The 552,618-nt window shown below is 55.3% G+C and overlaps 24 protein-coding genes and 2 long non-coding RNA genes across 35 annotated transcripts; 16 read left to right on the top strand and 10 right to left on the bottom strand.

The window, feature by feature from the left end:
- Positions 1–42,856: 42,856 nt before the first annotated feature.
- GFRA2 (GDNF family receptor alpha 2) lies at positions 42,857–74,513 on the bottom strand. Its single transcript, XM_054294669.1, has 9 exons — positions 74,425–74,513; positions 65,952–66,245; positions 61,994–62,077; positions 56,870–57,218; positions 45,416–45,525; positions 45,201–45,341; positions 44,949–45,124; positions 44,024–44,077; positions 42,857–43,912 (listed from the first exon to the last, which is right to left on the bottom strand). Exons 1-9 carry the CDS (start codon positions 74,462–74,464, stop codon positions 43,784–43,786), a joined length of 1,377 nt encoding a protein of 458 aa, XP_054150644.1. The 5' UTR covers positions 74,465–74,513; the 3' UTR covers positions 42,857–43,783.
- On the top strand, positions 45,536–46,975 carry LOC128949806 (uncharacterized). The gene is made up of 2 exons (XR_008484286.1): positions 45,536–45,812; positions 45,995–46,975. It is a non-coding gene; the product is annotated as an uncharacterized LOC128949806 (long non-coding RNA).
- A 34,303-nt stretch (positions 74,514–108,816) lies between the features above and the next one.
- DOK2 (docking protein 2) lies at positions 108,817–116,153 on the bottom strand. Its single transcript, XM_054294670.1, has 5 exons — positions 116,091–116,153; positions 113,071–113,352; positions 111,891–111,981; positions 110,961–111,142; positions 108,817–109,626 (listed from the first exon to the last, which is right to left on the bottom strand). Exons 1-5 carry the CDS (start codon positions 116,151–116,153, stop codon positions 108,817–108,819), a joined length of 1,428 nt encoding a protein of 475 aa, XP_054150645.1.
- Positions 116,154–117,725: 1,572 nt separating this feature from the next.
- On the top strand, positions 117,726–180,432 carry XPO7 (exportin 7). Its single transcript, XM_054294653.1, is given in 29 exon segments — positions 117,726–117,806; positions 124,699–124,845; positions 129,013–129,025; positions 129,028–129,105; positions 131,070–131,236; positions 133,617–133,682; positions 138,482–138,586; positions 140,973–141,138; positions 141,813–141,886; positions 142,871–142,990; positions 144,331–144,477; positions 146,775–146,947; positions 148,128–148,321; positions 150,825–150,930; positions 153,384–153,519; positions 154,551–154,624; positions 157,622–157,702; positions 159,378–159,441; positions 162,058–162,166; positions 163,592–163,698; positions 164,613–164,701; positions 166,447–166,554; positions 167,331–167,413; positions 168,814–169,028; positions 170,557–170,695; positions 172,800–172,960; positions 174,285–174,383; positions 175,129–175,256; positions 180,116–180,432. Coding segments are annotated over 29 exon segments (3,261 nt in total). The 5' UTR covers positions 117,726–117,788; the 3' UTR covers positions 180,210–180,432.
- Positions 180,433–185,942: 5,510 nt separating this feature from the next.
- Positions 185,943–280,457, bottom strand: PBDC1 (polysaccharide biosynthesis domain containing 1). Its single transcript, XM_054294660.1, has 9 exons — positions 280,259–280,457; positions 280,031–280,214; positions 279,230–279,416; positions 190,818–190,880; positions 189,011–189,070; positions 187,965–188,105; positions 186,372–186,483; positions 186,138–186,299; positions 185,943–186,056 (listed from the first exon to the last, which is right to left on the bottom strand). The coding sequence occupies exons 1-8, from the start codon at positions 280,455–280,457 to the stop codon at positions 186,178–186,180; spliced, it is 1,068 nt and encodes a 355-aa protein (XP_054150635.1). The 3' UTR covers positions 185,943–186,056; positions 186,138–186,177.
- On the top strand, positions 192,736–197,938 carry NPM2 (nucleophosmin/nucleoplasmin 2). 2 transcript variants are annotated; one of them, XM_054294649.1, is made up of 10 exons: positions 192,736–192,749; positions 192,844–192,937; positions 193,035–193,120; positions 193,999–194,115; positions 195,724–195,817; positions 197,123–197,247; positions 197,399–197,427; positions 197,506–197,542; positions 197,701–197,777; positions 197,862–197,938. In XM_054294649.1, the coding sequence occupies exons 2-9, from the start codon at positions 192,880–192,882 to the stop codon at positions 197,743–197,745; spliced, it is 591 nt and encodes a 196-aa protein (XP_054150624.1). In that variant the 5' UTR covers positions 192,736–192,749; positions 192,844–192,879; the 3' UTR covers positions 197,746–197,777; positions 197,862–197,938. The 2 variants fall into 2 exon arrangements, with proteins under 2 accessions (XP_054150624.1, XP_054150623.1); XM_054294648.1 differs by having other exon boundaries at positions 197,503–197,542.
- DMTN (dematin actin binding protein) lies at positions 200,634–221,202 on the top strand. Of its 2 annotated transcripts, XM_054294646.1 has the most exons (17): positions 200,634–200,719; positions 205,548–205,600; positions 206,898–206,951; positions 210,467–210,541; positions 211,930–212,085; positions 213,193–213,237; positions 213,317–213,425; positions 214,805–214,861; positions 214,944–215,096; positions 215,184–215,293; positions 215,953–216,058; positions 216,999–217,060; positions 217,214–217,262; positions 218,676–218,683; positions 218,864–218,923; positions 219,877–219,957; positions 220,940–221,202. In XM_054294646.1, exons 3-17 carry the CDS (start codon positions 206,934–206,936, stop codon positions 221,051–221,053), a joined length of 1,203 nt encoding a protein of 400 aa, XP_054150621.1. In that variant the 5' UTR covers positions 200,634–200,719; positions 205,548–205,600; positions 206,898–206,933; the 3' UTR covers positions 221,054–221,202. The 2 variants fall into 2 exon arrangements, with proteins under 2 accessions (XP_054150621.1, XP_054150620.1); XM_054294645.1 differs by lacking the exons at positions 218,864–218,923; positions 219,877–219,957; positions 220,940–221,202 and having other exon boundaries at positions 210,470–210,541; positions 218,676–218,737.
- LOC128949779 (actin filament-associated protein 1-like 2) lies at positions 223,770–237,434 on the top strand. Its single transcript, XM_054294635.1, has 17 exons — positions 223,770–223,828; positions 226,308–226,433; positions 227,202–227,276; positions 227,370–227,425; positions 228,096–228,195; positions 228,266–228,486; positions 229,548–229,727; positions 230,833–230,916; positions 231,448–231,532; positions 232,349–232,566; positions 232,991–233,115; positions 233,190–233,307; positions 233,414–233,522; positions 234,175–234,324; positions 235,548–235,705; positions 235,806–235,916; positions 237,268–237,434. The coding sequence occupies exons 1-17, from the start codon at positions 223,813–223,815 to the stop codon at positions 237,292–237,294; spliced, it is 1,959 nt and encodes a 652-aa protein (XP_054150610.1). The 5' UTR covers positions 223,770–223,812; the 3' UTR covers positions 237,295–237,434.
- FHIP2B (FHF complex subunit HOOK interacting protein 2B) lies at positions 238,892–250,836 on the top strand. 2 transcript variants are annotated; one of them, XM_054294634.1, is made up of 17 exons: positions 238,892–238,937; positions 239,031–239,109; positions 241,638–241,807; positions 243,012–243,116; positions 243,196–243,318; positions 243,853–244,308; positions 244,394–244,590; positions 244,667–244,775; positions 245,009–245,085; positions 245,677–245,866; positions 246,211–246,371; positions 246,450–246,569; positions 247,759–247,849; positions 247,950–248,102; positions 249,332–249,472; positions 250,502–250,602; positions 250,678–250,836. In XM_054294634.1, exons 1-17 carry the CDS (start codon positions 238,893–238,895, stop codon positions 250,781–250,783), a joined length of 2,424 nt encoding a protein of 807 aa, XP_054150609.1. In that variant the 5' UTR covers position 238,892; the 3' UTR covers positions 250,784–250,836. The 2 variants fall into 2 exon arrangements, with proteins under 2 accessions (XP_054150609.1, XP_054150608.1); XM_054294633.1 differs by lacking the exons at positions 238,892–238,937; positions 239,031–239,109 and having other exon boundaries at positions 243,199–243,318.
- Positions 252,346–257,448, bottom strand: NUDT18 (nudix hydrolase 18). Its single transcript, XM_054294650.1, has 3 exons — positions 257,157–257,448; positions 255,224–255,437; positions 252,346–252,942 (listed from the first exon to the last, which is right to left on the bottom strand). Exons 1-3 carry the CDS (start codon positions 257,301–257,303, stop codon positions 252,356–252,358), a joined length of 948 nt encoding a protein of 315 aa, XP_054150625.1. The 5' UTR covers positions 257,304–257,448; the 3' UTR covers positions 252,346–252,355.
- Positions 261,813–278,934, bottom strand: HR (HR lysine demethylase and nuclear receptor corepressor). Its single transcript, XM_054294651.1, has 20 exons — positions 278,840–278,934; positions 277,680–278,001; positions 275,709–276,419; positions 274,564–275,311; positions 273,089–273,266; positions 271,632–271,867; positions 270,660–270,809; positions 270,490–270,576; positions 269,982–270,100; positions 269,817–269,907; positions 269,529–269,683; positions 268,697–268,912; positions 267,219–267,408; positions 267,046–267,115; positions 266,820–266,950; positions 265,659–265,757; positions 264,973–265,109; positions 262,240–262,440; positions 262,021–262,131; positions 261,813–261,942 (listed from the first exon to the last, which is right to left on the bottom strand). The coding sequence occupies exons 1-20, from the start codon at positions 278,932–278,934 to the stop codon at positions 261,880–261,882; spliced, it is 4,110 nt and encodes a 1,369-aa protein (XP_054150626.1). The 3' UTR covers positions 261,813–261,879.
- A 9,272-nt stretch (positions 280,458–289,729) lies between the features above and the next one.
- On the bottom strand, positions 289,730–294,560 carry REEP4 (receptor accessory protein 4). Its single transcript, XM_054294647.1, has 8 exons — positions 294,484–294,560; positions 292,686–292,758; positions 291,971–292,047; positions 291,751–291,871; positions 290,316–290,429; positions 290,096–290,240; positions 289,878–290,020; positions 289,730–289,792 (listed from the first exon to the last, which is right to left on the bottom strand). Exons 1-8 carry the CDS (start codon positions 294,513–294,515, stop codon positions 289,730–289,732), a joined length of 768 nt encoding a protein of 255 aa, XP_054150622.1. The 5' UTR covers positions 294,516–294,560.
- A 3,070-nt stretch (positions 294,561–297,630) lies between these two features.
- Positions 297,631–302,317, bottom strand: LGI3 (leucine rich repeat LGI family member 3). Its single transcript, XM_054294636.1, has 8 exons — positions 301,910–302,317; positions 300,715–300,786; positions 300,550–300,621; positions 300,384–300,455; positions 300,224–300,295; positions 299,351–299,520; positions 298,716–298,880; positions 297,631–298,626 (listed from the first exon to the last, which is right to left on the bottom strand). Exons 1-8 carry the CDS (start codon positions 302,125–302,127, stop codon positions 297,809–297,811), a joined length of 1,659 nt encoding a protein of 552 aa, XP_054150611.1. The 5' UTR covers positions 302,128–302,317; the 3' UTR covers positions 297,631–297,808.
- A 506-nt stretch (positions 302,318–302,823) lies between these two features.
- SFTPC (surfactant protein C) lies at positions 302,824–310,253 on the top strand. The gene is made up of 11 exons (XM_054294659.1): positions 302,824–303,076; positions 303,163–303,312; positions 303,412–303,552; positions 304,472–304,582; positions 305,153–305,251; positions 307,164–307,287; positions 307,539–307,639; positions 308,461–308,850; positions 309,741–309,842; positions 309,915–310,025; positions 310,158–310,253. The coding sequence occupies exons 1-11, from the start codon at positions 303,032–303,034 to the stop codon at positions 310,251–310,253; spliced, it is 1,470 nt and encodes a 489-aa protein (XP_054150634.1). The 5' UTR covers positions 302,824–303,031.
- Positions 310,254–317,650: 7,397 nt separating this feature from the next.
- Positions 317,651–347,450, top strand: BMP1 (bone morphogenetic protein 1). The gene is made up of 20 exons (XM_054294631.1): positions 317,651–317,789; positions 328,777–328,890; positions 328,963–329,109; positions 329,194–329,311; positions 330,524–330,702; positions 330,812–330,917; positions 331,271–331,395; positions 335,656–335,771; positions 335,963–336,065; positions 339,091–339,207; positions 339,282–339,427; positions 340,619–340,814; positions 340,888–341,013; positions 341,113–341,273; positions 341,811–341,991; positions 345,312–345,437; positions 345,514–345,641; positions 345,713–345,926; positions 346,009–346,259; positions 347,267–347,450. The coding sequence occupies exons 1-20, from the start codon at positions 317,651–317,653 to the stop codon at positions 347,399–347,401; spliced, it is 2,928 nt and encodes a 975-aa protein (XP_054150606.1). The 3' UTR covers positions 347,402–347,450.
- A 1,244-nt stretch (positions 347,451–348,694) lies between these two features.
- PHYHIP (phytanoyl-CoA 2-hydroxylase interacting protein) lies at positions 348,695–353,628 on the bottom strand. Its single transcript, XM_054294643.1, has 5 exons — positions 353,397–353,628; positions 352,315–352,498; positions 351,484–351,658; positions 350,081–350,198; positions 348,695–349,962 (listed from the first exon to the last, which is right to left on the bottom strand). The coding sequence occupies exons 2-5, from the start codon at positions 352,477–352,479 to the stop codon at positions 349,428–349,430; spliced, it is 993 nt and encodes a 330-aa protein (XP_054150618.1). The 5' UTR covers positions 352,480–352,498; positions 353,397–353,628; the 3' UTR covers positions 348,695–349,427.
- Positions 353,629–354,182: 554 nt separating this feature from the next.
- POLR3D (RNA polymerase III subunit D) lies at positions 354,183–363,590 on the top strand. The gene is given in 10 exon segments (XM_054294642.1): positions 354,183–354,480; positions 355,736–355,868; positions 355,870–355,944; positions 357,274–357,317; positions 359,644–359,789; positions 359,872–359,996; positions 360,717–360,888; positions 361,658–361,905; positions 362,842–362,994; positions 363,168–363,590. Coding segments are annotated over 10 exon segments (1,260 nt in total). The 5' UTR covers positions 354,183–354,439; the 3' UTR covers positions 363,291–363,590.
- A 1,009-nt stretch (positions 363,591–364,599) lies between these two features.
- On the top strand, positions 364,600–379,719 carry PIWIL2 (piwi like RNA-mediated gene silencing 2). Its single transcript, XM_054294632.1, is given in 23 exon segments — positions 364,600–364,819; positions 364,889–365,003; positions 365,386–365,520; positions 365,596–365,706; positions 365,924–366,041; positions 366,128–366,249; positions 366,352–366,432; positions 366,603–366,716; positions 366,821–367,009; positions 367,162–367,246; positions 367,850–367,936; positions 368,102–368,212; positions 368,214–368,243; positions 368,322–368,402; positions 368,404–368,436; positions 369,506–369,694; positions 372,047–372,148; positions 372,227–372,346; positions 373,814–373,902; positions 374,182–374,287; positions 375,750–376,003; positions 376,701–376,808; positions 379,180–379,719. Coding segments are annotated over 23 exon segments (2,757 nt in total). The 3' UTR covers positions 379,337–379,719.
- A 2,253-nt stretch (positions 379,720–381,972) lies between these two features.
- SLC39A14 (solute carrier family 39 member 14) lies at positions 381,973–391,972 on the top strand. 2 transcript variants are annotated; one of them, XM_054294639.1, is made up of 10 exons: positions 381,973–382,004; positions 384,705–384,766; positions 384,985–385,254; positions 385,345–385,531; positions 387,406–387,575; positions 388,014–388,136; positions 389,012–389,197; positions 389,781–389,988; positions 391,355–391,539; positions 391,772–391,972. In XM_054294639.1, exons 3-10 carry the CDS (start codon positions 385,000–385,002, stop codon positions 391,916–391,918), a joined length of 1,461 nt encoding a protein of 486 aa, XP_054150614.1. In that variant the 5' UTR covers positions 381,973–382,004; positions 384,705–384,766; positions 384,985–384,999; the 3' UTR covers positions 391,919–391,972. The 2 variants fall into 2 exon arrangements, with proteins under 2 accessions (XP_054150614.1, XP_054150616.1); XM_054294641.1 differs by lacking the exon at positions 381,973–382,004 and adding an exon at positions 383,029–383,175.
- Positions 391,973–397,517: 5,545 nt separating this feature from the next.
- Positions 397,518–453,114, top strand: PPP3CC (protein phosphatase 3 catalytic subunit gamma). Of its 2 annotated transcripts, XM_054294637.1 has the most exons (14): positions 397,518–397,639; positions 420,677–420,874; positions 422,657–422,781; positions 434,231–434,342; positions 437,288–437,433; positions 439,124–439,263; positions 440,120–440,197; positions 440,589–440,683; positions 442,377–442,502; positions 443,399–443,476; positions 445,124–445,205; positions 446,969–447,066; positions 450,084–450,113; positions 452,876–453,114. In XM_054294637.1, exons 1-14 carry the CDS (start codon positions 397,588–397,590, stop codon positions 453,049–453,051), a joined length of 1,536 nt encoding a protein of 511 aa, XP_054150612.1. In that variant the 5' UTR covers positions 397,518–397,587; the 3' UTR covers positions 453,052–453,114. The 2 variants fall into 2 exon arrangements, with proteins under 2 accessions (XP_054150612.1, XP_054150613.1); XM_054294638.1 differs by lacking the exon at positions 450,084–450,113.
- A 1,299-nt stretch (positions 453,115–454,413) lies between these two features.
- On the top strand, positions 454,414–456,733 carry LOC128949791 (uncharacterized). The gene is made up of 2 exons (XR_008484285.1): positions 454,414–454,461; positions 454,551–456,733. It is a non-coding gene; the product is annotated as an uncharacterized LOC128949791 (long non-coding RNA).
- Positions 456,734–458,751: 2,018 nt separating this feature from the next.
- SORBS3 (sorbin and SH3 domain containing 3) lies at positions 458,752–467,651 on the top strand. Its single transcript, XM_054294658.1, has 20 exons — positions 458,752–458,790; positions 460,293–460,393; positions 461,482–461,615; positions 461,699–461,804; positions 461,890–462,107; positions 462,178–462,241; positions 462,322–462,436; positions 462,515–462,599; positions 462,672–462,713; positions 462,816–462,902; positions 463,536–463,591; positions 464,695–464,810; positions 465,070–465,149; positions 465,230–465,276; positions 465,401–465,515; positions 465,590–465,715; positions 466,397–466,777; positions 466,886–466,968; positions 467,063–467,169; positions 467,256–467,651. The coding sequence occupies exons 3-20, from the start codon at positions 461,517–461,519 to the stop codon at positions 467,315–467,317; spliced, it is 1,989 nt and encodes a 662-aa protein (XP_054150633.1). The 5' UTR covers positions 458,752–458,790; positions 460,293–460,393; positions 461,482–461,516; the 3' UTR covers positions 467,318–467,651.
- A 213-nt stretch (positions 467,652–467,864) lies between these two features.
- Positions 467,865–475,122, top strand: PDLIM2 (PDZ and LIM domain 2). 3 transcript variants are annotated; one of them, XM_054294667.1, is made up of 10 exons: positions 467,865–467,902; positions 469,395–469,518; positions 470,092–470,243; positions 470,523–470,592; positions 470,674–470,750; positions 470,844–470,889; positions 472,796–472,947; positions 473,209–473,354; positions 473,433–473,535; positions 474,858–475,122. In XM_054294667.1, exons 2-10 carry the CDS (start codon positions 469,408–469,410, stop codon positions 475,051–475,053), a joined length of 1,053 nt encoding a protein of 350 aa, XP_054150642.1. In that variant the 5' UTR covers positions 467,865–467,902; positions 469,395–469,407; the 3' UTR covers positions 475,054–475,122. The 3 variants fall into 3 exon arrangements, with proteins under 3 accessions (XP_054150642.1, XP_054150640.1, XP_054150641.1); XM_054294665.1 differs by having other exon boundaries at positions 473,430–473,535; XM_054294666.1 differs by lacking the exon at positions 467,865–467,902 and having other exon boundaries at positions 469,024–469,518; positions 473,430–473,535.
- A 1,806-nt stretch (positions 475,123–476,928) lies between these two features.
- On the top strand, positions 476,929–481,018 carry CUNH8orf58 (chromosome unknown C8orf58 homolog). Its single transcript, XM_054294655.1, has 5 exons — positions 476,929–476,980; positions 478,760–479,319; positions 479,413–479,500; positions 480,253–480,356; positions 480,615–481,018. The coding sequence occupies exons 1-5, from the start codon at positions 476,929–476,931 to the stop codon at positions 480,696–480,698; spliced, it is 888 nt and encodes a 295-aa protein (XP_054150630.1). The 3' UTR covers positions 480,699–481,018.
- Positions 481,019–484,471: 3,453 nt separating this feature from the next.
- Positions 484,472–535,125, bottom strand: BIN3 (bridging integrator 3). The gene is made up of 9 exons (XM_054294675.1): positions 534,871–535,125; positions 521,973–522,021; positions 515,354–515,394; positions 514,693–514,754; positions 510,265–510,401; positions 508,703–508,743; positions 493,870–494,011; positions 489,935–490,069; positions 484,472–484,695 (listed from the first exon to the last, which is right to left on the bottom strand). The coding sequence occupies exons 1-9, from the start codon at positions 534,876–534,878 to the stop codon at positions 484,549–484,551; spliced, it is 762 nt and encodes a 253-aa protein (XP_054150650.1). The 5' UTR covers positions 534,879–535,125; the 3' UTR covers positions 484,472–484,548.
- A 5,931-nt stretch (positions 535,126–541,056) lies between these two features.
- On the bottom strand, positions 541,057–544,167 carry EGR3 (early growth response 3). Of its 3 annotated transcripts, none has more exons than XM_054294671.1 (2): positions 543,643–543,740; positions 541,057–542,806 (listed from the first exon to the last, which is right to left on the bottom strand). In XM_054294671.1, the coding sequence occupies exon 2, from the start codon at positions 542,796–542,798 to the stop codon at positions 541,767–541,769; it is 1,032 nt and encodes a 343-aa protein (XP_054150646.1). In that variant the 5' UTR covers positions 542,799–542,806; positions 543,643–543,740; the 3' UTR covers positions 541,057–541,766. The 3 variants fall into 3 exon arrangements, with proteins under 3 accessions (XP_054150646.1, XP_054150648.1, XP_054150647.1); XM_054294673.1 differs by lacking the exon at positions 543,643–543,740 and adding an exon at positions 543,093–543,246; XM_054294672.1 differs by lacking the exon at positions 543,643–543,740 and adding an exon at positions 543,879–544,167 and having other exon boundaries at positions 541,059–542,806.
- Positions 544,168–552,618: the final 8,451 nt, after the last annotated feature.

Raw genomic sequence — 552,618 nt, 5'->3', positions numbered from 1 at the left:
TGGGAATTCTGGAGAATTCAGGGATCAGGAAAAGGTGGGAGAAGGACATCTGGAATCTTGGAGATCTCAGGGGAAGGTGGGAGGACGCTGGGAATTCTGGAGAACTCTGGGATCAGGAAAAGGTGGAGACACTTGGAATTCTGGAGAACTCAGGGATCAGGGGAAGGTGGGAGAAGGACCCCTGGAATTCCGGAATATTCTAGGGCCAGGAAAAGTTGGGAGAATGATACCGGGAATCCTGGAGAACTTCAGGACCAGGAAAAAGTGGGAGAAGTACACGGGAATCGTGGAGCTCTCCAGGGGCAGGAGAAGGTGGAGACACTGGGAATTCTGGAGCACTCAGGGATCGGGGAAAGTGGAAGAAGGACATCTGGAATTCTGGAAAACTTCAGGGCCAGGAAAAGGTGGGAGAAGGACTCTGGGAATCCTGGAGAACTTCAGGTCCAGGAAAAGGTGAAAGAAGGACATCAGGAATCCCGGAGAACTCCAGAGGGAGGAGAAGGTGGAGACACTGGGAATTCTGGGATGGGATGGAATCCATGGGATGGGATCCATGGGATGGGGGAATTTGGAGTGGAGTGAGGGATAGGGTGTGGGAATTTGGGATGGAAAGGACCAGGGTGGAGTGAGGGATGGGATGGGATCCATGGGATCTGTGGGATGGATGAGATGGGATTGGATTCATTCGATGGGATGGAATCCATGGGGTTTGGGAATTTGTGGTGGAGTGAGAGATGGGGTTTGGGAATTTGGAATGGAAATCAGGGATCAGGGGAAGGTGGGAGAAGGACACTGGGAATCCTGGAGAATTCCAGGGGCAGGAGAAGGTGGAGACACCTGGAATTCGAGAGCACTCAGAGATCAAGGAAAGGTGGGAGAAGGACCTCTGGAATTCTGGAGAACTTCAGGGCCAGGAAAAAGTGAGAGAAGGACACCAGGATTCCTGGAGAACTCTGGGATCAGGAAAAGGTGGAGACACCTGGAATTCTGGAGCACTCAGGGATCAGAGGAAGGTAGGAGAAGGACATCTCAAATCCTGGAGAGCTCTGGGATCAGGGGAATTTGGGAGAAGAACCCCTAGAATCCTGGAGAACATTCCAGGGCCAGAAAAAGGTGGGAGAAGGACACCTGGAATTCTGGAGAACTTCAGGGCCAGCAAAAAGTGAGGGAGGGACACTGGGAATCCTGGAGAACCCTGGTATCAGGAAAATGTAGAGACATCTGGAATTCTGGAGAACTCCAGGGCCAGGAAAAAGTGGGAGAAGAACATTGGGAATCATGAAAAACTCCAGGGGCAGGAAAAGGGGGGAGGAAGATACCAGGAACTCTGAAGCTCTCCAGATGCAGGAGAAGGTGGAGACACTGGGAGTTCTGAAGCCCTCAGGGATCAGGGGAAGGTGGGAGAAGGACACTGAGAATTCCGGGGCACTCAGGGATCAGGGGAGGGTGGGAGAAGGATCCCTGGAATCCTGGAGCAGTCAGCAGGCAGCAGGACACCCGGAATTTCCCCAAAGGGTTCATCCCTGCATTCACCATCCCCTTTTCCCCACAATCCCCCCCATTTCCCCATCTGACATTCCCACTCGGAATTGGAGACGCTGCTTCCACAAACCCCAAGCAGGGAAATGTTTATTTATTTATGGGATAAACAGGGAAGAGGCGATTTTTGCAATTTTTGGGAAAACAAAGGAACAAACCAAGCAGCTCCGGGGCCTTATCAGTGCTGAGCTCTCCTTATCTGCTCCAGAATCTCCATAATTTCCTCCGCTTCCCCTCGGAATGTTTGTTGTTTGAAGGTTGTTTACAACAGTTATGGAAGGAGGGAGGAAAATTCCATAAATGGACAGAATTTCCAAAAACCAAAAATTGGGAGCGGTTTCCCGACTGCATTTTCCTTCTGGAAGCATCCAAAGAGGATTAACAATGGGATATCGGGGAAGAGGAGAAAATCCATAGGCAAAATGTGGAGCGAGAGGGATGGGATTTCTGAGGGTGCAGGATGGGTTTGGAGGATTTAGGATGGATTGAGGGGCGTGCAGGATGGTTTTGAGAATTTAGAATAATTTTTGGGGATGTAGGATGGTTTTGGAGGATTTAGGATGGTTTTGGAGGATTTAAGGACAGTTTTTGGGAATACAGGATGATTTTGGAGGGTTTAGGATGGATTGAGGGGGATGCAAGATGATTTTGAGAATTTTGGGATAATTTTTGGGGATGCAGGATGGCTTTGGAGGATTTAGGACAGTTTTTGGAGATGCAGTATGGTTTTTGGGGATGCAGGATGGGTTTGGAGGATTTAGGATGGATTGAGGGGTGTGCAGGATGGTTTTGAGAATTTAGGATAATTTTTGAGAATGCAGGATGGTTTTGGAGAATTTAGGATGGTTTTGGGTGATGTAGGATGGTTTTGGAGGATTAAGAATAGTTTTGGAGGATTTAGGAATGGTTTTGGGGATGCAGGATGGTTTTGAGAATTTAGAATAATTTTTGGGGATGCAGGATGGTTTTGGAGGATTTAGGATGGTTTTTGGAGAATTTAGGAGAGTTTGAGAAGGATTCTGTGCCTCCCCAGGATGAGTTTTGGGACTGGGAGGAACCCAGGGATTTTGGGAAGCTGCAGCCCCTGCCAGGCCCTCCTTGAAACCACCTTCAAAGAGAATTCCCGAGGAACCCACGGGGCAGCTCCAGGGGTGGATTCTCCTTCTCCCGTTCCCCTGAGCTGCAGCCGGGGAATTCAGGCACCGAAGACAAAAGAAGGGGATTTTTTCTCCCCCTTTTTTTAAATTTAAATGAAGTTTTCTGAGTCACTGCCGGCCCTTATCAGCTCTTCCCACTTCCCGAGGATCCCATTCCCTTCCCCGTCCTCTGCCAGCTCCAGCCCGGATCTGAGGAGCTCTTCATTATCAGCTCTGCCTCCTGATAAGCTCCTGTTTATCAATTCCCTTCCCCTCCCAGAGATCTCCATTTGCTCGGCGGAGTTTTCTTTTGTTCCTTCCGATTTTTAATTTATTTATTTCCCTTTAAACCTGCAGATAAGGGAATTTTCCTCCTTCCCTGGCTCCCTTCCAGCCCGGCCCCTCTCGACTCTGCTCCCTCCCATCCAAACACTCTCCCAGCCCCGCCATCACCTCGGGATGGGATTTTTGGGGTGGTTTTGAGGAATTTCCCCACTTGGAGAAGATCTGTGGGGTACTTGCCCACCCCGACCCCAAGATCTGGGTGGGAATTTCACTTTCCAAGGGGTGCAGAAGGATTCTGGAGGGTGCAGGAGGATTCTGGAGAGTGCAGGAGGATTCTGGGGGGTCCAGAGGGAATCAGGAGGATTCTGAGGGGTGCAGGGAAATCCAGGGAGATGCTGCAGGATGCAGGAGGATACAGGAGGATGCCGAAGGATCCAGAAGGATTCAGGGGGATGCAGGAGGAAGCTGAAGGATTCAGAGAGGTTCAGGAGGATGCAGGGGGATCCAGAAGGAAGCAAAAGGATCCAGAAGGATCCAGGGGGATGCAGAAAGATCCAGAAGGATCCAGAAGGATCCAAAGGGATAGAGGAGTGTCCAGAACATTCCAGAAGGATTCAGAAGAATGCAGGAGGAATCAGAAGGATTCAGAGAGGTTCAGGAGGATGCAGAGGGATGCAAGGGGATCCAGAAGGATCCAAAGGGATGCAGGAGTGTGCAAAAGGATCCAGAAGGATCCAGAGGGATGCAGGAGGATCCAGAAAGATCCAGAAGGATCCAAAGGGATGCAGGAGTGTGCAGAAGATTCCAGAAGGATCCAGGGGAATGCAGAAGGATCCAGGAGGATGCAGGGGAGAGCAGAAGGTTCCAGAAGGATCCAGGGGGATGGAGGAGGAAGCAGAAGCATCCAAAAATATCCAGGAGGAAGCAGAAGGATCCAGGGGCATGCAGGAGGTTCCAGAAGGATCCAGGAGGGTGAAGGAGGTTCCAGAAGGATCCAGGGGGATGCAGGAGGGAGCAGAAGGATCCAGAAGGATCCAGGGCGTGCAGGAGTCAGCAGCTGCAGGGAGCTGAGGCCCCTGCTGTGCCTCCTCCAGGATGTCCCCACCTGCCCAGCAGGAAACGCTCCCAAAACCCCATTCCCTCCCCATCCATCCATTCCCTAAGCCAGGCTTTGTTAAACCAACACCTCCCAAACCCCCGATCCCCTTCCCTAAGCCAGGTTTTGTTAAACCAGTCCTCCCGGAGGAGGAGGAGGTGACAGCTGTGTCCCCCAGGGAATATTTACAGGCTGCCAAGCCGTGCCGGTGATCAGCAGCGGGGGTGGCGGCAGGGGCCATCCGTCACCGTCACCGCTGTCACTTCAGGGCCTCGCTGCTGCCGGGAGCGCCAAATCCATCAGCCGCACCTGCCAAGATCCCCCCAGGGTCCCACCAAGGTCCCCCCAAAGGTCCCACCAAGACCCCTCCAAGGTCTCCCCAAGATCCCCCCAATGTCCCCACCAAGGTCTCCACCAATGTCCCCCCAAGGTTCCCCCAATGTTCCCCCAAGGTTCCCCCACTGTTCCCCCAAGGTCCCCCATGATCCCACCAAGGTCTCCATAATGTTCCCCCCAATGTCCCCACCAAGGTCCCCCCAAGGTCCCCACTAAGGTCCCCCCAATGTTCCACCATAGAGGGGTCAGGGGACACCCAGGGGGGGACAGGGGACACCCAAGGGGGATGCCCAAGGGAAACAGGGGGAGAACAGGGGACACTCAGGGGAACCTCAAAAGGAACAGGGCACAGCTGGAGTGAGCAGGAAACACCAAGGGGACATCCAGAGAGAGCAGGGGACACTGAGGGGACACCCAGGGGGGACAGGGGACAGCCAGGGGACAGTCAGAGGACACAGGGGACACCCAGGGGACACTCAGCGGGATCAAGGGACACCAAAGGGACAACCAGGGGAAACAGGGGACAGCCGGGGGACACCTAGTGGGGATCGAGGGACACCCAGGGGACAGCCAGCAGGCACAAGGCCCTGGGGCAGGGTGCCCCTGGCAGCAGCAGTGGGAAGGGGCCGGGAATGCCTCAAGGAGGATCCAGCTGGGATCGACCCCGGCCGGGAAAGGGGCTCAGCCCTGGCCGGGATGGGGCCGGGGCGGGGAATGGGAACAGGGCCGGGGCCAGGTTGGGGACGGGGCCGGGATGGGGCCATTCGGGAGCGGGGCCGGGACCGCAGCCCTGATTTTGGAAGGGAATCGTTGCCATGGAAACGCATCCCGTCCTTTTTGACCGCCGGCGCTGAGGTGGGAGATCCAACAGGAGGAGGGGGTGGCTCATAAACGGGGAAAATCGGGATAAACAAACCCTGGCACAGGGAGCTGCTCATCCCGGCTGCTCCCTGCATGTGCCAAGCTCCGGGAGCATCCTGGGGGCTCTCCCTGCATCCCACCAGGAAATTCCTCATTTTTCCAGCTGCTTGGCATTGAACTTCCCTCAGGGAGCCCCCTGATCCCAAATTCCTGCTGGGATCTGAGGGCAGAGTTAGATCAGCCTGGAAATGGTAAAAAAGCCCAATTTTCCAGCAAAGTCTTCCCCACTCTTCTCTTCTCTTCTCTTCTCTTCTCCCTTTTTTTTTTTTCCCCTTTCCCTGCTCACAGGTGTATTTTGAGGTCATGGAGCCGCCTGGCTCTGCCTCATCCAATTATTCCCACAATAAATTCCTTCCCTCTGTGGATCTCCCCCTGATAAGGAATCAAATACCAAGGCAGGGATGGGAGGATTCAGGCCGGGTTTTTTGGGAAGTTGAGCTCTCCTTGGGAATGCCAGAGATGAGAGAGGCCAGGAAGGGGTGAGAAATGAGAAATCCCACAAGAAACCTTGGAATAAACCCTTGGATAAGCCGTGCTTTGGAGTTTTTAAATTTATTTTTCTTGGGGTTTGAGCTGGAGCTGTGGGATGGGGTTTTCCAGGCTGGTGCTGGAATGTTTTGCAATTCCAACTGGGAATCCTGGTCCTGCCCATCCCGAGGAGCTGCCTGGCATTCCTGGCATGCAGAACAGGGAAAATCCCGGGGCACATACCCAGGGCAAGGCTCCCACTGAATCCTGGATGGGCAGGAAAATTATCCTTGGGCAGGAAAATTATCCCTGGATAGAGAAATTATCCCTGGACAGGAAAATTTTTCCTGGCTAGGGAAATGGTCCCTGGGCAGGAAAATTATCCCAGGACAGGGAAATTGTCCCTGGATAGGGAAATTATCCCTGGATAGGAAAATTATTCCTGGATTGAGAAATTATCCCTGGGCAGGAAAATTTTTCCTGGATAGAGAAATTATTCCTGGATAGGAAAATTATTCCTGGATAGGGAAATTATTCCTGGATACAGAAATGGTGCCTGGGCAGGAAAATGGTCCCTGGGCAGGAAAATTATCCTAGGCTCCATCAGGAGCACCCCTGAGCTGTCCCTCCTTCCCTCCCTGCCCTTTTCCTGGATTCCCATCTTGAGCATTCCCTGCATCCCCTTGGGAGCTCTGGGGGCCCAGAGGGGCTGGGATGGAATTCCCAGAGAATCCCTGGATCCCTGGAAGTGCCTGAGAGTATTTTGGAAGGGAAGGGAATCAAGGAAGAGATTTTTTTGCTCCAGGAGTTTTCCAGGCTGGAGTTGCTGCCATTCCCCCCAGGAACCGGCGCTCATGAATTTATGAGGAGCACGAGGCTGCTCCGCTTGCCAGGATGTGAATCCCGAGCAGAATGCAAATCACGGGACGGGAGGGAGGGAAAACAACCCTGGGTGTGTGGAATTGGATTTTCCGGAGTTTAGAAAAGTGCCCAAAGTCCCAAAGTTTCCATAAAACCCTAAAAGCAATGTGGGGATGGAGGAACATGGGGTCACAGATTCCAAGGATTGAGGGGAGCTTCAAAGATCCCTGGAGTGGCTGCTGGGAAAGGGAAATATGGGAAAAAACCTCTGGATGTTGGATTTTAATTGTGGTTCTCCAAGTGGGAATTGTGGCAGGGAGTTTGGTATTTAAAATGAGGATTTTGGGTGTCAGTTGTGGGGATTGTGTTTGGGAACTCTGGCAAGGAATTGTGGCATGAATTGTGACAGGGAATTGTGACTGGCAATTATGGGAGGAAATTTTGACTGGGAATTATGGCAGGAATTGTGGCAGCGAATTTTGGCAGGGAATTGTGACCAGAATTGTAGCAGGAAGTGTGGCAGGAATTGTGACTGGGAATTGTGGCAGAAATTGTGGTAGGGAATTGTGGCTGGAATTGTGGCAGGGAATTGTGAGAGGGAATTGTAGCAGGAACTGTGAGAGGGAATTGCGACAGGAATTTTGACAGGGAATTGTGAAAGGGAATTGTGGCAGGAAATTTTGACTGGGAGTTATGGCAGGAATTGTGACAGGAATTGTAACTGGCAGTTGTGGCAGGAATTGTGACAGGAAATTATGACAGGGAATTGTGAAAGGGAATTGTGACAGGAATTATGACAGGGATTGTGACAGGGATTGTGACTGAAAATTGTGGCAGGGAATTATGGAAGGAATTGTGGAAGGAATTGTGGCAGGGAATTGTGGCAGGAATTGTGGAAGGGATTGTGTCAGGGAATTGTGGCAGGCAGGGTTTGGGAGGCTCTGGGGAATGGAAAATGCGGGAGCTGCTGGGGCTGAACGGAGCCTCCTCGGTGCCGGAATTCTCATCCCAAATCTCCTCATTAACAGTCGGGATTAGCAGCTGCCGGGGTTGGGGCCGAGCAATCTTCTCACGGCAGCCGGGCCGTGCTCAGCATCCCGAGCAGCTTCCCAGAATCCTGGGGAAATGGATTCAGGAATCCAACAACAGCACCCCGAAAGGAAGCTTTGCATGGGGCCATTCCTTGCTCTTGGAGAGGATTTGTGGGCGCAGTTCCTGATTGTAAACCCCGGGATTTGGGCTCGGGATGTGGAAACCAGAGTTGGGATCGTGCTCCTGGTGCTGCAGGGGTGTTCCCCTCCCCAAGGGCATTCCCAATCCTTCTTCCAGAGGCTGTTGGTATGTCCAGGGAATGCCCAGATGTGGCACAAGGATTGGGCACAGCTGGGACCCCATGGAGGCTTTTCCAACCCCAAAATTCCATGATCCACCCAAACCAGCCCAGCTGGCCTTTCCCAACCCCTTCCCAATCCTCCAAACTTCCCATGGGAACGCAGCTAAAAATTCTGCCACGGGTTCCCAGGGATGTTCACCCAGCACGAGGATCCCAGGAGAGCCAAACATTCCTGAAAACACCGGGATTTTATTCCTGAAAAGCCACGGGCCACGGCGTTTTCCGCTCCATTGCTCCCATCGATGTCCTTGTCGGGAAATAAAGGCTCCGAATCCCGATCGATACCAGCACAGGTTTGATCCATCCCAGGAAAATCCCTGGAATTAGGGATGATGTTGGTGGTATGGATAATAAAGGAAATAATTTGGGATTTCAGGCCGAGCTGGTGAGGCAGAGCTTCTCCACATTCCCCAAAAAAAAAATTCAAAGCCACACCAGACAAATAAATATTGTTCCCTGTCGTTCCCAGAGTTTTCCAGCAGCTCCAGAGCCACTGCTCTTGTAGCTCCTAATGCTCCCCGACATTTAATTAACTCCAACAACTGCCTGGATCCTGCTGGAGGAAGGGAGGGCTCCCTGCTCTGAGCTGCAGAGAATCCCAGAATCCCTTTTCTGGCATTCCATTAATTCCCCCTTTTCCTGTGAGTCCCATTGTTTCCCCTTTTCCCAGTATCCCATTTATTCCCCCTTTTCCCGGGACTGCACCATGAGCAATATTCACTCCAGGCAGATTTCGTGGCTCCCTTGTCGCCCCCGTTCCCTTCCCATCTCCAAATATTTATCCCAGAGTTTCATTCTGCCGGCAAATAAATGCTCCCACCTCCTCTCTTCCCTCACCTTGTCTCCCAAATTAATCTCCGGAAATAATTGGGAAGCGGAGGAAGGAGCTGGAGCGGGGGAGGAGGGAGCAGCAAAACAAAGAGTTTTATTTAAATCCTTTCTTTTTGTGGAATTTCACCCAGAATTTCAACATTCACACCCTGCTCCTGGATGTCTTTCTTCTCCTGGATCCCACTTTTCTCCTGGATTCCATCCCACTGCTGGTCCCCATCCTGCTGCTGGATCCCACCCTGCCGCTGGATCCCATTTTGCCCCAAACAGGCCAAGTTTGGAGCATGGGAAGAGCAATCCAAGGATTTGGTGCCTTTATGGCTTTGCCATGAACCAGGAGCTGTGGGGTGGCTGAGGATGGACTTTCCATGAGGAGTCAAAAGAGCGGGAGAGGGAACAATGGGTGGATGGATGGTGGATGAAGGATGGATGGATGGATGGATGGATGGATGGATGGATGGATGATGGATGGATGATGGATGGATGGATGGATGGATGGATGGATGGATGATGGATGGATGATGGATGGATGGATGGATGGATGGATGGATGGATGGATGGTGGATGAATGATGGATGGATGGATGGATGGATGGATGGATGGGAATGGATGGATGGATGGATGGATGGATGGATGGATGGATGGATAGAAACCAGCAGAAGGGCATGGATGAATGGATCTGACCCAGCACCTCCTGAGCATCCCTAAGGAGCCTCTAAAGGGACAATGGTGGCACTTAGGTGGCTGCCAGGACACCAACAAGCTGGGATGGCCATTCCTGCATGATCCCGGTTTTTAAGGACCCTTCCAAACCTTTCCACGGTTTGAGCAGTGCTGTCCCCACCCCGCTGTCCCCAGGCCTTGGGGACACCCAGGCTGGTGCTGGGGGATCCCAGGGGATCGGGGGCTACCATCCATTAGCGATTCCAGCAGCCCTGCAATCCATCCCGGTCATTTCGGGATCGCCGGCCGTAACTCAGCCCGTTCCGCGCTCCGATCCCATTTTTCTTCTATCTTTTATTCATGGAGGGGGGTCAGCTCTTTATCGAAGGATCAATAAAGGCCTCCATCACGGCGCATTATTAATTAATAAGGAATCCATTATCTGCAGCCGGCCAGGCCACTCCCTCGGATTTTCTCCCTGGAGAAGCTTTCTGGGGGCAATTCCGAAAATTTACAGCCTGGTCGATCTCCCTCCCTACCTCCCTCCCCCTGCCCAGGGATAATGGGAACTTTATTTAGCACCGGCTGTCCTTTGTCCCCACTGATGTCCCCGCCGATGTCCCTGCCCTGCCTGGATCCTCCAAAACCCCTAAATCTGTGGAAAAGGCTTGGGAAAAACGCCCTGAATTCTGTGGGGTTGTGGCCTCTGTTTATTTTGGGTTATTTGGCTTCATTTCCTCTTTTTTTAAAATCTTTTCCACACCAGACTGGACAGGGATGGGTTTGGGGCCACCTCCAGGACCGGACAGTGATGGGGACATCACCTGTGGGAGGGAGAAAATGGAAGCAGTAAAATTAGGAAAACTCAGGATAAATCCATAGGAAATGCAAACCCCCAGCACCAGAACAACCCAGGCTCCTGCTCCAACCCCTCCAACCCCTCTGGAATTCCCAAAAAAATTATTCTCCAGCTTCTGTTTTGATTTGTTGGTGCCACTTTGACCATGGGAAGAGGTGGAAGGAGAAATCCTGCTGGTTTTTATGGATGGCTCCTTCCAGAGGGATGGGGAGAACCCACCCCAGGCATTTCCAGGATCCCAAAGAGTTGGGAATGGGCACAAGGGCATGAATTCACCAAAGAGTCCCTGGGAAGGGACAGAAAACCTCTCCCATGAACTGGGGACAACACCGGTGACCCCGTGTTGCACCCACTCATAAATCCAACCCTAATCAGTGCTAATTAGCTCTAATTAATGGAGAAGGGAGAATTATTAGAGGAAACCATAAAATCCTTTGCCTGGGGAAGTCTTGGGACAGGTCGAGATTTTGGGAGAACGGGAATTGCTGGACTCATCAGAAATGAGCCCAGCTCAAGCTCTGACCTCCCCTAGCTAATTAACAGCATGGTAATTAATCATTCAGCAGCTTTAATGATGGATTCCCCCCTCTGCTTGTGCTGGAAAACACCAGGATGGGAATGATTCGTGCTGGGGGATCATCTCAGCTGGAAAATCAATAAATTAGGGAATTCTTGCCTATTGGAAATGGATTTTCCTCCCTTTGGAATTCAGGAACTTTCAGGAGAGGAAAACTGGGAATCTTTGGAGCCAATTAATACCTTTGATTTCAAGTTTAGTTTAATTTCTATTTAGATTTTGATTCCAGTTTCAATTTTGATTTCAATTCTATTTCTATTCCAATTCCAATTTTGATTTCAATTCTATTATTTCTATTTCTCTTCCAAGTTCCATTGTGATTTTGATTTTGATTCCAATTCTAATTTCATTTTCCTCATTATTTTTGTTTTAATTTTTACTTTTTAGCCCTAAAAAACTTCAGTTTTTACTCCTTTTTTTCCCTTAAGTAACTGGAGCACTTCCCAACATCTCAGGTATCCAAAACTCAGACAGATTTTGGGAATGTTTGGGCCAGAGATAAATCCAGGATAAGGGTTTGGATGGATACTCCTGGAATAAACATCAGCTTTGTGTCAGCTCCTTCCGGCCCCAGAGTCTGAACAAACCCAACCACCAGGAATTGATTTTCTAAAAATGTCAAACACACAAAAAAAAATTTAAAAAGAATAAAAACCCCAAACCTGCTGCGGATAAAAAATGTTGGTTTGTGTGGAATAGTTGAGCTCCTTTCCTGCCTCCCCAAAAATCGATGGGAAGAGGACATGGAAAAACACAGCGGGCTCTAAAGTGTAAATAATGAGAGGATGTGATTTAAAAATGGCTCAGCACGAATGGGGCTGAGGCCAAATTTCCTCAGAATAAAGCTGGGATTGCAGCAGCTTCCATGTGAGGAGGCTGAAAATGCAGGAATGAAGGGGAAAAGGGGGAAAAATGGGGCTGGGAATGAGGTGGGAAGGGGATGAAGCAGAAGCAGAAGAGCAGCACTTGGCCAGGGTTGTTTTGGAGCAGAAATTGAGGGAAAGAATGAGGGGAAAACATGGAATTAAATCAAATTTTGATGCTGGAATGCATGGAAGAAGATCAGCTCTGGATTCGGGGTTTTCCAGGGGGTTTGGGAAGGGAGGGATGGAAGGGATGGGAAGGAGCAGGGATCATCCCATCCCATTACATCCCACATCCCACAGATGCAGCTCATCCCAGACAATCCCTCCAGGTCATCCAGCAGCAGGAGCAGCTGGGAATGCGCTCCCCTAAAAGCGCTCTCCAATCCCATTTCCATGCAAATGTCACCTCCATAAAGAACTGGGAAGTTCAGCGCAGGCTCCAGGCTGGAATTGCTACGGAATATGCGGGGTTTGGGAATAAATCCCATTTTTTTCCATAGTTTTGAGCTCCCTGCTGCTCCAGCTGCTCCTTTAACCCTCTCCAGGGCTTGCTGCTCCCATCAGCTCCGAATCCATGAGTGGGGGAGCTCGAGCTCATCCAGCAGTGGGAATTCCCAGCCCTCATCCCTTCTTTTTGCCCATTATCCCTGGAATGTCACCCTTGGAGCATCCCAATGTCCAGCGGGAGCTGTGGTGGCAGTGCCACCCTCCCTGCCTGTCTCCATCTTCCTGGAGCATCCCACAATGGCAATTCCCACATCCCATTCCCACTGGGATGAGTCCAGGAGAGAGGTGGGAATGGGGCATCCAGGACTGGGAGGGGAGCAGTGGAGCCAATTCCATTGGAATTCCAGTGGGAGGACCTTGCTGTCCCATCCTGGCATTCCTCCTCATCCCTCATCCATGATTTACCCTTCCTCGCTCATAAAATGGGAATTGTTCCAGCTCAGAGGAGCCCTATCCCATTCCCATTCCCCATTCCCATTCCCACTCCCATTCCCATTCCCATTCCCATTCCCACTCCCATCCCCATTCCTGTTTCTACTCCCATCCCCGTTCCCATTCCTGTTCCCATTCCCATTCCCATTCCCATTCCCATTCCCAATTCCATTCCCGTTCCCATCCCCACTCCCACTCCCACTCCCACTCCCACTCCCACTCCCATTCCCAACCCTGTCCCAAAACTTCTGGAAAATTCCAAAGTCAGCTGCAGAATGGGTGTGGGATCCCTGAATCCATGAGGGGATGCCACGGGAAATTCTCTGATCCCAAGGACAGGCTGATCCCACATGGATGCAGCAGCTTCCCCATGATACCACCCAAAACCCACACAGTGGGAGTGGAATAGCTGCTCCCATGGGAATTCTGCCACCCTAAACCCAGGAATTTTCACCGTCACCACCCCATTCCCTCCTTCCCAACATCTTCCCACCCTCCAAACCCCCATTCCTGCTGTGGGAACTGGAAGGATCCCAACAGAATAACCCCGGAACAAACAGCACCATGGGGATTTCCAGAGGGTTTTTTTAGGGCTTGTTTGGATTTTTTTTATTCCAAATCCCCCAAAGACTCGATCCCAATTCCCCTTTAATCGGGCAAACCATAACATTGGGAATTTGCCATGGATCCGAGATGGATTGAACTCCTCTGAGCTCCTTTTGCAGGGAATTTATTGGTGCCATAAATTCCCCCGGTTGGGATTGCTGTGAGTGCCATAACACATCCTCCAGCCAATCTTTTATCCATCAGGCTTTGTCTTGCTTTTTTTGGGGAATATTTATGGACTGGATATGTTCCGGGAAGAGGGATCGCTCCTGAGGGTGTCTCTGGCTCTCCCCGGCCGCAGATAATTTGCAGGAATGCTCAGCCCTGCTCCAGGCTCTGTTTTTGAGGACTTTTCAATTTATTTCAGGTTCAAAATTTGATTTTAGGGACGCCCAGACCTCCTGTTTTCCCAAAAAATAAACTCCATGAAAAGGGGGATCCTAAAGCTCCAACCAATAACAGCAGGAGACTTTAAACCCCATTTTCCTGCATTTTCCTTGGATGGGAAAAGCACCAAGGAAATGGACTTGGAATGGGTGAACAGGGAGAGGAATTTTCCCAGATCACAATTCCCATTCCTGTGGCTCTGCCCCGAGGTTCCTGGCTGGGAAAACGAACAGAATCCAACCCTTCCATGAAAAGGAAGGAGAAATCTGCCTGGAAAAGCACCCAAGGCTCCCAAAATTCCAATTCAAGCTGCTCCTTCCAGCCCTGCCAGCAGCCAGGGAGCTCCATCTGCTCCCGAATCCCGCCCAGAGTCAGCTGGCAAATCCCACCTTCCCCCTCCACGGGCAGGTGCCAGGGCTAAAAATATTCCCAGAAATGCCCCTTTCCTTGGCAGCCTCTGGAAAAGCTGGAACTGCAGCAGGACGAGGCTTGGGAAGGAGCTGAGTTGGAGTTTTTATGGGATTACTGCCCAAATTCAGGATTTTCTCTTCTCCTGGACACTTGAATTAATTCCAGTGAATCAGCAATTCCCATCAGGAAAGAACAACCCCAATCCCAACCCCATTGGTGTTTGCAATGATCCTGGAGTGTTTTGCATGCTCCCACCAGGAATTAAACCTGGGTGGTTGCTGAGGGGGAAAATCAAATTTAGGATTAATTGATTTGAAGTTTGGGGGAATGAGCTGTTCCCACATGGACTCCAGATGATCCCTGGAAAAATCTGGATTCCCCTTTCCAGCAGCACAACCCAGCCAGTCTGAAATAACTGGGAAACGCGGGATTTCCATGGTGAAATAAAATGTAAAATATAAAATAAAACGGAATCAAATTGAATAAAATGGAATAAAGTGGAATAAAATCAAATCCCCCGAGTCACTGTTGCCGGAACCATCAGCATTCCCAGGAGTGAGATCCCTATCCAAGGAAAGCGAGAGGCTTTGGCTGCACAAATTAGATTTCCCCAGGCAGCAGCTTAATTAAAACTATCGAGTGCTCCGAGCTTTTGGAAATTAACTTGGAAAGTGTTTGGATAAAAAAAGCCTGGACTGGTTTTTTGTTCCTTTTCTTCTCCCTGGAGTGGAGGGAAAAGGAAAAAAAACGGGATTTTTTTCCCTCCTGGATTCTTTGGAGGGCAGGAAGCAGCAAAGGGGGGGCTGATTTTTCTTGGGATAAACCTGGATTCATCAGGGTCTTGGGTCAAAGTTCCCCTAAATTTTTTATTTGGAACTGCTTGGATTTCTTGGGATGGTTCCTCTGGTTTTAATCCCAACCCGATGCTCGAAAACACCACGAAAATCCCTGAGGAAAAACAAAAAACCAGTGGGATAATGCAACCAACACCTGATCCAAACAAGAGGAGACGGGAATAAAAAAAAAAGAGGGAAAAAAACCACAGGAGCCATTAGGGAGCATCAGGAGGCATCAGATCCGCAGGGATGAAGAGGCTGCTCCGAGGAAACAGGAGCAGGATGATCCCGAGCCCCCTTCCTGCGGGAATTCCGCCAGGTTGGAGGTGAATTATTCCTTGGCTCCAATTTCATGGCCTGGTGGTGATGGAGCTGCTGATATTCCAAAGGGGGATGTTCCACAGGGGGATGTTCCCGCCTGGAGATTTGGTGGGAAGGAGGATGGGGTATATTCCATGGATGAACACGCCATGCAGGCAACCCAGTGGGGATTTATGGGATAAAACGCATCCAAGCAACTCTGGGAATCAGGAGCTGATCCCATGGAGGCATCCCAGTGGGATTTATGGGATAAAACATATCCAAGAAAATCTGGGAATGAGGAGCTGATCTCATAGAGGCATCCTGGTGGGATTTATGGGATCAAACACATCCAATGAAGCCTGGAAAGAGGAGCAGGGAATGGTGGGACCATGGAGGCATCCTGGTGGGATTGATGGGATAAAACACTTCCTAGGGAGTCTGGAACAGAGGAATAGGGAATGCTGATCCCATGGAGACATCCCAGTGGGGATTTACGGGATAAAACATTCAAGGATGTCTGGAAAGAGGAGCAGATCCCATGGAGGCATCCTGGTGGGATTTATGGGTTAAAACTTCCAAGGAAGCCTGGAAAGGAGGAGTAGGGAATGCTGATCCCATGGAGGCAGCCTGGTGGGGATTTATAGGATAAAACACATCCAAGGAAGTTTGGGAATGAGGAGAAGGGAATGGTGATTCTGTGGAGGCATCCAGTGGGATTTATGGGATAGAGAGGGCCTGGGACAGGGATATGTCAGAGGGAATGCTGATCCACATGGGAATGACCCACCAAGGTTTGGGACAGCACCAGAATCTTCTCAGTGCCAGCCTGGATGGGCTCCATGAACCTCGGTTTTCCCAAAATCTCACCCCATTCCTGCCTTTTGGGCTGTGCCTCCATCAGTATTCCCAAACCCCAGCAGGGATGCAGGGAAGGGGCTGGAATTCCCCCCCAGGGGAACCTTTGGGGATCCCACCCAACCCCTCCACCCCAGCCCCAAATCCCAGGAAAAATGAGGTCAATTTTCACCATTTCCCACAGGGAAAAACCCTCAAATCCCAGGAGATGAAACCCAAATCCCCTCCAGTGCCCACTTCCCATGGGAATCCAGCTGGAACCTGCCCCACAATTCCAGGGAAAAATAAAACCAGCACCAGGTTTGAAAAACCAACCAGAGGGAAGAGAAGCGGGAAAAAGAAATATGAATTTTAAAAATCCTTGAATAACCCAAAATCTCCTCCTGGGAGGAGGATTCCAAAGCCATTTTTAATGAACTCCGCGTTCCGCCGGCGCTCGGCATGGAATTATTGTCCATTAAATAAACACGGGTGATTATTGGGAACACATTCCCAGAGCTGCAGGTCACGGCTGCCAGCTGCTCCCGCCGCTTGTTCCTGGGAATTTCTGATTTGCTCTGCATTTATAGGGAAAAGGAGCTGGTTTAGGGGGGAAAAAAATCCCAGAAAACTTTGGGATCGCTCCCTGGGACAAGGCTGGGTGGAAAAGGAGAAGTTTTAGGGGAAAAATCATCTCTGATCCCAAAAAATCTCAGGATTTTCCTCTGGAACAGGGGTTGGGTGGAAAAGGTGCCAGTTTAGGGAGGGAAAATCAACCCTGATCCCAAAAACCCTTGGGATTTTCCCCTGGAACAGGGATTTGGGTGGAAAAGGAGCAGTTTTAGGGGAAAAACCACCCCTGATCCCACAAAACCTCAGGACTTTCCCCTAGAACAGGGGTTGTGTGCACAAGGAGCCAGTTTAGGTGGGGGGAAACCATTCCTGATCACAAAAAAAAACTTGAGATTTTCCCCTGGAACAGGGGGTTGGATGGAAAAGGAGCAGTTTTAAGCAGAAAACCATCCCCGATCCTGGGAAAACTCCTGAATTTTCCCCTGGAACAGGGTCTGGGTGGAAAAGGATCAGTTTTAGGGGAAAAACCATCCCTGATCCCAAAAAACCTCAGGATCTTTGCCTCCACAGCGTTTTTCCACGAGCCAGGGAAGAGAGGATTTTTTATTTTTTTCCTTCCATAAATTGTAATTGATTTCTTTTTTAATGGAATATTGTAATGGAATATTGTCCAACGTGCACAGACTCCTGGGATAAATTATTCAGCAGCACATTTTTAAATAATGCAGCCGCTTCCTGCTCAGATTTCCTGCTCCTTAAAACCTGGGATGGGAGGGAATCTCCACCTCTGGAGTCTCCATCGCTCCATGCTCCGAGTGAAGCAGTTGGGAATTAATTGCAAAGGTGAAAATTCATTAAAATAATTATGCAAGGCTTGAATTTACTCCTTGCTCCAAGAGCTGTGTGGGGGAGAGGAGCAATTCCCACTTTTCCAAGGGATGCTGGATCCAAATGTGGAGATGGCAAAGTGGTGGAAAATCCAGGTGGGATCCATGAGAGAGGAAAAAACCTCATGTAGGAATTCCTGAGTCCTGGAAAATCATGGATATTCCCAATTCCTGTCGGTTATTCCCAGTTCCTGTTGGTTATTCCCAATTTCTGTTGGTTATTCCCAGTTTCTGTTGGTTATTTCCAATTCCTGTTGGTTATTCCCAGTTCCTGCTGGCTATTCCCAATTCCTGTTGGTTATTCCCAATTTCTGTTGGTTATTCCCAGTTCCTGTGGGTTATTCCCAATTCCTGTTGGTTATTCCCAACTCCTGTTGGTTATTCCATGAGGAGCAGAGGGAAAATTCCAGGCAGGATCTCGGATATTCTGGAAATGCTTCACCCCCTATTTCCCAGCCTCAGAACTTCCCAGAATTTCCAAATCCAGCACCAAAATCCCTTCTACATCTGCCTGAGGGGTGAGGGCAGATTCCTGTCTCATTCCCACATTTTCCAGACCTGGATATTCCCATGGATATTTCCTCTTCCGTGATCAGGGCATTTCCAGTGATCCCTGGATCCAGGTGCCACCATTCCTGCATGGAAAAAAGCTCCAGGCTGCTCCAAAGCTTCTCCTGCATCCCAGGAGGATCCTTGTGGAAAAGGCAGCTGTGCATTCCCAGGGAATTTCCTCTGAGCTCCCCAAATCCATGGATTCAATCCCAAATTTTCCTGCTGGGACACTCGGAGCTCCAGCACATCCCAAGGGATGAGTTCTGCTCGTTCTGCAATCCTTCTCTTCCCAAATCCAATTAAATCCTTTTATTGGTTCCCTTTGGACACAACTCCTGGCACAATTAGGGAATCATTTCCAAGCACAAAATGATTGCCTAATTCCATCCTACCTCTCCAAATTCCACTTTGTTTTTATTGGGATTGAGAGGGAAGAGGAACTCACCCAAATCCCTAAAATTAAGGGGGGAAAGCCAGCTGGGAGCTCTGGAATGGGGTTGGAGCCTGAGGAAGGGAAGAGCTCCAGCAGGATGTGGAAATGGGGCTGAGATCCCGAACATCCAGGAGCTTCCAGAGGTCATCCCAGGTACAAATCCCTCATTTCCTCAGTTCCCAAGGACCTGCCTTGGCTTTGATTCCCTGATTTTAAGCAAATCCCATTTTAGGTGTTTGTCCATCCCTGATTTTGGCTTCTTTTGGATCCTCTGGATCCACCCAGGCCGCCCTGATGGATCAGGGATGGCCCAACCAGCTCCTGTGGGATCCCTGACCCTCATTCCCAGTTTTGTCCATCCGGGCACATTCCAGCTGCTTTTCCAGAGGGATTTTTCCTCATTACTACCCCACATCCCCCTGGATTCCAGGCTGGACACGGAATCAATGCCGCCTGTTCCTTCTGACGGATTCCTGAGGCTCCAGGGATTCAATCAAGAGAAGGGACATAAATCACATTAATTAAAGAATTCCCAAACCCCTTCCTGCAGCCCTCGGGATCCTTCCACGGAATGGGAATGTGCCCTCAGCACTGCAAGCACTGCCTGCTGCCTCCTTGGAATTATTGATTCCCTGGGCCTGGTTTTTATGGATCTCACAGCCCTGGGAGCATCGGAGCAGGGTCGGGGGGGTTTAATCTGCAGCTCTTTCCTGAAGCCTGTTTGGGAATTGTGGAATCATGGAATGGGAAGGGATCTTGGAGCCCACCCCTGGAATGGGACACCTTCCCCATGCCAGGATGTCCGACCCAGCCTGGGACATTTCCAGGAATGAGGGATCCCTGGAATCAGCAGCAGGAATCCGGACCCACTGTGTTTTCCCAGGATCTCCCCCAGCTGTGTCCTTGGTTATCCAGGATCCCTCATCTTGCTCCTTAAATCTTGGAAATTCTGGAATCCTGGTAATCCTGGTATCCTGGAGCATTTTTAGGGATCAGAATCACAAATCGATGGCTAGGTGGGAATTCTGCCTCCTGAGGTGTTTGGAGATGCTTTGGAATTTGGAATGTGGGATGTGGGGCTGGGATGTGGAATGTGGGGTTTGGAATGTGGGATGTGGGGTTTGGAATGCGCAATGTGGGGTTTGGAATGTGCAATGTGGGGTATGGTATGCCGGGTTTGGAATGTGGGGTTTGGAATGTGGGATATGGGGTTTAGAATGTGGGATGTGGGGTTTGGGATATGGAATGTGGGCCTGGAATGTGGGGTGTGGGATGTGGGGTTTGGAATGTGGGATGTGGGGTTTGAAGTTTGGAATGTGGGTTTTGGAATGTGGGATGTGAGGTCTGGAATGTGGGATATGGGATGTGGGGTTTCGAGTGTGGGATGTGGAGTTTGGGATGTGGGGTTTGGAGTATGGGATGTGGAGTTTGGAACATAGGGTTTGGAATGTGGGATGTGGGGTCTGGAGTATGGGATGTGAGATTTGGAACATAGGGTTTGGGATGTGGGGTTTGGAGTGCGGGATGTGGGGTTTGGGATGTGTGGCTTGGGATGTGGGGTTTGGGAACATCCCTCTGCCCGGAGCTCCCCCCGGCCACAGCTCCGTGGAGCTCCGGGCTGGATTTTGGGGATCGTGCTGGGATTATCCTGCTCTGCTCCTCCCTGGAACGCCGTCAGGCCTGGCCGTGTAATGAGCTTGCAAATCCGTGGGAAAAAAAGCTCGGACAAATCCAAGGCTGCTCCAGGATTTCACCAGCAGCCCTGAAGGGATGAATCCAAACTCAGAAAAACCTGAGGAAAACTTCAGGAGTCTTGGACACTTCCAGGGATGGGACAGCCACAGCTTGGGATCCTCCTCTCCAAATTTTTCCATTTTTTTCATGTTTTTCCCAAAATTTCTCCCCGCTCACACATGGGAAGCTCCTCAGAGCTGGGAAATCAGTGTTGCCTCTGGGATTCTGCACTTCCAACTGGCAGCAACCCCATCCAGGGATTAGCGAGGGATTAGGATGTGGAACAGGACTGATAATTAATTAATGAGCAGGAGGGATAATGAGAACCAGCAAACTGGGAGCATCAGATCCAGATTTTTAGGGAAAAAAATAAAAGATTGGAAAAGTCCTGCTGGCCCCTCATCTCTTTTGCCATCCCCCCTCCAGAGCCAGATCCTTCCACCATTCCCTGCTCGTTAAACAGGGAAAAATCCCACAATGACCATGGTGATTCCAATGGGATCCCTTGGGAAGTGGGGAGCAGAGATTGGAGACTGTGGGATGCAGCTCCAAGGGGATCCCAGGGATTTGTGGGAATCCTGAGGCCAAAATCTGGCACCCTCCAAATTTTGGGGCACACACACAGGTGATAGAGATGTCCCAGCCCCTGCTCCGAGGGTGGGAAGAGAAGAATCCCAATCCCAGTGGGAATCCCAATCCTATGGGGAGTCCGGGACAGTGAGGAAAAGCAGGAGGGGAGCAACACATGTGAGTTCCTGGGAACGGCTCCACAGGCTCCGGGAATTCTCCTGGAGATGCTGGGCTGCCTGATTTGGATGGATCTGCCACTGAATCCCAGTAAATTTGGATGGATCCCCAACTGAATCCCAGCAAATTTGGATGGATCCACCATGGAATCCCAGAGAATTTGGATGGATCTGCCACTGAATCCCAGAGAATGTGGATGGATCCACCATCGAAACCCCATAAATTTGGATGGATCTGCTGTGGAATCCCAGTAAATTTGGATGGGTCTTCTACCAAAGCCCCATAAATTTGGATGGATCTGCCACTGAATCCCAGCGAATTTGGATGGATCCACCACTGAAACCCCATAAAGTTGGATGGATCTGCTGTGGAATCCCCATAAATTTGGATGGATCTGCCGCAGAATTCCATCAAATGTGGATGGATCTTCCACCAAATCCTGGCACTGCTGGAAGAGGCAGGAGCTGGAAAATTTCCCACTGGAAAACTGCACCTTGCTCAGGAATTCCTGGGGCTTGGAACCACCCTGCTCCTGCAATTCCTCCTGGGAGCAGGAATTCCAGAGCCCAGCAGGAATTCATAACCCACCCATGACGGGGTGAGGAGGGTGAAGGGCAGATCCCGCCTGGAAAAGAGCACAGCTGAACATCCACCTTCTCCTGGTGGGTAAAATCCCAGTGAGTTTGGATGGATCCACCACTGAATCCTAGTAAATTTGGATGGATCTGTCACAGAATTACAGTGAGTTTGGATAGATCCGCCATGGAATCCCAGCGAATTTGGATGGATCTGCCACCAAATCCCAGCGAATTTGGATAGATCTGCCATGGAATCCCCATAAATTTGGATGGATCCACCACTAAATCCCTGTAAATTTGGATGGATCTGCTGTGGAATCCCCATAAATTTGGATGGATCTGCCACTGAATCCCCATAAATTTGGATGGATCTGCCACGGAATTCCATCAAATGTGGATGGATCTTCCACCAAATCCTGGTACTGCTGGAAGAGGCAGGAGCTCGAAAATTTCCCACTGGAAAACTGCACCTTGCTCAGGAATTCCTGGGACTCGGAGCCACCCTGCTCCTGCAATTCCTCCTGGGAGCAGGAATTCCAGAGCCCAGCAGGAATTCATAACCCACCCATGACGGGGTGAGGAGGGTGAAGGGCAGATCCCACCTGGAAAAGAGCGCAGCCGAGCATCCACCTTCTCCTGGTGGGTAAAACAATCCCCAGTGCATGGAAATAATCAGGGACAAACACAGAATTCCCACGTTCCAGCTGGATCTGGCTCCAGAAGGACAATCCCCATCCCCAACATCCAGCCCTGGCCATCTGGATCCGATTCTTTTCCTGGAATTTGTCCTCCAACACATCCCAGGATTTTCTTTTTTTTTTTCCTCCCTGGCCCCACAAGCTGCTGTTGCTCCCGCTTTCCCTCTGCCCTAACCTTGTTTTTCCAGCTGATTTATGGAATCATCACACCATTGATTTCCTGACAGCTGCTCTGACCTTTAGGATTTTATAAAATCCAGCTTTTTTCCATATTTTTTTTTTCCCTAGGCCTTGGCAGCCCGGTGAAGGTGACGCAGGGAATTATTGTGGATTTTTCCGGCTCCTGGGAAGTGACAGGATCCGTGTGGGAAGGGGCTGGCAGCAGGAACTGCATCCATCACCTTTTCCAAGTGAAGGGCGAGCGACAGGAGGTGGATGGAGCCCTGCTGGGATGCCGGTGACGCAAGAAATTCCCTGGAAAAAGCGGCTTGCACACGGAATTAACCACAGCATCCGAGTGGTTTGATCCCAAAAAAAAGCCTCATCCAGGCTCTGGGAATTTTGCTTTGCTCCCACTTTTCCTCTCCAGGGATTCACAGGGAATTTTGTCCCTGGAAAAGTGAAAGCGGTGTCAGATTGAAGGGAAAGCAGAGCCAAGGGAAAAGGGAATTAAATCAGCTCCATATGGAAAGAGGTTTTTTTTCCCCAGAATTAAGATTCCAGTGAAAACACATGGAAACAGCCACAATTCCCAGCCGTGCGGAAAACCACAGCGTAGGAGGAGGGGGAAAAATCCCCCAATGCCACTTTCCCCACTGGTGGCTCAGCAGGAAATCGGGAATGACGCCAATGCCGGGTGACGGACAGGGAAGAACTGGGAGTTTCCAGCCTCTGGAATCCTGGAATTTCCTGGGAAGGACTGGGAGTTTCCAGCCTCTGGAATCCTGGAATTTCCTGGGAAGGACTGGGAGTTTCCAGCCTCTGGAATCCCGGAATTTCCTGGGAAGGACTGGGAGTTTCCAGCCTCTGGAATCCTGGAATTTCCTGGGAAGGACTGGGGCTTTCCAGCCTCTGGAATCCCGGAATTTCCTGGGATTTATGGGAGCCTCCAGTGCAGTTCTCTGGGGATCCCGGGAGTGGAAATCCCTGGAATAAATCAGGATGGCACCTCCGAGCAGTGGAAATCGCACGGGGAAAATTAAAATTGCTGCTGAGCTCTCAGCTCTGGGAGCTGCTCCTGACACAATTCCAGCCAGGAAAAATCCCAGGAAAAGCTTGGGGGAGGTTGGGATTCCTGCCAGACCTCAGCTGTCCCCGTGGGGAGGGGCCCCGGAGATGTCCCAGTGCCACCAACCCTTCCAAGAGGAGGAGACCAGTGCCACCAACTTTGGGAGGGGACCAATGCCTGGAGATGTCCCCAGTGCCACCAACCCCTCTAGAGGAGAAAAGACCAGTTCCCAGAGGTTTCCCCAGAGCCACCGACCCCTCTATGGGGAGGGGACCAATGGCCTGAGATGTCCCCAGTGCCATCAACCCTTGGGGAAGGCCGTGGGCCCAGAGATGTCCTCAGAGCCACCGATCCCAACTTTGGGAGAGAACCAAGGCATGGAGATGTCCCCAGTGCCACCAACCCCTCCACAGGCAGGCAACCAGTGCCCAGAGATGTCCCCAGAGCCACCAACCCAAACTTTGGGAGGGAACCAACACCTGGAGATGTCCCCAGAGCCACCAACCTTTGGGGAAGGCCATGGGCCCAGAGGTGTCCTCAGAGCCACCAACACCCCAGGGAGAAGGGGACCAACGCCCAGAGGTGTCCCCAGAGCCATCAACCCCTACATGGGGAGGGGACCAATCCCTGGAGATGTCCCCAGAGCCACCAACCTTGCCTAGGAGAGAGGAGAACAGTTCCCAGAGATGTCCCCAGTGCCACCAACCCGTGGTGAAGGCTGCAGGCCCAGAGGTGTGTCCAGCGTCACCAACCCCTGCATGGGGAGGGGACCTATGCCCGGAGGTGTCCCCAGCGCCACCAACCCCCCTAAAGGAGAGGAGATCAATGGCCTGAGGTGTCCCCAGTGCCACCAACCCCTGGGGAAGGCCGTGGGCCCAGAGGTGTCCCCAGTGCAACCAACACCTGTGTAGGGAGGGAACCAATGCCCAGAGATGTCCCCAATGCCGCCAACCCCTCTGTGGGGAGGGGACCAATGGCCTGAGGTGTCCCCAGTGTCACCAACCCCTTGCAAAGGCCACAGACCCCGCTGCGCTCGCCCTTAGAGCCAACCCCAAAATTCCTTGGCTCACTTTCCCCTCTTCCCCGGCTTTACCCTTTGGATCTCTCCAGGATTTTTGCGGACGAGCCCTTCCCCCTGCCCTGATGAGCAGCGCTAATGACAGCGCTAATTACGGAGCTCCATTAACCCCAGGAGCAGCGCCAGGGCCGCCTCTGACCGCGCCGCTTTTTCCTCTCTCCAAAAATCCCTTTCTTTTTTTTTTTTTTTAGTTTTTTTTTATATCCCTGCTCAACAAAACATCCATGAGCAATCCGCAAAGCAACGCCCCGCGGAGAGCGAGAACCTTCCCGTAATTGCCCGTCCTCCTTCCCGGGGCTCTTAAAAGCTTTTCCGAGGAGGAGAACAGAGGCTCCTTGTCAGCCACGAGCCATTACCCGGCTGAGAGGAGCCGCCCGCCCTCGCCCGCCGCCCCTGGGCTGCGGAAATGCTGGAGAGATTTGGAAACGTTGGAGCGCTTTGGAAATGTTGGATTTTCTGCTCGTTCCAGAGGTTTCCCTGCCTGGAGAGGCAGCTCTGGGGAGAGGGGACCAGTGCCACCAACCCCTGTGTAGGGAGGGAACCAATGCCCAGATGTGTCCTCAGTGCCACCAACCCCTACATGGGGAGGGGACCAATGCCCAGAGATGTCCCCAGTGCCACCGTCGGGAGGGGATCGGTGCCCAGAGATGTTTCCAGTGTCACCAACCCCTCCATGGGGAGGGGAACAGTGCCTGGAGGTGTCTCCAGTGCCACCAGCCCCACTGTGGAAAGGGGGATCAGTGCCTAGAGATGTCTCCAGTGCCACTAGCCCTTCATGGGGAGGAGACCAATGCCCAGAGGTGTCCGCAGTGCCACCACCTCTGCTGTGGGAAGAGGGATTGGTGCCCAGAGATGTCCCCCCAGTGCCACCAAGCCGTTTATGGGGAGAGGAACAATGCCCAGAGATGTCCTCAGTGCCACCAACCCCTCCGCGGGGAGAGGACCAGTGCCCTGAGATGTCCCCAGTGCCACCAATCCCTCTGAGGGAAAGAAGGACCAATGCTCAGAGGTGTCCCCAGTGCCATTAAGCCCTTTATGTGAAGGGTACCTATGCCCAGAGATGTCCCCAGTGCCACCAACCTCTCCATGGAGTTCACATTCCAACCCCATGGGTGGCTCAGAGCAGCCCTGGGAGCCCCGTGGCACAGCTGGAGGTGGATTTTAAGGGGTAATTTCAGGAATATTTGATGTGGGATTCACACCCAGAAGCCCTCACAGCCACACCAGGCCTGGGCTGGACTTTCCCAGTGTGGATTCCAAAGGAGCTGGAGCAGCTCCAGGTGGGAATGGTGACATGGGATGACCTGGGGTCAACGACAGTGCCATCCCACGCATCCTAGAGAGCTGGGAATACCAACCAAAAGGTTTGGGATGCTTCCTTCCCCCAAAACTGAGGTTTTGGGGATTCTCCAGGAGCCTCATTTGCAATTGCAGCCCGTCCCCACCCTTGGGATGGCGGGGCTGGAACAGCTTCAATCCAAACCCTTTCCCAACAGCTTCAATCCAAACCTTTCCCAACAACATCAATCCAAACGTTTTCCAACAGATTCAATCCAAACCCTTTCCAACAGATTCAATCCAAACCCTTTCCCAACAACATCAATCCAAAACCTTTTCCAACAACATCAATCCAAAACCTTTTCCAACAACATTAATCCAAACCTTTCCCAACAACATCAATCCAAGCCCTCGTGCAGCAGCTCCTTCCTCGCGTGCCCGAGATCAAACCACTGCTGACTCACGACGCCTCATTAATGATTCGCCGGCAATTAATTCATCTCTTGATGCTGCAGGGTCGCTCCTGGGTGATTTGCATCCTTAGATCAGCGCCGATCACAGTCCTGCATCCCCAACCTTGCACTGATCAGCTAAAATTCTGTGTTTTTTCCTCGTTTTTTGCTCCAAGAGCTGAGCCTGGAGACCCCCAGGGTCGGGGATGGGATGATCCAGCCTGGCACGGCTGGAGTTGCTTGGATCAGGCACCATGAGGTGAAGGAAATTGGGATTTTCCCTCTGGAGCAGCTCCTGGGAGTGGATGGAGGTGCTGGATGGGAAAAGCATTGTGTTTTCCCTGGAAAATGGGAATTGGGCAATGAAGGCTCTGGAACTCCCTTGGAGTGGCCTCTCCAGGCAGGAAAATCTCTGGAATGAGCTCTGGGGTGGAAAAGCTGCACAGGGCAGCCCCAAAAAGCAGCAGGCCGAGGTGGGATTCAGAGAGACCCCAACCAAAGGCAGTGAAAGCCCCAAAGTTCCACCAGCTGGGCCCAAAAAATCAGAATTATCGGAGTAGGGGAACAAGAAAACAAAGGGGAAGCAGAGTTGGAGCAGTCAGCCCAAAAAATCGGAATTATGGGAGCAGGGGAACAAGAAAACAAAGGGGAAGCAGACTAGAGCAGTCAGCAGGGGGGAAACTGAGGCATGGAATAATTCTGTGTAGAAATACGCATTTTAAAAGCTCAAATCTGGTAAAAATTGATCCCACCAGAGCATCTCCAGTGCCTGTTCCACAATGGGATATTCGGCCTGCAGCAGATCCAGCTGGGGTCTGGAAAACTCTGACAAAAAAAACTCTGACATAATCCGGATTTGGGGCCTGGACAATGTCCCTTTGTCCCTGCCGCTGTCCCCGGAGGAACTGGCAGTGAATCCAGGTCCTCTCTGATTCTGGCAGAGGAATTTTCTCTTGGCCTGGAATTGTCTCCAGTTCCCGGCCTGATGCTTCCCAAAGGGGTTTGGAGGGAAGGGAATTCCAGGGTGGGCTGGAACAAGGAAGGGAAGGGAAGGGAAGGGAAGGGAAGGGAAGGGAAGGGAAGGGAAGGGAAGGGAAGGGAAGGGAAGGGAAGGGAAGGGAAGGGAAGGGAAGGGAAGGGAAGGGAAAAACACGGGAAATGTTCCCCAAGGGATGCTCCAAACCCGACATTCCCTGTCCCCATGGACATTCCAACCCCAACATTCCAAGCTCCAAGGCGTTCTCCAACCCTGACCTCCCCCTTTGGATGCTCCAACCCCAACATTCCCAGCTCCAAAAATGCTCCAACCCCAACATTCCCACCTCTAAGGGGTTCTCCAACTCCCCCTTTGGATGCTCCAGCCCCATTCCCCACCCCTCAATTCCCAGCAGGATCCTCTTTGCAGGGTCAAGAACCTTCCCTGCAGCCTTTTCCCTGTTTTTTGGGGGGGTTTGGGATGGGAATTTCACTCCTCAAGAGCCTCAAGCTCTCCCCTCCTTCTTTCCCCGCCATCCACCCCCAATTTTCCATATTTTCGTGCCCTTCCTTTGTTCCGCCTCCTCCTTTCACACTTCTCCCACTTTCCCCTCCAAATGTCACTGCAGGAGAAGAAAAAGTTGGGCCGAGAACCCAAAAGACTCAAAAGCAGCAGGAAAAAAAACCAAAACCAACCAGGATTATTTTTAACAGGAATGGGAACTATTCCCACCCTAATGATTAGCCTGGATTTATTTCCCTACCAGGAACAGCTCCTGGGATAAGGGAGGGGAGCAAAACCAGCAAGGAAAGGGCAGATTTTTCCCAGATTTTAATTGGATTTCTCTGCAAGGATCCAGCTGGATCCAGCAGCTCCTTGTGTTCTTCTGGAGTGGTGGCACTTCCCATTTTTCCTGGGAATTTTGCTTTGGGCTGGGAAAGCCCCAAGCAGAGGAAGATTTGGGGCTCCGTGGTGGAGGATGAGGGAATTGGGATCATTCCCAGATTTTCCCAGAGCCAGGCGATCTCAATCAGCTCCCACCCACCCCAGATCCATCTGGAAGGCCTCAATCATCCCTGGATGAAAAGGAGCAGGATGAGGACAGCAGGATCTTCTCTGTGTGCTGGGAAAATGGGATGGGATGGGATGGGATGGGATGGGATGGGATGGGATGGGATGGGATGAGCACAACTGGATGGGGATTCAGGATGGGAGAGGCTGGAGGGGCCTCAGGTCCCCAGAAAACCACACCATGCCTTTCCATGGAAATTCCAGGCTGGAAATACATTCCTGGTGCCCGGAGATCCTCAGGAATGTTAAACAGGAGCTGCTAAACCGGGATAACACATTCCCAGTGCCTGGAGATCATCGGGGACATTCCCAATACCTGGAGATGACCAAGAATGTTCCACCAAACTAGGATAACCCATTCCCAGTGCCTGGAGATTACCACAATGTTCCATAAACTGGGATAACATTCCCAATGCCTGGAGATGACCAGGGACATTCCACTAAACCAGCATCACACATTCCTGGTGCCTGGAGATCATCAGGAATGTTCCACCAAACTGGGATAACACATTCCCAATGCCTGGAGATCACCAGGAATGTTCCACCAAACTGGGATAACACATTCCCAATGCCTGGAGATCATCAGAGACATTCCACTAAACCAGGATAACACATTTCCAATGCCTGGAGATGACCAGGGATGTTCCATAAACTGGGATAACACATTCCCAGTGCATGGAATGTTAATCCCGAGACCCCAAACTGGGATAACCGAGGGTTCTACATCCAAGGATCCCAAATCCAGGCGCATCCTTCCTTTCCCATCCCTGCTCCCCCATCCTGACCTCCCTGCTCCAGCTTCTCCCGCGGCTCAGCACTTTTTCCATGTGAAATAAATGTTATTTTCTCCCCGGCCGGAGCCCAATTCATCTTCCTGTCAGGGGGAATCACGGCGAGAGGGCGAGAGCAGCAGCCAGCGAGTGCTTACACACGGAAAAATGGGATAACACAGCTCCCAGAAATCCTCCCTCCCCTGCTTAATCAGCCTCAAACGCGGCTTGGCAGAGAATTTAACCAGAAAAAAAAATAAAATGAAATGGGAAGTGGAAAAAGTGATCCGGGTCCCCTCCCCGGCCCCTTTTGTTCCGGAAAGCCCTGGGAGATTTTTATCTTTCCATAAAGTTTTATTGGAGCTGATGGTGGGAGGGAGATCCAATTAAACTCCCCCTAATCCCACTCTCAACTCCACGGCCCCGGTGGGAGATTGGGAACAGATCAAGGTGACAAATGAGGGCAGATAAATGGGAGCAGAGCAGGAGGAGGGAGGGCACGGAAAAAACAGGATTTAATGGGGAAAGTCGGAGCCCCTGGAACTGGGGATTCTGGTTTTCTGCAATGGGAGCTGGGAAAGCTGGAATTCAACATATCCAGGGGTTTTTCCTACTGCCAGGTGGGGCCTGGGATGATCCAGGTGAGATAAAATGATAGAATTAATAGATTCTTAATTATTATCTCAGATAGAATTAAAATTTCTGAGAGGGTTCACTCCCTGCCCAAGGAACAGTGTCTCTGCCAGAGCAAACAAATCCAAGGATGTGTTTATCCAGCCATGAGAATGGACCCATGGCATTCCCAAATCCAGCCCCTCCTCATCCTCTGTGGATAATGAGGATCAGAGAATCATGGAATGCTTTGGGTTGGGAAGGGACCTAAATCCCATCCAGTTCCAATCCCAACACTTCCCATTATCCCAGGTTATCCCAGCCTGACCTTGGACACTTCCAGGGATCTGGGGCCAGCCACAGCTGCTCTGGGAATTCCAGTCCAGCCCCTCATCACCCTCCCAGCCAGGAATTCCTTCCAAAATCCTATCCCCCTGTGCCCTCTGGCTGTGGGAAGCCATTCCCTGTGTCCTGGCACTCCAGGTTCTCCTTCCCAGCAGATCCCTGGTGTCCAGGGCTGTTCCTGCAGTACCCTCAGAGGGATGGGAGAACAAAACCCTGGAATGGTTTGGGTTGGAAGGACCTTAAATCCCATCTACTTCCAACCACCCACTGCAGCACCCACAGACGGACGGGGAAACAAAATCCTGGAATATTTGGGGTTGGAAGTACCTTAAATCCCATCCATTTCCAAGCACTACTGCAGGTGGCTCCAACCTGACCCTGGACAGTTCCAGGGATGGAGCAGCCACAGCTTCTCCAGGAATCCCACCCCACTTTGCCTCAGCCCCCAACCCTGAACCCCAACTTTTCCATCAAACCCTGGGAAGAGGCAAAACGAGGTGAATCCCCCCCAAAGCAGCTCGGGGCCGGTTTCCTGGGAACATCTTCCCTGCAATCCACGTGCTCCCCTCCCGTTCCTCGGAGCAGAACGGAGCCTGGCCTTGAGCAGGAGCTGCTGCTTTTAATTCCCTTCCCACTGAGTCACCCTCCCTTCCCTTCCCTTCCCTCCCCGATCCGAGCGCGGCACTCCAACGCACCACAGCTATTTTGACACACTGAGCAAATATCAATTAATTCGCCTCACAGAGAGAAGGGAAAAAAAAAACCCCACAAAACACAGAAAAAAAAAAAAAAAACAACCCCGAAAAGAAAAGCTTAATTGAAAAAATCCCGGGCCAGATTCGCAGCCTGGCGTTTGCCAACACAAGGCGAGGTTTGAAGCTCCGCTGTTCCTCAAGCACCGCGGATTTTGCGGCTCCCCCGAGGAAAAGCTTTCTGTGGAGGAGCTGTGTGAGTCACCCGAGTCAGAACGGGGGGGAAAAGGGGGAAAAGAGGCACTTCCAGAAGGGTCTCGCCTCCCACTGGCTGGTCTGGGATCAGGGAGGTCATGGGAGGACCCCAAAGCTGGGATCCATCCCGAGGCTGCAGAAAAAGGACAAGGACACGGATTTGGGGATCAAGGATGCTGCAGTTGTTGGGTTCCTCCCCAAACAACCCCAAAACCCCAAATCCGCCCCAAACCAAGCAGCTTTTGTGGGCCTCCCTTCACCTTCTCCTGCATCCCCTGGCGGGAGAATTAATGGGAATAAATTCCCTGGCAGGAATTTAACGGGAATAAACAACCCCTGAATCCTCAGCCCCCGCAGAAGGACAGGATCGAGTCAATCAATGGCTTTGACTCAGGGAATTATTTTGCCGTTAAAACGCAATTAACTGACGACTCCTGGCTTTGTTTGGGGGCTTTTCTTCCTCAAGGACGTCACCGGCACCAGGAGGGGACACAAAGGCTCCTGGCCCTCCTGCCAGTCGATTGTTGGAGCAGGAAATGGCACCAGGAATGAAATTCCAGAGTGGTTGGGATGGGAATGGAGTTAAATCCCATCCTGCCCCACTGGGCCACCTTCCATTATCCCAGGTGATTCCAGCCTGGCTTGGGACACTTCCAGGGATGTGGCAGCCACAGTTTTCTCTGGGAATCTCCCAAAATCCCCTGTGGCAGTGGGAAGCCATTCTCCTCTTTCCGAGTGTGATTTGCTGTCAACACCCCCCACCCCAAAAATAAAAAAAATCTGCGGTGGGAAAAGGGGAATAAAAAAAATACCCACACCCCAAAAAATCTGTTCATGCTCTGACACCCCTAATTAGGGCCACCCTTGGAGCAGCACAGGAGGGATTCTGGATTCCAAGGAAAAGGCAGAACGTGCCAGACTCGCCGTATTTTTAGCCACACTTCCCACCCCCCACTCGCCGCCCTCTGCTCTTCACAGCTGCCCCGAGCCGGGAGCGTCAGCGCTTCCCTAGTGAGAACGGGAGCAGGGAAAGGTTATCCAAGCTGTCAGGAAGGGTTTCTTCCCCTCTCCCGGAGACGGGAAAGCAGCGGGGTGTGTTCGGCATTGGCGCTAACGAGGAGTGGGTCCTGACGCTGAGCGCGGGTGACACCAGGGATGGCCCTTGGTGGCAGCGAATTCCCGCGGTGCCTGAATGGATTATCCCGGCTGTCTGGCACTGGGAAGCCCTGTTGCGTTGTGATTTCAGGGTTTACCCCAGAACCTTGTGTTCCTCCCCTGATAATTCCCTGCCAGGTGTGTCAGTCACCTCTCCTTTCCCCTCTCTGACCCTTCCCAGCCACTGTCTGTCAATCATGGAATTTCAGAAGGGCATTGAGAGATTGGCAGATCCAAAGGATGCCCTCTACCCCTGGGGGGGCATTGGGCAGCTCCTGGCACCTCCAGCCTGGGGCTGCTCCTCAGCACCCACCCAGGGCTGCTTTGTCACCCCTGAGTGTTGGGGTGTTGTGTTGTGATTTCAGGGTTTACCTCAAAACCTTGGGTTCCTCCCCTGATAATTCCCTCCCAGGTGTGTCAGTCACCTCTCCCTTCCCCTCCCAGCACTGTCTGTCAATCCTGGAATTCCTCTGTCAATCCTGGAATTCCAGAAGGTATCGAGTGATTGGCAGATCCAAAGGATGCCCTCTACCCCTGGGTTTTCCTTCCGATCCAGCAAAAAAACCTTCCAATTTTTCAATTTTACACTTTGTGCTCCAAACCTTCACTGGGGACAGGGAGAGGTCAGCGCGTGGCTGGATATGAGGGTTTGGGGCTGATTTATGGCTCCCTGTGACTCCTGAAAATGCAAACCCCGAGCTCAGCTCTGCCCAGGCTCGGGAATTGTTGTGTTGTGATTTCAGGGTTTACCTCAGAACCTCGAGTCCCTCCCCTGATAATTCCCTCCCAGAATTCCCTCCCTTGTCAGTCACCTCTCCTTTCCCCTCCCAGCACTGTCTGTCAGTCCTGGCATTCCAGAATTGGCAGATCCAAAGATGCCCTCTACCCCTGGGGGGCATTGGGCCATCCAGGTGTCCTTTGTCCCTTTGTCCCTCCCCTCCTGTCCCTGCTTGGTGGCTCCCTGCCCCTTCCCTGCCCCTCTCCCCGGGGTTCAAAGGAGCAGCAACCACAGGCTCAGGGAGTTCTGTTGGAGCTGCTGCTGCATTCAGAGGCCTGTGGGCCAGAATAAAGCTCTGCATCCAAACCCTCCATCAGAACCGACTCCTTTCCTTCAGCATCGCCTTTAAGCTTCTCTGCCAGAGGGAAACCTGAGGAGCAGCCCCTGTTATGGGGGGAAGCTCCATCCCAGCACCACCAGAGCTCCTGCAGGCCTGGACTTGTCCCCACAGGCCCAGCTGCAGCACCCAGCCAGCCAAAAGTGTCTGTGAGTGAAACACCACACACCCAGCCAGCCCAAAGTGTCTGTGGGTGAAACACCACACACCCACAGCCAAAAGTGTCTGTGGGGTGAAACACCACACACCCACAGCCCAAAGTGTCTGTGGGGTGAAACACCACAGTGCCGCTGTTTGGTTCAGCACAAAGGGCCAGACAAGCTCAGGCACATCCCATCCTGCTATATTGGTAATTATTCCAATAAAGCCCCACTTGGAGAATGTTCCAATGGTTTAAGTGTGGCCCCCAGCATGGTTTGGAGAAAGGAATTCCAAGGGGAAGGGGTGGATTTGGGGTTTCCTCACTGGGTGTTTATGGAACAACTGGGGAAATTTAAACTCCCATTAAATGTTCCTCAATTTCAGGAATTGTTTTCCCTTTAACCAAAATCCTCCAGAGCTTGGTCTCGGAGCAGGATTTCACAGTTCTGTGTCGCAATGGGGTGTTGGAATGGTTTGGGCTGGAAAGGACCTTAAATCCCAGCCAGTCCCATGGGCAGAGACACTTCCCACCATCCCAGGTGGCTCCAGGCCCAGATTGGACCTGGGAATTTGGACCTGGACAGGTTGGACAAGGAATTTGGCATGTTGGGGGATGAGAAGCTCCATTTGACCCAGAAATCCAACAGAGTCCTGGGATGAGCCAAGACTTGGAGCTGGTGGAAAAGCGAATCTCCAGAGAAAGCTCAGAGCCACTTCCAGGGCCTGAAGGGGCTCCAGGAGAGCTGGAGAGGGACTGGGGACCAGGGATGGAGGGACAGGACACAGGGAATGGCTTCCCACTGGAAAAAGGGAGATCTGATGGAATTTTGGGAAGGAATTCCTGACTTGGAGGGTGGGGAGGGGCTGGGATGGAATTCCCAGAGGAGCTGTGGCTGCCCCTGGATCCCTGGGAGTGTCCAAGGAAAGGTGGGAAAAGGGAAGCATCCAAGGAAATCTTGGAGCACCTTCCAGAGCCTGAAGGGACTCCAGGAGAGCTGGAGAAGATTTGGGACAAAGGATGGAGGGACAGGACACAGGGAATGGCTCCCTCTGCCAGAAGGCAGGGATGGATGGGGAGGAATTCCTGGCTGGGAGGGTGAGGAGAGGCTGTGCTGGAATTCCCAGAGGAGCTGGGGCTGCCCCTGGAAGTGCCCAGGGATTTATGGTTGGACATGTGTTGGATTTATGGTCCCCTCCCACCCAAACCACTCTGGAATTCCACGACTCCATGATTCTCCCTGAGCTGCTGACATCCAGGCTGCCACTCCTCCTCCCCAAATCCCGTTTTTCCAGGCACTGGGAACAACTCCTGGGCACGGTTCCTGCTCCCAGATTTCGTGGGCAGCCGCGATTTCCCGGCTTTTCCCACGCGGCAGCAGGTGGTGCCAGGGAGGATCAAGGATAAACAGGGATAAACACGGACACAGGAGCCTCGGGAATTCACTGGGATCCAGGAGCTCCGGCTCAGGAATGTGACCAAACCCAGCATTTAAATCTGGCCTATCCCATCCAAAATAAACCCAAATAACCACAACTAGCATTTAAACCTTTCCTATCCCATCCAGAATTAAACCCAGCACCAAACTCAGATTAAAATCTATCCCATCCAGAATTAAATCCAGCACAAGACACAGCATTTAAACCTGTCCTGACCCATCCAAAATAAACCTCAATAACCAAATCCAGCATTTAAGCCTTTCCTATCCCATCGAAAATTAAACCCAGCACCAAAACCAGCATTTAAATGTCTCCTATCCAATCCAAAATAAATCCCAATAATCAAATCCAACATTTAAATCTTTCCTGTCCCATTTAGAATTAAACCCAGCACCAAACTCAGAATGAAACCTTTCCTATCCCATCCAATATTAAATCCAGCACCAAACACAGCATTTAAACACAGCATTAAATCCATGCAAAATAAACCCCAATAACCAAACCCAGCATTTAAACCTTTCCTATTCCATCCAGAATTAAACCCAGCACCAAACTCAGATTAAAACCCTGCACCATTCTTGTCTTATCCATTCAAAATTAAACCCAGCATCAAACTCATCATTTAGACCTTTCCTATTCCATCCAGAATTAAACCCAGCACCAAAAGCAGTATTTAAACCTTTCCTAACCCTGCCCCATCCCTCCAAAATGCAGCCCAGGAGCCAAAGCTGATATTTAAATTTAGATTACCCCTACTCCCATCTCCAATTATTTTTAATTCCTTTTCCATTTGTGCTACCGGAGACTTTCTCCTTTTGTTGGGAATTAATTTGCTCTAATTTAGGGAAGCGTTTTTGATTGCTTTTGATTAAGTTTAACAAGCAGGGAGGAAAAAAAAAAAAGAAAAGCTGCAGCTTTAGACATCAAAGCAAACAAATCCTTGGGCTGGGCTTAATTAATAACGGCTGGCACTCCCCGAACAGGGAATTTATCCATTATGGAACAAGAAATTCCATGTTGGAATCATTAATCCACGTGAAAACACGGCCTGGGCAAATCCACGGATTTCTGGGAGGTGAAGGCGAGTGTTGGTTTAAAATCTGGGATTTGGGGTGAGACTTAAGAGCTCAAAAAATGGGAATTTTCCATTGGAGAGGAGAAAAGCCATGCGTGGTTCCCACTGGAAGGACAAAAATTCCTGGTTTTTCCTCTTTCCTGTGATGTCCATGGATCCTCTTAACTCCTAAAAATAGGGCATGACAGAATTCCAGGCTCAATCCATGCAAAAATCCCAAAAATCCCAATGCTTCAACACCTTTTGGGAAAACCTCCTATAATCCATTCTGGGATGGATCCTAAATCAAGAATTCGATCCTAAAACAGGAAATGGATCCTAAAATGGCAGTTGGGTCCTAAAATGGGAATTAAATCTTAAAATGGGAATTGGACTCTAACCTGGGAAATGGATCCTAAAATGGGACTTGGATCCTAAAATGGGAAATGGATCCTAAAATGGGAAATGGATCCTAAAATGGGACTTGGATCCTAACCTGGGAATTGGATCCTAAAATGGGAAATGGATCCTAAACCAGGAATTGGATCCTAAAATAGGAATTGGATCCTAACCCATCTTCTCCCAGGATAAAGCATGGACAGCTCTGGAAGCTGCTCCTCTTAATTACCCTAATTAGAGGAGAAGCTGCCCCAAATGTTGCTTTTCCATCATTCCCAAGGAAATCTGTGGATTGATCCCTTTGCCATTGGATTTTATGGATGGAGAGAGGGGGAAATGAAAGTCCCTTGGTTCTTTCCCTTAACTGCTCTCCCTCACCAGTTCAGCAGATGGAAAAATCCCTTTCCAAACATTCCAAGGAATCCCGAAAATCCCTTTCCAACACTCCAAGGAATCCTGAAAATTCCCTTCCAACATTCCAAGGAATCCCGGCACCACAGTCAGGCCTTCCAAAAGATTTATTCCCAGTTTTCCACCCAAGACAAGGTGTGGGAAAGGGAAACCATGGATCTCTTCGGGTTTTGGGAGCTGAGCATGATTTGGGAAGGCATTTGGGATAATTTGGGATAAATCCCAGGAAATCCGAGGCTGTGGGATGTGGATGGAATTTTTTATTCCATGCAGGGAATTTTTGGTGCTTTTTCATTCAGGGGATCAGAGGGGGAGAGAGAACAAGGGGGAAAAGTAGGGAGAGAGGGAATGGGAAGAATGGAATTGGGAGATGGGGAAGGAAAGGAGAGGGAAGGAAAAGGAGGGGGAAGGAAAAGGAGGGGGAAGGAAAAGGCGATGAACAAACAAACAAACAAAAAAAAAAAAATTCCCAAATCCACCCGAGCGAAGGCTCCAAAACAAATTAAGGTTGCCACGGCAACCGGGGGTGTGTGGGCAGCTCCGAATGCACGGAATTAAAACCGGCGTCATGTTCAGCGCTTAATTAAACCGCGGCCCGGAGCTGCCTCCCCGGGACACCGGGAATTCGGGATATCGGGACACCTCCGCTCTGCCGCGCCGGGAATGGGGCTGGGAATTCATCCCAAATCCCCGGGATGAGCGCTGGGGTTGATTCCCAAACGCTCCGAGCTGCGGTCGGTGCTCGACCCCCATCCCCATCAAGGCACGGGGAGGGGTTGGGAGCGGATCCAGCAGGGGGAAATTCCAAGTTTTCCCCCCCCTTCCCGCTTCCTATCCGCTTGATTTTCTCCAGGAGTGACCGCGCGGGGTCATCCAGAGGAGCCCGGGGCCGCGGGGCTGATGGAGACAGCGGAGCCCTTGTTCCTGCCCGGGCTCCTCGGGGATCATCCAGGGGCTGGAGCATCCTCTGGAAAATGCGGCCTTTATGCCTCGAGCTCTGGGAATGGGCCGGCAGAATTCCTGGAGGAATTCCTGGGGGATCCAACCCCATTGATCATTGACACTGTGACCAGTGCAACGCCAGCCTGGGGGGAAATGGGAGCACTGGGAAGGAATTTTCCATGCTGCCCCAGGGAAATTGGGATGATTTGGGGTTTGATTCCAGCGGGATCCATCAGGTTTTCCATGCACGGGTTTGAAATCCGTGCTGGAGCCACCTGTGACTTCCCAGCTCCTGCCTTAATCCTCCTTGACATCCCGGCTGCTGCTGCTGCTTCCATAATGAATATCCAGACAGGGAATTAGGGCCGGGATTCATTTCACCCACCGAGCCTAATTAACAGATGCAAAGATGCAGAGCTGGAGCAGGAGGCAGGGATAATTCCTGAATAATTCCGGAATCATTCAGGAGGGCACGGAAAAGGCTCCACACCGGCCTTGCCCCGGCCACGACAGCAAAACCTCCCCATGCAGAGGTTTGGGAGAGATTTTCCTGGTTTTCCAATCCTTTTAAAAGGCACCCAAATCCAAGGAATTGGAAGGCAGGGGCTTGGAGCGCCCTGGGATCGTGGGAGGTGTCCCTGCCCCTGGCAGGGGTGGGATGAGAGGAGCTTCAAGGTCTCTCCCAAGCCGGAGCATCCCATGATTCTGTGAATTCCTCTCCTGGAAAAGGCTGCTGGTTGTGCCCCCACTCCCACGGCAGGGTAACATCCCAGCTGGCAGGGAATTACTGCTGGCACATCCCAGGATTTGCTGTCTTTAACCCCATGTAAATCCCGGGAGCTTTTCCTCATTTTCATGGAATTCTTCCCGAGGCCAGAGGTTAAACAGGAGAGCTTCCATGGCTGTCATTTATCCTGGTTTGGATCTTATTTTTCCCCCCAAAGGAGCCTCCAGACAGGCATTTTACTGGGATTTACTGGGATTGAAACCTCCTCCACTGGGAGGTTTGGTCTGTCCTGCAAAATTTTTGGAAGAATCAGTCATGGAATCCTGGAATGCTTTGGGTTGGAAGGGACTTTAGGGATCAGCCAATTCCAGCTCCAACACCTCCCACTATCCCAGATTATCCCAGTAATTCCCTCCTGGCCTTGGGCACTTCCACTGGAAGGTTTGGTCTCTCCAGCAGAGTTTTTGGGAGAATTATGGAATCCTGGAATGCTTTGGGTTGGAAGGAACCCTAGGGATCAGCCAGTTCCAGCATCTCCCACTATCCCAGATTCCCAACCTGGCCTTGGGCACTTCCACTGGATGGTTCGGTCTCTCCAGCAAAGTTTTTGGGACAATCAATCATGGAATGCTTTGGGTTGGAAGGGACTTTAGGGATCAGCCAGTTCCAGCTCTGACACCTCCCACTATCCCAGATTATCCCAACCTGGCCTTGGGCACTTCCAGGGATCCAGGGGCAGCCACAGCTCCTCTGGGAATTCCATCCTCACCCTCCCAACCAGGAATTCCTTCCCAAAATCCCATCCATCCCTGCCCTGTGGGACTGGGAATCCATTCCCTGTGTCCTGTCCCTCCATCCCTTTTCCACCTCTCCTGAATCCCCTGGATGAAAACCCAGCCACGTTCCCCCTCCAATCCCAAACATCTGCAAATCCTCCCGTCCCTATCCCACATTTCCACCCCTTTTCCTTGGATTTTCAGTGGAGAAACCCCAAAACACCAAGACAGCCCCAATCCAGCAATGAATGAATCCAAATTTTCCAGAAAATTCTTTCCCCCTCAGGTTTGAGACTCCCTCCTGACGTCTTCCCAGATTTCTCCTCCGAAGATCCGCTATTTTTAAAACCCTCCCTAAAACCCTTTTCCGTCTATTTTTTTCCTCCCTGCTCCCACTGCTTGGCATTTCCTCCGAGGAACATGGGGACTTTTTAACTGCTCCAAAAACCTGGATGCAAAAAAAAAAAAAACAAACAAAAATCCCTCCTGGAATGTTTCCTTTGGAAGGACCCAGCTGGGATTTACAGCCCTGGGCACAGAGAGAAGGAAAAAAACACTGGAGAGGCAAAAATTCCTTAAGGATCCAAAATTCCCATCACAAAATCTGGACACAGCCAGGAGGAAAAAGCTTGGGATGTGGAATATTCCAGGAAATGCTTTGCTTTCCCAAGAGGTTAAAGGGCTTTTATTCCCATTGGAATGGCTGGGAATGGGAGATTCCAGCTGGGAAATTGGGGGAATTCCTCATGGAATTATCCATTGGGTTTTGAGGATTTGTAGGAGTTTTGGTGTGGGCACCACAAGGTGACCCCAGGGGCACAAAATATTCCTTAAAACTCCTCCGAAATTCCAAAGTATCCCGCAAAAACCTCATTTCCCAGCAATTCCTACTTGGACCAAACCCTCTGACATTTCCATCCCAGCTGATCCATCCTAAAAACCCCCAAAATGTTCTTTTTTCCCCCAAATCAAACTTCAAATTCCCCCAATTCCAAGGACAGGAGGATGATGCCAAGCTGGAATTCTGAAGCATTAACTGGGATTTATCCTCTGCTTCATCCCAGGAAGGAAAGGCTCTCCCGGGAAAAGCATGAGTGGATTTTTTTCCCATTATTATTTTATGCCACATCCTCCCAAAAAAAAAAAAAAATTGTGTTTTCAGCACTTTCTCCTATCGGGAAAGTAATTGAGTCCAAATGAAGAGGGAATTATCTCCAGAGTTAATTATCCATCCTGGCAGCCGGGGTTTTACATCCCAGCATTTTCCACTTCCATACAAAGCACGGGAATTCTCCTCTGCTGTAATTAAAGTGCTGGGAATGTGGTGGAGGAAGCTCCAGGGTTTGGTGTGGAGTTGGGGAGATTTTGGGAATCTGAGCAGAGAGGGGATGGGAATGACTCCAAACCCGGGCACAGAACGGTGCTGGAATTGCCATTCCTGGAGGGGATGTTGGAATCGCCATTCCTCGAGGGAATATTTGAGCAAAACCCTTTCCCAGTGCTGGAATCACCATTCATGGAAGGGACCCTGGATCAAGACCCCATTCCCAATGCTGGAACTGCCATTCGTAGAGGGAATCCTGGAATCACAAATCCTGGAGGGAATCCTGGATCAATTCTCCATTCCCAGTGCTGGAATCACCATTCCCAGAGGGAATCCTGGAATCACCATTCCTGGTGGGAATCCTGGAGCAAAACCCCATTCCCAGTATTGGAATCACCATTCCTAGAGGGAATCCTGGATCAATTCCCCATTCCCAGTGCTGGAATTGCCATTCCTAAATGGAATACTGGATCAAGACCCCATTCCCAGTGTTGGAACCGCCATTCCCAGAGGGAATTCTGGAATCACCATTCCCAGAGGGAATCCTGGATCAAGACCCCATTCCCAGTATTGGAATCACCATTCCCAGAGGGAATCCTGTATCAATTCCCTATTACCAGTGCTGGAACTGCCATTCCCAGAGGGAATCCTGGAATCACCATTCCCAGAGGGAATCCTGGAGCAAATCCTTTTCCTGGAGGGCATCCTGGAGCAAATTCCCATACCACTGCTGGAATTCCTGGAGGAATTATTGGGAAAGGTCTGCTCCCAGTGCTGGAATTGCCATTCCTGGAGGGAATCCTGGATCAAGACCCCATTCCCAGTGTTGGTGCCACCATTCCCAGAGGGAATCTTGGAATCACCATTCCCAGAGGGAATCCTGGATCAATTTCCCATTCCCAGTTCTGGAACTGCCATTCCCAGAGGGAATCCTGGAATCACCATTCCTGGAGCAAATCCCTGTACCAGTGCTGGAATTCCTGGAGGAATTACTGGGAGAAATCTGCTCCCAGTGCTGGAATCACAATTCCTGGAGGGAATCCTGGATCAATTCCCCATTCCCAGTGCTGGAACTGCCATTCCTAGATGGAATACTGGGATCACCATTCCTGGAGAGAATCCTGGAGCAAATCCCCATTCCCAGTACCTCCCAGTAACCCCAGGATCTCCATGGATCACAATTCCTGGGCAGGGAATACTGGGAATGCCCAGTGGTCCTTCTCTGACCTTTCCAAGCAGATCTTCCTCCTTCTGGAAAATCCCAGAGCACTCCCAGCTTTCCCAGGGAAAACCCTCCAGCACCAGGAAGAAATCCCTGCTGGATTTTCCAGCCTCTTTCCCAAGGAAACTCAGCAGCACTCAGGGCTCCCAAACTGAGAAACGCCCAGATTTGGGAATCACCCCCAGGAAGGATCCCAAATTTTGCTGTGGGGCTCCCAAATCCCCTTTTTTGGCTGCCCCACACCCGGCTCCAGCTCAGAGCCGCCCCATCCCGGAAAAAAGCAGCCTGGGATTGTGGCAGGAATTCCAGGAGGGACAGGATCTGTTTATGTTTCCTGTGCCAGCTCCCACATCCCCCCATCGGATTTTCCATGCTGGAAAAGGGAATGTTCATCCCTCCCTCCCTTCTCTGCCAGCTCCAGCTCCTGGCAAACAGCTCTGGGATCCTTCCATCCCATTTTCCACATCCCTGGAACGTCCAAGGCCTCACTGGAACAAGCTGGGATAATGGGAATTGTCCCAGTCCATGGCAGAGGCTGGAATGAGATGATTTTAAACCCCATCCCAGTCAGGAATTCTGTGATTCCACAATTTTACCATCCCCAGGCTCCCAAGATTCCCAAAATCCCTTTTTCCGTGGGCACAGCTGGATGGGAATTGAGATTTCCACTCCCCAAATAAAAATCCCAAATAAATAAAAATTTCCAGCCTCTCACTCTTCCTATGCCACAAATCCCAACATTTTCAGCACTGCCAGGTTGTCTTGGGAGAAAAAAATTCCAAATCCAATCAAAAGAGGGATTGGAATTTGAAACCCAAAATTCTTGCACATAAAAATTCCCAAAATACCACCAGAAAATGGGAATGTGGCAGCTCCTTGGGAATTTTTTCCTGTTTGTTGTCTCCTGCAGGAAAAAAAGGCTGGGAATTGTTGAATTCCAACCCAACTCTTGGAATTCCTGCTGCTGAAGGGTTCCTGGTTTTCCCCTGCCCCCAGATATGGGGATTTTTATGGAATCTTGGATTTTAAGGCTGTTTCATTCCTTGGTTTGTTCTCCTTGGTTTATTTTGGTTTTTCTTTTTTTCCATTATAGACATCGTTAAAAAAAATAAATTTTCCAAGAATACATTTGGAAGTTGTTGTGGGAATCGGAGGAATTAAAAAAAATTTTTTAAAAAAAGAGGGAAAATATAGGGAAAAATGGGAATTAAAAAGCCACAGCATGGGTAGGGTTATGTATATGGGAATATCTGTATGTTATATGTATATAGGAAATAAAGTGGAGAGGGAAAACAGGGAATTCCAACCCTGGATGGGTCAAATTCCACTCCCAACCCAAATTCCAAATTTAAAAAAAAAATTTAAAAAAAAAGAAAATGGAACCTCTTCCCCTGGAATGATTGAAAACATCAGCACAACCTCACACGTTTCACACCAGTTTCTTTTCTCTTCCATTCGGAAACTCTCTGAGGAAAAATCCCAACCAAAATCCCCCAAAATCCAACGGGAAGAGCTGTGGGAGTCCCCTCCAGGTGGCTCCTGATGGCGCCTTCATCCTCCAGGATGTTCCCATGCGGAATCCTCGTTGTTCCTGTGGCCACCCCAGTGCAAAGAATCCTGAAATTCGCCTTTCCCAAATCCTTTCTCCGACTTTTTCCCCCTCCCCGGCACCGCTGGCAGCTCCAGACCCCCATTCCAGGCCCGTTCCAGGGAGTTTTCCTTGTAAACCAACCCAGAAAAGACCAAAAAAATAAAAATCCCCCCCAAAAAACGGGAAAAACGAAAAGTAGGAAGAAAACCACCAAAGTTTCCCAGCGTGGTGGAGGCTCCTCCTGCCTCTCCAGAGCTCGACATTCCCGGGATTTGGGAGCATTCTAGTCTCCGGCATGAGCGCGGCAGTGGTGGGCACTGGTGGGCACTGGTGGGCACTGGTCCGAGCGTCCCCGTCCCACCGGCCGCTCCTTCCCACCCCTTTTATAGCCCCAGCGCCAGGGTCAGGATGGGAATGAGGAGCAGGATCCGGCTCTCCCGCTGCTGGCTGCTTCCCCCCTTGGGATCCATGAAAGTCTTCTGGTCCGGCATCACATCCGTGGTCAGCTGGGCCTGGGAAGGAAGGATGGGAGTGGGGTTTTAGGGAAAAGCATCCCAAAGTTGGGAGACACCACCGGGATGGCATTCCCAAGATGTTTGGTCTGGAAGAGAATTCCCAAGTACCTGGGAGTAGCACAAGCTCTGCTCCTTGGATTGGTTGGGCTTCAGGCCTTGTTCCTGGCAGGAGAAATTGGGAATGGTTAGGGGAGGAATGCGCCCCTGGAGCTGGTTTGGGATCCCGAATTTCCCTGCAGGAATCAGCTCAGAGCAGGTGATGGAGCACTGGGAGATTTGGGAATGGCTCATCCCATCTCCACAGGGAGCCCAGGGGCTTCCGTGGATCCTGCCTCACTGTGATCCTGACAGGAATCCTGCCTGGAATCCTGGGATACGCCACCAGTCCCCATCCTACTCCTCTGCATTCCTGGGACATCTCCAGCCATTCCCCAATCCCATTTCCCTGCATTCCTGGGACATTCCCCAATCCTATTTCCCTCCCATTCCTGGAACATCCCCAGCCAATCCCCAGTTCCATTTCCCTGCATTCCTAGGCCATTCCCCAATCCCATTTTTCTCCCATTCCTGGGCCATTCCCCAATCCCATTTCCCTACATTCCTGGGCCATTCCCCAATCCCCCAATCCCATTTCCCTGCATTCCTTGGATAGCCCCAGTCATTCCCCAGTCTCATTTCCCTCCCATTCCTGGAACATCCCCAGCCATTCCCCAATCCCATTTCCCTCCAACTCCTTTTCCACCCATGGAACAAAACATGGACGCCCAAGCCCAGCGCTTGGCAAGCCAACACAGATTTTCCAGATTTCCCAAAAAACCCTGGAATTCCATCTCCCAAACGAGCAGAATTCGGCCTCAGAGAGCAGGTGAGGGGTAAGACGGGCAGGGAATCCCATTTCCCTCCCCATACAGTGCCCGGATCCTTCCGGTCCCAGGATGAGTCCGAGCAGGACATTTCCCCAATCCCACGGGATGCAGCCGCTGTCCCACACCCCCACCAGTGCTCCCAGTTTGCAGCAGGGACTGGGCCCCACCTGGAGGGAGGTGCAGGTGCTGATGACGCTCGTGTCGTAGGCGGTGTTGCTGTCGTTGACATCGTCCGGCAGCACCGGGCTCTTCTCCACCTTCGGCAGCGCCGTCACAGCGGGATTGGGAATTTTGGGAGCCAGGTTCACATCGGTGCCGTTCCCAAAAGCCTGGATGGCGTTTCCTGGCAGCAGGAGAGATTTAGGAAGGATGGGAATGATAAAAAAAGGTAAAAGGGGCAGGGTGGGGAAGCGCCTTACGGAGACAGGGGTTTTCCGTGAAATCCCGCAGGAATTTCTCGCACTCCTCCTCCATATTCCCGCTGCCTTTGCAGGAGCACCAGGGTGAGATGGTGATGCTGGTGGTGCTGGCGTCCACGTAGTTGGGGGTGATGTCAAAGCCTGGCGAGGAGGAGGGAACGGGGATGAAATCCCAGTGGGAAAATCCATTCCCGATCCCGACTCCCGGCACTCACCGATGAGCCCTGCGTAGGAGCCCAGGCACGCCTGGAAGTTGTCACCAGGACAGTTGGTCAGGGACTGGAAGGTGGCCTGGCAGTTGGTGTGGAAATCTGCCAGCCGGGATCTGCAGAGGAGGAAAAGTGGGAAAACAAGGGGATTTCAGTGCCAGTTCCTTCCCAGAGTGACTCTGTGGCCAGCAGGAATTTTTGAATGGAATAAAAGTGCCCTATTCCCAACATCCCCACACGGGCTGTGAAATTCCAGGGCCATTCAGGCTCTCCATCTTGGTTATCTAAGTGCTCCCAAGAGGAGACAGGATCCTGGTAACGGCCGTGCTCATCCATGCCTCAGATCCCAAAGAACAGCAAAAACACAAGGGGAGTGTCCTTGGGAAGGGATGGAATTGGGGTGGTCTGATGGGGATGGGAGGATGGGGAAGGAGGAAGAGCTCAGGATGAAGCAGCAATTCCAGGGAAAACCAGGATTCTGCAGCTCTGACGTGATGAGTGAGGCAAGGAGGAAACTTTCTGCTTCTCCCTCTTCCTGGAAATAAAACTCCCCCATCGTCCTTGGGAAGGGATGGAACTGGGGAGGTTTGATGGGCTTCTCCATGATGGGGATGGGAGGATGGGGAAGGAGGAAGAGCTCAGGATGAAGCAGAAATTCCAAGGAAAACCAGGATTCTGCAGCTCTGCCGTGATGAGTGAGGCAAGGAGGAAACTTTCTCCCTCTCCTTCTTCCTGGAAATAAAACTCCCCCACCAGGATCATTGTTTTCATGTTTATTTTCCTTCCTTGTGACTCAGCCCATGGAAAACTCCCCACAGAGCGGAGCGGCTCCATTCCACTCCCATTCCTGGGGCAGATCCTCAACTCCTGGAAGGGAATTTTCCTCACACAAAACCCCAGAAAAGCTTTTCCAGCATTTTTATTTTTGGGGGGACTCTCCACCCTCCCTGCAGCCAAACCTCAGCTCCAGGGTGGGAGTGGCAGAAATCCAAAAACCTGCTCCTTCCCCCAGCTTCTCCGCGGGAGAGGAATAAAACTTTCCGACAGCATTTCCCTCTCTTCCCAAATCCGAGGCGAAGGGACGTCAATTCCCTGCAGGAAGCGCGGCGAGTTCAGCGCCGAGCGCCAGGAAAATTTGTCACCGCTGCTCCCCGGGGCTCCACTCCCGGCCTGGAGCATCCTCCCAGGCAAATGTTATTCCTTTCATAATCCATGAAGATGCAGCTGGGAAATCCTTCAGGAATATCCAAGCCAGATGTCACTCTTCCCGTTGGACACGGCGACTTTGGAAGCCGCTGGATGGGATTCGCTGCCAGGAATAAAAGCTCGGCCCCAGCCCGGCGGGTTTTGGCTTTCAGGAGCTCCGAGAGAATGAAAACAAGGGAAAAGAGAAGGAGCCAAGTCCATCTTAGCGAGAACAAGGAGGGATCGGTGCCAAATCGCTGCTGGCAGCTGGAGGAGGCAGGTGGGGATGGCTTGGAAAAGTTGGGAAGAGCTGGGCTGGCTCTGGGTGAGGGATGGAGGAGGATTTTCCTAAGAGTTGCCTCCTCCTCCAAAAAAAAAACCCCAAGGAGTGGAAGAAAAGGGACTTTAAAAATTAATTCTGGATGCACACTCAGATTTGCCATCCGAGGGCTTCCAAACTGCTCCTTTTGGATTCCTGCAGGAAAAGTGACAGGAAAGGATCCCAGGGGTGAACAGGCCCTGCTCCCAAATCCAGGCACTTCCCAAGGACCTGGATCCCTGGATCTCCTTAAACATCCTGGATTTAAGGAGCTTTTTAATTCCATATCTTTAATTCCCAGTGCATAAATCCCAAATCTCAGGAGTTCTGTGCACCTGTACATTTATCCCAAGTGCTTAAATACCAGATTTAAGGGACTCTGTGCATTCCTACACAAACACCTGGCACAGATATCCCAAATTTAGGGGACATTTTGTGCCTGTATTTTTATCCCAGGTGCATAAATCCCAAATTTAGGGGATTTTTATTTCTGTCCTCCCACCCCCAGTGCACATATCCCAAATTTACTGGACATTTTGTGCCTGTACTTTTATCCCAGGTGCATAAACCACAAATTTAGGGGATTTTTGTTCCTGTCCATTTAGGGGACTTCAATCATCCCTACAGAGCCCACCTGCCTCCAGCTCCTCTCCCATTCCCTGTTTTTCTGCGGGAATTCAGCACCACCAAAACCCCACCGGCTCTGACATTAAAATTTACCAAACACAGAAGTTTTGGGATGGGTTTGGGGGGGTTTTTTTGTGATTTTTTAAAGCGCTTAATTGAGTGTTAAATACTCCCATCCCCCTCCAGCCGCGGTGATAGCTCAGCACACATCAAACCCAACAGCATCCTGCTCCTGAATATTTCATGGAAAAGACACCGGGATTCCTCCTGAAGTGGATTTTTTTTTTTTTCACAGGCAATTTATGGGGACTGAGGGAATTAAAAATAAAAAAAAAAAAGCTGGGAAAAATCTGCTCTCCCTCTCCTGCCCAGCTGGGGATGTTCAGGAAGCTGCGACAACACGGAAAAAACTCGGCGAGACACGAAAATCCCGCTGGGCATCGCCCTCCCAACATTCCCATCCTGCTGGAGAGGGATTCTTTTGAAGCTGGAGAGATGCTGAGATTAAAAAAAAAAAAATTCCCCTCCAAACGCTCCCAGGTAAATTCAAAGAGTCCCAGGGAGGGGGAGCAGCTGGAGGAAAGAGGGAAGCTGGAATATAAAAGTCGGCTTTTGTGGATGACCCGCTGCCAAATCGAGCGAGGAGTTCACAGGGGAGGGAGGAAAGATCAATGGATGGATTTGTTTTATCCAGGAGAAGTTGTCTGGGGAGAGGAGTCACCTGTTCCGGGCTGAGCCGCGGGAGGCTGGAGGGAAATAGGGAATTTTTTGTTGTAGTTTCTGAGGCTCTCGGCCTCGATTCCAGAGGAATTTTCGCATGGAAAGGGGGGCAGGCTTGGGAAGGGGCTGCCCGTGGGGGGTTTGGAGTCTCCATGGGTGGAGGTGTCCAGGGAACCCCTGGAGGTATCCAGGGAATGCCTGGAGATACCCAAGGAACAACTGGAGTATCCAAGGATGACCTGGAGGTGCCCAAGGAACCCCTCAAGGTGCCCAAGGTACCCGTGGAGGTATCCAAGGAACCCCTGAAGACATCCAGGGAATGCCAGGAGGTGGCCAAGAAACCCCTGGAGATGCCCAAGGATGACCTGGAGATGCCCAAGGAAGCCCTTGAGGTGCCCAAGCAACCCCTGGAGGTATCCAAGGAATTCCTGGAGGCATCCAAGGAACCCCTGGAGGTGCCCAAGAAACCACTGGAGATGTCCAGGGAATGCCTGGAGATACCCAGGGAACCCTTGGAGATGCCCGAGGATGACCTGGAAGAGCCCAGGAAACCCTTGGAGATGCCCAGGGAACTCCTGGAGATGATCAGGGATGACCTGGAGGTGCCTAAGGAACCCCTGAAGACATCCAGGGAATGCCTGGAGATGCCCAAGGAACCCCTGGAGGTGTCCAAGGAACCTCTTGAGGTGCCCAAGGATTCCCTGGAGATGCCTAAGGATGACCAAGAGATGCCCAGGGAACCCTTGGAGATTCCCAGGAAATCCTTGGAGGTGGTGCCCAAGGGACCCCTGGAGGTGCCCAAGGAATTCCTGGAGGTATCCAAGGAACCTCTGGAGGTGTCCAGGGAGTGCCTGCAGGTGTCCAAGGAACCCCTTGAGATGCCCAAGGGACCACTGGAGATGCCCAGGGAACCCTTGGAGGTGCTCAAGGAACCCCTGAAGGTGTCCAGGGAACCCCTGAAGGTGCCCAAGGATGACCTGGAGATGCCCAAGGATGACCTGCACTCATCCAGGGATGGCCTAGAAGTGCTCAGGGAACCCCTGGAGGTGCCCAAGGAACCCCTGGAGGTGACGCTCAGAGCTCTGAGCTGGGGACGAGTGGGGACCAAAAGTTGGACTCTGCTCCTGGAGGATTTTCCAACCTCTGCAATCTCTTGCTCAGGGCCATGGACACGGCAGGAAAACCCCAAACCCACAAACAAACCGAGGGAGAAACTCCCGAAGCGGAGAAACCCCAGCAAGAGGCAAAACAATCAAGGCAGAACCTCAAAGACGGCAGCTCCTAATTAACGAATTAATTAATTAATTTCGTTCTCCACACGCGTTTCAGGCCACCAAATTTTGCTCCAGCGCTGCGATCGGTGACTCAAAGGCCTTTTTTGGGTGGATTTGTTTCATTCTCAAGCCGGGAAGGGGAGGACGGAGCGCAGGCACCGCTTGATTTTAATTGCGGGCCCGTTCTGTCCCATTGAGCCGCTAAGTGAGCCCAACAGGAGATTGTGTTTGCACAAGCAAAGCCCGGCTCAAGACAGACTCGCTGTCACATTAAGTCAATACTTGGGAAGCCTCTCGAGTTAATTATTCAGCGAGAATTGACTGATTCTCGTGGTGAGAGCCCGCAGGGAGCCGAGCCCTCCCCCAGCCTCTTCTTCCTCATGCGGGGGAACCCCCCCAGTGCTGCCCCTCCGCTTGGAAATCTACCAGATTTGGGGATTTTCACTGATTTTCACTGATTTCTCCAATTTCTCCCAGCTCCTGTTAAATCCAGGAGCAATTTTTCCCTGTTCCATCTTCTTTCCCTGCTCCTTCTTCTCTTCTTCTTCCCCAGCTGCCTCCTCATGTGAGGGTCCCCCCAGTGTTGCCCCTCCAAACCTGGTTTGGGAAATCTATGAAAATCCCCAAATCTGGTGGATTTCCACTTATTTTCCCAGATGTCTCCAAGCTCTCCCAGGTACGGTTAAATCCAGGAGAAATTTTTCCGTTCTACTCTTCTTCCCCAGCCTTCTCCTCATGTGAGGGGCTTCCCAGTGCTGCCCCTGTGCTTCAAAATCCACCAGATTTGGCAATTTTCACTGATTTCCCAATCCCAAACTGGGTTTGGAGGCTTCTCCACATCCTGTTCCTCTGAACCTGAGTTCTCTCAGTTCCCGTTAAATCCTGGAGCAATTTTTCCCTGCTCCTTCTTCCTCCCCTGCTCCTTCTCCTCTTCTTCCCCAGCCACCTCCACAAGTGAGGGAGCTCCCAGTGCTGCCCCTTCTCTTCAAAATCCACCATATTTGGGGATTTTCACAGATTTCCCAATCCCAAACCGGATTTGGAGGTTCCTCCACTCCCCTCCAAACCCGAGCTCTCACAGCTCCCATTAAATCCTGGAGCAATTTTTCCCTGCTCCTTCTTCTTTCCCTGCTCCTTCCTCCCCTGCTCCTTCTCCTCTTCTTCTCCAGCCACCTCCATACATGGGCGACCCTCCAGTGCTGCCCCTTCCACTCTGAAATCCACCAGATTTGGGGACTTTCACTGATTTTCACTGATTTCTCCAAGCTCTCCCAGCTCCCATTAAATCCAGGAGAAATCCTTGCCTGTTCATTCTCCTCTTCTTCTTCCCCAGCCACCTCCTCATGTGAGGGACCCCCTGGTCCTGCCCCTCCACTCTTAAATCCACCAGATTTGGGGATTTTCACAGATTTCCCAAACCAGGTTTGGAGGCTCTTCCACTCCCCTCCAAACCCGAGCTCTCCCAGCTCCCACTAAATCCTGGAGCAATTTTTCCCTGCTCCTTCTTCCTCCCCTGCTCCTTCTCCTCTTCTTCTCCAGCCACCTCCATACATGGGGGACCCTCCAGTGCTGACCCTCCACTTTGAAATCCACCAGATTTGGGGATTTTCACAGATTTCTCCGAGCTCTCCCAGCTCCTGTTAAATCCAGGATAATTTTTTCCCTTCTCCTCTTCTTTCCCAGCCTTGTCCTCACGTGAAGGACCCCCGGGTGCTGCCTCTCCACTCTTAAATCCACCAGATTTGGGGATTTTCACAGATTTCCCAAACCAGGTTTGGAGGCTCTTCCACTCCCCTCCAAACCCGAGCTCTCCCAGCTCCCACTAAATTCTGGAGCAATTTTTCCCTGCTCCTTCTTCTTCCCAGACAGGCTCTCATTACGGGGAGTAATGAGGAGTTGAGCTGCTGTTTATCAAGGGAACATCCATTACAAACAACGGCCGCGCCCGCAGCCGCCGCGTTCCCTTCCCGTGTTTGCTGCTCCATCAATCCCCAGCCAGCCTGGATCCCCTCCCTCCATCCTTCCCCAGCCCAAACCTGGCCAAAACGCTTGGTGCACAAATATCCCGAGAGGGGGAGCATCCCTGATTCCCCTGGATTTAAATACACCAAAAAATGGGATAAAAAAATCTGAGAAATGACCCAACGTCCCCACTTTGGATGTTCCAACCCCAGCCAAAATCCTTGGCAAAAATCCTGACCCCCCTTGAATTTAAACGCATGAAAGCAAGAGATAAAAATCTGGGAAATGACCCAACGTCTCCACTTTGGATACTCCAAACCCAGCCAAAATCCTCTTCACAAAAATATGCTGTAAGAGGGAGCATCCCTCACCCTCTTGGATTTAAACACAACAAAAACTGGGATAAAAATCTGGGAAATGACCCAACATTCCCAGTTGGGACACTGAGGAGCTCCAGTGCAACCTTGGCCAAAATCTCTAACACACAAATATCCCGGGAGGAGGAGCATCCCTGACCCCCCTGAATTTAAACACAACAAAAACCTAAAATTAAAATCAGAGAAATGACACAACATCTCCACCCTGGATGCTCCAACCCCACTCAAACCCTTGACAAATATCCCGTAAGAGCGAGCATTCCTCACCCCCCCGGATTTAAACGCAACAAAAACTGGGATAAAAATCCGGGAAATGACTCAATTTCCCCACTTTGGCCAAAATCCTTGACACACAAATATCCCGGGAGGGGGAGCATCCCTAACCCCCTTTGGATTTAAAGACACTGAAAACAGAGATAAAAATCTGGGAAACGACTCAACATCTCCACTCTGGATGCTCCAACCCCAATCAAAATCCTTGAAAAACCAACATCCTGTAAGAGGGAGCATCCCTGACCCCCTCAGCTTTAAACACACCAAAAAACTGGGATAAAAATCCTGGAGATGACCCAACATCCCCACTTTGGCCAAAATCCTCTTCACACAAATATCCTGTAAGAGGGAACATCCCTGAGCCCCCTGGATTTAAACACACCAAAAACTGGGATAAAAATCCTGGAAATGATCCAACATCCCCACTTTGGATGCTGAGGAGCCCCAGCCTAATATTGGCCAAAATCTCTACACACAAATATCCCGGGAGGAGGAGCATCCCTGACCCCCTTTGGATTTAAAGACACTGAAAACAGAGATGAAAATCTGGGAAATTACTCAACATCCCCACTTTGGATGCTCCAAACCCAGACAAAATCCTCTTCAAAAAAATATCTTGTAAGAGGGAGCATCCCTCACCCCCTTAGATTTAAACACACCAAAAACTGAGATAAAAATCCTGGAAATGACCCAACATCCCCACTTTGGATGCCGAGGAGCTCCAGCCAGTGGAGGCTGGGAATTTCTCCGGCACCGGCACCACTGGAGCGTGTAAGAGCAGATTATTTGTGCTCCCGACTTGCTGATGCAAGATGAAAAATCCAGCGAGCTGCAGCTGCTGAAATCAGCTCTTTTCTCCCCTTCCCTTCCCTTTCCCCTTCGCTGAGGTTTGTGCTTCGCCAAAGGTTTTTGTATTCCGGGAGCTAAAACCTGTCCCTTGCAATCAGCCGCAAAAACTCCGGGACTTTGTCAGCTCCTGCGAGCTGGGAAAGATGGGGAAAAATAGGGAAAAGATGGGGGAAAATGAGGGGAAAGATGGGGGAAATAGGGAAAAGATGGGGGAAAGATGAGGGGGAAAAGATCATGGGGGAAAAGCTTCTCGAGCTGGGAAAGATGGGGAAAAGATGGGGAAAAATGATGGGGTAAAAATGATGGGGAAAAGCTTCCAGAGCTGGGAAAAGCTGGGGAAAAACATGGGAAGAAAAAGGTGGGGGGAAAAATGGGGGAAAAGGTGATGGGGAAAAGGTGATGGGTGAAAAGCTTCCCGATCTGGGAAAAGCTAGAGGAAAAAGGTGGGGGGAAACGGTGGGAAGAAAAGGTGGGGGAAAAAAGATGATGGGGGAAAAAGATGATGGGTGAAAAAGATGATGGGGGAAGCTTCCCAAGCTGGGAAAAGCTGGGGAAAAATGTGGGGGGAAAGGGGGAGGGGAAAGGTGGGGGGAAAAAAAGGTGATGGGGGAAAAGGTGAGGGGAAAAAGATGGGGAAAGCTTCCTGAGCTGGGAAGAGCTGGGAAAAGCTTCCCAAGCTGCATAAATCACGGCTCAGTTGCTCCTGGAGTCCTGGAGCAGCTCCTGTGGGATTTGAGCCCGGGTCAAGGCCGTTGGAATGGATTTATGTGGAGCAAAAACCTGGGATTTCAGCCCAGGATAAACCAGATCCTGCTCTCCAAAGATCCTGTCCCCTCGCCCAGATCTGAGTCCTTGAGGCGACACAAGGAGGGACATCCCGGACCCTCTGTGCCTTCAGAAGGACGGCAGGGAAGGGTTAAACCCCTCCTGCATCCAGAACATTCCACATGCAGAGCCATTCCCGGCAGGATGGAGCAGCTGGTGGCTTCTTTGTGACCAAGGGGACAGGGCTGATGTCCAACCCCAGCAGCCCCACACAGCTGGAAAGCAGCACAGAGAGGCAGGAAAAGCTCTTGAAGGGCTGTTTTCCATGCTGGAATATTCATTTTCCCTCTCCTCCGATTATTCTGCTTTTTTTTGGGTGTGGAATTCTTGCCCTACAGGAGCAGCAGCCCCTGGATTGATCTCCGTGCGGGAAAAATCCCTCTGGAAAATCCTATCCCGCCAGAGAGGGTTTTCCCTTGTTAGGCTTTGAGCCAGGAGGGTTAATTAATTATCCTGGCAGGTTAATTACTCTGGCAGGAGAATTATCTCATCTCCTGTCACCTCTGGCTCTGGGAGCACTTGGGATCTGCTCTGGCTCCAGAGACTCGCCAGGCCCCTGTCGGATCGGGATGAGCATCGGGCTGGGATGTCGGATCGAGAAATTAACGGAAAATGGGAAATCCCATGGCCCTGCCTTGTCCTCTAGAATCAGGAGGAGTTTTGGGCAGATAAAATATCCATTCATGGATAATGGGAAATCCCATGGCACTGCCTTGCCCTTCAGGATCAGGATGAGTTTTAGCTGAATAAACTCATGGAAAATGGGAAATCCCATGGCCCTGCCTTGTCGTCCAGGATCAGGAGTTTTGGATGGATAAATTCCTGGGTAATTTACCTGGAAATCCCATGGCACAGCCCCAACCCTGCCTTGTCCTCCAGGATCAGGAGTTATGGGTGGGTAAACTCATGGAAAATGGGAAATCTCATGGCCCTGCCTTGTCCTGCAGGATGAGGGACATGGAGGAGTTTTGGATGGATAAATTCATGGAAAATGGGAAATCCTGTGGCACTGCCCAGCCCTGCCTTGTCTTCCAAGATAGGGAGGAGTTTTGGCTGGATAAACTCATGGAAAATGGGAAATTCCATGGCATTGCCTTGTCCTCTGGGATCAGGGAACACGGAGGAATTTTGGATGGATAAACTCATGGATAATGGGAAATGCCTTGGTGCTGCCTTGTCCTCCAGGATCAGGAGTTTTGGGTGGGTAAACTCATGGATAATGGGAAATCCCACGGCACAGCCCAGCTCTGCCTTGTCCTCCAGGATCAGGAGGAGTTTGGCTGGATAAATTCATGGATAATGGGAAATCCCATGGCCCTGCCTAGTTCCCCAGGATAAGGGGACACAGGGATTTCATGTCCCATCATTCCCAGCTGGAAATGTCAGAGGGGAGTGGACGGGATGAGATTTTCTCCTGAAAACTCAAATCCAAGGAATGCATCCCTGTGCCATCCCAAGGAAAAAACCCCTGAGTTCCAGCAAAACTCTACAGCAAAACCAAAACAAAAAAATCTCAGATTTGGGCATTTTCCAGAGCAAGAGCCCCCATCCCATCTCCCAAAAAATCACATTTCCACCTTGGAGCAAACAAACCCTCCCAGCAGCCTCTGCCCCTTCCCCCTTTCCCTCCTGGTGTGGGGATTTCATTCCACACAGGAATTAAAGCTCTGCAGCTGCCCCCGGCTCTCCCAGCCCCGTTATCCCTCTCGGAGCGCGGATCCGTCGGCAGCATCCGCCTCGGAGCGCACTGATGGAGAGGAGCTGCCATTCCCGGGTATCTTTTATTCATGGCCACCGGCTCCTCGGATTACTTTTTGATAAAAAGCCACATTCCCACATTTCAAACATCTCCGCTCGCAGCCTGAGGAAGACCCGGAGCTCGCATTTATTTCCCTGCTGAGCACTGGGAAGCTCCATCACCTTGACGGGAGAAGATCCCGCTCCTGGTGGGAGCCCTTGGGAAGCGGATCCGGCTCCCAATGGGGACAGGAGGGGTCGTGCCCGGTGACAAACGGGTGACAGAAGGAGCAGGAGCCTCCTCAGTGTCCAGCTCTGCGCTGCCAAGGGGGAAACAATGGGAATTCGGCAGCCGGGGAAGGTTTGGGGGATGCAGTTCCATCCCTGGGGTTTGTCCCCTGGATGTCCCCAGGGCAGTGTCCCAGTTGTCCCCTGGATGTCCCCAGGGCAGTGTCCCAGTGGCACTTCCAGAGCCAGATGTGAGGAAAACAGAGCCCTAGGGGTGACACTGATACTGGGGGTGACACTGATGCTGAGAGGGTGACACCAATGCCAGGGCAGTGACACTGATAGTGGGGAGTGGCACCAATGCCAGGAAGGTGACATTGATACTGAGAGGGTGACACTGATACTGAGGGTGACACTGATGACCAGGTGATGACACCAATGCCAGGAAGGTGACACTGATGACAAGGGCAATGACACCAATGCCAGGACTGTGACACTGATGGCCGGGGGCTGACACTGGTGATTGGGAAGGTGCCACCAGTGCTAGGGAGGTGACACTGATGCCAAGGGATGACACCGATGCCAGGAAGGTGGCACTGATGACCAGGGCAATGACACCAATGCCAGGAGGGTGACACTGATGGCTGGGGGCTGACTCTGATGACCGGGAAGGTGACACCAGTGCTAGGATGTGATACTGATGGCCAGGGGGTGACACCAGTGCTAGGGAGGTGACACTGATGGCCAGGGGCTGACACCAATGCCAGGAGGGTGACACCAATGCCAGGGAGGTGACACTGATGCCAAGGGGTGATACCGATGCCAGGAAGGCGACACTGATGACCAGGAGGGCGACACCAATGCCAGGGAGGTGACACTGATGGCAAGGGGTGACACCAACCCCAGGGAGGTGACACTGATGACCAGGGCAGTGACACCAACCCCAAGGAGATGACACTGATGGCTGGGAACTGACACCAGTGCCAGGGAGGTGACACTGATGTCTGGGCGGTGACACCAACCCCAGGGAGGTGACACACCACCTGCCCCACACCCCAAAACCCCCCATGGCACCCCCTTTTACCTGCACAGGTGATCCGCCCGGCAGGCGCCGCGCAGGTCCAGGCAGTTGGGCTTCTCCTTGTCCTCGTAGGAGCAGGAGGGGACGATGGTCTGGCGGCGGCGCTCGGCGCACGCCGGGTCCCTGCAGGAGCAGAAGAGCAGGCGGAAGGTGAACTCGCCGGGCACGCGGTCGAAGAACTGGCGCAGGGCCTTGTGGCACTTGCGGCGGCTGCAGGGCTCGGTGGCCGACAGCTCCCGGCTGCAGGTGGAGATGTAGCCCGAGCGCAGGCGCTTGCAGTTGTCGTTGAGGTTGCAGGCCTTGGCCGCATCCAGGCAGTGGTTGCTCTTGGAGGTGGTGGCCGGGTCCATTCCTGCGCGGGGAAGAGGATATTTGGGGTCAGGAAGGTGGGGAGGTGACACGTAAAATTGGGGAGGTGGAGTGGAGTGTGGGAAGATGGGATTGAGGTGGGGGGAATGGGTAATTGGTCTTGACCCCAGGAGATGCCCTCAAAGCTGGGGAGATGACTTCAAAAATAGCCTTAAAATGGGATTGGGAGATGCCCTCAAAGCTGGGGAGATGCCCTCAAAACCACCATTAAACTGGGATTGGGAAGTGCCCTCAAAAACAGCCTTAAACTGGGACTGGAAGATGCCCTCAAGGCTGGGGAGATGCCCTCAAAAACAGCCTCAAACTGGGACTGGGAGAAGCCCTCAAAAACACCTTTGAAATAGGATTGGGAGATGCCCTCAAGGCTGGGGAGATGCCCTCAAAAACAGCCTTAAATTGGGATTGGGAAATGCCTTCAAAGATGGGGAGATGCCTTCAAAAATGCCCTTAAACTGGGATTGGGAGATGCCCTCAAGGCTGGGGAGATGCCACCAAGCCTGGGATGGGAAGAAGCCCTGAAACATGTGAATAAGCCCTCAAACCTGGGATGGGAAACACCCTTGACCATGGGATGAGAAGAATTTCTCAAAACTTTTGAGGAGATGTCCTCAAATCTGGGATGAAGAAATGCTGTTGACCTGGGATGGGGAGGAACTTCCAAAGCTGGAGAGATGTCCTCAAAACTGGGGCAGTGAAAAGCCCTCAAACCCAGGCAGATGGCCTCAAAACCGGGGAGATGGCCTTAAACCCTGGGAGATGCCCTCAAAACCCAGAGAGATGCCCTCAAACCCAGGATGGGGAAGTGCTCTCGACCTGGGGAAGATGCGACAGGCACTGCGTCATCCCCGTGGCATCAGTGTCACCTCCCAGCATCTCCAGCCCAGCCCATCCCTGGGCTGACCCCATCCCATTCCAGGCACAATCCGTACGATCAACACCCCCCAACCCGGGGCCCTCTGGGCAGAATCCAGGCCATGAATTTGCAACATTCCTTTCCTTTTGTCAATTCTTCAAAGAATAGTTATTAATTATTAATTAATTTATAATTATTCAACTCCAAAAGTGGAATAATCAGCTCAACTCCACTGAGGCCCCCACAGCCCCTTGTGGGGCTCCCCAAAAGTGGGGCAGTTCCAGACAGGTATGAGAGGGGCAAAGAGGATCAATCCTGGATCCATCTGGGAATCCCATCCTGCATCCATCCTGGGAATACCATCCAGAATCCCATCCCGTGTTCATCCTGGGAATCCCATCCAGAATCCATCCTGGGAATCCCATCCTGCGTCCATCCCAAGAATCCCATCCTGTATCCATCCTGGGAATGCCACCCTGAATCCATCCTGGGAATCCCATCCCGGGAATCCCATCCCGGGAATCCCATCCCAGGAATCCCATCCAGAATCTATCCTGGGAATGCCACTCTGAATCCCATCCTGGGAATGCCATCCTGGGAATGCCACCCTGAATCCATCCTGGGAATTCCATCTATGCAATCCCATCCTGGGAATCCCATCCAGAATCCATCGTGGGAATGCCACCCTGAATCCATCCTGGGAATCCCATCTTGGGAATCCCATCCCATGTCCATTATGGGAATCCTATCCAGAATCCATCCTGGGAATGCCACCCTGAATCCCATCCTGGGAATCCCATCCTGCATCCATCCTAGGAATCCCATCCCAAATCCATTCTGAGAGTCCCATCCTGGGAATCCCATCCATATCCATCCCAGGAATCCCATCCCTCAGGAGAGGACAGACAAGGCCAAGCCCCAGCCTGGGAACAAACGCTGAATTTTCTTTTTTTTTTTTTTTTTTTTTTGCTGGGAATGATGGATCACCCTCCGCAGTCCAGGTGCTGCTTCTGAATTCTCCTCATCCCTCATTCCCTCCCCTCCACAACCCGGCCAAATCCATGGATTCTCCTCCGCCGCCTCCCAGCTTCTGCTGGCGCCAAGGAAGGCTCCTAATTGGCCTAATTGGAGGGTGCTGCTAATTAAGAGGACAGGGGATGGACACATCAAGGGGAAAAATGGGATTAGAGAGGTGGGGAAAAGGAGGATTAAGGTGGGGAAAAGGAGATTGGAGAGGTGGAGAAAAGGAAGATTTAGGTGGGGGAAAGGAGGGTTGAAAAGGTGGGGAAAAGGGGAATTTAGGTGGGAAAAAGTGGACTGGAGAGGTGGGGAAAATAGGGATTTAGGTGGGGAAAAGGTGATTGAAGAGGTGGGAAAAAGGAGGATTTGGGTGGGAAAAGGGAATTGAAGAGGTGGTAAAAAGGGGATTTCAGTGGGAAAAATGGGATTGGAGAGATGGGGAAAAGGAGAACTTAGGTGGGAAAAGGAGATTGGAGAGATGGGGAAAAGGGGATTTGAGATGTGGGGTAAAGGAGGATTTAGGTGGGAAAAGGAGGATTTAGGTGGGGAAAATGGAATTGGAGAGGTGGGAAAAAGGGGATTTAGGTGGGGAAAGAGGGATTGAAAAGGTGGGAAAAAGAGGATTTAGGTGGGAAAAGGGGGATTGGAGAGGTAGGAAAAAGGTGAATTTAGATGGGAAAAGGGGGATTCAAGAGGTGAGAAAAAGGAGGATTTAAGAGACGGGGGACACCAGGGTCTCTTTACTCCCCTGGTTTTGGGGATGCGTCGAGCCCTCCCTGCACCCCAGATCACCCCGAGCCCTGGAGGGGCTGAGCAGCAGATTCCCGGCGCCAAGCCGGGATTTTGGGATCCGCGGGAAGCGGCAGCCAATTGTCTCCTGCTCGGGAGCTTCGCTGCTGCCCTGCCCGAGACCTGCGGGGCCCCGGCTGCATCTTAATGGAGCCGCGGCTTTGGAAGCGCCGCGCTCCTGTGGGGAGCTCATTAATAAAGCACGAGCATGAAAATTGCATGAGCAGAGACGGAAACGGGGGCCGAGGAGCTGGGCACGGGGGTTGGGGCCATCAGCTGTCCCCTCTGCGTGTCCCCACTGGGGACAGGGGAGGATGATGAGGAGGAGGATGGGGTTTGGGGGATTTGGGTGTGGGGAATTCCCAGCTGGAGCCTCTCCCATCTTCCACGGGCTGTGATTTCCTCGGGATCCAGCAGGGATGAGCATCCCGTGGGGAGGGGGCAGCGCTGGCTCCGCGGGCGCTCCGCGCTCTTTACGCGCGGGTTACGCGCAGGTTACGCGCGGCTTGCACAGCCCTTGCCATTCCTCCGCTCCCAATTATCCCTCGGGGCAATTAACAGCTCCTGATCCAGGAACAGCTCCAAGAACGCGCTCGCTTCAGCGCTCGCCATCAGGTCGGGACGGATGGCCCCGAGGTCCCCGAGGAGGGGACAGGGGAGGGGTGGCAGCAGCAGCGAGGCCACCCTTGTGCTTACACCCCGTTCCCCACCTTTCCCCATCCCCAAAATCTCCCTCTCGGCTTTTCCTGCTCCTCCCGGATAATTCAGTGTCTAATCCCTGCTCCAGACTATTTCCAGCTGGAGAGGTTCCAGATTTTGCAGCTCCAAAGGTTTTTCTGACGCCAATGTAATCCCAAAAAAGGCGGGCCGGGGGTGGCAACGTCACCCCAAAATCCCAGGGAGAATCCACCTGGAAAAGGCTGGAAAATTCCCTCAGGGGTGCAGGGGACAGCGGTGACAGCGTTGGTGTCACAGCCCCACTCAGAGATGTCCCTGAGGAGGTGACAGGGAAGGGGTGGCGGCAGCAGCAGCGAGGACACCTCGATGTTCACAGCCCCTTCCCCACCTTTCCCCATCCCCAAAATCTCCCACCCGGCTTTTCCTGCACCTCCTGGATAATTCAGCGTCTAATCCCTGCTCCAGACTCTCTGCTTTCCAGATTTCCAGCTGGAGAGGTTCCGGATTTTGCAGCTCCAAGGGTTTTTCTGACGCCAATGTAATCCCAAAAAAGGCGGGCCGGGGGTGGCAGCGTCATCCCAAAAATCCGGGGAGAATCCACCTGGAAAAGGCTGGAAAATTCCCTTAGGGGTACGGGGGACAGTGGTGACAGCGTTGATGTCACAGCCCCGCTCAGAGATGTCCCTGAGGAGGGGACAGGGAAGGGGTGGCAGCAGCAGCGAGGCCACCCTTGTGCTTACACCCCGTTCCCCACCTTTCCCCATCCCCAAAATCTCCCTCTCGGCTTTTCCTGCTCCTCCCGGATAATTCAGTGTCTAATCCCTGCTCCAGACTATTTCCAGCTGGAGAGGTTCCAGATTTTGCAGCTCCAAGGGTTTTTCTGACGCCAATGTAATCCCAAAAAACGTGGGCCGGGGGTGGCAGCGTCACCCCAAAAACCCGTGGAAAATCCACCTGGAAAAGGCTGGAAAATTCCCCCCGGGCAGAATCCACCTGGAAAAGGCTGGAAAATCCCCCCAAGGGTGCAGGGGACAGCGTTGGTGTCACAGCCCCGCTCAGAGATGTCCCCGGGGAGGGGACAGGGAAGGGGTGGCAGCAGCAGCGAGGTCACTTCGGTGCTCACACCACCCCGGTGGCCAATCCCAAAGGATTCCAGGAGCTGAGGGAATTTGGGTTGGGATATTCCAGGGGGTGGGTACTGAGTTCAAGGCTGGGAGCTTTGGGGTCCCCAGCCTGGGACGATCACAAACAGAAAGGACCACCCCAAAAATGATGCTCAGGAGGCCAAATCTGGGGGGAAGAGAAGGGGAGGAGAGGCTGGAGGAGCAAAGGATGAGGGAGGTGAGGGATGGAGGATTCCCCTGGCTGGGAGCAGCTCTGCGCTCAAGGCAGGAGATAAAACACGGAGCTTTTATTACCTGAGAAAATTGAAGCGAGTCTGAATATATCAGAGAGACGAGAGGTGACCGGCTCGTACGGGGAGGCTTCATAAAACTCCTCTCCTTTGGCAGGGAAAAAAAAAAAAAAAAAGGGAGAAAAAAAGCAAATTAAAGCTTGTGGTGAATAATTTCAGTCAGTTCCAGGCACAGGAACCACCCTGGTTCAGGGAGGGAAAAGCAAAAAGGGTTCCAGGCACTAGGATTAAAGGGAAAAGGGATCTGGGAGAGATTCTGGGAGTTTTGGTTGTGGTGGTGGTGGTGGGCAAACCCAAAGGATTCCAGGAGCAGAGGGAATTGGGGTTGGGATATTCCAGGGGGTGGGTACTGAGTTCAAGGCTGGAAGTTTTGGGGTCCCCACTCAGCTCTGGGTTCTTTTGTTGTGACAAGTTCCCCTAAAAACACATAAAAACCAAAAAAAAAAAAAAAAAAACCAAAAAAAACCCTAAAAACCTGTTCCCAGCTCTGGGTTCTTTTATTGCTACAAATTCCCCTAAAAACACCTAAAAAACCTAAAAACCCCTAAAAGCCTGTTCTCAACTCTAGGTTCTTTTATTGCTACAAATTCCCCTAAAACCACCTACAACACCCTAAAAACCTTAAAAAAACCCTAAAAGCCTGTTCTCAGCTCTGTGTTCTTTTATTGTACAAATTCCCCTAAGAATGAAGTTCAGGAATCCCCTGTGTGGAAATCCAGGTGGGGAGCAAACCAGGAGGGTTTGCTCTGAGCCTGGCGACATTCCCAGGAAATTTGTGAGGGAAATCCCAAAATTTGGGAGGGAAAGACCTCACTGGGATGCCAGGCTGGGCTGTCCCCATCCCAAGTGTGATGGGACTTGAGGGCAACACCCCAAGGGCAGCTCTGGCCCCTCCTGATCCTCACCAGGAATGGGAACAGGATCCAAACCCCACTCCAGGCCATTCCTGGAAATCTGGGAGGGAACTGGGATGTCCCTGCTCCCTGCATCCCTTCCCAGCGATGTCACCCTGCTGTCAGGGTGATGGAATTTGGGGGCAACACCCCAAGGGCAGCTCCTGATCCTCACTGGGAATGGGAACAGGATCCAAATCCTGCTCCTCAGTGTCATTCCCAGGAAATTTGGGAGGGGAAAGACCCTGCTGGGATGTCCCTGCTCCCTATGGGTTCCCAGTGATGTCACCACTGCTCTCAGGGTGATGGGATTTGGGGACAATGCCTTGAGGGCTCCTCCTGATCCTCATCAGGAATGGGAGGATCCTGCTCCTCATCCACATTCCCGGGAAATTTGGGAGGGAACTGGGATGTCCTTGCTCCCTGCAGCTTCCCAGAAATGTCACCGCTGCCCTCAGGGTGATGGAATTTGGGGACAACGCCCCGAGGGCTCCCCCTGATCCTCCCCAGGAACGGGATCAGGATCCAAACCCGCTCCCGGCCATTCCCTCCCCGCCTCTCCCGCTCGAACCCAGCGCGTTCCGGCGGCCCCGCGAACTCCAGCGCTGCCATAAATAATTAAACACCCGCTTGACTCCTGCTGCTCGCCGGGGAAATTACCGAGCATTACCGGGGCCCCGGACCTGCCTGGAGCCGCAATTAACCCCCGGGAAGGAGGCTGGAGCCTCCCTAATAGCAGGGAGAGCTCGGAGGGGAGGAGGGGAACCCCAAGATCTCCGCTAAAAACCACAAATTTGCGTTTGAGCGCCGAAAAGGATCGCCACAAAGCTTCTGTCTCTTCAAACCTCGGTTTAATCGCTGCTCTTCCCTCCTCCTCCTCCTCCTCCAGGTGCAATTCCCATCCCAATTCCCTCATTCATTCCCAAAAAAAAATCCCCGGGAAGCTGCTCAACGAGGGCAGCTAATGAGAGGGAGAAAACAATTAAGGCGTAATTCCTGCTCTGGGCCGGGTTTGGGGCTCTGATTCCTGCGCTGACCCAGATTTGAAGGGAATTTCACCCAAGGGGGCCCTGGGCTCGGGTACGGCTCCCCCACATCCTCTGGAAGAGTTTCCCCATCCTCTGGAACAGATTTTCCACCCTCTTGAAGAGTTTTACCATCCTCTGGAACAGATTTTCCACCCTCTGGAAGGGTTTTTCCAGTTTTCCCATCCTCTGGAAGAGTCTTCCCAGTTTTCCCACCCTCTGGAACAGATTTTCCACCCTCTGGAACAGATTTTCCAGTTTTCCCACCCTCTGGAAGAGTTTTCCCACAGCCTCGGGTACAACTCCTCCATCCTCAGCTCCAGCTTTCCCACACCTTTCCCACAGAATTCCAGAATTCCCGGCCTGATCTGTGCTGGAAAAGGCCTTGAAAATCTCATCCCAACCCCTGCCCAACAGGCAGGGAGCTCTGCCACCAGCCCAGGGTGTGTTGGCACAAATGCAGGTGGGTTTGGGGGCTGAGGCTGAGGTGCCCATCTGGATTCCCTGGGTTTTTAATCTGAATTTCCCAAGATTTTCACCTAAAATTTCCTGGCATGCCCATTTCTCTTTTCTGGAGCACACTTCTGCCCAATCTGGGGTGCTCATCTGGGGGTTTTAATTTTAATTTCTTGGGATTTTCTCCTGAATTTCCTGGGGTGCCCACTTTTCCTCCCTGGGCTCCACATCTGTTCTATCTAGAGATAGCAACCCCAACCCCATCACCCCAGAGCACTCCATTGGGGTCTCCCCCGCCCCAAAACACTCCTTTAGGGTCTCCCCATCACCCCAGAGCACTCTTTTAGGGTCTCCCCATCCCCATCACCTCATGCTGATCCATTGGGATCTCCCCCACCCCAAGACACTCCTCTGGGCTCTCCCCACCACCCCAAAACTCTCCTTTGGGATTTCTCCCACCCCAGGGTGCTCCTTTAGGGTCTCCCCATCACTCCAGGACACTTCTTTGGGGGTCTCTTCATCATCCCACGCTGATCCATTGGGGTCTCCCCATTCCCATCACCCCAAGATGCTGCTTTAGGATCTCCTGCAGCCCAAAACGTTCCTTTAGGGTCTCCCCATCACCCCCAGGGCATTCCTGTGGGATCTCCCCATCCCCACAACCCTGGGGCACTCCTTTGAGGTCTCCCCACCCCAAAACCGCTCTGGGGTCTCGCCATCACCCCATGCTGATCCATTGGGATCTCTGCACCCCAAACCACTCCTTTGGGATCTCCCCCACCCCAAAATGCTCCTTTGGGGTCTCCCCATCCGCATCACCCTGGGGTGATCCCATGGAGTCTCCCTAACATCCTCAGGGTGATCCCTCAGGGTCTCCCCATCCCCATCACCCCAAAATGCTCCTTTGGGGTCTCCCCCACCCCAAGATGCTCCTTTAGGATCTCCCCATCACCCCACGCTGATCCATTGGAGTCTCCCCATTTCCCTCACCTCCCTCACCTCAAGACCCTCCTTTGGGGGTCTCTCCCATCCCAAAACTCTCCTTTGGGCTCTCCCCCACCCCAAACCACTCTTTTAGGATCTCCCCCACCCCAAAACTCTCCTTTAGGGTCTCCCCATCACCCCACGCTGATCCATTGGAGTCTCCCGATTCCCATCACCCCAGGTGATCCTTTAGGGTGTCCTCATGCCCGTGCCCAACCCCATCACCCCAGGGTGATCCATTGGGGTGCCCCCCACCCCAAAACGCTCCTTTGGGATCTCCCCCACCCCAAAACACTCCTTTAGGGTCTCCCCATCACCCCGGGGTCTCCTTTACTCTCCAGAACTCTCCTTTAGGGTCTCCCCATAATCCCACGCTGATACAGTGGAGTGTCCCCATCCCTATCACCCCAAGATGCTCCTTTGGGGTCTCCCCATCCCCATCACCCCCAGGGCACTCCTGCGGGATCTCCCCATCCCCACCGCCCTGGGGCGTTCCTTTGAGGTCTCCCCGCCCCAAAACTCTCCTTTGGGATCTCGCCATCACCCCATGCTGATCCATTGGGCTCTCCCCCCACCCCAAACCCCTCCTTTACCCCCTCCATACCTTCGGCCAGCCCCAGGTGGATGCTCCAGTAGATCTGCAGGCACTGCAGCTCCTTCTTCATGCCCCTCTTGCAGCGGCAGCGCTCCAGGGGGCTCTCCTGCAGCACCCCCAGGGCCAGCTGGCACTCGCGGTTGGCCAGCAGCGTGTTCCGGTCGCGCCCGGCCAGGCACTGCCGCAGGGTCCGGTACCGCGAGCTGCAGCCCGGGTCGGCCGCGCACAGCTCCGTGGCCCGAACGCAGTCCATGGGTACGGGGGGCGCGGGGGGCGGCCCGGCCAGCGAGCGCAGCATCTCATCTGGGACAGGGAGGGACAGGAGGGAGGTGAGCAACAAGCACTGACCCGAAGGAGCGCCGCAGACAGGGCAGATGGGGATGCCGGGAGGGAAAATGGGCAGGAAAGTCAGATTAAAATCCCAGGAAATTCAGATTAAAATCTCAGGAAATTCAGATTTAAACCCACGGGAAATTCGAATTGAAATCCCCGGGAAGTTCAGGTTAAAGCCCCCAGGTGAGCAGCCCAGCTCCGTGGCTCGAACGCAGTCCATGGGCACGGGGGGCATGGGGGGCACGGGGGGCGGCCCGGCCAGCGAGCGCAGCATCTCATCTGCGACAGGGAGGGAGAGGAGGGCACGGTTAGGGAGGAAGGCGAGCATTGAAATGAAGGAGAGCCCCAGATAGGCTAAATGGGGACACCAGGAGGGAAGATGGGTGAGAAATTCAGATTGAAAGCCCAGGGAATTCAGATTCAAACCCCAGGAAATTCAGATTAAAAACCCCAGAAAATTCAGGTGAAAATTCCAGGAAATTAAGATTAAAAACCCCAGGAAATTCAGGTTAAAACCCCAGATGAAAATTCCAGGAAGTTCAGGTTAAAACCCCCAGGAAATTCAGATTGAAATCCCCAGGAAGTTCAGGTTAAAACCCCCAGGAAGTTCCTATGGAACTCCCAGGTCAGCACCCCAGATAGGGCAGATGGGGACCCCGGCAGGGAAAATGGGCAGGAAATCCAGATTAAAACCCCAGATGAAAATTCCAGGAAGTTCAGTTTAAAACCACCAGGAATTTCAGATTAACACTTTAGGGACTTCAGATTAAAACCCCCAGGGAAATTCAGATTAAAACCCTCAGGTGAGCACCCCAGATAGGGCAGATGGGGAACCCGGGAGGGAAAACGGGCGGGAAATTCAGATTAAAACCCCAGATGAAAATCCCCAGGAGGTTCAGGTTAAAACCCCCAGGTGAGTAGCCCAGTCAGGGCAGATGGGGACCCTGGCAGGGAAAATGGGCAGGAAATTCAGACTGAAAGCCCAGGGAATTCACATTAAAACCCCCAGGTGAGCAGCCCAGCTCCGTGAGGGAGGGAGAGGAGGGAATGGTTAGGGAGGAAGGTCCCGAAGGAGTTCCCCAGATAGGGCAGATGAGGACCCCCGAGAAGGAAAATGAGCAGGTAATTCAGATTAAAAACTCAGGAAATTCAGATTAAAAACTCAGATGAAAATCCCAGGAATTTCAGGTTAAAACCTCCAGGAATTTCAGATTAAAACCCCAAGGAATTTCAGATTAAAACATCGGGAAAGGAAAGGGGGCAAAGGAAAGGGAGGAAAGGGATTCCTCTCTGGGAGGGTCTGGGATGGAATTCCCAGAGGAGCTGTGGCTGCCTCATCCCTGGAAGTGCCCGAGGCCACCTTGGCATGGTGGGAGGTGTCCTTGCCCATGGCAGGGGCTGGAATGGGATCCCACAATCCTGGAATGATTTGGGTGGAAAGAGACCTTAAAACCAACATGGGCATGGAGAGCTTCCCTACCCCAGGCTGCTCTGAGCCCCCTCCAGCCTGGCCTGGAGCAATTCCAGGGATGTCCCTGCTGCCCCCCGGCCGAGATTCCCAAAATATGGGAAATTGGGAAAAACTGGTGGCGGTGGGAAGGTGCGGGGTTAACCCCACACCTCAGCTGGGGGATCTGATGTTCCCTGTTCCATCCTAAGGGATCGGTGACCCCGATCCATTCCCGGATCGCATTCCCGGAGCTCACTGGAGCCCAGGAAGCAGCGGCTCCATCCCGAGCCCCTGCGCACGCCCTGCCTTTGGCTGCTTATCGGTCTCAGCCACATCACGGGATTTTTAGGGCATCTGACTCATGGATTTTGGAGCCTTGGCAGGGCCGCGGGGCCCCTCCAGCCTGTCCTGCAGCACTTCCAGGGAAGTGGGAGTGGAATCTCCTGCTCTCCCCGCAGCCGAGATTGCCCGGTGGGGATGGGAAGGTGCAGGGTTAACCCCACACCTCAGCTGGGGGATCTGATGTTCCTTGCTCGATCCGAAGGGATCGATGACCCCGATCCGTTCCCGGATCGCGTTCCCGGAGCTCTCCGGAGCCAGGGAAGCAGCGGCTCCATCCCGACTCCCGAGCCTGCCTTTGGCTGCTCATCCTTCCCATCCCCGTCACGGGATTTTTAGGGCATCTGACTCATGGATTTCGGAGCCTTGGCAGGGCCGCGGGGCCCCTCCAGCCTGTCCTGCAGCACTTCCAGGGAAGTGGGAGTGGAATCTCCTGCTCCCCCCAGCCGAGATTCCCGGGCAGGTGCAGGGTTAACTCCACACCTCGGCTGGGGGATCTGATGTTCCTTGCTCCATCCAAAGGAATTGATGACCCCGATCCATTCCCGGATCGCGTTACCGGGGAGCAGCGGCTCCATCCCAATTCCCGAGCCTGCCTTTGGCTGCTCATCGTTCCCATCCCCGTCACGGGATTTTTAGGGCATCTGACTCACGGATTTCGGAGCCTTGGCAGGGCCGCGGGGCAGCTGCGGCTCCCAACAGGCGCTTCCCCTCCCGGGGTGGCACCGGGCCAGCCCGGCCGGCTCCTGTCGCTGTCGCTGTCCCTGTCCCCGCTCGGACCCTGTCCCCGCATTCTCACAGCCACCCCCAGCATTTCCGCATCTGCTTTTTGGAAATATTGCTGCTAAATCTGGCCCAGGCACAGGCTGGCTCGTTCCCTCTCGGGGAATTTGGGGCCAGGCAGCGCTGGTGTCCCCCCGTCCCCAGGGTGATGGGGACAGGACCCGCTGCCATTCCCCGCCCTTCCTCCACCCTCCAGCTCCCAGGGAAAGCCCTGGAGCAGGGAAAAACGGGAATGGCAGGACCTGGAGGGGACCCTGGGCTGCTCCGGGGGGCGATGGGGAGGGGACCCCTCTCTGTGCCAGCCCGGCCGGCTCCTGTCCCTGTCCCTGCATTCTCACAGCTCCCCCGCCATCCCCAGCATTTCCGCATCTGCTTTTCCCCCCAGAAATAAAATATTGCTGCTAAATCCGACCCAGGCTCAGCCTGGATTGTCCCCTCTCGGGGGAGTTGGGGACAGGCAGCGCTGGTGTCCCCCCGTCCCCAGGGTGATGGGGACAGGACCCGCTGTCCCTTCCTCCACCCTCCAGCTCCCAGGGAAAGCCCTGGAGCAGGGAAAAACGGGAATGGCAGGATCTAGAGGGAAGCCTGGGGAAGGGGACCCCTCTCTGTGCCCGCCATGGTGCCCCCCGAGGGTGGCAGGTCGGGGTGACCCCCCGTCCCTGTCCCCTCCCGCCTGGCACCGCGGGCAGCCCCTTCCCAGCGCGGGTCTGGCAGGGGGACAGTGACACCTACAGGAACGCGACAGGGGCCACCCGTGTGTCCCCCCCGGCGGGCGGGGCGGGTCCCCTGCCACCCCCGGGGCTGGGCACGGGCCCTTCCCGCTGCGTCCCTCGGGAGCGGCTGGCACCGGAGCGGGTCCCTGGGCACCGGAGCGGGTCTTTGGTACCACAGAGGGTCCCCAAAACCAGAGCGAGTCCCCAAAACCAGAGCGGGTCCCTGGCACTGCAGCGGATCTCTGGGCACCAGAGTGGGTCCCCAAAACAGGAGCTGGTCCCTGGGCACCGAAGCGGGCACTGCAGTGAGTCCCCGGCGGGACTGGAGCGGGTTCCTGGCACTGGATCTGGTCCCTGGGCACTGGAGCAGGTCCCCAAAACCAGAGTGGGCACTGCAGTGGGTCCCTGGCACCGGGAGCAGATCCCTGGGCACCAAAGTGGGTCCCCGGCACTGCAGCGGGTCCCTGGGCACTGCAGTGGGTCCCTGGGTACCCTGGCACTATAGCAGGCACCAGAGCGCGTCTCTGGCTCTCGAGAGAGTCCCTGGGCACTGCAGCGTGTCCCTGGCACCGCAGCAGGTCCCTGGGCACCCGCGTGGATCCCCGGCACCGGAGCGGGTCCCCGGCACAGGAGTGGGCACTGCAGTGGGTCCCTAGTACCAGAGCGGGTCTCCAGGCAGCTCTGCCCACCTCGGGGGCCTCTGAGGAGGGACAGGAGCAGGGTGGGCAGTGCCCAGGTGGGGACAGCTCCGCTGGCTGTGGTGACTCCCAGGAACAGATCCCACAAATCCCACAGGTCCCGGTGTCCAGCCGATGTCCCCAGTCGGGCCCCGCTGGGTTCTGACAGGTCTGGAGCCCCCAGAGCCACCTTAGATCCAGGCTGGAGCAGCAGATTCCCCTCGGGAAGGCCAGGCCAGGGCAGGCCTGGCAGGATTGTATTCCACACAGGATCCATGGAGGGGCTGCAGGAGAAACGGGACCCCAAACGCTGATCCCAAGGCTGGGAATGTCAGAGCCTCACCATACCATGGATGGTGCCTTTGGGATGATGCCTTGGGACTCTGCGCCTTCCCACACCAGGAAATCCCATCCTGAGGCGTCCAAAAAATGGGAAACTGGGAAAAGCTGATCCTGCTGCAGCCATGGCCACAGGGAAACAGCTCCAGGGCATTGGAGACATTCCAGATATCCACCAGGCATGGAGAGCTGTCCCAGAATTCCATGGAGAGCCATTCCAGAGCTCCACTGGGTATGGAGAGATGTTCCAGAGCTCCATCAGGCATGGAGACTATTCCAGAATTCCATGGAGAGCCATTCCAGAGCTCCACGGGCTGTGGAAAGCCATCCCACAGCTCCACCAGGCCTGGAGATTCATCCCTCAGCTCCACCGGGTGTGTGGAGAGCCATTCCAGAATTCCATGGCCATGGAGAACCATCCCAGAGCTCCACCAGGTGTGGAGAGCTATTCCACAGATCCACCAGGCGTGAAGAGCCATTCCTGAGCTCTGCTGGGCTTGGAGAACCATCCCAGAGCTCCACTGGGTGTGAAAAACCATTCCAGAGCTCCAGTGGGTGTGAAAAGCCATTCCAGAATTCCAGTGGGTGTAGACAATCATTCCAGAGCTCCAGTGGGCGTGGAGAACCGTTCCAGAGCTCCACTGGGTGTGGAGAACCCTTCCAGAGCTCCACCAGACATGGAGAACCGTTCCAGAGAGATCTGTTGGGCTTGGAGAACCATTCTAGGGCTCCAGTGGATGTGGAGAACAGTTCCAGAGCTCTGCTGGGCATGGAGAACCGTTCCAGAGCTCCAGGGCATGTGGAAAACCCTTCCAGAGCTCCATTGGATGTTGAGAACCATTCCAGAGCTCCACTGGACGTGGAGAACCATTCCAGAGCTCCAGAGGGTGTGGAGAACCGTTCCAGAGCTCCACCACATTCCAACCTTTCCCAGCTCATCTCCAGCTCCAGCCCACACTTCTCCAGAAGCCTCTCCCCACAAATCCCCTCCTCCAGCCGCGTTCCTGTCCCCGTGGGCAGGGCAGGGCCACATCCTCACCCTGGCACCACCTGGAACACCCTCGGGTGCCCTCCCGGTGCCGGCTGGGATGGGTTGGTAACCCCACAAGAAATCCACGCTTGGGGATCAGCAGGGATGAGGGGTGTGGGCGAGCTGGCCCAAATCCTCCTGGTTTTTACCATTTTCCCAAATTTTTGCAGGGAACAGAGTCCTGCCAGCCCCTGGGTGGCATCACCGGAGCCGGGAGCGGGAAGGGCGGGCACAGCCCTTTGTGCTGCCCCTAAATCCCGCAGGATTGGGGCTCTTCCCAGCCTGGGCACTTCCCCTGGAGCCCCCCGCTCCTCATTCCCACCGAGGAGTTTGGGTGGAGGGAGAAACTGAGGAGGGGGATGATGATTTTCTATCCCCAAAAAACAAAACCCCTCCCGGCAGAGCCGAACTCCCGGCGCTGGAACATCTGCAGAGAATTCCCGGCTAATCCTCGGCAGGCTCGGGAGCACAGCGAGGCTTTGCACAAGGCTCTGGCCTCTTTTCCTGCCGCTCCTCCCGGCCCCAGCCGCCTCTTCCCGAGCTCTAATCCGTGTTCTCCTGCTCTGCTGCTGCCGGAGAGCTCCGGACACTCGGCAGCTTTAGAGGGAAATGTTTCTCCTGGCCAGGATCACCCCGGAACGCGCAGATTCCCAGCCAGGACCAGGCAGGGATTTTGTGGCTTCCCGGGAATGATCCCGGCTGGGAAGAGCTGGATCTCCAGGATCCTCAGAGCAAGGCCACCCCATCCCTTAATCTGGGGGTGCAGGGTCCCTGCTGGGGGTCCCCAGAGCCTTGGGGACACCCAGAAATGGGGGACAGGGTCCTGCTTTGATGCCAGCCCCACAGAATGATCCCGGCTGGGAAGAGCTGGATGTTCCTTGCTCCAGGACCCTCAGGATCACTGTGGCCACCCCATCCCCTGATCTGGGGGTGCTCAGGGTCCCCAGAACCTTGGGGACACCCAGGAATGTGTGGGGAGGACACCCAGAAATGGGGAGCAGGGTCCTGCTTCAATGCCAACCCCACAGAATCTGGGAAGAGCTGGATGTTCCCTGCTCCAGGATCCTCAGGATCACCGTGGTCACCCCATGCCTGGATCTGGGGGTGCAGGGTCCCTGCTGGGGGTCCCCAGAGCCTTGGGGACACCCAGAAATGGGGGACAGGGTCCTGCTTTGATGCCAACCCCACAGAATCTGGGAAGAGCTGGATGTTCCCTGCTCCAGGATACTCAGCATGAAGCCACGCTGTGGTCACCCATCCCTGAATCTGGTCCCTGCTCGGGGTCCCCAGAACCTTGGGGACACCCAGAGACATGGAGGGGACATCAGAAATGGGGGGCAGGGTCCTGCTTCGATGCCAACCCTGCAGAATGATCCTGGCTGGGAAGAGCTGGATGTTCCCTGCTCCAGGATCCTCAGCATGAAGCCACACCATGGTCACGGATCTGGGGGTGCAGGGTCCTTGCTCGGGGTCCCCAGAGCCTTGGGGACACCCGGGGATGGGAGAGGGACACCCAGAAATGGGGGGCAAGGTCTTGCTTCGATGCCAACCCCGCTGTGAGGGCGGGTAGGCCCTGGTTCAGATGCCTGAGGTGGGGCACTCCTCTCCCTCTGGAGGTACCTGCACCCCAAATTTCCCCCTGAGCCATCCAGCTGTGCCCAGACATGTCCACATGTGCTCAGACACATCTCCAGCTGTGCCCCCAGCCAGGCTGGGCCACTCTTCCCCTCCTCTGCACAGGGGTGTCCCCACTCGTGTCCCCACTCGTGTCCCCCCAGTGTCCCTTTCTCTGTGTCTGAGGGCTCCACCCGAGCCCGGCACCACTCCGGGCAGGGGGAACAGATGTTCCCCCTCCCCAAAGGTTTGGGGCACACCTTTCCATCGCTGGGGTGGCGCTGGGAGCCGGGCACAGCCCGTGCCCCCCGTTCTACCGGGACCCCGAGCCCCCCGGAACGAGGCTGTGCCAACCTTCAGGTGTCCCCCAGCGGCCTCCTGTCCCTGTCCCCTGTGCCTGTCCCCTGTGCCTGTCCCCGAGCCCAGGCTGGCTCCGCGAAGTTCTCCGGGCGCTGCAGCGAGCCGGGATCGCATCCCCGGCAGCCGCGGGGCTGCGGGAACCGGGGACGGCCCCGGGAGCGGCCCCGGGAGCGCGGCACGCCCGAACCCCCAACATCGCCCTTTTCCTTTCATTTTCACCCCAAACCCAGCGCGGTCTGCGGGTTCTCCCCTTCCCAGCGGCGGCTGCCGGGGATCGGGAGCGATCTCCGGGCACGAAGCTCCGAGCCGAGCCCAGCCCGCGGCTCCAGCGCGATCCGGGCGCGGGGACGGCGATTCCCGCATGCAGGAACCGGAGCCACGAGCCCAACTTTGCCCGCCGAGTGCCCACCCCGCGTTCCCAAGCTCTGGAATGATCGTGGGGAGGATGGAGCGCAGCGAGACGGGGGAGAAGCGGAGATTTCCCCTGAAACGCAAATCCTGGTTCGCCAAGGGGAGCGGGGATGGGAGACGGGCAGGGCTGGGCTGCGGGGTGATCCTGCCCGCTCCGGCCCCGAGGGGGCGGCTGGGCTGGTGTCCCCCTTGTCCCCCGTGTCCCCTGAGCCCCCTGAGTGTCCCCTGTATCCCCCTCCCCGTTCCAAGTTGCCGGGGAATAGGGGATGAAGTTGAGCCCCTCTCTCTGGTGCCGCAGCGCCGGTGCCAGCTCGGAGGGGCTCGCCCCCCGCCCCAGCCCCTCGCCCATGGGTTGGGGACGCGCCACCTCGGGCAGGCGACAGGCGCCGCCACCACCCCGCCCCCGGCACCCCCGCCGGGGCCACTCACTCACCTACGAGGAGGACGATGCAGAAGGCGTTTGCCAAGATCATGGTAGGAAATCCACGCGCTCCTCCACGTGTGCGAAAAAATTATGTTAAAAAAAAAATCAGGCACAAAAAATAAAAAATAAAAAAGGGGGGGGAGGGGGGGGGGTAAAAAAAAAATGAATAATTCCCAAGGCGGTCAGGTAGATCCCAAATCCGAAGCGGAGGGAAGGAAGGGGGGATGCTCCGCCCGGCCGGAGCCGGGTCCTCAGCCGCTCGCCGCCTCCCGCATCCCCGGCGGGCTCCGCTGCGCGCTCCGGGCTCCGCCGGGCTCCCGCCGGCTTCTGCCGAGCTCCGGCTGCCGGGGAGGGGGCGCGGCGAGGGGCGGCTGCGCTCCGCCGAGCCCCGGCGAAGGGGCAGAGCCGGCGGGGCCGCCGTCCCCTCCCCGCCCCTCCGCCGGGGCCGCCCTTCCGCCCGGGGCGGGGGTCGGGGGGGGCTCGGTGCGGGGCTGTGCTCGTTATCCTCCGTCCCCGGGTCCCCATCCATCCGTCCCTGTGTTCCCATCCCTCCATCCATTTCTCCATCCATCCATCCCGGGATGCACCTGCCCGGCCCCTCCGGGGACCCCCGCGGCTCCCGCGATGCCGCAGAGCCGAAGGCGAGACCCCCCCAGCCCTCCCCAAATTCCACCCCCGGGACCCCCTGAGCTGCTCCGGCCGAGGAGGGGAGAGGAGGGGACACCCGGGGGGCGGCAGGGACAAGGTGGCACAGCCATGGGTGGGTGACAGAGGGACACCGGGGGGCTGCAGGGACAAATTGCCACATTCTGGGATGGGTGACAGCCAAGGGGGTGGCAGAGAGACACTGGGACAAGGTGCCACATCCTGAGGTGGGTGACAGTCACAGGGGTGGCAGATGGACACCGGCGGGCTGCAGGGACAAGGTGCCACATCTCAGGGTGGGTGACAATCATGGGAACGGGAGAGGGACACTGGGACAAGGTGCCACATCCATGGATGGGTGACAGCCATGGGAATGAGAAAGGAGGGAAACTGTGGGGTGAGGAGGGGTCCCTGGGTGGGGAATGACCTTGGGAACGGGAAATGGGGACGCTCTGGTGGTGGCAGAGGGACATGGGGGGGCTGCAGGGACAAGGTGCCACATCTCAGGGTGAGTGACAACTGTGGGAATTGCAAAGGGGCACTGGGACAAGGTGCCACCCGGTGCCGGGGAGACCCCACCCAAAAGGGGCACCAGGCAGGTGCTGTGCCCTCCCCACTGTGGGGTTTTTGGGGTCACACCCACACAGGTTCCAGGGAGCCCCAAATTCCCGTGGGACACTCCTGGCATTGTTCATCCCAGTGTCCAACCCCTCTGCCCCACACCGGGAGTGGGAATGGGGTCACCACTCCCTGCAGGGCCAGGGTACAGCCTTCCTCCTCATCATCCTCATCCTCATCCCCCAGCCCCAACAGGGTGCTGGAACCCCTCACTCCTCTCTCTGCCTCTGATTTGGGGTCAGACCCTCCCAAGCCCCAGGGATGGGGAGCCCATCCTGGGAAGCAGGAATGAGGAGGAGGAGGAGGATGCTCCACTGGGCTCACCCCGATGAAGGCCCTGGGCAGCAGGAGGGGAGAGGGGTCCCAGTGCTGGGGGTGTCCCCGTTCCCCAGCAGTGACCAGGACATTTCTCACTTGGGTTACTCTGGGTGTTCCCCCTGCAGCTGGATTTTCCAAAATCCATTCCCGGCACACAGATCCCGCTGCTCTCCCTCCCCTTCCTGCTCCGATGGGATCCCAGCAGCAGGAGCTGCTTCAGGCCATGGCCAGGTCCCTCTGCCTCTCCCTCAGGAGGGCAAATTCCTGCTCATTCCCTGCCTGGAACCTTGGATAAATCCTGCCTGGAAAATTCCTTCCTGGATCCCTGTGTAGATCCCACCTGGATCCCTTGAAAATTCATGTCTGCATAATTCCTGCCTGGATCCCTGGATAAATCCCTGGTTAACTCCTGCCTGAGCCCCTGGAAAAATCCCACCTGGATAATTCCTGCCTGGATCCCTGGGTAATTCCTGCCTGGATAAATCCCACCTGGTTAATTAACATCTGGATAATTCCTGCCTGGATACCTGGAAAAATCCCACATGGATAATTCCTGGATAAATCCCACCTGGCTAATTCATGTCTGGATAAATCCTGCCTGGATAATTCCTTCCTGGATCCCTGTAAAAATCCCACATGGAAAATTCCTGCCTGGATCCCTGGATAAATCCTGCCTGGATAAATCCTGGATAAATCCCACCTGGTTAATTAACATCTGGATAATTCCTGCCTGGATACCTGGGTAAATTGGATAAATCCCACCTGGATCCCTGGATAATTCCTGTCTGGATTCCTGGGTAACACCCGCCTGGTTAATTCATGTCTGGATAATTCCTGCCTGGATCCCTGGAAAAATCCTACCTGGATGATTCCTGCCTGGATCTCTGTGTAAATCCCACCTGGATCCCTGGTTAATTCATGTCTGGATAATTCACGTCTGGATAACTCCTGCCTGGATCCCTGGAAAAATCCCACATGGATAATTCCTGCCTGGATCCCTGGGTCGTGCTCTCCTGGATCCCTGGATAAATCCTGCCTGGATAATTCCTGGATAAATCCCACCTGGCTAATTTATGTCTGGATAATAACGCCTGCCTGGATCCCTGAATAATTCCTGCCTGGGTCCCTGGATAATTCACATCTTTGCTCCCTCGGAGCCAAGGAAAGCATTCCCAGACCAGGGCTCTCCCTCTCCATCCCCTCCCAGGCTCGGGGCTGCGCCAGAGCTCGGCTCGGTCCCCCCGAGGTGACACCACAAAAGTTTTTATCCCCCACAGCTCCACCCGGGCTTTCCCGGGTTTAATTCCCTCAGCCCCAGCCCCAGAGCCTGCCGGGGGTGGGATCCAGTGGGGAAACTCCCCCTCTAATTAGCTGAGTGCGTTAATTAGCTCGGGGTGGGATTGGGGTCATGGATTCTGTAGGGTTAATCCCAGAGTGTTTAACCGGCAGCTCCCCGGCCTCTCATTTGAGGGAGCCAGCCCAAATTTATTCCATTAATTTAAAATTAAATGTATTTATTCCAGCCCAATTTACAGCCTGGCAGCTCCCTAAACCGGGGGCAGCACCCCAGAGTTCATTGTCCCTGTGCCCCACAGCTCATTGTCCCTGTGCCCCACATCTCATTGTCCCTGTGCCCCACATTTCGTTGTCCCTGTGCCCCACAGCTCATTGTCCCTCTGCCCCATAGTTCGTTGTCCTTCTGCCCCACATTTCATTGTCCCTGTGCCCCACAGTTCATTGTCCCTGTGCCCCACAGTTCATTGTCCCTCTGCCCCACATCTCATTGTCCCTGTGCCCCACATCTCATTGTCCCTGTGCCCCACATTTCATTGTCCCTCTCTCCCACATTTCATTGTCCCTCTGCCCCACATTTCATTGTCCCTCTGCCCCACATTTCATTGTCCCTCTCTCCTACAGTTCATGGTCCCTCTGCCCCACATTTAATTGTCCCTCTGCCCCACAGTTCGTTGTCCCTCCTCATGCCGGGTTTTGGGGAAGGGGAGCTCGGATTCTCCCATATCAGTGGCAGGAGGGGACACGCAGGGGACACGCAGGGGACAGTCCCTGCTCGGCCATCCCTGCACAAAGGGGGCTCTGTCTGGAGCTGCCCAGAAGGAAAGGGAGGCTCGGAGGGGTGAGGGTGGGATGCAGATCCGGCTTTTGGGACCAGAGCAGACCGGCAAGGCCTCACCGTGGTGAGGGAGAAGAACGAGCACAGATAAAAATATTCAGGCTTGGAAGGGGAGAAAAAATAAAACCTACCAAAAAAAAAAAAAAAAAAAAAAAAACCACTGCAAAAAACCTACAAAAACACAAGAAACTCCACAACTTTATTCCCAGCCTTTGTGGGGTGACGAGGTTAATCAGCAAAGCCGATTATAGGGAGGCAGCTCCAGTGCTCCCAGTGCTCCCAGTTCCTCCAGCAGCATCATGATGGTTTGCTGCTCTCTCCCATTTCCAGAGGATCCCGATGGCTCCAGAGGATCCCGATGGTTCCAGCGTCCCCTGGGGATGCAGAGCCCTCCCTGGCTTTGTTCCCGCTCCGGAGTTGATCGATGGGACCGGCGGATCCCTCCCCTCCCTCCCTCCCTTTAAGCCCCATTAACATGGGTGGGATTTGCTCACCCTCCCGGCTCCGGGCTTTAATTCCGCCGAGCGTTATCACATTAATGGGAGTCAAGGTTGTTACCGTGATGGATTAGGCATTAGCGGTGTAATCCCTGGGGACGGAGCCGCTCTCCCCGCCCGCTCCTCATCCTAAAGACGCCGGGAGGAGCCTCAGCAGCTCGGGTGTGTCCCCCGAGGGGACACCTGGGTGGCGAGAGGGGACATCCGCACCTGGATGCTGCTTCCCTCTCCGCCGAGCCCTGACTCTGCTCTGAAATGCCCCATTTTGGGCGTCTGCAGCATCCTGAGCCCCAAAATTGGGGTTTTTTGGGTGTCAGGGATGGCTGGAAGGCGGGACCTCACCTCTGCTCCCAGCCCCAGTGCTCCTGAATCCCAGCGATGGAGCAGGAGTGAGGCATCACCTCCCTGAGCCCAGTTTGAGGCTGGGAATGCCCAAATCGGGGCTTTTCCCTTCCCTGGATGGGCACCAAACTGATTAAATCCTCCAGCTCCCGAACTCTGGAATCCCGCCCATCACAGACCCCCAGTTTGCTTTGTTTGGAAGGGATCCTGAAGCCACCCAGTGCCACCCCTGCTATGGGCATCACCTCCCTGAGCCCAGTTTGAGGCTGGGAATTCCCAGATCGGGCCTTTTCCCCTCCTTGGATGTGCACCAAACCGAGCCCCTCTGATTAATTACTCTGATTAATTCCCCCAATAAATCCTCAGATTAATTCCCGTCCCCAAACTCTGGAATCCCACCCATCACAGACCCCCAGCTCGCTTTGCTTGCAAGTGACCCTAAAGCCACCAGTGCCACTTCCCACCATCCCAGCTCGCTCCGAGCCCGGCCTGGAATTCATTTCCTGCCCTTGCCGATGTGACTCTGATTTTTTTATCTATTTTTTATTATTTTTCACTCGGGGCAAGGTTTGCCCCCAGCCCCGGCAGCGCGGCGGGTTCAGTGTGGGCACAAGGACGCCCTCGGGGACATTCTGCGTCCTTCCCTCTTCCCAGAGCAGGGAAAGCCCTTCATCCTCATCCTCATCCTCATCCTCACCCTCATCCTCATCCTCACCCTCATCCTCATCCTCATCCTCATCCTCACTCTCATCCTCATCCTCGCTCTGCCCTGGGGCTGGCCAGGGCTCTCCGCTCCCAAACCCGCGGGGTTCAGCCCGGCCTCTCGCCCTTCCCGCAGGGAATTCCTGGGGAATGGCGTTCCCAGGGCTGCTGCTGACAGTGCCCACGGGCCACGGGAGTCCTTGGAACACCCCGACGCTGATGGGCCCCGACAGCTCCACGCAAAGCTCAGGCTATTTTTGCCCTCGCTGCTGTTGCCGAGCTGATTTTGCCTCTTTAACCTCTGCTGGGGAATCCGAGCCCTTCCCTGCTGCTTGCTGACGGATGGGGAGGCACGGGGAGAAATGCCAGCCCCTCCTGGCAGCGGGCTTTTGGGAGTTTCAGGTGACCTGAAAATGGCAGGTGGGCCTGGGAGGGGACAGAACCAGTGCCCCCATGGATGCTGCAGCCACCCCCTCCTGTCACCAAATTTTTGGGAGTTTGAGTCAGGGGTCCCATCCCAACTCCATTGGAGCCTTTCCAAGGCAGGGATCCCATCCCAGCTCCATCCTGAGTATTCCAAGGCAGGGATGCTCTCCCATCTCCCCCCCATCCGCATTTTCAGCAGAAGATGGAGGCCAAGAAGAAGAAAGGCTGGACATGCCCAGATCCCTCCATCTTGCCCCCTGAATCCCCATTCTAAAAACCAAAAAAAATCTATTTTTTCTATGGGTCATAATCAAAGTCACAGGGACCTTGGACTCTGTGCCAAGGTCTCTGAGCCCCCATTCTAAAAACCCCAAAAATCTATTTTTCGCCCCGTGATAACGTCACTAATATTCTACCTAAACTGTTGTGGCTTGCTGATCTTCATATAAGGTTGGCCATTTTTTCCATGGGTCATAATCAAAGTCACAGGGGTCTTGGACTCTCTGCCAGGGTCTCTGAGCGCCCTGGCAGGGGTCTTGGCCATCCAGGACAGCCAGAGGGATGTCCTGGGTCCTGACAGGTCCAGCCTGGCCTTGGACAGTTCAAGGCATGGGGCAGCCCTGGCTTTTCTGGGAATTCCATCCCACCGCCCTCACAGGGAAGGATTTCTAACAACGAATTCCCATTTTTCATGGCGTGGGGATCCTCTCCTGTCCCCCCAAGGAATGAGGAGTCATCCACCCCGGGTTCCTCTGCTGATGCACAGGATTGCAATGTTTTTCCAGACGTTTCCCAGTCCTGCTATTCCCCTGGAGCCGTGGAGGCTCGGGAAGCATCAGCCAAGGAGCCACGTCCAGGCCAGCGCTGCTGCAATTACTCATTTACCATCCCGGGAGTGCCTGGAAATCTCATTCCCGGGAATGGGGGGCGGGAGCGGCCGCCCGGCCCGGCCCCAGCTCTCGGCCAAACTCGATTTGCTGCATTCCCTGCCCGGGAGTGCGTGAGGAGGGAGCCGGCCCCGCTCCGGCTGCTCCCGCGGCGTTCCCGAGCCTCGGCAAGGGCGGCTTCTCCCTGGGCTGGGTGTGCGCCCTGTGCCCTCATCCCATGGGAACAATTCCCTGTGCCCTTCATCCCATGGGAACAATTCCCTTTGTCACCCTTTCCTTCATCCCATGGGAACAATTCCGTTTGTCACCATTCCTGTGCCCTTCATCCAACAGGAACAATTCCCTGTGCCTCTATCTGATGGGAACAATTCCCTGTGCCTTCCATCCCTGTATCCTCCATCCCTGTATCCTCCATCCCTGTGTCCTTCATCCAAGGAGAACAATCCCCTGTGCCCTTCAACCCATGGGAACAATTCCCTTTGTCACCATTCCTGTGCCCTTCATCCAACAGGAACAATTCCATGTGCCTCCATCTGATGGGAACAATTCCCTGTGCCATTCATCCCTGTGCCCTTCATGTGATGGGAACCATTCCCTGTGCCCTCCATCTCTATATCCTCCATCCCTGTGCCCTTCATCTGATAGGAACAATTCCTTGTGCCCTTCATCCATTGGGAACAATTCCCTGTGCCCTCATCCAATGGGAATGATTCCCTGTGCCCTTATCTGATGGGAACAATTCCCTTGGTCACCATCTCTGTGCCCTCACCCAATGGGAACAATTCCCTTTGTCACCATCCCTGTGCCTCCATCCAATGGGAACAATTCCCTGTGCCCTTCATCCCTGTATCCACCATCCCTGTGTCCTTCATCCAATGGGAACAATTCCTTGTGCCCTTCATGTGATGGGAACCATTCCCTGTGCCTCCATCGCATGGGAACAATTCCCTTTGTCACCATCCCCGTGTCCTTCATCCAACAGGAACAATTCCCTTTGTCACCATCCCTGTGTCCTTCATCCCACAGGAACAATTCCCTTCATCTCCATCCCAGTGCCCTTCATCCACTGAGAACAATTCCCTGTGCCCTCATCCAATGGGAATGATTCCCTGTGCCCTTATCTGATGGGAACAATTCCCTTGGTCACCATCCCTGTGCCCTTAATCCAACAGGAAATATTCCCTGTTCCCTCATCCAACGGGAGCAATTCCCTTTGCCTCCTTCCCTGTTCCCTCATCCAAAGGGAACAATTCCTTCTTCCTTGCCTCCACTCTCATTCATTCCACCCAATGGAACAATTCCCTTTGCCTCCATCCCTGCTCCTTCCATTCCATGGGAACAATTCCCTCTCCTTTTCCCCCATCCTTGTTTTCTCCATCCCATGGGAACAATTCCCTTTTTCATCAAACCTGTTCCCTCCATCCCATGGGAACAATTCCCTCTCTTTTCCCCCCTCCATCCCATGGGAACACTCTGGTCCCCCATGGAAGATCCCAGCCCATCCCAGCAGTGTCCCGATCCCAAATCCTGGCCGTCCCCGTGCTGCCCCTCCCGGTGATACCCACCCAGTGATCCCTGCTATTCCCGGTGATCCCTGCCCCTCCCAGTAATCTCAGCCCTTCCCAGTGATCCCTCCCGGTGATCCCTGCTTCTCCTGGTGATCCCTGCCCATCCCAGTGATCCTGGTCCCTCCTGGTGATCCCTGCTGTTCCTGGTGATCCCTCCTGGTGATCCCTGTCCCTCCTGGTGATCCCTCCTGGTGATGCCTCCCAGTGATCCCAGCCCCTCCTGGTGATCTGTGCCCCTCTCGGTGATCCCTGCTGTTCCCGGTGATTCCTGCCGTTCCTGGTGATCCCTGCTGCTCCCAGTGATCCCCGTCCCTCCCAGTGATTCATCCTGGTGATCCCAGCCCCTCCTGGTGATCCCCGTCCCTCCTGGTGATCACTCCCAGTGATCCCTCCACGTCCCGGTGGTCCCTCCCGGTGATCCCTGCTTCTCCTGGTGGTCCCTGCCCATCCCAGTGATCCCGGTCCCTCCCAGTGATCCCTGCCCTTCCCGATGATCCCTCCCGGTGATCCTGGCCCCTCCCGGTGATCCTGCCCCCCCCCCCCGGTGATCCCTGTCCTTCCCGATGATCCCTCCCAGTGATCCCGTCCCGGTGACCCCTCCCGGTGTTCCTGGCCCTTCCCAGTGATCCCTGCCCCTCTCGGTGATCCCTGCTGCTCCCGGTGATCCCTGCCTTCCTGACGATCCCCTCCCGGTGATCCCCGTCCCTTCCAGTGATCCCTGTCCCTCCCGGTGTTCCCTCTTAGTGATCCCTCCCGGTGTTCCCCTCCCGGTGATCCTTGCCATTCTCGATGATCCTTTCCTGGTGATCCCGGCCCCTCCCGGTGATCCCGGCCCCGCTCGCACACCAGGGCAGGGCGAGGATGGGCAGGGATCTGTTCCTTGGCACAGAAAATTCCCAAGCTTTTCCCTCCCAGCGCCGGCGTCTGGCTCAGGTGCCGAGGGCTGGCACGGAAATGTCAGCAGCGATTCGGGGCCGCCGAGGCTGACGGCCGAGAGAGCAGCGGAGGTGACAGCGGCTCCTCGGGGAGGGACCGCGACTGTCCCTGCAACCAGGGCCACCAGCCAGGTGGCACCGCCCTGTGCAGGGCAAGGAGAGCTCCAAAAATTCGATGGCGGGAGAGTAGTGGCTGCAGCATCTCTAGTGGCACTGGGATGCCACCAGCATTGTGGCTCTGCCATGTGCAGGTCACCATGAGCTCCCAAAAATTCTGTGACAGAAGAGAGGTGGCCACAGCATCCCTGGTGGCACAGAGTCTGTCCCCAACTGGGGCCACCTGCCATGTTCAGGTCACAGAGAGCTCCCAAAAATTCACTGAGAGCAGGAGGTGGCACTGGGATGCCACCGGTGTGGTGGCTCTGCCGTGTGCAGCTCATCTCAAACTCCCAAAAATTTGGGGACAGGAGGGAGTGGCTGCACCATTCATGGTGGCACTGGGCATGTCCCCTCACAGGGCCACCTGCCACATGCAGGTCACTGTGAGCTCCCAAAAATTCAGTGACAGGAGAGAGGTGGCTGCATCATTCATGGTGGCACTGAGTCTGTCCCCTCAAAGGGCCACCTTGCCTCGGGAAAGGCTCAAACAGGAGCTGGGATGGCATCCCTGCCTTGGGAAAGGCTCAGGAGGGAGGTGCCAGCCCGGGGTGAGACATCGGGGGCGTGCGGGGGGCAGAACATGGGAAAACATCGTGGGAGAAGCCACTCAGGAAATGCCACTCAGGAGGTGCCACCCAGGCGATGCCACTCGGGAGATGCCATTTAGGAAATGCCACTTGAGAAAGCCACTTGGGAGGTGCCACCCAGGAAATGCCACCCAGGAGATGCCACCCAGGAGGTGCCACAGCCACTCCCGGCTCCGCTGGCACCGCTCAGCCCCGGGGGCCTTGGCAAGGTCCCCAAATCCCTTTGGCTCTCTGCGCTGTCTCAGCCCTGCAGCCCAGCCTGCTGTGTCAGCAGCGATATTTATTTATTTATAGCTGCAGGAGCAGCTCTGCTGCCATCTGATCCTGACCTGGCACTCCGGGCTCCTCCACCCCGGCTGCTTTTCCTGCCCAGGCAGCTCCGGGTTCCCATTCCCGGGGCTGGAGCGGCTCTGGAGACGGGAATGCCTCGGGAATCCCTCAGGAATCCCTTGGGAATCCCTCGGGAACACGAGCGGGACCCCAGGGTCGGGGCTCTCCATCTGGGATGTGCTGCTTTCCTTTTCCAGCTTAATTAGGTGTTGGGGAAGATGGAACAGGAAAGCCTTACAAATATGATTGTCTGGCAAAAGATTTTGAGAATATGGAAACTATAAGCGAGATTGAAATGAAAGCAAGCTTTGAGATCCCTCAGTTACTGAACAACTGGAAAACAATGGTGTGGCTGGCTGAAGGTGATCCCCTTTTGATGGAACAACACCCTCTGCTTGCAGACAGCTCCAAGGGTCAGAGCAGACCCTGCCAGCTTGGCAGAAGGGCCCAAAGAGGAGTTTTTAGGGTTTAAAATGTAACACAGGATGGTAATGTAATGATTCTTATAGGCTGTATGGAAATGCTGTATCTTGCACTAAATTGGTTAGTGAGAATATTCAACACAGGAGAAGATTTATGGTGTTGTAACGGGAACTTCGCTCTCTTGCCACTCTTAGCTCTTGGGTCTTACCCCGTTTACTCTCTTACCCCTTTTACTCTCTCACCCTCTCATCCTCTCTCCCCCTCTCTTCTCTCAGGCCTGCTCCGAGCTGTGCCTGGCAGCTCTCAGCCCTGCACTTGGCCCTTTGCAATCAACCCCAAGTTCCATGACCAGAAGAAGATTTATTGTATTGTAACAGGAACCTTGTCCTCTTTTACTCTCTCTTTACCCTCTTTACTCTTCCTCACTCTTTCATCTCTACCACGCTCTTGCCTTCTCTCTCTTTACCCCTCTCTCCCTGTTTGGGGCCTGCCCTGAGCTGTGGCTGGCAGCTCCCAGCAGGGCCCTGCACCCAGGCCCTTTGCAATAAACCCCAGATTCCACACCCTGGCTTCAGAGATCTCTCATCTCCATCCATCCCCATCATGCTACCCCCCAACACTCCTACAATTTGGGATTTTTTTGGTGCTGGGAGTCAGGAGGGAGCTGAGGGGATTCAGCAGTTCTGCCAACCCCTCACGACCCTGTCCCCAATTAAAACAGGGCCAGCACAGATTGGGTTATGGGGAAAATGGGATTTAATGAAGCTGATTTAATTAAAACCCAGCATAGCTTGGGTTATGGGGAAAATGGGATTTAATGAGGCTGATCCCATCCCCAGTGCAGGCACAGGGTGGGGCTGCTCCATCCTCTTCCTCAGGGAGGAAATTCCCGTGGCTGGGGTGGTTTTCCTGCCCCTTAGGCCATTCCCAAGGGAAAAGAATCCATGGGGAAAATCACAAGCATGGGGATGCTCCAAGAGCCCGAGGAATCCATCCACACCTCCATCCTCATCCCAAATCCTTCCCCATTCCCGTCTCCATCTGAGGCACCGGGCAGGGAATCCCTGCTGGAGAAACCTTGGAAAATTCCTTCCTTTCCACGTCCTCATGGGTGGGAAAATTCACATTTTCCTGCCAAAGTCCTGAGGAATATTCCAGGAGGGCAGGATGAGAATATTCCAAATTATCCAAACCCTGTGGGAAAAGCAGATCCTTCAGCTCAAAGCCAGTCTCCCTTGGGAATGAAATTTCAAGCACCACCCAAAAACCAAACCTGTCTTTTCCAGGAAACCTTTTCCAAAGGAAAATTTGGGACTTGATTTATAATTTAAAAAAAAAAATACAGATAAGGATAGCAAATTTCCTGCTGCCTGTGGATCCCAGCATGGAAATTCCAAAACTTGGGGGTTGGTTTATAAGTAAAAAAAAACCCAAAATACGAATAAGGGTGACAAATTCCCTGCTGCCTGTGGATCCCAGGATAGAAATTCCATTGGAGCTGGAATCCAGGCATAGCCCTGCTGCCCTCACCAGCCCAGGGGGAGCAGGGTGGGGTTGATTAGAAAAGCCAGAGCAGCTTAATTGAGCTTCTCGAGGCTGCTGCCGGCACAAATTGGATGTGCCCGGCTCCGAATGCACCGATCCCGGCTCCTCCTGCGCATACAGAAGCTTCATTTAGGCAGCTGCCAATTAACTCAGGGCATCTCATTAGCGCCCCGGCGTTGATTGGCCCTCAGGGCTCCCCCTGGAGCCACGGGAATGAGCCTGGGATGGGTTTGGATCCTACAGCTCCGAGCCTGTCCAGGGGTTTGGGATGGGCAGGGCCGGAGTCTCCTCTCTCTGTTCTCACGGGGTCGGGGAATTCTTCAAGTTGGGAAAGGTCAGATCCAACCACTCATCCCTGATCCCTTGATCCATCCATCCATCCTTCCTTTCTGGAATCCTTCCTGGATTCCTTCCATCATCCATCCATCCATCCATCCATCCATCCATCCATCCATCCATCCATCCATCCATCCATCCATCCATCCCCTTTAATCCCTCTTTGGGATCAAAGCTGGAATTTCAATCCCAGTCCTGTTTTTCCTGGAATGGATAAATCGGAACCCTTGGAGCCACCTGGGGCTGGCACCTCCCTGGGACAGGCCCTGGGGTGTCCCCAGTGTCCCCAGTGTCCTCATTCCAAATGTGGATTAAAATATTCCCATTAAATTTGGGGTTTTCCTTGCCGGATATTCCCAGAGAGTTGAACATTAATTCCACCCCAAATTCCAAGCGTGGATCAAAATATTCCCGTGAAATCTGGGAGTTGTCTTGATGGCTATTCCAGCAAGTGTCCCCACTGTCCCCATTGTTCCCATTGTTCCCATTGTCCCCACTGTCCTCAATGTCCTCGTGGTCCCCAGCATCCCTGGTGTCCCCGGTGCCCCCACTGTCCCCAATGTCCCCACTGTCCCCACTGTCACTGGTGCCCCCAGTGTCCCCAGTCTCCCCGGCATCCCCAATGTCCCTGATGCCCCCGATGTCCCCAGTATCCCCATTGTCCCTATTGTCTCCATTGTCTCCATTGTTCCCATTGTCCTCAGTGTCCCCAATGTCCCTAGTGCCCATTGTCCCCACAGTCCCCATCGTCTCCATTGTCCCCAATGTCCCCCATGTCCCCAGTGTCCCCAGTCTCCCTGGTGTCCCCAATGTTCCCATTTTCCCCGGTGTCCCTGGTGCCCCCAGTGTCTCCGGTATCCCCATTGTTCCCAGTGTCCCCATTGTCCCCAGTGTCCTCATTGTCCCCAGTGTCCCCAGCATCCCCAGTGTCCCCAGTGTCCCTGGTGTCCCCAATGTCTCCGGTGTCCCTGGCATCCCCACTGTCCCCAGTGTCCCTGGTGCCCCCATTGTTCCCATTGTCCTCAGTGTCCCCACTGTCCCCATTGTCCCCAGTGTCCCCACTGTCCCCATTGTCCCCAGTATCCCCATTGTCTCCATTGTCCCCAGCATCCCCAGTGTCCCCAGTGTCCCCCGATGTCCCCGGTGTCCCCAGCATCCCCAATGTCCCCACTGTCCCCAGTGTCCCTGGTGCCCCCATTGTTCCCATTGTCCTCGGTGTCCCCAGTGTCCCCACTGTCCCCAGTGTCCCCAATGTCCCCAGTGTCCCCACTGTCCCCATTGTCCCCATTGTCTCCAATGTCCCCCATGTCCCCAGTGTCCCCACTGTCCCCATTGTCCCCATTGTCCCCAATGTCCCCCATGTCCCCAGTGTCCCCACTGTCCCTGGCATCCCCACTGTCCCCATTGTCCCCAGTGTCCCCAGTGTCCCTGGTGCCCCCATTGTTCCCATTGTTCCCGGTGTCCCCAGTGTCCCCACTGTCCCCACTGTCCCCAATGTCCCCAATGTCCCCAGTGTCCCCACTGTCCCCATTGTCCCCATTGTCCCCAATTTCCCCTATGTCCCCAGTGTCCCCAGTCTCCCTGGTGTTCCCATTGTCCCATTGTCCCCAGTGTCCCCGATGTCCTCAATGTCCCCAATGTCCCTGGTGTCCCCATCATCCCCAGTGTCCCCACTGTCCCCATTGTCCCCATTGTCCCCATTGTCCCCAATGTCCCCACTGTCCCCATTGTCCCCATTGTCCCCAATTTCCCCTATGTCCCCAGTGTCCCCAGTCTCCCTGGTGTTCCCATTGTCCCCAATGTCCCCATTGTCCCCATTGTCCCCAATGTCCCTGGTGTCCCCATCATCCCCAGTGTCCCCAGTGTCCCCATCATCCCCAGTGTCCCCACTGTCCCCATTGTCCCCATTGTCCCCACTGTCCCCAATGTCCCCATTGTCCCCGGTGTCCCCGGTGTCCCCAGCAGGAAGCGCTGGGGTGGCTGCAGCCGCCGGCTCCGGTGCCATCCCCGCTGATTTCCCTGCCGCGCGCGGACGCTGCCGTAATCGAATTAGGGAATGTTATGGGCAGGGAAATGGGCGGATAAGTGGCTTAAAGTGATCGAAATGACCTGGAGGTGCCCATGCCAATGGTCTGGAAAATATCCCAGAGCAGCCCCGGCCTGGCAGCTCCTGGAGCCGGAATTCCGGAATTCCAGGCACAGGGGGGTCACTGAGCCTCTGTCGCCGTGTCCTGGTCCCCTTGGGGCAGGGGGACAGCCCTGGCACCCCCTGCCCACCCCGGGCACAGGGAATTCCATCCAGTTTGGGATGAGGGATTTCACTGCTGGGATGGTTTTTCCCCACAATCCACGGATTCCCCTCCCCAGGGATGCAGGAATTGCTGGGTTTTTCAGGATGCTGGAATTGCAGTTTCGGGATGTTGGAATTCCTGATTTGGGATGCTGGAATTCCTGCTTTGGGATGCTGGAATTTTTGCGGTTTTGGGATGCTGGAATTGCTGTTTTGGGATGCTGGACTTGCTGCTTTGGGGTGCAGGAATTGTGGTTTTGGGATGCTGGAATATCTGCTACAAGGTACTGGAATTGCTGTCTTGGGATTTCACTGCTGGGATGGTTTTTCCCCCCAATCCATGGATTCCCCTCCCCAGGGATGCAGGATTTCCTGGTTTGGGGTGCAGGAATTTCTGTTTTGGGGTGCTGGGATTGTTGCTTTAGGATGCTGGAATTGCTATTTTGAGATGCTGCAATTCCTGCTTTGGGGTGCTGGAATTGTTGTTTTGGGATGCTGACAAAATCCTGGAATTCCCAATCCCGGCCCTTTGATCTTTGCTCACAAAATCCTGGAATTCCCAATCCTGGCACACCCAGGATGGGGCTGGAATCTCTTTAAATCCCCTTCCATGCAGGTAGGGAAGCCAGGAGGCGTTAAAAATTAAAATTAAAATTAAAAATTAAAGTTAAAATGAAAAATAAAAATTAAAAAATAAAAATAAAAATAAAAATTAGAAACAAAATTAAAAATAAAATAAAATAAAAAAAATTTAAAATAAAAATATTAAATTAAAATTAAAAACTAAAAATTGAAATAAAAATTTAAAATAAAAATAAAATAAAAATAATCTTTTTCCCAGCGTGGAGCAGCAAGAGGAGACAGAGCCATCAGCCCCTGCTGTCCCCAGGGAGGTGGCACTGCCACCCCATGGGCAGAGGGGCCTGGAGGAGCCTTTTCCCCTTTCCCCTCCCTGCTGTGCTGAATTCCAGAGGAAATGCTGGAACTGGGAATGGAGCAAAGCCAGGGCTGGCGGGAGACAATGTGTGTGTGTGTGTGACAGCGGCTGCTGTCACCAGCCAGGGTGACAATTGTCCTGACAGCAGGCCCTGCTCCGCGGGGATTGGTGCTGGAGCATCCAGAGCATGGCAGGTGGCTCAGGTGGGAGCCCGGGGCTCTGCTGGCCAAACAGCGATCCCAAAACAGCAATTCCTGCATCCCAAAACAGCAATTCCTGCATCCCAAAACAGCAATTCATGCGTCCCAAAACTGCAGTTCCTGCGTCCCGAAACTGCAGTTCCTGCATCCTGAAAAAACCTGAAATTCCTGCATCCCAAAACAGAAATTCCAGCACCCCAGAAGATCAATTCCTGCATCCTAAAAGTGCAATTCCTGCATCCCCCAAAAAAAGAGCAATTCCTGCACCCTAAAACAGGAATTTCAGCATCCTAAAACTGCAATTCCTGCATCCCAAAACAGCAAGTCCTGTATCCCAAAAGAGCAATTCCTACACCCCAAACCAGCAATTCCTACATCCCAAAACTGCAATTCCAGTATCCCAAAAAAAGAGCAATTCCTGCACCCTAAAACAGGAATTTCAGCATCCCAAAACTGCAATTCCTGCATCCCAAAACAGCAAGTCCTGCATCCCAGAAGAGGAATTCCTACACCCCAAAACTGCAATTCCAGCATCTCAAATCAGCAATTCCTGTACCTGAGCAGCAATTCCCACATCCCAAACCAGCAATTCCTGTATCCTAAAACAGCAATTCCTGCATCCTGGAAAAACCAGCAATTCCTGCATCCCAAAACAGCAATTCCTGCATCCTAAAACAGGAATTTCAGCATTCCAGGAGGGATGGGGAGGGAAGAGGGAGCAGGGAGAGGAGGCAGAGAGGAGCCGATAGCATCTCCCTCCCTGCCTGGCGTTATCCTGCAGGATTTCGGATTTCGGGAGGCAGATTTGGGGTTTCGGCAGCCGCTGACAGGAGCAGATTAAAGGGGTTGAGCCAGGGCCGGGCTGGCGGCTCGGTGGGTGCGGGGAAAAAAGGGGATTTGGGGTCTGGGAGGGAGCGGGAAGGGCGGGCACCGCCTCCATCCCTGTTCTCCCTCTCATTTACCCCGGGAGAGGAGCGGGAGCGGCCACTCCTCCTCCTCCTCCTGATGGTCCCGGTTTTATCCTCACTCTCCATTTCCCCATCCCGATTTCTCTCTCCCGGCTGCGATTATTGCCCGTAATTTCCATTTAATGATAAGGCTGGGGCTGGGAGATGTCACAGCGGTGGCGGAGCAGCGACAGGAGGGACAAAGGGGACACAGGAAAGGGGTGGGGCAGGAATGCAGGTGGCAGCGCCAGTGGGATCCCTATGAAGCACCCATGGGATCGTCACCAGTGGGATCCCTATGGAGCACCCGTGGGATTGTCACCAGTGGGATCCCTATGGAGCGTCCATGGGATTGTCACCAGTGGGATCCCTATGAAGCACCCATGGGATCGTCACCAGTGGGATCCCTATGGAGCACCCATGGGATTGTCACCAGTGGGATTCCTGCAGAGCACCCCTGGGATTGTCACCAGTGGGATCCCTATGGAGCACCCATGGGATTGTCACCCGTGGGATTCCTGCAGAGCACCCGTGGGATTGTCACCAGTGGGATCCCTATGGAGCGTCCATGGGATCGTCACCAGTGGGATCCCTATGGAACACCCATGGGATTGTCACCAATGGGATCCCTGCAGAGCACCCATGGGATTGTCACCCGCTGTGTCACACACCAGTGCCATGTCACAGACATCTTTTATGGAAAATCCTTTCCTTAATATTTTTCCTCCTGAGAAGCTGGGAGGCCTCAGGAACAAAATGCAAACAATGGTTATCTGCTGCTGTGGAATGCAACAGGTGCATCTGTGATTGGTCTCATGTGGTTGTTTCTAATTAGTGGCCAATCACAGCCAGCTGGCTCAGACTCTCTGTCCGAGACACAAACCTTTGTTATCATTCCTATTCTATTCTTAGCCAGCCTCCTGATGAAATCCTTTCTTCTATTCTTTCAGTATAGTTTTAACGTAATGCTGGAATTTTTGCCGTTTTGGGACGCACGAATTGCTGTTTCGGGATGCAGGAATTGCTGCTTTGAGGTGGTGGAATTGTGGTTTTGTGATGCTGGAATTCCTGCTTTGGGATGCTGGAATTTTTGCTGTTTTGTGATGCTGGAATTGCAGTTTCAGGACGCAGGGATGCTCATCCAGGCAGGGCCAGCACGGAGAAGCCTCGGCGGCCTCGGATCGCCCCGGAGCATCCTCGGCGAGCACCCGGTGGGGCAGCAGCAGCTCCTGCGGGTGACAGCTCCATGCAGGATGAGTTATATAAGCCGCGCCGAGCCCGAGTCAGCCGTAATGAGCCGCTTGTGAAATCTTGCACCGATCTGTGTCAGTGCCCTAATCGCGGGCGACAGCCGCGCTCTGCGGCTGCTCGGGGATGATAATATTAATGTCAGGAAGCATCAAGCGCCGGGATGCGCCTTTCAAAGGGGGGATTACGCCAAAAGGAAACAGCGCTGATCTTCCCTGCCGCATCCCGGGGCTGCCGGGGGCTGCGGGAGCGGCTCCGGAGGGAGAGCGGGGTGTGAGTGGGCAAGGGGCTGCCCGTCTGTGCTGTGAGCATGTCTATGCTGCTCCAGACCCCATCCCTGTGGTGGGAACACGTTTATCCTGCTCCAGTGGCACCCCATTCCTTGATCCCATACCTCATCCCCAAGATGTGAACATGTTTATGTGCTCCAGATGCCATTCTTGTGGTGTGAGCACCCTAATCCTGCTCCAAATCCCATCCTTGGCTGGCTTTTCCCCCATTCCTTGTTCCCACATCCCCTGTCTGCAGTGTGAGCACCCTAATCCTGCTTCCTACCCCATCCTTGTGGTGGTGAACACGTCTATCCTGCTCCAGACCCCACCCCCAGCTCCCGTGCCACCCCATTCCTTGATCCCACATCCCATCTCAGTGGTATGAGCACCCTAATCCTGCTCCAGACCCCATCCCTGTGGTGGGAACACGTTTATCCTGCTCCAGACCCCACCCCCAGCTCCCGTGCCATCCCATTCCTTGATCCCACATCCCATCCCCACAGGGTGAGCATGTTTATCCTGCTCCAGACCCCATCCCCATGGTATGAACACCCCAATCCTGCCCCAAACACCATTCCCGTGGTGGGAACACGTCTATCCTGCTCCAGACCCCATCCTTGTGGTGGGAACACCCTATTCCTGCTCCAGCCCCCATCCCCACCTCCCGTGCCACCCCATTCCTTGATCCCACATTCCTGTCCATTCTGTGAACAGGTTTATCCTGCTCCAAACCTCATCCTTGGCTTGTGTTCCCCCATTCCTCAATCGCACATCTCCTGTCTGCAGTGTGAGGACCCTAATCCTTCTCCAAACCCTATTCCTGCGGTGTGAATACCCTAATCCTGCTCCAAACCTCATTTCTGTGGTGTGAACACCCTAATCCTTTTCCAAACCCCATTTCCAGCTTGTTTTCCCCCATTCCTCGATCCCACAACCCCTGTCTGCAGTGTGAGCACCCTAATCCTGCTTCAAACCCCATCCCCGTGGTGTGGACACCCCAATCCTGCTCTAAACCCCATTCCCATCTCGTTCTCCCCCATTCCTCAATTCCGCATCCCCTGTCCGGGGTGTGAGCACACTAATCCTGCTCTAAACCCCATCCCTGGCTCGATTTCCCCCATTCCTGAATCCTGCAGCCCTCCCCACATCCCGCCCTGTGATTTTGCTCACAAAATCCTGGAATTCCCAATCCCTTCATGCTCCTGTTGGATGCAGGAGGAGAGGGAAGGCTGTGGGATTGTTGGGATGACAGCAGTGGGAAAAATGGAGCCCTAACAGAGCAGAGCCCCTGGAGGGGGATTTGGGATCCATAATCCCAAATTATCAAGGAGGAAGAGAGCCAGGAGCCCTGGAGAGGGGGGTCAGGGCAGGAGGAGGGGCTGGGCCTGGCCCTGATGGGGCTTTGGGGACAGGAAAGGGCTGAGGGCTGCAATAATGGGATGAAGGTTAAAGTGCAATGAGGGCGCACTGCACTCTCCAGGAAAAATGGGAATCAACCCTTGGGAACGGGGCTGGAAGGGAAAAAACAGCAGGGAGGGGAATGTTGGGGCAGCTCTGCTGGTTCCTGCAGGACCAGATCCCATTCCAGGCTCTCCTCAGCCCCACAGAGATCCGGGGGCTCCATCCATGGGGTACCCAAAACTTGGGCACGGCTGGGATGGAGAGAGGGTCCCTGCCCATGGGATTTCAGGTCCCTGCCCATGGGATTTCAGGTCCGTGCTGAGATTCTGGGATTCTATTCCCCCTTTTCCCTTGGGACTGTGTGCCCAGGGCAGGGGGTGAGGATGATGAACGCACAAATCACCTCGGCACGGGTGATGAGAGAGAGCCGGGCTAATTGGAAACAGGCGGGAGTCTGGGGTGTCCATGAGGCTGGGATGATGGAAAAGTGGAGCTGTGAGTCAGGGATGGAGTTTGTAACTCGATTACTGCGGGTGCTGATGCACTGGCTCATCCCCACAGCCCCCAGCAGCTCTGCCAGGATAAACCCAGGGCTACCCTTCCCTCCCGGCCAGGCTGCTCCATCCTGGTCCTAATTCCAATGGGATCAGCATTGCACGAGCTGCTCACTCTGCTCTCCTCCCTGTCCCTTCCTGCCCTGCCAGGCTGCTCCATCCTGCTCCCATTTCCAACAGGATCAGCATTTCACGAGCTGCTCACCCTTCTCTAGGCCCTCCTGCCCTGCCAGGCTGCTCCATCCCAGTCCTGGTTCCAGTGGGATCAGCATTCCAAGAGCTGCCCACCCCACTCCCCTCCCTGACCCTTCCTGTTCCATCCCATTTCCAGCGGGATCAGCATTCCCTGAGCTGAGCTGCTCACTCTGCTCTCGTCCCTCACCCTTCTTGCCCTGCCAGGCTCCTCCATCCCGGTTCCAATGGGATCAGCATTCCATGAGTGGCTCACCCTGATCCTGGCTCTTGTGGGATCAACATTCCCTGAGCTGCCCACCCCATTCCCCTCCCTGACCCTTCCTTCTCCGTCCCATCTCCAGCGGGATCAGCACTCCCTGATCTGCCCACCCCTCCCGGTCACTCCGCATCCCCAGCAAAGGGCACTCCGGATCTCAGCTCCCGTTTTCCCCGGGTTTCACCTCCGCGGAGCTGCGCCCTGCGGGAGGAGCTGGGGCAGAGCCCGGAAGGTCGGGAGCTGCGGCTGCACTCCATAAATCCCACCGAGACGATGCCTTTGCTTCATCTCCATTATTGCTTCCTTCTGCAGAAACGCTCGGCAGCGCCGGGGCCGTGAATCATCTCCCGGCTGGGTCAGCACCATCGGGAGCTGCTCCATGGATCGGCCTCTCCCTTCCCTCCCCCGGCGCTCAGGAAATGTGGGATGGGCGGGTTTGGAGCCCCACACCTCGGGAATTTGGTGCGATGAGTGGGGCAGAACATCGGATCCTTCAGGCTCCTCCCGGGATCCCCCTGGCAGGGCTGGGAGCCGAGGAGATCCAAGGAAAAGGCTCCGTCTCGAGGTTTCTGCTCCTTCAATGCCTGGTATTTCTGATATTCCTCCGGGGCTGTGCTCAGCTGCTCCTCTCCCCTTTATCCCTCCGGGATTTATTTCATGGGGCTGCAACCCCGGCGGGTCCAGGTTTGCCCGGCCTGAATCCGGGGTGAGGGGCAGGAGGGAGCTGGAGCTGCTCCATCCCACCCTGTGGATCTGCCCCATTGTGAATCTGCTCCTTCCCACTCCATAAATCTGTCCCATCCCACCCCACGGATCTGCCCCATCCCACCCCTGGATCTGCCCCATTATGGATCTGACCCATCCCACCTCATGGATTTGCCCTATCCCATCCCTGGATCTGCCCCATCCTGGATTTGCCCCACCCTACCCCTGAATCTGCCCCATCCCACACCCGGATCTGCCCCCTTGTGGATCTGCCCCTTCTCACCCTATGGATCTGCCCCATCCCACCCCATAAATCTGCCCCATCTCACCCCTTGGATCTGCCCCTTCTCATCTCATGGATCTGCTCCATCCCACCCCATGAATCTGCCCCTTCCCGCCCCTGTGGATCTTCCTCATCCTACCCCTGGATCTGGCCCTTCCCACCCCATGGATCTGCCCCATCCTGGATCTGCCCCACCATGGATCTGCCCCATCCCACCTCTGGATATTCCCCATCCCACCCTGTTGATCTGCCCCATCCTACCCCACAAATCTGCCCCCTCGTGGATCTGCCCCACCCCACCCCCTGGATCTGCCCCGTTGTGGATCTGCCCCATCCTGGATCTGCCCCACCGCACCCCTTGGATCTGCCCCAGCCGGACCCGCAAAAATTCCCATTTTCATTAAAAACCGGGAATTAAACCCAAACGCTGCCCGGGGACCCAACGGCTCCAGGGCTGCAATTCAGATCCCTGAATTTTCTTTCCCTGGCATGGAGCAGCTCCTTCCTCCTCATCCTCCTCCTCCTCCTGCCCTCCCATCCAGCCCTGGATTTTCCTTCCCAGGACCTTCCCAGGGCTCTGGATGCTCCACGCTGGGAATGTTCCATCCCAAGCGCTCATTAAGCGCCCTGTCTGTCCCCGCTGGAATAATTAATTATTCCTATTTTTAACGAGCGCTCGCCCCTGCCCTTGACGGAGCCCGGCTGCTCCCGCGGCCGCGCACTCCGAGTTATTTTTACCGCTCTTCCCTGGAGAGGTTTCGCTCCCGATTCCAGCCCTGGGATTTAAAGGGACGGTGACGATGCCGCCGCCGCATTCCCGGAGTTCCAGAGGGGGGAAAAGGCTCCGAGATTCCCGCAAAATTCGGGAGTTTGGGTGTGGCGGGAGGATGTGGGGTTGTTAATCCCGACATCCCGCGTTAATCCTGTGGATTCACCTCTGGAGCCCCCCCCCCCAAGGGATTAATTCCAAGCATTGCCGGCACTAAAAGGTGGAGAAAAGTGGGGTGCAGGGAAATCTGGGCAAAATTCCCAAGGAAAAGGGTCTTGCTGGAATGGGGGATGGAGAGGACCAAAGGAAAGTCCAGGCTGGGATTAGAGTGGGAATTTGGATCCTGAGGAGGGATCAGGGATTCTCTGGGCTGGGATCAGGGGTTCCCCAGGCTGGGATCAGACTGGGAATTGCTCCCAGAACGAGCAGGGGTGGTCAGGGATGCTCCAGGCTGGGATTAATCTGGGAATTCAGTCCCAGAACAAGCAGGAATCAGGGATTCTCCACGCCAGGATCAGGCTGGGATAAGAGTGGGAATTGCTCCCAGCATGAGCAGGGATCAGAGATTCTCCAGGCTGGATCAGAACAAGCAAGGATCAGGGATGCTCTGGGCTCGGATCAGGCTGGGATAAGACTGGGAATTTGGTCCCAGAATAAGCAGGGATCAGGGATTCTCCAGGCTGGGATCAGGCTGGGAATTGCTCCCAGTATGAGCACGGATCAGGAATTCTCTGGGCTGGGAATTTGGTCCCAGAACGAGCAGGGATCAGAGCTGCTCTGGGTTGGGATCAGGCTGGGATTAATCTGGGAATTGCTCCCAGCATGAGCAGGGATCAGGGATTCTCCAGGCTGGGATCAGGCTGGAATCAGGCGGGGATCAGGCTGGAAATTTGGCCTCAGAACGAGCAGGAATCAGGAATTCTCTGGGCTGGGACAAGGGATTCTCCAGGCTGGGATCAGGCTGGGAATTGCTCCCAGAACTAGCAGGGATCAGGGATTTTCCAGGCTGGGGTTAAACTGGGATCAGGCTGGGAATCCAGTCCCAGCATGAGCCAGGATCAGGAATTCTCTGGGCTGGGATCAGGCTGGGATCAGACTGGGAATTTGGTCCCAGAACGAGCAGGGATCAGGAATGCTCCAGGCTGGGGTTAATCCGGGAATTGCTCCCAAAATGAGCGGGAATCAGGGCTGCTCTGGGCTCGGATCAGGCTGGGATCAGGGATTCTCTGGGCTGGAATCAGAGTGGGAATTGCTCCCAGAACAAGGAGGGATTAGGGATGCTCTGGGCTGGGATCAGGCTGGGAATTTGGTCCCAGCATGAGCAGGGATCAGAGATTCTTCAGGCTGGGATCAGACTGGGATTAATCTGGGAATTCGGTCCCAGAATGAGCAGGGATCAGGAATTCTCTGGGCTGGGATCAAGGATTCTCCAGCCTGGGATCAGGCTGGGATCAGGGCTGCTGTGGGCTGGGATCAGACTGGGATCAGGCTGGGATCAATCTGGGAATTCTGTCGATGGCAGGAGCCGTTCCCAAGGCAGGCTGAGCCATCTGGCCGGGCCGGGCCCTTCTGCCACGGCTCGGGCATTGATAACACGCAGCATATGCTCGCCTGGAAATTAATAACAACCCTCAGCTCTCACCAGCTGCCGGTAATTGGCTCCCCCACCGCCGGGAGAGGGGGAAATTCAGAAATTCCGCCGCTTGCCGGCTCCGAGGAGATCCCGGGAAAGGCGACTCCAGGCACAGGGATGGGCACAGGCGGGCACGGGGATGGGCACAAGGTATGGAGGGAGCAGGGATGGGGATGGGCACAGAGGGAGCAGGGATGGGCACAGCCGGGCACAGAGATGAGCACGGGGCACAGGGATGGGCACGAGGCACAGAGGGAGTAGGAATGGGCACAGGGATGCCCTCGGGGCACAGCCGGGCACAGAGATGCCCTCGGGCATGGAGGGAGCAGGGATGGACACAGGGTTGCCCTGGGAGCACAGGGGGAGCCAGGATGGGCACAGCCGAGCACAGGAATGGGCACGGGCGGAGCAGGGATGGGCACAGGGATGCCCTCAGGGTAGGGATGGGCACAGCCGGGCACAGCGATGCCCTCGGGGCATGGAGGGAGCGGATCCATCCCGGAGCACACCCGGGTGGGAAGTGCAGCAACCCTGGAATGCTCTGGGGGGGAGGAGATGTTCAATCCCTGCTCATTCCGTGGTCCCAGATTATCCCGACCTGGGCATTTTGGGCATTGCCAGGCATGGAGCAGCCACAGCTCCTCTGGGAATTCTCTGGGAATTCTCCCAGGCAGGAATTCCTGCCCAAAATCCCATCTTAACCCTCTGGCAGTGGGAATCCATTCCCTGTGTCCAGCAAATCCTGGCGTCCAGGGCTGCTCCTGCAGCGCCCACAGAGAGATGGGAAAACCAAATCCTAGGATGGTTTGTGTTTGGGAGGGACTTTGGGGATCAGCCAAACTCTGACACATTTCACTATCCCAGATTATCTCAACCTGGCTGTGGACATCTGCAGGTACAGAGGGATGGGAAAACAAAATCCTGGGATGGTTTGGGTTGGGAGGATCAGCCACATCCACCTCTGACACCTCCCACTATCCCAGATTGTCCCAACCTGGCTGTTGACACTTCCAGGGACAGAGGGATGGGGAAACAAAACCCTGGAATAGTTTGGGATGGAAGGAGTTGAAATCCCACCAAGTGCCACCTCTGCCATGGCAGGGACACCTCCACTGCCCCAGGGGCTCCACCCTGGGCTGGGACAAAACCCTGGGTCGGTTTGGGTTGGGAGGGACTTTGGGGATCAGCCAAACTCTGACACCTCCCACCATCCCAGATTATCCCAGCCTGGCCTTGGGCTCTTCCAGGGACAGAGGGATGGGAAAACAATTCCTGGAATGGTTTGGGTTGGGAGGATCAGCCACATCCACCTCTGACACCTCCCACTATCCCAGATTGTCCCAACCTGGCTGTGGACACTTCCAGGGACAGAGGGATGGGGAAACAAAACCCTGGAATAGTTTGGGATGGAAGGAGCTGAAATCCCAACCAGTGCCACCCCTGCAATGGCAGGGTCACCTCCACTGCCCCAGGGGCTCCATCCTGCCCTGGACACCTCTCAGGGCCTCTCCACGCTGCAGAATTCCCGTTGGTGCCGAGGATGGGATTGCAAATTCCGTCTCTGCAGCCTCAGCCTGGCCAGGTGGGAGTTGGGATATTTTTATTTCCTGACAAAATCCGCCCGCGGAGCAGCTCCAGGAAGCGCATGGAGCATTATTTTGGTGCAAACACGGCGGATTGAGGCAAAGGAACACATGAAACATTCACTTCCATGGAGACCTGGGAGGGAGGAAGGCTTGGAAAAATCCCAGGATTCCAGGGAGGCTTTTAAACAGTGGGGGAGCAGGGAGGGGCAGGCAGGGCCGGGAATTCGGGATGTGGATCCATCCTCTCCTCATCGTTAGGGTCTGGGTGATCCCGTTAATGGGGTCTGGATGATCCCGTTAATGGGTTTCCCATTATTAATTAATTAATGAGGAATTGATTCCAAAGAGCTGCAGTGTTTTCCCAGCTCCAGGCAGGGAGTTGTAGCCTCCATCAAATTTTCCCTGCTGGAATTTGACACTGAGGGATTTGGGGGTCCCATGAACCCCCAGCCCAGCGAGGCTGCAGAAATCCACACAAAACACGGATCTGGCAGCAAAATCCCATAAAAACCAGCGATTCCCTGGACCAGAACCAGCTGGAAATTGCCTTTCCAGAAGCTTTCCCACACCCTTGGAATGAGATCTTTGTGTCCTCAGCAGTAATTTCGGTTTCTCCTTCGATCCAGGTTTTCCATTCTCCTCTCCCATCCCATGGGATCTCATCCATGCCCCCATAAACCCCTCAATCTCACAGATCCCAAATTCCCTGCATCCCCCAGCAGGGAGTTTGGTGCTGTGGGATTTGGGGTCTGCCCCTTGCAGCAGCAGCAGCTGTGGGGGGATTTATCCCCCAAAAAAGCCATAATTATAAATATTGCCAGGTGTTTATATGGGTGGGAAGGAGAGGGAAGACAGAGGCTGGGATGAATCTGGGAATTTGGTTCCAGAATGAGCAGAGGTCAGGGATGTTCTAGGAGGGGAACAGGGATTCTCCAGACTGAGATCAGGCTGGGATCAGGCTGGAATTTGCCCCCAGAACAAGCAAGGATAAAGGATTCTCCAGGCTGGGATTAATCTGGGAATTGCTCCAAGAATGAGCAAAGATCAGGGATTCTCCAAGCTGAGATCAGGCTGGGAATTTGGTCGCAGAATGAGCAGGGATCAGAGATGTTCCAGGCTGGGATCAGGCTGGGATTAATCTGGGAATTCCTCCCAGAAAAAGCAGAGATCAGGGATTCTCCAGGCTGGGATCAGACTGGGAATTGCTCCTAGAACAAGCAGGGATCAGGGATGCTCTGGGCTGGAATTAATCTGGGTATTGCTCCCAGAATGAGTGACAATGTTCCAGGCTGGGATCAGACTGGGAATTCAGTCCCAGAATGAGCAGAGATCAGGGATTCTCCAGGCCGGGGATCAGGCTGGAATCAGGTTGGGATTAATCTGGAAATTGGTCCCCGAATGAGCAGGGATCAAGGATGTTCCAGGATGGGAATTTGGTCCCAGAACAAGCAAGGATCAGGGACTCTCCAGGCTGGGATTAATGTGGGAACTGCTCCAAGAATGAGCAGGGATCATGGATTCTCTAAGCTGGGATTAATCTGGGAATTGCTTCCGGAACAAGCAAGGATCAGGGATGTTCCAGGCTGGAACGATCCGGGAAAATCCCTCGTGAAAAGACCAGGGGCAGAGCATGCTCCAGGCTGGAATGATCCTGAGAATTCACTCCTAGAACAAGCAGAGGGTGAGGATGATCCAGGCTGGAACCACTCAGGGAATTCCCTCCCAGCACGGGCAGGGTCAGGGGTGCCCTGGCATGGCTGAAGTGCCCAGGATCGATGCCCAGTGGTGCTCCAGCCCCTGTCCCCGGCCGGGATCGATGCCCAGGGGTGCTCCAGCCCCTGCCCCCGGCCGGGATCGATGCCCAGCCCGTCCCTCGGCCGCTCCGTGGGCAGCAGAGGCCGCGGGATCAATGCGGGGTGAAGGAATTACAGCTGTGGACACGCGGCTTTACGGCTTCCTTCCCAACAAACCCCGGCTTTGTGCACTCCCAATTGTGATTGCCAATTAATTCTGCAGCAGCCCGGGGCAGGGAAGGGCTCAGCTCCCTCAGGACAGCCTAAACCCGGTTTTTCCCGGCTCTGGAATGCTGGAATTCCCAGGAATGACCAATCTGGGAATCCTCGAGCTGCCAAGAGGGCAAGGACGAGCAGGATGGGTGGATTTGGGAGCTTTCCCTCCCTTCTGCCACCTCCACCTCCTCATCCCACTCATCCACATCCCGAGGAGCTCCAGAGCTCCGGGAAGGAGACAGGCAGAGACAATCCAGACCTTCCCAATTAAACAATTTCTGCTGAATGAAGGGCCCTGCCGCTGCTGCCGGCTCCGGGAACGGCCTTTCCATCAATCCCGGCCTGATGAGCTCCTTGTCACTTAGCACCTCTAATGCTGGCCCCTAATGGCATCAGGGGCTCCTTGGCACGGCCCTAATGCAGTTTCCAGCTCCTGCTGGCGCCTGGGATTCGGCCGGAGCAGGAGAGCGAGCGCATCCCTAATCCGAGCAGACACTAATGGGAAAACGAGCTGTGAGGAGCTGCAGGAAAAACGGGAGCGGCATCTCTGGGCCGTGGGCAGCGTCCCCATTCCGCTTTGCAGCAGGTTTGTTCCCTGTTTTCCTCATCCTGGAGATCCCCACAACCCTCTTTCCATTATCTGACCATCCCAGCCTTTTCCAGAGCAGTTTCCCCTGGGATCATCCTGGTTTTCTCCACCCTGGTCTGTTCCCAATCCAAATTTTCCATTCTCTCCATCCTGGAGATCCCCACACCCCTCTTGCCATTATCTGACCGTCCAAGCCTTTTCCAACCCAGCTTCCCTTGGGATCATCCCAGTTTTCTCCATTCCTGGTCTGTTCCCAATCCAAATTTTCCATTCTCTCCATCCTGAAGATCCCCACTTCCATATTTCCATTATCTGACCATCCGAGCCTTGCCAGCCCAGCTTTCCCTTGGGATCATCCTGGTTTTCTCCACTCCTGCTCTGTTCCCAATCCAAATTTTCCATCTTCTCCATCCGAAGATCCCCGCTTCCCTCTGTCCATTATCTGACAATCCAAACCTTGCCAGCCCAGCTTTCCCTTGGAATCATTCCAGTTTTCTCCATTCCTGGTCTGTTCCCAATCCAAATTTCCCATCCTCTCTGTCCTGGAGATCCCCACATCCCTATTTCCATGCCTTGACCATCCCAGCCTTTTCCAGAGCAGTTTCTTTTAGGATAATCACATTTTTCTCCATTCCTGCTCTGTTCCCAATCCAAATTTCCCATCTTCTCCATCCTGGAGATCCCCACACCCCTCTTTCCATTATCTGACCATCCAAGCCTTGCCAGCCCAGCTTTCCCTTGGGATCATCCTGGTTTTCTCCACTCCTGCTCTGTTCCCAATCCAAATTTTCTATTCTCTCCATCTTGGAGATCCCCACTTCCATAATTCCATTATCTGACCATCCAAGCATTTTCCAGAGCACTTTCCCTTGGGATCATCCTGTTTTTCTTCACCCCTGGTCTGTTCCCAATCCAAATTTCCCATTCTCTCCATCCCGGAGATCCCCACACCCCTCTTGCCATTATCTGACCATCCAAGCCTTTTCCAACCCAGCTTCCCTTGGGATCATCCCAGTTTTCTCCATTCCTGGTCTGTTCCCAATCCAAATTTTCCATTCTCTCCATCCTGAAGATCCCCACTTCCTTCTGTCCATTATCTGACAATCCAAACCTTGCCAGCCCAGCTTTCCCTTGGAATCATTCCAGTTTTTTCCATTCCTGCTCTGTTCCCAATCCAAATCTCCCATCCTCTCCATCCTGGAGATCCCCACACCCCTCTTTCCATTATCTGACCATCTGAGCCTTGCCAGCCCGGCTTTCCCTTTGGATCATCCTGTTTTTCTCCACTCCCAGTCTGTTCCAAATTGAATTTTTCCATTCTCTCCATCTTGGAGATCCCCACTTCCATAATTCCATTATCTGACCATCCAAACCTCTTCCAGAGCACTTTCCCTTGGGATCATCCTGGTTTTCTCCATTCCTGGTCTGTTCCCAATCCAAATTTCCCATTTTCTCCATCCTGGACATCCCCACACCCCTCTTTCCATGCCCTGACCATCTGAGCCTTTTCCAGAGCCGTTTCCCTTGGGATCATTCCAATTTTCTCACAAGGAATTTTTACTTTTCCAGGGGTTTCACCTTTCCAGGAGTTTTTACCTCTCCAGGAATTTTCACCTTTCCAGGAACTTTTACCTTCCCAGGAATTTTTACTTTTCAGTAGTTTTTACTTTCCCAGGAGTTTTTACCTTTCTGGGACTTTTTACCTTCTCAGGATTTTTTACTTTTCCAGGAATTTTTACCTTTCCAGAAAGTTTTTACCTTTCCAGGGGTTTTTACCTTCCCAGGGCTGCATTCCTGATCCCTTCCCCATCCCGGACATGTCCTTACCCACTTTCCTCACTCTGCTCCCACCATTTCCCATTTTCTGCCTCCCTGCTCTGCTCCCAGCCCCAGTTTTCCCATCCCAGGGATCCCCAGGCCCCTTTTTCCCCTCTCTGCCCTTCCATTCCCAGTTTTCCCTCGGGATGCAGCTCTGCCCCCGGGAAGAGGCTCGGGAGCCCCTCCGAGCTGGGAACAAATCCATGTTTTGATTATCCCTGCTCCTAAATGATCCATAATCAGCGTAATTCCATCAGGACAATAACTCCCAAATCAGATTAAATCTCTCCATTTGTCTGGAGCTTTGGGCTTTAAGCTCTTCCCTCCCCCTTTTTCCATTGATTTTTTTTCGCCCAGCCCAGCTCCTGGCTGAGCCTTTCCAAGGGTTTTTGCAGTTGGAATTCTCCAGGCCAGGAGAATTTTCCACTCTAAACCCAACACAGGGGATGGGGCAAGCAGGGGATGCAATTCCAGCACCAAAATTCCCAAAATTTCCCCCAATCCCTGTTAAAAGTTGATTGGTGCCATTCCAAACAATCCCTGCTGCAAATCCCACAGGATTGGGAATTTTGGGGATTGTTTCCTTGTTTTTACAGCTCCATTCCCAGAGATCCCTCATTCCCTGGCTTCCCAAAAGATCAGGAAGTTAACTCCAGGACTGGGAAGTTTGGGAAGTGTTTCCTCATTTTTACAGTCCCATTCCTAGTTATCCTGCATTCCCTGGCTTCCCAAAGGATTGGGAATTTTGGGGATTGTTTCCAGGTTTTTCCAGTAACATTCTCAGCAATTCCTCATTCCCTGGCTTTCCATGGGATTGGGAAGTTTGGGAAGTGTTTCCTAATTTTTACAGCCCCATTCCCAGTGATCTCTCATTCCCTGGCTTCCCCCAGGATTGGGAAGCAAAGTCTGGGCAGAGTTTCCATTCCTTTGCTTAAAGAAGGAAAGCTGGAAGGCACAGGGAGGGTTGTGTTAACACCGATTAATAATGAATAAGCCGCTAATGAGCGTTAATTAATTAATAATAACATGTGCTCCAGCGATCGATTCCCGATGAACAGCCCTGAGCTGCCAAGAGTCCCCAGCTCCAGACAGGGAATTCTCCTGGATCTCTGGAGATGGGAACCAGCTTGAAAAATGGGGATCATCCCATTTTTCCAGCTTGGGAATTCTGGATTTCCCTGATTCTGGAGCCCAGGCATGGACAGGGATGATCCCATTTTTCCAGCTTGGGATTTTCTGGATTTCCCTGGTTCTGGGGGTGGGAGCCAGCCCAGGCACGGACAGGGATGATCCCATTTTTCCAGCTTGGGAATTCTCCTGATCTCCCCAGCTCTGGAGATGGGAGCCAGCTTGAAAAGTGGGGATCATCCCATTTTTCCAGCCCAGGAATTCTGGATTTCCCTGGTTCTGGAGCCCAGGCATGGACAGGAATGATCCCCTTTTTTCAGCCTGGGAATTCTCCTGGATCTTCCCAGCTTTGGAGATGGGAACCAGCTGGGCATGGATGGGGATTATCCCATTTTCCCATCTTGGGAATTCTCCTCATCTCCCCAGCTCTGGATATGGGAACCAGCTGGGCATGGATGGGGATGATCCTATTTTTCCAGCTTGGGATTTTCTAGATTTCCCTGGCTCTGGGGATGGGAACCAGCTGGACATGGATGGGAATGATCCCATTTTTCTGGCTCATGAATTCTGGATCTCCCTGGCTCTGGAGATTGGAACCAGCTGGGCATGGATGGGGATCATCCCATTTTTCTGGCTCAGGAATTCTGGATTTCCCTGGCTCTGGAACCTGCGCATGGACAGGGATGATCCCATTTTTCCATCCTGGGAATTATCCTGATCTCCCCAGCTTTGGAGATGGGAACCAGCCAGGCATGGATGGGGATCATCCCATTTTTCCAGCTCAGGAATTCTGGATTTCCCTGGCTCTGGAGCCCCGGCATCTTGGGATATCTCCTGGATTTCCCCTACTCTGCAGATGGGAATCAGCCTGGGCATGGATGGGGATTATCCCATTTTTCCAGTTTGGGAATTCTCCTGGATTTCCCCAGCTCTGGAGATGGGAACCAGCTGGGCATGGATGGGGATCATCCCATTTTTCCAGCTTGGGATTTTCTGGATTTCCCTGGCTCTGGAGCCCGGGCATGGACAAGGATTATCCCATTTTTTCCAGTTTGGAATTCTCCTGGATCTCCCCAACTCTGGAGATGGGAACCAACTGGGCATGGAGGCATGGATGGGGATGATCCCATTTTTCCATAGGAATGGGGCTGGGAAAGGATGGGAAGCATCCCGCACCCCTCAGTGCATCCCAAACCCTCCCAGCTCTGCCTCACTCCATGATTTTCCTTAATCCCACGTGGAAAATCCTGCTGGAGACTTTTCCCTTTATTTTGGACCACTTGTAGGGGTTTTTCCCTGTGTGATCGCACCTGGAGCAGGATCCCACCTGGAGCAGGATCCCACCTGTGCATCCCATTCCCCCCAATGCATCCAACCTGGGATGCAGCGACAGAGCCGGAGCTTTAATCAGCATCTCTTATCAAAACCACTTAATTTGGCTCATTAATTGGAGTCTCAGGATCCAGGAAACGATCTGCAGCACCTGAGCCTCGCCTTTGATTGGGAGAGGTTATAAATAATTCATGTAATGGCCGAGCTTTCCATGGAAAACCTGAGGAACCGGGATCCCGAGGTGGGGATGGGGCCTGGGGGTCTCAGGGGGGTTCTGGGCACCGAGGGATCCAAGGAAATCCCATGGGAATTGAGGTGGGGCTGCTTGAAGGGTGGGATGTGCCCCAGGAAAGGCTGGAGGGGTTGGGAAGAGGAGGAAGAGGAGGAAGATGAGGAGGGAAAAGGGAAAAGAAGGGAAGGGAAGGGAAGGGAAGGGAAGGGAAGGGAAGGGAAAGGGGAAAGGAAAGGAAAAAGGAAAGAAAAAAGGAAAGGAAAGGAAAAAGGAAAGGAAAAAGGAAAGAAAAGGAAAAAGGAAAGGAAAAAGGAAAGGAAAGGAAAGGAAAAAGGAGAGGAAAGGAAAAATGAAAGGAAAGGAGAAAGGAAAGGAAAAAGGAGAGGAAAGGAAAAAGGAAAGGAAAGGAAAGGAAAGGAAAGGAAAGGAAAGGAAAGGAAAGGAAAGGAAAGGAAAGGAAAAGGGGAAAGGAAAAGGAAAACGACTCCATGGCTGTGTAGTGGTTTGCACTGGGAGGACTGCAGCCAGCCATGAAAATAAAGCCCAATTTTCCATCTGGAATTCAGAGGGGTTGGAAAGTGCATTTATAAAGAGAATTAAAAACAAAAGTGATGCTGAAACACACAGAATCTGTGGGTTTGCTGAGCAAGGGGGCGAGGAACCTCAGGGCGGGGAAGGATCCAGCGCTGCCGTGGCACTGGGACATACTGGGAGCACTGGGAGCTGTGTGGGGGCACGGGAGGGCTCTGGGGTGGGATCTGCACCCCTGGTAATGAGCACTGCCCATCCCATGGGGTGGGGTCTGCAGACCTGGGGGATTTGGGATGTCCATCCTGGGGGATTTGGGATGTCCATACTGAGGGATTTAGGAAGTCCATTCTGGGGGATTTGGGATGTCCATCCTGTGGGATTTGGGATGTCCATGCTGGGGATCTGGGGTGTCCATACTGAGGGATTTAGGATGTCCATCCCTGAAAGATTTGGGATGTCCTTCCCAGGGGATTTCAGGATGTCCATCCCTGGGGATTTGGGATCCCATCCTGAGGAATTCGGGATATCCACCCCTGGGGGTTTTGGAATGTCCAGCTCTGGAATATTTGGGATGTCCATCCCTGGAGGATTTGGGTGTCCATCCTTGTGTAAGCGCACCCAACTGAGCACCCAAGCCCATTCCCTCTCCAGCCGCCCCTGGAAGCGCATCCCGTGGGGATGAGTGGGGCATAGCCGCCTTTGGGGTCCCAGGGCTCCGGCCGCGAGGGTTCGGCTGCTCAAGCACCGCTGCTCCGGTGGGCTCGCACTGCCCTCCAGTGGGCACAGCCAGCGCTTCCAGCTGTCCCCTGGTACCTCCCTGGTGTCCCCTGGTACCTCCCTGGTGTCCCCTGCCACCCCTGGCTGTCCCCTACCACCCCTGGCTGTCCCCTGCCACCTCCCTGGCTGTCCCCTACCACCCCCAGCTGTGCCCCCTCCCCATCCCCGGCTGCTCTGAGCTTGGGGTGTCTCAGCTCTCCCTGGGATGGGGTAAAGTCCGACTGGGGGATTTGACGCCTCCTCTCCCCCGCTGCCGCCGCTCACTGCAGGTTCCTCTTCTTGGCCACCCTGAGGGCCACGTTGTCATAGTCACTGTCGCCGAGCCACTCCTTGCCCTGCAGCAGGAAGGGCCTCTTGGGGACGGCGTAGTCGTCGCGCTGGGCGTTGTAGGGAGAGCCGAGCCCGGGGGGCTCCTCGGGGGCCGCCTGCAGCCTCCAGGCCTCGCCCTTCACCTCCTCGGGCTCGTCGTAGAGCGAGAGCCCCGAGAGCCCCTCGGGCTCGTCGTAGATGTGCTCGGGTTTGGGGGCCGTGGGGCGGCCGGGGGGCTGCTGAGCGTCCCTGGGGACGCTGGGGGGCTCGGGGAGCCCCTCCTGGGCACAGCCCAGGGCGCCAAACTGGCGCGCCAGGAAGGCCTTGGCGATGGTGTCGAAGGGGACGGCGTACTCGGACTCCACCCTGGCGCTGTCCAGCCTGCGGCCCTTGTCGGGCGGGCGCAGCGAATCGTGGGGCTCAGCGTAGGGACAGTCCCCGCCCCGCGACACCTGCGACGGCCCCGAGCCCTCCCCAGCCCCGGGGGGCATCACCAACCTGCCCTTGGGCACCTTGCCCTCCCCTTTGGGCGCCTTGGCGTCCCCGGAGGGACCCTTGGGCTCCTCGTGGCCCTGTGCCCAGCTGGGTGTCCTGGCGTGGTCCGGCGGCCGCGGGGCTTCGTCCGAGGGGCCCCCCCGGCCCCGCTGGAGCTCGATGGCCGCCTCGATGGCCTGGAAGATCTCGTTGCCCTGCCTGGTGCCGAACTCGAAGTTGCCCTCCCCGGACGCGCAGCGCCGGCCGGCCTCGAAGGAGAAGGTGACCTGTGGAGGGCATGAGGCAAAGGGGAAGTTTTCCAGGGTAGAAATCTATTTTGATTTAGGTGAAATGTACATTTTTGAGTTGAGTCTGTGGTTAGAAAACATGGCTATTTAGCCTGACTGCAGTACCTAGGCTCGGAGAAACTGCTTTAGCGAAGGACAGAGATAAGGGGGAGGAGACAGAGGTGATAGAGAGAGACAGAGACTGCTGTGAGAGCAGCTCAACCTGACCTGGGAATTCTTTCTGATACAGAAGAACTAGCAGCAAATATCATGCGAAATTCATCAAAATGAATATGTATGAACCTATTGTGAAATTGTGTGCATATGTATTTGAGAGGGGGATAAAAAGGGACCTGAAGTTACCACATACCATTTTGAGGGAACAATTCCCACATGCGTCCAGCGCTGTAATAAACATCCCGGCTTTACAACTTCCACAAAGTTGTGGAGTTTTGATTATCTCCACAAAACACAGGTACCAGCACCGTGGTGCCCATCTTGTCCCTTTCACAACCTAGTGTGAAATTGTGTGCATATGTATCTGAGAGGGGAATAAAAAGGGACCTGAAGTTCCCAGAGGTACGCATGTCATTTTAGAGGAAGATTCCCACACGCGTCCAGCGCTATAATAAACATCCCGGCTTTACAACTGTCACAAAGTTGTGGAGTTTTGATTATTGTTGCAGTGTGATGTAATACCCTGTTTCAGCTATCCCAGTTCCTTTCCCAGGTGTGCCAATACTCTCTCCCTTCCCCTCCTCTTGCCTCCTCCTGAGTGCTGTCCGTCAATCTCGGTGTGCCAGCAAGGATGTTGTGTGATTGGCAAAGTTCAAAAGATGCCTCTCAGCCCTGGGGACATTGGGCCATCCAGGTGTCATTGTCCCCTGCGACTCCCCCCCTTACGTGGTTGGTGGGACCCCTACCCCTTCCCTCTCCCTCTCCCTGGGGTTAAAAGACACGGGACCACGTGGTTTGGGGTTTTGTTGGAGTCTGTGTGCTAAGAATAAAAGTCTGGATCGAAACCCTCCAGCAGGACCCATCTCCTTTTCCTTCACCTCGACTAAAGCCTTTCCACCAGAGGTAAACCTGAGTTCCTGCTTGCCTGGACTTGTCCCAAGTGCCCAGCTGCAACATCCAGCTTAGCCAAAGGTGTCTCTGAGGTGAAACCACCACAGCTGCCGCCCTTGGTCAAGCAGCAAGGCCAGACCAGCCCAGGCACGTTCCATCTGGTTATATTATGATTTATCCCCATAGATTATCTCCCCAAAACAGGCAGGGTCATTCCCCGCGGCGCCCAGGCCGTGCCCAGCGCAGCCCCGGTGGCACACACTGACCTTGTCGCGGCCGAAGCGGCGCAGGAAGCGGTAGGGCCAGCTGGAGAGCAGCTCCTGGCTCTGAGGGTGCCACAGCTCCAGCGCCTCCTCACCCGCCCGCAGGATGCAGCGGCCCCGGAGCCGGCAGCGCTGCGACGACGGCGTCACCCGCACGGTCACCTCAAATGCCTGCTCCAGGGCGGCTGGGGATGGACACGGCAATGGACACGGGTGCCACACCTCAGAGTGACCCCCAGGCCAGGACAGAGTGGTCCAGGCCAGCTGGGGTGGACAGGATGGACACTGGACATGTGTCCCACCCCACAGAGGGGCTGTGAGTGACCCTCAAGCCAGGAGAGGCTGCTCCAGGCCAGCTGAGAGGGAAATAGTGTTGGACACGTGTCCCACACCACAGAGGGGCTGGGAGTGACCCCCAGGCCAGAGCCTTGGACACAACTGGTGCTGGACACGTGTCCCACCCTGCAGAGTGACCCTCCAGCCAGGACAGCCTTCTCCAGGCTAGCTGGGATGGGCAGAGTGGACACTGGACACACGTCCCACCCTGGAGAAGGGTTGTGAGTGACCCCCAAACCAGGACAGAGGGGTCCAAGCCAGCTGGGGATGGACACGGGTCCCACACCACAGAGGGGCTGTGAGGGACCCCCAGACTGGAGTCCGGACACAGCTGGTGCTGGACACGTGTCCCACCCCACAGAGTGACCCCCAAACCAGACAGAGGGCTCCAGGCCAGCTGGGGATGGACAGAGTGGACACTGGACACGTGTCCCACCCTGCAGAAGGGCCGTGGGTGACCCCTCCAGCCAGGCCAGCAGTGTCCGGCTGATAAGGACTGGCCAGGCTGACCACAGCTGATAGCGCAGCCCAGCCGGCCCCACAGACCGGAAGAGGCTTTTGGGGGAGGAGATTTCCCCACCCCAGCCCCACTCCCACCTTTGCCCCGAGAGCTGTACAGGGAATTTTCCTCCATGGAGAACTCGCCCTCCGTGCCCTCCTTGGCTGCTCCTGGCTCCTCCCGGCTCCTCTGCCCCGGGGCAAGAGCGGCAGGTGAGGGATCCCATCCATCCCCATGGATCCCATCCATCCCCATGGATCCTATACATCCCCGTGGATCCCATCCATCCCCATGGATCCCATCCATTCCCATGGATTCTATACATCCCAATGCATCCCATCCATCCCAGTGGATCCCATCCATCCCCATGGATCCCATCCATCCCCATGGATCCTATCCATCCCAATGCATCCCATCCATCCCAGTGGATCCCATCCAACCCAGTGGATCCCATCCAATCCTGTGCATCCCATCCAGCTCAGCAGATCCCACCCATCCCACTGGATCCCATCCGTTGTGGTGGGTCCCATCCGTTCTAGCACACCTCATCCACCCTGGTGGATCCCATCCATCCCAGTGGATCCCACTCACCCCAATGGATCCCCTCCACCATGGTGGATCCCATCCATTCTATCAGATCCCCTCCACCCTGGTGGATCTCATCCATTCTATCAGATCCCCTCCACCCTGGCAGATCCCATCCATCTCAGTGGGTCCCCTTCACCACAGCAGATCCCACCCACCCCAATGGATTCCACCCACCCCTGTGGATCCCATCCACCCCAGTGGATCCCGTCTATCCTGGTGGATCCCATCTATCCTGGTGGATCCCATCCACCCCAGTGGATCCCACTCACCCCAGTGGATCCCCTCCACCCTGGCAGATCTCATCCATTCTATCAGATCCCATCCACCCAATGGATCTCCTCCATCCTGGCAGTGGATCCCACCCATCCCAGCGAATCCCATCCATCCTGGTAGATCCCACCCACCCTGGTATATCCCATTCATCCCAGCGGATCCCACCCAAACCCAGTGGAACCCACTCACCCCAATGGATCCCACCCATCCCAGTGGATCCCATCTATCCTGGTGGATCCCATCCATTCCATCAGATCCCCTCCACCCTGGCAGATCCCATCCATCTCGGTGGATCCCCTCCACCACAGCAGATCCCACCCATCCCAGCAGATCCCACCCATTCCAGTGGATCCCACCCACCCCAGTGGATCCTCCCCCTGGTGGATTCCCCGTTCCCCAGCCGCTATGGGGCCATACCGGGAACGCCAGCTCGCAGAGCCGCTGGATCCATTCGGCCGCCTCAGCGCCATCAGCAGCCAGCAGGAATCTCCGCTCTGTGGTCTCCAGCAGGAAGGGCACGGTGTCCTTGGGGCAGGAGGCGTCGCCGCCCGCCTCGGCCACGTGCACGCAGTCGCTGAGCCGCACCAGGCGCCGGCCGCCCTCGGCCTTGCGCGGCCGCTCGGGGCCCTCCTGCAGCTCCAGGCGCGCCGTGGAGCACGGGCTCTCCCGGTACAGCATGGCCCAGAACTTCTTCCACTTCTGCCGGGGGACAACCGCGGTGTCTGCCTTCCCAAAGGGGTTCGGCCTTCTGTGGGGTTCTACCTTTCATGGGGTTTTTACCTTCCCAGCAGGGTTTGACCTTCCCAAAAAGGTTCATCCTTCCCTGGGGTTCGACCTTCCATGGGGTTCAACCTTGCCTGGGGCTCTGCCTTCCCAAAAGGGTTTGACCTTCCCTGGGGTTTTTCCCTTCCATGGGCTTCTACCTTTCGTGGAGTTCTACCTTCCCAAAAAGGCTTGACCTTACATGGGGCTTTTACCTTCTCAAAAGGGTTCAGCCTTCTCTGGGGTTCGACCTTCCCTGGAGTTCTACCTTCCCAAAAGGGTTCAGCCTTCCCAGAGGTTTTTACCTTCCCAAAAAGGTTTGACCTTCCGTGGGATTCTACCTTCCCAGAAGGGTTCAACTTTCCCAAAAGGGTTCTACCTTCTATGGGGTTTTTACCTTCCCAAAAAGGTTTGTCCTTCCATGGGGTTCAACCTTCCCTGGGGTTCTGCCTTCCCAAAAGGGTTGGACCTTCACTGGAGTTCTACATTCCATGGGGTTTTTACCTTCCCAAAAGGGTTTTACCTCCCATGGGATTCTACTTTCCATGGGGTTCTAGCTTCCCAAAAGGGTTCAACCTTCCCAGAGGTTTTTACCTTCCCAAAAGGGTTCGTCCTTCCCTGGGGTTCTATCCTCCATGGGGTTCTACCTTCCATGGAGTTCTAGCTTCCATGGGGTTCTACCTTCCATGAGATTCTACCTTCCCTGGGGTTTTCACTTTCCCAAAAGTGTTCGACCTTCCCTGGGGTTCAACCTTCCATGGGGTTCTACCTTCCCAAAAGGATTTGACCTTCCCTGGGGTTTTTACCTTCCCAGGAGTTTTTACTTTTCCCAGCATTTTCACCTCTCCAGGAGTTTTCACCTCTCCAGGAGTTTTCATCCCTACAGGAATTCTTACATTCCCATGAGTTTTTACCTTCCCAGGAGTTTTTATCCCCTTGGGACAATGCTTAGCATCACCCAAGGCAGGACAAGGGTGCAAAACCCTGCAGGGTTTGACTGAAGATGGAGGCAACATAAATTGGGATTTAAATCCCTGGATAAACCCTTGACACTCAGCAAAGCCTTTCCAGCACCCCAGCCTCACCCACCCCACAAGGCATGAACAACGTCCAGCTCCATTTTCCCTAGAAAACCCCAAATTTTCATCTCTCAGGCTCTGCCCCAAAAGCAGCAGCAGCAGTTCCGGGTTTGGGGAGCACGGGAGGCCACAGGGCAGAGGGGAAGTGGGGGCAGAGGAAGCGGCCCCAAAACCTCCCCGGGAGCTCCATGTCCCACAGCTCCATTTTCCTGGGATGGGGTTTTGGGATCCCCACCCTTCCTGTGGGTGGATCCGCTCGAGATGGGCTCTGTGGGGAGGGAGAGAAGGGAGAGGGGCAGGAGAGGCCCCTGAGCTCCTTCCCTCAGCTCCTTCCCCTCGCAGCCATTGCCCAACCCCAGCCCTTTATCAGCAGCGGAAGCCGCGCGGCTTTGGGGCCTGCAGCCGTCACTGTTCCCTAAATGAGGTTTTGGGGCCTGCAGCCCTCATCCCCTGGTTGGAACTGTCCCCAAATGCAGCTTTGGGGCCTGCAGCTGTCACTGTTCCCAAATATGGCTTTGGGGCCTGCAGCCGTCACTGTTCCCTAAATGAGGTTTTGGGGCCTGCAGCCGTCACTGTTCCCAAATATGGCTTTGGGGCCTGCAGCCGTCACCTCCCAGCTGGAACTGTCCCCAAACGCAACTTTGGGGCCTACAGACATCATTGTCCCTAAATGAGGTTTTGGGGCCTGCAGCCGTCACTGTCCCCCAGCTGGAACTGTCCCCAAACATGGCTTTGGGGTCTACAGCCGTCACTGTCCCCAAATGTGGCTTTGGGGCCTGCAGCCGTCACTGTCCCCAAATGTGGCTTTGGGGCCTGCAGCCGTCACTGTTCCCAAATGTGGCTTTGGGGCCTGCAGCTGTCACCCCTGGCTGGAACTGTCCCCAAATGTGGCTTTGGGGGTCACACCCATCCCCCCCAGGTGACACCTCTCACCCCCTAACTCTGCAGAGCCTCTTTTGGGGAGTCTGTACGAAGTGTCCCCAGCACCTCCTGTCCCCTCATGGTGACTGAGGGACAACTGAGCATCAACAGGTGGAATCACCCCATTCCCATGGCATTCACCCCATTCCTGTAGGATTCAACCCATTGCTGTGGCCTTCACCCTATTCCCATGGGGTTCACCCCATTCCCATGGGACTGACCCCATCTCTGTAGGATTCTCCCCATTCCCATGGCATTCACTCCATCCCTGTAGGAGTCACCCCATTACTGTGGGATTCACCCCATTCCCGAGGGATTGACCCCATTCCCATGGGATTGACCCCATTCCCACAGGATTCACCCCATTACTGTGGGATTCACCCCATTCCCACAGGGTTCACCCCATTCCCACAGGATTCACCCCTTCCCTGTAGTATTGACCCCATTCCCAGAGAATTCACCCCATTCCCATGGGATTGATCCCATTCCCACAGGATTCACCCCATTCCCATGGCATTCACCCCATTCCCACAGAGTTCACCCCATTACTGTGGGATTCACCCCATTCCCACGGCATTCACCCCATTCCCACAGGATTCACTCCATTCCCACAGGATTCACCCCATTCCCACAGGGTTCACCCCATTCCCGTGGGTTCCCCCCAGTCCCGCTGACCTTGCCGAAGGTTTGCTGCAGCTGCAGGTACAGCCAGCCCTGCTTCACCACCGCCTCCTCCATCGCCGGTGGCCGTGTGTCCGGCCTGTCCGAGTGTCCTTAGATGTCCTCAAGTGTCCCAAGTGTCCGGCCTGTCCTCAAGTGTCTGGCGTGTCCCAAATGTCCTGAGTTTCCGCAAGTGTCCGGTGTGTCCTGAGTGTCCCCGAGTGTCCTGAGTGTCCAGAGTGTGCTGAGTGTCCAGAGTGTCAGCAGTGTCCAGAGTGTCCCCAAGTGTCCACAGTGTCCGCAGTGTCTGGTGTCCAGAGTGTCCCCAAGTGTCCAACGTGTCCTGAGAGTCTGGAGCGTCCAGAGTGTCCTGGGGGTCCCAAGTGTCCGCAGTGTCCTGGAGGCCCTGAGTGTCCCCAAGTGTCCCTGAGTGTCCTCAGTGTCCCAGGGGTTCTGGGATCTGTGTCCCCGCGGTGTCACCAAGGCGGGTTCCACCCCTGCCGCGCTCAGCCCGGGCTCTGCCGCTTCCTGCATGCAGCGACTTCCTGTGGGTCCCCACGGGGACACGGGGGTGGCGCTGGGGACACGGGGGAGTGGCACTGTGGGTGTGACACTGGGGACACGGGGGAGTGGCACAGCTCACATACGGGTGTGACATTGGGGACATGGGGGAGTGGCACTGTGGGTGCGACACTGGGGACACGGGGGTGCGACACAGCACACACATGGATGTGACATTGGGGACATTGGGGTGTGGCACAGCCAGACAGGTGGGCATGGCACTGTGGGTGTGGCACTGCCGAATACATGGGTGTGGCACTGGGGACACCTGGGTGTGGCACTGTGGGTGTGGCACTGCAGATAGGTGGGTGTGGCACAGCTGGACATTTGGGTGTGGCACTGTGGGTGTGGCACTTGGGACAGGTGGGTGTGGCACGGACGACACGCCCCTGTGCCACCCTGTGGTGTTGACGGGCACTGGGAGCACAGGTGGAGGACACTGGGGGGACTGGGAGCACTGGTGGCACTGGTTATACTGGTGTTAGGTCACACGGGTGGCACTGCTGGCGTGTTGGTGCCAGTGCTCACAGTGCCGTCCTCGTGCTGTCCTCGTGTTGTTCCCGCTGTCCCTGTGCTGTCCTCGCTCTGTCCCCGTGCTATCCTCGCTGTCCCTGTGCTGTCCCCGTGCTGTCCCGGCTCTGTCCCCGTGTTGTCCCCGCTGTCCCCGTGCTGTCCGGGCTCTGTCCCGGCTCTGTCCCCGTGTTGTCCCCGTGTTGTCCCCGTGCTGTCCCGGGGTGCGCGGCCCCTTTAAGGCCGTGTCAACAAACCCGCCTCGCGCCCCTCCCTCCTCCCCCCGCCCCGCGCCGCCGCCGTGACGTCAGACGCAGCGCGCCGCGCGCGCAGAGGGGGCGTGGCCAGACCGCTGTGGGCGTGTCCCGGAGCCTCGCGCAGGCCCGGCACCAATACGGGGGCGTGATCTCACCGGGATGGGCGTGGTTTCCGCGTTATGGGCGTGTCCTTCGGGCGCGCGCAGGCGCGGGATAGGCGGGGCGGGCGTGGAGGGGGCGTGTCCCTTCGGCGCGCGCAGGCGCGGGAGGGGCGTGGTCCCGGCGCGGCGCATGCGCGGTGCGGGCGGCGGCGCGGGGGGACGCGGTGGCGCCGGGCCCGGCGCAGGCGGGGGCGGAGGCGCGAGCGGAGCATGAATGGGGCAAGATGGCGGATCATGTGCAGGTGAGCTCCGGCCGCAGCGCGGGGCTCGCCCGGGCCCGCCCGCCGCCCTCCCGGCACCCCCGCGCCGCCCCCCCGGCCCGCGCGGCCGAGCCCCGCACGGCCAGGCCCGGCCAGGCCCGGCGCGGCCCAGGCGCGCAGGCCGCGCTCCCCCCGTGGCCCCCGGCGGCCTCTCCGAGGGTCCCCCCGGCTGCCCGCGGCTCCTCCCGGCCCCATCGCGTCCCTCCCGCTGTCCCCCCGTCCCTCCGCTCCGTGCCCGCTGCGGGGATCCCGGGACGGGCTCGCTCGGATCCCCGTTGTCCCCTCGGGAGCCCCGGGCGGGCCCCGCTGTCAGCCCCGAACGTGCCGCTGGCGCCGGCGGCGCTGGGATCCGCTCCTTGATCCGGGCTGGGCATCGCGGCTTGCGGGGTCTCGGCACTCCCGGCCCGCTCCGGGTCATTCCCGGCCGGGTTTGGGTGCTTTGCCCGGCCCGGGTCGGGTCCGTTCCCAGCCGGGTTTGGGGTCAATTCCCGGCTGTGTTTAGGGTCATTTCCTTGCCCGGTTCTGTTTCTTTCCCAGGCGTGTTTGGGGTCATTTCCCGGCCGGGTTTGGGATAATTTCCCAGCCGGGTTCTGTTCCTTTCCGAGTCCAGTTTGAGTTCCTTTCATTGCCTGGTTCTGTTTATTTCCCAGCCAGTTTTGCGATAATTTCTCTGCCCTGTTTGGGGTCATTTCCCAGACAGGTTTGGGATCCTTTTCCTGCCTGGTTCTGTTCCTTTCCCAGCCATGTTCGGGTTCCTTTCCCAGCCCTGTTTGGGGTCATTTCCAGGCCCTGTTTGGGTTCCTTTCCTTGCCTCGTTCTATTTCTTTCCAAGATGGGTTTGGGATCATTTCCCAGCCAGGTTCTGTTCCTTTCTGAGTCCAGTTTAGAGTCATTTCCCAGCCCTGTTTGGGTTCTTTTCCTTGCCTGATTCTGTTCCTTTCCCAGCCAAGTTTGGAATAATTTCCCAGCCAGGTTCTGTTCCTTTTCCACCCAGGTTTGGGATCCTTTCCCAGCCCTGGTTAGGTTCCTTTCCTTGCCCGGTTCTATTTCTTTCCCAGCTGGGTTTGGGGTCATTTCCCAGACAGGTTTGAGATCCTTTCCCTGCCTGGTTCTGTTCCTTTCCCAGCCATGTTTGGGTTCCTTTCCCAGCCCTGTTTGGGGTCATTTCCAGGTCCTGTTTGGGATCCTTTCCCTGCTCAGTTCTGTTCCTTTTCCCACCCAGGTTTGGGATCCTTTCCCAGCCCCATTTAGGTTCCTTTCCTTCCTCGGTTCTATTTCTTTCCCGGCTGGGTTTGGGGTCCTTTCCCAGCCCAGTTTGGAATCATTTCCCAGCCAGGTTCTGTTCCTTTCCCAGCCCTTTTTGGGTTGTTTTCCTTGCCTGGTTCTGTTTCTTTCCCAGCCGGGTTTGGGATCCTTTCCCAGCCCTGGTTAAGTTCCTTTCCTTCCTCGGTTCTGTTTCTTTTCCAGCTGGGTTTGGGGTCATTTCCCAGCCAGGTTTGGGGTCATTTCCCAGCCTGATTCTGTTCCTTTCTCAGCCAAGTTTGGAATCATTTCCCAGCCGGGTTCTGTTCCTTTCCGAGTCCAGTTTGGGATCCTTTCCCTGCCTGGTTCTGCTTCTTTCCCAGCCAGGTTTGGGGTCATTTCTCTGCCCTGTTTGGGTTCCTCTCCCAGCCGGGTTTGGGGTCATTTCCCGGCCGGGTTTGGGTTCCTTTCCTTGCCCCGTTCTATTTCTTTCCCACCCAGGTTTGGGATCATTTCCCAGCCAGGTTTGGTTCCTTTCCTTGCCTGGTTCTGTTCCTTTTCCAGCCCAGTTCTGTTCCTCTCCCAGCCGGTTTTGGGATCATTTCCCATCCTTGACTCTGTTCCTTTCCCAGCCCTGTTTGGGTCCCTTTCCCAGCGGGATTGGGGGTCATTTCCCAGCCCTCTTTGGGGTCATTTCCCAGCCAGGTTTGGGATCATTTCCCAGCCAGGTTTGGTTCCTTTCCTTGCCTGGTTCTGTTCCTTTCCCAGCCCTGTTTGGGGTCATTTCCAGGTCCTGTTTGGGATCCTTTTCCTGCCTGGTTCTGTTCCTTTTCCATCCAGGTTTGGGATTATTTCTTTGCCCTGTTTGGGATCATTTCCCAGCCAGGTTTGGGATAATTTTCCAGCCGGGTTCTGTTCCTTTCCCAGCCCTGTTTGGGCTCATTTCCCAGCTGGGTTTGGGATCCTTTCCCTGCTCAGTTCTGTTCCTTTTCCACCCAGGTTTGGGATCATTTCCCAGCCAGCTTTGGGATAATTTTCTAGCCGGACTCTGTTCCTTTCCCAGCCCTGTTTGGGTTCCTTTCCCATCCGGTTTTGGGATCATTTCCCAGCCCTGTTTAGGATCCTTTCCCTGCTGGGTTTGGATTCCTTTCCCAGCCCTGTTTGGGATCCTTTCCCTGCTCGGTTCTGTTCCTTTTCCATCCAGGTTTGGGATCATTTCTCTGCCCTCTTTGGGTTCCTTTCCCTGCCCTGTTTTATTTCTTTTCCTTGCCTGGTTCTGTTCCTTTCCCTGCCCTGTTTGGGTTCCTTTCCTTGCCTGGTTCCGTTCCTTTCCCAGCCGGTTTTGGGATCATTTCCCAGCCGGGTTCGGTTCCTTTCCCAGCCGTCTTTGGGGTCATTTCCCAGCTGGGTTTGGGGTCATTTCCCAGCTGGGTTTGGGGTCATTTCCCAGCTGGGTTTGGGATCCTTTCCCTGCTCGGTTCTATTCCTTTTCCATCCAGGTTTGGGATCATTTCTCTGCCCTCTTTGGGTTCCTTTCCCTGCCCTGTTTTATTTCTTTTCCTTGCCTGGTTCTGTTCCTTTCCCTGCCCTGTTTGGGTTCCTTTCCTTGCCTGGTTCTGCTCCTTTTCCAGCCCAGTTCTGTTCCTCTCCCAGCCAGGTTTGGGCTCATTTCCCAGCCCTGTTTGGGTTCCTTTCCTTGCCTGGTTCCGTTCCTTTCCCAGCCGGTTTTGGGATCATTTCCCAGCCGGGTTCGGTTCCTTTCCCAGCCCTCTTTGGGGTCATTTCCCAGCTGGGTTTGGGGTCATTTCCCAGACAGGTTCGGGATCCTTTCCCTGCTCCGTTCTGTTCCTTTTCCATCCAGGTTTGGGATCATTTCTCTGCCCTCTTTGGGATCATTTCCCTGCCCTGTTTTGTTTCTTTTCCTTGCCTGGTTCTGTTCCTTTCCCAGCAAGATTTGGGGTCATTTCCCAGCCCTATGGACACTCAGGGTTGGGGAGGTTTCCTTTGGATGTTTCAGAGGAATCCCAGACTGGAGATGTTGGTGGGGCAGGAGTGAGGAGGGAAATCAGGGCTGGGAAAGTTCCAGGTTGGAGTGGAGGAACAGAACCCCAGGAAAGGGCCCTAAATCCTCAGGAAAGGGACCTGAACCTTTGGGAAATGGCCCTAAATCCTCAGGAAAGGGACCTGAACCTTGGGAAAGGGCCCCAAACCCATCAGGAAGGGAACAAAACCCTCTGAGTGGGCTCAAACCCCCAGTGAAGGAACCCAAAACCTTTTGAAAGTCTCCGAGAGTGACCCCCAACCCTCTGAGAGTGACCCTAAACCTCTCAAATTGACCCCAAACCCTCAGAAAGAGGCCCCAGACCCTCTGAACTTGACCCCAAAACATTTTAAGAGTGACCCTAAACCCTCTGAGAGTGACCCTGAACCATCTGAACTTGACCCTAAACCCCCTGAGAGTGACCCTGAACCTCTGAATGGGACCCAGACCCTCTAAAATTGACCCCAAATCCCCTGAGGTTGACCCCAAACCCGCTGAAATTGGTCCCAGACCCTCTCAAAATGACTCCAAACACCCTAAAATTGACCCAAACATCCTAAAATTGACCAGCAGTCCCCCAAGGAATTGACCCCAAAAGCCCTAAAAACCCAACACCCTAAAAATGGCCCCAAACCCCCTAAAATTGACCCCAAACCCCCTAAAATTGGTCCCCCAAATACCCTAAAATTGGTCCCCAAATACCCTAAAATTGGTCCCAAACCCCCTGAGATTGACCCCAAATTCACTAAAATTGACCCCAAATCCCCTGAGATTGACCCCAGACCCTCTAAAATTGACCCCAAACCCCTTGAAATGGGTCCCAAATCCCCTAAAATTGGCCCCAAATCCCCTAAAATTGACCCCAAACTCCCTAAAATTGACCCCAAACCCCCTGAAATTGGTCCCAACCCCCTTAAAATTGGTCCCAAACCCCCTGAGATTGACCCCAAATCCCCTAAAATTGACCCCAAAACCCTAAAATTGACCCCAACACCTTGCAAATGACCCCAAACCCCCTGAAAATGACCCTAAACACCCTAAAATTGGTCCCCCAATACCCTAAAATTGACCCCAAACTCCCTAAAATTGACCCCAAAACCCTAAAATTGACCACAAATCCCCCAAGGAATTGACCCCAAACACCCTAAAATCAACCCAGCGCCCTAAAAATGGCCCCAAACCCCCTGAAATTGGTCCCAAACCCCCTGAAAATTACCCCAGACCCTCTAAAATTGACGCCAAATCCCCTGAGAATGACCCCAAACACCCTAAAATTGGTCCTAAAATGATGAATAAAAACTCCTGGAATTATGGAATTTTCCCAGGGCGGGAATTTCTGGGAATTATTTCTTTGGAAATGGGAAGGGAACTGATTCCAGGGAAAGCCTCATGCTGGGGTTTCTCCTGGATTCCTGCAGAATTCTTGGAAATTTCCTGTAAATTCCTCAACATTTCCTTGCAAAATTCCTGAAAATTCCTGCAGAATTCATGAAAATTCCGGCAAAATTCTTGTAAAATGTTTGGGAAATTCCTGCAGAATTCCTGTCAAGTTTCTTGCAAAAATTTCTGTAAATTTTCCTGTAAATTCCTGCGAGATTTGTGGAGATTGCTGCAAAATTCCTGTGAAATGGGAAAGGTGGAAATGAGAGGGATTGCTGGGGAGGGAATTTTGGAAATTCAATGGGAAAAGGGGGAAAGGAAAGGAAAAAAGGGGAAGGGAAGGGAAGAAAAAGGAAAATGGGAAAGGAAAGGAAAGGAAAATGGGAAGGGAAAGGAAAGGAAAATGGGAAAGAAAAATGGGAGAGGAAAATGGGAAGGGAAGGGAAAGGAAAATGGGAGAGGAAAATGGAAAATGGGAAAGGAAAAGAAAGGAAAGGAAAATGGGAAAGAAATTGGAAGGAAAGGGGGAAAAAGGGAAGGAAAAAGGGAAGGAGAAGTCGTGGTGAGTCCCACATGTGTGAGCACAAACTGCCGGTGCTGGGGAGTTCCTGCAGTGGCCCTGAACCCCCTTTTCCCCATTTTTCCCTGTTTTCCTCTGATTTTCCCCGTTTTTCCCCATTTCTCCCTGGTTTTCCCCTGGTTTTCTCCCTGTTTTTTCCATGTTTTCCCCCTGTTTTTTCCCCATTTTTCCCTGGTTTTTTTTCCTTGTTTCTCCCTGGTTTTCCATGTTTTTCCCTGGTTTCCCCTGTTTTCCCCCTGTTTTTTCCTCATTTTCCCCTGTTTTTTCCCTGTTTTTCCCTGTTTTCCCCCTGGTTTTTCCCCATTTTTCCCTGGTTTTTTTCCTTGTTTCTCCCTTTTTTCCCCCTGTTTTTCCCTGGTTTTTTCCCTGGTTTTCCCCTGGTTTTCCCCTGCTTTCCCCTTGGCTTTTCCCCTTTTTTCCCTGTTTTTTCCCTGTTTTTTTCTCTGTTTTTCCCTGGTTTTTCCCTGTTTTTTCCCCATTTTTCCCTGTTTTCCCCCTGGCTTTTCCCCATTTTTCCCTGTTTTTCCCCTGTTTTTCCCTGGTTTCCCCCGTTTTCCCCCTGTTTTCCCCCTGGTTTTTCCCCATTTTTTCCCCCATTTTTCCCTGTTTTTTCCCTGTTATTTCCCCATTTTTTCCCTGGTTTTTTCCTGGTTTTCCCTGTTTTTTCCCTGGTTTTCCCTGTTTTCCCCCTGGTTTTTCCTCATTTTTCCCTGGTTTTCCCCTGGTTTTCCCATGTTATTTCCCCATTTTCCCCTTTTTTTCCCTCATTTTTCCCTGTTTTTACCCTGGTTTTTCCCTGGTTTCCCCCTGGTTTTCCCCCTGTTTTCCCCCTGGCTTTTCCCCATTTTTCCCTGTTTTTCTCTGGTTTTTCCCTGTTTTCCCATGTTATTTCCCCATTTTTCCCTGGTTTTTTCCCTCATTTTTCCTCATTTTTCCCTGTTTTCTCTCTGTTTTTCCCTGGTTTCCCCCGTTTTTCCCCTGTTTTCCCCCTGGCTTTTCCTCATTTTTCCCCATTTTCCCCTGTTTTCCCATGTTATTTCCCCATTTTCCCCCTGTGTTTTTGTTTCCCTGTTTTTCACTGTTTTCCCCCTGGCTTTTCCCCATTTTTCCCTGTTTTTCCATGTTTTTCCCCTGGTTTTCCCCTGTTTTTCCATGTATTTCCCCATTTTTCCCATGTTTTTTCCCCTGATTTTCCCCATTTTTCCCCATTTTCCCCTGGTTTTCCCATGTTATTTCCCCATTTTCCCTGGTCTTTCCCTGTTTTTCCCTGGTTTTTCCCCTGTTTTCCCCCTGGTTTTCCCATGTTATTTCCCCATTTTCCCCTGGTTTTCCCCTGTTTTTCCCATCTATTTCCCCATTTTTCCCATGTTATTTCCCCATTTTCCCCTGATTTTCCCTATTTTCCCCTGGTTTTCCCCTGGTTTTCCCATGTTATTTCCCCATTTTCCCCTGGTTTTCCCCTGTTTTTCCCATGTATTTCCCCATTTTTCCCATGTTATTTCCCCATTTTCCCCTGATTTTCCCCATTTTCCCCTGGTTTTCCCCTGGTTTTCCCATGTTTTTTCCCCTGTTTCTCCCCATTTTCCCCCATTTCCCCGTTGCCCACGCTGTGCTGTGCCCGTTCCCCGCAGAGCCTGGCCCAGCTGGAGAACCTGTGCAAGCAGCTCTATGAGACCACGGACACGGGCACGCGCCTGCAGGCCGAGAAGGCGCTGGTGGAGTTCACCAACAGCCCCGACTGCCTGAGCAAGTGCCAGCTGCTGCTGGAGAGGGGCAGCGTGAGTACCCCCCAAATATCCCCAAAAATTCCCTAAAATCATGGGATTCCACATCCCAAACATTCCCCAAAATCCTGGAATTCCACATTCCCAACATTCCCCAAAATCCTGGAATTCACATTCCCAAACATTCCCAAAATCCTGGGATTCCATGCCCTTGTGGGGTTCAGCAATGGCCCCAAGTGCCTGCTGCTGCTGGAGAGGGGCAGCGTGAGTACATCCCAAACATCCCCAAAATATCCCAAAAATTCCCCAAAATCCTGGAATTCCACATCCCAAACATTCCCTAAAATCCTGGGATTCCACATCCCAAAAATTCCCAAAAGTTCCCCAAAAATTCCCAAAATCCTGGAATTCCACATCCCAAAAATTCCCCAAAATCCTGGGATTCCACATCCAAAAATTCCCCAAAACTGTGGAATTCCACATCCCCAAAATCCTGGAATTCCACATCCCAAACATTCCCCAAAATCCTGGGATTCCATGCCCTGGTGGGGTTCACCAACATCCCCCAAGTGCCGGCTGCTGCTGGAGAGAGGCAGCGTGAGTACATCCCAAACATCCCAAAATATCCCCAAAAATTCCCCAAAATCATGGGATTCCACATGTCAAAAATTCCCAGAATTCCCAAAAATTTCCCAAATTCATGGGATTCCGTGTCCAGGTGGGGTTCACCAACAGCCCCAAGTGCCAGCTGCTCCTGGAGAGAGGCAGCGTGAGTACACCCCAAATATTCCCAAATATTCCCTAAAATCATGGGATTCCACATCCCAAAAATTCCCAAAAATTCCCAAAATCCTGGAATTCCACATCCCAAACATTCCCCAAAATCCTGGGATTCCATGTCCAGGTGGGGTTCACCAACATTCCCCAAGTGCCGCTGCTCCTCGAGAGAGACAGCGTGAGTACACCCCAAACATTCCAAAATATCCCCAAAAATTCCCTAAAATCCTGGGATTCCACATCCCAAACATTCCCCAAAAGTTCCCCAAAATCCTGGGATTCCACATCCAAAAATTCCCCAAAAGTTCCCCAAAAATTCCCCAAAATCCTGAATTCCACATCCAAAAATTCCCCAAAATTGTGGAATTCCACATCCCAAAAATTCCCCAAAACTGTGGAATTCCACATCCCCAAAATCCTGGAATTCCACATCCCAAACATTCCCCAAAATCCTGGGATTCCATGTCCAGGTGGGGTTCACCAACATTCCCCAAGTGCCGGCTGCTGCTGGAGAGAGGCAGCGTGAGTACATCCCAAACATCCCCAAAATATCCCCAAAAATTCCCCAAAATCATGGGATTCCACATGTCAAAAATTCCCCAGAATTCCCAAAAAATTTCCCAAATTCATGGATTCCGTGTCCAGGTGGGGTTCACTAACAGCCCCAAGTGCCAGCTGCTCCTGGAGAGAGGCAGCGTGAGTACACCCCAAATATTCCCAAATATTCCTAAAATCATGGGATTCCACATCCCAAAAATTCCCCAAAAGTTCCCCAAAAATTCCCCAAAATCTGGAATTCCACATCCCAAACATTCCCCAAAATCCTGGGATTCCATGTCCAGGTGGGGTTCACCAACATTCCCCAAGTGCCGGCTGCTGCTCGAGAGAGGCAGCGTGAGTACACCCCAAATATTCCCAAAATATCCCCAAAAATTCCCTAAAATCCTGGGATTCCACATCCCAAACATTCCCTAAAGTCATGGAATTCCACATCCCAAATATTCCCCAGAATTCCCAAAAATTCCCCAAATTCATGGGATTCCATGCCCTGGTGGAGTTCACCAAGGGCCCCAAGTGCCAGCTGCTCCTCAAGAGAGGCAGCCTGACATTCCAAATATTCTCAAACATTCCCAAAAATCATGGGATTCCACATCCCAAAAATTCCCCAAAATCCTGAAATTCCACATCCCCAAACATTCCCCAAAATCCTGGGATTCCATGTCCTTGTGGGGTTCACCAACAGCCCCAAGTGCCAGCTGCTCCTCGAGAGAGGCAGCGTGAGTACACCCCAAATATTCCCCAGAATCATGGAATTCCACATCCAAACATTCCCAAAATTGTGGAATTCCATATCCCAAAAACTGCCCAAAATTGTGGAATTCCACGTCCCAAACATTCCCAAAATCCTGGGATTCCATGCCCAGGTGGGGTTCACCAGCAGCCCCAAGTGCCAGCAGCTCCTCGAGGGAGGCAGCGTGAGTAAATCATAAATATTCCCAAACGTTCCCCAGAATTCCAAAAAATTCCTTAAAATAATGGAATTCCATGTCCTGGTGGGGTTCACCAACATTCCACAAGTGCCAGCTGCTGCTTGAGAGAGGCAGCGTGAGTACACCCCAAATATTCCCAAAAATTCCCTAAAATCATGGGATTCCACATCCCAAAAATTGCCCCAAATGGTGGATTTACACATCCCCAAACATCTCACCAAATCCTGGAATTCCACATCCCAAACATTCCCCAAAATCCTGGAATTTTACACTCCAAATTGCCCAAAATTATGGAATTCCACATCCCAAAAATTGCCCCGAATTGTGGATTTCCATATCCCCAAACTTTCCCTAAAATCATGGAATTTCACATCCCGAACATTCCCTAAAATTGTGGAATTCCACGTCCCAAAAATTCCCCAAAGTCCCGGAATTCCACATCAAGAAATTCCCAAAAATTCCCCAAAATCCTGGAATTCCACATCCCAAACATTCCCCAGAATCATAGAACTCCAGATCCCCAAATTCCCCAAAATCATGGAATTCAACATCCCAGAAATTTGCCAAAAATAATGGGATTCCACATCCCAAAAATTGCCCAAAAATAATGGGATTCCACATCCCAAAAATTCCCAGAATTCCCCAAAAATTCCCCAAATCATGGATTTCCACATCCCAAAACCATGGAATTCTGGGCTTGGATAAAGAATTCCACCACATCTTTTTCCATCCTGGAATTCCCATGGATTGAGAAATAACAAGTGCTGGTTGCTCCTCAGGAAGGGAGCATGAGTAGATCCCAAATTCCCCAAAATCAGGGAATTCCACATCCCAGAAATTCCCCAAAAATAATGGATTCCATGTCCCAAAAATTCCCCAAATTCATGGGATTCCACATCCCAAAAATTGCCCCAAATTGCAGATTTCCACATCTCAGAAATTCCCAAAATCATGGAATTCTACACCCCCAAATTGCCCCAAATCCTGGAATTCCGCCTTCCCCCAAAAATTGCCCCAAAGTCACGGAATTCCACATCCAAGAAATTCCCCAAATTCCCCAAATTCATGAGATTCCATGCCCAGCCCCAAGTGCCGGCTGCTCCTCAAGAGAGGCAGTGTGAATAAATCGTAAATATTCCCAAACATTTCCAGAAATTCCCCAAAATCATGGAATTCCACATCCCAGACATTCCCCAACATCCTGAAATTCCATACTCGGATAAATAACGAGCGCATCCTAAAAATTCCAGTAAATGCTGGAATTCCACACTTGGATAAAGGAATTCCTAATGAGTACATCCAAAACTTCCCGAAAAAACCCTGGAATTCCGGGCTTGAATAAAGGAATTCCAGTTATTCCCTGTGTCACATCTTTTTCCATGCTGGAATTCCCATGGATTTCTAAATCCAAGATCCCACCTGGGAGATTTCCAGCTCCCAAAATTCCAAATCCTGGGCACAAATCCCTGGAATTGTTTCCTTGGAAGTGGGAAGGAACTGATTCTGGGGAAAGCCTCATTTTGGGGCTTGTCCCTGGAATTCCTGTCAATTCCTGCAAAATTCCTGGGAATTTCTACAGAATTTCTGTAAAATTACTGCAAAATTCCTGTGACTCCCTGCAAAATTCCTGCAGAATTCCTTTAAAATTCCTGCAGAATTCCTTTAAAATTCCTGCAGTTCCTCCAAAATTCCTGTCAATTGCTGCAAAATTCCTGTCAATTCCTGTAAAATTTGGGGATTTTATCCCAGTAAATTTGTGGAATTTGTGGATTGTGCTTCGTCCACATCCTTCCGAGGTGGGAGCTGCTTCCCTTCAACTCCCGGGCTGGAATTTGCTTCAAACCCATGAATTAAAATTCCATTAATTAAAATTTCGTTAATTTTGCTGCCCATGAATTAAAATTCCTTTGGTTTTTTGGTTTTTTTTGGGAATTTTTTTCCCTTTTTTTTCCAGTCCTCCTACTCGCAGTGCTGGCGGCCACCTGCCTTACCAAACTGGTGTCGCGCACAAACAACCCCCTGCCCCTGGAGCAGCGCATCGACATCCGTGAGTGCCGTGGCTTTCCCCAAAAATCCTTGGGATTGTCCCAAAAATCCAGGGGATTGTCCCAAAAAACCTTGGGATTGTCCCAGAAAACCCTTGGGATTGATTGTCCCAAAAATCCCTTGGGGTTGACCCAGAAATCCTTGGGATTGTTCCAAAAATCCTTGGGATTGGCCTAAAAGTCCTTGGGATTGTCCCCAGAAACCCCTTGGATTGTCCTAAAAATTCTTGGGATTGTCCCAAAAAACCTTGGGATTGGCCTAAAAATCCTTGGGATTGTCCCAAAAACCCCTTGGGATTGTCCCCAAAAGTCCTTGGATTGTCCTAAAAATCCTTGGGATTGTCCCCAAATAACCTTGGGATTGTCCTAAAAATCCATGGGATTGTCCCAAAAAATCCTTGGATTGTCCCAAACCCCTTGGGATTGGCCCAAAACCCTCAGGATTGTCCAAGACCCTTTCCCAGGTTTATCCCAGAGCTAAATCCAACCCTTTTCCAGGTTAATTCCAGGCCTAAATCCAACTCTTTCCCAGGGTTAAATCCAACCCTTTCCCAGTTTTATTCCAGGCCTAAATCCAACCCTTGCCCAGTTTTATTCCAGAGCTAAAGCCAACCTTTTCCAGGACTAAATCCAGTCCTTTCCCAGTTTTATTCTGGGACTAAGTCCAACCTTTTCCCAGGTCTAGTCCAGAGCTAAATCCAGTCCTTTCCAGGTTTATTGCAGGGTTAGGAATTAGGATTTAATAGGCTGGGATAAAATCCAACCCTTTCCCAGGTCTATTCCAAGGTTAAATCCAGCTCTTTCCCAGGGCTAAATCCAACCTTTCCCAGTTTTATTCTGGGACTAAGTCCAACCCTTTTCCAGGACTAAATCCAATCCTTGCCCAGTTTTATTCCAGGGCTAAATCCAGCCCTTTTCCAGGGTTAAATCCAACCCTTTCTAGGGCTGAATCCAACCCTTTTCAGGTTTATTCCAGAGCTAAATCCAATCCTTTCCCAGGCCTAAATCCAATCCTTGCCCAGTTTTATTCCAGGGTTAAATCCAACCTTTCCCCAGGTCTAGTCCAGAGCTAAATCCAGTCCTTTCCCAGGTTTATTGCAGGGCTAGGAATTAGGATTTAATAGGCTAGGATTAAATCCAACCCTTTCCCAGGTCTATTCCAGGGCTAAATCCAACCCTTTCCCAGATTAATTCAGGGCTAAGTCCAATCCTTTCCCAGTTTTATTCTAGGACTAAATCCAGTCCTTTCCCAGGTCTATTCCAGGGTTAAATCCAACCCTTTCCAGGGCTAAATCCAATCCTTGCCCAGTTTTATTCAGGGATAAATCCAACTCTTTCCCAGGTCTAGTCCAGAGCTAAATCCAATCCTTTCCCAGGTTAATTCCAGGGCTAAGTCCAGCCTTCTCCCCAGGTTTATTCCAGGGCTAAATCCAACCCTTCCCAGGGTTCAATCCAACCCTTTCCCATTTTTATTCTAGGGTTAAATCCAACCCTTCCCAGGTCAATTCCAGAGCTAAACACAACCCTTTTCAAGGACTAAATCCAGTCCTTTCCTAGGTTTATTCTAGGGCTAAATCCAACTCTTTCTCAGACCTAAATCAACCCTTTCCCAATTTTATTCCAGGCCTAAATCCAGTCCTTGCCCAGTTTTATTCCAGGGCTAAATCCACCCTTTTCCCAGGTCTAGTCCAGAGCTAAATCCAATCCTTGCCCACGTCTATTCCAAAGCTAAATCCATCTCTTTCCAGGGCTAAATCCAACCTTTTCTTAGTTTATTCCAGAGCTAAATCCAACCCCTTTCCAGCATCTTAAATTCCCAAATAAAACCCCAACACTTCTCTCTTATTCCCGACATCTCTCCCAACTTCCCCCACTCAAACCAACCTCCCCAAAGCTCCTTTTCCTTCAGGCCATTCCCCCAGAGCTGAATTTTGCCTTCAGCTCCATCTTTTCCCCCGTTTTGCAGGGAATTATGTGCTGAACTACCTGGCCACGAGGCCGAAGCTGGCGACGTTCGTGACGCAGGCGCTGATCCAGCTCTACGCCAGGATCACCAAGCTGGGCTGGTTCGACTGCCAGAAGGACGAGTACGTCTTCAGGAACGTCATCAACGACGTCACCCGCTTCCTGCAGGTCAGGTTCCCTCCTCAGAGCTGCCAGGATCCACCAAATACCCACCAGAAAAGAGTTTGGAGGTGGCCTGGAGGAGTTCGGGTTCTTCTGTGTTGGTGGTTTTCAGGAGGGGATTCTGAGGGGAAACAGCTCCTTACAAATCAGGGATTTGTTCCTGGGAGTAGGGAACTGTTCCTGGATGCTCACAGCTCTGCACCAGGTCCTTGCAGGTCAGATTCCCTCCTCAGAATTCCTGGGATTCACCAAAATTTGGGAGTTTGCAGGTGGCCTGAAGGAGTTCAGGTTCTTCCATGTCGGTGGTTTTCAGCAGGGGCTTCTGAGGGTGAAGAGTTCCTTAAAAATTTGGGGAGCAGGGAATCATTCCTCCTCCCAGCTCTGCACCAGGTCCTTGCAGGTCAGATTCCCTCCTCAGAGGTCCCAGGATTCACCAAAACCCACCAGAAAGGAGTTTGGAGATGGCCTGGAGGAGTTCAGGTTCTTCCATGTCTGTGGTTTTCAGGAGGAATTTCTGAGGGTGAAGGTTAAAAGTCAGGGAATTGTTCCAGGGAGCAGGGAATTGTTCCTGGATGCTCCCAGCTCTGCACCAGGTTCTTGGGGTTCAGATTCCCTCCTCAGAATTCCCAGGATCCACCAAAATCCACCAAAAAGGAGTTTGGAGATGGCCTGGAGGAGTTCGGGTTCTTCCATGTTGGTGGTTTTCAGGAGGGGCTTCTGAGGGGAAACAGCTCCTTAAAAGTCAGGGATTTGTTCCTGGGAGCAGGAAACTGTTCCTTGATCCTGCTAGATTTGCCCCAGGTCCTTGCAGGTCAGATTCCCTCCTCAGAGGTCCCAGGATTCACCAAAAACCCACCAGAAAGGAGTTTGGAGATGGCCTGGAGGAGTTCAGGTTCTTCCATGTCTGTGGTTTTCAGGAGGAATTTCTGAGGGTGAAGGTTAAAAGTCAGGGAATTGTTCCAGGGAGCAGGGAATTGTTCCTGGATGCTCCCAGCTCTGCACCAGGTTCTTGGGGTTCAGATTCCCTCCTCAGAATTCCCAGGATCCACCAAAATCCACCAAAAAGGAGTTGGAGATGGCCTGGAGGAGTTCGGGTTCTTCCATGTTGGTGGTTTTCAGGAGGGGATTCTGAGGGGAAACAGCTCCTTAAAAGTCAGGGATTTGTTCCTGGGAGTAGGGAACTGTTCCTGGATACTCCCAGCTCTGCTCCAGGTCCTTGCAGGTCAGATTCCCTCCTCAGAATTCCTGGGATTCACCAAAATTTGGGAGTTTGCAGGTGGCCTGGAGGAGTTCGGGTTCTTCCATGTTGGTGGTTTTCAGCAGGGGCTTCTGAGGGGTGAAGATCTCCTTAAAATTCAGGGATTTGTTTCTGGATGCTCCCAGCTTTGATCCAGGTCCTTGCAGGTCAGATTCCCTCCTCAGAGGTCCCAGGATCCACCAAAAACCCACCAGAAAGGAGTTTGGAGATGGCCTGGAGGAGTTCGGGTTCTTCCGTGTTGGTGGTTTTCAGGAGGAATTTCTGAGGGTGAAGGTTAAAAGTCAGGGAATTGTTCCAGGGAGCAGGGAATTGTTCCTGGATGCTCCCAGCTCTGCACCAGGTCCTTGCAGGTCAGATTCCCTCCTCAGAATTCCAGGATTCACCAAAATTTGGGAGTTTGCAGGTGGCCTGGAGGAGTTCGGGTTCTTCCATGTTGGTGTTTTTCAGCAGGGCCTTTTTAATTTCTTTAAAAATTCAGGGAGCAGAGAATCATTCCTGGATTCTCCCACCTTTAGGATCCATCTTTTCCACCCTCAAATCCACCCCATCGATGAGTAGAAAATGAAGAAATTCTTTGCTTTGTTATTCCCTTTCCATCCATGGAAATCTCATTATTCTTTAGCTCCTTAAAAATTCGGGGAGCAGGGAATTGTTTCAGGGAGCAGAGATTTGTTCCTGGGTGCTCCAAACTTTAGGATCCGTTTTTTCCACCTCATGGATGGGTGGAAAAATCGAGGAATATTTTCTTTGTTTTCTTTCCTGTCCATGGGAATCACATTTATTCTTTAGCTCCTTAAAAAGGAAAATTAAAAAAGCTAAATTAAAAAATTAAAAAGCTAAATTCAGGGAGCAGGGAATTGTTTCAGGGAGCAGGGATTTGTTTCTGGATGCTCCAACCTTTAGGATCCATCTTTTCCTCCTCATGAATATTCCTGATACTTCTTTCAACTTCCTGCATTCATTGACTCAGATCAACCTCCCAAAATCTCCCTTCTTTGTATATTTTTTTTTTTATTTTTATTTTATGACGGATTAAGCTTTTCTAGCCAAGAATTTTTCCAAGGAAAGAACAATAAAAAAAGGGAATTTTTTCCAAAAAAAAAAAAAGCTGTGCCTTTGCCTCCCCAGGACAGTGTAGAGCACTGCATCATAGGAGTGACAATCCTGTCCCAACTAACGAATGAAATTAATCAAGTAAGTGCTACAGCCTTCCTCAGTGAAGTAAGTGTCCAATTTTCTCATTCATATTGTTGTGTCCTGCCTTTTCTGGGGTTTTTTTTTTGGGAATTTCACTGTCTGGGAGGTGTTTCAGGGGGAATTTCTGTGTTTGTTGGGTGTTTGTTGTTGTTGGTGGTGTTGTTGTTTTTCACTCCCTCTTTGTGGTGAGATGCTGAGAGCTCCTGTCTGGAGGGATTGTTTTGTTTCATTGGCATCTTCCATCTTTTCCCATGTTTTGGTGTGGTTTTCTGGGATGAAAAGGGAAAAAAAAACCAAGAAAAAAGAATGATTTAGTGAGGATGAGTGTGAGAACTTTCTGTTGTGAGCCCTTCATATTTACCAGGGAGGAAAACCCAAAATTATCTAATTGTCCCCATTTTTAAACAAAGCCTTTCATCAGGATGAAACTCTGGATGAGTTTTTGGGATGAAATTCCCACAAATCCTGCTGAATTCTCACATTGTGGCCCTTTCCCAGTCCCTGAGGCCTGGCCCAACTTTTCCAGAGGATTTAAAATCCCTCCAGGGCTGTGCTCTGGAATTCCCTCTGGAATTTGTCTGGAATTCCTCTGGAAACTGGAATAAGCACCTTTACCTGCTGCTATCCCAATTTCTGTGGTTTTTCTGTCTTTTTTTCATGTTTTTTTTCCATGGTTTTCCCTCAGGCATGCAGATTTTGCTGCAGTCCTGAGGGTCACAATGATTGCAAAAGTCTCTGATTTCTGCCCTCCTCCTAGACCATCAAGAAAAAACCCAAATTATCTAATTGTCCCCATTTTAAACCATCTCTTTCATCCAGGGTGAAACTCTGAATGATTTTCTGGGTTTAAAATTCCCAGAAATCCTTCAGGATTCTCAGATTGTGTTCTTTTCCAAGCCCAATCCTGGCCCAGCTTTTCCAGAGGATTTAAATCTCCCCCAGGCTGTGCTCTGGAATTCCCTCTGGAATTGCTGCTGGAAACTGGAATAAGCACCTTTACCTGCTGCTATCCCAATTTCTGCATTTTTTCTGTCTCTTTTCCATGGTTTTTCCATGGTTTTCCCCTCAGGCATGCAGATTTTGCTGCAGTCCTGAGGGTCACAATGATTGCAAAAGTCTCTGATTTTCTGCCCCTCCTTCTAGACCATCAAGAAAAAACCCAAATTATCTAATTGTCCCCATTTTTAAACCATCTCTTTCATCCAGGGTGAAACTCTGAAGGAATTTCTGGGATAAAATTCCAGAAATCTTTCAGGATTCTCAGGTTGTGTCCTTTTCCTGGCCCCTAAGGCCTGACCAGGCCCAATCCTGGCCCAGCTTTTCCAGAGGATTTAAAATCCCTCCAGGGCTGTGCTCTGGAATTCCCTTTGGAATTGCGGCTGGAAACTGGAATAAGCACCTTTACCTGCTGCTATTCCAATTTCTGTGGCTTTTCCATGTTTTTTTTCATGGTTTTTTCCATGGTTTTCCCTCAGACATGCAGATTGTGCTGCAATCCTGAGGGTCACAATGAGTGCAAAAGTCTCTGATTTTCTGACCCTCCTTCTAGACCAGGGAGAAAAAAACTCAAATTTTCCCATTGTCCCCATTTTTAAACCATGTCTTTCATCCAGGATGAAACTCTGAATGATTTTCTGGGTTAAAATCCCCAGAAATCTTTCAGGATTCTCAGGTTGTGTCCTTTTCCTGCCCCTGAGGCCTGGCCAGGCCCAATCCTGGCCCAGCTTTTCCAGAGGATTTAAAATCTTTCCAGGGCTGTGCTCTGGAATTCCCTCTGGAATTGCTGCTGGAATAAGCGCCTTTACCTGCTGCTATCCCAATTTCTGTGGCTTTTCCATGTTTTTTTCATGGTTTTTTCCATGGTTTTCCCTCAGACATGCAGATTGTGCTGCAATCCTGAGGGTCACAATGAGTGCAAAAGTCTCTGATTTTCTGACCCTCCTTCTAGACCAGGGAGAAAAAACTCAAATTTTCCCATTGTCCCTATTTTTTAAACCATGTCTTTCATCCAGGATGAAACTCTGAATGATTTCTGGGATAAAATTCCCAGAAATCCTTCAGGATTCTCAGGTTGTGTCCTTTTCCTGGCCCCTAAGGCCTGACCAGGCCCAATCCTGGCCCAGCTTTTCCAGAGGATTTAAAATCCCTCCAGGGCTGTGCTCTGGAATTCCCTTTGGAATTGCGGCTGGAAACTGGAATAAGCACCTTTACCTGCTGCTATCCCAATTTCTGTGGCTTTTCCATGTTTTTTTCATGGTTTTTTCCATGGTTTTCCCTCAGACATGCAGATTGTGCTGCAATCCTGAGGGTCACAATGAGTGCAAAAGTCTCTGATTTTCTGACCCTCCTTCTAGACCAGGGAGAAAAAAACTCAAATTTTCCCATTGTCCCCATTTTTAAACCATGTCTTTCATCCAGGGTGAAACTCTGAATGATTTCTGGGTTAAAATCCCCAGAAATCTTTCAGGATTCTCAGGTTGTGTCCTTTTCCTGGCCCCTGAGGCCTGGCCAGGCCCAATCCTGGCCCAGCTTTTCCAGAGGATTTAAAATCTTTCCAGGGCTGTGCTCTGGAATTCCCTCTGGAATTGCTGCTGGAAACTGGAATAAGCACCTTTACCTGCTGCTATCCCAATTTCTGTGTTTTTTCTGTCTTTTTTCCATGGTTTTTCCATGGTTTTCCCTCAGGCATGCATAATTTGCTGTAGTTCTGAGGGTCACAATGTGTGGAAAAGTCTCAGATTTTCCTTAAAAAAACAGCTGGAAAAAACAAATTGATTTTTTTTGGTCTCATTAAGTAACTAACTTCAGATTTCCCTGGGATGCTGTTTAATCCAGAGAAATCCTGGAGGGATTTCAGAACCGGAAATGGAGAAGCCCAAATCATTGATTTAATCCAAATTTACTGATTTAAGCCAAGTTCACCAATTTAAGCACAGTTTAGTGATTTAAGCTGAATTCACTGTTTAAGCCCAATTCACTGTGGTGGTGAAGAAGAAAATCCCATTTTCCTAAGGACAGAAATAAAAGGGATTTTCCATCCCCACAAATTGCTTGAAATGGGAATTAAATAATGTTCATTTTCCTAAAATCCCTGAAATCCCAAAAGTCTGAGCTGAGGAATAATTTGGATATTAAAACACCTAAAAAATTTAGGATCTGTTGGAGCTTTTCTTTCTACAATATAAAGGATGGGAGTTTTGGGGTCCTTAATGGAATTGTTGGGAAAATTCAGGTCTAAAATCCAACGTTGGAACTGTCCTGGTTCCTCAAATACTGGAGGAGAGGTTTGGAAATTGAAATTTAATTTTATCATAAATTTCAATTTAATTATTTCAGTTTTTGATTGAAAATTCAACTATATTTATATAATTTTGATCTGTTGTTTATTTAATTTAGTTTAGTTTAAATAGTGAAATATGAACATTTCAAAGTGGATATTTATGCAGGAATTCTACCTTCCAGAGGGATAACACAGTGCCCATCCCAGGCAGGTGGAATTTGACTGGGAATGGTCACAAAAATTGGAATTTTTCCTCATTTTTCCCATTTTCATGAGGGAAAAAAATCTGAGTTTTGCTGTTCCCCAGCTCTGGGCTCCAGTGGCTGATCCAGGACTGGAATTTATCCCATAAAACAGCAAAGTCCAACCTGGATAACTCCTTCCAGTTCCCTTTTCCATGTGGAATTTTAATTCCTGCTGTTTATTCTTTCCAGGAGGGATTGAACCCTTTGGAGTTCCCATTCCTAAAATCCCAAATAAACCAAATTTTTGCTGCTGTTTTGGGCAAAGATTGAAGGAATTTGGACTAAACCCAGCCCAGCTTTGTGACAGAAATGTGGATTTTTTTCCATGGAAAAGCTGGGGAATTGCATCCCACTGGTTCTGGGGAGGGAAATCACCTCTTCCTTCTGGAATTCCTTATATTTGATATATTCCCATCATTTTTCCCCTTTTCATGAGGGAAAAAAATCTGAGTTTTGCTGTTCCCCAGTTCTGGGCTCCAGTGGCTGATCCAGGATTGGAATTTATCCCACAGAACAGCAAATTCCAGCCTGGATAACCTGGATAATTTTAATTGCTGTTCTTCATCCCCGTGTACCCAGCAGCTCCAGGAGGGATTGAACCCTTTGGAGCTCGGAATTCCCATTCCTAAAATCCCAAATAAACCCAAATTTTGCTGCTGTTTTGGGCAAAGATTGAAGGAATTGGGACTAAACCCAGCCCAGCTTTGTGACAGAAATGTGGATTTTTTTCCATGGAAAAGCTGGGGAATTGCATCCCACTGGTTCTGGGGAGGGAAATCACCTCTTCCTTCTGGAATTCCTTATATTTGATATTTTCCCATCATTTTTCCCCTTTTCATGAGGGAAAAAAATCTGAGTTTTGCTGTTCCCCAGCTCTGAGCTCTGGACTGGAATTTATCCCATAAAACAGCAACGTCCAACCTGGATAACTCCTTCCAGTTCCCTTTTCCAAGTGGAATTTTAATTCCTGCTGTTTATTCTTTCCCACCCAGCAGCTCCAGGAAATAAACCAAATTTTTGCTGCTGTTTTGGGCAAAGATTGAAGGAATTTGGACTAAACCCAGCCCAGCTTTGTGACAGAAATGTGGATTTTTTTCCATGGAAAAGCTGGGGAATTGCATCCCACTGGTTCTGGGGAGGGAAATCTGGATTTCCTGGGATTCCTGCTGGATTTCCTGGGATTCCTGCTGGATTTCCTGGGATTCCTGCTGCTTTTCCTGCTTTTCCTGGTGTCACCCCACAGCTCTGAGCCCGGTTTCTCTCCCCTGCAGGCGGACACCACCCACCCCCTGACCAAGCACAGGAAAATCGCCTCTTCCTTCCGAGATTCCTCTTTATTTGATATTTTCACCCTGTCCTGCAGTTTACTGAAACAGGTAAGGAAAGTTTGGGAAGGTTTCTTTTGGGAAGTGGAATGAGTGGATGAAATTCCTTCCTAAAAAATTCTGGGTTTGGGTTGTTCTTTCAAGGAAAAAATGGATTAAATAAGGAAGTTTTTATTTGTGAAGAAATTAATAATAATAAATAGGGTTTATTTAAATGATTAATATTTTATAGATCTTTATTAAATAAGAAATATTAAATAGATTTTAATTAAATAATAAGTAGAAAATAGAGAAATCAAACTCTTCTCTACAATTCCAGCTGCAAATAAATCCCTGGGTCCTGAGCCCTGGGTTAACTTCTCTATTGTTTCTCAAGGAAAAATTTGATTAATTAAGGAAGTTTTTCTTCCTAAATAAATTGCTATTAATAAATGTATTTTATTTAAATAATACATACTAAATAGATTTTATTTATACATATACATATTTACATGTTATATATGTATTTACATCATATATGTGCATATATATATTTATATATACATATACATATACATATGCATATATATATATTTTAAAAAGATATATTAAATCTATTATATATTTTTCTATAGGTATATATTTTATATATAAATATTTTTATTATTATTTAGGTAAATATATTTTTACGTAATACATAGAAAATAAACCCAGAAATCAAACTCTTCTCTACAATTCCAGCTGCAAATAAATCCCTGGATCCTGAGTTTGGGGTTAAACTTCCTCTGTTGTTTCTCAAGGAAAAATTTGATTAATTAAGGAAGTTTTTCTTCCTAAAGAAATCAATATCAATAAATAGATTTTATTTAAATAATACATATTAAATAGATTTTATTTATATATATAATATACATATTTACATGTTATATATATTTACGTAATATGTATGCATATAATATATACTTATATATACATAGGTATATAATACATATTAAGTATATTATATTTATATATAGGTATATATTTTATATATAAATATTTTCATTATTATTTAGGTAAATATATTTTTAGGTAATACATAGAAAATAAACCCAGAAATCAAACTCTTCTCTACAATTCCAGCTGCAAATAAATCCCTGGATCCTGAGCTTGGGGTTAAAGTTCCCTGTTGTTTCTCAAGGAAAAAATGGATTCATTAAGGAAATGTTCTTTCTTAAAGAACGTGATATTAATAAATGGATTTTGTTTAAGTAATACATATTAAATAGATTTTATTTATACATAAAATATACATATTTACATGTTATATGCATATAATACACATATTTATATATATGCATATCTATATATACATATGCATAAAATGCATATTAAAGAAATATATATTTTTATATAGGTATATATTTTATATATAAATATTTTTATTGTTATTTAGGTTTTAGGTAATACATAGAAAATAAACCCAGAAATCAAACTCTTCTCTACAATTCCAGCTGCAAATAAATCCCTGGATCCTGAGGTTAAAATTCCCTGGCTTAAAACATCACGAAAAAAGGAGAATTTGGGTTTCTATTTTCAATATCTTTGACAAATAAATCCTTGTCCCAGTTTTATTCCATTTTTCCTCATTCCCTTGGGAGGGGAGCACAGGATTCCTGTCAGACAGAAAAGAATTCCGTGATCTCCTGGATCCCTCAATGCCAATCCCTGTGTAGTTCAGGGAGGAACATGGGAATGCTGCCTGTTATCCCTGATATGGAAAAATTCTGGGATTTTATTTAGGCTGGAATATATTTCTTTTTATTTCTTGATTTTATTTATGCCTCACTACCTGCAAAACCACACCCATTGCTCGTTCCATAAATCCCTCCAATAAAATCCTGCCTAAATTCAGCTAATACCTGGATTTTTATTTTTTTTTTCCCATTTCCCTGCCTTAATTCCACGTTTTCCTCAGGCTTCTGGGAAGAACCTGAACCTGAACGATGATTGCCACTACCTGAACCTGAACGATGAGAGCCAGCACGGGCTGCTGATGCAGCTGCTCAAGCTGGAAAAAAGGAGAATTTGGGTTTCTATTTTCAATATCTTTGACAAATAAATCCTTGTCCCAGTTTTGTCCCATTTTTCCTCATTCCCTTGGGAGGGGAGCACAGGATTCCTGTCAGACAGAAAAGAATTCCGTGATCTCCTGGATCCCTCAATGCCAATCCCTGTGTAGTTCAGGGAGGAACATGGGAATGCTGCCTGTTATCCCTGATATGGAAAAATTCTGGGATTTTATTTAGGCTGGAATATATTCATTTTATTTCTTTTTATATATTTTATTATGCCTCATTACTTATAAAACCACACCTGCTGCTTGTTCCACAAATAGAATCCTGCCTAAATTCAGCTGCCACCCAAATTTTTATAATTTTTTTCCCATTTCCCTGCCTTAATTCCACGTTTTCCTCAGGCTTCTGGGAAGAACCTGAACCTGAACGATGAGAGCCAGCACGGGCTGCTGATGCAGCTCCTCAAGCTCACCCACAACTGCCTGAACTTCGACTTCATCGGCACCTCCACGGACGAGTCCTCGGATGATCTTTGCACTGTGCAGATCCCAACCAGTTGGAGATCAGGTGATCCACCTGGAAAATGCTCCCAGCCTTTGGGTTTTTATAAATAAGCTCGACTTTGCAAAGCCAGGGGTTAAACTCAGCTCTAAACCCACCTGATTCGTTTCTGGGGGATTTTATGTTGCTTTTGAAACCTCTTTTCTCTCCAGTCTTTCACCTCTTGTTCCAAAAACCAGGAAAAATCAGGTGATCCCACCTGGAAAATGCTCCCAGCCTTTGGGTTTTTATAAATAAGCTCGACTTTGCAAAGCCAGGGGTTAAACTCAGCTCTAAACCCACCTGATTAATTTCTAGGGGTTTTATGTTGCTTTTAAAACCTCTTTTCTCTTCCAGTCTTTCACCTCTTGTTCCAAAAACCAGGAAAAATGGATCTAAAAAAAAAAAATAGGGAATAACTTGAATAACTTGGCACCTTTTTGCCCCATCCTGCTGTTCCCAGCAGGCATTTGACAGGCACAGATTGTGTTCTTAAAATACCTTCCTGTCATTTTCTCCCAGTTCCAAGTGCCTGTGGGTGACTCAATTTCTAGGAAAAGCATTGAGCCTTAAAAATACAAAATCCTGGGAGAATTTTTCTCGGGGTTGTGGTGCTTTGGTGTGACAAATCCATGTGGTAAAATAAGGATTATTCCTGTGGGAAGCTGTAAATGGAGGTAAAATCCTCTTTTCTCTTGCAGCATTCTTGGATTCTTCGACCCTTCAGTTGTTTTTTGATCTTTATCATTCCATCCCTCCTTCATTTTCTCCTCTGGTAAGTCCAGGGTTTATTTTCCTTTTTTTTAGGATTCCTCTGGGTGGATTCCCTGGGGATTCAGCTACCCCAGGTTTGAAGTGTCCAGATGCTGCTGAGAGTTTTGAAGCATCTCTGAGGTTGGATTTTCCCTAAAACCACTTTTTTTGCTGGAATTCCAACCTCCTTTCTCCTCACACTTTTTGGAATCTCCTGTTTGCTCATCCCCTTGAGGGAGCAACTCTTGTTATTCCCAAACCAAGTCCTAAAACCACACCAGGAATAGGGGAGCAAACCTGGGATTCCAGGTTTGGAATTTCTCCTTCCACCCTTCCAAACGAGGCCATGTCCATTGGGATGAAAACACAACTGAGCTAAAAGTTGGATTATTTCTTCTGGAAAAAATAAAAAGTTGAATTATTTCTTCTGGAAAAAATAAAAAGTTGATTGTTTCTTCTGGAAAAAGAATTTTAAAAGGCCTTGCAGGCATTTATCTGATAAATATTTCCCGTACTTAAAGCTCAGTGAAAACAAGGCTGAGAGGGAAGGGCCTTCAGAAGGAATTTTTCCATGGAGACTCCACTTATTCTGGTGGAGAGTTAATGGCTAATTCTGAATTTCAAGCCTTAAATATTCAGGAGAGATTTGAGGTGTGAGAATCCTTTTTTTGAATGGAAATCTGAAATTATTCCATTGGGATCCCCATCCCTGGAGGTGTTGAGGGAAAACCTGGACTCAGAGCTCTGAGCTGGGTGCCAAGGTGGGGATTAAAGGTTGGATTCTGACCTTGGAGGGCTTTTCCACCCTCAGGAATTCCATAATTCTGTGATTTTTGGGATGGAGCTGTTGCTTTGTGTGCTGTGATTTCTGAGGAGACAGAATTGTTTGGTCCCTAAAGGAGCACCAAACCTCAAACCCTGCTTGTGTCATGAGGGGAAAATTTCTTCCTTTCCTTGTTTTCACCCCTGTTTTTGTGTTTATTCCCGTTTTTGTGTGTCCTGGCAGGTTTTATCCTGCTTGGTGCAGATCGCCTCCGTGCGCCGCTCCCTCTTCAACAACGCCGAGAGGGCGAAGTTCTTATCTCACCTGGTGGATGGAGTGAAACGGATACTGGAAAACCCCCAGGTGAGTATTGCAGGGGGGAAATCAGTCTGTGCATCCTCTCCACCACATTTCATCCCAAAATATCCTTTTTCATGGAAAAAATTTCATGGGAAAAATCCTTTTTCCAACTTGGCAAAGTGCAGCGTTGTCCTGCTCTTCCCTTTTCCTGCCATTCCACCACCAAGGAAGGTTCATGGTGGGTATTAGGAACAATTTCTCCATTGGAAGGGTATTTAAGGACAGGAAATGCAGAAAAACCAGGAAATGTTGCAATTGCTGACCTGGTTTAATGGGCAGAGTGGGTTTTGCTGGGAGCTTGGACTTGTTCTCCAATTTCATGATGATCTGAGTCTCTGGTAGGGGACAGCAGAGCTGCTCCTGTGGGAACAATTTCTCCATTGGAAGAGTATTTAAGGACTGGAAACATCCCTGGAAGTGCCCAAAAAACAGGAAAATTGGCAATTGCTGACTGGGCAGAGTGGGATTTGTTGGGAGCTTGGTTTTGTTGTAGGAGCTCTCTCTGATTCCGTGATGATCTGAGCCTCTGGCAGGAGACAGCAGAGCTGCTCCTGTAGGAACAGTTCTCCATTGGAAGAGTGTTTAAGGACTGGAACCCTCCCAAAAAATAGGAAATGTGGCAATTGCTGACTGGGCAGAGTGGGATTTGTTGGGAGCTTGGACTTGTTCTCTGATTTCATGATGCTCTGAGCCTCTGGCAGGGAACAGCAGAACTCATCCTGAAAGAACAGTTCTCCCTTGGAAGGGTATTTAAGGACTGGAAGCATCCCTGGAAGTGCCCAAAACCCAGGAAATGTGGCAATTACTGACCTGGTTTAATGGGCAGAGTGGGATTTGTTGGGAGCTTGGGCTTGTTCCAGTCGTGGAATTGGAGCTGTCTCCAATTCCATGATAATCTGAGTCTCTGGCAGGGGACAGCAGAACTCATCCTGTAAGAAAGATTCTCCATTGGAAGAGTATTTAAGGACTGGACGCATCCCTGGAAGTGCCCAAAAACCAGGAAATGTGGAAATTGCTGACTGGGCAGGGTGGGATTTGTTGGGAGCTTGGTTTTGTTGTAGGAGCTCTCTCTGATTCCATGATAATCTGAGTCTCTGGCAGGGGACAGCAGAGCTGCTCCTGTAGGAACAGTTCTCCATTGGAAGGGTGTTTAAGGACTGGAACATCCCTGGAAATGCCCAAAAACCAGGAAACGTGCCAATTGCTGACTGGGCAGGGTGGCATTTGTTGGGAACTTGTTTTTGTTGTTGCAGCTCTCTCTGATTCCATGAGGGTCCATCCCAGCCTCTCACAGGGGACAGCAGAACTGCTCCTGAGCCCCCCTCCTCTTTTTGTCCCCTCAGAGTTTATCAGACCCCAACAATTACCACGAGTTCTGCCGGCTGCTGGCCCGGTTGAAAAGCAATTACCAACTGGGAGAACTGGTGAAGGTGGAGAACTACCCCGAGGTGATCCGGCTCATCGCCAACTTCACCGTCACCAGCCTGCAGGTACAGCCCTCCCCTGCCCTTTGGATTCTCTGGAAAACAGGGAATTTTTACAGAAATCCTGCCTGGATCATCCTCTGAAATCCTGAATGGAATCCATGTGGGAAGGCAGAGTTGTTGCCATGCCTCCAGAGGCTTTTCCATATCATAGCAGGGAATTAAAAAAAAACGTGTTAAATAAGGTTTATTTTTAGGATTCTGTCTCACTTCACTGTTGCAATGCACTCAGGGGGATTGGGAGGAATTGGAATATCATGGATATTTCCACTGAGCTTTCCAGCTGTGTGTACAGCTCACAACCACAGCCCTGCACGGGGGAAGGTTTAAAAAACAAATCCCTTTGTTTGTGGAATTGGAATTCCTGGGAAGCAGCTCAGGCTGTGCAGTGTGTGGGAGCTGGGGGAGGGCTGGGATTCAGCTGCATGTCCTGGGGATTTGGGATTATCTCCCCGTGTTTCCTGAGTGCTGGGAACGACTGATCAATGTGTGCCCTCAAATTCCTGGTTCATGTGGCAACCAGGCAAGGTGCAACAAGCTGAGCTTTAAACCACTTCCAACCTAAATTCTGTGGGAAAAACCTGAGTCAAACAACACAAATCATAACTCCCTGCTTTGTTTTCCTTCCCTTTTTCCTCTGGAAACACTGGGAATTTACTACCAGCAGTGTGCTCTGAAATTCATTGTTAATTTAGCAACTAGGCCAGTGCAAGGTGCAGCAAGCTGAGCTTTAAACCCCTTCCAACCCAAATTCTGTGGGAAAAACTCAAGTCAAACAATACAAATCATAACTCCCTGCTTTGTTTTCCTTCCATTTTCCTTCTGGAAGCAATGGGAATTTACTCCCAACAGTGTGCCCTGAAATTCCTGGTTAATTTAGCAACCAGGGCATCAAAGGCCAGTGGAAGGGGCAATGAGCTGAACTTGAAACCCCTTGCGACCCAGATTCTGTGGGAAAAACTTAAACAGCACAAATCATATGTTCCTGGCTTGTCTTCCTTCCCTTTTCCTTCTGGAAACACTGGGAATTTACTCCCAACAATGTGCTCTGAAATTCTTGGTTAATTTGGCAACCAGGCAAGGTGCAGCAAGCTGAGCTTTAAACCCCTTCCAACCCAAATTCTGTGGAAAAAACTCAAGTCAAACAATACAAATCATAACTCCCTGCTTTGTTTTCCTTCCATTTTCCTTCAGGAAACACTGGGAATTTACTCCCAACAATGTGCTCTGAAATTCCTGGTTAATTTGGCAACCAAGGCATTAAAGGCCAGTTGAAGGTGCAACAAGCTGAACTTACAAGCCAAATTCTGTGGGAAAAACTTAAATCAAACAGCACAAATCATATGTTCCTGGTTTGTTTTCCTTCCCTTTTCCCTCTGGAACCACTGGGAATTTATTCCTAACAATGTGCTCTGAAATTCCTGGTTAAGTTAGCTACCAGGCCATTAAAGGCCAGTGGAAGGTGCAGCGAGCTGAGCATTAAACAACTTCCAGCTCAAATTCTGTGGGAAAAACTTAAGTCAAACAACAGAAATCATAACTCCCTGTTTTGTTGTCCTTCTTTTTTCCCCTCCAGAAGCACTGGGAATTTGCTCCCTACAGCATGCCCTGAAATTCCTGGCTAATTTGAGAACCGGTGGAAGGAACTGAGCTTTAAACACCTTCCAACCCAAATTCTGAGGGAAAAATTAAAGTCAAACAACACAAATCATAACTCCCTGGTTTATTTTCTTTCTCTTTTCCCCTGTGGAAGCACTGGGAATTAGTTCCCAGCAGTGTGATCTGAAGTTCCTAGTTAATTTGGTCAGCAGTTCAATGGAAAGTGCAGCAAACTGAGCGTTAAAAAGCTTCCAGGACAAATTCTGTGGGAAAAACCTGAGTCAAACAACACAAATTGAACTCCTTGCTTTGTTTTCCTTCTGTTTCCCCTGTGGAAGCACTGGGAATTTGCTCCCAGTGTTGTGCTCTGAAATTCCTGGTTAATTTGGCAACCAGCAGAAAGTGGAAGGAACTGAGCATTAAACACCTTCCATCCCAAATTCTGTGGGGAAAACTTAAAATAAAACAACACAACTCATAACTCCCTGGTTTTTTTTTCCTTCTCTTTTCCCCCTGGAAGCACTTGGAATTTTCTCCTAACAGTTTGCTCTGAAATTCCTGGCTAATTTGGCCGCCAGGCCAATGGAAAGTGCAGCGAGCTGAGCATTAAACAATTCCAGCTCAAATTCTGTGGGAAAAACTCAAGTCAAACAACACGAATCATAACTCCTTGCTTTGTTTTCCTCCCCTTTTCCCTGTGGAAGCACTGGGAGTTTGCCCCCAACAGTGTGCACTACCTGCTGAGCCTGTGGCAGCGCCTGGCCGCATCCGTGCCCTACGTGAAGGCCACGGAGCCGCACATGCTGGAGACCTACACGCCCGAGGTGACCAAAGCCTACATCACCTCCCGCCTGGAATCCGTGCACATCATCCTCAGGTGAGGCCACCGCACACCTGGAGGCTTCTGCTGATGCTCCTGGGGCTGGGAAGGCTGGGAAGAGTCCAGGTGTTCCCCTGGAGAGGACATGGCTGAGGTGGCCCTGCCCATGGCACGGGGCAGGATGGGCTGGGATTTTAGCTCTTTCCAACACAAATGACAACTCTGCTTTGCTTTCATTCTCTTTTCCCTCTGGAAGCACTGGGAATTTGCTCCCAATAGTGTCCTGAAATTCCTGGTTCATTTGGCAGCCAGGCCACTGGAAATTGCAGCTGGGCTTTAAACCCTTCCAGCCCGAATTCTGTGGGAGAAACTTAAACAACATAAATTCTAACTTCCTGCTTTGTTTTCCTTCTCTTTTCCCCGTGGAAGCACTGGGAATTTTGTCCCTACAGTATGCCCTGAAATTCCTGGGTAGTTTGGCAATTAGGCCATTAAAGATGTCCAGTGGAAGGTGTTTTAAACCCCTCGAAACCCAAATTCTGTGGGAAAAACTTACATCAAACGACACAAACTGTAACTCCCTGCTTTGTTTTCATTCTTTTTCTCCTTCTGGAAGCACTGGGAATTTACTCACAACAACGTGCTCTGCAATTCCTGGTTAATTTGGCCACCAGGCCATTAAAGATGTTGTCCAATGGAAGGTGCAGCAAGTTGAGCATTAAACAATTCCAGGCCAAATTCTGTGGGAAAAACTCAAGTGAGACAGCACAAGTCATAACTCCTTGCTTTGTTTTCCTCTTCTTTTCCCCTGTGGAAGCACTGGGAATTTGCTCCCAACAATGTGCACTGAAATTCCTGGTTAATTTAGCAACCAGGCCATTAAAGGTCAGTGGAAGGAACTGAGCTTTAAACCTTCCAGTCCAAATTCTGTGGCAAAAACTTAAATCCAACAACACAAATTGTAACTCCCTCCTTTGTTTTCATTCTTTTTTCCTTCTGGAAGCACTGGGAATTTACTCACAACAACGTGCTCTGAAATTCCTGGTTAATTTGGCAAGCAGGCCATTAAAGATGTTGTCCAATGGAAGGTGCTCGAAACCTTTTCCCACCCAAATCCTGTGGGGAAAACCAAACCATTCCACAGTTGTGTGAATTCCACCCACATCTCTTGTCAGTGAAACCAGGGACCTGCTGCTCCTGGGAGTTCCCTGCTCCATTTTCCGTGTGCTTTTTGCAGGGATGGCCTGGAGGACCCTCTGGAGGACACGGGGCTGGTGCAGCAGCAGCTGGACCAGCTGTCCACCATCGGGCGCTGCGAGTACGAGAAGACGTGCGCGCTGCTGGTGCAGCTCTTCGACCAGGCCGCCCAGTCCTACCAGGAGCTGCTGCAGAGCGCCAGCGCCAGCCCCATGGACCTGGCCGTGCAGGAAGGTCAGCCTGGACAGGGGATGGGGGCTCCTTCCCAAGGGAACTGGCCTGGGAAGTCCCTGCAGAGGGGAGGGATGGTGTGGTTGCTCCTTGGTGTGGTTGCTCCCTGTTCAATGCTGCCCATCCCATCCCATCCCATCAATGCCAGTCCTACCATAAATCCCATCCCATGATCCAAATCCCATCCCATGGATCCCAATCTCATCTCATGGATCCCAGTCCCATCCCAAATCCCATCCCAATCCCATCCCATGGACCCCATCCCATCAATGGCACCACCAGCCCCATGGACCTGGCCGTGCAGGAAGGTCAGCCTGGACAGGGGATGGGGGCTCCTTCCCAAGGGAACTGGCCTGGGAAGTCCCTGCAGAGGAGCGGCATCCCTCTGTGCATCCCTCCCTATGGTGTGGTTGCTCCTTGGGAGGGGTTCTCCATCCAGTGCTGCCCATCCCATCCCATCCCATGGATCCCAATCCCATCTCATCCCATCAGTCCCAGTCCTATCATAAATCCCATCCCATGGATCCAAATCTCATCCAATGGATCCCATCCCATGGATCCCAATCACATCCCATGGATCCCATCTCATCAGTGGCACCACCAGCCCCATGGACCTGGCCGTGCAGGAAGGTCAGCCTGGACAGGGATGGGGGCTCCTTCCCAAAGGAATTGGCCTGGAAAATCCCTGCAGAGTGGAAGGATGGTGTGGTTGCTCCTTGGGAGGGGTTCCCTATCCAGTGCTGCCCATCCCCATCTCATCCCATCCCACCCCATGGATCCAAATCCCATCCAGTGGATCCCATGGATCCCATTCCATGGATCCCAATCCCATCCCATGGATCCCAAATCCTGTCATAAATCCCATCCCATGGATCCAAATCCCATCCAGTGGATCCCATGGATCCCATTCCATGGATCCCAATCCCATCCCATGGATCCAAATCCCATCCAATGGATCCAGTCCAATGGATCCCATCCCATGGATCCCAATCCCATCGCAAATCCCATCCCATGGATCCCAAATCCTGTGGATCCCATCCCATCAGAGCTCCAGCGCCAGCCCCATGGACCTGGCTGTGCAGGAGGGTCAGCTTGGCCATGGGGTGGGAGCTCCTTCCCAAAGGAATTATTCTTCCAGAGGGTTTTGTTCCTGGAGAATCCCTTGCTGAGAGGAGGGATTCCAGGATTTGGGGAAATTTAGGATGTTCCCTTGCCTTCCTGTTGAAGTTAGGAAGGTGTTCCCCGTCCATCCCGTGGATCCCATCCTGTGGATCCCATCCCATGGATCCCATCCCATGGATCCAGTCCCATCCCATGGATCCCATCCATGGATCCAGTCCCATCCCATGGATCCCATAGATCCCATCCCATCCCATGGATCCCATCCCATCCCATCCCATCTCATCCCATGGATCCCATCAATCCCATCCCATGGATCCCATCCCATCCCATCAATCCCATCCCATGGATCCATCAATCCCATCCCATGGATCCCATCCCATCCCGTCAATCCCATCCCATGGATCCCATCCCATCCCATCAATCCCATCCCATGGATCCCATCAATCCCATCCCATGGATCCCATCCCATCCCATCAATCCCATCCCATGGATCCCATCAATCCCATCCCATGGATCCCATCCCATCCCATCAATCCCATCCCATGGATCCCATCAATCCCATCCCATGGATCCCATCCCATCCCGTCAATCCCATCCATGGATCCCATCAATCCCATCCCATGGATCCCATCAATCCCATCCCATCAATCCCATCCCATGGATCCATCAATCCCATCCCATGGATCCCATCAATCCATCCCATGGATCCCATCCCATCCCATCAATCCCATCCCATGGATCCCATCAATCCCATCCCATGGATCCCATCAATCCCATCCCATCCCATCAATCCCATCCCTCTTTTCCCTGCTCTGGGCTCTGGGTGTGGATTTGCCCCTCCTCACTGGCTGGAGATGGTGCTGTCCTGCAGCTCATTCCATTATCCAGGGGGAAAATGGATTTATTTTGGAAAAAATAATTTATTTGGGATTTCTTTTGCCACGTGGTGCCAGCTGTGCGTGCCCAGGGTGGGTGGCACCCCTGACAGTGTCCCCTGGTGTCCCCGGGGCAGAATGAGGTTCCTCACCCTGTGGCCACTAAAACTGAGACTTTTCCAAGGGAAAAAATTTATTTACTTTGGGAAAAACTGATTTATTCTGGGAGAAAAATGGATTTATTTTGGGCAAGATGGCCTCGAAAAGGGGAGGTGACAGCTCTGAAATGTCCCCAGTGTGTCCCAGGAGAGGACAAGGTTCCTCGCCCTATGACCACTGCAACCGTGACTTTTCTGAGGGAAAAAATGGATTTATTTTAGGAAAAATGGATTTATTTGGGGAAAAATGGATTTATTTGTGAATTCTTTTGCCATGGGGTGGTCGCTGTGTGTGCCCAGGGCGGGTGGCACCCCTGACAGTGTCCCCTGGTGTCCCCTGTGTGTCCCCAGGGCGGCTGACGTGGCTGGTGTACATCATCGGCGCCGTCATCGGCGGCCGCGTGTCCTTCGCCAGCACGGACGAGCAGGACGCCATGGACGGAGAGCTGGTCTGCAGGTAGGGAACTGCAGGGGAATCCACTGGGAATTCCAGGAAAATCCATCCAGGAATTCCAGGAAAATCCATCCAGGAATTCCAGCAAAATCCATCCAGGAATTCCAGGAAAATCCACTGAGATATTCCAGCAAAATCCAGCCGGGAATTCTAGCAAAATCTACCCAGGATGTTCCAGATATTCCAGGAAAATCCATCCAGGATATCCCAGAAAAATCCACCTGGGATATTCCAGGAAAATCCATCCAGGGATTCCAGCAAAATTCACAAAGACATCCCAGAAAAATCCACCCAGGAAATTCCAAGCAAAATCCACCTGGGAATTCCACCAAAATCCACTGGGAAATTCCATTAAATCCACCTGGGATATTCCACCAAAATCCACCCCGGATATTCCATTAAATCCACCCAGGATATTCCATTAAATCCACACAGGATATTCCATTAAATCCACCCAGGATATTCCATTAAATCCACCCAGGATATTCCATTAAATCCACCCAGGATATTCCATTAAATCCACACAGGATATTCCATTAAATCCACACGGGATATTCCAGAAAATCCGCCCGGGATATCCCAGAAAAATCCACCTGAGAATTCCAACAAAATCCACCTGGGATATTCCATTAAATCCACATGGATATTCCAGCAGAACCCACCTGGAATATTCCAGCCAAATCCACCCAGGATGTCCCAGAAAAATCCACCCAGGATATCCCATTAAACCCAGCCAGGGTATTCCATTAAATCCACCTGGGATATTCCAGATATTCCATTAAATCCACCCAGGATATCCCAGAAAAATCCACCTAGGGAATTCCAGTAAAATCCATCCAAGATATCCAAAGAAAACCCACCTGGGATATTCCATTAAATTCACCTGGGATATTCCAGCAAATCCCATTCCCAGAAAGCTGGGAGAGCGTTATTCCCATTTTTCCAGCTCTGATTCCAGTGGGAAATCCAACTGGAAAGGGATGGAGGGCGCTGGGTGCTGCTGCTGATTCCCAGTGGGAATTTGGGTAGAAAAAGGAATTGTTCATTAATTATTGATTAGGGAATATTTGGCATGGAAATACTGGGAGTTATTTGGAATGTTGGGCTTGGAAACACTGGGATTATTGGGACTATTCCCACTGGGAATAATTATTGGGGAATATTGGCTTGGAAAGTTCAGATTTTATCATGGCATTAACTGGATTTTTGGGACTGAAATCCAGTGGAAATTCAGGTTTTAACCAAGAAAAACCCCCTTTCTTCTCCCTTGTCCTCTTCTCCCTCTTGTCCCCTTTTTCACCTTTTCCTCCTTTTCTCTTCCTTTTTTTCCCCTTCAACCTTTTTCCCCTTTTCTCCCATTTCTTCCCCCATTTATTTTCTTCTCCCCATTCCCCCTCCTTTCTCCCCATTTTCTTCTTCTTTCCCCCCGTCTTTCCCCGGTTTTCTCCCCCATTTTTCCCACTTTTCTATCACTTCTCCTCTTCTTTCCCCCTTTTTCTGTTTTCCCTTCCCTTCCCTTCCCACCTTTTCCTCTTTACCTTCCCTCTCTTTTCCCCCTTTCCTTTCCCCCTTTCCCCCTTTCCTTTCCCATCTTTCCTTTCCCCCACTCTTCCCCCTTTCCTTTTCCCCCTTTCCCCCCTTTCCTTTCTCCCTTCTCCTTTCCCCCTTTCTTTCCCCCTTTTCCCCTTTCCTTTCCCACCTTTTCTCCCTTTCCTTCCCCCCTTTTCCTCTTTACCTTCCCCCTTTCCTTTCCCCTTTTCCTTCCCCCTTCCCCCCTCCTTTCCCCACTCTTCCCCCTTTCCTTTCCCCCTTTTCCCCTCTCCTTTCCCCCATTTCCCCCCTTTTTCTCCCCCATTTCCCCCTTTCCTTTCCCCCTTTTCCCCCCTTTCCTTTCCACCTTTTCTCCCACTTCTCCCTTTTCCTTTTCTCCCTCTCCTTCCCCCTTTTCCTCTTTACCTTCCCCCTCTTTTCCCTTTTCCTTTCCCCTTTCCTTTCCCCCTTTCCCCCGCTCTTCCCCCTTTCCTTTTCCCCTTCCCCCCTTTCCTTTTCCATCTTTCCTTTCCCCCTTTCCTTTCCTTTCCCCCTTTTCCCCTTTCCTTTCCCCCCCTTCCTTTCCCCCTTTCCTTTCCCACCTTTTCCCCCTTTCCTTTCCCCCCTTTTCCCCCTTTCCTTCCCCCCATTTCCCCCTTTTTCTCCCCCATTTCCCCCTTCCCTTTCCCCCTTTCTTTCCCCCATTTCCCCCTTTCCTTTCCCCCATTTCCCCCTTTTTCTCGCCCATTTCCCCCCTTTTCCTTCCCCCTTTCCCCTTTTTCTCACCCATTTCCCCCCTTTTCCTTCCCCCTTCCCCCCCCCTTTCCCCCACTCTTCCCCCTTCCCTTTCCCCCTTTTCCCCCTTTCCTTTTCCCCATTTCCCCCTTTTCTCCCCTTTCCCCCTTCCCTTCCCCCTTTCCCCCCAGGGTGCTGCAGCTGATGAACCTGACCGACTCCCGCCTGGCGCAGGCGGGCAATGAGAAGCTGGAGCTGGCCATGCTCAGCTTCTTCGAGCAGTTCCGCAAGATCTACATCGGGGACCAGGTGCAGAAATCCTCCAAGGTGGGCGCAATTCCCAAATTCCCAAAAATTCCCCCTTTCCCCCGGAAAACCAGCCCTCAGTCATTCCCTTCTCCTCATTTACCTGCAATTCACTCCCGTTTTCTGTCAGTTCTCGTCGTGTTTCCTCAAAATAAATCCCATTTTTGTGATTTCTTCCCATTTGATGTGGAGTTAAATCCCGTTTTCTGGATTCTTCCTGGAATTAAATCCCATTTCTGGGATTTTATCTAATTTTTCCTGGAATTAAATGTCATTTTCTGGATTTCTCCTGCAATTAAATCACGTTTCTATGATTTCTCCTCATTTGACCTGAAATTAAATCCCATTTTCTGTAATTTCTCCCAGAATTAAATTCCATTTTTGGGATTTCTCCTAAAATTAAATCCCATTTTCTGTGATTTCCCCTGGAATTAGATCCCATTTTCTGTGATTCTTCCTGGAATTAAATCCCATTTTCTGTGATTTCTTCTGAAATTAAATCCCATTTTCTGGGATTCTTCCTTGAATTAAATCCCATTTCTGGGATTTCTCCTCGTTTTACCTGGAATTAAATCCCATTTTCTGGGATTTCTCCCTGAATTAAATCCCATTTTCTGTGATTCTTCTTGGAATTAAATCCCATTTCTGGGATTTTTTCCTGGAATTAAATGTCATTTTCTGGGATTTCTCCGGAATTAAATCCCATTTCTGTGATTTCTCCGCATTTTAGCTGCAGTTGTATTTCTCCAGAATTAAATGCCATTTTCTGGGATTTCTCCTGGAATTAAATCCCATTTTCTGGGATTTCTCCCAGAATTAAATCAAATTTTCTGTGATTTCTCCCAGAATTAAATCTCATTTTCTGTGATTTCTTCCTGGAATTAAATCCCATTTTTTTGGGATTTCTCCTGGAATTAAATCAAATTTTCTGTAATTTCTCCCAGAATTAAATCCCATTTTCTATGATTTCTCCTGAAATCAGATTTTTTGGGGAGAATTCCCAGTTTTCCTGGCAGTTTGGAATTCTTTTTTCCGTGTTTTTTTTTTGGCAGCTGTACCGGAGGCTGTCGGAGGTGCTGGGGCTGAACGACGAGACCATGGTGCTGAGCGTGTTCATCGGGAAGATGTGAGTGGCCTGCAGCATTCCTGGAATTCCTGGAATTCCGGAATTCCTGGAATCCTGGAATTCCTCACCCCAAAAACCTGGGATCGCTGCTGCTGCTCCTGGGAGGGGTTTAGGGAGCTCAGGGAGTTTAGGATGGGATTTTCCAAATCCCAGGAATTCCACAAAAGTGCCACAAAAATGCCACAAAAATTCCAGGTGTAGCCAATCCCACAGAATTCCATGTGTAACCATTCCCAGAAATTCCAGCTGTAACCAATCCCACAAATTCCAGGTGCAGTCAATCCCAGAAATTTCAGGTGTGGCCAATCCTAGAAATTCCAGGTGTAACCAATCCCACAGAATTTCAGGGGCCTGGAATCCCCCAGAATTCCAGGTGTAACCAATCCCAGAAATTCCAGTGCAGCCAATCCCAGAATTCCAGGTGTAACCAATCCCAGAAATTCCAAGGGCAGCCAGTCCCACAGAAATTCCAGGTGTAACCAATCCCACAGAATCCCAGAGGCCTGGAATCCCAGAGAATTCCAGGTGTAACCAATCCCAGAAATTCCAGGTGTAGCCAATCCCACAAAATTTCAAGGGCCTGGAATCCCACAGAATTCTGGGTTTAACCAATCAATCCCAAAAATTCCAAGTGTAACCAATCCCAGAAATTCCAGCTGTAACCAATCCCACAGAATCCCAGAGGCCTGGAATCCCACAGAATCTCAACTGTAACCAATCCCAGAAATTCCAGGTATAACCAGTCCCACAGAATTCCAGGTGCTGCCAATCCTGGAAATTCGAGATGTAACCAATCCCACAGATTTCCAGGTGCACCCAATCCCACAGAATTTCAGGGTCCTGGAATCCCTCAGAATTCCAGGTGGAGCCAATCGCAGAAATTCCAGGTGCAGCCAATTCCATAGAATTCCAGGTGTAACCAATCCCACAGAATTCCAGGCGCTGCCAACCCCAGAAATTCCAGGTGGAAGCTGGGATCCCACAGAATTCCTGGTGTAGCCAGTCCCAGAAATTCCAGGTGCTGCCAATCCCACACAATTCCAGATGTAACCTGGGATCCCAAAGAATTCCAGGTATAACCAATCCCACAAAATTCCAAGTGTAACCTGGGATCCCAGAGAATTCCAGGTGTAACCAATCCCAGAAATTTCAGGTATAACCAATCCCACAGAATCCCAGGGGCCTGCAATCCCACAGAATTCCATGTGCAGCCAATCCCAGAAATTCCAAGTGTAGCAAATCCCACAGAATTCCAGATGTAACCAATTCCAGGTGCAGCCAATCCCGCAGAAATTCCAAGGGCAACCAATCCTGCAGAATCCCAGGGGCCTGGAATCCCACAGAATTCCAGGTGTAGCCAATCCCAGAATTTCCAGATGCAGCCAATCCCACAGAATTCCAGGTGTAACCGATCCCACAGAATTCCAGGTGTAACCGATCCCACAGAATTCCAAGTGTAACCGATCCCACAGAATCCCAGGTGTAACCAATCCCACAGAATTCCAGGTGTAACCGATCCCACAGAATTCCAAGGGCAGCCATTCCCAGAAATTCCAGATGTACCCTGGGATCCCAGAGAATTCCAGGTGTAACCAATCCCAGAAATTCCAGCTGAAACCAATCCCACAGAATCCCAGATGTAACCAATCCCACAGAATTCCAGGTGTACCCTAGGATCCCACAATTCCAGGTGCAGCCAATCCCAGAAATTCCAGGTGTAACCAATCCCAGAAATTCCAGTGCAGCCAATCCCACAGAATTCCAGGTGTAACCAATCCCACAGAATTCCAAGGGCAGCCAATCCCACACAATTCCAGGTGTAACCAATCCCAGAAATTCCAGTGCAGCCAATCCCACAGAATTCCAGGTGTACCCTAGGATCCCACAATTCCATGTGCAGCCAATCCCAGAAATTCCAAGTGTAGCAAATCCCACAGAATTCCAGATGTAACCAATTCCAGGTGCAGCCAATCCCGCAGAAATTCCAAGGGCAACCAATCCTGCAGAATCCCAGGGGCCTGGAATCCCACAGAATTCCAGGTGTAGCCAATCCCAGAATTTCCAGATGCAGCCAATCCCACAGAATTCCAGGTGTAACCGATCCCACAGAATTCCAGGTGTAACCGATCCCACAGAATTCCAAGTGTAACCGATCCCACAGAATCCCAGGTGTAACCAATCCCACAGAATTCCAGGTGTAACCGATCCCACAGAATTCCAAGGGCAGCCATTCCCAGAAATTCCAGATGTACCCTGGGATCCCAGAGAATTCCAGGTGTAACCAATCCCAGAAATTCCAGCTGAAACCAATCCCACAGAATCCCAGATGTAACCAATCCCACAGAATTCCAGGTGTACCCTAGGATCCCACAATTCCAGGTGCAGCCAATCCCAGAAATTCCAGGTGTAACCAATCCCAGAAATTCCAGTGCAGCCAATCCCACAGAATTCCAGGTGTAACCAATCCCACAGAATTCCAAGGGCAGCCAATCCCACACAATTCCAGGTGTAACCAATCCCAGAAATTCCAGTGCAGCCAATCCCACAGAATTCCAGGTGTACCCTAGGATCCCACAATTCCAGGTGCAGCCAATCCCAGAAATTCCAGGTGTAGTCAATCCCACAGAATTCCAAGGGCAGCCAATCCCACAAATTCCAGGTGTAACCAATCCCACAGAATTCCAAGGGCAGCCAATCCCACAAATTCCAGGTGTACCCTGGGATCCCACAGAATTCCAGGTGTAACTGATCCCACAGAATTCCAGTGCAGCCAATCCCACAGAATTCCAGGTGTAACCAATCCCACAGAATTCCAGGTCTATCCTGGGCTCCGGCATTTCCACAGGACAATTTTCCCTGCCAAACACGATCCCGATGGTTTCATTCCCAATTTTACGCTCCGTGCTATCGGGAGACGGGAAAATCAACCACGATTCCCAGAAAAATCCCGGAAAAATCCCATAAAATTCCCTCTGATCCATGTTTTTTCCTTCCCAGCATCACCAACCTGAAGTACTGGGGCCGCTGCGAGCCGATCACGTCCAAGACCCTGCAGCTGCTCAACGACCTCTCCATTGGATATCCTTTTGGGAAGGGCTCCCAAATCCTTGGGAAAAGCCATCCCGAAGTTCTGCTGGAATGGGAGCAGCCCCACATTCCTGCTTTTCCCCCGGATTTTTGGGAATGAGGGGAGAGGAGGGCGGGATGAGGCTGGCGGGGTGTTGTTGATTTTGGGCTGTTTGGGGTCAGAATTCCTTTGGAGTTGAGCTTCCACGGGGAGGTAGCGGTTTTGTCTTCTGGTTTTCCAGGAATTCCGCGAGTTTTAGGAATTCCAGAGGTTTCAGAAATTCCACAAGTTCCAGGAATTCCAGAGGTTTCAGAAATTCCACAAGTTCCTGGGGTTTTTTCCCCACACCGAGATTTGCACAATTTGGATTATCCTTGGAACAAACCAAAAATTCCCAACTTCCTGAGTAATCCAGCCCCAATCCCATTTTTCCAGCCCGGCTCTGGAAGTGTTTTCCAGGAATTCCACAAGTTCCAGGAGTTCCAGAGGTTTCAGAAATTCCACAAGCTCCTGGGTTTTTTTCCCCACACCGAGATTTGCACAATTTGGTTTATCCTTGGAACAAACAGAAGAGAATTCCCAATTTATTGAGAACCAGACAGAATTCCCAATTTGCTGAACAATCCAGGCCCAATCCCATTTTTCCAGCCTGGCTCTGGAAGTGTTTTCCAGGAATTCCAGAATTCCCAGGAATTCCACAACTTCCAGACCCCGAATTTTTCCCAGTGGTCACCAAGGCTCTCCCCAAGTGGAGATTTACAAAATTTGGATTATCCTTAGAAAAAAACATAAATTTCCCAACTTCCTGAGTAATCCAGACCCAATCCCATTTTTCCAGCCTTTCCCTGGAAGTGTTTTTTCCATGAATTCCAGGATTTCCAGGAATTCCACAACTTTCAGACCCGGAATTTTTCCCCAGGGGTCACCAAGGCTCTCCCCAAGCTGAGATTTGCACAGCTTGGATTATCCTTGGAACAAACATGAAATTCCCAATTTCCTGAATAATCCAGGCAATTCCCAATTTCCTGAGCCCAATCCTGTGCTTCCAACCTGTCCCTGGAAGTGTTTCCCAGGAATTCCTGAATTTCCAGGAATTCCACAACTTCCAGACCCTGAGTTTTTCCCCAGGACGTCTCCCCACGCCGAGATTTACAAAATTTGGATTATCCTTAGAAAAAAACATAAATTTCCCAATTTCCTGAGTAATCCAAGCCCAATCCCATTTTTCCAGCCTTTCCCTGGAAGTGTTTTCCATGAATTCCAGAATTTCCAGGAATTCCACAACTTCCAGACCCCGAGTTTTTCCCCAGAGATCACCAAGGCTCTCCCCAAGCCCAGATTTGCACAATTTGGGTTATCCTTGGAACAAACATGAAATTCCCAATTTCCTGAATAATCCAGACCCAATCCCATTTTTCCAGCCTGGCCCTGGAAGTGTTTTCCATGAATTCCAGAATTCCCAGGAATTCCACAACTTCCAGACCCCGAGTTTTTCCCCAGGACGTCTCCCCAAGCCGAGATTTACAAAATTTGGATTATCCTTAGAAAAAAACATAAATTTCCCAATTTCCTGAATGAACCTGCCCCAATCCAATTTTTCCAGCCTTTCCCTGGAAAAATCCCATGGATTTTTCTGGGAATTCCAGCAATTCCAGGATTTTGTGTCTCTTCCTTGACGCCCTGCACGTACAGCAGCGTGCGGAAGCTGGTGAAGCTCAGCGCCGTGCAGTTCATGCTCAACAATCACACGGTGAGCTCCCGCAAAATTCCCAGCAAAATTCCCAGCAAAATTCCATCCCAGATCCCCTCTGGAATTCCATCTCCCTCCTGGGTTTCTGTGGTGCTGGAGGAACCTCTGGAAAATTGGGGTTTTTTTGGTGGAATATTTTGGTTTTTAGGGGGTGGCGTTTGGTGACGCTTCCCCATTCCCAAAGATTTTTGCTCTCCGTGAATTCCAAGCTCATTCCTGGAAAATTCCCAGCCTGGGTTAGTGGGAATATGAGATTTGAGGTCCCTTCCAACCTAAAGCATTCCAGGGTTCCGTTCCATGCCGTTCCCAATCCCAGCAGCAATTCCAGAGGCTTTGCAATCCTGGAGTTCAGGGAGATTTTCCAGGAATTCCTGCAGTTCGTTGATGATTTCCAGGAGGTTTCCCAGGAATTCCTGCAGTTCCTTGATGATTTCCAGGAGGTTTCCCAGGAATTCCTGCAGTTCAGGGATGATTTCCAGGAGGTTTCCCAGGAATTCCTGCAGTTCATTGATGATTTCCAGGAGGTTTCCCAGGAATTCCTGCAGTTCAGGGATGATTTCCAGGAGGTTTCCCAGGAATTCCTGCAGTTCATTGATGATTTCCAGGAGGTTTTCCCGGAATTCCTGCAGTTCATTGATGATTTCCAGGAGGTTTCCCAGGAATTCCTGCAGTTCAGGGATGATTTCCAGGAGGTTTTCCAGGAATTCCTGCAGTTCAGGGATGATTTCCAGGAGGTTTCCCAGGAATTCCTGCAGTTCATTGATGATTTCCAGGAGGTTTTCCAGGAATTCCTGCAGTTCATTGATGATTTCCAGGAGGTTTCCCAGGAATTCCTGCAGTTCATTGATGATTTCCAGGCATTCCTGGAGTTCCCAGGATGATTTCCCTGCATTCTTGGAGTTCAGGAATTATTTCCAGGATGTTTTCCAGGCATTCCTGGAATTAAGGAAGGTTTTCCAGGCAATTCCAGGAATGTTTTCCAGGCAATTCCAGCAAAGTTTTCCAGGCATTCCTGGAGTTCAGGGATGATTCCCAGGCAATTCCAGGGATGTTTTCCCTGCATTCCTGGAGTTCAGGGATAATTTCCAGGATGTTTTCCAGGAATTCCTGGAATTAAGGGAGGTTTTCCAGGCAATTCCAACAATGTTTTCCAGGCATTCCTGGAGTTCAGGGATGATTTTGAGGAATTCCTGGAGTTCAGGGATAATTTCCAGGCATTTCCAAGAATTCCTGGAGTTCCCATAATGTTTTCCAGGAATTCCTGGAATTAAGGGAGATTTTCCAGGCAATTCCAGCAAAGTTTTCCAGACATTTCCTGGAATGTTTTCCAGGAATTCCTGGAGTTCAGGGATGATTCCCAGGCATTTCCAGGAGTTCCCAGGATGTTTTCCAGGAATTTCTGGAATTAAGGGAGGTTTTCCAGGCAATTCCTGGAATGTTTTCTTGGCATTCCTGGAGTTCAGGGATAATTTCCAGGATGTTTCCCAGGAATTCCTGGAGTTTCCAGGATGTTTTCCAAGCATTCCCAGGGATGTTCTCCAGGCATTCCAAGGGATTTCAGCCCCAATTCCCAGCCTGGAATTACATTTTTCCATGGAAAACAACCAGGAATCAACCTGAAGGATTCCCATCTCAGAGGCAGAGCCAGAATTCCTGCAATTCCCCTGCAATTCCCCTGTCCTTGGAAGTGTTTTCCCAAGAATTCCAGAAGTTCCTGAGTTTTTCACCGAGGCTCTCCCCAAGCTGAGATTTGCAAAATTTGGGTTGTCCTTGGAAAAAAACCATAAATTTCCCAACTCCCTGAGTAACCCAGGCCCTGGGAATTCCAGGGGGGAGAGAGAAAATTGGGATTGGGATTCCCAGAAAACTGGCTCTGGGAATGCTGCAGGCTCCAGAATTCCATCATTCCACCAAACCCAATGAATATTTGGGATTCTGGATGCTCGGGATCCGTCTCAAGCTTGGAAAAACAAGATTTCTGGAGATTTTTCCCGCTTTTTCTCTGGAAAAATCCCCTTTTCCATGTGGGAATTTTTTTCCCTCCTCACCCCATCCCAATTTTTCCTTTTCCAGAGTGAGCACTTTTCCTTCCTGGGCATCAACAACCAGTCCAACCCAAGCTTGGAAAAACCAAATTTCTCCATTTCCCACCAGATTTTTCCCGCTTTTTCTCTGGGAAAAAATCACCTTTTCCATGTGGGAATTTTTTCCTGGAGCTCTTCCCTCCTCGCCTCATCCCAATTTTTTCGTTTTCCAAAGTGAGCACTTTTCCTTGCTGGGCATCACCAGTCCAAGCCAAGCTTGGAAAAACCAGATTTCTCCATTTCCCATCAGATTTTCCCGCTTCTTCTCTGGAAAAATAGTAGGAAAAATCCCCTTTTCCGTGTGGGAATTTATTCCTGGGGCTCTTCCCTCCTCGTCTCATCCCAATTTTTCCTTTTTCCAGAGCGAGCACTTTTCCTTCCTGAGCATCAACAACCAGTCCAACCCAAGCTTGGAAAAAAGAGATTTCTTCATTTCCCACCAGATTTTCCCGCTTTTTCTCTGGAAAAATCCCCTTTTCCATGTGGGAATTTTTTTCCCTCCTCACCTCATCCCAATTTTTCCTTTTTCCAGAGCGAGCACTTTTCCTTCCTGGGCATCAACAACCAGTCCAACCTGACGGACATGCGCTGCCGCACCACGTTCTACACGGCCCTGGGGCGGCTCCTCATGGTGGATTTAGGTAATTTTTTCCTGGGAAATTCCCGCGGAATTCCGGCTTTTGGGAAGCGGATTGTGGGATTTAGGGAGGTGGAGATTCGCCAGGTTGAAGGGGGTTGGGGTGGGGGAATGGAAAATCGGGAGTTGGGGTTGGTGAGGGGAATTATCCCGTGAAAATGGGGGTGAAATTTTTCCATCCAACCAAAAGTTGGGAAAAAATTTTTCCCATCCCAAAACTGGGGATTGAAAAATCCCCAAAACTGGGGGTTGAAATCCCAATAAGATTTGGGGTCAATTTCCCATCCCAACAAGATTTGGGGATAAATTTTCCCTGGATTTCCCATGTTTTTGCAGGGGAGGACAAGGATCAGTATGAGCAGTTCATGGGGAATTTTTTCATGGATTTTTCCATGTTTTTTCCATGATTTCCCATGGATTTTTCCATGTTTTCCCATGGATTTTTCATATTTTCCCATGATTTTCACATGGATTTTTCCATGTTTTTCCCTGTGTTCCAGGGGAGGATGAGGATCAATACAAGCAGTTCATGGGGGATTTCCCATGTTTTTGCCATGGTTTTCCATGGATTTTTCCACAGGTTTTTCCATGTTTTCCCATGGATTTCCATGGATTTTTCCATGGATTTTTCCCTGTTTTCCAGGAGAAGATGAGGATCAGTACGAGCAGTTCATGGGAGATTTTTCCATGGATTTTCCATGTTTGTTTTCCAGGGGAGGATGAGGATCAGTATGAGCAGTTCATGAGTGATTTTTCCATGGATTTTTTTCCATGTTTTCCATGTTTTCCAGGGGAGGATGAGGATCAGTACGAGCAGTTCATGGGCAATTTTTTCCATAGATTTTCCCATGGATTTCCCATGGATTTTTCCTTGTTTTCCAGGGGAGGATGAGGATCAGTCTGAGCAGTTCATGAGGGATTTTCCCATGTTTTTCCCATGTTTTTTCCATGATTTTCCCTGTTTTCCAGGGGAGGATGAGGATCAGTCTGAGCAGTTCATGAGGGATTTTCCCATGTTTTTCCCATGTTTTTCCCATGTTTTTCCCATGTTTTTTCCATGTTTTCCAGGGGAGGACGAGGATCAGTACGAGCAGTTCATGAGTGATTTTCCCATGTTTTTTCCATGATTTTTCCCTGTTTTCCAGGGGAGGACGAGGATCAGTACGAGCAGTTCATGAGGGATTTTCCCATGTTTTTCCCATGTTTTTCCCATGTTTTTTCCATGTTTTTCCATGTTTTCCAGGGGAGGACGAGGATCAGTACGAGCAGTTCATGAGGGATTTTCCCATGTTTTTCCCATGTTTTTCCCATGTTTTTTCCATGTTTTTCCCTGTTTTCCAGGGGAGGATGAGGATCAGTCTGAGCAGTTCATGAGGGATTTTCCCATGTTTTTCCCATGTTTTTTCCATGATTTTTCCCTGTTTTCCAGGGGAGGACGAGGATCAGTACGAGCAGTTCATGCTGCCCCTCACCGCTGCCTTCGAGACCGTGGCTCAGATGTTCAGCACCAACTCCTTCAACGAGCAGGAGGCCAAGGTCAGCCAGGCCCAATTCCCATTTTCCTGCTTTTTCTGGGATCTTTTCCGTGGGATTTGGGGTTTTGGGGCAGGCAGGGGGAGCAGGGAGCTGTGCCCAGCTCTGGGAGCAAAGCTGGAATGGTGGGAGCTGGCCAGGAGGGAATTGGGATGCTGGAATCCCTTGGGATTGGTCCAGAGGGAATTTGGGTTCCTGAATCCCTTGGGATCAGTTTAATGGGAATTGGGCTCAGTTTGATGGGAATTGAGGTTCCTGAATCCTTTGGGATCAGTCCAGAGGGAATTGGGGTCAGTTTGATGGGAATTAGGGGTTCCTGAGTCCCTTGGGATCAGTTTAGTGGGAATTGGGGGTGCCTGAGTCCTTTAGGATCAGTTTGATGGGAATTGGGGATTCCTTAATCCCTTGGGATTGGTCCAGAGGGAATTGGGGGTTCCTGAATCTCTTGGGATCAGTTTAGTGGGAATTGGGGTCAGTTTAATGGGAATTGGGGTCCTGAATCCCTTGGGATTGGTCCAGAGGGAATTGGGCTCAGTTTAATGGGAATTGGGATCCTGAATCCCTTGGGATCAGTTTGATGGGAATTGGGATCAGTTTGATGGGAAATGGGGGTGCCTGAATCCATTGGGATCAGTCCAGAGGGAATTGGGATCACTTTAGTGGGAATTGGGGTTCCTGAGTCCTTTAGGATCAGTTTAATGGGAATTGGGATCAGTTTAATGGGAATTGGGGTTCCTGAATCCCTTGGGATCAGTTTAGTGGAAATTGGGGGTGCCTGAATTTTACTCTTTTTTATTGTTCTATTTTATTCCATTCTTTCTTATATTTTTATTATATTTATTATATTTTTTCTATTTTATTTTATTTTATTTTATTTTATTTTATTTTATTTTATTTTTTCATTCCGTCCCTCGCAGCGCACGCTGGTGGGGTTGGTGCGGGACCTGCGGGGCATCGCCTTCGCCTTCAACGCCAAGACCAGCTTCATGATGCTCTTCGAGTGGATGTATCCTCATCCCAAATCCTGATCCTGATCCCAAATCCTGATCGATATCCCAAATCCTGATTCCGATTCTGATCCCAAATCCTGATCCTGATCCTGAATCCTGATTCCAATCCTGATCCCCAAATCCTGGTCCTGATTCCAAATCCTGATCACAAACCCTGATCTAGATCCCAAATCCTGATCCCAGTCCTGATCCCATCCCAAATCCTGACCCTGATCCCAGTCCTGATCGAGATCCTGATCGAGATCCCAAATCCTGATCCCAATTCTGATTCCAAATCCTGATCCTAAATCCTGATCCCAAATTCTGATCCCAATCCTGATTCCAAATCCTGATCACAAACCCTGATCTAGATCCCAAATCCTGATCCCAGTCCTGATCCCATCCCAAATCGTGATTCTGATTGTGATCCCAAATCCTGATCCCAATCCTGATCTGAAACCCTGATCGCAAATCCCAAATCCTGATTCCTGTTCTGATCCTTGATCCTGATCCCCATCTTGAACCCATCCCAAATCCTGATCCCAAACCCTGATCCTGATCCCAATCCTGATCGCAAATCCCATCCCAAATCCTGATCCTGTCCCAAATCCTGATCCCAAATCCTGATCCCAGTCCTGATCCTGCTCCCATCCTGATCCCAAATCCCCATCCCACATCCTGATTCCAAATCCTGATCCTGATCCCAACCCTGATCCTGATTGTGATCCCAAATCCTGATCCTGATCCAAATCCTGATTCCAGTCCTGATCCTGATCCCATATCCTGATCAAGATCCCAATCCTGATCCCAGTCCTGATCCCATCCTAAATCCCAAATCCTGATCCCAATCCTGATCAAGATCCTGATCCCAAACCCTGATCGATATCCCAAATCCCAAATCCAAATCCCAAATCCTGATCGATATCCCAAATCCTGATTCTGATCCTAAATACTGATCCCATCCCAAATCCCGATCCCAATCCTGATTCCAATATTGTTCCCATTCCAAATCCCGAATCCTGATCCCAAATCCTGATCGAGATCCCAAATCCTGATTCCGATTCTGATCCCAATCCTGATCCCATCCCAAATCCCGAATCCTGGTCCCAAATCCTGATCCCAAATCCTGATCCCAATCCTGATCCCATCCCAAATCCTTATCTCAAATCCTGATCCTGATCCCAAATTCTGATCCTCATCCCAAATCCCAATCCTGATCCCATCCCCAATCCTGATCCTAAATCCTGATCCCAAATCCTGATCCTGATCCCATCCCAAATCCTGATCCCAGTTCTGATCCTGATCCCAAATCCTGATCTCAAATCCTGATCCTGATCCCAAATTCTGATCCCATCCCAAATCCCAATCCTGATCCCATCCCAAATCCTGATCCTGATCCCATCCCAAATCCTGATCCCAGTTCTGATCCTGATCCCATCCCAAATCTTGATTCCCATCCTGATCCCATTCCAAATCCCGAATCCTGATCCCAAATCCCGATCGAGATCCCAAATCCTGATTCCGATTCTTATCCCAAATCCTGATCCCAGAATCCCAGGAACTCTTTGTAAATCCCATTTCCTGCGATCCCACACCGATGATTTTTCCCAGTATAAAACCCCACCACCACCAACAACCCCAAAAACCCCAAATTTCACCCTCATGTCCCCCTGACCCTCTCCCTGCCCTGCTGCCCTCCTGCCATTCCCCGTTCCCGTGGGATTTCTGCCCTGGCAAAGCGGGAATTCCTTAATTCCCCCAGCTACCCCTCGTACATGCCCATCCTGCAGAGAGCCATCGAGCTCTGGTACCACGACCCCGCCTGCACCACGCCCGTGCTCAAACTCATGGCTGAGCTGGTCCACAACAGGTAGGAATTCCCAAAAATCCGGGATTCCCTGGAATTCTTAGGAGGGGTTGTTTCATCCCTCCCTGTGGGGTTGTTGCCCCCAAAACTCTCTTTTTTTCCCCTAAATCCCCATTTTTTCCCCAATCCCCATTTTATCCCCATTTCCCCCCACATTAAATCCCCATTTTTTCCCCCATTTTCCCTCCTAAATCCAGTTTGTAACAGGTAGGAATTTCCAAAAGTCTGGAATTTCATGGAATTCTGAGCCTTGGGAGGGGTTATGTCATCTTTTCCTCTGTGGTTGTTACCCCAAAAACCTCATGTTTTTCCCTAAATCCCCATTTTTTCCCCAAATCCTCAGTTTCTCCACATTTCCCCCCATCGAATCAACATATTTTCCCCTCTAAATCCAGTTTATAACAGGTCGGAGATTCCCAAAAATCCGAAATTTCATGGAATTCTGAGCCTTGGGAGGCGTTGTTTCATCCCTCCCTGTTGTCCCCCAAACCCTCATTTTTTTCCCCAAATCCCCATTTTCACCCCCAAATCCCATTTATAACAGGTAGGAGATTCCCCAAAACCTGAAATTTCGTGGAATTCTGAGCTTTGGAAGGGGTTCATTCATCCCTCCCTGTGTGGTTGTTGCCCCCAAAACCCTCTTTTTTTTCCCCTAAATCCCCATTTTTTCCCCCATTTTTTCCCCATTTTCCCCCCCATCAAATCCCCATTTCCCCCCCCCCATTTTCCCCCCAAATTCCCATTTATAACAGGTAGGAATTCCTGTTAATTTCCTGCAGGTCCCAGCGGCTGCAGTTCGATGTCTCCTCTCCCAACGGGATCCTGCTCTTCCGGGAGACCAGCAAGATGATCACGACCTACGGTGAGGGGTCCTGGAGCTGCCTGGGTGCACCCCTGGAAAAATCCCAGATAAATCCTGGATTTGTACTGGGTTCATCCTGGAAACATCCCGGAGAAATCCTGGATTCGTTCCTGGAAACATCCTGGATTCATCCATGGATAAATCCTGGGTTCGTCCTGGAAAAGTCCATGGATTCATCCTGGAAAAATTTTGGGTTCATCCCAGAAAAATCTTGGGTTCGTCCTGGAAAAATCCTAGGTTCTGGAAAAATCATGGATTCATCCATGGATTCATCCTGAAAGCATCCTGGAAAAATCATGGATTCATCCATGAATAAATCCTGGATTCATGCTGGGTTCATCCATGTATAAATCCTGGGTTCATACTGGAAGAAACCTGGATTCAACCGTGGATTCATCCATAGATTCATCCTGGAAAAATCCTGGGTTCATCCATGGATTCATCATGGGTTCATCCTGGAAAAATCCTGGATTTATCCATGGATAAATCTTGGATTCTACTGAGTCCATCCATGGATAAATCCGGGATTCATCCTGGAAACATCCTAGGTTCATCCTGGGTTCATCATGGAAAAATCCTGGATTCATCCATGGAAACATCCTGGATTCATCCTGAAAACATCCTGGATTGATCCATGAATAAATCCTGGACACATCCTGGATGATAGAATGGTTTGGGTTGGAAAAGAACCACATAAATAATTCCCAGATTTCAGGTTGGAGTGGATTTGGAATCCCATCCCAGTTCCCAGATTTTGGCTTGGAATGGATCTGAAATCTTGTCTAGTTTAGATAGAATTGGGTTGGAATGGCTTTGGAGCCCCGGGGGTGGGATGGGAGTGGTGATCCCGAGCCGGAATTCCCGCAGGGAATCGCATCCTGACGCTGGGCGAGGTGCCCAAGGACCAGGTGTAGGTGCTGAAGCTGAAGGGAATGGGATGGATTGGGTTGGAATGGATTTGGAATCCCATCCCAGTTCCCAGATTTTGGCTTGGAATGGATTTGGAATCCCATCCCAATTCCCCAGTTTCGGATTGGAGGGGATTCCAAATCCACTCCAACCTGAAACTGAGGAATTGGGATGGGATTTCAAATCCATTCCAAGGGATTTGAATTGTTTGGAATTTGTGGCATCATGGAACGATTTGGGTCGGGATGGCTTTGGAGCCCCGGGGCGGGATGGGAGTAGTGATCCCGAGCCGAAATTCCCGCAGGGAATCGCATCCTGACGCTGGGCGAGGTGCCCAAGGACCAGGTGTAGGTGCTGAAGCTGAAGGGAATGGGATGGATTGGGTTGGAATGGATTTGGAATCCCATCCAGTTTGGATGGAATGGGTTGGAATGGCTTTGGAGCCCCGGGGGCGGGATGGGAGTGGTGATCCCGAGCCGGAATTCCCGCAGGGAATCGCATCCTGACGCTGGGCGAGGTGCCCAAGGACCAGGTGTACGCGCTGAAGCTGAAGGGAATCTCCATCTGCTTCTCCATGCTGAAGGCGGCGCTCAGCGGCAGCTACGTCAACTTCGGCGTCTTCCGGCTCTACGGCGACGACGCGCTGGACAACGCGCTGCAGACCTTCATCAAGCTGCTGCTCTCCATCCCCCACAGCGACCTGCTGGTGAGGCTGCCCGCAATTCCATCCTGGGAATCCCAGTTCCGTCCTGGGAATCCCAGTTTCATCCCTGGGAATTCCAGTTCCGTCCCCAGAGTTCCATTTCCGTCCTGGGAATCCCAGTTCTGTCCTGGGAATTCCAGTTCCATCCTGGGAATCCCAGTTCCGTCCCCAGAATTCCAGTTCCATCCTGGGAATCCCAGTTCCATCCCTGGGAATCCCAACTCCATCCTGGGAATCCTGATTCCATCCCCAGAATTCCAGTTCCATCCCTGGGAATTCCAGTTCCATCCTGGGAATTGCAATTCCATCCCGGGAATTGCAATTCCATCCTGGGAGTTCCAGTTCCATCCTGGCAATCCCATTTCCATCCTGGGAATTCCAGTTCCATCCCCAGGAATTCGAATTCCATCCCAGGAGAAGCTGGAGGAGAGGAAGGAGGGATGAAGGGCTTGGGGCAGGGATGGGAATGGGCAGCAGGCTCTGGGTGAAGCACAGGAAGAATTCCCAGATTTTGGGTGGGAAGGGGTTTGAAATCCCATCCCAATTCCCAGATTTTGGGTGGGAAATCCCATCCCAATTCCCAGATTTTAGGTGGGAAATCCCATCCCAGTTCCCAAATTTTGAGTGGGAATGAGTTTGATATCCCATCACAATTCCCACATTTTAGGTGGAAAGGGGTTTGAAATCCCATCACAATTCCCAAATTCTGGGTGGGAATGGGTTTGAAATCCCATTCAGTTTGGAATTTAAAGGGTCATGGAATGGTTTGTGTGGGAATGGATTTGATATCCCATCCCAGTTCCCATATTTTGGGTGGGAAATCCCATCCCAATTCCCAAATTCTGAGAAGGAATGGGTTTGAAATCCCATCCCAATTCCCAGATTTTGGGTTGCAATAGATTTTAAATCTTATCCATTTCCAGTCCCTGTGGTTGTGGGTTGGAGTAGAAGCACAGGAATAATTCCCAAATTTTGGGTGGGAATGGGTTTGAAATCCCCATCCAGTTTGAATTCATGGGATCATGGAATGGTCTGGGTTGGAATGGATTTGAAATTCCATCCCAATTCCCAGATTTTCCCTTGGAAAATAAAAAGTGGGAAAAATTAGTGGATGGAGCAGCACTGGGAACATGGAATAGAATGGGAGAGAAGGAAAATGGGAAATGTTGGAATGGAAGAGAAGGAGAATGGGAAATGGTGGAATGGGAGAGGGAAGTAAAATTTTGGAATGGGAGAGAGAAGGAAAACGGGAAATGTTGGAATGGGAGAGGAGGAAAATGGGAAATGGTGAAATGGGAGAGAGAAGGAAAACGGGAAATGTTGGGAAGGAAGAGAAGGAAAATGGGAAATGGTGAAATGGAAGAGAAGGAAATGGGAAATCTCTTGGAATACAAAATTTCTGGGAGGGAGAATCCTTGCTCAGTTCTTCCCAGGAGATCACCAGCACATTCCAGCTGATTCACGACAGGCTGGATTTGGGAATTTGATGCTTCCAGCAAAACCAAGCAGATTTTTCCTGCTTTTCCTTCAGGATTATCCCAAGCTCAGCCAATCCTACTATTCCCTGCTGGAAGTGCTCACCCAGGACCACATGAACTTCATCGCCAGCCTGGAGCCCCACGTCATCATGTACATCCTGTCCTCCATCTCCGAGGGCCTCACCGCGCTGGGTAACTCCTGCTGCTCCCTCCTGCCTTTCCTGGGATTTGGGGTGGGATTTTTCTGGGATTTGTAAATAAATCAGGGTTAAAAACCCCATTTTCCATGTGGGGTTTGGAATTTTCCATGTGGCGATTTGAATTTTCCGTGTGGAGATTTGAATTTTCCATGTGGGGATTTGAATTTTCCATGTGGGGATTTGAATTTTCCACGTGGGGGTTTGAATTTTACGTGTGGGGATTTGAATTTTCCGCGTGGGGATTTGAATTTTCCGTGTGGAGATTTGAATTTTCCATGTGGGGATTTGAATTTTCCACGTGGGGGTTTGAATTTTACGTGTGGGGATTTGAATTTTCCATGTGGGGATTTGAATTTTCCGCGTGGAGATTTGAATTTTCTGTGTGGGGATTTGAATTTTCCGCGTGGGGATTTGAATTTTCCATGTGGGGATTTGAATTTTCCGCGTGGGGGTTTGAATTTTATGTGTGGGGATTTGAATTTTCCGTGTGGGGATTTGAATTTTCCATGTGGGGATTTGAATTTTCCGCGTAGGGGTTTGAATTTTCCGTGTGGGGATTTGAATTTTCCGTGTGGGGATTTGAATTTTCCGCGTAGGGGTTTGAATTTTCCGTGTGGGGATTTGAATTTTCCACGTGGGGGTTTGAATTTTACGTGTGGGGATTTGAATTTTCCGTGTGGGAATTTGAATTTTCCATGTGGGGATTTGAATTTTCCACATGGGGATTTGAATTTTCCGTGTGGAGATTTGAATTTTCCATGTGGGGATTTGAATTTTCCATGTGGGGGTTTGAATTTTCCGTGTGGAGATTTGAATTTTCCGCGTGGAGATTTGAATTTTCCGTGTGGGGATTTGAATTTTCCGCGTGGGGATTTGAATTTTCCGTGTGGGGATTTGAATTTTCCATGTGGGGATTTGAATTTTCCATGCGGGGATTTGAATTTTCCATGTGGGGATTTCCATGTGAGGGTTTGGAATTTGAAGCTGGGATTTGGGGAGTTTGGAGCAGTGGTTCCTTCACTGATCTCACCACAAATTAAGGGTTCTGGGAATTGTTGGTATTTTGGGATGGTTTGGGTTGGAAAAGATTTCAGTCCCAATCCCATGGACACCTCCCACAGTCCCAGATTATCCCAACCTGGCCTTGGATGCTTCCACTTTATTTTCCTCCAAAACCCCCTATTTCCACATTTTTCCATTTTCCCTCCCAAACTGCCATTTTTCCCCCATTTTCCCTTCCCAAACCTCCATTGTTTTTCCCTCCAAACCCTCATTTTTTCCATACAAATTCCCATTTTTCCCCCATTCTTCCCCCCATTTTCCCCTCATGTTTCCCCATTTTTCCCCCATTTTTCCCCATTTTCCCCCATTTTCCCTTCCCAAACCCCCATTTTTCCCCAAACTTGTGTTTTTTCCTCTCCAAACCCTCTTTTTTTTCCCATTCAAATCCCCATTTTTACCCCTTTCCTTCCCCATTTTTCCCCATTTTCCCTCATTTTCCCTTCCCAAACCCCTGGTTTTTCCCCCAAACCACCCTCATTTTTTCCCCTATTTTTCCCCCATTTCCCTCCTCTTTTTCCCCCATTTTCCTTTCCCAACCCCCCTTTCTTTTTTCCCCAAACTCCCTTTTTTCCTCTACCAAACTTGTCGGTTTTCCCCCTAAAACCCTAATTTTTCCCCCTAAACCCCCATTTTTTCCCTGTTTATCCCCATTTTTCCCCATTTTCCCCTCCATTTTTCCCCCATTGTTTCCCCCATTTTCCCTTCCCAAACCCCCATTTTTTCCCCATTTTTTCCCCAATTTTTCCCCCTATTCCCCCCAAATCCCCCATTTTTTTTCCCCAAACCCCCATTATTTTCCCCCAAACCCCCATTATTTTCCCCAAAACTTCTCATTTATTCCCCCTGTCCCCTCAGACACCATGGTGTGCACGGGCTGCTACTCCTGCTCCCCCATTTTCCCTTCCCAAACCCCCATTTTTTCCCCATTTTTTCCCCGATTTTTCCCCATATTCCCCCCAAAACCCCCATTTTTTTTCCCCCAAACCCCCATTTTTTCCCCTAAAAACTCTCATTTTTCCCCCCTGTCCCCTCAGACACCATGGTGTGCACGGGCTGCTGCTCCTGCCTGGACCACATTGTCACCTACCTGTTCAAGCAGCTCTCGCGCAGCACCAAGAAGAGATCGACGCCGCTGGCGCAGGAGAGCGATCGCTTCCTGCACATCATGCAGCAGCACCCCGAGATGATCCAGCAGGTCAGCCCCAGCACACCTGGGGGGGTAAAAAATACACCCGGGGGTTAAAAAATACACCTGGGGGGGGTAAAAAATACACCTGGGGGGTTAAAAAATACACCTGGGGGGCTTCAAAATGCACCTGGGGGCTTCAAAATATACCTCAGGCTCCAAAATGTACCTGGGGGGGCCAAAATACACCTGGGGGGGTAAAAAAATACACCTGGGGGGCTCCAAAATCCACCTGGGGGGGGGTAAAAAATATACCTGGGGGCTTCAAAATGCACCTGGGGAGGGTAAAAAATACACCTGGGGGGGCAAAAATTACACCTGGGGGGGGTAAAAAATACACCTGGGGGGGTAAAAAATACACCTGGGGGGGGTAAAAAATACACCTGGGGGGGTAAAAAATACACCTCCCAGAGCGAGGAGAGAGCTGGGTGGGATTTGGGGTGGGATTGGGATCCATGGGATGGGATGGAATGGGATCCATGGAATGGGATCCATGGCATTGGGATGGGATCCATGGGATCCATGGGAGTGGAATGGGATCCATGGGATGGGATCCATGAGATCCATGGGATGGGCTGGAATTTGGGATCCATGAGATCCATGGGATGGGATCCATGGCATTGGGATGGGGTGAGATCTATGGGATCCATGGGATTAGGATAGGATGGGATCCATGGCATTGGGATCCATGGGATGGGATGAGATCCATGAACTCCATGGGATCCACAGGATTGGGATGGGATCCATGGGATCTGCAGGATTGGGATGGGATTTGGGATCCATGAGATCCATGGGGTGGGATGGGATCCATGAGATCTGTGGGGTCCATGGTATTGCGATGGGATGGGACTCGGGATCCATGAGATCCATGATACTGGGATGGAATGGGATCCATGGCATTGGGATCCATGGGATGGGGTCCATGGGATCCATGGGATCCACAGGATTGGGATGGGATTTGGGATCCATGAGATCCATGGGATGGGATCCATGGCATTGGGATCCATGGGATGGGATCTCTGAGATCCATGGGAGTGGAATGGGATCCATGAGATACATGGGATCCATGGTATTGGGATGGGATCCATGGGATCCACAGGATTGGGATGGGATCCATGAGATTGATCCATGGGATCCATGGGGTGGGATGGGATTTGGGATCCATGAGATCCATGGGATGGGATCCACAGGATTGGGATGGGATTTGGGATCCATGAGATCCATGGGATCCACAGGATTGGGATGGGATGGGATCCATGGGATCCGTGGGATTGGGATAGGATCCATGGGTGGGATGCAGGAGCTGCCTTTAACCCTTGGCTCCCCGTGCCAGATGCTCTCGACGGTGCTGAACATCATCATCTTCGAGGACTGCCGGAACCAGTGGTCCATGTCCCGGCCCCTGCTCGGCCTCATCCTGCTCAACGAGAAGGTGAGGGATCCATCCCTGCTGGAGGGAGGAGAACGTTCCCAGAAAAGCCTTGGAATGATCCCATGGCCAGGATGATCCTTGGGATGATTCCATGGCCAGGAGGGTCCTTGGGATGATCCCGTGGCCAGGATGGTCCTTGGGATGATTCCATGGCCTGGATGATCCTTGGAATGATCCCATGGACAGGATGATCCTTGGAGTGATCCCATGGCCAGGATGGTCCTTGGAGTGATCCCGTGGTCAGGATGATCCCATGGCCAGGATGGTCCTTGGAATGATCCCATGGCCAGGAAAGCTCCTTGGGATCATCCCATGGCCAGGATGATCCTTAGATTGATTCCATGGCCAGGATGATCCTTGAGATGATTCCATGGCCAGGATGGTCCTTGGATTGATCCCATGGCCAGGAGAGCTCCTTGGGATCATCCCATGACCAGGAAGGCTCCCAGGAATGATCCCGTGGCCAGGAGAGCTCCTTGGGATCATCCCATGGCCAGGGTGGTCCTTGGAATGATCCCATGGCCAGGATGATCCTGTGGCCAGGTTGGTCTTTGGGATTATCCCATGGCCAGGATGATCCTTGGGATGGTCCCATGGCCAGGAAAGTTCCTTGGAGCTGATCATTCCACCTCCACCCCTCGTACTTTGGGATGCTCCCTCCTGATCCCCAGCACCCCGAGGGGCTGTTCCCAGTCCCAAATCCCGATCCCATGGGAGTTAACCCCTCGCTGTCCCGCCTCCCCAGTACTTCTCGGACCTGCGGAACAGCATCGTGAACAGCCAGCCCCCGGAGAAGCAGCAGGCCATGCACCTGTGCTTCGAGAACCTCATGGAGGGCATCGAGCGCAACCTGCTCACCAAGAACCGCGACAGGTGGGAACGGGAGCGGGAACGGGAACGGGAATGGGATTGGGAACAGGAATGGGAATGGGAATGGGAACGGGAACGGGAATGGGAATGGGAACGGGAATGGGAATGGGAACAGGAATGGGAATGGGAACGGGAATGGGAACAGGAACGGGAATGGGAATGGGAACGGAAATGGGAATGGGAACGGGAATGGGAATGGGAATGGGAACAGGAATGGGAATGGGAATGGGAACAGGAACGGGAATGGGAATGAGAATGGGAATGGGAACGGGAATGGAAACGGGAACGGGAATGGGAACAGCGTTCCATGGGATAGGACGGGGCAGGGCTTGGGCTGGGAGGGAGCCTGGATATCCACGGGTATTTCCCACTGGCCCAGGGGATCCAACCTGGCCTGGGACACCTCCAGGGATGGGGCAGCCACAGCTCCTCTGGGAATTCCATCCCCACCCTCCCAGCCAGGAATTCATTCCCCATTATATCCCCATTTCACTTTGAAACTTGCTATGGGAATTCCATCCCAGCCAGGAATTCCTTCCCAATATCCCCATTTCAGTTTAAAACTTTCCATGGAAAGATTCCTTCATGGTTTGAATGGTTTGGGTGGGAGGGGATCTTAAATGTCCACGGGTATTTCCCACACCTTCCATTGTCCCAGGTTGATCCAAACTGGCCTGAGACACTTCCAGGGATGGAGAAACCACAGATTTTCCTCTGGGAATTCCTTCCCAATATCCCATTCCAGTTCAAAACTTCCCATGGAAAGATTCCTTCATGGCTTCATGGTTGGAATCATGGAATAGTTCGTGGTTGGAGGGATCCTAAGTATCCACGGGTATTTGCTACTGTCCCAGGTTGATCCAACCTGGCCAGGGACACTTCGAGGGATAGAGCAGCCACAGCTCCTCTGGGAATTCCATCCCAGCCAGGAATTCCTTCCCAATATCTCCATTTCAGTTTGAAACTTCCTTTGGATTCCTTCATGGCTTCATGGTTGGAATAGTTTGGGTGGGAGGGGATCTTAAACGGGGTGGATATTTCCCACCACACCTTCTGGTGTCCCAGGTTGATCCAACCTGGCCAGGGACACTTCCAGGGATCCAGGAGCAGCCACAGATTTTCCTCTGGGAATTCCATCCCAGGCAGGAATTCCTTCCCAATATCCCATTCCAGTTTGAAGCTTCCCATGGGATTCCTTCATGGGTTTGTGGTTGGATCCTAAATATCCATGGATATTTCTTACCACACCTTCTACTGTCCCAGGGGGATTCCACCCTGGCCAGGGACACCTCCAGGGATGGAGAAACCACAGATTTTCCTCTGGGAATTCCTTCCCAATATCCCATTCCTGTTTGAAACTTCCCATGGAAAGATTCCTTCATGAGTTCACAGTTGGAATTGTGCAGTAGTTTGGGTTGGGAGGGAGCACAAATACCCACGGGTATTTCCCACCATCCCAGGATGCTCCAGCCTGGCCTGGGACACTTCCAGGGATGGAGCAGACACAGCTGCTCTGGGAATTCCTTCCCAGTATCCCCATTTCACTTTGAAACTTCCCATGGGATTTATATATATCCAAATATCCCCATTTCAGTTTGAGACTTCCCATGGGATTCCTTCATGGCTTCATGGTTGGAATGGTTTGGGTGGGAGGGGATCTTAAATGTCCACGGGTATTTCCCACCACACCTTCCATTGTCCCAGGGGGATCCAACCTGGCCAGGGACACCTCCAGGGATAGGACAGACACAGCTTTTCTGGGAATTCCATCCCAGGCAGGAATTCCTTCCCAATATCCCATTCCAGTTTGAAGCTTCCCATGGGATTCCTTCATGGGTTTGTGGTTGGATCCTAAATATCCATGGGTATTTCCCACGACACCTTCCACTGTCCCAGGGGGATTCCACCCTGGCCAGGGACACCTCCAGGGATGGAGAAACCACAGATTTTCCTCAGGGAATTCCTTCCCAATATCCCATTCCTGTTTGAAACTTCCCATGGAAAGATTCCTTCAAGGGTTCGTGGTTGGAATGGTTTGGGTTGGGAGGAACCTTAAATCCCATCCAGTGCCGTGGGCAGGGACACCTCCCATGGGACCAGGGGTGCTCCAGGCTGGCTTTGGGCACTTCCAGGGATGGAGAAACCACAGATTTTCCTCTGGGAATTCCATCCCAGGCAGGGATTCCTTCCCGATATCCCGGTTCCAGTGGGATAAAATCCCTTCATGGGAAGTGGTGGATCCCCATCCTTGGTGTGGAGACACCGCTGGGCTCGGAGTTGTGGGGGGAACTGGTCTGAGATGGACAGTTCATGGGATGGGGAATGGTGGAATTGTGGAATGATGGAATCATGGAGTGGTGGAATGATGGAATCATGGAATGGTGGAGTGGTAGAGTGATGGAATGGTGGAATCATGGAATGATGGAATCATGGAGTGATGGAATTATGGAATGATGGAGCCATGGAATCATGGAATGACAGAGTGGTAGAATGGTGGAATGGTGGAATCATGGAATAATGGAGTGGTGGAATCATGGAATGTCATGGAATGCTGGAATCATGGAATGCTAGAATGCTGGAATGCTGGAATGATGGAATGGTGGAGTGTGATGGAATGCTGGAATCATGGAATGGTGGAGCCATGAAGTCATGGAATGACAGAATGCTGGAATCATGGAGCCATGCAATGGTGGAATCGCGAAATGATGGAATGCTGGAATCATGGAATGATGGAATGTGATGGAATGCTGGAATCATGAAACACTGGAATGGTGGAATGTGATGGAATGATGGAGTGATGGAATCATGGAATCCTGGAATGACAGAATGGTGGAATGCTGGAATGGTGGAGTGGTGGAATGATGGAATCATGGAATGGTGGAGCCGTGAAATCATGGAATGACGGAATGCTGGAATCACGGAACCACGGAATGGTGGAATCGTGAAATGATGGAATGCTGGAATCATGGAATGATGGGAGTGATGGAATGGTGGAATGATGGAATTATGGAATGATAGAATGCTGGAATGTGATGGAATGCTGGAATCATGGAACGGTGGAATGGTGGAATGTGATGGAATGTGATGGAGCGATGGAATCATGGAATGATAGAACGATGGAGTGATGGAATGTGATGGAATCATGGAATCCTGGAATGACAGAATGGGGGAATGCTGGAATGGTGGAGTGATGGAATGTGGTGGAATCCTGGAATGGTGGAGTGGTGGAATCATGGAATGTGATGGAATGCTGGAATGACGGAATGGTGGAATGTGATGGAATGCTGGAATCCTGGAACGCTGGAATGGTGGAGTGATGGAATGTGATGGAATGCTGGAATGGTGGAATCGTGAAATGATGGAATGCTGGAATCATGGAATGATGGGAGTGATGGAATGGTGGAATGATGGAATTATGGAATGATAGAATGCTGGAATGATGGAATCATGGAATTACGGAACCACGGAATGGTGGAATCTTGAAATGATGGAATGTTGGAATCATGGAATGACAGAATGGTGGCATGATGGAATGGTGGAACACTGGAATCGTGGAATTACAGAATGCTGGAATGATGGAATGTGATGGAATCCTGGAATCATGAAATGTGATGGAATGTGATTGAATGATGGAGCCATGGAATCATGGAATGATGGAGTGTGGTGGAATCCTGGAATGGTGAAGTGGTGGAATCATGGAATGTGATGGAATGCTGGAATGGTGGAATGTGATGGAATGCTGGAATGATGGAAGCATGGAATGGTGGAATCGTGAAATGATGGAATGCTGGAATCATGGAATGATGGAGTGATTGAATGGTGGAATGATGGAATTATGGAATGATAGAATGCTGGAATCATGGAATCCTGGAATGACAGAATGGTGGCATGATGGAATGGTGGAACGCTGGAATCGTGGAATTACAGAGTGCTGGAATGATGGAATGTGGTAGAATCCTGGAATCATGAAATGGTGGAGTGATGGAATGCTGGAATGATGGAATGTGATGGAATGGTGGAATCATGGAACGCTGGAATGGGGGAATGTGGTGGATTGTGATGGAATGATGGAGCGATGGAATCATGGAATGATGGAGTGATGGAATGTGGTGGAATCCTGGAATGGTGGAGTGGTGGAATCATGGAATGTGATGGAATGCTGGAATCATGGAACGCTGGAATGGTGGAATCGTGAAATGATGGAATGCTGGAATCATGGAATGATGGGAGTGATGGAATGGTGGAATGATGGAATTATGGAATGATAGAATGCTGGAATGATGGAATCATGGAATGACAGAACGATGGAGTGATGGAATGTGATGGAATCATGGAATCCTGGAATGACAGAATGGTGGCATGATGGAATGGTGGAACACTGGAATCGTGGAATTACAGAGTGCTGGAATGATGGAATGTGATGGAATCCTGGAATCATGAAATGTGATGGAATGTGATGGAATGATGGAGCCATGGAATCATGGAATGATGGAGTGATGGAATGTGGTGGAATCCTGGAGTGGTGAAGTGGTGGGATCATGGAATGTGATGGAATGCTGGAATGACGGAATGGTGGAATGTGATGGAATCCTGGAATCATGAAATGGTGGAGCGATGGAATGCTGGAATGAGGGAACGGTGGAACGCTGGAATCGTGGAATTACAGAATGCTGGAATGATGGAATGTGGTGGAATCCTGGAATCATGAAATGGTGGAGCGACGGAATGGTGGAACGCTGGAATCACGGAGCAATGGAATGTGATGGAATGGTGGAATCCTGGAACGATGGAATGCTGGGATCATGGAATGTTGGAATCCTGGAATTCCGGCATGCTGGAACCTTCTCTCCCCTGTCCCCCAGGTTCACCCAGAACCTGTCGGCGTTCCGGAGGGAGGTCAACGACTCCATGAAGAACTCGAGCTACGGCGTCAACAGCAACGACATGATGAGCTGACAGCCGCAGAGCCCAGCCCGGCCCGGGGCCGCCCCGGGGCCTCCCCCAGCCCAGGGAGGAGGGAGCAGCAGGTGGAGCTCACCTGGGCAGGTGTTTTCCCATGGGAAGGGCAGAATCCAGGTGCAGGAATTCCAAGGTGTCTGTGTCTCTCTTTTTCCTTCCCTGGCCGGAATGTGGAACCGGCGGCGCTCCGCTGCGAAAAGCCTGCCTTGTATAAAAACAACAACAACAAAAAAAAAAAAAAAAAAAAAAAACAAAACAAAACGAAAAAAAAAAAAAAAAAAACAAAAAAAAACATGTACATTTTTTCATAACGTTTTGGAGCGAGGTTTATATTGAGTTTCAGAAAAACGAGATAATTAAAAAAAAAAAAAAAAACGCGACAAAAAAAAAGTGCAAAAAAAAAATCACAAAACAAAAAAAAAACACACAAAAAAAAAAAAAAAAACAAAACGATGATAAAAAAAAATGACAAAATGATAAAAAAAAATGACAAAATGATAAAAAAAAAAAAAAACACAAAAAACAAAGTGTGATTGAAATTTTTACAGTGCACCCAGTGCTGGTGTGAGGGTTGTGAATGCGAGTGAGGAAAGCGTGGCCTGAAGCTTTACTGGGCGAGGGGGTGGCTGTGTGAAAGTGCAGAGATCTATTTAGTGAGACGAGCTGTAGAGAGAGAAGCAAAAACTCAAACAACACAAAAAAATAATAAATAAAAAAAAAACCAACAAAAAAAAAAAAGATTAAAAATAATAATAATAATAATAATAATAATAAAAAAAAAACCACCACAAAAAAAAAAAAAAAGGCATTGTAAAATTCCAAATGTATATTTTTTCTTATTAAGCCCCCCTGAAAAAATCACAAATTTCCCGGTCCCGTCTCGCCCTCGTTCTTGGGAACTCGAAGCCATGACGTGACCCCTCCGTTCGTGCTTGCTCGTGGGTGTCCCTCCTGTCCCCTCTGTAGCAGTAGCCCCTCCCAGGGCCCTTTTTTCCCCTTTTTCCATCCCTTTTTTCCCGTTTTTCCGGGCTGGAGCGGGGCTGGCGGCGGCACGGGGGTTCCCAATGGGGGTAACCCCGAATCCCCCCCGGCAGCAGCGAGGCCCCTTCTCCTGCAGAGCCCCCCGAGGGTGTTTGGGATGGGGATGGATCCCAAACCCGCATCAGGGGAGGGAGCCCCTTTGCCGTGTCCCCCACTATTGTTGCTGCTAGTCGTGTGCATCCTCTTGCTCAGCTCTCCCAAAAACACTCGGGGCCTTTTGGGGCTTCAGTTTCTCTTCCCAGACACTCTATTATAATTTTTTTTTGTCCTCTTTTTTTGTTTGTTTGTTTTTTTTGTTTTGTTTTGGTTTTTTTTTTTTAAATTTTAATTTTATTTGGTTGGGTTTTCGTTGGTTCCCTGCCCCCCTGGTGTGTGTTGGGTCCTTTCCCGCGTGAGCAGATGCTGGTTGATGTCGGGGTGTTTGCTGCAAACAGTGTAAGCATTGTGACTGCAAATAAACTCAATGGTTTCTACTGAGCCGCGCGCGAGTGGCTGACACCCCAAAAGTGACCCCAAAAGTGACCCCTGAGGGACCCCACAATGACCCCCACAGGGACCCCGAGAGGGACTCCTGAGGGACCCTGAGTGACCCCACAGGGACCCCTGAGGGAGCCCACAGTGACCCCAAGAGTGGCTGAGACCCCCAGGGACCCCAAAAGTGACCCCACAGGGACCCCCAAAGTGACCCGAGGGACCCCACAGGGACCCCCAGAGTGGCCCCACAGGGACCCCTGAGGGACCCCACAGGGACCCAGCAATGACCCCCACAGGGACCCCATGGTGACCCCCCAGAGACCTCTGAGGGACCCCGAGAGTGACCCCTGAGGGACCCCAAAGTGACCCCTGAGTCACCCCACAGTGACCCCAGAGTGACCCCCCCAGTGCCCCTGAGGGACCCAGAGTGACCCAAAGAGTGACCACTGAGGGAGCCCACAGTGACCCCAAGAGTGGCCTGAGCCCCCTGAGGGACCCCACAGTGACCCCTGAGTGTTCTCCGAGAAACCCCACAGTGACCCTGAGAGGGACCCCAAAAGAGACCCCAAAGTGACCCCTGAGGGACCCCACAATGACCCCCACAGGGACCCCACAGTGAGTGGCTGAGACCCCCAGGGACCCCAAAAGTGACCTCACAGGGACCCCGGAGTGACCCCCAAGGAACCCCGAGGGACCCCTGAGGGACCCTGAGTGACACCACAGGGACCCCTGAGGGAGCCCATAGTGACCCCTAAGGAACCCCGAGAGGGACCCCAGAGTGACCCCGTGAGTGGCCTGAACCCCCTGAGGGACCCGGACGTACCCCAAGAGTGACCCCAAAGGGACCTCACAGTGTCCCCACACTGACCCCTGAGGGACCCCAAAGTGACGCCACAGGGACCCCCGAGGGACCCCAAAAGTGGCCTGAGCCCCTGAGGGACCCCATGGTGACCCCACAGTGATCCCAGAGTGACCCCCCCAGTGCCCCTGAGGGACCCACAGTGACCCAAAGAGTGACCACTGAGGGAGCCCACAGTGACCCCAAGAGTGGCCTGAGCCCCCTGAGGGACCCCACAGTGACCCCTGAGGGACCCCGTGGTGAGCCCATAGTGACACCAGAGTGACCCCACAGGGACCCCTGAGGGACCCCACAGTGACCCCAACACTGGCCTGAGCCCAGAGGGACCCCGGAGGTACCCAAGTGACCCCACAGGGACCCCACGGTGACCCCAAGAAGGACCTTGAGAGTGGCCTGAGCCCCCTGAGGGACCCCAAGTGAACCCTGAGGGACCCCAGGAGTGACCTGAGCCCCCTGAGTCACCCCTGAGTGATCCCCGGGGCACCCCAAGAGGGACCCCTGAGAGCGACCCCACAGTGAATGGCCTGAGCCCCCAAGGGACCCCGGAGTGACCCCTGAGGGACCCCATGGTGACCCCACAGTGAACCAGAGTGACCCCACAGGGACCCCAAGAGTGGCCTGAGCCCCCAAGGGAGCCTGAGTGACCCCTGAGGGAGCCTGAGTGACCCCACAGCGACACGAGAGTGACCCCACAGGGACCCCCAAGGGACCCCACAGTGACCCTGAGAGTGGCCTGAGCCCTTGAGGGACCCTACAGTGACCCCATGGTGACCCCACAGGGACCCCTGAGTGCCCCCACAGTGCCCCTGAGGGACCCCAGAGTGACCCCACAGGGACCCCAAGAAGGGCCTGAGACCCCAAGGGACCCTGGAGTGACCCCTGAGGGACCCTGAGAGGGACCCCAAGAGTGACCTGAGCCCCTGAGGGACCCCATAGTGACCCCGAGAGTGGCCTGAGCCCCGATAGTGACCCCAGAACCCAGAGATTCACCCCAGAACTCTCAGTTCCTTCTCAGAACCCCAAGATCCCCCCCAGAACCCCAAGATCCCCCCCAGTCCTTTCCCTCAGAGTGATTTCCCCAATCAAACCCCAAAAACTCCCCCTGAATTTGGGGGGAGATCCTTGAACCCCGAGCCAAGCCCCAAAACCCACCTGGATCGACCCCAAATCCTGGGAGTTTGAGCCCATTTTAGGGAACAACCTGTGAGGGGATGGGGGACCCCAAACTGGGACTGGGATTTTCAAACTGGGATTGGGATTCTGGGATTTTCAAATGGGGACCCCAACATGGGATTGGGATTCTGGGATTTTCAAATGGGGACCCCAAACTGGGATTGGGATTTTCAAACTGAGACCCCAAAGAGGGATTGGGATTTTAAACAGGGATTGGGATTTTTTAACAGGGACCCCAAACTGGGATTGGGATTTTGGTATTTTCAAACTGGGACCCCAAAAAGGGATTGGGATTTTGGGATTTTCAAATGGGGACCCCAAACTGGGATTGGGATTTTGGGATTTTCAAACTGGGACCCCAACATGGGAACTGGGATTTTCAAACTGGGATTGGGATTTTGGGATTTTCAAATGGGGACCCCAAACTGGGATTGGGATTTTGGGATTTTCAAACTGGGACCCCAACATGGGAACTGGGATTTTCAAACTGGGATTGGGATTTTGGGATTTTCAAATGGGGACCCCAAAAAGGGATTGGGATTTTGGGATTTTCAAATGGGGACCCCAAACTGGGATTGGGATTTTGGGATTTTCAAACTGGGACCCCAACATGGGAACTGGGATTTTCAAACTGGGATTGGGATTTTGGGATTTTCAAACGGGGACCCCAAACATGGATTGGGATTTTGGGATTTTCAAATGGGGACCCCAAAGAGGGATTGGGATTTTGGGATTTTCAACTGGGGACCCCAAACTGGGATTGGATTTGGCGGTTTTCAAACTGAGACCCCAAACTGGGATTGGGATTTTCCAATCTTTATTTGCAGCTGGAGGGGGCAGAGGCAGCTCTGACCTTCCAGAACCTTCCCAAGCCTGGGAATGGCCCCGTTTGTCTTGGTTTGGGGTCATTTGGGGAGAAAAATTCCTAAAGGGGTTCTTAAAAATGAAAATTCAGGCAGCCCCTGCTGAAGTGGTTTGGGGAAAAGATTTCCTTGGAGAGAAATAAAATAAAATTAAATCAAATTTAAATCAAATAAAATTAAATCAAATTTAATTTAAAAATAAAATAAAATAAAATAAAATTAAATTAAATTAAATTAAACAATAAAAACTTCTGCTGTTTTAAGAGATAAGAAATTCAAAGTCTCTTCTCAGGGGTTGCAGTTTGGTTTATTTCATTTTTTATAAAAAATATTGGAAATGTTGTGGTTGAGGTTTTGGGAGGTCACAGGTGGGAGATTTGGGGGTTTTGGGGTGTTTAGGTTTAAATAGGTTTTAAAATAGGGAAAAAATCTACAGCTTAGGGAACTTTTAGGATTTATTAAAATCATTTCAGGATTTAATAAAGCTCTTTTAGGATTGCTTAAAATAACTTCTGGGTTTATAGAAGTAATTTTAGGATTTATTCACATTCTTTTAGGATTTATTCAAGGTCTTTAAAGATTTATTAAAATAATTTTAGGATTTATTGAAGTTCAGGATTTATTCCAATTCTTTTACAATTTATTTAAGTTCTTTTAGGATTTATTCAAGTTCTTTTAGGACTGAAGTCCTTTTAGGATTTTTAAGAGTCATTTTAGGATTTATAAAAATAATTTAGGATTTATAAAAGTTCATTTGGGATTTATTCAAAGTCTTTTAGGATCTATTAAAGTTCTTTTAGGATTTTTGAAAGTCCTTTTAGGATTTAATGAAGTAATTTCAGGATTTATTAAAGTTCTTTTAGGATTTATTAAAATCATTTTAGGATTTATTAAAGTTCTTTCAGGATTTATAAAAGTAATTTCAGGATTTATTTAAGTTCTTTTAAAAGTCCTTTTAGAATTTATTACAGTTCTTTCAGGATTTATAAAAGTCCTCTCCGGATTTATTCAAGTCCTTTTAGGATTTAAATTCTTTTACCATTTACTGCAGTCCTTTTACGATTTACCAAAGTTCTTCCAGGATTATTGAATCCTTTCACAATTTATTGAATTCTTTCAGTATTTATTGCAGTTTTTTCAGGATTTATTGAAGTTTTTCAGGATTTACTGCTGTTTTTCAGGATTTATAGAAATTCTTTGAGAATTTATTGCAGTTTTTCAGGATTTATTGCAGTTTTTCAGGATTCATTGAATCCTTTCAGAATTTACAGAAGTCCTTTCAGGATTTATTGAACTCCTTCAGGATTTATAAAAGTCCTCTCAGGATTTACTGCAGTTTTTCAGGATTCAATGCAGTTTTTCAGGATTTATAAGAGTCCTTTCAGTATAATTGAAGTTTTCTCAGGATTCAATGCAGTTTTTCAGGATTTATAAGAGTCCTTTCAGTATAATTGAAGTTTTTTCAGGATTCAATGCAGTTTTTCAGGATTTATAAGAGTCCTTTCAGTATAATTGAAGTTTTTTCAGGATTCATGGCAGTTTTTCAGGATTTATTTCAGGATTCCACCCCGTGGCTCCTCTCCCCCATCCCTTCCCCTCTTCCCCTCCTGTGCACGTGTTCATTGCATCCCTCCCTGTTGCGGGCGATCTCGATGGCCAAGAACTGGATCCTGGTGGCTGCAGAGGGGGACAGGGGTCAGCGTGGGGGGGATTTGGGGTCCCCCCGGCGCCCCCAGACCCCAAACCCACCCAGGATGGAATTTTCCTCCGAGTATTCCCCGCGCGAGTCCAGGCGCAGCAGAGTCCCGAAGTTGAAATCCTCCACCACGCCCTCGAAGCTGAGGCAGAACGGGCGCCACTTCTGAGGGGGGAAAAACACCCTCAGCACCCCAAAATCCCAATAAAACCCCACTAAAATCCCAATAAAACCCCCTCACAAAACCTCATCTACAGCCTTGGGGGGAAATCCCAATAAAACCCCCCCAAGCCTTGGCCTGGTCTAGTTGGAATCCTCCATCAGGCCCTCAAAGCTGAGGCAGAACGGGCGCCACTTCTGAGGGAGGAAAAACACCCTCAGCACCCCAAAATCTTAATAAACCACACCAAAATCCCAATAAAACCCCCAAAATCCCAATAAAACCCCCCAACCCACACTAAAAACCCCCAAACCCAACCCAAGCCTTGCCCTGGCCTAGCTGAAATCCTCCACCATCACCTCAAATTAGAGGCGCCATTTCTGAGGGGTTAAAAACACCCTCAGCACCCCAAAACCCCACTAAACCCCCCCCAAACTTCACTAAAATCCCCTCACAAAACCCCATCCATGGCCTTGGGGGGAAATCCCACTAAAACCCCCAAGCTTTGGCCCCATAGCAGAAATCCTTCACCATCCCCTCAAAGCAGAGGCGCCATTTCTGAGGGGTCAAAAACACCCTCAGCACCCCAAAATCCTACAAAAATGGGGGGAAACCCCACTAAACACCTCCAAACCCCATTAAAACCCCCCAGACCCCACCCAAGCCTAGGCCTGGCCTAGTTGAAATCCTCCACCACGCCCTCGAAGCTGAGGCAGAACGGGCGCCACTTCTGAGGGGGAAAACACCCTCAGCACCCCAAAATCCCAATAAAACCCCACTAAAACCCCCCAAATCCCAATAAAACCTCCCCAAACTTCACTAAAACCCCCACACAAAACCCCATCCACAGCCCTGGGAGGAAATCCCACTAAAACCCCCCCAAATCTTGGCCCTGTAGCTGAAATCCTTCACCATCCCCTCAAAGGAGAGGCACAACTTTTAGGGGGTTAAGAACACCCTAAGCACCCCAAAATCCTACAAAAAAGGGGGGAAACCCCACTAAAACACCTCAAAACACCCCTGGGTTTTTGGCTTTTTGAGTGTTTTTTGGGGGTTTTGGGTTTCTGAGGTATTTTTTCAGTTTGGGGTTTTTTTGAGGTATTCTTTGGGCTTTGGGGTTTTGTGAGGTATTTTTTGGGTTTTTTGAGGTATTTTGGGGTGTGTTTTGGGGGATTTGAGGTATTTTTTGAGGGTTTTTTGGGGTTTGGGGTTTCTTTTTATTTTTTTGGGGGGGGTTGGGGGTTTTGTGAGGTATTGTTTGGAGTTAGGAGTTTTTTAAGGTATTTTGGGGGGTTTCTTGAGGTATCTTTGGGATTTTGGGATTTTTAGAGGTGTTTTGGGGGGTTTTGGGGGTTTGAGATATTTTGGGGGTTTTTTGTGGTATTTCTGGGGGTTTTGGGGTTTTTTTTAGAGGAAACCTCATTAAAAAGGAGGGAAATCCCACTAAAACCCCCCCAAACCCCACTAAAACCCAAACCTCCCCCACCTCCTTGGCTGCCTCAGATTTCAGCTCCTCGGGGTCCAGCACGTCCACGCGCAGGTTCCGGAAGGTTCTGCGGAATTCCTCATAGATCCGCTCGTCCACCTGGGTGAGCTTCAGGAACTTGGGCTCCACGGAGGAGATCAGCTGCAGGGGGACCATCAGCTGGGACACCCCAAAACCCCACCCCAAAGACCCAAAACCCCACCTCAAAACCCCAAAATGCCAAAACCCCACTCCAAAGCCCCAAAACTCAAAAATGCCAAAACCCCACCCCAAAAGCGCAGTCCAAAATGTCAAAGTTCCACCCCAAAACCCCATCCCAAAGCCCCAAAGCCCCAAAACCCCACCCCAAAACCCCAAAATCCTGCCCCAAAGTGCCCAAACCCCAAAATGCCAAAACCCCACCCCAAAGCCCCAAAACCCTAAAATGCCAAAGCCCCAAAACCGCAAAATCCCAAGAGGCCACCAGAAAACCCCAAAATGCCAAAATCCCACCCCAAAGCCCCAAAACTCAAAAATGCCAAAACCCCACCCCAAAAGCGCAGTCCAAAATGTCAAAGTTCCACCCCAAAACCCCATCCCAAAGCCCCAAAGCCCCAAAACCCCACCCCAAAACCCCAAAATCCTGCCCCAAAGTGCCCAAACCCCAAAATGCCAAAACCCCACCCCAAAGCCCCAAAACCCTAAAATGCCAAAGCCCCAAAACCGCAAAATCCCAAGAGGCCACCAGAAAACCCCAAAATGCCAAAATCCCACCCCAAAGCCCCAAAACCCCAAAATGCTAAAACCCCAAAACCCCAAACCCTTAAAACCCCAAAACCTCACCCCAAAGCCCCAAAACCCCAAACCCCTAAAACCCCAAAACCCCAAACCCCAAAAGCCCCAAAACCCCAAATCCCCAAAATCACAAAATGCCAAAACCCCAAAGCCCCAAAAGCCCACCCGAAAACCCGAAAACCCCACACCAAGACCCTAAAACCCCCACCCCAAAACCCCAAAAGCCCAAAACCCCCACCCCAAAACCCCCAAACCCCAAACCCCACACTCACGTTGAAGTAGACCTCGGCGTGCTGATGCGCCTTCATGGCCCAGGCCAGCTCCACGCGGGGCTGGGTGGCACCAGGGACACCTGGGTCACCTCCTGGGGACAAACGTCCCCTCGGGGGGGGGGTCCCCGTCCCATTTTGGGGACCCCCTCCCCGGTTTTGGGGCGTTCTCCCTGCTTTTGTAGGGTTTTCCCTGCCTTTGGGGTTCCTCTGTTCCCATTCTGGGGGGTTTCTTCTTTTTGGGGTTTTCCTCCTCCCAGGGGACAGGGGTGGGACCCCCGTGCTGGGACTGAGAGCCCCAAAACTGGGACACCCCAAAACTGGGACACCCCAAAACCAGGATCTCCCCCTGGACTGGGGGAACCCCCCCAAACTGAGATCCCCCAAAACTGGGACCCCTCTCCCAAGACTGGGACCCCAAAGTTGGAACCCCAAATCTGGGCCCCCCTCCCAGTAAGGGCCCCCAGTGGCCCCAGTCCTCCCCACTGCCCCCATTCCCAGTCCCACCAGTGTCCCCATTCTCAGTGTCCCCAGTCCCCCCAGTAGCCCGTGTCCCAAGTCCCAGTTCCCCGGCCCCACCACTGTCCCCTGTCCCCCCCAGTGTCCCCCCAGTACCCCCAGTGTCCCCGCAGTGTGCCCATTCCCAGTCCTGTAAGTCCCCCCAGTCCCCCCCCGTGTCCCTCCAGTGTCCCCAGTCCCCCCAGTGTCCCTCCAGTGACCCGACTTCCAGTCCCCCCAGTGTCCCCCCACTGTCCCCATTCCCAGTCTCCCAATACCCCCAGTGTCCCCCCAATCCCCCCAGTGTCACTCACTTTCCCAGTCCCAGTCCCCTCCAGTGTCTCCAGTCCCCTTCAGTGTCCCCATTCCCAGTCCCCACAGTCCCCCTGGTGTGTCCCCAGTGTCCCAGTCCCCCCACTGCCCCAATTCCCAGTCCTCCCAGTGTCCCCCCAGTGCCACCAATCCCAGTTCTCCCAATCCCCCAGTGTCCCCGGTCCCCATTCCCAGTCCCCACAGTGTCACTCACTTTCCCAGTGCCACCAGTGTCCCCAGTTCCCCAGTCCCCCACGGTGTCCCCCCACTCCCCGAAATCCCGGTCCCCCCATTCCCCCCAGTGTCACTCACTTTTCCTTTCCCATTCCCAGTCCCACCAGTGTCCCCAGTTCCCCAGTCCCCCGTGGTGTCCCCCCAGTGCCACCACTCCCAGTTCCTCCTATCTCCCAGCATCTCCAACGTCCCTATTCCCAGTCCCCCCAGTGTCCCCCCAGTGTCACTCACTTTCCCAATCCCCCCAGTCCCCCCAGTGTCCCCAGAGTCCCCCCAGTGTCACTCACCTTCCCAGTCCCACCAGTGTCCCCAGTTCCCCCAGTCCCCATTCTCAGTCCCCTCAGTGTGTCTCCCGTCCCCCCAGTGTCCCCCCAGTGCCACCACTCCCAGTTCTCCCAATCCCCCCAGTGTCCTAGTCGCCCCAGTGTCCCCCAGTGTCCCCGGTCCCCATTCCCAGTCCCCCCAGTGTCACTCACTTTCCCAATCCCCCCAGTCCCCCCAGTGTCCCCAGAGTCCCCCCAGTGTCACTCACTTTCCCAACCCCCCCCCAGTCTCGATTCCCAGTCCCCCCAGTCCCCCCAGTGTCCCCAGTGTCACTCACTTTCCCAGTTCCCCCCAATGTCCCCAGTGTCCCCAGTGTCCCCAGTGTCACTCACTTTCCCAGTCCCCCCAGTGTCCCCAGTGTCCCCAGTGTCACTCACTTTCCCAGTCCCCCCAGTCCCCCCAGTCCCCCCAGTGTCCCCAGTGTCCCCCCAGTCCCACTCACGTCGTTGCCGAAGCTCTCCGCGGGCAGCGACAGCGCCTGAGCGGCCGCCGCGGCCTCGCCGGGACCCTGCGGGGACACGGGAATGCGACACCGCGGGGACACGGGGACAGGGCCCCCAGAGCCACCCAGAGCCACCCGGTGCCCCCCAGTCCCCCCCGGTCTCACCAGCCCCGCCAGCCCCGCCGCCGCCATCGCTGCCGGAAGGGGAGGGGCACCGGGACGGGAGGGGACAGCGGGGACCGGGGAGGGACAGCGGGGACAGGGGAGGGATGGAGGGACAGAGCGGACGGGGGGGGACACAAGGGACCGGGGAGGGACAGGGGGGACAGGGGAGGGGACAGAGGGGGACACGAGGGGGACATGGGGGGATATGGGAGGGACGGGAGGGGACAGGGGGGAGAGAGGGGGACACGGGGGGATATAGGGGGGACAGAGAGGGATAGAGAGGGACAGGGGGACACGGGGAGGGAGAGGGGGGCAGAGGGGACACGGGGGGAAGAGAGGGGACACGGGGGGACAGGGGGAGATGGGGGGGACACGGGGGGACACTGGGGGGATATGGGAGGGACGGGAGGGGACCGAGGAGGGGACAGGGGGGGACAGAGGGAGATGGGGGGGACAGAGAGGGACAGAGTGGGGAGAGAGGGGGACATGGGGGGTCGGGGGAGGGACAAGGGGCACACAGAGGGGAGGGCGGCGGACAGAGGAGACACGGGGGGACACGGGAGGGACACGCAGCACCGAGGGACAAGGAGTGTCGCAGAGTGCCGAGATACGGGGGGACGCTGGGGGGACAGAGGGGACACGTGGAGCGGGGGAGGGACAAGGGGGGGACAGAGAGACCGGGGGGGGACATGGGGGGACAGAGGGGACAACGGGGGGACGCCTGGGGCAGGGGGGCACGGGGAGATCAGGGGAACACGGGAGGGACACGCAGGACCGAGGGACAGGGGGACACGGAGGGACACGGGGTGACACCGAGGGAACACAGGGGGACATCAAGGGACACAGAACAACACGTGGGGACATGGAGGGACACGGGGTGACATCGAGGGAACACAGAACAACACGTGGGGACATGGGAGAGACACAGGGGGACATTGAGGGACAGACAGGACAACACAGGACATGCGGGGACATGGGGTGACATGGTGGGGACACGAGGGGGTCACGCAGGACAGGGGGACACGGAGGGACATCGAAGGACCCAGGACAAGACGGGAGGACACGTTGGGTGGAGGACACACGGGGACATGGAGGGGACACGGGGGGACACAGGACAACCCGGGGGAACACGCGAGGCAAGGGGACACGGGTGGTGTGAGGGGACACAGGAGAACACGAGGGGACATCGGGGAACATGGAGGGGACACGAGTGACATCAAGGGACATGGAGGGCAACACGGGGGGGACATGAAGGGGACACGGGTGACATCGAGGGACACGGCACAACACGGGGGACATGGAGGGGACAGGTGGGGACACGAGGAGCATAGGGACACGAGGTGACATGGAGGGGACAACGCGGGGGACACGCGAGGCACGGGGACACGGGTGATGTGAGGGGACACAGGACAATATCGGGGGACACGGAGGACATCAAGAAACAGAGGGTGACATCGAGGGACACGGGGTGACATGGAGGGGACACGGGTGACATCGAGGGACACCCAGAGCACGGGAACACCCGGTGACACTCAGGATGGGGCCACCACCACCACAGCGATGTCCCCACACGGTGACCCCTGTCACACAGCGCGGGGGGTGCTGGGGCTCCCACGCTCATTAACCCCGCACCTGAGTAGTTCATTAACTAATTACAGCGCGGCTGCTCCTAATTACTCTTTGGGGTGGGCGGACCTGTGACCCCATAAATGCCGCTCTGGGGCGGCCCCGCTGTTTGTGGGGTCTCGAACCGCGGTGCTGCTTTGGGTGAGTATTTGGGGTGGGGGGCGCTGAATTTGGGGGATTTTCCCCAAAATTTGAATTTCCCCACAGCTCTGTGTGTGTGTGTGTCCCCACTCAGGCTGTGCCACCCCCGAGCCGTGTCCCCTCCCCAGCCATGTCCTTCACGGACAGCACCGACAGCGGCTCCGACAGACCCGTGTCCGTCCTTTGGGGTGAGTGTCACCCCCTCCCCACCCCAAACACCCCCAAAATGTCCCCCCCATACCCGGGGGGACCCGGGGGTGGCTCTGTCCCCTCCTGTCCCCACAGGGTGCGAGCTGAGCAGCGCCAGGAGCTCCTGCACCTTCCAAGTGACCGAGGATTGGCACTGCGAGCAGCAGCTGGTGCTGCGCACGGTGAGCGACCCCAAAAATACCCCCAAAAATACCCCTAAGACCCAAAAAAAATGCCCCCCAAAATCCTTGAAATCTCAAAAAAAAAAAATACCCCCCAAAAAACCTAAAACCCCAAAAAAATACCCCAAAACAAACCCTTAAAATCCCTCAAATGATACCCCCCAAAAAACCCCAAGACCCTAAAACCCAAAGAAATCCCACCCAAAAAAATACCCCCAAAAACCCCTTAAGACCCAAAGAAATACCCTCCCCAAAACCCCTCAAAATCTCAAATAATACCCCAAAATACCTCCCTAAGACCTAAAAAAGTACCCCCCAACAAAAACTTAACCGCCCTAAAACTCCTCAAAAAATACCCCAAAAAAACCCGAGACCCCAAAACCCAAACAAAAGCCCCCAAAAATACCTTAAGACCCAAAAAAATACCCCCCAAAAAACCCCAAAACCCCTCCCAAAAAAAAATCTCAAATTCTCAAAAAATATCCCAAAAATAACTCCCAAAATAACCCCCCCAAAAAATCCAAGACCAAAAAAATATCCCCCCCCCAAAAAAAAACCCCAAAAAATACCCTAAAAAAAAAAAAAAAAAAAAAAACAAAAAAAAAAAAAAAAACCGAGGGGGTTGAGGGGAATTTGTTCTTCCCACAGCCTGGAATTAATTGTGTGTTTAATTAATGAATTAATTGGGATGTGGGAGCGATTGTGGCAGCAGGGAGGGGGTGCTGGTGTCCCTCAGCCCCCCAAGTTCCCGGTGCTGTGATGGCTCCTGCAGGGATGTTGGCTGGGCAGGGGCTCCCCTCACCCCCAAACCCCAATTTCGGGGTTCAGGCCGCATTTTGGGGGTGTCCTCAGGGATTTCCCTCCTTTTCCCTGCCCAGGTGTGCCTGGGGGAGGCGGCCCGGGATGAGTTCCACGTGCTCGAGGTGGCGGCCGAGGGCGGCGACAGCCGCGCCCCGCTGCCGCTGGCCACGCTCAAACCCTCCGTGCTGCCCATGGTGAGGCCTGAGGGGCTCCGGGGAGGGACCGGGAGGGGTCTGGGGGGCTCCGGGACTTGGGGCTGTCCTGAGGAGGGGTCTGGGGGCTCCTCCTGTCCTGGGGAGGGTCCAGGGTCTGTCCTGTGGAGAGATTGGGGGACTGGGGGCTCCTTCGGGGGACTGCTCCTGTCCCGGAGAGGGTCCGGGGAGGCCTTGAGGGTCTGGGGATTGTCGCTGTCCCGGGAGGGCTCGGGGAGCTCCAGGGGCTGCCCCTGTCCTGGGGAGGGTCTGGGGGGGCTCCTGTTCCTGCCCTGGAAGGGCTCGGGGAGTGGGGCCTACTCTGGGAGCTGCCGCTGTCCCGGGGAGGGTCCGGGGTCTGTCCTGTGGAGGGCTTGGGGGAATGGGGGTTCCTTCGGGGAACTGCTCCTGTCCCAGAGAGGGTCTGGGGGCTGTCCCGAGGAGGGGTCTGGGGGCTGCCCCGAGGGGCTCCAGGAACTGACTCGGGAGGCTCCGGGGTTGGGGGCTTCTCCAGGGGACTACTCCTGTCTTGGGGAGGATCCGGGGGCTGTCTCAGGGGGCTCCGAGGGTGCTGTCCCGCGGAGGGTTGGGGGGCCTGGGGGCCGCTCCTGTCCCGAGGAGGGGTCCGGGAACTGTCCCGGGGGGGGTCCAGGGTCTGTCCTGTGGAGGGCTTGGGGGAATGGGGGCTCCTTCGGGGAACTGCTCCTGTCCTGGAGAGGGTCTGGGGACTGTCACTGGGAGGGCTTGGGGGGTCTGGGGGCTGCTCCTGTCCCGGGGGCGTCCAGAGTCTGTCCCGTGGGGGGCTTGGGGACTCCTTCAGGGGCTGCTGTTGTCTCGGGGAGGGCTCGGGGCTCTGGGGGTTATCCCCGGGAGGGCTCGGGGGGCTCCGAGGATCCGGGGGCTGTCCCATAGAGGGATTGGGGGCTTCTCCTGTCCTGTGGAGGGCTTGGGGGACTGGGGGCTGCTCCTGTCCTGGGGAGGGTCCAGGGTCTGTCCTGTGGGGGGCTTGAGGGACTGGGGGCTCCTTCGGGGAACTGCTCCTGTCCCTGGGAGGGTCCGCGGGCTGTCCCTGGGAGGGCTGGGGGGTCCGGGGGCTGTCCTGGGGAAGGTTCAGAGGGGCTGGGGGCTGCCCCTGTCCCGGGGGAGCTCCAGGGGCTGCCCCTGTCTCAGGGAGGGTCTGGGGGGGCTCCTGTTCCTGTCCCGGGAAGGGCTCGGGGAATGGGGCCTACTCAGGGAGCTGCCGCTGTCCCAAGGAGGGTTCGGGGGGCTGCCCCTGTCCTCCATCTCCTCTGTCCTCCTATCCTGCGTGTCCCCTCGTGTCCTGCGCTCCCCGTGTCCCCACGTGTTGTCCTTTGTCCCTCAGTCCTTCGTGTCTGTCCCACGCCGTCCCCTTGATCCTCCCGTGTCCCCCTGTCCCAGCCGTCCCCTCGTTGTTGTCCCGCCTTGTAACGGGAGGGCTCGGGTGGGGGAGCTGCTCCTGTCCCCGGGAGGGCTCTGGGGGCTGTTGCTGTCCCGGGGAGGGTTCTAGAGGTCTGGGGGCCGTTCCTGTCCCGGGGGTCGCTGTTGCAGTCCCGGGGGTTTGCCAGCATTTATTCCCACCCCCGTTTCCAGGCCTCGCTGGCCGGAATGGAGCTGAACCCCCCGGTGACCCTGCGCCTGCGAGCCGGCTCGGGGCCCCTCTTTGTCAGCGGCCAGCACGTGTCCCGTGAGTATCGGGGTACCCCCTGAACCCCCCTACATGTCCATCAAGTGTCGGGGTGTCCCTCACCCCCTGAACCCCTCCCACGTGTCCAGTGAATATCGGGGTCCCCTCCACGTGTACATTGAGTATTGGGATCCCTCCTACCCCCCAAACCCTCCCTGCATGTCCAGTGAGTGTTAGGGTCCCCCCCACCCCCTGACCCTCCCCACAACATGTACAGTGACTATGGGGGTCCCCCTGACCTCCCCCCCCCACGTGTCCAGTAACTATTGGGGTGTCCCACACCCCCTGATTTCCCCCATGGTGTCCAATGAGTATTTGAGTTCCCCCCGTGTGTCCAGTGAGTATCAGGGTGTCCCCTCACCCCCTGAACCCCCCGCAACGTGTCCAGTGAATATCGGGGTCCCCCCACCCCCTGAACACCCCCACAAAGTGTCCAATGACTCTCGAGGTGTCCCCCCCCAGCCCCTGATCCCCACGTGTTCAGTGATCATCGGGGTCCCCCCACCCTCTGAACCCCCCCACAACGTGCCCAATAATTATCGGGGTGCTCCCCTCCATGTGTCTAGTGAGCATCGGGTTCCCCATGCCCTGAACCCCCCCACAACATGTACAGTGACTATGGGGGGGTCCCCCACACCCCCTGAACCCCTCCACATGTCCAGTGAGTATCGGGGTCCCCTCCACGTGCCCAGTGAGTATTGGGGTGTGTCCCCCCCCACATCTGTGAGTATGGGGGTTCCCCCCGCCTGTCCAGTGACTATCGGGGTCCCCCCCACCCCCTGAACCCCCCCACAACGTGCCCAATAATTATCGGGGTGCTCCCCTCCATGTGTCTAGTGAGCATCGGGTTCCCCATGCCCTGAACCCCCCCAGAGCATGTACAGTGATTATGGGGGGGGTCCCCCACACCCCCTGAATCCCCCCATGGTGTCTAGTGAGTCTTGGGGTGTCCCCCACCCACTGAACCCCCCAAAACGTGTCCAGTGAGTATCAGGGGGTCCCCACACCCCCTGAACCCCTCCACATGTCCAGTGAGTATCAGGGTCCCCTCCATGTGTCCAGTGAGTATTGGGGTCCCCATCCCCTGAACCCCCCCAGAGCATGTACAGTGACTATGGGGGTCCCCCACACCCCCTGAATCCCCCCATGGTGTCCAGTGAGTATTGGGGTGTCCCCCCTCTATGTGTCCAGTGACTATTGGGGACCCCCACCCCCTGAACCCCCCTACCGCTGCCCAGTGATGAGTATTGGGGTCCCCCTGACCCCCCCAGCGGGGTTTGGGGGCTCAGCCAGCCTCTCCCGCAGTCTTGGACCTGAGCTCGGATGAGGATTCTGATGATGATGAGGAGGAGGAAGAAGAGGAAGCAGCAGTGCAAGCCCCCAAGAAGCCCCCAAAGGGCTCAGGTGCCCAGAAGGGCAGAACAACCAAGGTCAGCACCTGATGAGGAGGTTGGAGGGGTTTTGGGGTTCCTGTGGCATGGGGGGGAACCCCAAATTCCTCTCTGCTATGGAGATGAGCCATGACCTTCATCCCTGTGGGAGGAAGACTCCTCATCCTCCCTCTCTTTCTCTCTCCCGTAGAAAAGGAAGTGGGAGAAGGAGGAGGAGCCGTGAGTATGGAAACCTGGGGGTGAGGGGGGGTCCCCACGGCCGGGACCCCCAGTCTGACCCCCCCTTCTCTCCAGCAGGAACAGCCTCGTCCCTGCACGTGCCCCCCCAGCCAAGGTAGGAGCAGCTCGGGGTCCCCCCAAATCCCTCGGGATATGGGGGGAGGTTCGGGGATCAGGGTGTGACCAGCAGCACCGCTGGACCCCAAAATGGGGGGGAAGCCCAGATTTGGGGGCTCCCCCCACCCCATATTGAGCCCCCTCCTCGTTCTGCAGGGACGCGGGGCCGGCCGGGGCAGGAAAAGAGCAGCAAAAAAATGATGGAATTGGGGAATTCTGGGAATTCCATCCAGGTGAGCATTGGGGGGTGTCCCTGGAATGGCTCTGACCCCACAGTGGGGTCACCCCGCTAAAATCCTGTTCCTCTTCCCCTCCAGGTGTCTGGAAGCAGCAGCAGCTGCTGGTGGTGGTGGTGTCGTTCCCTATTAAATAAAGCACATTTTGCACTCCTGGATCCCCGTGCTGCTGGGGGGGTGGGGGGCTGTGGGAGCACCCCCAACCCTGGATTTGGGGGCTGTGACAAGAGGATAAAAGGGAATTAGAGGGACAGGATGGGGTCCCACAGACCTGGTTAGAATTTGGGGAGCACCTGGTTGTCCCAGAGGGGACCTGAGCCCCACTTGGGGTAGTGTGGGGGGTTAATCAGCTCTGCACCCGCGGGATGGGGTTGGGGACAGGGCCACAGCAGTGACAGCAGCGCTGTCCCCACCCTGCAGGGGCTGTTGGCACCTCCGGGAGGCTCTGGCAGCTCCGGGGCACATCCCGGGGGTGGTGATGGCTCCACACCCATCACTCGTCCCTCTCTGAATCCAGAACAGTGTCCTGCACTCCTTCCATCCCTGTGTGTGTGTCCAGGATTGTCCTGCACCTCCTCCATCCCTCTCTGAATCCACAGCACTCTCCTGCACTCCCTCCATCCCTCAGGGTGTCCACGGGACTGTTCTGCACATTCTCCATCCCTCAGTGAAGCCAAAGTTTGTTCCTACACCTCCTCCATCCCTGTGTGTGTCCAGGGGATTGTTCTGCACCTCCTCCATCCCTCTCTGAATCCACAGGATGCTCCTGCACCTCCTCCATGTCTCACTAAATCCACAGGATTGTCCCACACTCCTTCCATCCCTGTGAATCTCCACAGGATTGTCCTGCACTCCTTCCATCCCTCAGTGAGGCCGAAGGATGCTCCTGCACCTCTTCCATCCCTCTCTGAATCCACAGGATTGTCCCACACTCCTTCCACCTGAGTGTCCACAGGACTCTCCTTCCCTCCCTCATCCCCCAGCGAGGCTGAAGGATGCTCCTGCACCTCCTCCATCACCTGGCAAGGCTGGAGGGCTGTCCTGCGCTCCTTCCACGTCTCGCTAAATCCACAGGATTGTCCTGCACTCCTTCCATCCCTGTGTGTGTCCAGTGGATTGTCCTGCACCTCCTCCATGTCTCAGAGCAGCAAAAGGATGCCCCTGCCCTTCCTCCATCCCTGTGTGTGTCCACAGGATTGTCCTGCACTCCTTCCATCTTTGTGTGTCCAGGGGATTGTCCTGCACATTCTCTATCCCTCAGCGAGGCTGAAGGATGTTCCTGCCCTTCCTCTGTCCCTCACTAAATCCATGGGATTGTCTTGCACTCCTTCCATCTCTCTGAGTGTCCAGAGGACTGTCCTGCCCTCCCTCATCCCTCTGTGTCACCACAGGACTGTCCTGCACCTCCTCCATCCCTGTGTGTGTCCAGGGGATTGTCTTGCACTCCCTCCATCCCTCTGTGTGTTCCCAGGATTGTCCTGGACTCCCTCATCCCTCTCTCAATCCACAGGATCCCTCTGCACCTCCTCCAGCCCTCTCTCAATCCACAGGATTGTCCTGCACCTCCTCCATCTCTCACTGAGGCTGAAGGATGCTCCTGCACATCCCCCATCCCTCACAAAATCCAGAGGATTGTCCTGCGCATTCTCTATCCCTCAGCGAGGCTGAAGGATGTTCCTGCACCTCCTTCAACACCTGGCAAGGCCAGAGGGTTGTCCTGCACTTTTTCCATCCCTCTGTGTGTCCACAGCATTGTCCTGCACCTCTTCCATTCCTCAGTGAGGGTGAAGGATCTTCTTGTATCTCCTCCATCCCTGTGTGTGTCCAGGGGATTGTTCTGCACCTCCTCCATCCCTCTCTAAATCCACAGGACTGTCCTGCACTCCCTCTATCCTTCTGTGTGTCCCCAGGATTGTCCTGCACTCCGTCATCCCTCAGCGAGGCTGAAGGATGCTCCTGCACCTCCTCCATCACCTGGCAAGGCTGGAGGGCTGTCCTGCACCTCCTCCATGTCTCACTAAATCCACAGGATTGTCCCACACTCCTTCCATTTCTCTGAGTGTCCAGAGGACTGTCCTGCAAACTCTCCATCACTCGGTGAGGCCAAAGGATGCTCCTGCCCTTCCTCCATCCCTCTCTGAATCCACAGGACTCTCCTGCACTCCTTCCATATCTCTGTGTGTCCACAGGATTGTCCTGCACCTCCTCCATGTCTCAGTGAAGCCAAAGGATGCTCCTGCACCTCCTTCATCCCTGTGTGTGTCCAGGGGCTTATCCTGCGCATTCTCCATCCCTCAGCGAGGCTGAAGGATGCTCCTGCACCTCCTTCATCACCTGGCAAGGCTAGAGGGTTGTCCTGCTCTCCCTCCATCCTTTTTTGTCCCCCAGGATTCTCCTGCACCTCCTTCATCCCTCTCTGAATCCAGAGGATTGTCCTGTACTCCCTCATCCCTCAGTGAGGCTGAAGGATGCTCCTGCACCTGTTCCATCACCTGGCAAGGCCAGAGGATTGTCCTGCACTCCTTCCATCCCTCAGGGTGTTCCCAAGGGTGTCCTGCACCTCTTCCGTTCCTCAGTGAGGCTGAAGGATGTTCCTGCACCTCCTCCATCCCTGTGTGTGTCCAGGGGATGGTTCTGCACCTCCTCCATCCCTCTCTGAGTCCACAGGATGCTCCTGCACCTCCCTCACCCCTCTCTCAATGCCCAGGACTCTCTTGCACCTCCTCCATCCGTGGCCGAGCCCCGGGGCCTCTCCTGCCCCCGGTGCCGCTCCCGCCTCTCCCGGTTGCCGCTCCCGGTGCCGCTCCCGGTGCGGCGGCGGGCGGGGGGCGGTCGCTGTGGTAACGCGCGTGCGGCGCAGGGGCGGGAGGGCTGCTCGGCGCGGGGATGGCTCCCGGCGGACGGGCAGCGCTGCCTGCGGGCCATGGGCTCCCCTGAAGGTACGGCCTGACCCCCGCACCCCACCCCGCACCCCCCGCGCATCCTCCCGCCTGACCCAGCGCGGTCCGCACTCGCTTTGAGTGCGTGCATGAAACACCGCGCGTTGTGGGTCGGAGCGGGATCGGGGCGCCCCCAAACTCCCCCCCGGCGCGTCGGTGCCGCGGCCGGGTCAGGAGTCGGAGCAGCCCCCGGGCGCAGGTGGCAGCCGCCGAGCAGCCGCTGCGATCGTCTTCATGCTTGAGAAACTGGGTTAGTGGCGGCGGCGAGGCGGCCGCGGCCCCGATGATTCACGGGCACGGCCCCGGGGGGCGGCGGGGGCCGGGGGAGCCCCCCGGGCATGGGGGGACGGCGGAGCCAGCACCGGGGATGCTCCTGGCTCTGAAGGACGAGCGTGTGCATCCCCCTGGGGCTGTATCCCCGCCAGATGTTCACTGCTGGGCCTGCATCCCCCCAGATGTGCAGCCCTGGGTGTGCTTCCTCCCAGCTGCGCACCCCGGACACACCCCAGGCCCTGCGTGTCCATCTTGGGGGGGTCCAGCAGCGCTTTCCTTAGCGGGGTGCGGGGAAACTGAGGCAGCGAGGAGGAGCCCCCGAACGGGCGCTGCTGCCGCTGTCACCAGGCAGCGCTCCCACACAGAGCCGGGAATAGACTCCGGCTCCCGGCGCTGCGGCACCAACGCAGCCCCGCCGCCCCCGGCGCCTCCGGCCGCGGCTCCGCTCCCGAGCCCCATCCCGGGGTGCCGGGACCGCGATCCGAGCGGCCCCGGAGGGATGGAGGCGGCCGCAGACCCCGTGCCCTGCCCTGAGCAGTACCGCGACCCCCAGGGTTTGGGGGAAATTGGGGTTTTGGGGTTCAGCTCTCCCCTCCAGAGCCCGGCGCTCGCTTGTGGCAGATTCCCGGCACTTCCCAACCTGCGCCGGTGCCGCGGATGGAAATTCCCGCTGGATTTCCCCTCCTGGAACAGCCAGGGGTGGGCGCAGCGCCCCCAGACCCATCCTGGGGGTCTCATTGAGGGGGATGTTCCGTCCCCCCCCCCCCCCTCCCCACGCTGCCGCAGCCCCGTGCGGTGCTGGGGGTACCCAAATCCCCCCAAAATCCCAGCGGGGGGAGCGGGGGCGGCCGCGCCCCGTGCCCAGCGGGGGTCGGGGGGTGCCAGGGCTGGGTCATTCCCCTGCCAGGCCGGGTTATCGCTGTTTTCCTCCCTCTTTGTGCCGGGGAAAGCGGGAGGAGCGGCAGCCAATACTGCTTCGTCATGATGCCGGCTAATTCTCCTCTTGTTGGGAAAGGGACTGAGCCAGCAGCGAGCCGGGGAGAGGCGAGCGCGGCACCCACGCGGCCACCGCCACCCCCTCCCCGGGCGGCCGCGCACTCCCGCACCCTCCCACGCCCCACGCGGCCTCCCCCGCACGCCCCGCGCGGTTATCGGCGGCGGGGCCGGGCTGCCGGGGGGTGATAGGCTCGTCCCGCCGTTCTCCCGCCCGTTCTGCCGCTCTCACGGCTCTGGATGCGCCGCAGCCCCCGCGGGAGCCCACGCGTGATCGGGGGCTGGGTGCGAGCATCGGCCCGCAGGGATGCGGTGAGCGCGGCCTCGGGTGAGTGAGCGGCTCGGCGGGGACGGGGACACGCTGGGGACGCTGTGGGGACACGGAGGGTGCCGGGGGGGGCCGGGTGGTGGAGGCCGCTCTCCGTTTTTCCCGTCGCTTTTTTCCCCCCCACGTTTTGTCCCCACCTTGTCCCCATCGCTGGGGGAGGAACGCGGGGACCCCTCCCCGAGCCCCCCCGGGCCACCCCCGTGTCCCCTCCGCGGGGACATCGCCGAGGGACGAGGCCGAGACCGCCCAGCCCTGCCCAGCCCCACCTGAGCAGGGAATTTGGGGATTTGTGGGGTCTCAGCGTTGCTGCTGCTGCTGCTGGGGGGGAACCCCCCAAACCCAAATCCGTGAAGGGTTCGATGCTCCCTGGCCGTGGTGGACGCGGAATTTTGGGGTGCCCCAACCCCCCTGGCAGAGCCCGGAGGGGCCAAATTCCCATTTAGTGGAGCATTAGTGAGGGATTTAGGGGGCAGAATAAATTCCCATTTCCCCACTGCCATGTAGCACTGTGGGGGAATTCAGGGGCAGAATAAATTCCCATTTAGTGGAGCATCGGGGGTGGATTTAGGGGCAGAACAAATTCCCATTTCTGCACCACCATGGAGCATCGGGGGGTGATTGAGAGGCAAAATAAATTCTCATTTCCCCACTGCCACGGAGCATCGTGGGGGGATTTAGGGGCAGAATAAATTCCCATTTAGTGGAGCATGGGGGGTGGATTTAGAGGCAGAATAAATTCCTATTTCCCCACCCCACGCAGCATCGGGAGGGGATTTAGGGGCAGAATTTAGGGTGCAAATTTGGGGCGTCCCCCCTAATCTCTTGGCCGTGGATGGAGCCAAAGGGGGGTTCAGCTCCTGGCTGTGGGTGCCAGGCTGGGATCGTTCCAGGGCCACTTTGGGACCCCCGGGCACCTCCTGGGTGTCCTGTCAGGTGTGACCCCCCCCCCCCCGGGTGACCCCAGACCCCCAATCCCGGGGTACCCAACGCTGGGTGTGCCTCACCCAGGGCTGGCAGATCCTGGGGGGGTTTTTTGGGGTGCGGGGGCTCCCCCAAACCCTCAGGGGGAGGCGCGGAGGGCGCGGCCTCCTCACACATCCCCAGCGGGTCCCTCCGCGTGCGGGATGAGCAGGCTAATCCCACTCTAATCCCGGATTAGGAGCCACGTGAGGCGCGGCCCAGAGCGGGGCTGTGGGGTGGCCATCGGGACAGGGGGGCCGAGCAAAGAGCAAAATTCTCATCGCCGAGAATTTTGGGGTTCAGGCCGCGTCTCCCCCTCTCTAAACCTGCAGGGCAGGGCCGGGGGAAGCTGCGCTGGCCCAGATTCCGCGGATGGGAGGAAGCGAGGAGGTGGAAATTCCTCCTTCATCTCCATCCGCTCCGGGATGGGGTGGGCGGGCTGTTGATACCCCCCCCCCCTTTCCCCTCCCGTTCCCATCCATGCGGGGAAACTGAGGCAGGGATGGAAAAACGCCCGGGGGTGGCAGCTGGTGGCATTTGGTGGCTTTGGAGGCCACCGAGGTGGCGGGCAGTGACACGGCAGCGATGGCCGGGGACAGAAACAGGACAAGGGAGGAACCGGACACCGGCGGGGCGCGGGTCGCTGGGCCGCTGTCGCTGTCGCGCTCAGGTTGCCGCTGGGGCCCCGCGTGTGGTGGCCGTGCCTCAGTTTCCCCGGTGAGCGCGGAGGATGCTCCGGGCCTCGCTGCGCTGTTTGTTTGGAGCTTTGCTGGGAGGAGGAGGAGGAGGATGAGGAGGGCTGGGAAGCGCCGGACGCCGCTCCAGGGCTGGCGGGATCCGTCTGTTCAGGGAACTTGTGACCCCGAATGTCCCCCCCGTGTCGCTGCTGGCTGCGAGCCGTGACAGCCGCGCCGCGATTCGGGCGCTCGGTGATACTCGGGAGGGTGAGGAGGAGGAGGAGGGCGATGGAGGAAGGCCGGGGGTCCCCTGGGGGTTCTCAGGGCCTGGTTCCTGGCGCGGCGCCGGGCGCTGATGGCTTTGGCGGCTGCGAAAAGTCAAATCCGGATTTCCTCGGGGTGGGGAGGAGGGAACCGAGCTCTTCCCGCGGCAGCGCAGCCCCGGCTCCGCTCTCGGGGGGGGCACCGGCGCCCCTCCATCGCTGCGAGCCCCGCCCGCACGCGTCCTGTCCGTCTGTCCATCCATCCATCCATCCATCCTTCCTTCCTTCCTTCCTTCCTCCCTCTCTCCCTTCCCACGCTCCCTGCCCGGCTCCTTTCGGTCCCCTCAGCGCCTCCCTGACAGGGGGGGACACGCTGCTTGTCCCCCCCTCCTGTCCCCGCTCCCCGGAGCCCTCCTGGCCGGGAAAATCCCAAAACAACCGCGCTTATCTCGGGCCAGGCGCGGTTCCATCGGGGCTCGTTGCCATGGGGAGCGCGGGGCGGTGGCTCCTGCCCGCTCCTGATAAGCTGTCCCCGCGCTCTGGGGACACGGGGGGGGGGGGGGGGCACCGTGGTGGCCGAGGTGGCACTGCGGGCCTGGCACCTGTCGCCAGTTTTGTGGCGTCTCTCCGCTCGCCCGAATCGGGTTTGTTTTCCTTTTCGTTCTCCGCCATCGCCTCTATTCGCTCGCTGTCCCCGCGTCCCTCCGGTGTCGCCGCGTCCCTCCCGTGTCCCCGCAGCGCCACCGGGGGCGGGGGGCGAGCCTGGCTGGAAATTGTGAGCTCAGGGCTGTGCCCAAGCGGACAATGCCGCCCTTGTGCCGCTCTGGCACTGCCCATGCCACCGCTCCCGGGGCTGGGCATGGGGTCAGCGCCTCAAATCCCATTCCAGGGTCGGCTCTGGGGGGGTCTTTGTGGCGGGGGGTCCCCAGGGAGGGCTCCGGCAGCTCGGGGATGCTCCCGCTGCATCCCCGCGATCTGCGCTTGGGGACATCGGGCTTGGTGTCCCCAAAGGCGGTGCCACCCCCGTGCCCTGCCCGGGCTGCTGTCGCTGTCACTGTCGCACGAGCTGTTTCCAACTCCGTCCCTCCTGAAAGGAGAATTTGGCGGAGAATGGGGAATTTTCCCCTTTGTGAGCGCCTTTGTGGCCCCGCAGCGCGGCCGGGCCCGTCCCGTGCCCGGGGAGGCTTCTGGAGGCCGCGCAAGGGACAAAAGGGCGACACCGTCAGCACGGGCGGGCAGGGACACGCGGCGGGCACGGGGACAGCGTGGGGACAGCGTGGGGACAGGGGCAGGGCTGGCACCCGCTCAGCGGCACCGCTGCGCTCTCCCTGCAGGGGGAACGGCCGAGCCCCAGCGCCCAGGGGGATGCGGAGCCACGGAGGCAGCGGTGAGTGCGGGTCCCCTCCTGTCACTGTCCCCTCCTGTCACTGTGCCCTGTCTGTCACTGTCCCGTGCCTGTCACTGTGTCCTGCCTCTGCCCTGCCTGTCCCTGCTTGTCCCTGCCTGTCCCTGTCCCCTGCCTGTCCCTCTCCTGTCCCCTCCCTTCACTGTTCCCCTCCTGTCCCTCACCTGTCCCTTACCTGTGCCCTGCCTGTTCCTTGGTGTCCCCTGCCTGTCCCTGTCCCCCTCCCTGTCCCCTTCCTGTCCCCCTCCCTGTCCCCTCCTCTTCCCTCACCTGTCCCCTGCCTGGCACTGTCCCCTCCTGTCACTGTCCCCTGCTTGTCACTGTGCCCTGTCCCATCCCTGTCCCCTGCCTGGCACTGTGCTCTGCCTCTGCCCTGCCTCTCCCTGTCCCTCCCCTGTGCCCTGCTTGTCCCTTCCCTGTCCCCTGCCTGTCCCCCTGCCTGTCCCTGTCTGTCCCCTCCCTATCCCCTGTCTGTCCCCCTGCCTGTCCCTGCTTGTCCCCATCCTGTCCCTCACCTGCCTGTCTCTGTCCCCTTCCTGTCCCTGTCCCCTGTCCCCCTGCCTGTCCCTTACCTGTGTCCTGCTTGTCCCTTGGTGTCCCCTGCTTGTCCCTGTCCTCTCATCTGTTCCCCTTCATGTCCCCCTCACCGTCCCCTGTCTGTGCCCTGCGTGGAGGACAGTGGCACCTCCTGGCAGGCCTGTCCTGCTGCCAGCACTGGGGCAGTGCCACCCTCGTCTGGCACTGGGGCTGTGCCATCCCTGTGCCGTCGGCGTGCCACCCCCGTGCCCGCTGTGGGGATGTGCCACCCCCATTTGGCACTGGGGATATGCCACCCTCATTTGTCACCGGGGCCGTGCCACCCCCATGCCACCCTCGTTTGGCACTGGGGCTGTGTCACCCCTGTGCCCACTGTGGGGCTGTGCCATCCTCATTTGGCACGGGGGCCGTGCCACCCCCGTGTCTGCTGTGGGTCCTGCAGGGCTCAGTCCGTGCCAGGAGAGCGGTGGGATGTGCGACCCCACCCTGGCAGTGCCCAAACCCCCGTGCCCTCTGTGCCCACCCTGGCAGTGCCCAAAGCCCCGGGGGTCTCTGTGCCCACCCTGGCAGTGCCCAAAGTCCCGGGGGTCTCTGTGCCCACCCTGGCAGTGCCCCGTGCCCTCTGTGCCCACCCTGGCAGTGCCCAAACCCCCGTGCCCTCTGTGCCCACCCTGGCAGTGCCCAAAGCCCCGGGGGTCTCTGTGCCCACCCTGGCAGTGCCCCGTGCCCTCTGTGCCCACAGGAGCCTGTGACTGACACAGCCCCAGCCCGCGGCTGAATGGAAAGACTGCAGAAGGTACCGGGGGGGGACGGGGGGGACGGGTTTGGGGGTACAGGGAGGGTAAAGGGGGACTGGGAAGGTCTTGGGGGTCCAGAACAGAGTTCTGGGGGGGTCCCAGGAGGATGTTTGGGGTCCCAGGAGGGTCTTGGGGATCCAAGAAAGGTCTTGGGGTTCCAAGGAGGCTAAAGGGGGTCCTGAAGAGGGTTCTGGGGGTCCAGGGAGGGTCTTGGGGGACTGGGAAGATCTTGGGGGTCCAAGGAGGGTGTTTGGGGACCAGAACAGGGTTTTGGGGTCGATGGAGGGTCTTGGGGGTCCCAGGAGCATGTTTGGGGTCCCAGGAGGGTCTTGGAGGTCCAAGAAAGGTCTTGGGGTTCCTAAGAGAGTAAAGGGAGTCCTGAACGGGGTTCTGGGGGTCCAGGGAGGGTCTTGGGGGTCTGGGAAGGTCTTACTGGTCCAAGAAGGATGTTTGGGGTCCAGGGAGGGTGTTTGGGGTCCGAGGAGGGTCTTGGGGGTACAGAATAGGGTTCTGAGGGTCCGAGGAGAATCTTGGGGGACTGAGGAGGTCTTGGGGATTCCAGGAGGGTCTTGAGGCTCCAGAGAAGGCCTTGGGGGTCCAAGCAGGGTGTTGGGGGTCCAGAACAGTGTTCTGGGGGTCCGACAAGGGCTTTGGGGTAATGGGAAGGTATTGGGGGTCCAAGCAGGGTTCTGGGGGTTCAGAACAGGGTTCTGGGGGTCCAAGAAGGGTTTTGGGGTAACGGGAAGGTATTGGGGGTCCAAGGAGGGTTCTGGGGCTCAAGGAGGGTCTGGGGGTTCAGAACAGGGTTCTGGGGGTCCAGTGAAGGTTCTGGGCTTCAGGAAAGGTGCTGGGGGTCAGGGGAAGGTGCTGGGGTAGAGAACGGGGTGCTGGGGGTCCAGAGAAGGTTCTGGGGCTCCCGGAAAGGTTCTAGGGGTCCATGAAAGGATATTGGGGGTACAGAGAAAGTGTTGGGCATGTGGGGAAAGTTCTGGGGGTGCAGAACGGGGTGCTGGGGCTCCAGAGAAGGTTCTGGGGGTCCAGGCAGGGTGTTGGGGGTCTGGGAAAAGGGCTGGGTCTGGGAAGGTGCTGTGGGTCCTGGCAGGGTGTTGGGGGGTACAGAGAAGCTTTTGGGGGTTCGGGAAAATTGCTGGGGTCCGGGAGGGTGCTGGAGGTGCTGGGGGTCCCGAGAAGGTTCTGGAGGTTCAATAAAGGGCGTTGGGGGGTCCAGGAAAGGTGCTGGGGTAGAGAACGGGGTGCTGGGGGTGCTGGCAGGGCGCTGGGAGCCCAAGAAAGGATATTGGGGGTACAGAGAGTGCTGGGGGTACAGAACAGGGGCGCTAGGGGTTCAGAGAAGGTTCTGGGGGTCCAATAAAGGGTGTTGGGGGTCTGGGAGGGTGCTGGGGGTACAGAGAAAGTTCTGGAGATCCAATAAAGGGTGCGGGGGGTCCTGGCAGGGTGCTGGAGAAGGGGGAGCCCCGCACGCACACGGGGCTGGTGCCAAAGGCATGGGCAGTCCTGTGCTGCTGTGAGCAGGGCCCTGCCTTCCTCCTCCTCCTCCTCCTCCTCTCCAGCCCAGCCTGGCAGCCCCATCTAGCGGCAGCGCGTCCTGGCCCAGCGCTGTCACCTCCCAGCTCTGTCCCTCCCTGCCCGTGCCCACCAGAAATGCCATCCCCAGGAATCTGGGACCCGCGGGTGTGCCCGTGCCCATCTGAGGATGGGGGGAGAGACGAGGATCTGACTCCGTGTTTCAGAAGGCTTGATTTATTATTTTATGATATATATTACATTAAAACGATACTAAAAGAACAGAAGTAAAGGATTTCATCGGAAGGCTGGCTAAGAATAGAATAGGAAGGAATGATAACAAAGGTTTGTGGCTCGGACAGTCCGAGCCAGCTGACTGCGATTGGCCATTGATTAGAAACAACCAACATGAAACCAATCACAGATCCCCCTGTTGCATTCCAGAAGGCTTGATTTATCATTTTATGATATATATTGCATTAAAACGATACTAAAAGAATAGAAGAAAAGGTTTCATCAGAAGGCTGGCTAAGAATAGGATAGAAAAGAATGATAAGAAAGGTTTGTGGCTCGGCTCTCTGTCTAAGCTAGCTGGGCTGTGATTGGCCATTAATTAGAAACAACCACATGAGACCAATCACAGATGCACCTGTTGCATTCCACAGCAGCAGATAACCATTGTTTGCATTTTGTTCCTGAGGCCTCTCAGCTTCTCAGGAGGAAAAATCCTAAGGAAAGGATTTTCCATAAAAGATGTCTGTGGCACACGGGGGCACGGGGGGATCGGGATCTCTGCTTCCCACAGTGACCCCGAGATTTGTTAAAGTCTCTTTTCCCAGCCCAGCAGTCAAAAAAGGAGTCAGAACTGTTCTATCTTCATTCTCAATGTTGCTTAGTGTATTTTATCTATAAAAGTCTTTCTCCTGTCCAGCCAAGTTTCATTCAGCAGGACAGACAGAAGCACTCTGACACCCTCAGTTATCTTTTTATACTAAAAACTACGTGTACGGCATTTACAATAATTTTTCAACACCTATCACCTATGTTAGACAGTGAGCTTCTACTCTAAACCAATCCCAAAGTGCCACCATCACAGCAGGAGATGGAGAAGAAGAAGGAGAAAGGCTGGACACACCCAGATCCCTCCATCTTGCCCCCTGAACCCCCATTCTAAAAACCCAAAAAATCGATTTTTCACCCCATGATAAATTCACTATCATTCTACTTAAACTGTCATAGCTTGCAGGTCTTCATATAAAATTGGTAATTTTTTTCCATGGATTAAAATCAAAATCTCAGGTCTCTTGAGCTCTGTGCCAGGGTCTCTGAGCCCCCACTCTAAAAATCCCCAAAAATCAAATTTTTCACCCTATGACAAACTATTATTCCACTTAGAATTTTGTGGCTTGCAGGTCTTCATATAAAGTTGGTAAATTTTTTTCATGGATTAAAATCAAAATCTCAGGTCTCTTGAGCTCTGTGCCAGGGTCTCTGAGCCCCCATTTTAAAAACCCCCAAAAAATCTATTTTCCACCCCGTGACAAACTAACTATTATTCCACTTAAACTCTTTTGACCTGTAATTCTTTATCATTGTTTTTTTCTTTTGACTCTTTTGACTTGTAATTCTTGGTAATTGTTTTTTCCAAGGGCTAAATCAAAGGCACAGGGGTCTTGGGCTCTGTGCCAGGGTCTCTGAGCCCCCATTTTAAAAACCCCAAAAAATCAATTTTTTCACGCCATGATAAATTCATTATCATTCTACTTAAACTTTCGTGGCTTGCAGATCCTCATATAAGGTTGATAATTTTTTTCCATGGGTTAAAATCAAAACCACGGGGGTCTTGGGCTCTGTGCCAGGGTCTCTGAGCCCCCTGGCAGGGGTTTGAGCAAGGACAGACAGACAGATGTCCCGAATTCTGACACAGGGGTGTCCCCAATCCCCCCTGAGCCCCTTCCTGGGCTGAACCCCCTCCCCATTTTCCATCCAGCAGCCTCTGACCTCCCCTGGGAGCGTCTGCTCTTCCCGCGGATCCAGCGTTCCCGGCTCTCCCTCCAGCATCGTGGTAAGGAGCAGTTCCCACCTTCCCACCTCACCCCTAAATCCCCGCGGTCGGGATGGGACCCCCAAAACCATCCCCATTCCCCCCAGCACGGCCTTGGAGGGTGTGAATCCTAAATTTCCCAAAAAGTTCCCTTCTGAACCCCAAATGAAGGCGTTTTCCCTTCATTCCAGGCCAAAAGGGACAACGAGGCCTTGGAGTACAAGGACCTCATAAAGAACTCCCTAAATTTCCCAAAAATTCCCAAAATGGACAATGGGGTCCTGGGCTACAATCCCATGCTTCCAAATCCCATGGACTCCCATTCCCATTAACGCCCAACCCCATGAGCTCTCAAGGACCTTGTGAAAATTCCCTAAATTTAGGGAAATTTCCCTAAATTTCCCAAAAATTCACTTCTGCACCCCAAATCAAGGTGCTTTCCCTTCTTTCTAGGCCAAAATGGACAACGAGGTCCTGGGGTACAAGGACCTTATAAAAAACTCCCTAAATTTCCCAAAATCTCCTTTCTGCACCCCAAATGAAGGCATTTTCTTTTCATTCCAGGCCAAAATGGACAATGAGGTCCTGGGCTACAATCCCATTATTCACAATCCCATGAGCTCCCAATCCCATGAGCTCCAAGTACCTTACAAAAAATTCCCTAAATTCCCCAAAATCTCCTTTTTGCACCCCAAATTAAGGCATTTTCCCTTCGTTCCAGGCCAAAATGGATGACAAGGTCCTGGGGTACAAGGACCTTGTAAAAAAGTCCAAAAAATTCCCTTCTGCACCCCAAATGAAGGCATTTTCCCTTCATTCCAGGCCAAAATGGACAACGAGGTTCTGTGCTACAAGGACCTTATAAAAAACTCCCTAAATTTCCCAAAAATTCACTTCTGCACCCTGAATCAAGGTGTTTTCCCTTCTTTCCAGGCCAAAATGGACAACGAGGTTCTGGGCTACAATCCCATTATTCACAATCCCATGAGCTCCCAATCCCATGAGCTCCAAGTACCTTACGAAAAATTCCCTAAATTCCCCAAAATCTCCTTTCTGCACCCCAAATTAAGGCGTTTTCTTTTCATTCCAGGCCAAAATGGACAATGAGGTCCTGGGCTACAGTCCCATTATTCACAATCCCATGAGCTCCCAATCTCATGAACTCCAAGTACCTTACGAAAAATTCCCTAAATTCCCCAAAATCTCCTTTCTGCACCCCAAATCAAGGTGCTTTCCCTTCATTCCAGGCCAAAATGGACGACAAGGTTCTGGGCTACAATCCCATTATTCACAATCCCATGAGTATCCATTCCCAATCCCATGAGCTACAAGTACCTTACAAAAAATTCCCTAAATTCCCAAAGTCTCCTTTCTGCACCCCAAATTAAGGCGTTTTCCCTTCATTCCAGGCCAAAATGGACAACGAGGTGCTGGGCTACAAGGACCTGGCTGCCATCCCCAAGGACAAAGCCATCCTGGACATCGAACGCCCTGACCTGATGATCTACGAGCCCCACTTCACCTACTCACTGATGGAGCACGTGGAGCTGCCCCGCAGCCGGGAGGTGAGCGGGAATTCCCGGGGGTTTTTGGGAAAATCGCACCTGGAAAGAAGAATCAACATGATGGATTAGAATTCTAGAATAACAGGAAAAAATTCCAGCAGAAAAATAGCTGACATTGATTAAAATTCATTGTAATTCGTAACAGTTCATGAAGGTTGTTAAAGTTCTTAAGGTTCAGTTAAAACCGTGAAATTCATTAAAAGTAATTAAAAATAAATAAAAATTAAATGGAAATTAATTAAAATAAAATAAATAAAAATAAAATAAAATTTAAAAGAAATTAGAAATAAAGTAATAAGATTTTATAATAAATAAAATAATACTCTATAATTATAATATTTAATATATTTAATACTATATTAATTCATTATATAATTTATGTTGTATTGTATTATATTGTATTGCATTGCATTACATTATATTACATTACATCATATTTTATTACATTATATTGTATTATATTATATTAATTATATTATTCTTATATATTATAATTAAAAATAAATTAAAATAATTAATAAAATTAATTAAAACAATGTATTGTATTACATTATCTTTTATTATATATTATTTTATTATATTATATTACATTATATTACATTTATAATTTATAAAAATAAATTATAATATCATGTATTATATTACATTATATTACATTTAATTACATTGTATTTTATTATATTGATGATACAATATATAAAATGATATAATTAATAAAATTAATTAAAATGTAATGTATTATATTACATTACATTTTATTATATATATTATTATATTATATTATAATACATTATATTACATTATATAATTTATAAAAATAAAGTATAATATAATGTGTTATATTGCACAATAAATTATAATATAAATTATAATATAATGTATTATATTGCATTATATTATATTATATATTATTATATTATATTACATTATATTACATATATAGTTTATAAAAAGAAATGATAATATAATGTATTATATTACATTACATTTAATTATATTGTATTATATTATATTAGTTATATTATTTTTATATTTTATAATTATTTTTAAAGAAATTAAAATAAATTTTAAAATAAATTAATATTACTTCAATCCTTGCTTCTGCAGCGCTCCCTGTCTCCCAAATCCATGTCTCCTCCTCCGTCTCCAGAGGTGAGTGCTGGCCCTGCTGTGTGGGGAGGGGGTGGTGCTGACCTGGGGGGGTCTCTGACCCCGATCCCGTTTCCCGCAGGTGATCCGGGAGTGGCTGGAGAGCCGCCCCCCCAGCAGCACCCCGCTGCCCCCCTCGCGCCAGGGCCCCGCGCCCACCCGCAGCAGCGTCCAGCACTTCCACCGCCCCGGTAACGGAACCGCCCCGGCACCCCAAAGCGGGACCCCGGCACTGCCCGAGGCAGCCAGGCTGCCCTGGAGCCTCTTCCCAATCCCATGAGCTCCCATTCCCAACCCCATGTGTTCCCAGCCCCATAAACTCCCATTCCTAATCGCATGAGTTCCCATTCCCAACCCCACCAACTCCCACTTCCAACCCCATGAGTTCCCATTCCCAGCCTCATGAGTTCTCATTCCCAATCCCACGTGTTCCCAAACCAATAAATTCCCATTCTTAGTCCCATGAGCTCCCAACCCCATGAGTTCCCACTCCTCACCCCATGAGTTCCCACTCCCAATCCCATGAGCTCCCATTCCCCACCTCACAAATTCCTACCCCCAACCCCATGAGTTCCCATTCCCAGCCTCATGAGTTCTCATTCCCAATCCCATGTGTTCCTAAACCCATAAATTCCTGTTCCTAATCGCAGGAGCTCCCAACCCAGTGAGTTGCCACCCCCAATCCCATGAGCTCCCATTCCCCACCTCATAAATTCCTACTCCCAAGCCCATGAGTTCCCATTCCCAATGCCAAGAACTCCCACTCCCAACCCTATCAGCTCCCACTCCCAATTCCATGTGTTCCCAACCCCGTGAGCTCCCAATTCCCTGAGCTCCCATTCCCAACCCCATAAATTCCCATTCCCAATCCCATGAACTCCCATTCCCTACCCCATGAGCTCCCATTCTCAACCCCGTGAGCTCCCAATCTCATGAACTCCCATTCCCAACCCCTTAAATTCCCACTCCCATTCCCAACCCCGTAAATTCCCATTCCAAACTCCATGAGCTCCCAGCCCCAACCCCAGAGTTCCCAATCCCAACCCCATGAACTCCCATTCCCATGAGTTCCCAATCTCATGAACTCCCATTCCCAACCCCACGGGTTCCCAATCCCAACCCCAGAGTTCCCAATAACAATGCCATGAACTCCCATTCCCAACCCCATGAGCTCCCAATCCCAACCCAATAAATTCCCACTCCCAATCCCATGAGTTCCCAATCCCATAAAAGAATTCCCGCTCCCAATCCCATGAATTCCCAATCCCATAAATTCCCACTCCCAATCCCTTGAACTCCCACTCCCAACCCCACAAATTCCCGTTCCCAATCCCATAAATTCCCAACCCCATAAAAGAATTCCCGCTCCCAATCCCATGAATTCCCAATCCCATAAATTCCCACTCCCAATCCCTTGAACTCCCACTCCCAACCCCACAAATTCCAGTTCCCAATCCCATAAATTCCCAACCCCATGAGCTCCCAACCCCATGAGTTCCCATTCCCAACCCCAGAAATTCCCAACCCCACGAGTTCCCACTCCCGACCCCAAATCCCCCTTTCCTCCCAGAGACCGACACCACAGAGCTCAACATTTACAAGAAGCCCCCGATCTACCGGCAGAAAGGTGAGTGTGGGGAGGGCAGGGGGGTCCATCCCACGGGATGGGGCACCCCGGGGATGCCCCCTCACCCCCACTGTGCCCCCAGACCACCATTCCAGCGCCCACCACGGGAAGCATCTCATCGAGGACCTGATCATCGAATCCTCCAAATTCCCGGCGGCGCAGCCCCCAGACCCCAACCAGCCCGCCAAGATCGAGACCGACTACTGGCCCTGCCCGCCCTCGCTGGCCGTTGTGGGTAGGTGGCACCAGGGGGGTCTTCCCTCCCGGAGACCCCAGGTGGGCTGGGAATGGCTGGAATGTCCCTTTGTCCCTTTTCCCGCAGAGACGGAGTGGAGGAGGCGGATGGCGTCCAAGAGAGGCGAGGAGGAGGATGAGGATCTGACCGAGGAGATGAAGAACCTGCGGGAGCTCCAGAGGCAGGAGCTGAGCAAGGTCAGGGCTGGGCGGCACCTCTGAGGGGCTGGGGGTGATGGCACCGATCCCAACAGGGGTCCCTTGGTGGCACCGATCCCAACAGGGGTCCATTGGTGGCATCTTTGGGGGGCTTGGGATGATGGCACCAATCCCAATGGGTGTCCCTTGGTGGCATCTTTGGGAGGCTGAGGGCGCTGGCATTGGATGTCTCAATGGGGTTCCCTTGGTGGCACCTCTGAGGGTGTGATGGAACCAATCCCAACAGGGGTCCCTTGGTGGCACCTCTGGGAGTGATGGCACCAATCCCAATGGGGGTCCCTTGGTGGCACCTCTGAGGGTGTGATGGAACCAATCCCAACGGGGGTCCCTTGGTGGCACCTCTGAGGGTGTGATGGAACCAATCCCAACGGGGGTCCCTTGGTGGCACCTCTGAGGGTGTGATGGAACCAATCCCAACAGGGGTCCCTTGGTGGCACCTCTGAGGGTGTGATGGAACCAATCCCAACAGGGGTCCCTTGGTGGCACCTCTGGGAGTGATGGCACCAATCCCAATGGGGGCCCCTTGGTGGCACCTCTGAGGGTGTGATGGAACCAATCCCAACAGGGGTCCCTTGGTGGCAGCTTTGGGGGGCTGGGGGTGATGGCACCGATCCCAACGGGGGTTCCTCGGTTCCCAGGTCACCTCCAACCTCGGGAAGCTGATCCTGAAGGAGGAGATGGAGAAGTCGCTCCCGATCCGGAGGAAAACTCGCTCGCTGCCGGACCGGACGCCTTTCCACACGTGTGAGTGGGATGGTTCTGAACCCCGGCCCTTTCCCTCCTCATCTCTGGGTGCCTGCACCCCCCTTCTGCACCCCAAATCCTGCCTGCACACCTCAAATCCTGTCTGTTCGTCCCAAATCCTGCCTGTACATCCCAAACCCCACCTGCACCTCCCAAACCCCATCTGCACATCCCTAATCGCACCGTGTACCCCTGCTTATCCCTGCCCATCCCTGATGGTCCCTGCCTGTCCCTAAATGTCCCTAAAGGTTCCTAAAAGTCCCAGCCCTCCCCTGATGGTCTCTGTCCATCCGTGTCCATCCCTGCCTGGCCCCTCAATGTCCCTAAAGCTCCCTGCCTGTCCCTAAATGTCCCTGCCCATCCCTGATCGTCTCTGAAGGTCCCTGACTGTCTCTGTCCATCCCTAAAGGTCCCTAAAGATTCCTGCCTGTCCCTCCCTGTCCCTGCCCATCCCTAATAGTCCCTGCCTGTCCCTGTCTGTCCCTAAATGTCCCTGATGGTCCCTGCCCCTTCCTGCCTGTCCCTGAAGGTCCCTGCCTGTCCCCGAAGGTCCCTGTCTGTCCCTGCCTGTCCCTAAATATCCCTAAAGGTCCCTAATAATCCCTGCCTCTCCCTGTCTGTCCCTATATGTCCCTGATGGTCCCTGCCCCTTCCTGCCTGTCCCTAAATGTCCCTGATGATCCCTGCCCCTTCCTGCTTGTCCCTAAATGTCCCTGCCCATCCCTGGTGGTCCCTGTCTGTCCCTGCCTGTCCCTAAATATCCCTAAAGGTCCCTAATAATCCCTGCCTCTCCCTGTCTGTCCCTAAATGTCTCTGATGATCCCTGCCCCTTCCTGCCTGTCCCTATATGTCCCTGCCCGTCCCTGCCCATCCCTGGTGGTCCCTGCCGGTCCCTGGCTGTCCCCAAATGTCCCTGACTCTCTCTCTGCCTCTCTCCCAGCCCTCCACACGAGCTCCAAGAGCTCCTCCCTCCCCGCCTCCGGCCGGAGCACCCTCACCCGGGTGAGTGTCACCTGTGCCCCCCCCCAACACTGCTGGGGTCACCCGTGTGACCCTGTCCCTGTCCCCCCAACACTGCCGGGGTCACCCCAGGCTGCTCAGGGGTTGGGGTCACCCCTGTGACCCTGTCCCTGTGTCTGTCCCTGTCCCCCACAGCTGCAGTCAGCAGAGTTCGGCTCGGCGGGGAGCGAGAAGGGGAGCCCTGGTGAGGGGCAGGGACTGGGGGTGTCCTGGGGGTGTCCTGAGGATCTGGGGTGTCCTGGGGGTGTTCCTGAGCCTGTGGGGGTGATCCTGGGGACCTGGGAGTGTCCCTGGTGGTGTGGGGGTGATCCTGGGAGTGTGGGGGTGATCCTGGGGTGTCCCTGGAGATGTGGGGGTGTCCCTGGTAATGTGAGTGTGTTCCTGGGAGTGTGGGGGTGTCCTGGGGGTGTGGAGGTATTCGGGGGGTGTCCCTGGGAATGTGGGCATGTCCCTGGGGGTCCGAGGGTGTCCTTGGTGATGTGGGGGTGTCCTTGGTGATGTAGGGGTGTCCCTGGTGATGTGGGGGTGTTTTAGGAAATGTGGAGGTGTCCCTGCGGGTCTGGGGGTGTCCTTGGTGATGTGGGGGTGATCCTGGCACTGTGGGGGTGTCCAAGGTGATGTTCCCAGGAATATGGGGGTGCTCTGGAAGATGTGGGGGTGTCCTGGAGGGATGCTGGAACGTCCTGCAGAGATGTGGGAGTGTTTTGGGGATGTGGGGGTGTCCCTGGGAGTGTGGGGGTGTCCCTGAGGATGTGGGGGTGATCCCGGGTAGTGTGGGGGTGTCCTGGGGATGGGGGGGTGTCCCAGAGAATGTCCCCTGCAATGTGGGGGTGTCCTGGGGATGTCCCTGGTGATGTGGGGATGTTCTTGGGGATGTGGGGGTGTCCCTGGAGATGTGGGGGTGTCCTGGGAATGTCCCCAAGAATGTGGGTGTGCTCTGGGAGATGTGGGGGTGTCCTGAAGGTGTGGGCATGTCCTCGGGGTGTTCCTGGTGATGTGGGGGTGTTCTGGGAGATCTGGGGGTGATTCTGGGAGTCTGGGGATCTGGGAGTGTCCTGGGGTTGTCCCCGGGAATGTGGGGGTGTCCAGGGGATGCCACTGGGGATCTGGGGGTGTCCCTGAAGATGTGGGGGTGGTTTTGGGAGTGGGGAGGTGTCCTGGGAGTGTGGGGGTGTCCCGGGGAATGTCCCCAGGAATGTGGGGGTGTCTTGGAGATGTGGAAGTGTCCCAGAGGATGTTCCCGGAATTTGGGGGTGTCCCTGGGACTGCGGGGGTGTCCTGAGGGATGCTGGAATGTCGTGGAGGGATGTGGAGGCGTCCTGGAGATGTGGGGGTGTCCTGGGAATGTGGGGGTGTCCTGAGGGATGCTGGAATGTCCTGGAGATGTCGGAGCGTTTTGGGGATGTGGGGGCGTCCCTGAGAGTGTGGGGGTGTCCTGAGGGATGCTGGAATGTCCTGGGAGATGTGGGTGTGTCCCTGGAGATGTGGGGGTGTCCCAGGGACTGGCAGGGGTGCCACAAGCCCTGGCTCAGCAGGATGCGGGGGCACAGCAGAATGTTGGGGTCCCCGGGCTGAGCCCCCTCCTCTCTCTGTGCAGCCCTGCAGGTAAGAGCTCACCTGGACACGGACACGGAGACACAGGAACGGTGACAAGGGCGGGGAGGGGACACCGGGGCCACCTCGGGACGGTCCCTGCAGGGGGAGGGAGACCTGGAGCCCCCACCCGGGCTTCAGGAGGGGGGAATTGGGGTGGGGGCCGGGCTGACCCCAGGTTTGCCCCCCCAGAACGGCCAGCGCGGGCGGATGGACAGAGGGAACTCCCTGCCCAGCATGCTGGAGCAGAAGGTGAGCGGGGCTTAAATGGGATTGGGGGGGTGCTGGATGGGGCTGAGTGGGGGCTTGGGTTGGGGTCAGGGGGATTGGATGGGGCTGGGGATGTTTGATGGGGTCAGGGGGTCTTGGAGTGTCTTGGGTGGGGCTGGGGCGGCTTGGGAGGGGCTTGGATGGGGTCAGGGGAGGCTCTCACAGCCCCATGTCCCCCCTGTTAGGAAAATTAACCCACAAACACCAGAGGTTCGTGTCCAAAAAGGAGACAGAGGAGTCCTTTGGCTTTATTCCAATCAAGGCAGAGGCCATGGGGTCCCTCCAAGTTTTGGAGGATGCAGCCTCCCTTTTAATCCCCATTTCCAGCCACATTTCCCTTCTCTCTTTCCCCATTTCTGAGGTACTTGAGAGGTTCAGACCTCCCAATACACCTGATCCCAAAGATTCCCCTCTAATGTATAACCCTCCCTTTTAATTTTTAATTCTTATTGAATTTAGGGACTTTTCCCCATTTGTGAGATACTTGAGAGGTTCAGACTCTCTAGAACACCTGATATTGAAGATTCCCTTCTAATGTATAAAACCCTCCTTTTATATTTTAGTTCTTACTGAATTTAGGGGGTTTTCCCCATTTTTTCCCCACCTGAGAGGTTCAGACTCCCCAGAACACCTGATCCCAAAGATTCCCCTCTAATGTATAACCCTCCCATTTCATTTTTAATTCTTATGGAATTTAGAGGGTTTTCTTCCCCATTGTTTCTTTCATCTTTGAATATCCAATTTCATTTCTCAGCAAACCTAAAATCAGTTTACTTGTAAAAAATCAGTTTATTTATAAAAGCAAATATCTCTTTTTCCATTCATCAATCAGTGGAATCCTTCCCATTGTTTCTTTTCTCTCCCAGTGCTGGTTTTATCAGCCCCACACTTTGTTCATAAACCCAACTCCCCCATTTCTCTCCCCCTTTTTGCAGATCTACCCCTACGAGATGCTGATGGTGACGAACCGAGGCCGAGTGAAGCTCCCGCCCGGCGTGGACAGGACCAGGCTGGAGGTGGGGCTGTGTCATTGTCACCCTCAGGGGGTTCCGGGACTGTCACCGTCCCCTCTCAGTGTCACCACCCCCTGTCTGTGTCACCAACCTCTATTGGTGTCACCATCCCCTGTCTGTGTCACCATCCTCCAGCTGTGTCACCGTTGCCTATCCATGTTACCGTCTCCTGTCCATGTCACCGTCCCCTGTCCATGTCACTGTCCCCTATCTGTGTCACCATCCCCTGTCCGTGTCACTGTCCCCTGTCTGTGTCACCGTCCTCTGTCCGTGTCACCGTCCCCTATCTGTGTCACCAACCTCTGTCCATGTCACCGTCCCCTATCCATGTCACCATGCTCAATCCGTGTCACCCTCCTCTGTCCATGTCACAATCACCTGTCCGTGTCACCGTCCTCCGGGTGTGTCACCACCCTCTATCCGTGTCACTGTCCCCTGTCTGTGCCACCATCCCCTATCCCTGTCACCAACGTCTATCTGTGTCACCATCTCCCGTCCATGTCACTAATCTCTGTCCGTGTCACCATGCTCTATCTGTGTCACCATCCTCTGAGTGCGTCACCGTCCCCCGTCCGTGTCACCGTCCTCTGCCTGTGTCACCATCCTCTATCCGTGTCACCCTCCTCTGTCCGTGTAACCGTCCCCTGTCCATGTCACCAACATCTATCCGTGTCACCGTCCCCTGTTGGTGTCACCGTCCCCTGTCCACGTCACCATCCTCTATCTATGTGACCATCCCCTGTCCGTGTCACCATCTCCTGTCCCTGTCACCATCTCCTGTCCGTGTCACCATCGTCTGTCAGTGTCACCATGCTCTATCCGTATCACCCCCCCGTCCGTGTCACCGTCCCCTGTCCGTGTCACCCTCCTCTATCCGTATCAAGCCCCCCTCTGTATGCGTCACCCTCCTCTATCGGTGTCACCCTCCTCTATCCGTGTCACCATCCTTTATCCATGTCACCATCCCGTGTCCCCTCCCCTGCAGCGCCACCTGTCCCCCGAGGATTTCCTCAAGGTGTTCGAGATGTCGCCGGAGGAGTTCGGCAAGCTGGCGCTGTGGAAGCGCAACGAGCTGAAGAAGAAAGCCTTCCTCTTCTGAGCCCTCCTCCTCCTCCTCGGGCCAGCTCCGTCCGTGTCGCACCGTGGAATCGCTTCAGGGCTCCCCAGCCGGTTTTTATTGGGGTCCCCCCCACAGCTCTCCTCCAGCCCCCCAAATTTGTGCCCCCCCAAATCTGTGCCCCCACAAATTTGCGCCCTCCAAATCTGTGCCACCCGCCTCAGTCCTGGGGGTTTAGGGGGCATCAAACCTGCCTGGCATGGGGGAATGGGGGGGATTGAACCTGCCTGGCACGGGTTGGGGATTGGGGGGCTCCAACCTGCCTGGCACGGGGGAATGGGGGGGATTGAACCTGCCTGGCATGGGGAGATGGGGGCATCGAACCTGCCTGCCATGGATGGGGCTGGGGACATCGAACCTGCCTGGCATGGGGAGCTGGGGGGCACAAACTTGCCTGGCACGGGGAGATGGGGGCATCGAACCTGCCTGCCATGGATGGGGCTGGGGAGGTACCAACTTGCCTGGCACAGGGGGCTGGGGGGCTCCAACCTGCCTGGCATGGGGAGATGGAGATGGGGGCATCGAACCTGCCTGGCACAAGGGATGGGGGGCTCCAACCTGCCTGGCATGGGGAGATGGAGATGGGGGGCTCCAACCTGCCTGGCACAGGGGGAAGGGGCTTGGGGAGATCGAACCTGCAGCCCCTGCCCCATGGTGGGCACGGTTCGGTTGAGGGGGTCTCTGGGCTTTGTGCCCCTCTTTTACCCCCCCGGGAATGTGCCTGGCTCTGCTTTCAGCCCCCTGGCTCTGCTGAGGTGGTGCTGGGGGGTTCTGCTGCCCCCATCTCCCACCCCGAGGTGCCCCCCAAGTGCCCCTGTGCCCACCCCGAGGCTTGGGAAGAGCCCACACTGCCAGACCAACAAAGCCAGGCCCAAATCCCAGCTTAACGCCCCCTCCCACCCTGCAGCCCCCCAGCTCTGTCCCCCCCGGTCCCCCCTGTGCCAGGAACTGCAGAGGGGAAACCAAGGACACACTGCCAACCCCCCCAGCTCCGGGCTGGGCAGAGGGGCAGGGGGGGCACCCCGGGGGTGGCAGAGAGGGGGTGGGGGGGACCCTGGGGCATCTCCAGCCGTGGATGGGGGGGATGCAGGGGGTGATGATTTGGGGGGCACAGGAACAATGATTTGGGGGCACTGGGGTGATGATTTGGGGGGCACAGGAGAGCACTGGAGTGATGATTTGGAGAGCACTAGAGCGATGATTTGGGGTGCACAGGAGGGCGCTGGGGTGATGATTTTGGGGGCACTGAGGTGATGATTTGTAGGGCACTGGGGCAATGATTTGGGGGGCGCTGGGGTGATGATTTGGGGTGCACAGGAGCGATGATTTTGGGGGCACAGGAGAGCACTTGAGTGATGATTTGGGGGGCACTGGGACGATCATTTGGAGGGCACTGGAGTGATGATTTGGGGGGCACAGGAGGGCACTGGGGGAATGATCCGGAGGGCACAGGAGGGCGCTGGAGTGATGATTTGGCCACGGAACCGGCACGGATGGACTGGAGCAGGGCACGGCTCGATGGGCACCGTGCCCGCTCTCCAGGGCTGGCCACTGTCCCTGTCCCCTCCCGGACAAGGCTCGGCACCGGGCAGCACCTTCCCTTCCCTTTCCCCTCTCCAGGCACACGTTTTGGGCAGGACCCCTCTCTCCCCGCACCCCCCGACCCCTCCACGCTCCCCGGTTTTTGTTTCCAGCCACTTTCCAGCCGCTAGACCTTGTTGGGATGTAAAGAATGTAATTTATCGGGAATTCACTGGCCCATACTTGCCTTTCACTGCTACAAACGACATATCTATAAATATATATATAAATATGGGTTGTTTTCGGACTGGACTACAGTGATTCACTTTCTCTGTTTTTGTTAGAGTTTATTTTATTTGCTGGTGTCGGAGAATCCGCGTGAGAGTGATTTTTTGCTTACAATTAAAGGTGAAATGGCTTTATCCAGCCCGGCTCCGCAGATTTGCTTCCCCCCTCGTCCAAAAATCCCCCCGGGCCCGCGGCCGGGTCCCTGCAGATGGCGGTGCTGCTCCGAGGAGGACGCGGAGCCTTCCCCGCCTTCCTCCCGCCCCGGCCGGGCTGCGCTGGGGGCCCGCAGGGCGTGTGCGAGCCGAGCCGGGCCGGGACAGCGCGGGCCCGGTCCCGGTGCCCATCCCGGTACCGATCCCCATCCCCCTCCCGATCCCCATCCTAATCCCGATCCCTGTCCCGATCCTGGTTCCGGTACCGATCTCGGTCCCGGTCTCGATCCCGATCCCTGTCCTAATCCTGATCCCCATCCCAGTCCCGACCCCGATCCCGTTCCCCGTCTGGATCCCGATCCTGATCCCTGTCCCAATCCCCATCCTGGTTTAGGTTCCGGTACCGATCCCGATATCGATCCCGGTCACTGTCCTGAACCTGAACCCAATCCCGATCCCTGTCCTAATCCTGATCCCGGTTCCGGTCCTGGTCCCGATCCCTGTCCTAATCCTGATCCCTGTTTTAATCCCGATCTCGGTCCTGGTCCCAGTCCTGATCCCTGTCCTGATCCAGATCCCTGTCCCGATCCCAATCCCAATCCTTGTCCTGATCCTGATCCCCTATCTCGGTCCAGATCCCGATCCCTGTCCTAATCCCGCTCCGGATCCCGATCCCCATCCCGGTTCCGGATCCCAATCCCGATCCCAGTCCCCATCCCGGTTCGGATCCCGATCCCGATCCCGGTCCCGGTCCCGGCGCGATGTGACCGCTCCCGCACCATGTCCCGGCAGCGAGGTACGGGGAGGGGGCTCCAAAGGGATGCGAGGCCGGGGGGCACCAACACAAACCCGGGGGGAAAAAGGGGGCTCAGCCCTGGGGGAGGCTGTGGGGGTGCCCGTGGGGGCAGGGAAGGGAAAAAGGAGTTCGGGAAAAGAGGAGGGGGTGAAATGAGGGGGTGGGGGGCGCGGGGGGAAAAGGGGTCGGAGCTGGAGGGGAAGGAGGGATCGAGGTGTCCCCCTGACATTGGGGTGTCCTCCCGACATTGGGGTATCCCCCCGACATTTGGGGCACCATGGCAGGGTAGGGGGGCCACAGCGCCCCTTTCCAGCGCCCTCCCAGGGGCAGTTTGGGGGCGCAGCAGCCGCGGGGGGAGCGTCCCCACCCTGCAGCCGTGGCCTGGAGCCTCCGCACATGACGAGTCACGCTGTGGCCGCTGTGGAGCAGCTCCCGCAGCCTCCTCTGAGTCATCCCGCGCTGGGCCCGAGCCACCCCCGGGTCACCCCCGCACGCCCCGATAAAACCCCAAAAAGCTGCCCCGAATCGCGTTGGCATCACCCGGGCACCGCCGTTCCCATGGCATCCCCGGGGCCGCGAGGATAAGGATGATGAGGAAGCCACAGTGCTGTTGGAGCTTTGCTAGGAGACGCTCTGTGTGTGTGTTTGGGGGGCGTTTTCCTCCCGCCCCGCAGATGTTTTCCATCCCGGCCGCTTTCCCTTGGCACGGCGGGGGGCACCGGGCAGCAGGCCAGCGCTCAGGGCAGCCCCTGTACGGGCTGCGGGCACGGCTGGGCACGGCTGGGCACGGATCGCTGCCCCAGCGGGCGGGGGGCAGCGCGGGGGCGGCGCAGCGAGGGCAGAAGGGTGAGAGAGAGGACGGAGATGTCATTGCCGAGGAATTCAGCCTGGGCGGAGGAGAGCACGAAGGGAGGGAGGGAGAGGACGAGCCGGGCGCCCTGGCCAGGGGGGGACAGTCCCCGTGTGCCCCGCAGGTCCCTCCAGCCCGGCCCTGCCCCAGCCCCCGCCGCTTTCCCCGCAGGGAGCGCTTCCCCCCCGTCCCTGCCCCGGTTTCCAGGGAAATCCAGATGTTTCGGCCCCGCTCCGGCGTTGCTCGGCCCGGACTCAGCGCTGCCAGATGTTTCCTCTCCCCCCGGGCTGGGTGTGGGCTCCGCGGCCGGGGATGCGTGGAGGGGACGGGGGACCCCCGTGCCAGCAGCTCCGGGGTGGGGAGGGGGCTTCACCCACCCCGGGACACGCGTGGAAGGGGGGATTCCTTTCCCCTCCTCACCCATGGGGTGCCAGCACTGTTTTGGGGCGCACCACATCCCCGTTAACCCAGAGAAATTCGGGATTCATCCCCCTTTATCTGGATAAATTTGGGATTCATCCCTGGAGAAATTTGAGATTCATCCCCATTAACCTGAAGAAATTTGGAATTCATCCCTGTTAACCCAGAGAAATCTGGGATTCATCCCAGTTAACCCAGAGAAATTTGTGATTCATCCCTGTTAACCCAGAGAAATTTGGGATTCATTCCCGTTAACCCAGAGAAATTTGGGATTCATCCCTGTTAAGCTGAAGAAATTTGGTATTCATCCCTGTGAACCCAGAGAAATTTGGGATTCTTCCCCGGAGAAATTTGGGATTCATCCCTGCTAACCCAGAGAAATTTGGGGTTCATCCATGTTAACCTGTCCCTGCCCTCGGCATTTCAGCCTTCATCAGCTGCTCCAGCCTGCCAGGGCTCCTCTTCCTCCTCCTCATCCTCCTCCTCCTCCTCTGCACGTGCAGCAGCAACCGGGAAAAAACCGGGAGCAAACCGGGAACAAACCGGCTCTGTCAGGGCAACAGAGGAGCCTTCATCCCCGCAGGGCCCCCTCCTCATCCTCCCCTGGTGCCCCCGCGCCCATCAATGGCCGGATTGTGCCCGCCTGGGGCAGGTGCCACAGCAGGGCAGGGCTGGTGGGACCGGGCACGTACTCCCGGTGGCATCAGGGACACCCTATGGCATTGGGGACACCCCATGGCGTTGGGGACCCCTCACGGCATCAGGGACACCCCTTGGCATTGGGGACATCCCACAGTATCGGGGACAGCCCCATGGCATCAGGGGACTCCCTATGGCATCCAGGAGCCCTCATGGCATCGGGGACACCTCCATGGCATCGGGGACACACCCATGGCATCGGAGACACCCCACAGCATCAGGGACCCCCTATGGCATTGGGGACACCCCTAAGGAATTGGAGACCACTCATGGCACAAGGGACACCCCCAAGGCTTTGGGAACACCCCCATGGCATCGGGGACCCTCCATGGCATCAGGGACACCCCCATGACGCGGGGGCACCCCATGATATCAGGGGCCCCTCCATAGCATTGAGGACCCCCCTAGCCGTGCCCAGTGTGGGTGCCAGGGCTGGGCACCCCTGCCTGCATGGCGCTCCGGGTTGCGGTGTCACATCTCTGTCACTGTCACTGTCACTGTCCCCTGCAGACCTGGACAAGCTGCTGTCGGACCTGCGCTCCTTCCTGCTCCTCCTGGACCGCGAGAGCCTCAGCGCTGCTGCTCGGGCCAAGAAGAAATCGGTGTGGGAGCTGCTGGGGCGGCTGCAGGGCCCGGGTGAGTGCGGGGCTGGGGGTGCAAGGATTTGTATCTTGTACTGGATTGGTTAGTGAGAATTAAAATATTCAACACAGAAGAAGATTTATTGCATTGGAACAGGAACCTCGCTCTCTTACCCCTTTTGTTCTCTTACCCTTTTACTCTCTCACCCTCTCATCCTCTCCTCCTCTCTTCTCTCGGGCCTGCTCCGAGCTGTGCCTGGCAGCTCCCAGCAAGGCCCTGCACCCAGGCCCTGTGCAATAAACCCCCAGTTTCAAGCCCAGAAGAAGATTTATTGTATTGTAACAGGAACCTTGCCCTCTGATCCTCTCTTTTACTCTCTCTTTCTCTCTTTACCACCCTCTTGTCTTCTCTCTACCTCTCTCTCCCTCTTTGGGGCTGCTCTGAGCTGTGCCTGGCAGCTCCCAGCAGGGCCCTGCACCCAGGCCCTGTGCAATAAACCCCAAATTCCATGATCAAAAGAAGATTTATTGTATTGTAATGGGAACTTTTCTCTCTCATTGTGTTTACCACTCTCTTTACCTGTCTTTCTCTCTTTCTGGCCTGCTCTGAGCTGTGGCTAACAGCTCCCAGCAGGGCCCTTTGCAATAAACCCCAAATTCCACCACCTGGCTGCAGAGATCTCAAATCTCCATCCATCCCCACCATCCTACCCCTGACACTCCCACAAGGATGGGGTGGAGAGGGTTATTAGGGTTAGGAGTATGAACGTGTTTAGGACTAATGACAGGTCCCTGACTGTCCCTTGGCCTTGCCCCCTTGCAGCAGAGGATGCTGAGTACATGATCATGCGCTGCCTCTCGCCCTCCCCAGGGCCTCAGCAGGGCCAGGCCAGCCCGGGTGAGTCCCACCAATCCAATCTCCTCCTTCACGCGTGTTCTGGGGGGTCCCTGACCCCTCAGCACCCCAGCACGGAGCTGCTTTTCCCCACAGGCTCCGGGAGCGCAGATGCAGCGGGAGGCAGAGCCCGGCTGGGCCCTCACGGAGAGGTGAGAGGGGAAACGAGGGGCTGGGGGGGATCAGGGGGGCTCAGAGGGGTGAGAAAAGGGGCAGAGAGGGGCTGGAGGGCCTCAGGGGTGTGGGAGAGGGGGCACCGAGGGGCTGGAGGGCTCAGTTGGGCACTGAGAGGTTTGGGGGGCTCAGAGGGGTGGGAGAGGGGGCAGTAGGATCTGGGGGGCTCAGAGGGGGCAGAGAGGGGCTAGGGGGTTCAGAAGGTTGGGAGAGGGGGCACTGAGGGAGCTCAGGGGGTGAGAGAGGGGGCAGCAGGGGCTGGGGACCTCAGGGGGGTGGCAGAGGGGGCACCGAGGGCCTTGGGGGCTCAGGTGGGCACTGAGGGGTTTGGGGGGCTCAGGGGGGTGGGAGAGGGGGCACCGAGGGGCTGGGGGGGTTCAGGGGGTTCGAGAGGAGCACTGAGGGGGCTCAATAGGGTGGGAGAGGGGATACTGAGGGGCTGAGGGGCTCAGGGTGGGCAGCAGGAGCTGGAGGGCTCAGGGGCTGGGAGAGGGGGGCCCATCCCATGCCCGGGATGGAACTGCTGGCCAACCTTGCTGGCAGCGAGAGTCCAACCAGACCTGAAGGTTTTTTGGTGCCCACCTGTCCCCGGACCCTGCGAGGTTCCCCGGGTGGGACAGCACCTTTGGAACCGCTTTGTACCCCCAGAACAAGGAGTTGGGTGCCCCCCCAAGACCCCCAAACCCTCCGTCCCTTCCAACCGATGACTCCTACGAGGACACCGAACCCCCCGGGCACGGCAGCACCGGTGAGATCCCCCCGCGCCCCCTCCCCAGCGCCCCCCACCCTCCCAGCCCTGACCCCATCCCCGCTCCCAGGCGGCGGCGACAGCGACAGCAGCCACTACGAGTCGTACGGAGAGGAGGAAGAGGAGGAGGAGGAGGAAGGGGTGAAGGACCGGGCTCATTACCTGCGCTCCAGCAGCGAGGCCGAGCCCCCCGGGCGCCCCGAGCCGCAGCTCTGCGGGTTCCTCTGGAGGAAGCGCTGGCTGGGACAGTGGGCAAAGCAGCTCTTCATCGTCAGGGAGCACGTGCTGCTGGTGAGGAGGGTGGAGGAAGGCGTAGAGGGGGGAGATGGAACAGGAAAGCCTTATCAATATGATTGTCTGGCAAAATATTTTGAGAATATGGAAATTATAAGCGAGATTGAAATGAAAGCAAGCTTTGAGATCCCTCAGTTACTGAACAACTGGAAAACAATGGTGTGGCTGGCTGAAGGTGATCCCCTTTTGATGGAACAACACCCTCTGCTTGCAGACAGCTCCAAGGCTCAGAGCAGACCCTGCCAGCTTGGCAGAAGGAGCCCAAAGAGGAGTTTTTAGGGTTTAAAATGTAACAGAGTGTGGGAATGTAATGATTCTTATAGGCTGTATGGAAATGCTGTAGGATTTGTATCTTGTACTGGATTGGTTAGTGAGAATGAGAATATTCAACACAGAAGAAGATTTATGGTATTGGAACAGGAACTTCTCCCTGGTACCCCTTTTACTCTCTTACCCTTTTTTAGTCTCCTACCCTCTCATCCTCTCTACCCCTTTCTTCTCTCAGGCCTGCTCCAAGCTGTGCCTGGCAGCTCCCAGCAGGGCCCTGCACCCAGGCCCTTTGCAATAACCCCAAGTTCCAAGCCCAGAAGAAGATTTACTGTATTGTAACAGGAACCTTGCTCTCTGATCCTCTCTTTTACTCTCCCATTCTCTCTTTACCACGCTCTTGTCTTCTCTCTCTTTACCTCTCTCTCCCTCTTTGGGGCTGCTCTGAGCTGTGCCTGGCAGCTCCCAGCAGGTCCCTGCACCCAGGCTCTTTGCAATAAACCCCAAGTTCCATGACCAGAAGAAGATTTATTGTATTGTAATGGCAACTTTTCTCTCTCATTGTGTTTACCACTCTCTTTACCTCTCTTTCTCTCTCTTGGGCCCGCTCTGAGCTGTGCCTGGCAGCTCCCAGCTGGGCCCCTTTGCCATAAACCCCAAATTCCACCACCTGCCTTCAGAGATCTCTCATCTCCCTCCATCCCCACCATCCTACCCCCTGACACTCCGACAGCCATGGAGGGGTCTCTGTGCCCCCTCCGTGCCCCCCTGACCCCGCTGTGCCCCTTCAGTGTTTCAGGTGCGCCGCTGACCTGCAGCCCGTGCTGGAGCTGGACCTGCGCGGCTGCCGCGTCACCGCCAAGGAGCATCGAGGCAAGAAGATGCCGCACGCCCTGAAGGTTACAGGGACAGCAGGAGAGGTGCTGGTCATCGGCTTCCAGAGCCGGCAGCAGGCCGAGGACTGGAGGAAGGTTTGGAGGTGTTGCAGCCGGGCAGGAGCGGGGTGGGCAGGGGGATGCCGCTGGCTGGGGGCTTTGTATGTCGCAGACATCTTTTATAGAAAATCCTTTCCTTAAGATTTTTTCCTTCTGAGAAGCTGAGAGGCCTCAGGAACAAAATGTAAGCAATGGTTATCTGCTGCTGTGGAATGCAACAGGTGGATCTTTGATTAGCTCATGTTGGATGTTTGTAATTAATGGCCAATTACAGCCCAGCTAGCTTAGACAGAGAGCCGAGCCACAAACTTTTGTTATCATTCTTTTCTATCCTATTCTTAGCCAGCCTTCTGATGAAACCTTTTCTTCTATTCTTTTAGTATAGTTTTCATGTAATATATATCATAAAATGATAAATCAAGCCTTCTGAAACATGGAGTCAGATCCTCATCTCTTCCCCAGTCAGAAAACCCCGGTCACACTGTGTACACATCACAAACGGGACAGGACTGCTGGGAACGAGCCTTGAGCTGTTTGATTTTCCAGCATCAGCCTCATTCCATGGTTATGACAATGGGAAGATGCCACCAGCTCACATCCCAGGCAGGAGACCCAGAATTTAATGTTACAACTCACTTTATAAGTTTTTTGACTGATCACACAAAGCAAAAGCACATTGACAGCAGTTCTGTCCAACCACGATGAGCACAGGTACCTTTGGTTAAAACAATGCTTGATTATTTCGAATATAATGCTTACTTGTAAGCCTTAAAACACAACACACAGAGCTCCATTATTAAGCTTCCAACTTCCTAATATCTCACTAGATAAACTTTTCTGTAGCTTAGGGAGTTATTCAGACAAGCGTTAATACACAGACCATTGTTCTATTTGTCCTTGCTTTTCTACATTTTACATAATTTTTCTGCTGACCAATCTCATGGCTGCTGCTCAGCTCTTGTCACAGTTCTGCTGCCTCTGAAGCCTTTTGCAGCTTTCCCAAAACCCTCTGATTTTGTGGCTTCCCACAGGGGAAGTGGGGGTGTGGCCCCACTCTGGTGCTTCCAGGGTGTGTCCCCATTCCTTTCTCGGGGTTGTGAGGAGCGTTTTCAGCTGCAGCACTGCCCGTTTCGCCCGGCAGGTGATCGAGGAGGTGAGCAGCGATGCCCCGAGCGGGCTGGCGGCGCTCAGTGTCCCGGCGTCACCTTCCTCGAGGCTCAGCAGGGTGAGTTTGTCCCCAGGGAAACCCAGGAACGGCTCAGGAATGCACCCCGACCCCTCATCCCGTGCTCCTTTTGGGGAGGGGGTCAGGAATGCACCCCAACCCCAAATCCTGTGCTCCTTTTGGGGTGAGGGTCAGGAATGCACCCCAACCCCATATCTGGGCTCCTTTTGGGGGAGGGGGTCAGGAATACACCCCAACCCCTCATCCCATGTTCCTTTTGGGGAGGGGGTCAGGAATACACCCCAACCCCAAATCCCGTGCTCCTTTTGGGATCAGGGTCAGGAATACACCTCAACCCCTCATCCCATGTTCCTTTTGGGGAGGGGGTCAGGAATACACCCCAACCCCAAATCCCGTGCTCCTTTTGGGATCAGGGTCAGCAATGCACCCCAACCCCTCATCTGGGCTCCTTTTGGGGAGGGGGTCAGGAATACACCCCAACCCCGAATCTCGTGCTCCTTTTGGGGTGAGGGTCGGGGTGCAGGGGGCTCAGACCCCACCGAGCTGGGTTCTCATCCTGCCGCACCCCAGCTCGGCAAGGAGGAAGAGGAGGATGAGAATCGCTGCCGGCAGAGCCCTGCACGCAGCCCGCGGCACGGAGAGGACGCCAAAGGAGGTGGGAGCTGCAAAAGGGCCGGGGTTTGGGGGGTTCTGCCCTCGGGGGGGCTGCGAGGGGTTAGTAATTAATCGATTGTCTCTAGGGATGGTAATAGAGAGCTGGGAATGTTATTGAGATGAGGGTTACTGGGATTCCTAGGAAGGATGGGCTTGAAAATTGGTCAAAGAAGCTTCAGTTCATGGCCAGGTTCAGGGGGTAGAGCTTGGAGCGATGGGTGGTTTGCTAGAGGGGGGATTTATTGATACCAATGACAGAAGTTTGGGTCGGATAATTAAAGAGAAAGTGAGCCACGAAGCGAGCATGATAAAAAATCAGGCGCTGGGGTTTAGTTGAGGCAAATCATTAAGGAAAGGGAAAACCCTCTTTATTTAGCTTAAAAGGCTAATGCTGGTTCATAGTTTCTTAATGGTTAGGGTGATATTAGAGAGGATCAGCTTTCAAAATTGGCTAGTGGGGTTCGGGGGGTGCTGTCCCCCAGTGGCGGCTGCAAAAGGGCCGGGGTTTGGGGGGGACTGCGAGGGGCCGGTGGTCGGGGGGTGCCAAAGGAGGTGGGGGCTGCAAAGGGTCGGGATTTGGGGGTGCTGCCCTTGGGGGGCTTGCGAGGGGCCGGGGTTTGGGGGTGCTGCCCCCATGGGGGTTGTAAAGGGCCGGGGTTCGGGGCGTGCCTGTGAGGGGCTGGGGTTCGGGGGGTGCCTCTCCCGGTAGGGGCTGCAGAGAGCCGGGATTTGGAGGCGCCGCTGACCGGGGTTATGAGGGGCCGGGGTTTGGGGGTGCCCGAATGCCCCCCGTGCCCGCTGACCGGGGTGCCCGCAGGGTTCCTGGCCGTGCGGCTGCGGGGCCGCTGGCAGCGCCTGTGGTGCGCGGTCCGGCACGGAGCCCTGCGCATGTTCCCCGAGCCCGGCGGTGCCCAGCGCCCCGTGTGCGCCCTGCGCCTGGACGGCTGCGAGGTGACCCCCGGGGCGGCCGCCGGGTCCCCCCAAAACCTCCGGATCCGAATCGCCCAGCGCGGCCGGGAGCTCGCCCTGCTGCAGGTGAGGGACACCAGGGTACCCCCTGTCACTGCTGGGGGGCACCTGCACCCTGTCTAGGGGGGCACCCCTGAGCCCAGACCCTGCCCCAGGGGCACCCATGAGTCCAGACCCTGCCCTGGGGCACCCATGAACCCAGACCCTATCCAGAGGTGCCCCCTGAGCCCAGACCCTGCCTGGGGGCACCCCTGACCCAGACCCTGCTCTGGGGCACCCCCTAAGCCCCAAACCTGCCCTGGGACACCCCTAAGCCCGGACCCTGCCCCAGGAGCACCCCCTGAGCTCAGACCCTGTCCTGGAGGTGCCCTCTGCACCCAGACCCTGCCCTGGCAGACACCCCCTGAACCCAGACCCTTCCCTTTGGGGTACCCCTCAACCCGGAACCTGCCCCGTGGGCACCCCCTGAGCCCAGTCCCTGCCCCCCCAGGCCCGTTCTGACGAGGAAAGGGAAGCGTGGCTGAAGACCCTGCAGGCCAGGGGAGGAGCGGAGCCAAAGAAGGGCGGTGGGCCCCCCCCGAGACCCCCCAGGCCGAGCACCTGCCCCGCTGCCGGGTAAGGACCTGGGGACCCCCCGGCCCTCCCGCTCCGGGCGGGGTTTGGGGGTAACGCGACCTCTCTGCCCTCAGGGGGCTGCTGCTGCGCCGGGTGCCCACCCCCAACGCCTACATGGACGATCCCTCCGGGCAGGGACCAGCTGAGACCCCCAAACAGCTCCACTCCAACGCAGAGCGGCTGCAGCAGCTGGTAACACCTGCTCGGGGTCTGTGCCCCCCATTCCTGCCCCTCAGCGTGGGGGGATCCACTCCCACCCCCACCACCCCCTTGCCCACAGGCTTCTCCTCTTGGGCAGCAGCAGAGCCTGGACCGGGCAGCGCAGGGGCAGCGCCCGAGAGCCGCGTCTGCTGTGCCCAGCTGTGCCAGCAGCAATGCCCTGGAGGGTGCCCGGCCCGGGCAGGCAGGTGAGAGGGGCGGGGTGTGCCCACCTTCCCCAGGCCACGGACGGGCATGGGAGAGGGGATTTCTCCATGAGGGCTGGGATTTCTGTGTCCTTGTCCTGTTCTTCCTCCCCCCTTCCTCCTGATCACCTTTCTCTTCCTTTTCTCCCCAGTGTTCCTCCTCTGCACTGTCCCCTGAGCATCCTTCCCCTGCCCTTCCTCCCCACCATCCTTCCCCTGCCCTTCCTCCCCACCATCCTTCCCCTGCTCTTCCTCCTCAGCCTCCCTCCTCTTCCCTTCCTCCTGATTATCCTTTCTCTTCTCTTTCTCCAGACCCTCCCTGTTCTTTCCTTCCTCCTCACCCTCCCTCCTCTTCCGTTTGTTCCCACCATCCCATCCCTTCCCTTCCCTTCCCTTCCCTTCCCTTCCCTTCCCTTCCCCTTCCCCTTCCCCTTCCCCTTCCCCTTCCCCTTCCCCTTCCCCTTCCCCTTCCCCTTCCCCCTGATCAGCCTTTCTCTCCCCTTCCTCCTCACCCTCCTTCCTCCTCTCTTCCTTCTGATCATCCTTTCTCTTCCTCTGGACCCTCCCTCCTCTTCCCTTTCTCCTGATCCTCCCTTCTTTTCCATTCCCTCCCCACCATCTCCCTGCCCTTCCTCCTGACCGTGCCTCCTCTTCCCTCCCTCCCCAGCTCTCCGTGCCAGGCCTGCCAGTGCCCAGCTGCCCCAGGACAGCCCCAGCGTGCAGAGCCGGGATCTGTGCCTGTCCCAGCACACCCTGACCCTGCCCCAGAGGAGGGGGACACGGGAAGGGCTCGATGTCCTCGTCGGTAGGAGCACTCAGGGGCTCTGGGGATCTCTTCCTGCCAGCTTTTATGAGCTCTCAGAGAAATAGTTCACATCTAAAGTAGCATAAAATCAGCTGGATGGCTTCTGTACTAGTGTTAGAAACAGAAAAGTTTTAATAGAAGGCAAAATAACAAAGCTCTTTACAGAGAAAACCCGAGCTGAGGGCAAAAAGCTTTTGCTCCTAGTAAAACACCCTACATTACCCATCAGTTCTCTTCCTTTTCTAGTAAATTGCTTAAGCAAGACTTTTTAGCTTCTGTCCAATTGGCTATCCTTCAGTTTGAAGTAAAGTCTCCAAAGCCCTATAAAGTGTCTTTTTCCCAATTAAAGAGAGAAACTTCTGAGCTTTTTTCCTTTTTTAAAAAGACAAAAAATAATTTTGTCACTCCATTGTGGCATTCACATTCTCTGAAAAAATTCCTTCGCCCAGGATTTTTCTCCTGGGAAGCTGAGAAGCCTCAAAGAAAAGGAAAACAATTCTTATCTCATTTGCTTCTCCTGTGTTTTGCTTGTCTGGAATGTGTTTGGAGATTGTTTACCCACAGGTGATTGTTTCATTGGATTTGGTGTGAGTTGTTTTGACTCTTTTGGCCAATCAGGGCCAAGCTGTGTCAGGACCCTAGAAAGAGTCACGAGTTTTCATTATTATCTTTTTAGCATTGTGTAAGTATCCTTTATGTATTCTTTGGCATAGTTTTCTTTATTTTTATATTATATAGAATATGATACTGTATTATATTATTTAATATAACACAGTATTATAAAGTAATGAGAACATGGAGTCAGATGCATCATTCCACCTTTGTTGGGGCATTTCCCAGCAAATACAAAATTCTGTCAACAGATAGCACATTCCCACACTCTGGGACTGGGCACTGCCCACTCCTGGTCAGGCACTGCCCACTCCTGCCTGGGCACTGCCACTCTGTGATCGGGCACGGCCCACTCTGTGATCGGGCACTGCCCACTCTGGGGCCACACTGGGCAGGGCACTGCCCACTCTGTGGCCACTCCTGGCTGGGCACTGCCCACGCTGGGTTGGGCACTGCCCACTCTGTGGCTACTCTGGGTTGGGCACTGCCCACGCTGGGTTGGGCACTGCCCACTCTGCGGCTACTCTGGGCTGGGCACTGCCCACTCTTGGCTGGAGCAGCGGGCAGAGCTGTGGTGCCCAGCCCTGGCAGTGCTCCCGCTGTCCTTGCAGGGCACAGAGCCTTTCCCAAGCTGGAGCAGCAGGTGCAGGGGCAGCTGGAGCGGGGCGTGCAGGGCAGGCTGAGAGCCGGCTCCGAGATGAACCTGCTGAGCCTCGGGAGGTCCCTCAAGGGTCACATCGCTGCCACCGCCAGCTCGGCTGGCTCCGAGGTGGGGAACATGGAGATTTGAATTACAGGATCCCCTGAAGTACAGGCATGGTGAGGTTTGGAGGGCACCTCTCACCCTTTTTCTGCTGTTTTTCCCTCAGGGATCGTTCCTCAGGCCGCTGCTGAAGCGCACCACGTCAGCCAAGAGTGCCCTGAGGCTGCCGCCGTCCCCGGTCGTGGCGGGGAAGGGAAATGTGATGAGGAAGACAAAGGTAAATTCTGGATCAGGTGTCTGGGTTTGGAAAGCCAGGTGTCTGCTGAGGAAGGCAGGAGCCTCCCCTGAAATGGAAAATGTAAAACCCTTCCTGTGACCACGTTCACACGATGAGGGAAGAGATGAGGATCTGACTCCATGTTTCAGAAGGCTTGATTTATTATTTTATGATATATATTATATTAAAACTGTACTAAAAGAATAGAAGAAAGGATTTCATCAGAAGGCTAGCTAAGAATAGAAAAAGAAGGAATGAATAACAAAAGCTTGTATCGTGGACTCTCTGTCCAAGCCAGCTGGGCTGTGATTGGCCATTAATTAGGAACAACCACATGAGACCAATCACAGATGCACCTGTTGCATTCCACAGCAGCAGATAACCATTGTTTGCATTTTGTTCCTGAGGCCTCTCAGCTTCTCAGGATGAAAAATCCTAAGGAAAGGATTTTTCATAAAAGATGCCTGTGACACCCCCCTCCCTCCGAATTGCTATAAATTTTAAATTAAGGGTCTCTCTCAGGCAAAAATATGGGAGCAGGAATAACAGTTCTTTATTAGGGAAGAAAATAAAAGGAAAAAATAAACAATGCAGTGAACTAAACCAACACTGCCAGAGTCAGAACCCAACCTGACACCCTGTGGGTCAGGGTGTTGGCAGCAGTCCCATTGGAATTGTGGCTCAGCCCTCCTGCAGTGTCAGGGCTGGTTCTGCTGGAGCAGGGATCCTGGACAAGGGTGGAGTCTCCTCTGAAGATCCAGGGGCAGAGGCAGCTGCTGCTCCTCTGGGGAATCCAGTGGAGAAAAGCCATGCTGTTATTCCTAGAAACTCGGGATTATATCCAGGCAGGAATGCCTGGCTGGTGTTCCAGAATCCCCAGATTATATCCAGGTAGCAAAGCTTGGCTGGTGTTCCAGAATCCCCAGATTCTATCCAGGCAGGAATGCTTGGCTGGTGTTCCAGAATCTCCAGATTATATCCAGGCAGGAATGCTTGGCTGGTGTTCCAGAATCTCCAGATTATATCCAGGTAGCAAAGCTTGGCTGGTGTTCCAGAATCCCCAGATTATATCCAGGCAGGAATGCTTGGCTCCACCCTCTGGGCTCACATCTCCCAATGGGATGCTGTAGCTCTTATCAGCCATGCAGGGACATTCAGTGGCCTCTTATCAGCAGATAAGGGAGGAATAGGTGTGGAAGAGATAAGGAAAACTGCAAACTGAACAGAAGCCAGCTGCCATACAGATGGCGAACAGAACACAATTTGCTTGGCAATCCAGGACAGAAGGGTTTAGGGGATCCTACAGAACAGGGAAATGAGGGATTGACTCCCCCACATTTAATTTGTCCAGGAATGGGAGATGAAATCTGCGATGTGAGCACCACAGAGTCTCCCAGAGAACATCGGGCCGCGCGTGGATCGTGCAGGACCAGCCTGGGATCAGCCTGGAATTCCAATTTTACCCACCATATCAATGCTACCACTACGCACATCTATTTTTATATCCAGATATATCGATGCACACATATCAGCTCCCCACCTGGGGCTCTCCTGCCTCTCCCTATTGCATCCCAGCACCTCCTTTTTGGGGTGCACAACTTCAGAAGCTGCTGGCTCTGTCCACACCCCGAATTTCCAGGGATGGGTGTGGATAAACCCCGGGGGACACAGATTTATTTGGGAGGGATCCGATTGTCCATCCCTGGAGCCAGCGGGACCCGGGCTGGGCCCTGGGTGCTTTTCCAACAGCTGTGCTTGTCAGGGCTTGGTTTGAATTGGAGAAATGGTATATTTTTGTTTTTTAGAGAATTAAAAAATAAATGTTGTAAAACTTGGGTTTTATGGGAAAGGGTGAGGTGGGAAGGGGGGTGTCCTGGTCCTTATCCTGGTGAGTTCAGGCTGCATCCTGATGGAGTTTGTGGGGTCAATCCTGACCTCAGGGAAGGAGTTTATGGGGGGCATCCTGATCCCAGTGAAGGGATTTGTGGGGTTCATCCAGCGTGGGTTGATGCCTCACCCCGGTGTGAGTGGGGTTTGCTCCCATCCAGGCGTGCGGGGTCCATCCCCATCCCAGTGAAGGAGTTTGTGGGGTCCATCCCATCTCCAGGGAAGGAGTTTGTGGGGGGTATCCAGATCCTGGTGCAAGGAGTTTGTGGGGTCCATCCCCATCCTGGTAAAGGGGTTTGTGGGCTCAGCTCCGACCCCAGTGAAGGAGTTTGTGGGGTCAGTCCCAGTCCCAAGGAAGGAGTTTGTGGGGGTATCCTGATCCTGGTGAAAGGGTTTGTGGAGTCAATCCTGATCCCAGGGAAGGAGCTTGTAGGAGGTATCCTGATCCTGCTCAAAGGGGTTTGTGGGGTCCATCCCCATCCCAGTGAAGTGGGCTTTGGGGGTATCCTGATCCCGGTGAAGGGGTTTGTGGGGTCCATCCAGCGTGGGTTGATCACCCCAGTATGAGTGGGGTTTGTTCCCACCCAGGTTTGTGCGTCCATCCCCATCCTGGTGAAGGAGTTTGTGGGGTCAATCCCAACCCCAGTGAAGGAGTTTGTGGGGTCAGTCCCAGCCCCAAGGAAGGAGTTTGTGGGGGGTATCCTGATCCTGGTGAAAGGGTTTGTGGGATCAATCCCAATCCCAGTGAAGGGGTTTGTGGCGGGTATCCTGATCCTGGTGAAGGGATTTGTGGGGTCTATCCAGCGTGGATTGATGCCCTACCCCAGTGTGAGTGGGGTTTGTTCCCACCCCGTTGCCCCGGGTCCATCCCCACCCAGACCCGCCCGCGGAGCAGTTTCAGGGCAGCGCCACCTTCCCAACCCCTCCGTCCCCCGCCCTTCCCGCCGCCAGCCCGGCCCATCCCGCCGGGAGCGGCAGCGGAGCCGCCGGGGGCGGGACCGGGCGGGCGGGGGCGGGCGGGAGCGGGCGGGGCGGGAGCGGCGGGGCCGGAACGGGGCCGGGGCCGGGGCCGGGCCGGGGGTCCCAGTCATGCTCAGCCGGCTGGGAGCGCTGCTGCAGCAGGCGGTGGAGACGGTGAGCGGGGCCGGGGGGACGCGGCAGGAACGGGACCGGGAACGGGAATGGGGGGTTCCGGGGCCCCCCTGACCCCGATCCCATTGTGAGCAGCGGGAGCCCAGCGTGGACCTGCTGGAAGCCTTCACCGAGCACTGGACGGGTATCACCGGCTACTACCTGGAGGCCACAGGTGAGTGGGGTGCGAGTCCCGGTGCTCCGGGCTTGGGGTGCTTTTGTCCCGGGATGGGCTCCGTGTTTCCCGGGATCAGGTCCTTTTTGCCCGGGATGGGGTCTCAGGGGCCAATAAAGTCCTTGTGGTGTGGGAGCAGAGTTGTCGTGTCCTAGGAGAGGTCTTTGTGTCCTAAAATAGGGTGTCCTAAAAACGGGAATAAGGTCTCTGTGCTCTAATAGGGGACCCCATTCCCTGGGACACGATCCCACATCCTGGGAAGGGACCGCGTGTATTTGGAGAGAGTCCCTGTGTCCTAAACGGGGTCCCCGGCCTAGGAATGATACTGGGGCAGGGGACATGTCCCGGGACAGGACCCCGTGTCCTGGCACAAATCCCTGTCCCCTGCCATGGGATCCCGTGCCCTGGCACAGGACCCGGGTGCGCTGTGGCTGCCCTGGCACGTGGGGACGGGGACGGGACCCCCTTCCCAAATCCCGGCAGGATTTACCCACACGGGGGTCTCTCCCTGCCCAGCCCCCCTGAGCCCCCCGGGCAGCGCGGTGGGGTCGGCATGGAGGGTCTGGGGTGGCCGGGGACACTCCCGGGACAGGGACACTCCGGGACAGGCTGGGACACTCCCGGGACAGGCTGGGACTCGTCCCTCCGGTAACCCCGGGAGCGCTCCGGCCCCATTTCCCGGCGGATCCCGGTGCCCGCTCTGCCCAGGGGGCTCCGGTGCCCACCGGGGGAACGGAACGGGCGGCGGGAGGAGCGGGATGTCCGGCAGCGTCCTAGGCCGGAGCGGAAGCGGCTGCTCCATCCTCACATTGCCATCTAGCGTTGTTCCCGCTCCGGAGGAGCAGGGTTTAGGGATGGCACGGATCGGGAAGAAGCCCTGGCAGAACCCTGCTGGCACGGCTGGCACCTCAGGGGCGCCCCGCTACAGCCCCCCTGTGAACAGGGGAACACACAACCCTTGAGTCCCTGGATCCCTGAATCTCTGAATCCATGAATCTCCAAGTCCCTGCATCCCTGAATCCCTGATCTCTGAATCCCGATATCCCCGCATCCCCAAATTCCTGAATCCCCAAACCCCCGACTCCCTGGATCATTGAATTCCTGAATTCCCAGACCCCTGAATCCCTGATCCCGGAATCCCTGGGTACCTGGATCCCTGATCCCCAAATCCCAAAGCTCTGGTCCCTGAATCCCCAAACCCCTGATCCCTGAACCCCCCAATCCCCAAATCCCTGATCCCCAAACCCCACAGACGAGAGCGTCCCGGCGCGACAGACGGACATCCCGTGGCGCCTGCGGCAGATGTTGGACCCCCAAATCCCCCAATCCCCTAATCCCAGATCCCTGGATCCCTGAACCCCGAACCCTGAACCCCTGATCCCCGAATCCCCAAATCCCTGATCCCCTGATATCCAAATCCTCGACCCCCAAATCCCTGATCCCCAAACCCCGCAGACGAGAGCGTCCCGGCGCAACAGACGGACATCTTGTGGCGCCTGTGGCAGATGTTGGACCCCCAAATCCCCCAATCTCAAATCCCAGATCCCTGACCCCCTGAATTAACAAATCCCCAGATCCCTGAACCCCTGAATTCCCAAATCCCCAATCTCTGATGCCCGATCCCAAATCCCCAATCCCCGCAGACGAGAGCGTCACAGCACGACAGACGGACATCCCGTGGCGTCTGCAGCAGATGTTGGACCCCCAAATCCCCCAATCCCAGATACCTGATCTCTGAATCCCCAAACCCCCGATCCGCAAATCCCAAACCTCTGATCCCAAATCCCCAAACCCCCAATCCCCCGAATCCCCAATCCCAAATCCCCAAACCCCGCAGACGAGAGTGTCCCAGCACGACAGACGGACATCCTGTGGCGCCTGCGGCAGATGTTGGACCCCCAAATCCTCCCAGTCCCAGATACCTGAACCCCTGATCGCCATATCCCTGATCCCCAGATCCCTGAACCCCTGAATTCCCAAATCCCCCATCTCTGATCCCCGATCCCAAATCCCCAATCCCCGCAGACGAGAGCGTCCCAGCGCGACAGACGGACATCCCGTGGTATCCCCCAGTCCCAGATCCCTGAACCCCTGATCTCTGAATCCCCAAATCCCCGAATCACTGAACCCCTGAATCTCTGATCCCCAAATCCCGGAATCCCTGAACCCTCGGATCCCTGGATCCTTGAATCCCTGATCTCTGAATCGTGGTATCCCTGAATCCCCAGTCCCCAAATCCCTGATCCCTCAATCCCTGAATCCATGAATCCCTGGATCCCCGAATCCCTGAATCCCCAAATCCCCAAACCCCTGAACCCCTGAATCCCCCAATCCCAAATCCCCAAACCCCGCAGACGAGAGCATCCCGGCGCGACAGACGGACATCCCGTGGCACCTGGGGCAGATGTTGGACCCCCAAATCCCCCAATCCCTGAACCCCTGATCTGCAAATCCTCGACCCCCAAATCCCCGATCCCTGAACTCCTGAATTCCCAAATCCCCAAATCCCTGACCCCCAAACCCCGCAGACGAGAGCGTCCCAGCGCGACAGACGGACATCCCGTGGCGCCTGCGGCAGATGTTGGACATCCTGGTGCACGAGGAGCGGCAGCGCCCGCCGGGGGACACGGGGCCGTGCCTCGAGTTCCTGCTGCAGCACAAACTGCTGGAAACTCTGGGAACGCTGGGAAAGGCAGAGGTGAGCCCGGGAATCGGGAAAATCCTCGGGAGAGGCCGAACCCGCGGCCTTGCCCAGCTGCTTTACCTGCTGCCCCTCAATAATTTGAATTTTGGAGCATTTTTATAGAGAATTGGAGTTTGTGAAGTGGGAGGTGGTCACAAGGCTTGGGGATTTTTTGGGGGAAAATTGGCTTTTTTGTTAGGGGGATAATTGGCCTTTTTGGGGGAAAAGGCCCAAAAATCGGCCTTTTGGGGGAAAATTGGGTTTTTGTGAGGGAAAATTTGGCTTTTTTTGGGAGGGTCTTGGAGGTCTCAAGTTCCCCACTGGCATCCTTTCTGGGAGCTTGCACCTCAGCACATCCCTGCTTGCACAGGAAGGGTTTTTATCTGGCACACAGATAGTTTAAAAATTAAAATTAAAATTAAAACAGACATTTAAAAAATAAAAACATTTGGGGGATTATTTCCCAGCACCCCAAAACCCCAAATCCTCCTGGGTGCGAAAGGACTGGTGTGTTTCCACCTCTGTTTGAATAAAAATCAATTTCTAGGGGCCTTGTTGCTATTAATAGCAGGAAAAGGACAGCAGAGCAGTTATATTTGTTAAGTATTTGGCCAATATTTCCTTTTTTTCCACGCCTGGCACTTCATCCTGCAAAGCCAAGTAGCAGATGTTTTTAATTTTATTTTTATTTTTAATTTTTTGTTTTTATTTTTATTTGAGTTTATTTTTAGTTTTAGTTTTATTTTAGTTTATTTTTAGTTTATTTTAATTTATTTTAAAAATATCTGCGTGCCTGACTCTTTTTATTGTTTATGCTTATTTTTATTTATTTTTATTTTTAAAATATCTGTGTGCCAGACTCTTTCCAGAGTCCCGAAACAGCTTGGCCTTGATTGGCTAATGAGTCAAAATAACAAAGAAGATAAGCACATAAAACAAACACAAAATAACTCACAGCAGAACCCAATGAAACAATTACCTGTGGGTGAACAATCTCCAAACTCATTCCACATGAGCAAGACAGAGGAGAAGCAAATGAGATCAGAAGTGTTTTCCTTTTTCTCTGAGGCTTCTCAGCTTCCCAGGAGAAAAACCCTGGGTGAAGGGATTTTTCCGGAGAACGTGAATGCCACATTTAAAGGGATCTGGGGGATAGTTTGGGGTGATTTAGGGGGACACCAGGGATGTGGCTGATGGCTGTCCCCTGTCCCTGTCCCAGTACCCCCCCGGCATGAGGCAGCAGGTCCTGCTCTTCTTCAGCCGCCTGCTGGGGCAGCTGCAGCACCCGCTCCTGCACTACCTCAACGTGCACCGGCCCGTGCAGGTGAGCTGCCACCTGTCCCCGAGGGGTGACACCCACGGTGACACCGCCAGCACCCCCTCATCCCCTCCCTGCTCCCCAGAAGCTGCTCCAGCTCAGCGGGGACCGCCTGGGCTCCGGCACTGAGAGGGAGGAGGTGCAGTTCACCGCCGTGCTCTGCTCCAAGATCCAGCAGGACCCCAGCCTGCTGCCCCACATCCTGCAGGTGGGACACTGTGGGGTTTGGGCTCCAGCAGGATCCCAGCCTGCTGCCCCACATCCTGCAGGTGGGACACTGTGGGATTTGGGCTCCAGCAGGATCCCAGCCTGCTGCCCCACATCCTGCAGGTGGGACACTGTGGGGTTTGGGCTCCAGCAGGATCCCAGCCTGCTGCCCCACATCCTGCAGGTGGGACACTGTGGGGTTTGGGCTCCAGGATCCCAGCCTGCTGCCCCACATCCTGCAGGTGGGATGGTGTGGGGTCACCTGCGGGGTTTGGGCTCCAGCAGGATCCCAGCCTGCTGCCCCACATCCTGCAGGTGGGACGGTGTGGGGTCCCCAATGGGGTTTGGGCCCTCAGCCTGCTGCCCCACATCCTGCAGGTGGGACACTGTGGGGTCACCTGTGGGGTTTGGGCTCCCCCAGTTGGGGTTTTGGACCCCCTTTGCAGCCTCCTCCCGGCCATAAAGCTCCTCAGGGTGAGGAAGAGGAGGAGGAAGGTGGTGGCTGCAATGCTTTGCTGCTCCTCTTCCTCTCCAGGGAAAGAGCGTCCTGAACGGGAGGAGAGCCCCGGAGAGCCCCAGGACAGAGGGTTTGGAGCATCCCTCGGGCACCTCTGCCAGCTCCACCCCCAGAAAGGAGGATTTGGAGCATCCCTCGGGCACTGCTGCCATTTCTACCCCCAGGAAAGAGCATTTGGAGCACCCTCTGGGCACCTCTGCCAGCTCCATGCCCAGGGCAGAGAATTTGGAGCATCCCTTGGGCACCACTGCCAGCTCTGAACATTTGGAGCATCCCTCGGGCACCAATGCCAGCTCCATGCCCAGGGCAGTGCATTTGGAGCACCCCCTGGGCACCACTGCCAGCTCCACGCCCAGGGCAGAGCATTTGGATCATCCCTCGGGCACCGATGCCACCTCCCCTCCTGCCCAGCCCTCCCCGGCACGCAGGGACAGCAACCTCGTCACCTGCCTGGTGGCACTGTGCAGGAGCAAGGTACGGCCTCAGGGGTGGCACCTCGGGGGCAGAGGGCACTGCCAGGCCTGTGGCCACCCCCGTGCCCTCCTCCTCTTCCTCGCAGAAGAGCCGGGTGGCGCTGAAGGCTCGGGAGAACGTGCTGCTGCTGGCGGGGCTGTCCCAGGAGGCGGCTGCCACCTGCCTGGTGCGGGGCACTGCCCTCTGCCAGCTGCTCGTGGGGCACCTCTGCGACCTCTACAGCACCGTGCCCGCTGGCACCGACCCTGCTGATGTCCTCGGCATGGACAGGGCCAGCTGGAGGTGAGGGGGTGCCAGGCTGGGGGTGCCAGGTGCCAGCCAGGCGGTGTCACAGCCGCGCGTTGTCTGTGCCATGCAGGTCGCAGGGGGACGGCGCTGGGGACGGGGGGTTCCCGGGCAAGGAGAGCCTGGCAGAGTTCCTGGGCTGGCTGGATTTCCTGGATGAGCTGGTGATGGGTGCCCACCCGGTGAGAAGCACGGGGTTCATTAATCTGGGGGTTAATTGGGGTCTGATCCTTGTCACTGAGTGCCACCTCCAGGGATGGGGATGGTGACACCACCACTTCCCGGGCAGCCCCATTCCCACACCCTTCCTGTGGAGAAATTCTTCCTAATCCAACCTACACCTCCTGGGGTGCAATTTAAGGCTGTGGTTTGTCCTGGGGGGTCCCCACTCTCAGCCCCTTTCTCTTCCCCCCAGCTCGTGGCCGATGCCATCAGCCAGGCCGTGGAGGAGAAGTTCTTGCAGGGCACCCTGCAGCCGCAGCTCCTGCAGATGTGAGTGACCCCAGGACCCCCTCAGAGCCACGAGTGGGGGGTTCCCCTTTCCCTGACCCCAGCTGGGGTGTTCTGCCCCTCAGGACCCCCTCAGGAGTGGGGGGTTCCCCTTTTTTCCCTGGACATCCACCCTGACCCCAGCTCAGGGGTTCTAGGAGCAGGGGGTTCCCCCTTTTCCCTGGACAAACACCCCAACCCAAACTGGGATGTTCTGCTCCTCAGGACCCCCTCAAAACCAGGAAGGGGGGATTCCCTTTTTCCCTGGACAACCACCCCAATCCCAGCTGGGGGATTCTGCTCCTCAGGACCCCCTTGGAGCTGGGAATGGGGAGGTTCCCCCTTTTCCCTGACCAAACACCCCAACCTCAGCTGGGTCAGGACCCCCTCAGAGCCACGAGTGGGGGGTTCCCCTTTCCCTGACCCCATCTGGGTGTTCTGCCCCTCAGGACCCCCTCAGGAGTGGGGGGTTCCCCCTTTTCCCTGGACATCCACCCTGACCCCAGCTGAGGCTTTCTGCTCCTCAGAGTCCCCTCACAGCTAGGAATAAGGGGGTTCCCTCTTTCTCTGTCAACCCCCCCTGCCACCCCACAGGTCGGAGCTGGCCGTGCTGGGCGCCACGGCCGTGCTGACGGGCACGGTGAGGCAGCTCCGCTCTCCCGCCCTGCTCCACCGCCTGGTCCTGTTCCTGCTGGGGCCCCACCGGCACCCCGAGACCCCCGGGGACGCCCCCCATGCCCTGAGGGCGCAGCTCATCGAGCGCTGCGACCACCTGAGCGACGAGGTGAGCCCACCTGGGCTGGGCAGGGGTGTGCAATGCCAGGGGTCTGACCATGCTGGCAATGCCCAGATCAGCCTGCCAGGGGTCTGACCCTGCTGGCCATGCCCAGATCAGCCTGCAGGGGTCTGACCCTGGCACTGCCACCCCAGATCAGCCTGCAGGGGTCTGACCATGCTGGTTGTGCCCAGATCAGCCTGCGTGCGTCTGACCATGCTGGCCGTGCCCAGATCAGCTTGCCAGGGTTCTGACCCTTCTGGCCATGCCCAGATCAGCCTGCCAGGGCTCTGACCATGCTGGCCATGCCCAGGCCAGCCTGCAGGGCTCTGACGCTGGCACTGCCACCCCAGATCAGCCTGGCCAGCCTGAGGCTCTTCGAGGAGCTGCTGAGGAAGCCCCACGAGCACGTGGCTCACAACCTGGTGCTGAGGAACCTGGAGGCCCGGGCGTACCTGCAGCGCGGCGCCGAGGAGCGCGGGCCCCCCGAGACGGACCCCGAGGAGGACGGGCTGTGAGCAAGGGGGGCTGGGCAGGGTCAGGGGGGTGCCCCCCACCCACTGCCCACCCCCCTAATGCTGACCCCACACAGGGAGCTGGAGGAGGATCCCTATTTCACCGATGGATTCCCAGACAGCTTTGGGGTGACAAAAAGTCCTTCACCAGCATCGACCCCGTCGGGGAAGGGGCGAGTGAGTGAGGTGGTGAGCAGGTAAGGGTTTGGAGGGGCTGGGCTGCAATGGGGGGCTGCATCCCCCTCCCCATCTGTAGGAGTGTTGAGGGGGTAGGATGGTGGGGATGGAGGGAGATGAGAGATCTCTGAAGCAAGGTGGTGGAATTTGGGGTTTATTGCAAAGGGCCCAGCTGGGAGCTGCCAGGCACAGCTCAGAGCGGGCCTGAGAGAGAGAAAGAGAGGTAAAGAAAGTGGTAAAGAGGATGAGAGAGCAGGGTTCCTGTTACAGTACAATAAATCTTCTTCTGGACGTGGAATTTGGGGTTTATTGCAAAGGGCCTGGGTGCAGGGGCCTTGTTTGGAGCTGCAGCCACAGCTCAGAGCAGGCCCCAAAGAGGGAGAGAGAGGTAAAGAGAGAGAAGACAAGAGCGTGGTAAAGAGAGAATGAGGGAGTAAAAGAGAGGATCAGAGGCCAAGGTTCCTGTTACAATACAATAAATCTTCTGGATGTGGAATTTGGGGGTTATTGCAAAGGGCCTGGGTGCAGGGACCTTGTTTGAAGCTGCCAGCCACAGCTCGGAGCAGGCCTGAGAGAGAGAAAGAGAGGTAAAGAGAGTGGTAAACACAATGAGAGAGAAAAGTTCCCATTCCAATTCAATAAATCTTCTTCTGGTCATGGAATTTGGGGTTATTGCAAAGGGCCTGGGTGCAGGGCCCTGCTGGGAGCTGCCACAGCTCAGAGCAGGCCTGAGAGAAGAGAGGGGGAGAGAGGATGAGAGGGGAAGAGAGTAAAAGGGTAAGAGAGTGAAGTCCCTGTTCCAATACCATAAATCTTCTTCTGTGTTGAATATTCTAATTCTTACTAACCAATCTAGTACAAGATACAAATCCTACAGCATTTCCATACAGCCTATAAGAATCATTACATTGCCATCCTGTGTTACATTTTAAACCCTAAAAACTCCTCTTTGGGCCCTTCTGCCAAGCTGGCAGGGTCTGCTCTGAGCCTTGGAGCTGTCTGCAAGCAGAGGGTGTTGTTCCATCAAAAGGGGATCACCTTCAGTGGCCACACCATTGTTTTCCAGTTGTTCAGTAACTGAGGGATCTCAAAGCTTGCTTTCATTTCAATCTCACTTATAGTTTCCATATTCTCAAAATACTTTGCCAGACAATCATATTGATAAGTCTTTCCTGTTCCATCTCCCCCAACACCCATCCTCTCTTCCAGCTTCCTGTGCCTGGTCCCTGAGGAGGCCAAGACCTCGTCGTGCATGGAGGAGGGCGGATATGACACCTACGTGCACGATGCCCTGGCCATGGTGGGTGCCATGGTGGGTGCCATGCTGGGTGCCCAGGGTGTCCCCATCCTGCTGCTGGCTGTCCCCACCCTGGCTCTCACCTGCTGTCACCCCTGGGCAGGTGCAGGCGTGCCGTGCCAGCGCTGCCCCGTGGGGGTGGCCCTCGTGCCCCCGGCCCCTGGACTCGTGTCACTGCTGTCACCCCGGTGTGGCGTTTTACGAGGGACATTTCCTCAAGGTGCTGTTTGACAGGATGAGTCGGATCCTGGATCAGGTACTGGGGTACACCTGGGTGCCCCCTGAGCCCCCAGGACCCCCATCATGGGGACAAAGTGGCCAAAAGCATCAGTTTGGTGGGGATGAGGGGATGTTGGGGGCTCACCCAAAGTCCTGAGTGTCCCCCCCCCATCCCAGTCCTACACCCTCCTATGCCCCCCCCAGGGGACAAAATGCCCAAAAGCATCATCTTGGTGGGGGTGAGGGGATGCTGGGGGGTCACCCAAGGTGCTGAGTGTCCCCCCCATCCCAGCCCTGTGTCCCCCAGGACCCCCATAATGGGACAAAGTGCCCAAAAGCATCAGCTTGGTGGGGACGGGCTCAGACCAACGGGATGTTGGGGGGTCACCCAACGTCCTGAGCATCCCCCCCATCCCAGCTCTACACCCCACTGTGCCTCCCAGGATCCCCATCATGGCCAAAGTGCCCAAAAGCATCACCTTGATGGGGACAGGCTCAGAATGAGGGGATGTGGAGACATCACCCAAGGTCCTGAGCATCCCCCCCATCCCAGCCCTGTGCCCCCCACGACCCCCATCATGGGGACAAAGTGGCCAAAAGCATCACCTTGATGGGGATGAGGGGATGCTGGGGGGTCACCCAAGGTCCTGAGTGTCCCCCCCATCCCAGTCCTACACCCCCCTGTGCCCCCCATGGCTCCCATAATGGATAAAATGGCCAAAAGCGTCAGCTTGGTGGGGATGGGCTCAGAATGAGGGGATGTGGGGGGGTCAGCCCTACACCCCCCTGTGCCCCCCAGGACCCCCCCCATCATGGGGACAAAGTGGCCAAAAGCATCAGCTTGGTGGGGATGAGGGGATGTTGGGGGGTCACCCAAAGTCCTGAGTGTCCCCTCCATCCCAGCCCTACATCCCCCTGTGCCCCCCCAGGGGACAAAGTGCCCAAAAGTATCACCTTGGTGGGGGTGAGGGGATGCTGGGAGGTCACCCAAGGTGCTGAGTGTCCCCCCATCCCAGCCCTGTGTCCCCCAGGACCCCCATAATGGGGACAAAGTGCCCAAAAGCATCACTTTGGTGGGGATGGGCTCAGAATGAGGGGATGTGGGGGTCACTCAAGGTCCTGAGTGTCCCCCCCATCCCAGCTCTACACCCCCCTGTGCCCCCCAGGACCCCCATCACGGACAAAGTGCCCAAAAGCATCACCTTGGTGGGGATGAGGGGATGCTGGGGGGTCACCCAAGGTCCTGAGTGTCCCCCCCCATCCCAGCCCTACAGCCTGAACCTGCAGGTGACCTCGGTGCTGTCCCAGCTGGCCGCCTTCCCCCACCCCCACCTGCACGAGTACCTGCTGGACCCCTACCTGAGCCTGGCCCCCGGCTGCCGCTCGCTCTTCTCCGTCCTTGTCAGGGTAATGATGTCACCCTCGGGGGCATGGGGACACGGGGACACTCTCTGGTGTTCGTGATGGTTTGTGGGGGGATCTCAGGGTGCAAAAAACCCACACAGTACAAGGGCGTTTGCTGTAATAATCCAAACAAATGCAGCTTTATTGAGTGACCACAGCAAAATGAGATAGAGGGATTAAGGGGGAGAAAGATGGAGGAAGAGAGAGAGAAAAAAAGAGAGAGAGTGTCACAATCCGTCCTTACAAATGGGGTTTGTGATGGTTCATGGGGCGATCTTAGGGTGCAAAAAGAGCCAACACAGCACAGGGGGGTTTGCGGTGATAATCAAAACAAATGCAATTTTATTAAGTGATCACAGCAAAATGCAATAGAGAGATTAAGAGGGAGAAAAAGGTAGAGAAAGAGAGAGAAAAAAAGAGAGAGAGAGGGTGTCACAATCCGTCCTTACAAACAGGATTTGTGATGGTTCCTGGATTGATCTCAGGGTGCAGAAACCCAACACGGTACAAGGGGGTTTGCGGTGATAATCAAAACAAATGCAGCTTTATTGAGTGGTCACAGCAAAATGTGATAGAGGGATTAAGGGCGAGAGAAAGAGAGAGAAAAGAGAGAGAGAAAGAGGGGGATATAGCTACCAAACGTAGAGATATATTACATTAACACTATACTAAAAAGAATAGAAGGAAAAGTTTCATCTCAGAAGGCTGGCTAAGCTAAGAATAGAAAGGAATGAATAATAAAGGTTTGTGTCTAATACAGAGAGTCCAAGCTAACTGGGCTGGGATTGGCCATTAATTAGAAACATCCAAGATGGGCCAATCCCAGATGCACCTGTTGCATCCCACAGCAGCAGATAACCATTGCTTACATTGTGTTCCTGAGGCCTCCCAGCTTCTCAGGAAGAAAAAACCTTAAGGAAAGATTTTTTAATGAAAAAAAATGTCTGCAGCACTCCCCAATGACGCCGGTGAGGACATGAGGGACATTTCAGGCAGGCTCTCGCAGCGGGTGATGCTCTGCTCCCTCCGCAGGTGATCGGGGAGCTGATGCAGCGGCTGCAGCGCGTGCCCCACGCCAGGGCCAAGCTGCTCCTGGTGCGCCGGCAGCTCCTGGGGCTGGTGCCAGGCGAGCAGTGAGTGCCCCCAAAACACCCTTTTGGGGAGAGGTCTGGCCCCACAGAGCCCCTCAGTCACCGGTGTCCCTGCAGGATGGATCACACCGTGCTGCTCAAGGCCGTGGTGGTGCTGGAGGAGTTCTGCAAGGAGCTGGCGGCCATCGCCCTGGTCAAGGGGCCACCCGAGGGGCCACCCTGAGCCCCTCGCCGAGCTGTCCCTCTTGTGGTGGCCCTGCCCACGTCCCGGTGGCCCTACAGGAGCCAGGAGTGGCCGTGGCTCTGCGGGAAGGACCTGGCAGGAGGATGAGGATGAGGAGGAGGATGAGTCCTTCGCGGTCACCGTGGCCAGCCCCGAGGTGTGGCCACGTCCCCGTGCTGGGCGCGGGGCAGTGGCTGCTGTGGCTCCTCCTGGGTGGTGGTTGCTGCTCCCCACAAGGCTCCAGCAGGGAATTTTTAGGCAATAATGAAGGGGGGGTGTGGGACAGAGCCCCCCCCCCAGCTCAGCTGCAAGGACTCTAGTGTCCCCTGCTCTGGCGCTGTGGCAGGGGGAGTGTGACATGTGTGACATGTCCCCTGCCCTGGCGCTGTGGCAGGGGGAGTGTGACATGTGTGACATGTCTGCGTGTGTGTGTGCGACACGTGTGTGTGCTCTGGTGGGGGACTGTTCCCCCCAGACCCCGCAAAGCCCCTCCCCAGGGTGATGGGACTCTGCTCCAATAAAGCTGTGACTCAGCACCAACGCCTGTGTGCCTTCCCAAACACCCCAAAATTCCATTCTCCATTTCCCCCAAGCCCACTCCCCATTTCCCCCAAACACCCCCAAACCCCACTCTTCATTTCCCCCAAACACCCCAAAATCCCACCCACTATTTTCCCCCAAACATCCCTAAAACCCCACTCCCTATTTTCCCCCAAACACTCCCAAACCCACTCCCGTATTTTCCCTTAAACCCATTCCCCATTTCCCCCAAACACCGCCAAACCCACTCCCCATTTTCTCCCAAACCCCCCAAACCCCATTCTGCATTTTCCCCCAAACCCACTCCCCATTTTCCCAAAAAAACCCCAAACCCTATCCCCATTCCCCCCCAAACCCCGCTCCCCACCACAGCCCGGACACAGAATCAGCAGCAGCAGCAGCCAGGTTTATTTTATTTTATTTCTGCTCCCAGCACCCCCATCCAGCACATCCCTGGGCCCCCCCTTTGCCCCCTCCGAGCCCCCCAACCCCAATTCCCATCTCTCCATCCCTAACTCCGCACGGGCACGGCTGCCCGGATCCTCTGCAGGACGCAGCCCCGCAGCTCCTCCCGCACCGGCCACAGTTGGAACGGGCTGGGGGGGACACTGAGACCCCCGAGGGTCTCAAATACCCCCAAACCCACTCCCCATTTCCCCCCAAACACCCCTAAAACCCCACTCTTCATTTTCCCCAAACACCCGCAAACCCACTCCCGTATTTTCCCTTAAACCCATTCCCCATTTCCCCCAAACACCGCCAAACCCACTCCCCATTTTCTCCCAAACCCCCCAAACCCCATTCTGCATTTTCCCCCAAACCCACTCCCCATTTTCCCAAAAAAACCCCAAACCCTATCCCCATTCCCCCCCAAACCCTGCTCCCCACCACAGCCCGGACACAGAATCAGCAGCAGCAGCAGCCAGGTTTATTTTATTTTATTTCTGCTCCCAGCACCCCCATCCAGCACATCCCCGGGCCCCCCCTTTGCCCCCTCCGAGCCCCCCAACCCCAATTCCCATCTCTCCATCCCTAACTCCGCACGGGCACGGCTGCCCGGATCCTCTGCAGGACGCGGCCCCGCAGCTCCTCCCGCACCGGCCACCAGCGCAGCGCGGGGTCTCGGGGCTCGGGCGGCCGCTCCCGCTGTCCCCCCGTCTCCACGCTCAGCAGCACGTTGAAGCAGATGCCATCGGTGTCCCCAGCGTCGCCGGGGCTGTGCTGCAGCCCCAGCAGCCCCAGAGCCGCGGGCCGCGCCTCCCAGCCCAGGCGCTCCCGCAGCAGCCGCAGCAGCGGCGGCCGCAGCCCCGCTCGCAGCTCGGCCGGCGATGTCCCGCACGCCACCACGGGCAGCTGCGGGGTGGCAGCGGCGGCCAGCAGCAGCCACAGCTCGCCCGAGGCGTTGGAGAAGGGCAGCAGGAGGCGCAGGCAGAGCGGGGAGCAGGGCAGCTCCCGCGGCAGCGTCGGGGGATGCGCGGGGCTGCGGCGGTAGCGGGCGGCGAGCTCCAGCACGGGCAGGATGTCCGCGGAGCGCAGCGGCAGCGAGCGCGGGTCCCCGCGCCACCAGGTGGCTTGGAGGGACTCGGAGTCAGCGTCCTGCAGGGTCTTCAGGGTCCCACCTGAGGGCACGGGGGGGGGGGCACGGAATGGGGGACAGCGGGAAGGGGCTGGGGGGACACCGAGACCCGCGAGGGTATCGAACAGCCCCAAACCCACTCCCTGTTTTCTGCCAAACACCTGCAAACCCACTCCCCATTTCCCCTAAACACCCCTAAACACCTCCAAATGCACTCCCTGTTTTCCCCCAAACACCCCCAAACCCCACTCCCTAATTCCCCTAAACACCCCCAAACCCACTCCGTTTTCTGCCAAACCCACTCCCCATTTCCCCCAAACACCCCCAAACCCACTCCCTATTTTCCCTCAAACACCCCCAAACCCACTCCCTATTTTTCCCCCAAACCCCATTCCCTATTTTCCCCCAAACACCCCCAAAACCCCACTCCCCATTTCCCCTAAACACCCCAACACCCCACTCTGTATTTTGCCCCAAACCCACTCCCCATTTTCCCCCAAACACCCCCAAACCCACTCCCTATTTTCCCCCCAAAACCCCCCACTCCCCATTTCCCCCAAACACCCAAAACTCCATTCTGCATTTCCCCCCAAACTCACTCCCCATTTCCCCCAAACCCACTCCCAATTTTCCCCCAAACACTCCCAAACCTACTCCCTATTTCCCCTATTTTCCCCCAAACACCCCACTCTGCATTTTCCCCCAAGCCCACTCCCTATTTTCCCCCAAACACCCCCAAACCCCACTCCCTATTTCCCCGAAGCACCCCTAAAACCCCATTCTGCATTTTCCCCCAAACATCCCCAAACCCCACTCTCTATTTTCCCCTAAACACTTCCAAACCCCACTCCCCATTTCCCCTAAACACCCCAAAACCCCACTCTGCATTTTCCCCCAAACCTATTCCCAATTTCCCCTATTTTCCCCCAAACACCTCACTCCCCATTTCCCCCAAACACCCCAAAACCCCACTCCCTATTTTCCCCCAAAACACCCCCAAACCCACTCCCCATTTCCATGGCTCAGAGGGGACACTGGTGTGGCTCTGAGACCCCCAAGGTGGCCCCAGAGGGGACACTGGTGGGACATTGAGACCCCCTAGGTGGCCTCAGAGGGGACATTGAGCCCTGTGTGGCGGTTAGGGGGTGGTGGCAAGGGACAGCGGTGGCCTGGCACAAAGGTGGCAGGGGACACTGATCCCTGGGCACAGGAGGGGTGGGGACACTGATACCCACCATGGGGGTGCCAGGGGACACTGATGCCCATCACAGGGGTGCCACTTGCCATCATGGGGCTGGCAGGGGACAGGGACACCCATCATGGGGCTGGCAGGGGACACTGATTGCCACCCTGGGGCTGGCAAGGGACAGGAATTCCCATCATGGGGCTGGCAGAGGACACAGATACCCATCATGGGGGTGCCACTTGCCATCATGACACTGGCAGGGGACAGAGATAAACATCATGGGGATGGCACTTCCTATCACGGGACTAGCAGGGGACACTGATACCCATCACAGGGCTGGCAGGGGACAGGGATACCCACCATGGGGTTGGCAGGGGACAGGAATTCCCATCATGGAGGTGCCACTTTCCATCATGGGGCTGGCAAGGGACACTCATATCCACCAAGGGGCTGGCAGGGGACATGGATACCCATTTAGGGGGTGCCAGGGGACAGGGACACCTATCATGAGACCGGCAGGGGACAGGGATACCCACCATAGGGCTGGCAGAGGACACAGATACCCATCATGGGGGTGCCAGGAGACAGGGATAAACATAATGGGGGTGTCACTTGCCATCATGAGGCTGGCAGGGGACACTGATACCCATCATGGGGTTGGCAGGGGCCAGGGATACCCACCATGAGACTGTCAGGGGACAGGGATACCCATCACAGGGGTGCCACTTGCCATCATGGAGCTGGCAGGGGACAGGGACACCCATCATGGGGGTGCCAGGGAACAGGGACACCCATCATGGGAGTGGCAGGGGACAGGAATACCCATCACAGAGGTGCCACTTGCCATCATGGGGACAGGGACACGCATCATGGGGGCGCCACTTCCCATCACGGGACTGGCAGGGGACACAGATATACACCATGGGGGACACTGATAGCCACCATGGGGTTGGCAGGGGACAGGAATAAACATCACAGGGCTGGCAGGGGACACAGATACCCACCATGGAACTGACAGGGGACAGGAACACCCACCATGGGGATGCCACTTTCCACCCTGGAGCCAGCTGGGGACACTGATACCCACCACGGAGCCAGCTGGTGACGCTCCCCCCGTGCCCCCCGTGCCAGCACACACCTGTGGCCCGTGCCAGGAAGGAGAAGCGGATCCAGGCGGGGCCGCGCTCCTCCAGCGCCAGCAGCGTCTCGGGCTCGCAGAGCAGCCCCGACTCCTCCCGCACCTCCCTGCGCAGCGCGGCCACGATGGGCTCGCCCCGCTCCACCCGGCCCGCGGGCAGGTACCAGAGCCCGCGGCACTCGGGCTTGGCCTCCTGCACCAGCAGCAGCGAGCCCTGGGGAGGGACAGGGGAAAGGGGGATGGAATGGGGTACTGGGGATGGAATTGGGGTACTGAGCCCCTGGGCAGGTACCAGAGCCCGCGGCACTCGGGCTTGGCCTCCTGCACCAGCAGCAGCGAGCCCTGGGGAGGGACAGCGGGATGGAGTGGGGTATGAGGGGAAAGTGGGGCTGGAATGGGTTATGGGAGGCTGCACTGGGGGTACTGGGGGGATTGGGAGGATGGAATGGGGGTACTGGGGGGCTGGAGTGGGGGTACTGGGCCCCTGGGCAGGTACCAGAGCCCGCGGCACTCGGGCTTGGCCTCCTGCACCAGCAGCAGCGAGCCCTGGGGAGGGACAGGGGAAAGGGGGATGGAATCGGGGCTAGAATGGGGGTACTGGGGATGGAATTGGGGTACTGAGCCCCTGGGCAGGTACCAGAGCCCGCGGCACTCGGGCTTGGCCTCCTGCACCAGCAGCAGCGAGCCCTGGGGAGAGGGAGAGGGGAAAGGCGGATGGAATCGGGGCTAGAATGGATTACGAGGGGAAAGGGAGGGGTGGAATGGGGTACTGGGGGGAAAGGGGGCTGGAATGGGGATATGGGGAGATTGGGGGGCTGGAATGGGGGTACTGGGGGCTGGAGTGGGGGTACTGGGAGGGCTGGGGGGCTGGAGTGGGGGTACTGAGCCCCTGGGCAGGTACCAGAGCCCCCGGCACTCGGGCTTGGCCTCCTGCACCAGCAGCAGCGAGCCCTGGGGAGGGACAGCGGGATGGAGTGGGGTGCTGGGGCTGGAATGGGGTACAGGGCATGGAATGGGGGATGGAATAGGGTACAGGGGGCTGGAATATGGTAGGGGGAGCTGGAATGGGGTACTGGAGAAAGGGGGGATTGAATGGGGGTATGGGGGGAATGGGGGTACTGGGGGGTACTGGGGGCTGGAATGGGGTACAGGGGGAAAGGGGGCTGCACCAGGGTACTGGGGGCACAGGATGGCTCTACTGGGGCTACTGGGGGGAAAGGGGAGCTGGAATGGGGGTACAGGGGGCACGGGGGGCTGCACTGTGGCTACTGGGGGGAAAGGAGTGCTGGACTGAGATACTGGGGACAAAGACTGGCTGGACTGGGGCAACTGGGGGGAAAGGGGGTTCTGGACTGGAGGTACTGGGGGATGGCCTGGCCGCACTGGGGGGCACTGGGGAATGGCCTGGCTGAAGTGGGGGTACTGAAGGAATAACCTGGCTGCACTGGGGGATGGCCTGGGGGAACTTGGGAATGTCCTGGTTGCACTGGGGGGATGTTCTGGCTGCACTGGGGGGCACTGGGGGATGGCCTGGGGGCACTGGGGGGCACTGGGAGAATAGACTGTCTGGGAGAATAGACTGGGGGCACTGGGGGAATGGACTGGGGGCACTGAGGAATGGCCAGGCTGGACTGGGGGGCACTGGGAGACATTCTGGCTGCACTGTGGGCACTGGGGGGATGGCCTGGGGGGCACTGGGAGCATTGGGGGGCACTGGGGGAATGTTCTGGCTGCACTGGGAGGATGTCCTGGCTGCACTGGGAGCACTGGGGGAATGGACTGGGGGCACTGGGAGCACTGGGAGGGATGTCCTGGCTGCACTGGGAGCACTGGGGGATGTCCTGGCTGAACTGGGGGCACTGGGAGGATGGCCTGGCTGCACTGGGGGCACTGGGGGAATGGACTGGGAGCACTGGGAGCGGGGCTGCCTCACCTCCTGGTTGAAGAGCACGGCCAGCACCACGTAGCACACGTTCCTGCCCAGGCGGACGGGCGCGGGGGTCCCCCCGAGCGTCTCCCCCACATCCCAGGCGCCTCCATCCAGCACCGCCTCCAGCTCCGGCACCGGCGCGTCCCCCATCGGGGCGGGGGTCCCTGCGGGCGGGGCGGGGCCGCTCAGGGCGGGGCGGGCTCCTGGGGGGGCGAGGGGACCCCCCAGAGGTGCAGGCCCAGGGGGGACACCGAGAGGGGCTCCGGAGATTGGGGGGAGGGGGGGAAGGGTCGGCTGGACTGGGGGATGGGCAGGGGGGCGTAAATGGGGAGGGGGCGGCTGGACTGGGGGTAAGCGGGGAGGGCTTTGGGGGGCAGGCGCGGGGGGCTGCGGTAGGACAGGGGCTGGCCGGACTGGGGGATCCCCGGGGGGGCGCGGCTCGGGAAGGGCTGGCTGGGCTGGGCCGGGGGGCACGGGAAGAGCTGGCAGGATTTGGGGAGCCGCGGGGGGCTGCGGTACGAGAAGGGCTGGCTGGACTGCAGGATGCACGGGAAGAGGAAGGACGTGAAGGGCTGGCTGGACTGGAGGATGCTGGGGGGAAAGGGGTGGCCGGACTGGAGGATACTGGGGGGAAAGGGGTAGCTGGACTGGTGGTTACTGGGAGGGAAAGGCTGGCCGGGCTGGAATATACTGGGAGGGAAAGGCTGGCTGGACTGGAATATACTGGGAGGGAAAGGCTGGCTGGACTGGAGGAAACTGGGAGGGAAAGGCTGGCTGGACTGGAAGATACTGGGAGGGAAAGGCTGGCTGGACTGGAGGAAACTGGGAGGGAAAGGCTGGCTGGACTGGAAGATACTGGGAGGGAAAGGCTGGCTGGACTGGTGGTTACTGGGAGGGAAAGGCTGGCTGGACTGGAATATACTGGGAGGGAAGGGTTGGCTGGATTGGAGGAAACTGGGAGGGAAAGGCTGGCTAGATTGGAATATACTGGGAGGGAAGGGTTGGCTGGACTGGAAGAGGTAGCGGGAAAAGGGGAGCCCAGACTGGGGCGTACTGGGAGGAATGGGATGGCTGGACTGGAGGATACTGGTGGGGAAGGTCTGGCCGGACTGGGCGGCACTGGGAGGGTACGGGCGGCTGGACTGGGCGATGCCCGCGCTGGGGTAGAAGAGCTCGCTGGGCTGGGGGGTGCCGGGGGGGCTGGAGCTGGAGCTGGAGCTGGGGGGGTCCCGGGGGTCCCAGGGGGGGAGGGGCTGCAGGGCGAGCTGGGGGGGGCACGGGGGCGAGCTGGGCTGCAGCGTGCACGGGGGGCTGGGGGCGCACCAGGGCCGGGGGTTTGGGGGGGCTGCAATGAGGATTTGGGGGCTGCAGCAAAGGAAAGAATTGGGGGGCTATGAGGAAATATTTGGGGGGGGTTACAGGGTGCAATTAAGGGAGAGTTTGGTGGGCTACAAGGAAGGGTTTGGGGGGCTGCAATGAGGATTTGGGGGCTGCAGCGAAGGAAGGGTTTGGGGGGCTATGAGGAAATATTTGGGGGGGGCTGCGGGAGAGGATTTGGGGGGATACAGGGTGCAGTTAAGGGAGGGTTTGGGGGGCTACAAGGAAATATTTGGGGGGGCTACAGGGTGCAATTAAGGGAGAGTTTGGGGGGCTGCAGGAGAGGATTTGGGGGAGCTGCAATGAAGGTTTGGGGGCTGCAGTAAAGGAAGGGTTTTGGGGGGTTACAAGAGAGGATTTGGGGGGGCTACAGGGTGCAGTTAAGGGAGGGTTTGGGGGGGGCTACAGGAGAGGATTTGGGGGTGCTATTGGGTGCAATTAAGGGAGGGTTTGGGAGGCTGCAAGGAAGGGTTTGGGGGGGCTGCAATGTGGATTTGGGGGCTGCAGTAAAGGAAGGGTTTGGGGGGGCTACAGGGTGCAATTAAGGAAGGGTTGGGGGGGCCACAAAGAAGGGTTTGGGGGGGCTACAGGGTGCAGGAAGCAAATGGGTAGGGGGGCTGCAATGAGGATTTGGGGGCTGCAGCAAATGAAGCGTTTGGGGGGCTACAGGAGAGGATTTGGGGGGGGCTATTGGATGCAATTAAGGGAGGGTTTGGGGGCCCTCAGTGAGGGTTTGGGGGGCTGCAGGGTGCAGGAAGGGAATGGGTTGGGGGGGTTCAATAAAGGTTTGGGGGGGTGCAGTAAAGGGAAGATTTGGGGGGTGCAGAAAGAGGAGGGCTTGGGGGGCTGCAGAGTGCAGGAAGGGTTTGGGGGGCTGTAGCAAAGGTTTGGGGGGCTGCAGTAAAGGAAGGGTTTGGGGGGCTGCAGGGTGCAGGGAGGGAATGGGTTTGGGGGTTCAATAAAGGTTTGGGGCGCTTTAAGGAGGCTGCAATGAAGATTCGGGGCTCTGCAATGCGGGCACGGTTTGGAGGCGCTTCCAGCAAGGCTCGGGGGGCGCAGCAAGGCTCGGGGGGTTGCCCCAAGGATGGGCGGGATGCAGGAGGAGTCGGGGGGCTGCGGGAAGGGGCGGGCGGGGGGCTGCGAGCGGCATCGGGAGGATGCGGGAAGGACGGGATGGTGCCGGGAGGGTGCGGGAAGGATCGGGGAGCCCCGGTGAGCCCGGGGGGGCCGCGCCGGAGCTCGGGGGGGGCAGCGGCGGCTCCGGGGGTCGCGGGCGGGCTCCGGGACCCCCCGCCCCCCCCCCGCACCGCGCATGCGCCGCGCACTCACCGCGCCGGGGCTCCGCCGCGCCGGCACCGCCCCCCTGCTCGCAGCCTATTGGGCAGCGCGGCGGAGCAGCTCGCCGCTCATTGGTTGGTGCGGCTGCCACTCAGATCGGGCGGGACCTGGACTTAAAGGGGCCGCATGGGAGCGTGGCGCAGAGTTAATTAGGCGGGGTTAATTAGGCGGTGGTGATTCCGTGAGGGTCATCGCTTGGTGCCCGTCGCCTCTTGTTCGTGGCCCAGTGCCCTTTGTCCAGTGCTCATTGCCTGGTGTTAATTAATTGTCCCAGTGCCCAATGCCCGATGTTAATTAATTACCTCGTGCCCATTGCCCGGTGTTAATTAATTGTCCCGTGCCCGTTTCCCGGTGTTAATTAATTGCCCCGTGCTAATTGCCCGGCGGTGTTCAGTCGTTTTCCTCCATCGGACAGGACGGAGCAGCACCCTGGGTCCCTCAGCCTCTGGGGGACCATCCAGCTGTTCCCAGCTGTGTGTGACACTCACGGCAGCGGTGCCCTCTGCCAGCCCCAGCTCTGCCACCTCCCCTATCCCGGGAAACCAGAGCATCCCTGACCCCAATGGGATGGGGGGAGAGCAGCTCTAGTTCCAATGGGATGAAAAGGGAGTGAAGGGAGACCAGCCCTGACCCCAGCGAGATGGAGGGGGATGGAGGGAGAGCAGCCCTGACCCCACTGGGATGGAGGGGATTGAAGGAAGAGCACCCCTGACCCCAATAGGATGAAGGGAGAGCAGCCCTGACCCCAATAGGATGAGGAGGATGAACAGAGAGCATCCCTGACCCCAAAGGGATGGAGGGAGAGCAGCTCTGACCCCAATGAGGTGGAGGGTGTGCGAAGGGAGACCCTGAGCCAGATGCTGGTGGTGCCACTGGAGCACTCCTGACCCCAATGGGATGAAAAGGGAATGAAGGGAGAGCAGCCCTGACCCCAATGGGATGGAGGGAGAGCAGGTCTGACCCCAACGAGATGGAGGAGGATGAACAGAGAGCATCCCTGACCCCAATGGGATGGAGGGGATTGAAGGAAGAGCACCCCTGACCCCAATAGGATGAAGGGAAAGCAGCCCTGACCCCAATGGGATGAGGAGGATGAACAGAGAGCACCCCTGACCCCAATGGGATGTAGGGAGAGCAGCCCTGACCCCGGTGAAACGGTGGATGGGTGAAAGGAGACCCTCAGCCAGATGTTGGTGGTGCCACTGGAGCAGCCCTGATCCCAATGGGATGAAAAGGGAATGAAGGGAGAGCAGCCCTGACCCCAATGGGATGTGGGGAGAGCACCCCTGACCCTGGTGGGATGGAGGGGGGATGGAGGGAGAGCATCCCTGACCCCAATAGGATGAAGGGAGAGCAGCCCTGACCCCAATGGGATGAGGAGGATGAACAGAGAGCAGCCCTGACCCCAGTGGGATGTGGGGAGAGCACCCCTGACCCTGGTGGGAAGGAGGGGGGTGAAGGCAGAGCCCCCTGGACCCGGCAGTGACAAAGGCACACACCCAGGCGGGCGCTGCTGGTGCCACCAGAGGCCCCTGCCCGCGATGGCACCGCAGGAGGGGCACAAAGGGACACACCGAGGTGCTGCTGGTGCTGCCAGCAGCCCTGGCACGCTCCGGACACTTTATTCCTCCTGCCCCGAGATCCCCGGGCAGCTCTGGCAGCAAAGCACCGAGCAGAAAGCTCCCGGTATCCCGGCTGCGATGGTGCCCGGTGTCCAGGCCATGGTTGTGACCGTGCCCGAGGCTCCCGGCCGTGGTTGTGCCCAAGGCTCCCGGTGTCCCGGTTGTTCCCGAGGCTCCCGGTGTCCCGGCCATTCCCAAGGCTCCCGGAGGTGCCCCAGTTGTTCCCGAGGCTCCCGGTGTCCCGGTTGTTCCCGGTGTCCCGGCCACTCCTGAGGCTCCCGGTGTCCCGGTTGTTCCCAATGTTCCCGGTGTCCCAGCCATGCCCGAGGCTCCCGGAGGTGTCCCGGTTGTTCCCGAGGCTCCCGGTGCCCTCCGGTCGCTCCGAGCCCTCACTGGCAGCCCCGCAGCACCCCCAGCGCCTCCCGCACGGCCGCGATGATCATCCCATCCAGCTGCAGGGGCACAAAGAGGGGGCTCAGCCCCGCTCACCCCACACCCCGCACCCCCAAATTCCCCTCCCGAGCCCTCACCTGGGCGCGGAGGCTCCGCGGGGTCCCGGTGCCGAGGTTGCGGAGGCGCACGGCGCTCTCCGGGGACAGGAATCGCTGCTCCACGCTGATGGTGCCGCTCAGGCTCCGCACCTGCCCGTGATTGCCGTGCCTCAGTTTCCCCGGAGGCTCGGGGGAAGGGGAATGGGGGGTGCAAGGAGGGGAATGGGGGGTGCAAGGAGGGGAATGGGGGGCGCTCACCTGGTGGGGGGCCCCGGCGGGGACCAGCACGGCGTCCCCGGGCAGCTGCAGGAGGCTCCAGCCGCAAACCCCGCACTCGTCCCGCAGCCGCCGCCGCAAGGTGGGGTCCAGGTACAGCCCGGGGGGCTCCAGGTGGAACCCGGGGGGCTCCAGGTGGAACCCGGGGGGCTCCACCGCCTCCTGCCCCGGCTCCTGCGCCACCTGTGGGGTGAGCAGGACTTGGGTTCGCTCAATAATAGCTCCACCTAAGTAGCTCGCTTGGGTTTGGGGATGGCCAAACTTAAATTCATTTCGGTTTTTCTTGCTAGACCGAGATGCGAAAGGTACGAGGGTTGATCTGTGCTGTTTCTAGCTGAGTTTGTTCGTTATTATTTCATCTTTTGGTGTCTTTTCTATCGCCTGTATGGGACTGGTAAATGCTTTAGTGGGGTGTGGGGAGTAGCTTTGTTATTCCAGGTGGTGTCGATTGGGCTGGAGTTTGGCACCAAGACCATCTGGTATTGGCAGACACCTTGGCCATGGTGTCCTGGTGCCAGGGTGAGTGGGGCTGGGCGCTGGAGGGTGCTGGTGGTGTTGCAGTGTGTTGCAATTTCCTGTTTTACTTCCCAGCCCCTTCCCAGGTGTGGCAATACCCCTCTGCCTTCCCCCTCGCCCCCTTGCTGAGTGAGTTCTGTCAATCAGGTTCAACATTCCAGCAAGGCCATCGTGTGGTTGGTCAAGTTCAAAGGATGCCCCTCAGGCCTGGGGTCATTGGCCTGTCTATGTGTCCCTTGTCCCCTGGGACCCTCCTCCTCCCACCTGGTTGGTGCTCAGCTGTCCCTTCCCCTCCCCCTGTCCCAGAGCTTGAAAGGTCAATCAGGCCATGCTGTCGGGATTCTGTTGGAGCTGTTACCTAAGATCCAGACCTCTGTGACCATGGCATAAAACTCTGGATATAACCCCTCCGGCAGAATCCGCTCTCTTTTCCTCTCCACCATCGCCTGAAGCCTTCCCACCTGAGGTAAACTGAGTTTCTACAAGCCTGGACTTGTTCAGTGCCCAGCTGCAACACCCAGCCAGCCAAAAGTGTCTCTGAGGTGAAATATCACAGCTGCCGCCTTTGGCCCAGCAGCAGGGGTCGGACTAACCCAGGCACAATCTACCTGGTGATATTGGGATTCTTATTCCAATATGGTGGCACCTGTAGCAGAGTCCATGGAGCTGGCCAGAGCTCCGTGGAGGGCTGAGACTGAACAGTAGGAACTGCTGGGTCAGGATGAGACAGCAAAATGAGCTCCTGTCTGCTGTCTCGACCCATAGCTTATCTCTGTAACCCCACAAGCCACTTTCCCCTAACCCTGACTATTGGACAAGTTTGGATCCCCTTTACCCTATAAAAAGGGGCTGGTTTAGCCCATTCTGCAGAAGAAGAGCTGTCGCTGGAACCCTTCACAGACCCCTCAATAAAACCATCGCTGTGGAACACCAGGATCCTCCTTCTCCTCTCTCTCATCTGCTTCTGCCTCAGCCAAAGGTGCCCTGGCAAGCAAAGAGCTGGAATTCTAAGAGAGCTGAGAATCACCAAAGAGCTGAGATCCTAAAAGAGCTGAGAATCACTAAAGAGCTGAGAATCACCAAAGAGCTGAGAATCTCCAAAGAGCTGAGATCCTAAAAGAGCTGAGAATCACCAAAGAGCTGAGAATCACCAAAGAGCTGAGAATCTCCAAAGAGCTGAGATCCTAAGAGAGATGAGAATCACTAAAAAGCTGAGAATCACCAAAGAGCTGAGAATCTCCAAAGAGCTGAGATCCTAAGAGAGATGAGAATCACTAAAAAGCTGACAATCACCAAAGAGCTGAGAATCTCCAAAGAGCTGAGATCCTAAGAGAGATGAGAATCACTAAAAAGCTGAGAATCACCAAAGAGCTGAGATCCTAAGAGAGATGAGAATCACCAAAGAGCTGAGAAACACTAAAGAGCTGAGAATCACCAAAGAGCTGAGAATCACCAAAGAGCTGAGAATCTCCAAAGAGCTGAGATCCTAAGAGAGCTGAGAATCACCAAAGAGCTGAAATCTTGGGAGAGCTGAGAATCCCTAAAGAGCTGAGATCCTGGGATAGCTGAGAATCCCCAAAGAGCTGAAATCCTGGGAGAGCTGAGAATCACCAAAGAGTTGAGATCCTAAAAGAGCTGAGAATCACCAAAGAGTTGAGAATCACCAAAGAGCTGAGAATCACTAAAGAGCTGAGAATCCCCAAAGAGCTGAGATCCTGGGAGAGCTGAGAATCCCCAAAGAGCTGAGATCCTAAAAGAGCTGAGAATCCCTAAAGAGCTGAAATCACTGAGCTTGCTAAGGGTGGCTACGGCCGTGAGCTCACTGGGTATTCAGCTCTCTGTCTCCAAGAGGGATGAGCTATCCCGGCAGTCCTGCCTCGCTCAAGGATAAGCCCAATCAAGTTTTATCGGGTTTTATCGGGTTTTATCAGGTTTTATTGGGTTTTCTCAGGTTTTATCGGGTTTTATCGGGTTTTATCAGGTTTTATCGGGTTTTATCAGGTTTTATCGGGTTTTATCGGGTTTCATCGGGTTTTATCAAGTTTTATCAAGTTTTATCGGGTTTTATCATGTTTTATCAGGTTTTATCGGGTTTTATCATGTTTTATCGGGTTTTATCGGGTTTTATCGGGTTTTATCATGTTTTATCGGGTTTTATTGGGTTTTATCAGGTTTTATTGGGTTTTCCCAGGCACCCACCTTGCGCAGGAAGTCCCGGATCCGCGGGGCATCCTCGGCGCGGAAGATGTGCCACAGGGCACCGGGCACCGCGCCCGCCCCAAGCCGCTCCCGCAGCGGCGCCTCCAGCTCGGCCAGCTCGGCGGGCAGCAGCGGCTCTGCGGGCACAGGGGGCTCAGGGTGGGCATGGGGGGACCCTCAGGGGGGTGCCAGGGACAGGGTGGGCATGGGGGGACTGCAGGGGGGTGCCAGGGACAGGGTGGGTGTGTGGGGCCTGCAGGGAGCTCAGGGGGGTGTCAGGGGCAGGGTGAGACCTGCAGAGGGTTCAGGGGGTGCCAGGGACAGGGTGGGCATGGGGGGACCTGCAGGGGCCTCAGGGGGGTGCCAGAGGCAGGGTGGGCATGGGAGAATGCGCAGCAGGTTCAAGGGGGTGCCAGAGGGCAGGGTGGGCATGGGAGAACCCACAGGGGGTGCCAGGGCCAGGGTGGGACCCTCAAGGGGCTCAGGGGAGTGCCAGGGGCCAGGGTGGGCATGAGGGGATTCGCATGGGGCTCAGGGGTTGCCAGGGAGAACGGTGGATATGGGGGGACCCACAGGGTGTGCCAGGGGCAGGGTGGGCATGGGGGTCCCGCAGGGGCTCAGGAGGGTTCCAGGGGGCTCAGGGGGTGCCAGGGGTGGGCATGGGGGGTCCCGCACTCCGCCCCTACCCCGCGCTGCGGGCACCGCGTGTGCCAGGACGCTGATGGCATCGGCCGCTTCCACCGTCAGGGGTTTGGTGCCCACGTTCTGCTCCTGAGGGGGCACAGCTGGAAGGGGTTTGGGGTTGGAGCCGGTGGGGAGAGCCCGGCTGCCCCACAGAGACCGGGAACCCCCAAAGCCTGGTGTCCCCAAAAGCCCCAGTGCCCCACAAAGCCCGAGTGCCCTCCAAACCCCAGTGTCCCCCAAAGCCCCGGTTGGCCCCCAGCACCCCAATGCGCCCCAAATCCCGGCTGCCCTCCAAATCCCTGTGTCCCCCAAAACGCTGGTGCCCCACAAAGCCCAGTGCCCCCCAAACCCCAGTGCCCTCCAAAGCCCGGGTACCACCCAAAGCCCTGGAGCCCCCCAAAGCTCCGGTGTCCCCTTAAGCCCCGATGCTCCAAAAAGCCCCAGAGCTCCTCAAAGCCCGCCTGCCCCCAAAGCCCCGGTGCCTCCCAAAGCTCTGGAGCCCCTAAAGCCCAGGAACCCCCAAAACCTGGCTGCCCCCCAAAGCCCCAGTGGCCCTCAAAGGCCGAGTTCCTCCCAAAGCCCCTGGTGCCCCCCAAAGCCCCGGTGTCCCACAAACCCCAGTGTCCCCCAAAGCCCCGGTGTCCCACAAACCCCAGTGTCCCCCAAAGCCATGGTGTCCCCCCAAACCCTGGTGCCCCCCAAAGCCCTGGTTCCCCTCAGCACCTAGATGCCCTCCAAAGCCTGGCTGCACCCCAAAACCCCAGTGCTCTCCAAAGCCCGGCTGCACCCCAAAGTCCCAGTGTCCCCCAAAACCCCAGAGCCCCCCAAAGCCCCGGTGTCCCCAAAGCCCAGATGCCCCAAATAGCCCCAGTGCCTCCCAAATCCCGGTGTCCCCCAGAGCCCCAGTGCCCTGCAAAGCCCGGGTACCCCCCAAAACCCCGGTGCGCCACAAAGCCCCAGTGCCTCCCAAAGCCCTGGTGCCCCACAAAACCCCAGTGCCCCACAAACCCCGGAGCCCCCCAAACCCCGGTGACCCCAAAGCCCCGACGCCCCAAATAGACCCAGTGCCCCCCAAATCCCGGTGTCCCCCAAAGCCCCAGTGCCCTGCAAAGCCCGATGCCCCCCAAACCCCGGAGCCCCCCAAACCGCGGTGCCCCTCTCACCGTAGGCCACGCAGAGTCGCGGCCGCAGCCACCGCCGGCCCCGCGGGCCCCGCAGGAAGGAGCCCAGGTTGAGGCGGCCGCCGGCCCCGCAGTACTCGGGCAGGGGCAGGCTGGCCCGCAGGTTGGTGGCCCTGTGACACAGGGGGGTGACACTCAGGAACCCTCCCAAACCCCAGCTGGCGTGGGGAGGGCACATCGGGTGATGCCACCCTGTGCTGTCACCCACCGGCTCAGCTCCGTGTCCCCAAAGCCACGCTCCAGCTTCAGCAGGTCCCCGCTGCCCCGCTCCCGCTCGGCTGTGGAGGGACCCCGGTGCCACATCAGGGGTGGAGCCCGGCTCCCCTCACACCTCACCCCGAAACCACCCCGGGCACCCCCACAGCCTCCCCGTGCCCTCACCTGCGCTGGCGGCAAATCCATCCCAAAACCTCCGGCGGCTCATCCGGACCCGGCTCCGCGGCGCCCGCAGGTTCACGGCCTTCACCTCCTCCTCCTCCTTCTCCTCCTCCTCCTGCCCCGCGGGCTGGAAGGATTCGGGCGCCCAGAGCCGCGGCTGCAGCCGCTTCTGCAGCCCTGACACCAGCACGGGCTGCGGGGGGAGCCGGGGGTCGGTGGGGAACTGGGGGGCTCTGGGTGTCACCCAAAACACAGGGATGGGGGGCTCTGGGTGTCACCCACAGGCTGGGATGGGGGGCTCTGGGTGTCACCCAAAACACAGGGATGGGGGGCTCTGGGTGTCACCCACAGGCTGGGATGGGGGGCTCTGAGTGTCACCCAGCTTACAGGGACAGGGGGCTCCAGGTGTCCCCCACAGGCTGGGATGGGGGGCTCCAGGTGTCACCCAATTTACAGGGACGGAGGGCTCTGGATGTCACTTCACACTCAAGGATGGGGGCTCCAGGTGTCACCCAACTTAAAGGGATGGGAGCTCCGGGTGTCACCCACAGGAAGGGATGGGGGGCTCTGGGTGTCACCCCACACATAGGGACAGGGGGCTCTGGGTGTCACCTCACACTCAAGGATGGGGGGCTCCCGGGGTGTCACCCCACAGGCAGAGGGGGCTCCAAGTGTCACCCAAATTACAGGGACGGGGGGCTCTGGATGTCACCCCGGACGCAGGAACGGGGGGCTCGGGGTGTCACCCCACCCACAGGGACAAGGGGCTCTGGGTGTCACCAAACTTAAAGGGATGGGGGCTCCAGGTGTCACTTCACAGGCAGGGACTGGGGCCTCCGAGTGTCACCTCACACTCAAGGACGGGGGCTCCGGGGTGTCACCCCACACATAGGGATGGGGACTCTGGGGTGTCTCCCAACTTACAGGGACGGGGGCCTTGGTGTGTCACCCCTCATGCAGGCATGGGGGGCTGCGGGTGTCACCCCACATTCAAGGATGGGGGCCTCTAAGTGTCACCCCACCGGCAGGGATGGGGGCTCCAGGCGTCACCTCACATTCAAGGATGGGGGCTCCGGGTGTCACCCCACCCACAGGGACAGAGGGCTCTGGGTGTCACCCAACCTCAGGGATGGGGGGCTCAGGGTGTCACCCTACAGGCAGGGACGGGGGTCTTGCGGGTGTCACTTCATACTCAAGGACGGGGGGCTCCAGGTGTCACCCCACACTCAAGGATGAAGGGCTCCGGGTGTCGCCCAATTTACAGGGACAGGGGGCTCCCTGGTGTCACCACACAGGAAGGGATGGGGTCTCCGGGTGTCACTTCACACGGGGGGCTCTGGGTGTCACCCCACAGGCAGGAACTGGGGGCTCTGGGTGTCACTTCACACAGGGACGGGGGGCTCTGGGTGTCACCCAACTAACAGGGACGGGGTCTCCGGGTGTCACCCCTCACGGGGGGCTCTGGGGTGTCCCCCGCTGACCTGGCCGTGCCTCCAGTGCTCCTGGAACGCTCCGTAGCCGCCGCCGGGGCCGGGCCGGTGCAGCCAGAGGAGCCCGCCGGGGCCCAGCACGCTGTGGGAGCCGGGGGGCTCCGGGGGGCCGGGGGGGCTCAGCTCGGGCCCCGCCCGCCGCTCCTGGAGCTTCCTCTCCACCACGCGGGCGATGATGCTGTCCAGGATGCTCGTCAGGCGGTTGTCCTGGGAAAAGGGGGACGGGGACAAAATTGGGGACCCCCTCAGGGCACAGGGGTTGGCAGCGGGGCACGGGGTGGGCAGGAGGATACGGGGTGGGCAGAGGGGCAAAGGATGGGCAGGAGGGCACGGGGTGGGCAGTGGGGCACAGGGTGGGTAGAGGGGCACAGAGTGGGCAGCAGGGTGGGGTGGGCAGCGGGGCACAGGGTGGGTAGAGGGGCACGGGTTGGGAGGGGGGCACAGAATGGGTGGAGGAGCACAGGGGTGGGCAGGGGGGCAGGGGTGGGCAGGAGGGCACAGGGTGGAGAACGGGGCACAGGGTGGGCAATAGGGCACGGGGTGGGGAGCATGGAAGGGGTGGGCAGAGGGGCACGGGATGGGCAGAGGGGCACAGGGTGGGCAGCAGAGCGGGGTGGGCAGCGGGGCAGGGGTGGGCAGCAGGGCGCGGGGTGGGCAGAGAGGGGGTGGGCAGCGGGGCACAGGGTGGGCAGGAGGGCGCAGGGTGGGCAGCTGGGCACAGAGTGGGGAGCGAGGCACGGGGTGGGCAAGAAGGCGGGGAGTGGGCAGCAGGATGCGGGGTGGGCATCGGGGCACGGGGGTGCCCGGGGGCCGCGGGACTCACGCTGGGCAGCGCCGGTGCCACGGGAGCGAATGCCATGCGCACGCCGTCGTGCCCCAGGCACAGCTTCACGGCCGTGGATGCCAGCAGGTCGCACAGGGTCGCGCTCTGCACGGGCCCCCCCCGCCCCGCGGGCGGCGCCCCCTCCTCGGCGCTCTCTGCTCGGGGCACAGCGCGGTCAGGGCGTCCCACGCCGCCTTCCGCATCCCCCCCATCCCCGGCACCCCAAAAACGGACGGGGCGCTCATCCCTGACCCCCCCGGAGCGCGGGGGGGTCGCAGCCGGCCCTACCTTCCTTGATATTCCGGGCGGGCTCGGGGCTGCTGCGGGCGGGCACGGCGGGCACCGGCGGCTCCTGGAACACCCGGGGGCCGTGGGCATCCTGTGCGGGGCTGGGGGGCACCCCCCGAACCCCTTGAACCCCATTTCCCATCATCCAGAGCCCCCCCTCCATACCTGCCTGCCCGGGGGCTGCTCCAGGCTCTGTTCCGCCGCCCCCTCCCCGCACGGACAGCGGGACTCGATGCCGAACTTGGCCCGGACCTCGTGGAGGAGCTTCCAGAGCCGGGTCAGGACTGGAAGAGGATGGGGACAGCGGGGTCAAATCCCCAGCAGAGGGGTTTTGGGGTTTTTTGGGGGTTGGGGGGTTTTGGTGGTTTTGGTGGGTTTGGGGTTTTTTGGGGGTTTTGGGGGTTTTGGGGTTTTTGGGGGGGTTTTGGGGGTTGGGGGGTTTTGGTGGTTTTGGTGCGTTTGAGGTTTTTTGGGGCGTTTTGGGGGTTTTGGAGTTTTTGGGGTTTTTTTAGGGTTTTTGGGGTTTTGGGGGTTTTTGGCGTTTTGGCGGTTTTGGGGGTTTTTGAGGGTTTTAGGGGTTTTGGGGGTTTTGGGGGTTTTTGGAGTTTTGGGGGGTTTTGGAGTTTCTGGGGTTTTGGGGTTTTTTTGGGGGGTTTTTGGGGGCCACACTCACCACATGTGGGGAGGAACTGCGTGGGGACCAGCGACGACACGCGGTGGTCCCGCCCGGGGGCGCACTCGGGTGGCAGCGCCGGATCCTCTGTGGCAGAGAGAGGCTTTGTTTGCCCCCACCGAGCCCCCCCGGGCTGTCACCCCCTTTCCCACTCCGCCCCGTCCCCGTACCGGCGCCGCTCTCCTCCCGCCTGCTGCGGTGGCACTCGGGGCACAGCTGGAAGCCACATCTGGCGCAGCTCCAGTGCGAGTTGAAGAAGCCGCGCTGGCAGCGGTCACAGAGCTGGGGGGCTCCTTCCGCCCGCCTCCAGCGCGGCACCCCTGCGGGAAACACGGCCTCAGGGTCCCCGTGTCCCCAGTGCCACCCTCACCCTGCTCCCCGTGTCCCCAGTGCCCTCCTGCTCCCCGTGTCCCCAGTGTCACCCCCATTCTGCTCCCCGTGTCCTCAGTGCCACCCCCAGCCTGCTCCCCGTGTCCCCGTGTCCCCAGTGTCACCCTGCTCCCCGTGTCCCCAGTGCCACCCTCACCCTGCTCCCCGTGTCCCCAGTGCCACCTCCTTCCTGCTCCCCATGTCCCCAGTGTCTACCCCACTCTGCTCCCCATGTCCCCAGTGTCACCCTGCTCCCCGTGTCCCAAGTGCCACCCCCTCCCTGCTCCCCGTGTCCCCAGTGCCACCCTGCTCCCCGTGTCCCCATGTCCCCAGTGTCACCCTGCTCCCCATGTCCCCATGTCCCCAGTGCCACCCTGCTCCTCGTGTCCCCATGTCCCCAGTGCCACCCTCCACGTGTCTCTATGTCCCCAGTGCCACCCCGCTCCCCGTGTCCCGTGTCCCCAGTGCCACCCTCAGCCTGCTCCCTGTGTCCCCAGTGTCACCCTCCCCATACCCCCAGTGCCACCCTCAGCCTGCTCCCCGTGTCCCCAGTGCCACCCTCACCCTGCTCCCCGTGTCCCCAGTGCCACCCTCCCCATGTCCCCAGTGCCACCCTCAGCCTGCTCCCTGTGTCCCTGTGTCCCCAGTGCCCTCCTGCTCCCCGTGTCCCCAGTGCCACCTTCCCCGTGTCTCTATGTCCCCAGTGCCAGCTCGCTCCCCGTGTCCCCGTGTCCCCAGTGCCACCCTCCCCGTGTCCCCATGTCCCCGCTCACCCTCGGGCCCTCCCGGCCACGCGTCCCTGTCCCCGCGGACGGCGGCACAGAACGGGTCCCCCAGGACCCCCAGCAGGTGCTTGGCCAGGCAGACGCTGCTCCCCACGCTCCTGCTCCCCAAATTCCTGCCCCCCACATCCCTGACACCCCAATCGGGGTCGGCCACGTCCCCCTGGGTGTCCCCCAGGCTGCAGAGGCCATCGACGCTCAGCTCGCCGTTGTCCCCAAGGGTGAACCTGCGGGGAGAGGGGACAGAGCTGGGGGGGCTCAGAATGGGGGGAGGAGAACAGAGGGGGAAATTTGGGGTGGTGGGAGAGGGAAAAGGGGGGGACAGGGAGAGGAGGCTGGAAAGTGGGGGAGAGGAGGGGATGCTCTAAAACGGGGTGACAGAGAGAGTGTCCCAAAGAGGGGTGACAGGAAAGGATGTCCCAAAATGGAGTGACAGGAGAGGATGTCCCAAAGTTGGGTGACAGGAGCAAAGAGGGGTGACAGGAGAGGGTTTTGTGAAGCAGGGTGACATAGTGGGTGTCTCAAAGTGAGGTGACAGGAGAGGATGCTCCAAAGAGGGGTGACACAGAGGATGTCCCAAAGAGGGGTGACAGACAGGATGTCCCAAAATGGAGTGACAGGAGAGGATGTCCCAAAGTTGGGTGACAGGAGAGCATGCTCCAAAGTGGGGTGACAGAGAGAGGGTTTTGTGAAGCACGGTGACAGTAGAGGATGTCCCAAAGAGGGGTGACAGACAGGATGCCCCAAAATAGGGTGACAGAGAGACTGTTGTGAAGCAGGGTGACAGACAGGATGTCCCAAACTGGGGTGACAGAGAGCGTGTCCCAAAGAAGGGTGACAGAGGGGATGTCCCGAAGAGGGGTGACAGGAGAAGGTTTTGTGAAGCAGGGTGACATAGAGTGTGTCCCAAAGTGGGGTGACACAGAGGATGTCCCAAAATGGAGTGACAGGAGAGGATGTCCCAAAGAGGGGTGACAGGAAGGGATGTCCCAAAGAGAGGTGATAGGAGCAAAGAGGGGTGACAGGAGGAGGTTTTGTGAAGCAGGGTGACATAGTGGGTGTCCCAAAGTTGGGTGACAGAAGAGGATGCTCCAAAGGGGGGTGACAGAGGGGATGTCCCAAAGAGGGGTGACAGGAGAAGGTTTTGTGAAGCAGGGTGACAGAGAGGATGTCCCCAAAGAGGGGTGACAGGAAAGGATGTCCCAAAGTTGGGTGACAGAGAGTGTGTCCCAAAAAGGGTGACAGTAAGGGATGCCCCTTCAGGAGGGGATGCTCTAACAGTTGGGTGACACTGGAAAGGGTGACAAGGAAACACTCTGAACCGGGGTGACAGAAGGTGACATTCCAAAGCAGGGTGACAAAAGGGACATTCCAAACAAGGAGCTGCTCCACCGCCCCCTGACACGTCCTGCTGGACCCCCCCAACCCTGCGATCCCCCCGGGCTCACCTGCGGAAGTGCAGCAGCCTGCAGCTGCTCTCGGGGGGCTCCTCCTCCTCCTCCTCCTCCTCCTCCTCCTCACCCCGGGGGTCCCTCCGGCCGCGGGGGGCGCAGGCCCAGCAGCGGGGGATGCTGGGGGGCAGCGCCGTGCAGGGCAGGCTCTGCAGGCACCGGCGGTTCCGCGGCTCTGGGGACACCGGCAAGGGCTTGGGGACACCGGGAAGGGCTTGGGGACACCGAGCAGCGCTTGGGGACACCGGGAAGGGCTTGGAGACACCAGGAAGGGCTTGGGGACACCGGACTGCGCTTGGGGACACCGGGAAGGGCTTGGGGACACCGGGCTGCGCTTGGGGACACCGGGAAGAGCTTGGGGACACCAGAAAGGGCTTGGGGACACCATGAAGGGTGTGGGGACACGAGGAAGGGCTTGGGGACACCGAGCAGCGCCTGGGGACACCGGGAAGGGCTTGGGGACACTGAGCAGCGCTTGGGGACACCGGGAAGGGCTTGGGGACACCGGACTGCGCTTGGAGACACCAGGAAGGGCTTGGGGACACCGGACTGCGCTTGGGGACACCAGGAAGGGCTTGGGGACACTGAGCAGCGCTTGGGGACACCATGAAGGGTGTGGGGACACCAGGAAGGGCTTGGGGACACCCGGAAGGGCTTGGGGACACCATGAAGGGTGTGGGGACACCAGGAAGGGCTTGGGGACACTGAGCAGCGCTTGGGGACACCGAGCAGCGCTTGGGGACACCAGGAAGGGCTTGGGGACACCATGAAGGGTGTGGGGACACCAGGAAGGGCTTAGGGACACCGGGAAGGGCTTGGGGACACCGAGCAGCGCTTGGGGACACCGGGAAGAGCTTGGGGACACCGGGAAGGGCTTAGGGACACCGTGGAGCCCCATCCGAGCCAACTGGGAGGGACTGGAAGTGCCCAAGGGCACCTTGGAGCAGCCTGGGAGGGTGCGAGGTGTCCCTGGGGGTGGGCCTGGAGGGGTTTTTAGGACTTTTTTAGGGTTTCTTCCAAGCCAAAGCAATTCTGGATTCCGGGATCCTGTGACAGGCACGCTGTGGCGGGGGCTGGAAACTGGGCCAGAAAGTAGGGCTGGAAAGTAGGGCTGGAGCCGCTCGGAGGTCAGGCCCGGGGTGCCAACACCTCCCCGAGGAGTCCCTGCCCCAACCACAGCGCTGCCAAGCCCCGGGAGTGCCACCCGAGGCTGCCACGCTGCCCCAAAGGGACATTTCCACCCGTGCCAGACCCGGGAAAAGCCCCAACACGAATCCCACCCGAGGCTGCCACGCTGCCCCAAAGGGACATTTCCACCCGTGCCAGACCCGGGAAAAGCCCCAGCGCAGCAGTTCCACGGCCCACACGTGTTCCCAGCTCGCGTTTCGGGTGCCAGGGATGCAAAATTCCCTCGGGATCGGGCGCTGCCCCCGCCCTCTCCCGGCCCCGCTGCGCATCCCGCTCATCCTCACCTTCCTCCCCCAGCTCCATCCTCCTCTCCTCGCTGTCCCCCGTGCTCTTGGAGCCCCTTTTGGCCGCCGCCGCGCCCTCGCTGGCGGCGCGGGGACCCTCGGCGGGGCCGTGGGGGCGTTTGGCCGAGCGCTTCCCCTCGCCGGGGGGCTCGGGACCCCCGTCCCGCCGCGGGGCTTTGGAGCGGGGCAGCGACTGCTCCGAGTGCCGCGTCAGCCACGTCTTCTTCAGCTTGGTGTGGTTGCTGGGTGGGCACGGAAAGCGCCCCGAGGCGGGCTCGAAGGGGTTGGGCACCCCCGGGCGCCCATGGCAGCCCGGGGTGGGGCACAGACAGCCCGGGGGGGGTTCGGGTTTGGCCAGAGCCGCGGGGTAGTGCCCGTCCGCCAGCACCGCCGAGGGATTGGGCTCTTTGGGGGCATCTTTGGGCTCTGAGGGTCGTCCTGGCCCCGTGTCCATGGAAAAATCAGCGCCGTGCGGCCGTGAGCCCACCCAGGGGCCGGGCTGCAGGAGGAGCAGGGGGCGGCTGGAGCCGGGGGGCGGCGTGCGGGGATGGGGATGGGGATGGGGAGGGGGCACCGCCGAGCTGCCCCCCGCCCTGCCATCCCCCCACGGGGCTCCCGGCAGCTCCGGCAGCGCCGGCTCCCCCTCCCCGGCCCGCTCCGGCCCCGCTTGGCCCCTGCCCAGCAGCGGCGGCGCCGCGTGGTTCTTGCTCGAGGCGAGGAACCCGGCGCCTTTCTTGGCGTAAAACTCCTGGAAGGGAACAGAGGGGCGGTGTCACCCTCATCGGGGTCGCCGTCCCGCTTGTGTCACCCACACATCCCTGCGAGGGGGCGACGCGGAGCATTCCGTTCCCGTGCCTCAGTTTCCCCACACCCCTGCCAGGCCTGGGCATCCGCCCGGTGCTCCGCGGTGCCCGGGGCCGGCTGCTGGGGTGCCCGGCGTGGGAAAGGAATGGGGAGCCGCAGCGGCGGCGGCACGGGGCGCGCCCAGGGCTGGCAGCGCTGCCTCCCGCCGCCCCCGTGCCGCCGTGACTCAGCCGGGGGCGGCAGCACCCGCGGGGACAGCGCGGCGTCACCCCGGGAGACCGAGACCCCCCTGCCCACCACCCTCAGGCTGGAGCCGCTGTCACCCCTCCGAGGGTTCCTACCTTGTTCCCTGAGCTGCAGCAGCCGTCGAAGGGGGGCAGAGCCGCCTTGCACCTCGGCGGGACCCCCATGTAGAGGGGCTGGCCCCAGGCGGGCCCGTAGGAGCCCAGACTCCACTCCGGGCCGGCGAAGCGCCCGTTCCCCACCGGGCCCGGCCCCTCGAACGCGGGCTCGGCGCGGGGAGCGCCGGGCAGCAGCGAGGAGAGCAGGAAGGGGCTGTGCTTGGCCTCCACGAGGAAAGGGCAGTGCTGGAAGGAGGCCGAGGGGTCTCCGGCCGCATCGCGGGGTTTGCCGGGCACTGCCAGGGGGTGGTAGCGGTGGTACGAGTGGCTGTAGAGCGCCAGCGGGGCCAGCACGGCCTCGGCCCAGCGCGGCTCCTTGCAGGGCTCCCCCCAGCCGCCCTTGGGCTGCCCGTTCCGAGGGGGCAGCAGCGGGGGCAGCTCCGCTCCGTCCTTGGCGCCCCGCGGGTAGGGGCAGCCCAGGTGGGCACCGGCTCCCAAGCACCCCTCGGAGCTCCTCCAGCCTTTCTCCAGGGTGTAGCTCAGCTCGCCGGGCTCTGGGTAGGCCGCGAGGCCCAGCTCGGCCCCGGCGCTCCGGGACAGCAGCATGGCGCTGCTCTCCATGCCCCGCGAGTCCTGCGCTGCCTCCGCCGCCCTTCTCCAGCGCGCCGGGCTCTCCCCCATCCTCGCGTCGCTGGCCGTGCTGCTGCCGCGCTCATGGGGTGCTCAGCGCCGTCCCTGCGGGCAGCGAGAGCGGCATCATAACCCTAACCCAGCCCAGCCCTGCCTGAGCAGCGCTGCGGGGAAACTGAGGCACGGCGATGCTTCTGGCGGGGGGGTGGTTGGGGCGCCGCTTTCTCCATCCTGCGGTGTTTTTGGGGAGATCAGGCACTGGGCAAGGTGGCAGCACCAGTTTAACCACAAGCTGCAGGGGGAAATCAGAGGGGGGACAACAGCCCACCAGGACCCCTCGCCATCAGCCATTGTGCACCACGACAAGCGCAGGGGAGCGACACCAGCGGGGAGCAGCGCCCACCCCTGCGGGGAAACTGAGGCACGGCGATGCTCGGGGGGGTTGTTGGGGTGCTGCTTTCAACCCCCCGGCTCCATCCTACGGTGTTTGGGGCACGGGAGGATGGAGCACTCTCATTTCATAGGGCTGCCACAGCTCGGATCTACCCCAGATCTGTGCGAAGTGAGGAGAAAATCAGTTTTTCCTGTTTAACAGATGCTAGAAGCAGAGATGCTCCCAAACAATGAGATTGTCTCTTTTTCCTGTAGTTGCTTCATGGCCAGAGGTCCTGCCCAGGGCTCTTGGCTCCGGGCAAGGTGACAATCACAAACTGCGAGGGGAAATCAGAGAGGGAACAACAGCCCAGCAGGACTCCTCGCCATCAGCCATTGTGCACCACGGCAAGTGCAGGGGAACAGCGCCCACCCCTGCGGGGAAACTGAGGCACGGCGATGCTCGGGGGGGTTGTTGGGGCGCTGCTTTCAACCCCCCAGCTCCATCCTGCGGTGTTTGGGGCACGGGAGGATGGAGCACGCTCATTTCATAGGGCTGCCCCAGATCTATGCAGAGTGGGGAGAAAGTCAGTTTTGTTTTCTGTTTAAAGATGCCAGAAGCAGAGATGCTCCCAAACAATGAGATTTTTCTCTTTTTCCTGTAGGTGCTTCATGGCCACAAGTCCTGCCCAGGGCTCTTGGCTCTGCAGACAGGCACTGAGCAAGGTGGCAATCACAAACTGCGAGGGGAAATCAGAGTGGGAGCAACAGCCCAGCAGGACTCCTCGCCATCAGCCATTGTGCACCACGGCAAGCGCAGGGGAGCAGCGCCCACCCCTGCGGGGAAACTGAGGCACGGCGATGCTCGGCGGTGTTGCTGTGGCGCTGCTTTCAACCCCCCAGCTCCATCCTGCGGTGTTTTTGGGGAGACCCCCGGGACCCCCGGCTCCCCTTCCCCGCGGGCCACACGATCCGAGCGGCCCCGTGTCCGGGCCGGGTGTCGCCGTCGCATCCCGTCCCGTCGCGGCGGGGCTGGCGGCTCCCCGCGCCCACCGCCGGTCCCTCCTTGCCCAGGCTGGCGCCGTGCCCGGCCGCTGGCACCCTGGCACCCAGCGTGGGGAGGCCGTGCCCTGCGCAGGCATTCGCCCCCGGGCAGGGCTGGGTGCGCTTCCCAGCAGGGCTCCCAGCCAGGGGGGAGCTCCGCGCTCGCAGGGACCCCTCCTGGGAGAAATGCCGGGGGGGATTTGTAGGATTAGCGCTCCGCCGGGACCCGGGCCACACGCAGGTGAGGCTGTGGAGCCAGACCCGGCATCCTGTCCCCGTGTCCCCCGTGTCCTCCGTGTCCCCCGGTCCGGAGCGGCCCAGGGGACAGAGCCGAGCTCAGCCAGCTCCCGGCCCCGCTGTGGGGTGGGACAGACCGCCCCGAGGGCCGGGATGGGGACAGGAGCAAGGTGGGGAAAGGAGAAGGGTGGGGACAGCACCGTGTGTCCCCAGAGCCGCTTGTCCCTGTCACATCCTTCCCCTAAAGAGGGCAAAGCCCCCATTCCCACGGGGCTCGGGAAGCATCGCGGGACACCGTGGGGACAGCCACCCTGGGGACAGCCACCGTGGGGCACAGGGACACCTTGGGGACACCCACCGTGGGGCAGAGGGACAGCCTGGGGACAGCCACCGTGGGGCACAGGGACACCCTGGGGCACAGGGACACCTTGGGGACAGCCACCATGAGGCACAGGGACACCCTGGGAACAGCCACCGTGGGGCACAGGGACACCCTGGGGACAAGGACACCCTGGGGACAGCCACCATGAGGCACAGGGACAGCCTGGGGCACAGGGACACCTTGGGGACAGCTCCCCTGTCCCACCCAGCCCCACCTCAGGGAGATCCTCCAGCGCTGTCCCCAGGCTGTCCCATCCCCGAGGGTGACACTCCCGCCATGGTGACACTGTCCCTGTCCCTCGGGCCAGCACAGGACGCCGCTCCCGCTGTTCCGCAGCACCCCCAGCGCCCCTGAGCTACCTGCGGGGTCCATCAGGGACCCCAGCGCCGAGGACGAGCGGGGTCTCCGCCGGTGCCACCGGGTCCGGGAGAGGCGAAAGCGGCCGGGCGGGAGCGCCTAAACCCACAGGCTGAAGGGGTCCGGCTCCGGGATCTGCAGGAGGCAGAAAGCCGCCCGGGCGGCCCTGGGGATGTTCCTCTCCTCCTGCAGTTTTTGATCCATTGGCTTGGGAGGCTCCGTGGTGCTACGAGCTGGCGGTGGCGGCGGGCTGCGGTTCGGGGATTGGGGTGCCCGGGGGGGAGCAGCGGCGGCGGCGCGATCGGGACCTTCCCCCGCTTCTAGGCAGCCCTGAGCATCGCGGGGCTGACAACGAGGTGGCAGCGGCTCTGCTCCCCACGAGCGTGCAGCCTCCGCCGGCTCCGGCAGCGCTGGGCGGGCGGCAGGGACGGGATGGGATGGGATAATGGGATGGGATGGGATGGATGCTGGCGCTGCTGACGCCCGGGAAGCGGGAAGCGCCCAGCCCCGAGGGCACCGGCGGCGGTGCCAGGGCGGGCAGGTGTGCTGTGCCCCGTGCGGGTGAAGAAAGCGCCCTTTGTTCGCCAAGGCCGCCCCGGCACCCATGAAAGGCTCCGAGCCGCCCGCTCCGGGACGAACCGGAACGGGACAAACACCGGGATGGGCCACGAGTCCCTGAGCTGGCGCTGGGGACAGGGACAGCACGGGGCAGGGGGCCGTGCCATGGGGTGGGAGTCCCCGGGAGCCCAAATCCCTTCGGCTTTGGCCAAAAGTCACAGATCTGGCCTGGAGTGTGATCCAGAGCTGGGTCCCACCCTGCTGCCCCTGCCTGGGGGGCAGAGAGAGATCCTGGGGGGCAGAGAGAGCTCTTGGGGGACAGCAGAGCTCTTGGGGTGCAGGCAGAGCTCCTGCAGACCCCACAGCAGAGCAGGGAGTGCTCCAAGGGGTGCAGAGGGGCCTTGGGCAGCACAGGGATGCTGTGCCAGCATGCTGGCAGTGCCACCCTCACCAGGGATGGGGAGGGAGCGCCTGGGGCCACTCATCCCTGCCCTGCAGCCCATCAGGGTCACAAAAATCCAAGCCATGCCCACTGGGATCACACCCCTGCCAACTGTGCCCACCAGGATCACACAGATCCCATCCAGCCGTGCCCACCAGGGTCACATCCAACCATCCCAGTCATGCCCACCAGGAACACACAGAACCCACCAATGCCCACCAGGCTCACACTCATGCCAGCTGTGCCCACCAGGATCTCACAGATCCCACAAATACCCCACCAGGGTCACACAGATCCCACCCAGCTGTGCCCGTCAGGGTCTCACAGACCCCACCAATGCCCACCAGGGTCACACAGATCCCAGCTGTGCCCATCAGGGTCACATCCATGCCAGCTGTGCCCATCAGGATCTCACAGACCCCACCAATGCCCACCACGATCTCACAGACCCCACCTGTGCCCACCAAGGTCACATCCATGCCAGCTGTGCCCACAAAGGTCACACAGATCCCACCCAGCCATGCCCACCAGGGTCACACAGATCCCACCCAGCTGTGCCCATCAGGATCACGTCCATGCCAGCTGTGCCCACCAGGATCACACTCATCCCAGCTGTGCCCATCAGGGTGACACAGATCCCACCAATGCCCACCAAGATCATATCCATGCCACCAATTCCCACCAGGATCTCACAGATCCCACCAATGCCCACCAGGCTCACACCCATCCCAGCCATGCCCTGCATGCCACCAGCCAAACCTGGCACCTTGTGGGTGCCCCCCCACTGTCCCCAATCCCCAAGGCCCCCAGCGCGAGGACCCCCGACCCCACCCCACCCACTGTGGAGCACACCCGGGGGGGTGTCCCAGGTGGAACCCCCCATTCCTGGGCTCCCGGGGGGGGCTGGCACCGCTGCCAGGGTTTATGTAACCCGCGTGTGCCCGGGCCGTGCCAGCCTTACATAAACCTGGGCACGGCACGGCTCGGCACGGCTCGGGGGCCACGGGAGAAGGGCTGAGGGCTCTGAGGAGCCCAGCCGTGCCAGGGCAGCTCCAGCTCAGCGCTTTGGTCCCGCTGGGAGCGGGCAGCGCGGGTTAACCCTTGCTGGGCAGGTGCCAGGCTGTGCCATCCCACGGCCGGGCACAGCGGGACCCCCAACCTTGCTCGCCCAGAGGGTTTTGGGGCGCTGCTGGCTGCACCCAGTGGGTGCCAGGGAACAGGGAGGGGACCCAGACAGAGCTCGGGGCGAGGGAGAGCCCGCGCCTGCCTGCGATGAGAAGGTGCTGAAAGACGAACTCTTCCCTCTGCCTCCCTCCCTCGCTCAGGAATGAGGGATCCGGAAGGGCTGGCACGGAGCTGGCAGCGGGACGGAGCCCGGGGAGGGCTCTGCTTACTGGGGGTGCCCTGGGAATGTCCCCAGGAGGGGACAGGAGGGGACAGGGACGGATGCACCAGGCTGGAAACACCAGCAGGGTGGATGGGGCAAGGAGGGGGGAGCAGGGGGAGGATGGAGGGAAAACAGGGGAAGGATGGAGGGACAGCAGGGGGACAATGGAGGGAAAACAGGGGGATGGATGATGGAGGGACAGCCGGGGGACGATGGAGGGACAGCAGGGGGACAATGGAGGGAAAACAGGGGGATGGATGATGGAGGGACAGCCGGGGGATGGACGATGGAGGGACAGCAGGGGGACAATGGAGGGACAGCAGGGGGATGGATGATGGAGGGACAGCAGGGGGATGGACGATGGAGGGACAGCAAGGGGACAATGGAGGGACAGCAGGGGGACAATGGAGGGACAGCAGGGGGACGGATGATGGAGGGACAGCAGGGGGACGATGGAGGGACAGCAGGGAATTTCCCACCATGCACTGGGGCAGCGTCCCTGGGCACTGCCCCCTCCCCACGCCGCGCTGCCCTCGGCGTGCCAGTGAGCGCTGGTGGAGCCTCCCCGGGGCCGGGGCGGTCCCCACGGGGCGGTCACGCTGTGGGAAGCTCTGCTGGAGCTCAGGCACCGCTCCGCATCCCCTGCCTGCTCCCACAGCCCCTGCAGGGTCTCTCCACTCCCTGCTGTCCCAGCACGACCCCCAGAGGGTCCCCAGGGTGAAGCGGGGGGGGTCCAGGCCGGGTTTGAGCTCTGCCAGCTGCGAGTAACTCCCGAGGGGGTTCTGCCTTGGTGGCTTGGCACAGAGCACCAAAATCTTTGGTTTTATCCCAAAACAGAGGGACGGCAACACCCAGGAGTGGAGTGGCGGCCGGAAACTCCCGAGTGAGAGAGCTCGGCATCCCTGCCCCGCTCCGGCATCGGGGGCACGCTGTGGGGACGTGGGGCACAGGGACACTGTCCCCACGGTGTCCCCTGAGATCATGGGGGACGCTGAGGATGTGGAGCAGAGGGACATTGTCCCCATAGTGTCCCCTGGGATCATGGGGCACGGGGACACTGTCCCCACGGTGTCCCTGAGATCATGGGGGATGCTGTGGGGACGCAGAGTAGAGGGACACGGTCCCCATGGCAGCCCCTAGGATAATGGGGGGACGCTGTGGGGATGTGGGGCACAGAGACATTGTCCCCACGGTGTCCCCCATGATCCCAGAGGACACCGTGAGGATGTGGGACTGAGGGACATTGTCCCCACGGTGTCCCCATGGGGGATCTGTGTGGGATAAGGGATCCCCAGAATGATCCAGCACCGGGGAAGGGATGGATGAAGTTCCTGGTCCCCCAAACCCCTCTGCTGATGTCCCAGCAGGGTCCTGCCAGCCCCAGCCCGGTGCCCACAGTGCTCGCCTGGAGCAGGGACCAGGGCACCCCCAGCCCCACAAAACGCCTCTGCCCGGGGAAGGACAAAAATCCACCGGGGGAGAAAAATCCACTGGGGAAGAACCCAAAATTCACAGGGGAAGAACCCAAAATCCACCAGGAGAGAACCCCAAATCCACCGGGGGAGAACCCAAAAATCCACCGGGGAAGAACCCAAAATCCACCAGGAGAGAACCCCAAATCCACCGGGGGAGAACCCAAAAATCCACCGGGGAAGAACCCAAAATCTACCAGGGCAGAACCCAAAATCCACGGGGGAAGAACCCAAAAATCCACGGGGGAAGAACCCCAAACTCCACGGGGGAAGAACCCAAAATCCACGGGGGGAAGAATCCAAAATCCACGGAGGAAGAACCCAAAAATCCACCCGGGAAGAACCCAAACTCCAGCTTTTTCCTCATGCAAAATGGATCCCCGCTCCGGCTTGCCCGGAGTGCGCACACAGAACCTCAGCCCTTCCTCTTCCTCCTCCTCCTTCCTCCTCCTCCTCCTCGCAGCCCGGCACGGAGCCCGGCACGCACCTACCTGCCTGCAGCGCAGGTGAGGAAGCTGAGGGCGCAGGCAGAGGAAGAAGCCCCGATCCCCCTCCCGTGCCCAGCACCGGGCGCGGTGACCGTCAGAGCTTTTGTTAATCTGCACCCGGCGCTTAAATTAAAAAAAAAAATAAAAGAAGAAAAAAAAAAAAAAAGAAAGAAAAAAAAAAAAACCCCACGTCAAACCTTCAGGAGTCTGGAGGCTGCGGCGGAGCGGAGGGCACGGGAGGACACTCACTCCCACACGAGCGGCTTTCTGGGAATTAGGGCCACAGCCCAACTGCTCTGGCAGCCTGCGCTCCCCTCCAGCCCCGGCTGCCGGTTCGCCGGGGCCCGGGCACCTCCCCGGTGCCGGTGCCGGTGCCGGACAGCCCCAGCGGCCCCGCCGCCGCAGGGTCGGACACTTCTGCCGGCCCTAATCTGCCGCTTTTCCCCGGGGAGGTGAGTAAGCAGCGCTAATCCCGCAGCTCGCTGCGCTGCCGGGACGGACGAGCCGCTGTGCCCGGGCTGGGGCCGCTCCCGGCACCCGCAACGCGCCCGGCCCGGCTCGGTTTGGTCCCGGTTCGGCCCCGGTGCCGCAAGCCCTCAAGGCAAAGCTTGAGATGGACGGAGCGAGAAGCAGCGTCAGAGGGCACGGCGGGATGTGGCAGCCAACCCACCTGTGCCAGGGGTGCCCCCCATGCCGCTGTGCCAGCCCGGGGGTGATGGATGATGCTGCCCGGTGCTGCCGTCCCCGCATCCCTCCTTCCCTCCTCTCACGGGCACCGTGCCCGGTCTGTGCCACCCCGTGCCCCCCTCCACGTGCCCGGCACTCCTGTTTACCCAGCGCCAGGAACCCGCTTCAAATACCTTGATGCCATTAAAAGCTCACCCCGCGGCCAAGGGCTTAGCGCGGCAGCCAGGGATACGGGCAGCCCGCTGTGCCACCCCGGCGCGCCTGGCAGCACCTACCTGGCAGTGCCCGGGGGCTCCGGTGTCCCCACGGTGCTCCAGCTCGCGGTGCCACGGGACAGAGCGCTGGGCAGCTTCTCGCTGCCTCAGTTGGAAATGCTGTGCCTCAGTTTCCCCGCTCCGCCTGGGGTGCCCAGCTCGCTCTGGGGATTGCGGTCCCCAAAAACGGCTCAGCCCCGCGGTGTCACGGCGGGGACACGGAGCCGGGACGGCGCTCGGTGCCAGCGCGGGCTGGCTGGGGACAGACGCGTCCCCGGGGGGACAGGCGGCTGCGGGGAGGAGGGGGGGATGCAGCGGCAGCAGCAGCAGCAGCAGCCGCGCTCCTTCAGCCGTGTCCTCCCACACTCCCGTCACCTCGAACGCCCTTTTCCCGACCCCTCCCGCCACCGCCGCGCTTCCCACCCGTCATCCTCGCCATCATCCTCCTCCTCCTCCTCATCCTCACCGGCAGCCTGGGGGGCATGAGCGCGCTGTAGACACGGTGTGGGGGCGCAGTGGGAACCCCCCCAGAATGAGTGGGGAGGTTTTACCTGGGGAGGGATGGATGGATGGATGGATGGATGGATGGATGGATGGATGGATGGATGGATGGATGGAGGGGGGTCTCATCATCCCCCCCGCTTCTCCTCAGCCCGCCCTCGCTGCCCTCTGCGGCGGGAGGCAGCTGAGAGCTCCCGGGGCTGCCAGAAAAGAGGCTGCGTTTAAACAACAGACATAATTATGCTTTTGATACCGTCTGCTAAAAATACAGCCCGGTGCCGCGCGGGGAGCCATGTGTGCGCGGCCTCACATGGCTGCGGCCCCAGCAGCTGACTCAGACCGCGGCCACCGGCAGGGGACAGCGTGGGGGGAGCCCCGTGGGCACCGGGGGGTGCCACCCGCACCTGGGACCCCCAAACTGCCGGGCTGGGGGGATGGCAGGAGCATCGCAGAGAAAAGGGGGGAAATGAGATGGGCATGGGGCAGGGAAGGAGGGGGGTGGCAGGAGCCTGATGTCACTCGGTGTCACCAGGGTGGGTTTGGGGGGGCTCAGGCTGCTCTCAGGGATGGCACCCCAAGCATCCAGCAGCTCCCTGGGTAGGTAAACCCCACTCAGGAGTGATGACCCCAAATTTCCCTGAGCCTCAGAGAGAACAAGGGTGGGTGAGTGACACCACCGCAGTGCCCAGCCCTGGCACCCCCGGCCCTGCAGGAACCACGGCCCGGGGTTGGCACAGCATCAGCCGTGTCCCTGTCAGCTGGCACAGAGCAGCCCTGCGTCACCGGGTCCCCTGCCAGCTGCAGGGATGCAGGCAGGGAGCCATTCCCGGTGTCCTGTCCCTCCCTGCCGTGTCCCCAGCCCCTCAGGACCTGGAAGTGGCTCTGAGGTGCCCCTGGAGCCTTCTCCTCTCCAGGTGAGCACCCCCAGCTCTCCTAACCTGGCTCCAGCTCTGGAGCAGCTCCGTGGCGTCCTCTGGACTGGCTCCAGCAGCTCCACTCTGGTATTGGGGACCCCCGAGCTGCAGGTGGGGTCTCACCTGAGCAGAGCCCCCTCGGTTGTGTCACCTATTACACCCCCCCAGCCCCGCTGTCCCCGACTCCAGCCACCCAAACCCTTCCCAGGGCTTTGGGGTGGCACAGGTTGGCACAGGGGGTCCCCACAGCGGAGCCAGCCGTGCTCAGCCTGGCAGCCCCTCCCCGGAGGGCACGGTGGCAGCGGGCGAGCTCAGGTCAGGCGCTTAAACTGCTGCTGCTGGGGCGGTGCCAGGCGAGCCGCGGGGGATTAGGGCTCTGCTGATGCAGCCTGGCACCGGCCCGTGCGCTGACGCAGCTGCCATCAGCGCTGGCACCGCCGCAGCTGCCGAGCCCCGTGGGGACGGGCTGTGCCACCCTACCCTCCTCCTGTCCCTGTCTCCTCCTTGCGTTTCAGCCCCCGGGGGACACGCGGGGTGAGCAAAGCAGGACACCAAAATTCGCTGTCCCTTCCCAGGACGGCGCTGGTGCCGTGCCTCAGTTTCCCCAAGCTGGGAACCCCCCACCGCGGTCTCGTAGCTGCGCTCGCGGGCGCGCGCCAGGAACGCGTCGATGTCCTGAGAGACAAACGGGGACGTGATGGCAGGGCAGGGGGGTGGCCTGGGCAGGGTCACCTCTGGGGCATGGCTGGGACCCTGGGCATCGTCACCTCCCTGGGCATGGTCACTTCCCAGGGCACTGTCACCTCCCAGGGCAATGCCATGTCCCTGGGCACTGTCACCCCCACATGCACCCCGAGGATGCAACACCGAGGTTCCAACGCTGCCGTGACCCCACTTGGAGCCCCCCAAGATGCAAGAACCCCCCGTTTGACCCCCGGCTGGCCCCAGCAGCCTCCCCGGGCCGTATCCTTGGAGGAACCGCGCTCCCTAAGCGGCTTTAGGGGATTACAGGCAGCCCCTGGCCCTCGCTGTCCCCACCCAGCCTTCCTCCCTCGGCTGCTCTCAGTAATCGTCTCGTTGGACAGGGCTAATCCGGCCACCTCCACCTAAGCTGCTCCAACACCCCTGGCCGGCCCGGGCTGCCCCGCAGAGCCCTGGGAGACCCCCGAAATCGGGCGGCAGCCAAGGGCTAAAAATACAACTAGAGCTGGCCCCGAGGTGAGGGCAGGCGGGATTGGGAGCGAGGGGATTGATGCCAGCGAGCAGGGGCACGGCGGGATAGGCACGGAGTCACCTTGTGCCACCCTCCCGGCTGGGGATGGGACAGGGGACAATCCGGGGGTGGCCGGGACAGTCCCGGTGTCCCGGGTGCTGCTGCCGCGCCGTGGGGGACGCGGCTACTGCAGGAGCGCCGGGAATTGGGGAATGTCAAAGGGACACAGAAGGGACACGGGAGACGCCCGTGAGGAGCGTGGGGTGGGATTGCCAAGGAGGGAGTTGCCTCTAAATGAGAAAATGGTTTCCAGAAGCATCTCTGGAAGAGTTGGGGGACAGAATTCCTTCCAAATGAGAAAATGGTCGCGGGAAGCATTCCCGGAGAACCCCTAAAGGTACAGATTCCCCCAAAAGGAAAAAATCTCAGGAAGTTTCCCCGGAGAAGTCGGGGGATGCTATGGGGGAATGGGGGGATGCTATGGGAGTCAGGGGATTCTGGAACCTGAAATGTGGGGGAAAGGCTCTGGGAGATACCTGGAGGGAGTCTTGGATGGATCCCTGAGAGTACAGCTTCCTCTAAAGCAAAAAAATCTCAGGAAGCTTCCATGGAGGATTCAGGGGATGCTATTTGGGATTCTGGAGCCTGAAATGTGGGGGAAAGGCTTTGGGAGATGTCTGGAGGATCCCTGAGGGTGCAGCTGCCTCCAAAGGAAAAAAAATATCAGGAAACTTTTCTTGGAGGAGTGCTTGAGGGTGCTATAGGGGATTCTGGAACCTGAAATGTGGAGAAAGGCTCTGGGAGATGCCTGGAGGGAGTCTTGGATGGATCCCTGAGGGTGCAGCTTCCTCCAAAGGAAAAATTCATAGGCAGCATCCCTGGAGGACTTAGGGGATGCTATCAGGGATTCAGGAACCTGAAATATGTGGGAAAGGCTCTGGGAGATGCCTGGATGGAGTCTTGGATGGAGCTCTGAGCTTCCTCCAAAGGAAAAAAATCTCAGGAAACTTTCTTGGAGGAATTGGTGAGTGCTATGGGGGATTCTGGAACCTGAAATGTGGGGGAAAGGCTCTGGGAGATGTCTGGAGGGAGTCTTGGATGGATCCCTGAGAGTACAGATTCCTCCAAAGGAAAAAAACCCACAGAAAGCTTCCATGGAGGAGTTGGGGGACGCTGTTTGGGATTCTGGAGCCTGAAATATGGAGGAAAGGCTGTGGGAGATACCTGGAAAATCCCTGAGGGTGCAGTTTTCTCCAAAATAAAAAAGTCTCAGGAAGTTTCCCTGGAGGACTCACAGGAGGCTATCAGGGATTCTGGAACCTGAAATGTGGAGAAAGGCTCTGGGAGATGCCTGGAGGGATCTTGGATGGATCCCTGAGAGTACAGATTCCTCCAAAGGAGAAAAATCTCAGGAAACTTTCTTGAAGGAGTCAGGGGGTGCTATCGGGAGTTCTGGAACTTGAAATAGGGGGGAAAGATCTGGGAGATGCCTGGAGGGATCCTGGATGGATCCCTGAGGGTGCAGCTTCCTCCAAAGGAAAAATTCATAGGCAGCATCCCTGGAGGACTTAGGGGATGCTATCAGGGATTCAGGAACCTGAAATATGTGGGAAAGGCTCTGGGAGATGCCTGGATGGAGCTTGGATGGATCCCTGAGCTTCCTCCAAAGGAAAAAAATCTCAGGAAACTTTCTTGGAGGAATTGGTGAGTGCTATGGGGGATTCTGGAACCTGAAATGTGGGGGAAAGGCTCTGGGAGATGTCTGGAGGGAGTCTTGGATGGATCCCTGAGAGTACAGTCCCTCCACAGGAAAAAAAACCCGCAGAAAGCTTCCATGGAGGAGTTGGAGGATGCTATTGGGAATTCTGGAGCCTGAAATATGTAGAAAGGATCTGGGAGATGTCTGGAGAATCCCTGAGGGTGCAGTTTCCTCCAAAGGAAAAAAATCTCAGGAAGCTTCTCTGGAGGAGTCAGGGGGTGCTATGGGGGATTCTGGAAGCTGAAATGTGGGGGAAAGGCTCTGGGAGATGTCTGGAGCGAGTCTTGGATGGATCCCTGAGAGTACAGTTCCTCCAAAGGAAAAAAAAAAAAAAAACACAGAAAGCTTCCATGGAGGAGTTGGACGATGCTATTGGGGATTCTGGAACCTGAAATGTGGGGAAAAGGCTTGGGGAGATGCCTGGAGAATCCCTGAGGCTACAGCTTCCTCTAAAAGAAAAAAATCTCAGGAAACTTTCCTGGAAGAGTCTGAGCCTGTACCTGGGATCCTGGAACAATGATGGAAACACTCTGGGAGAAGCCCTGGAGGAGTCCAGATGGATTCCAGAGCTTCCTCCAAGAGAAAAACCAATCTCAGGAAGCTTCTGTGGAAGGGGACGGCACTGGGGACAACTCCTGCCTCCCAAAGTCTGAAACAAACATTTACTTCTCCAGGTACAAAACCCTCTTTTTGGGAGAGGGGAATGTTAAAAGCTGTGCGCTGCCCAGTGCTCCGGGCTCAAGTATGGGGGTGTCAGTCTGTGTCTGGTGGGGGGCCCAGGCAGGGCCCGTGGCTTTGGCTTCAGAGGGACAAGGCACACGCACTGCTGGCTCCCAGGGGAAGAGGAATGTTGTGAACAAGGCACCATGGCAGCAGGAGAAGGGGGGGGAGCCTGTAGTGTTCATGGCATGGGGGAAAAGGAGGGGCCAGACCCCACAGGAGAGGCGCCAGCGCCGAGCTGGGGGGGCTGGGGGTGAGCTGCTCCCCCTCCTCCAGGGGCCACGTGGAAGGGATTTACAGGGGGAGGATCCCAGGGGTGCAAGAGCCTCCCCAGGGGTGCAAGGAGCCACCCTGGGGATGCCAGGAGCCACCCCAAGGGTCCAGGACCTCCCCAGGGGTGCAAGGAACCTCCCCAGGGATGCCAGGAGCCACCCTGGGGACACAAGGAGCCTCCCCAGGGATGCCAGGAGCCTCCCCAGGGATGCCAGGAGCCACCCTGGGGACACAAGGAGCCACCCCAGGGGATGCCAAGAGCCACAGGTCCCTCCTGATGCCGCAGCAGCAAATTCCTGTCCAGACTCCTGGCAGAGGTTTCCTGGCATTCTCAGCTCTCCTGCTCTGACAGAGCCGCTCTCCTCCTGGTCCTGCGCTGGGGGCGGCAGGAGCCCTGGGCAGGGAAAAGGGACGGGGACAAGGTCAGGACACCCTGAGGCAGCCCCACAGCCCCAGTGTGTGTCCCCCTCCCATGTCACCTCTTTTCCTGGGTTCTTCCTCAGGTTTCTCAGGCTCTGCCAGCGGGACAGGGGCCTGGCATCCCGGCGTGGGGACGCCGAGGGGGACACCTGCGAGTCCGACCACAGCTCCTCCTCGTCCGACTCGCTCTCGTAGCGGAGCCCTGGGGACAGAGGGGACGTGCCACCTCCAGCACGGCCACCATGGGCTTTGCTGGGTCCCCCCTCTCTGTGACCACCCAGCTGCTCACCCAGGGGCTGCTGGAGGCCCTCCTGCTCCTCCAGGTACAGCGGGTCCTGGAAGTGCACGGGGGCCTGCTCGGTCAGGGAGCGCAGGTCGTGCATGCTGAAGCTGCGGAGCCGCCCGGCCAGCGCGCCCTGGCTCTGCACGGGGACAGGAGAGGACAGTCAGACCCCATCTCAGGGGGTGTCACCCTCCTCTGTCACCCTGCTGGGTACCTTGGTGGCTGCCTGGACAGCAGCAGTGGCCGCCAGGTTGAGGCCCCTCTTGCCGAAGCTCAGCGCGGTCTCGTAGCTGCGCTCGCAGGCGCGCACCAGGAACGCGTCGATGTCCTGAGAGACAAACGGGGACGTGATGGCAGGGCAGGGGGGTGGCCTGGGCAGGGTCACCGCTGGGGCATGGCTGGCTCCCTGGGCATTGTCACCTCCCTGGGCATGGTGACTTCCTAGGGCACTGTCACCTCCCAGGGCAATGCCATGTCCTAGGGCATTCCCTGAGCATTGTCACCCCCCAACAGATCACCATGTCTCTGAGCATTGTCACCTCCCAGGACACTGTCACCTCCCAGGGCAATGCCATGTCCTAGGGCATTCCCTGAGCATTGTCACCCCCCAACAGATCACCATGTCTCTGAGCATTGTCACCTCCCAGGACACTGTCACCTCCCAGGGCAATGCCAAGTCCCTGGGCACTGTCACCCCCACATGCATCCCCATGTCCCAGGGCACTGTCACCTTCCATCACCTGGGGCATTCCCTGAGCATTGTCACCTCCCAGGGCAATGCCATCACCTGGGGCATTCCCTGAGTTCCCTTTACATTGTCACCCCCCAGTGCATGCCCATGTCCCAGGGCACTGTCCCCTCCCAGGGTAATGCCATGTCCCTGGGTATTGTCACCTCCAGGGACATCATAACAACCTGAGGCACCATCACCATCCTGGGGCATTGCAAGTGTCACCTCCCAGGGCAATGCCATGTCCCTGGGCATCGTCACCTTCCACAGCATTGCAATGTCCCAGGGCACTGTCACCTCCCAGGGCAATGCCATGTCCTGAGGCATTCCCTGAGCATTGTCACCTCCCAGGGCACTGTCACTCCCAGGGAAGTGTAACCCCACCAGTGCATGCCCATGTCCCAGGGCATTGTCACCTCCCAAGACCTGGAGCAATGCCACATCCCCGGGTTGTCACCACCCCAACTCAAGGAGGGGCTGACTTCCCCCAGGCTGGGCAGGGGGACCCCCAGAACCCCGGGATTTTGGGGTTTTACCTTCCTGGATTTTGGGGTTTTACCTTCCTGGACTTTGGGGTTTCACCTCCCCGGATTTTGGGGTTTCACCTCCCCGGATTTTGGGGTTTCACCTCCCCGGATTTTACCTTCCTGGATTTTGGGGTTTTACCTTCCCGGATTTTGGGGTTTCACCTCCCCGGATTTTGGGGTTTCACCTCCCCGGATTTTGGGGTTTCACCTTCCCTGACTTTGGGGTTTTACCTTCCCTGACTTTGGGGTTTTACCTCCCCGGATTTTGGGGCTTCACCTCCTCAGATTTTCTGGTTTTACTTTCCCGGATTTTGGGGTTTTACCTTCCCGGATTTTGGGGTTTTACCTCCCCGGATTTTGGGGTTTTACCTCCCCGGACTTTGGGGTTTTACCTTCTCCCTGCGGGCCAGCGCAGGGTGCACGAAGCGGCGGTAGAGCAGGCTGGCCCCCCGCGTGTAAGGGGACAGCAGCCAGATGACAAAAGCCATCTTCACCTCGTAGTAGAAGGGGAGCCTGGGTGAGAAGGCAGGAGATGGGGGGTCCAAAGGCACCTCATGGTCCCCCCACACATCTGGGGGGGTTTGGGACAGCAGAGTCCCTCCCCAGGCTCACCAGAAGATGAGGAGGTCGGTGAAGGTCTCTGCGGTCATGAAGAGAGCGAAGACGATCCAGTACATCATCCATCGGACCTGGGGAGCACAGGGAGCACATCAGGGGGGCTGAACCCCAGAAAGGGGGACTGGAGCCTGGGAAAAGGAGACTGGAGCTCAGGGAAAAGGGGACACTGGAGCCTGGAAAGATGGGGGGAGGACTGGAGCCCCAGAAAGGGTGGCTGAACCCCAGAAAGGGGGACTGGAGCCCTAGAAAGGGGGACTGTGATCTGGGGAAAGTGGGGGACCGGAGACTCAGGAAAAGGGTGGCTGAACTCTGGAAATGGGACACTGGAGTCTGGGGAAAAGGGGGGACTTGGAGCCTGGGAAACGGGGGGGGGGACTGGAGCCTGGGAAAAGGAGGGGCTGAACCCCAGAAAGGGGGACTGGGGACTGGAAAGGGGGACTGGAGTCCCAGGAAAAGGGGGGCCTGGAGCCCCAACTCACTCAAGGGGGTGACTGTGGTCTAGGAAAAGAGGGGACCGCAGCCCCCAGGAAAAGGAGGGGACTGGAACCCCAAGTAAAAGGAGGGGACGGGAGCCCCAAGGAAAAGGAGGGGACTGGAACCCCCAGGAAAAGGAGGGGACTGGAGCCCCAGGAAAAGGGGGAGATTGGAGCCCCAGGAAAAGGGGGAGATTGGAGCCCCAGGAAAAGGGCTCCTCAAGCACTTGACTCACGTATTCACGGATGTTTTTCGTCTTCACCGCCTTGTAGGAGGCGTAGGCCGGGTAGAGCATCCCGAAGAGCAGCCTGTAGCGCAGGGGGGGTATGAGGCAGCTCGGCCAGCCCGCGTAGAGCAGCAGCAGCCCGGCCCAGCAGAGCCACCGGGCCCGGCGCCGCAGCCCGGCCCGGAGCCCCTCCAGAACCGAGCCGAGCCCGGGACAGCGGCCCGGGAGGCTCCGAGGAGGCTCGGCCATGTTCCTCCCACAGCCCCGGGACCGGCCCGACCTGTCCGGGCGGGGCAGGGCCCGGGCTGCTCCCTGCGGGCTCGGTCCCCGGTGCCAGGCTCGGTGCTGGGGCTGAGGGAGGCGCCAGCACCGCAAAAACCCACCTGGTGTCCCTGCTCTGGGCAGGGACCCCGCCAGGGAATGGGGGAATCCACTGGGCAGGGACCCCGAGAGACCCCGCCAGGAAATGGGGGCACCCTGTGGGCAGGGACCTCACCAGGGAATGGGGGCACCCTGTGGGCTGGGACCCTCAGAGCAGAGACCCCGCTAGGAAATGGGGGTATCCTCTGGGCAGGGACCCCCCTGGGAAATGGGAGGATCCGCTGAGCAGAGACCCTGCCAGGAAATGGGGACACCCTGTGGGCAGAGACCCTGCCAGGGAATGGGGGCACCCTCAGAGCAGAGGCCCAGCCAGGAAATGGAGGGACCCTCAGAGGAGACCCTGCCAGGGAATGAGGGCACCCTGTGGGCAGAGACCCTCTGAGCAGGGATCCCACCAGGGAATCGGTCAGGAAACGGGGGCACCCTCTGGGAAGGGACCCTCAGAGCAGAGACCCTACCAGGAAATGGGGGCACCCTGTAGGCAGGGACCCTGCCAGGAAATGGGGGCACCCTCAGAGCAGGGACCCCGAGAGACCCCGCCAGGAAATGGGGGCACCCTGTGGGCAGACACCCTGCCAGGAAGTGGGGGGACCCTCAGAACAGGGAACCTCCCCAGGATATGGGGGGACCCTCAGAGCAGAGAGCCGGTCAGGGAATGGGGGATCCTCTGGGCAAGGATCCCACCAGGGAATGAGGGGGCCCTGTGGGCAGGGACTCCGCCAGGGAATTGGGAAATGGGGGGACCCTCTGGGAAGAGACGCCGCCAGGAAATGGGGGGGACCCTCAGAGCAGAGACCCCACCAGGAAACGGGGGGACTCTGTGGGCAGGGACCCTCTGGGCAGAGACCCCTCCAGGGAATGGGGGATCCTCTGGGCAGGGACCTCGCCAGGAAATGGGGGCACCCTCAGAACAGAGACCCCCCCCCCCCAGGAAATGGGGGGACCCTGTGGGCAGAGATGCCACCAGGAAATGGGGGCACCTTCAGAGCAGAGACTCCCCCCAGGAAATGGGGGCATCCTCATAGCAGGAACCCCCCCGGTTGGGGCAGGGCCTCCTCAGGGGACCCCCACCCTTGGGTGGTGCTGGGGTGCCCACCCTGCCCAGGCCGGGCCGGGAGGCCCAGCAGCAGCTCTGGGACCCATTTTGGGGGGTGGTACGGCTGGGGGGGAGTGTTGGTTACCCCCATAGGAAAATTTGGGGTCGGGCGCCCAAACTCCGCTGGGGGCCTCTCGGAGTGGTCCCCGCTGCGAGCCCAGCACGGGGAGCCCCGTTAACGGAACAGCGGGAGGGGGGACGGGGAATGGGGGACCGGGAATGGGGTATCGGGAATGGGGGGACCGGGAATGGGGGGACCGGGAATGGGGGATCCCCGTGACCACCCTCCCCGCCCCCTCCTCCCGTTACACCGCCCAGACCCCTACTCACTCAATCACCCGGCTGAGGATCCAGGACACCATGGCGCGGCCGGGGCTGAAGGCTCGGGGGGTGCCGGGCGGGAGTGGCGGTGCTGCGCCCCCCGGGAGCTCCCAAATCCCCCCAAATTCCCCCCGAACCCCGAGGGAGCGAATCCCAAAAGTTGAAAGTTGCAGCAACCGAGCCGCGCACGCGCGGTCCGGGCCCCACCGGCCGCTCTTAAAGGGGCAATGGTCTTAAAAGGGCAACGGAGCTTCTTAAAAGGGCAATGCCCTTAAAAGGGCAATAGAGCCTCTTAAAAGGGCAACAGGGCCCCTTAAAAGTGACCCACGGGTGGAGCGGTGAGTCACAGCTTTATAAAATAAAAACATTTTATAAATTGCCTAAATATATTAAATATCAATATATTTATATAACACATATTCTATAAATATGCATTATATAAATATATATCAATATATACATAAATATATTTCTATAATATATAATATATTTCTATAATATATAATATATAATATATAATATATAATATATAATATATAATATATAATATATAATATATAATATATATAATATGTAACATGTAATATGTAATATGTAATATGTAATATATATTAATTGAACAATATTGTAATAAGTTTCATATACTATATAATATATATTATAATTATATCAATAATTAGAATAATCATATTATATATTATAATTTTATCGAATATCAATATATTATATATTGATTTTATATCATATACGGTATATCTATATATATTATATAATATATATAAAATATTTCATATATATTAATCATATATATATTTTAAATTTCAATAAATATCCTAAACATATCTAAAAATGTTGTGTTTGAAATTCTCCATATATATCGAATATCACTACATTAATATATTAAATGCTCCTTAAAACATAAAAATTAATTTCCTCATCCATATATTTCTACATATTAAAACACACAATTTTTAAATCAATAAACTAGGGAAAGGAGGGGAAAGCCACTCTGATTGATATTAAAGGATTTTTTTTGGGTCTGGAGGGGATGTGATGCTTTTTTGGCTCCCTAAAGGATGATAAGTGTAAGAGTGGAGTCCTGAAAGATGCCTCCAAAAAACCAAAATCTGCCTGAGTTCCCTCTCCAGGCCCTGCAGCTCCAAGACTGACCCAGAGTTCCCCAGATTCTCCATCCCAGTCACGGCCACTACTATGGAAGTGCCAGAACCCTCTTGCAGTGCTCCCAAATCTGCTTTTTCCTGCCAGGGAAACTGAGGCAGGGCCACGTGGCAATGCCCTGCCAGAGCCATCCCTCTCCCCAAACCCATCCGTGCCCCGGGGCCGCCTGTTCCCTGCAGAGGATCTTTATTTGTGCTCTTAATTGCTGGTTTTTCACATGCATATTTATCCACCTGGCAGCCAGGGAAAGGCTCCCCTGGCAAACCAGTCCAGCAGGGACTCCCCTGCCTGGGGAAACTCCTCCTGCTTCCCACCAGCGCCCTGGGCCCAGGTTTCTGCTGAAAAAACACCCTAAAAACCATGTGTAGGGCCTGGAGCACCCTAAAATGAGGATTTCCCTCTCCCTGGAGGAACAGAATGTCAGGCACCGAGGTGGGAGGAGGTTTCTGATGGAAAAAAATCCCATGTGCACCCAAAAATGAGGAATTCCCTCTCCCTGGGGGAGCAGAATGTCAGGCACCAAAGTGGGCCAAGGTTTCTGTTGGAAAAAACCCCGTATTTGGGTCAGGAGAACCCAAAAATGAGGATTTCCCTCTCCTTGGGGGAGCAGAATGTTGGATGGAGCAGGCACTGAGGTGGGATGAGGTTTCTGCTGGAAAAAAACACCAAGTGCACCCTAAAAATGAGGAATTCCCTCTCCCTGGCTCTGCAGAAATCAGGCACCAAGGTGGGCCAAGGTTTCTGTTGGAAAAAACCCCATATTTGGGTCAGGAGAACCCAAAAATGAGGAATTCCCTCTCCCTGGGGCAGAAGAATGTTGAATGGAGCAAGCACTGAGGTGGGCCGAGGTTTCTGCTGGAAAAAAACACCAAGTGCACCCTGAAATGAGGAATTCCCTCTGCCTGGGGCTGCAGAATGTTGGATGGAGCAAACACTGAGGTGGGCCAAGATTTCTGCTGGAAAAAAACACCAAGTGCACCCTAAAATGAGGAATTCCCTCTGCCTGGGGCTGCAGAATGTTGGATGGAGCAAACACTGAGGTGGGCCAAGATTTCTGCTGGAAAAAAACACCAAGTGCACCCTAAAATGAGGAATTCCCTCTGCCTGGGACCATGAAATGTCGGTAGGAGGTGGTGGCACCACGCGAAGGACACACGGGCAGGGCTGGGGGGCACAGTGTGTTTATTGGGGGGTTGGTGGGCACGGGCACCCCGCTGGCACGCTGGGTCCTGCCTGGCAGCAGGGCCGTGGGCACGGGGAGCTGCTGGGCATGCACGGAGAGGGACAGGAGCTGCTGGCCTGGAGCACTGCTCTGTCCTGCTTCATCCACCTCGGAGCATCCCGGATCATCCCATCATCATCCTCAGGGCAAACTGGAGCATCCCATCATCATCTTCAGCATCCCATCTGCATCCTCAGAGCATCCTGGAGCTTTCGTCATCATCCTCGGGGCATCCTGGAGCATCCCATCATCATCCTCACGGCATCCTGCTGGCCTTGGAGCATCCCATCCCATCATCCTCAGCATCCCATCTTCATCCTCAGAGCATCCTGGAGCTCCCCATCATCATCTTCAGGGCATCCTGCTGACCTTGGAGCACCCCATCATCATCCTCAGCATCCCATCATCACCCTCAGCATCCCATCATCATCCTCAGCATCCCATCTGGATCTTCAGAGCATCCTGGAGCATCCCATCATCATCCTTAGCATCCCATCATCACCCTCAGCATCCCATCTGCATCCTCAGACCATCCCAGGACACCCCCATCATCATCCTCACCATCCCATCTGCATCCACCTCAGATCCATCCTCCCCAGGCCACGCCACCACATCCACCTTGGCCATCCCACCCCCTTTGGACCATCCCAAAGCCCCTCAGCATCCTGGGAACCCCCCAATCCTCCCACCACATCCCTGCCCGCTGTCCCCCTCCTTTCCTACCCCCATCTCCCACCCCAAAGACCCCCCCCAAACCCTCTCCACCCCCCAGGGGTGACGCTCTGCAGCGCAAGGGGCGTCCCACAGCGTGAACCCGGGAGCGCTGTGGGGAAACTGAGGCACCGTGGGGCTGGGTGAAGGTGGAGGGCCGGCACGTGGGGTGGGACAAGGGGTGGTGGGCTCATGCATGTCCGGTGGCTCTCGGGGTGCCAGCTACAGGCTGAGGTCCACCACCACGTGCCGGTACACCAGCGTGTTGGCCTTGAAGCTGGGCGCCAGCAGCAGCTGCACATCGGCCGCCGGCACGGCCCGGAACGCCCGCGGCGCCTGCACCGACAGCTCCTGGAACTTGGCGAACTTCTGCTTCTCCTCCTCCCACAGGTAGACGTGGGTGAAGGAGAAGTCGCTGCCCAGCGCCAGGTACTGCCGCTGGCCCACGGCGAAGGGCTGCATCACCATGGAGCCGCGCGACGGCAGCGTCTGCACCTCCACGAAGCGCTGCCCTTCCCAGCGCACCACCTTGGAGTCGCCGATGTAGCGGCTGAGGCACAGGAACTGCTCCCGCTTGGCCCTGAAGTGCTTGACCATCTGCACGTCCAGCATCTCGCCCACCTCGCCCTGAGGCACGAACTGCTTCTGGGCCCGGCTCCACTGGTAGATGACGGGCGCCTGGGAGCTGCTGGAGATGATCAGCCGGGGTTTGCCGTCGTTCTCCACGTACTCCACGTCGGTGTCGCGGTGCCAGGCGTGCAGGGCTTGGTGGGAGTAGAAGCCGTTCTGGTTGAGGCGGTAGAGGCTGGTGGAGCCCGCCTTGGAGCTGTCGGCGATGACAAAGTACCAGTCGCCCTCGATCTGGAAGGCCTCGATGTCATTGGGCTTGCGGATCTTCTGGCTGTCGATGTCCTGGATCTTGATGAACTTGTCCACGGCCGTGTCCCAGCGGTAGATGTAGGAGCCGCCAAAGAGCTGCGCCACCACCACGTAGAGCTGCTCCTGCGCCACGATGGGCTTGCAGTGCACCGCCGAGTGAGCTGGTGGCACAACCACGGAGTCACACCAGTGCCCGGGCATCCCAAAGAGGGTCCCAGCCCAGGAGGGGACCCCCAGCCCGGTTCCTCACCGGGGATGCGGTCGAAGTCGCGGAGTTTGCGCTCCACGTAGTCCCACTTGAGGATGGAGCAGCTGCTGGCGCTGGGTTGGGCCAGGGCCACGTACAGGTCACTGGCGTAGGTGAAGGGCTCGGCCGACACCGCCTGGAAGGGCAGGACCTGGTGCATCACGAAATCTGGAGCAGGGAGAGGCGGCAGTGAAGGTCTGAACACCCAGCAGTGAGGTGACAAGTGACAGGTGGTGGTGTGTCACAGACATGTTTTATGAAAAATCCTTTCCTCAGGATTTTTCCTCCTGAGAAGCTGAGAGGCCTCAGGAACAAAATGAAAACATTGATTATCTGCTGCTGTGGAATGCAACAGGGGCATCTGTGATTGGTCTCATGTGGTTGTTTCTAATTAATGGCCAATCACAGTCAGCTGGCTCGGACTCTCTGTCCAAGCCACAAACCTTTGTCATCATTCTTTCTTTTTCTATTCTTCTCCAGCCTTCTGATGAAATCCTTTCTTCTATTCTTTGAGTATATTTTAATACAATATATATCATAAAATAATAAATCAAGCCTTCAGAAACATGGAGTCAGATCCTCGTCTCTCCCCTCACCCTCAGACCCCTGTGAGCACCATCACTGCCATGGTGCCCTACCCGTGGTGATGCACTGGAAGTCACCGAGCGCCAGGTCCCGGATCCGCTGTCCCTCGAACTGCCCGGGGCTGCTGCAGAACACGGCGGGGACCGTGGTGTTGGTGCTCTCCAGCCACTCCACCAGCCACTTGATCTTGCAGTCACAGGCCAGCGAGTTGCCACGGAGGTCCCTGACAGGGATGGCACCGAGTCACCACCCCCAGTACCCACCGGGATGTCACCTCTCCTCAGCCCAGTGTCCCGGGGTTCCTTGCTAGGGATGGCACCGAGTCACCCCCAGAACTCACTAATGTGTCACCCTCTCCTCACTCAGTGTGCTGGGGTTCCCTGCCAAGGATGGCACCAGCACCCACCAGGATGTCACCCTCTCCCCAGCTCAGTGTCCCAGGGGTCCCTGCCAAGGATGGATGGCACCAGCACCCACTGGGATGTCACCTCGCCCCAGATCATTGTGCTGAGGGTCCCTGCCAGAGGTGGCACCGAGTCACACCCAAACACACCCAGGATGTCACCTTGCCCCAGCTCAGTGTCCCCGGGCTCCCTGTCAGTGATGGCACCGAGTCACCCCCACTACCCACCAGGATGTCACCTCTCCCCAGCTCAGTGTCCCAGAGGTCCCTAGCAAGGATGGCACCATCACCCCCAGCCACCCACTGGTGTGTCACCTGTCCCCAGCTCAGTGTCCCAGGGCTTTGTGCCAGGGATGGCACCGAGTCCCCCCCAGGATGTCACCCTCTCCCATCTCAGTGTCCTGGAGATCCCTGCCAGGGATGGCACCGAGTCACCCCCAGCACACCACACCCTGCCCAAGTGCCAGCCCCGGGGATGTCACCCTGTCCCAGCCCGGTGTCCCCTGTGCCGTGGCAGCCTCACAGGTCACTCAGGATGTCCAGCGGCTTGAAGAGGTCCCGTGGCAGCGTCTGCAGGTTGTTGTTGGCCAAGGAGCTGGGGACAAGAAGGGTTGTGGAGGTGACACATGCCTGACAGTGACAAAGGGACAGGGCCACCCCCACAGTGTCCCCCAGGTGCTCACAGGTGTGTCAGGGACTTCAGCCCGCGGAAAGTGGCCTTTGAGAGCGCCTGGATGTCGTTGTTCTCGATGAACCTGGAATGGGAGCAGACATTGACGGGGCCATCCCGAGAGTCCCCCATGTCCCCTCCCTGTCCCCTCCCCGTGTCCCTGTCCCGGTGTCACACACAGGTACTGCAGGTGCGAGAGCCCGGCGAAGGCGTTGTCCCCGATCAGAGTGAACTTGTTGGAGTTGAGGAGGCTGCAAAGAGAAGGGGGAGGCATCAGTGCCAGGCTGGGCATGGCGAGCGCCAGGTGGGCACCAGGGGGGCACCAGGGACAAGGGGGCACCTACAGGAACTGCAGGGAGGGGATGTGGGCAAAGGCCGCCTCCCGGATCTCCGTGAAAGCCGCGTTCACCATGGTCCTGCGGGAGAGATGGAGCTGCAGGAGAGGGGACGGCAGCAGCCTGGCACTGCCACCCTCGTGCCCACCAGCACGGGCTGGGTGTCACCTGCTGCCTGCCAGGGCAGCCCGTGAGGGGCGCTGGCATTGGCACAGGGACCCCAGCAGCCGCCCTGCCCTGTGTGGGGACACGGAGGGCACCAACCCCAGGATGCCCACGCCCTGCGGCAGCCCCTGGCCCGGGGCCACGTGCTTGCACATGTGTGTGAATGCACAGAAATGGGTGTGTAAGCACACACAGACTGGTGTAACACACACAGACAGGTGTGTAAGCACACACAAACAGATGTGCAAGCACACACACACAGGTGTAACATACACACGGGTGTAACACACACCAGCAAGTGTGTAAGCACACACAAATAGGTATGCAAGCACACACAGACTGGTGTAACACACACAAGCAGGTGTGAAAGCACACAGACACTGGTGTAACACACACAGATGTAACACACACAAACAGGTGTGTAAGCACATACAGACAGGTGTAACACACACAAACAGGTGTGCAAGCACACACACTGGTGTAACACACACACAGATGTAACACACACAAACAGCTGTGTAAACACACTTACCCAGCTGTAAACACCCCCACCTGCCACACTTCCCCATGCCAGGCTCCGGGGCACAGCCCTGTCCCCAGGGACCCTCCATCATCATCATCACCCTCCCTCCTCAATCGTGTCCCCCTGGGGCCGTGGTCACCAAGGTCACAGCCGTGTCCCCTCGGGGTTCTGCTCCCCACGGTCACAGCCGTGTCCCCCCGGGGTTCTGCTCCCCACAGTCACAGCCGTGTCCCCCCGGGGTTCTGCTGCCCAAGGTCGCGTTGGGGACAGGCTGCAGCCCTGCTCTGCTTGGCACCGATGGATGGCTGCGTGTGCCAGCACCGCAGGACACAGGGACGTGTCCCGGGCTGTCCCCAGCCTCCTCCTGCTCCCGGACCCCGCCCTGCCACCCCTTTGTCCCCCTGTGCAGCACATCAGGGCTGTCCCTGCCCCTCCAGCCCCTGCCAGCCCTGCGCTCCTGCGATGTGACGCTGTCCCCATCGCTGTCCCCACCGCTGTCCCCACCCCGGTACTCACAGCGAGATGACCTCGGGGGGCAGGTTTTTGGGCACGGCCTTGGAGTCCACGCAGAAAGCCGTGTCCCGGGTGCAGGAGCAGCTCGGGGGGCATGGGGGAGGCCGGGGGGGCCTCCGCCCCTCCGCCGGCAGCCAGAGCCAGGCCACGGCCAGGAGGAAGAGGAGGAGGAGGCGAGCGGGGAGCTGCTCCCTGGGCATCCTCCAACGCCGCAGCTCCATCACTCCCTGGCCTGATCCCGCTTGATCCCGGGAGATGCTCCCAATGCCCGGCAGCTGTGCAAAAAACCCTTTTTTCCCTCTTTTTTAAATTCCCCCGGGGATTTCAGTGTGGAGGAGAAGCGGCGGAGGCTGCGGGCGCCTGACCCGCGGCTCTGCAGCACACCATGCCCGGGAGCTGCTGCGGGAGGGAGGGAGGGAGGGACGGAGGGAGAGGAGGAGGGAGGGAAGGAGGGAGGGATGAAGGATGCGGTGAGTGACAGCTCCAGCATCCCTGGGCACGCGTGTCCGTGCGCGCGTGTCCCAAACCCGGCGTTCCCCGCCTGCCACCGGCTGCTCTTGGGGTGCGCAGAACTTGGGGGGACACACCAGGGGTGACGCCCCCCACAGCAGCTCCCCCATCTCGGCGCTGCAGCGCTGCCCCCCCCAGCCCCTTACCATGCCCACTGTGCCCACAGCGCACCGGGCACCCATCCACGCCGCCCTGGGCACCCATCCACGCCGCTCTGGGCACCCGTCCGTCCCTGGCACCCATCTCTCCCATGCCAGGCGTCCATCTGCGCCGTCCCTGGCACGGTGCCCTCGGGAACAATGAGTGCAGCCAGCTCCTTGCCCGCCCCGGGGGGGTGCTGGCACAGCTGCCCGTGCAGAACCAGGGGTGCAGCCCCCCCCGGGACGTGCTGGGTGTGTGGAGGGTGGGCACTGCCAGCTGTTTGCCTTGGCACCCCCACAGCTGCCGCGGAAGGGCCCTCGGAGGTTTTGTGTCCCCTCCCTGGCTCTTTGCGGGCTCAGCAAACAGCACAAGTGGCACTCGGCACATGGAGTGTCCCCAACCGTCCCCGGCCACACGGGATCCTATAAATGTCCCCAAGCCCTGGCTGGCAAAGGGACAGGAGCACACGGAGAGATGGAGGACAGCTCCAAAGAGGCGCTGATGGAGGAGGCACCTCCGGTAAGGAGCACCCACCACCCATCCTGGGCGAGCCCCCGGTGCCATCCCAGCTCTGGCTCAGCCGGGCGCTCCCCTGTCCCCAACAGAGGTACACGGAGTCCCCGCGCCTGCCCTGCATCCCCCACGAGCTCAAGAGCCTCCTGCTGATGGTGGCGCTGGTGGTGGTGGCCCTCGTGGTGGTCAACATCACCTTCCTGCTGCTGGGGCTGCACCTCAGCGAGTCCCACGCCGAGACGGTGAGGACAGAGCGGTGCCACCAGCTCCGGGATGGCACCGCGGTTTGTGGGGACAGGGTCGGCCCCCGCAGAGCCCCCTGAGCCCTCTCCCCCCGGCAGGTGCTGTGGATGAGCATTCAGGGGTTGGATGGCGAGGGGAGCCCCCAGCAGCTCGCCGTGAGCAGGGGGGACAGGAGCGGCACGTTCGCCGTGAGGGATGGGCACAACGGCTCAGCCGCCGTGGTGTACGACTACAGCAAGGTGCGTGGGGACATGGGGACATGGGGACATGGGGACATGGGTGCGTGGGGACACGGGACATGGGGACATGGGGACATGGGGACATAGGGACATGGGGACATGGGTGCGTGGGGACATGGGTGCGTGGGGACACGGGGACATGGGGATATAGGGACATGGGGACATGGGGACACGGGGGCATGGGGACATAGGGACATGGGGACATGGGTGCGTGGGGACACGGGGACACGGGGACATTGCGACATAGGGACATGGGGACAGGGGGACTTGGGGACATGGGGATACAGGGACACGGGAACACGGGGACATGGGGATGTGGAGACATGGGGACACGGGGACATGGGGACACGGGGACATGGGGACATGGGTACATGGGTACATGGGGACACAGGGACATGGGTACACTGGGACATAGGGACATGGGGATGTGGGGACATGGGGAAACGGGGGCATGGGGACGTGGGGGCATGGGGACATGGGGACACAAGTACACAGGAACACAGGGACTTGGGGACACAGGGACATGGGGACATGGGAACACGGGGACATGGGGACATAGGGACATAGAGACATGGGGACATGGGTACACAGGGACATGGGGACACGGGGACATGGGGACACAGGGACGTGGAGACACAGGGATGTGGAGACATGGGGACATGGGGACATGGGTGTGTGGGGACACGGGGACATGGGCACACAGGGACATAGGGACACAGGGACATGGGAATACGGGGACATGGGGACATAGGGACACAGGGACATGGGAACACGGGGACATGGGGACATAGGGACATGGGGACATTGGGACATAGAGACATGGGGACATGGGTGCGTGGGGTCACGGGGACACGGGGACATGGGGACATGCATGGCACCACAGCACCGTGCGGGCTGAGCAGGCTCTGTCTGCCCACAGCTGCTGGTCGGCTACAGGTCCTGGTGTCACCGCGCCTGCTACATCACCCGCGTGGACAAGGACAACTTCCCGGGGCTGGACGCTGTCACCGAGACCTTCCAGCGCCGGCAGGTGAGCAGTGACAACTGTTTATGGAGATAACTAAACTGTACAACTTTGTGAAAGTTGTAAAGCTGGTATGTTTATTACAGCATGTGGAGATTACTCTCCTTAAAAGACGTGGGAACTTCAGGTCCCTTTTCATCCCCCTCTCAAATACATCTGCGCACAATTTCACACTAGGTTCATACATATCCATTTTTACGAATTTCGCATGATATTTGCCGCTAGTTCTTCTTTATCAGAAAGAATTCCTAGGTCAGGCTGCCCTGCTGTCACAACAGTCTCTGTCTCTCTTTATCACTTTTTGTCTCCTCCCCCTTATCTCTGTCTTTCACTGGAGCAGTTTTTCTGAGCCTAGGTTCTGCAGTCAGGCTACTTAGCTCTGTTGTCTAACCACAGACTCAAAGATGTGCATTTCACCTAAATCAAAATGGATTTCTACTCTGGAGAATTTCTACTCTGGAGAATTTCTCCTCTGTCTCACAATCACAGGGGTGGAGCTGCACCAGGCTGGGCAATGCGGGGCTGGGGGTTTGTTTGTCTTTTTGTGGGTGCTCTGCTCCGCTCTGTGTCCTGCAGGACGAGGACAAGGCTGGGGACAAGGCCGTGCCCCTGGCTGACCGCTCCATCCTGGGCACCACCATCAACATCCTCTGCAGCGCCGTCCCCGTGTTCTGGGCATAGCGGGATGGGACAGCGACATGGGGGTGGCACTGTCCCCCCACTGTCCCCTTCCAGGCTGGAATCTCTCCTCCTCGTCCCCACCCTGGGGACAGCCACCCCGCCCATTGTCGCTTGGCACTGCGTGCTCCCGCCATAAAAAAAGCGGGATTTGCTTCGGGGTTTGCTTCTGTCTACAAAGTAAAGGCTGTGTCACCGCCTCCGAGTGTGCTCTCGCCCTTCCTGGGTGCTGGGGACAGGGACACGGGGTCCCAGGGGTGTCCCCTCGTGGGGTGCAGGGTGGGGAGGGGAATCCCTCATGTTGGGAGGGATCAAACATGGGGGTCAGCAGCAAAAGGGCACACGATGGTCCCATTGTCTCCAGCTGTGCCCTCTCATTGTCCCCAGTTGTGCCCTCCCATTGTCCCCAGCTGTGCCTTCTCATTGTCCCCAGTTGTGTTCCCCCAGTGTCCCCACCTGTGCCCTCCCATTGTCCCCACCTGGGTCCTCTCATTGTCCCCAGTTGTGTTCCCCCAGTGTCCCCACCTGTGCCCTCCCATTGTCCCCACCTGGGTCCTCTCATTGTCCCCAGTTGTGTTCCCCCAGTGTCCCCACCTGTGCCCTCCCATTGTCCCCACCTGTGTCCTCTCATTGCCCCACCTATGCCCCCTCAGGGTCCCCACCTCTGCCCTCCCATTGTCCCCATCTGGGCCCTCCCATTGTCCCCACCTGTGTCCCCCCATTGTCCCCCCAGTGTCCCCACCTGTGCCCTCCCAATGTCCCCACCTGTGTCCCCCCAGTGTCCCCAGCTGTGCCCCCCCAGTTTGGAGCATGGAGGGTGAGAACAAAGGAGCAGCCCCTGCACTTTCAGCCCTTCAGGAAAATCTCCCAACCCTGTCCCCTCCTGGTGCAGCTGGGGACAGAGGGACAGTGCCACATCCCCAGTGGGAACCAAGTGTCACCCACAGACACCACGACACACTTGCTCCAGCTGCAGCTCCTCCTCATCCTCTCCGTTTTCCCAACCATTCCAGCCCCTCTTGCCCCTTCACCAGCTTTGGGGCCACTCCCAAGTGCTGCACTGAAACCCAGAGGAGTAGCGAGGCTGGGAGGGGGAAAAAGAGACCCCTGGAAGTTGATTTGATCTTTCCAGAGCCGCAAACTCACTGTTGTCCCCAAAATCACTGCCATGGGCAGAGAGCAGGGTCACAGCCCTGGGAGGTGACACTTTGCTGGGAACAGGAGGGACACTGCAGATTTCCATGTGCTGACCCAGAGCCAGCAGCTCTGCTTCCCAAAAAACCCTGACCCTGATAAGGAGCTGGGTCAAGGGGGTGCCATGGGCCAGGAAAGCTGATAAGGGCTCCCATGGGGACAGAACAAACAGCCAGGAGCCACTCAAGGGACTCTCGTGGCCCTTGACAACCTGGGAAAAGAGGCAGCATTCAGTATTGGGGGTGTTGGGGGTCTCAGGGGTGCCTGGAGGGGTCCCAGTTCCAGGAGGTGCAAAACCAAAGCCCAGCAGTGTCCCCATGCCACCTGAGGGGGACACACCGGAGCTGGGACCCCCTAACCCCCAAAAAATCCCCACTGTGGGCACCTCTGCCAGCCCCAAATGCCACCAGCAGTGTCTGAGCAGCCTCAGGAGCTGGAGTGAGGGTCAGGGACACTCAAATAAATCCACTCTGGTCAGGGACACTCAAATCTGCACTTTGGGCACTTCTGCCAGCCCCCAAAGCCACCAGCAGTGCCTGAGCAGGCTCAGGAGCAGGAATGAGGGTCAGGGACACTCAAATCCCCCCTGTGGGCACCTCTGCCAGCCCCAAAAGCCACCAGCAGTGCCTGAGCAGCCTCAGGAGCAGGAATGAGGGTCAGGGACACTTCCCACACCACGGTCACCCCGTTCCCACCCCATCCCTGTGGATTACAGGAAATATTTCACGTCCTGTTTGCTCCTTGCCACATCAAGCAGCTGCAGGTGCCCGAGCTGGCACAGGGACGCGAGCCAGCTGCCACCCTGGGCACGGGCACAGCCGGATGCTCCACCCTGGAGGGTTTGTTTTGGCCCTGGCACCTCGCTGCTGGGCAGCAGAGAGGTCCCCGTGCCTGGGGACAAGGGTCCTTGACCCAGTGCCCTCGGAGCCCCTTGAGCTGCAGGTTCCCAGGGGATCCAGCTGGGAGTGGGCGCTCAGCAAACACCACTGGAGTGGGTCACATGCCAGGGCCTGGCTGCACCCCAGGGCCACCAAACCCTTCACAGCGTCCCCACCCCAGTGCCCCAGTATAAAGATCCCGGTCCCTGCAGTCAGACCGGGCTGGGAATGGGAGGAGGAGGAGAAGGAAGAGGAGGAGGAGGAGGCAGCAGCCATGGAGAGCAGCATGAAGCAGGTGGTGCTTGAAGAGGAGGTGAGTCCCTGCAGGGTGGCACTGCCACCCCGGGGTGTCCCTGCAGCCAGCTGGGCACAGGGCTTTGCCCAGTTTATCCCAGCAAGGCACCAGTGCCCAGGACAAGGGGTTGTACCATGGGATGCTGCATTCCCAGTGCCCAGGATGAGGGTTGGATGTGGGATGCTGCATTCCTAGTGCCCAGGATGAGGGGTTGGATGTGGGATGCTGCATTCCCAGTGCCCAGGATGAGGGTTGGATGTGGGATGCTGCATTCCCAGTGCCCAGGATGGGAGTTTGGACCATGGGATGCTGCATTCCCAGTGCCCAGAATGAGGATCTGAACCATGGGATGCTGCATTCCCAGTGCCCAGGATGAGGACCTGAACCATGGGATGCTGCATTCCCAGTGCCCAGGATGAGGGGTTGGATGTGGAATGCTGCATTCCCAGTGCCCAGGATGGGAGTTTGGACCATGGGATGCTGCATTCCCAGTGCCCAGAATGAGGATCTGAACCATGGGGTTCTGCATTCCCAGTGCCCAGGATGAGGGTCTGAACCATGGGGTTCTGCATTCCCAGTGCCCAGGATGGGAGTTTGGACCATGGGATGCTGCATTCCCAGTGCCCAGGATGAGGGTCTGAACCATGGGGTTCTGCATTCCCAGTGCCCAGGATGGGAGTTTGGACCATGGGATGCTGCATTCCCAGTGCCCAGGGGGGCAGCAGGATGCTGGGGGGCAGCAGGATCAGAGCTGCAGTCCCACCCCCAACCTCCTGCATCCTCCAGCTCCCATCTCCACACCCCTGACCCCAAATCCCCCCATTTTCCCTCATCCCCAGGACTCGGGGAACGGCTGCTGCTGCCCGGGCTGCTGCCTGCCCTGCGCCTCGTGCTGCGCCAAATGCTGCACCAAATGCAGCTGGTGCTGCACCAAATGCTGCGCCCGATGCGGCTGGTGCTGCGCCAAGTGCTGCTGCCTGCCCAAGTGCTGCGAGTGCCCCAAGTGCCCCAAGTGCCCCAAGTGTCCCGGCTGCGCCAGCTGCTCCGGCTGCCTCAGGAAGTCGCTGTGCTTCGTGCCCCGGCTGCTGTGCTACCTGCCCCGCAAGCTGCTGAGCTGCGGCCGCCTGCGCTGCCTGCTCATCGCGGCGCTGGTGCTGGTCCTGCTCGTGGTCATCGTGGCCGGCGCGCTGCTGATGTGGCTGAGCGTGGAGCAGCGCCGCAGCGACAGCGTGAGTGCCACCGCCAGTGCCACCCCCGGTGCCACCCCCTGTCACAGGGTTGCAGGGTGAAGAGAGAGACGAGAATGTTGGTTCCATGTTCAGAAGGCTTGATTTATTAGTTTAGGATAGATATATACTACATTATAACTATACTAAAAAGAAATAGAAAAGTTCTCAGAAGCTGGCTAAGAAAAGAATAGAAAAGGAATCAATAACAAAGGTCTGTGTCCCGGCAGAAAGCGAGGGACGTGGGTGCTGCATTCCTGGTGCCCAGGATGAGGGGTTGGACCATGGGATGCTGCATTCCCAGTGCCCAGGATGAGGGGTTGGACCATGGGATGCTGCATTCCCAATGCCCAGGATGAAGGGTTGGATGTGGGATGCTACATTCCCAGTGCCCAGGATGGGAGTTTGGACCATGGGATGCTGCATTCCCAGTGCCCAGTATGAAGGGTTGAATGTGGAATGCTGCATTCCCAGTGCCCAGGATGAGGGGTTGGATGTTGGATGCTGCATTCCCAGTGCCCAGGATGAAGGGTTGAATGTGGGATGCTGCATTCCCAGTGCCCGGGATGAGGGGTTTGGACCATGGGATGCTGCATTCCCAGTGCCCAGGATGAGGGGTTGGACCATGGGATGCTGCATTCCCAGTGCCCAGGATGAGGGTTTGGACCAGTGTGGTCCAGAGTGGTCAGTAAATCCAAACATCTACAGAAGACCAATCACGGATCCACCTGTTGCATTCCACAGCAGCAGATAACCACTGTTTACATCTTGTTGCTGCTCAGAAGGGAGAAAAATCCTAAAGAAAGGATTTTTATGAAAAGATGCCTGTGACAACCCCCCATGCCAGGGGAAGGGGCTGCTGCAGGCGCTGAGCTCCCCTCGGTGCCCTCCAGGTGCTGCGGGCCAGTTTGTGGGGAGACGACGAGAACGCGGCCACTTTCTACCTGGACAGCGGCGACGGCAACGCGGCCACGGTCATCTATGACTACAGGAATGTGAGTGGGGGGCTCTGGGGACACCAGGAGGGGGAGATGGGATGGGGCTGAGACGGGTTTGGCTCCCAACAGCTGCTGGTGAGCTACAGAGCCCGGCTGCACGGCGCCTGCTACGTGACCCGAGTGGACCAGGACAACATCCCGGGGCTGGACAGCGTGGTTGAGACCTTCCAGCGCCGGCAGGTGAGCACCTGGCTGGGTCTGGGGGAGCTGGGGGGCTCAGCGCCTTGTGCAGCCCCTCCCTGAGCGGAGGAGTGATGCAGATGATGATGAAGATGATGATGATGAAGGATGTTCCTTGCTCCCCATGCGCAGGCTGAAGACAAGATCTCTGTGCCTTTGGCTGACCGCTCCATGCTGGGCACCACGGCGGGCATCCTGTGCAGCCTCCTGCCCGTCTACTGGGCTTAGCAGGGTGGGTGGGGGGCTGCGGGACCCCCGCCCACCCTGCAGCGCCCCCACAGCCCCGCTGGGAGCATCGGGGCCGCCCCCGCCGTGCCCACCCCAATTTTGGGGTCCGGGGGTGTCTGCGCTGTGCTGGGGACAGCTGGTTTGTCACTTAAGTCTTCTCAGCTTCGCCAAACCCAAGTGCAAAAATGAGCTTAAAAAAAAACCCCATGACATTTAAAGGAAAACACAATTCTGCGTTCCAGTTCTTCGCTCCCCGCCAGCTCCCGCCCTCCCCGCCCCGCACTAAAAACGCCTTGAGGGGCTCCGGGCTTGGATTTTGGGGGAATTTCTGTCACTGACACAACCTGGGGGCTCAATGGGTGCCTGACCTGAGCTGGCCCGGCGGATAAATGGGTTTGTGCTGTGCCAGGCTGGGATAAAGGAGAGGGACAGGAACCAGAATCAGGTCTGGAGCTATTCCTGGTGCCAGCCTGTGCCCAAAGCAGCGCGGCCACCAGACGCTGCCCGAGGACAGCCATCGTTAGCGCCGGGTGATTTAGGACAGGCTGCTGGGATCGGGAGATATCAGGATCGGGCATTGTAAGAATTGGGAATTATTGGGGTTTTTAGGATGAGGGAGCTGGTGCTGGGATCATTATTCAGCTCAGGTGTAACATTCCTGTTACCAGGAATGCTGGTACTGTTAGGATCAGAAATTATTGGGATCAGGATGTTGGTATTATTAGGATCAGGAGTTATTGGGACTGGGATATTGGTGTTGTTGGGATCAGATATTATTAGGTGGTTCTATAAGGATCAGGAGTTATAATCACCACGATTTTATTAGGATCAGGCTTTATCAGGATGGGACTCCGGCATTATTAGGATCAGGAGTTATTAGGATCAGGCATTATAAGTATTGGGAGTTATTGGGGTTTTTAGGATGAGGGAACTGCTGTTGGGATCAGGCATTATTAAGCTCCTAATAACATTCCTATTATTAGGACAGGAATGTTGGTACTGTTAGGATCAGGAATTATTGGGATCAAGATGTTGATGTTATTAGGGTCAGGCATTGTAAGAATTGGGAATTATTGGGGTTTTTGGGATGAGGGAGCTGGTGTTGGGATCAGGCATTATTAGGCTCAGGTGTTATTAGGACAGGAATGTTGGCACTGTTAGGATCAGGAATTATTAGGATTAGGGGTTGTTGGGGCTGGGATATTGGTGTTATTGGGATCAGACACTATTGAGACTGAGAAGCTGGTTCTATAAGGATCAGGAGTTATAATGACCACGATTTTATTAGCATCAGGCTTTATTAGGATGGGATCAGGCATTATTAGGACCAGGAGTTATTGGGATCAGGATTGGTATTATTAGGATCAGGGATTGTTGGGGCTGGGATATTGGTGTCATTGGGAACAAGTGTTATTGGGATCAGACACTATCAGGACTGAGATGCTGGTTCTATAAGGATCAGGAGTTATAAAGACCACGATTTCATTAGGATAAGGCTTTATTAGGACGGGATTCTGGCATTATTAGGACCAGGAGTTATTGGGATCAGGATTGTCAGGATTGGTGTTACTGGGATCAGGGATTGTTGGGACTGGGATATTGGTGTTATTGGGATCAGACACTATTAGGACTGAGATGCTGGTTCTGTAAGGATCAGGAGTTATAATGACCATGGTTTTATTAGGATCAGGCTTTATTGGGACGGGATTCTGGCATTATTAGGACCAGGAGTTATTGGGATCAGGACACTGAACTGGGGCTGAGAGAAGGAACAGAGCAGCCCATCCAATGCCCAGGAATGGGAGCCCACCAGCCCCCAGTGAGGATCACCAGCCCCCACATTTCCCACCCTGGCTCCAGCCCCATTTCCCCCTCTGGAACCAGGGAAGCTGCTCCTGCAGCCTGCCAGGACCTGGGGCACCCATCCAGGACCTCCTCAGCTCCAGGTGTCCCCTCCCAAACCCTCCCTGACCCCCAGAACCCCCCAAGGCTGGGGCAGAGGGAGGAGGTGACACAAAGTTGGCAGGACCAGCTCCTTGTGCAATAATTCTGATTTCTGGAGGTTTGTGGCACAGCGGGGACCTCAGGGGGGGGGGAAATCAGAGTAAAACCCCCCAGGAGATGCTGGGAGTTGGGGATCCCATCCCTGGGAGGAGGAGCTGCCACCCTGCAGCCCCCAGGGTTGTGTGACAGTGGCCACAGGGGACAATCCAGCGCCAGTCTCACTGCACAGGGACCTCCCTTGGGTCCATGGGGGAAAAGGTGCTGGGAACAGCCCGGGCTGCTCCTTGTGTGCAGGTTCTGGGCATGGAAGAGCTGAGGATGGATCCAGGAATGCTCCTGGCAGCTCCCGGTGCCCCCACCCTCACGGCTGTGCCGGTGCCAGGCCTTGGCATCGCCCAGCTGGCATTCCAGGGTGCCAAGGAAGCCCTGCAGGGTGGGCAGGGTGAGGTAGGAGCGCTGGAATCCGTGTGCCTGTGCCAGGTGACATCTCCCCAGGGCTGCTGGGAGGGGGACATTGGTGCCAGGTGGGGAAATTTGTCCCAGGGCTCCTGGGATGGGGACATTCCCATGCTGATCCTCAGGCCCCTGCAAGGTGGCATTCATCCAGGGCTCCTGGGATGGGGGCATTTGTGCCAGGTGACATCCCCACAAGGTTCCTGGTACTGGGACATTCCCATCCCGATCCTCAGGCCTGACATCCCCCCAGGGCTCCTGGAATGAGGACATTCCCATCCTGATCCTCAGGGCCCCGCGAGGTGACATTCATCCAGGGCTCCTGGGATGGGGACATTTGTTCCAGGTGGCATCCCCCAGCGTTCCTGAGATGGGGACATTCCCATCCTGATGCCAGGTGGCATTTCCCCAGGTTTCCCAGGATGAGGACATTCCCATCCTGATATTTAGACCCTGTCTGGTGACATCTCCCCAGGGATTGGGACATGCCCACCCTGATACCAGGTGACATCTCCCCAGGGATGGGGACATTCCCATCCTGATCCTCAGGCCTGACATCTGCCCAGGGCTCCTGAGATGGGGACATTCCCCATCCTGATGCCAGGTGACATCTCCCCAGGGTTCATGGGATGGGGACATTTGTGCCAGATGACATTCCCCAAGGATCCTGGGATGAGGACATTCCCATCCTGATGCTCAGACCCTGCCAGGTGACATCTCCCCAGGGATGGGGACATGCCCACCCTGATGCCAGGTGACATCTCCCCAGGGATGAGGACATTCCCATGCTGATCCTCAGGCCTCTCAGGGCTCCTGGGATGGGGACATTCCGATCCTGATGCCAGGTGACATCTCCCCAGGGATGGGGACATGCCCACCCTGATGCTCAGGCCCTGCCTGGTGACATCTCCTGGGACTCCTGGGACTGGGACATTCCCACCCTGATGCCAGGTGACATCTCTCCAGGGATGAGGACATTCCCATTCTGATGCCAGGTGACATCTCCCCAGGGATGAGGACATTCCCATTCTGATCCACAGGCCCTGCCTGGTGACATCTCCCCAGGGATGAGGACATTCCCATTCTGATCCACAGGCCCTGCCTGGTGACATCCCCACAAGGTTCCTGGGATGGGGACATTTGTGCCAGGTGACATCTCCCCAGGGATGAGGACATTCCCACCCTGATGCCAGGTGACATCTCCCCAGGGACTGGGACATTTCCACCCTGATGCTCCTGTTCCAGGTAGGGCCCCATCTCGCAGCGCTGGTGGCCATGTCCCCAGGGTCCCGGGGGAGCCCAGCCTGCAGCTGGATTTCGGGGGAATGCTCTGCCGTGGGAACGGCTCCTGGGCCGGGCCGGGCTCCCCGGAGCGCTCCGTGAGAAAGGGGAGATGTGAGCCTGGAGAGCCGCGGCTGGACCCTGACATCATGGACTGACATCATCCAGGGACTCCAAACATCCTCCCCAGCCCCAGCGCGGGATGAAAACAAAAAGGATTCCAAGAGTTTGTTTGTTTTCTTGGGAGACGGGCTCCAGGCCGGAGTGGAATCCAGCGGTTGCTCCCCAAATTCCCGTCCCTGCGATGAGTTTTGTGACCTGAGGGCAGAGCAGGGACACGGCCTCAGCCGCTTTTCCAGGGTTTATTTATCTGCTCCGAGGAGGAAAGAATTGCTGGATGTGGGTTTTGCAATAAGGGAGAAGGAGGAAAACATCCTGGGATGATCCTGATGGGGGAGGAAAGCGACACAGAGATGAGGGGTGAAGGAGACTCCGTCATTCTTCCATCATTCCTGGGGGGAATGAGCCCGGCCCTGGATGCAGGGGATCCCCAAAAGTGAAGGGAAAGGGGATTTGGGGGCTTGGTGAGCAGAGCCTGGATGCTGGAGTCACCCAGTGTGTCCCTGTGGAGGTCATCAGACACAGGAAACACTTAAAATCCTAAAAACAAAGTTAATGCAAGTCTGGAGTGCTGTGAGAGGAGAGGGACGGGTTTGTAGGGGCAGCACGGGGTGAGCCAGATCCTCTCCTCGAGGTGGTCATCCCACTTTTGGGGTGCCTGGCCACCCTTCTAGGGGTGCTTGCCCAGATTTTGGGGTGTTCATCCACTTGCCCAACCTTTCCTGGGGTGCTCATTCTGATCCCAGGGCGCTCACACACCCTCCCTAAGGTGGTCATCCCATTTTTGGGTGCCTGGCCACCCTTCCTGGGGTGCTTGCCCAGCTTTTGGGGTGCTCCTCCATTCGCCCAACCTTTCCTGGGGTGCTCATCCTGCTTTTGGGCTCCTTGACTACCTTTCCCAGGGGACTTTTCCAGCTCCTGGGGTGCTCATCCTGATCCCAGGGTGCTCACCCACCCTCCCCATGGTGGTCATCCCACTTTTGGGGTGCTTGGCCACCCTTCCTGAGGTGCTTGCTCAGCTTTTGGGGTGTTCATCCTGCTCCTGGGGTGCTCATCCTGCTCCTGGGCTCCTTGCCCATCATTCTTGGGGTGTTTTTTCAGCTCTTGGGGTGCTCATCCTCATCTCAGGGTGCTCACACACCATCCTCTAGGTGGTCATCCCATTTTTGGGGTGCCTGGCCACCCTTCCTGGGGTGCTTGCCCAGCTTTTGGGGTGCTCCTACACTCGTCCAACCATTCCTGGGGTGCTCATCCTGCTCTTGGAGTGCTCATCCTGCTCCTGAGCTCCTTGCCCACCACTCCCAAGGGACTTTTCCAGCTCCTGGGGTGCTCATCCTGATCCCAAAGATGTTCACCCACCCTCCCCATGGTGGTCATCCAACTTTTGGGGTGCCTGGCCACCCTTCCTGAGGTGCTTGCCCAATTTTTTGGGGTGTTCATCCTGCTCCTGGGGTGCTCATCCTGCTCCCAGGCTCCTTGCCCACCATTCTTGGGGTGCTTTTCCAGCTCTTGGGGTGCCCATTCAGTCCTTGGGGTGCTGTCCAGGATTTGGGGTGCAGGAGGAGGGGTGAAGAAGCAGGGTTGGGAGTCCAGGACCAGGGGATGTGGGACTGGAAAATGTGGGGAATGCAGGATGGGAATTTGGGGTGCCGGACCCCAACAGCAGGTGTGGGACTGGGTGATTTTGGGGTGCTGGGGGACACGAGGTGGCACCAAAGGGGACAGATGGGTGCTGGCATTGTGGGATTTGTGTCCTGGGAATCTTGGGGGGCCGGGATTGATCCAGAGGGGGCCTGGATCAGTACCGGGGAACCAAGGGGTGGCACGAGAGGGGCTGGGGACACCGGATGGGACCGGAGTGGGGCAGGAGAAATATTGGGGTGCATGGAGAGGTGGGGGAGGGATCAGTGATGGGAAGTGGGTTTGGGACCGGGGGAGACCGGGATCGGTGCCAGGGGAAAATGGTGCAGGACCGGGGAGACCGGGATCGGTACTGGGATATGGGATGGGACTGGGAGAGACCGGGATCGCTACTGGGGAGAACAGAACGGGACTGGGGGAGACCGGGATCGGTACCCGAATATGGGACGGGACCAAAGGAGACCGGGATCGGTACGGGGGAAACGGGACAGGACTGAGGGAGACTGGGATCGGTACCGGGGAGAGCAGAGTGGGACCAGGGGAGAGCGGGATCAGTGTGGGGGGAAACGGAACAGGAATGGGGGAGACCGGGTCGGTACCGGGGAAAACGGAATGGGACCGGGGGAGAGCAGGATCGGTACCGGGGAAAATGAAACAGGACCGGGGATACTGGATCGGTACCGGGGATATGGGACGGGACCAGGGGACAGTGGGATTGGTACCGGGGAAAACATTACGGGACCAAGGGAGACTGGATCGGTACCGGGAACTGGGAGAGACCGAGATCAGTGCCAGGAAAACGGAGCAGGACCGGGAAAGACCGGGATCGGTGCTGGGGAAAATGAAACAGGACCAGGGGAGACCGGGTTGCTACCGGGGAAACCGGAACGGGACCGGGGGAGACCAGGATCGGTACCGGGGAAAATGAAACCGGGGGAGACCAGGACCGGTACTGAGGACATGGGACAGGACCGGGGGAGACCGAGTCGGTACCGGGGAAAACGGAACGGGACTGGAGGAGAGCGGGATCGGTAAGGCGGAAAATGAAACAGGACCGGGGGAGACCAGGATGGGGACCAGGGAAAACGGAACTGGACCGGGGAGGCTCGGCAGGATCGGTACCGGGGATACGGGACGGGACCGGGGGGACCGGGATCGGTACCGGGAAAACGGAACAGGAGTGGGGGAGACCAGGATCGGTACCGGGGAGAGCAGAACGAGACTGGGGAAGACCGAGATCGGTACCGGGGGATACGGAACGGGACCGGATCAGTCCCGGGGAAAACGGAACGGGACCGAAGGAGACCGGGATTGGTACGGGGGAAAATGAAACAGAACTGGGGGAGAGCGGGGTCGGTACCGGGAAAACGGAGCAGGACGGGGGGAAAACCGGGATCGGTACTGGGGAAAACGGAACCGGGGGAGACCGGGATCAGTACTGGGAATATGGGACGGGACCGGGGGAGAGCGGGATCGGTACCGGGGATATGGGGACGGTACCGGAGAGAGCACTGTCGGTACCGGGGGATCCGAAACGGGGCCCGGGGGGTGCGGGACGGGCCGGGCCGGGGCAGCCCCGGCGCGGGGGCTGTGGCGGGGCAGCAGCGGGGGCTGCGGGGGCTGCGGGGGCTGCGGGCCAGGTCCCGGTCCCGGTGGCCGCCGCCCCCCCGGCGCTGGCCCCGCTCCGAGCCCTGCGCCCGGGGCTGCAGCAGGGGCCGAGCTCCGCGCTTGAACCCGCCCCCGCCAGATCTCATTTCCCTAAAAAAAAAAAAAAAAAAAAAAAAGAAACAAAAAAAAAAAAAAAGGAAGGGAGAGAGAGCGAGGGAAAAAAAAAAAAAAAAAGCGAAGAAGGGAAGGAAAGAGGGAAGAGAGGGAAAAAAAAAACGCCGGCCGGAGCCATGGCCGGGCTGCGGAGCTGCGGGCTGCTCCTCTGCCTGCTCCTGGCCCGGGCCCTGCGCTTTCCGGACTATTCCTACGTGCTGGAGGAAGAGGAGGAGGACGAGGAGCCCCTGGACTACAAGGACCCCTGCAAAGCCGGTGGGAGCGGGGGGATGCGCGGCCGGGCGGGCGGACAAAGGGCAGCGCGGGGAGCGGGACCGTGCCCCGCACGCACCTCGGGGCTCCGCAGCGCCGGGCCCGGGCGCTCCCGGCCGGGGGAACGGGGAGAGCGGCGGGTCCCGCTCCGGGATGCTGCTGGTTGTACTCAGGGTGAGGAGCAGGGGGTCCCCGCTTTCCCCGCCCGCTCCCGGCTGCACCGGCAGCTGTCAAAGGCGGCGGGGAGCCCCCAGCCCCCCATGGCAGCCCCCCACTCCATCCCCCATCCCTGAGCCCGCGCTCTGCACCCCTTGGTTCTCCCCCGCTCCCCCAGCCCGCAGCCAAAGCTCGTCCCCCCCCGGGACACCCCGGAGGTGCCACCGTGGGTTGGGGTCCCCCCGTGCTGGGACGGGGGGTTCGGAGCTGCTCCCCAGGTTTTGGGAGGGCTGGTAACAAACTGAGTGCTGCGAGGGGCAAATCCCCGCGTCCCTGTGAGCCCCGAAGGGGATGGGAGGATTTGGGGAGGGGGAAACTGAGGCACGGCAGGGCCGCGCAGGGCTGAGCCCGCTGCGAGGGCCGGGGTCTGGCGGGGGATCACGTTTCTCTGTACTGGCATTGTCTGCGCTGCGAGGCGGCTGTTGATATAACTCTGTCTACACGAGGGCTTTTTTCTGGCCAAAAATCCTTCCCTTCCTGCCCTCCCGGGCTGAAACAGCAGAGCTTGCAAAACCGTCCGGGCAGAGCCGGCTGGAGCCTTCCCCCTGCTCCCGCTTCCTCCAGCTGAGCGCCGGGGAGGAGGCTTCCCCCGGTTCATGAATTTCACCACTGTCCCCTCCTCGCCCCCTTCCCTGCACCCCGAGACCCCCCTTGGCCTCCCGGGGCTGGTTTTTGCCCCTTTCCCATTCCCGTTCTGCCTTTATGAGATCCTGATGGGATTAATTTAATTACGGGGGTGGGGGGCAGGGGGGGGGGGGTCAGGCCCTGCCACGCATGGAGCGAGCCGGGGATTCACCCTCGTTTGGCTCCATAGCGCCGAGATGATGAAATTCAATTTTTCGGTGAGCCAGAACCCCTTGCCATCCTCCTGACTTCCCCCTGATCCCCCCCTGGCATCCCATGTGAGTGTTTGGTTCAATTTTGGGGTGTTGAGACCCCTCTCCGAGCTCCAAAATCGGCCAAACACCAAAATTCTGCCACCGCCGCAGCTGCGGCGAGGGAAAACACCGGGAGAGGGATTTGTGCTCCTCATGCCAGAGGTATCCTGAGGCCACCGGCTGCCCGCGGCTCGCCGGCCACCCCCGGTGATGCCACCGCGGTGATGCCACCCGTCCTTGGCAGTGCCAGCGGAAGGGGAAGCGCCTCCCGTGCCGCCGCGTCGCCCCCAAGGATGCCAAAACGGGAAAGCGCCGGGAGATGCAGCCCTTGGGGCACTCAGGGAGGAAGGAACCGGCCGTGGCCCCGGTTTGCCTTCACCCGGTCAGGTCTGGGTGCCCGGGAGCGGCCGCAGGGTCAGATCCGGGTCGGATCTCCGGTTGGGAACGGCGGCTGGAAGGGCTGGAAGGGCTGGAAGGGCTCCCAGCTGTGCTGGGACAGCGGCCCCGGGGCTCGGGGTGGCTCATCCCGGGCTGGATGAGCATTTGGAGTGGGATCCGAGGCCCTTTGGGTGCCCCCAACACCGAGGGGATGAGATTGAGCCCATCTTGTACCCCATATCCACAATTTGGGGTGCTTGGCTAAACTGGGGGGCTGAATCCCCCCTGCCCAATGTTCCATCACCCACGGGGGTGCAAAACCCTTGGGGGCTCACACAGCCCCCCAAAATGGATGTTTGGGGGGATTTTCTCTCCCAAACCCCCACGGGATCTCCTCTCCCAATCTCAGCATCACCTGCGTGGCACAACCACGGGACAGACGGACAGGGCTGGGGGTCTGAGCCCCCCTTGCCGTCTGCAGGAGCTCCCCAGCCGTGCCTGGAGTTCTGCAGCCGCCGGGATTTCACCTAGATTACACTTTCCAGGCGTAGCCAGCCCAGGCTACTGGTTGCAGTCACACTTGTCAAGCTGCCCGAAAATATTTTCCAGCCGTTATATGTCACTTATTCACGCCGGCTAAAAAATCCACCCGCCGAGCCCGGGGCCGGCGGGAGGCCTGCGGTTCGGGGCTCGGCAAAAAAACCTTGGAAAATCTCAGGCCGATCGCGGGATCTGCTTTATCTTTGTGTAATCACCCGTTCGGCGCGGCCGCATCCTCCGGCGGGGGCCCGGGGTGCCACGGCGGGGCCGGGGGCTCGCTGCTCGCTGCCCTCCCTTCCCCGGCTCCTGGGAAACGCCTCGGCTGCTGATTCACGCCGGCGGGTCGTGCCCAGGGGGGAGACGGAGCTTCCTGAGGCTTTATCCGGGCTGGGAAACACATGGCCGGCAAGGACGGGGCGGCCCCGGGGAGAGCGGGGCAGAACAAAGCGACCGGGAGGGGAGGGAGGATGGGTCGCCCTGGGCTTTCCCCGAAATTTCTACCCTGAAGGGGAGTTTTCCGGGCAATAACGAGTCATCCTGCTTGCCTGTGGTTGTGCTGAGGATTCTTGGAGGTGTCTGGGGAGAAAAAGATTCCTACTGCATCACGAGGAGATGTGGGAAGAGGAGATCCCGCTTATCACCTGGCCAGGGGTTGCAGGAGGTCACTGTGGGCAAAGTTGGCGTGGCTAAGTTAGTGGCAAAGTTGGAGTGACAAACTTGGCATGGCAAAGTTGTAGTGGCAAACTTGGTGTGGCAAACTTGACTGGAAATCTTGGTGTGGCAAACTTGAGTGGCAAACTTGGCATGGCAAACTTGGCGTGGCAAACTTTGTGTGGCAAACTTAAGTGACACACTTGGCATGGCAAGCTTGGCCTGGCAAACTTGGCATAGTAAACTCGGAGTGGCAAAGTTGGAGCGGCAGACTTGGCACGCCAAACTTGAGTGGGAAACTTGAGTGGCAAACTTGGCATGGCAAACTTGGCGAGGCAAACTTGGTGTGGCAAACTTGGCGTGGCAAACTTGAGTGGAAATCTTGGTGTGGCAAACTTGAGTGGCAAACTTGGCATGGCAAATTTGGTGTGGCAAACTTGAGTGGCAAACTTGACATGGGAAACTTGAGTGCAAAGTTGGCGTGGCAAACCTGAGTGGCAAACTGGGAGTAGCAAACTTGGCATGGCAAACTTGAGTGGGAAACTTGAGTGGCAAACTTGGCATGGCAAACTGGGAGTAGCAAACTTGAGTGGCAAAGTTGGAGTGGTAAAGTTGGAGGAGCAAATTTAAATGGCAAACTTGGAGTACCAAACGTGGCATGGCAAACTTGAGTGGGAAACTTGAGTGGCAAACTTGGCATGGCAAACTCGGCGTGGCAAACTGGGAGTAGCAAACTTGAGTGGCAAAGTTGAAGTGGCAAACTTGGAGCAGCAAACTTGGCAGGGCAAATCTGGCATGCCAAACTTGATGTGCCAAACTTGAGTGGCAAACCTGGCATGGCAAAGTTGGAGTGACAAACTGAGCGGCAAACTTGGCGTGGCAAACCGAGCTCTACAAATGTGGGAATGCAGCGGGAACATCCCAAGGGTTTGTCAGGGAGCCGGGAGCAGGGAAGGGAAGGGGTTAACCCCTCGGGAAGGGTTAAGGTGTGCTGGGAGGGGGGATTGCGAGGACAGGAAGCACAACAGGGGGGATGTTTACAGCCTGAGCCCCTGGGAGGATGCCCAGAGGTCTGGGAGCCCTTTGGTTGGGACAGGGACAGGGACAGGGACAGGGACAGGGACAGGGACAGCAGAGCCTCAGGTGTGCGGGTTTGGCTGTCAGGGCCCGTTTCTGTCCATTCTCTGTCCCTGCCGCCACCAGGCTCTTCTCCAAAGCGACAACAACCCCCCCCCCGGCATCCCCTTGGCAGTGCAATTCCCAAATATTTCCCTTTGCAGCCGCTCTCCCTTGCATAGACGCTGCTGCTCTTGGCCCGGGATGTGTTTTCCTCGGTGACCTGGCTGCAGAGGCGACGCGGGGAGACCTCGCTCCCTGCTCACATCTCCTTCCATCCCGCCGTGCCTCAGCCTTGGCATCCTCCACGCCGAGCCCTGGACGCGGCTTTTCCTCCTTTTGCTGTCACGGAAGAGCGGCAGAAGGAAAAGGCTCCCCTGGAGTGCTCCGATCATCCCTCCCACTCCCGGCCTGCCCCCGACGGACGTTTCCTGCCCCTGGAATTCGTTTGCAGCCCGGGATGTTTATTCGCGGTGCTCATTCCATGGCCCGGAGCAGGCAAAGGGCTTGGTTGGAGCCTGAACGCCGCTGCCCCGGGGCTGGGGAGGGAATTTGGCTGCGGGTGCTCAGGGAAGCGTTGGCGGAGGGAGGATGTGCCTTGCAGCGGAGGGAATTCGGGACTGGGATCATCCCTCGCACCGGGGTTGTTGTGCTGGAGCCTCTCTGCCCTGGGCATCCCAAAACCTCCAGTTGGGATCAGGATGGTCCAAGCAGGAGGTGGGGATGGCAGTGAGTGATATCTGAGCTCTTTGGGGGTGCTGAGTGGCCCTATCCCCCCGTGCCTCAGTTTCCCCAAGCCCGCACAGGGGCCGTGATCTGGCCTGGCTCCCAGCGTGGCCTCCCAGCCTTGAATTCCTGCTTTGTGCCTGCCGGGCTGCTCTCGGAAGGTGCTCTGGGAAAGCAAATACTCCTCGGGCCGGCGTTCACAGGCTGGCGGCTCCTTCTGTCCCGCCGACGGCGAGGGGCACCGGGAGAGGGGCTGAGAGGTGCCGGGGGTGGGAGAGGGGCAGGAGAGGGGCTGAGAGGTGCCGGGGCTGGGAGAGGGGCAGGAGAGGGGTTGCTTCCCGTCCATCGGTCCCAGGGGGCAGGAGAGGGGCTGTACCGGTGCTGGGGGGCATTAGAGGCGCTGCTTCCCCTCCGTCTGTGCCGGAGAGGGGCTGCTTCCCGTCCGTCCGTCTGTCCCGGGGGGCAGAAGAGGGGCTGCTTCCCCTCCGTCTGTCCCGGAGAGGGGCTGCTTCCCGTCCGTCTGTCCCCAAGAGGGGCTGCGTCCCCTCCGTCTGTCCCGAGGGGCATTAGAGGCCCTGCTTCCCGTCCATCCTGTCCATCTGTCCCGGGGGTCTCCCTGCAGTGCTGCTCCCCCAGCCCCAAAACCCCGGGATGCTCCTCACCCTTCCACCCCCAGATGCTCCTCATCTTTCCCCCTCCACCCTCTCCCACCGCGGTCAGGGCAGACCCCCAGGGCTGAGGGGACCCCCCAAAGCAGAGGGGTCCCCCCCGGCGGGGCCGCGGCCCCGGAGCGTTTGGCCGCGCAGCTGGGCCGGCTGCGGGGGCGAGGGGCGGTGCGAGGAGCATTCCGCGCATATTTAAGGGCTCCGAGGACGCTGCTCCGGTGGCTCCGTGGCTTTGCAGCCCGGGATGCAGCTATTGGAGGTCTCGCTTCCATCCCGGTCCCGGCTGGGGCACGGAGGTTCAATCCCTGCTCCCTTCCACACCCCAAATGCCGCCTGCACAGCGAGGGATGCTCGGGACTCGCACAGGATTTGGGATGGCTGGGATGGAGCTGCTGAGGGAACGCTGGGCTGGGCTGATGCTGCTCACCCTGCACAGCCCTTTGGGGGCTCCTGGCACCCACACAGGGATGAGGATCCCTCCTGTCCCTCCTGCTCAGGAACTTTCCAGCTGCACAAGGTGGGACCTGCACAAGGGTGAGGGTCCTTCCCACCCGGTGCCCTTTGGTGGGATCTTCACAGGGATGAGTCTTCCTCCTGTCCAGTGTCCTTTGAGGCCTGGTGAGACCCACAGGAGGATCTTTCCACCCTCTGGAGGGATCTTCACAGGGATGAGGGTTCCTCCTCAATGTCCTTCAAGGTGTGGTGAGACCCACAGGAGGATCTTTGGTGGGATCTTGGCAGGGATGAGGGTCCCTCCTTCTCAGTGTCTTTTGAGAGCTGATGAGCCCCACAGGAGGATGAGGATCTTTCCCACCCTTTTATGGGATCTTCACAAGGATGAAGGTCCCTCCTCAGTGTCCTTTGAGGCCTGGTGAGACCCACAGGAGGATCTTTGGTGGGATCTTCACAGAGATGAGGGTCCCTCCTCAGTGTCCTTCAAGGCCTGGTGATTCCCACAGGAGGATGAGGATCTTTCCCACTCTTTTGTGGGATCTTCACAGGGATGAGGGTCCTTCCTGCCCAGCACCTTCAAGGGCTGCTGAGACCTACATGAGGATCTTTGGTGGGATCTTGGCAGGGATCAGCGTCCCCCCTGCTCAGTGTCCTTCAAGGGCTGGTGAGACCCACAGGATAATCAGGATCTTTCCACCCTCTGGTGAGATCTTCACAAGGATGAAGGTCCCTCCTCAGTGTCCTTTGAGGAGTGCTGAGACCCACAGGAGGATCTTTGGTGGGATCTTCACAGGGATGAGGGTCCCTCCTCAGTGTCCTTCAAAGCCTGATGAGACCTACATGAGGATGAGGATTTTTCCCACCCTCTGGCAGGATCTTGGCAGGAATGAGGGTCCCCCTTGCCCAGTGTCCTTTGAGTCCTGATGAGACACACAGGAGGATCTTTGGTGGGATCTTCACAAGGATGAGGGTCCCTCCTCAATGTCCTTCAAGAGCTGGTGAGACCCACAGGAGGATGAGGATCTTTCCACCTTCTGGTGGGATCTTCACAAGGATGAGGGTTCCCCTTGCCCAGTGTCCTTTGAGGCCTGGTGATTCCCACAGGAGGATCTTTGGTGGGATCTTGGCAGGGTTGGGGGTCCCTCCTGCCCAGTGTCCTTCAAGGCCTGGTGAGACCCACAGGAGAATGAGAGGACGAGGATTTTTCCCACCCACTGCTGGGATCTTCACAGGGGTGAGGATTTCCTGCCCAGTGTCCTTTGAGGCCTGGTGAGACCCACAGGAGGATCTTTGGCGGGATCTTGGCAGGGATGGATGAGGGTCCCTCCTCAGTGCCTTCAAGAGCTGGTGAGACCCACAGGAGGATCTTCCCCATCCTTTTGTGGGATCTTCACAGCCCAGTGTCCTTCAGGGCCTGGTGATTCCCACAGGAGGATCTTTGGTGGGATCCTGACAGGGATGGATGCGGGTCCTCTTCACAGGAATGAGGGTCCTTCTTGCTCAGTGTCCTTCAAGGCCTGGTGATTCCCACAGGAGGATTTTTGGTGGGATCCTGGCAGGGATGGATGGGGGTCCCTCCTGCCCTGCACCACGCCTGGAGCCTCCTCTGCCCCAGGCTGCCCTGCCATGTGATCCTGAGCTGTTTATCTGCCAAGGCTTCCCCTCAGCTCCGTTTGCCTTTCCCGGCTCCCAGAACATCTCCTTCACTCCCCAGCCCCTTCCCAGCACCAATTTCATCCCATTTCTCCTGCACCAGAGCTTCCAACCTTGGTGGGGCCCGAGGTCATGCTCATCCCAAACCCCAGTGACACCAGAGGGGTCAGGCCCTGCACTGCTCACCTTGCCCAGGGGATGCTGAGCTCCTGCATCCCGGGCATGGAGCACAGGGACCCAGGAGGATCAGGAGGTGCCTGTGCGGTCAGCATGGGGTGCTGAGGGGGTTTGGCCCTGCTCCGAGTGAAAAACCTTGTTTGTCTAAAGCTTCAGCCCCGGGGTTACGTCAGCGTTCCGAGAACCCGAAAGAAAACACAGCGCAAGAAGTCAAACAACAGAGGAGGGCTGAGCCATCCCCGCCTGCGGGGGGCGGGGGCACAGCGAGCTCCGTGCGAGCTCCCAGAGCTGCTCTGGGGGGCGGCAGGGATGGAGCTGGGACCATCCATCCCCCTCTGCCCGCCTCCACTCCCACGCCTGGCCTTGGAGCTGGCATCGCTGGCATCGCATCCTCCTCCCTGCTGGCATCGCATCCCCCACCCCTGCTGGCACCACCGCGCTCGGACCTTGGCCCCAGGGCCTCTGTGACCGAGCAGAGAGCAGCCCAGGCTGGCAGCAGCTCAGGGACACCAGGACAGCTCCAGGATGGGATCTGTGTCCCCTGGTTTGGGTGAGGGGTGAGGGGATGTGCTTCTGGGGCTGTGACCCCTCGGAGGTGTTTCCTCCTTGCCCCCAGGGCCTCTGTGACCGAGCAGAGAGCAGCCCAGGCTGGCAGCAGCTCAGGGACACCAGGACAGCTCCAGGAGTAGACCTGTGTCCGCTGGTTTGGGGTCTCTTGGGCACTGTGCCCCAGCAGGGTGAGGGATGTCCTGTGTGACCCCTTGGGGGGTGTTTCCTCCTTGCCCCCAGGGTCTCTGTGACAGAGCAGAGCTCCTGTGGCACAGCCCGGTGGTGTCCCACACTGGGAGCAGCTCAGGGACACCAGGACAACTCCAGGGGGGTATCTGTGTCCCCTGGTTTGGGGTCTCTTGGGCATCGTGCCCTGGCACGGTGAGGGGATGTCCTGAAGGCAGTGTGACCCCTTGGGGGGTGTTTCCCCCTGTTCCAACCTGGGCTGGGCCCAGCAGAGGGCTGGGATCACTCCTGTCAAGAGACCCTCGAGTTTGCAGAGGGTCCCCCTCACTTGCAGGGGTCCCCCTCACTTGCAGGGGGTCCCCTTTGCTTGCAGGGTGTCCCCTCCACCTCTCCCACACCAACAAGTGGCAGCAGCGTGGCATTGTCCCCAGGGAAGCCCCTCAGGGCGTTTAACGGTGTCTGGGGGTTTTTGGTGAGCAGAGACCCCCCCCCAAAATACCCCACGTGTCACCTCATTCCACGGGTGCACAGGGAGCGAGTGGGAGGAGGACGTGAGTGGGAGGAGGACGTGACCGGAGCCCAAACCAACCTGGAATTTCTCAATCCACCACTCTGGGCTTGGCCCGGACGTGTCCATGCAGGGATCGCTGCGGGGACACCCCTGGGGCCACCTCCCCATGCCCTGCGGGGTTTTTGGGGGGCCCAGCCGCCTCAAACCCGCGGGAAAAGCAGCCCCCCATCCCCGGGCCGGCCTGCCCGGCTCTCTCACGGCTCCCAAATCCCTCACATATGGTTTCTATATCACTTGGCTCCGCCGGCGCTTGCTGGGCTGTAAGCGAGCTTACTTTCCCTTGTCTTTCCACGCAGCTCTTGGCAAGGGATGCTCGTCCTGCTGCCCGGCCCCGGTCCTCCCCCGCGCTGCCCGTTCGGACACGTCTCTGCCGGCCCCGGGAGGGTGTGGGGAGGCCGGAGCCGGCTCCTGCCTCTGCTCTGCCCTCAAATTGCAGCCTGGCCGTGCCAGCCGCAGGTCGCTGCCAGGGGAGGTGCCGGCCCCGGCTTGTTTGCGCTTCCCTCGGCGCTGCCGCAGGTCGGGTCTCCACCCCGGAGCTTCCCCCGATGGGATTCACCCAGCGGTCAGTGCTGGGGAGAGCCCCAAAACGCCGCTGATTCACCCCAAAACGTGGATAATTCACCCCAAATCGCAGCTGATTCACCCCAAAACGCGGCCGTTTCCCCCAAAACGCGGCTGTTTCACCCCAAAACACAGCTGATTCACTCCAAAACGCCTCTGTTTCACCCCAAAACGCGACTGATTCATCCCAAAACGCAGCTGTTTCACCCCAAAACGCGGCTGGTTCACCCCAAAACACGGCCGTTTCACCCCTAAACGCGGCTGTTTCACCCCAAAACGCAGCTGATTCACTCCAAAACGCCTCTGTTTCACCCCAAAACGCGACTGATTCACCCCAAAACGCAGCTGTTTCACCCCAAAACGCAACTGATTCACCCCAAAACGCGGCTGATTCACCCCAAAACGCAGCTGATTCACTCCAAAACGCGGCTGTTTCTGTCCAAAACGCAGCCGATTCACCGCAAAACGCGGCTGATTCACCCCAAAACGCGGCTGTTTCACCCCAAATCACGGCTGATTCACCCCAATTCGCGGCTGTTTCAGCCCAAAATGCGGCTGTTTCACCCCAAAACACGGCTGGTTCACCCCAAAACGCCGCTGATTCACCCCAAAACGCAGCTGTTTTACCCCAAAACGCGGCCGTTTCACCACAAAACGCGGCTGATTCACCGCAAAACGCGGCTGATTCACCCCAAAACGCGGCCGTTTCACCCCAAAACGCGGCTGTTTCACCCCAAAGCGCTCCACACCCCCGCCGCAGCGAGGTTTGGGCTCGGGGCCGCGCAAAGGGAAGGGATCCAGCCTGCTCCTCTGATCCCCGGCTTTCCGGACCTCTCGGGGTTATCCTAATTGTCCCGCCTCGCCTTCATAATTAGTGGCTCTTTAGGGATCCATTTGCGAACTGCCTGGAGCACGACCTTGGCTCCGCTCGCCCTCATCCCCGGAGCTGCTCTGGCCACCCCATTCCCCAGCGCTGCCCGAGTTCCAGGGGGCTCCAGGCACCCAGGTACCCCCAAAACCGCTGAGGAACCCCCAGCTCTGGAGCCAGCCCCGTTTTCCCGGGGCTCGGGGCCGGTTAAGCTCCGGGAGCCGCGGCCCCGAGCCACGGAGGACGACAGCGAGGAAGAGGAAGGGTTATGAGGAAGGGTTGTGAGCAGGGCTGTGTCCTCCAGCCCCGCGGTGCTGCTGGAGGAGGGGGGTCCCGGCAGACGGCGGCCCCGCTCCTGCGGGCTCCGGGCACAGCGGGAGCTTCCCGGCCCAGATGGCTCCGCTCAGAGCTCCGCATGGCTCAGAGGTCGCTGCTTGGAGCATCCTGGGGCTCTCGGAGCTCGCTCAGGGCTGGGGGGGGCAAGAGTCGGGCAGGGAGGGGGTCCTAAAGGCAGCAAAAGTCGGCGGGAGGGGGGAAAAAGGCGGTTTTGCAACACAAATAATAATAGAAACTCTAAAAAGTGATGGATGGGTTTTATGCGATCCAGATGTGAGAGCGGGGCTGGCTCCAGCTGCTGGGGAGTGGGGGGAGCCCGGCCAGCACCACGCTCAGCTGAAGGAGAGAGGAGGAGGAGGAGGAGGAGGGGGAGGAAGGGTTTGCCAGGTGTGCAGGGGTTGGAAGAGGCACCCGATGGGATTTGGGATCCACAAAGGAGAGTTCACACCTCCCCTTCCCCTCCCAGCCGCCTTCCTGGGTGACATTGCCCTGGACGAGGAGGACCTGCAGCTCTTCCAGGTGGACCGCGTGGTGGACCTGGCACATCACACCATCACCCGCCTGCCCTCCAACTCCTCAGGTACCCCGTGCCCGCCCCCATTGCCCCCTGCCCGCCTCCCCCAGGCCCTGCTGACCTCCCCCATCCCCACAGGCACCAACGGCACCAGCCCCCGGCCGGGGCAGCCTCGGCGCCGCCGGGGCCGGCAGCGCTCCCGGAGCCGCCGCGCCGCCACGTCCCGGCCCGAGCGCGTGTGGCCGGACGGGGTCATCCCTTATGTCATCAGCGGCAACTTCAGCGGTGAGTGACAGCCCGGCGAGGGGCGCCCGGCCCCGCCGTGCCTCAGTTTCCCCTCAGTGACTCCCCCCTGCCGCCCCTCCGCAGGCAGCCAGCGAGCCATCTTCCGGCAGGCCATGCGCCACTGGGAGAAGCACACGTGCGTCACCTTCCTGGAGCGCAACGACGAGGACAGCTACATCGTGTTCACCTACCGGCCCTGTGGGTACGTGCAGGGCTGCTCCGGGACCGGTTTGGGGCTCGGTTTTGGGGTGGGATCCGTCTGTTTGGGGTGCAGGAGGTGCTGGATCCGCCGAGGATGAGGTCGGTGGCGCGGCACCAGCCCGGGCTTGCAGCGGGGATGGAGCCAAAGGAAACAGGGGTTTGGACGAGCTCAGCGTCTTCACACGTCAGGGCACGGCCCTGGCCAAGCTGATGGTGGTTAGGAGGAGGATTTCCCCTGGAATGGGAGCCCCTGCGTGGGTGCAAACGCTGAGCCCGGGTCTGGAGAGCAGGGATGGAGCAGCTGAGCTGCAGGGCAGGGGCAAGGATGGCTCTGGGTGGGCAGCCCTGGCACCAGGACCATGGGATGTGGGGCAGGGCCAAGGATGGCTCCAGGAATGTGGGGCAGGGGCAAGGATGGCTCCAGGGAGCTGTTTCAGGACTCCTGGGTGCAGGACCATGGGATGTGGGGCAGAGGCAAGGATGGTTCTGGCTGGGCACCCCTGGCAGCAGAACCACAGGATCTGGGCCTGGTGCAGCTGTGCCGTCCTGGGCCATGCCATGCCATGCTGGTCCATGCCATGCCATGCTGGTCCATGCCATGCCGTGCTGGTCCATGCCATGCCATGCTGGCCCATGCCATGCCAGCAGCTGAGCGCTCCCAGTTTCCAGGCACAGCTGAGGCTCGGGTTCCTCCCATGGGCAGGATGCCTGAGGTTCTGTATAGGGGATAATTTCCCACATGCCCAGCGTTTTTTGGGACCTGATTCTCCTGGCTGGGGAACACCAGGATGTCTGTGACCGTGCTCACAGGGGTCTGAGGGTGAAGGAAGAGACAAGGATCTGACTCCATGTTTCAGAAGGCTTGATTTATTATTTTATGATATATATTATATTAAAACTATACTAAAAGAATAGAAGAAAGGATTTCATCAGAAGGCCAGCTAAGAATAGAAAAAGAAGGAATGATGGGCTGGGACAGAGAGCCTGAGCCAGCTGACTGTGATTGGCCATTAATTAGAAACAACCACATGAGACCAATCACAGATGCACCTGTTGCATTCCACAGCAGCAGATAACCATTGTTTACATTTTGTTCCTGAGGCCTCCCAGCTTCTCAGGAGGAAAAATCTTAAGGAAAGGATTTTCCATAAAAGATGTCTGTGACAGATGTCCACAGCAGAGAGCCAGGAACCGTCTGGTTGCTCCCCTGCAGGTGCTGCTCCTACGTGGGCCGCCGGGGAGGGGGACCCCAGGCCATCTCCATCGGCAAAAACTGCGACAAATTCGGCATCGTGGTGCACGAGCTGGGCCACGTCATCGGCTTCTGGCACGAGCACACGCGCCCCGACAGGGATGACCACGTCTCCATCATCAGGGAGAACATCCAGCCAGGTGGGGATGAGCTTCCCTCCTCCTCCTCCTTCTCCTTCTCCTCTTCTTCTTCATCCCTGCTGCCAAAATTGGGGTTCCCCTGGCAGTGCCCCCGTCCTGTGCTCCTCAGGGCAGGAATACAACTTCCTCAAGATGGAGCCTGAGGAGGTGGAGTCGCTGGGGGAGACCTATGACTTCGACAGCATCATGCACTACGCCAGGAACACCTTCTCCAGGTACAGCCTGGGCTGTCCCCTGGTGTCACCTCACATCCTGGGGACAATGCCACGGCGTCCCCAACCCCTGGGGGTGGTTAGCAGCTGTGCACAGGGCACAGCTTTCCCTCCAAGAAAGGTTCCCATTGGCATTCTGGGTGGGATGGAACCCCTCAGGTCCCTTCCCAGAGCAGGGAATTGCTGTTGCCGAGATCACCTCCACTGGGGACACGTCCCCGCTGGCTGACTCACCGGCCCGCAGGCTTTAATTAGCCAGGCTGCTTCAATTAGCCAGGCTGTTTTTAGCATCCTTCCCCAGCGGTGAGGCCGCAGGGCCGGCGATTCCCACCCAGCTCATCCCTTTCCTGCCCCAGGGGCATCTTCCTGGACACCATCCTGCCCAAATACGACGTGAACGGCGTCCGGCCCGCCATCGGCCAGAGGACACGGCTCAGCAAAGGGGACATTGCCCAGGTCCGCAAGCTCTACCGCTGCCCAGGTGAGTGCCACCCCCCGAGGGCACTGAGAACCCAAGGGAGCACCCCCAGGTTGGATTTCCCTCGGTTTCACCCCAAATCTTGGCAAAAGCGGCGTCATCCTGGGTGGATTCGCTGTTTCCGGTGGTTTTGGAGTCCTCACTCCCTAAAGAGCACTCAAGGTGCACATCCATCCACTTTGAGGAGAATCTGCCTGTGTGAGGGTGTCCTCAGCTCCCTTCTCTTCCCATTCCTGCAAGAAAAGAGCCCTGGGTGTGCACAGACAATTTGTGGGTCTTCACTGAGGATGGAGACTCCAGGAGATATGGAAATTACACAGAGTGGGGAAAGGTGACGTGATTCAGGCGGTGAGGAAGGGATGTGAAAGCCTTGAAATGTGGATGCTCATCCTGACTTCACCATTGCTCCCATTTGGGATGAGCCACTGTCCCTTTTAATCCCTTTTAATCACAGCACTCCCCCCCAGAGCATTGTCCCAAAAAATCCTCTCCAGAGCCTCTTGTTGGAGCAGCCCTCAAAAAAGATCCTCCAAAAGCATCTCCAAAAATAATCTGCCAAAGGAATCCCCCAAAGAGCATCAGCCAAGAAAATCCCCCAAGAGCATCCTCCAAAGAGCATCCTCCAAAAGCATCCCCAAAAATAATTGGGCCAAAGGAATTCCCCAAAGAGGATCCTCAAAAAGCATCCCTCAAATAAATCCCCTAAAGAGCATCAGCCAAGAAAATCCCCCAAAGAGCATCTCCCAAAGGGCATCTCCCAAAAAGCATCCCCTAAAGAAATCCCATAAAGCGCATCCTCTAAAGACCATCTCCCAAAAAAATCTCCCAAAAAATCCTACAATGAGCATCTCCCTGTAAAATTCCTACTAAAGAATCCATTAAGGGAAGAGCATCCCCCACCAAAGAATCCTTAAATGGAAGAGCAACCCTCCTCCAAGAGCATCTCCCAAAAAACATCCCCCAAAGAAATCCCACAAAAAGCATCCTCTAAAGAGCATCTCCCAAAAAAATCTCCCAAAAAATCCTACAAAGAGCATCTCCCCGTAAAATTCCTACAAAAGAATCCTTCAAGGGAATAGCATCTTCCAAGAGCATCCCCCTCAAAAATCCTCCACAAACCATTCCCCCAAGACCAGAACATCTCCTGAGAGCATCCTCTGACCCCACAAGCACCCTTGGGGACCAAAACCTTCTCAGAGCCTCCTTGGAGCCTCCTCCATCCCACCCCTGCCCCCAGAGGGGTTTGGGGACATCCTGATCCCATCAGAGCCCACAGATTTCCCCGGGGGTTGGAGCAGATCACCAGCAGAACTCTGTTGTCACCTCAGAGGGCTCTGGGAGCAACCTGATCCCATCAGAGCCCATAAATCCCTCCCGAGGTTGGAGCAGATCACCAGCAGAGCTCTGCTGTCACCTCGGAGGGCTCCAGGGCTGTGACCACGAGCGGTGGCATTGTCCCAGGAGCGGGGAGGGGATGTCTGGCACGAGTCCCCCCGACAGCAGGCACGTGCTCCGGGGCTGCGCTGCCAACATCTGCAAGGAGTTTGGCTCCCGCACGCTCCCGCTTAATTCCAGCGACTAATTAGCAGCCTGGAACAGAGGGAAGCCTTTTGTGAGGGGCCCCACGGCCGTGCCGCCTTCAGGGGAGCAGGAAAAGTGATTAGTTTGGAGCGGGGAAAAGCTAAAAAAACAACAAAATAAAAAAATCATAAAAGGAGGAGCCTTTTATAAGGCCTCGAAAAAGGCTCACAAGCGTCCCCTTCTTTTGTTTCCAGCGCAAAGGGAAAAAAGGCAGCGAGCCCAGGTTTCAAGCGGGATTTTTTTTGAGAGTTTCACCTTTCGTCCGAGCGGGCCGGTGGTGGGGAGGGGGGCGCGGAGCTCGGGGCGCAGCCTCATGTGGCTCCCAGATGGCAGCGCTGGGCCGGCTCCAGCCGCGGTCGCTGCCCGGAGCGCGGGCAGCCAGCCCGGCCCCGCGGCGTGGCACGGCCCGGGAGGAGCCTGGAGCGGAGCCACGGGGCCGGGAGCAGCTCCAGCGAGGGATGGGGATGGCGGTGATGCGGTTGATTTGGGGGATTTGGGTGGGAAAAGGGCGCTGGGGTGAGGGTGAAGGCGGTGATGCTCTTGCTGCGGCCGGGGGATGCGTCTAAGCCCTCGCCTTGAGGCAAAGTGAAAATTTTCTAGGGTGAAAATCTGTTTGGATTTAGGTGAAATGTACGTTTTTGAGTTGAGTGTGTGGTTAGAAACTATAGCTGTTCAGCCTGACTGCAGAAATTAAGCTCAGTGAAGTTGCTTCAGTGAAGGACAGAGATAAGGGGGAGAGACAGAAGGTGATAGAGACAGACTGCTGTGAGAGCAAGTCAATCTGACCTAGGAATTATTTTTGATAAAGAAGAACTAGCTGCAAATGTCACATGAAATTCGTAAAAATGAATATATATACGAACTTAATGTAAAATTGTGTGCATATGTATTTGAGAGGGGGATAAAAAGGGACCTGAAGTTCCCACATACCATTTTGAGGGAACAATTCCCACATGTGTCCAGCGCTGTAATAAACATCCCGGCTTTACAACTTTCACAAAGTTGTGGAGTTTTGTTTTTCTCCACAAAACACAGGTACCAGCACCATGGTGCCCATCTTGTCCCTTTCACAACCTAGTGTGAAATTTTATGCATGTGCATCTGAGAAAGAGATAAAAAGGGACCTGAAGTTCCCAGAGGTACAAATGTCATTTTAAGGGAACGATTCCCACATGCATCCAGCGCTGTAATAAACATCCCGGCTTTACAAGTGTCACAAAAGTTGTAGAGTTTTTAGCTATATCTCCACAAAACACCCTTGATAGGAAAAGGTTTTAAAATCATAAAATTCGGGGAATTAGAAAGAAGCTAGACTTTGTGGAGCCCTGGGAAAATGTTAAAAATAGACTCTGAAAATGTTTGGCGTTGTGTTTGCCAGATCATGTGAAATTGCACCTGCGTAAGCAGTATATGATAAATTATATATTTGTTAGATATGATGATTGTTTGGTAATTAAATATAATTATTGTTTAATCATAAGAAGAATCATGAGAAACTCTGTTAGAAGTTTGAGGGGGACCATGAGGAACCCATGTTTGGATGCAATCTATGTATACAACAGAACAATATAAGTTGAATAATTTACATGAAAGTCATATAACGATAGAATATAAAAACATCTTCATCCCAAACCCATGTCGGGGTCAGATTTGGGTTTGTAGCCCTGACACCCAGAGCTCTTCAATAAAAGCACCTGTATATAATCATTGTCATGATTATGTGTTTCTGAACACTGACACCCTTACTACAGGGTGCTGATTTTAGCAGAGGTTGTAGGGTGACGTTGACTCGTAAGTTCAGGGGTCTCTTTTGTCTCTTTGGTGCTTGTTATTTATGATTTATTTAGGGGGGATGTTGGTAGTGTTTGTTTATTCAGTGTCAAAAACGCCAATCACTTGTTTTTAAAACTTTAAAAGTTTAATAGCAATAAAATGGTTATAAAAATAGTAATACAATTAGAGGAATAATAATTCGGACAATTTGAAATAGGACAATATGAGACAACAAATACAAAGAGTTACGGATGTCTGGGTACCTTTTTCTGGGCAGCACAAGCCCAAAAAAGGACCACGTTAACAGAGGATTAACCCTTAAAAGCAACAGCCTGTTGCATATTCATACACCTCATACATGATGCATAAATTCCATTCAAACACAGAATTCTGTCTGGTCAGTGCCAACTTCTTCCTCTGAATCCTAACAGTGCCTTCAAGGTGGGAAGAAGTTCATTTCTTCTGATAAGAGGGCAATAAATTCTTTTTCTCTGAAAGACTCAGGTGTCCTGTGGGTGCTATCTCAGTGCAAGTCCTTTCTTTAAAAAAAGCATCTTACATAGCATCATTTCTATTTTAACAATTTTTGTAACCTAAAACTATATTTACCACAGTACTTACGAGAATTAATACAGCATCACTTTCTAACACAACACATACAATATTCACTTGAATATTTGCAAAAAGCCAATCATAAAACACATGCATTTTTCACATTCAGTGTCACTGGCAGCGGATCCTTATCCAGAGGCTTGGGGTAGCTGGGGCATTGTTGGTTATGGCCTTGGGGTGGGGTTGGTGGTTGTAGGGGGTGTGTTTGGGTTATTAGCAGATGAGGGGACGGTGAATAGTGGGGGTTTGAACCCCGCTTTTCTGAGGGCTCTGAACCCCGCTGTTCTCCCTCTGCAGCCTGTGGGGAGACGCTCCAGGACAGCCAGGGCAACTTCTCCTCCCCGGAGTTCCCCAATGGATACTCAGCCCACATGCACTGCGTCTGGAGGATCTCGGTCACCCCCGGAGAGAAGGTACTGACTGTTGGGGTGACGGCTCCCGCCCTCTCCCAGCCCTCCTCTGCCTCCTCCCAGCCTTGTTTTGGGGTGTCCCGAGCCCCAGCATCCCTCGTGGGGTCTGGGTTCCACCAGGTTCCCCCGGCTCCGGGCAGATGGGGCATGGGGGGAGCTCACCCCAGGCTCCTCCTGCTCCTTCCCACCCTTAGATCATCCTGAATTTCACCACCCTGGACCTGTACCGAAGCCGGCTGTGCTGGTACGACTACGTGGAGGTGAGAGACGGGTTCTGGAGAAAGGCCACGCTGCGAGGTAACAACCCGGGGCCTGCTGCCCGCCCCTCCTGCCCGCCGGTGCCACCCCGGGGCCGGCAGGGGACCAGGGGATTCCCTCACCCCTCTCCCTGCCTGCCTGCTGTCCCAGACTCCTGGGGAGGGGGGAATTGCCCCCCAGAGGGGTTATTGAGGTGAATGGAGCTCGCAGTTTAGCCCAGGCCAGTGGGAGCAGGCTGGGTGATCCAGCTGGCTGGAACATCTGTCCCCAGGGAGTGGCGGTGTCCCATCCCACCCCAAGGAGATGGGTGTTCCCCCGAGGAGCTGGGTGTTCCCCAGGGAGATTCCAGCATGCCATCCCTGTGATGTTCCCCAGGGAGATTCCAGGGAGATTCCAGCGTCCTGGTCCCATGCCCGTGACGTTCCCCAAGGCGATTCCAGCATCCTGGTCCCATCCCTGGGATGTTCCCCAAGAGATTCCAGGGTCCTGGTCCCATCCCTGTGATGTTCCCCAAGAGATGTCAGTGTCCCAGCTCCACCCCAAGGAGCTGGGTGTTCCCCAGGGAGGTTCCAGGGGGATTCCAGGGTCCTGGTCCCATCCCTGGGATGTTCCCCAAGAGATTCCAGCATCCTGGTCCCATCCCTTTGACGTTCTCCAGAGAGATTCCAGATTCTAGCCCCATCCCTGGGATGTTCCTGAAGAGATGCCAGTGTCCTCATTCCATCCCTGTGATCTTCCCCAGGGAGATTCCAGGGTCCTGGTTCCATCCCTGTGGTGTTCTCCAAGAGATGCCAGTGTCCCAGTCCCACCCCAAGGAGCTGGGTGTTCCCCATGGAGATTCCTGTCCCTGTGATGTTCCCCAGGGAGATTCCAGCGTCCTGGTCCCATCCCTGTGATGTTCCTCAGGGAGATTCCAGCGTCCTTGTCCCATCCCTGTGATGTTCCCCAGGGAGATTCCAGTGTCCTTGTCTTTGTCCCATCCCTGTGATGCTCTCCAGGGAGATTCTAGTCCTTGTGATGTTCCCCAGGGAGATTCCAGGGTCCCGGTCCCATCCCTGTGATGTTCCCCAGGGACACTGCAAGATCCCAGCCCCATCCCATGAGCTGGATGTTCCCCAAACCCCAGGATTCCCAAATCCCCTGGAATCAGCAGCTGAAGTGAAACAGCCAGAAAAGCCGGAGGGGACTGGGGAGGAGTGGAGGGAGAAGCAGCCTTTGGCTTTGGGCTGGAAAGGGGCAGCGGGGGGACCAGGAGGAGGTGGAGGTGAGGAAGAGGAAGTGGTGAGGAAGAAGAGGAGGTGGCGGTGATGAAGTGAAGGTCATGAGGAGGAAGAGGAAGTCATGGTGAGGTAGACAAGGTGGCAGAAAGGAAGAGGTGATTATTATGAGAAAGAGAAGGAGAGGGCAAGGAAGAGGAGATGGCAGTGAGGAAGAGGAGATGGTGGTGAGGAAAGGGAGACAGTGGTGAGGAAGAAGAGGTGGTGAGCAGGAAGAGGAGGTGGCAGTGAGGAAGAGGTAGTAGCAGTGAGGAAGAGGAGGTGGCAGTGAGGAAGAGGAGATGGTGGTGAGGAAAGGGAGACAGCGGTGAGGAAGAAGAGGTGGTGAGCAGGAAGAGGAGGTGGCAGTGAGGAAGAGGTGGTAGCAATGAGGAAAAGGAGATGGCAGTGAGGAAGAGCAGGGGGTGGTGAGGAAGAGGAGGTCATGAAGAGGTAGACAAGGTGGCAGAAAGGAAAAGATGATGATGATGAGAAAAAGAAGGAGAGGGTAAGGAAGAGGAGATGGCAGTGAGCAAGAAGAGATGGCAGTGAGGAAGAGGAGGTGGTAGTGAGGAAGAGGAGGTGGTAGTGAGGAAGAGGAGATGGCAGTGAGGAAGAGCAGGTGGCGGTGAGGAAGGGGAGATGGAGGTGAGGAAGAGGAGGTCATGAGGACTAAGAGGAAGTCATGGTGAGTTAGACAAGGTGGCAGAAAGGAAGAGGTGATGATGAGAAAGAGAAGGATGGGGCAGGGAAGAGGAGATGGCAGTGAGGAAGAGGAGGTGGCTGTGAGGAAGAGCAGGTGGCGGTGAGGAGGAAGAGGTGGTGGTGAGGAAGAGGAGATGGCAGTCAGGAAGAGGAGGTGGTAATGACGAAAAGGAGGTGGCAGCCAGGAAAAGGAGATAGCTCTGAGGAAGAGGAGATGGCAGTGAGGAAGAGGAGGGGGCAGTGAGGGAGAGGAGGCGGTGAGCAGGAAGAGGAGCTGGTGATGAAGAAGAGAAGGTGGCAGTGAGGAAAAGATGGCAGTGAGGAAGAGGTGGTAGCAGTGAGGAAGAAGAAATGGCAGTGAGGAAGAGAAGGTGGCGGCAAGGAAGAGGAGACGGCGGTGAGGAAGAGGAGATGGTGAACAGGAAGAGGAGGTGGTGGTGAGGAAGAGAAGGTGGCAGAGAGGAAAAGAAGATGACAGTGAGGAAGAGGTGGTAGCAGTGAGAAAAAGAAGGTGGCGGTGAGGAAGAGGAGGGGGCGATGAGGAAGAGAAAGTCATGGTGAGTTAGACAAGGTTGCAGAAAGGAAGAGATGATGATGAGAAAGAGGAGAGGACAAGGAAGAGGAGATGGCAGTGAGGAAAAGGAGCTGGTGAACAGGAAGAGGAGGTTGCGATGAGGTAGAGGAGGGGGCAGTGAGGAAGAGGAGATGGCAGTGAGGAAGAAGAGAAGGTAATGAGGAAAAGGAGATGGCGGTGAGGAAGAGGAGATGGTGAACAGGAAGAAGAGGTGGCGGTGAGGAAGAGCAGGTGGCAGTGAGGAAGAGGAGGTGGTGGTGAGGAAAAAGAGGTGGTGGTGAGGAAGAGCAGGTGGCAGTGAGGAAGAGGAGGTGGTGGTGAGGAAAAAGAGGTGGCAGTGAGGAAGAGGAGGTGGCGGTGAGGAAAAGGAGAAGGTAATGAGGAAAAGGACATGGCAGTGAGGAAGGGGAGATGGTAATGGGGAAAAGGAGGTTACAGTGAGGAAGAGGAGATGGTAATGAGGAAGAGCAGGTGGCGGTGAGGAAGAGGAGGGTCCCAGCACGGCAGCCTAGCACGCCTTCCTCCCCAGGCAGGTTCTGCGGGAACAAGCTGCCCGAGCCCATCATCTCCACCGACAGCCGCCTGTGGGTGGAGTTCCGCAGCAGCAGCAACTGGGTGGGCAAAGGTTTCTTCGCCGTCTACGAAGGTAGGGGGGAGCAGCGGGGCCCAGGGGGCGGCCGGGGGCCCGGGGGGGCTCAGGCTGCTGCTCCTCCCTTCCAGCCATCTGCGGGGGGGACGTCAAGAAGGACAACGGCCACATCCAGTCCCCCAATTATCCCGATGACTACCGGCCCAGCAAGGTGTGCGTCTGGAAAATCACCGTGTCCGAGGGCTACCACGTGGGACTGACCTTCCAGTCCTTCGAGGTGGGTCAGCATCCCCCCACAAATGAAATCGGGGTGTCCTGGTTCGGGGCAAATTTGGGAGAGAACCCCCAAAGGAGCTCCTCTAGGAGAGCAGATTCAAATTACTGTGACATCTTACTGTGCCATCTTTCTTACTGTGCCACCTTACTGTGCCACCTTACTGTGACACATTACTGTGACATATTACTGTGACATCTTCCTGTGACATCTTTCTTACTGTGACATCTTCCTGTGATATCTGTCTTACTCTCATATCTTCCTGTGACATGTTCCTGTGACATCTTTCTTACTGTGACGCCTTACTGGCCATCTTACTGTGACATCCATCTTATTGTGCTATCATTTTTACTGTGACATCTTACTGTGACATCTTACTGTGACATCCATCTTATTGTGCCATCATTTTTACTGTGACATCTTACTGTGACATCTTACTGTGACATCCATCTTATTGCGCCATCTTTTTTACTGTGACATCTTCATGTGACCTCTTACTGTGACATTTTATTGTAACATCTTACTGTGCCGTCTTTCTTACTGTGCCATCTTACTGGCCACCTTATTGTGACGCCTTACTGTGACATCCATGTTATTGTGCCATCTTTCTTACTGTGCCATCTTATTGTGACATCTTACTGTGACACCTTTCTCACTGTGACATCTTCCTGTGATATCTGTCTTACTGTCATATCTTCCTGTGACATGTTCCTGTGACATCTTTCTTACTGTGACACCTTACTGTGCATCTTACTGTGCCATCTTACTGTGCCACCTTACTGTGACATCTTTCTTACTGTGACACCTTACTGGCCATCTTATTGTGACATCCATCTTATTGTGCCATCTTTTTTACTGTGGCATCTTCATGTGACATCTTACTGTGCCATTTTATTGTAACATCTTACTGTGACATTGTTCTTACCATGCTGTCTTACTGGCCACCTTATTGTGACGCCTTACTGTGACATCCATGTTATTGTGCCATCTTTCTTACCACTATAAGAAAGTCACTGTCACATCTTATTGTGACATCTTACTGTGACGTCTTTCTCACTGTGACACCTTACTGTGACACGTTTCTCACTGTGACATCTTACTGGCCACCTTACAGTGACGTTTTTCTTACTGTGGCACCTTCCTGTGACACCTTTCTGTGCCCCCCTGACTGCGCCACCATCCCCTTGCCCCCAGATCGAGCGCCACGACAGCTGTGCCTACGATTACCTGGAGATCCGCGACGGCAGCAGCGACTCCAGCAGCCTCATCGGCCGCTACTGCGGCTACGACAAACCCGACGACATCAAGAGCACCTCCAACAAGCTCTGGATGAAATTCGTGTCCGACGGCTCCATCAACAAGGCCGGCTTCGCCGTCAACTTCTTCAAAGGTTTGGGGGGAGCTCTGGGGGGCGCAGGGGGTGCTGCAGCCCCCCGGCCGCTCACCCCCTGTGCCCTGCCCAGAGATGGACGAGTGTTCTCGCCCCAACAACGGCGGCTGCGAGCAGCGCTGCGTCAACACCCTGGGCAGCTACAAGTGTGCCTGCGACCCTGGCTACGAGCTGGCATCTGATAAACGCCGCTGCGAGGGTGAGTGCCCCCCTGAGACCCCCCCAAAACCCGCCCTGTGCCCCTTGTGGCGCCCCCAGCCCCGTGGAGGTGACGGGCGCTGGTGGTGCCGCCCTGCAGCCGCCTGCGGAGGGTTCCTCACCAAGCTCAACGGCTCCATCACCAGCCCGGGGTGGCCCAAGGAGTATCCCCCCAACAAGAACTGCATCTGGCAGCTGGTGGCGCCCACCCAGTACCGCATCTCCCTGCAGTTCGACTTCTTCGAGACCGAGGGCAACGATGTGAGTGGGGGGGAGCAGCCCCTGTCTGCCCCCCGTGCCACCCCTTACCCATGCCAGGGGTGCAGGCCCAAAACCCTCCAGCCACGGGCAGCCTTGCTGGCAGCACATTTGGGAGGTTTCCTCCTCTTTTGGGGAACAATTGGCTCCTACCTCAGAGCCCCCAGTCCCAAAACCCTCTAGGCACAGGCAGCCTGGCTGGCAGCACATTTTGAGGGGTTTTCTCCTCTTTTAGGGGACAATTGGCTCTTATTTCAGACCCCCCAGTCCCAAAACCCTCCAGCCACGGGCAGCCTTGCTGCCAGCACATTCTGGGAGGTTTTCTCCTCTTTTGGGGGACAATTGGCTCCTACTTCAGAACTGGGGGTGCAGCCCCAAAACCCTCCAGCCATGGACAGCCTGGCTGGTAGCACATTTTGGGACATTTTCTCCTCTTTTGGGGAACAATTGGCTCCTAATTCAGACCTGGGGGTGATCTCAGGGGCTGCTGGTGGCCCCCAGGGTGGCACCACGGTGTCCCCAGCCCCGTGTCACCCCCAGGTGTGCAAATATGACTTTGTGGAGGTGCGCAGCGGGCTCACAGCCGACTCCAAGCTGCACGGGAAGTTCTGCGGCGCCGAGAAGCCCGAGGTCATCACCTCCCAGTACAACAACATGAGGATCGAGTTCAAGTCCGACAACACCGTCTCCAAAAAGGGCTTCAAAGCCCATTTCTTCTCAGGTAGAGCTGCCTGGCCCCGGCACAGGCACCCCCTGCCCTCCCTCACCCAGCCAGGCCCCCCAAAACGCCGCTAACGCTTCCCTTGGCCACGCCGGGGGTGCAGCCCCAAAACCCTCCAGCCACGGGCAGCCTGGCTGGCAGCACATTTGGGAGGGTTTTCTCCTCTTTTGGGAAACAATTGGCTCCTATTTCATAACTGGGGGTGCAGCTCCTGGTCTCAAAACCCTTCAGCCACGAAGGGTTACTGGCAGCACATTTTGGGAAGTTTCCCCTCTTTTTGGGGACAATTGGCTCTTATTTCAGAAATAGGGGTGCAGCCCCTGGTCTCAAAACCTTCCAGCCACAGGCAGCCTTGCTAGCAGCACATTTTGGGGGCTTTTCTCCTCTTTTGGGGGACAATTGGCTCCTACGTCAGAGCTGGGCGTGCAGGCCCTGGTCTCAAACCCTCCAGCCATGGGCAGCCTTGCTGGCAGCACATTTTTGGGGCTTTTCTCATCTTTTGGGAGATAATTGGCTCTTAATTCAGCGCCCCCAATCCCAAAACCTTCCAGCCACAGGCAGCCTGGCTGGCAGCACATTTTGGGAGGTTTTTCTCATCTTTTGGGGAACAATTGGCTCCTATCTCAGAGCCCCCCGCCCCAAAACCCTCCAGGCACAGCAGCCTTGCTAGCAGCACATTTTTGGGGGTTTTCTCCTCTTTTTGGGGAATAATTGGCTCCTACTTCAGAGCTAGGGGTGCTCTCCGGGGCTCCCCAAGCACCCAGGGGATGCTGGGCTCCATCTGGGGACAGGGATGTGCTCAGTCTCGGATGCTGCACCCCTGGGGTGGCATTCCCGGGGTGGGGGGACGGTGACACCCCGCTCTGTGCTGCTGCTCCTGCTGCTGCTCCCGCTCTGCTGCACGGCCCCGGCTCCCTCCGCTCCCCGCGCAGGGCGCTCCGCATCCCGGCCTCAGCATCCAGAGCCATCGCTCCTCCCAAACACCATCCCCGGCCTCTCTCCCTGTCCGCTCTCCTCTCCCGGGCCACCCCTCCACGAGGCGGTGTCGCCTTCGGACGGGTTTGTGCGCAGGGATGGCGACACCACCAAACGCTGGACGCGCTGGGGGCTGCCACGGGACCCTCGTGCGCCGGGCGGTGCCCCGGGTGTGGCACGGTGCCCTGGAGGCCATCGCAGCTCTGAGGGACCCCTGAGCCGTTTTTGAGGGGCTCCGGCTGCGGGAGTGGCGTTCCCGGAGCGGCAGAGCCCCGCGGGCCGGGCACGGAGTGTCTTTGCTTTATGTGTTCAATGAAAACCAAGGCGAGGAGGGCGGCGCAGGGGGCCCAGCCGTCGGGAGCCGGCGCCCTCCACAAAGCGATTCCTCGGGGGATTCCTCGGGGAAGCCGAGCGGGACCACGGGGCAGCCGGGTGAGTCTCCGCTCGGAGCGCTTCGGGCTCCATCCTCATCATCCTCATCCCCTTTTTCCTCACCCCACGGGATATGCGGTGATAATAGATCATCAATCCATCTCCTCCGCCTTCCCCCGCTCAGGTCTCGGGCTTTCCCGGCAGCAGGACCAGCCTGGAGGACTCGGCCACTTCTGGTCCCTCCGGGGTTGCTCCCTGGGCAAAACCTCTCCTGTGCGGCCCCTTTTTGGCCGCGGAGGGTCCCCTCGGTGCCGCGGGGCAGCCTGGCCGTCCGGGCGCCCACTTTTCCCCGCTGAAGACGTGACCCCTTCCTCCTCCTCCTCCTCCTCCTCTTCCTCCTCCTCCTCCTCCCGGGATGCGCGTTCCTCCCGGGAATCCGCCACGGTGTCGGCATCCAGGTAGGTCCCCCCGGCTCTCTGCCGAGCCCCGGCGGCGCTGGGGGGTCCGCAGCGGGGGGAGAGGCGCTGCCGGGGGCTGCGGGGCGGTCGGAGCAGCCCGGAGCCGTCGGATGCCCGCGGGGGAGAACGGTGAGCGATGCCGGGTGGCGGCGAGCGAGCTGCTGGGAATAAAGGATCGCTAAGCGAAGACACCGAGACGCTGCGCTTCTTCCCGCTGCCGACTCTCTGCTGCTCTCGTCTCGCCCGCCCAGGCTCCCAGCTCCCCCTCCAGCCGTGCTGGAGCTGCTCTGAGCACAGGAGCCCCTTCCCAACCCCAATCGGGCCTTTCTGCCTCGCCTCCTCCTCCCTCGCACCGAGGAGACGCCAAGTTACAGCTTGAGAGGCGGCCGGGGGGTCGGGGCAGGACCCCCACTCACCGATGGCTCCGGGAGGGATCCCGGCTCCTCCCGGCCCCGCTGTGAGCTCGGAGAGGGGCGCTGGGGCCTCCGGTGCCCGCTTGCTGCTGCCTTCCCTCCCCACAACACCGCCCCGAGGGCAGGGGGAGCGATGGCACCCGGAGGGGTCTTTGGGAGGTGAATCTGCCCAGCTCGGGGTGACCCCAAACCCCTCCACTGCCATTCCTAGTCCTAGGAACAAACCCAAAGCCCAACCTCATCCTCATCCTCCTCCTCCTCTTCCTCCCCGGCCGCAGAGGGGCTCCCGGGGGTCCCCTCGCTGCTGCTTGCCCCCGGCTGCCGCTCCGCATGGCCCCCCCAGCCCCTCCCCGCCGCCCCCCGCGCCCCCATCGCTCCCCCCCTTCTCTCCCTCTCTCTCCGCAGAGAAGAAGCAGCAGCTGCAGCCGCCCAAGTCTCGCCCGCCCGGCCTCAAGTTCCGCATGCAGAAGCGGCCGCGGGGCCCCTCCTGAGCCGCTCCGTCCTCTCCGTCTTTCTCAGGAACGCCGCGGCCCCGGAGCCGTGCGGGAGCACGGTGGGACCGAGCCGAGCCGAGCCGAGCCACGCTGCCGGCCCCGGCAGCCTTTTGCTTGACAGAACTGGTTGTTGACCTTATTTTTATTTTTTTTTTTAACTTTTTTAAACTTTTTTTTTTTTTTTTTTTTTTTGGTTCTAAGCACCCCACCCCCTTTGGTTTTGTCATTGACCAGCTGACCTTGTTTGTTTTATTTTTTTTTCCCCCTCTCCCCCCCAATTTTTACCGTGTCTGTGACATTTCCTATCGATGAGTAAAGAGGGACTCCAGCGTCCTGGTCTTTCTTGTGCATCTTTGGTTGTCACTGTGTGTTTTTCTGCCTCTCCCCCCGTCCATCCTGGCAGCAGGTAATGGTGGCACCCATGGGTGAGCCCACGGGAGAGGAGGAGCCGTCGGTGCCCGCAGGGGCTGGGATGCTGGAGCTGCTTCGCTGCTGCCCGGGGGCGCTTGCTTGGCTGGAGGGCAGCGGGGCTGGGGGGCCTGGGGGGATGGAATTGCACCGTTCCAGGCTTTCCCAGCCCGCTCAGGGATCACTCTGCTCTCTCCCAGACAAGGATGAGTGCTCCAAGAACAACGGGGGCTGCCAGCATGAGTGCCTCAACTCCTTCGGCAGCTACGAGTGCCAGTGCCGCAGCGGCTTCGTGCTGCACGACAACAAGCACGACTGCAAGGAAGGTGGGTCCAGCCGGCCCCCCATTCCCTTGGGAACCCCCCAACCACCCCTCTGTGACCCTCCTGGCTGTCCCCACAGCTGGCTGTGACCACAAGGTGACGTCTGTCTCGGGGACCATCACCAGCCCCAACTGGCCCGATAAATACCCCAGTAAGAAGGAGTGCACCTGGGCCATCAGCACCACGCCGGGGCACCGCATCAAGCTGGTAGGGCTTGCGGGGTGGGGGGCACTGGGGTCACCTCTGCCGAGCCCTGACCTCACCCAGACCCTCCACAGAGCTTCTCAGAGCTGGATGTGGAGGCACAGCAGGAATGCACCTACGACCACCTGGAGATCTTCGATGGGAAGGACGCCAAGGCGCCGGCGCTCGGGCGCTTCTGCGGGGCCAAGGAGCCCGAGCCCATCGTCTCCTCGGGCAACAAGATGTTCCTCAAGTTTGTGTCTGATAACTCCATCCAGAAGAAGGGATTCGAGGCCACGCACAGCACAGGTACCTCCATGGGGGATGGGAAATGGGGTTATGGGGTGGGGGCACAGAGCCCCCAAACCCTAAACCCCATCTCCTCCTGCAGTGTGCGGGGGCCAGGTGCGCGCCGAGGTGAAGACCAAGGATTTGTATTCCCACGCTCAATTTGGGGACAACAACTACCCGGGGGGCTCGGACTGCGAGTGGGTGATCATGGCCGAGGAGGGCTTCGGCGTGGAGCTCATCTTCCAGACATTTGAGATCGAGGAGGAGGCCGACTGTGGGTACGACTACATGGAGCTCTTCGACGGCTACGACGGGACGGCCCCGCGCCTCGGCCGCTTCTGCGGCTCCGGGGTGAGCCTGGGATATGGGCTGGGGGGTGAGGAGTGAGGGTTCAAGGTGTGGGATGAGGCAGAGCCAGAGCAGTGTGGAGAAATCCCCACAAGAATTTGGTGTGGTGTGATAAATCTCACCCTCCATCGTGCAAATATTCCCACTCGCCATGGGTGCTCACCCCAAGAGTTCTTGTGGATCAGTAGTATGGAGAAATCCCACCATCCATAGTGCAAATATTCCCACCTGCTATGGGTGCTCACCCTGGGGGTGCTCGTGGATCAGGAGTGTGGAGAAATGCCCACAGGAATTTGGTGTGGTGTGATGATTCCCACTCTCCCCAGTGCAAATATTCCCAGCCTCAATGGGTGCTCGTGGATCAGCAGTGTGGAGAAATCCCCATGGGAATTTGTGTGATGATTCCCACTCTCCACAGTGCAAATTCCCACTCTGCACAGTGGAAATCCTGACGGGAATTTGGTGTGGTGTGATAAATCCCACTCTCCATCGTGCAAATATTTCACCCACCATGGATGCTCACCCCAAGAGTGCTCATGGATCAGCAGTGTGGAGGAATCCCCATGGGAATTTGGTGTATTGTGATGATTCCCACTCTCCACAGTGCAAATATTCCCAGCCACAATGGGTGCACACCCTGGGGGTGCCCGTGGATCAGCAGTGTGGAGAAATCGCCACGGAAATTTGTGTGATGATTCCCACTCTCCCCAGTGCAAATATTCCCACTCACCATGGGCGCTCACCCCAAGAGTTCTCATGGATCAGTCGTATGGAGAAATCCCCATGGGAATTTGTGTGATGATTCCCAATCTCCCCAGTGCAAATATTCCCACCTGCCATGGCTGCTCACCCCACAAGTGCTCATGGATCAGCAGTGCGGAGAAATCCCCACGGGAATGTGATGTATTGTGATGATTCCCACTCTCCCCAGTGCAAATATTCCCACCTGCCATGGGTGCTCACCCCAGCAGTGCTGGTGGATCTGAGCACCCCCTCCCTCCCCTCCGCAGCCCCCCGAGGAGGTTTACTCGGCCGGAGACTCGGTGATGATCCGCTTCCACTCGGACGACACCATCAACAAGAAGGGTTTCCACCTTCGCTACACCAGCACCAAGTTCCAGGACACGCTGCACACGAGGAAATGAGGGCCGGGGGTCCCGGCCCCGCCGCGGGCAGGGGAGGAGGAGGAGGAGGAGGAGGGCAGGGAGGACGGCGGGGAGCGCTGCCCCGCACAGACTGCACGGAGGAGGAGCACACAGCCAACCTCAGCACTCAAGACACGCTCGCACGGGGCCCCGGGGCTCGGGCGCCCACGGCACAGGGGGCACAGGGGGGGTCCCCGCCGGCAGCCGCCCACCCCGGGGCTGGGGAGGGGCCGAGCAGGACCCGCTGCCCTCCCCTGCCCCGGCCAAAGCTCTGAATGTACAAACCAGTAACCGGGAAGAGCCCAACACACACAAGGTGCTGTCTCTCTCTTGTACCCATGAAATAAATACCCTTGTACTTGGAGCGGGGGCAGCCGCGGCCTCTTTGCTTCCAGCCCGGCAGAACAGCACCCAAAATGGGGCTGGAATGGGGGGGAAGCAGCCAGGACCCTGCACGAACCCCAATCCTAAAAGGGGAGCCCCATCCTTGGGGTTCTGATGGAGCAGAGCCAGGAATTCCAACCAAGGTCCTGAGCAGGGCGGTGGGCTCGGAGCCCCCCAGGACTCTGCAGGTGGGTTCTGTCCCCCCACACCTTTATTTCGAGGTGTCTCTGAGGCAGCAGCCGCTGTGGGGTGGTTGGCAGGGTGGGTGGGTGGGTGCCACGTGCTGTGCCCACCGCGTGCTCCAGCGCGTGCCCATGGTGGCGGGCGGCAGATGGAGGGTGGGCTGTGCCACGGCCCCCGCGCCCACCGCGTGCCTCGACCCCTCCTGCAGCCCCTGCTCGCTGCTGCTGCTGCCACGGGGAGGCTGCTGCTCCCTCCGTGTGCCAGCCCTGGCACGCTCCATGGGCACAACCGGGATGGGCACGGGGGGTTTCATCCTGAGGGGGTTTCAGTCTCCGTGGGGCGAAGAGCTCGGGGGATTTTAAAGCGGCAGGATGAGGAGCAAGGGCCATAAACACAAACATGAGTTCCACCTCAGCGTGAGGAAGAGCTGCTTTCCACGGAGGGTGGCAGAGCACTGGGACAGCCCCAGGCGAGGGTGGAGTTTTCCTCTCTGGCCGCATTCCAAACGTGCTCCTGTGTCACCTGAGCCAGGTGACCCTGCCCGGGCAGGTGCGATGGACCTGGTGATCTCCAGGAAGTCCCTTCCAACCTGAGCTTTTCTCAGAGCTGCCGAGGGCCACCTTGTCCCCTCCCAGTCCCAGATCCCCGGATCGGTGTGGGGATTGTGGGGGGGTCTGAGCCACTCCTTGGGGTCCCGTGGGGGACAGAGGCGCGTCACACGGCCGGTGGCGACCGCACAGAGTTTATTGAAACACCTCCAGCACAGCACAGGGATGCTCGGGGAGGGGGAGCCGTTGTTGTAGAGCGTGCAGGGGGGACACAGAGAACGGGGGGCGGGCACCCCGGGGGGGCCGCACGCAAGCGCCATGCTGTCGACGGCTCACGCGGGGGGCGGCGGGTTTGGGGGGGCACGGGGAGGGAGGGGGGGCTGCAGATCCGTTCTCCCCTTCCCCGGCTCCTCCGGCTGCCTCCGGGGCCGCGGGGCCGGGGACGCGCAGAGCAGAGAGGGACGGGACGCGGGGGCGCGCCCGGGGGTCCCCCACGGCGTCCGAGCACCCCCCGTCCCCGGGAGCAGTTCAAAACCGGGGGGTGCTTCCAATATCTCCCTGAACCCCCTGGAATAGCCGGGGAGCCCCAGTCCCGGCTGGCAGGGCCGGGGCTCCCTGGGAGCTGCGCGAACCTGGGTGGGGGGATGCGGGGGACGCCGGAGGGAGGGGAAGGGGGTCCCGGAGCGGGGCAGAGCGCGGGGCTCACGCCAGCGAGGACGCTGCTGCTCGGCCAGTCCAGGAGATGAAGGCTTCCTCCCTCGGGGCGCGCAGCGGCGCGGGCTCTGCCTCCTCGCCGAAGCAGCGTCCCGGCTCCCCCGAGCCCACCCGTGTCCTCCACCCACCGGCGTCCGTGGGAGAAGCCCCCGCGGGCAGCGCCCGTCGCCCTGCCCGGCCCTGCCCGCCTGGGCCGCCTAACGGCCCACGCTGATGTTGCACGTCTTGCAGCTGGGGTCCTTTTTGGCGTTGGCGGTGGAGAGGCTCATGAGCTGGTGGCCGCTGATCTCCCCGAGCACGCCGAGGCTCAGGTCCACCGGCTCCGTGTAAATGACCTCCAGGATGCTGTCCTGGGCGTGGCGGTACACCAGCTCGCCCTCCTCCACGCAGCACGTCAGGAACTTGTTGGAGGAAATGTCCAGCTGGGGAAGGCGCTCCCGGCAGAAGAGATCCCCCGAGGAGCCCTTGGGCGCCAGGACCAGCACGACGTAGTGGTAGGCGGTGTACATGCAGTAGAAGTCCGCGAAGTAGAGGTTGGTGTTGGGGTTGAAGAGGCGCTGCGCCGGGATTTGGAAGCGGTACCGGCCGTAGGGCGAGTCCTGCGGGGGCTGCCCGGTGTTGAACTCGGTGTTGCAGCTGAAGAAGATGCCGTGCAGCATCCCGCTGGTGGGCGAGCCGTGGCTCCCGCTGTTGTCCTTCAGCGACGGCTTCATCACGTTCCCGCAGTGCATCCTGCCACGAGGACGAGGAGGAGGAGGAGGAGGAGGAGGAGAGACACACAGACAGGCACAGGCAGGGTCAGGGAATGCGCTCTGCGGGCGGGGAGCGTGGGCACTGGGGCTGGGGGTACCTGACGTGCTGGAAATACTCCTTGTGCTGGTTGCGGTAGAAGACGGAGAAGCGCAGCATGCGGCCGGCGATCAGCTCCGCTTTCTCCTGCAGCTGGGCTAGGTGCTCCTTGGCGTAGTCTGGGGACAGGCGCGGGGACATCAGGGCGTCTCCATCCCCCTGCAGCAGCCCATCCCTGCCCGCAGCTCCCCGCACCTCCTGCCTCCCACTCATCAGCTGCCGCTCCAACCGGCCCGGCTTGTGCCAGCTCCCGGTATCGCCCCCGTCCTCCTCCGGGCTCCCAGCTCCCAGCGTTTCCCCCATCCTCTCTCCCGGCTCGTGGCTACCGACATCACCCTCCATCTCCCCCGTGGCTCCCAGCACTGACCTCTCTTTGCTCCCAGCTCCTGAAATCGCCTCTGTTCTCCTTCCCAACTCCTGGGATCGCCCCTGTCCTCCCTCCCAGCTCCTGCCATCGCCCCTGTTCTCCCTCCTTGCTCCCAGCACTGACCCCCTTTCCCTCCCCAGCTCTTGGGTTCTCCCCTGTTCTCCCTCCCTGCTCCTGGAATCTCCCCTGCTTTCCCTCCCTGCTCCCTGTTCCAGGCATCGTCCCCGTCTTCCCTCTCAGCTCCAGGCATTGCCCTCTTCCCCCTTTTCTCTCCCAGTTCCTGGGGTCGCCCCTATTCTCCCTCCATGCTCCTGGGATCGCTCCCGTTCTCCCTCCCTGCTCCCGGCACTGACCCCTGTTCCCCCTCCCTGCTCTTGGGATCGCCCCTGTTTTCCCTCCCTGCTCCCAGCTCCAGGCACCATCTCCATCCTCCCCCTCGGCTCCAGGCATTGCCCTCTTCCCCCTTCCATCAACCCCATCATCCCTCCTGGCTCCCAGTCCTGGATTTTGCCCCTGTCCTCCTCATCCTCGCGGCTCCCAGCACCGCCTCCATCCTCCTCCCAGCTCCAGGCATCAACTCCATCCTCCTTCCCCACCGTCCCCATTCCCGGCCCAGCTCCCGCTTCCAGGAGCATCAATCCCGTCCTCCCTCCTGGCTCCCAGCACTGACCCCTGTTTTCCCTCCCTGCTCCCAGCTCCAGGCACCATCTCCATCTTCCCTCTCAGCTCCAGGCATTGCCCTCTTCCCCCTTTCCATCTCCCAGCTCCAGGCATCAACCCCATCCTCCCTCCTGGCTCCCAGTCCTGGATTTTGCCCCTTCCTCCTCATCCTCCCGGCTCCCAGCACCGCTTCCATCCTCCTCCCAGCTCCAGGCACCGTCCCCAACCCCGGCCCAGCTCCCGATCCCAGGAGCATCAATCCCGTCCTCCCTCCTGGCTCCCAGCATCGCCCCCGTCCTCCCCCCAGCTCCGGGCTGCTGGCATCGCCCCCGTCCTCCCTGCGGCCTCCCGGGGACGCCCCCACGGTCCCCGCTCACCCCCGGTGCAGAACTCCACGGTCTCGCTCCAGCCGGACACCAGGTACTCGCCGTCGCTCTGCTTGACCGCCGTCTGCACGGCCACGCTGTACTCGGTGCGGGGGCTCAGGAACCAGTGGCCCCGCACCGTCATGGGCAGCGGCACCGCCTTGGCCACCAGCTTGGTGGGGACATCCTGCGCCGAGCGGCGAGGGTCAGGCGGGACAGCATCCCCCCCGCAGCCCCCGGGTACCGCGCACCCCGAAATATCCACGGAGACCCCCCCCAAAATATCCACGGGCCGCTCCCCCTGCTCTGTGCCCACAGCGCTGCCCCAAACGTGTCCCCAAACGCTGCCGTGGGGACGCAGAGTCCCCGAGGTGGTTTCGGGGTCCCCCCGCTGCCGGTGGCATCTCGCGGTGTCAAGAGGCCACGGAGCAGCTCCGCACTGCAGAGCCGTTTCTGTGGCAACGGCGGATGCTGAAGTAGGGAGATGGAGGGGGAAAAAAAAAATCCCACCCCCCCCCTCCACCCCTTATTATTGGGGAGGAGAGAGAGGAAAAAAAAATAATGTTAAACATTAAATAGCATCACCGTGGCAACGGCGCTGCTAAAAACGGCCCGAATTAGTGACTCGCAGCGCGGGGAGGGGGAGCAGGAGCAGCTCAGCTCCCCCGCGGGGGCTCAGCGGGGTCCGCCACCCCCCGATCCCCGTCCCGGTCCCCTGCGCCAGCGTGTCCCGTGACGGGAATGACCCAAATTCAGCGCTAGAGAGGGCTAAGAGCCCGTTCCTCCCTGCCGAGCCCGTCTTCTCTCCCCGGGCAGGGGGTCCCGCGTCCTCCCCCGGCTCACCCGGTGCTTGAACTTGTTGGAATTCTTGTTCTCCTTCTTGTTGAGGTCGATGAAGTAGTGGGTGACCCTCTCCAGGTCCCCCTTCTCCATGGCCCAGGAGATGCGGAAGGAATCGCAGGTGATGTTGTTGATCTCGATGTTTTTGGGGGTGGACAGCAGCTCCATGGCCGGAGGGGCTGAGCTCCTGCGGAGAGGGGGGGGCACAGCGCGGGGTTCTGGGGGTGCCGAGCCCCCTCTGGCTGCCCACGCCGGCGCTGCCAAGGCTGCCCGCGGCGGAGCAGATGGCAGCGGGGTGGAAGGGCGGCCGGGAGCCAGGAATAGGCAGCGCAGGCAGCAGCAGGCAGCGGGACGCCGCCAACAAGCCCGGTCGGGTGCGGGGGCCCCGGCCGCTCCCCCGGGTGCCGCGGGGCCCCGGCGCGACGCCAGCGGGCGTTTCGGGGTTTGCTCAACACCGGGTGGGGAAAGAAAAACAAGGGGAGAGCCGAGGGAGTTGCTGGGAGAGGGGAGGGTTGGACGCAGGCACTGGAAAAGCTGGATCCGCCTTTGCCCCGGCCCGTGCCTCAGTTTCCCCGCGCCCCCCTAGGAAGGCGATTTGGGGGTGGGCGATGCCCGAGGAGGGGGGACAAGGAGTCACAGCCGTGCCACAGGAACGGGGGGCTCCAGGCGAGGGTGCCCCCCAAACCTTGGGTGCCAAGGTGCCACCGCCCCCTCCGTGTGCCCACGGCCACCCACGCCGCGCGCGTCCCCGTCACTCGGCACCCACGGCCACCCACGGCCACGTGTCCCCCCCAGCTGCTCCCCAAATCCGCTGTCACCCCCCGGCAGAGCCCTTGCGAAGGTCACCGCTCCGGGGACACGGTGCCACCTCGCTGCCCCGTCCGTCGCCGTGCCCGGCGGTGGCGCAGGAATTCCGCACCGGGGTTGTGCCGGCTGCGTCGTGTCACCGTGTCCCCTGAGAGACGCCGTGCCCGCCGTGTCCCCCTGCCCTCCGAGCATCCCCCGGCCGTGCCGTGGGCACGGAGCCCCAACGCCGCCGGGGCTCGGTGGGCGCTCCGGTGTGGCCGTGCCGGTGAGGCCCTTACCTGGCCGTGCCGGGGGGCTGCCGGGAGCCGCGGGGGTGCCGGTGCAGCGGCAGGGCAGGACACGGAGCCCCGGTGGGGCTGATCCAAGCGGGAAGGACGGAGGATGCCGGAGGGAGCGAGGTGGTACCCGGCGATGCCGCGTCGCTGCCTGCGGCTGATGCGAATGGGATCCTCCCAGCCAGCTCGGAAATAGCAAACACCCTCCAGAGGAGGGAGAGGAGAGAGAGGAAAAAAAAAAAAAAAAAAAAAAAAAAAGGGGGAAAAATAGATATCCAAGGAGCTGGGAGAGAAGGGGGAGGAAGGAAAAACCTCCCGGTTCTGCCAATGGCATGGAGGGATGCGTGCGGCGTCAGGTGATGGAGGCAGAGTGGGATGTGGGTGCAGATTGGGGGTGGATGGTGGGCAGGTTCTCACTGTTCCCCCCATTTTTGGGGCCGGGAGGGGGTGTCCCCATTGTCCTGCAAACGGCACAACCGGGACAATTCCCCCCCGGCCCCAAAAACGGGATGGAGGATGGAGGAGGTGCGTGGGAATGCTGGTACCCACACAGGACCCCCGCGGAATGGGGGTGCAGAGCCCAAGGGGGGCAGATGGACAGACGGACTTTTTGTTTTGCACGTGATAAACACTCTTCTTGGAGGGACAAAGCTTTTCTCGGGTGGGCGGGTGGGAGAGCACCCCAAAAATCTCATTGCTCCCCAAATTTCTGCGAGGGGGTGCCCACGCATGAACCCCCTCTGTGTGGGTGCCGGCTGGCTGTGGGGCTGCAGAGGACCCTGAGGGGGGTGGTCGCACTGCAGGAATCCCGTGAGGGTGTTAAATACAGAAAGAGTGACCCCCCCAAAAATGTCCCCCCCAGCGCTGCCCCCGGTGCCCGGTCCGGAGAGCCGGGCACTGCCCGTCACAAAGATGGCGCCACCGCCCTCACATCGGGTTGGGCAATGCCAACCACAAAGATGGCGGCTCATTGCCAAGCCCGCCGTGCCCTCAGCAAAGATGGCGGCGGCAGCGTCTCGCCAGGAAGGGCGCGCCGCGGATGACGCATGCGCAGTGAGGGCGGCGAGCCCGTGGCTGCCCGGGCAGGGTGAGGGGCGGCGTGGCGGGGGAGGGGGGCGGAATTTGGGGGGGTCCGGGGCGTCCTGAGGGGTGCGAGGAGAGGGGTGAGACCCATGGGGAGCGGGGGGAGAGCGGACCCTGTTTGGGGGTGTATGAGGGGTGGGAATGCTGGGGAGAGGGGTGAGAAGGGGAGGAGGGGGGTGAGATCCCTGGGGAGGGGGCGCCGGGGGGTCCTGAGGGGGTGAGGCCCGTGAGGAGGGGGCTGAGATCCCTGGGGAGGGGGAACAAAGGGGTCCTGTTTGGGGTGTGGGGGGGGCTGGGAAAGGGGGCACAAGGGGATCCTGCTTGGGGTGTATGGGGGGCTGGGAAAGCTGGGGAAGGGGGGACAAGTTGGGGGTGGAGGGGAGCTGGGAAACCTGGGGAGGGGGGAACGAGGGGGTTCTGGGGGGTGCAGGGGGAACAGAACCCCCCTGGGTCACGGGGATCTTGTTTGGGGGTGCAAGGGGGGTCATTACTGGGGTGGGTGTAGGACTGAATCCTGTTTTGGGGTTCATTTTTGGGGTGGGCGCAGTTCTGAGCCCTTTTTGGGGGTGCATGGGGTTCATTACTGAGATGGGTGTAGTTCTGAGCCCAGTTTGGGTGTTCATTATTAGGGTGGGTGTATTTCCAGGCGCAGTTTGGGGGTTCAGGCGTTCATTATTGGGGTGGGTGTATTTCTGAGCTCTGTTTGGGGGTCCAAGGTGTTCATTACTGGGGTGTGTGTATTTCCAGGCGCAGTTTGGGGGTGCAGGGGTTCATTATTGGCATGGGTGTATTTCCAGGCGCAGTTTGGGGGTTCAGGGTTCATTATTAGGGTGTGTGTATTTCTGAGCTGTTTGGGGGTTCATCACTTGGGTGTGTGTATTTCCAGGCGCAGTTTGGGGGTCCAGGGTGTTCATTACTGGGGTGGGTGTATTTCCAGGCGCAGTTTGGGGGTGCAGGGTTCATTATTTAGGTGTGTGTATTTCCAGGCACAGTTTGGGTGTTCATCATTGGGGTGTGTGTATTTCCAGGCGCAGTTTGGGGGTTCATCATTGGGGCGGGTGTATTTCTGAGCTGTTTGGGGGTTCAGGGGGTTCGTTATTGGATGGGTGTATTTCCAGGCGCAGTTTGGGGGTTCAGGGGTTCATTATTGGGGTGTGTGTATTTCCAGGCGCAGTTGGGGGTTCATTATTGAGGTGTGTGTATTTCCAGGTGCAGTTTGGGGGTTCAGGGGTTCCTCACTGGGGTGTGTGTATTTCCAGGCGCAGTGTGGGGGTCCACCTCCCCCTGAGCGTGCCCCCTGCCCGCAGCATGGCCGAGGGGGGCTCTGGCAGCTCGGGCTCCCCGGGCAGCCTCCGGCCGGGGGGGCCCCGGGGGGTGCTGGGCAGGCGCCCCCCCCGCGCCCCCCCTCAGCCCGGGCCGCCTGCCCTCCATCCGCTCCCGGGACCTCACCCTGGGCGGCGTCAAAAAGGTGAGAGAGACCCCCTCCCCAAATTGGGGGCACCCAGGGTCCAATCGGGTGACCCCCGGGGCAGGAGAGATGAGGAGGAGAACATAATTGATATTCGAAGGCTAAAAAATTTAATTATATTAATTTAATTATATTAATTTTATTATTTAATTAATAAGTTAATTAATTTTGTTATTTCATTATTTAATTAATTTTATTGTTTAATTATATGAATAGTATTAATAGAATATATGATATGATATATGATATAATTAATATAGTATAATATAGTATAATGTAATATAAATATAATGTCATATAAATATAATGTTATATTATATTATATTATATTATATTACATTATATTATATTACATTACATTATATTACATTACATTACATTATATTACATTATATTATATTACATTATATCATGCTATATTTATTATTACTATAATACATTATATTTGATTTTACATTATACTATATCATAGTATATCATACTATATTTATTATTTGTATTCTATTATTGTATTATATTAAATTATATTATAGTATATTATTATATTATGTTGTATTATGCTTTATATTATGTTATGTTATATTAATTATATTATAGTATATTATTTTATAGTGTATTATATTATTTATACTCTAATATTATATATTATGTAATATATAACTATATTATATGCATAAATAATATATACTATAATATTCCATGACACAATATACTATACTGTACCATAATATTCTATATTATATGCTATTATATAATATAGTATTATATAGTATTATATAGTATTATATACTATTATATTATATTATATTCTACTATATACTATTATATACTATACTATACTATTATATACTATTATATACTATACTATACTATACAATGCTATACTATACCATACTATTATATTACATTATATTATATTATATTATATTATATTATATTATATTATATTCTGGATTTGCTAAGTATTGAACTCTGCACACACTGCACAGAATCTCGTGACTTTTAGCTCACAGTCCCACCTCACATCACACACCTGGCCCTGATAGGCCAAGGAAATAAAACCCCATCACTTTGAGTAAACACTTTTTATATTGCATTTTATTTTTGCACAGCAAATGAGATAAGAATTGTTTTTCCTTTCCCTGAGGTTCAGGGAATGTGAAACCCAGAAATATTCCTGGAAAGAACTGTGCCTTGCTTTTCTGTGTGAGGAGAAATGTGGTGACACATTTCACATCTCACACCCCGTGTCCCCACAGTGGCTCTGGGGTGGCTGTGACAGCCTGGGGGGGTTGGGGATGATTTTTTCTCTCTGTTTTTCCCCCACAGAAAACTTTCACCCCCAACATCATCAGCAGGAAGATCAAGGAGGAGTGAGTGGTGGATCTGGGTGACATGGGGGGCACAGGGCTGGTTTGGGGTCTGGAGCATCTCTGAGGTGGGGCTGGTCGGTCTGGAGAAGGGAGGAGTGAGAGGGGATCCCATTGATCCATGGAAATATCCAAAATATCCATGGGAATTCTCAGATATCCAAACATTCATATAAATGTCTCAGGTACCATGGAAATATCCATATAAATATCCCGAATATTCACGTAAATATCCCAGATACCCATGGAAATATCCCAGTTATTCATGGAAATATCCCAAATATTCACATAAATATCCCAAAATCCCATGGAAATATCAATATAAATATCCCAAATATTCACATAAATATCCCAGATACCCATGGAAATATCAATATAAATATCCCAAATATTCACATAAATATCCCAGATACCCATGGAAATATCCCAGTTATCCATAGAAATATCCATATAAATATCCCAAATATTCACATAAATATCCCAGATACCCATGGAAATATCCCAGTTATCCATGGAAATATCCCAAATATTCACATAAATATCTCAGATACCATGGAAATATCCATATAAATATCCCAAATATTCACATAAATATCCCAGATACCCATGGAAATATCCCAGTTATCCATGGAAATATCCCAAATATTCACATAAATATCCCAGATTCCCATGGAAATATCCATATAAATATCCCAAATATTCACATAAATATCCCAGATTCCCATGGAAATATCCCAGTTATCCATGGAAATATCCCAGTTATCCATGGAAATATCCCAAATATTCATATAAATATCTCAGATACTATGGAAATATCCATATAAATATCCCAAATATTCACGTAAATATCCCAGATTCCATGGAAATATCAATATAAATATGCCAAATATTCACATAAATATCCCAGATTCCCATGGAAATATCCCAGTTATCCATGGAAATGTCTGAGATATCCATGGAGACATCCCAAATATCCATATAAATATCCCAAAAGCCCATGGAAATACCACAAATGTCCATATAACTATACTAAATATCCATATAAATATCTCAGATATCCATGGACATATCCCAGGTTACCCATGGAAATGTCTGAAATATCAATGGAAATATCCCACATATCCATGGGAATTCCCAGATATCCTTATAAATATCCAAATATTCACATAAATATCCCAGATACCCATGAAATATCCCAGTTATCCATGGAAATATCCCAAATATCCATATAAATATCCCAGATATCCATGGAAATATCCCAAATATCCATGGAAATAGCCTGAATACCCATGGAAGTTCTCAGATAGCTCTATAAATATCCCAACTATCCATGGAGATATCTCAGCAATCCATATGAATTTGCCAATATCCATGGAAATATCCGAAATGTCCATGTAAATATCCCAAATATCCATATAAATATCCCAGAATTCATACAAGTATCCTAAATATCCATGGAAATGTCTGAGATATGCATGTAAATATCCCAAATATCCATATAAATATCTCAAATATCCATGGAAATATCCCAGTTATCCATGGAAATGTCTGAGATATCCATGGAAATATCCCAAATATTCACATAAATATCCCAGATACCCATGGAAATATCTCAGTTATCCATGGAAATATCCCAGTTATCCATGGAAATAGCCTGAATACCCATGGAAGTTCTCAGGTATCTATATAAATATCCCAACTATCCATGGAGATATCTCAGCATCCGTATGAATTTGCCAAATATCCATGGAAATGTCTGAATATCCATATAATATCCCAAATATCCATATAAATATCTCAAATATCATGGAAATTCTCAGATATCCATATAAATATGCACACCAATATCCCAAATACCCACACCAATATCTCTGGGTGATGTACAGAGATCTCTTCCCCAGGCCCTGTGTCCTGGCAGGGGCAGGACTGGGGGTGATGTGGGGGTGATTTGGGGGTGCTGTGGGGCTGATGTGGTGCTGATATGGGGGTGCTGTGGGCTGATTTGGGGCTGATGTGGTGCTGATATGGGGGTGCTGTGGGGCTGATTTGGGGCTGATGTGGGGCTGATTTGGGGGTGCTGTGGGGCTGATGTGGGGCTGATATGGGGCTGATGTGGGGGTGCTGTGGGGCTGATATGAGGGTGATGTGGGGGCTGATATGGGGGTGCTGTGGGGCTGATTTGGGGATGATGTGGGGCTGATTTGGGGGTGCTGTGGGGCTGATGTGGGGCTGATGTGGGGGTGCTGCGGGGCTGATGTGGGGGTGCTGTGGGGCTGATTTGGGGGTGCTGCGGGGCTGATTTGGGGGTGCTGTGCCCCCTCTGCCCCAGGCCCCGTGAGGATGTGGCGGTGAAGAAGGAGAAGAAGGAGCGGGAGCGGCAGCGGGACGGGCACGGCCGGGGCCGCCACCGGCCCGAGGTCATCCAGTCCCACTCCATCTTCGAGCAGGGCCCCGCTGAGATGATGAAGAAGAAAGGTAAGGGGAGCTCCCCTCTGGGGGTTTTTGGGGGGGTTCCCACCTTTGGGATGACCCTGGGCTGCTCCTGTGTCCCCAGCAGGCTCCTGGGACCGGAGCGTGGACGTGTCCGACTTTGGTCCTTCCCACATCATCAACATCAAGAAGGAGAAGAGGGAGACGGACGAGGAGACCAAACAGATCCTGAGGATGCTGCAGAAGGACGATGTCAGTGGGCATGGAAGGGGTGGCTTTGTTGCCATCGGGGGTGCTGAGTGTCCCTTGTGTCCCTGCAGTGGTGCTGAGTGTCCCTTGTGTCCCTGCAGTGGTGCTGAGTGTCCTCTGTGCCACTGGGGTGATGCTGAGTGTCCCTTGTGTCCCTGCAGTGGTCCTGAGTGTCCCTTGTGCCACACAGGCAGGGGTTGAGTGTCCCCTGTGCCACTGGGGTGATCCTGAGTGTCCCCCGTGCCACTGGGGGGTGCTGAGTGTCCCCTGTGCTACCAGGGCAGTGCTGAGTGTGCCCCGTGCCACCAGGGCAGTGCTGAGTGTCCTCTCTGCCACTGGGGTGATGCTGAGTGTCCCCTGTGTCACCCAGGCAGTGCTGAGTGTCCCCTGTGCTACCAGGGCAGTGCTGAGTGTCCTCTGTGCCACTGGGGCAATGCTGAGTGTCCTTTGTATCACCAGGGTGATCCTGAGTGTCCCCTGTGCCCCAGGGGTGCTGAGTGTCCCCTGTGCCCCAGGGGGTGCTGAGTGTCCCTTGTGTCACCGGTGGGTGCTGAGTATCCCCTGTGCCACCCGGGGGTGTTGAGTGTCCCTTGTGTCACCGGAGCAGTGCTGAGTGTCCTCTCTGCCACTGGAGTGATCCTGAGTGTCCCCTGTGCCCCTGGGCAGTGCTGAGTGTCCCCTGTGCCCCCGGGCAGTGCTGATGTCCCCTGGCTGTCCCCACAGTTCCTGGATGACCCGGGGCTGAAGAACGACATCCGGAACAAGCCGGTGCAGCTGCCCCTGGCACACTCGGGGTGGCTCTTCAAGGAGGAGGTGGCAGAGCAGGAGGACACTCAGCCATGGCTGCCTGCAGCCAAGGAGGAGAAGATGGAGCTGGACCCACCAGCAGTGAAAGGTGGGGCAGGGCTGGGCTGGGCTGGGCTGGGCCAGGTTGGGTGGGTTGGGTTGGGTTGGGTTGGGTTGGGTTGGGTTGGGTTGGGTTGAGCTGGGTTGGGAGAGGTAAAACCAGCAAGAACTGCTAATTCTTGTATCTGAGTATAAAACCTCAGTCTCCTCACTTTCAAAGTGTAGAAGGAGACTTTCAAAGGATAATAGTAACCCAGTGCTCTTAGGAGCCACTCATCCTGGTGCAAATCCAAGTGATGGACCTCTCAGTAGTCCTAAACACATTCATACCCTTAACCCCAGTAACCCTCTCCACCCCCATCCTATTTCCTCTTCTATCCAACAACCTCAAGAACACCCCCAGCACAATCACAAACACAATCAAAACCTCCTTCTTAATCAGCCTAATCCCAATAAAAATCCGCATCCACTCTGGAGCAGACAGCCTCACCTCCTTCTGAGAGTGAAAATTCATTACAAACTTCAAAATCCCCATCAGCCTAAAAACAGACTTCTACTCCCTCACCTCCTTCCCCATTGCACTGTTCCTATAGTGATCTATCCTACAATTTGCAACGTGATACATGGCCTCAGACCCCTACATTACATATTTTTCACCTACCTACTATTCTTCTTAATTGCCTCATCATCACCAACAACCTGGGCTGGGCTGGGCTGGGCTGGGCTGGGCTGGGTTGGGTTGGGTTGGGTTTGGCTGGGCAGGACACACAGCAGGGACAATCTGGGGGTGTCCCCTGTTCCCCGTGCCCCCTCTGCAGTGAAGGAAGAGCCCTGTGAGGAGGATCCCAAGCCAGCCCAGCCCAAGGGCCCCCCCGGGTTCCCACGGGATGTGTCAGCAGCAGAGCTGCTGCAGAGGCTGAGCCTGGCCCAGGAGGAGGAGCTGCTGTTCCTGCAGCTCCCTGACACCCTGCCAGGGCAGCCCCCCAGCCACGACTCCAAACCCAGCAAGGCTGAGCTGCACAGCGAGGACGGGCAGGTGCTGCTGGTGAAGCAGGAGAAGAGCCAGGTAGGGCACGGTGGGGGTGTCCCCTCCTCCTCATCCTCTCCCCTTCTGTGGTGTCTCCTCCAAGCCCATGAGGATGTGCCCCCATCCCATTGTGTCCTTCCCAGCCCATCCTGTGATGTCCCTCCATTCCATGGTGTCACTGTCCTCCCATCCCGTGGTGGCCTTTCTACTGTATCCCATGATGTCTCCCCCTCATCCCATGGTGTCATCTTCCCCAGTCCCCCGGTGACCTCCCTGCTATCCCATGATGTCCCCCCCATCCTGTGGTGTCCTTTCTCCTCCAATCCTCTGCTGTCCCCTTATCCCATGGTGCTGTCCCCCCCAATCCCGTGGGGTGATCCCAATTTCACAAGATGATCCCAGTCCCATGCTGTGATCCCATTCCCAAGGGCTGATCCCATTCTCAAGGGCTGATCCCAGTCCTGAGGGCTGATCCCAATCCCAGGGACTGATCCCAGTCCCAGTGGGGTTATCCCATTCCCAAGGGCTGATTCCAGTCCCAGGGCCTGATCCCAGTCCTGAGGGCTGATCCCATTCCCAAGGGCTGATCCCAGTCCCAGTGGGGTTATCCCATTCCCAGTGGGCTGATCCCAGTCCCAGGGGCTGATCCCAGTCCTGAGGGCTGATCCCATTCCCAAGGGCTGATCCCAGTCCCTGTGAAGTTATCCCAGTCCCAGGGGCTGATCCCATTCCCAAGGGCTGATCCCAGTCCCAGGGGGGCTGATCCCAGTCCTGAGGGCTGATCCCAGTCCCAGTGGGGTTATCCTATTCCCAAGGGCTGATCCCATTCCCAAGGGCTGATCCCAGTCCCAGTGGGATAATCCCATTCCCAGGGTCTGATTCCAATCCCAGGGGCTGATCCCAGTCCTGAGGGCTGATCCCAATTGGATGATCCCAGTCCCGTGGGCTCACCCCAGTCCCGCTGTGCCCTTGCAGGAGGCCAAGCAGGCAGAGAACATCTGCACCCTGGCCGACCTCCCCGAGGGCCAGGTGGGGAAGCTGCTCATCCGAAAGTCGGGCAAAGTGCAGCTGGTGCTGGGCAAGGTCACCCTGGACGTGACCATGGGCACCCCCTGCTCCTTCCTACAGGTATGGAAGGGACACTGGCACCCAATCTGGGGGGTTTCACCCCAAAATAACCCCAACTGGGGGGTCGTGCTGGCTCTTGGCCCTGCTGACAGTGGGGAGGGGTCCTGCTGGTCCCCTCTGGGGGTCTCCCAGCGGTTGCTGTCCCTCAGGGCTGTTTGTGCCCCCTGGAACAGGAGCTGGTGTCCGTGGGCATCGGGGACAACCGCACGGGTGAGATGATGGTGCTGGGCCACGTCAGGCACAAGCTCGTCTGCTCCCCGGACTTTGAGGCTCTCCTGGAGCACAGGCACCGATAGCCCAGGGGGTCCCAGGCCCCCCAGACCCCAGGATGGACCCTCAGCCCCTCCAGATGTGCCTTGGGACGTGGGCAGGGGGCTGGGATCCCAATCCCGTGCTGTGATCCTGAGGGATCCAGAGCCAGCTCCCAGCTGGTGTCCGGCCGTGTCCCCCACACCAGCGGCTCCCCCCAGTGCCAAACGGGGATCTTGGGGTGTGTGGGGGGCTCTGGGGTGTCCCCCAGCTCTGTGGACACGTTGGTGGGAGCAGGACACACCTCCTGGGGGAAAAACCTGGAATAAAAGCTCTGTTCCCCCTGTGTCAGTCTGGTTCTGTCACCTCTGCTGGGCCCTGCAGGGCCTTGGGGTGGGGCTGCAGAGGGTGGGGGGCACTGGGTGACCCCACCCTGTCCTGGAGGGTGACAGAGCTGTCATCGTGCAGCCAAAGGTCCCTGGGTGCCACCAGCCCCTGGGCAGGGAAAGGGATGGGGGCACTCTCCCACCCCATCCCATCTTAAACCCCCTCCCCATCTGACCCTACCCACCCAATTCCATATTATCCCAATTCCATATTATCCCAATTCCATATTATCCCCCACTCCTGCCCCATCACACCCCATCCTTCCCATCCCGTATTACCCGTGCTTCCCATCCCATCCCATCCCATCCCATTCCATTTTACCCTCTGAATTCCATCTTAACCCTCTCCTGCCCATCCCATATTACCCCCATTCCCACCCCACCCTGTTTTACCCCCAAATTCCATCTTAACCCTCTCCTGCCCATCCCACACTACCCCTGTTCCCACCCCATCCATTTTACCCCCTGAATTCCATCTTAACCCTTTCCTGCCCTTCCCATTTTACCCCCAAATTCCATTTTAACCCTTTCATGCCCATCCCATCCCATTTTACCCCCAAATTCCATCTTAACTCTCTCCTGCCCATCCCATGCTATTTTACCCCCCCCGATTCCACCGTACCCCTTTCCTGCCCATCCCATTCTACCCCACCAATTCCACCTTAACCCTCTCCTGCCCGTCCCATTTTACTCCCCAATCCCATATTATCCCCCCATCGCACTTTCCGTTCCTCCCGTCATGTCCGCGCCCTAGTTTGCATAACCCCGCCCAGTTTCCATTAACCACGCCCCCTTTCCCACCCCCGCCCTTTCCTCGCGCGCTTCCCTCCGCCCGGGCGCGCGGCGTTGTGGGCGTGTCCTCGGCGCCGCCCAATCAGCGCCGCGTCCGCTCGTGGGCGGGGCCGCGCGTGCGCTCGGGGCGGCGGCGGCGGCGTGGCCGCGGCTCCGGGCGCGCCTCGACGGGGCGGCCATGGACCCGCCGCGGCCCTTCCGCCCGCCGCGGCCCTTCCGCCCGCCCCGGCCCGGGCCCGGGCCCGCCGTGCCCATGGCCAGGGGGCTCCGCGGCCTCGCCGCTTTCTCCCCTCGCCTGCCTTCGCCCGGCCCCGCTCAGCCCCGAGCCGCGGCCTCGCCGTTCCCCGCGCTGTTCCGCGGGCTGGGCCTGGAGGACCGGCCTCTGGAGCGGCCCCTCGGTAGGTGCCGGTGGTGCGGGGGGCGCGGTGGGCCCCGCTGCGCCGCTCACGGTGGCCCTGCTCCCGCAGGCCGGGGCGGCGCTGGCGATGCGAAGGCTGCGGCTCCGCCCGGCCCGGTGCAGCGGCAGAAGGAGGAGGAGAAGGACAAGGGGGCAGAGCTGGCGGCGCTCCCCACGCGTGGGCAGTGAGTCCGCCACAGCCCTGGACCCCCAAACCCTCAGTGCCCGCCCTCCTCTGGGCCGTTCTGTCGCTCTCCATCTTTTTTGTCCCCCTGTATCTTTTCTGTCCTTCCTGCCCTCATTCCTTCTCCCCTTCCTTCCCCTCTGTCTCCCCCTGCCCCATAACTCCGCCCTATTCCCTTATTCCCTCTGTTTTCCCCATCCCCCCCGTCCCTCCCATCCCTTTATCCCCGAACTCGGCTGTTTGAGCCCCCAGGCTGCAGTGGGGCAGGAGGAATGGGGGCATTTCGGGGGGTCGCGGTCGTCGCTGGGGGTTTGCAGCCAGGCCACCCCCAGTGTGTCCCCAGCGTGTGCCAGGGCTCACCGCAGCCCCCCCTGGGGACGCAGGATCCTGTGGAAAGGCAGAGGGGACGCGCTGCCCACCCCGCCTGGACGAGCCGTGCCCGCCCCGTGCCCACCCAGCCCCCAGCCCTGCCCGACGCCCGTGCCCACCCCGGAGACCCCCCCAACTGCTGCCAGGCCGTGAGTGGCGTCCCCAGCCCCGCGTTTTGGGGTGCAGGTGCTGCTGGGTCGCCGCTGAGCCCCTGTCCCTCGCAGGGCCCAGGGGACCAAGGCGGTGGCCAAGGGAGCCGCCATCCCCGTGGGGCTGAACTTTGTGAAGATCCACTGCCAGAACGAAGCTGTCTACCAGTACCACGTGACCTTCAGGTGATAATGGGGGGCCGGGGTCCCCCACAGCCCCTCGAGGTTGGGGTGTCCCCATGCAGAGCCCTCTGCGTCCCTCACGCTGTTCACGCTGCCGTGAGGTGGAGCGGCCCCAGCACAACGAAGAGCTCTGGGTTTTGGCCTTCAGGGGGGATTTTTGGGGGGCTGAGCAAGGTCTGGGGGGGCAGAGGAGGGAGAAAAGGCCCCTGTGTGCCCCCAGCCCCGAGGTGGAGTGCAAGGCTGCCCGCTTTGCCATACTGAAGGAGCAGCACGCCGTGACCGGCGACGTGATGGCCTTCGATGGCTCCATCCTCTTCCTGCCCATCCAGATCCCCAAGGTAAGGGGTAAGGGGGTCTCCCCCGGTTTGGGGGTACGGGGGTGCCCCTGTTTTGGGTGGGAGAACCCCCTCTGGCCCTGCCAAAGGTCAGCCTGAAGGCTCAGAAGAGCGGCAACGGGGAGGAGATCTTCATCAACATCCAGATGACCAAAATCCTGGAGCCCAGCTCGGATCTCTGCACCCCCTTTTACAACGTGGTGTTCCGCAGGTGGGAGACCAGAGAGAGCTCAGGGAGGAGAGCCCTTTCCTCCTCCTCTTCCTTCCTGCCAGTCCTCATCCAGCCCTGCTTTTCCTGCTTTTCCTTCCTTAGGGTGATGAAAATCCTAAACATGAGCCTGGTTGGGAGACATTTCTTTGAGCCTGCCCAGGCCACCACCCTACAGAAATACAGGTGGGTGTTGGCGCAGAGTCATCCCTGTTTCCCTGGAAACTGGGACGTGTTCCCAGGTCAGCCTGACTTTGGCTGTTCTGACAAGTTGGGAGCTGGGAAATGAATCCCTGAGTTTGGGGGGTTCCTTGGCTGCTCTGGGCTAAGCCAGGCCTCTTTCCCTTTGGGCACAGCCTCCACATCTGGCCGGGGTACGCCGTCAGCATCCGGAGGAAGGACGGGGGGCTCTTCCTCATGGTGGACGCCATCCACAAGATCATCCGCAGCGAGTCCGTGCTGAGCGTGATGTGAGGGAGCAACAAAACCCCCAAAGCTCTGGGCACAGAGCTGCTGTTTGAATTTTGGGATTCCACAGAGGGGGAGCATTCCGTGCCTCTCCTGTTTTCCCCAGGCAAACCATCCACTCGCAGAGCCAGAGGACGTTCCAGGACGAGTGCACCAAGCAGCTGGTGGGGAGCGTGGTCATGACGCGCTACAACAACCGCACCTACCGCGTGGACGACATCGACTGGGACAAGACCCCCAAGGACACCTTCACCCTGGCCAGCGGGCAGGAGATCACCTTTGTTGAGTACTACAGGTGAGAGAGCTGCTGGATCACCCCCTGGGAACGGGCAGGGCTGGTCTGAGGTGGGGCAGTGGGAGCTGGGAGGTTTTGCTGCCCACGGCGAGGGTTTGGGTTTCCGTTGCAAAGTGAAATTCCAGGCTTGTGTGACCATGCTGTTTTTCCAGCAAGACGCACGGGATCACCATCAGGGAACTGGACCAGCCCCTGCTCGTCCACAAGCCCAAGGAGAAGCAGACACCAGAGGGGAGGGTGAGCCAGGCACAGCGATCCACAGGCTGCTCTGGGATCCTGCAGCCCAGAGAAATCCACGGGCTCCTCCAGCCCAGAGAGATCCATGGGTTCCTCCAGCCCAGAGAGATCCACAGGCTGCTCTGGGATCCTGCAGCCCAGAGAGATCCACAGCTTCCTCCAGCCCAGAGAGATCCATGGGCTGCTCTGAGCTCCTCCAGCCCAGAGGGATCCACGGGCTGCTCTGGGCTCCTCCATGGGCTGCTCTGGGCTCCTTCAGCCCAGAGAGATCCATGGGTGGCTCTGAGCTCTTCCAGCCCAGAGAGATCCATGGGCTGCTCTGAGCTCCTCCAGCCCAGAGGGATCCACGGGCTGCTCTGGGCTCCTCCATGGGCTGCTCTGGGCTCCTTCAGCCCAGAGAGATCCATGGGTGGCTCTGAGCTCTTCCAGCCCAGAGAGATCCATGGGCTCCTCCAGCCCACAGCGATCCACGGGCTCCTCCAGCCCAGAGAACTCCATGGGCTGCTCTGAGCTCCTCCATGGGCTGCTCTGGGCTCCTCCAGCCCCTGGGGAGAGCAGGGATTCTGCCCCTGGAATGCTGACAGTGCCTGTCCCTCCCTGCAGTGCCAGCTGAAGATGGTGCTGCTCGTGCCAGAGCTCACCTTCCTCACCGGCCTCTCCGACCTGCGCAAGAACAGTCGCATGCTGAAGGTCAGAGCCTTTCTCGTGCCCTGCTCCCAGCTTTGCCCAGGGTTTGGGGGGACCCCTGCCCTGCTCCCAGCTTTGCCCAGGGTTTGGGGGGACCCCTGCCCCGCTCCCAGCTTTGCCCAGGGTCTGTGGGGAGCCCTCCCTGACCTGTGGGTGTTGCTGGTGCAGGAGGTGATGTGGGAGATGGTGCAGAGTCCCCAGCAGCACTACCAGCGCCTCACCGGCCTCCTGCGCCGCATCCGCGACACGCCGGAAGCCGCCCGGGAGCTGCAGCGCTGGGGGGCTGGTGCTGGACACCGACATCTACAGGGTAAGGGCTCCGGGGCTTCTGGCCTTCCCCTGGCCCCCAGGCAGAGGAGGCAGCTCCGCAGATTCCCGCTCTGCCCAGACCCAGGGTCACGTCCTGCCCGCGGAGCGCGTCAACCTGCGGCACCGCTCCTTCCTTCCCGCCGAGGAGCTGGGCTGGCACCCGCGAGGTGACGAAGGAGGTGCCCATCGCCGTGGTGAGCAGAGCCCGCCCTGCCGGGCGCAGCTGGGCTGGGTTTTCCCGAGCGCTGAGCCCCTTTCCAGCACGAGCCCTTCCCTTGTTTGTGTTGGATTGGCGCTCCAGCCTGTTTTTCCCGAGGAGGTGGAGGTATGTGGCTGTGGTGTCTGCGTTCCCGCCTCGTCCCAGGGTGGAGGGAGCTTTTCACATGCAGGAATTGGCTGCAATTCAGTCCAAATTTCTCTTGGGCCACTTTCCCTTTTCTAAATTCCCCTCTGTGCTCTAGGTTCTTCTTGGGCCACTTTCCCTCTCCCAAATTCCCCTCTGTGCTCCAGATTTCTCTTAGGCTACTTTCCCTATCCCAAATTCCCCTTTGTGCTGCAGGTTCCTCTTGCCCCAAATTCCATCTCACAAATTCCCCTTTGTGCTGCAGATTTTTCTTGGGTCACTTCCCTCTCCCAAATTCCCCTCTGTGCTCCAGATTTCTCCTGGGCCACTTTCCCTTTTCCAGATTACCCTCTGTGCTCCAGATTTCTCTCTTAGGCTACTTTCCCTCTCCCAAATTCCCCTTTGTGCTGCAGATTTCTCATGGGCCACTTTCCCTCTCCCAAATTCCCCTTTGTGCTCTAGGTTCCTCTTGGCCCAAATTCCCTTTTCCAGATTCCCCTCTGTGCTGCGGGCTCCTCTTGGGTCACTTTTCATCTCCCAAATTCCCCTTTGTGCTGCAGATTTCTCCTGGGCCACTTTCCCTTTTCCACATTTCCCTCAGTGCTGCAGGTTCCTCTAGGCCAAATTCCCTCTCCCAAATTTCCCTCTCCCAAACTCCCTGCTGTGCTCCAGGTTCTTCTAAGCCCACTTTTCCTCTCCCAGATTCCCCTCTGTGCTGTAGGTTCCTTTTGGCCCAAATTCCCTCTCCCAAATTTCCCTCTCCCAAACTCCCCTCTGTGCTCCAGGTTCCTCTGGGCCCACTTTCCCTCTCCCAAATTCCCCTCTGTGCTTGGTAGGTTCCTCCTCTCCCAAACAAGAGCTGCATGGGTTGGGTTGCAGAAACACCCCCAAACCACGGCCTGTGCTGCCTTTTCTCCCAGATCTCCATCAATTCCTGGCTCCTGATCTATCCCAAGAGGCTGCAGCACCTGGCCAAGGACCTGCTGGCGTCCATGAGGAGCAGCTGTGGGGCCATGGGGATACAGGTGGGGCAGCCCTTGGTGCAGGAGCTGCGCGATGATCGCATCGAGACCTACGTGAGGGCCATCCAGAGCTCCCTGGGCAGCCAGGTGAGGAGCAGGAGATCTTTGGGAGGGTGGGATGGGAGTCTAGAGCATCCAGAGCTTCTTCAGGAGTCAAGTGAGGAGCAGGGAGATCCCTAGGGGATCACTGAGAGGGTGGGCTGGGAGCCTAGAGCATCCAGAGCTCCTTGGGAAGCCACAAGGAGCAGCCACAGGATCCCCTGGGGGATTTTTGGGAAGGTGGGATGGGAGCCTAGAGCATCCAGAGGTTCTTGGGAAGCCAGCTGAGGAGCAGGGAGATCTTTGGGAGGGTGGGATGGGAGCCCAGACCATCCAGAGCTCTTTAGGAAGCCAGATGAGGAGAAAGGAGATCTTTGGGAAGGTGGGAAGAGAGCGTAGAGAATCCAGAGCTCCCTGGGAAGCCAGGTGAGCAGCAGGGACAGCCTTGGAGATCTTTGGGAGGGTGGGATGGGAGCTTAGACCATCCAGAGGTCCTTGGGAAGCCACAAGGAGCAGGGAGATCTTTGGGAGGATGGGATGGGAGGCCACATCAGGGCAATCCAGAGCTCTTTGGGAAGCCACAAGGACCAGGAACATCCCTGGGGATCTTTGGGAGGGTGGGATGGGAGCTTTGACCATCCCGAGCTCCTTGGGAAGCCAGGTGAGGAGTAGAGATCATTGAGAAGGTGGCATGGGAGTCCATGTCAGGGCCATCCAGAGCTCCTTGGGGAACCAGGTGAGGAGCAGGGACAGCCCTGGAGATCACTGAGAGGGTGGGATGGGAGCCCAGACCATCGAGAGCTCCTTGGAAAACCACAAGGAGCAGCCACAGGATCCCCTGGGGGATTTTTGGGAAGGTGGGATGGGAGCCCAGACCATCCAGAGGTTCTTGAGGAGACAGGTGAGGAGCAGGAACATCCTTGGGGGATCACTGGGAGGATGGGATGGGAGCTTTGACCATCCAGAGTTCTTTGGGAAGCCAAGTGAGGAGCAGGGAGATCTTTGGGGATCTTTGGGAAGGTGGGATGGGAGCCCAGACCATCCAGAGCTCCTTGGGAAGCCAGGTGAGGAGTGGGGATCATTGAGACGGTGGCATGGGAGCCCATGTCAGGGCCATCCAGAGCTCCTTCAGAAGCCAGGAGAGGAGCAGGGACAGCCCTGGGGGATCTTGGGAAGCACTGGAGGAGCTCATCCTGCAGAAGAAGGTGGCATGGGAACTTTATTTTTCCCTAAAAATCCATGACAGGGGCGTGAAGTCAGGTGGGGTTGGGAGCAAAGGACAGGACGAGAGGGAACAGGCCCAAGGGGAGCTGCTCAGGTTGGACACCAGGAGGAATTTTTTCATGGAAAGGGGGTTTAAATATAGGTTAAATGTCCCTTCATGGAAAGGGGGATAAATACCGGAAAAGTGGTTAAATTTTCTATCACGGAAAGGGGGTAAATACAGGAAAAGTGGTTAAATTTCCCTTCTTGGAAAGGGGGGTAAATACAGGAAAAGTGGTTAAATTTCTCTTCATGGAAAGGGGGATAAATACAGGAAAAGTGGTTAAATTTCCCTTCATGGAAAGGGGGTAAATACAGGAAAAAGGGTTAAATTTCCTTTCATGTAAAGGGGGTTAAATACAGGAAAAAGGGTTAAATTTCCCTTCATGGAAAGGGGGGTAAATACAGGAGAAGTGGTTAAATTTCCTTTAAAGGAAATGGGGTAAATACAGGAAAAGTGGTTAAATTTCCCTTCATGGAAAGGGGGGTAAATACAGGAAAAGTGGTTAAATTTCCTTTAAAGGAAAGGAGGTAAATACAGGAAAAGTGGTTAAATTTTCTATCACGGAAAGGGGCATAAATACAGGAGAAGTGGTTAAATTTCCTTTAAAGGAAAGGGGGTAAATACAGGAAAAGTGGTTAAATTTCCTTTCATGGAATGGGGGTAAATACAGGAGAAGTGGTTAAATTTCCCTTCATGGAAAGGGGGATAAATACAGGAAAAAGGGTTAAATTTCCCTTCATGGAAAGGGGGGTAAATACAGGAAAAAGGGTTAAATTTCCTTTCATGTAAAGGGGGTTAAATACAGGAAAAGTGGTTAAATTTCCTTTAAAGGAAAGGAGGTAAATACAGGAAAAGTGGTGAAATTTCCCTTCATGGAAAGGGGGATAAATACAGGAAAAGTGGTTAAATTTCCCTTCATGGAAAGGGGGTAAATACAGGAAAAGTGGTTAAATTTCCTTTCATGGACAGAGGGATTAAATCCAGGGATGGGTTTAACCCAGGGAGGCAGTGCAGTCCCCATCCCTGGAGCTGTGCATGTGGCCCTTGGGGACGTGGGTTGTTGGTGACCTCGGGTTTGGCTCAGTGCTCCAGGAGAGCTTTTCCACCCTGCACAATTCCACCATTCCCCTCAGGACAAGGTGCAGCTGCTCCTGTGCATCATCCCTGGCGGCCGGGACGACGTCTACGGCGCCATCAAGAAGCTTTGCTGTGTGCAGAGCCCTGTGCCCTCCCAGGTGGGCTGGCACCCCCGTCCCTGGCAACCCCTGGGCTCTCTCCAGCCTCCCTTTTCCCTGAGCTTTCCCTCTCCACAGGTCATCAATGCCCAGTCCCTCCTGGGCCACCCTGGCAAGATCAGGAGCGTGGTGCAGAAAGTTCTGCTGCAGATCAACTGCAAGCTGGGCGGGCAGCTCTGGGGGGTTGATATCCCACTGGTAAGGCAGGAACACCCTGGCAGGAGGCCTGGAAGCTCTGGAGGGGTTGGATTGTTGTGGAGGAGTTGGATTGTTTGGATTATTGTTGGATTCTTTGGATTATTGTTGGATTATTTGGATTATTGGTGGATTATTTGGATTATTGTTGGATTATTGTGGGCATGGGCTGGATGAGCTGGCTGGAGAATCAGGGTTGGCTTCTCTTGGGTGCTCATGAGTCCCTTGGAGCTGGAGGGATCCAAGCTTGGAGGTGCCTGATTTATCCCTAAATCCCACCTGGCTGATTTTCCCCCTTCCAGAAGCAGCTGAGGGTTGTGGACATGGGCATTATCCCTAAATCCCAGCTGCCTTTGGTTGGCATGGACATTGTCTCTAAATCCCAGCTGCCTTTCCCTGTTCCATTATCCCTAAATCCCACCTGTGTTCCCCTCTCCAGATCCAGCTGATGGTCATGGGCATGGCCATTAACCCTAAATCCCATCTCTCCTCCTCTCTCTAGAAGCAGTTCACAGTTGTGGGCATGGCCATTATCCCTAAATCCCATCTTCTTCCTGATGGCCATTATCCCTAAATCCCATCTTCTTCCTGATGGCCATTATCCCTAAATCCCACCTATCCTCCCCTTTCCAGAAGCAGCTGATGGTCATGGGCATGAACATTGCCCCTAAATCCCAGCTGCCTTTCCCTGCTGCATTGTCCCTAAATCCCACCTCTGTTCCCCTCTCCAGAGGCAGCTGATGGTTGTGGGCATGAACATTGTCCCTAAATCCCACCTGCTTTTCCCTGTTCTATTATCCCTAAATCCCATCTGCCTTTCCCTCTCCAGAAGCAGCTGATGGTCATGGCCATGGCCATTGTCCCTAAATCCCACCTCCCTTTCCCTGCTCCATTATCCCTAAATCCCATCTTCTTCCTGATGGCCATTATCCCTAAATCCCACCTATCCTCCCCTTTCCAGAAGCAACTGATGGTCATGGGCATGAACATTGCCCCTAAATCCCATCTCTGATCCCCCCTCCAGAACCAGCTGATTGTCATGGCCATGGCCATTATCCCTAAGTCCCATCTTCTTCTCCTCTCCAGAAGGAGCTGATGGTTATGGGCATGAACATTGTCCCTAAATCCCACCTGCCTTTCCCTGCTCCATTATCCCTAAATCCCACCTCTGTTCCCCCATCCAGAAGCAGTTCACAGTTGTGGCCATGGCCATTGTCCCTAAATCCCACTTCTGTTCCCCTCTCCAGAAGCAGCTGATGGTCACGGGCATGAACATTGTCCCTAAATCCCACCTCCCTTTCCCTGCTCCATTATCCCTAAATCCCATCTTCTTCCCTTCTCCAGAAGGAGTTCACAGTTGTGGCCATGGCCATTGTCCCTAAATCCCATCTCTCCTCCCCTCTCCAGAAGCAGCTGATGGTCATGGCCATGGCCATTGTCCCTAAATCTCATCTCTCCTCCCCTCTCCAGAAGCAGCTGATGGTGGTGGGCATGGACATCCACCACAGCAGGAGCCACGGCATGCGCTCTGTCATCGGCTTCGTGGCCAGCATGAACCAGTACGTGGCTCCCTGAGACAGAGGGGAGGTTTTCCTTCCCTGCCCTGGCAATTTTGGGGTGTCCCACCCCCAAATCCCCTTTCCTTGGCTGGGAAGGGCCTGAGGGTGCTGCTCTCCCCAGGAGCAGTTCCTCACCCCTGTGCTCAGCCAGGTCTGCCCCAGCGCTGGGCTGGGAATGCTGAGCCAGGGCTGGTTTGGGGTTGCTCAGAGCTCAGTGGACTTTGCCTGGTGCTGGGGGGGCCCCTCCAGGCTGCTCACTGCCCTTCCATCCCTCCCCAGCATCCTCACCAAGTGGTACTCCAGGGTGGTTTTCCAGATGCCCCACCAGGAAATCGCCGACAGCCTCCGGCTCTGCCTCTCCCAAGCCCTCAAACGCTTCTACGAGGTGAGGCCGCCCAAACCCACCCTGCTGTGGCTCCACATTCCCCCAAAACCAAGGGAAAACCTCCCAAAATTCCAGCCTGGGGACGTGCAGGGGAGCAAGCCTCCCTGCAGCCTTTGGACTGGCTGTGAACTGGGACAGCTCATCCTTATCTGGGGATAAGGGGGAAGTGCCACGTTCCAGCTCCAGGGGCTGTCCCTTGTCCCCAGCGTGAGAAAAGCAGCCTGGGACAGGGCAAGGGCCAGGGAAAATCCCTGCTCTTGGCATTTTCCCAGAGAAACCTCATCCCTGCAAGTGTCCAAGCAACCTGGGATGGTGGAAGGTTCCCTGGGATGGCACAGGTGGCACTGGATGGGCTTTAAGCTCCCTTCCAGCCCAAACCACTCCAGGATTGTTTGATTTGATTTCCCCGTTTTTATGTGGGTGCTGCAGGAACAGCCCTGGACACTGGGAATGTGCTGGGCAGGAGGGATGGGAGATGGGGAAGGAATTCCTGGCTGGGATGGAATTCCCAGAGCAGCTGTGGCTGCCCCATCCCTGGAAGTGCCCAAGGCCTCCTTGGAGCAACCTGGGATGATGGAAAGTGCCCCTGCCATGGCAGGGATGGGATGGGATGGGATGGGATGAGCTTTAAGGTCCCTTCCAACTCAAACCATTCCAGGATTCTTTGATTTTATTTCCCCATTTTTATGTGGGTGCTGCAGGAACAGCCCTGGACACTGGGAATGTGCTGGGCAGGAGGGCCTGGAGGGACAGGGAATGGCTTCCAGAGGGCAGGGATGGATGGGATATTGGGAATTCCTGGCTCAATGGAATTCCCAGAGCAGCTGTGGCTGCCCCTGGATCACTGGAAGTGCCCAAGGCCAGCCTGGAGCAACCTGGGGTAGTGGAAGGTGTTCTGCCCATGGCAGGGTGGGATGGGATGGGATTTAAGGTCCCTTCCAGCCCAAACCATTCCAGGATTCTTTGGTTTTATTTCCCCATCCCTCTGTGGATGCTGCAGGAACAGCCCTGGACACTGGGAATGGGCTGGGCAGGAGGGCCTGGAGGGACAGGACCCAGGGAATGGCCTCCACAGCCAGAGGGCAGGGTTAGGGGGATATTGGGAAGGAATTCCTGGCTGGGATGAATTCCCAGAGCAGCTGTGGCTGCCCCATCCCTGGAAGTGTCCAAAGCCAGCCTGGATTACCCTGGGATACTGGGAGGTGTCCAGCCCATGGCAAGGGGTAGAATGAGCTGATTTTAAGGCTCCTTCCCACCCAAATAATTCTGGAATTCTGTGATAATTCAAACACATCCCCAAACCCACCCCCAGCTGCATTTCTGTGGGGACTCATTCAATTCCCAGCTCCATCCCAACACCCAGACTTCTCCTGACCAGGGAATATTTCCCCACCTCCCTCAGCTAACCCTGTGCATGGCAGTGAGGTAAAAATGAGCTGATTTTGCCCATTTTTCCCCCCAGCTGAACCACTCCCTGCCCATGAAGATCGTGGTGTACCGGGATGGGGTGTCTGACCCCCAGCTGGACACTGTGCTCAAGTACGAGGTGCCCCAGCTCCAGAAGAGCTTCCACACCTTCCAAAATTACCAGCCCAGCCTCGTGGTCGTGGTGGTGCAGAAGCAGCTGAGCACAAACTTCTACTGCCTGACAGGAGAGGAGTTTGTGTCCCCTCCCCTGGGCACCGTCATCGACCACGGCGTCACCAGCTCGGGCAGGTGAGAGGCACAGCTGGGGCTGGGGGTAAAAACATCCAGGGGAGGGGTAAAAAACACCCTGGGGAGGGGTAAAAACACCCCCAGGGGGAAAAATTACCCTGGCTGTAAGAAAAACAGAGATAAAAATGCCCCAGGGTGGGAAAAAATCCACCCTCGGTGTGAAAAAATGGCTTTAAAAGCACCCCCAAGGTGCAAAAAAAAATTGGTTGTAAAAATAGCCCAGGGTGCAAAAAAAACCCCTCAGAGTGCCAAAAAAATCACAGGGTGACAAATTGTAAAAATAGTTCAAGGTGTTGGGAAAAATCCAGCCCAAGGTGTAAATGGTGTGTAAAAGCCCCCCCCCAGTTTGCAAGAAAATGGTTGGGAAAAATACCAGAAGGTGTTTTGTCATTTATTGTTTTTACAAAATGAAGCACTCTGGGGTATAAAAACATCTTGAGTGCACAAAAAAAAATTGGTTATAAATGGTTAAAAATTTTTATTTTTCATGAAAAAGTGACCAGAGTGGAAGAAAAATGGTGGCAAAAACAATCAAGGGTGCAAAAAAATTCCTGCGGAGTGCAAAAAATAAACCCTTGTGGTTCAAAACCTTGTGGTAAAAACAGCTCAGTCTGGGCTTCAGAGCACCCTGAGGTGCCAAAATCCTCATTTTGGGGTGGAACAAAAAGAGATTTGGGGTTTGTTTTGCTCCTTGCAGGGAGGATTTCTTCCTGCTGGCCCATCACTCCCGGCAGGGCTGCAGCGTCCCCACGCGCTACATCTGCATGTGGAACACGGCCAACCTCAGCTCCGAGCACCTCCAGAGGTAAGGGGGGGTCCTGGCACCCCAAAATCCTGCCTGGACCATGGGGGAGACCCTTACATCATCCAGGGGAAGGAGCAGGAGTCATGGGGTTCCTGTGATCCTGCAGGACCCCAAAATATTGCAGAGGGAAGGGGAGGGACCCTCAAAATCATCCAGGGGAAATGGAGGAGTCCTGGAGTTCCTGAGATGCTGCAGCACCCCAAAATCCTCAAGAGGGAGTGGGAGAGACCCCCCAGAATCCTCCCTGGGGAGTGGAGGAGACCCTCAAAATCATCCAGGGGAAGGAGCAGGAGTCATGGGGTTCCTGTGATCCTGCAGCACCCCAAAATATTGCAGGGGGAAGGGGAGGGACCCTGAAAACCATCCAGGGGAAATGTAAAAATCCCAGAGTTCCTGAGATGCTGCAGCACCCCAAAATCTTCAAGAGGGAGTGGGAGACACCCTCAAAATCTTCCAGGGAAAAGGAGTTCATAGCCCCCCAAAATCCTCCAAAGGGAAGGGGAGAGACCCTCAAAATCATCCAGGGGAAATGCAGAAATCCCAGAGTTCCTGAGATGCTGCAGCACCCCAAAATCCTCTCTGGGGAATGGGGGAGACCCCCAGAATCCTCCCTGGGCAATGGGGGAGACCTTTAAAATCATCCAGGGGAAATGCAGGAGTTCCTGAGATCCTGCAGCACCCCAAAATATTGCAGGGGGAGGGGGAGAGACCCTGAAAACCATCCAGGGGAAATGCAGAAATCCCAGAGTTCCTGAGATGCTGCAGCACCCCAAAATCCTCAAGAAAGAGTGGGAGAGACCCCCCAGAATCCTCCCTGGGGAGTGGAGGAGACCCTTAAAATTATCCAGGGGAAATGGAGGAGTCCCAGAGTTCCTGCAGCACCCCAAAATATTGCAGAGGGAAGAGGGGGGACCCTCAAAATCATCCAGGGGAAATGGAGGAGTCCTGGAGTTCCTGAGATCCTGCAGCACCCCAAAATTCTCTCTGGGGAATGGGGGAGACCCCCAGAATCCTCCCTGGGCAATGGGGGAGACCTTTAAAATCATCCAGGGGAAAGGGCAGGAGTCATGAGGTTCCTGAGGTCCTGCAGCATCCCAAATTACTCCAGAGGGAAGGAGAGAGACCCTCAAAATCATCCAGGGGAAATGTAAGAGTCAGAGGGTTTCTGAGGTCCTGCAGCACCCCAAAATCCTCCAGAGGGAAGGGCAGGGATTTCTGCAGCTGCCCAAGACTCCAGAGTCCCCCAGTTCCCTGGGCAGGATTCTTACAGCCCCCCAAAATCCTCCCTTGGGAGTGGGAGACACCCTCCAAATCCCATTTCTCCCCATCCCAAGGACAGGGAGAGCTGGGAGCTGGTTCCAGGAGGGATCTGAACCTGGATCCATCTCCTTTTCCAGGAATCCCAAATCCCATTTCTCCCTATTCAGGAGGGATCTGCAACTGGCTCCATCACCTTTCCTGGAAATCTCAAATGTCATTTCTGGGATAGCTGGGATAGCTGAGAGCAGTTTCTGGGAGGGATCTGAACCTGAATCCATCCCCTTTCCTGGAAATCTCAAATCCCATTTCTGGGACAGCTGGGAGCAGGTTCTGGGAGGGATCTGGACCTGAATCCATCTGCATTCCCAGGAATCCCAGTCCCATTTCTCCCCAGAACAGGGACAGCTGGAAGCAGTTTCTAGGAGGGACTTGAACCTGGATCCATCCCCTTTTCCTCGAATCCCAAATCCCATTTCTGGGATAGTTGGGAGCAGTTTCTGGGAGGGATCTGAACCTGAATCCATCCCCTTTTACCCAAATCCCAAATCCCATTTCTCCCTGTTCAGGAGGGATCTGCACCTGCCTCCATCCCCTTTCCTGGAAATCTCAAATCCCATTTCTGGGATAGCTGGGAGCAGTTTCTAGGAGGGACTTGAACCTGGATCCATCCCCTTTCCTGGAAATCCCAAATCCCATTTCTCCCTGTTCCAGGAGGGATCTGGACCTGCCTCCATGCCTTTTCCAGGAGTTCCAAATCCCATTTCTGGGGTAGCTGGGAGCAGTTTCTGGGAGGGATCTGCACCTGCCTCCATCCCTTTTCCAGGAATCCCAAATCTCATTTCTGGGATAGCTGGGACAGCTGAGAGCAGTTTCTGGGAGGGATCTGGACCTGGCTCCATCCCCTTTTCCAGAAATCCCAAATCCCATTTCTCCCAAGGACAGGGACAGCTGGGAGCAGGTTCCAGGAGGGATCTGGACCTGCCTCCATCCCTTTTCCAGGAATTCCAAATCCCATTTCTGGGGTAGCTGGGAGCAGTTTCTGGGAGGGATCTGCACCTGCCTCCATCCCTTTTCCAGGAATCCCAAACCCCAATTCCCTCCCTGTCCCCAGGTTGACCTTCAAGCTGTGTCACCTCTACTGGAACTGGCCGGGCACCGTGCGTGTCCCTGCCCCCTGCAAATACGCCCACAAGTTGGCATTCCTGGTGGGCCAGGTCCTGCACCACGAGCCCAGCGCCCACCTCTGCGAGCAGCTCTTCTTCCTTTAACCTGCCAGGACCCAGGAACCCGGGATTGGCACCGGGAAATCCGGGATTGCACCAGGAAAAATGGGATTGCGCCTGGAATTCCTGCTGCTGTTTGTACCCCCCTGCCAAGGGGGAGCTTCCTCAATTCCCTGTTCTGGTGTTAATTTATTCTTTGTTTGTTTGCAGCAGCATCCCAGCGCTGTGGGGTTTTATTTTTGGGAATTATCCCCACGGGGATGACCCCCAAAGGAATATCCTGCTGGTTTCCAGCCCTCCCAGTAAATTGGGTTGAGTTAATGAGCCCCAAAAGTGCTGCTGCTCCCACAGCTCCTCCCTATGCAGGTGCTGGATGTAAATCCCAAAAATTTCAGGGTTTTCCCCCCTCCCAGTTTCTTGCATTTCCATGCAGGTTTAAAGTTTGGTTTTTTTTTTTTTTCCTGGGCTTTTCCAAGCTGCTGTTGAACAAACCAAAGCTCCAGTTTGGCCGGTTCTCCCGTCCTTGAGGAGTCACTGGTTTTCCAAGGAGAATTCTTTGTGCATTCAGGTGGTTACCCCAGGGAAAGGTTGGAGTTTTCACCTATTTTAGGTGCTTTTTTTCAAGTTGCAATCCCCTCCTTTTCCTCTTCCCTCTAACCAGTTTTTTTGGTTCTTTCCAATAAAATCGTTGCTGGCAGCTGCTCCCTGGTGGATTTTTTGGGGGGGTGCTGGTGGCCACATCCTGCCCCTCATTTTTGGGGGATCCCAGGATGGAGCAGGGACACTCAGGAGGGGTCACAGCAGCGGTGCCACCAGGGCTGTCACCTTGTGCCCTAAGTTAATCATTCATCCCTGTTTATTTGCCAATCCCCGCGGACTTTGGCAGCGTGGCCCAGCCTGGGGTGGGATTTAGGAACAAATCTTGGCCCTTTGGGGTGCTGGGCTGGGATTTTGGGGGTTCCCCCCAGCTCTGACCCCATCCAGCAGCATTTTCTATCCCAGCTCTGCCTTTTCCTTGCACAGGGAGAGGAGCCAGGGTGGCTCTGCCTGCTTGGATTTGTCCCCCCTGGATTTTTTTGGGGGTCCCCAGCCCCACCCCAGGGGATTTTTGGTGCTGTGACCCCTCGGGAAGGGGTTGAGGGGGGTCCCAAGGGGTGTTTGGAGGGTCCTTGGGGTGCCCTGTACCCCTAAAGGGTGTTTGAGGCCCCCCTAGGGGGGTGGTGGGGGATCTGTGGGGTCCCTTGGGGTCTTGGTGCCCTCAGGGTGGGGGTCCATGGGGTCCCAGTACCCCCAGATGGGTTTTTGGGGGGTCCCAGAGCTCCTGGGGTGTGTTTGGGGGTCCCAGTGCCCCAGAGAGGGGGGTTGGAGCAGCTTGGGGAGCTTGGGTGGGATTTTTGGGGTTCCCAGATGGGGTTTTGGAGTTCCCGGGTAGGAGTTTTTTTAGGGTGTTGTGGGTGGGATTTTTGGGGATCTTGGGTGAGATTTTTGGGAGTTCCTGGATGAGATTTTTGAGATCCTGGGTGAGATTTTTGGGGGGTCCCGGGTGGGATTTTTTAAGGAGTCTCGGATGGGGTTTTGGGGTTCCTGAGTGGGATTATTTTTAGAGGGTCCTGGGTGGGATTTTTTAGGGGTTCTGGGTGAGATTTTTGGGGGTTCCTGGGTGGGATTTTTTAGCGGTCCTGGGTGAGATTTTTGGGGATTCCCGAGTGGGATTTTTTAGGGGGTTCTGGGAGAAAATTTTGGGGATCCTGGGTGAGGTTTTTGGGAGTTCCCGTGTGGCATTTTTGGGGTCCCAGGTGAGGTTCCTGGGGGTTCCCGGGTGGGATTTTTTAGCGGTCCTGTGTGAGATTTGTGGAGGTTCCTGGGTGGGATTTTTTAGGGGGTTCTGGGTGAAAACTTTGGGGATCCTGCGCAGTCCTACCCAGAATCCCCCAAGATTTTTGGGGGTTCTGGGTAGGACTTTTTAGGGGGTCCTGAGTGAGATTTTTGTGAGTTCCCGGGTAGGATTTTTGGTGTCCCGGATGAGATTTTTGGGGTTCTGGGTGAGATTTTTGGAAGGTCCCGGGTCAGATTTTTGGGGTCTCGTGTGGGGTTTTTGGGGGTCCCGAGTGAGGTTTTTGGGTTCCCGGGTGGGATTTTTGAGGGGTTCCGGGCGGGATTTTTGGGGTCCTGGGTTAGATTTTTGGAGGGTCTCGGGTGAGATTTTTGGTGTCCTGGGTGAGGTTTTTGGGGTCCCGTGTGGGATTTTTGGGTTCCCCAGTGAGATTTTGGGTTGTCCTGGGTGAGATTTTTGGGTTCCCGGGCGGGATTTTTTGGGGCCCTGGGTGAGGTTTTTGGGAATTTTTGGGGGTTCCCAGGTGAGATTTTTGGGTTCTGAGTGAGGTTTTTGGGAGGTCCTGGGTTAGGTTTTTGGGGTCCCATGTGGGATTTTTGGGGGTCCCATGTGGGATTTTGGGTTCCCGGGTGAGATTTTTGGGTTCCCCGGTGGAATTTTTGGGGGTCTCGTGTGGGATTTTTGGGGTTCTGGGTGAGATTTTTGGGGTCCTGTGTGGGATTTTTGGGGGTCCCGGCGCTGCGCCGCTGAGGGAGCGGGGCCTCAGGCGGAGGGGGCGTGGCCAGGGGCGGTGGCAGCCAATGGGAGCGCTCCCCGTGCCGGCGGCCGCGCATGCGTGCTGCGCGGCCCCGAGCGGCGGCGGCGGGAGCGGGAGCGGAGGTAGGACCGGGATGGACCGGGACAGGCACGGGACAGGCACGGCAGCCCTGCCGTGCGACGGGGAACCGGCTGCGGGGACGGGCCCCGCGGGGAGGGAGGCAGCGGAGCGGGGGGAGCGGGCTGGGGCCGGCCCCGAGCCCCGGATGGGGATGGGGGATGCAGGGAGGGATGAAGGATGCAGGGAGCGGCTGTTTAGGGTTTGGGGCCGGTCCTTGGGGCAGCCATGGGAGCTCGTTTTGGGGCAGCCCGTGCGGTCTGGAGCAGGGGAAGGTGCAGGTGGAGGTGGGGTCAGAGGCGCAGGACCCTGTTATGGGGTGCAGGACTCAATTTTGGGGTGCAGGGCCCAGTTATGGGGTCTGGCACCACCAGTGGAAGCTCTGGGACCAGACAGCGGCGGTGGGATGGGGAGAGCGGTGGGATGGGGCAGGGAGCGGGCGGCAGCAGCAGCTCCGGCCCGGGGGGCACTGGGCAGGACCGGGGGGTCCCTGTGGGGTGCGATGCCCGGGGGTGTCCCTGTCCCGCTGCCCCTCTGCCCGCCCGGCGCTGCGGTCACGGGCAAGGAAAGGACAGGGCTGCGTGCGGAGGCTCCAGAGTGTCGGTGACCCAGGAACGGGTCCGCTGCCAGCCCCGGGACAGCCGCAGGGCACGGAAAACCTCCGGAGCCCTCCGTGCCGCAGGACACGTGGAGCGCGGCTGCCCCGGAAGGCCCCGCGGGCTCCGAGCGCCGGCAGCACCGGGACGGCTCCGGGGCTGGAACTCGGGGTCCCGCTGGCCCTGTCCCCGCATGGTTTGCGGCAATCCCTGCGCAGATTTCGGGGCTGACGTCGGCGGGGTCATGCTCGGCCGTGCCAGCGGTTCCCGTTGCCGGCGTCACCCTGGGGGATGCGCGGATTGCGGCCGGCACCGCTGAGCTCCGGGCAGATGGGATGGGATGGGATGGGATGGGATGGGATGGGATGGGATGGGATGGGATGGGATGGGAAGGGAAGGGTTTGCCCGGCCTCGGGAGCTGCGTGCTGCTGTCGTGGCATCGCTCCCGGGCACATCCCTCCCGGGCAGCCGTCCCTCGGCGTGGCAGCGCTCTGCCCGTGCCCCAGCCCGATAAATAAAATAGGTCAGGCGCTGGCTCCGTGCTCCGGGAGCGCATCCCGGTGCGAGAACGCCCTTGAAGGTAGCGGGCGGGAGGCCGGGGGGCTCCGCGGGGGTCGCAGCAGGCGGTGGGGATGACGAGGCTCGCTGTTCTTTGAGTTTGTCCCGGGATGCTGGGCTGGGTGTGCTGCTTTGCCCCGGGATTGCAGCAGGTCGGAGCCCCTCGGGATGTGCCTCTTTGGGCGCTTCTCTTCCTCAGGGGCGGCTCCTCCACCTCGTTTTGCCCTAAAACGGAGCGAGCCTGTGCAGCCTGTGGCCGGCTCTGCCCTTCCTGCCTTTCCTTTGGCAGCGAGGGGAAAGTTGAGGTCCGGTTTTCCAGCCTGGATGTATCCGGCTGAGCCCGGCTTCGGGAGAAACCCCCGGGAGGGGTTTTGGCAGCGGGGAGAGCTGCGTGCCTTGGCACTCGGTGTGCTCCATGGGTGTGCAGGGAGCGGGAGGGCTCCCGGTGGCACCGGGGATTTGGGGAGCACCCGGCTGGAAAGGGCAGCCAGCGGGACAAACCTTTGGCACGTTGGGCTGTGTGCCAGCACCTGTGGGTGTCACCGGCAGCCTGGATGTCCCACGGAGCCCACCTGGAAAGGTGGATTGGGATAGGGAGGAAGAGGAAGGGTCTGGGCTCGCTGGGTCCCTCAGGTCTCCCCACCCAGCAGGGTGTTCCCAGCACGGCTCTGGATGGGCTCCCTCCCTCGCTTTGGGAGGAGAGGGGTTAAGTCAAAGCATCCGAGCTAAGCCCTGGCAGGAGAAGGCTAAAAGCTCACAAAGTGGTGGTAAGCTGGTAAAACCTGTGGGAATGTGGGAGCCTTCAGGGGCACTGGGGTCCTGCATGGGGAGCGGGGTCCTGCGAGATCCGTGCAGCCCCTCGGCGTGGCAATCCTGGCCTCACGTTATTTTTGGAACAATTGCTTGGCCGGGCCTCAAAAATGTCCTGGTTTTTGGAAGAGCCTGGAGCCTGCGAGCTGTCAGCACTGTGGGGTGTCCAGGGCTGGGTTGGGAGCCCCTCCAGGGGCATCAGGAGGTGCACCTGGAGCCCCACCTTGGGACTGGGATGGCTGCTGCATTTTTATTTTCTCCTAAATTTGCTATCCACCTTTCAGGGGAGCTTTCCCATGAAGGCAGCCTGAGCTCCAGGCCCCTGGGAGCCTCCCAAGGTGGACGTGCAGGTCGTGCCTGCGTCCCCTCCTCTCCCTGCGCCCCTTCCTTTGCACCCCAGGGCTGTGCCACCCCTCTTTTATCAATTCCCGGCACAAATGAAAGGGACAGAGAGGGCAAGGATTGATTCTGGGCAAACACTATAAAGGCGCCTACAGTTAGAGCGGGGAAGCTCACTCGGTTCATGGTAATTATCCTGGTTAAATTATAACCTCATCAACAGGCCACCTCTGTCCCCGGGGCTGCCGTGTCCCTCCGAGCGCTGGCATTGCGGCGTTGGTGACACCGAGGGGACCCACGCGTGGCCAGGCCTGGAGGGTGACTCCTCACCCCCCTCCAGAGCTGGCACAGCTGGGTGTTGGCACAGCCCTGCCCGCTTCCCAACCATCCTGCTCTTCCCAGGGTGCCCGAGGCGCTGCGGAGCTGGAGAGCCCCCAGGAGCCGTGTGCTGGCAGCCCCCCAGGGTGAGTGAGGGGCTTGGGGTGGCTCGGGGTGGAGGAGGAGGAGGAGGGGGTGGATTTGCATGGAAAGATTGTGGAAAAATGCTGAATCCTCCGTAGGATCCGGGTGTTTGCAGTGCCATTCCCCCTTTCCTTGAGGATAAATCCATCGGTGGGGTGGAGCGGCCGCGGTTGGAGCGCTGGGAATGCCAAAGCCAACAGCAGCGTGGTTTCTCTCCCAGCATCCCAGAGGCACCATGATCCCCAGCGTGGGCCCCCGGAGCTGCTGCCTGCTCCTGCTGCTCTGCCTCCTCCCCTGCCCGCAGGTCCGGGCGGGCAGGGACGGCCCCGGCGTCTCGGCCGCCTCCTTCCTGCAGGATCTGCTCCAGCGCTACGGGGAGAGCCAGACCTTGAGCCTGAAGCAGCTCAAGGCCCTGCTGAACCGCCTGGATGTGGGAGTGGGACACGCCAATGTCTCCCAAACACCTCAGCAGCGCCTCAACCTCTCCCGTGTAAGGAGGGGACCCCCAAAACCTCCCCCAAAACTTCCCTGTGGAGCTGTGGGGATCTCAAGGCTCATTTCTGTGCCTTCCCTCCCCCAGTGCTTCAGCTCTGTGGAGCTCTTTGCCATCCACAACCTGAGCGAGGGCTCCCCTGTGGGGCACAGCGAGTTCAAGGAGTTCTGCCCCACCATCCTGCAGCAGCTGGAGTCGGGGGCATGCGCCTCCGAAAACCTGGAAAATGAGGAGAATGAGCAGACAGAGGAGAGCAGGCCCAGCTCAGCTGAAGGTAATTGGGGTGCTGGGGGCGGGGGCTACAGGCACTGCCTGGTTCTGGAGTTTGGGGACATGAGGAACAGCCAGCTCCCACTCCTGGGAGTTCCTCCTGCAGCAGCTGGCAGTCCTGACCGAGTTCTCCTCGCTGTGGATGGTGCTGTGGTGTGGTTTCTGGGATAACCTCTGTGCCTCCAGGATAGCTGGATGAGGAGGGGACTCTGCTGTGGGTTCCCTGAGTGGGAGGGGGTGACCTGGAGGGACCTGCTGGCCTCCAGCTGCCGGTGGATGCTCAGCCAGCTCCCACCCACCCCTGTGCCAACGCTGCCCAAGGTCTCGGATCAGCGTCCCTGAGCACAGCTCAGCTTCTCCCACGCTGGGGCTGGCTGGGCAAAACCTCTTCTGAGGAACCCCTGGCTTCATTCCCACCTTCCCTGCACCAACCACGATGGTTTTGTCGCAGCTGGAGCACCCGGAGCAGCCCCGGAGCCTTTCCCACCCACCCGGGTCCGGGCTCTCCGAGAGCCTCGGTAATGTCTGGCCCTCGTTTCTTCTCGTTCCGCAGTGTGGGGCTTTGGTTTTCTCAGTGTGTCCATGATTAACGTGGCCTCCCTGCTCGGAGTCCTCATCGTGCCGTGCTCCCAGAAGGCCTTTTTCAGCCGGGTGCTGCTGTTTTTCATCGCGCTCTCCATCGGCACGCTGCTCTCTAACGCGCTCTTCCAGCTCATCCCAGAGGTGCGGTAGAACGTCCCTGCCTCTCTCCCGTCTCCGGGGGCGGCTCCTCTCTGCCTCCACCCCGCCGAATCGATCCGACCCCTCGTCACCCGAGGCTCAGGGCTTGGCTCAAGGGGCTGCACAGGGCTTTTCTCACCCCTCTGAGCACCAGGAAACCCTCAGTGTCCTCCATGCCACGGCTGAGGAGCGGGAATGTGCTGGGAGAAGCTGTTTGCTCCTGCTTTGGGCGTCCACGAGTTCATCTGTGCTCAGCCACATTTCTGGCATGAGCCAGAGGGAAAAAAATGTCCATGAAAATATGATCAAATATCCATATAAAAGCACAGAGAACAGCCTGGCTTCCTCTGGAATCAGCCAACTTTTACAAATCCTTTAATTGCCTTTTTTTTTTCCCCCTTACCTGATTTCCCAGCCTGATGTTCCCACAAGGGTTCTGCCTTCCATGAGGTATCCTGGTGCTCTGATGGGACCGACAGAAATATCGCAGATTAATTGTGTTGTAATTGCGCAGTTCTGGAGCTGAATAAATCCACCCGGATTGGAAACCTTTGAACGTGCTCCAGGTGCCTCCTCAGAGCATGAGCTGGATTTGGCACATCCAACCTTAAAATCCTTAAAATTCCAGCGGGTTTTTCCCCCTGGCGTTGCCCGTTTGCTGCTGGGCAGTGAATACTTCATCTGTACAGGCAGTGGGATGTTTTTCCAAGCTTTTCAGCTCCAGAACTGCAACTTTTATTTGCTGGACATAAAAACCAAGCGCCTCTAATTCCTGATCTGCCAGGAATTGAAATGCCAGAGGTACCCTCCAGCTCTGCCAGCACCCGGAGCGCCGTGGCTGCAGGACGGGGCTGGAGTGTACACGGTGCTGGGGGGACCTGACACTCTGTGGCTTGGGAATGGCTCATGGAGCACAGCTGGGGGCTGGCTGGGACATGGCCTGGCTGGAAAACTCAGCTGAGATTCCCAAAGCCGCCGAGCGCCGGGTTCGCCCTGTGGAGGTGGCGCCAGATGAACAACAATCACTAATGAATGTCCTCTTCTCTCCCTCCCTCCTCTCTCTGTGCTGTCGCTGTGGATTCCTCCCCTGCCCATAACCCCACGTTGATCTCATCCCTTCCCATCTCCCATCTCCTGGGGTGGGTTTGGCTCTGCCAGTGTGGGGTTACGGTTTCCTCTGCGTCTCCGTCATCTCCCTGTGCTCGCTGGTGGGAGCCAGCGTGGTGCCCTTCATGAAGAAGACATTTTACAAGCGGCTGCTCCTCTACTTCATAGCTCTGGCGATTGGAACTCTCTACTCCAACGCCCTCTTCCAGCTCATTCCCGAGGTAGGGAGAGGACTGGCGGGTCTGTGCTTTTCTCTCTCTCTCTCTGGGGCTGTTTCTGTCTCTCTCTGGCTGGACAAGGGGAAGGCGGCGTCGGAGGGGAGCCCAGAGCGAGGTATGGAGGGCTGGAAGCCCCTCGGAGCTGGAGTTTGGAAGGGAATGGCTCCAGGGAGATCCCTGGTTTGTTTTGTTGCCTTTTCTGGCTTTTTCTAGCCCTGGAGGTAGGTCCCCAAGTGGTTTTGGCAGGTGCTGGATCCAATGCCTCAGGGAGGGAGTGAGGGAGATGAAAGGTGTTTCCTGAGCTTGTCCCCAAAGCAGCTGCTCCTCAGAGGGAGCTCAGAGCTGTGTCACCCCTCCAGAGTCACCCCAGGGGCAAAGGCAGATGAAGGGCACTGCCAGGGCCTGCTCCTCATCCTCTCCTGGGTCCCCTCCTGCCTGCAGGCGTTTGGATTCAACCCTCAGGAAGATTATTACGTCTCCAAATCCGCTGTGGTGTTCGGCGGATTCTACCTCTTCTTCTTCACTGAGAAGATCCTGAAGATGCTCCTGAAGCAGAAGGACCAGGTGAGGTGGAGCAGGGGATGGTGGGGTGGGAAACAGCGGGAATTTTGGGATGGAGGGGTGGGAACAGCAGGAATTTTGGGATGGAGGGGTGGGAACAGCAGGAATTTTGGGATGGTGGGATGGGAACAGCAGGGAAATTGGGATGGTGGGGTGGGAAACCACAGGGATAACAGGATGGCTGGGCTGGAAAGAGCAGGGGATGGTGGGGTGAGAAACAGCAGGAATTTTGGGATGGAAGGGTGGGAAACCAAGGGGTAATGGGATGGCTGGGTTGGAAAGAGCAGGGATAATGGGATGGACGGGTGGGAAACAGCAGGAATTTTGGGATGGTGGCATGGGAACAGCAGGGAAATTGGGATGGTGGTGTTGGGATGGTGGGGTGGGAAACAACAAGGATATTGGGATGGAAGGGTGTGAAACAGCAAGAATTTTGTGATGAAAGGGTGTGAAACAGCAGGAATTTCAGGATGGTGGGGTGGGAAACAGCAGAGATATTGGGATAGTGGGGTGGGAAACATCAGGGATAACGGGATGGCTGAGTTGGAAAAAGCAGGGATAATGGGATGGTGGGGTGGAAACAGCAGGAATTTTGGGATACTGAGGTGGGAAACATCAGGGATAATGGGATGGCTGGGTTGGAAACAGCAGGAATTTTCGGATGGAGGGGTGGGAAACAGCAGGAATTTTGGGATGGTGGGGTGGAAAATAGCAGGAATTTTGAGATGGTGGGGTGGGAAACAACAGGAATATTGAGATGGCAGGGTGGGAAAGAGCAGGAATTTCAGGGCAGTGGGGCAGGAAAGAGCAGGAATATCAGCATGGCAGGGTGGGAAAGAGCAGGGATATCAGGATGAGTGACAGCCCTGATCCCACAGCACCACCACGGGCACAGCCACTACGGCCCCGAGGCTCTGCCCTCCAAGAAGGACCGGGAGGAGGGGGTCACAGAAAAGCTGCAGAATGGGGACCTGGACCACATGATCCCCCACATCACCAGTGACCTGGAGTGCAAGCCCCCCTCGGGGGATGAGAAGGCTGTGGTGGGCTCCCTCTCTGTCCAGGTGAGCCCCTCATGCCGTGGCATTGTGAACAAATCAGTTAAAACCAGCTCTGCAGCCCAAATTCTCTGTGTGTGGTGGGACCTGTGACGGTGCTCACAGGAGTCTGAGGATGAGGGAAGAGATGAGGATCTGACTCCATGTTTCAGAAGGCTTGATTTATTATTTTATTATATATATTACATTGAAACTATACTAAAAGAATAGAAGAAAGGATTTCATCAGAAGGCTGGCTAAGAATAGAATAGGAAGGAATGATAACAAAGATTTGTGGCTCGGACAGAAAGTCAGAGGCAGCTGGGCTGTGATTGGGCATTAATTAGAAACAAGCACATGAGACCAATCACAGATGCACCTGTTGCATCCCACAGCAGCAGATAACCATTGTTTACATTTTGTTCCCGAGGCCTCTCAGCTTCTCAGGAGGAAAAATCCTAAGGAAAGGATTTTTCATAAAAGATGTCTACGACAGGACCAAACAGCTCCGCTGTGCCGGTTTAATGATTAATGGGGTGGTTTTCCCATCTGGAGGAGGGATCAGTGACCCCATTTGGGTGCTGATCCCCATTTTGGGGTGCTGGGGCAGGACCTGCAGGCCTCCCAGAGCGCGTGCTACTGGCTGAAGGAGGTCAGGTACTCGGACATTGGCACTCTGGCCTGGATGATCACGCTCAGTGACGGCCTCCACAACTTCATCGACGGCCTGGCCATCGGCGCCTCCTTCACCGTGTCTGTTTTCCAAGGGATCAGCACCTCCGTGGCCATCCTGTGTGAGGAGTTCCCACACGAGCTGGGTATGTGACTCCTCGGGGCTGCCCCTGCTCCTGCTCCCTCTGGAGTCTGTCCTTTGTCCATCCAGAAAGGCAGATTTGGGGTGGAATAAACAGTGATGCTGCTGAGAGGGGGGAGAGGGAGGGCTGGAAACCGCTCTGAGTAATCGCCGCTCTAAAAATAACGAGGTAATATGATGTCTGAGATTTAAATTTAGATGGAGGCATCTGAAGACAAAAAAAAAAAAAAAAAAACCTCAACACCTCGTTGGTTTGGGAGGGGGGAGGCGGGTTTGGGTGGGAATGTCTGAATTTGGAGAGGTCAGAGGGGGATTTGGGTGGGAGTGTCTGAATTTGGAGTGGTCAGTGGAGGGAAGGAAGGTTTGGGTGAGAATGTCTGAATTTGGAGTGATCAGGAGGGGGGTTTGGGTGGGAATGTCTGAATTTGGAGAGGTCAGTGGGGGATTTGGGTGGGAGTGTCTGAATTTGGAGAGGTCATTGCAGGGTAGACGGGTTTGGGTGGGAATGTCTGAATTTGGAGAGGTCAGTGCAGAGGAAGGGGGTTTGGGTGGGAATGTCTGAATTTGGAGTGGTCAGAGGGGGATTTGGGTGGGAATGTCTGAATTTGGAGTGGTCAGTGCAGGGGAGGCAGGTTTGGATGTGAGTGTGTGGGTTTAGAGACAGAGCTGTGGTCAGTGAGTGGGAGGCAAGTTTGGGCGTGAATGTCCAAATTTAGGGGCAGATGAGGAGGAAGGGTTTGGCTGTGAATGTCTGAATTCAGGAGTAGTGGAATGGTCAGTGAAGGAGAGGCAGGTTTGGGTGTGAATGTCTGAATTTAGAAATAGTGGAATGGTCAGAGAGGCAGGTTTGGGTGTGAATGTCTGAATTTAGGAGCAGTGGAATGGTCAGTGAAGGAGAGGCAGGTTTGGGTGTGAATGTCCGAATTCAGGGGCAGATGAGGAGGAAGGGTTTGGCTGTGAATGTCTGAATTCAGGAGTAGTGGAATGGTCAGTGAAGGAGAGGCAGGTTTGGATGTGAATGTCTGAATTTAGAAATAGTGGAATGGTCAGAGAGGCAGGTTTGGGTGTGAATGTCTGAATTCAGGAGTAGTGGAGAGATCAGTGAATAAGAAGCAGGTTTGGGTGTGAATGTCCAAATTTAGGGGCAGTGTGATGGTCAGTGCCCACTGCCAGCAGCCAAGGGGAGCCCACACTTGAGCTGGCACATGCTGTGATGTTTGGGGTGTTCTGTGCACTCCAGGGGTTGGACTCTGATCCTTTGTGTCCCTTCCAACTCGGGATATTCCGGGTTTCCGTGAGTTCAAGTCAGTGCTGTCCCAGTGCTGCTGACGGCCCTTCCCTCCTCATCCTCCCACCTTCTTCTCCCTCAGGGGACTTTGTGATCCTGCTCAATGCTGGGATGACCATTCGCCAGGCACTTTTCTTCAACTTCATCTCTGCCTGCTGCTGCTACGTGGGCCTGGCCTTCGGCATCGTGGCCGGCAGCCACTTCTCTGCCAACTGGATCTTCGCTCTGGCTGGAGGGATGTTCCTGTACATAGCACTGGCTGACATGGTAAATCCTGAGCCCCCAATCCTGAGCCTGGAACCCTGGGCCCTGGGATTTTTTCCTAGGAAAAGCTCTGCTTGCTCTCAGCCTGCAGGCACGGCGGGGTTTGCTCTGTCCCCTTGGCACGTGCAGATATCTCTGCTCTGGCTGAAATCCCCGGGATGGGAGGCTGGTGGGTGCTTGCTGAGGAAGGACGGGGCTGTCACTGAGCCCTCCACCCCGATGTTTCCCCCTGCAGTTCCCTGAGATGAACGAGGTGAGCCGGGAGGATGAGCAGAACGGCAGCGCCCTGATCACCTTCGCCATCCAGAACGCGGGGCTGCTCACGGGCTTCACCATCATGGTGCTGCTCACCATGTACTCGGGGCAGATCCAGATAGGGTAGGACCAGCCCGAGCTGCAGCCCTGATCCAGTTTTTCCATGGGTTTTTTTTTGGGGGAGGGGAATGGTTTTTTCTTTTTTTTTTTTTGTTATTTTTCTTTCCTTTTCCTGCTGCAAACATACGACGGTACCTGTGCGGGCACTGACGTCACACTACAGGAGAGACGTTGCTTTGAAAGCTATTCCATGGATTTTCTTCTGGTTTAAGGCTGAGGGGAGTGGAATTCCCCTTCCCATAGGACTGACCTGACTTTGTCCAGTGTCACATCCCTTCTCTCCTCGCCTCTCCCAGGAAAGATGGAATGGGGAGACAGGAGCTGCTCCAGCCGTGGTGCTTGGAGCGTTCCCATGGCACATGAGGCTGTCCTGACCCCTCTGGGGGTGTGTGATGGGGACAGACAGGGACAGACCCTTCTCAGAGCGTTCCCCACAGCTGTGCTCTCTGAGGATGAGGAGGATGTCACCATCATCCAACTGCTTTCGCTCCGTTTCAGCCCGGACAACGCCCTGGCAAGAGTGGGGTGAAGAGGGCAGGGGTTTCAAAGCACATTTTGGGTGTCAGTGCTCAGAGCAGAGCACACCAAACTGGCTTGGAGTGACACTTGGGCTGCTGGGAGAAGCCTGCCAGGGTGCCCTGACCCTCCCTTCAGTCCATGCAGCTGGAATGAGGTGCAAAGCCCAGCTCCTCCTCCAGAAGGGGATGAGAGCAGAGCCCTGCCCGGCTGCAGGCTCCAGCCCAGGGATTTCTCCTCAGGCTGTGTCCAAGCTCATGGTGACACCCAGGAACAGCCACCAGTTTTTAAACAGTGCTAAGGTTCAGGGTGGGGTGGGGGGTGTTTTTAAAAGCAAACTCAGACTGTGAACCTCTTCAGGTTGTGTGTTCCCAGCCTTAGGGAGTAGCCAGAGAAGGGTGTTCCAGGCACCTCCCAGCTCTGCCTCTGGGCTGGCGTTCCAGATTCACTAGGTGAATTACTTATTATCATATTGATAAGGTTGTCCACCCCACCTGTGTTGCTTGAGGTTCCCTCACACCCCTTTTTCCCCCTCGTCCTGTACCTGGTGTAAGCTTGTGGCCGTGTGGATTCAGGGGAATCCCTCGTGGTTTGGTGCTGGATTGGGATGGAGGAGAGGTGCAGGTGGTTGTGAAGTGTCTTCCTTCTCTGCCCACCTGTGCAGGTGTGTGGGGTGTGACAGGTTGGTGGCACCGTGCTGGAGCTGAGGCTCCCACACCTCCCCTTTGCCCCGTGAGGAAAGCAAACCTGAGGCTGTGCCAGGTGTTATTCCTGCCCATCTCAGACAGAGGGCCCTGGCACAGGCTCAGCACCCCTGGCAGCGTTGTGCCCTGGCTGGATCTCTGTAATCCCTGAATTCCAGTAGTTCCCAGCTGGGTGATGTTGTTCCTAAGCTCCCAACAGCTGTCACCGAGCCCGTGCACTGTGGCACTGCCAGGATCCTCATGGATCATCACCTGCACTCGGTGGCTTTTCTAGTCTGGGCATTTATCCCCTCAGCACCCCTGGATTTTGGCTTTGTCCTGCACCCCAAAACCTAAATATCAATTCTGGAGGAGCAGGGAGCCTTTTTGGGATCACCTGAAGGTGTCACACAGTCCTCGGGTGATTCCCTCAAGGAGAGACAGGCTCTGCTTTGTCCCCTGTGGTGTCCCTTGTGGATTGTCCCCAAAAGTCACTTTTCCCACTGGAGCAGAGCAGCGTGGCCTGTGCTGCCTGGGGCAGCCATTCATCACCTGGCAGGCATTCCCTGTGCTGCAGGTTCCAGCACCTAAGGGCCATTGGAAACACTTTTTCCTTGCTTGAGAGAGCAGCAGCCCCAGCTGATTGAGTCGATGTGGAAAATCTGAGTCCTTTCCCTGGCACAGGTGCCCTCTGCTCTCTCTCAAGGAAGCACTTGGAAAACACCATAAACACCATGTGGCTGGCAGAGCTGCTGGAAAAGCCTCAGTGGGGGAGGACAAGGGGCAATGGGGGGTTTGTCCCCTCTGGACAGTGCCTGGGAGGTCCCCAAGAGCTGGGAGGTGGCACAGAGCAGGGCTTGGTGTCCTCAGAGCCGGCAGGATTCACTGTGGGGATCACACCTCTGCCATCTCCTCGGTTCCAGTTTATCCCTGTTTCCTGAGGAATCTGCAACCCGCAGATTTGGGATTGGGGTGAGAATTGGGGCTGCCCTGCCACTGAGGAGAAAGAACTCCTGTTCCCCCTGGGCAGGCAACCCAGGATTTGGGATTGGGGTGAGAATTAAGGCTGACCTGCCACCAAGGAGAGAGCTCCTGTTCCCCCTGGAAAGGCAACCCAAAGATTTGGGATTTGGGGGAGAATCAAGGCTGCCCTGCCACCAAGGAGAGAGCTGCTGTTCCCCCTGGGCAGGAAAACCAAAGATTTGGTATTGGGGTGAGAATCCCAGGATTTGGGATATGGGGGAGAATCAAGGCGGCCCTGCCACCAAGGAAGGAGAGCTCCTGTTCTCCCTGGGCAGGCACCCCAGAAATTTGGGATTATGGGGTGAGAATCAAGGCTGCCACCAAGGACAGAGCTGCTGTTCCCCCTGGGCAGGCAACCCAAAGATTTGGGATTTGGGGAAGAACCAAGGCTGCCCTGCCACCAAGGAAGGAGAGCTCCTGTTCTCCCAGGGCAGGCACCCCAGAAATTTGGGATTATGGGGTGAGAATTGAGGCTGCCACCAAGGAGAGAGAGCTCCTGTTCCCCCAGGGCAGGCTGGCACCTGCCAGTGGGAAAGGGATGGGAACCCACCCAAATTTAGCCCCTCGTGGATTTTCATCCGTGTCTCCTTCCTCTTGAGTTCCATCTCAGTATTTCAAATTATAACTCAGGTGTTGTAGGAGAGAAACAAAGAGCGTTAACTTAAATGTCACGTGAATTGTACAGATATTTGTAAAATTCCATAAATAAAATATATTCTGTAATGACGGAGGGTCCCAGGCGTGCTGGGCAGTGAAATCCTCTCGCTGCTGGGGTTGGAGGGGTGAAAAATGCCAGTCACTTGTTTTTAAAATTTTTAAAAGTTTAATAGTAATAAAATAGTTATAAAAATAGTAACACAATTAGAGTCATAACAATTTGGACGAATTGAATTAAGACAATATGAGACAATAAAAACAAAGAGTTATGGACGTCCGGGTACCTTTTCTGGGCAGCACAAGCCCGAAAAAGGACCCCTGCTAACAAAGGATTAACCCTTAAGAACAATAGCCCGTTGCATATTCATACACTTCATACATGATGCATAAATTCCATTCAAACACAGGATTCTGTCTGGTCTGGGAAGAAGTTTGTTTCTTCCGATAAGAAGGCCATAAATTCTTTTTCTCTGAAAGATCTAGGTGTCCTATGGCTGCTATCTCGCTGCAAGTCCTTTCTTTGAAGCAAAGCATCTTACATAGCACAGTTTCTATTTTAACAATTTTTATAACCTAAAACTATATTTACCACTGTACTTAAGAAAATTAATGCAGCATTGCTTTCTAAGACAACACATACTATATTCACTTTAATATTTGCGAAAAGCCAATCATAAAATACATGCATTTTTCACAGAGGGGTGGCAGCGCTGCTGGCTCAGGATTTTTCCAAGGGGAAGGTTTGGAGCAGGGCTGGGTGATGCAATCTCGCGTTTTCCAGCTGGATTTCCCTGGCTGTGCAGTGCGGCACGGCTGACAGAAGGTGGCACTGACAACCCCCAGCCTGCCCGCATGGCACGGCCTTTGCGGCTCCAAAAACCCTTCGTTATTTATATATATTCTTATTTTATTTTTTATTTTATTTTTCTGAAATATATTTCCAAACCATGGTTTAGCTGGGAGGTGTGGGATGCCCAGCTCACACTAGCCAGGCTCCTGGCAGTGTTTGTATCCTTGTTTTCCTACCCTCCATTAGCAAAAAAAAAAAACCAAACCAAACTTTGCCTTTCTACTTCTCCTTTTTTGCCTTTTTCTACACCATTTTCCCTCCATCTGCCAGCTCTGAGCAGCAAACTCAATTTTTAGAAAGCTTGTTGCAGCTAAAAAAACCAAATCTTGATATTCTGAGGCGTTTTATTAAAAAAAATTAATGTTTTATTAAGCAAGGAAGGTCACGATAAGCGTTGGACTTGCTCCTGCTCATCAGCACTTCCAGGGGGTCTTTGGGTGGGCTCTTTTCTGCTAAAAAATCCTTTTTTTTTTTTTTTTTTTTTTTTTTGCTGAATGCCTGGAAGCTGAATTACCTCAGAAAACGCTGCTGGATGGGGTCATGGAATTCCTGGAATGGTTTGGGTTGGTTAAAGCCCATCCAGTGCCACCCCTGCCATGACAGGAACAACTTTTACCATCCAAAGTTGTTCCAACCTGGGTTGGACGCTTCCAGGGATCCAGGGGCAGCCACAGCTTCTCTGGGAATTCCATCCCAGCCAGGAACTCCTTCCCAATATCCCATCTAAACCTGTCCTCCTTCATCTTCAGGTGGTAGACACAGACCATCGTGTCTATTTTGCCTTTCTCTCAGAAATTTTCTGTCTGGAGCCAGGCTGGGAGAGCTGGGGGTGTTCAGCTGGGGAAGGGAATGCTCCAGGAGAGCTCAGAGCCCCTTGCAGGGCCTGAAGGGGCTCCAGGAGAGCTGGAGAGGGACTGGGGACAAAGGATGGAGGGACAGGACACGGGGAACGGCTTCAAACTGGGAAAAGTGAGATTGGGGTGGGATTTTGGGAAGGAATGAGCGTGGGGAGGGGCTGGGATGGAATTCCAGAGGAGCTGTGGCTGCTCCATCCCTGGAAGTGCCCAAGGGAGAAGAGAAAGTTCCAGAGAGAGCTCAGAGCCCATTCCAGAACCTGAAGGGGCTCCAGGACAGCTGGAGAGGGGCTGGGGACAGGGATGGAGGGACAGGACACAGGGAATGGCTCCCACTGCCAGAGGGCAGGGATGGATGGGATTTTGGGAAGGAAAGTCCTTTCTTAAAGACTTTCAGGCACCTTTCTCCATGTCCAGTTTGTTTTTTTTCCCAAATGGAAGACATTGAAAAAGCGCATGGGAATTTTACACCCCTGAAATGTCAGTGTCCGCTTTGTGTGGGAACCTCCTGGATGTGTTTCAGTAGGAAACTTGGGACTCCCACTGCTAGAGGGCAGGGATGGATGGGATACTGGGGAGGAATTCTTGGCTGTGAGGATGGGATAAAATCTCCAGAGAAGCTGGGGCTGCCCCTGGATCCCTGGAAGTGTCCAAGACCACCCTGGGATAGTGTAAGCTGTCCCTGCCCACAGCAGGGGCGGCACTGGCTGATCCTCACAGTCCCTCCCAGCGAAGGGAGCCTGGTTTAGGGGATATTCCCCAGCAAAGCTGTGCCCGAGGGCAGTGCCAAGCACCCTCAGCGCCGCCGCCATGTTGCCCCCCCGTTGCTTAGCAACGCCCCCTTCCCCTCCAAGATGGCGGGCGGGGCGGGGCGGGCGTGGCGCAGGCGCGGGCGTGGGGGGGGGGGGCCAGAGGGCGGAGGGCGGTGTGGTGGCGGCGGCGGGGGCGGGACGGGGGGAGCGCAGCGCCGCGGAGCCGCCGCTGCCGGGGCAGCCCAGCGGGTCCGCCGGGAGCACCCGCGCGGCCCCCGCTCCGGGTGACGGGAGCGGAGCGGGGCACGGCGGGCAGCGGTGCCGCCGCCGCCACCGCCACCATGTCCGGGCGCGGCCACAACAAGCTGCCGACCACCGAGCGCATCGTCAAGGGTGAGGGGGCGGCGAGGGCGCCCCCTGCCTGCGCGGGGGGCGCGGGGGGGGGCTCGGCGGAGGGGGGCCGCGAGAAACGGGGGGCGAGCGAGGTTTGGGGGGGTCCCCAAGCTGGGGGAGCCCCTAGAAAGGGGAGGGGAATCTGCCTGCTTTATGGGGGGGCTCATGGTTTGGAGAAGGCCGGAAAAAAGGGGGGGTTGAAGAGTGATTTTAGGGGAGGGAGCGTGGTTAAAGGGGGGCTTCTCCAAAGTGGGGGAGCCCGGAGAAAGGAGGGCGGTTCATTTTGGGGGTCCCCAGGTTGGAGGAGCCCGGAGAAAGGAGAGGGAGGGAGCGTGATATGGGAGGAGGGGGAGCCTGGTTTAGGGGGATATTCCCCAGAAATATGGGGGTATGCCTGGTTTGGGGGGGTCCCCAGCTTAGCGGAGCCCTCCCCGGCTGGGGAAACCCGGAGAAAGGGAGGGGGATGCCTGGTTTGGCTGAGGGGAACCTTTGATGGAGGGGGAGCTGGTTTGGGTGAGGGGAACCTTTAATGGAGGGAGAGCCTGGTTTGGGTGAGGGGAGCCTTTAATGGAGGGAGAGCCTGGTTTGAGGGGGGGTCCCCAGGGTGGGGGAGAACCGAGGAAGGGCGAGGGCAGGGTGATTTTGGGGGGTATTGTGGAAGGGCACCCCCGTTAAAGGAGGGCTTTGGGGGCTGGGGATGCCTGGAGCAGTGAGGAGGGGGTGTTCTGATGGGTGACCCCCCCATTGGGGATGACTCTGGTTTGGGGGGGATCATCCTCTGAGTGGGGGGAGGCTGGAAAATCAGGGGGAGAGCGTGGTTTGGGGGGTCGTCCCCAAGAGAGAGGGGAGGGGAAGGCCTGGAGCAGCCCCCATAAAGGGGAGCCCTGATGGGGGTTCGGGCTGGGGGGACACCCCCTGTTCAGGCAGAAACCTCTGCAGAGGAGCTGGGGGGCATCTCTGGTTTGTGGGGGGCACCTGCACTGAGGGGTGAGGGGGGGCATTTTCAGCCCTCCGTTGACCAAGAGGATGCAGCCCCCTCCCTCCATTCTGTGGCAAGGGGGCACAGCAGTGCCAAGGAGGGGGGGTGACAGCAGGGGACATCCCTTTTGTGGCATGGGGGGAATCCCCATCCTGGCCTGGGCCTCATCACCACCCCCCCCCCAAGATTGGGGTGCTGTGGGTGGAACTGGGGTTCCCCTGAGGATTTGGGGGAGCAGAGCCCTCCCTGCCCTGATCCAGGCCAGCCCCCCGTGCCTTTCCTCCCCCAAATCGCTGCTCCGCGTCTGGATGCCCTGCGGCCGGTGCCAGCTGGCCCCCTCCGCGGCCCCGTTATAGTAGGTACTATTTTGGAAAGAGCAGAAGACACCGAAGCAGTTAATGAGGAGAGAAATACGTTAGCGGAGAAACTCCTGGATCGGGAGGAGGAGGAGGAGGCTGGGGGGGGGATGCACATTTCGCTGCCCTAATTGATCCGGTGCCATCCTCGTCCCCATGCACCAGGAACATCCACTGGGTGCCTCAACTTTGGCCGGGAGGCTCCAAGTTACACAATCACCCCGTTATTAAACCTCCTCCTGCCATGGCTTCCATCATTCCGGGCCGCTGGAAAGCAGCAGATTTCCCAGCAATGCTTGTAATCCCCGGCCATGGAGCTGTACCCACCACGCTGCCATCCCTCCCTTCCCCTCTGCATGTGTGTCCAAGCCGTTTTTTATTTATTTCTTCATTTATATATTTATTTTTTTTTTTCCTTTTTAGCCTTTAGCCTGTCATGTGGCCGATCACATGTTTGATGTTAATAACCTCAAACCCAGGGGAAAGGGGATCCGGAGCGTGGAGGCCCCTCAGGCTCGGGGAAGCTCCAGGGTGGGAGGGGTTTTGTTTTTAAATGGGAATAATCCCAAAGCGCTCCCAGATTTGGGGGGGATCCGGGGTGTTCCCTGCGCCCTGCATGTGCTGTGGTGATTTGTAGGTCTCCAGGCAGCCTGAGTGGCCGGTGCTGTCTGTAAATCTCCTGCTAAATCCCAGGCAGCTGCCTGTGTTTAGGTTGGCCTTGTTCGGGAAAGGTAATGGCAATGCAGCCATTATGATTCAGCTGAGTCGGCCGGATCCAGGCGTTCTCCCTTTTCCTGGAGCTTCCAGATCCTGGGAATCCCTCTCAGAGATCCTGCTGGTCCCTCTCAGTGCTTTGGCAACCCCACAAAAATCCTGCTCATTGCTGCCATTAATCCCTATCCAGGTAGGGTGGAGGCTCAGGGCCTGCTCGCCCCAAAATCACCCCAAAATCGCCCCAAAATCCTCCCAAAATTGCTTCTTGTTGCCTCAGTGCCTGTGGAAATTTGGGGAGAAATACCTCCTTCTCAAGCCAGGGTTATTGTTGAAAGGTGGTGACATTGTTCGTGGTTATTAATAATTAAAAAGTGAAGGTAAAAGCTCATTTTGTTCCGTGGAAAATGCCTGCAATTAAGTAGGATGTGGAATTTTAACTATGTTTAACCTATATATTTACATCTCCTGGGCCCTGCAGAACAGCTGAACTGTAATTACCTTTAGTCAGAGGAAATAGAGTTTTGGGCTAAAATTTGTGCTAGGGGAGCTTCATTATTAAAATCACAAATTTTGGGGTGTGTCAAGAATGGATTTTTATAAAAATCTTGAATTTTGGGGTAGGCCATCAATTGCTTTTTATAAAATCTCCCATTTTTGTGTGCTTCAGGAAACTTTTTTTTATTAAAATCTTGGCTTTTGGGGTAGGTCAGGAACAGCTTTTTAAACCTCTCATTTTGGGGTTTGTCAGGAGTTCCTTTTTATTAATATCTCAAATTTTGAGGCAAGAATTGCTCTTTGTAGCACAGTTTTAGCAGGAAGCTGATGGTGATGGAGAATAATGTCCAAATTTTGATCTCTAAATATCACTTGGGAAGATTCTGCTGGAAATCTGAAGGATTAGGAAGTCTGGTTGTCTGAATTATCCCAAAATTGGGCTTGAATTACCTGGTGGATCCATGGGATTGATGAATCCACATCCTACAAAATTCACATTATTCAGACAGATGGGAATGGTTCTGCTGCAATCCTGGAGCTCAGGGTGATTAAAAGAAACCTGCAGAGCTTTTTTGGTCATATTTGGTTGAATTTTGTGGTCATATTTGGTTGAATTTTGTGGTCATATTTTGAATTTTGTGTTCATATTTGGTTGAATTTTGTGATCATATTTGGTTGAATTTTGTGGTCATTTTTTGGTTGAATTTAATGCACCTGCTCCATTCTTCCTGCCAGAAAGTGTAAAATCCTCTGGGAAGCAGAGCTGTGTCCAGTTGCATCCATGCCAAATCCTTTCAAAACCTCAGATATTGCTATTTACACACCAGAGCAAATAATCCACTGGGGTTTTCCTCTATCTATGTGTTATTATTATTATTTTGTGTATCATGGACAAAATGTTGGGCTGGGAGCAGCTGGGATCCAGTGTTCTCTGTTCAGAGACATCCCTAATTCCTGGCTGGGATTCCTGAAGTGCTTTCCTGCTTTTCTGAGGCATTTTAATTGAGGAAAATCTGAAATTTAAAGGAAATCCCAGGAATTGTTGGGTAAAGCTGGGGCTGGTGCTGTTTCCAAAGATATCCTGGAATTGGGTGGATTTTCCCAATTTGTGCTTTGCTGTTATTTCTTAAGGACTTTCAGGCACCTTTCTCCATGTCCAATGTGTTTTATTCCCAAATGGAAGACACTGAAAGTGTGTGTGGGAATTTTAAACTGAAATTTCAGTGTCCACTTGGTGTGGGATGTGTTTCAGCAGGGAGAGGGATTTGGGACAAGGAGTGGATGATAAATGGGATATTGGGAATGGAATTCCTGGCTGGGATTCCTGAAGCGTTTTCTGCTTTTCTGAGGGCGTAAATCCCAGGAATTGTGGTGTAAAGCTGGGGCTGTAACCAAAGGTATCCTGGAATTGGGTGGATTTTCCCAATTTGTGCTTTGCTCTTCTTTCTTAAAGATTTTCAGGCACCTTTCTCCATGTCCAATCTGTTTTTTTCCCAAATGGAAGACACTAAAAGTGTGTGTGGGAATTTTAAAGCCCTGAAATTTCAGTGTCCACTTGGTGTGGGATGTGTTTCAGCAGGGAGAGGAATTTGGGACAAGGAGTGGATGATAAATGGGATATTGGGAATGGAATTCCTGGCTGGGATTCCTGAAGTGTTTTCTGCTTTTTTGAGGGGGTAAATCCCAGGAATTGTGGTGTAAAGCTGGGGCTGGTGCTGTTTCCAAAGATATCCTGGAATTGGGTGGATTTTCCCAATTTGTGCTTTGTTGTCCTTTCTTAATAACTTTCAGGCACCTTTCTCCATGTCCAATGTGGTTTTTTTCCCAAATTGAAGACACTGAAAGTGTGTGTGGGAATTTTAAACCCCTGAAATTTCAGTGTCCACTTGGTGTGGGATGTGTTTCAGCAGGGAGTGGATGATAAATGGGATATTGGGAATGGAATTCCTGGCTGGGATGGAATTCCCAGAGGAGCTGTGGCTGCCCCTGGATCCCTGAAGCACCCTGGGACCATGAGAGGTGTGGGATGAGGTGGGATAAGGGCTGGAATGAGGTGGGATAAGGGCTGGAATGAGGTGGGATAAGGGCTGGAATGAGGTGATTTCAAGTCCCCTTATCCCCCAGCCCATTCCATAATCCACAATTCCCTGCTGTCACTGACCCGTTTCACACCCAGCCAAGGTTTTTTGGGAATATCCCAGAGCCTCAGTGACACCTCCACCCTGAGCCCAGCTGGAATCACATCCAAGGAGCCTCTCCCTCCTCTCTGCAGCTGCAGGCACAGAGAAAATCCCACAGGAATTGTTCCACACAGCCTCTGTTCCACCACCCAGCCTCAGCTCCATCCCTGCCTCCTCAGAGAGTTCAGAGGCTCTTCCAGTTCATCTCACAATGAAAGTGTGTGTGGGAATTTTAAACTTCTGAAATTTCAGTGTCCACTTGGTGTGGGATGTGTTTCAGCAGGGAGAGGGATTTGGGACAAGGAGTGGATAATAAATGGGATATTGGGAATGGAATTCCTGCCTGGGATGGAATTCCCAGAGGAGCTGTGGCTGCCCCTGGATTCCTGAAGTGTCCAGACCAGGCTGGAGCACCCTGGGACCATGAGAGGGGTGGAATGAGGTGATTTGAGCCTCAGTGACACCTCCACCCTGAGCCCAGCTGGAATCACACCCAAGGAGCCTCTCCCTCCTCTCTGCAGCTGCAGGCACAGAGAAAATCCCACAGGAATTGTTCCACACAGCCTCTGTTCCACCACCCAGCCTCAGCTCCATCCCTGCCTCCTCAGGGAGTTCAGAGGCTCTTCCAGTTCATCTCACTGCCTGAAGATGCTTTTTGGGGGATGAAAAAAAAATGTGCAGCTTTCTTCCCACCTTGTTTTTAATATCATCTACAACTCTGGGAGCTCGAGTGTTGGATATTCTCCAGGTTGGGAATTTTCATCGCGGAGCAAGCGCCGATAGGAAAGTCAAAGTGGTTTTTTAATGGAGGAAAATCTTAAATTAAAGGAGATTGTGGGGTTTTAAACTCAGTGGTTTGTTTAGTGTTGATGTCTTGGAGGAATTAAGGGGGAAAAGGAGCTCTGGAAATGGCTAAAAATGGACTAAAGGCCAAGGTCCATGTGCTCAGACCTTGGGATGCCAAGGGAAAAGTGTGAATGCCACCAGGGTCAAGACGTGGAGGGGGATCCCTAAACAGCAAGTTGTGTCATAATGCAGCAACTTGGCTGGCCAGAGCTCAAGGAGGTGTGGGGTGAGCCAGTCCTTAAAGCAGGAACCCCATGGGATCCCATGGAATTCAGTTACTTGGGAACCTGATGGTTTGGGGGGGTTTCCAGAAAAAAAACCCCAAAACTCGTCAGAGTAATTCCAATATTCTTATTATTGTTATGTATAAACAGGAAAGTTGTTTCATTATCCATAAATGGCATGTGCTGGGGAAAGGGGCTGGTTTGGGGCTGATTTTGTGGCATTTCATCCCAAAAGCAAATCCAGAGGTGAATATTTTGGGATGACACAAACTGTGTCCCAAACAGAGGCAGAGCTGCCTCATTTTGGGCTCAGACTTCCAGATCTGAGGATGCTGGGATCCAGGGATGCTCTGCTTGCTAATGAATGTTCTAATTAACAGAAATGCTGGTGGCAAACCCCAAACCCAGCCTTGGGCTCAAAACATGGATCCCATGGAATTCAGTTACTTGGGAACCTGATATTTTGGGGGGGTTTCCAGAAAAAAAACCACCAAATTTGTCCAAGTAATTCCAATATTCTTATTATTGTTATGTATAAACAGGAAAGTTGTTTCATTATCCATAAATGGGATGTGCTGGGGAAAGGGGCTGGTTTGGGGCTGATTTTGTGGCATTTCATCCCAAAAATTAATCCAGAGGTGAATATTTTGGGATGACACAAACTGTGTCCCTGGGATGCCCCAAACAGAGGCAGAGCTGCCAGATGCTGAGATCCAGGGATGCTCTGCTTGCTAATAAACATCCTGATTAATGTTCTAATTAACAAAAATGCTGGTGGCAAACCCCAAACCCAGCCTTGGGCTCAAAACACCATCGGGGATCAGTGATAAAGCATCAGGGCACGTGGTTTGGGATTTTTCCCTTCCCTCTGGTGGGTGTGTAGTGGGGAAGGCAAAACAGACACAATGGTCTGTGTCTGCCACTTGGAGATGAAGGAGGGCAAGGTTTAGATGGGATATTGGGAAGGAATTCCCAGAGAAGCTGTGGTTGCCCTGGAAGTGCCCAAGGCCAGCTTGGAACAAGTTTGGATGGTAAAAGTTGTTCCTGCCATGGCAAGGGTGGCACTGGATGGGCAGCAGCCTCAGCTGGGTGTGCAGTGGGGAAGGCAAAACAGACACAATGGTCTGTGTCTGCCCCTTGGAGATGAAGGAGGGCAAGGTTTAGGTGGGATATTGGGAAAGGATTTCCAAAGAAGCTGTGGCTGCCCCTGGAAGTGCCCAAGGCCAGGCTGGAACAAGTTTGGATGGTAAAAGTGGCACTGGATGGGCAGCAGCCTCAGGTGGGTGTGCAGGGCAGTGGGGAAGGCAAAATAGACACAATGGTCTGTGTCTGCCACTTGGAGATGAAGGAGGGCAAGGTTTGGATGGGATATTGGGAAGGGATTCCCAGAGAAGTGCCCCTATAAGTGCCCAAGGCCTTCTTTATTCTGCCTTCCCCACTGCACACCCACCTGAGGCTGCTGCCCATCCAGTGCCCATCCAGAGTTGTTCCAAGCTGGCCTTGGGCACTTCCATCCCAGCCAGGAATCCCTTCCCAATATCCCATCTAAACCTTGCCCTCCTTCATCTTGGGATTGATGGATCCACATCCTACAAAATCCACGTTATTCCGGTTGTTCCTGCCATGGCAGGGGTGGCACTGGATGGGCAGCAGCCTCAGCTGGGTGTGCAGTGGGGAAGGTAAAATAGACACAATGGTCTGTGTCTGCCACTTGGAGATGAAGGAGGGCAAGGTTTAGGTGGGATATTGGGAAAGGATTTCCAAAGAAGCTGTGGCTGCCCCTGGAAGTGCCCAAGGCCAGGCTGGAACAAGTTGGGATGGTAAAAGTGGCCCTGGATGGGCAGCAGCCTCAGGTGGGTGTGCAGGTTGTGCCCCTCAGGATTCCCCTGTTTAATTTTATTTTCCTGCCTATCAACCCTGTGAAAGTCAATCCCATTTACCCTGCTCCAGGCCATGAAGGGCCTTGTGGCAATAAATGAGCCCAGATTAATTAGCTCCCGTGCCAAAAGTGTATTTTTTTATTTCATGAAAGGTGTCAGAGTGGAGAGAGCAGTGGTTTAGGGCTGCTCTGGCTGCACAGAGAAGGGAAGGCTGTTCCTTAGGAAGTAGGGCAGGGTGCTGGCTTAAAATAGCTCTGAGCACTGGGCTGTGCTGAAGGAGCTATTTAGGTAAATCCTGGGGTCTCAGTGGGGGCAGAGCTGCCTGCTAATCTAAAGATACTCCTTGGGGATCTATATTTGTCTGGGATCCTTCCCAGCTTGGCTGCTTTGCCAGGTATTCCCTGCCCGTGTTTAGGGCTGGGGATGGCTCAGGTCCTAATGGAATGTGACATCATTAAAGAGCAGGAATGAGGGAACGGGCAGAGTGATCCCATAATGCAGGGCTGGGCTCTCAGGGGGCTCCTGGAGGTCAGGATTGCTGTGCCAAGGGGCAGGTGTGGAATCCTGGAAGGGTTTGGGTTGGAAAAGGATCCTAAAGCTCACCTCATTGCACCTTGCACTATTCCATATTGCTCTGAGCTTCATCCAGCCTGGCCTTGGGCACTTCCAGGAATCTGCAAATATCCTGGGAAAGCCCCTCAGGATGTGTGGGGCAGAATAAGGTGGGAGATGGAGGGTGGATGCTGTAAAGAAAAGGAAATTTCAGTGCAGATTTTAAGGATTTTTCTGGAATGAGGAGCAATGTTGGACATCAGAGTGATCCCATAATTCAGGGCTGGGCTCTCAGGGGCTCCTGGGGGTCAGGATTGCTGTGCCAAGGGGCAGGTGTGGAATCCTGGAAGGGTTTGGGTTGGAAAAGGATCCTAAAGCTCACCTCATTGCACCTTGCACTATCCCACATTGCTGTAATCCCCATCCAGCCTGGCCTTGGGCACTTCCAGGAATCTGCAAATATCCTGGGAAAGCCCCTCAGGATGCATGGGGCAGAGTGAGGTTGGATGCTGTAAAGAAAAGGAGATCTCAGTGCAGATTTTAAGGATTTTCCTGGCTGCAGGAGGAATTTTGGGCTGTCCAGGCTGTTCTCTTGATTTTCCAGCCTCTGAAGGAAGCAAAGCCTCACTGCTGCCTGGTGGGAGCATCAGCTGAGTGATGATTTTCTGGGACAAGGTGATCCTTAATGTCCAAATGATCCTTAATGTCCTTAATGATCCTTCCAACCCAAATCTTTTTGGGGTTCTGGGACCTCAGATCCCATTCTCAGATCCCACTGCCCCTCCTGTTTCCATTGAGGGGCACTGGGATCTCCTCTGATTGGGAGCCTGAGGAGCTCAGGTTTTTTTTTTTCTCCAAAATTCTCCACCAATTTTCCACCTGGAGGTTCCTTTTGGCGTGGTGGGCCTGTAAAATAAGAGTTTTCAAATAAGAGTTTAAATGAAATAATTTCTCCAAGGAGAATTTCCCAGCATCAATTTCCCAAGTGGTTCAGGGTGAATTTCAGGAGAACACGAGGAAGTGCTGTCAGCCTAGATTGCTCCAGAAAATATTCCCTTTTATCAGCTGCTGAGCATGGCAAGATGTGGCAAAATGGCTTCTCAAGCAGAATATTATCCCAAAGGTGATGTCCTGGAAAAATCCCACGAGGTTTTCCCGGAGGAAGAGTGACCAGGGCACTGGAATTGCTGATTCAGCAGGAACTGGAGGCTCCTCTCATCCTGCTCATCCCTGCCATGTGCAGATCTGGGAATCTGCTCTGGGACTGATTTATCTCAATTTTTGGGGCCTGTTTTGTCCAACCAGGAAGATTTGAATTCTTTGCAGCTCCCTTTGGACCACCTTGGTTACAAATATTCCCAAACCTGGGAGTAAACACCTCAAAAGGAATATTTTATCCAGAGCAGTTGGATCCAATGAGGATCCAACTCAGGGTGAGGGTTTGAGGCCTGAGATGGGAAGAGAAGAGAAGAGAAAAGGGAAGGGAAGAGGAGAGGAGGGAAGAGAGAAAAGAGAAGAGAGAAAAGAGAAGAGAAAGAGGAGAGAAGAGAAGAGAGAAACCAAGGCCCAGATTGTGTCCAAATTCATCATTTTGTGCTCCCATCTCTCCATTTTGTGCTCACATTTCCCATTTCTTTTTGCTGCTCCAGCAGGAATTTTTCTGGGGGTTGCTCTGTCCAGGATTCCCACGTGGATCAGCCTGTTCCCTGCAGCACAGATCTTGGAAGGACACGAAGTTGTGTTTGCTTAGAGCAGGTTTGAAATGGGCTCCAGAAGCCCTTGGGAGCCGTGGCAGGGTCGGGTTCACGTTCCTGGGATTTGCCTTTTCCACCAAGCCCCCACTGGGCCTCCATTAATGAGCTGTGAGTGGCCAGGCTGGAACCTTGGCAAACAGGTGCTGAATTTCCCTGCCTGCTGCCATCCAGGAATCCCTCCCTGCTCCTTGGGGGAGATCGCTTTTTTATAAAGTAGCTGCAGCTGTTTGCTCTGAACTTCCTCCTTTTTCCTCCTCCTTTTCCTTTTCTCCTCCTGTTTTTTAATCCTCCTCCTTTTTCCTCCACCTCCTTTCCTCCTCTTCCTCCTTTTTTCCTCCCTAATTTTTCCTCCCTAATTTTTCCTCCTTAATTTTTTCCTCCTCCTTTCCTCCTCCTCCTTTTTTCCTCCTCCTCCTTTTTTTCTCCTCCTCCTTTTTTTCTCCTCCTCCTTTTTTCCTCCTCCTTTTTTCCTCCTCCTTTTTTCCTCCTTAATGTTTTCCTCCTCCTTTTTCCTCCTCCTTTTCCTCCTCTTCCTCCTTCTCCTCCTCCTCCTCCTTTCCTCCTCCTGCTTTCTTCCTCCTCCTTTTCCCCTCCTCTTTTTCCTCCTCTTTTTTTCCTCCTTTTTTGCTCCTCTTTTTCTTCCTCCTCCTTTTCCTCCTCCCTTTCCTCTCCTCCTCCCTTTCTTTTCCTCCTCCTCCTCCTCCTTTTTTTCTCCTCCTTTTTCCCTCCTCCTTTCTCCTCCTCCTTTTCCTTTCTTCCTCCTTTTCCTTTTCCCCCTCCATTTTTCCTCCTTAATGTTTTCCTCTTCCTTTTCCCTCTTCCTTTTTCCTCTTCCTTTTTCCTCCTGCTTTTCTTTTTCTCCTCCTTTTTTTCCTCCTCCTTTTGCCTCCTCTTTGTTCCCTCCTCCTTTTTCCTCCTCCTTTTTCCCTCCTCCTTTTTTCCTCCTCCCTTTCCTCTCCTCCTCCCTTTCTTTTCCTCCTCCTTTTCCTCCTCCTCCTTTTTCCCTCCTCCTTTTTTCCTCCTCCTTTTCCTTTCCCCCTCCCTTTCTTTTCCTCCTCCTTTTTTTTTCATCCTCTTCCTTTTTTCCTCCTCCTCCTTTTCCCCCTCTCCTTTTTCCTCCTCCTTTTTTCCCCCCTCCCTTTCCTCTTCCTTTTCCTCCTCCTTTTTTCCTCCTCCCTTTCCTCTCCTCCTCCTTTTCCTTTCCTCCTCATTTTTCTCCTCCTTTTTTCCTCCTCCTTTTTCATCCTCCTGCTTTTTTCCTCCTCATTCCTCCTCCTTTTCCTTCCCTCCTCCTTTTCCTCCTTTTCCTCCTCCTCCTTTTTCCCCTCAGGCTTTGCAGTGACTCCCTGCAATCCCCCCAATGAGAGGCAGACACTGCCGCTGTTGAGTGATGATTTTCTGGGAATACATTGATTTTTAACCTCTGGCAAGTTTGTAGAGCTGCAGGCTGTCAAAGAAAGAGTTTTTCCAAGCTGGAATTGCAGAGTTTTGGGCTGTGCTTGCTGAGCTGGCACTCAGTGATGTCCCTGCTCTGGACTCATTGGCTCAATGACAATCCCAGGAAAATCCGCATCAGTGCCGCTCATTAGGAGCCAAATCTGAGCTGGAAACTCGATGGGCCTTGCAAGCAAATGTGGATTTTATCACTTCAGGGAGGCTGAGGGTGCCCACTGAGAGTATTTTGGTGTCTCTGATCCTTGGGGAGCTTTGGCAGGAGCAGGAACCAAAGCAGCACCACAGATCCTGCTCTGGGTTCAGCTTCATTCAGGATGAGGGGTGTGAGGAGCCCTGGCTGCCATGCCAGGAGGGTTTGGGAGCTGCTGCCTGCTGAGGCTTAAGTCACCTCTGCTCTAATTAAACCCTCCTGGCTTTAATCCTGCCTGGAGCAGAGTTCCAGCTCCACCTGGTGGGATTGGCACCGGCAGCCCTGGCAAAACCTCAGCCCTGAGCTCTGCTGGGGAATCCTCCTCAGCAAAGGCACCTTGCTTGCTCCTGGCCTCACTTTTACTGGCCAAATTCCCAGCAAAACCAGGATAATCACTGCTATCCCAAAGATTTCAGGGAGCTGTGAGCACAGAGGAGCAGGATAATCATTGCTAGTCCAAAGATTTCAAGGAGCTGTGAGCACATTTCAGGGAGCTGTGAGGTTTCAGAGGATGGTGAAACCACTGGGATGATTTTCCTCTGCCTGCCCCATGCCTGGAAATGGCCAAGTCCAGCTTGGAGCAACCTGACCTGGCCTGGGGAATCCTCCTCACCAAAGGCACCTTGCTTGCTCCTGGCCTCATTTGCTGGCCAAATTCCCAGCAAAACCAGGATAATCACTGCTATCCCAAAGATTTTAGGGAGCTGTGAGCCCAGTTCAGGGAGCTGTAAGGTTCAGAGGATGGAGAGGCACTGGGATGGTTTTCCCAGAAAATCTCTGCTTGTCCCATCCCTGGAAGTGGCCAAGTCCAGCTTGGAGCAACCTGACCTGGCCTGGGGAATCCTCCTCACCAAAGGCACCTTGCTTGCTCCTGGCCTCACTTTTACTGTCCAAATTCCCAGCAAAACCAGGATAATCACTGCTATCCCAAAGATTTCAGGGAGCTGTGGGCACAGAGGACCAGGATGATCACTGCTAGTCCAAAGATTTTTGGGAGCTGTGAGCACAGTTCAGGGAGCTGTGAGGTTTCAGAGGATGGTGAAACCACTGGGATGATTTTCCTCTGCTTGCCCCATGCCTGGAAGTGTCCAAGTCCAGCTTGGAGCAACCTCACCTAGTGGAAGGTGTGCTGGAATGAGATCATCTTGTATATCCCTTCCCACCCAAAGCATTCTGGAATTCTGTGGTATTTCCTTGGGAATTTCTGGCTGGTCTGGGTGGATTTGGAGCCTCTTGGACAGCCCAGGTTTCCGTGGGAGCCCTGAACACAACCTGTGCTCTGTTTGTGTTTGTGTTTGCATTTCCATACCCAGAGCTGTCACCTGCTTTTTTTTTAGCCTTAAACGCACCTGGCTCCTGCTCAGCCTTGGGGCCTGCTGATTCTCCGCTCTACAAACTTGCCAGAGGTTAAAAATCAATGTATTCCCAGAAAATCATCACTCAGCAAAGGCAGTGTCTGCCTCTCATTGGGGGGATTGCAGGGAGTCACTGCAAAGCCTGAGGGGAAAAAGGAGGAGGGAAAAAGGAGGAGGGAAAAAGGAGGAGGAGGAAAAAAGGAAGAGGATGAGGAAAAAAGGAGGAAAAGAAAGGGAGGGGGAAAGGAAAAGGAGGAGGAAAAAAGGAGGAGGAAAGGGAGGGGGAAAAAAGGAGGAGGGAAAAGGAAGAGGGGAAAAGGAGGGGAAAAGGAAAAGGAGGAGGGAAAAAGGAGGGGGGAAAAGGAGGAGGAGGAAAAAAGGAAGAGGATGAGGAAAAAAGGAGGAAAAGAAAGGGAGGGGGAAAGGAAAAGGAGGAGGAAAGGGAGGAGGAAAAAAGGAGGAGGAAAAAGGAGAGGGGAAAAAGGAGGAGGGAAAAGGAAGAGGGAAAAAGGAGGGGAAAAGGAAAACGAGGAGGGGAAAAGGAAAAGGAGGAGGAAAGGGAGGGGGAAAAAAGGAGGAAAAAGGAGGGGAAAAGGAAAAGGAGGAGGGAAAAAGGAAGAGGAAAAATTCTCCCAACGTGGCCTCAAATTTTGGGTGTTCCTGCTGGGAGCTGCTGAGGCCGGGACAGATTTGCTGCTTCTCCATTGCTCCATCCCAGCCCTGTCCCCTTCCAAGAAAATCCTTCATCCAGCTCCTACCGTGCAGGTATTTTTAGGGTTTTTGTGAGGGGATAATTCTGGTTGTCCCACAAAAAGGAATCTGTGGCTGCAGGTGAGGATCAGAGGCAGCTCTGCAAACCAGAAGCACAATTGGAGTTCTGGCTAAAACTGGGACATTATAAACTGGAATTTATTTCCCCTTTATTTCTGGAGCTTCTGAAATCTGGATATTCATTACCCAGAGCAAAATAGAAGGATTGGAACATGCAAAAATTTGGGGGAAAACAGATGGAAATGGCAATAATAATAATAATAATAGCAGGAACGTGCAAAAATTCGGGGGAAAACACTGAAATGGCAATAATAAGAGTTCTGCTTCTCAGCCCTGGAAGTTTTTATTTCCCCTTTATTTCTGGAGCTTCTGAAATTTGGAGGTTCCTTATCCAGAGCAAAAAAGGAGGATTGGAACATGCAAAAATTTGGGGGAAACAGATGGAAATGGCAATATAATAATGATGATGATGATGATAATAATAATAATAATAATAATAGTAGTAAGGAAATGGCAATAATAAGAGTTCTGCTTCTCAGCCCTGGAAATTTTTATTTCCCTTCTATTCTGGAGTCTCTGGAGCTTCTGAAATCTGGAGGTTCCTTCCCCAGAGCAAAAAAAAAGGATTGAAACATGCAAAAATTTGGGGGAAACAGATGGAAATGGCAATATAATAATATTAATATTAATGATAATAATAATAATGATAATTTTAATGATAATAATAATAACATGGAAATGGCAATAATAAGAGTTCTGCTCCTCAGCCCTGGAAGTTTTTATTTCCCCTTTATTTCTGGAGCTTCTGCAATCTGGAGGTTCCTTACCCAGAGCAGAAAAGAAAGATTGGAACATGCAAAAATTTGGGGGAAAACAGATGAAAATGGCAAAATAATTGTAATATAAATGTAATATATATGTAATATAAATGTAATATAATGTAATGTAATATAATGTTATATAGTACAATATAATATAATATAATATAATAATAATTATTATTATTCCTGGCTCTTCCTGCTTTTATACAAGAAGTTATTCACTTCATTTGGAGATTTTTCTTTGACATTAATGTTTATTTTAATAAGGGAGAAGTTCATTATTTCCTCAGGTGGGAGGTGATGAAGCTCCATTTTAATTTTTATTTTTTTTTCCACAGAGTTCTGTGCCATGACAGGGTCAGGCTGCCTGTGCCAGCCCTGGAAAATTATTTTCCAGATTATTTATCAGGGCTTGATCCAATAAAAATAAAAAATCAGGATATCAAGCACACACACACCTGGTTCTGCAGGTATAATAATAATAATAATAATAATAATAATAATAATAATAATAATAATTTCCCCTTTATTTCTGGAACTTCTGAAATCTGGAGGTTCCTTCCCCAGAGCAAAATAAAAGGATTGAAACATGCAAAAATTTGGGGGAAACCAGATGGAAATGGCAATAAGAATAATATAATAATATTATTATTATTATAATTATTATCATTATTATTGCCTGGGCCTCCACTCAGTGCTCTGAGCTGGGAATTGCTCACAGAATTTGGAATTTATGGCCTTGGGGGCTTTTCCTCCAAGGGTTTGTTCCCTATTAATAACTCTGAAAGCTGAAAATCCACCTTTTTCCCAGCAAAAAAAAATGCAATTTCTGTGGCCTTTTCTGTGCTGGATTTCTCCACATTATTCCCTCTGAGCCCTGGACTCAGCTGTGAATAGATGAATGTAGGTTAGGTGTGAATGGGAATAAAATCTGGCATAAAAATAACTTTGGGCTCTTTGGAAATTGGGAAAAGATTTTAAAACCTCACCCTGCAGTGCCCAGCTCAGCCCTGGAGCTGCTTCTCCATTTCACAGTGGTTTGGGTCGACTTTTATTGAGATATTTCTACATTTGCCAGCCCATTCAGCTTCCTCAGTGTCCAAATCCTCAGTTTTACCCCAAAATGTGAATTTTTTGCTCCAAATTTCATCTCTCCCCATCTGCTCTGTGCTGAGGAGCGAGCAGGGAAGGGGCTTTGTTTGGATTCTCTTTTCCCAGAGAGGGAATCCTCTCTCTGGTTTGTTTTGGTGAATTTTGCACCCTTTGGGGTTATTTTTGGGGGATTGAGGGAATCCCTTTTCCAGTTTGATTTTGTAAATTTTGGGAATTGAGAAAGAGGAAAATAAAAACCCCGTCCCTGCTGCTTGTGCGGTGCCCAGCTCAGCCCTAGAAATTCTCCCTTTCACAGGGGTTTGTGAGGACTTTTCCTGGGATATTTCTACCTTTGCCAGCCCATTCAGCTTCCTCAGTGTCCAAATCCTCAGTTTTACCCCAAAATGTGAATTTTTTGCTCCAAATTTCACCTCTCTCCATGTGCTCTGTGCTGAGGAGCGAGCAGGGAAGGGGCTTTGTTTGGATTCTCTCTTCCCAGAGAGGGAATCCTCTCTCTGGTTTGTTTTGGTGAATTTTGCACCCTTTGGGGTTATTTTTGGGGGGATTGAGGGGGGATCCCTTTTCCAGTTTGATTTTGTGAATTTTGGGAATTGGGAAAGAGGAAAATAAGAACCCTCCCTGCTGCTTGTGCTGTGCCCAGCTCAGTTCTGGAAATTCTCCCTTTCACAGGGGTTTGGGTTGACTTTTATTGAGATATGTCTATATTTGCCAGCCCATTCAACCTCCTCAATGTCCAAATCCTCAGTTTTGCCCCAAAATGTGAATTTTTTCTCCAAATTTCATCTCTCCCCATGTGCTCTGTGCTGAGGGGCGAGCAGGGAAGGGGCTTTGTTGGGATTCTCTCCCAGCTGTGCCCCAGGAGCTGCAGGGAATCCTCTCTCTGGTTTGTTTTGGTGAATTTTGAGCCCTTTGGGGTTATTTTGGGGGGATTGAGGGGATCCTTTTTCCAGTTTGTTTTTGTGAATTTTGGGAATTGGGAAAGAGGAAAATAAAAACCCTCCCTGCTGCTCGTGCTGTGCCCAGCTCAGCCCTGGAGCTCCTTCCTTCCTCAGGGGTTTGTGAGGACTTTTCCTGGAATATTTCTACATTTGCCAGCCCATTCAACCTCCTCAATGTCCAAATCCTCAGTTTTGCCCCAAAATGTGAATTTTTTGTTCCAAATTTCATCTCTCCCCATGTGCTCTGTGCTGAGGGGCGAGCAGGGAAGGGGCTTTGTTGGGATTCTCTCCCAGCTGTGCCCCAGGAGCTGCAGGGAATCCTCTCTCTGGTTTGTTTTGGTGAATTTTGCACCCTTTGGGGTTATTTTGGGGGGGATTGAGGGGATCCCTTTTCCCTGCAGTGTTTGGCCAGCGCTGCCTCTCCAGGCACGGAGCTGCTGCTCCTTTTTCAGTAATGAATCTGCCTCAGGGACTCTGGGATGTATAAACAATCATTTGTGGCTCACTCTGTGCTCTCCTCTGGAGGTGGGGATGGGGCAGCCCTGATGAAGCTGAATTTTAAGTGCATTTTAAGTAGGGAGGAATGGGATTTTTTTTTTTCCTGTGGGATTTTTATGTGGCACTGAGGGAAGAGCACTGGTGGTGGTGGAAAAGCAGTTTTTTTCCCAAATTCTCCCACATTTCACTATTAATGTCCTGTCAAAGTGTTGCAAATACCCTTTTGCTCATAAAATAAATAAAATCCATGTAAATTTAGCAGGAAATGGAATCTTGCCAAAGAGATCCCTTTTAATTTCCTTTTCATTTTCCCTTGAGCACACCTGACCTTTTAATCCATTTCACACCTCAAACTTCTCCTGCTTTTGTGTCCTTTTGTTGTGGATGGGCCCTCAGCAGTGTCCTAGTGGTGGAGCAGGAATTCTCTTTTCCTGGTGGGGCAGGAATTGCATTTTCTGGTGGAGCACGATTTGCATTTTCTGGTGAAACAGGAATTCTCTTTTCCTGGTGGAGCAGGAATTGCATTTTCCTGGTGGAACAGGAATTCTCTTTCCTGTTAAAGCAGGAATTCTCTTTTCCTGGTGAAACAGGAATTCTCTTTTCCCAATGGAGCAGGAATTCTCTTTTCTTGTTAAAGCAGGAATTCTCTTTTCCTGTTAAAGCAGGAATTCTCTTTTCCTGGTGAAACAGGAATTCTCTTTCCTGGTGGAGCAGGAATTCTCTTTTCTTTTTAAAGCAGGAATTCTCTTTTCCTGGTGAAACAGGAATTCTCCTTTCCTGGTGAAACAGGAATTCTCTTTTCCCAATGGAGCAGGAATTCTCTTTTCCTGGTGGAACAGGAATTCTCTTTCCTGGTGGAACAGGAATTGCCTTTTCTGGTGAAACAGGAATTGCCTTTTCCTGGTGGAGCAGGAATTCTCTTTTCCTGTTAAAGCAGGAATTATCTTTTCTGGTAGAGCAGGAATTCTCTTTTCCTGGTGAAACAGGAATTCTCTTTTCTGGTGAAACAGGAATTCTCTTTCCTGGTGAAACAGGAATTCTCTTTTCCTATTAAAGCAGGAATTCTCTTTTCCTGACCGTGGATTTGGGTGCCCTTGGTGCATTTACAAACCCCACACCTGCACATTTCACCGTTCAAACAAGCCTGGGTGCAACACCTGGCTTTGTGTGCAGAGGGAAGGTGGCACAGAGGTCACAGGGTTGAATTCTTGGAATGTTGGGAGTGGTTTATCCATAATTTTCATGAATTATTTGGGAGCTGGCTGTGAGGATGAGCTTAACCCATTGCCTGGGCACTCCAGAGCCAACCCTGGAGTTGCAGTGAGAGGAGCAATGGATTTGAGCTGAAAAAGGAGAAATTTAGGGTGGATGTAGAGAAGGAATTTTTCCCTGGGAGGGGCTGGGATGGAATTCCCAGAGGAGTTTTGGCTGCTCTGGATCCCTGGAAATTTCCCTGGAAGGGCTTGGAGCAACCTGGGGTGGTGGAATCTCCTTCCATCCCAAGCCATTCCACAACTCTGATTTCTTTTGGTGGGATAAGGACTTATCTCCTCGTTTTCCAGATAGAAGCAGGATCTGGGTGAGTCTCTCCACCCTTCTCAATGCCCTGGAGGTACAAAATTCCAGGTCAGGTTGCTCTCAGGGCTGTTCCTGCTCTTGGAGAGGGAACATCTCTTCCTCCTGGCCAAGAGAAAGGAGCGTGGATAAAGATAAAATCGAGATGGATAAAATTGAGATAGTTCATTAAAATGAGGTGGCTGAAACCCTGGCAGAGCCAGGGAGGAGTTGGTTCCTGGTCGTGCCCAGCTCCTTGTGGGAGTGGAGCTGTGCAGAGCCAAGGAGGGAACTTACATAAAAGTTCTTGGCTGAAGCCTCAGATCTGATCTTGCATAACTTTGCTCGAAGGAAAAGGCAAAGCCAGGAGCTCTGGGGGTTCTCACTGCCTTGCTGTGGCTCCAGAGGGGTTGGCCATGCTTGAGGCTGTGCTGTGGCAGGAAATGAGGGGAGATGTGGGGCTGGCACCAACAGGATCAGCTGGGATGAGGGAGGGCAAAAGGAAGGAAAAAAGGTGGAAATGCCAGCCCAGGATTTGGAATGAGGGAAAGGCAGGGGGCTGGGGCTGCCTGTGCATCTCTGGGTGGGCAGAGCTGTCTTGGGGTCACATCCCAGCTTTGCTGAGCTCTCCATCCCCACTTTTGGGGTTCTCACTGCCTTGCTCTGGCTCCAGAGGGGTTGGCCATGCTTGAGGCTGTGCTGTGGCAGGAAATGAGGGGAGATGTGGGGCTGACACCAACAGGATCAGCTGGGATGAGGGAGGGAAAAAAGGAAAGAAAAAAGGTGGAAATGCCAGCCCAGGATTTGGAATGAGGGAAAGACTGGGGTTACCAGGAAAAGGCAAAGCCAGGAGCTGCCTGTGCATCTCTGGGTGGGCAGAGCTGTCTTGGGGTCACATCCCAGCTTTGCTGGGCTCTCCATCCCCACTTTTGGGGTTCTCAGTCCCTTGTTGTGGCTCCAGAGGGGTTGGAGGCTGTGGGTACCAGGGCTGTGCTGTGGGAGGAAATGATGGAAGACGTGGGGCTGGCACCAACAGGATCAGCTGGGATGAGGGAGGGCAAAAGGAAGGAAAAAAGGTGGAAATGCCAGCCCACGACTTGGAATGAGGGAAAGGCAGGGGGCTGGGGCTGCCTGTGCATCTCTGGGTGGGCAGAGCTGTCTTGGGGTCACATCCCAGCTTTGCTGAGCTCTCCAACCCCACTTTTGGGGTTCTCACTGCCTTGCTCTGGCTCCAGAGGTGTTGGAGGCTGTGGCTGCCAGGGCTGTGCTGTGGGAGGAAATGGGGAAGATGTGGGGCTGGCACCAACCGAATTAGGGATGGGATAGAGAGGGCAAAAGGAAGGAAAAAAGGAAGGAAAAAAGGTGGAAATGCCAGCCCAGGACTTGGAATGAGGGAAGGGCAGGGGGCTGGGGCTGCCTGTGCATCTCTGGGTGGGCTCTGCTGTCTTGGGGTCACATCCCAGCTTTGCTGGGCTCTCCATCCCCACTTTTGGGGTTCTCAGTCCCTTGCTGTGGCTCCAGACGTGCTGGCCATGCTGGAGTGCTGGGGAATATGGAGGTGAACGGTTTCTATTTCTCTCTTGTAAATCATTAACCAAGCTGAGGGGTGAATCCAGCAGCTCTGGCAGCTCAGCTCTTTTCTCACTGTTTGAGAGCATCATTTCAGTGGGAATTCCATTTCTGGGTGAGAGGAGTACTAGATTTGTGTTTCCAAACAAGCTGTGGGGCTGCTGGTAGATAAAACCAGCACTGGGAAATAAAAGAAACTATAGGAAGGATTCCACTGATTAATGAATGGGAAAAAAATATTATTTTACAAATAAACTTTAGATTTGCTGATAAATGAGATTAGACATTGAAAGATGAAAGAAGCAATGGGAGAAAACCCCTAAATTCCATAAGAATTTTAAAAGAATTATACATTAGAGGGAAATCTTTGGTATTAGGTGTTCCAGGAAGTCTGAACCTCTCAAGTAGCTCAGAAATGGGGAAAACCCCTAAATTATGTAAGAATTAAAAATGAAAAGGGAGGGTTATGCATTAGAGGGAAATCTTTGGTGTCAGGTGTATTGGGGAGTCTGAACCTCTCAAGTACCTCAGAAATGGAGGAAAACCCCTAAATTATGTAAGAATTAAAAATGAAAAGGGAGGGTTATGCATTAGAGGGAAATCTTTGGTATTAGGTCTTCCAAGAAGTCTGAACCTCTCAAGTACCTCAGAAATGGGGAAAACTCCTAAATTCCATAAGAATTAAAAACTTAAAAGAGAGGGTTAGAAGGTTGTGCATTAGAGGGGAATCTTTGGGATCAGGTGTATTGGGGAGTCTGAACCTCTCAAGTACCTCAGAAATGGGGAAAGAGAGAAGGGAAATGTGGCTGGAAAATGGGATAAAAAGGGAGGCTGCAAACTCCAAAAATTTGAGATGTTTGAAGGAGTTTAGCCTGGAGAAGAGGAGGTTTAGAGGTGACCTCTCTACAACTTCCAAAGGACACAGTCTCAGATTTTGTCAGGGAAGGTATAGGTTGGATATTAGGAAAAAAAATTCACCAAAAGAATAATAAAGCACTGGGATGCTCTTCCCAAGGAGGTGGTGGAATCACCATCTCTGATGTGTTTAAAAAGCCTGGACATGGCAATGCTGGAACAATGGCAGGAGATGAAGGGGTGGACTCGTAGCAGGGGTTAATCCAAGGAGTTAATCAGGAGCTCTGGGGAGCCCCCACAACCTCAAGGCCAAGGTTACATTTAAAGGGAGGTGGAAATTTAATAGATAACATTTTATTGACCAAGATGTGAATTTAAGGGATGGATACTGGGGAATGGACGTTTAGGACTGGCTGATCACTCAATGTCCTGGACTGACAGTTCTGGGTGGAGGGGATGGGATGTGACTGACAGAGAGCCAGGGTGGGGATTTGGGGGTATCTCAGCAAAGGAGAGGGATTGCACAGGTAAAGGGAGGGGACACAAAATGGGATAGAAGAGCAAAACTATTACAAATTATTACAAAGTATAAAAACACCACAACACTGGGGTGCTGGGAATGGTCTGAGCTCACCCTGCAGAGCCCATCCTGGGGTGACAAACCAATAAATGAATTTAAGGGATGGATATTGGAATGGACATTTAGGACAGTGCATGGGGTAATATTTGGGGGGTTGACCCCTGGCTGATCACTCAAGGTCCTGGACTGAAAATTCTCAATGGAGGGGATGGGATGTGAGTGACTGACAGAGAGCCAGGGTGGGGATTTGGGGGTATCTCAGCAAAGGAGAGGGATTGCACAGGTAAAGGGAGGGGACACAAAATGGGATAGAAGAACAAAACTATTAGAAATTATTGCAAAGTATAAAAACACACTACAACGCTGGGGTGCTGGCATGGCCTCAGCTCCACCTGCAGAGCTCATGCTGGGGTGACAAACCAATAAATGAATTTAAGGGATGGATACTGGGGAATGGACATTTAGGACTGGCTGATCACTCAATGTCCTGGACTGAAGGTTCTGGATGGAGGGGATGGGATGTGAGTGACTGACAGAGAGCCAGGGTGGGATTTGGGGATGATCTCAGCAATGGAGAGGGATTGCACAGGTAAAGGGGAGGGGGTACAATCTGGGGTAAACCATTTGAGAAAAATACAAAACAAAACTATTACAAATTATTACAAAGTATAAAAACACACCACAACACTGGGGTGCTGGGAATGGTCTGAGCTCACTCTGCAGAGCCCATCCTAGGGTGACAAACCAATAAGTGAATTTAAGGGATGGATACTGGGGAATGGACATTTATGGAGAAACACTTGGGGGGTTGACCCCTGGCTGATCACTCCTGGACTGAAGGTTCTGGATGGAGGGGATGGGATGTGAGTGAGTGACAGAGAGCCAGGGTGGGATTTGGGGATGATCTCAGCAATGGAGAGGGATTGCACAGGTAGAGGGAGGGGACACAATCTGGGAGAGAAAACCAAAACTATTACAGATTATTACAAAATATAAAAACCCACTACAACACTGGGGTGCTGGGCACAGCCTCAGCTCGCCCTGCAGAGCCCATGCCGGGGTGACAAACCAATAAATGAATTTAAGGGATGGATACAGGGGAATGGACATTTAGGGCAGTGCATGGGGTAATATTTGGGGAATTTACCCCGTGTGATCACTCAACATCCTGATCTCAGCAAAGTAGAGGGATTATTTGGGGAAAACAAGGGGATACAAACACAAAACCATTACAAACCATAAAACCACACCACAACAACAAACCTCTGCTGTTTGTGGGTTAAATTTCCTAAAAGAAGCAGAGCCTGTCCCTCCCTCTCCACGAGAAGCTGACCCCTTGCCTTGCCTTGCCTTTGCAGCTGTGCCATTCCCTCCCACGCAGCGGCTCACCCTCAAGGAGGTGTTTGAGGATGGCAAACCCAGGCTCGACGTCCTCAAGAGCCACCTGGTGAAGGAGGGGAGGCTGGAGGAGGACGCGGCGCTGAAAATCATCAACGACGGCGCCGCCATCCTGAGGCACGAGAAAACCATGATCGAGGTGGAGGCTCCAATCACAGGTCAGAGCTGCTGGGTGTGAAAAAAGTGCAGATTATGTGGTGTTGGAGATTTTTGCTCAGACATGGCTTGAAGGAAAAAAGGCCATGAAAAAATACAGCTGATGGAGAAGTAAAAGGCTGCTGTAAGCAGCTAATTCTCACAGCCTGTTTCTGTAAACAACAAGATTCTCAGGCATGTTTATGTAAACAGCAGAAGTTCTCAGGTTGTTTTTAATAACAAGTAAATATCTTGTCCTTGGATAAGCTATGGGAAGGCAAAAGTGACAAACATGGAGGCCTTGAGAACCTTTCATACCAGGCGGTTTTCTCATAACAGGTGAACATTCTATCTTTGGCATGTTTTGGGAAAGTAAAAGTAAGTTTTGAGAACACAAATCTTGGTATTGTAAACAAAAGGAGGGGTTAGAGTTTTCTCTGTAGCCTGTGGTGAGCTCGAACTTTGCAATATGCATGAAGTTAATTAACACTGTTATAAAAGGTGGCTGATTTGATCAGTAAATTGGAGTCGATGCTGGTCAACAAAGATGGGTTGGCTCCCTTCGCTTTCAACAATGTGGCTCTACACAGATATTTGCTATTTGTATGTTATGTTGTGTGTTAACATTTTAATAGGATGGGAAATGTAGTTTTGTCGTTAAAATGGAGTTTTTGTAGTTAGAATAGAAACTATGGATGTGGGATGTTTTTTTAAAGAAAGGGGTGAGGTACTCACAGCAAAATAGCAGCCACAGGACACCTCAATCTTTCAGAGAAAGAGAATTTATTGCTCCATTATCAGAAGAAATGAACTTCTTCCCACCTTGAACTTCTTCCCACCTCGAACTTCTTCCCACCTTGCTCATATCAGGATCCAGAGGAAGAAGCTGACACTGCCCAGACAGAATCCTGTGTTTGAATGGAATTTTTGCATCATGTATGAGGTGTATGAATATGCAACAGGCTGTTGCTTTTAAGGGTTAATCCTCTGTTAACCTGGGTCCTTCTTGGGCTTATTTTACCCAGAAAAAGGTACCCAGACTTCTTAACTCTTTGTTCTTATTGTCTCATATTGTCCTAATTCAAATTGTTCAAATTTTTATTACTCGAATTATATTCCTATTTTTATAACCATTTTATTACTATTCAACTTTTAAATTTTTAAAAACAAGTAACTGGTGTTTTTCACATAGGAATGTGCTCCCTGTTGAGGCAGTGACAAAACTATCTTTTGTCCTCTTAAAAAGGGAATAAACTTAAAATTTTCTCTCCTTAGTTAGGTGAAAAGATGCCTCATAGGACCTGGGGGATTTCACCTCAAACTTAAGGTGGACAGAAGCCAAAAAATTCCCCCTGTGCAATTTTCTAGAAAAAGAAGAGAACAAAGAAACTAATTGCTTTTGTGAGGTGTTTTACCAGGGGCAAGGACCTCAGTTTTTCTCTGTAAATGCAGAGTTTTGTTATTTTGCCTTTTATTAAAACCTTTTTGTTTCCAACGCTGCCACAGAAGCCATCCTGCTGATTTTTTGCCTTCTGAGGCAGCTGAGCTATCCTGGATGTGAAATAAATCTCCAAAAGCTTATGAGACCTGGAGAGGAGACCCATATTCCCCTAGAGCTCATGGCTCAATTCCTCAATAACAACCTGGATAACCCCAGCAGGTTTTTTTTTTGCCCTGTTCCTTCCACCTGAAGGTTTTTTTCACTCTGCACAGCTCTCACAAGAGAAAATTTTGCTGCTGTCGTGACCTTGCTTTTCTTAGCGTGGTAATTCTGTCCCTCTTTTGTGCTGTTCTTGCTCCCCCAGTGTGTGGTGACATCCATGGGCAGTTCTTTGACCTGATGAAGCTCTTTGAAGTGGGAGGATCACCCAATAACACCCGCTACCTCTTCCTGGGGGACTACGTGGACAGAGGCTACTTCAGTATAGAGGTGACCATTGGGGGGTGCTGGGGCTGGAGGAGGCCAAAGTGGTGAATCTTGGTTAAAACCAGCTCAAATTCGGCTCAGAATCAGTAAAATGCAGCTCAGAATCACTAAAATGGAGCTCAGAATCGATTAAATGCAGCTCAGTAAAATGCAGTTAAAATCAGTTAAAACCAGTTCAAATGCAGCTCAGAATCACTAAAATGCAGTTCAGTAAAATGCAGTTAAAATCAGCTAAAACCAGTTCAGAATCAGTTCAAACCAGTTCAGAATCAGTTAAAATCAGGGCACTCGATAAAATGCAGTTTATCAGTTATCAGCTCGATAAAATGCAGTTAAAATCAGTTAAAACCAGGTAAAACCAGTTCAAATTCAGCTCAGAATCACTAAAATGCAGTTCAGTAAAATGCAGTTAAAATCAGCTAAAACCAGTTCAGAATCAGTTCAAACCAGTTCAGAATCAGTTAAAATCAGGGCACTACGTGGACAGAGGCTACTTCAGTATAGAGGTGACCACTGGGGGGTGCTGGGGCTGGAGGAGGCCAAAGTGGTGAATCTTGGTTGAAATCAGCTCAAATTCGGCTCAGAATCAGTAAAATGCAGCTCAGAATCACTAAAATGGAGCTCAGAATCGATTAAATGCAGCTCAGTAAAATGCAGTTAAAATCAGTTAAAACCAGTTCAAATGCAGCTCAGAATCACTAAAATACAGCTCAGAATCACTAAAATGGAGCTCAGAATCGATTAAATGCAGCTCTGTAAAATGCAGTTAAAATCAGTTAAAACCAGTTCAGAACCAGTTAAAACCAGTTCAAATTCAGTTCAGAACGACTAAAATGCAGCTCAGAATCACTAAAATGCAGCTCAGTAAAATACAGCTAAAATCAGTTCAAACCAGTTCAGAATCAGTTCAAACCAGTTAAAACCAGTTCAAATTCAGCTCAGAATCAGTAAAATACAGCTCAGAATCAGTTCAAGTGCAGCTCAGAATCAGTAAAATGCAGTTCAGTAAAATGCAGTTAAAATCAGCTAAAACCAGTTCAGAATCAGTTCAAACCAGTTCAGAATCAGTTAAAATCAGGGCACTACGTGGACAGAGGCTACTTCAGTATAGAGGTGACCATTGCGGGGTGCTGGGGCTGGAGGAGGCCAAAGTGGTGAATCTTGGTTAAAACAGTGCCCAGTCGGTTTAAACCAGCTCAAAATCAGCTCAAATTCAGCTCAGAATCACCAAAATGCAGCTCAGAATCAATTAAATGCAGCTCAGTAAAATGCAGTTAAAATCAGTTAAAACCAGTTCAGAATCAGTTCAAACCAGTTCAAACTCAGCTCTGAATCAGTAAAATGCAGCTCAGAATCAGGAAAATACAGCTCCAAATCAGTAAAATCCAACTCAGAATAAGTTCAAATGCAGCTCAGTAAAATTCAGCTCATAGTCAGTAAAATGCAGCTCAGAATCAGTTAAAACCAGCTCAAAATCAGATCAAATTCAGCTCAGAATCAATAAAATTCAACTCAGAATCAATTAAGTGCAATTCAGAATCACTTAAATTCAGCTCCAAATCAGTAAAATTCAAAGCAGAGTCAATTCAAATGCAGCTCAGTAAAATTCAGCTAAAATCAGTTAAAACCAGCTCGAAATCAGTAAAATTCAGCTCAGAATCAATTAAATGCTGCTCAGAATCAGTGAAATGCAGCTCCAAATCAGTAAAATTCAATTCAGAATAAGTTCAAATGTAGCTCAATAAAATACAGCTCAGAATCCATTAAATGTAACTCAGAATCAGTGAAATACAGCTCAGAATCAGTAAAATATGGCTCAAAATCAGTAAAATTCAGCTTAGAATCAATTAAATGCAGCTTGGAATCAGTTCAAATGCAGCACAATAAATACAGCTCAGAATCAGTTAAATGCAGCTCCAAATCAGTAAAATTCAGCACAATAAAACACAGCTCAGAATCAAATAAATACAGCTCCAAATCACTAAAATACAGCTGCAAATCAGTAAAATTCAATTCAGAATAAGTTCAAATGTGGCTCAATAAAATACAGCTCAGAATCCATTAAATACAGCTCAGAATCAATTAAATACAGTTCCAAATCAGTAAAATTCAATTCAGAATAAGTTCAAATGTAGCTCAATAAAATGCAGCTCATAATCAGTAAAATATGGCTCAAAATCAGTAAAATTCAGCTTAGAGTCAATTAAATGCAGCTTGGAATCAATTCAAATGCAGCACAATAAAATACAGCTCAGAATCAATTCAATACAGCTCCAAAATCAGTAAAATTCAATTCAGAATAAGTTCAAATGTAGCACAATAAAATACAGCTCAGAATCCATTAAATACAGCTCAGAATCAGTAAAATACAGCTCCAAATCAGTAAAATTCAGCACAATAAAACACAGCTCAGAATCAAATAAATACAGCTCCAAATCACTAAAATACAGCTGCAAATCAGTAAAATTCAAATCAGAATAAGTTCAAATGTAGCTCAATAAAATACAGCTCAGAATCAATGAAATGCAGCTCCAAATCAGTAAAATTCAGCCCAGAATGAGTTCAAATCCAGCTCAGGATCAGCCCAAACACCAACCCCAGATCTCTCACGCTGCATTTCCCTTCCAGTGGAGTTCTGCATGGGGTGAAGGCAATGCTGATAATTCCCAGTGTGATTTGGGCTGGGAAATGATGTCCCCACCTTTGGATCCTCACCAGTGGCAGGGAAGTGGCAGTGATGGGGTTAAAGCCTGACCTCTGCCTTCTGGGGTGGATTTAATGTCACTTGGGGCTGTCACTCAGGGACAGCAGAGGGACATTTGATGGTGCTGCTGCAGATCCTGTGGGTTCTGGAGCTTGGGATTGAAGGAATTTGAGTTTGTAGTTCATGTTTGCTCTTAAATGTTTATTATTTTTTATCACTGAAATAATCTTACAACTCTGACTTTTGTAGCTTTTTATTAGTAAGGCACAAAATGGCTAACTATTCTTTCAAGAATAACTATCTAATTAAAAATGACACTTAAAATATTTCCCCTTTTAACTTAATAACTGATTTTTTGAAGCTTGTAATGTGGATTTTTCTAATTACAAAATACCACCCAAACCCAGGGAGAAGAGGGAAGAAGGTAAAGAAGAACAAGCTGTCTCTGCCTTAAAACTTCTGCCTTGCTTTTTATTTATATTTCTGTATTGTAAAACTCTAAGTTTTCTACTCTGTGATATCACGCACTTCTAACTAATTACACATCCATAATCTCAGTTTTATGAATTAATTTTGGAAGTTTCTTAGGTCAAATGTTCTCTTGTGAGTCCTGTCAGCACAGAAAGTTGAAAATTCTCAGCATCCAGGATCCCAGCAGGATCCCAGCAGGCAGCGGGAAGGAAATGTTGGAAAAGCTGCAGAATTCAGGATGGAGCAGGAGGAGAAAGAGCCCTGAGCCTGAGTCACTGCTTCCTTCTAAAACCTTGGGATCAGGAGAGAGGAGCAGGAGTCACCTGGGCTGTGACAGGGATTCCATGGCCAAGAAATTGGGAGTACAAAGGATTGTGGCTGCTGCAGGCTCAGTGCAGAGCTGGGATGGGACAGGAAGGGACAGCCCTTAGCAAAATGCCACCAATCCCAAGGGATTGCAGCCAGCTGGATTCACAGAGGCAGGGCCGAGTGCAAGTGCAGCACTTCTCCCAGTTGGAAGCAATGCAAGGAAAAGCTTTTGGAGGAGCAGGAGCCTGAAATGTGGCAGAAATCAGCTGGAATAACAGAGGGAGTGATTTCTCTTGGAAAAAAGAGGCTGCAGGAACAGCTGAGCCCGTGGCTCTGCAGAGGAAGGAGCTGTCAGGGATGAGTGCAGGGGGCTCTTTGAAGGATTCTGCCGAGGATTTAGGGAGAGCAGGGCTGACAGCTTGAGCTCCAGCAGCCCCTGGCTCCTTTCCAGGCTCTGGAATGCTGACAGGGAGCCAAGGTGTGACGAGGAGCAGGGACACAGAGGCAGAGCTGGGGCTGCTGGCATCTGGGATTTGGGGGGTTTGGGGTGGTGCTGGCAGGAGGATCCCCCCAGGGAGGAAGGGGAAGGACACATCCCCCTGTGTGTGCAGTGTTCACCTGGAAAAGGGATTAAATTCCAGAGCAGCAGCTCCTTCTGAGAGAAAAGGTGGATTTTTAAAATTTTTTTTGAGCCTTCAAATGAGAGGTGTTGGGCCCTGTGTTTGTGTATGGATTGTGTAGATCCAGGGTGGAAAAGCCCTGCTCCCACTCTCTGCTCTTCACCCAGAAGTGCTGGGGATCAGACTCTGATCTCTCCATCACAGAATCATGGAATGGTTTGGGTTGGAAAGAACCTTAAATCCCATCCTGTTCCACCCCTGGGAGAGACACCTGCCACTGTCCCAGGTTGCTCCAACCCTGTCCCACCTGGCCTTGGATGAGGAACTCTTTCCCAGCTCCTCTGGGCAGCCTGTGCCAAGCCCTCCCCATGCTCACAGGGAAGGAATTCTTCCCAATATCCCATCTAAATCCCCTTCTAGTTCAAATCCCCCTTGTGCTCTCTGCCTGTGATAATATGGAATAATTCCAAGACGATGCATGGCCTTGGAGAATGGAGGTGGTGGGACAAAAAAGATGTTTTAGCTTTTATTTCCTCCTTCCCTTTCCCCCCATGTTGCAGCAGGAATTCCACAAATTCCCCCTGGAGAATCCCTGTGGTCCCACAGCTCAGGGTGAGCTTTGATGGGCGCAGCAAACACTCCAAACATCAGGATAAGGCAGAATCCAGAAGTTTTCATTCCCTTCCACCTACAGTTGTATTTGCTGGGAAATGCCCCAGTGAGGGCAGGAATGATGACTCTGACTCCATGTTCTCAGAAGGCTGATTTATTATTATATTATATTATATTACATTACATTACATTACATTACATTATATTATATTATATTATATTATATTATATTATATTACATTACATTATATTACATTACACTACATTATATTATATTATATTATATTATATTATATTATATTACATTACATTATATTACATTACACTACATTATATTATATTATTTATATTATATTATATTATATTACATTACATTATACTATACTATATTATATTATACTATATTATACTAAAGAATACAGAAAGGATACTTAGTAAATGTTAAAAAGATAATAATGAAAACTTGTGACCCTTTGCAGAGTCTTGACACAGCTTGGCCCTGATTGGCCAAAAAGTTAAAATAACTCACAGTGGAATCCAATGAAACAATCCCCTGTGGTTAAACAATCTCCAAACATATTCCAAAGCAGCAAAACACAGGAGAAGCAAATGAGATAAGAATTGTTTTCCTTTTCTCTGAAGCTTCCCAGCTTCCCAGGAGAAAAATCCTGGGCAAAGAATTCAGATTCACATTTTAGAGAATGTGAATGCTGCACACCCGCTGTGCTGGGAGAGATTCCCACCTCAATGCACAAAATCTGCTTTCTGTAGTGGAACAACAGCAGGTTTGGGGTATCCCAGATGGGAAAACATCCAGGTTTTCCCTGTGGTGTGACCTCTGGGAAGGTTTGGAGCAGCAGCAGCACCTCGTGAGTCACCACACCAAGTTGGGATGATCTGAGCAGCTGGGGCAGAACCAGGCCTTGGAATCCCTGTGGATTCCTTCCAGCTCAGGATATTCCTTAACAGTGACCTTTTACCAGAATGAAGCGGGAGGGGAGGGTTTAATTACAGGAAATGATGCCAGACTGGGGGCCAAGGAGGTGTAAGGGCCAAATTTCCCTTCCAGGTGCTCCCTGTGGCTCCAGGTGTTTGCTTGTCCAGGTACAAGGAGGAATTTGTGGCTCAGGCAAAACCTTCCAAACCCCCAGCCCCTCCCCAAGGCTCTCAGTTCATCAGCTCTGCTGGAAATCAGCAACAAATCATTCAACAAATTCTTGCTGGGCCTCTGGCTTAGGGAAATTCTCATTTAAAAACATGAATTCCCAGCATAATGAGGCCACAGAGAGTGGATTGGTGGATGGTTTGGTGTTTTGTTTTTCTTTTAAAGAAAAGAATTGTGAGGGAAAAGGGGAGGGAATGCTGTGAAAGCTGGAATGCTGCTGGAAGGGTTTGCTGGCCACAGATCCCAGCTGCTGAGTGCAGGGCTCACAGGCAGCATGGAAATCAGGATGAACTCCCTGATTTCCCATGGAAATCCCCCCTTTTTGGGAGATGCTGATGAGGCAGGGCCCTGCTGAAGGATTCTCAGTGGGAAAAATGCTCCTTTCATTCAGCTTTTAGTGCCAAAACCCAGAGTGGCACAAGAGAGGTCTGTGATCGTGGTAGGGAAGGATCATCACATCCACAAAGCTGGAATACAATGAAGAGAATGATTTTGTTAAATTAGAAAGTGAATTGATATGGCCAGGAACAGAATCCAAGGAAAGAGGAGATTTATCAGGAAAAGTGGTGTGATAATGTCAAACACCTTTCCCAGGCCAGTTTTCCCAATCCAGTTATGATGGGATACACGATTGCTATCTAATTATGGAATTATATGTTAATCTAGATTTAAAATGCACTTTTTATCCAGAATAATATTAAAGAGATCCAGAGTAATATAAAAGAGATCCAGTCAGCCCTGTAAAGTGGGATTGATGGGGGATTTGTGGGGTGGGTTTGGGAGTTTTGCCTCTGTTCCCACTCTGGCAAGCTCTGTGTGTAAAACTTCTTTACAGATGGTTTTGGGAATGGTGACAGAAGTCAAAGCTGGAATATAATGAATAGAATGATTTTGTTAAATTAGAAAGTGAATTGTTATGGCCAGGAACAGAATCCATGGAAAGAGGAAATTTATCAGGAAAAGTGATCATGGCAAGCACCTTTCCCAGTTTTTCCAATCCAATTATGATGGGATACACGATTGCTATCTAATTATGGAGTTATATGTTAATCTAGATTTAATGCACTTTTTATCCAGAATAATATGAAAGAGATCCAGAGTACTATAAAAGAGATCCAGTCAGGCCTGTAAAGTGGGAGTGAAGGTGGATTTGTGGACTGGATTTGGGAGGTTTTTTCCCTCTCTTCCCACCCTGGCAAGCTCTGTGTGTAAAATTTCCTTACAGATGGTTTTGGGAATGGTGACAGAAGTCAAAGCTGGAATATAATGAATAGAATGATTTTGTTAAATTAGAAAGTGAATTGATATGGCCAGGAACAGAATCCAAGGAAAGAGGAGATTTATCAGGAAAAGTGGTGTGATAATGTCAAACACCTTTCCCAGGCCAGTTTTCCCAATCCAGTTATGATGGGATACACGATTGCTGTCTAATTATGGAATTATATGTTAATCTAGATTTAAAATGCACTTTTTATCCAGAATAATATTGAAGAGATCCAGAGTAATGTAAAAGAGATCCGGTCTGCCCTGTCAAGTGGGAGTGAAGGTGGATTTTTGGGTTGGATTTGGGAGTTTTGCCTCTGTTCCCACTCTGGCAAGCTCTGTGTGTAAAACTTCCTTACAGATGGTTTTGGGAATGGTGACAGAGATCAAAGCTGGAATACAATGAATAGAATGATTTTGTTAAATTAGAAAGTGAATTGTTATGGCCAGGAACAGAATCCATGGAAAGAGGAAATTTATCAGGAAAAGGGGTGTGATCATGGCAAGCACCTTTCCCAGGCCAGTTTTCCCAATCCAATTATGATGGGATACATGATTGCTGTCTAATTATAGAATTATATATTAATCTTGATTTAATGCACTTTTTATCCAGAATAATATGAAAGAGATCCAGAGTAATATAAAAGAGATCCAGTCAGGCCTGTAAAGGGGAGTGAAGATGGAATTTTGGGCTGGATTTGGGAGGTTTTTTCCCTCTGTTCTCACTCTGGCAAGCTCGGTGTGTAAAATTTCCTTACAAATGCCAGGTTTTGGGAATGGTGACAGAAGTCCTGGTGGGGGCAGGTTTGGCACCAGCCCCTCTTGCATTTTTGGGGTTGAAAGTCCCAATTCTTCCAGGAGTTCCCTCCCTGTGTCCTGCTGAGCTTTCACTTCCCAAGTGGATCAAACCCTTGGCTTTGGGTTTCACACTGAGAGACAGAATAAAGGGAGGAGATTATTTAAAATTATTTAAACCCAAAAAGCTCTGACTACCTGGATTTGCTCCTTGGCTACTGCAAACAGGCAGGAATAATTCCTGGGAAAGGGATCTGTGCAAAACACCAGGAAGCATCCGAGGCATGCAAGTGTAGAAATTCCCTCATTCCTCATTCCAGCCCCTCTGGAGCCCTCGAGGGCTCTCCAGTGTCCTTTACTCCCTGTCCTCCTGGTACCTGGCAGTCCCCACATCCTTGGGAAGTGACTCCACCACAGGGAATTGTCTCTCTCCATGTCCCTGCCCTGTCCAGGAAAAACTGTGGTGCCAAATTCAACCCCATTTCCCTTTAAACCCCTTCAAATGTATTTTAAAAATCTCTGCTTTTTAAAAATGCATCCCAAACCCTCCCCTATTGATGCTGCATCTCTGCCTTGCTTTGATGCCAGGGCTGCTTCTTCCTCCAAGTCATTTGGTTCATTTATAGCAGCCTCAGAGCTCTCCTGGCAGCCCAGAAAAGTGACATTTCTTTGCAAGCACAGGGAGGTTAAAGCTTTAAATCCCAGAATAATTATAAATGGTTTTGTTGGGAGCATTCCTCCTGGTAACAGATGCAGTAAAACATGATTTTGCTACTGGCCTTGGCCCCGTTCTCGTTTGGAATTCCCAATTAATCAAGTTGTTAATGTGGGCTTGAATTCCAAGTGAGACACAGGCAGTGCTTTACAGCTCCTCAGGGTTTTTGGGATCAGCTGGGATGATTCCTGCAGAGCTTACCTTGCAGGTTCAGGGCTCCAGCACCACCAGATCTAAACTGGCTGTGCTGGGAACCAACTGGGAACAGGTTAATTTAGATTGTGGTTGTTTCCAGCTGGTTCCTGGGGATCTGTGCCCCGGATGGGGAATTTTGGAGGGTTCAGTGCTTCAGCACCACCAGATCTAAGCTGGCTGTGCAGGGAACCAACTGGGAACTGGTTTATTTGGGTTCTGGTTGTTTCCTGCTGGTTGCTGGAGATCTGTGCCCCAGCTTGGGGATTTTGGAAGGTTCAATGCTTCAACAGGTTCAGTGCTTCAGCACCACCAGATCAAAGCTGGCTGTGCTGGGAACCAACAGGGAACAGGTTAATTTAGATTGTGGTTGTTCCCAGCTGGTTCCTGGGGATCTGTGCCCCAGATGGGGAATTTTGGAGGGTTCAGTGCTTGAACAGGTTCAGTGCTTCAACACCACCAGATCTAAACTGGCTGTGCTGGGAACTGCTTCATTTGGGTTCTGGTTGTTCCCACCTGGTTCCTGGGGATCTGTGCCTCAAATGGGGAATTTTAAATTGGAGGGTTCAGTGCTTGAACAGGTTCAGTGCTCCAGCACCACCAGATCTAAACTGGCTGTGCTGGGAACCAACTGGGAACTGCTTCAGTTTGGTTCTGGTTGTTTCCAGCTGGTTCCTGGGGATCTGTGCCCCAGATGGGGAATTTTGGAGGGTTCAGTGCTTCAGCACCACCAGATCTAAGCTATCTGTGCTGGGAACCAACTGGGAACTGCTTCATTTGGGTTCTGGAGGTTGTTCCCAGCTGGTTCCTGGGGGTCTGTGCCCCAGCTTGGGGATTTTGGAAGGTTCAATGCTTCAACAGGTTCAGTGCTTCAGCACCACCAGATCAAAGCTGGCTGTGCTGGGAACCAACAGGGAACAGGTTAATTTAGATTGTGGTTGTTCCCAGCTGGTTCCTGGGGATCTGTGCCCTAAATGGGGAATTTTGGAGGGTTCAGTGCTTCAACAGATTCAGTGCTTCAGCACCACCAGATCTAAGCAGGCTGTGCTGGGAACCAACTGGGAATGGGTTCATTTAGATACTGGTTGTTTCCAGCTGGTTCCTGAGAATCTGTGCCCCAGCTTGGGGATTTTGGAGGGGTTCAATGCTTGAACAGGTTCAGTGCTCCAGCACCACCAGATCTAAGCTATCTGTGCTGAAAACCAACTGGGAACTGCTTCAGTTTGGTTCTGGTTGTTCCCAGCTGGTTCCTGGCGATCTGTGCCCCAAATGGGGAATTTTAAATTGGAGGGTTCAGTGCTTCAACACCACCAGATCTAAGCTGGCTGTGCTGGGAAGCAACTGGGAACAGGTTAATTTAGATTGTGGTTGTTTCCAGCTGGTTCCCAGGGATCTGTGCCCCAGCTTGGGGATTTTGGAGGGTTCAGTGCTTCAGCACCACCAGATCTAAGCTATCTGTGCTGGGAACCAACTGGGAACAGGTTAATTTAGATTCTGGTTGTTCCCACCTGGTTCTTGGGGATCTGTGCCTCAAATGGGGAATTTTAAATTGGAGGGTTCAGTGCTTGAAAAGGTTCAGTGCTCCAGCACCACCAGATCTAAGCTGGCTGTGCAGGGAACCAACTGGGAACTGGTTAATTTAGATTCTGGTTGTTTCCTGCTGGTTCCTGGGGATCTGTGCCCCAGCTTGGGGATTTTGGAGGGTGTAAAACACACTTGTGGTGGTTCCTGTTTCCCAGGCATGTCCTGCAGCCTGGCAGCCTCCAGGGTAAGCTCCTATTAGAGCCTTTAATCCAGCTCCTGGAGCTTGCTGTCCTTATGGATTGTCCTTCCAGCACTCCACAGCAAGGAGGGAAATGTGATAACGCTTCCCCGTGTGAGATAACAGCTCTGCTGCTGTCAGCCCGAGCACATGGGGCTGAGTGAGCCCTCCCAGCCCTTCCCTCAGGCTTTTTTTGGGGAAGCCAGCATGAAATATTTCTACTAAAACCCCATTTCAGGCTGACTTTGGTCTGTGCCTCATCAAAGGCTCTGTTTTGCAGGTGCTGCTGCTCACAGAGGGGATGTGGAAAGCCCTTTTCAAAGCCAGAGAGCTTTGCTAAGCTAAGCTTGTTTTTTAGGCTCAGCTTTTCCTGTTTTGAGCTTGAACTTCTCATGACTGTAGCATAAGCAAAAAAAAAACAGTGGGGGTGGAAATCAGTGGGGAAGGTGAAGCTGAATTTTCCGGGTGTTTCGTGGACAAATGTCTGCCTGCTCCTCTCGCTGGTCTCCGTCCCAGTGGAACATCTGGAGCAAACAGCTGCTTCTGCTTTACTGCTCTACAAAAGGGGTTTTTTATCCTTTGGTTTGTGCTGGAAGCAAAGCTGCCCCCACCCAGCCCTGAGCTGCTTTCTGTTGGCCACGACCTCATTTGTCACTTCTCCAAGTCAGCCCTAATATAGAGAAATCCCGGTGGCTTTTCCCCGCTTGGCCAGGAGAAGATGCACTGCCCATTATGGAGCTGGGTTCCACTTTGGGTGTCTTCCCAGAACCTCTTAGTGCAGTCTGAGGCTGATGAGTGCCCTGGGAAAGGATTTTATGACCTGCTCTGTTTGCCTCTCTTGCAGTGCGTGCTGTATTTATGGAGTTTAAAGATAAATCATCCCAAAACGTTGTTCCTCCTTCGAGGGAACCACGAGTGCAGGCACCTCACAGAGTACTTCACCTTCAAGCAGGAATGTAAGTATCAGCAGTGGGAGAAGGATTGGAATCCATTTAAATAATACATTTTAAAATATATTTTTAAAAAAAAAAGGTGTTGTGAGAAGGCGTGGGCTTCAGTTTTTGTGCCTCAGAGCTGTAAAAACCTGTTGTCTTGTTTTCCTGCTCTTCTGCTATAAAAAATACCCCAAACCCCAAATCTTAAAGTTCTGCTAAGCACCAAATGTGGCCTTTTGGTTTCAAAACCCTGAGTGTGGATGGAAGAAACGGGAACACTTCTCCCCTGATGAGGCAGGCACACACATCCTCCCCTCCCTGACTTCCAACATGTAATCAGTGCCAAAAGCCTTCCAGCTCCAGATTGTGCAGCTGGGATCAGTGACTGGAGCTGCAGTGGGGGAAGGATTTGCTCCTCCCTGTTTGCACTGGGGAGGATCATTTACCTTTCAAATGGTTTTTGCAGTGAAAAGATGGGGTTTGTGCACAGCATTTGGATGTTTTTAAAGCAGTGCTGAGGAGAGGTCAGGGAATGATGGGTGTCTGTCATTCCAAGGAATAAAAGAGGTGGAGAACTCAGAGCAAAGCTCCTTTAGGGAATTCTTGCTCAAGGACCCGACCTCCAGAGATAATTCTGGGCAAGGCACAAATCCAGTCTTTATCCCATCAGCTCTGGGTGGTGCTGGAGGGGGGAAGGCTCAGAGGGGATGAGTCCCTGTTCTGTTAACTCAGGAATGAGCTGGGAAACACCTCCCAGCTCTGTGCTGGCTGCTGTGCCCCTCACCTGCACACAGGTGAGCTCCTGCTGAGTCTGAACCAGGTGCTGGGGTTGGGTTTTTCCCTTTGGAAAACAGGAGGTGCTGCTTTTCCCTTTCCCTGAGAAGCCCTGTTAGTGTCTCTGGAAAATGGATATTTCTGAGCAGATTTGAGCCTTGCTGTAAGAGCCAAACTGTGATTTATGTATGGGAACATCCTCTTCCCCTCTGCTGGGGTGAAGCATCTCTGGAATTGTTATCCCTCGAAGATCAGTGGGCAAATCCTGCTCCCAGGAGCTGTGGAAAAGCAATTCCTGCCCCCATGGCTGTGTGAGGCTGCTGTGCCAAATTCAGCAGTCAGGATGAGTCTGGAGGTGCTGTGGGGAGTGATGGGGTGGCTTCAGCAGCATCCCAAATTTATATCATGATCCCAATTTCCATTATTTGGGAACTCCTCATCTCCTTGGTGCTGATCTCAGTGCAGGAGTTCTGGAAAACAAACTGAAGGGACATGAATATTGTCCAGTTCCAGATTAAAAAAACCTTTTCTTTTACACACCCAACAATGATTTTCCAAATCAGTATTTTCACAAATGCACAGGTGCAGAGTTTTAATCTAAATCAGTATTTTCACAAATGGACAGATGCAAAGTTTGATTCCAAATCAGTATTAGCATGAATGCACAGGTGCAGAGTTTTAATCTAAATCAGTATTTTCACAATTACTTATGTGCACTTTGATTCTAAGTCATTATTTTCAGAAAAACACAGGTGCAGAGTTTGATTCCAAATCAGTATTAGCATGAATACACAGGTGCAAAGTTTTAATCTAAATCAGCATTTTCAGGAATACACAGGTGCAGAGTTGATTCTAAATCAGTATTTCCACAATTACTTATGTGCAGTTTGATTCTAAATAATTATTTTCACTAAATGCACTGCTGATTCCAAATCAGTATTTTCACAAATGCACAGGTGCAGACTTGATTCCAGGTGCAGACTTGATCCTAAATCAGTATTTTCATGAACACGCTGCTGATTTTAATCAGTATTTTCTGGAGTACACAGACATAGAGTTGATTCTAAATCAGTATTTTCACAAATACACTGGTGCAGAGTTGATTCTAAATCAGCATTTTCAGGAATACACAGGTGATTTTAAATCAGTATTTTCACCAATATACAGGTGCAAAATTTGATTCTAAATCAGTATTTTCATAAATACACAGGTGCAGAGTTGATTCCAGGTGCAGAGTTGATTCTAAATCAGTATTTTCAAGAATGCACAGCTGCAGAGTTTGATTCTAAATCAGTATTTTCATGAACACACTCCTGATTTTAAATCAGTATTTTCACAAATGCGCAGGTGCAGAGTTTGATTCTAAATCAGTATTTTCACAAATACAGAGGTGCAGTTTGATTCTAAATCAGTATTTTCACAAATACAGAGGTGCAGAGTTTTAATCCAAATAATTATTTTCGCAAATGCGCAGGTGCAGAGTTTGATTCTAAATCAGTATTTTCACAAATGCACAGGTGATTTTAAATCAGTGTTTTCAGGAATACACAGACACAGAGTTGATTCTAAATCAGTATTTTCACCAATACACAGGTGCAGTTTGATTCTAAATCAGCATTTTCACAAATGCACAGGTGCAGAGTTGATTCCAGGTGCAGAGTTGATTCCAGATCAGTATTTTCAGAAATACACAGGTGATTTTAAATCATTATTTTCACCAATACACTGAGTTGATTTTAAATCAGTATTTTCACAAGTGCACAGGTGCAAAGTTTTAATCTAAATCAGTATTTTCATGAATACCCAGGTGCAGAGTTTGGTTCTAAATCAGTATTTTCACCAATACACTGCTGATTTTAAATCAGTATTTTCACCAATACACAGGTGCAGAGTTTTACTCCAAATCAGTATTTTCCAGAATACACAGGTGCAAAGTTTGATTCCAAATCAGTATTTTCACAAATGCGCAGGTGCAGGGTTCATTCTAAATCAGCATTTTCATGAATACACAGGTGCAAAATTTTAATCTGAATCAGTATTTTCCCCAATACACTGCTGATTTTAAATCAGTATTTTCACTTTACCAGGTGCAAAGTTTGATTTGTGAGCCATTTAGATTTAGGAGCTGGGTTCCTGGAGTTTATTGATCAGCCCTTGAGGTGATCAGAGCTTGATTGGATTCCTCCCTGCAGGTCGAATCAAGTACTCGGAGCGAGTGTACGACGCGTGCATGGACACCTTCGACTGTCTTCCTCTTGCTGCCCTCCTCAACCAGCAATTCCTGTGTGTCCACGGGGGCCTGTCTCCAGAAATCACGTGTCTAGATGACATTAGGAAAGTAAGTCAGCTCCAGGAGCTTTTCCCTTCCCTCCCTGTGCTCAGTGGGGTTTGCTCCTGTGTGGATTTGGGGCTGGAAGGGTGGGAATCCATAAAATCAGAGGGTTTGGAGAAAGCTGCAAAAGGCAGCCCTCAGAAACAGCAGAACTGTGATTGGAGCTAAGCAGTAGCCATGAGATTAGTCAGCAGAAAAATTATGTGAAAAGTAAAAACAAATAGAACAATAGTCTATATATTAATCAAATGGAACAATGGTCTGTGTATTAATGCTTGTCTAAAATAAATCCATAAGCTACTGAAAAGTATATCTAAGAAGATATTAGGAAGTTCTAAGCAGTAGCCATGAGATTGGTCAGCAGAAAAATTATGTAAAAAGTAGAAAAGTAAAAACAAATAGAACAATGGTCTATATATTAATCAAATAGAACAATGGTCTGTGTATTAATGCTTGTCTAAAATAAATCTATAAGCTACTGAAAAGTATATCTAAGAAGATATTAGGGAGTTTTAAGCTTAATAATGGAGCTCTGTGCATTGTGTTTTAAGGCTCACAAGCAGGTATTGTATTTGAAATAAGCAAGCATTGTTTTAACCAAAGGTACCTGTGCTGATAGTGGTTGGATGGAACTACTGTCAATGTGCTTTTGCTTTGTGTGATTGGTCAAAAAACTTCAAAAGTGAGTTGTAACATTAAGTTCTTTGTCTGCTACCTAAAATGTGAACTGAAATCACTGACATCTTCCCATTGTCATAACCATGTAATGAAGCTGATGCTGGAAAATAAAACGCAGGACGCATTCCTAGCTGTCCCATCCCACTGGGAATTTGTACTGTTTTGGTTTGGAAAGCCAGGTGTTTGCTAAGGAAGGCAGGAGCCTCCCCTAAAATGGAAAATGTAAGCCCCCTCTCTGAATTGCTATAAATTTTAAGTTAAGGGGCTCTCAGGCAAAAAATATGGGAGCAGGAAATAACAGTTCTTCATTAGGGAAGAAAATAAAAAGATAAAATAAACAATGCAGTAAATAAAAAGATAAAATAAACAATGCAGAGTCAGAACCCAACCTGACACCCAGTGGGTCAGGGTGTTGGCAGCAGTCCCATTGGAATTGTGGCTCAGCCCTCCTGCAGTGCCAGGGCTGGTTCTGCTGGAGCAGGGATCCTGGACAAGGGTGGAGTCTCCTCTGAAGATCCAGGGGCAGAGGCAGCTGCTGCTCCTCTGGGGAATCCAGTGCAGAAGCCGTGCTGGTGTTCCAGAATCTCCAGATTATATCCAGGCAGGAATGCTTGGCTGGTGTTCCAGAATCTCCAGATTATATCCAGGCAGGAATGCTTGGCTGGTGTTCCAGAATCCCCAGATTATATCCAGGCAGGAATGCTTGGCTGGTGTTCCAGAATCTCCAGATTATATCCAGGCAGGAATGCTTGGCTCCTCCCTCTGGGCTCACATCTCCCAATGGGATGCTGTAGTTCTTATCAGCCGTGCAGGGACATTCAGTGGCCTCTTATCAGCAGGTGTCTCCCAGAGGGAGGAGTGGGTGTGGAAGAGACAAGGAAAACTGCTCATTTAATAGAAGACAGCTGCCATGCAGATGGCAAATAGAACACAATTTGCTTGGCAATCTAGGACATGAACAGAGGAACAGAACAGGAATCCTGCCCCAGCTCCTGCTGATGTTGTGTCCCCTCTCCAGTTAGACAGGTTCAAGGAGCCTCCAGCCTTTGGTCCGATGTGTGACCTGCTGTGGTCGGATCCCTCGGAGGATTACGGCAACGAGAAAACCCTGGAGCACTTTGCCCACAACACTGTCCGAGGCTGCTCCTATTTCTACAGGTGAGGGCTGGTTCAGGGGGCATTTCTCTCCTCTCACACCAAAATCATGCTCAGGCCACTCTGGGGGGCTTTGCAGTCTATGTGAATTGTCCTCACTTGGCTCTGATACACAAATTCTTCTTTGTTTTTTTGCTTCATTGGATCTTGAGTTGTCGTTGGATAACTATTTGCTATGTCAGGGAAGGTATAGGTTGAATATTAAGAAAAAAGTTTTCAACAAAAGAATAATAAAATACTGGAATGCTCTTCCCAGGGAGAATCACCACCTCTGGGTGAATTTTAAAAAGCCTGGACATGGCACTTGGTGCTATAGTCTGGTTGAGGTGTTAGGGCATAGGTTGGACTTGATGATCTCAGAGGTCTCTTCCAACCTCCTGATTCTGTGATTCTGTGAATATTGAGCTGTCTTTGGATAAGTTTAAATATTGAGCTGTCTTTGGATATTGAGCTGTCTTTGGATAGATGTGAATTTTGAGCTGTCTTTGGATAAATGTGAATTTTGAGGTGTCTTTGGATAAGTTACTTTGTACAATTGGGATCTCAAGCAGCAGAGATGCTTCTTTGGACTGGCCCTAAGAGTGGTTTGCAGCACCTGGATCTCTAGGAAATATTTTTTCCTTGCTAAAAAAGGATTTGTGCTGATAGTCCACTTATAGGAAGGGTTTAACAGAACCCTTTGCAATTAATTTTTGGAAAAAAATATATCATTTGAATAATTTTTGAATAAAAGGTATTTTGAGGTGCTAGACAGAAACTGGATGTTTTCTGCAAGTGGCTGCTCCCAGAAACCAAGACCTCCCAAGCTCTGTGCTCTCCTTTGCTCTCAGCTGAGTTCTCCTCCCTTTTTGTTTTGCAGTTATCCTGCAGTGTGTGAATTTTTGCAGAACAATAGTTTGTTATCCGTAATCCGAGCTCACGAAGCCCAGGATGCTGGGTGAGTGCTGCAGCCCCGGGGCTGGGCGGGGTTTGGGCTGTGCTGAGCCGGGTTTGGGCTGTGCTGAGCCGGGTTTGGACTGGGCTGGACGGGGTTTGGGCTGTGCTAAAGCAGGTTTGGGCTGTGCTAAAGCAGGTTTGGGCTGTGCTAAACCAGATTTGGGCTGTGCTAAGCCGGGTTTTGGCTGTGCTAAACCGGGTTTGGGCTGTGCTAAACCAGGTTTGGGCTGTGCTTAACCGGGTTTGGGCTGTGCTAAGCCGGGTTTGGGCTGTGCTGAGCCAGGTTTGGGCTGTGCTAAACCGGGTTTTGGCTGTGCTAAACCGGGTTTGGGCTGTGCTAAGCTGGGTTTGGGCTGTGCTGAGCCGGGTTTAACTTGTGCCCTGTTTTGCAGGTATCGAATGTACAGGAAGAGCCAGACCACGGGCTTTCCCTCGTTAATCACAATCTTCTCTGCACCAAATTACTTAGATGTCTATAACAACAAGGGTAAGGCTGGGGCTTTGCTGCTCTTATGGGGGTCAGGAAATCTCTCCCCCACTCTGCCCTCCCAAAATCACAGGATAATTTAATTGGAAAAGGGCTCCAAGCCATTGAATCCAACCTGTGCCCAATCCCCACCTTTCACTGAGTGTCACTTCATCTGTTCCTTGGACACCTCCAGGGATGGGCACTGCAACCCTCCCTGGGCAGTTCCAATCCCTGAGCCCCCTTTCCATGGGGAAATTCCCGCTGTGCCCACCTTGAGCCTGCCCTGAGCCCCCTTTCCATGGGGAAATTCCCGCTGTGCCCACCCTGAGCCTGCCCTGAGCCCCCTTTCCATGGGGAAATTCCTGCTGTGCCCACCCTGAGCCTGCCCTGAGCCCCCTTTCCATGGGGAAATTCCTGCTGTGCCCACCCTGAGCCTGCCCTGAGCCCCCTTTCCATGGGGAAATTCCTGCTGTGCCCACCCTGAGCCTGCCCTGAGCCCCCTTTCCATGGGGAAATTCCTGCTGTGCCCACCCTGAGCTGCCCTGGCCCAGCCTGAGGCCGTTCCCTCTGCTCCTGTCCCTGTGCCCTCCTGGCAGGAGCTGGGCAGAGCCACAGGGGCCCCCTGAGCCTCCTTTGCTCCAGGCTGAGCCCCTGCCCAGCTCCCTCAGCCTCTCCTGGGGCTCCAACCCCTTCCCAGCTCTGTTCCCTTCCCTGAATTCATCCCCAGCCCCTCCAGGTCTCAGTGAGGGGACCAGAACTGGACACAGCCCTCGAGGCACCTCCCCAGTGCCCAGCACAGAGGGACAATCCCAGTCCTGCTCCAGCTGCCACCACACTGGTTTTGATTCAAAAACCACCCTGTTTTTGATACAAACCCTCTCCTCCAGTCACATTCTTGTGCTTGGAATGAAAGAGAGCTTTGTGTGCTGAGCTGAAGTGGTTGACTTAATGTGTTACTGTGGCAATTAACTGTGGAGTCATGAGGCCTGGAATGAAGCTTTCATTCCCAGCACAGGAGAATGGAGCCCTTCTGATGGATGCTGCCATCCCACAGGAGCTGATAGTGTAGGACAGTTTCCCACTTCCCTCTGCCCCTAAACCATGGGGATCATGGTGGAATTTTCTCCAGCTTTGGGGTTTTCACCCCTCACTTTGGATCTTGGCTCTGTTTGAGTTTCGCTGTTTTAAGCTGAGAACCAACCTGAGGAAACCAAAATATCATGGCTTAAAGCTTCTCATTTTGGAGAGTTGGAAGCTTGATGCTACACGAGTGTAACAGGGTGTTCATCATGAAGGTTTTATAAAACTTCCGGGGAAAGCCAGGCTGGGAGAGCTGGGGGTGAAAGAGGAAGAAGCTCCAGGGAGAGCTCAGAGCCCCTGCCTGAGCCTACAGGGGCTCCAGGAGAGCTGGACAGGGACTTGGGACAAAGGATGGAGGGACAGGACACAGGGAATGGCTCCCACTGCCAGAGGGAAGGGATGGATGGGAGATTGAGAAGGAATTTCTTCTGTGAGGGTGGTGAGGGGCTCATGGAATTCCCAGAGAAGCTGTGGCTGCTCCATCCCTGGAAGTGCCCATGGCCAGGCTGGGGGGGCTTGGAGCACCCTGGGATAGTGGAAGGTGTCGCTGCCCTTAAGATCCTTCAAATCCAGGATTCTGTAGGTGGAAAGTGCCCATGGACATTTATTCCCTCTGCCTTTTCTCCCCCAGCTGCTGTACTGAAATACGAAAACAACGTCATGAACATCAGGCAGTTCAACTGTTCCCCTCACCCCTACTGGCTTCCAAACTTCATGGATGTCTTCACATGGTCCTTGCCTTTCGTAGGGGAAAAGGGTAAGAGAGATTTGGGGTTCTGTTCCCAACTCCCAGTGACTGCTCCTCATATCCTGAGTGTCACAAACCTGTCCCACGCTGCTGGGAGGGTGTTGCAGCTCCAGGTGGCACAGGAGAGCAGTTCAGGCTCAAGGAGATCTTCATTACTGGATTAAATTCATGCAAAACCAGCTGTTTGAAAAAGCTTTTACCAATAAAACACTCCTTTCTTGCTCTTCCTGCATTGCTGGTGGGGCTGCTCATGGGTGCTGTAGCCCCACCTCAGAATTTGGAGATGTTTCTCTCAGTTTGCAGCAGAGGAATTTTAAATTCCTGTTGGCTCCTGGCCCACCAAAAAGGAAGCATTCACTTCAATCCAAGGCTTATTTCATTCTGAACAAGGCGAGGCAGCTTAAAATATGACCAAGACTTTGCCTCAGCTTTTCACCAAAAGGATTTTCACCTCTCCTGATGAGATTAAATTCCACCCCAGTCTCATTTGTTTGGGGTGCAGCTTCACCCTCACCACTCCCAAAGGATTTTTTGACTTTGAGGCACCAAAGTTTGAATCCCCCTCTCCCCAGATTTGGCCCTTCTCAGAGCCAGGTGGCTTTGGTGTGGGTGAGGATGGGGAGGGGGGACCTTGAGGGAGCTCAGGCTGTTCTGCAGGAATGTTGGCACCTCCTTCCCCACGTCTGGTTCCTCTGTGATGTGCTTGGCCTGCATCCACCTCCTTGGCAGAAGATGCAGCGTGTGTCGTCTGCTCCGGCGCCGCTGCGGGCACCAGCCGGCTGTGCCTAAAAGTGTCTTCAGGCTCCCACTTGCAGGGCACAGATGACCTTGAAATCCTTCCCTGGCCCTCCAAATCCCTCTGCATGCCCAGGCCTCTCTGACCTCTCTGTCTGTGCCTCTTGCAGTCACCGAGATGCTCGTGAACATCCTCAACATCTGCTCCGACGACGAGCTGATCTCGGATGGCGACGAGACCTTGGAAGGTAAAATATCCCTGCTGGCAGCACAGAGCAGCGGGGGGAAAGGCTGGGCAAGCTCTTTCATGTCTGAGCAGCACTTGATTTATAGCTGGATGCCCAGCCAGGGTCTCCAGTTCTTTTTGCAGTTTTGGGTAGGGAATGTTTGGGGTTTTTTTTCTCCTTTGCTGTTCAGTCACAGAGAAATGAAATGACATTCACTGCGACAGACACTTCTTGCCAGCTACTCTGGGAATGGTTTCCTGCTCCTTACACAGGCTGCTGCTTATTTTTTCCCCCAATTCAGAATTTTCTGCACCAAAATATCCACCCGATCTTCTCATCTGTTGCAGTGAACTCCTCTGTAAAGTGGCTTCTCGTGTCACCCCCTCCCCAAAAACGCTGGGTTTGGCTCTGCTTTTGAGCTGTGCATGAAGGGGACAAATCAGTGGTTGAGCTGATGAGCAGTTTGGATTTTGGGGGGACTCAGGAGTGAGTTGGTGACCTGAGGAAGCTGAGGGGGGCAGCGAGAAGTGGGGCCTGAGCTGCCTCGGCCCCAGGTGGAGACTCTAACCCGCTTATCCCATTGCATTTCCGTTTTGTTTTTTGCTTTTTTGGTTTTTTTCTTTCCTCCCTCCCATGAAAATTAAATTTGTTTCTTCTATCTCTGTCTTCATCTACTTGTTTCTTGGTGTCTCCTCTCCCTGAAGATCACTACATTTCAAGCTATCCGAAAGGTACCCAGCTAGAATTTGCTACGAGCTTAATTATCACTGCCTGTGCCACCAGATCCTTGAAGTGGATTTCCAGAGCTGACTAGTGGGGCAGTCTCTTCATCCCCTTTCAGTTTTAACATAAGCTCCATGTGTTTTTTAACCCTTCTGCGTTCCTCCAGGAACTCTGAGAAACGGGGGTCACGTTTCTACCTGATTCTGAATGCAGCCACGTAGTGCATGGCTGAGCCATGGTGCATGTTAGCCCTGGGTTTGGCTTCCCTGTCCTGATGTGTACTGGGCCATGTGAGGAATCTCAGCTGAGAGGAGATGGATTTGTTCCCTCTTTCCACCCGAATTTTCCCTTTGATTTCAGCTCCCTCCGTGCTTTTTTTATGTTTCTCTCTCCCGTCGGGTCCGTAGAGCGGAAGGGGAGCTCCCCCCGTTCTGTTGTGTCCGTGTGGGGTCAGAGCAGAGCTGCCAGGCTCGGGCCAGCCCTTCCCTGCGCTCCTTGGATGCCAAAGCTGATGCTTGTGTGCCGCTGCGGGCGAGCCCAGCGGTGCCCATCAGCCCCTCCGTGCCCTGCCTTGCAAAGCGTGTCCTCATGGCTGAGTCATTTGTGTCCCATCCTGTGCAGTGTGGGCCCAGCTGGCGACCTGGCAGCAGCCACACCTCCCCGAGTCCGTGTCCTGTGGTGGTTCTACTCTCTTTAGCCCTCTCGAGTTCCGTGTGTGCCATCTCGTTGGTGTTGCCCTCCTCACCGCCATCCTGGTGCCATCCTGATGCCATCCCGGTGCCATCCTGATGCCATCCTTCCAGCACCGTTCTCTCTCCGGTGTAGCTGTGACTCTGTACAAACCATGATTTCTTTTCCTGGAGTCAGGCAGGGGCTTCATGCTGACCCTCCCTGCAGAGCAGGAAGCCTCCAACGTGCTGCTCTCTGCTCTTTTCTCTCCCTCAGGTGGGACAACGGTGCGCAAGGAGATCATCAGGAATAAGATCAGAGCCATTGGGAAGATGGCACGGGTCTTCTCAGTCCTTCGGTGAGGATGGGCTGGGCACTGGGCTTAACTGGGCACTGGGCTTAGTTTGGGGACTGGGCTTAGTTTGGGGACTGGGCTTAGTTTGGGGTCTGAGCTTAATTTGGTGTCTGGGCTTAAAATGGGGACTGGGCTTAATTTGAGGACTGAGTTTAATTTGGGGTCTGGGCTTAATTCAGGGACTGGGCATAGTTTGGGGACTGGACTTCGTTTGGGGACTGGGCTTAATTCAGGGACTGGGCTTAATTTGGCAGCTAGGATTAGTTTGGGGACTGGGCTTAATTTGGGGTCTGGGCTTAAATTGGGGACTGGACTTCAATTGAGGACTGAGTTTAATTTGGGGTCTGGGCTTAATTCAGGGACTGGGCATAGTTTGGGGACTGGGCTTCGTTTGGGGACTGGGCTTAATTCAGGGACTGGGCTTAATTTGGCAGCTAGGATTAGTTTGGGGACTGGGCTTAATTTGGGGTCTGGGCTTAAATTGGGGACTGGACTTCAGTTGAGGACTGAGTTTAATTTGGGGTCTGGGCTTAATTCAGGGACTGGGCATAGTTTGGGGACTGGGCTTAATTCGGGGACTGGGCTTAATGTGGGCACTGGGCTTTAACTGGGGACTGGGCTTTAATTGGGGACTGAGTTTAATTTGGGGACTGGGCTTAAATTGGGGACCGAGCTTAATTTGGGGTCTGAGCTTAATTTGGGAACTGGGCTTTAACTGGGGACTGGGCTTAAATTAGGGACTGAGTTTAATTTGGGGACTGGGCTTAATTTGGGGACTGGGCTTAAATTGGGGACTGAGTTTAATTTGGGGATTGGGCTTAATTTGGGGACTGGGCTTAAATTGGGGACTGAGTTTAATTTGGGGACTGGGCTTACTTTGGAGACCGAGCTTAATTTGGGGACTGAACTTAATTTGGGGACTGGGCTTAATTCAGGAACTGGGCTTAAATTGAGGACTGGGTTTAAAATTGGGGACTGAGTTTAATTTGGGGACTGGGCCTAAACTGGGGACTGGGCTTCAGTTGGGGACTGAGCTTAGTTTGGGGACTAGGCATAATTTGGGGTCTGGGCTTAATTTGGGGACTGGTCATAGTTTGGGGACTGGGCTTAATTTGGGGACTAGGCATAGTTTGGGGATTGGGTTTATATTGGGGACTAAGTTTAATTTGGGGACTGGAATAAATTTTGGGACCGGACTTAATCTGGGGACTGGGCTTAAACTGAGGACTGGGCTAAATTCTGGAACTGGGCTTAATTTGAGGACTGGGCTTCATTTGGGGACTGAGCATCATTTGGGCACTGGGCTTCATTTTGGGACTGAGTTTAATTTGGGGGCTGAGTGATGGGGAACACTGGTTAGGAAAAAAAGAAGGGAAAAACTTCCTAGAACAGGTGATTTTGCCTGACTCTTTCAGGACACATTTTCCTGAAAGAAAGTTGTAGCCAGGTCGAGGTTGGACTTTTCTCCCAAATAACAAGTGACAGAGGGGAGGAAACGACCTCAGGCTGCAGCAGGGGAGATTCAGGTTGGATATTAGGGGAAATTTCTGCATGGAAAGGGTTGCCAAGTACTGGATTGTGCTGTCCAGGGCTGAGAGGTTGAACAGATGTGTGGATGTGGCACTTGGGGACGTGGGTAGTGGTGCTGCTGGGTGACCTTAGAAGTCTTTTCCAGCCTTAATGATTCCATGATTCTCATGATCCATGATCCCACAACACCCACCACAGCCTGTAACTCAGTGTGTGACTGCTGCTGTTCCCTGCAGGGAGGAGAGTGAGAGCGTGCTGACCCTCAAAGGCCTGACCCCCACAGGTACCCTGCCCCTGGGAGTGCTCTCGGGGGGGAGGCAGACCCTGCAGACCGGTGAGTATCCCTGCCCCTGCATCCCCCTGCCCCAAACCCCTGGGGCAGCTCCCACGGGCGGCCTGGAGGGTGCCAGGGGACCCCAGCCAGGGTTCAGGCCCCTGGGGGAGGAAGGATTGCCAAGCAGGAGGTGTAGGTGGGGGTGTGGAGAGATGCCAAGCTGTACCCTCGAGGAAGAAAACCCACAGCACCCTGCCTAAAGCATGTTTAGTGCTTAATTGTTTGTTTCTGCAACAAGTTTTTCTCCTTGATTTCCCTTCTAACGCTGCATGGTGCACATCCTCTGCCTCACCTCGCTGTGCTGCTGCTGTGTGACAGCCTCTGTGTGAATGTGACAGTGACACTGCCTCTGTGTGAATGTGACAGTGACACAGCTGCTTGTTTGTTCTTCGTTCGACCACACCCCTCTCAATCTGCCCCTGTCAAAAGTCATGAATCCCAAACAGGAGGAAGGTCCAGCCAAAGGAACGAGGTTCCTCCAGGGCTGGATGGTTCACAAAAGTCTCCTCTCAGGTTTTGAGGTAGTTGTGGAGGTTTCTTCCCAAATTTTCTGCCTCCCTCAGCAGCTCAGAAAGCAAAGGATCCGATCCTTCCCCTCCCAGGGCAGGGAGGTTGGCTGGTGCTCAGGGAATGAGCTGGCCCAGGGGGAATCCTGTAATCCAGTGTGTTAATCCTCCCCTGCCACGGCCTTTGAAGCCTGGCACCTCCCCAGCTTCCCCCTTCCATGGGCACCGGGGATTTCCTGCAGCTCTCCCCGGGCTGGGCCTGGGGTTTGCCTGGATTAAAGAGTTCACGAGTCAGAAACGTGGCAATATCACTGCCTGCTCCCAGGGAGGGTGCAGCAGCACTCCCAAGCTCATGGATTTCTCTGCCCACAGAGGAGGATGGATATTTTTTCCCTTTTTTTATAGAAACCATCACAGCCCCGTCGCCCCAGTTCTGGGAACAGAGCCTGAGTGGGAAGGTGGCTGCTGCAGCAGCTCTGTCCCTGGATCCCCACAGCACAGGGTCATGCTGTGACGTTCTCCAGCACCTTCCCCTCTCAGGGGCTGCTCTCAGGGTGCCAGGGATCCCCTCTCCCCCAAAATAAGCCTCTCCCCAGGACAGAACAAACAAGCTGGGCCTTTGCTGCTGCCTTACCCGCCCCACCCGCGCCTGCAGGCTGCCCCTGCTGCCCTCGGCATCTCCCGGCTTCTCCTGCCCTCCTCACCCCCTTTCCCTGTCCTCCTTCCTTCTCACACTCTCCTTTCCCTGTCCTGATCCCTTTCCTTCCCCCTTTTCCCTGTCCTTCCTCCATCTCCCTCCCCCTTTCATTGTCTTTCCCCTTTCTCCCACCTCCCTTTCCTTGTCCTTCTTCCTTCTCCCACTCTCCTTTCCCTGTCCTTCTTCCTTCTCCCACCCCCCTTTCCTGGTCCTTCCCCCTTCTCCATCCCCCTTTTCCCTGTCCAGACCCCTTTCCCTTCCCCTTTTCTCTGTGCTTCCCCCTTTTCCCACTCTCCTTTCCCTGTCCTTCCTCCTTCTCCTTCCCCCCTTTCCCTGTCCCGACACTTTTCCCTCCCCTTTTTCCCTGTCCTTCCCCTTCTTCCATTCTCCTTTCCCTGTCCTGACCCCTTTTCCACTCTTCTTTCCCTGTCCTTCCCCTTCTCCCACACCCCTTTCCCTGTCCCTGACCCCTTTCCCTCCCCCTCCTCCTTTTCCCTGTCCTTTCCCTTCTCCTTCCCTCCTTTCCCTGTCCTTCCCCCTTCTCCCACTCTCATTTCCCTGCCCTTCCTCTTCTCTCACTCTCCTTTCCCTCTCCTTCCCTTTCTCCTACCCCCCTTTCCCTGTCCTTCCCCCTTTCCCTGTCCTTCCCCTTTTCCCACCCTCCTTTCCCTGTCCTTCCTCCTTTCCTCCCCCCTTTCCCTGTCCTGACCCCTTTCCCTTCCCCTTTTCCCCATCCTCCCACCCTTTCCCATTTTGCACATCCCTTCACACTCCCGGTGAATTTATGGGAGCCCCGTCTGCTGGGTGAGGAGGAGGGGCTGTGCCCCCCTTTTGGGGTGCCTGTGCACCTCAGAAAAGGGAAACAGGGCTGCAGTGAGGGGGGCCCTGCCCTCCTGAGCCTCTCCCCAGCCTTTCCCAGCAGGGCTTGGCAAAATCCACTGAACAAAGTCACGGAATCTGGGGCAGAGCTGTGCAGCCACAGCTCCATCCTTCCTCCGTGGCCTCCCCAGGACCACGTGGCCTCTGCATTGTGTCCAAAGTGAAAAAAGCTGCAGTTTTGAGGCCAAAATCCAGAGAATCTGCTCAAGGGAAGGGCGTCCTTCCAGATGTTGAGGCAGGGCTACCAAACCTCGGATGTTGCTGCAGCAGATTTAGGAAGGGGGACATTGCTCAGCTCTGTGGTGCCTTGTTGCTTGGTAACACTTTCAGGAGGTGGAGCTGAAGCCAAACTGGATTTGGAGCCTGATTTTCTGTTACAACTCAAGGCACCGGGAGCGGAGCAGCCCAGTACCTGCTGCTTGTCCTTCCCTGGAAAACAGGCTGCCCCTCTCCTTCCCACTGCTCCACAGCATCCCCTGGGATCCCTTCTGTGTGGTGGAGGGTGAATCCCACATAACTGATCACCCGAAAGTGTTCTGGAGCCACCCAGCTGGGAGCAGAGCTTACTCCGAGCTTGTCCCTGTGCAGTGCACACAGCAGGAAGCCCCCACTCTCTGCTCTCTGTCCTTCCATCAGATCAACCCAGAGGAAAGGAGACTCCCCCTGAGCCCTCGGGGGTCCCCTTCCCCCCTTCCTCTCCACCTCCTGTCACCTTTTTCTCCCCTCTCGCCACTCGTTTGGCACCACCGGGGCTGGGGGGCCGCGGGCTCTGCGTCGCAGCCATGATGTCGGATCACTCACTGTCACTCTGTTTTTGTTCCTTTTTTTTTTTTTTTTTCCTGTTTTGTTTTGGTTTTTTGTTTTGTTTTTTTTTTTTTTTTTTTTTGTTTTTCCCTGTCTTCATTTCTGCATGCCACTGTTCTTCTGTATTGCAGCCACAGTAGAAGCGGTAGAGGCACGGGAAGGTATGGCTAGAACCCGGCGAGAGACTCAAATCATCTCCGTGTGTGCGTGCGCTCATTTTAAAGAGCTTTACCAGCCCTTAACGGAAGCTTTTTACTCTTGCATCACCAGAAGGGGGGGAGGACAAGGCCCTGCTGGGAAGGAAAAAACACCCAGGGGTTTGGTTCAAGGCTTGAACAGTTTATTCCTTAGTGGGACACCTTTATTTGGAGTTGCCAAAGCGGTTCCTGCTGCGGCGGCTCGAGACCTTGGGCTTGAGGTCCTGCAATCTGCCAGCACCATCAAAACCCTTAGAAAACAGGGTTTTGTGGTGCTGGTGTAATCCCTGCCTTCCCCACAGGTAGGCCAAGGTGGAGAGGCAATTCTCTGCCTGTAGGGTGTAGGAATGACAGATCCATGAGGATTTTTCCTCGATGCCAAGCGGGGCCACACAGCTCTACAGAGGCTTTGCTTACCAAGGGAAGTTGTTTGTGAGCCAGCCAAGTCCTTGTAAAAGATTTGGCAGAGGCCCCTTTTCCTTAAATTCTCCGTAGCACAAAGGAGTTTCACATTTGGTCCGTGTCATCGGGGCCAGGGTGACGTGCTCGTCCCCGCGGTGATGGAACAGGGACATGAAATTCCTCCGTGGGATTCATCCCTCCCAAATCTGCCCGTGTGTCTCCTGGTCATGCAAGAATTTTGCCTTTGTGATCCAAGGACTAGCTGTTCCCTCTCCTGGTGTTTGCAGTGTGTGGTTTGTGTCGGAGTTCAGAGCCTTGTGGTGGTGTCTTTGTTCTGTTGTTCTGGGTTTTGCCTTTTTTTAAAAATTTTTATTTTCTTTTTAATTGTTATTTTTTAGTGTCGTGTTTTTCAGCTTTGAAATTTTCCTGAGATTTCACTCTCTGGGGACAGCAAGCACCTGTCTGGTTTATCAGTTCCTCCTATACTGTTAAAATAGGGGGAGGTTTGGGATAATGGAAGGAAATTCTTTCCTGTAAGGGTGGTGGGATGGAATTTCCAGAAAAGCTGTGGCTGCCCCATCTCTGGAAATGTCCATGGTTAAACCTGGGATAATTTAACTGGGTGATATTAATCTCCCAACCCAAACCATTCCATGCTTCCATGAAAAGCTCTTAGGGAGCAGAGAAAGTCCTAAACCTACCTAAAAAGAACCTCCTCCTAGGGAGCAGAGCAAATCCTAAACCCCTCTTAAAGAAAAAGAACCAGCTCTTAGTGAGTAGAGCAAATCCTGAACCTCCCTAAAAAGAAGAACCTCTTCTTAGGGAGTAGAGCAAATCCTAAACCTATCTTAAAGAAAAAGAACCTCTTAGGGAACAAAACAAATCCAAAACCTCCCCAAAAAGAACCAGCTCTTAGGAAGTAGAACAAATCCAAAACCTCCCCAAAAAGAACCAGCTCTTAGGAAGTAGAACAAATCCTAAACCTCCCTAAATCCTCTAAGGGAGCAGAGCAAATCCTCAGCTTCTTAGGGAGCAGAGCAAATCCTAAACCTGCCTAAAAACAAGAACCTCCTCCTAGGGAGCAGAGAAAATCCTAAACCTCTCTAAAAACAAAGAACCTCCTCTTAGGGAGCAGAACAAATCCTAAACCTCTTAGGGAGCAGAGAAAATGCTAAACATGTGTAAAAAGAAGAACTTCCTCTTAGAGAGCAGAGCAAATCCTGAGCTTCCACAAAAAGAACCAGCTCTTAGGAAGCAGAGCAAATCCCAAACCTCTCTAAAAAGAGCCTCCTTTTAGGGAGCAGAGCAAATCCTAAACCTCTCTAAAAAGAGCCTCCTTTTAGAGAGCAGAGCAAATCCCAAACCTCCCCAAAAAGCACCAGCTCTTAGGGAGCAGAGCAAATCCTAAACCAGCCTAAAAAGAACCAGCTCTTAGGGAGCAGAGCAACTCCTAAACCTCCCTAAAAAGAACCTCATTTTAGGGAACAAAGCCAATCCTAAACCTCTCTAAAAAAAAAAAGAGCCTCTTTTTAGGGAGCAGAACAAATCCTAAACTTCTTAGGGAGCAGAGCAAGTCCTAAACCTCTCTTAAAGAAAAAGAACCTCTTCGGGAACAAAGCAAATCCTAAACCTCCCCAAAAAGAACCAGCTCTTAGGGAACAAAGCCAATCCTAAAACTCCCTAAAAACAAAGAACCTCCTCTTAGGAAGCAGAGCAAATCCTAGACCCCGTAGGGAGCAGAGAAAATGCTAAACCTGTCTAAAAAGAAGAACCTCTTCTTAGGGAGCCGAGTAAATCCCAAACCTCCCTAAAAAGAAAGAACGTCCTTTTATGGAGCAGAGCAAATCCTAAACCTCCCCAAAAAGCACCAGCTCTTGGGGAGCAGAGCAAATCCTAAACCTCCCCTAAAAAGAACATCCTTTTAGGGAGCAGGGCAAATCCCAAACCTCTCTAAAAAGAGCCTCCTTTTAGGGAGCAGAGCAAATCCCAAACCTCCCTAAAAAGAAAGAACGTCCTTTTATGGAGCAGAGCAAATCCTAAACCTCCCCAAAATGAACGAGCTCTTAGGGAGCAGATCTATTCCCAAACCTCCCCAAAAAGAGCCAGCTCTGAGGGAGCAGAGCAACTCCTAAACCTTGCCTCCAGCTGCTCCCAGACAGCGCTGGCACCTCCAAAACCTCCCCACAGAATCCCCAAACCCAGCCCGGTGCTTTCTGTCCCCTCCACCTGTCCCCGTTGGTGTCTGGCGTGTGCTGGAGGGTTCCTCCGGGGTTAATTCCATCCTGATGCTCACATCTGCCCCCTGTGCTCCCTTCCCTCCGCAGCCATCCGCGGCTTCTCCCCGCAGCACAAGATCCGCAGCTTCGAGGAGGCGCGGGGGCTGGACCGCATCAACGAGCGCATGCCGCCGCGCAAGGATTCGCTGCACGCGGACGGCCCCGTGAACTTGGTAACCTCGAACTCTGCGGACAAGAACGGCACGGGCAAGAAACCCCAGTAACGCCAGAGGATCCAAAACGTCATGAATTTTATTTATTTATTAGCGGGGTGGGGTGGGGGCAGGGGGAGAAACCGACTTCACCTGGAGGCACGTCCATAAATCCAGTCCGCATCCGTTCTGTAAGAAAGCGACCATTTTGTAATTTTTTTTTTTTATTTATGTTCAATATATATAAAAATGTCTTTTTTTTTTTTTTTTTTTTTTTTTTGAGTTAGAAACCAATCCAACTGCTAGAGCATCCCGGGAGTGTTGTGCTGTCCAGCTGCCCTCCCCGAGAGGCCAAACCTCTGTTGGGGGGGTGTTGGATTAAAAAACAAAAATCAGTCAAACCAGGCAACTTGGGTCGTTGGCTTTGGCACAATTTGGACTTAGCCTGAGCTTTTCAAAGCAGCTCCTTCCCTTCAGGATACGGTTGGGTTGGTCTTTCTTTACACACGTTTTCTTCCCCAGATTTTTCCTGTTCTTTTCTTCCACCTCTTGCCTACCTGCAGCTGCTGCTTTAGCAACCAATTCCCTGGGAGGCAGATTGCTGGGATCCATCCCTCTTTTCCAAGGTGACAGCCAGGGGTAACTCCAGTGTTATTAACACCAATCACAGCACCTTTTCCTTCAGGATTTCAGCTTTATCCCAAAGGAAAACAGGGAGAAGGTGGGGGAAGCGCTGCCCCTTGTCGTGGCTCTTCCTCTTGGAGCAGCCAGTTTGTGCAGCAGAATTCCCTTGGGAATCCCTCTGATTCAGAGCAGAGGAATTATCTCTGCTGTCTGGTGATCCCTGGGAAAGCTGCAGGGCAGAGTTTTAAAGGAAAAGGGGGTGATTTACACCCTGCAGGCCGCAGCTCCCCCATTCCCCCACCAGCACAACTGCCCAGCCCACGGCACATTCCCCACTCCCAGCTCTGCCATCAGCCCTTGCTGAGCAGTTTGGGGTGTTGGGGACAGGGTGGTCACCCCATTGTCACCCCCTGTCCCCCCAGGGTGTGTGGCTTTGGGCATCACCCACCCTTGGCTGCTCCAGAGGAGCCATGGGCAGCTCAGCCTTTCCCAGCAGCTGGAGCAGGGGATGGCTGATAAAGGTTTGGGATAAGATTTGGGCACTGCTGGTTCTGGGAGATGTGGCTGAGTGCTGGTGACGGGGCAGCCCCTGGATTGGGGAGCAGGGAGGGCTTGGAGGGCAGAACCAAATGGATGTGGCAGGAATTTTGGCAGGGAGTTCTGGACAGGGATCCTGGGGGTTCCCAGGGGACACCCCTGGGTGTGGTCGGGGATTTTGGAGTGGGAGCTGAGCATTCTGTCACTCTGAGCATTCTTCACTTAGACTGGGGTGCTGGGGAAGGGTTTTTTGGGATTCCCTTAGGTCACTTCCCTGTGAGCTGTGCAGGGTTTTTTGGGATTCCTGTTGGTCAGTTCCCTGTAGGCTGTGAAGGGTTTTATGGGATTCCTGTTGGTCAGTTCCCTGTGAGCTGTGAAGGGTTTTTGGGATTCCCATTGGTCACTTCCAGTGTGAGCTGTGCAGGGTTTTGTGGGATTCCCGTTGGTCACTTCCCTGTGAGCTGTGAAGGGTTTTATGGGATTCCTGTTCGTCACTTCCCACATGAGTTGTGCAGGGTTTTATGGGATTCTCATTGATGACTTCCCTGTGAGCTGTGAAGGGTTTTGTGGGATTCCCTTTGGTCACTTCCCACATGAGTTGTGCAGGGTTTTGTGGGATTCTTGCTGGTGACTTCCCACATGAGCTGTGAAAGATTTTGTAGGGTTCCAGTTGGTGAGTTCCCCTGTGTTTTATGGGATTCCCGTTGCTCAGTTCCCATGTGTTTTATGGGATTCCCATTGCTCAGTTCCCATGTGTATTATGGGATTCCCATTTGTCAATTCCCATTTGTTTTATGGGATTCCCATTGCTCAGTTCCCATGTGTATTATGGGATTCCCATTTGTCAATTCCCATTTGTTTTATGGGATTCCCATTGCTCAGTTCCCATGTGTTTTATGGGATTCCCATTGCTCAGTTCCCATGTGTTTTATGGGGTTCCCATTGGTCAGTTCCCATGTGTATTATGGGATTCCCATTTGTCAATTCCCATGTGTTTTATGGGATTCCCATTTGTCAATTCCCATGTGTATTATGGGATTCCCATTTGTCAATTCCCATGTGTTTTATGGGATTCCCATTTGTCAATTCCCATGTGTTTTATGGGATTCCCATTGCTCAGTTCCCATTTGTTTTATGGGATTCCCATTGCTCAGTTCCCATGTGTTTTATGGGGTTCCCATGTGTTTTATGGGATTCCCATTGCTCAGTTCCCTGTCAGCTCTGAAGGTTTTTATGGGATTCCCATTGCTCAGTTCCCATGTGTTTTATGGGATTCCCATTGATCAGTTCCCATGTGTTTTATGGGATTCCCATTGATCCCTTCCCTTCCCAGCCCTGGCCATTGCCTGCAGCTGAGGCAGCAGCTCCTGGAGCACTCCCCTCTCCAGCTTTCCCTGTCCCCCTTCTCCCGAGCTCTCTGCAGGCAGGGCTGAGCCTCTCCAGGGAATCTTTGCCAAGGCTTTCCCTGCTTGTTGCCGTCTTCCCTCGGCGGTTCCAGCGCCAGAGGAAAAACAGCAACTTCCCAGGAAGCTTTGAGATTGTCTTAGGATCAGACGTCACCTAATCCCACGGGGCTCTTTAGGATTCTGTGAGCAGACCGCTGGGTTTCCACACTTTTCAGTCACATGCCTCCACTTTCCCCTCTTTTTTTTTTATTCTTTTTCTTTTTTTTTGTTGGTTTTTTTTTTCCCTTTGATCCCTTTTTATTTTCCACGCCCACCGCTTTGCGAGATGTTCGGAGCGAGCTTCTCTCCCCCCAGTCCGAGGAGTGGGGCCAAATTGCCTTTTGTCTGTGAGTATTTCTTTGTCCTTTCAGGGCCTCCTGTGAGCGGTGAGCCCGTGTGTGGTGCCCAGGGCTGCCCGTGCATGTTCGGGCGTGTTGTGCTGACCCAGGCTGGGATCTCACCCAAGCCAGCCAGGTTTTAGTCGGGATATTTGGGATGGGAATTGCGGGACCCCGAGCCTGGCACCCCCCTGTTCCCAGCGTGGGGGGGGTCAGCAGGGCCCTGCCCATCACACGGGGGGATTTGCTTTGCTGGCAGTTTGTCCCCCCACCCTCTCCTCCTGCTCTGGCATCACCAATTCCTCCTCCTCAAAATCCTTTTGGTCTTTGTGCTTCATGGTTTGGGGGCTCAGATCCAACCCCCTGATGATGCTTGGGGCTGGTGGAACTGCAGCTTCCCAGTGTCCCAGCTCTGGAAAAGGGCTGGATCTTCATTGTCCTGGCCCTGGAGAACGTGGCCAAGGGGTGGAATTTTTATCCCCCCTTATCCCTAGAGCTGCACTGTGCCACCCTGGAGATGGTGGCCAAGGGCTGGGTGTTGTCCCTGTGTCCCTGTGGCACCCACGCGTGTGGCTGTCACACTGCCAGGTCCCCTGTTCCCTTTGAAGCACTTCCCGAGGGGGTGAGGAGCAGCGATGGGGCTCTGGGTGCTAATTACCCCCTCAATTAATTAACGCCCCCTCTCCGTGCCGGGCTTCCCCTGCCACCGCCCCCAGCCGAGATCCCCCCTCCCCTCTTTTGGGGACAACTCGGGAGCAGAATTCCCTGCCCCGATCCCCACCACGGCAAACCAAAAAAACAAAAAAACAACCCAATCCAGAAACGCCCCCCAATCTCCCCCTTTTCCTCCTTTTGCCCCCCAAATCCAGCGCCTCGGGGCTGGGCTTGTCTCTGACCCCTCCTCTCCGAGCTCCCGCCCGTCCCTTCCCCTCCCCGGCTGCCACCTGGAGCTTGGACATCCGGGATTGAGGGGACCCCCCGAGCCGAGGGAGCCCCCAAATCCAGGGAAAGCCCCCACCTCCCCGCAGCCTGGGTTTTTTTGCATGTTCTAGCAAGGTGCATGTCCAAGGAGGGGAGTCGGCAATGGGGCGGGTGGTGGGTTGAGTTCAAGCTTAATTTTCTTTTTTGGGATTGGGAGAACCCCTCTGGCTGCCTCTGGCACAGATCCCACCTGGCCAGGGGAGCTGGCAGGGATGCAGATCCCACCAAAGCTCGGCCAGGGAGGACCTGAAGCCCTCCAGGGGTGCAGTGATGGTGATTTTAGGGTTCTCGATGCTGAAGGATCATACGCCCGTTGCCTGGAGACTGCCTCCTTTTTAATTTTTATTTTTATTTCTTGCTTTTTTTTTTTTCTTTTTTCTTTTTTTTTTTTTTAGTTCTGTTGAAAGGAGAAAAAAAATGGTGAAAATGTTATTTATTGGCAGAAATTATTTAATATAATTTCTTTTTTTTTTTTTTTGTGAAACAAGGAATGAATTTGTTAGAACTGTCTCGATGTAAATCGGAGTCATCTTTAAGGAGGAAAAAAAAAAGAAAAAAAAGTTAAAAATTGACACAGTCACTGCGCTCCACTGTGATTTTTTGGGTGGCTGAGGGGGTTCACTGCTGCCAGAAGGGAGGATATGGGGGGTTTAGAGGCTCTTCAGGGCATCTCCCAGCCCCCAGCAGAGGAATTTGGCAATTTGGAGAGCTCTCAGCTCCTGCTCCTCGTCCTTCCCTGGGTAAATAACGTGGTGCCAGCAGCAACAGGACGGGATGTGCCAGCTCTTGTTCCACCCCAGCTCCTTCCTTGTCCCTTCTGGGGGTGTTCCCTCCACTGAGAGGATTCCAGGAGCAGCCCTGGGGTCGGGATCTGGGTGGATCCTGAAAGTTCCACGGGTCCTGCTCAGGGATCCCCTCCTGCATCATTCCCAGGGAGCTGCTGTGGCTCCCACTCTGCCTCCACCCCTGGGATCCATCCCCTCTTCCCAGGGGCAGCAGAATATTCAGGATAGACTCTGGAGGACTCCAGGGCGTGATCCCAATCAGGAATTCCTTCGGGCTCAGCTCACCACGTGCTCCCGTTTCCCACCTGCTCCTCCCCGCAGCATTCCCGCTCCGGATGCATCCAGGGCCCGCCCTGGCCAGGACGTTCCAGCTCTCCCGCCCTTTCTTTTCCTGGCTGTTCCAACCCAAACTGGGAGCCCCCAAGCCCCAGCACCACTGGCAGACCCCACACTCAGCACCCAGTGGATCCAAACCCCAAAGTTCCACGGGTCCTGCTCAGGGATCCCCTCCTGCATCATTCCCAGGGAGCTGCTGTGGCTCCCACTCTGCCTCCACCCCTGGGATCCATCCCCTCTTCCCAAGGAGCAGCAGAATATTCAGGATAGACTCTGGAGGACTCCAGGGTGTTATCCCAATCAATCATCCCAATTCCTTTGGGAATTCAGCACCACCTCGAGCTCAGCTCACCACGTGCTCCCGTTTCCCACCTGCAGCATTCCCGCTCCGGATGCATCCAGGGCCCGCCCTGGCCAGGATGCTCCGGCTCTCCCACCCTTTCTTTTCCTGGGTGTTCCCACCCAAACCGGGGAGCCCCCAAGCCCCAGCACCACTCACAGACCCCACGCTGGGCACCGGGGGGCTCCGGGCACATCCCTGCCCAGGGCAGCATCCCTGGGAGCATCCCCGGGCCCGGCCGCGCGTTCCCGCCTGGCATCGCCGCTGAGCAAACAGGAAACACTCGCTCTTTGTTAATCCCGGCCCGGGCTGCGCGTTAAATATTTATCTGTGAGCGGAGGCTGGTGCTGGGAGCCGCGGGGAGGGAGGGAGGGAGCGAGGCAGGGCCGGCGCTGGAGGCTCCTGGCCGGGCACGGGAGCGGGAGGTGAGCGGGGATTCGGGCACCCCGAGGGGGGCTGGGGTGTGGGGGCTGCTCCTGGCACCGCTGCGACATCGAGAGGTGTCACTGGGCGGGCTGGAGGGGATTTGTCACCCCTTGGCAGCAGGGATGGGCTCGGGGTCCCCTCTCGCTGGGTTTAACCCCCCCTGGCCCTGCTGCCATCCCTGCCCTCGTCACCCCGGGATTTGCCAGCGGGATCAGCTCGTGTGTCCTCGCCTCGGTGTCCCCAGCTGGCAGCAAGGAGCTGCCTCATCCCCACGGCATTGGGGCGGGGAGGACACCCTGTCCCCTCTGTCCCCAGTGTCCCCTGTGTCCCCGAGGTACAGGATCGCAGCCAGCCGGGGCTCCTGCCATCGTCCCCAGCAGCAGGGGGCGGTGACCTGGTGGGGACCGAGGGGTGGCAGCGAAGCCACCATCGCCCTTGGAGCTCACGTGGGAGCTCACGGGATGAGGAAGGGCTGGGGCAGCCCCGTTTTGGGGGTGTCAGCACTTTAGGGGAGCAGGAAGCGGCCGGCGGGTGAGTGGGGGGTGCGGGGGGACACGGGGGTGTTCCGGGGGGGACCCTGCCCGGATTCCTCAGGGATGGGCGGATGGAGGGGATGGTGCAGTGGGGATGGGGGCTCTGCTCTGACTGTGCCCCACACCAGGGTTTGGGTGGGCGCAGGAGCACAGATCCCACTCCCAGGAGCACAGATCCCATTCCAGGAGCACAGATCCCACTCCCCACTTCGGCCCTCACCTCTCAGCATTTCCCTCCTCACCCTCTGCCAAAAATCCCCCGAAATCCCCTTCTCCATCGGTGGGGAAGCGGTGACGCTGGAGGGGATGAGGTGGGACACAGGGGGGGCTTACATGGGGGTCCCCAGCGCCCAAATCCCTGGGGGATGGAGAGATTGAAGGGATGGAGGAGATGGAGATGGAGGGATGGAGGGGATGCAAGGGATGGAGGGATGGAAGGGATGGAGGACATGGAGGACATGGAGGGTCACCCGTGGGAAAGCGGCCGGCCGTGGGGATGGGGGCTCTGCTCTCCCCGTGCCCCATCCCGGCTCTCGGAGGCGCTCAGGAGCACGGACCCCGCTCCTCCCCTCAGTCCCGACCTCCCCCCGGAATTCCCTCCCGGTCCTTTCCCCAAACCCCCCCGAGCCCGCGTCTCCATCGCGCCGGGGGGCGGCGGCGCCGGGCTCGCCCCGTTTCGTAAGCGGGGCCGGGTGCGCGGGGACGCGTGCGCGGGGCGTGGGATGAGTTCAGCCTCTTGGCCCCGTTCCCTGGATCCCATCCCTGGAAATGTCACTGGAAACTCTGAATGGGCCGGCCCCGCTCCAGAGCTGGGGGGGCAGCGCACCCCGGGGGGGGCCGGGGCACACGGGGACCCAGCGGCGGCCGGGACGGAGCCGGTGCCTCCCGACCTTCCCGGGGGATGCTCTTGGGGGGCTCTCCTGGAGTTCCCCGCTCTGAGGGCCCCCCCGCTCCTTCTCCCGGCCGAGTTCGTGCCGTGGGTTTTCCCTCCGCGCCGCTCGCAGCTCCGGCCCGCTCGCCCCGGGGCTCCCCAAAACCCCGGAGCTTCTCGGGGGGCACCGCCCAGGAGGTAAGAGCAGGCTGGGGGACCCCCAGGGGACCCCCGGGGCAGGTTGGGGGGGACAGGACACGGATGAGGCCGAGCCCCGTGTGGGGCTGCACTGGGAATGGCGTGGAGGTTTTTGGGGTGCCCTGGGGGGTTGGGATCCTGCACCTCACTTTCTGTGCCCCGGGTCCTCAGTTTCCCCACGGGGGTGATTAACGTTAATTACAACCTCGGGGCTGCCGAGCCTCCAGCGGTGCGGAAAACGAGGGGTCCTGATTTGGGGGTCCCACACACACAGAGGGCGCCCGGGAGCCCCCAGGACCCCCCGTTTGTGGCGGGGTCTGGCACGGTGACGGGGTGGGGACGGAGCCCAGAGCACGGGTGTCCCCCGAAGGCCGCGGAGCCATCCCTGGGGTGTCGGGAGGGGCTCCGGGGCTCCCGTCACCCCCAGCCGCCCCCGGCCCGTTCCCGGTGAGTCACAGCCCGGCCGCGCGTTCCCAGCTCCCCGTTCCTCCGTCCCCTCTCCCTTTCTGTTTGCGCTGCAGGGCGGGGAAATATTTCTGCCCTGTCGTGTTCCCGGCGCTGGCAGCGCTCCCGGGCGGGCGACGCTGCTGCCGCCACGTGCCCGGGCGGGAGGGCAGCGCCCCGGGATGCCAGGCATGGGATGGGAGCGCGGAGCTGCCATCGCCCCCCGAGCCGCTCCGGGCTGATCCATCCCTGCCCAGCCGGGGCAGGCCGAGGGGCAGGGGTCTGGATTGGCATGGAGAGGGAGGTGGGGACCGTGCCAGGGCTGGTTCTGAACAGGAACAGCCCCTTCGCTGGGCTGGGGACGCTGCCACAGCGCTTGTCACCCCACACACGGTGTCCCCTATGCCTCTGAATAACAGGGGACGCTGCCACCGCGGTTGTCACCCCACACGTGGTGTCCCCTGTGGAATAACCGGGGACGCTCCCAGCGCCGTTGTCACCCCACACACGGTGTCCCCTGTGGAATAACAGGGGACGCTCCCAGCGGTGCGGCTGCGGCTCCTGCGAGCTCCATCTCTCCGCCAAAGCCTGGGAATGCCCAGAGAACAGGGACGCCATGAGCACCACAGCTGCTTTTCTCACAGGGCATCCCCCGGGCACCATCCCGCGCCCCCCGGCCATGGCGGGCCGGCTCCTGCCCCCCGACACCAGCCCGGCCCCTGGGGTGGAGGACGTTCCCCGCCTCCTCCCAGCCCCGCAGGTGTCCCCGCAGCACAGGGTGAGTGGGGCTGGCACATGCTGGGGGATCCGGGGGGGGCTGCACCCCCCGTTGCTCTGTGCCAGCCCCTCCCTGTGCCGCAGGTGCCCGTCATCCGCCACCGCGGCTCCAACACCCTCAACTTCCACTTCCACGAGCCGGAGAGCCGCGACACCGCCCAGAACAGCCCGGGAGCTCCCAAGAGCTCAGGTACGGAGAGCCCCGAGCATCCTGGGGACACCTGGGGACATCCCCCGGGCCGTGCCCACCTGAGCCGTGCCCACCTTGTCCGCAGTGAATGAGTGGTACCAGACCTGGCCGGCCAAGGAGCCCAAAGCCCCCATGACCCAGGTGCCCGCCCAGCCCAGCCTCAGCCCCAGGGCCGCCCCCGCCTGGTCCCCGGGCTGGTCGGCGACCTGGACCAAGGACAGCAAGCGGCGGGAGCGGCGCTGGGTGAAGTACGATGGCATCGGGCCCGTGGACGAGACGGGGATGCCCCTGGCCTCTCGCTCGGTGAGTGGGGGCGCAGGGCGGGGGTGTCCCCCCGCTGTCACCCCCTCACCGCCCCACCGTGTCCCCCCAGAGCGTGGACAGCCCCCGGGACTGGTACCGCAGCATGTTCCGGCAGATCCACCGCAAGCTGCCAGGTGAGCCCGGCCGCGCGGGTGGGCACGGAGCGGGCACGGAGCGGGCACGGCCCGGCCCCCGCTCACCTCCCCGTCCCCAGAGCCCGACTGGGACACCCATTCCTGCCCCACCACGGCGCCTCCATCGCCCCCCAAGCCGCGCAGGAGGGGCTCGGCCCCGGCTGAGCCCCCCGGGATGCCCAACGGGATGGACTGGTGAGCCTGGCACAGGGACGGGGGTGCCCACGGCGGGAGTGGGGGCTGCGCTGGCTGAACCCTCCCCGTCCTCCACAGGACCCGCTGGGGCGGCACCGGTGCCACCGCCGAGCCGGGCAGCATTTTTGACTACGAGCCAGGGGAGTTCTGTCCGCGGGAGCAGGTAGGCAGGGCTGGCACAGGGTGAGGGGTGGGCCCGAGGTGGGCACACCCTGAGCGGCCCCTGCTCTTTCAGAGCCCGGCAGCAGCGCGGCCGAAGCGGGCTCAGTCCATCGAGGTGAGGAGCTGGGGGTGGCAGGGGATGCTGGGGGTGGCAGCGGGTCCCGGTGCCCGCGGGCAGTGCCAGCCCGGCCGCCACAGCCCCGACCTGCCCCTGCAGGTGCTGCTGGAGCAGGAGCTGGAGCAGCTCAGCGAGGAGCTGGACAAGGACATGAGGGACATGGAGACGCGGCGGGCACCCCGCCAGGTACCCCCGGGCCCTCCTGCTGCCCCTTGGGCACCCCAGGGCATCCAGGTGTGGGCACATCCAGCTGTGGGCACATCCAGCTGTGGCACATCCAACTGTGGGCACATCCGGCTGTGGGCTGGCTTTGTGCAAGGCTTGGGCATGCACGTGGTGGGATGCACATCTGGATTAATGCCCGGGTGGGTGCATGCACATCTGGGTGCCTGCACGGCTGGATGTGTGCACAACTGGATGGATGAATGGATGGATGTGTGAACAACTGGATGTGTGCACAACTGGACGTGTGCACAACTGGACGTGTGAACAACTGGATGTGTGAACAACTGGATGGGTGGATGAGTGCACGGCTGGAGCGCTGCGCATCTGGATGCCTGCACGGAGCTGCATGCACATCTGGATGTGCGCACACCCCGCTGCCTGCCTGCCTGGCTCCGCGCACATCTGGCCCCGCGCACGGCTGCTCAGCAGCCCTCGGAGCCGCGGCCGTGGGGCTTTAGGACCCAGCCCGCCCGTCCGTCCGTCCGTCCGGCGCTTTATTGGCGCAGCCGAGCCGGACTCCTTCGCTTCCCGCCGAGACTCGGCCTCCTGGATGATTAATTTTTCTCTCCCACCCCCTCCCGCTCCTCCCGGCAGAGCCCGGCTGCTGCTCCCACCGCTCGCTCCCCTGCTCCGGCCTCCGCGGCTGCTCGGTGAGTTCCGCGGCCGCTCCCACCCCCAAATCGCGGCCAGGGACGGGACCCCGCTCTGGGGGTGGCGGTCGGGCTGTCCCCGCAGCGCCCCGCGGGGTGGGAGCCCCCCGGAACCCCCAGAACCCCGCACGGGTGGGAGCGGCGCCGGGCCGGCTGCCCGCAGGGTGGGACGGGGCCGGAGCGGGGCTCAGCCTTTCCCCCGGCCCCGGGCAGGGAACGCCGTGTCCCGGCCTTTGGCTCCGTCCCAGGGGAGGTGACGGCGCTCGGGTTCCCAATTCCCACCGCTGTGTCCCCACGGGGAGGGGACAGCCGTGACGGAGCACCCCGGGGTGGGATGGGGTGGGCACACCGGGATGGGGGGGGCACCCCGGGATGGGGGGGGCACCCCGGGATGGGGTGGGCACGCCGGGATGGGGTGGGCACACCGGGGTGTCCTCACAGATCCCTCTGTGCCCCGCCAGCAAAACAAACAAACAAACAACAAACAAGCAATCCAACAAACAAACCAACAAACCAACGAGTCCCTCCTCTTGTAGGACCCACCGTAACCCCCAGGGGCGCACAGGGCGGGGGTTCCCCCCTTCCCCAGCCCCTCCTCCGGCTTTGGGGGGCGCATTCGGGCTCTCTCAGCGCCCCCCGGAGCGCGGTTATTCATTAGCCCTCCCCGGCGCTTCCTGCTCGGCCGCAGCGGGGCCGCGCTGCCGGAAAACTTCGGACCGGTCCCGCTTGGCTGCCCCGGGAGGAGCCCCGGGAGCGCTGCAGAGAGCAGAGCGGGGGTTCTGGTTCTGGGGGACCCCAGTGTCCTTACATTGGGGTACCCCGTGGTTTTGGGCCGTGGGATCCTGGGGTTCTGGTGCTGGGGGACCCAAATATGCTGGTTCATGAAATTCTGGAATCCTGGTGGACCCTGAATTCCCGGTCTGTGGACCCAGGGGTCCATGGGATAAAGGGGCCCTGAGGGTCCCTGATGTGCTGGTCCATGCAATGCACAGAACCCCAATATCCTGCTCTGTGGGACACAGGGGTGCTGCCCACCCCTAAGGGCAGCAGGGTCAGAGCAGGGAGGGTTCATGGCCCTGCCCTGAGCCACTGTCCCCCCTCAGGAGCCCCCTGTCACCCCAGCGGCTGTGGAACCCCCCTGGCACCCTCCACTCACCTGCCACCCCCAGCATGGAGCGGGCTGGGCTGGGGCTGGCCAGTGACCGGAGCCCTGGCAGAGGTGAGACCCCCTTGGGCCCCCTTTGAGACCCCCTTGAGCCCCCTTTGATCCCTCCTTGAGCCCCCTTTGATCCCTCCTGAGCCCCCCTTGATTCCCCCTGAGCCCCCCCTTGAGCCCCCTTTTAGCCCCCCTGAGCCCCCTTTGAGCCCTCCTGAGCCCCCTTTGAGCCCCCCTGAGCCCTCCCTGAGCCCCCCTGAGCCCCCAGGCCCCGCCATGGGGCACCCCGAGCACCCTGGCCGTGACCCCCCGCTCTTCACAGACACCCTCAGGCCAGGGACCCTGCCCAGCCTGTCGGACCTGGGGGAGCCCGTGGAGGCCGTCAGGAGGGAGGAGAAGAAGGTGAGGCCGGGCTGTGCCATGGCGGGTTTGGGGTGGCGGGACTGGGGGTGTCCCCTGTAACCCCTCCCGTCCCTCCCCAGATGAAAGCTGCTCGCCTCAAGTTCAACTTCCAGGCTGAGTCTCCCAAGTAAGCGCCGGGGTCACCCCTGGGGTCCCTCGGTGACAGATGGGGACTGGGGGAGCCCTGGCACTGCCAGCCGAGCCGGGGCCGGGTCCGTGCCCGCGGGCAGGTGTGACAGTGTCCCTCGCAGGGAGCTGACGCTGCAGAAGGGCGACATCGTGTACATCCACAAGGAGGTGGACAGGAACTGGCTGGAGGGGGAGCACCACGGCCGCGTGGGCATCTTCCCCTCCAACTACGTGGAGGTGAGCGCGGGCCGCGCGGGGGCAGCGGGGCCGGGGGGCGCCGGCGCTGCCCCTCACCCGCTTGTGCCCCCCAGATCCTGCCGCCCACCGAGGTGCCCAAGCCCATCAAGGCTCCCACGCTGCAGGTGCTGGAATACGGCGAGGCGCTGGCGCTCTACAACTTCCGAGGGGATGTGCACGTGGAGCTCTCCTTTCGCAAGGTACGGCGGCTCCGTGCTGGGCCATCCCGGGCCAATCCGTGCCATTCCGTGCTGGGCCATCCCGGGCCAATCCGTGCCATTCTGTGCTGTGCCATCCCGGGCCAATCCGTGCTGTGCCATCCCGGGCTGTTCTGTGCCTCTCCGTGCTCTGCCGTCCTGTGCCGTTCTGGGCCATCCCGTACCAATCTGTGCCTCTCTGTGCTGTGCCATTCTGGGCTGTTCCAGGCCATCCCAGGCTGTTCTGTGCCTCTCTGTGCTGTGCCATCCCGGGCCATTCTGGGCCATCCCGGGCTGTTCCAGGCCATCCCGGGCCGTTCCGTGCTGTGCCATCCTGGGCCATTCTGTGCCTCTTCATGCTGTGCCGTCCCGGGCCATTCTGTGCCTCTCAGTGCTGGGCCATCCCAGGCCGTTCCGGGCCATTCCGTGCCATTATGTGCTGTGCCATCCCGGGCTGTTCTGTGCCATCTCGGGCCGTTCGTCCCGGGCCATTCCGTGCCATTCTGTGCTGTGCCATCCCAGGCCATTCTGTGCTGGGCCAGGCCGGGCCTTTCCGTGCCTCTCCATGCTGTGCCTCTCTGTGCTGTGCCATCCCGGGCCGTTCCGTGCCATTCTGTGCTGTGCCATCCCGGGCCGTTCATCCCGGGCCATCCCGCGCTAACCCGCCCTCTGCTCCCGCCGCAGGGCGAGCGGATCTGCCTGGTGCGCCGGGTGAACGAGAACTGGTACGAGGGGCGCATCTCGGGCACCAGCCGCCAGGGCATCTTCCCCGCCACCTACGTGCAGGTGCTGAAGGAGCCGCGGGTCAAAGCCACGGCCGAGGACATCCCCGCCTCCCCCGGCCCCGCCAGCCCCCGATCCCCGGCCCTGCAGCGCTCGCCCGGCCCCCGCGGCCCCCAGGCTCCCGCGGGGTCCCCCCGGGAAGCCAAGCGGGGTCCCGGCGTCGGTGCCGCCTTCCCCCCGTCCCCAAAGCTGCCCCACGCTGGCTCCCCCAGCCCCTTGGTGGCCTCTGCCAGCCCCCCACACCCTGCGGAGACGCGGCGTCCTGGCTGGAACCCCGAGCAGGTGAGTGGCCCCCGCCCTGGCACCGTGCCCCCCGCCCTGGCACCGTGCCCCCCGCCCTGGCACCGCTGGGGCTGCGGGTGCCGCCCTGACCCCCCGTGTCCCCCACAGCGCCCGACCCCGGCGGTGGCACAAAGCAGCGCCCGGCCCGAGCCCGCCCCGTCCTACAACGGCTCCGAGATCCGGTGGACTCCGTAAGCACGGCCAGGGGCGGCCCCGGGCGCGGTGTCCCCACGAGGGTCCCACCCGTGTGCGTGGGGCGGGCTCTGCCCACGGTTTGTGTCGCAGGTACCGGGCCCTGTACCAGTACCGGCCCCAAAACGCCGACGAGCTGGAGCTGCTGGAAGGGGACAGGGTGGATGTCATGCAGCAATGCGACGACGGCTGGTTCGTGGGTGCGTGGCGACCTCCTTGGGGACAGGGATGAGGACAAGGTGCCACCCTCACCGCTCACCGCCTCTCCGCGTCTTTGTACCCGCAGGAGTGTCCAGGAGGACGCAGAAATTCGGCACTTTCCCCGGGAATTACGTGGCGCCGGTGTGACCCGCGGCCGTGGGGACCGCGGGGGCTTCCCCGTGTCTCGCCGTGTCCCCGCCGTGTCCCCGCACGGGGATGAAGCGCCTCCAGCTCCCTCCCGCCCCTATGGGGCTGCTTCTAACAAGGACGGATCCCCCAGCGCGGGGTTTCTCCCCCGCCCCGGTGCCTTAACGCGCCCCCTCCCCACCGCTGCCGGTGCCACCGGCCCGGGCTCGCCCCGGGCTCTGCCCGGTGCCGGGCCTGACCGTGACGGCCGCGCCCCGCCATGCGGGTCCGCGTCCGGGAGTCGCCTTCGCTTCTTTTCCGTCATTAAAGCTCCGCTCTGCGCCGCTCTGAGAGTGCCGGGATTGGGGAGGAGCCGCTCCGGGACCCGTCCCACCGGAGCCGTGGGCGGGGGCGCTGCGTGGGGCCGCGGGGATCCCCCCACGCCCACGGGCGGGCCCGGGGCGGGCCCGGCGCCGCCGTGCGCCCCGTCGGGGCAGGGGGGGAGCTGTGCCCGCAGCCCGGCCCGGCTCCTCCCGAGGAGGCGGCGCCGTCCGGGGCCGCGCTCGGCTCCGCAGCCCCGCGGGGCCGCCCGGCTCGGCCGCCCCGGTGAGTGCGCGGGGGCGCGGGGGGGTCCGTCCGTCCGTCCGTCCGTCCCTCGGGGGTCCCGGTGCGCGGGGAGGTCCCCACTGCGTCCCCACTGTGTCCCCGGATCCTCGCGAGTGCCAAGTCCTCGTGTCCCCGGGTCCCCGCGCCTCCTGGCATCGCCCGTCCCCGCCGCTCGCCCCGCGGGTGCCAGGCGGCACCGCCAGACACGGCGGGCACAAAGACATCGCTGTGCGGCGGGGACAGAGCCCGGAGGGAGCGGGGACACAGGTGGGGAACGGGGACCGAGGAGGGGAGCACGGACAGAGCTGGGGACGGGGATGGAGAAGGGATGCAGGAATGGAGAAAGGGTGCTGGGACTGGAGAAGGGGTGCAGGAGGTGGAGAAGGGGTGCAGGACTGGAGAAGGGGTGCAGGAGGTGGAGAAGGGGTGCAGGGATGGAGAAGGGGTGCAGGAGGTGGAGAAGGGGAGCATAAGGGAGAGGTGGGGTGCAATGTCTAAAGAAGGGGTGCAGGGTCCACAGAAGAGGTTCAGGGCTGTCGGGGGGTCTGGGGTGGGTGCCCAGCTGCGTGTGGGGGTCCCCGGGCTGCCCAGGGATGCTGAGCGGGGCTGGGCATGGGGAGGGGGTTTGGGGTTTGGGGTTTCCTCCCGGCTCTGGAAGCCCAGCCCAGGAAATTCTTCCGGGCAGCCTCTCAAGCCCCTCTTTGTGCTCTTGGGATTTTTAACATTCCCGGCGGCTGCGGCCGGGGTGCCCGATCCCAGACGGGGTGCCCGGTCCCAGACGGGGTGCCCGATTCCAGACGGGGTGCCCGGTCCCAGATGGGGTGCCCGATCCCAGACGGGGTGCCCGGTCCCAGATGGGGTGCCCGGTCCCAGATGGGGTGCCCAGCGCCCCCAGGCTGTGCCGGCACGGGTGGGATGGGCTCTGGGGTGGATTTAGGGGATGCTGCTGCCCATTCCCACCCATCCCATGGGAGCCAAGGGCTGCGCCGCTCACCGGGGCACCACGGGGACCCTGTGCCACCCCCGGGGGACCCTCAGCGTCCTTCCCCGCTGTGGATTTGCCGCTCCTCGCTGGGTGTCGGGCGCTGCCGTGGTGCAGCAGGACCCGTCCCTCGCTGCCACATCCTCCCCTCCAAACCCCGCTCAGCTCTGCCAGGCCACAGCGCCGGCCTTGCTGCCAAGGCTTCACCAATTTCCTGCCTTGCTGCAGCTCCTGGGAACGACCTCGGCTGTCTCAGCTGCACCGCCGGGTGCCTGGGACCCCCCGGGCCCGGGGAGGAAGGCGCCAGCGCTGGGGACAGGAGGAAGCGGCGGTGGCTGCTGTCACCCTGCGAGGACCTGGGTCCCCTCCCCGGAAGGAAAGCACCCTCGGGGTGCGGCGGGGACAGGGAGGCCCTCGCTGTGTGGTCTGTGGGTAGGAGGAGGGGAGGGGTCCCTCTGCCTCATCCCCTCAGCACCCGGCATCGCTGACACCTCGCTGCTGCCCGCCCAGAGCCGCCGCTGCCATGCCGGTGACAGCGACAGCGACAGTGACAGTGACACTGCCCGGCCCGGCCCCGTGGGGCTTCCGCATCTCCGGGGGCAGAGATTTCGGGAAGCCCATCGCCGTCTCCAAGGTAGGAACCCCCCGTGTCCCCCGGCCCGGGGAGAGCCGAGGGGCTCGGGGCTGGCCCGGGGAGCGGATCCTGTTTGGGGGATCCTGTTTGGGGGATCCTGTTTGGGGGATCCTGTTTGCTGTCCTTGGGGGATCCTGTTTGGGGGATCCCGTTTGGGGGATCTTGTTTGCTGTCCTTGGGGGATCCTGTTTGGGGGACCCTGTTCACCATCCTTGGGGGATCCTGTTTGGGGGATCCTGTTTGCCGTCCTTGGGGGATCCTGTTTGGGGGATCCCGTTTCCCGTCCTTGGGGGATCCTGTTTGGGGGATCCCGTTTCCCGTCCTTAGAGGATCCCGCTCCATAGGAACGGCCCCAGCGGTTCCCGCGGCCCCTGGGCTGGGCCAGGCCGTGCCAAATTCCCGGGTGTTGTCCCCAAGGCCGGGGTCCCCTCCTGGCAGAGGGGCTGGTGCTGGCCCTGGCCATTCCAGAGGGAGGGAACATCCCATCGCCGCAGGGCGGGGGATGCTGCGCTGCACCGGTGTGTCACTGTCGCGTGTCCCCGTGTGTCACTGTCCCGTGTCCCCTTGGTGGAGGTGACGGAGCACGGGAAGGCGGCCGCGGGTGACCTCCGCCCGGGGGATGTCATTGTCGCCATCAACGGGGAGAGCACGGCGGAGATGCTGAACGTGGAGGCGCAGAACAAGATCAAGCGGAGCGCGGGGCAGCTGCGGCTGGAGGTGCAGAGGTTGGTGCTGGGGCAGCCCCGGGTGCCAGCGGTGTCTGGGGGTCCCCAACCACGCGTGTGTCACTTGTTCCCCCCCTCGGTGACTCTTGGGGTGGTGCCATCCCCATGAGAGCCCGTCCCGGCTCTCTAATTAATGAGTCGGGTGCTAACGAGGCCGGGCAGCGCTGGCAGTGGTTACCTGGGGCCAATTGGGGATGGAGCTGCAGGAAGGGTCTCACCGTGCTGTGCTCAGCGGTTCGGGGCTCCTGGGGCAGATCCCAAACCCTGCTGCTCTCCCAGGTGCCCGGTGCCATCTCCCAGCGTCACCAACGGGGACGCCTCGCTGGAGGGGTTGGCCACGCGTTTCCAGGTGAGCCCCGGGAGCCCCTGCACGCTCCAGCCCCACAGCCAGGGCTGGTGGCAGCTGCTGGTGTCACCCTCCCCTCCCCAGGACACGCTGCAGGCGCCGAGAGAGAGCCAAAGTGCCCTGAGGAGCCTCGACCCCAGCCTGGCATCCCTCAGTGCCAGGTACGGCTGCACGGGGCTGTGTGAGGGGCTGGGGGTGAGGAGGGGGCTGGGGAGGGGCAGGGACCCCTCTGATGGCTCCGTTCTGTCCCCCAGCTCACAGCCCTTGGAGCGGGAGTTCACCTGTCCCGGCCTGAGCCAGGTGAGCTGGGGGGGCTGCAGGGGCCAGGCAGAGCTGCTGGGGGAGCATCTGTGCTCCAAAACCCTTTGAACCTGAAAATCATTCCCCTCTGAACCCCCATCATCTGTGCTCCAAAACCTTTTGAACCCAAAACCCATCCCACTCTGAACCCCCATTTCAAGCCCCAAACCTCCTTGCTTTGAACCACCAAACCTTGCCCCTTTGCGATGCTAAACCTTCCCCCCTTGAGCCTCCAAATCACCTCATTTTGAGCCCCAAACCACCCTCCTTTGAGCCCCAGAACAGCCCCACTCTGATCCCCTAAACCACCCCACTCTGAACCCCCATTTTAAGCCCCAAACCTCCTTGCTTCAAACCACCAAACCTTGCTCTTTTGCACTGCTAAACCTTCCCCCCTTGAGCCCCCAAATCACCTCATTTTGAGCCCCTAAACCACTTTCTTTTGAGCCCCAAAACCACCCCACTCTGAACCCCCATTTCAAGCCCCAAACCTCCTTGCTTTGAACCACCAAACCTTGCCCCTTTTTGATGCTAAACCTTCCGCCCTTGAGCCCCCAAATCACCTCACTCTGAGCCCCAAAACCACTCCACTCTGAGCCCCAAAACCATTCCCTCTGCCCCCCCCACGGCCCCGTCCCCTCTGTCCCCGCTGTCCCGGTGCCCCCGTCTGCGGTGGCTGTCGCGGGTGTCCCCTCCCCGCCGCGCTGGCAGCGCCCCCGGCCCCGCGGGCACAGCCGCACCTGCCCGGGGATGTTTTGCTCCTCTTGGCAGCGGCGCCAGCCTGGGGAGGCCAAACCAGTTTGGGAGGGCCCGGCCCCGGTGCCGCCAGCCCGGGGCTCTGGGGTGTTGGCCGGGCAGGGACCCGGGGCCGTGGGACACCCCGGGATGGGCTCGGGATGCGCCGGGATGGGGATGGGGATGGAGACGCCTCGAGTGGCTCCTCCAGCCCCGAGCTCAGTGCCAGGGTGCCCTCGGCCGCCCCATCCTCCCTGCGGGCAGCCGCTGACTCCGGCCTTGGCGTCTCCCTCCTTTCCTCCCTCCCCGCTTTCTCTTTTTCTTGTTTTTCAAGCCCAAATTGGGAAGCAGCGCGGTCCTTCCCAGCCGCCTTTGGCCGCAGCCCCGGCCGCCCTTTGGCTGCTCCGGCCGCCGCTCCCTCCTTCCTCCCATTCCAGCTCCTTGTTTGCTTCGCTGCCGGCTCCGAGGGGTCCCTCCCTGGCCCACAGGGTCCCTCCCTGGCCCACAGGGTCCGCAGGGTTGGGGACACGAGGGTGCCATGCCCGGAGCCCTCACCCAATCCCCTGTACCCGAGGGATGGTGAGGGGATGGCGGCCCTTGGGTCCATCCCACTCTTCCTCACATCTCCTCGCCTTGGATGAGGCCAAGGCCCGGCTCCCCCCATGCCTAATTTTAGCTCATTTTACCTCATTTTACCTCATTTTAGCTCATCCCACAAGGTCTCGGTGCTCCCCTCTCCCCACCCGCGGGTCCAGCCAGGGGGTCCCCGTGCCCTGTGCCCACCCTGGGGGGTTCGTTTCCATCTGCGGGGCAGCTGCTCCCGGGAACATCGGGAACAAACACCGGGAACGTCGGGAACAACATCGGGAACAAACATCGGGAACAACATCGGCTTCCACTTAGCCGGGGAGGGCTCCGCTTCCCGGCCCCGCTAAGCAGGAGCAGATGAGGGGAGGGGACGGGCTCAGGCTCTGGGTTATGGGCTGGGGCGCTGCCCTGGCCCCTCTGGGGGTCCCACCGGTCCCATTCAGGGTGGGAAGGAGAAGCAGCAGCCCCACGGAGCATCCCTGTGGAGATCTGGGTTTGGGGCTGTCCGGGTGTCCTTGGGGTGCCTGGGGGGACAGGGAGGCTCTGTGACCCCCCAGGACATCCCTCCCTTCTCCCCCACCAGGAGCGACCCCTGAGCCGCCAGAGCAGCTCCCAGGGGCCCGTCCTGCCTCCCCCTCCCCGGCCACCCTCACCGGAGCCCGGAGCCCCCCAAAGCCCCTGGGCAGCCCCCCGGGAGAGGCGCCTCTCCTCGCCCTCCGCCGGCGCCTGCCTCAGGTACGGAGCGGGCTGGGGGCTCTGGATGGGGACCCCGCTGCAGGGGAGCCCCCAGTCCGTGTCCCCACGCGGGTTTGTCACCCGTGGGTGCTGAGGGAGCCCGGGGAAAGGGTTAACTCACCTGCAGGCAGGTGGGGCCGAGGGAGGGCCGGGCAGGCCGGGGCAGCTCCCGGGGTGGAGGGAGCAGGTGGCGGGCGGGCTCTGGGGTGGATCCCGGAATTCGGGCGCTGGGAACCCCCCAAAATCTCCCCCCCACCCCAGCCAAGGCTCGGAGCCGGCCATGAGGCGCTTGGAGGAGGACTCGGAGGTTTACAAGATGCTGCAGGAGAACCGGGAGCTACGGACGGCCCCGCGGCAATCCAGCACCTTCCGCCTGCTGCAGGAGGCGCTGGAGGATGAGGAAGGAGGTGAGGGGGGCACGGGGGGCGCGGGCAGGGCTGGCACGGGGGTGGCACGGCTCTGACGGCCTCGTGTCCCCCCAGCAGGTCCCGCAGCCCCCTTCCCCAGCCGGCTCTCGGCCGGGGCCCGCAGGCCCGTGGCCGGGGTGCAGAAGCTGCACGTCTGTGAGAAATGCGGGAGCAGCATCGCGTGAGTGGGGCTGGGGGCTCGGGGGGTCCCGGGGCGTCCCGGGGGTGGGGCTGTCCCTGCCAGCCCTCCTGGCAAAGCCAAAAAGGGGCTGCGCTCAGGCAGGGCAGGAGCTGTCCCTGACATTGCCCCCGGCAGGGATAAAATAATCCGGGGTGTGGCTGGGGCGGGATCCTCCCCTGCTGTCACCGCCGGAGGGGTGAAAATGGGGCGGGTTGTGGGGTGGGAATGGGGCTGGGGGGCCCAGAGCAGGATCCCCATCCCTGCCATTGTCCCTTCAGGGTGAAAATGGGGCCATCCCGGGGTGTGAGTTGTCCCAGGGCAGGATCCATCGCTGCTGTCACTGCTGGAGGGGTTAAAATGGGGCGGGTTGTGGGGTGGGAATGGGGCTGGGGGCCCAGGGCAGGATCCATCACAGCCATTGTCCCTTCAGGGTGAAAATGGGGCCGTCCTGGAGTGTGAGTGGGGTCAGGGCAGGATCCACCCTTGCCATTGCTCCTTCAGGGTGAAAATTGGGGTGGTCCTGGGGTGTGAGGATGGATCCAGGCCAGGATCCGTCCCTGCCATTGCTCCTTCAGGGTAAAATGGGGACGGTCCTGGGATCTGAGTGGGGTCAGGGCAGGATCCATCCTCACCATTGCTCCTTTAGGGTGAAAATGGGGCTGTCCTGGGGTGGGAGTGGTCCCAGGGTAGGATCCATCCCTGCCATTGCTCCTTCAGGGTGAAAACAGGGGCAGTCCCAGGGTATGAGTGGGGCCAGGGTGGTCCCAGGGCAGGATCCATCACAGCCATTGCTCCTTCAGGGTGAAAATGGAGTTGGTCCTGGGGTGTGAGTGGGGTCAGGGTGGGATCCATCCCAGCCATTGCTCCTTTAGGGTGAAAATGGGGCTGTGAGTGGTTTCCCAGGGTAGGATCCATCCTCGCCATGGCTCCTTTAGGGTGAAAATGGGGCCATCCCGGGGTGTGAGTGGGGTCAGGATGGTTCCAGAGCAGGATCCATCCTCGCCATTGCTCCTTCAAGCCAAAAATGGGAGCAGTCCTGGGCTGTGAGTGGGGTCAGGGTAGTCCCAGGGCAGGATCCATCCTTGCCATTGTTTCTTCAGGGCGAAAATGGGAGTGGTCCCGGGGTGTGAGTGGGGTCAGGATCCATCCCTGCTATTGTTCCTTCAGGGTGAAAATGGGACAGCCCTGGGGTGTGAGTGGGGCCAGGGCAGGATCCATCCCCGCCATCGCTCCCGGGCCGCGATGGGGCTGACCCCGGCTGGGAGGGGACCCTGGGGACACCGAGGGTGCTCTGCTGACCGCGTTGTGTCCCCACCCTGCAGGACACAGGCGGTGCGGATCCAGGACGGCCGCTACCGCCACCCCTCCTGCTACACCTGCGCCGACTGCGGCCTCAGCCTCAAGATGCGCGGCCACTTCTGGGTGGGGGACGAGCTGTTCTGCGAGAAACACGCGCGGCTGCGCTACCAGGGCCCCCCGGCGGCGCCCGTGTCCCCCTCGGTGTCCCCTCGCTCCTGAGCGCCGCGCGCGGGGTCACCCCGGTGTCCCCAGGGCTGTCCCACCCCGGGCTGGGGGATGGATGGGATTTGGGGGGACGCGACGCCGCCGCCCATCTTCACCCCTCGGTGGGTGTGTGCCGTGAGCTGGGTGAGTTCTCGGCTTGGGGACATCGGGAGGGGTCGCTTGGGCACTTGGGGACCGCGAGGGGCTGGCACCGCTTGTGCACTGACTGCAAAGGGCTTCTCCGAGGAATTAAACCGGATTCTTTACAAATATAATATATATTTGCTCCACTGCCGGGTCTGCTCTGTGCGGGGACCCCAGGGCAGGGGGAACGGGGTTCGACCCCAAACCCGGGGTGCAGAGAGGGATCCCCCAGCTCCAAACCCGGGGTGCACACAGGGACCCCCCAGACCCCTCAGCCCCAAACCCGGGGTGCACACAGGGACCCCCCAGACCCCTCAGTCCCAAATCCGGGGTGCAGAACAGGAACCCCCCAGACCCCCCAAACCCAAACCCGGGGTGCAGACAGGCATCCCCAGATCCTTCAGCCCCAAACTTGGGGTGCACACAGGGACCCCTCAGCCCCAAACCCAGGTGCAGACAGGGACCCCCAGACCCCTCAGCCCCAAACTTGGGGTGCACACAGGGACCCCCCAAACCCAAGCCCGGGGTGCAGACATGGACCCCTCAGCTCCAAACCCGGGGTGCACACAGGGACCCCTCAGCCCCAAACCCGGGGTGCACACAGGGATCCCCAGATCCTTCAGCCCCAAACCCGGGTGCAGACAGGGACCCCCCAGACCCAAACCCGGGTGCAGACAGGGACCCCCCAGACCCCTCAGCCCTGCTGCCTGTACCCGGGGGGGTACTCAGGAGTTCTGGTGTCTCTCCCTATGCCGCTCTCCGAAGGTCAGGGCTGCCCTCAGGGCTGGCTGCCCCTCCCTGCGGCCCTGGGAGGTGTCCGGGTTTATTGGGGGCTGTTGGTCGAGGCCTTTGTCCCGCTCCAGGTGCTCTTATCGCCGCTCCCCGCCCTCCGTGCCCGCCCGCACGGAGATGGCTTTGCTGTTATCGGGGCTTTGCTGTTATCAGGGCTTTGCTGTTATCTGGGATTCGCTGTTATCAGCGGCCTGGGAGAGACCTGTCCCTTCCCCTGTCCCTTCCCCTGTCCCTCTGCAGCAGGGACAGCCAGGACCGCCCGTCCCCTCCTGCCTGGGCTCTCACGGGGTCTGTTTGGGGTGCGCCACAGCCCCCCGTGCACCCCGGGCTCGGACATGGAGCTGTCACCATCGAATTCCCCATTAATCAATCATCCCGCCATCGAATTCCCAATTAATCAATCATCCCACCATCGAATTCCCAATTAATCAATCATCCCACCATCGAATTCCCAATTAATCATTCAACCATCGATTCCCCAATTAATCATTCCACCATCGAATTCCCAATTAATCATCCCAGAGCAGCTGGGGCTGCCCCTGGACCCCTGGAAGTGTCCAAGGTGCCCCACGGCAGGGGTGACACTGGATGGGCTTTAAGGTCCCCACTCAGCCATTCCATGGCTCTATGACACCCAGGCAGGGAGGATGATGATGATTATGATGATGGTGATGATGATGGTCCTGCCCTCCTCCCGCCCTCTCCACGCAGAAGAAAGAGGAATAAACGCTCGGAGCCCTACAGGGATAACACAATTGAGGCTGGGGGCGAAGGGGCTGCGCGGGCAGGGGGCGGCCCCGCACCCCCGCCCCGCCCCGGGGCTGTGCCGCCCCCCGGCCCTGCCCCATAAAGCAGCGGAGGAGCAGCCCCGGCGCTCCGAGCCCGATTCCCGGTGCTTTCCCGGTGCTCCGTGCCCCGTTCCCGGTCTGTTCCCACTCCCGGTCCATCCCGAGGATGCTGCGCCGCCGCGGAGCCTTCGCGGTGCAGCCGCTCCGTGCTGACCCCGGTGAGTCGGAGCCCCCCGGGGCTGTGGAGCCCCCACGTGTCCGGCTGGGCTGGGGGGGTCCCTCGGGATCTCCAGCCTGCACGGATCGTGCTGGATCCTCAGGGATCTCTGCTTTGAGGTGTCTGTGCTGGAGAATGAACCTGGGCTCCGTGGAACCCCAGTTTGTGTTGTCTGCGCTTGAGAAGGAACTGGGGGTTCCCCAGACCCCCCAATTTGTGCTAAGGGGGGTCCCCGGAGCGCTGGTTTTCATCCCACTCCCTACTGGGAGGGGCTCAGCCTACCGGCTGCGCTGGGAATTCAGGTTTTCCTTTTCCATGTTTGGGCTGATGTCCCCAAATGTGACATGGGGATCCCCAAAACCCAGGGGCCACCTCCGTGCGTGCCACAGCTCCGGCTGTGCCGGGACACAGCAGCGACGTCTGGGAGGCACCAGGGGCTGAGCTGGAGCTGCCAGCGCGGGGGGCACCCCAGGAGGAGCTGATGGGACCCCCACCCCCGTGGGGGCCGCGGTGCCATCCCCCGTGGGGGCCGCGGTGCCATCCCCCGTGGGGCCGCGGTGCCATCCCCCGTGGGGCCGCGGTGCCATCCCCCGTGGGGCCGCGGTGCCATCCCCCGTGGTGGTGCCCCTCGGCACGTGGGCTCCTGGAGCCTGTGGAATTGCGGCGTGTGGGATCCGGGCTGCCGGCAGAGGCTGGGGAGCTGCCGTGGAGGGGCTGCCCCCCGGAATTCCTGGGATTCAATCGTGCTGGGGCGGACGGGCTGCTCCGGGCACGGCTGCGATTCAACCCCACTGAATGCGGGCTGTCCCGGGGGGTGGTCGCCTCTTCCCGGCTCCCCTCGGCCTCCCCAGCCCCCGAGGGATGCACGGTGAGTGCTGAGGCTGCAGGAGGGGCAGGGATTTGGGAGCACCGGGACCCCCGAGCGGTGAATTGAGCCCACGCCGGAGCCCCGAGTGAGCTGTGTGGAATCCGGTGGGATGCAGGCGGCGCTGGCTGCCTGCCGGCGCCCAAACCCTCTCTCCTCCCCACTCCTTAACCACCGGCCCAGCCAGTATCGCCCATCCCAAGCCCTGCGAGGAACCAGTTGGGAACCGGTCCTGTAACGAGGCGCTCTGGGTGCAGGGCCCGCCTGGGGTGGCTTTAAAAGGGAGCGCCGGGACGCGGGCCCGGCTCCGGCTCTGGGCGATGTGGGGCGGCTGCCGCGGCGGCTGGAAGAGGAGGTTCAGCTGCTGTGAGTGCGGGAGAGGTGGGGGGCGAACCCCCGAGAGGGATTTGGGGGGTGGGCGGCCTGCAGGAGGTGCCAAAGCTCCGCTGTCACCTCCCCGAGCCCGCGGGGAAGGGAGCGAGGAGAGCCGAGATTGCCGCGGATGCAGCAAAATCCCACCTGGAGCCGCGGGGCCCTGGGGGCACATCCCGGCTGGCGATGCCACCCATGCCATGGGGACAAGCTGGTGGCCCTGGAGCCATCCCAGATCTGAGATCCCACGGCTGTGCTGTGTCCTGGGTCGCTGGCACCGAGCTCGAGCGGGATCGAGGAAGAACCCGGCTCAAAATCTCGGTCAGGGCCGTGGGTGCCCCCCAGCAGCTCAGCTCGGGAGGAGGAGGAGGATGGTGGAGGCCAGGGCCGTGTTTTAGGGAGTAGAGACAACACATTGTAGGAGTGCATGGACTGCTGGGCAGGGGGGAGAGCGGCCTTGGGCACGGCTGGAGCTGCTCTGGCACCCAGTTTTCTGCCCCGGGACCCCCCAGCTGAGCCCCCCGATCCTCCCTTCCCCCGCAGATGGTCCCTGCGAGTCGGCCGAGAGCTGCATCGTGCGCACCTCCGCCAGCGTCTACCGCCGGCTGCAGGAGAGCCCGCGGCAGCCCCGGCGGGGAATGAGCACCCGCGGACCCCCCAGCAGCCCCCCGGCCGCAGGGAGACCCCCCAAGTCCGAGTCCGAGGATTCCGGCGTGGAGACGGCCAGCACCGAGCACTCACCCCGCAGCCCGCTGGGCTCCGAGAGCCGCTTCTCCCTGGATGGTTTCCCGTTGGAGCAGCCCCCCGGAGATGAGGAGCAGCCCCCCAAAAGCCGCCCGGCCAGCCGGAGGCTGCTGCAGGCAGCGCAGCGGAGCCGGAGGCAGCGCTGCCCGCGACAGCTCCGCGGCAGCGCCGCCGACCTGGCCGAGCCCCCCCGGGACCCCGAGGGGTCTCCTCGGGACCCCCGGGCCGTGCCCGAGGTGCCGGGGCAGGGGCTGCGCTACCTGGAGCACGTGTGCCAGATGCTGGAGCGCCTGGCGAGGCTGCAGCAGGACAACCGCGCCCTGCGGCAGCAGGCGGCCGGAGCCCGCACGGGCACCCTGGTGAGGGCACGGGGAGGGGGATGCACGGGGAGGGGGCGCGGGGTCCCAGCTCACACCCAGCTCACAGCCTGCCTGTGCTCTGCTCGCCCCCAGCCCGGCCCGCAGCACCTGAGGAGGGATTTGGGCACCTGGAGGGGTGAGGGGTTCCGGCAGCGCTCCTGCTCCGACAGCCAGGCGCCAGGTGAGAGGGGTGGGATGGCGGGACCTGGGGCCAGGTGAGGGGGGGTGGGCTCGGGAGTGATGGGACCTGGGGCCAGGTGAGCACGGGGGATGTGGGAATGACGGGATCTGGAGCCAGGTGAGCGGGATGGGCTCGGGAATGATGGGATCTGGAGCCAGGTGGGCACTGGGGCATGCAGGAATGGCAGCTCCGGTGCCATGTGAGCGGGGTGGGATGGCGGGACCTGGGGCCAGGTGAGGGGAGGTGGGCTCGGGAATGATGGGATCTGGGGCCAGGTGAGCATTGGGGGATGAGGGAATGGCAGCACCTGTGCCAGGTGAGCACTGGGGGATGAGGGAATGGCAGCACCTGTGCCAGGTGAGCATTGGGAGATGCGGGAATGGCAGCACCCGTGCCAGGTGAATGGGCTGGGATGGCAGAACCTGGCATCAGGTGAGCGGGGTGGGCTTGGGAATGGCGGGACCTGGGGCCAGATGAGCATTGGGAGATGTGGGAATGACGGGATCTGGCACCAGGTGAGCGGGGTGGGCTTGGGAATGGCAGCATCGGTGCCAGGTGAGCTCTGGGGGATGTGGGAATGACGGGATCTGGTGCCAGGTGAGCTCTGGGGGATGTGGGAATGACGGGACCTGGGGCCAGGAGAGCGGGGTGGGAAGGCAGGACCTGGCACCAGGTGAGGGGGGCAGCACGTGGCATGGCAGCACGATGCCCCCCCGGCCCCCAAGCCTGACCAGCTCTGTTCCCCCTGGCAGCAGCCGAGCCCGGGCCGTGCCGGCGGCTCTGGGGACACTCGGTCAGCTCCCCCAGCCTGCTGGAGCCCGCCGAGGGCGGCGCCAATGGCCCGGCACCGGACAAGGTACGGCCGGGAGGGGTCGGGGGGGTCCCTGGGGTGTCTCCGCTGATCCCCCTCTGTCCCCCCCCGTCCCGCAGGACGGGCGCTCGCACTGGGGCCGGGTGAGGGTGCCTTGGGGGGGTCGGGGGGTCTCTCGTGTCCCCCCACTGATGTCCCTCTGTCCCGCAGGACGGGCGCTCGCACTGGGGCCGGGTGAGGGTGCCTTGGGGGGGTCGGGGGGGGTCTCTCGTGTCCCCGTACTGATGTCCCCCTGTCCCGCAGGACGGCCGCTCGCACTGGGGCCGGGTGAAGGTGCTGCTCACCCGCCTGACCCGCCGCTCCCTGCGCGGCAGCCGCTGCAGGTAGGACGGGGGGGGTCCCGCTCGCTCGCACCGCCGCACCTGGATAGAGGAACTACGTCACACCTCACCCCATGACGTCACGCCAGCACGGGGCCGGTCCCCAGCCTGGCGCACCCCTTCACCTTTTTTTGTTTTTCCCTCAATAAAGTCTTTTCACCCACAAACAGGCGGCTCCGAGCGAGGTGCTTGCTGGCGCGCCGTGACGTCACGCCCCTAAACCCGGCGTGACGTCACGCGAGGGCGCGTCACCGCCGCATCACTTCCGACGGCTTTTCCGCCCCTTTTGTCCCGCCGGGCCCGGACCCGGGGACGTCCCGAGCGGCTCCCGAGCCCCCTCCCCGGGGTATCCCCGAGCCCCCTCCCCTGGGCAGCCCCTGGATCTCCCCCTCCCATGGGTACCCCCGAGCCCCCTCCCGTTCAGCCCCAGAGGGGTCCCGCTGCCTGGGGGGGTGGGGATGAAGCTCGTCCGACCCCCGGAGCCCCCCCTGGGCCCCTCCGGCTGCTCCGCGGGGTTTGTGGGGAGGGGGCGCCGATGGTCCGGGGGTCCCGGGATGATGCTCCCGGGAGCATCGCGGCTCCCCTGTTTGGGGGGTAGAGGATGAGGAGGGCGCTCGATGCTGTTTTGGCGCTGCTGGAGCCCCTCCTGGCGTCGCCAGCTCTGCGCGGGACGCTGAGGAAGACGCTGCCTGTGCCGCGGGTGAGGAAGACGCTGCCCCGAGCCGCGGCCAGGCGCTCTCCCATCAGGTACCCCGCTCTCCCTCCCTTTCCCCCCTCTCCTGCCGATTTCCTACCGTCACTTGGGGTTTTTCCTTCCCGGCACCGCTCCCGCTTCCCAGCGCTCCTTCCCGGAACCGTGAGCGCTCCTCCCCGCCGTGCCCGGGGGCACAGGGGGTCCCTGGCACTGCCCCCGGCTGGGTCACAGCCTGACCCGGGCTGCTGAAGGGTTTTGGAGCACAGCTGGGGCTGGGGAGTGTTTGATCCTTGTCCCTCCCCTTCCAGCATCGAACCCTTCCCATGGCCCCCCCTCTGCTGTCCTGAGCCCCCCAGCGGGAGGAGCAATGGGGAGGGGCTCGGGGAGGTGCGGAAGGGCACGGCTGGGGGGTGGGGGGGGGGTCTGGGCACCCCCTGCCCTGCTGCCCCTCTGCCACTTCCATCCTCCCCCTCTTTGGGACCCCAGCTGAACCCCCCTGGCTGATCCCCTGGAAATGGCTGAGGCTGCTCCAGGGGATGCTGATTCTCCTTCCAGGGCCCAGGTGAGGAGGAGGAGGGAGCTCTGAGCCTCTCTGCGCCACCCCTGAATCACCTGGAACGAGGAGAAGCTCCCGAGCATCCGACAAGGAAAATCCAGGTGCGGATCCAGATGTGCGCTGGTGCTGGCCGGCCTGGAGAGGGTTAATTCATCCTACTTGTGAAGGAATTCCTTGGGGTTGGTGGTGGGCTGGCACCTGCTAAACCCGTCCCGAGGGGATCTGGGGAGGAACAGGGACAACCACTGAGCTAACCTGGAATTCCTGATGAGGAGGAAAAAGGAGGAAGATTTGTCCATCAGCAGGGAATGCTCCCTATGCTGGGATGGTCCCAGTGCCCCTCATCTTGGGGTGGTGTTTTCCCTCTCCTCTGCTCCTGGAGTGCTGGAGAACTCACCCAGGGGTGCCTCAGCACGTTCCTCATTGTAGAGTGAGTTTTCCCCTCCCGCCAGCTCTCCCTATTAACGCTGGCACCTTGTGGGCGGTGCAAAACCCGCTCATTATCCACTTTTCACTACAAAAAATGGAATTCTCCTCCCTGAGCGCTGCGGAGAGTAGGCAGAGTGAATCCCTGGGAACGCCTGGCTTTGAGTTTCCACGGGTGACATCCCTCTCCTGAGTGCTGGGAGGGCAGGAGGAGCTGGTGGCACGGACCAGAGCTGGGATTTGGGGGGCTCTGAGTCCAGGACAGGTGGGGTGATGGGGATGAGGTGGCTGGGGAGGTCTGGCCGTGCCACACAGGGTGACATTAACGCAGACAAAGCCACCAGGTGGGCTTGAATCTGAGGAGGAATCGACACCTCCAGGCCACAGAGGGATCTCTGCCCACCCTGAGGTCGGCAGGGCTCAGATCCCGTGTCCCCTGCTCGGGCTCACGGGCTCCGTGCGTGGCTGTTAAAATATCTATAAAAATATCTATATTCTGTATATTTAGCATCCCTGCTCTGGGTAACCGTGGCAACCGGGTTTATTTTGCTTAAACCTGGCCTGGCATGTGATGTGGTTGGGAAGGAACAGCCAAGGGGAGAGGGAGGGATGAAGTTCTCCATGCTGGGAGCTGGGGAGGAGCCTTGGCACGGGATGATCTTGCAGGGGGACCTCGCTGTGTCCCTGCACGGGGGACAGCCACCAGCATTCCCATGGCTCCAAACCAAGGGAAGGTTTGGTTTTTAGGGGTTCCATCCCCATTTTCTGCTTCTCAGGACACCCCGAGCCCTGTTCCCTGTCTCGTGCAGGTTTGCCAAGCCCAGGTCCTGGCAGGAAGAGGTGGTGATGGTTTTCCTGGTGTTTGGAGCCGTGTGCCCTCACCTGGAGCAGCAGGAGCCACCCCAAGGCAGAGAAGGGACCTTTGCCATGTCCACCAGGACCTCTCCAGGGTGGGCTCCCAACCCCTGATCCCAAGCAGCACCTGCTCCCCCCAGGACACAGCAGGCGGCTTCTCCTTATCCTTAAAGGCCCAAATTGTGCTGGAAATCTCCATTCCTGGTGATTTGAGGCCGTTTCCTTCCCGTGCCGATGTTCCATCCGAGTTTTCCTTTCCAGGGACACCCCGAGCCCCCCGCGAACCCCTGCAGTGGCGGCCGGGCGCCGGCAGAGGGCGACAGCGGCACGGCGGTGACAGCGACAGACAGCGGCGACAGCGGCACGGACACGGCAGCGACACGGCCCAGGCGGTGACAGCGACGCCGGCACGGCACCGACAGCGACACGGCCCCGGCAGTAACAGCGACAGCGACATGGACACGGCAGCGACACCGACACGGACACGGTGGTGACAGCGACACTGACACCAGCACGGCCCCGGCGGTGGCACCGGCACGGCCCCGGCGGCGACAGCGACACCAACACGGCCCCAGCAGTGACACTGGCATGGCCCTGGTGGTGGCAGCAACACCAGCACAGCCCCGACAGTGACAGCGACACGGCCCCAGTGGTGGCATCAGCACAGCCCCAGTGGTGGCACCGACACAGCCCCGGCCGCGCTGCCAAAAACTTTATTTGGGACATGCCACAGAGTCCCTGTGGCCCTTCCCACACACCAAGGAGGGGTTGAAGACCCCCCAGTTTTCCATAGGTTTGCTCCTGGCTGGGTTGTCTCCCTTAGGGATGTCCCCACCCGTCCCTGCTCTGGGGTCCCCTGTCCCCACCCTGCACCCCCAGCTCTGGGGCACAGGCTCTTTGGAGCATTCCTGGGAAAAGAGGGATGGATGCTCACCATGAGAAGCATTACCCTCTCCCTGTACGTCAAAAAATGGGATTTGAGTGATTTTACCCTCCCCTGAGAGTCCCAATGGGCTACTAAGGCACAAAATGAGGGGAAAGAGCGGGGGTGTCACCCTCTGGGCTCTGGGGGTGCTAAGGGAGGCTGGAACCTGGCAAAATCCAGCATCCCACATCCCATTCCCCATCTTTAGTATCGCTCCCCTTCCTGCTCCTCCACACCCCAACCTTTAAGGCAAAACTCATTCGTGCACTGACAAAGACGACGCAGAGCCGCGGGGTGACGGGAGCAGCTCCAGCCCCACAAGTCCATCCCTGGGAGGGGCAGCTGGGCTGAAAACGAGGGGGGATCCCCATGCCCGTCCCCTCCCCGTGCCCAGCCTGGCCTCAGTCATCAGCCACGATGGAGAGGGCGCGCAGCTCGCTGAGCTTGGCGTCGTTCTCGCGCTCGCGCTGCTCGTCGCTCAGCCCGGGCCGGTCGATCTGCGCCGTCAGGTCCCCAAAAATCTTGTGCATCTCCGTGTAGTAGACAACCTGTTGGATAAAGGGGGGGGATTGGGGAGGGAGGGGATTGGGGGGGTCTCCTCCCCACCCACCCAGCCCCCCGTGGGTGCCCTCAGCCCCTCTCGGCGGCGTTGGTGTCTGAAATAGCTCCCGCCCACGCTGGCCGTGCCGCCCCCTCGGATTATTACAACTCAACACATTTTAATAACGCGCTGCCCTTCTCCGCTCGCTTCCCATCTGCGAGCCGCGCGTGCGGGGCTGCCACCGGCCCCGCCACCCTCCCGTCCCCGCCTTTGTCGCCGGTGCCACCGGCACGAGCCGCCGGCCCACGCTGCCCACGGCCAGGGCTCGGTGAAGGGGGCACGCCCGGCAGAGCCGTGCCCCGCGCGAAGCACGGCGAGGAGGAGGAGGGAGGGGTGTGTTAATAACGTGCTAATTAGCACCGCCAATTATCTCCGGCAGCGAGCAGCGCTTGCCGGCGCGGGAGCCCGTGGGTCAGCGCACGCAGATGGCAGCGGGGTGGCTGCTCCAGCGGGGACAGGAGGGCTCCCAGCCCTGCCTGCGGGACCCCCGGGGCTGTGGGACCCCCCGCCCTGACTGTGGGAGCCTCAGCATTGGGGGTGCCCGGCCCTGACTGTGGGACCCCCAAGTGCGGTACCCGTGGCACCGCGGGACCCTCAACCCTGCCTGTGGGACCCTCGGGGCTGTGGGACCCCCCCACCCAGTGTTGTGGGACCCTCGGTGCTGCAGAACCCTCAGCCCTGCCTGTGGTACCCCCAGCACTGCGGGTGCCCATCCCTGACTGTGGGACCCCCAAGTGTGGGACCCTCGCTGCTGTGGGACCCCCCCCCCCCCCCCGGTGTCATGGGACCCCCAGCCCTGCCTGTGGGACCCTCAGAGCTGTGGGACCCCCCCACCCAGTGTTGTGGGACCCCCAGCCCTGCCTGTGGGAGCCTCGGTGCTGTCTGTGGGACCCCCCCACCCAGTGTTGTGGGACCCTCGGTGCTGTCTGTGGGACCCCCAGCCCTGCCTGTGGTACCCCCAGCGCTGGGGGTGCCCATCCCTGACTGTGGGACCCCCAAATGCTGCTTGGGGCACTCGTGGTGCTGAGGGATGCCCTGAGCTGCCAGTGAGACCCCCAGAACCACAGAACCTCTGGGTCCTTGCACTGCAGGACCCCCGGGTGCCACAGGGCCCTCAGAGCCCCCCGTGGGACCCCTGGCACCGCAGGACCCCGGGTGCTGTCCTGGGTACGCCCCCACAGCCCCCAGGGAGGGGTTGGGGCACGCAGCCCCCCAGGGTGGGCAGTGCCAGCGCTGTCCCCATTTCCCACAGCAGTGCTGAGACATGCACGGTCTCCATGGAGACAGCTCCCCTAATCCTGCTCAGAACCATGCTGATTTTGGGAGGCCTGAGGGGGTCTGGTGGGGCCCCACACTGCAATTCTGGCTGCCTGAACCCCCCATTCCCAGCCTGGCCGTGCTGGGGGCTCGGGGGCTGCGCCGTGGCCGGGGCTCCCCACGCAGCGGGGCTGGCTGAGTCACAGCAATGCTCATTTACACAGTGACTAACGAACCCCACACAGCGCTGAGCTGGCAGGGGCTCCCCAAAAATCCCTGCACGCCCCCCAAAGCACAACCCACAGCTGGGTCACCCCCAACATCCTCTGAACCCCCCCTGCCAGCAAGAGATGCCAGAAACACCCCAAATCCCCAGCAATGCCACAGGTGGGCAGGGATCTGGGGGGCAAGGGTGCCAAGGGGGTGCCAGAGCCCTGGAGCAGCCCTCCATGTCCCTTGTCCCCAGCCTGCAGTCAGCTGGGCTCTGCTCAGGCACATATGGCCGAGTGGCACTGCCAATTCCAGCACGGAAAAAGCTGAATCTTGTCAGGGTGGCAGGCCTGCAGGCAGATGCTGCCCCCAGGATTGTCCCCAGGGCTGTTCCCCAAGATTTGGGGACATCTGTCCCTCAGGATTGGTCCCAGAATTGTCCTCCAGGATTGCTCCCCAGGATTTGGGGACAATTGTCCCTCAGGATTGGTTCCAGAACTGCCTCCCCCACCAGGATCCAGAAATCCCTGAGGATTCCTGCAGGACCAGGATTGTGCCTTAGGATTTTCCTCAGGATTGTCCCCCAGGATTGTCTCCAGTGGATTGAACCCCAGGATTGTCCCCAATAGAATGACCCCTAGGATTGTCCCCAATGGGCTGACCCCCAGGATTGTCCCCCAGGATTTTCCTCAGGATTGAGCCCAGGATTGTCCCCAGTGGACTGACCCCCAGGATTGTCCCCCAGGATTTTCCTCAGGATTGAGCCCAGGATTGTCCCCAGTGGACTGACCCCCGGGATTGTCCCCCAGGATTTTCCTCAGGATTGAGCCCAGGATTGTCCCCAGTGGACTGACCCTCAGGATTGTCCCCCAGCATCCACACTGCACTGAACAGGCAGAGCAGAGTGAACTCCTTGGTGCTGCTCCCCTTCCACCCACATCCCACAGCCACCAATCCCTTCCTCAGGGACCCTCTGTGTCCCCAGGGCCTGGTGGGTGTCCTTGGGGACCCCCCATGTCCCCAGAGCCTGGTGGGTGTCCCTGGGGACGCCCCTCTCCCCCAGCAGCCCCAGTTCAGAACCAGCTGGCACCACCCAGTGCTTTACCAGCTGAGTCTCCTGAGCAGCATCAGCAAAATCCCACTGGCACTGATCCCCCTCCCGTGATTCCTCCTGTTGAAACAGGGGTGAAAACCCCCCCAGGGAGGGGATGCACCCCAGAATGGTGACAGTGCCAGGGGGCAGCCAGCTCCCCCTGCCCTACCTGCTCTGCCAGCCCAGTACTTTTCCAGCTATGGATGCCATATGCTGTGTCCCCATCCCATCAAATCCCAGCTCCAGCTCGCCTTTGAGCCCGAGCCAAGGGCCCCGAGTCCACCTGTCTTGAACTAATTCTGTTTGGGGACGCTGTGTTCTGTGGATTTTCTATAGATCCTGGCCACAATGGCCCCGTGGCTGCTTGTTTGGGGCAGCCCTACCCAAAACAAACCCAGGGGTGCTGCCAGGACCGGGCTCCCCCTGCCCACAGCACCATCCCTGCCTGCCAGCCCCATTTTCCCCCCCATTCCATTCAAACCCAAAGGAATCTCGTGTTTTCCAGCTGGAAAATAAAGCCCAGAGCGGGAAGGAAGTGCTGTTCACGCCTCACACCAGCCACAGCTCCAAAATCTCCCCCTTTCATCTCCATGTGGCCACTTCAAAGCCCCCAGCCAGGGAAATATTTGCCTCCCTTGGCTTGGCCCGGCCCGTGGGCGGAGAGAAGAATTTGGTGTTGAATGTTACAGCCCTGCGAGCTCGGGACATGTCCCGGCATCAGGAGCCACCCAGGCCTGGGAGCACGGCCAGCTGTGCCATGGGAACAGCCTGGGGAGGCTCTGGGAGGGTCTCCCTGGGTCACAGCCATGGAGGTGCTCGGGAGCAGGGTCCTTCCCCTGCCCCCAGAGGCAGCTGCTCCCTTCCCAGCTCAGCGTGGCGCTGCATGGTGTCACTGTCACACCATTTGTCTTGCTGCCTCCAGGGCTGAAAAGTCAGGAGAATAATGGTGGTTTCGCCTTTGGATGGTGGGTTTGACCCAAGGAGAAACAACCCCAAAGTCACAGCACCCTGCATCCCAGTCCCACCCCATGCAGCCTTTCCTTGTGGGATTCACCTCCAGCCTCATCCCACTCCTAAAGAGGTACCTGCAGAAAAGGCTGAAAATAGAAATTATATCGAGGAACACGACCCCCCCGCAGCTGTAAATCAGCTCAGGGAGGCACAGAGGGAGGGAAAGCTGAGCAGTATTTCCAGCTGGGATGGGGATGCTCCTGCCTGCCCTTCCCAGCCAGGTGCCTGCAGGTGAGCAGTGCTGAGCTGACTCAGGGCTCTGCCTGCTATTCCTGGCTCGCCACTGACTCATTACCTTGGGCAAATCACATCCCTTTCCCACTTGATTTCAGTTAATTCAGTGGGAAAACGCTTCACAGAGCTCCTGAGCCAGGGGGGCACAAACATCCCAAGCTCTCCCTCCCTGGGGTGGAAGGATGCAGCCAGGGCTGGGAAGGAAGAGGGATGCAGCTCCATGGAGGCTGGCAGGGAGGGATGTGAGGAGCTGCATCCATCTGGGACCAGCTTTAAGTCCAGCCTACGGGGGATGCATCAGCTTTGTTGTGACGCTGCCTTTTTGGGTGTTAAAGACGGGATTTCGCTCGGTTTTCCCAACAAATTCCTCACCTGAAGAGAGGCAGGGCAGAGAGAAAGCAGAGGATTCCCAAGGAAGAAGAGGGATGTGGATGGAGAGTGTCACAAACAGCCCCAGCAGGGACACCCTGGGCATTCTGAGCACACCCATCCCAACGTCCTCCTCACCCCAAATTCCTTGGGACACGAATGCAGCGAGAAGCCAGAGGGGCAAAGCTGAGGAAACTCACGGATCACAAACCCCGGAGAGGGCAGAGAAGCTGAGGAAACTCACGGATCACCAACCCCAAAAAGGGCAGAGAACATTCAGGTTCCAAGATCTCACCTACAAAGGGGATCCACAGGGGGACAGGGCCAGCAGGACTCTGCGGTGGCTGCGGGAATTGCGGTTATTCCGGGCTGGAACAGGGAGCCCCGCGCCCGATTGCTAAGGGAACAGCAGGAACAGCATCCCCAGCACCCACCCTGCGGCGCAGGGAGCATCGGCACCATCTGCTAGGTGAATCAGCCTGCAGACAACTCGCTGGCAGCTCGGCGCACAGGCCCCCCCAAGTCGGAGGTGAGATGGAACACGTGCTCCCGGCACCTCCCCCCGGGGCGCACCTGGGGCCCTGCGGCAGCTCCCGGCCCGAAATGCCGCAGGAAACGCCCACGGAGCGGGCACCGCCCGGTGCCGCCCTCCGGAGCCGCCCGCAGGTTCTCAAAGCTTGGGGAGATCCCAACCTGCCCCTCTGCAGCCCAAGGGAAAGAAGGGAGGAGGAGGAGGAGGAGGAGGAGAGGCAGCACATTCTGGAGGAAGCTGGAGGATGGAAATGAAAGCTGGTGGTTATTCAGGGCATCTCTTCCTGCAGATCTTTGGTGTGGAGATGTCCCAGGAGCCACAAGATGAGCCCAAACACCTCAAAGCCAATCAAGCCCTGAGCTCAGGCCTCCAAACTGAAGGAGATGGCAGTGCCAGGTGGACAAAGCCATGGAATTCCAGTGGATGAAGCACACGTGGGACAGGACACGACACAGGTAGCAGGAAGGGACAATGTCTCACCTGTGCCCGGACCAGCGACTCGAAGCTGGGTTTGAAGTAATCGATGCGGCTGCTGTAGAACTTGGGCATCTCCTCCAGGAGCTGCTTGTTCTTGGCTTCAAAGTCCTCCTTGACCGGGCGCAGCTCCTCCCGGGCCTGGGGAGGGACACAGGGGGTCACACTCCTGGGACAAGGGTCCACCCAGGACAATGGGGGGCTTTGCTTGGTTGTGGGGACGAGCAGTGACCAGCCTGGTGGGACCCATGAGATCATCCAATGGAACCTGGCGGGATCCACAAGACCATTCAATGGTGGAACTCAAGTAACCATCAAATGGGACCTGATGGGATCCAAGAGGCCATTCAATGGTGGAACTCAAGTGACCATCCAGTGGGACCTGGTGGGATCCAAGGGACCATTCAATGGAACCTGATGGGACCCAAGTGACCAGTTAATGGATCATGATGGGACCATCCAATGGACTCTGGTGAGATCTAAGAGACCATTCAGTGGACCCTGATGGGATCCAAGTGACCATTCAATGGACCCTGGTGGGATCCAAGAGGACCATCCTATGGAATCTGGTGGGACACAAGTGACCCATTCAGTGGACCCTGGTGGGATCCTAGAGACTATTCAATGGACCCTGGTGAGATCCAAGTGACCATTCAATGGACCCTGGTGGGACTCAAGAGACCATTCAATGGACCCTGGTGAGATCCAAGTGACCATCCTATGGAATCTGGTGGGATCCAAGTGACCAGTTAACAGAACCTGGTGGGACTCAAGTAACCATTCAATGAACCCTGGTGGGATTCAAGTGACCATTCAATGAACCCCGGTGGGATCCAAGTGACCATTCAGTGGACCCTGGTGGGATCCAAGTTAACCAGTTAATCCAAGCTGACCAGTTAATAGAACCTGGTGGGACTCAAGTGACCTCTCAACAGAACCTGGTGGGGCCCAAGTGAGCAGTTGATGGATCCTGATGGGACCATCATGCTCTGACCCTGGAAAACCACCAGACACCCAGAGAGGTTGTGCCTTCTCTCCTTCAGAAACACACGGCCAAAACCCATTCCCAGAGCTCAGTGAGGCTGGAGAAGGTCCCTGGCCACATCCACGTCCCCTCAGCCCGCGATTCCCAGGAGCGGCGCTCCAGGATCCTGCCCCACCGTCACCGTGACCTTCAGCTCAGTGCATCCAACTGGCTCCTTTAAACAGAGCGTGGGGAGAACGGGAAATGTCTCTGGGATGGTGTGGAAAAGGGCAGGAGGGGGTGGGCTGTGAAATATTAGACCAGTTCAAGTCTGCCACTTAATCCCAGTGCCATTCCAACGGGAGGGGGGAGCGGGAGAGCCCGGCCCGGCCGCGGCGCCGGCCCTGGGGACAGGGACAGCGTGCCAGGGCATGGCATGGACTGGGCTCCAGGCTGGAAAGGCCTGGAATCGTCCCAGCAAAGCAGCAAATTCATCACTGGCCGTGAGGCTGGGAGTGTAGAAACTCCCAGGATGGAGTTCATGGGGTGGAACTCATGGGGGAAAAACTCCTGGGATGGATTTCATGGGAAAAACTTCTAGGGGAAAACTTCCAGGGTGGTGTTCATGGGGTGGAGTTCATGGGGAAAACTCCTGGGATGGAGTTCAGGGGGTGGAACTTATGGGGAAAACTCCTGGGGTGGAGTTCATGGGGAAAACTTCTGGGATGGAGCCAGGGGAAAACTTCTGGGGTGGAGTTCATGGGGAAAACTCCTGGGGGAAAACTCCTGGGATGGAACTCATGGGAGAAACTCCTGGGATGGAGTTCATGGGGAAAAATCCTGGGGGAAAACTTCCAGGATGGAGTTCATGGGGTGGAACTCATGGGGGAAAAACTCCTGGGATGGAGCCAGGGGAAAACTTCTGGGGTGGAGTTCATGGGGGAAACTCCTGGGATGGAGTTAATGGGAAGAACTTCCAGGATGGAGTTCACGGGGAAAACTTCCAGGATGGAACTCACGGGGAAAATTCCTGGGATGGAGCCAGGGGAAAACTCCTGGGATGGAGTTGATTGGGGAAAATTCCTGGGGTGGAGTTCATGGGGAAAACTTCTGGGATGGAGTTAATGGGGGAAAACTCCCAGGATGGAGTTAATGGGAAGAACTTCCAGGATGGAGTTCACGGGGAAACTTCCAGGATGGAAGTTCCAGGATGGAACTCATGGGGAAAATTCCTGGGATGGAGCCAGGGGAAAACTCCTGGGATGGAGTTCATTGGGGAAAACTCCTGGGGTGGAGTTCATGGGGGAAACTTCTGGGATGGAGTTCATGGGAGGAAACCCCTGGGGGAAAACTGGGATGGAATTCATGGGGAAAATTCCTGGGGAAAATTCCTGGGATGGAATTCAGGGGGGAAAACTGCTGGGATGGAACCAGGTGAAAACACCTGGGATGGAGTTCATGGGGAAAACTTCCAGGATGGAATTCATGGGGAAAAGTTCCAGGATGGAGTTCACAGGGGAAAACTCCTGGGGGAAAACTCCCAGGATGGAGTTCATGGGAAAAACTTCCAGGATGGGAGTTCCAGGATGGAAGTCATGGGGAAAATTCCTGGGATGGAGTTTCATGGGGAAAACTTCCAGGATGGAGTTCATGGGGAAAAAGTCCCAGGATGGAACTCATGGAGGAAAACTCCTGGGATGGAGTTCATGGAAAAAACTTCCAGGATGGAGTTCATGGGGGAAAGTCCCAGGATGGATTTCATGGGGAAAATCTCCTGGGATGGAGTTCATGGGAAAAACTTCCAGGATGGAATTAATGGGGAAAACTTCCAGGATGGAATTCATAGGAAAAAGTCCCAGGATGGATTTCAAGGGGAAACACTCCTCAGATGGAGCTCATGGGGAAATACTCCCCAGATGGTGCTCCCAGGGGAAACTCCCAGGATGGACTTCACAGGGGGCAGAAGAGCAGAAAATCTGGAGCAAACAATGGATGTAAATTTGCAGCTCAATAATTAAAAATAACAGGATGAGATGAGGCCCTTTCCCATCAAATCCAGACCCTCTGGATACCCCAGGTTCAGGATTGCTCAAGGCACCCTCTCACAGGTGTTTAAACTCAGTGTTTGGTTAAAACATTTTTTTTGGGGAGGAGGAATTAGATCAAAAGTTCATTAAGAGGAAAAAATATATGAAATAACTAAACCCTGCTTAATCACCAGGACAAAAGAATTCCCATTTTTCCAGCCCCAGCTTTAGTCGCTGAGGCTGAGCAAAATAAGCTGCTTACTGTTAAACCAGAGGTGTCTTTTGTTCAGGCTGTTATTTAACACAAAACTTCATTTTTGGGGGGGGGAAATTCATCAGAAAAACACATTTTCTTTGACTCTGAGAATCAATTGTTCCTGGGAGGATCAAGCCACGTGCTGCTGGAGCGACAGATTTTGGGGAAAAACGCTGGGGAAGATTTGATTTTAAAAAAATCAAAAAACCACAAAACCAACAAACTCATCGCGATTTCGCTAAAATTCGGGAGAGAGCAAAAAGAATCTGGCAAAACTTCCTGTTAACCAATTACTGCAATTTTCCAAGGCGAATTTTTTGGGGAACAGGTGGCAAACATAAAGCTGGGAAATGCTCTGATCTGTTCCCTTCCCCATCCAGCTGCTCGCTCAGATGCGGAGGTCGGGGGGAACCTCGACCTCAGCGCTGCCTCCGAGCTCCCCTAGAGCTCCCAGGGCTCTGATTCCATTTTCCCTTGGAAAAAAATTCCATTTTCTCTCAGAAAAGCAGCTCCTTCCCTTCACCCAGCACTCCAAACCAGAGCTGTGCTGTCAAAAATGTGATTTTTACACGGATAAAAGACATCCTCCCAAAATGTTCTATTCGCGGCACGGATGGCGGATAGGAGGGAAAAGCTTTTCCTGAGTTTTCCCAGGAATGCTGCTGGGATTGTGGCTCTGGGGACACCTCAATACCTGGTGCAGCTTGGCCAGGACAGGGCCAGTTCTCTCCTTTTCCTCATATTTTTCCACCTTGGATTGAAGGCGTTTGTAGTCCTGCAGCGTCTGCTCCCGGCGCTTCACTGCCATGTTCAGGCTTGGGAAAACGCTGCTGAACCTGGAAAAAAAAAAAAGATGGAAAAGGCTTGGGATGGGATATTTTGGGTGGATGAAGCATCCAAGGAAATTGTGGAGCACCCTGGTCCAGCACAAGTTCCCTGCTGTGACACTGGGTGGGATTTTTCCAAGCCAAACCATCCCAGAATTCTGAATATTCTTAATTAATGTTGTGATTCCTGGTTGGAAAGGGAAAGGAGAGGTAGAGAAGTTGAAATAAAAGTCCAGGAAAAAATAAACAATGAGTGCAAAATAAATATTAACTGCAGATTAAATAAATATAGTTAATATACAGTTAATAATTAAATATTAACTGTATTACTTTTTACACCATTTGTTCCTTTTTGGATATTATTTTTGGCTTGTTTGTTTTACAGTTTTTTGTGCTTTCTTGGTTAATTTTTTTGCTTTTTCTGATTAATTTTTTTGTTCTTTTTTCAGCAAATTTTTGCTCTTTTTGGGTCACAAACCCAGCTGAAGAGGAGCCCTGAGCCCTCCCCAGAAGGATTCACAGCATCCAACAATTTACCCAGGCGATGGGAAAGATTCCTATTATTAAAACGTGTTACAAATTGAGGAAACATGAACATCTGATGGAGAATATTTTTGAATGTGACAGAAAAGGGAAAAGCAGGAACTGGAGCGTTGCTCCTGCCTCTTAATTCCAGGAAATCAAATTATCCCAGGGGATATCAGGGCTGTGGGTTGGGATCAAAAAGGTGATGCTCCTTCTGGAGATAATAATTTAATATTCATCAATTCCAGGGTGATTTTGGGGGGTTGAGGCCAAGGATTGGTGGTGAAAATTTTCTCTGAGCAGCCTGGTGATGGATTTTACTTCCATGAGGGAACAAACAGCTTTCCCACCTCTTAAAATGGGAAAAAAAAACCAAAATAGAAATAGAAATCCAGCTTGGGGGGCCATTAGCAAAAAGAAAAGACACAAATGTCACTTGACAAGTGTCATTTGCTTTGGATGTGACCCAAATCCAGGGTTCAGGCAGAACCATGGGTGTTCCCAGCCACTCCAGCCCTATTAAAATCCCATTTTCTGCTCGCTCTGGAGGGTGCTGATGGGCTGGGCTGGTGGGTGCTGAGAGAAAACTTTCATCCCTGAGCCTCATTTTGCAAAGGGCAAACGCCAGGAGCAGGGAGAAGTTGGGAATTTTTGTATTCCAAGGGTTTGGAATGGAGGTTTTGGAGCATCCCTGGGTGAGAGGCTGAGCTGGGGATGTGATCCTTCAATCCTCCCTATCCCCCGAGGCTGGCACAGAACAAATCCATGCAAATATAAATATAAATATAAATATAAATATAAATATAAATATAAATACATATCCCATGATATTCTCCCTCTGTTGCAACAGACTGGGGATGAGGAACAACCTGGAAAAGTCATCAGGGAGCTGCTCCAGCTGCCCGGAGAGGATCAGATGCTCTGCCCTGACATTGCTTTTTATGGGCACCATCCCACACAATCCCATTATATTTAAATGGGAGCCATGTCCTGCATGCAGCAGGCTCCAGGCACGGCCCCAGCAGCCCCTAAAATCTCTCCCACCTCTTTGTAAAGTCCAAAAATCTGCCAGGAGGAGGGTCAGGGAAATAGGGATGGAGGAAGGGGTGCCCAGGTTGAGAGGTATCAAGGGTTTGGGTTCACGGGATCAGAGAATGGTTTGGGTTGGAAAAGACTTTCAGAACACTCCAGCTGGGGCAGAGACACCTTCCACTGGCCCAGGAGGCTCCAAGGCCACTCCAGCCTGGCCTGGGGCACTTCCAGGGATGTTTTGGTGCCAGGGATGCCCTTTCCCAACATGGCACACACACAGTGCCAGCAGCTCGAGGCCACAGCTCCTGCAGGAATTGCTCCCAATTATTAATGATGGGAAGGAGGATCCCATCAGCCCAGAGGCTTTCCTGGTTAATTTTTATTATTATTATATTATTCCCCTGGTTGGGGGAGGTTTGGGAAGGACACAAAACCTAAAGCAGGGAATAAAGACCACGGGGATGAGCTGAGCTGCTCGTCCACACTGGGAATGCAGGCATGGCAATGCCAGAGGAGATTCCAGGCTGGAAAAGGCTGGAAAATCCTCCCTTCCCTGCTGTGCACCTTCCTGAGATGTCCCTAAACCAGGGATGTTTTGGTGCCAGGGATGTTTTGGTGCCAGGGATGCCCTTTCCCAACATGGCACACACACAGTGCCAGCAGCTCGAGGTCGCAGCTCCCGCAGGAATTTCTCCTTGTTATTAATGATGGGAAGGAGGATCCCATCAGCCCAGAGGCTGTCCAGGTTTATTTTAATTATTATTATATTATTCTCCTGCTTTGGGGAGGTTTGGGAAGGACACAAAACCTAAAGCAGGGAATAAAGACCACGGGGATGAGCTGAGCTGCTCGTCCACACTGGGAATGCAGGCATGGCAACGCCAGAGGAGATTCCAGGCTGGGAAATCCTCCCTTCCCTGCTGTGCACCTTCCTGAGACGTCCCCAAACCACTGAGGCTCGTGCTGGCACCCAAACCCAGCTGTTTGTGGTGCTTTGCTGCCCTTCCCCTACCACTTCCCAGGGCTCCTGCCTGAACTGAGCCACAGGACTCTGAATTCCACCCCCAAGCCTTCCCCTTGGAAAAGGCAGCCAGGGAGGGCTCACAAGACAATCAGCAACGCAGTTTCCATTCACTTTGAAGTTAAATCTGGGTTTTAAAATGGGAGGAATTTTTTTTTTTTTTTTAATTTTTTCCCCCCTTTTTTTATTCCTGGTATCGACTCGGTGCAATTTCGCAGCCCCGAATGGAAGGACACTGTGCTCAGGCAGAGCTTTAAAAAATATCTACAGGGCTGGATCTGAAGAGGCTGGGAGTGTGTAGGCACAGCAGCTCCTGTCTCCCAAGGACTTTAATGCATAGATTATACGCTGCATTTCCCATTGCAGGGGGGGCCCAGCTCCCCAGAGCCGCAGCCATGGAGCTCTGAGCGTCCTCAGCTCCAGCCTGGCCACTGGGAAGCCTGGAATCCCACACTGCCCTGGCTGGGAAGGGACCTTGAATCACCCTGGTCCACCCCCTGCCATGGGCAGGGCACTTTGCACTGTCCCAGGTGCTCCAAGCCCCATCCAAACTGGCCTTGCAGAGATGAGGAAGTGTTTTCTGGCTTCTTGCAGAGATGAGGAAGTGTTACCCAGCTTCTCTGGGCAACCTGTGCCACCCCCATCCTCACAGGGAACAATTCCTTCCCAATATTCTCTTTAAATCTCCCCTTTTTTAGTTCAAAGCCAAGCCCATCACTATTGGAGGTTCCCTCAGTGTGGCTGTCCTCCAGCAGGGAAGGGTTGGCTCATTTGTGGCTGAGCTCTCCCTGTGCCCACTGAGCTCTCCTTGGGTCAGCCAAGCTCACCCTGCGCCCACTGAGCCTTCCCTGCGCCCACTGAGCTCTCCCCGTGCCTAAGGAGCTCTCCCTGCCTGAGCTGAGCCCTCTCTCTGTGCCAGCAGAGCTCCCTGTGCCCATGGAGCTCACCCTGTGCCCACTGAGCTCTCCCTGTGCCCACTGAGCTCTCCTTGGGTCAGCCAAGCTCACCCTGCGCCCACTGAGCCTTCCCTGCGCCCACTGAGCTCTCCCTGTGCCCAAGGAGCTCTCCCTGCCTGAGCTGAGCCCTCTCTCTGTGCCAGCTGAGCTCTCCCTGTGCCCACCAAGCTCTCTCTGTGCCCAAATGCTCACCCTGTGCCCATTGAGCTCTTCCTGTGCCCACTGAGTTCTTCTTGGGTCAGCCAAGCTCTCCCGGTACCCACTGAGCCTTCCCTGTGCCCACCAAACTTTCCCTGTGCCCACTGAGCTCTCCCTATTCCAGCCAAGCTCTCCCTGTGCCCATCAAGCCCTTCCTGTGCCCAAGGAGCTCTCCCTGTGCCCACTGAGCCCTCCCTGTGCCCACCAAGTTCTCCCTGCTCCAGCCAAGCTCTCCCTGTGCCCACCAAGCTCTCTCTGTGCCCATTGAGCCCGCCCTGTGCCCACCAAGTTCTCCCTGCTCCAGCCAAGCTCTCCCTGTGCCCACCAAGCTCTCTCTGCGCCCATTGAGCCCGCCCTGTGCCCACCAAGCTCTCCCTGCTCCAGTTGAGCCCTCCCTGTGCCCAAGGAGCTCTCCTTGGGCCAGCCAAGCTCTCAGTGTGCCCACCAAGCCCTCCCTGTGCCCATCAACCTTTCCCTGTGCCCACCAAGCTCTCCCTAGACCAACTGAGCTCTTCCTGTGCTCACCAAGCTCTCCCTGTGCCCACTGAGCTGAGCTCTCCTTGGGCCAGCCAAGCTCTCCGTGTAGGAGTCAAGCTCTCCCTATGCCCATCAAGCTTTCCTTGTGCCCACCTGCTCCAGCTGAGCTCTCCCTGTGCCCACCAAGCTCTCCCTAGTCCAGCTGAGCTCTCCCTGTGCCCACTGAGCTCTCCCTGTGCCCAAGGAGCTCATCCTGTACCCACTGAGTTCTCCTCGGGTCAGTCAAACTCTCCCTTGCCAGCTGAGCTCTCCATGGGCCAGCCAAGTTTTCCCTGTGCCCACCGAGCTCTCCCTGTGCCCACTGAGCCCTCCCTGCTCCAGCTGAGCTCTTCTTGTGCCCACTGAGCCTTCTCTGTGCCCACCAAGCTTTCCCTGTGCCCAAGGAGCTCTCCCTGTGCCCACCAAGCCTTCCCTGTGCCCATCAACCTTTTCTTGTGCCCACTGAGCCCTCCCTGTGCCCATTGAGCTCTCCCTGCTCCAGCTGAGCCGTCCCTATGCCCACTAATCTTTCCCTGTGCCCACCAAGCTCTCCCTAGTCCAGCTGAGCTCTCTCTGTGCCCACTGAGATTTCCCTGTGCCCACTGAGCTCTCCTTGCTCCAGATGAGCTCTTCCTGTGCCCAAGGATCTCTCCCTGTGCCCACCGAGCCCTCCCTGTGCCCACCAACCTTTCCCTGTGCCCAACAAACTTTCCCTGTGCCCACCAAGCTCTCTCTGTGCCCACCGAGCTCTCCCTGTGCCCATTGAGCTCTCTCTGCTCCAGCTGAGCCGTCCCTGTGCCCACCAATCTTTCCCTGTGCCCACTGAGCTCTGCCTAGTCCAGCTGAGCTCTCCCTGCCCCAGCCAAGATCTCCTGTGCCCACCGAGCTCTCCCTGTGCCCACCAACCTTTCCCTGTGCCCAACAAACTTTCCCTGTACCCACCAAGCCCTCCCTGTGCCCAAGGAGCTCTCCCTGTGCCCACCAAGCCCTCCCTGTGCCCACCGAGCTCTCCCTGTGCCCACTGAACCCTTCCCACACTGTCCCAGGTTTCATTTGCAGGCAGGATCAGCTCAGCTCAGGCAGGGAAGGACCTTCCTTGGACTGCTCTGATCTCTGGCTCCTGAAGGAACCCAGGAATCCTGAACTCCCCGTGGGCCCAGCAGCTCTGAACTGCCCTGGGATCCAAGGAGAAGGGGTTTCAGGTCCTGCCCAGGATTTTCTCCCTGTGTTTGGACAGAAACACAATCCCAGGATGAGTGCCAGGGGTGCCAAACACCCGTGCAGGGCGAGAGGGAGAGCTGGGCTCCCGCTGGTGCCAAGTTATTCCGAGGAATTCCTGACTCCACACGTGGCCCCAGTGTCTCCACAACCATCTCATGCACGTTATTGACAAATGCTGCTGCTGCACAGCCTGGCACCAAGGCTCTGCAGAGCCCCTGCCATCCACAGGCACAGCCAAGGCCACCAAGAACATCCCTGCAAGGAGCAGGAGAGATTCCCAAAGTCTTTGGAGAAGCAGCACCAACCGCTCCTGGCAGGGACTGGGATCAACTGGGAGGGGAGCAGCAGCCAAGGAACCCTTGGGAAATGGAGCTTGAATAACTCCACAGAGAATTTCAGGACATGAGAAAAGAGCAGGGAAGCCTCACAAGCAAATCCTGGATGTTTCACTCATCCATTCCTCACACTTGGGGCAAGGGAACAATTCCTGTCCCTGTGAACCCTGGAGCAGGTGTGGCCCTAAAACCCAGTCCAAAAGTGCCACATCCATGAATTTTCTGAGCGTTTCCAAGGATGGTGACTCCTGGGCTTGACAGACTGTGCCAGGGTTTGATAATTCTCACCATGAAAAAGATATTCCTAATTTCTGATATCAATAATCGCAACACCATCCTTGACAATTCTCACCGTGAAAAAAACATTCCTAATATTCCTGACTTGGAGAAGCACCACCAACCCCTCCTGGCAGCAAAGGGACTGGGATCAACTCGTTCTCCCTTTGGAAATGGAGCCTGAACAATTCCACAGAGAATTTCAGGACATGGGGAAAGAGCAGGGAAGCCTCACAAGCAAATCCTGGATGTTTCACTCATCCATTCCTCACACTTGGGGCAAGGGAACAATTCCTGTCCCTGTGAACCCTGGAGCAGGTGTGGCCCTAAAACCCAGTCCAAAAGTGCCACATCCATGAATTTTCTGAGCACTTCCAGGGATGGTGACTCCTGGGCAGACTGTGCCAGGGTTTGACAATTCTCACCATGAAAAAAATACTCCAAATTTCTGATACTATCAATAATCCCAACACCATCCTCCTCCACAGGGAATGAGGGGCTGTGACAGCCAAAACCACTCCCAAATCCCCCCCAGGACCCTCTGCAACCCAAGACTTCCTTTTTTAATGCAAAGCCAAGAAAATCAAAGCCGACTCCAAAGAAAACGTGGAGGGAACGGTGGCAAAGTGCAGGTGAAGCAGCACAGGGGCTCTCAGAGGGCCTGCCATGAAAGCAGCTTGAGGAATAAGCTGCTGTTGTTCCCTGTCACTTTTCAGGGAAGGCTCTGAGAGGGGATTACAGCCCAGGCAGCTTAAGAGGAGCAGGTGAGGGGAGATCCGCAGGGATAACGAAAGGAAAACACAAATTACTCTGCTCGTGGCTGTGGGGGGAGAGGGGAAACCTGGGGGTGAACTCCTCACAGGATGACAGCTTACCCTTGGAAAAAACACCTAAATCACCTCGTTCCCTGCATTCCAAATCATGTTCCCACCTCGTCTCCATGCCAGGCTCCCCCTAATTAAAGGACGGGGTTGGGGAGATAAAAGTGCCCCAGGATCGCTGGTGCTGCCAGATTTGTCTCTTACTCAGCCCAGCTGACAAATCTGGGGCTTGGAAATTGGAAATTCCTTCCCCATTTCTCTCTGCTGGGAAGCCCTGGGGATGGAAATTGGAAATTCCTTCCCATCTCTCTGCTGGGAAGCCCTGGGGATGGTGGGGATGCTCGAGGAGTGGGAACATTCTATCACCTCTCTATCTTCTCACCCTCTCCATCCCAAATCCTCATCCTCATCCCACTGCTTCCTCCAGCCCCTTTTTTAGTGGCAAAGGGGTGCTGGAGCTTTAAAGATGGTAAAATCTTTAATTCTCCTTGTTTCCAAGCATCTCAAACACCCTCAGTGGCACCTGTGAGCTGGGCCTGGCTGGCACAGACGTGGCTCTTCCCTAGGGCTCTTTTTGGGGTATTTTGGATAAGAAACCAAAAGGAAGTGGATAAAAGTGGACAAGATCTCCAGTTGATGATGGATAGGTAAGAAAAAAAGGATTTACAGAGGTGGGAAGCATCAGATGCCAAAGGAAGGGAGTGTGGATGAGGAGAGGGGAAGTTTGGAGAGGCACCAGGAGGGGCTGGAGCAGGGAAGGGGATTCCTGCCATTCCTGTGCTCGTGCGCACACATCCGTGGGGACCCATCCACCCACCAGGAAGGGGGAAATTAAACCCAGCCCTTCCTCCTGGAGGGAAAAGGTGCAGGGATGGAGAGGCTGCCATGAGGAAGCAGCGTGGGGGATTAGGTGGCCATGTGGCTGCTCCTAATCCTCATTAGGGGCTCGTTAAGGACACGAAATCTGCTTTTCCTGCTTCCGGTCCTGCACCCCTGGAGCTGCTCCTGGTCAGCCTGGGTTGCCTTGAGGCACCATGGGGATGGTGGGATGGTGGAAGGGATGGTGGGATGGTGGAAGGGATGGAGTGAGGGATCCTCACCCACTGAGTGACTCCTCCCTGCTTAAAGTATCCTAGGGATGTGGAGAAGTTTGAGAGAGGAGTTTGTTTTGTGAGGATGAGTGTCTGGGCTATTTTTGAAATTTCTAGGGCTAAAGCGATGCCTAGGGCTGTTACGATCAGGGCAGTTATTTTAATGGAAAGTGGCATGGTTATTGGAGGGGTTTTTGTGGGGGTGATGAATGAGGCGATGAGGAATCCTGCCAGGATACTTCCTAGTGCAGGTGATGGGGGAAGTTACTGCAGGATTGTTTTCATTTATTGGGGTTAAGGGCAGAATTCAAACGAAGCCGGTCTGTACTAATACGGTGATGTGGATCGTGTACCCTGTGGTGAATGATGTGGCTGGAAGGGTTAGAAGTAGGGCTCAGGTGTTTAGGTAGGATGTGTTTAGGCTTTCAATGATTTGGTCTTTTGAGCAGAACCCTGCTAGGAATGGTGATCCTTCTAGGGCGAGGTTGCCGATGGTGAGGCATGCAGTGGTTGTGGGGAGTATTTTTTGGAGTCCTCCTATTTTTCGGATGTCTTGCTCGCCATTTAGGCTGTGAATAATGGAGCCTGAGCATAGGAAGAGCATGGCTTTTCCTGCTTCCGCTCCTGCACCCCTGGAGCTGCTCCTGGCCAGCCTGGGCTGCCTTGAGGCACCATGGGGATGGTGGGAAGGATGGAGTGAGGGATCCTCACCCACTGAGTGACTCCTCCCAGCTGTGCTGGTGACACTCAGCTCTGATGGAATTTGTCCCTCGCTGCTCTGAGCAGCTCCTGGATGGCACCTCTGGAATGTCCCACAGGTCTGACACCCACTCCTGTGTGGTGGCACCTCGGTGGCAGCACCCTCTGTGCCACCCCTGCCAAAGCCAGGGTGACCAGGACATCCCCATGGCAAATATTGCAATTTTGGGAGTGGGACAATGCTCAACATCAAAGGGATTGTATTGTGCCAGGGTGACCAGGACATCCCCATGGCCAAACCTCTCCAATTCTGGGACAAGGACATCCACATAGCCAACCTCTCAAATTTTGGGACAAGAACAATGCTCCAGTGAGATGATTCTGTACCAGGGTAACCAGGACATTCCCGTGGCCAAAAGTTCTCCAATTTTAGGAACAGGAACATGCTCCAAGGGAATGGCACCAAGCCAAGGTGACCATGACATTCCCATGGCCAAATCTCTCCAATTTTGGGACAAGGACAATGCTCCAATGGGGTGATTCTGTACCAGGGTAATCAGGACATCCCCATAGCAAAAATTTCTCCAATTTTAGGAACAGGAACATGCTCCAAGGGGATGGCACCAATTCCAGGTGACCATGACATTCCCATGGCCAAATCTCTCCAATTTTGGGAGAAGAACAATGCTCCATGAGGGTGATCCTGTGCCAGGGTTACCATGACACCCCCATGGCCAAAACTTCTCCAATTTTGGGAGCAGGAACATGCTCCAAGTCAAAGGGTTGTTACCAGGACATTCCCATGGCCAAAAATTCTCCAATTTTGGGAACAGAACAATGCTCCAAGGGAATGGCACCAAGCCAAGGTGACCATGACATTCCCATGGCCAAATCTCTCCAATTTTGGGAACAGAACAAAGCTCCAAGGGGATGGCACCAAGCCAAGGTGACCATGACATTCCCATGGCCAAAACCTTTCTGGATTTGTGAGCAGGACAATGCCCTAAGGGAATGGCACCAAGCCAAGGTGACCAGGTCACCCCCTTGCTCTGAGAGGGTCAGACAGAGTCAGTTAAACTGAGACCTGTGGCCCTGGAAATCCTCTCCCAACGTGAAAGGTTCTAAATCCTGTGGATTTCCAAACCACCTGGCTCGTTTAAGCCGCTTCCTTCCTTAAATACGGACACAATATGGAACACTAAGACTCCATCCCCAATCCCCGACCCTGCCTTGACTGGGAAGAACTGGGAGAGTGAAGTCCAAACCTGATTTTGTCCCTTTCTGCCCCAAATCCGCTGCTCTGGTGTGAGATTCCACAGGCAGCTCCCAAAGAGGAGCCCATCCCTCCTGTCCAGCTCCTCGCCCAACCCATCCCCTGAAAAATGCAATATTCTCACTGGAGCTCTGCTCTTTCCCTGAAAATAAATGAGTCACTCCCAGCCAAAGGCTTCTTGGGGCTCAAAAAGCCAAATTGTGAAAAACCCTACGAGCCCAGAAGCAGAAGGATTGAAACAATACAAAGCCTCCACCCCCCCAACTAAATCTACTACTGCTTTTTTTCAACATGGTTTAACAAATTCCCCAATATTTGCCTGGAAACTCCAATCCCTGGACAACTGAATGGAGATTTTACTGCCCATGTGCCTCTGATTACAATATATTACCACTAATGATAATTGTCTGGATTATACTTATCTGTTTCTTTGGCTAATAAACTATAAAAGACCACCAGTGAAGATGTAATAAAGTGCAGCTGTCGGAGCAAAAAAATAAAAAAATTAAAAAGCCTTTTTTTTTTCTAGGTCAGAGCAAAGTTGGGAGAGGCTTGGGAGAGCTGCCTCAGAGAGGGGAAGGAAAACCTAACTGGAAATAAGAAGAGCTCCTCAAGGCAGCTTTCATTAATCTGGAACTTTTCTGCCAGAACTGGTGCTGGGGTTTATCTGCCAGCAGGACAAAGGGAGGGAGGTGCACACTCTGCAGTTCTCTCCTGCATCTCATTAGCCTCAAAATGGACCCTTGGGCTCCTCAGAAATGTTCCTGGGCAGGGATGCACCTACAAAGGGAAGGAGGAGGGAAGGGAAGGAGCAGTTTTGTTCTTGGAGTGGGGATGAAGCTCCCCCAGCATGGAACATAAGCTGGTTAACGGCACACAGGGCGAAGCTTTGCAGGTGCCAAAGGGCAGGAAAAGGGGAAAAATAAACCTCTCATCGTGGAAATGCAGAAAGTTGGAGAGAATTGCTGGGATGGAAAGCAGCCAGGAGGTTGGAGTAAACACCCTGGTGTGGAACTGAGGACTGGGCAGATAACGGAGTGTCCTGAGTCAGGGAAACATGGAATGGGCTGGGTGGGAAGGGATCTGAAGGATCACCCAGATCCACCCCTTCCCCACATTCCACCGTCCCAGGTTGCTCCAAACTCACCTCAGACACTTCTAGAAACGAGGTATCCTCAGGGAAATCCATCCCAGCCCCTCCTCACCCTCAAAGCCAGGAATTCCTCCCCGAAATCCCATCCATCCCTGCCCTCTGGCAGTGGGAGCCATTCCCTGTGTGCTGTCCCTCCGTCCCTTGTCCCAGGTTCCTCTCCAGCTCTCCTGGAGCCCCTTTAGGACTCTGAGGTCTCCCTGGAGCCTTTTCCTCTCGCACACAAAATTGGAGATTGGGAATGTCCTGGTTACCTTGGCATGGTGACCCGGACATCCCTTCGACTTGGAGCAGGTTCCTGGCACGGTGACCAGGACATCCCTTTGACCAGGACATCCCAAAATTGGAGAGAGGTTTGGCCATGGGAATGTCCTGGGCACCCTGGGATGGTGACCCAGGACATCCCTTCGACCAGGACACCCCAAACTGGGAAGGTTTGGAGATGGGAATGTCCTGGTCATCCTGGCACACCACCACCCCTTTGCCTTGGAGCAGATTCCTGGCATGGTGACCAGGACATCCCTTTGACCACTACATCCCAAAACTGGAGAGGTTTTGGCCATGAGAACGTCCCGGTCACCCTGGAATGTCCTCCATGCCAAGGAGCAGGTTCCTGGCATGGTGACCAGGACATCCCAAAACTGGAGAGGTTTTGGCCATGGGAATGTCCTTGTCACCCTAACATGGTGACCAGGACATCCCTTTAACCAGAACATCCCAAAACTGGATTAGTTTTGGCCATGAGAATGTCCTGGTCACCCTGGCATGGTGACCAAGACATCCCTTCGACCAGGACACCCCAGACTGGAAAGGTTTGGAGATGGGAATGTCCTGGTCATCCTGGCACACCACCACCCCTTTGCCTTGGAGCAGATTCCTGGCATGGTGACCAGGACATCCCTTTGACCAGAACATCCCAAAACTGGATTAGTTTTGGCCATGAGAAAGTCCTGGTCACCCTGGCGTGATGACCAGGACATCCCTTTGACTTGGAGCAGGTTCCTCTTCCCAAAACAGGAAAGGTTTTGGCCATGAGAACGTCCTGGTGACCAGGACATCCCTTTGACCAGGACATCCCAAACTGAAAAGATCTGGAGATGGGAATGTCCTGGCCAGCCTGGCATGGTGACCAGGACATCCCTTTGCCTTGGAGCAGGTTCATGTTCCAAGATTTGAGAGGTTTTGGCCATAGGAATGTCCTAGCCAGCCTGACATGGTGACCAGGACATCCCTTGGCTTTGGAGCAGGTTTCTGCTCCCAAAATTGGAGGGGTTTGGCCATGGGAATGTCCTGGTCACTCTGGCATGGCACCATCCCTTTGACTTGGAGCAGGTTCCTGGCATGGTGACCAGGACATCCCAAAATTGGAGAGGTTTGGCCATGGGAATGTCCTTGTCACCCTGACATAGTGAGCAGGACATCCCTTTGACCAGGACATCCCAAAACTGGAAAGGTTTTATCCATGGGAATGTCCTGGCCAGTGTGGCATGGTGACCAGGACATCCCTTTGCCTTGGAGCAGGCTCCTGTTCCAAAATTGGAGAGGTTTTGGCCATGGAAATGTCCTGGTCACCCTGGCATGGTGACCAGGACATCCCTTTGACTTGAAGCAGGTCCTGTTCCTAAAATTGGAGAGGTTTTGGTCATGAGAATGTCCTGGGCACCCTGGCATGGTGACCCAGGACATCCCTTTGACCAGGACACCCCAAACTGGGAAGGTTTGGAGATGGGAATGTCCTGGTCATCCTGGAACACCACCATCCCTTTGCCTTGGAGTAGGTTCCTGGCATGATGACCAGGAGATCCCTTTGACCAGAACATCCCAAAACTGGATTAGTTTTGGCCATGAGAACGTCCTGGTCACCCTGGCATGGTGACCAGGACATCCCTTTGACTTGGAGCAGGTTCCTCTTCCCAAAACAGGAAAGGTTTTGGCCATGGGAATGTCCATGGCCAGCCTGGCATGGTGACCAGGACATCCCTTTGCTTTGGAGCAGGTTCCTGCTCCCAAAATTGGAGGGGTTTGGCCATGGGAATGTCCTGGTCACCCTGGCATGTCCTCCATGCAAAGGAGCAGGTTCCTGGCATGGTCATCAAGACATTCCAAAACTGGAGAGGTTTTGGCCATGGGAATGTTCTGGTCACCGTGGCATGGCACCATCCCTTTGCCTTGGAGCAGATTCCTGGCATGGTGACCAGGACATCCCTTTGACCAAAACATCCCAAAACTGGATTAGTTTTGGCCATGAGAACGTCCTGGTCACCCTGGCATGGTGACCAGGAGATCCCTTTGCCTTGGAGCAGGTTCCTGTTCCAAAATTGGAGAGGTTTAGCCATGGTTCCAGCCCTCAGAGCATCTCCCATGGGCACATGGAAATGGATTTACTGTCCTGAATTCACCAGCCCAGGATTTCAAACCCAAAGCAGGTTTGCAGGGAAAGGGATTTGTCTTTCATTTCACCAACTAACACAAGCTGAGGGAAAAAAAAAAAACCCCAGAATATCTCAGAAACACAAGTTCTTCCAATTTTAACAGAATGCTGGAAGAAAAAGTTAATGTATCTTTCATGAGGACAATCTAGATAATAAGCAACACAATTCCACAGCAAAAGGCTGGGATTTTTTTTTTCCTTTTTCTTTCTTTCTTCTTATTTTTTTCCCTTAAATAAGCAGGAATTTCTGGTTGTGGATAGAGGACCAAGGTAAAACTTGAGTCACCAAACATCCCCCAGACAGGAACATGTTGTAACCTCAGGTGTTAAGTGATCCATGAGATTTTACTTTCAGATTTGGGCAGAAACAACAACTTCAGGGGGAAAAAAAAAAAAACAAACCAACTAAACCACGACAACCCCTGTGTGTGTCAAACCTAAACTGAAATTGTTATTCAGCAATTTGCAACACTTACTGTCATATTAAAGTAATTTCATTTTATTTTTGCTCGCTGGCTCTGTTCCTGTAACAAAACAGCAAATCTTGGGATTTAAGGGGATATTTGGGAGAGAACTGAATTATCCTGAAAGGTTTGGGGGTACAGGCTGTGACCCTGGGAAAGGTGCAAATTTTGCAGATAAATGTGACAGAACTGTGGGATTTGGGCTTTTCCCCCTCATTTCCAACCCCTCATTATCCAACAAATAATATAAATACTATTTATAAATATTATTTATAAACAAGCAGGAACTTCCACTTTCTCCTCTTTTACTTAGGAAAATTTCTAAATGAAATAAAATTTTGTTCCACCAGCCAATTTCTGACCCCTCTGGATGATCTCTGGGTGGTTTTATTCCTTTGCTGGAGGTAAAAACCAACACATAAACAGAGAAAATGGAATTATTCATCCTTTGGGGGTCCCTTCTAGCCCAGGATGTTCCATGATTTTATATCTCAGGAGTTCTTTAAGCTATAGGTGAAGGCAGCAGTGGATCCAAGTGGTAAAAAAGGTTAAAATTATTATTAATTAAGGGACCAAAGCAGCGTGGCCAGCAGGACAGGGCAGGATTGTTTGAGGATTATTTCCAGCCTCTCTCCAGGACCCTAAAGCTCCAGATGAGGACAAACCCCAGGAGATGATGGTTGGTACTCACTTTTTCAAAGGCTCTATCACTGTCTTTTGGATCTGATTCACCTGTGGGAAGCAAAAAAGGGAGGATTGCACGTCAGGATTGTTGGAAAATCCCATTTGGGTTTGTAGGGATCCCACCATGGGGTGGGGAGGGACCCTGAGCACAACCACGATGTCCTTTAACCAAAAGAGAGGGAATTTCTCCCATGGGAGCTGAAATCCCAGCCTGGAGAGGGAGATCAGAGAAACTCCTGTGGGCAAAGTCTTGGGGATGATGATAAAAAGGGAAAGAGGTGAGAAATGAGGAATCTGGACATGGCAGGGAGTGACAGCACACAGGGAATGGCTTCCCACTGCCAGAGGGCAGGGATGGGTGGGATTTTGGGAGGAATTCCTTCCCTGAGAGGGTGGGATGGAATTCCCAGAGAAGCTGTGGCTGCTCCATCCCTGGATGGGGTTTGGGAGGAAATCCTTCCCTGGGAGGATGAGGAGAGGCTGGGTTGGAATTCCCAGAGGAGCTGAGGCTGCCCCCATTCATAGATGGGATTTTGGGAGGAAATCCTTCCTGGGGAGGGTGGGATGGAATTCCCAGAGGAGCTGAGGCTGCTCCATCCCTGGGTGGGATTTTGGGAAGAAATCCTTCCCTGGGAGGGTGAAGAGAAGATGGGATGGAATTCTCAGAGAAGCTGTGGCTGCCCCATTCCTAAATGGGATTTTGGGAAGAAATCCTTCCCTGGGAGGGTGGGGAGAAGCTGGGATGGAATTCCCAGAGAAGCTGAGGCTGCCCCCATTCATAGATGGGATTTTGGGAGGAAATCCTTCCCTAGGAGGGTGGGGAGAGGCTGGGATGGAATTCCCAGAGAAGCTGTGGTTGCCCCAGCCCTGGATGGGATTTTGGGAGGAATTCCATCCCTGAGAGGCTGAGATGGAATTCCCAGAGAAGCTGAGGCTGCCCCCATTCACAGATGGGATTCTGGGAGGAAATCCTTCCTGGGGAGGGTGGGATGGAATTCCCAGAGCAGCTGTGGTTGCCCCAGCCCTGGATGGGATTTTGGGAGGAATTCCATCCCTGAGAGGCTGAGATGGAATTCCCAGAGAAGCTGAGGCTGCCCCCATTCACAGATGGGATTCTGGGAGGAAATCCTTCCTGGGGAGGGTGGGATGGAATTCCCAGAGGAGCTGAGGTTGCCCCGTCCCTGGATGGGATTTTGGGAGGAAATCCTTCTGTGGGAGGGTGGAGAGAAGATGGGACGGAATTCCCAGAGAAGCTGTGGCTGCTCCATCCCTAGATGGGATTTTGGGAAGAAACCCTTCCCTAGGAGGGTGGGGAGAAGCTGGGATGGAATTCCCAGAGGAGCTGAGGCTGCTCCATCCCTGGAAATGTCCAAGGCCAGCTTGGAGGAACCTGGGACATTGTGGAAATTCAGAAAGTCTCCCCTGGGACACTCCCCATGGCAAGGGGTGAAATGAGATGGGTTCAAATCCCCCCCAACCCCAGCCACCCCATGATTCCAGGACACTCCCACCATTCCAAGCCTCCAGGACACTCCCAGCACTCCCAATCTCCAGACAAAGCCAATCCACCTTCTCCTGGTTGAAGGCGTCCATCCTCTTCATGGCCGTGTCGAAGGCCGTGACCATCTCGAGGAACGAGGGCTCCTGCTCACACAGGGGGTTGGACAGCAGGTCTGAGGAGATCTTCACTGCAGATTTGGACATGGCTGGTGGGAAAGAAACCAGACAGGGTCACATTTCCCGCTGCCAGGAGGGCAAACATCAGGGATCTGAGGCAGCCAGGAGGGGGTCAGCACAAGCTGGCAGCGGAGGATGAGAGAAAAGCAAGGAAAAGGCACCAATTCATTCATGTAAACACCCAGAGAAGTGTTTTTATATAAGTTAAGCCTGAAGCACTCCAATGTGAGGCTTGTGATGCTGCCAGAAATAATCCCAGACTAACAAAAGCACTGTTCTCTTAAAAAAAACCACCCAGAGATGGGGGTTTTTATACATCTTCTCTCGACAGACTATTAAGTGTCACTCTCAGCCTCACTACAGCTCTTCCACAACGAGAAAAATCACAGTCCATTAAGTCTTTCAAATGGCTTTACAAAAAAAAGCCATGTATTTGAAGTGGATTTAGTGGGAAAGGACCAGACTGACAGGACTGGGAGACGAAGGTTTCTCTTTCCCTCTCCAAACACAAAGAGCAGGGACACAAGTTAAGTATTTCCCCCTCAATAAGCTGAATTTTTTTGCCTGTGGAGAAGGAGCCAGGGGGAATAGGAAGTCCCTACAGGCCCTGGGAGTGCCACCAAGAAACCCAGAAGCAGCAGGTCATGCTCTGACTGAGCATTCCACTTGTTTTCCATCAGCCACATCCCTCTTTATCCAAACACTTGCTCTGCAAAGGGAAAATTCAATGACAGAGCCACTACACAAACGAGCAAGAAATCAGGGAAGGCGCAGAATGGAAAAAAAGACTAATAAAAAGGAAAGCATAAATATAAACAGGGATAAAATAGACTAAGAGAAAAAAAAAAAAGGCCAGAGGTACTAAAAAAAAAAATGTTCTTTTTCCTCAGTGCTGGAAGCTATTCCAGTTGGAGATCACAAAGCCAGATGCTTGAGCTGCGCTTTGGAGGAGCTTTGGAAAGACTCCCTTAGATATTAAAAGTTAAAATCATCCCAATAATGGGGCTTAAGATCATAAATCAAGGGGTTAAACATTCTGATTGAAAGGTTACACACAATTATACCAGAGAGAGCTCAGAAGCTGCAGAGCTGGGGAGCTCAGTGCAGAACAAGCCTCTCACTCTGGGATAACAAAGCCACTGTATCCATTTATTATCCAAACATGAAGGCTTTGGGCATTTAAACCTTGAAACAGATGGGATAGAATCCATATGTGTGACCACATCTGAGCAGGGATTTGTGCCAGGACAGGACGGAGTTGAGAACAGCACAACTCCTTTGGCTGGAAGGAAAAATGAAACCTTCCTTGACAGGAAAGGATTGGAAGGGGATGGAGGGAGGGAGTGGCAGGGTCACGCTGGGAGGTTGGGAATTGGGGGGGTTTGGGTGCATTCAGGGGGAATTTGGGGCAGGAATTTCCTCTGCATCAGTGGGATCACCTGGAGAGAGCTGAAATAGTGGGGTCTGAGAGTGCCAGGGCAGGAGAGAGAAGGAGAAGGACAAGGAGGAGAAGGAGGAAGAGGAGGAGGAGAAGGAGGAAGAGGAGGAGGAGAAAGGATCTCCTGTCCCTCGGGGTGGCCTTCAGGAGAGTCTGCACTGCACTTTTGCTCATTAAACATGTGAGATGTAACTCTAATTAATTATTCCAAAGGAGAGCTTTCACCTCCAGTTAAAGAACATCCTCCTGCTTCTTAAGATCTATTTTGTTTGGAAAGAGGGTGGGGAATTGGGTGAGTGCTGTCCAGTCCTGGGGCAGGCAGTGCTGCTATCAGCCCATTCCCTGGTTGCTGGTGGAGCCTGCCTGGGATATTTCTGTGCACAGGAATTCTCCTGTTCTGAGCTGAGCTTTTTGGGAAGAAGGTGGAGACTCGAGCCACCAGTCCCACTTTGCCAGGGAGTGAAGAACCAACCAAACCCCTGAGCCTGGAGGAACGAGACAGGAGGGCAAAACTCTGCCATCCTCACCAGATTTGGGGGCTGGATGTCAAAAATGGGCACTGCCAGGATTGATCTGATCCAGCTCCTTCTCCTCCAGCCCTCCCTCAGCAGGCTGTGTGCTGTACCTCTCCCTCCACTCACCATTTCAAGCCTTTAAATGAGAAATCAGATCATCCTGGCCCTGGCCAAGGCTCATTTGTGACTCTGCCATGGAACAGAACGGAAAAAGAAAGTCCTCCCACAGCTCCTCTGGGACTTGAAATGCTCCATATAAACAACGCCCACTGCAAGGGAGGGAGGGGAATCCTGAACAAGGAAAAACTTACCAAGGATCCCTGACAATGACCAGAGTCCTCAGGAAGGGCAGATTTTACACTGGAAAAGAGTTCTGGGTGGCTGGGGCTTCTCCCAGCCCTCTGCCTGTGCTGGGAAGGGTGGGAGAGCAGGGGAAGGGCCTGGATCTGGGTTTGTGTCAGGGAATATCCACACACACACACACACACACACAATCACACATTCACGCATTCACACGCACACACAAGTGAGAGCCTGGATCTGAGTTTGTGTCAGGGAATATCCATACACACAGACACACAAATACAAATACACACACACTCTCTCAAACACACTCACATGCACACTCACACACACAGGTAACAGGCTGGATCTGTGCTTGTGTCAGGCAATATTCACACACACACAGACACACACACAATATTCACACACACACAGACACAATACACACACAGAGACACACACACACAAAAACACACACTCACACAAACACAGGTGAGAGCCTGAATCTGTGTTTGTGTCAGGCAATATTCACACACACACAAACACATTCACACGCTCACACACACACACAGAGGTGAGCCTGGATCTGTGTTTGTGTCAGGCAATATTCACACACACAAACACACAAATATACACACACATTCACACAGGCACAGACACACACAGAGGAACAGCCTGGATCTGTGTTTGTGTCAGGCAATATCCACACAGACACACACACAGAGACACAGACACACACATACATACACACAATAGACACACAAACAGGTGAAAGGCTGGATCTGTGTTTGCTGTGTTTGTGTCAGGCAATATTCACACAGACACACAGACACAGACACACACACACACACACACACACAGAGGTGAGAGCCTGGATCTGTTTTTGTGTCAGGCAATATACACACAGACACACACACACACACTCACACACACACTCACACACACAGGTGAGACCCTGGATCTGTGTTTGCTGTGTTTGTGTCAGGCAATATTCACACAGACACACACACAGACACACAGACACACAGACACACAGACACACAGACACACACACACACCCAGAGGTGAGAGGCGGGATCTGTGTTTGTGTCAGGCAATATTCACACAGATATACACACACTCACACTCACACTCACACTCACACTCACACACTCAGGTGAGACCCTGGACCATGGAAAGCCCCAGCTCTGCCTCCTTCCCCCCGCCCTGCCCTGCCCTGACCCCAGTCCCGCGGGCTGAGCGCAGGCCCAGTGCAGCCCACACCTGTTTGTGCTGCTGCCTCTGCCTTGGCTCCGGAGCTGTGGGGGCCACACAGGGACTGCTCCAAACCACACAGGGAAAAACCATCTGGGTTTGGAACAGCTCCCTCCTGCAGGTTCAGCAACCAGCATCCAGCAAACCCAGCTCCCCTGTGCTGGATCCCTCTCTGGGCACAGCAGGTTCCAAGCAGAGGGATGTGAAGGGAGCTGGGACACGGCACAGGACACCTGCAAAGGGCAGATGTCACCCCAAACGTGCAGGCAGAGCTGTTTATTGCTTCCTCCATCGCCCACTGCCAGAGGGGAAGCCAAAACAGGCAGGCAGCGAGGGAATGAGCTGGGTTATTCCCAAAGGAGAGCTGCCAGGTCAGCATTTCCCACGGGAAACGCGGCCAGATGTGGCCAGCTGTGCCCCCCAGACCCATCCCACCTTCTGGGGCTCCAGAGAGGGAGGTGAAAGGAGCACTGAAGGAGGTGAAAAAGCACTGCTGGCACAATGGGCTCAGCTGGAGCTGCTCCTGCTGGATAATCTGAGACTGAACAACGACTCCTGGGTTTTTTCAGTGGCAGAAACTGAGGCAAACAAAAGGAAGGGATTTGTCCAAGGCCATGGAGCTGAGGAGAGGGGGACTGAGCCCGCAGCACTCCCTGTGTTCCCTGGGCTGAGCTGCCTCTCGCAGATGGCCTTGTAACTAAGCAAACTGAGTGGGACTGAGCTCTGGATTTGTTTTCCAGACTTGTCACACATTACTCATGTGATCTCGAGAAAAGTCACTTCATCTCTCTGTGGCCAAGTTCACAGTCTATGTATCCTCCAGTCACTTACCCAAATCTGCATCTGTGCTTTTCTTCATATCCTTCTGAAGTTTTTTGGTCTGATCTTCCAATCTGAAAGATGGGAGAAAGAAGGCAAAGTCGGAATCTTGGAAAGAAAGAAACCCAAGTGTATCATACGTGCAACAAATCATTTACGGGCTGAATATGCTGGCTTCTGGTGGGAGTTAAAAATATCCAGGCAAGGCTTGATGAAGTTCAGTGCAGCTCAACCCTTTCGGGTTGTTTTCAGATGGTTTTTAACCTTTTCAAGTTGGTGATCTCTTATTCATAGTTCGCATATTTCCTGAAAGTTCTCACACTTAGCACAAATGGTAAAGCCAAATGCTTCCAGATGATCCCTGTGAGCTCCTGTGACACAGGCAGAATGGCAAAGCCACTCCTGGTCCTCTGAGCTGTTGGCCTCTACAGGGACCCCGCAGTTTTCTGGCAATTTTACACTTTTTCTTTTTTTTTTAAGCTGCCAGAATCTGCAAATACTTCTGAGGACACCTTTGAACAGTCAGAGAAAACCCTGAAGAATTGGAAATTACAGGGCAGTGAGGGATTTGCTCACTGGGAAGAGCATCCCTGGCTAAAATTCCCTGGGAAGATGCAATGGGAGGAGGGAAGCATGTGGCCAGTCCTGTCTGACCAGTGTGGTTGATACTCACTGCTGCAGCTTCCCATATTCCCTTTCAAAGTCTCTCTCCACCTGTGGAAAGAAGAGATGGAAATCAGCTCCAGGGGACTGCAGGGCAGGGAAAGCTGTCCCTGGGAAATGCTGAGCTGAGCCCAGCACAAGCTGCAGCTTTCATGGGAGTTACACCTCAAAAGTTGGGGATTTGGAGCTCCAGACTCTCTTGGAGCCAGCACCAAATATGAGCCAAGGACGTGCTCCAGGACATGGATTGGGAGCTGATGGAATAAATGGGAATGCTAGAAAGGCAGGGAAGTCACAACCCAGCATGGCTCAGTGCTGGGGGACAAACCTGTGTTCTCTCCCAAAAACAGAGGGGAGCTGCTGCTCCTCCTGCCCCGTTGAGGTGGGTCTGGCTGTTTCCTCCTTCCTCATCCTCATCAGGATGGTGAAATCCCCCCCAAACCACCATCTCTGCATTATTCACCCCCTACACACACTCCTTATCCCTACAACCGCTCCCTCCCATGAGATTCTTGGGCTGGAGCACAACCCCAGTGCACTGTGACACCTCCAAAAGGGAGGGGAACCCTGAGCTCCGAGCTCTGAGCTCCAGCACAGCCTTCTCCCGATGCTACCTCAGTGCCTGCTCCCTCCTACTTGCTAGCTGGCAGCAAACCTCCAGTGATAGGAGATATTTTAAGGAACTTTCTTTCCATGCTGACTGTTTTAACACACTTAAAACATTCATTCCACACCTCGTCAACCAGAGAAGCAAATGGATTTCAATTGACCAGCCAAGAGTAAATCCGTGCGCGTTTGTTGTCATGGGATCAGCGCTGGGTTCACTTGTGTTGTCAAGCTCCCGTGCTATTAAGGAAATGCAGAGCGCTGCGAGCAGCCAGGACTAGAAGGATCCAAAGGTTTGTTCCAATTCTTCCTGCTGGCCCTGAGATTTCAATCCCAGCCTCGATGCAGCACCACAATTTAACGGGGATGTTTGCTTTTCAAGCAGAATTGCTGTTAAAAGCTTGAGGGGGTTGAAGATGGAGATTTTCTTAAAATCTCCTTTTTTAAACACCTTTTTGGGCTGCACTTGAACTCCAGCAGCCTGATCTGAGGGCAGGCAGTGCCCAGCCACATTCCAGCCCCATCCCAGCTCCCAGCTGTCCTCACCATCCGCTCCCACCATCCGGGGGATGCGAGCTGGGCTCTCTCTCTCTCTCCCCCCTCCCATCCCTCTGCTCCAAAAAAACCCTCCCAGGAGCTCCAGCTCCCTTTTCGTGCTGCTAAAATTGGGTGCTGGAGAGAACAGCCACGGAGCAGTGTGGGGGCAGCTCACACGACTTGTGCCTGGCGTTCGGGGAGCGCAGAAATGCGCGGCAGCTGGCGCCCTGCAGGTCAGGTAACCAGCACATAGTAAAGCTCACCCTCCATCCCCGTGCCTGTTCCGGCTGCTAAAATCCCCAGGGACTCTATTGCACTCTATAAATAGGCCTTAGGTGTGAATTGTTTTGGTTGCAAACCACACAGGGTCGGGCACGACTCGAAAATGTGCCCCCCTTTGAAAGGCTGGGGGTGTCGTTCCCTTATTGTTGCCTCTCTGTGGTTAGGAGGATCTGCTCAGCAACCAGCTCCTCCAAAAGCTTTGGCTGTGGAATACCTGTGAATGTTCAGGGTTTCTGGCCCCTTTTTTGCTGTCAGATTTGCCTGTTTCTGTGCAGTAAGCAAAAGGCATCGTGCCTTAATGGATATGGAGCAGCTTGCAGGGCCTGAAGGGGCTCCAGGAGAGCTGGAGAGGGACTGGGGACAAGGATGGAGGGACAGGACACAGGGAATGGCTTCAAACCGGGACAAGTGAGATTGGGGTGGGATTTTAGGAAGGGGCTGGGATGGAATTCCCAGGGAAGCTGTGGCTGCTCCATCCCTGGAAGCGCCCAAGGCCAGCTTGGAGCACCCTGGGACAGGGGAAGGGGTCCCTGCACATGGCAGGGGGTGGAACAAGATGAGTTTAACGCTCCCTTCCCACCCAAACCATTCTGGGACTTTAGGATTCATTCCACAGAGACAAAACCTCCCCACCCTGCGACCCTCTGGGTGCTGTGAACCCCCCAAACCTCCCGAGCTCCCCCAAGCCCCCACCCCGGCGCCGGAGCAGGATCCACACGGCATCGAGGTGACTCCACACAGACACACTTGAGCTGCCCAGCCTGACTCACATCCCCAGCCCCATCCCTCTGAGACAGCTGCCCAAGGATTGCTCTTATTTTTCACGCCCACAGGCAGCAACTGGCTCCCAGTCCCCACAGTCTGCGAGCTCAGGGAGGCTCCCAGCCGTGGCTGGAGCCTGGGTATCCCACAAAAACAGAGGGAAAAGCTGCTCTCACGTGCTCCCAGCTGCAAGGAGGACAAGCTTGGGAACATTTTGCAGAGCACACAGTAATTCCCACTGCCAGCAGCTCTCCACGGTCACACGCAGCCGACAGAGGCTGTGGAGAGGATTAGCACGTTAAGAGTAACGAGAACAAGAAGTACAGGCAAGAAAATTACAATATCCTGGAGGGAAGTTTCCGTATTATTAAAATAATCCCACTGCTCTGCAGCCTCTCTCTGAAAACTCCAAATCAAACCACACTTTCTGTATTGAAAGGTTTTTTTTTTCCTTCTTCCAGGCACAGGGGCTGGGTAATGCAAAAATCGCTCGTCTCGGGGTTTTTATTTAAATCTACATCAAGAGCGACGAGCTCTCGAAAGCTTTGAAATAAAACAACGTTCTCTCCTTCACCCAGTTCTTTTTTTTTTTTTTTTTTGTTTGCAAACACTGGGCCTCCCACCTGTGATCAGATCCCTCCTGCTTGAAGGGCACAGGATCAGCATCACCAGCCTGGTTATGAGGCAATGGAGCAAGGCTGAAGCCAACACTACAAAGAGATGGAAATGAGGGACTGTGAGGAACCTTCCCATCCCCCTGGGGTTCATGTTTTTTTCCTGGAGGAGGAAGATGAGCTGATTTCTGCATCTCCCAGTGGTCTCAGCATCGTTGTGGATTTTGGGAAAAAGAGGGAAGTGTTTCCTTCTTCCTCTTCTCCAAAAAAAAGTGAAACCCATAGAAATTAGAACTAAGATTTTTCTGCTGAGCTCCTGCCATCCCATCAAGAATTTCAAGGGAAGTCCCATGGGTGAATATTCTGAGCCAGAGCTGCAGAGTGCAGGTGGATCTGGGATGTCACAGACTCCACCCAGCAAGATCTCCACATCCCCATCCTGCAAGAAACTTCCCAGAAAAGTGACAAAAGGAAAAAAGGAGGCACCTCCCAACTGCAGAGACCAGTTTGGCCCGAAAAGATTGAAGGAAAACCAGCAAAACTATTTAACTGGCATCACTTGAATTCACCCCACCATTCCCATGACATTCACTCCACTGTGCTGGGATTTCCAGCTCGCTGGTGGAGCCCAATGGAAAGGGCTGCAGCGGAATCCTGCTGCTCACAGGGCTCCTCTGGCCGACACCCCTGGGGAAGGCAGAGCTGCTGGGATGAGTCAAGGAAAGGAGGTTTGGCAGCTCAGGTCTCCACTCCCTGCCAAGCTGACTCAGGCCAGCAAGGAGGAGGAGGAGGGCGAGCGGTCTGAGTCAGCCCAGGCCAGAGCAGGGCCGAGCGAAGCAGGGAGGGAGGTAAAACCTCACTGGGGGGATGCAGGGCCAGCTCCTGCCTGCTTGGATCATCCCAGCCCCGGTGAAGGGCAGGGAACAACCTGGGGGGACACAGGTGAACTTCAGCAGCAGCTGCAGGAGAGCTGGGCAGACGAGACAGCTCCGACGGCAGCGCAGCCTCTGCTGGGAGCGGAGCTGTCCCGAGCGAGGGAAGAACATCTCTGCCATAAGAGGCTTCGTGGCTGAGCAATAAACATGCAGAGATATAATTCTAACAGGTTTAACTCCTATCACTGGGCATTAGTTTAATTGGGCTGTGGGCCCGTGGCCCTGCTGACAGCAGGTCCTCTCGGAGCATTAGATCCTCCCACCCGGCTCCCCGAGCCCGGTGACAGCTGCTCTTTTCAGGCAAGAGGAGGGGAGAGAGATTAGGCTGTCTGGAATTGGATTTGCCCAGGTTAAGGTGGAAACAAAGCACAGCCATGTCTGGGGAGGGGGAGATCACCTCAGTTCACCAGCTGATATTTTCTTACCGGGGTTTCCTTCTCCCTCTGGAGCTAAACTGTGCCTGACACCGTGCCCTTCTCCAAAGGATCACAGGCGAGTGGGCACAGCCAGTCATGACTAATTCCTCGGCAGCCCAGGCAAATTGCTTTTCAGGACTACTCCCGGCCTAGATCTGACACCAGCCCCAGCACTGAGACAACAAAAAAGCCTCTCTGGCTGGCTGAGCCTCTCAGCAAAGCCACCCCCTTCTCCTGATTCCAGTCCCAGGCCTCATGGAGAGCCAAGGAAGTTACATCCTCACAAATGCTGCTTTCTTTTAATCCTTCCCCCTCACCTCCTCTTTTGTGGTGCGGTCTCTGTGAGTGGGAGATCCTCTCCCCACAACCACTTCCCTTCTGATGGGCTTGGGATGCAGCCCTGGAGATGCCACACCTTCCCACTTCCTGCAGCCCAACATCTGGAACATCCCAGCCCTTGGCTGCTGCTGCTGCTGTTCCCCAACGCCTGCACAGATGGAGCGGCTCAGCCTGCAACTGGGAGGTAAATCTGGGGCCCTGCAGGTCAAAGCAGCCCCATCCCTTGCACACCATCAAAGCAGCCCCATCCCTTGCACACCACTGCACATGGAGTGCCTGATCCTGGGGGATATCCGTGGTTTCCTGCCCTTTGTTCTGCTTTGAAGAGCTGCACTCCACACTGGGTGTGAAGTTCCAAGGTTTTGGGCTTCCTGTTTTCTGCTTTCCCTCTATCTGGTGCCTGGAGAGCAACACCACCACCACCACCATCATTATCATCATTCCAGGGCAAGTGGAAGCCTTTTAGAAATCAACTTTGTTGACATTGAATCTTGTTCCTTGTTCCTAGGGAGCTGAGGAAGGAAGGAAGGAAAAGGAAAAGGCCTGGAAAGGCTCTGGGTGCTGAATGAACCTCTGCCTGCCGGATATTCTGAGCTGTTCTATTTAATACACACACATGTATATATAAGCAAAGGCTGCCAACTGCTTCAGAACAGCACATTCCAGCAGCTCCGGGGAAGGGAAGATCTCAGAGGTGCCACCACTCATCTGCAGGGAGCCTGAACACAGAGATGGCTGATTTTAGGGGAGAAAAACCTCTAAAAGGGGAAGGAAACAGCAAGGAATGGAATATATTAAACCGGGATGTGAGAATGGGTGGGCTGGAGATGCCCAGCAGAGCTGGCCAAGACACCCAGAACTGCAGAGCAGTTGGTTCTTGCCCCAGCCTGGAAGGCCATCAGTGTTGGGAGCACTGGGAAAAGCAAAATGTTGTAGAGCAAGGAATGTGGGAGCTCCTGACACGAGCAGGGAGAGCTGTGAAGGGCTGGGGCTGGGCTGCCTCACCTGAGGGATCACAGGCAGCAGCACCTCGCTGGTGGATCACCAGCCCCTGGAAAAGGGCAGCTGAAATCACAGGAGAACCACGGAGGAATTTTATCAGTCCTTGTCTTCATTGCCTGCCTGGCTTAAATTCTGTACTGACAGTTTGGAGCTGTTACAGAAAATTGCTGCTCCACGGCAGCAGGCAAGCACCAAATCCTTTAAAATAAAACATGACAATCAAGCCCTGAAGGGAGTGGTGGGATTAGCCCTCTGCCTCCAGGGAAATGTCATGTCCCAAGGAGAAACTGCCCCACAAACTCGGGTGCCCACGCATCCTGCGGAATTAGCTGGGTGTCCCGGAGAGGAAGGATCAGGGATGTCAGTCTGTGCAGGGGATTAGGGCACCAGTGCCACCACAGGGACAAGCTCTGCCCCACGGGCTCCCTTTTCAGAGCAGGCATCCAGGTGAGTTTTCAGGGCCAGCTCCTGGGAGGTTCCACAGCTTTTTTTTGGCATGGGACAAATGCAAAGCCAAGCTGCTTTGAGAAGGGAAAATACCACAGCCAGCTGCAAGCAGCAGCACTTGGGGTAGGAGCCTCAAATCCACGGGAATACAAAATGCTTTTTTAATTTGCTTTTAAAGCAAATGCTGTGCAGCACAAATTAATTCACGCCCGAGCACTAAGCATCTCAGCTTATAAGCCTTTCTTTGGAAACAGTTATATTCAGCGATCTGAACCACTCCTCCTCCTCCATCTGCTCCGAAAGGATGAACAAACAAGCCATTGCTGAAAGAAGGAAGGAAGGAAGGAAGGAAGCAAACCCGTTCAGCCATCTCCGAGGAAAACTGTGCCAGACCAAGGGAGCTCTTTTCCCCTACCCCGCACACACACTCACACCCCTCCCAAAAAACTAAAAAAATTTTAAAAAAATTCTAATTTCAACAGCTCCCAAACCAAAATATTCTGCCTGCATGGGGCTCCCCCTCGCTCCTCCTCGCACGAGGAGCCGAGCGCTGGTCACACGCGGCAACAGGTTCTGCTGCTCCAGCTCCCTCCCACACGCTGCAAAATGGGACGAGTCAAAGTGCTGGCTTGACTCATCAGCCACATGATCCAAGGCTGGAGCTAAAAAGGGGGAACTGGTTTACTCACTGTCTTGGGTACAATCTGTTTCTTGGGCTGCCCGATCTTGAACGGGATCCTGGAAAAGAGAGAGGAGAAGGGGATGTGTGAGCAGCGCTGGGGCTGGGGGTGGCTTTGGGGGGCAGCGGGGGTGTCCTGAGCTGGCAGCCCCCCATTCTGTGCACTGTGCACCCCCAGAGAGGTGGGAGAGACTGTGGGGAGACCTCTCAGCATTGCAGAGGGGCAGCTCTCTGCTCTGTGACAGCGACAGAACCAGGGAACGGCACCCAGGCTGGAGCTGCACCAAGGGAGAGCCAGGTTGGATTTTAGGGAAAGATTCCTCCCCCAAAGGCTGGGATAAGCACTGGGACAGCCCTGCAGGGAATGGGCACAGCCCCGAGGCTGCCAGAGCTCCAGGAGCATTTGAACAACGCTCCCAGGGTGGGATTTTGGGGCATCTGGATGGTCCTTGTGGGTCCCTTTGATTGGGGTCAGCCCCACACAACCTCCCTGCACCCCAAAGCAAGGCAAGGATGCTCCACAAGCAGCTGAAGAACTCACTCTGCTCCAAACCAAATCTGCTGGGGAGGATAAAATAATACTAAAAAAAAAAATAAAAAAAAAAATCCCAAACAGAGCCTGTAAATATTTAGAAAGAGGATATTAAAAAAAAGTAACAAGCCGGTGTCTGGAGCTGCTGAGAGCTGCTTCAAAGGATTCCTCTGCTCCAACAGCTGGAGGAGAGGCTCACCTGCCAGCACAGCCTTCATTCTTAAAATCCCTAATTCCCAGGAAAATCTGGGTTACCTGAATGAGAAGAGTACTCTAAATAAATTACACAACATATGTAAGGGTGGCTGGGTCAGCTGGGAGCAACCACGCAGGCAGCCTGAAAATAATTGGATTTCTTTCACCTATCAGTATAATGAAAATCCAGGAATTCAGCTGCTGTTGTCAATGGATTTAATTAAGTTAAAGAGGTGCTGCTTGGTTAAAGCATCTCAGCCAAAATCTCCCAAATGTTTTCTGGGTTGTGATGCTTTAAATAAATAGAAAAAAAATTGAGGTCATAATGACATTAAAGTGGTTTTTTGCCAAAGATGTTTCACCTACAGCTCAGCTTCATCCCATTCCTTTCCAATGGAATCTTCCACTTGCAATTTCCCATCCCAAATCTGCACCAGGAGCTTCTGGAAAAGTGTCTGAGTCCCCTCCTGAGAATTTGGACTGGACCAGCCCAAACTCTCATGCTGCTACACAAAACTTGAGATAAAACCATGGATTTTGGGATTTTGTGTTGTTGCCTCCCAGTCTGGCTTTTCCCACTGCTGGTTTTCCATTTTCTTCCCACCAGCTCCACTTCCAAGCCCCCAGCACTGCTCCAAACAACAGCTAGACCCCCAGGAAATATTTTTATCAGTGTAACCTGCTGGAAAATCCAACTGTGAGAAGGAATTTGTAGTGGAAGAAGGGGCAGGACGAAGCAAAAAAACCTGATTATCCAAACTCCAACCCTTGCTCTTCCCACTTTTCCCGTTGTTTTCAAGCCAAGGCTGTAATTACCCACTGGAATAATCCAGGGCTGCACCCCCTGTGACCCTCCCTGAGCAGCTCTGGAGCCAACCTGAGTCACCAGGTTTAAATTTAAATATTTTTTTTCGGGAGAACTTCCTGTTTATGGTTCTCCAGCAGGACCGGTGTAATTTTGGGTTTAACCCTTTCCAGCTCCTGTGGCAGTGTGAATCACCCTCCTTTTATAAACAAACATCACTCTGCTGTATAATTTCCCTGTCAATAACCGGGGGTGTGGTGCCTTACAGGAAGAAAACAAAAATATATGGATTTTTTTTTTTTTCCCTTTGTGTTTTCCTCTGTGGGTCAAATATAAACCAAAATGAGGCACCACTCTGTCACTTGATGTTTTTGGAAGTGATGGTACCAACTTGGTGGTGAAAGGATAAAAAAAAATGAGGATTTTACTCAGGGGAGTGTTATCCCACTTAAAACCAGTTTGCAGGGTGGGAACAAAGCAAGGAGCTGTAGCCAGGTTGGTTCATAATGGGAAAGGACAATTAAAAAGGTGATTAAAGAATTACCTGTGCACAAGCTGTCCCTATGGGGGACACAGAGAGCATCCCAACCTGGTGTTGTCACTGGAAAAATGGTTCAATCCAGGGAATTTGGGATAGGAAAAGCCACTGGTTGGAGATCAGAGCTGGGAAGGGAAGGCAGAGGGAGCACAGGGGGTGCTGCTCCATCCCATTCCCCATCCTCACCCCACCAAAGAATCCCAAAAATCCCTTTTCTCCTCCCAGAAACAAAGGGAAGTCAGTGGAGCGCTGCAAATCTCCAGTGCAGCAGTAAATATCTCCATCAGCATCGTGATGCCACTTGGTAATTATGTCTGTCTCAGTAAAACCTCTAAAAAAAATAACCCTGTGCAAGTCAGGTCTGTTCCTCAATTATTGGAGGTTTTTGTTCTATTTTACGATTTTACATAATTTTCCTGGTTTTTAAATCACTGCCTTTTAATATGATACTCTGGGAGGGTGGGGGGGGGGAGAAGATGGATGAGAAGGAGAGAAAGAAGGAAGAAAAAAAAAAAAAGATGAAAGGTATGGATTTTATTGGCGCTTTTAAACCAAATGGATTCACCCCACGCCTCAAAAGCGCTGCTGGCACCCAAGTTTTGTCCCTCTGGGAGTTGTGTCCCTGCCTGCAAAATTGTGGGGGGGACAAAGTGCAGCTGAGACAGCACCATCACAACCCTCTGCTTCAAAATCAAGAGGTTAAAAAAATGCATGATGGGGATAATAAAAATAAACTGAGGGGAAAAGATTCTTCCCCCAAAGGCTGGGATAAGCACTGGGACAGCCCTCCAGGGAATGGGCACAGCCCCGAGGCTGCCAGAGCTCCAGGAGCATTTGAACAACGCTCCCAGGGTGGGATTTTGGGGTGTCTGGATGGTCCTTGTGGGTCCCTTTGATTGGGGTCAGCCCCACACAACCTCCCTGCACCCCAAAGCAAGGCAAGGTGGATCCATATGGATCCATATCCATCAGTCAGGGGTGAGGGCAAGGTGGATCCATATGGATCCATATCCATCAGTGCCACGAATTCCACGCATCTCCCTGGTACCTTCAAAGCTCTATAAACACCAAAGAAAAACCAGAATCGGTGCTGCTTTTTTTTTCCTTTGCTGATGTCTCGTTTCTGCTGAGCGAGAGAAAGCTGGGGTTGTGTTTGGGGTGTGAAATCCCTTGAAATGCCGTTCCTGAAGAGCCGAGCGCGCTGAGTCACAGGCGGGAGCGTTCCCAGCCCGCGGGGCTGCGGGAGCGCCCCGGCCCCTCACGGCCCCGCCGGGGCACCTGGAGCTCGGCAAAGCAGCAGGGTTCAGGGGGGAGGAAGGGAGGGAGGGAGGAGGGTGAAACGCTGCAGGGAGAGGGTGGGAAGAGCTCAAAGTAAGGGGAAAAAAGTGTGGGTGGAGAGAATCCTGCGAGCTCTGCTCGGGGATGCTCAGGAACCCCAGGGAGGGGAAGGTGGGAGAAGCTGTGGCTGATTTTTTTTTCTCTGAAGTTTCCCCAGCAATCTCATCTATTTACTTGGCTTTTCCGTGAGCAAACGCGGGGCCACACACACCAAAGCAGTTAATTCTCCTCTGGATGCACAGGAGAGTTGGAAACAAACCTCCCAGGCGGGGGGGGGGGACGCAGCTCCATGAGGTCTGTGGGGAACTGCAGCTTAAAATGTGGAGCTCCCTCTCCCCAGCATTCCTGGAAGGCAGGAATTACCAGCAGGAATCACTCAAACACTGCTAAATTAGGGAGGAATGCTCCTTTCCTAGCGTGGACATCAAACCTTGGCATCACCCCCGGCCGTGGGGAGCTGGGATGGAGCTCAGAGGGATAAATTCCCTGTGGGATGTGATTCTATTTCCCAGCTCATTCCAGCTTTGCCACCCCTAATCAGGCCCCAGAAGACCCTTGGCACACAAGCAAGGGATAAACACCAAATATTTTTGATAAAATGCTCTCCCTGGGGATGCTGAGCTGCCAGGCAGGGTTGGGAAGGGAGGGAAGGATGGACAGACAGATGGACAGGCAGCGATGGGGACAGCAGAGGCTGGGGCAGTTTGGATGATAATTAATTTGGGAAAAGTGACACTGAGTCTCTAAATTCAATATTCCTGCCCCAGGTGGGCACGAGTGGCATTTGCAGGGGACCCACAAGTCCCCCTTTGGTATGAACTGGTGGCCAAAGCTGGTTTGTACTGGTATTACTGCCAGACCACCAACTAAATCCATGTCTTGTGGGAAATGCCTGCTTCCCGTGGAAAGTTTCAGGGATTTTTTTCCCTTTTTTTCTCTCTCTCATTGAAACCCCAAGCGCCAGCATAGCCTGGATGCCCGCCAGAGCTTCTCACTCTTTGAATTTCCACCAAAAATCTCAATTCCTTCACCGGAAAGAAACCTCTCAGTGCCTGCAGGCAGGAGGATGACACCCAGCCTCCCGCGCTGCCAGGGTGACCCTGACCCTCCAAGCCTGGTTTTCCCAAGGATTTTGGCACGTGGGATGATGGGGGATCCTACAAAGCCATCCCTTTACACCTGTGCAGACAAAAATCATCCCAAAGCTAGCACAGGAATTGGGTCCTTCCCTTTGGAAGCTGCTGGGTTGGGAATGGATTCAGCTGCATCCAGAAAAGCTGCCTGGCCATGGGATCAGCTCTATCCCAGAGAGATCAAAGTGTTCCTGCAAACACTTCCAACAGGAAGGTCGGGAGCACTCCAGGAAGGATGTGAACCTTCACTTTCCCACTTTGCTACACAGTGAACTTGGTTGAGCTTCTCCCTCTCCGCTTGTGTGAGGCTTCCCTGAGGATGGAGGCGTTAAGGAAGGACTTTTCCATCATAGGAAGTCCAAAGCAAAGCTGAGAGACCTTTCCTGAGCAGCATTTCTCATGGCAGCCTGCACAAGGAGAGGCAACACTGCCCACCCAAAATCCTGGAAACCTGGATTGGGGCTCCCTAAAACCACCCAAATTCCCGGGCAGCAGGGGATGGCAGCCGTGCCCAGGTGAGGCAGGCAGGAGGGCAGGCTCAGGTTAGGCGTGAATCTCCCGGATTCCTCCTCGCTGTGCTCCAGGCGTGTCCATGGAAACCGCAGGCACCGTCCCACCCCGCTCCCCCCTCCCGGGAACTCATGGCAACCGCTCCAAACACAGCGCCGAGGCAAAAAAAAAAAAAAAAAAAAAAAAAAAAAAAAAAAAAAAAAAAAAGGAGAAAAAAAGGAAAAAAAAAATTATTCCAACGGATCACAAACAGCTTCTGTCGAGGGAGACTCTGCGCCAAATCCCCGTTTGGGTGCTCTCCTCGAGGAGATGAGAGGGGAGGTCACAGGGTGGGGAGAGAGGAGGGATGTGGGGATGGGATCCCTCGGGATGAACCAGGTGAGTGCTCCCACCTGGATTTTGGATTTCAGCCCCATCCTTGGGAACTTGGAGGTTTAAGGCACGCAGGGATGTCAGGGCGAGCTGCTGCAGCGGGGGAGAAGGGAAAGAGAGGTGTAAAAAGAGGCAAAAAAAAGAGGTGTAAACATCGATTTTCTGGATTTTAGGTCAGGCCAGGGAAAACAAGGCACCTTGCTGAAGTTTGGCAGCGGAGGGATGAGCTCCTGGGAACGGGTCCCTCTGCATCCTGCACGGAGCCAGGCGCGGTGTCAGTGTTAAGCAAATCAAAAATAATGTCAGAATCCTCTCTCCCACCCATTCCAAGAGGAGCATGAAAAAAATAATGATATTTTACTCACCCATCAAAAGAAAATTACTCACGCCAGGCGCGTGGGCGAGCAGAATTTTGCAGGGCTGTTTTAGGCCCTGACTATGCTACAAAAATATCCATTTTAAGCACGGTTGTGAAACACGGTTGTGGCTCAACCAGAGCACTGGCTTGGAGCTACCTGGACAAAACAGGTGGAAAAATGAACAATTAAGGAATAAGCACTCTGAGGCCTGTGATGGTGGCAGGGGAGGTGGCAGGTGGCTCTTCCCAGCTGCTCCACCCCGGGAAATGCCCGGCTGGCGCTCCAGTTTCACCATGATGAAAACTTTGGGATGTGCAAAGCACCTTGCACAGGTAACAGGGAGGTGTTTGGGAGCCTCACTCACTGCTCTGGTATCCACTTGCTTCATCCCAGGTTATTTTATCCATGCTCATCTCCTGATCCCAGTATCACTGAAACCTGCAGGGAAGGGGGAGCGGTGCCATCGGCCACGCTGGGCTCCAAAAAACATCAATATTGATTCAGAGGGAGGAAAACAGAGCCTGGGGCTGGGTTTGCACCTGCCCAGCGTGGTCACAGCTCCAAAATACGGAAAATACGGGAATAACCAACAACATGTGCAAATCCTTAAGAGAAATCAACAGGAATAACCTGTGCAAATCCATAACGTGGAAAACACCAGGAATAACCAACAATCTGTGCAAATCCATAGCATAGAAAACATTGGGAATAACCAACAACTTGTGCAAATCCTTAACACAGAAAACACCAGGAATAACCAACAACCTGAGCAAATCTGTAACATGGAAAACACCAGGAATAACCAACAACCTGTGCAAATCCATAAAATGGAAAAAATTTGGAATAAGCAACAACCTCTGCAAATCCATAATGTGGAAAACACTGGGAATAACCAACAACCTGTGCAAATCCATAAAATGGAAAAAATTTGGAATAAGCAACAACCTCTGCAAATCCATAATGTGGAAAACACTGGGAATAACCAAGAACCTCTGCAAATCTATAACATGCAAAACATTGGGAATAACCAACAACCTGTGCAAATCCATAATGTGGAAAACATTGGCAATAACCAAGGACCTGTGCAAATCCATAACATGGAAAACACTGGGAATAACCAACAATCTGTGCAAATCCATAAAACAGAAAACACTGGGAATAACCAACAACCCCACTTTTGAGGCTGTGCAAACCAATCCAGCCTCCCATCCTCTGGGAGGGACAAAGAAAACCCCCTTTTCCCTGTGGGAATTCACCTGGGGGGAGTGGGAAATAGGAGCAGGGGATGTTTGGGAGTCTGGTTTTGAGGTTTGGTTTGATGCAGTCTCGGGAACTTTAAAAAACACTTTATAAATAAAAAATGGAGCACTCAGGGCAGTAAAATCCAGCACTCCACTCCCTTCATTTTCAGGAGGGATGGCCAAGGGAATCACTGGGTTGCACATGAGGAAGAGGGGCATGAGGATGCCCCAATCCAAAGCCCAAAGGAAGCCATGGAGCTCAGCTGAGATTCCAAAAACCCCAGCTGTCCATGCAAGGCTAGAAAGGCAGAGCTGCCTCACTGCCTGGGTGCAGGAATTGGGAATTTGGGGGGTTAATCCAGGCTCTGTCACCAGCTGGAGCCCTCTGGAGTGATCCCTGTGTTCTAGGGAGTGTTCCCTGTGTTCCAGGAGTGTTCCCCATGTTCCTGGGAGAATTCCCTGTGTTCCTGAGAGCATTTCCTGGGTTCCAGGGAAAATTCTCTGTGTTCCAGGAGTGATCCCCATGTTCCAAGAAGCATTCCCTGCACTCCTGGGAGCAACCCCCATGTTCCAAGGAACATTTCCCTTGTTCCTGGGAGCATTCCCTGTGCTCCTGGGCGCATTCCCAGCCCTCATGCAGCACAAAGAACTCAAAAGTAATGAGGGATGGCCCAGGATTAACTCCACCCCACTCAATGCACCAACCTGCCAACAGTCCTTAAATCTCTGGGGATTCCCCTTACAAAAAAATTAAGGATATGAGTGCCCAGGAGCCCAAATAGTGGCAGTTTGTGCTACTTCCAGCTCTGCAAGACAAAGCTGAGGACAAAGCTCCATCCTCTTCCTCAGCTGCAGCATCTAAACCCTGGAAAAAGAGGAATCAACCCAGGACTAATGGTGCCCAACGCCAGAGAGAGACGCACATGGAAGCTGAGCAAAGTACCTTCTTCCCTGAAGGAAATGAACTTGTAGAGCATTTTTAAAGCTTGACAGAAAGTTCACATAATGTATGTATGCATGATCCAACACTTCCCACAGCAGCCAGGGCTGGAACAAAGCTCTCCCTCCCCGGAGCGATGCCAGGGCCGGAACTGTGACATTTCAGCAGCGGGGCACGACCCCACGTGTGTCAGCGCTGCCACGGACGTCATGGACACCACGCCGGGCCCTGCAGCCGTGAATGGCCCGATTGAGGCCGGGACGGAGCCCTGGGAAGGGGCAGCCGGAATGAGGGCAGACCCAGGAAGGGGCAGCCAGGACAGAGCAGCCGGGACAGAGCAGCCCTGGGAGGGAGCAGTGGGACTGAGGGCACACACACTCAGGGCTGGACTGAGGGCGCACACACACACACACACACACACACACACACAGGGCTGGATTGAGGGCACACACACACCCAAGGCTGCACTGAGGGCACACACACATACACAGGGCTGCACTGAGGGCACACACACACACAGGGATGGACTGAGGGCACACACACACAGAGCTGGACTGAGGGCACACACACAGCGCCGGACTGAGAGCACACACACACACACAGGGCTGGACTGAGGGCACACACACACACACACAGCACTGGACTGAGGGCACGCACACACACAGGGAGGGACTGAGGGCACACACACACACACACACAGGGCAGGACTGAGGGCACACACACGGGGAGGGACTGAGGGCACACACACACACACACAAGGCAGGACTGAGGGCACACACACTCAGGGCCGGACTGAGGGCCCACACACACACAGCGCTGGACTGAGGGCACGCACACACACAGGGCTGGAATGAGGGCACACACACACAGGGCAGGACTGAGGGCACACACACGGGGAGGGACTGAGGGCACACACACACACACACAGGGCAGGACTGAGGGCACACACACTCAGGGCTGGACTGAGGGCGCACACACACACACACAGGGCAGGACTGAGGGCACACACACACAGGGCAGGACTGAGGGCACACACACACGGGGAGGGACTGAGGGCACACACACACACACACAGGGCTGGACTGAGGGCACACACACACACACAGGGCTGCACTGATGGCACACACACGGGGAGGGACTGAGGGCACACACACACACACACACAGAGTCAGAATGAGGGCACACACACAGAGCTGGACTGAGGGCACAAACACACAGGGAGGGATGAGGGCACACACACACACACAGGGCTGGAATGAGGGCACACACACACACACACACAGGGCAGGACTGAGGGCACACACACACAGGGCTGGACTGAGGGCACACACACACGGGGAGGGACTGAGGGCACACACACACACACACAGGGCTGGACTGAGGGCACACACACACACACACAGGGCTGCACTGAGGGCACACACCCAAGGCTGGACTGAGGGCACACACACACACACACAGAGTCAGAATGAGGGCACACACACAGAGCTGGACTGAGGGCACAAACACACAGGGAGGGATGAGGGCACACACCCAAGGCTGGACTGAGGGCGATTGTGCAGCCACACTGGAACCCCGCGGGCTCCGAGCCCCTCGTGCGTCAGCCACGCTCCAGAGGGTGACGCAGCCAGAGAAGAAAGAGATTCAGAATTCCCCCAGAGTTCCCCCCGCTTGCCGGGCAACTCTTGGAGTTCTGGATGCTGAGAATTTCAGACTTTCTGTACACACAGACTGTGACTCCCAGGAGAGCACTGCGTTTGACCTGAGGCTGTGGAGAAGGCTTTTGTGGTCTTTCATTAACAAGGCACAAAATGGTTAACTATCTGGAAAATAACTATTTGGAATACAACTATATAACTATCTGGAATATAACTACAGTGGAATATAACTATATAATTATTTAGGATATAACTATATTGGAATATAACTATATAACTATCTGGAATATAGCTATATTGGAATATAACTATATAATTATCTGGAATGTAACTATAGATCTATCTGGAATATCACTATATTGGAATATAACTATATAACTAGTTGGAATATAACTACAGTGGAATATAACTATATAATTATTTAGGATATAACTATATTGGAATACAACCATATAACTATCTGGAATATAACTATATAACTATTTGCAATATAACTATATTCCAAACCTCTGCTCACCAGGCAACTGTTGGAGTTCTGGATGCTGAGAATTACAGACTTTCTGTGCAGACAGACTCTGACTCCCAGGAGAGTGCTGCATTTGATCTGAGGCTGTGGAAAAGGCTTCCAAAATGGATTGACAGCACTGGAATTACAGGTGTGGAGTTAGAAGTGTGTGATATCACAGGGTGGAAAATTTAGAGTTCGGGGTTTTAGAACATAGGAATAAATATGGAGCAAGATGGATGATTTCAGGCTGAGGCAGGTTGTTCTTCTTTACCTTCTTCTTCATGGTTTTGGGTGGTATTTCGTAACTGAACAGAAAAGTCCGCAGTGCAGACTTCAAGTGATCAGTTATTGGGTTAAAAGTGGAAATAATTTAGGTGTAATTTCTTAATTGGACAGTTTAGCATTAAAAGACCTTGTACCAAGAGATAGTTAACCATTTTGTGCCTTGTTAATGAAAGGCTACAAAACTCACTGCTGCGAGACTGTAACTGATAATAAATAATAAACATCTGAGTCTAAATTATCATCTCAAGTACCTTCAATCCTGACCTCAACAGAGGTAGAAAAAGGAAGCTGAAAACCAGCAGGCAACAACCTTGGATTCCTCTCCAGAAAGAGATGAAAACATCCAATTTCCCTAAGAAAGGGATCCCAGGAAAAGCCACGTGTGCTGTGGTGACAAGGGACAGTCCCTGGGGATGGATGGACACAGGGAAGTGGAAGTGTGAGTACCCTGCACCCAAATTATTCCTTCATCCCCGCATGAAGGGATTATTTATTCCTCACATTTTGGCTCTGAAGCCCCTCCTGGACCAGAGGGTCCCTTCCAAAGTCCCTTCCCTCAAATTCCCTGGGAAAAGTTGGCTCCAAAACCTCGTTAGCCAACGCTGTCCATAATTGTTGCTGTTCTGAGACGAGTCCAGAGCCATTCCAGTGGATAAATGTGTATTTTTAGCCCAAATGCCAGGTTTTAATCAGTACCTGTGTGTGCCTCATTACATTCTTGCAGTACATTTCCAAACCACAACTTCCACAGCTCCCAACCCAAAAAATTTTCCATTGTCACCGTGGAACTCAACCTGCCAGGCTAGGAAAAGCCCTTTGAGCTCTTGATCCATCCCATCCTTGCCTCCCACAACAGCCCTGGATCTCCAGAACTACCCAGCATGAGAAATCACACACAGCAGTCCAGATTGATTTCTAATATTATTAATTTCTAATATTATTGAGTTCTAATACAATTCAATTAAATAAGCACCAGTGTGCCCATACTGAGCCCTCATCAGCTTGATTCAAACACACAGGAATTCTTCTTTCCTCTTGTTTTAAAGGAAAAACTTTTACTTTCATGGAGTTGAAGAGGCAATGGGGACATTGGGGACCTGCAGCAGCTCCTGGGCAGGGACAGGCAGGAGGGGGAACGGTGGGAAGGGTCAGGGGAGCTGTGGGGGCACAGGTGAGGGGTGAGAGGGGTGCACACCTGTGGGGGTGACTGCAGGGACAAGCCTGGCCAGGACTGGGAGCCCACCAGGACAAACCTGGCCAGGACTGGGACAAACTTGGCTAGGACTGGGGGAAACCTGGTCAGCAATGGGGACCTCACCAGGGTCAGCACCAGGACAAACTTGGCCAGGACTGGGACAAACCTGGTCAGCACTAGGGACCCCACCAGGGCCAGGACCGGGGACCCCACCAGGGCCAGCACCAGGACAAACCTGGCCAGGACTGGGATAAACTTGGCCAGGACTGGGGATCCTACCAGGGCCAGCACCAGAATAAACCTGGCCAGGACTGGGACAAACCTGGCCAGCACTGGGAATCCCATCAGGGACAGGATCAGGGACCTCACCAGGGCCAGGACTGGGACAAACCTGCTCAGCACTGGGGATCCCACCAGGGCCTGCACCAGGATAAACCTGGCAAGGACCGGGACAAACCTGGCCAGCACCGGGACAAACCTGACCAGCACCGGGGCCCCTCCAGGCCCAGCAGTGGGGCCAAGCCTGGCCAGCACCAGCATCCACTCCCGGGCCAGCACTGTGAACGCACCGGCTCCGCTCCAGGGCCAGCACCGGGACATCCCCGGCAGCACCGGCTCCGCTCCAGGGCCTGCACCGGGGCTCCCACCGGGCCAAGGCCGCTCAGCACCGGGGCCGCTCCGGGCCCGTTCCCGGCTCCTCCTCACCCGCAGCGCCCAAGGTGAGGAGCCGGGACCGGGCGGGCCGGTGCCAGCGGTTCCGGTTCCTCCGCCCTGCCCCGGTGCCTGTTCCGGATCCTCCGCCCGGACCCAGTCCCGGCGCTCCCGTTCCCCCGCCCTGCCCCACTCCACGTCCCGGTTCCTCCGCCCTGACCTGGTGCCGGTACTCCCGTTCCCCCGCCCTGCACCGCTCCAGGTCCCGGTTCCTCCGCCCTGACCCGGTCCCGGCGCTCCCGTTCCCCCAGCACCGCTCCCGGTTCCTCCGTCCTGACCCAGTCCCGGTGCGGCGCTCCCGTTCCCCCTGCCCTGCCCTGCCCCGCTCCCGGCCCTGCTGGTCCCAGTCCCGGCGCTCCCGTTCCCCCGCCGTGCCGGGGTCCCAGGTTCCGCTGACCCAGTCCCGGTTCCGCTGGTCCCAGTCCCGGCGCTCCCGTTCTCCCTGCCCTGCCCCGCTCCCGGTCTCGCTGGTCCCGGTTCCTCCTCCCGGCCCCGCTCCCGGCGCTCCCGTTCCCCCGCCCTGCCCCGCTCCCGGTCCCGGTTCCCCGCCGGTCCCGTTCCGGTGCCCCGGATTCCCCCCGCACTCACCAGCTCATGTTCCCCCTCCGCCCCGCGCCGCTCCCGGAAGTGCCGCCGGTTTTAGCCCCGCCCCTTCCGCCGGCGCTCACCCGCCGGGGCCGCGCGCTGCGGTGACGCCACGCGGCGGGGGCGTGACGTCACATGGCGGGGGGAGAGTGACGTCACGGGGAAGGCGCGCGGGGAGAAAATCCCGAAATTCGCCCGGTTTCGGTGAAAAGGACTGGAAATGGGGCGGGAGGGGGTGGAGATAAACGGCTGGGAGCTGTGGAGCATCTCCAGGGTGGGCAAGGAGGAAGAATTGCCTGGATCAGCCCTGGGGTGGGCAAGGAGAAGGAATTTCATGGATCAGCCCCAAGATGGGCAAGAAGGAATGGCCAGGATCAGTCCGGGATGGGCAAGGAGAAGGAATTTAATGGATCAGTCCCAGGATAGGCAAGGAGAAGGAATTGCCTGGATCATCCCTGGGGTGGGCAAGATGGAATTGCCTGGATCAACCCCAGGGTGGGCAAAGAGAAGGAATTTTGTGGATCACCCCTAGGGTGGAAAAGAAGGAATTTCATGGATCAGCCCCAGGGTGAGCAAGGAGAAGGAATTGCCTGGATCCAGCCCAGGCTGGGCGAGGAGAAAGAATTTAATGGATCAACCCCAAGGTGGGCAAGGAGAAGGAATTTAATGGTGGGCAAGAAGGAATTGCCTGGATCCAGTCCAGGCTGGGCAAGGGCACAGGGAGGGAATGCCCAGGAACATCCCAGAAGTGGGTGAGGGCAGGAGCGTGGAATGCCCAGGAACAGCCCGGAGTGGGCAGTGGCACAGGGAGGCGATGCCCGGGAGCATTCCTGGGGTGGGCGAGGGTCAGGAACTGCCTGGCAGCATCCTGAGCTGGATGAGGGCACGGAGAGCGTGCCCAGGAGCATTCCCTGGGGTGGGCCAGGGCACAGGGAAGGGGATGGGCAGGGGGTGCCCAGGAGCATTCCCTGGGGTGGGCCAGGGCACAGGGAAGGGGATGGGTGTGGGCAGGGGGTGCCCAGGGACACCCTGGGGTGGGTGAGAGCAGGGGGAGGAGCAGGACTGCCCCAGTCAGGGAAATCCAACTGGAAGAGCAGGAGCCCCCAATTTTGGGCAGAAACGCCCCCAAACCCATCTTGAGGAGGCTGGACAGGGGCGGGAGGGACAGCAAAGTCCTTTTGGTGACCACAAACCCACCGTGCCCTCAGCACTGACCCATCAGCCCCATCCATCCGTGAGCCCGGGATCCAGCAGAGCCCCCCAAGGTCGGGGTGCCATCCTGGGGTGGGGACAGCCCTGGTGCCACCGGGCTGGTGACAGCAGCCACATGCCAGCGCACGGGGCGGCGGCCCCGGGCCCGGCGCCAGGGCTGGCTTTATCAATTAGCAGGTGGAGGTAAACAGCACGGTAATTACAGGCAGGGAGGATGATGCTAAACTGGGAAGGTGTTACCGACACCGCTGAGGACAGGGATTAGCCCAAAAGGAGCAGGGAGGGGGCAGATCCGGGCGGGGGGGGCACCATGCCAGGGTGCCAACCGCCACCATTGTCCCGTTTTGTGCCAGGGTGGGTGCAGAGGGGATGTTGGGAGGGGGGCTGAGGGGAAGGGATGGGTTTTGGGGTGCTGGTGGGTGTCAGAGCAAACGCCGAGGGGAGGCAGCCATGAGGGTCCCACATCCCATCCAAGTGATGAGGAAGAGGAAGAGGAAGGCTGGGACCAGGAAGGTTTTGCTGCCAGCTGGGCCAGGTTGTTGCTCCTGGGCCTGTCCCCACCGTGGTGCCCCTCACTGTCACCGGGCATGGACAAGACAGAGCTGGGACGAGCCTGGGTCTGACATCCTGGTGGCCACAGGACTTGGGGAGCACCTTCTGTGGAGGCTCTGCTGTTTGTCCCCCTGTCCAGAGGATGAGTGTGGCCCCTTCCTCCAGAGGGCATGGGGATGGATCCACACGGTCCCACGGGGCGGGAGATGAGGTCAGAGATGATCCAGAACCATCCAGGCCTTCTGTGGGTGATGTCTCCTGCTGAGCCAGAGGTGAGAAGATCAGGGAAGGATCCCACCAACATCTGTACTCCAGCTGCAAACCAGGAGCTTCTGGCTGTGGGTCCTCTTCACTCCCGACCCAGGCAAGGGGTCCCAGCTCTTGGTGCTCCTCCTGAGCAGCAAATCCCATCCCGTGGAGAGCTCTTGGATCCAACCACATCCTGCAGAGCCCCGAGGACCCTCAGCAGGGAGGAGCGAGGTGTTGGTGGCCTCCTCAGGACCCCGCTGCTCCCGTTGGGAGGCGAAGGCAGCAAGTTGTGTGGAGCTGGTACGTGACTGGAAGCCCTTCCCTCCTCCCCAGAACACAGATAGCCCAGAACGGGGATGGAAAGTGCCGTGTTTCCGTAGCAACCAACATTTTTCGTGCAAGGTGCTGCACGCACTCCCCGCGCTTTGCCACCCAAGGGTGCTCCTCACCGTCCTGCTCCATGCCAGGCCTGGCTGCCACAGAGGGTCCCCAGGGCCTGCTGGGCTCCTGCCCTGCTCCTCGCCCTCAGAAGGAGCCCAAAGCGTTGGTGGAACGTTGGGTGGCTCCTCACCGGGGCAGCTCCTCTGCTGTGCCCGTTCCCAGCATCTCCAGCGTTTTCCAGCATGACCACCGGCAGAGATGGGTAGATGGGCACCTCCAGCAGCACCAGCACCAGCACAGCACCCTCAGGTGATGCTGGGGGCCCTGGTGGCTCTCCCTGTGTGTGGCAGCTCTGGTTCCTGCCCACGTGAGCCACACGTGGGGACACCACGGGGACACCGATGGCTCCCAAACCGTCCCGCAGCCCCTGCTGGCTGCAGGACCTCCAGAGCGCACAGGGGAGGACAATCCCAGCTCATCCCAGTCCAGCCTCACGTGGCCACCAAACACTCCAAGAATCAACACAGAGATCTGGTGCAGCACCAACGCCAAGTCCTCAACAGCACGAGATGCCATCCCTGTCTGGGCCAGCTGTGCCCTGAGTCACCGTCAGAGCCTGGATTGTCCCTAAAATTAAAGATTTCCAAGCCAGGGAGCTCAGCAAACCCCCTGGAATGGCCAGAACAACAGCTTTTCCAGGCCCGGCTGCAGATCCAAATCAAAATCAGGAAATCTGCCAACAAAAATTGCCAACACTTTCATACCCTGGGAACACCAGGAAAGACCACAGTGCCACTGCCAGCCACCAGCACTGCCAGCAAGGCCCTGGGAAGGGGACACTTGTGGGACACTCAACCGGTCACGCAAAGCACCGAGGGACCCCCAGACCCCGTCTGGGATCCTCCAGCACGATCCCAACTCCGAAATTCTGGCTCCATCCCGAACCCGGGGAAGGATCCAACCACCGCGCTCCACCACTCCAAACATGCGAGCGCCTCCAAACTCCTTCTCCCACTCGTTCCTCGTGCCCGTGCGAGCGCCGGCGCTGAAACCCAGCGATTTATTTTTATCCCCAGCGATCCAGGCTGGGAAAAAAAATCCCCTGCAGGCGCTGTCCCCGGGGCGATTTGGCGGCGGAGGGCGCGGGGGCATTACCGGCTGAAGCGGCGCGATCCTCTTTGGATCCTCTTTGGTGGCCCCAAGTTATCCCGGCAAAATGGTGACGGGGTCAGGGCGGCGGCGGCACGAGCGGGGAGGAACAGGATGGGGGGTCAAGGGCAAAGCAAGGACACGGCGGATTTTTGGGGAGACTGTGGGTGCCCCCATGCTGCTTGGGTGTCCTCATGCCACGTGGGTGCCCCACATGCTGGTTGGGTGCCCCCATGATGATCGAGTGCCCCAATCCTAGTTGGGTGCACCCATACCAATCAGGTGACCCCCATCCTGGTTGGGTTCCCCCATCCTGGTCGGGTTCCCCCATCCAGGTCAGGTTCCCCCATCCCAGTGGGGTGCCCCTATCCTGGTGGGGTGCCCCCATCTCAGTCTGGTGCCCCCCATCCAGGTTGGGTGCCCCCATCCCAATGGGGTTCCCCCATCTCAGTGGGGTGCCCCTATCCTGGTCGGGTGCCCCCGTCCTGGTTGGGTTCCCCCCATCCCAGTGGGGTTCCCCTATCCTGGTTGGGTTCCCCCCATCCCAGTTAGGTTCCTCCATCCTGGAGGGGTGCCTTCATCCTGGAAGGGTTCCCCCAATCCTGGTGGAATTCCACCATCCTGGTTGGGTGCCCACATCAAGATTGGGTTCCCCCATCCTGGTTGGGTGCCCCCATCCTGGTTGGGTTCTCCCCATCCTGGTGGGGTTCCCCCCAATCCTGGTGGGGTGCCTCCATCCCAGTGGGGTGCCTCCATCCCAGTTAGGTGCTCCCATCCTGGTGGGGTTCCACCATCCTGGTTGGGTTCCTCCCCTCCCAGTCGGGTTCCACCATCCTGGTTGGGTGCCCACATCAAGATTGGGTTCCCCCATCCTGGTGGGGTTCCCCCCATCCTGGTGGGGTTCCCCCAATCCTGGTGGGGTGCCTCCATCCCAGTTAGGTGCTCCCATCCTGGTGGGGTTCCACCATCCTGGTTGGGTTCCCCCAATCCTGGTGGGGTTCCTCCAGTCCCAATTGGGTTCCCCCATCCCGGTGGGGTTCCCCCATCCCAGCCTGGTGCCCCCATCCCAGCCTGGTGCCCCCATCCCGGGAAGGACGGGACGCGAGGACGGAGCCGGTCGCCGTCGGGGTCACCCAGCCGGGTCTCGCTGTGCCGTCCTGTGGATAGAACCGAAGCAGAGGGAGGGGGACTGAGAAAAAAAAAGTGGGTTACTTTTTTTAAAAAAATCATATAAAAAATAATATTTAAGGAAATACAGCACTAGGAAAAAAAATTCTGTACAGACAGGTTTCAAAGTCGCCCGTAAAGAGAAACAGCACCCACTTCCCTGCACATTTCAGCCCTTTTTACACTCCCCTTACACATTAAAACCTTGGTTTTTTAACTTTCCAAGCCAACATAGATCAATTTAAGCAAATAAAGATATTTACTACAGATTTTGATTGTCAGCAAACACAATATATTTACTGCATTAGCATTTGCTCACAGTGCAAATGGTACAACAATACATCAGTTCAATATTTCTGATTTTTTCCCTTAAAAATGCTGTATGCATTAACTATCATATTTGCATTACAACATGACAAATGAGCAAATGAAATGTGTGTGAAAATTATCACCTTTTCACAATATCAAGCATAATTTTTTTTTAACCTTAGTATAAGGTACTATAAATCCAAGAAATAAAAACATCCACAAAATATATTACATCTGGTATGATTTTTTTTTCTCTAAGTACTCAACTTTATACAAAAGTCTTTCAAAAAATATCATTCCCTTAGGTTTGTGTGGTTAAACCTGATTGTGGTTTGTTTTTTTTTTTTTTGTTCCTTTCAGTTCACATAAATTAGACTGCATTCTTCCTCTTCTCTTTATTTTTTGTACGTTTTTAATGTGTTTTTTTGTGTTTTTTTTTTCACATGCAGACATCAAACCTGGATAGCACGACCTTTTGGCAACAAAGATTTTTTTTTCTTTTTAAGTCATTATTATTTTTGCTTAGTTTAGCTTAAATGTCTGAGCACAGTTTTATTAAAACAAAAGAAGAAAAAAATCAGAGCAGTCATGCAATGACATGCACATACCAGAAGGAGAAAGAAAAAAAAAATAATAATAAAATAGAGGACTAATTGATTTTTCTCCTCCATAGTTGGGTGGTTGTTTTAAAGTGACCAAATAAAATAAAATAAAAATATCTCACATTATAAAAAGTATTCAGCAAAATACTGGGGTGCTTTTTCTTTTTTTCCCTGTATTTCTGTAAAGAATTTCCCTTCTGCTGAAAACAAAGAAAAAAAAATAAAAAGGAAAAGAAACCAAAAATAAGAAAACGAACCCAAAAGCTGCTGCCGGGACATCGCTCCCCAGAGTTGGGGGGACCCGCAGAGCTGCCCCCCGCCCCCCCAGCCTGGCTCGGGGGGCTGAGCCCTCTTACCTCCAGCACGGGGAGCCGGTGCTTGGGGACACGGGGGGGACACGGGGCTGGGGAGGGCAGCAGGAGCGCCAGGCCCAGCGAGGAGAGGAGCCAGATCAGCTCCATCCATCCATCCATCCATCCATCCATCCATCCATCCATCCATCCGTCATCCATCCATCCGCCATCCATCCATCCATCCATCCATCCATCCGTCATCCATCCATCCGCCATCCATCCATCCATCCATCCATCCATCCATCCATCCATCCGTCCATCCATCCTTTATCCATCCATCCATCCCTCACGGATCCTGGAGCGCGCAGCCCCGGGGCAGCCGGGCAGGACGGGACCGGGGTGGGGGCAGATCCTGGAGCAGCCACCCGGACCGAGCCCCGGGATCCGGGTGAGCCGGGAGCATCCCCGGGATCGGCCGCCGGGGCAGCCCCGAGCCGGGAGGTGCCGGGTGAGGGCCGGGATGGGGCAATCCAGCCGGGATCCGGGCGGTGCGAGTAATCCAGGAGCCGGGAGAGCCGGGCAAGGAGGGTGCGGACGGCCCGGCCCCGGGCGGGATGCGGGAGGTGCGGGAGCAGGCGGCCGGGATCCGGGCAGGGCGGGCGGCCCGGGCCCGGGCAGGGCGGGTGGAAGCAGCCGGGACGTGGAAGGTGCAGGAGCAGGCAGCCGGGATCCGGGTGCTGCGAGCAATCCCAGCGCGGGCAGCGCAGAGTCCGGGCAATCCGGGCGCGGGCGGTGCGGGTCCCATCGATCCAAGTGCAGGCGGGATCCAGGTGCGGGCAGCCTGGACCCGGTCAATCCGGGTGCGGGCAGAGCGGACCCGTCGCAGCGCAAGCCCGGTATCCTGAACACCGTGGGGTTCCCCCCGGAGCGGTGCCGAGGGCAAGGGGAGGAGAAGGGGTGCCACCGCGCCGCCCCCCACAATCCCTCAAGCGCACGTGGTGACGGCGGGGGCGAGGGCGACGGGCGGCGAGGTGGTGGCGGTGGCGGCGGGGGGCGCGGCGGGGGGCTGCACCCCCGAGCCCTTCTCGGCCTTCTTCTCCTTCTGCTTGAGGTGGATCTTGGCGTGCCGCTTGCGCTCGTCGGAGCGGGCGAACTTGCGGCCGCAGAACTCGCAGGCGAAGGGCTTCTCGCCGGTGTGGGTGCGGATGTGGGTGGTGAGGTGGTCGCTGCGGCTGAAGCTCCGCATGCAGATGCGGCACTGGAAGGGCTTGTGGCCCGTGTGTATGCGGAGGTGACGGGTGAGCTCGTCGGAGCGGGAGAAGCGGCGGTCGCAGCCCTCGGCCGGGCAGGCGTGGGGCCGCTCGTGCAGCGGCGTCTTGCTGGGCCGGTTGGGATACTTGCGGGGTCGGATGGGCTTGAGCGTGAGCGGCGGCTGCGGCAGCCCCCCGAAACCCGGGTGGATCTGCTTGTCCTTGAAGGCCTTGATGGTCTCCAGCGGGGTGATGGGGGGCGGGTTGACGCGGATGGGGTCCAAGCTCTGGAAGGGTTTGTGCTCCGTGATGGTGCCCATGTCGTTGGGGTGGTGGTAGAGGTTATAGTCTGGGATCATGGGGAAGAGGTTGCTGTCCAAGGCGGGCTTGGCCGCCTGGTAATCCTGGGGGGAGTAGGTGAGGCCGGGGTTGCTCTGGGGGTCGTGGAAGGAGACGGGCTCTGGGTAGAGGTCACTGCAGGAGGAGTAGGGCGGCAGCGCGGGGTACATCTGGTCCACCTCGCCCTGCGGCGGCCCCATGCTGCCCGCCGAGCTCTGCGTGCTGGTGAGCGCGCCCGAGGACGGCGGCACCCCCAGGATGCCGGCGCTCATCAGGCTGATGATGTTGTCCTGGCACCAGTTGGAGGGCGAGTCAAAAGCGAATTTCCCCAGGTAGGTGACAGTCTTGTTGCCCGGGGCGGGTTGAAAAGTGCCCGAGTAGGAGGACAATTCCTGACCGGCCTTTTCGTTCGCTAAGCCAATGTCCATAACATTATCTGCAAAGTGCGAGAGAAGCGGGGCACGGTAAGCCGGGAGGGCCCGGGGATGCACCGGCAGATGCTCCGGGGGATGCTCCGGGCAGCGGGGATGCGCCAGTTCCCCCTCGCCTCGCTCCCCCCTTCCCCTCGCCGCTTCCACCCCGCATATGCGGCGCTGCCTGCCGGGGGTCCCGACGATGCGGGGCCGCCCGCGCCGCCCCCGCGAGGAGCTGCCCCTGGTGGGTGGGTGGGTGGGTGTGTGGGGGGGACACCCCGCCGCCGCGCCGCCGGAGGAAGGAGGTACCTGCGGCTACAGGTAGGCTTCCTCCCCGTCCAGCCCCGGCAGCGCTGGGCACTCCGCGGAGCCGGGGCCGCGGCCGCCGACGCCGTTACCAACTCGCCGCCTTCCCTGCGCCGAGCCCCGGCGAGGAGAAACACGGGGATGGGGATGGGGATGGGGAGGGGGGGTTTAGCCTGGCGGGGCTCCGCGTGGGAGCGGGGACACGCGGGGAGCACCCGCCCCTGCCGCCCTCGGCGCTCACCTGTGCCCCCCAGATCAGACCCTCCCTCTCTCCCGTGCCCCCCCCCGCCCCGTTTCCCCCAGCCCCGCGCTCCGGGAAAGTCGGCGCCGCGTCCCGGGGAGCCCACGCTGCCGCCGCCGCCGCTGCGGGCTGTGGGGGGGCGGCTGCCACGGCCACGCGCGTCCGCGGCGCCTCCGCACCCGCGCGGATCCCGGCGCGGGCGGGCGGCCCCTGCGCGACTCGGGGGTGCCCGGCCTTCCCCTGGTCCCCTCGGCCCTCCGGCTTCTCCACCCGCGCTCTCCTCCCCACGGAGCGCGGCCGCCGTCCCCGTACCTGCGGCGGCGGCTCGGCGGCGGCAGCGCTCGGCGGAGCCCTGCAGCGATCGCGCGGAGACACGGCGAGGAAAGGGAAAGGGGTGGGTGGGTGCGGGGGGGGGGACGCTCCCCAGCCCCAGCTCTTCCCTTCCCTCCGAGGCTCCATGACACCCTACCCACAGCATCCTCCTCCTCGCCCCACCGGCTCCCCCCCTGCTCCTGCCTTTTCCCCATTTTCCTCCCCTCCCGCTTTACCTGCAGCCATCTGGTTGTAGTGAGCCACCGAGTCGCTGGTGCTGGAGAAGATATTCAAAGAGTTGGGGATCTCCTCTGGGTACAGATTGTCAGGCAATTGGTTCATCAAAGTGTTCATGGTCCCCGGCAGCTTCTCCAGTAGTTTGCCTGTCATAGCACTGGAGGAAAAGGCTGGTTCAACGTGGCTCCGAGCTCGGCTCCCGAGGAAACAACATCCGAGTGGCAAATCCGTGCGAGGGAAATCATGCAAGAAGAAAAGTTGGGGCGGGGGCGGCGGGGGGGAGGAGGAGGAGGAGGCGGGGGGGGGGCTGGGGGTGGCCGCGGAGGAGGGGGCGCGGGGGGGGCGCGGTCCTCCGTGGGTCCCTTGGTGGTGTTTCCTCGAGGGGGAGGGGGCGATCTGGCTGGCAGATGTGGTTGTAGAAGCTGGGGGGGTGGTGGTGGTGGGGGGGGAGGATTTAACCCCTCCTCTCTCGCTCTCTCTCAATCTCTCGCTCTCTCTCGCCGGCTCCCGGCCCCGCTTCCCCCGCGCTCGGCCCCGCTCCGCTCGCCGGTTCCTTCTCTGCCGCCCGACTGCTCCGCCGGGGACTCCGCGGGGCCTTTATGCGGGAGCGCTCCGTGACGTAGCTGCCCATATATGGACAGACAAAGCCGAGCCGAGGCCGAGACGTCACAATGGAAGCTCCGCACAATGGAACGTTGGGGAGAGCAGGAAGCGGGGCCGGCGAGCGCGGGGACGGGGGACAGGGGAGCGGACCGGGGCAACCGGGCACCCTGCACCGGCCAAGGGGAGCCGGGCACCGGATATCGGCCTGGGGGAAGCGGCAACGGGGCAAGGGGGACGGGGCGCCGGATGCCGGGCAAAGGGGATCGGGCAGCAGGCACGCTGGCATCGGGGAAGGGGTACCCGGTACCGGGCGTCCTGCATGGGGAACTGAGGACCGGGACCTGGGCATCCCGCACCGGATGAGGGGTACCGGGCTGCCTGCAGCGAGCACCGGGCATCCTGCACGGGGTACCAGGCTGCCTGCACCTGGCAGTGGGCAGCAGGAAGGAACCCTGTGCAGGGCACCGGGCATCCTGCACTTGGCACCGAGTCCGGGGTACCGGGCGTGCTTCAGGCATCCCGCACCGGGCACCCTGCACAGGCACCCCGCACGGGGCACCGGGCACAGCGCACCGGGCAGGGGTCTCCCCGCCTGCGCTGCATCCCCCGCGCCGAGCGGTGCCGTCCCCGTTCGCAGGGCGGGCGGCGGCGGCTCCAGCGCTTCCAGCCCGGATCGTCCCCCCGGGAAGCGGCGGGGGCGCGGGGCCAGCCCGCCCCCGCCCCGCCTGACCCTGCGGCCGCCCCCGGCGCTGCTCACAGCCAGCCTCTTACCGGGATACCGGGAGGGGTTTTTCCTCCGGTGGAGGCCAGGACCGGCCGCAAACCCCATCCCGCAGCCCGGGCTGGCACAGGAACGGGATGGGAGCTGCGCAGGGAAAGCCACAGCGCCAGGCAGTGGAGTTTGGTGGGAAGGAGAGGGTCAGAGTGGGGGGGCTGCAGAAGCTTCCAGCCCCTCGGTGTGGTGGCAGTGGTGACAGAGGTGACAGAGGGGATGGCTCTGCCCCGAGCCGCCCCCTCCCCATGTCCCGAGCCCCGTGGAGAACAGAGCTCGGAATACTTTAAAAACAGGTAACACTTGTTGGTCGCCTGTGATTTTAACCTCACCTCCCCCCTTTAAAAGTTTGGCACTTCCAAGGCGTCAGTAATTAGGTGGTTTCGTGCTAAGTGTGCCAACTGATGCTATCTTTAAAACCCTCCGAGTTATATAGCAAATGTATGGAAAAATGCTGTGTTGCAATAGCTCCACTTACCCAATTCCTGCAGGGCCGGCTTTGCCATGGGAGTGAAATCCGGGCTACGGGAGGGGACCGGGCAATGGCCGCGGGGCCGCGGGGCACGGGGGGCTCTGGAGGGGCGGGGGGAGCCTTCCGGGGGTGGGCGGGGGGCAGCGAGCCCCGGCTTGGGCTGTTTGTGACCGCGGGGAGAGGAGGGGCCTGTGTGTGTTCCACCAGCTTCAGGGTCACCACTCACTTCAGAGCGCCCCACATCCACTTCAGGGCCCCCCACATCCACTTCAGGGCCGCTCGTTCACTGCAGCCCCCGCCACTGCAACCTCGACCCTCCATCCACCGATCCCCCTTTCCACCCGAAATTCCCCCTGCACTGTTCCTGTGCAGAACCCCCCTCCTGTGCAAAGCCCCCACCCTTTGTAGAGCCCCCACACCTTGCACAGGACCCCCATGCTGCGCAGAGCCCCCCACCCTTATTAGACCCCCAAATCCTGCACAGAGCCCCCCTCCCTCGCACCCTCTTCACCCCCATCCTTGGCAGGACGCTCTCCTTGTTTTCCCCCCTCTCTCTCGGTCTCTCCCCCTCCCGCCGCCCCCTGCCCAGCGCATCCCCCGCCCGTGGCCCGGCGCGGCCCGGGGGGAGCGCGGCGGCGGCGGCGGCGGCGGCGGCGGGAGGGGAGCGGGGGGAGCGCGGGGCGGCGGCGGGCGGGCGGCCGAGGGGAAGCGCCATACAAGGCCTGGATCCGGCCCCGCCTCCGCTCCCTTCTTTGGCCGCCGGTTCCGGCGCCCCCGGGGCTGCCGAGGCGCGGGGCGGGCGCGGGGCGCGGAGGGGGATGCACGGCCCGCGCCCCCCCGGGCAGCACCGCCCCGGGCCGCGGGGGTGACGAGGGGTCCCCGCTGACACCCCCGGCCCCCGGGGGTCCTCCCCCGACACCGCATTCCCACGGTGGGAGCGCGGCCGCAGCCGCAGAGCCGGGGATGCTGAGGGGGCCCCGCTGCGTGTCCGGCCCCGTAGATCAGAGCAGGGACCCCCCAAAATTAAACCACCCCTCTTCAACCCTGTGACCCGGCAGATCAGAGCAGGGACCCCCCAAAATGAAACCAACCCTCCTGAACCCTGCTGTTGATGCTGCGTGTCCGGCCCCGTAGATCAGAGCAGGGACCCCCCAAAATTAAACCACCCCTCCTGAACCCTGTCGTTGATGCTGCGGGGATCCCGCTGAGTGTCTGGCGCAGATCAGAGCAGTGACCCCCCCCAAAATGAAACCACCCCTCCTCAACCCTGCGGCCTCGCAGATCAGAGCAGGGACCCCCCCCAAAATGAATCCACCCCTCCTGAACCCTGTCGTTGATGCTGCGGGGCTCCCGCTGCGTGTCTGGCACAGATCAGAGCAGGGACCCCCCCAAAATTAAACCAGCCCTCCTCAACCCTTAATTGTGTCCGGTACCAACACCACCACCCGGTTCGTCCCGGTTTGTAGCGGAGGTTGGCTCAGCCTTAAGGGCACCCACGGGTGAGGGTCCCGTGGGGAATCCCTGCTCCTCGCCCTGCTCTGGAAAACTCCGCGTCCCCACCGGTGCCAGCCCCACCGGCCCGGGTGGGTTTCTGCCCCCCGAGGGTGACAGTGACACGGGAGTGGCGCCTGCTGCCCGCTGGGAATGCAGCTGGCTCGGGGCTGCTGGGGCTGTGGGTGCACCCCAAAGTGGGGTTTAGGCTGGGTTTAAAGCTCCTGACTCACGGGGACCTGCCGCTAAACCCGGCTGGGGAGAGCGGGACAGTCAGGCACTGACAGCGGTTTGATTGGGAACGGCCCGGAGCCAAAATAAACCGAGGCAGACTCAGGCTGGCACGGGAACGGCCGCATGGGGGTTGGACTGGCTTAGTTACAGCTCAGCTTAGTGGGTCAGAGCATCCCGAGCACAGCTCTTCACCCAAGGGAGGGAAACAGAGAGAAACTCACCTGGGATGGCTCCGGATGGTTTTAAATTACAGCCCAGGCTGCATGGAGTCTGCAGCCCAGAGGTTTCACTCTTTTTCTCATCATCCCACACACCTGCCCCGTGTGAACCCCGTCCTGATCCAGGTGTTTCTGGGACCTGGATTATCGCTGCCGGCATTCCATGCCCATGGATGTTCCCCCTGCCCCACCGGCCGTGCTGGATCTAGGTCCGGGCAGCGCGGGGAGGAGCTGGAGCTGGAGAGGGGAACAAGGAGCTACTCCAGGGCTGGAGCCCCTCTGCTCTGCAGCCAGGCTGGGAGAGCTGGGGGTGCTCACCTGGACAGGAGAAGGCTCCAGGGAGAGCTCAGAGCCCTTTCCAGAGCCTGAAGGGGCTCCAGGAGAGACTTTGGACAAGGGATGGAGGGACAGGAGCCAGGGAATGGCTCCCACTGCCAGAGGGCAGGGATGGATGGGAGATTGGGAAGGAATTCCTGGCTGTGAGGGTGGTGAGGGGCTGGCTTGGAATTCCCAGAGCAGCTGTGGCTGCCCCTGGATCTGTGACAGTGCCCAAGGCCAGGCTTGGAGCACCCTGGGGCAGCGGGAGGTGTCCCTGCCCATGGGGCACTGCATGGGCTTTAAGGTCCCTTCCCAGCCGAACCATTCCAGAATTCCCTGAAATGCTGCCGTCCCTCCTCAATCCCGTGCCCCACACCAGCGCTGCCCCATCCCCCCTCACCTCCCAGCATCCCTGCCGGGGTTGTGACAAACGGTGACATTATTTAACCGTGTCCCACCCTGCCCGGTTCCCCAAGGCTGGCGAGGAACCGAGAGCCCCCAGCTCCCACCCCGACCCTCCCTCGGGGCTCAGAGCAGCCCCACCCCATCCCCAAAACCCCGCTGGCCCCCGTGGGACCGGGACCTGTCCCGCTGTCCCCCTGGGTGCTGTCAGCTGACAGGCGACATCTCCTCTCGGTCTTGTGACCCGCCGGGCCCTGATTCATGTGCGGGAACCCTGCAGGTGCCCCGGGCTGCGCGTCCTGGGGGACCCCCGGGCCCCGAAAAGGGGAACTCGTCAGGGTTTTTCACCTAATTAACGGCAGCTCAATTGTACTTACGGAGAAGGGAAGGCGAGCCCGGTTTTCGTGCCTTGTGGCCAGGCTGGTGGGCTGCTCGCTCCCCAAAATTCACCTGAGCTGAGCCGTGAAGGCTGGGGGACATCACGGGCTGCTCCTGCTCGGGGTCTCAGGAGCTCTGCAAAGCTCCACACAGGGCACGGTTCTGTGTTTCAGGCTTTTAACCCCGCCGAGGGATCATCTGTAACGATGGCGATGATCACCGGCATTGTCACCTCATCCCGGATCACAAAGGGCGCTCAGGCTCGGAGCCCGAGGCACAAAGCAGAACGCGGAGCTTTCCCTCCTTGGGCTCAGATGCGGATCTGGGGCTGGTGAGGTCGCGGAGCCGTAAACAGAGTGTGGCTGCTGGGGACCCGAAAGGTCACCGGGCTCCTGCCCCGGGGGACGGCTGTGCCAGGGATGTGTGGGCGGCTGCCGGGATGGTCGGCAGCGCAAACTCCGCTCGAGCGGCTTGGAGAGGGAAAAAACACAAAAAAACACACCCCGAACCACGGGGTGGGCGTCGCGGGGGTATCTGATCAAGCCACGGTGTGAGTTTAGTTTTGTTTTGTTTCGTTTTGTTTGCAGGTGCTGAGCTGCTGTGGCGCTTCAGGGCAAACAACAGCTGCCCAGATGTGGCTGCAGCAGCAGCAGTTTGTTCTCTGGGCATTCCATGGCCTGGCATGAAAGAGATGCTCAGCACTGGCAGGGATGGGATTCAGGGCAATCTGGAATTTCTGGGGGAGGAGGAGAGACTTTGTGTGAGGGAAATCCTCGTTTCAGGCCAAACTCTGACTGAGGGAACTTCAGCCAGGAGAAACTGCTGGGCAGCCTCCCTGATCCCAGAGCAACACCCTCCCAGCTCTCCTGCCTCACCTTGGTTTTCCTGATTTGCCTGTGAAAACTCCACACCCTCCTCCTCCTCCTCCGGAAATATTTGGAAACACTTGCGCTGAAATATGCATGGAGAAAGAGATGGGCATTTCCCTCATGGAAAGGGAGGCTGGCATCTCCCTCATGGAAAAGGAGATGGGCATCTCCCTCATGGAAAGGGAGGCTGGCATCTCCCTCATGGAAAAGGAGATGGGCAGACCCCTGTTGGAAAAGGAGATGGGCAGACCCCTGTTGGAAAAGGAGATGGGCATTTCACTCTTGGAAAGGGAGATGGGCATTTCTCTCTTGGAAAGGGAGATTGGCATTTCCCTCATGGAAAGGAGATGGGCATTTTCCTCTTGGAAAGGGAGATGGGCATTTCTCTCTTGGAAAGGGAGATTGGCATTTCCACCTTGGAAAGGAGACTGGCATTTCCCTCTTGGAAAGGGAGATGGGCATTTCCCTCTTGGAAAAGGAGATGGGCAGACCCCTGTTGGAAAGGGAGATGGGCATTTCCCTCATGGAAAAGGAGACTGGCATCTCCCTCATGGAAAGGGAGAGGGGCATTTCCCTCTTGGAAAGGAGATGGGCATTTCCTTCATGGAAAAGGAGACTGGCATTTCCCTCCTGGAAAGGGAGCCTGGCATCTCCCTCCTCCTGCAGAACTTTCTGCCCTGGGGTGTCCCTGGGTAGATCCCAAAGAATGGATCCCCACAAGCCAAACCCCAGGGTGGCTGCTGGGGGCAGCTATGGGAGCCTTGTGGGTGGCTGTGGGAAGCCATTTCCTGCCTCAGTTTCCCCCGTGGCAAGGCAGGGATCGGCCCTGCCTCACCCTGTGTGGCAGCAGGATGAGAATCTTGGATGGGGAGGAAAAGCCCTTTGGAGCAGAGCCCCAAACACCTTGCTGATGCTGGGAAATGGGTTCTGGGTGGCCAGGCTTGGTTCCTGGAGGGAACAGCCCTGGGAGATGGCTGGAGGCCAGGCATGCACCTGCAGGAGGGTGGGAGCTGCTGGAGGAGGGGGAAGAGGCTCTTCCCAAAGAGCATCCCACAAATTCCTGCTGATTCTGGGGATGGGGGACTCCGACCCCACAGCTCTGGAGTTAGGGACTCCAACCCCACAACTCTCACTGCTCCCAAAGGTCTGAGATTCCAACCCCACAGCTCTGGGGTGGGGAACTGCAACCCCACAACACTGGGGTCAGGGACTCCAACCCCTCAACTCTCACTGCTCCCAGGGCTTGGGGGACTCCAACCCCACAACTCTGGGATGAAGGACTCCAACCCCACAATTCTGGGGTGAGGGACTGTAGCCCCACAACTCTAGGATGAAGGACTCCAACCCCACAACTCTCACTGGTCCCAGCCTTCATCCTTGTGGAGTCCCCTACCAACCCCTCAACTCTCACTGTTCCGAGGAATGGGGGACTCCAACCCCCCAACTCTGGGGTGGGGAACTCTCACCTCACAACTCTCACTGCTCCCAAAGGTTGGTGGATGACTCCAACCCCACAACTCTCACTGCTCTCAAGGGTGATGGGGGACTCCAACCCCACAACTCTGGGGTGGGGAACTCCAGCCCCACAACCCTGGCTGCTCCCAGGGGTTGGTGGGGGCTCCAGGCTGTGCCAGCCTGTGGCTGCTGGGTGCCCTGGAGGAGCTGGGACCTCTGGGTCGCCTCAGTCCCACACAGGTCTGGCTCTCCAAGCCCTTCCTGTTATTATCCAGCTGGGGAACAATAGCGGCGGGCAGCTGGCGCGGTGTGACCTGGAGATAAGGAGACAGCTGATTAACAGGGAAACTGCAGAGCAGGCCCGCAGTGAAAGTGGTCCCCAGGGTGGGAAGGACGGGATTCCAGCCAGGGATCAGGAGCAGAGCAGGCTGCAAACCCAAGGATGATTTGATGGGACCAGCAGCAACCTCAGCCCCAGGAAGGAGCCCTGCAGTGACCCCGCGAGGGGTTTGCAGACCACAAAGGCGTTTTTTAACGTGAAACCAAGAAACAGAAGAGGAACTGGAGGCTGGAATTGCAGCTCCCAGAGCTGTGCCATGACAGTGAGCACGGAGAGGAGCAGAGGACGTCAGAACCCCCCAAATCCACCACGTCCAGCGGAAAAAGGGCTCGGTGTTGGTGTTGTGTCAGCACAGAGGGGTGAATCCGGCCTGGTCCGAGGGCGGGGTGTCCTCCCAGACAGAGAATTCCAAGGGCTGCGTGCCTGGGAAAAAGCTCAGCCTGCTCCCCAAGGCTGAGCTCCAACCAGCCCAGGAGAAACTGGGGAGAGGCCAAAGGCGAGGGATCCGTGAGCCATTGAAACCAGCCCGGGGGGAATTTGCCATTTCCTAGCAATGAGGAAATGGGAGGCTGGCTGAGGAGCAGGGAATGGGAAGCGAGAGCAGCCGGCAAGTGAGGACAGGCCGGGCTGGGCCGCGGGGCGAGTCCGTCCGAGCTGCCCGGGGAGGGGAGAGCCAGCATCGCCTCCTCCCACCACACCTGGGCATGCAGAGCCCGCCGGGGTACACAGGGCAGTGCCAGGCACGGGGGCACGGCAGCTCCTGGGCTGGGACCCCCGTGTCACAAAGGCTTTGGTTGGTTTTGTTCTGCCGAGGAGCGTTTTGGGGCAAACCACATCTGAGGGTGCTCGTGGCTCCCGGAGGAGTGGGAGAGGCTGGGAGCTTCCCACAGCCGCGGACAAACCCGGCTCAAAGCGGCCTGGGAGCAGCTGAAAGAGGAAACAAAACCTGCGCCGAGTTTCTCCCCGCTGAGCATCCCTTGGGTGCTCATCCCGGGATGCCTGGCAGCGCCTCTGGGCACGGCTGAGCTGCTGCTTTCCCTCAGGAACTGCTGGAATTTGCATCCCAGGGTGCTGCACGGCTGAATGGCCCAGCCCCAGTGAGCAGGATGGGGGTCCAGGGCCCCAAAACCAAACCAGCTCAGCCCCACAAAGCTCCTCTGATATTATACAGCATTTTGGAAACCCAA

This window comes from Melozone crissalis, unplaced genomic scaffold (genome assembly GCF_028551555.1).
Source record: "Melozone crissalis strain CALT ecotype California unplaced genomic scaffold, PUWL_Pcris_2 ptg000295l_1, whole genome shotgun sequence".
NCBI lineage: Eukaryota > Metazoa > Chordata > Aves > Passeriformes > Passerellidae > Melozone > Melozone crissalis.
The sequence above is the reverse complement of the archived record's forward strand: the minus strand, read 5'-3'. Positions and strand labels throughout refer to the sequence as shown.

What these genes read in the sequence shown, in the direction of transcription:
- CUNH8orf58 (XM_054294655.1), top strand. Translation starts at nt 476,929, where the DNA reads ATGCTGCGCCGCCGCGGAGCCTTCGCGGTGCAGCCGCTCCGTGCTGAC. An exon ending in GCCGCTCCGTGCTGACCCCG is followed by an intron (nt 476,981 to 478,759) that starts GTGAGTCGGAGC and finishes CTTCCCCCGCAG; the next exon opens with ATGGTCCCTGCGAGTCGGCC. An exon ending in CTCCGACAGCCAGGCGCCAG is followed by an intron (nt 479,501 to 480,252) that starts GTGAGAGGGGTG and finishes TCCCCCTGGCAG; the next exon opens with CAGCCGAGCCCGGGCCGTGC.
- DOK2 (XM_054294670.1), bottom strand. Translation starts at nt 116,153, where the DNA reads ATGGAGGAGGCGGTGGTGAAGCAGGGCTGGCTGTACCTGCAGCTGCAG. An exon ending in TGCAGCAAACCTTCGGCAAG is followed by an intron (nt 113,353 to 116,090) that starts GTCAGCGGGACT and finishes GTCCCCCGGCAG; the next exon opens with AAGTGGAAGAAGTTCTGGGC. An exon ending in GTACAGCTCTCGGGGCAAAG is followed by an intron (nt 111,143 to 111,890) that starts GTGGGAGTGGGG and finishes GTCCATCCCCAG; the next exon opens with CCGCCCTGGAGCAGGCATTT.
- SFTPC (XM_054294659.1), top strand. Translation starts at nt 303,032, where the DNA reads ATGGAGGACAGCTCCAAAGAGGCGCTGATGGAGGAGGCACCTCCG. An exon ending in CGGATGCTCCACCCTGGAGG is followed by an intron (nt 307,288 to 307,538) that starts GTTTGTTTTGGC and finishes CGGTCCCTGCAG; the next exon opens with TCAGACCGGGCTGGGAATGG. An exon ending in AGACCTTCCAGCGCCGGCAG is followed by an intron (nt 310,026 to 310,157) that starts GTGAGCACCTGG and finishes CCCCATGCGCAG; the next exon opens with GCTGAAGACAAGATCTCTGT.
- BMP1 (XM_054294631.1), top strand. Translation starts at nt 317,651, where the DNA reads ATGGCCGGGCTGCGGAGCTGCGGGCTGCTCCTCTGCCTGCTCCTGGCC. An exon ending in CGGTCACCCCCGGAGAGAAG is followed by an intron (nt 335,772 to 335,962) that starts GTACTGACTGTT and finishes TCCCACCCTTAG; the next exon opens with ATCATCCTGAATTTCACCAC. An exon ending in GAGAAAGGCCACGCTGCGAG is followed by an intron (nt 336,066 to 339,090) that starts GTAACAACCCGG and finishes CTTCCTCCCCAG; the next exon opens with GCAGGTTCTGCGGGAACAAG.
- BIN3 (XM_054294675.1), bottom strand. An exon ending in AAGCACAGATGCAGATTTGG is followed by an intron (nt 510,402 to 514,692) that starts GTAAGTGACTGG and finishes CTTTCCCACCAG; the next exon opens with CCATGTCCAAATCTGCAGTG. An exon ending in GTGATAGAGCCTTTGAAAAA is followed by an intron (nt 494,012 to 508,702) that starts GTGAGTACCAAC and finishes TTTTTTTTCCAG; the next exon opens with GTTCAGCAGCGTTTTCCCAA.
- LOC128949779 (XM_054294635.1), top strand. An exon ending in GCAGGGCCAGGCCAGCCCGG is followed by an intron (nt 227,277 to 227,369) that starts GTGAGTCCCACC and finishes TTTTCCCCACAG; the next exon opens with GCTCCGGGAGCGCAGATGCA. An exon ending in AGCACCTGCCCCGCTGCCGG is followed by an intron (nt 233,116 to 233,189) that starts GTAAGGACCTGG and finishes CTCTGCCCTCAG; the next exon opens with GGGGCTGCTGCTGCGCCGGG.
- EGR3 (XM_054294672.1), bottom strand. Translation starts at nt 544,032, where the DNA reads ATGACAGGCAAACTACTGGAGAAGCTGCCGGGGACCATGAACACTTTG. An exon ending in CTACAACCAGATGGCTGCAG is followed by an intron (nt 542,807 to 543,878) that starts GTAAAGCGGGAG and finishes CGCACTTTGCAG; the next exon opens with ATAATGTTATGGACATTGGC.
- DMTN (XM_054294646.1), top strand. An exon ending in CCAGCACTTCCACCGCCCCG is followed by an intron (nt 213,426 to 214,804) that starts GTAACGGAACCG and finishes CTTTCCTCCCAG; the next exon opens with AGACCGACACCACAGAGCTC. An exon ending in CCAGCATGCTGGAGCAGAAG is followed by an intron (nt 218,924 to 219,876) that starts GTGAGCGGGGCT and finishes CCCTTTTTGCAG; the next exon opens with ATCTACCCCTACGAGATGCT.
- NUDT18 (XM_054294650.1), bottom strand. Translation starts at nt 257,303, where the DNA reads ATGGGGGACGCGCCGGTGCCGGAGCTGGAGGCGGTGCTGGATGGAGGC. An exon ending in CCGTGCTCTTCAACCAGGAG is followed by an intron (nt 255,438 to 257,156) that starts GTGAGGCAGCCC and finishes GTCCCTCCCCAG; the next exon opens with GGCTCGCTGCTGCTGGTGCA. An exon ending in CTTCCTGGCACGGGCCACAG is followed by an intron (nt 252,943 to 255,223) that starts GTGTGTGCTGGC and finishes CCGTGCCCTCAG; the next exon opens with GTGGGACCCTGAAGACCCTG.
- REEP4 (XM_054294647.1), bottom strand. Translation starts at nt 294,515, where the DNA reads ATGGTGTCCTGGATCCTCAGCCGGGTGATTGA. An exon ending in CGAAAAACATCCGTGAATAC is followed by an intron (nt 292,048 to 292,685) that starts GTGAGTCAAGTG and finishes TGTGCTCCCCAG; the next exon opens with GTCCGATGGATGATGTACTG. An exon ending in GGAAGAACCCAGGAAAAGAG is followed by an intron (nt 289,793 to 289,877) that starts GTGACATGGGAG and finishes TTCCCTGCCCAG; the next exon opens with GGCTCCTGCCGCCCCCAGCG.
- PDLIM2 (XM_054294665.1), top strand. Translation starts at nt 469,408, where the DNA reads ATGCCGGTGACAGCGACAGCGACAGTGACAGTGACACTGCCCGGCCCG. An exon ending in CTGCGGCTGGAGGTGCAGAG is followed by an intron (nt 470,244 to 470,522) that starts GTTGGTGCTGGG and finishes CTGCTCTCCCAG; the next exon opens with GTGCCCGGTGCCATCTCCCA. An exon ending in AAATGCGGGAGCAGCATCGC is followed by an intron (nt 473,536 to 474,857) that starts GTGAGTGGGGCT and finishes CCCACCCTGCAG; the next exon opens with GACACAGGCGGTGCGGATCC.
- GFRA2 (XM_054294669.1), bottom strand. Translation starts at nt 74,464, where the DNA reads ATGATCTTGGCAAACGCCTTCTGCATCGTCCTCCTCGTAG. An exon ending in CTCCTACGCAGGGCTCATCG is followed by an intron (nt 45,342 to 45,415) that starts GTGAGTGCCGGG and finishes CCTCCTCGCCAG; the next exon opens with GCTTTGACATCACCCCCAAC. An exon ending in CACGGAAAACCCCTGTCTCC is followed by an intron (nt 45,125 to 45,200) that starts GTAAGGCGCTTC and finishes TCCTGCTGCCAG; the next exon opens with GAAACGCCATCCAGGCTTTT.
- PPP3CC (XM_054294637.1), top strand. Translation starts at nt 397,588, where the DNA reads ATGTCCGGGCGCGGCCACAACAAGCTGCCGACCACCGAGCGCATCGTC. An exon ending in CACCGAGCGCATCGTCAAGG is followed by an intron (nt 397,640 to 420,676) that starts GTGAGGGGGCGG and finishes TTGCCTTTGCAG; the next exon opens with CTGTGCCATTCCCTCCCACG. An exon ending in GTCTAGATGACATTAGGAAA is followed by an intron (nt 437,434 to 439,123) that starts GTAAGTCAGCTC and finishes TCCCCTCTCCAG; the next exon opens with TTAGACAGGTTCAAGGAGCC.
- SLC39A14 (XM_054294639.1), top strand. Translation starts at nt 385,000, where the DNA reads ATGATCCCCAGCGTGGGCCCCCGGAGCTGCTGCCTGCTCCTGCTGCTC. An exon ending in TCTTCCAGCTCATTCCCGAG is followed by an intron (nt 387,576 to 388,013) that starts GTAGGGAGAGGA and finishes TCCTGCCTGCAG; the next exon opens with GCGTTTGGATTCAACCCTCA. An exon ending in TCCTGAAGCAGAAGGACCAG is followed by an intron (nt 388,137 to 389,011) that starts GTGAGGTGGAGC and finishes CTGATCCCACAG; the next exon opens with CACCACCACGGGCACAGCCA.
- HR (XM_054294651.1), bottom strand. Translation starts at nt 278,934, where the DNA reads ATGGATCAAAAACTGCAGGAGGAGAGGAACATCCCCAGGGCCGCCCGG. An exon ending in GCGGGAGGAGAGCGGCGCCG is followed by an intron (nt 270,577 to 270,659) that starts GTACGGGGACGG and finishes TCTCTGCCACAG; the next exon opens with AGGATCCGGCGCTGCCACCC. An exon ending in GGGGACACGGAGCTGAGCCG is followed by an intron (nt 266,951 to 267,045) that starts GTGGGTGACAGC and finishes CCTGTGTCACAG; the next exon opens with GGCCACCAACCTGCGGGCCA.
- LGI3 (XM_054294636.1), bottom strand. Translation starts at nt 302,127, where the DNA reads ATGGAGCTGCGGCGTTGGAGGATGCCCAGGGAGCAGCTCCCCGCTCGC. An exon ending in CCCCCCGAGGTCATCTCGCT is followed by an intron (nt 300,787 to 301,909) that starts GTGAGTACCGGG and finishes TCTCTCCCGCAG; the next exon opens with GACCATGGTGAACGCGGCTT. An exon ending in CTGGACATCCTGAGTGACCT is followed by an intron (nt 299,521 to 300,223) that starts GTGAGGCTGCCA and finishes CATCCCTGTCAG; the next exon opens with GGACCTCCGTGGCAACTCGC.
- SORBS3 (XM_054294658.1), top strand. Translation starts at nt 461,517, where the DNA reads ATGGCGGGCCGGCTCCTGCCCCCCGACACCAGCCCGGCCCCTGGGGTG. An exon ending in TTCCAGGCTGAGTCTCCCAA is followed by an intron (nt 465,277 to 465,400) that starts GTAAGCGCCGGG and finishes TGTCCCTCGCAG; the next exon opens with GGAGCTGACGCTGCAGAAGG. An exon ending in TCCGAGATCCGGTGGACTCC is followed by an intron (nt 466,969 to 467,062) that starts GTAAGCACGGCC and finishes TTTGTGTCGCAG; the next exon opens with GTACCGGGCCCTGTACCAGT.
- PHYHIP (XM_054294643.1), bottom strand. Translation starts at nt 352,479, where the DNA reads ATGGAGCTGCTGTCCACCCCCAAAAACATCGAGATCAACAACATCACC. An exon ending in CCAACAAGTTCAAGCACCGG is followed by an intron (nt 351,659 to 352,314) that starts GTGAGCCGGGGG and finishes CGCTCGGCGCAG; the next exon opens with GATGTCCCCACCAAGCTGGT. An exon ending in CGTGGAGTTCTGCACCGGGG is followed by an intron (nt 350,199 to 351,483) that starts GTGAGCGGGGAC and finishes GCCTGTCCCCAG; the next exon opens with ACTACGCCAAGGAGCACCTA.
- NPM2 (XM_054294648.1), top strand. Translation starts at nt 192,880, where the DNA reads ATGTCCTTCACGGACAGCACCGACAGCGGCTCCGACAGACCCGTGTCC. An exon ending in AGCAGCTGGTGCTGCGCACG is followed by an intron (nt 193,121 to 193,998) that starts GTGAGCGACCCC and finishes TTCCCTGCCCAG; the next exon opens with GTGTGCCTGGGGGAGGCGGC. An exon ending in AGAAGGGCAGAACAACCAAG is followed by an intron (nt 197,248 to 197,398) that starts GTCAGCACCTGA and finishes TCTCTCCCGTAG; the next exon opens with AAAAGGAAGTGGGAGAAGGA.
- PBDC1 (XM_054294660.1), bottom strand. Translation starts at nt 280,457, where the DNA reads ATGGGTGTGAGCCTGGTGGGCATTGGTGGGATCTGTGAGATCCTGGTG. An exon ending in ACGCCGAGGTCTACTTCAAC is followed by an intron (nt 188,106 to 189,010) that starts GTGAGTGTGGGG and finishes GTCCCCCTGCAG; the next exon opens with CTGATCTCCTCCGTGGAGCC. An exon ending in GGAGGAAAATTCCATCCTGG is followed by an intron (nt 186,300 to 186,371) that starts GTGGGTTTGGGG and finishes CCCCCTCTGCAG; the next exon opens with CCACCAGGATCCAGTTCTTG.
- FHIP2B (XM_054294634.1), top strand. Translation starts at nt 238,893, where the DNA reads ATGCTCAGCCGGCTGGGAGCGCTGCTGCAGCAGGCGGTGGAGACG. An exon ending in GCGACCACCTGAGCGACGAG is followed by an intron (nt 245,867 to 246,210) that starts GTGAGCCCACCT and finishes CTGCCACCCCAG; the next exon opens with ATCAGCCTGGCCAGCCTGAG. An exon ending in TCTTCTCCGTCCTTGTCAGG is followed by an intron (nt 249,473 to 250,501) that starts GTAATGATGTCA and finishes CTCCCTCCGCAG; the next exon opens with GTGATCGGGGAGCTGATGCA.